We start from the raw sequence: 490,535 nt of genomic DNA, 5'->3' as shown, positions 1-490,535 counted from the left end.
CTAATTTATCAAAGGGCAATTACCAAAACAAAGTTCTAATAACTAACTGCAAGTAACCTCCAAAGAACCAAATATTTACTCGTTCTTGCTTTATATAAATAAAAAATTGCCGAATTCATAACATAATATAATCAAAGTGTACTTTTCTAAAGCTCTGTCTTTTTATATTTGTAGCATAAAATTTATACATTACAAAAACATGCCAATACTGCAGAACTGAAATATTTTGTTTCACGGTTGACATTTGCGGCTATATTCAGCTTGTACTTTCGTTAAAGTTGATCTTTTTTTGCTTCATATGTATCTGATAGTAAAAATCTTTTTATTTTAGGTACAATGAGCTTTATATCAAGGCTTAAATAACTCAGGGTTTTATGGTTATGGGTTGTTTTTGGAAGCATAACTTTCTTATCGCGGGCTACGGATGGAATGCATTGATTGGTGAAATGTATCCCGAAGAGGTATAACAAAAGAAATGCAATGCAACGCAATGGAATTGAATCGAATGAAATCGTGGAATCGAATTGAACCGAATCGAAACGAACGAAATCGAAAGAATTTAATATAACCGAATGGAATCGAACTGAAACGAATTGAATACAAACTGAAACGAATAAAATTGAATCGAATTGAATTAAATCATTAAAATTAAATTAATTTAAATGAAATTAAAAACCAGCGATTCGTGCGTGGACGATAAGAATGCAATGCTTCACCTCGGTTACTCCCGGAGTACCAAATCCTGTTTTTATACAGTATGGATGATTTTGGTAGTACATATATACACAAAACTACTGCAAGAATTATAAAATGCATGAAATAGTAACAAATTTTAAAAATAACTATTTAAAGAGAGTAAGTTCTCTTTAGAGGTGTCAAACAGTGCTGAAACTGGTGCACTAATGAGAACATCTTTTAGTTTTTACAAGGGATTCGTAACGATTCTCGAACATGAAAATTCATCATAAGTGTCAAAAAAAAGTCATAAATGTCATCCCATCAAATTAATAACCATATGAAATCGTCTAATAATGCCTGATATAATTATTTTAAAGTGAACATTAAATTAATTAAAAGTCCACTTTACGTTTAAATTTCAGTTTCATAATACCTACTACTATCGATCTTTTATTTTTCTTAAGGCTTATTATATTTTATCAACAGAGATACTTTTCATTTAATGTCTGTATTTTGATAGTTATTTTTCATCATCATCTTCTTCTTCCTTCTTGTATGTAGGCTTTAAAGCCTGTTTCTTCTTCAATATTAGCCTCCTAAATTGTTTAAATTATTGTACCATCTTGTTGTTCGTCTGCCAATACTTTTTGGTGACTTATGTATTCGTACTATCCTATCCTCTGCCATTCTACTAAGGTGTTCGTTCCACTCGTTTCCGTTTTGTCACCCATTCATTTATGTCTTCTATATTGCATGCTCTTCTTATGTTTTCGCTTCTCTCGCTATTCAACAGACTTTTCGCTGATATTCGTCGGAGTATTTTCATCTCAGTTGTTTCTAGCAGTCGTCTCGTTTTAGATATGTCAGGTCTTGTCTCTGCCTTGTATGTTAATATAGGTCTAATTGCTGCTTTATAGATTCTTGTTATTGTGTCTTGTCTTAGGTGATTGTTCTTCCAGATTGTGTCATTAAGAGATCCCGCCGCCTTGCTTTTAAGCTTTGTTGTCGTACTTCTTCAACATCTCCATAACTAGTTATATCTATTCCCAGATATCTAAACCTTGCTTCCTGCTTTATTATTTTCCCATCAATTTCGATTTTACGTCGTAGTGGGTATTTAGATGTTGTCATACATTTGGTTTGTTCTGCTGATATATTGTATTTCTTGGCTGTGGTATTAAAGATGTGTTAATCTTTGGAGCTCGTCTTTTGTCTCTTCTGATTTCTTTGTTGCCCATTCTGTAACCATGTCCTTTACGTACTGCTTGTATTATTTCATCCAGATTTAGCCATACGGCTTACACTCCCTCTAAGGGGAAAATTCACTCATCCCAGATACCTACGGTATCAAAAGGATTGAGCTCTCTGGTGGGACTCTCCATGTTATCGAGTCCTAGGTGACTTGGTATGTCGGTGTATCTCCCAAAAATTTTCGTACGCATCTGGACGTCGAAAGTAACACAGCTTTCTGCATAATCTTATATAGATGTTCATTTAGACCCAGCTTTTTTATGTTTTCTAGGAGGCTCTTCGGGATGACTCCAGTGGTAGAAAGAATAATAGGTATCGTCTGGGTACTTTCCATTCTCCATTGTCTCCTGATTTGTATTTCTTTATTTCATCCATTATTATATTAAAAAGAAGTGGGCTTAACAAGTCACTCTGTTTAGACTCCGCTTTGTACTGGTATACACTGTGTTAGTTTTCCATTTATCTTTGACTGTATTCGATTATGTAAGTAGATGTTTTCGATGGTTTATATAATATGGTTGGTATGTTTCTTTTATACAGTAGGTGTAAGACCTCTTCGACTTGGATGCGATCGAAAGCCTTTGTCAGGTCTATAAAACATTGTACTCGATGGCCTTTTCTGTGATTTGTCTTGGTACAAATACGGTGTGTACGCAGGTCTTCTTTATCTCCTTTCTGGAACATGGGTATCATTATGCTGTTTCTCCGTGCGTCTGTTATCTTGCAGTGCAAGTTACAAGTACAAGTGCATTAGTTTTTGTTTAAGTTTTGTCATCTCTAGGTCTACTTTCTGCTACGTGTTTTAGAAGCTCGTTGGTTATTCCATCTGGTCCTGGTAACTTTCTATTTTTGAGTGAGTTTATGGCTATCTCTACTTCCTGAAAACTGATTTCTATTTCGTGTCCTAATTCAGGTACGTTATTGTGTTGATTATTATTTTCCTTTCCTTTAAACAATTCCGTCAGGTATCTTTCCCATTCGTTTGCTGGTATGTTATTGTATTCCTTCAATTCTACCATTTCTTTCCGTTGGTTTCTTATGAATCTCCATATTTGTGTTTGTGTAGCGTAGAAGTCACTTTCCATCCTTTTTGTAAACTGTTCCCAGTGTTCATTTTTTGTTCTTCTTACCAACTGCTTTGTTTCATTTCGTATTCTTCTGTAGGTGTCTCGGGATTCTGGAGTATTTGATGTTTTGTACTTCGTGTAGGCCTCTCGTTTTTCTTTACATTTCTCTTTTATTTCTTTTCTGAAGCATGGTGTATTGTTGTTGTTTGTTTTGTTCAGTATGACTTTGCGTTTTCCTAGAGCTTCTGTTGCTGCTCCTTCAATGTTGTTTTTAATTTTCTCCCAGCTCGCGTTTATATCTTCGATGTCGTCTATTTGTTTCATGTAGTTTTTAATTTAAACCTTAGAGTAAATATATGATGACTAGAAACGAATTGATCGAGAGTAGTGAATCGATGTGACGATCGGCTATGACGCTACTCGTGACTACGCCATTTTGTGGCGCTCGTTTCGTGACGCTCGCCTCAGCATTTCACTATAGGAAAACAAGTAAAATACAAAGCGAGTATAGAAGCTTCGCTTCAAAAATATTTTTATAAAAGGAACGAAAAAATAATTACAATAGAATCACAGATTTATTTTACAAACAGTTCCATGTTACATTACAAATAAACAGGCAGTGAAAACTGCAGAAGAATCAGTACATTTGCTAGATAGTTGTAGGAAATGTAAAAGATATGTCCATAAAAATATTGAATAATGTTTAAGCAACAATTAGTTTAGACAAATCAATATATTAAACTAATTGTAGACAAATCTTTTACCGTTCCAAGAATAATCAAAATTAAAAGTGATTGCGTCTGATAATAATAATAAAAGTGCAAAATTTTATGTGCATTGTAATATTTCTAAGCATTAAAATTCAATACTATTTACAATCTTGCCGTGGGAAACTAAAAAATATTTAAAACGATGATTTAAATGGCACTTATATTAAAAAGGAGTATCAACGAAAATTGGCAATTGGTCTATGTAGAATGGTACTTTTATAAATGCTTAAATTAGTTCACGGTGCTTGTTAATATGATCATTAACAGACGCAATCGTAAATGGTATTAAAAAATGTTATTGTATCATAAATTCCCGTTGAATTTTTAATATAACTATTCTATAATGGCACTAAAGATACCCTATGGCTTATTATGAGTTGTTTGCCTACAAAACGTGTTGATTTATTGATTATATAATCACTTTACTTGAAAATCATTACTAAACGTTATAAAGGTTGCTTAAATTTTTGTACTACTTTTAAATTGACCTAAACTTGTACATGTTGAGAATAAGATTACAAATCTATAAAGGTATATTCTTATCTCCCAATTCTCACAACACTCCCATTTTGAACCCATTCATTTTTATCTTTATTGTTCCTATATATTGTTACGAAAGTTCCATAAGATTTATTCCACGTAGAAAAAGTTCCTTGACGAAAAAGAAGAAGTCGTTGTACACTCAAGATGACATCAAAAATTCATGAAATGTCTAGTGATGTTTGGAACGTCAGAAAATATAATATAAACAGATGTTTTTGACAGTTTAGAACAGTAGCATTTGAGTTTTGATGTTTATAGTTGTCATTGAGTTATTGTAAACAAGTATTGGAAAGTGGAAAGAGAACTCTTTGAATTAATTAAAAAACGCAAGATTGGTTACCTTGGGCACATATTGAGAGGAGCAAAATATGAAATACATCCTACAAGGGAAGATCGAAGGTAGGAGAGGAGCCGGCCGCCAACAATTATCCTGGTTAAGGAATATTAAAGAATGGACAGGAATACACAATACAGGCGAGCTGTGTCACGCCGCCAAGAACAGAATTCTAGTAATGAGATAGTCGCCTACGCACTTTGGTGTATGGCATGTTAAGAAGAAGAAGAAACAAGTATTGTAATATTGTTGGGCTTCCGAATAAAGTTATTTTAAAGAGGTGTAACAATATTAGAGTCACCTAGTATCAAAATCACTAAAACACCATTTTTCCAGTTTTGAAATATGTACCTGGATTCGTCTCATTAATACCTATCTACTGGTAGTAATATTCAGTATTAAAACGGCCAAAATTTTGCCTAGAAAACATCACAAAGTTTGCCTTCCGTTTCAAAGTAACCTAGGTATGTTTTGGGAGATTTCCGTACCAAACCACCAATGTTTAAAAGAGCCAATCGGGAAAATTTCTTTCATTCACGTGACCTGAACATCGTAAATAAGAAACGTGGCCGGTTTAATTTAATCGGTGTTTGGTTATTTACAATTTTTTAGCATTTAACAGCACACTATTCTAAATTTAAGAACTTTGAAGTTAACACAAAAAAAAGGATATTTCACCCTTGTCAGTAACACCAACTAAATGCCGAAAAAGAATTAGACAATCTGAAAAATGTAAATGTAATGTTAAGAAACGTTTTGTTTTTGACCCACCAATTTTTCAGGATATCTGAAAACAGGTTTCTTTCTATTTCAGATACATCGGAAAAGTACCAAAACAATCGCAGTGCCAGCACAAATCAACAGCTTTTGAGTGCAAAAAATTGAAACTAAATGAATAAGAAGTCCTTACCAAAAGTGCTAGACCAGCAGGCAGCTTTATTTACACAATCTCACTGTCGTTCAGGGATACCCAAAGGCTTAACTTGCGCCTCAGAATTTATTCAGCTATTGCTGGACCGAGGACCAATACGGGAAATCTTCAAATCATGTAGCCTCTGTAATCTGGCACCGTTTATGCCAAACAGATATGTCAAAGGTAACTACTGTGAGACTTGACATGGTTATGCAAGCGAGCTCCAATGAATATAAAGACAATGGAGCTATTATTCTCTGTTAGAGGGCACTCATTTATCCCTCCCGATAGGATATTTGGGCTGATTGAAAGAGAAATAAAAAAACTTGTAGCAAATCTTGCAGAATATTACAATGAAAGGAAAGATTATACCACAGTTTTGTTAGCTGACCAAGATTTTAACTTTTTAGACTGGAAGACTGAGGCTAATAGCTTCATTAAAGTTACAAGGCAGTGGCATTTTAAACTTACCGAATGTAAACGACTTTATCTAAAGAGATCCATCAAAAAACCTGGAGACATTTTGGTGAAGGGTGATCCAAATTTCAAAGTTTCAACTGGAGTGCTTCGAAGCTTTTAACCAAGATTAAAGAAAGGTTATCTCGTATCAATCCTACCATACTTGAAGCCAACATACAAGAGAAGAAGAAGAGAAGTTAAAAGACGTCAAGAATTTGCTTGAAATTCATTTTGAAGACACAGCTCTAAAATCCAAGGTTGGAATACTAAAAAGCACCTTTACAGAACATGGATCTACCAAGCGTATCTACCTAACCACGAAGACTCATTCTGTGGTCCACAAAGTGAAGAAAATATAGCACTATGTGTGTAATTTCATTAAAATAAAATTAATTTTGACAAGAATGACTTTTGATTTAAATAGACCCATTTCAAATGATTTGAAGACAGAGAAATTTGTATGAAAGTAATCAAGTTACAGTATTAGTATCATAATCGCCAATGTTCAGTTTTCTTTTTGAATTTTCTCAGTAGATACTTAAAAGACTATAAAAATCTGTGTAAAACAAAATCTTCTTCTTCTTCCTATGCCGTCCCCATTAACGGAGGTTGGCGACCACATTTTTAAAAGCTTCTCTGTCTTTTGCAACGTGGAATAATTCGTCTACAGTCATGTTTGATGAAAACAAAATCCTCATTACTAATTTATAACAAATTATAATAATTAGGCAAATCGTAACCGAAATAAAGCTACCACAGAATTTCGCAGTTCCTGTAAAATTGGTCAAGGTGGAGATTGGCGACTCATTTATAATTCTAATTCTGTCTCTGGGAGTTTTAGTTGTAATTTTACAGTGCCTCTGTGATTTTTGAATACTCCTTTTTGTTCTCTTGTACTCTTGTGCCAGATGTTTATTAATATTATAAACATATTTTGTAGGCAAACTTTTAGGAGAATGAGGACCAAAACTATTCATTACCGTCTATGATACAAAAACATATTCGAAAATATTATTCAGTGTGCTCTTGTGTGTACAAGTTTGAAACTGCTACCATTTTAATATTATTTTAAAAAAATCAATATGTTTACAAATAATCACATTTCGTCAAAATGTCACAAAAATGGAAAAAGAATTTTTGTTCTAAAAACTTACAGATACAATTCAAAAAGTAGGTCATGCACGTTGAATATTAAATGAAGCAAGTAAAGAATATTTGAGGTGAAAACTTTTATATGCAGGTTTGAGAAAGGTATACTTATTGATAGGGAAACAACCTCAACTTATGGTCAGCATTAAAAATCGGTAAATAATATAAGTTGCATATATTTGGCCAAATTGTTAAACTGATAAAGGAATTATTTAAAAATAAATTGTTTATTTATTAATCTATTTCATTTTTCATAAATTATTTCAGGACAAAATTCTCTGGATATTTCGATATGGGTACAGTAGTCATTGTTATGGTTTTATTGAGAGAAAAAACCTAGAAATAGTAAATAAGTACGAATACATAATAATAATAGTCCTTTATACCGCTACTGCGGCTTTGGGATTATGAGCCCCTTCCCGTATCTGTTGACCCACCTATGGAATTATCAGTTTAAGTCGATTCCCATAAACAAATTATACTCTGTATGCTTTTATAAGTTCCCATATTAATTAATATGGCATTTTTATTAATATTTATTAAAAACATTACCCCTATGGTTTTTTATTTATTTTCAAAAATAAAAAAATTCACTCAACCCTGGCTATGCATTCACTTATGTCAACATATGTTGATTTTTCATAATTACGTTAATGGGAAGGGGCTCGTAAATAGCTATAGTCTACATTTTAACAACCTAAATAGCCGAAGAAACAACTGGACTTCATAAATTACTTAAGAATGCCGCGAAAGACAATGTTTATGGTCGGAATAAATGAAACAGATCTTTGAGATGGCTATGGTAGGAATAGTATCAGCATAATTTTATTTTATGTCTGATCGGAAGATAATAATGCAAAAAGGCCAGGCAAATATTGACGAGCACAATTTTTAAGCTTAATTTGTCAAAATTCTCCACTTGAAATTTTGTACCGTCATAATTTTTCTATTGTGCTCAATACAAATAAATTTTTTCTTGTAATAGAATTATTTATCAATTTTTGGAAACTTTCGAATCAAAAGCTTCATGTTTTATGACCAATAGAGTTGAATCTGTAAGTTCGCATTTCATTTTGGCACTCTGTATTGAAAAAAATATATATATAATCCATCAAAAAAATGTATAGAACGAAGTTGATTCGACTACAAATATTTAAAGTATGTACGTAACAAAAAGTAATGTTTTATATAATTACATTGCACGCCTAAATTTATATGCGTGAGTGTATACAAATGTAACGATTTAAGCGTAGATACTTCTATCTGAAAGGGACGTTTTTACAAAAATTTTAACAAAACTGCTGTTTTATTTGGTACTGAAAAAATATGTCTTTAAATGTGGTAGAAATTTTGAAGAAAAACCACGCGAAGGGCCTCTACCAAAAACACTATTACACTAACTACTAAAAAATATAAGATTGTAGAAGCCCAGGTATCTCATTAGATTGCATCAGCAATATTTTGCCTAAAGTTTTAGGTTTTAGGGAGCCGTGAACACAGTGGTGCCACATTCATTACTTTCTCAGCAACATTTGGTACATTTTGAAAACGATAAGATGGATTTTCTGTTTAGTTCCATTACTAGTGATAAGGCAGGCCTACCATCATGATTCAACATCAGATCAAGAGGCATCATGATGTAAACTTGCTACTTCTACTTCGAAGTTGGACAGCGTCCAGAAATTGGCCAAATTATATATTTTTTTGGAATATAAAAGAAATTTACTCACGTATTAGCTTATAACTGGTACTCAGACTATTATTATTACTTTTTAGACAACCTGAATTGTCCAGAATGAATTTGGTTCAGAGAAAAAATAATATTTCATCAAGCCAACGCACTCTCTGACACGGCTAAAAAAGCCACTGTGAAAAGCAATAAATTAAAGTACGGATTGCTGCACCATCCAACCAATTCGCCAGATTTAGCTTCCTCTAACTTTTGGGTGTTTTCACGTTTCAAATAATCCACGCATGAGAAATGACATTATTATTATGAAATATAATATACGCCGAAAAGAAATATGTTATTGAAATCGGATATACAGCTCACTCCGTATATTTTATAAACATGATCAAAGGAAATTGTTATCTGATGGCTATCGAAGAACCGTCTATGACCTACATATTTCTTACCAGAGACCGGAAGTACAATAACAACTTTAAAAATAAATTACTTGTTCGTCGTAGATAAAATATAGTATGCAACTCGTTACGGTTTCCACACGTGTGACTGTCTCAAATCGTTAAACATAAAATATGTCTGCCATGCTTGTGTCGTATCCCCAGCGTCGGTGTAGCTTTGTTCTGACATTAGCTACGGCAAAGAAGAAGAATTGACAGTTGACAGACGAAGATGAATTGACTGAGTGACAGTTAACAACTGGTTCCGGTCTTGGCTAAGGTTCATGCTCGGTCGGCAATGCAGATTCAACGCTTATCGACAGTGACGTCATACTGTCTCTCACAAGTGCCGCATACTCTGCGATATGCAATACATAAATAGTAAATATTTAATAAAAATAATAATGCAACATCAGCTGCCTCACCATTTTGTCTTTTATAATGTAATATATGTTCCTATTAATTATGCAACCGATAATACACTGAAATACTATTCACTGCTTTATGTCAACGTTTTTAAAGAATATGATGGGGAATCACTATCAAAAACGAATTAAGTGTAAAAAAATGTAAATTTTTGTAAAAACTCTCTTAGATTTGAAGTACACCTACTCTAATAGCCAAGATTTTATAAAAATATACAATATTGAGCAGTGATTTCCTAAATGCATTCATGAAAATGAAATCGTGATGAGCGATCACAAGAGAACCAGTCGTTTTGACAAAATAAATCCTCTAAACAACGTTTTATTATAATTTACACATCAACTATGTAAAATTATGTTGTATATGTCAATAAATAAAAAATATAATTCTCAAAACAGCTGCCTAAAACAGTTTATTCTGTAAGTCGCCCTTATTATTCCTATAGTTCATCAGAAATATTAATATCTGTAAAAAAACGCAATTCTCTTCGCTGTATATAATAACATTTTTGTATTGTCTTTGTAACAAACTTGGAATGAAAAACAGACGCAGCTGCCATTAAATAAGTACTCTTAACTGCCAAAATAAACAACCTTACACAAAATATCAACGTCTTCCCATATATCTGTACATATAAAAGTAAAACTGACATAATAAAAATATATAGACCAAATATCGGTTGTGAAAATCACAGAAATGTAGCACAAACTGTACTCCATATTTATATAACGTCATGTCGCTATTTTTGAGGTTAGATTAGGTTAAATCGTGAGACTCTAATGCATTAATTTTTATATTCCACAATAGTTCATTTAAAATGAAGTTTACCACGTAAAATACAATGCTTTATTTACTTTTATTTAGAAAATTGTGGTACAAGATTAGTTGAAACTCCCATTTAAGTCCATCACTGATGAGTTTATTAATAAAGAAAAAATCCTTTAACACTATTAATATCAACACCAAATGCACAAGCATTGACAGATTATTGTTACATCTTTAAGATGTCAGTTTTTCTTTAATACAAATGTAAAAAATGTCCAAAACGACTGGCGTATAATAGATTGGTGATATTATTTACAATACACTTTGTCGATCTAAATTTTTGAAAGTCGTAAAAAGAGTAACAATTTTATCTCCTATCGATAAAAATCATATGTACACCGTATAATTAGTTCCTAAAATTTCAGTTAACATTCAAGTCTTGTGGAATTACTAAATAAATATTGAAAATTTGACAATACTTCTAGCAGACTAAAAAATAAAGTATCTCGAACGAAAACTACCGAGATCGTCGTCGTTTATTAAATGCCTACATTTGGTCCAAAAATTACATAATTCGCTAAATCAAACACCGGTTTCGAATCAGCGTTTTCCAAAACATAGATTGCCAAAATTTGCGGGTTTTTGCTTGTTCAGTCTTAGTAAACATTAAAAACTAGAGCAAAAAATATTCGTTAAATTAAGTAGAACACATTAATTAAAAATAAAAAGATAATATCGGCTGTCAAAGAAAATACAATATTTAGCACCACCCAAAAAGACTAAATCAGTATATTAATGCATTTGCCAGTTATTTTTACAAAGAACTTTATATATTCAAGTAGCAAAATGGAGTCTAAAATAACTTAAGAGTTATCTATGAATCATTCATTGAAATCGTCATGCATTGATGCTATTGTAGTGAAGTGTAGACAGAAAGTACTGAATATGTCAATCCTTTATAAGCAGACACGTCTGTGTATATGATAATAGGACAAATGTAGTCTAAACAGCTGAATTTTTAGTTCCAAAATAGATCATGTCTCGGAAGAGTAGTACCTGACTAAAAACAAAAGTATTGTAAATGCCAGTTCTTTGTAGAGAGAAATACTAGTACTGCATCTGTCAGTTCTTTGTATAAAGATAACTGCTAGTAGCAGAAATGCAATCTAAAAAACTGCGTTTTTAGTGCCAAAAGTGAATCGTGCCCCGAGACTGCAGATATGAGATGTTAAAAGTAGTACCAGACTAAAAGTATTGTACCCGTCAGTTTTTTGTAGAGAGAAATAGCAGAGCTTTTAATCCCAAAGTGGATTGTCTCACAGAAATGTCCCTATGGTATCACAAGTACTACATATCAGAACAAATAAGTACTGCATCGGTCAGTTCTTTGTATAAAGAGAACTGTGTGGATGCTAGCAGCACAAATACAGTCTAAATTATCGAGTTTTTAGTTGCAAAATAAATCGTGTCTGGCGACTGCTGATATAAGATGCTACAAGTAGTACTTAACAGAAAAAATTAGTACTATATAATTCAGTTCTTTGTATGGGGGGAAATGTGTAGGTGCTATCAGCACAAATTCAGTCTAAATAGCCGAGTTTTTTATAGTACCGGTAGTAAAAAGTAGTACCTGGTTGTAGAAATAATCGCTATATCTGTTAGTTGTTTATAGGGAGAACTATAAAAATATAAACATCTGTATGGTTCCTTGCTTACATCGATCATATCTCGATTGCTAAAGTAGTACTTGACTACAGGAATCAGTACTATGTCTGTTTATTGTGGAGAGAGCCGTACTGATGCTATAATCACAAATTCAGGTCAAATGACTGTGGTTTCTTCCCTATATGTCTTTGAATTGCTCTATTACATGCTAAAACTAGTACCGAATTGAAAAAATAAGTACCGTAGCTGTTAGTTCTTAGTACAACTATGTAAGTGGTACTAGCATAAATTCATTCTAAATCACCTAGTTTTTTAGTAGTACTGGTAATAAAAAAAGTAGTACCAGATCGTATAAATGATCACTATATCTGTTAGTTCTATATAGAGAGAACTATGAAGATGCTAACAGAATAAATTCAATATAAACAGCTCTATGGTTCCTTTCTTACATTGATCATGTCTCGATTGCTGAAAGTAAGTACTTGATTGAAGAAATAAGTATTGTATCTATCAGTTTATTGTAGAGACAGCTGTACTGATGCTACCATCTGAAATTCTCTGTGATTCCTTCCCTACATATCTTGTTCTGTTAGATGCTAAAACAAGTACTGAACTGAAAAGATAAGTAGCGTATCTGTCAGTTCTTTGAAAGAACTGTGTAGTAAATGTTACCAGCACAAATTCAGTCTAAGTAGCTCTATTGTAGCGTTTCTACAAGGATCATATCTCTTGATTGTTGTATCAGAAGCTGAAAGTAGGACCGGACTGAAGAAATAATTACTGCGTTGGTCAGTTCTCTATAAAGAAAACTGTATAGATGCTTCACAAATTTAGTCTAAATACTTCTGTAGTTCCTTTCCTACAAGGATCACGGATCATACCTCTGGATTGTTGTACTAGATGCTAAAACTAGTACCGGACTAAAGAAATAGGTATTAAGTGTGTCTATATGAGATGCTATAGCTATACCTGACTTTTGATATAAATAATAAATCTCACAGTTTTCTTTGAAAACAACCTGTTTTTAGAGATAATAGTACTACATAGACACTAGTAGTACAAATACAGTCTAAATAGCTTAGTTATTAATTAATTTAATGGATTGTCTTTAGAATACTGATATGAAATAATAGTACTACCCTATTCAAAGTAGAGGGTAACTTGGGACTGTTGATATGAAATTCTAAAAGTCTAACCGACATGAGGATATAAATGCTGTATCCGTCAGTTCTTTAGCTAACAATCAGGTTAAGTATCTTAGTTATTAGACTCCTAAATGGATTGTTTCTGGACTTCTATATAAAATTAGTACTTGATATAAGTAACATATATCAGTTCTTTGAAAAAGAATTAGTATTAGTAAAATGCTAGTAATATAAACGTAGTACAACTAGATTAACAGTTATTTAAATGATTGACATCTCTGCATTAGTGATTTGGGATGATAGCAGTACTACCTTATTGAAAGAATAAGTAGCAGATCGATGAGTTCTTTATACAAAGCACTGCATACAAGCTAGTAACACAAATGTAATCAAATTAACTGAGAGATAAGTTGTAAAAATGATTTATGTCTCTGAATTACTAATATACGACGAAAGAGTACTACATTGTTGAAATACGTATTAGATCTATTAGTTCTTCAAAGAGGAAACTGTACAGAAGCATGCAGCATCAGTGTAGTCTAAATATCTAAGAGGTTAGCTCCCTAATAAAATTGTTCATGTACATGGAGTTTTGGCATGATATTATAAGAGTACTACCTTACTGAGGTATTTAATCTTCACTACTAATGGAGGATTATGAAACTGCAAGTAGCACATATAGACTTACTGTAGCGTGGATTAGTTTCTCAAATATTGCTGTTGAATATAAAAGGTGGAAGACCTAGTTTAATTTCCCAAAAAAAATCCATTCGAAAACGGATTAATAATGGAAAAATAAGCACAAAAACTATATCAATATGACTAAAAAACTGTAACTGGCTAAAACAATAACAAAATAATCTAGTGTATCAAATACGAAATTGAAGAACCCAATGAAAAGGAGGGAAAGCCTAACTAACAAACTCCAATAAAATATTGGAATAGAATATTCAATTTATGCATAAACAATGACTGTAGAGTTTGAAAATAAATGTTTTTGATCAGGAAATTTAACCAAGAACTAATATTCTGAGAGAGTAAAATGAAATAATTGAAAGTACCGATCAAATAGTTAACAAGTATTTAGCCAATGTATAATAACCCTACATAAATATTTCTTTACCGTGTAAAATCTGTATAAAGTTCTGTTTCAAAATTTATTTGATTGTGTAAATATATAAAAATAATTAGAGGAGTATTTGGTCGAATTTACATTGAAATAATTAAGGTTTTGTAAAGATATAAAAACGCTACGATGATATACAACAAAATAAAATCAATTGTAAATATATCTAAAGATGTATAATATAAAAGAGATATAAATAAATAAAACCCCAAGCAAATTTTAGCAATCGCGTTTGTTAAACTTATTCTACTCAACGGTGTTCTCTTTTCACTCATACCTATATACACTAGTACCGCATATTTAAAACCTAAAAAAACTAAATAAGTAGATCACATTGTAAGAAGATACTAAAGATATTGTTTGTCTATACTATTTGTACAAAGTGACATCCATGCATATAAGAATATGTATCCATGTCTATTTAGGTATATACCATCTTCTTTTTAACATAATATAACAGAATGAACGCCATTTAAATAAAGGTAAAATTATTTCAAAAGAAACCAAACCCAACATAAAAAGCATCAGCCGAAGCTCCAGTAATCAGAACACTCGGGAAACTCTACGGTCTACCAGACCATTACAGAATGCGCTCTAGAAATGTAAAATGCTGGTAAAATTGAAAATATATGAAAAATCAATAGGCTTAACACGTAATAAGGAGACTGAAGACATCATTATACAGCTCTGATAGAAAAGTAGAGATATTGTGGAATGAAAGATGAAATAGGCTTCTCCATACAGATTAATCAACAATGAAAATTAAAAAAATGAAAAATCTACCTAATAAGGTATAGCTATCCAGCAAGATCATACTTATCCATATGGATAAATAGGTCACAAATGCTCTTTGAACAACTTTTGAAATTTCTCCAAAAAATGATGACTTCATTAAAATGAAATTCCCATTGTAACATATTGTAGTAAAGGCCCATCGACTAAAGGCAATCGCTAAGTTACATTGTGAAATCGTCACTGGTATGAAACTAGAACCGGTAGGAACGATGCGAAAATAATTGACACATGACATACAGACCTAGACATAACCTAAAAAAAAATTTTAATCAAACCAATGGTAATTTTCATATTTCTATAAGTAGAGATGTCAAAATGTATCAAATCGTATAGACTTACCACGACACGTTTATATATTTTGAACCACAGAATCAGTCTGTCGTTATTTAAAACTACTTTTGATTCGTCTTATATTATAAAACAAAAATAAATACAATTTGTATATAATTAATATACCTTCGATAGGTAACAAAACACTTAGTAAATGCATTACTAATTAATGAAAATTTTTTAAATCAACCAAAAACTTTTTTGAAACTAAAATGTAAACAACAAAATGTTTAGATATCAAATTAATCTCATAAAAATTAAGAATACTATTAAGACTATGCAAACGTTTTGATTCTATCTCAAATAGAATCGACAAAATATTCCTATTTCGTCAAAATCCTACAGACGTGTCGTCGTTTCCAAATTACACAAAAATATCATCAAATTTTCATCTACCGCTTTATTATGACACACGCTTTTACTCTTAATAAATTCCTTATATTATACAAACGACGAGAAACCCGGTAGAGGCGCCCTCGATCTCGCCATGTTGTTCATAATGATTTGCCCCCCGTTGAGACTGACGACGGCACTGCCTTCGGGCTCCGAGTCGGTGTAACTCGAATAGTTCCGAACGGGTTTCTGACGTTTCCACGATTGTCGTAAGGTGTCGTTGACGTTGGCGTAGTGATTGACGAACGAGTGGGGGTCGGATCGAACGCTCTCGTTTTCACTCTCTGAACCCTGCAAAAAATAATCGTTACTATCGATGCTTATGGTAAGCTTAATTCTAAGCAGCAAAACAAACACTGCGAGGCAGGTGGGTAAAAAAAAACATTTAGGATAAAAAACGGAGTGCCCTCCGTTAAGATAGGTAAAGTGCACTAACAACCAAATGCGGGTGGTGGGCACCTTTTGGGTCCATGGGTGCGTTTGGGGACAAAATTGCAGGGCATTGGTCTTCCAATTGAAGTGAGAGATCGACACAGACATTGGACAGTGTTGTTGGGCTGGTAAACTGAGCACACTTGAGTGACTTGAATTAAGCACCCAAATGTATTTAAGCGATGAATCCATACATATCTACAACAATGAATCGACTTTTTATCCAGTGTGGACAAATCTTCATGGCTACTAATTTGAATGAATTATATTTTAAATCAAAATTATCTAATTATCTAATTCAATTGTCTTTCGTTTTGTTTCTTTGGCTCTTAATTGATTCTTCCTATTTATTGAATGTTTATATAGAAAACTTCTTCCAACTCTGCAGGCTGAGTAGCATTGAGCTATACTTTAAGTATTATCTATGCATATGTGTACCATTGAGGACATTTTAAATGGTACTAAAATGAATCCGAAGAATTTAGAAATTCATCCGTCATCCGTTCAACATTTTAGCATTCGTTTACAACTGTTGGTAGCCAGAGGAGAAGTTTTTAAAGGGTAATTTAAAGGATTTATTATCTTTATTGCATTATGACAAATGCGGCACCCGAAATGTCGTTCTTTCATCTCTCGCCGCTTACATCTACCTATTTACTTTTCTTCTCTTTTTGTTTTAAGAAACTACTTTGGTTTCGGAAACTCGCATGTTCAACTCACATATCTTAGCTAACCCTTAAATTAATTTGACATAAATCAACTTCTTAGGAATTTCTCTGGATTATAGCACAGCCTGTAAATATCTTAGTGAGTATAGACAGGGCTGTTCGAGTTTTAAATGAATCAAAATAGTTTCAAGGTTGATTTAGCTTAGTGTTTGACTTGAAACTTCTTCAAGCCCATTCTTTTATCCAAAGTTGTGCTAATTTTAACTATTTTTAAGCTTAAAACTAAAGGTTTTAATATTGACCATTATTTATTACTGTGTAATATGGTTATCTCACCTGCCTCTCGCCGAAATAATTTTTACTAGAAGCAATTAGTGTGCAATTTGAATAACAGCAAAAACTAATGAATTCTGATTAGCTTTTTGAAAATGTATATATACAATATTAACTAACTTTGTAAAGTTAAAATATTTATAAAGTATTATTAAACTAAAACGTTGAGTAAGGAAACTGGATGGTGAGATTTCAGTCATTAAGTTAATTACGTCAAAATAAGTGGAATCAATGGAATAAGTAGAATGGGGGAAACCCGTGTCGTCAAAATAGTAAGAGATGTCACCAATCGGCAGAAGAATAAGCAGAATTGCTTATAAATAGGAAAAAGACAAAGAAAATGTTAAAAACAAGTGAGATAAATTGAAAATGAGTCTTGAATTTAAAGCTAGATCAATGATTGAAGTGTGGGAGTAATTATACATTCAGTGGAACCGTATTTCCATTATATCTTCCATAATATTCATCTAATCTCGATGAAAGTCTCATACTCTATAGAAAATAGCCCAAAAAATTTATTTGTATACAAATACAAATATAACAAAAATAAAAATTTAATACAAAATTTTGAAAAAAAATGGTTTAGGGCATGAATGTAGTTCATTATTTCCCAGGGATTTTTAGGGTTAACTAGAAAATTATTCTTCTTCTGCTAGTGCCTATCCTCTATGGATGTTGGCTACCACAATGGCCCATCGTATTTTATTAGCAGCTGTTCGAAATAGGTCTGTGATGGTCATACCTGTCCACTGTCTCAAATTCTTAAGCCAGGATATTCGGCGGCGTTCTGGTCCTCTATTTCCTTCTATTTTCCCTTCTAATATCAATAGTAGGATTCTGTATTTATTTTCATTTCTCACTATATGTCCGAAGTATGCTAACTTTCTTTCTTTAATGGAATTCAAGACTTCAGGTTCTTTTTGTAAACGTTGCAGTACTGCGTCGTTAGTTATATGATGTACATATGATATTCTGAGCATGCGACGATAGCACCACATCTCGAAAGACTGCAACCGTCTGCAAGACGCATCAGTGAGTGTGCATGCCTCTGCTCTATACATAAGAACAGAAAATTATTGTGTTACAGAAATCGGTTGAAATATTGAGCAAAACCAAGTCAGAAAAAAGAAATCATTGGTTTGATCATGAGTGCGAAATGGTCACAAATAGAAAGAACCTAGCATATCAAAAAACCTTCGACGCAGGTTGTACACGAATAAAAAAAGAAGAGTATAGACATCTTAGAAGAGAGAAAAAAGAGATTATCAATTCCGGGTGATTTGTTTCTCTGCATCTTTAACTTCAAGAATCATTGGTGGTTCCTCTTCCCTCTCGTCTGCTCCCCTTACCTTATCTCTTTTGTCTTTCAGGTTTTCTTCTTCTTCCTACATATTAAGTGCCTGGTTAAAGTATTCCACCCATCTACTCAATACATCTTTCCTTGTTGTTAATAGGTCGCTATTCTGACCTCGGCATTGTCTTGTGGTTGCTTTGAATTCTTTTCTCTTGATGTTAACTTTCTTATAGAATGCTCTGAATTCTTTCTCTCTGTTAAGGTTTTCTATATATTTAAGTTCCGTATTTGGGTGGTTTCGTTTTTTATCTTTTGTGTATTCTCTTTTTTTCTCTCCTCTTTGTCTGGTAATTCTCTACAGTTGTTCTAGTTCGTCGGGTAAGCATTTCTGTAGGCTTCATTTTTTTCCTTTGTTGCATTCTTGCATTCATCGATACAAAATGAAACGAGGAAATACTACAAATTCTTAAATAATCGCAGTCGAGAACTTCAATCACGATTAAAAAGTGTAAAGACACTAACGGTGAAATTCTACATGATAAAAACTCAGTTCTTAACAGATGTGTACAACATTTCAGCGAACATCTAAATATAAATGATATTGAAGGAGGTTATAACATAGACAATCAATAAAATCTACAACGTCAACTACACAGTGAAGACCCAACAAGAGAAGAAGTGTCAAATGTCATCCTAAAGCTCAAAGACAATAAAGCTCCAGGAATCGATGAAATCTGTTCGGAAATGTATAAAAAAGACGGTGATCAACTTACCCTGGTGATCACCACCAGTATATGAAACCTGGTATCGTTGATGTAACCATAAAATACTACAAAGAAATAATTAAAGCCAAAGATATATTCACTGCGGTAAAAATTAGACGCCTACGATGAGTAGGGTATCTATCCAGAGCAAGTTAAACCCACCATGCACGACGTATTATATTGGCGAAACCCCAAAGAACTAGATGAAGACTAGAAAATCAATGTTGCTATCTACCATTAAGCTGCAAGAGGTAGGACCGAATGGAGTAATATGATTACGAATCTATAAGCTCAACTGGGCTGTAGCACCATCCATGATGATAAATCTCTTTTAGGATCTTCAATTAATTAATACATATAATAAACAGAGACGTAGCATCAACGATGATGATAAATAACTTTTAGTATCTGATTTTTGCAGAACAATTTGCCAACATTTGATTTTATTAAGCATACTTCTAGTAAAAACATGTTTCGGTTACTTAATAGCTAACCAGCACAAATAAAGCACGTAATTTTTCCATTTTTGATGAATTATTCTTATAAAAAAACTAAAAACATTCGAAATATTTATTTAATCGAATACTATCAATTGCATGTTTAATATATTTATTTATCTGATCGTTAATTTACCTTTACAGATGCATAACAATATTGAAAAAATAAATCATCAAAAATTCTAGCATTTTAACTTATAAAAACATTATAATTATCGCTGTCATTTATATATCTCAAGTTGAAGATGTGCAATTCCCATGCTCAACAGAATATAATAAGAAAATAATAGTAAATTAAACAATCATGCAATCAAAAAGTCATTAACTGTCTATTTATCGTTTTTTATTTTAAAAGTATCAAGCATATCTACTATTTACTGCGTTGTATTTAAGCCAGTCTTAGGCTGGCGACGTATTTGCGACAAGGTAACGCGGCTAGTTCGCAGCGACATTGCCGCCAAGTTTGTACGACCTATATTGCAGTATGCATCCAGTATTACCACTCGTGTTATGATTATTATTAAACTAAGAATAAAATTGACTATGTTCCATGTTATAATATCATATTATAAGATTTGACACCGGCAGTGATCGTTAATTAATGGAAGCAACCATGAAAATAAACAAAATCAAATTATATACCTATCTAGCAAACGAGAATGTAAGCAGTGAGCATAAGACGAAGTTTGGAGGGTCCATTCGTCAATTATTTGCTTTATTCGCACGCATAAGCAAATACCCGAATAGCAAATTCCTATACAATAGTCTATTCGTCCACTTGTCGGTTTTTTGAAACACTTCAAAAGACACGAATATGCCGAATGCACGTCGAATGTATGTGTCGACTGCCCACACTTCGCTTGCACCGGTAGTTGTCTCACAGTTGATCTTAACTAAACTTTATTGTAATTCTCGTTATTCTTGAATCATCAATTCGACAAATTTGTGTGTTTATCTTATATACTAAAACGCTAAGCTCTTTTCTTGTCCACCACTTTACTTATAAACCATATTAGATAATTAAAATATTTTTACGGAATATTATTAGTATTACGTATGAGATTGTCAAGATATACTTTTGGTACAAAAATTCACTTCCGGTTTTGAGATGACCGGAAGTTAAAATTTACTTTAAGTTTTAGACCTCACAATGTATATATGGATCGAAAGGTCTCGTCGAGACGAATCTAAATATGTACTTCCGGTTGCGATCCGACACCGGAAGTGACCCGAAACGCGCATAAAACGTCAAGATAGAGAAAATCTGACACCGGATTCGTGATCAGCATGCAAAATTAACTGCTAAATGATATCCATGTCGACATTTGATAAACTAAAAATTGCATTCCGGTTTTGAGGTCGACTTCCGGTTTCGTTTTTATTAGTCAAATCAATAGAGAATTCAACGTAGAGTTCAAAAATGTAAGTTCACGAAATTATCATTTATCTTATATACTAAAACGCTAAGCCCTTTTCTTGTCCACCACTTTACTCAAAAACCATATTAGATAATTAAAATATTTTTTCGGAATATTATTAGTATTACGTATGAGATTGTCAAGATATACTTTTGGTACAAAAATTCACTTCCGGTTTTGAGATGACCGGAAGTTAAAATTTACTTTAAGTTTTAAACCCCACAATGTATATATGGATCGAAAGGTCTCGTCGAGACGAATCTAAATATGTACTTCCGGTTGCGATCCGACACCGGAAGTGACCCGAAACGCGCATAAAACGTCAAGATAGAGCAAATCGGACACCGGATTCGTGATCAGCATGCAAAATTAACTGCTAAATGATATCCATGTCGACATTTGATAAACTAAAAATTGCATTCCGGTTTTGAGGTCGACTTCCGGTTTCGTTTTTATTAGTCAAATCAATAGAGAATTCAACGTAGAGTTCAAAAATGTAAGTTCACGAAATTATCATTTATCTTATATACTAAAACGCTAAGCCTTTTTCTTGTCCACCACTTTACTCAAAAACCATATTAGATAATTAAAATATTTTTTCGGAATATTATTAGTATTACGTATGAGATTGTCAAGATATACTTTTGGTACAAAAATTCACTTCCGGTTTTGAGATGACCGGAAGTTAAAATTTACTTTAAGTTTTAGACCCCACAATGTATATATGGATTGAAAGGTCTCGTCGAGACGAATCTAAATATGTATTTCCGGTTGCGATCCGACACCGGAAGTGACCCGAAACGCGTATAAAACGTCAAGATAGAGCAAATCTGACACCGGATTCGTGATCAGCATGCAAATTTAACTGCTAAATGATATCCATGTCGACATTTGAAAAAATTGTATTCCGGTTTTGAGGTCGATTTCCGGTTTCGTTTTTATTAGTCAAATCAATAGAGAATTCAACGTAGAGTTTAAAAATGTAAGTTCACGAAATTATCATTTATAGTTTTTGAGTTATTGATAAAAATATTTTTACTTCCGGTCATTGTATATATTGTATATTTTTCTCGCAAAATAAAAATTTCATTTAACCCTTTCGAGACTCCAGGTACATATGTGTACCACTATGTTTGCATACAAGCCTAAAGTGATATTTTGCCGTTAAATATTATTTAAAAATGTACCAGTCAGTTCTCCATTGCATCGTTTGAGTCACGTTCACGTGTAGCCGCGTAAAATATTTTAGTTAACCTAGAATTTGCGAGTTTTAGATGTGTTGGTTGCTACAGTCAGCATAAATACATTGTTTTTTGATACAAATTATAGTTAAATTGTATTATATCATTTTACAGACTGTTTGTTTTTGTGTCTTTTTATAGTAAGTATATTTAGATTGTTATTTATTTATAGTAAAATAAACATTTGACTGTTTTTAAAATCTATGGTACTAATAAGTACCAATAGTCTTATAGTACGGTATGTAAGTATACCATTAGTCTTATTCATGTCATTTTTAGATATGGATAAGAAAAGGCCACTTACACAGAAAGAACTTCAATATTATGCAGAATTATCATTTTCCGAGTCTGGAAGTAGTGATGACATGTATAAGCCTTCTGATGATGAATCGGAATCAGACGAGGACTGCAAAGATAATTTTCACGAAACTTCTGATGAAGAATCAGAGTTAGAAGTTCGTGATACACAGGAAACTTTACAAGAAACTGCCACACCTAGTAGTTCTTTTGTGTTGTGGTCAACACCAAATGAAGGTTTTGCTCCGAAGAACAAATTTCAAGTCAACGTAGTTGTACATTGGATGCTGGCATACAATCTAACTTGACGCCATACCAATATTTCAAAAAGTTGTTTCCACGTTCTTTGTATATGTATATTGCTCAATGCACTAATGAAAGGATTGAAATATGTAAGCAGTCAAGAAGAAACGCTCGTCTGAAAGAAACTGACTTAGGAGAAATTCAAATAGTTCTTGGTTGTATGCTAGTTATGTGCTACAACCGTGTAGCAGAAATCAGTAATTATTGGTCAACTCATCCTTCACTGGTAAACGTTTCAATTCAAAATGCAATATCCCGTGACAGATTCAAAGTTATATCGTCAAAAATGTATTTTGCATCACCAAAGAAACCAACAGAAGCCTCAAAAACGTATTACATTGATGACGTTGTACAATGCTTGAAAGGTACCTTTCAAAAATATCGACAAGACAGCAGTTTTCAAAGTATCGACGAGTCCATGACGAAATTCAAAGGTCGATCGTCACTCAAACAGTATATGCCGCTAAAACCAGTAAAAAGGGGAATCAAAATGTGGCTTAGGTCAGACTCGTTTACTGGATATACCTACGACTTCAACATCTACACAGGTCGCGAAACTGAATATGTAGAAGGAACTCTTGGGGAACGTGTAGTGAACAAACTTGTTTCCACAGCAAAAGAAAGAGATATAACCTTTTGCTTTGATCGTTTTTTTACTTCGGTTTGTCTGTTGGAAAATATAGAGTACGCAGCAATAGGGACCTGTAACCAAAATAGAAAAAACTTGCCAAAAATAAAAGATAAATTGCAAAGAGGTGAATGCGTATTTCAGTGCAGTGAAAACGGACTAATGTTTGTGAAATGGCAGGACACCAAGGAAGTCTTGATGCTGAGTAATTGCCATAATGACAGTGTTTCATCTATCAATAAAACCATGAGAGATGGTTCGAAAGTAAATGTGTCCTGTCCAGAAATGATAGCGTGCTACAGGAAAATTATGGGTGGGGTTGATCTAGCAGACCAAATGGTAGGATTGTACGATTTAGATCGTAAATCAAACAAATGGTGGAAAAAAGTATTCCATCGCTTACTTATGATGTCAGTTGTAAACTCATGGATTATTTATAATGAAAAAAATAAGAAAAAAATTCCTCTGATTCAATTTTTGGTACCTCTGGCAGAAGAAATGATAGCTGAAGGACAAAAAATAGCTGCTATACGACGTTTATCTAAGAAGGGAAGAATATCTATGAAAAGAAAACGTTTCGAGAGTGTATCATTACATCTTCCAATTGAAGGAAGCACAAGAAGACGATGTAAAATGTGCACTGATAATAAAACTCAAACACGTACAAAAACCCTTTGCGAAGAGTGTGACATTCCTTTATGTAAAAACTGTTTCGCAGTATATCACCGTAAATAATATTTTGTATTTTTGAGTAATTGTTTTGTATTTTTGAGTAATAAAGTAATACAAATATATTATGTGGTATATAATAATATTTTTATGTGGGACTGTTGGTACACATATGTACCAATACACAAGACTAATGGTACATATGTGTACCACTACCCCCACGAACACCCTAACGTTTTCATTAACATTTTTTGTTAAAAAAGGGTATATTTGTGTATATAAAAATAAAAAACCACAAAAATATGTTTTTAAAACTCGTTAAAAAAAAAACCGTCTCGAAAGGGTTAAAAAACTCGATGTCGAGTTGGTCCGCTAGTATACAACTATCGTACCTGGTACGCTTTGATTTATGGTGTACCTACTGCTAAGTATAATCCATTAATAATATACTTATTTTGTCATTTATAAACTAAATATTGAAAACCTACTGTGAAATGGAATTGACAAATGAAAATGGAATGAGAATTCTGGATTTAAGTAAAAATAAGTTGCAGCGACCGACAATACGTCCACGTTCATTTTAGTTCTGCCAAACACACATGACGCAAATATTTGGCATGTTTGGTCCACCGACACAAGTGTGGAGTAGCGTATTTGTTATTCGGTAAAAAATTACAAATATTTGGGTGAATACAACGAAGCCGCATAACAAAGAATGCATAACGAAGTGTGGTACTGCTATTAGAGCTTTCGCATAACAAGTACAAAATAATCGCATGCATGAAGGTAAAACCGCGAATGATCATAAAGATTCTACTGCATTATTACACTGCGATATTATCTAGTGTAGTGTTGTATGACGACCACTACCAACTACAGAAAATAAGAATCAAGGCTTTCTACAGAAAATTTAGCTGTAACAGTACACTTTTGCAAAATAGTAATCTCACTCACGAAGAATGATCTAAATGTTCAACGTTTCTCAGAGCGTGATAAATTGGGCTTCGGAGTTAGGTTCAGGAAGCTGGGAGTTAATATAAGACATGAAAGTGATAGAGGATGAGCTACAACCAGAGGACAAGATCATTTGATTGTTACGTCAGCTACAAGAAATCGTGTATCATTGGCTTCTAAGGCTTCGAGTACATTTTGGCTACGTAAGTTTGTATACCATTCGCAGAAGATTGCACTAAAGTCTTGTAAATGACAAATATTCAGGATTTATATCACAAAATGTGTTTATATTTTCATAAATTCGTTTTCAATTTCTCTACAAGATGTTAATTTTTCAAATTATTAGTTATTCAAATTTTATTATAAGTTATCATTTGGAATTCCATTATTTTTGCAAATCAATGTATTCAGCCATAAATAAAATCGAAATATCGGTCAAAATTGACGCATATAAATAGAACAAACTTAACTTTGTAAGATTCTTTATTAACAATTATTACTAATATTATTATTTTGATATAAAACTAGAAATATCTGTTGCAAAAAGCCATAGTAATTAATCACTGAATATACCGAGCCTATTAAAACCTTTATTACTAATAAATTCTACTCAGCTTGCTTGCTTTTTGTACACCGCAATATTTGGAACCTAAATAACATTCGTAATTGTAAAAATTGATACTGGCATTCTCTTCCAAAATTGTTGGCCACCATGGAGTAGATTATCTAGTAAAATTATTATGGATATTATCGTGTTTTTATTGTAGAGATAAAAACGCGCGTTTTTGTCGCAAATACATCGTCGGCCTCACATTGAAGTTACTGAGAAAAATTAAAAATAAAAATGGTGCAAAAATGATTTTACGTCTTTTAACACTTTTATTTAGGAATTTTGACTAAACTTTTCGATACAAACCACATTCCACTTGAATTTGGGTGCACTGAAAAGGATTGGCGAGTTATAATTTTTTTAGAATATAATAATTTGCAAATCTTCCACCTTTATTTTGTTACAGGTTACATATAATAGTAACTATGCAGCTATGATTGGTAATGAGTTTTTAATTTTGCATAGATATTTTTATTAGATATTTAAGGGTGGTTTGTGATACGTGAGAGAGAAATGTTCTCGATTTTGACGTAAGTCATCCAACCCATAAGATCTGTTAAAATTCAAGCAAAATATCAAATAGTTTGGTTTTAAGAGTCGTCAAAAACAAGCAACTTTTGTGTTGTTTGAAAATTATTGGGTATCTTTGTTTGAAAGGGAAAAGCACAACTGAGTTTGTTTCTGGCTGTAACAGTGTTTCCCTAAATAAATTTATATGAATATAAAGTGTTCTGAGTATTAGGTATATAAGTATCTATTTGTACTTAAGATTAAATAAGTTTAACTTAGGTTAGGTTGGGTTAGATCAGAATAGGTTAAGATCACTATTCAGCTGATAAATTTGTCCACTGGTGGGCGTAAAACTCTCTTCCCAGGGGTCTTGTGCATTTCGAATCCAGTTTATGTATATGCGTCCTGTGTACGCACTTGTACACTTTGTGTATGAGTCCTGAATGTCAAAAGACATCCCGACTCTATAATTCTTTTAGTCCACCGATTATCCTCCATTCTTGTGACATGTGACATCTATTACACTTTAAGCTATTTATTCTTTTCACAGTAACTTGTATTTTGGTTTAATTAAAGTTAGATTGCAATGATTTTAATTGATCCATAAGTTGAGAAAAGTTTAATTGATCATGGGATATTTATATGTGAAGATAAGGGAGATAAACCAGACTATTTAAAGCAAATTGACCGAATGACCATTTTTCACCAATTCACAACATTTTGGCGAGTTATTAGCAAAAAAACTGAAGCAATTGAGCCATAGGTACCCATAGGTTGGGGCATCCAATAAAAAGCTCCTTCAAACAGATGGTTTTTAAAAGTGTAAGTGCAAAATTTCGGGCCAATGCTTTTTAAATGTATTTATTTTTTCGAATCCTAAAGAAACTAATAAATATTTATGAAAAATTTAAACGCAGAATGAAAGATTACATTATTACCGAGGGCTGAAAGTCCCTTAGAATAAACAAAAAGTTTCTTTTGAATGAGATATTTGAAATTAAAAATCACACTTAATTTTCTCTTCTTTCTCACCTCTGTAACTTACTAAACTAAGTATTATAGAATTTTTCAGCGACTTTCGGCCCTCGGTAATAATGTAATCTTTCATTCTGCGTTAAAATTTTTTAAAAATACTTATTAATTTTCTCAGGATTAGAAAAAATGAATGCATTTAAAAAGCAGTGGCCCGAAATTTTGCGCCTACACTCTTAAGAAGAAAACGTAGGGAGAAAACGTCGTCATGCGGAAAATAATAAAGTAGATGTATTATCTATTTATATGTATGATCTTAACCTGTAAATGGCGGTTTATAATTGGCGGCGGATCATACTAATTTGACTCTACCTCGATCTCATGAGCCTTAGCCACGTTTTGAAGTATAATTCATAAAAGCTTTCTCAAAAATAAAAGCACAAACTTTGTAAAGCGGTGTTCTTTCACAAGTGAGGCAGCGCTTGTACCGGGATCATCCCGGTACAACCAAACAGGCCTCCCATACAGCTAAGATCACAATAAATCTCTCAAACTCCCCGAGACGACACGCGGGTCGCTTTCGCCGGTAAAAAAATATAATTCAAACGCAATTTTGGCGTTGGATCTTGGCGGTCTATATAAATAAACATTTAGATTATGCTCATTCTGGTTCAAAATTTTAAAACGCAGTGTTTTAAGTGTTCAATAAATAAAACCTTAAGAAATTTGTATGATACGCAGAGTGGAAAAAAATGCTACAACCCAACTAAAACTGCATAGTTACTACTAAGACATCATAATATACAAAAAATACACAATTACTGTGTTAAAACTTGTAATAATTACCAAAACATATATTTCTAAAAGTGTATCCTGTTTAGTGAAACTGTATATAACAACAATGTCATTTTTTATTAGTTTTTACTTCCTACAGATTGATTATCTTGTTTGCAAACAAGAAATTTTACCAATTTGTCTTCTTCATTACGTCATTTCTTGATGTAATTGTTTTTCTTGATTTTTCATATAATGGAGGAATCATCGTTTAGGACTTTTTGTTGAAAATTTATTGAAATATACACCCAAAGTTTTCAGAAAGACGCGATAAGTGTACAGGTTGATTGGTCTTCATTTGATTCCTACAAAAGAAGTCGAAGAGATGGTATGTCTGTAGCTGCTCCAAAAAACAGGCAAAGAAATAGGCAGTATTAGGAGACATCTTGTTTTATGCAATCCATTCAGATTATGACTATATTTCCAAGATAAAAAATTTTGAAAACCATTACTATTAGAGAAGTCAATAAATTCATATTCTTATGAGATGAAACGTGCCAGCAGAAGAAAATCAAAAGTAATTATAAATCTGATATGAGCGGTTTCAACTGAACACTCCCTGGAAGCCCTCTGGTGTGGCTCTGGTCCTCTCGTATATATCCTAGACTCTTGGCTGTCCTTTTTGATGTAAATATGTATAGAATTTCTTCGCCAATAAAAGAATAATAAACATTCCACGCATATATGGAATCAACGCAGAGAACCCTTCACTAGACGGTTGAAGCCCTCTGCAGAGTGTCCAGGGACAGACAGGATGTCATTGCACTCCAAGACCCTTTTTTTTGTAATGACAGTGATAAGAGCGATTGTTATTGGTCGAACTGAAGACGCAATGACCATCTAGGTAGGAAACAAAGTACCTGGTCGAGCAATATACATGATAGAAGATTATGAAACCTTCTACCTGTTTAAAGCTTTCTTTATATATCTTTATAGCTCTTTCGTTTTCTTAATCTTTTATTCTATTCAAGCACTTATATACAATTTTCTCTGACAAACTTATTAACAAATAATACTCAGTGTAGAATACGTTTTCAATTAAAAACGAAAACCAAAAATAAAGTTTTTAAACAAAATACTTACTTGAGAATCAGAGGAACTCATTTCGGAAGGTTTCTCAGTCACGCTACTATCGTCCGGGTTCTCGTCGTAGCCCTTTAAACTCTCCTCGTCCGAGTTGTAGGGCACAGAGGCCGGAGACGGCCTCGGCGGAGATTTACCTACCACCGGCGGAGGCTGATGGGAAGGGGGCTTCCGAGACAACGTCCCTTTCTTATTGAGATTGGAGAGGCTGTTGGTGCTAGCGTTGCCGTTTCGCGAACGATAGTAGTCCAGCGCGAGATCCTGGTGATCGCCGACCGACATCGCCATGGATTCTTCTAGGGTTTTTTGAGCTTCTTCTACAAATATTGTTCAACGTTAACAAAGTGCTATATAAATTAATATTTTAATAAATTAAAGATAGGTTAATATTAACTAATACATTTAATATTGGATAATTGTTTATTGTTTGTGCATTTCTGATCCACAATGAGCACACTAGTTTCTACGATATGAATAGACCAGTAGCAATATCTTGGGACCTTTAAAAGTCAATCTTCGAATTTACTTCATGTCTTGGACTTTACGATGATTTCCTGTTTATTTTTTTTTGACGTTCTTTGCCTAGATCATAATAAACATTTTCAAGATCACGTTTAAACGCAACCAGCCATCTTTTCAGGGTTACAATTGAAGCTAAAGAGTCGCCACACACATTTAGAAACTGCAAGTAGCTTTCAGTCATTGTTAAAACTATTTTTTAAAAAGAATTTAATCACTGCAAGATACTCGAAACGGCAGCGGAAACGATAGCGGAAACGCTACGAAGAATGAAAAAAGATAAAGAAATACTCAACACTAAAAAGAAAAGCCAAAATGAGCTACTTTGGTCACATACTAAGAAAGTAGAAATACGAATTGTAGCGGCTGGTCATACAAGGGAAGGTGGAAGGCAAAAGAGGACCGGGGAAAAGACGCACGTCCTGGTTGAAGAATCTGAGACAATGGAGTGGGAAAACGTCAATAGAACTTTTCAGAACGGCTGCAGATAGAGTCAAATGAGCCATGATGATCGCCAATGTCCTTAGGGATGGGGCACGTTAAGAAGAAGAAGATACTAGAATTTTTTCATTTTTAACATCACTCGAATCTCAACGGCTCCTAACAACTCCTTATCGTCAACTGCTGTGTGGAATGACTTGCAATCTTACATGGTGTCTACTAACACCTAGTAAGGTAATGACGCTTCGAGTGGAAGATTCGACCGGGAACAAGGAATTTTACATAATTATTTTGTTAAAAATAAATATTTGTCAACCCACTTTCTACAAAACACACAACGTACATCATCAAACCTCAGCAAAACATATATACCAGACCTTGACCCAGAAGAATATATCAATTGAACCTTTGTGTTCGATAGGAACGACTATATTTTTAGATTTGTCGAGTCAGTCAACTGGTCTAACCTAACTCAATAGTTTGTATAGATTAGAATGTAGGTAAGACGAAAATAAAACCGTATTCTTTAAAAATGTGTAGTTTTGTCATCGGAGAAAACTTTCAAACGGTATTTTCACAAGAACTAACGAGACTCCAATAATAATAATACCTAGAGCACAAATTCCAAGGTCCTTCGATCAATAATTAGTATTTCTTGGTACATGTCATAGAATATCTATAAAAGTGGAATCTGAAAAGCTGGACAACAACAATAACTGTATTTACAATTTGGGGACGCTTTAAGTCCCTTATCTTAAAAATTTAATCATACTTACGTTTGTATTTATAACTTTTGCTTTTCACACATAATATAGCTATTATCATGATGATGATGATAATGGACATAGCTGCCAAAGCGACCATGAACCAGGTCTGTCTGTAGAACGGAGTGAGTTGCAGAAGTCCGTATTCCATATAAAGCTTTGAAGGAGTTAGAACCGATTCGTCGGAATACGCGGGGTAGCTTATTCCGAATTTGTTGTAGGGGATTACCCTAAATTTGTACGAAGTCGAAGGTAACAGGCTCTGGTACAGTACGGTGAACTCTTGTAGAGGACCGTTGGTGGTTTTTGCTACTGTTTGCCATCTGATGTCGTCTAAAAAATAAAATAATGTTAAATATTTTCGTATACAGTGTGACCCATTTAGATTGGAAACACCTCCATAAAATTTGAAATTGTTAACCGATTTTAACCAAATTTTTTTTTTAATGTCATATAACAAAAGGTCTATTGCGGGACAAAATATGAAATATTTAGTTAAATTTTCAGGGCAGTCTACGATACTTTTTCTTCGTCGAAAATAGAGAATTTGTATTTGCGATTTTTTTTATTAAAAAAATTTCTATGCCACTGGATTTAGAGTGGCTTTAAATAGCTATGACAAAAATTTCATTAAAATATATTTAATAATAACGAAGTTATGACAACTTAAAATTTTACAACTCACTAAGCTACGAGTCAAAAAAGAACACCCTGTATCAACAGATAACCATAAAACTAATTATTTTTCAAATAATTTTAATAATAAACCACTACTAGACAAAAAAAATGTTTAAAATGGCATAAAAATTTAATGCAAGTAGCGCACTTACATTATTATTGACTTTACATGCTACAACTTAAATCTCAGTTGCCATGACAATGATATTACTGTTTGACATTATTTGTGTCATACAAATTTCAGTGCTAGCATAAATTTATGCATAATATCTGCAATAATATTTATTTAAATTTCTTTTAATAATATTTTGTGTCATGGCTGCAAGATTAAGTTTGAGAGAAAAAATTGAAATTATACATCTTTTGGGAGATAACGATAGAAGTGCCAGGGAAGTTTGTACAATATTTAATGACAGCCATGTGGATCGTCCTAATTAGCTGAGGTACGGTAAACAAAATAAATAGAATATTTAATGAATATGGTGCAGTATCAAAACTAATTTTAAAAAATAACCCGTTACAAAGGAGAAGAGGAAATGATCAAATCATTTTAGATCATTTCAGAAATAATCCTAATGCCAGTTTAAGGAATGCCAGTTTATATTTGAATGTGCCTCGAGAGAGTATTCGGAGATGTCTTAAGGTAAATAATATTAAACCTTTCAAACCAAAATTCTTACACACATTACAAGAAGGCGATGAAGCAAAACGTTTAGAATATTGTTTATGGGCCCAAGGGGAATATTTAAACAATATAAATTTTCTAAAAAACGTGTTGTTTACCGACGAAGCCACTTTCACTACAAATGGAGTAGTATTATCACAGAATTGTCGCTATTGGACAGCAGATAATCCCTATTGGGTAAAAAACTGTAAAAGCCAGTATTCTCAAAAAATTAATGTCTGGTGTGGTATACTGAACGAGCGAGTTATTGGTCCTTTCTTTTTTGAAGAAAACTTGAACTCACAGAACTTTTTAGAATTTTTAAACACCGACTTGTAGGATGCTATTCATGAGCTCCCAATTAATGAACGATTAAATTTGTATATCCAGTTAGATGGGGTTCTGTTCATTACCCCAGAACCGTGAAGCAATGGCCAAATGAAAATTTTCCGAACCGTTGGATAGGCCGGGGTAGTCCGTTGATAGATTGCCCACCCAGATCTCCAGATCTCACAATTTTAGACTTCTTTCTCTGGGTCTTTAGACTATCAAACAAAAAGTTTACCAAACCTGTGCAAGAGACAGGCATGTGCAGAAATTACTCCCCAACAACTAAGAAATGTAATTAGAAATATTCATAAACCCTACGACAAATGTATCCAATTAGATGGTGGATTGGTAGAGGCAACTAGGATTTAAACTAAAATTATGTTTCCATGTTTCTGTTTATACAGAGTGTTTTTTAACGTTAATACAGAGTGTTTTTTTCTTAGTGAGTTTTAAAATTTTAAGTTGTCATAAGTTTGTTATTAATAAATATATCTTAATGAAATTTTTGTTATAGCTATTTGAAGCCACTCTAAATCCAGTGGCGTAGAAATTTTTTTAATAAAAAAATAGCTAATACAAATTCTCCATTTTCGACGAAGAAAAAGTATCGTAAAATGCCCTGAAAATTTAACTAAGTATTTTATATTTTGTACCGCAATAGACCTTTTATTACATGACATTAAAAAAAAATTTGGTTAAAATCGGTTAACAACTTCAAATTTTATAGAGGTGTTTCCAATCTAAATGGGTCACACTGTATATAGTGGTTAACTCAATATACATTATTTTAATGGTATTTAGGGGTAAGGTAAGTAAAATGGTTTTTACATAAGATTTTATAACAAAAATTTCTTAAGAATTTGTCATTTATGTCTATTATCTATCGTAATCATAAGAATCAATTATATCTTTTACATACCTTTTTTCCTGGATTCAATGTAGTATCCCAATATAGGCCCCTTGCCTGTGGCTCCATTGAACCACCTCAACTCGATACTAGTTAAAGTTTTCACCAAGCTAAGTTCCTTCGGTGTACTCGGCGAACCTTCTTGTGGTCCGGTAGTCACGTTACTCGCGATGGGAGGACCGTAATCGATTGTCTGTGCTTTCACTTTAAACGTGTATGTTACTTCTTCCTCCAAGCTAGGAACTTGAAGATAGGTCGTCGTTACTTTTTGCTTCACCTGCTTGCTAAAACCTACAAAGGAAACCCATTCATTTTTAATGAGTAACTAATTAGAAGAGACAAAATGATTTTAGAAAACAGAAACTGAAAGAAACAAGAAGCAAAAGGAAGGGAAATCAAGGGAAAATAAAGGAAGGTAAAAAAGAATGTGGGAATTAAGAATAAGCAAAAAAGCATAAGGAAGCAAGACAACTCAGGAAACTGGTTAAGAAACGTGAAATCAAGAACGTGGTAGGAAGCCACAAGAAGCAAAGAAAAGAAGAAAAAGAAGCATAAGAAGAAAAAATAAAATATGGAGGATAAAAAAGAATTTTGACATCAAGAATATGCAAAAAAACTATAAAAAGGGAAGAGAAATCAGGAGAAGGGCTAGAAAACAAATGACACAAGAAGAAAAAAGGAATGAGGAAAAAATAGGAAGTCAGCAAAGCTCAAGAAGTTTGCTTTGGTGGTATAGTTCTTCTTCTTCTTCTTAGTCGTTAACCTGATGCAGGTATCGTGATATCATGAAGATATTAGTTAAATTTCCCAATGTTCCTCCAAGTTGTTCTATCTTCTGTCATTCTAGCACATTCTGACAATGGAGCGCCAATGGTAGCAACAATATGGTCCGTGTATCGTGTGGGAGATCTACCTCTACTTCTTTTGCCTTCTACTTTTCCCTGGATGGTAAGTTTTTCAAGACCATTTCTTCGAAGGACATGTCCAAAATAGCTTATTATTTGTTCTGATATTTGTGTTCTTAGTCTTTTCTTTATGTTTAGCTGGTCCAGTATGGATTCATTTGTTCTTCGGGCCACCCATGGTATTCTCAGCATTCGTCTCCAGCAGTACATCTCAAATACATCTATGTTCTTTTTGTCTTTCTCAGTAAGGGTCCAGCATTCCGATGCATAAGTAAAAACTGGAAAAACTAGACTTCTTACTAGTCTCATTTTTGTATCGGTAGTTATTACATGGCTTTTCCAAATTTTTGTTAATTTTGCCATAGCGCTTTTTGCGATTGCTGACCGCCGCTTTATTTCTTCAGTACAGCCTCCTTTGTTGGTTATTAATGAGCCCAGGTACACAAATTTATCTACAACAGCGATATTGTTTATCATGACCAGATGATTTTGATTGTTGTTAGCTCTGTCAATTATCATGATTCTCGTTTTATCTCTATTTATTTTAAGGCCCATCGTTAAGCTTACGTCTTCTATCCGTTGTAGCAGGTGAATCAATTCAGCTTCAGAACTAGCGAGGATAGTAGTATCATCTGCATATCTCAAGTTGCAAATCTTTTTCCCGCCAATGGTGATGCCACCGTTCCAGTCCTCAGTAGCTTTCCGCATTATCCATTCACCATAGATGTTAAATAGAATTGGGCTTAGTATGCAGCCTTGTCTCACGCCCTTTGTGACCCTGAAACTATTGGTTAGTTCCCCATTTATTCTAACTCTGGCATTATTGTTATTGTACAGGCTTTTAATTAGCAGTATCAGATGATTGGGGACTCCCATTTCAGACAAAACCTGCCACATTTTACTCCAGTTGACCAAATCGAAAGCTTTACTATAATCTATGAAGCACAAATATGTTGTGATGTTAAATTCTCTGGATTTTTCTACAATCTGCCGTACGTTTAAAATTTGTTCTCTAGTACCACGTCCGGGGACGAAACCTGCTTGTTCCTCCGCAATGTTAGGTAGTAAAAAGGGCTTTATTCTCTCGAGAATTATATGTAAGAGTATCTTACTGCAATGCGCAATTAGAGCAATTGTGCGATAGTTGCTACATAAATCTTTCGCTCCCTTTTTATGTATCGGAATATATAGTGATTGTGTCCAGTCCTCAGGCCATTTACCTGTCTCCCACACTCTTTGACAAATTTGATGTATTATATCCACTCCAACGTCATCTAGGGCCCAAATCATTTCAATAGGTATGTTATCTGGACCGGCAGCTTTCTGACTTTTTTGCCTCATAATTGCTGCTTCAACTTCACTTTTGAGTACGTCAGGTTCCGTCGCCAAACTGGCATCTTCTTGTTGTGATGAGGCGTCTGTGCTTTCCTCCATCATCAGTCGTCCACAGTATTCTTTCCATCTGTGTAAAATATCTTTTTTAGAAGTGAGTAGAGTTCCGTTATCATCTTTGATAGCAAGGTAGTTTGGTGTAAAGGAACGTGTTATCTGCTTTATTTTTTTAAACATGTCTCTGGTTTCAGTTTTGGTTTTATGCCCTTCTATTTCCATGCAGATTTTTGTCCTTTTTGCAGAGTCGTTTTATTTGACCGTTCAGCGCTTTATAGGCCTCTTTGTCACTTTCACTGTTCAGTCCTGTGGCTTTTAAGCACTTCCTCTCCTGTATTTTAGTCCACGTGGAGTCTGTTATCCATTGTTTCCTTCTTTCTTCTCTATCACTCTTAATGTTTTTCGCAGCATTATGCAATATGAATTTTGTTTTTGTCCATATGCTATTTGAGGACTCTTCTGGATTTAATGATTGTTTGAGGTCACATAGCTTTTGCGTTGCGGCTTTTTTGTACGGATCGTTATATCTTAGATGCCATTTAGTTGTTGTATTTCCTGTTTTTGGACTGTCTTAACTTCATGCGGAATTCAGCTGATAAAAATTGATGGTCGCTATTACAATCTTTTCCTGGATAGGTCTTAACATCCTTAACAGCGCTCCTCCAACGGGTTTTTACCAGTATAAAATCTATCTGATTTCTGTATCTATTTCCTGGTGATATCCAAGTGTATAGTCGTCTTGGGTGATGTTGAAAGCCTGTATTAGTAACAAACAGGTTGTTGTCTATACAAAAGTGTAGCAAGCGTTCTCCTCTGTCATTTCTTTGGCCAAGTCCATATAATCCGACGGTCTCTCGCAAGTAATGATCTTCTGTAGTTACACCAATTTTAGCGTTGAAATCGCCTACGACTGCTGTGATTTCTCTATTTGGAAGCTTCCTAAGCGTCTGCTCCAACGTACTATAAAATGTTTCGATCTCTTCATCGTGAGCTTCGCTTGTTGGGGCATATATTTGTACTACATTAAGATTAACTGGACTGGCATTCATTCTGACAACAATTATCCGATCGCTGACGGTTATGTATTCTTTTACGGAGGTTTTAATGGCATTATTTACTATCACTGCTACGCCATTCCGAGATTCTTTATCATTGCCGGAGAAATAAATATCATTGCCATTTTTTGACGTATAATGTCCTTTATCCTTCCAGTGGGTTTCAGATAGACCTTCTTCTTCTTAACATGCCATACACCAAAGTGCGTAGGCGACTATCTCATTACTAGAATTCTGTTCTTGGCGGCGTGACACAGCTCGCCTGTATTGTGTATTCCTGTCCATTCTTTAATATTCCTTAACCAGGATAATTGTTTGCGGCCGGCTCCTCTCCTACCTTCGATCTTCCCTTCGATCTTCCCCCAGATAGACCTACAATGGCATAATTGTGTATCTCGTTTTCCACTACATCCAATTTTCCGGGTTCCAGCAATCCTCGAACATTCCACGTACCAATTTTAAGGGTGCTCCATATTTTTATGTTTATTCCAGACTCAGAGTTTCCATGGCGTGCCTGGTTTCTCACAACATCATGGCCGGTAGCCCATTTCACACCATCAGCCCCGGACGCTGATTGGCGCCAATTGCTAGTTGGATCGCTCGGCATACTGATATGTTTAGAGGTCATCTTTCATGATAGTTCTTGGGGCAAAGTAACGCAGTGGGGCCCCACTTCCTTCTGCGTGGTAGAAAATAGGTGGTATAGTAGTATATGAATATTTCTTAATGTTCGTAAAAATCTTAAAATATAAGCTTAGGAAAATTCTGAGCAGGTTTTTGTACTGGTCGACATAACAATATCATTGATGTGTAACAAACTTACAGAAAAAATACATTTATTAAAATGAAATTAAAGGAAACTTACGTTCATTTTCTTCAGTGGTTTCATACGTAACGATATAACTAACGATATCACCATTTCTCTTCCTAGGTGGATCCCACGACACGGTCAAACTGTTCATCGTAATTTCGGAGAAAGTCAAATTCGTCGGCGCACTGGGCAAATCTTGCAACGTTTTTACTCGAACCGGTTGAGATCTGGGCCCGTCACCGGCTGGATTAAACGCCAATACTTGAATTTTATATTCGGTATATTTGTCGAGGAATACCAAGCTGTGAGTGGTGGTCGATGCTGGTACTACTTCTATTTCTTCTTCCCATTTTTTGCCTTCGTCCAATTTTTGCGGAGAGTTTAGAACCAAATAAAATATCTGTAAAAAAAATTATTTATAAGAGTCAATAAGACAAAATAAAGCTCAGAAAATGGAAACAGAAATATATAAAAAGGAAAAGCACTGGAACTTTCTGATTATCTCAGAGACAAAAGCAGAAACAGAAAAGTTCTATAGAATATTACAAAAATCCATTGATAAAACCAAGAAAACTTGTTGATGACTCCAATGAGGCAGTCAAAAGCTTGGCAGAAGTTAAGTAGCGAAGAGGGTAGGTTTTTACACTTTAGCTTTCTGGACAAAGCTTTTTTTTTGAGAATTTCGATTAGTTTTTTTCACGGGAGTTTAATGGAATAGAAATACGTCATATAAAGTGTTCTACATTTCTGAAAACTTCACTTTTCCATGGTAACTCCCATTTGATATAAATGATCTTCTGTCGACCGAGTCAAATCTAGCAATCTCAGCATCACTCTAAGCCTATGGCACTTAAGTCAAGCCAGAAACATACTTATAAACGTAAAAACAACAGGTTCAGAGAAATGGTACTTTGAGAAAAAGAATTTTCTACGTAAAGCTCAAATCAAATGTATAGCTAAGAAGGGATGGTATTACTACGAAATTACCTTTTCTTCTCATTTAAAAATTTCCTGTTTTGACATAAATTTTCAAATATATCGACCATCTTGATTGTGCTGCCTTAAATGTCATGTCACTTTTCTACCAATGTTGCCATATTTAAAAAAAATATTGTTTTTTGCAAAATTTTGTAAAAATATAAATAAAACAAAATAAAAATTTGTAAAATAAATATTTTGTTTTTATTTTGTCTTTCGTCATGTTTGCCTATTACTTATGTTTATACTAGTTTCGATTAGGTTGAGTTAGTTTTGGTCAGGTTATGTTTTAGTCATTAAGGAATGTTTCTTATTTATTATTTCAAATATAATATGTTTTACACTTAAACTTCGTAAAATAATTATAAATGTGGCAACATTGTAAATGTATATAAAACTCTAATTATTACGCAAATACAAGAAAGTTCTTTTTACAATTTAAATAAATTATGCCATTTTGTAATATTTTTTATTTTTTTTCATGATTTAACAGCATAAATATTGGTATTTATATGTATTTAAATATATTTCATATTATTGTGTAATCAGTTTTATATTTTTGTAATACTTTTTGTTGTAAATTCCGATTTTTTCACGAATTATTCCATTTTTTAAAGGTTTTTTTGTGCTTTTTCTAGGTTCTACACCAGGTATCATATATTAATATAAATAGACAACTTACTTTATATCCTAGAAGTTCTCCATTCTGCATCTGGTGTTGTGGTGGTTTCCACCTAAGTCTAACTTCAGTAGAAGACACCGGTTCTCCTTGAAGACCTCGTGGTTCCCCAGTTGGTACCGCCTCGCCCACATACACAGTCACCGGCGGACTGATAGGACCTTCTCCTTGCGCATTAAATGGAATGACGACGATCTCATAGTTTCTGTCTTGAAGAAGTTCGGTGAGGACCATTTTGTTAGCCTGAAATTGAGATGTTCATAATGTTAATCTACACAATGGAAGAATTTGGTGATTTGAAATATAGATTGTAGGAGCAGCTTCACTATTAACCAGATTTGGCTTCATCAGTCTTTGAATGGTTGTCAAATTTGTGCCTGGAATACATATTGGTATGAATGAAGTGATATTTAACGATAAATTTGCTATTTTGAATATCTTTCAGTGTCAAACTCTGATGACGAAACCAAGTCATTGAATAAACGCTAAATTTTTCTATTCCTACGTTAAGAATTTCTCACTTTGTCCAAGTTTTTTTGTTAGTTACTTGATTTGATGCATTATTTATATACATTTACACTATTTTTACATATTTATACTGACATTATTTCATTACTTACATTGATACCCATAACTTCTTCTTTAGGCGTCGCTTGAAGAGCAGTTGGAAAATCGGAGACAGGTTGAAATACAACTCGGTACCCGCCACTTTTACTATCTCCACACCAGTACTGCTCATCTATGGCTTCCCAGAATACCTCAACGCTAGTGGTAGTGATGGGGATTACCTTTAAACCACTAACTCCTAAAAAACAAAGCAAAACTGTTAATATTTTATCACAGCAGCATGCTTAAACTTCCTTATTAGAGTATTGTTCAATCAAATTTTAAATAATAGACCAAGTAGAAAGACCTCATTTAACTTATTCAGTTACTACTACCACTACAACGAATTTTCTAGATTCTTTCTCTAAACCGTCCTCTACGGCTCTTTCTATGTTGCTAATATAAATCTTGCAGGTTTTTTTTTTCAATTGCAGTGCCCACTTCATGTCTAAACGATCTTCGAACCCTTCCTATCTTTCTGCTTCATATCGGACTATACTAACGAATTGACAGATGACACAGATCACATGACAGATAAAATGACACATGGCAGATTTATAGAGCTTGTATCTACAACCAATAGCACGAGATATAACAGACGACAAATGACACAGAATTCATGGCCAATGATTCAAAACATCAACAATAAGAATTGGCAAATGACACGTGAAAGATTTATAGTGGCGTGAAAGCTGTCACATCAAAAATTCATATGTCCAATCCTTAGATAGAAAGCATCTGAATAAAAACATGTACAAAAACTCTCATAATATATAATTTAAGCAAAATTGAAAGGAAATAGCAGAATAATAGGAATAACGATGTAAATGTGTGAATAACTGTAAAACAAATCAAATTACTAGCAGAGTAGCAAGAGTGTAGTAGCAGAATATCGTATGATAATGAAATATCAACTTACCTTTGCTTGGAGCCGCTGGATAGGTGCGGACTTCTATCGATTCTGGACTGAACTGACTCGGTCCGATATCGTTCGTTGCTCTTATTCGAAACCGATACAATGTAAACGGTTTTAAACCAGAAACTGTATAGGAATTAAGTTGAGGATCAACTCTTTCAGGTAACGATTGCCATGGGCCTAAATTCTCCATTTTCTGGACAGTGTAGTATCTGAGAGGACCAAAACCATCCCGACCTAAAGTTATTAATACGTTAGTGACTATAAAAACAGGAATAAAAAGAATTATAAAATCATTTAAACCTACCTAAATCTTAAAGCCTTTTGAATAGTTTGTTACATACCTGATGTCCAACTGAAAGTGATGTGATGGCTTTGGATCTGGCTCTTACTAATCTGTGGCATAGAAGGCGGTTGTGGTATATCTCGGTTATTTGTCGTATAAACCGAGGCATGCGCCGTCTTTCCCCAGCCGAGTCTAGTTTGAGCTGTCACCGAGAACAAGTAGTATTTCTCCGGTTCTAACTGAGTAAATCTGAAAGTTCTCTCAGAAGGTGGAAACTCCTTTGAGAACTTATTGTTGGTTTTTACGTTGTCCAGATGGTAAGTTACTTTGTAGGCTAAAATTTCGCCGTTCGGTTCTTCAGGAACGTCCCAAATTATACGAGCTGAACTTAACGACACGTCTGGAAATGAAACGTTTGATGGAGCTCCCGGAACTGTAAGGAAACATAATATTCAATATAGATTATCAAAAGAACATTTGGTGTGGTAGTCTCAACTCAACAATTATACATGTACAATAGCTCATATATACGTTTATGATGTCTTTGGCCAAAAAATTGGAACTTTTCGTGAGAGGTAACGTCTAAGCAATTTATTATTGATATTATGGCTTGTAATTGTCAATATATAATAATGTATCACGCGCTTAATTAAAGTACCTTAGTTCAGAAAATAGTTGGAAACAGAACTTACCATCTTCATATGTTCTAACCCGAACAGCAGGTGCACTGGGCTCACCATCTCCCAACCTCGTGTACGCTAGAACTTGAATGTGATATACCACAAATTTCTTCAGTTCGGTAAGTGTGGCAGTGAATGTCGAATTGCTCGCTATTTGTTTGTGATGTACGGGAGCCTTATTTTCAGCAGCATAAAATACTTTGAAGCCTTCTATAAGACCATTTTGGTGTTCCTTCGGGACGTCACCCCATCTTACCACTATGGTTGTCGAAGATGTGGCATTAGCTTCTACGTTCATGGGACCAAAAGAAGGAACTATAAAGAAAAAATAAAGTTAATTACAAAAAGCAAGATTTAAACCACGAACTGCCTACCATCTTCTCTGGTTCTTTCAAGAGCTGTAGGTCCTGATGGTGAACACCCTACGTCATTGCAAGCTTGCATCTTCACTTCATACAAAGCATACTCCTCCAATCCGATAATAATATGTGAATTTGCTGTATGATCTTCGATATTGGAACTGTGAGCAAACCCAGTACGAATTTCTGTATACGTAATATTGTAACCTCTTGGATTTCCAAACCATTCTATTTGCTGTAGAGGCTGTAAATTAAAACAAAGTGTTAACCAAACGACAATAACAGCACAAAAATACTTACGATCCATCTTACTCTCAATTCTGTGGCACTCATAGCTCTAACTGTGACATTTCTCGGAGGAAATGCCGGTGGGGCCTGAATAGTTTGAAATTCCTTAGTAGACTCACTTGGTATGGAAGCTCCGACAACATTATTAGCGATCAGTCTTAATTTATAAACTGTAAAAGGTACAAGACCTGTTACAGCGATGGTAGTCGCATCCGGATCAGAAATTTCATAGACAACAAACCAAGAGGCATTCCTTGACGTTTGGGCTTCTACGGTCCATTTTGTGATCGAAGAATTCCCATCGAAACCTGGAGTAAACTGTAATACTACAGAAAACGCTTCGATGTTGGACAAAGCTAGCTTAGAAGGCGGATGTGGCAGTACAGGCTCCACACCGGACTGTATGATCGCTATCTTAGATGGACCTGGTCCAACGGCCGTCCAAGCTGTTACTTCAAAACGATAATGTGTAGTGGCTTGAAGATCATTAACCTTTATGCTCAAAGTGTCAGCTGTCAAATTTTTGACGCGAAGTGTGCTGGGTTCGTCTTTTATTTGGTATGTTAGCTGGTAACCTTTTAGAATGCCGTTAATCTTTTTAGGGGGTTTCCACAGCACTTTGACCGCTCTGTCGCTGATCTCGTCGAATTGTAAGTTGGAAACTTCATTTGGAACTGAAAAGAAAATATAATAAATAATTTTTACTTATAAGTTAAAAAATTACTATTCTATTGTTTGCAATATCCGTATCAGTTACTATAATTTAGAACTGTTTGCCATTTTAACGCATAAAAAGAATTTATAAATACACATAATTTTTATGTAAGAAAGAAAAGTATATGTTATAGTTTACCGTCTTCTTTGGTTTTTACGTGATGCATCTCGCTCATCTGTCCATCACCAGGATCAGTAAAACAAAGTACGGTGATATTGTAAGCTTTGAACTTTTCGAGGTGAGTCATAACAGCAGTTTGTTCGGCATATGGATCTAAAAGATTTGGATGTACAGTCATCATGTTCGTTTCGATGTTGCCTCTGGTTGGATGCCACTGCCACGATTGGATTTTGTAGCCCTGGTTTATGCCGTTTATCTTTTGCGGATCCGGAGGTGTCCACCATATTTGTATAGACGTCGAATTTAAAGCTTTGACTTTCTTTATTATAGGGGGCGCTTCAGGTACTCCTACAACAAATTAGATTGAAAATGAAATGAATCGATTGTTTTTAAAAGTCATTTTACCTTCTTTGGTTTTGATTTTGGCTCCGTCTGTGAAAACTCCAACACCTTTGTTGTTGTAAGCTGCGATTTGTACTACGTAGTCTTTCCAGGTTATTAAATCAGTGATGAGATAGTTACGCTGGGCCTGCAATAAATAACAAAATATAAGTTAATTGGAAAAAGCAGAAGAATGCAGAAGAAAACAAAGAAAAATAACACAAAAATACGAGCGGCTAAAGAAAAGTGGATCGTCGATATGAGGTTGTGAAACGGAAGAATTATTTAGAAGAAAAATGTCATATTTAATATGCACAAGAAAGTTCGTGTAAAAAATTAATCCAATCTGTGTGCCACACAGTCTTCTCTTCCTCTGGGATACAAACCTGCCATTGAAATGGTCTTCAGTACCGGTAGAGATAGTCTTAGAGAGCTTCTATCAAAGAGCTGTAGTTCCGGACCTTTAATGAGAATATGAGACAGGCTAGTTTCCAGTTAACGTAGCCTTCCAAAAGCTCAATTATGTCACCTACATCGACTAGGATTATTATTAGAAATGTCAAATTAAAAGTAATTTAAACTGAAATTGTGGTTAATCATCCACAAAACGATGACTAATATGTCTGGGCAAAATTGTAACTGCTGCTTTACAGCGCGAGTCAATAGCGTAGTATAAAAGATTTTACTAAGTTTGCGTGTTTTGAAATGTTTAAATTTTCGCATAACCTATTACTCGACTTAATTTTTTAATTTAGAGACAGTTTAAATGTGTTTTCCAACTTTAGAAAATAGGAAACAACCACTTGGAAAATATAGGTTTCTGTTAAACTCCTCCTTGGTTGTTAAACGTCTCCTTGTGACCTTAAATATCTTATAATTTCTATACAAAAATGTGAGAACCTCAGTGCTTGCTTCACCTGCATCTTACAGAAAATCAACTATCTATTTAACATGCACAATTTTTCGAAAATTCCCACTTACCTCGTTTGTAATATTCCTGATAGTCCAAGGACTTTCTTTGTACCCGTACAGCCTGTATCGTATAATGTATCCAAGAATTTGACCGTTTCGGTGTTCTTCTAACGGCGGCTGCCACTGGGTTATTATCTCCGAAGAGCTCCTAGCCGATCCCACGAAGCCAACGGGTGGACCGGAGGGAGCTATAAAATCAGAACTGATTGGTAAAGCAATAAAACTTAATTTTATTAACGAATATAAACGATCGACAATGCACAGTAACAATTACAGATACGAAGCAGAACATAGGTTAGTTAGTTAGAAAGAATAATTTATATGTAATAAGCGAATCAGAGTGCAAATTTAATTTTTGAGTAAAATGACGCGATTGTCGGTACATTTTGGTCCATGTGAATGATTGAGTGCAGTAATGTTTCCATTTATACAGAGATATTTTCAACTGATCAACGAATTTTTCTGTCGTTTCAAAAGCAGAAAAACATTAATTCCAAAATGGGATCTTCATGATGGTTTATTATGTTTATACCATGAATTATTCACATGGACATAAAAAAAATTTTATCATGACAAGTGACACATTTCATTGTCACATGTGACAAGTGAAACTTTGACATTCCACGTGTAATTTTGTCGTGATGTGTGCCATTTAGACACAATGTGCACATTTAATACAAAACTGGACATTTCTATGTATTGCATAATAAGTTGTGGTCTGTCACGATAAAATTTCCCCGATTTTCTAAAAAAAAATATACCGCCTATTGGTTAAAACACCTTTCGGCCTGAAAATGTACAAAATCGTAATCTTAATATTTTCAAAAGATCCATTCACGTAAATTGGTAGTTCTCCTATTGTCATTCTTTCTCGATAATATCTCTTTCTCATTTCAGACAAATTAATCTTGCGTTTAAAATTGACGCTTTATTATCGTATTACAAAGTCTTCGATCATTCGATCAATTTATTCTTTCTTAATTACGTACTGAATAAAAAAACTGGTGATGACTAACCTAACTTCCACTTAATCATTCTTTTAACGAATACAAAAAGAATTAAAAATGGCTTCTCATGCACTGGACATTGTGTACATAGATGCAATACAAATATTATCATTTCATCCTTTTAGTTTAACATTTATAAATTTCTTTAAACGTATTTTTATACATAGCTGTGGAAATGCATTAAAAAAAAAGTCAAATAATATGAACAGGCAGAACTGACAGTAAAAAATGGTTTTATAAACGAGCAAAACGTAAAAATAACTAATGAATCGACGTAAAATAACAAAAATAAAGGGTGTATAAATGAATAAGGAATAGTATCCGATTTTCCAGACTATATTCCGTAAGTAAAAAAAAAGGATTCAGAAACCGAAGATCATGTAGCGAAGCGACCCAACAGTATAAGTAAGTCAACAGCTTAGAAATTATTAGAATACAATTAAAGTTTTATTGACTTAAAAAAGGCCTTCAACAGAGTACGAGTATTACACGCGACATATCTACTGTACAACAGACAAGTAGAGATAGTGCAAACACTCCTGACCACGGCGCAGTAGACGAAATTTCGTTTACAACAGAACCTTTCTGCCTTTACGTGAACTTTGACTCCGCCTTCGCGCAGCTCCATGGTCACGAGTGTTTGCACTATCTCTACCATTGAATATCATAAAACTGATATACAGGGTGAGTTTTTAGTGCGACATCGATCGACGATTCCATTGTGATACAAGATATCAAAAAAACTTTTTAAAAAAATTAAGAAAAAGTGTAGGCAATGATATTCTCCATACTTCGAAAATATGTGGAATTCTACAGGAATGTTTGTTTTACCACGTACTTATTAATCACCCTGTAGAATTCCACATATTTTCCAAGTATGGAGAATATCATTGCCTACATTTTTTCTAAATAAGTTTTTTGGATATCTTGTACCACAATGGAATTATCGACCGATGTAGTACTAAAATCTCACCCTGTATGTAAGAAACACAGAGTGAAGTAACAGAACCACTGAAATTAGAAGGGGAAACCCCTAAGACCACTTATATGGCACGAGCAAAGAAAACAAGAAAATAAAGATAGCTTGCTATGCAGAGAGGCAGTTCTGATAGTCGAGAATGAAGACGATCTATAAAGGATGCTACATTAGCATCCTTTATAGCAAGGTGGAAACTCGAGATTGAAAATCAGATGGTAAACTATTAATTAAATTTAAATATATTCGAATCAGTTTATAAATCGATAACATCGAGGAAAATAAGTGAGAAAAGCAAGAAGAACAGATGGGTGTCCTAAGGACCCTATTATACGAGTGCTAATAACGTGGCGTTAGCAGCGATGCGTTAGCATCGGCCCAACCGGACAATGGCACTACCATGGCGTAAATTATACGAACAGAATGTCGTAGTGCCATTGTCCGGATCAAACGCGATCAAATGAAACACAACCAGCCGTTGATAGTGGTAATTTCAATAATTGCGAGGAGAAATACTTTTATTTAAAAAGTTTTTCATCAATCAACATTAAAACAGAGCTGGATTCAATATTATTGCAACCGGCTCCTTCAGTTTAAATCGTTAAAAACAGCAGAGTTGTAGACTTACAATTCCAACAATGGACGAGCAAAAAGTATCCCCCAACAAAAAAAATTGAATCGATGTAGTAACCGGATAGATATTTCAAGGACTTGGAATGCTTTTTTAATCTCGAATGACATAGAATAAACATATTTAGTGAGCAGGGAGATATATTGAAAAATTGAATGTTTTTTTTTGTCAAAAAAAACTTGGTTAAGCCACGTAGTCATCCAACAATGTCGTAAAACAATTTGATCCTTTTGAAAATTCGCGAAAAAAGAAGTTCACGCTTCGGATACATGTATAAAATATAAAAAGAATAAAAAGAAAGGGAAAAAGATGAAATGAATTCTCAGTTTTTGAGATAATTAATACTACAAAGTGTCCCAAAAGTGAATTTATACAATATTTTTACTCATAGGTGCGTTAGTGTGAAATGGATCATGAATTTTTTTGTTTGATTGAACGATTTTCTACGTGAATTACGAACTACTCAATAATAAAATTAATGTGAGTTGCATCTTTTGTTAAAAAATATAAAGTACTAAAAAATATGGTTTGATTGATAAATAGTGCGAAAATTTTAAGTTTTTACAAAAGTTTCATAGCTACTGATTTGATTGAAGAGGATGAACTTTTGGCAGTAGTCCTTCAAGATTAAACGAGGAAAGGAGATTTAGTAAGTGGAAAATCAGATGACTTGATTAAAAAGGTTAAGGGAAGATGGATGAGGTATTTAAAAGAACGTAAATATTTAAAGTAAAAACCGAGAGACGAGTTCTTAAAAGGTAACGGTAAAGTTATACAAGTTGACGATGGAGGAATTAAAAGGAAATCCACTAAAAAGAGGCAAATAAACATTAGGAAAACACCTACGTTGATGACATTGATATAATAGAGCGTAGCAAACGAGATTAATTCAATAAGACAGATCCTCGAGAAAACATTAGAATTTAACATTGAAACCCATCACCTATTCGTCGACTTCAAGGCCGCATACGACAGTGTTAAAAGAGCAGTACTATACCAATGAATCCGTGAGTTTGGTATACCAGAAAAACTTATCCGATTAACGAGAATGACAATGTCTAACTTAAAAGCCAGCGTTAGGATACAGTATTTTAAGTAGTAATACATAGTTGCATGAATGATTCTTAAGAAGTTTAAAATTCATGCTCCTTAATTTTATTCCAATTCGATATGGTTTTTAAATGCGTTTTAAGCGTCATTTGAAAAATTTCAATTATGAGTTATCCAAGTTGGGATACTTTGTAAATATATTGCTCATAAATAAAAGTAATAGACAAAAATATATAAATATGCATATGCGAGGAAATGCAGTCGTACTACAAACTTTCTTCACAAATACATCTGCAAATGTAGGAGCGTCCTTTATCTAAATTTGACATAAATCATGTTAACGAAAAACGGGAACTATAGTTCTCTCAAAATTGTTTTTTATAATCGATTTAATTTGAAGACTTGTGGCTTCCTTTTAGATTCATTTTAAAATAAATCCTTAGCAAAGCTTTAAACGTTAAGATTTATTGATCGAGCTTCTGGGAGAATAGTGGGGAAAGTGTGAAGGGATAGTTGTTAACAGTGATAAGCTGATAAAGAATTTTGTTAACTAACCGTTAATTATTAACCAAGATTAAAAGTGAAACTGGAACAAACCATGAAGTGGAAATATCCAGGAGTGGCTAGTATACCTGTTGAATACAAAGCTTTTTATACCTTAATACACACGAACACCACGTGCTTTGTATTAACCAAGAGTTTTGTTATGTGCCACGTTTGTCGTTTAAAAGAACATCTTTCATCTTATCCTCGCTCAGTGTACAAGCAAACTGCGGCAACATACAGTATTGTGCGAATTAATGGAATCATTATGACATTTTTCAATATTCACAGTTGCCAACACTGTCCATACATTTACAACTGACCAAGCATTGAAAACATAACCTTACTTTTCTCTGCCTTTTATTTGAGGGTGTTTTAGAACATTTCCCACTAAGTTTGTGTTGTTTTGTACTATTTTGTGTTGTTTTCGGTAATACGTGTGATTGTTTTTCTTTTAATTACATCTAGGATATTACGCTTAGGAAGCGTGAAAAGATTGTTACGTTAAGTGAGTTGGGGGGTAATAAGCAAGATCTTGAAGCGCAAACGAGAAACGGAATCAATGGATGTGAAAAGGTTAGAAAAATGCGGAAGAAAGGGAAAAACAACACCAGCAAATGAAAGATTTACACTTCGAAATAGCAATTTGGACCCAAGAAAAACAAATCCAGAGCCCCAAGTCTTATTTACAGTTGAAATTTACTTTATTAGAGTTCAGGGACAGAAATTCGTCAGGAAGCAGCAGTTATAATGCTGTCTAATTCCACGGTATCGAAGGCTTTGTGAAAGTCTACGAAGATAAGTACCAGTAATCTGTTATATTCTATCGATTTTTCTATTAGGGTTATTATTGTTTGTAGGTGATCGTTTGTTCCGAATTTTGGGCGGAAGCCAGCTTGTTCTCGGGGCTGGTAGAAATCCAACTTTTTTCTAGTCTTGTGGTAATTCTTCGGATAAACATTTTATATATGTGGTTCAATAAGCTGATTGGTCTATAGTTTTCTAGGTGCGCCTTGTCTCCTTTCTTGTGTAGTAAAATTGTTACTGCATTGTTCCATGTTTCCCGTATGCAACAATCTGTTAGACAAAGATTAAAACAAAATTTTTATTTGGTCGAGAAGGGCACGTCCGCTCATCTTTATAGCTTCTATTACGACTCCATCTTCTCCTGGTGCTTTGTTGTTTTATATCTTTTTCATTGCGTCTTGTATTTCGCTTAATGTGATCTCTGGCATAAGCTCTGAACTCTGGTTGATGATTTTGCGTGATGCGGCGGCTTCCAAGTTCGTTTGGTCTTCTCTTTGAGTTGTATATAGTTCTTGATAGAAGTCTTCAACTATGTGTAGTAGTTCTTCTCTATTTTATGGGGACTCCTTCTTTGATCTTTAGTTTGTGTATTTCACATTTTCCATTGTTTAGTTGTCTTCTCAGGACTTTCAGACTTTTATTCTCTTCTCTAGTTCGGTGGACCTTTAATTCTTAAATTTTCTTAATCTTTCCTCATAGCTTTTGATACTTCTTTAATTATTTTTCGTAGTTTTTCTTCGTCGATGCTTTCGTTTCCTTTGATTTCTCTTCTAGTTTACATTAATTGCTTTGTTTTAATGGTTATTTTTTCGTCTTGGCATCTTTTAGGGTAGCATTTTACTTGAGCCCCTCGAATAGCGTTTATGATATTTTCGTTTAGGGTATTTATATTATTTATGCATTCATTTTGTTGTAGGATTTTATTGATATTGTTTTGGTATTCATTTAAATTCGTTGGGTCGTTCCATATCGGGTTGGCTCTCTTCCTAATCATTTTGGATCTTTCTGTTATTAAGTCTAATTTTAGTTTGGCTTTTACCATTCTATGATCGCTGCCTGTGGTAGTCTGTCTCGTTTCTGATCTTGCCATCTGGACTTTTCCACGTCCATCTTCTGTGGTATTTTTTAGAGAAGAAACTATTCATCTGGTATAGATTTTGTTGTAATAGAGATTCTAGTAGTGTTTGACCACACTCGTTTCTGCCTTTAGATCCAAATTTACCTAGTGATGTTTCCTGTTCATCCTGCTTTAGACCGATCTTTGCCTTAAAGTCGCCGCATATAATCGTGTAGTGTGTTGGTGTGTGGTGTGTAAATCGTTACAATATCATAAAATCGGATACATTCCACTTAGCAAACGTTAAATGTTCAAGATATCTAAACTAAACCGAATTAAGGAATATCTTTTAAAAAGATTTTTCCATTAGAATGTCATTCTTGCGTTTTACCTGATACAATGATGTATGTCAAAGTTTTATAAATGTGCTCCGTAAATTGCAATTTTTTGCGAAGAGAGTCTGATGACACACTGTAAAAGTGAAACAAAACAATTTTCATGCAATACATAAATAATATTCAACGGAAAATCCCACCTTTAAACAGAAATGTATATGAGCTGCCTGTACGGTTGAAAAAAACATCAAAACAATTTACTGTTGCACTGAAGCATGATCATGAATAAATGATTTTAACCGAAAATGACAGGTTTTCAAATTTTAGTTTCGATTTTAATCCTTATTATTTCTGTCCAAGAGTTGGCTAACATATACTACGCTTAATTTAAATTCCAGGGTAATTTGATATAAATCTAAGTAAATATGTTTGTTTTTTCTTATTTTAATTTGAATATGGTTTTAATTTCGCTCAATACACTGGTTTTTAACTATTTTATACCATCTTTTAAGATTGTAACATTAGGACAATAACCTCATAGTTTCCATGTCGATTACTAATAACTAATTTAAAAGAGCTGTACTAGTCTAATTTACTCGATTTTACTCTATCTACTCCACTTGTTATTTGCCTTTCGGAGATAACTTCGGAAATCTCTTTTTGATGTCCAGTTAGCAGTGGGAATCGTTAAATAATATCACGTGACACATTTCACGTGTCTGTTTAGGCACTGTATGCCCCTTCTGCGTCATTTCTGTATTTTAAATACCGTTGCACGGATGCTCTCGTACGTCAGCAGAAGACAAGAAGACGACTAAAAAATGACTAACGACAGGCAAGAAAGAAGAAGACAGATGACAGATAAGAAAGAAAAATTGACATGACTATGAAGTGGCAGATGACAGACAAAAAGTAGACGACTAAGAACGCCTTTTTGTCTGTGACAGGTACAGACAAGAAAGAAGACGACGATATGTAAAAATGATTTGACAAATTCAAAATGACAGAAGACATTACAGACGAAAGAAGACGCTATGACTGTCTAAGAAGTGATAGAGGACATACAATAGATAGACGAAAATACAATAATACTAAAATAATAGAATAGAATAATAGTGGAAAGTTGTTTAGATAATGGCTCACAGACGTGGGTGACAAATAAAACAATGGAAAGTAGAATAAATGTAATGAAGATGATGTTTTAGAGAAAAAGCTGCAGATTAACACCAATGAACAAGGTGCAACATGAACGAATTAGAGAACCAATGAATGTGAAGGAGACGAAATAGAATAGAATAGAAAAATGAAAATTACTCTGGCATGGCTATATGCATAGGATGGACCAGACAAGAATAGCGCTGAGAACTTGGAAATAAAAACCAAACAGAAGGAGGAAAATTGTCCTAGATCTCAGTCGGACGGACAAATAAAAACGGCAATGGAAAAAGAGAACTCACTGAAGAAGATATAATATGTGACAAGAAGAAATGGCGATTAGTATGTGGTAAACAGCAAAGAGAATATGCTGTGTAAAGCCACGGAAGAGCATGTGACTTAGTAACTGAATATCAATAAAAATTTTTGTTATGTTGTTAATTACAGTTATTTATTACAGTTTTCGTTATCACTTTCTTCATTTAAGAGATTCTAGTTGAGATTTCTTATCGGTTTTCATCTTCATAACAATCATTTATCAACAGATTTCATCAGAAAATCATTGAAAAATACATTACAATAATCTCACATTATTATTACAACTTTGTAACAACTTGATATGAAAGTAAAAGGTAGCAAACTCTTGGACAAATTTTTTTTAACAAATGTGTTAATTATTTTAGATCATCATTAATAGAACCATAAAACATAATCAACTGTTATGACACTAATATAGTCTAAATGCAAAATAAATGTTATCGTACATCATAATTGCCATGTTGCCATATTTACCTGGGAGTATCAGGTCACACATTATAATTTTGCAATAGTCATGATGTTTTTGTTTCAGTTATCTCTATTAAAAAGTAGTAACTGTCATCTGATATTATTCAAGATATATGGAGTGAATCGTAAAACGGTCCATAGGAAATTCAATGGGAAATTCTAAACTGTTGAATTCCTACTTCCTTAATTACTTAACGTCAAAAGTCATACGTCATTCAAAGTAAGTTGTAAACGAACTACATTAAAGTTTAAAAAACGCAACATTTAAAATTCTGTAAAATTTCAAACATCATATTTCATGTTTTCCTTAATTTTATAATCAACTTTTATATTTATTATATTTCATTTTATAATCAACTTATCGCATACCGAATGAATGAATTTTTCGCATGTCTAAAATTTTGAACACTGTTGTTGCGTTCTTTTACCTATAATGTAGTTCGTCGACAACTCACCAGCACCGCCAATCATCCTTAACAGGGCGAATACGTTTGCCAGAGTATTGTTGTAAAAGATTGAGAACGATTTCCGAAGCGGAAATTGAAAAATCAATAAACGTAATTTAATTTTTAATTGTGGCTTATTCCCATTTAAATAGTAATTACTTTAAAATGCCACAAGAAAATAGCTTCAGAACAATATTGTTGTAAAAGTTAGTCCACACGTAGTACAGAATGTGTATAAGGGGTTGCGTTTGATCACAATGAAATTATATATTGGCAATATTTATATTTGGATTGTCAATATTTTGATTTTATGATTTATTGTTTAAAAAACATTAAAGTTGATAAAATTTACTCAGTTGAGAAGAAAGTAGCATTTATAAAGATGTTTTATTATAGTAAAAGATATTTCAATATTATTGGACCATTTTTCTATGAGGAAAATTTAAATTCAGAAGAGTTTTTGGACTTGCTACAAGAAGAGATGTTACCGAGACTTGTAGAAATAACTCCAGATGAAGAAGAAATTTGGTTTCAAATGGGTGGATAGAGGACAATGAATTTCTTAAAAACAGTTTTAATTATTGTTTGATTTGCCCTAACTGTAACATTAAGTGTCCTCCGAACGATTATTTTATCTGGGGGCATCTAAAATTCAAAATTTGAATTTTAGATGCCCCCATCTGACCAAAAATGTATAGATATTGAAGCATTAAAATTGAGAATTAATTAAGCGTGGGCAGAAATAACGCCAAGAGTTCTGGCTACTGTTAGACGAGAATTTTACAATCGATTTGGATAGTGCTTAGTACAAAATGGCGGATTGTTTGAACTTTTTTTATAGTTTTATACACTCAGATGCAAAAAACGCAACAGAGAAAATTTAATTCAAATTCGAAGTATCAGTTTTTTTATTTTTAGCCCAAGTTTGTTGATTTTTATAGCACACTGTGTAAAAATTTATAAATTTTAATTTAGTATTAGTGAGTTAGTTAATAAAATTTTGTATTTGACCTATTATACGGGGTTAATCGAAAGGTGGTTTTTTATCCTAACTTTGAAACATCCTGTGGAATAATTCCGTAAGCGGGTTTTCGCAAAACCTTGTTTTTCGATTGCAACCATGTCTTCTAAGTATTTTGTTTCATGTAAAAATATGTATTGGGTCATTTTTAGAAGCGAAATGACTTTGTCACCCACAATTTACGACTTTTTCTATTATTACCATAATCTTTTGTATTAAATTGTAATACAACGATGGGGGCTTTGGTGACTGATATAGAAGGAATGTCGTACTCAGACGTACTGTATTTAAATAATGATTAAAATGCAACGTCATGATCTTGGTTTTAATGAACAATGATAACAATAACAAAACATAACAAAACAACTTAAATGTAACTTCACCCAAGTACGCAAATAATAATGAAAAACTACTAAAAAATAACTTAATACTTTGTATTGGCTCCATCGAGTTAGAATCTATGGAGAAGCTATGAGCATATTAACGTATGTACTAAAAACGGCGTAGGTAGGCGTGGCTAACTGTGAAACCAATATGGCGGTGGGATCATGGCCGGACTCAATAATATTAAAACTACTATAAAAATATGACTAGTTATTCAGAAGATTTAATCATAATCTAAAAAAGTGCAATACATTTTTAATAAACTATGATTTATTTATCCCTCGGTAAACACTAAAAACACGATATATTATACATAAAGATAAATTAATACAGTCAAATACTATTAATTTATTCTCTGAAGTACGGGCCATTCCTTTGTTTACATGTTTGTATACTAACCTGTGGAACGATATTCCTGAAGATTTTTTATTAATACCGCTTCTGCTACTGCAACTACGTTGAGAACAAGAAACCATTATTATGCACTATCACAATATACTATTACAGTTTCTATAAAAGTATTATAAAACTAAAAATATTCGAAAAACAACCAACGTAAATAAACATATACGATCTGTCAAAAGTGGCAACACAATATGGCCGAAGTGAGGTCGTTTTTAGTCACGTGATGCCCTCTCTATAGATTCTAACTCGATGATTGGCTCCCCTAGCCTCTATAACTGCCTGTACACGTCGGCTCATGATGTCTATGAGGTTGCGAATATCATCTTGCTGGATGTTTTGCCATTCCTTTTCTAGAGCCAAGCGAAGTGCGTTAATTGAGGCTAGTGCGACTTCGCGATCTCTAATATTTCTACTAAGCAAGTCCCAAACGTGCTCTATTGGGTTCAGATCTGGCGAACACGCTGGCCAGTTCACTTTATTAATATCAACTTCCTCTAAATATTGCGTGATACACATTGCAGAGTGGGGTCCGCGCATTATCTTGCATTAATAGAAAATCATCGCCGATATATTGAGAAAAGGGTACTGCGTGATTCGCTAAAATTTCCTCAATATATCGGTGTGCAGTCAACGAGCCCTCAATAAATACCAATTCAGTGTGCACCTCTCAGGATATTCCTGCCTATACCATACCCTCCATCGCTAACGCGGGGACTGAAATCTCTCTCCAGTTCGACGCCATACTCGTTCTCTCCCATCTGATGAGTGAAGACAGTATCTCGACTCATCCGTAAAAAGAACATTACTTCATTGTCCTAAATTCCAATGTAAATGTTCCCTGGAACATTGTAGTCTAGCCACTCTGTGCCGTGGAAGTAATTTGGAGTTGCTGGTCTGCAACTTTGAAAACCAAATTCATGTAATCTTCGACGAACTGTAAATACATTTACATTATTGTCTCGAACCTCTTGAAGCTGATTTCTTGTTTGAACCGCTAATAAATGGCGATCCCTCAAAGCGTTGCCTCGTATAAAACGATCATCTAAAGCGGTAGTTTCGCGCTTCCTGTCACTTCCCGCTTTACGATTGTTTGTTTCACTACCCTTTGGATGGTAGAGCGATGAGTGTGTAGTACTCTAGCCTCATATTCATAATTTCGCCCATCTTCAACCCGAGTAACGGCTTTCGCACAATCTTCGACACTAAGAAAAATGATCAATCGTAGGTAAACAAAATGTAAGTGTCAATATGACATAATGATAACAATCACCAAAGCCACCTCATCGTATTACAAAACAACTCCAAAATAATCATAATTAAAAAAGTCCTAAAAATGAGTGTCAAATTCATTTGGCTCTAAAAAATGAACCAAGGCATATTTTGACATGAAACAAAAAACACAATCCTTAGGAGACATGGATGCAACCGAAAAATAAGGTTTTACGAAAATATGCAAACGGAATTATTCCACAGGATGTTTCAAAGTTAGGATAATAAAACCACGTTTTAATTAACCTTGTGCAATAAGTTTATTATCACCAAACTGACTATACCAAAGTAAAATTTATAAATTTATACAGTGTGCTAAAAAAATCATCAAAATAGGGCTAAAAATAAAAAATTGAAATACTTTGAATTTGACCAAAATTTTCTGTTGCGTTTTTTTGCATCTGAGTATAGTTTTCGTCTCATATTAAAAAAATATTAGATAAAAAGTGTACCTGATACGTGTTCCGCAAAATATTAAAATTTTTTATCAGTAGCTCTAAACTAACTAAATTTATACGAAACATTTGGCAATTTGTTTTAATGATTTACGTCTGGCTTTATTGGATGTATGACGTTCAACAACGATTATTTGCTACGTATATGTTATGTATATTCATGACAAAAATTTACCTTCTTGCGGCAACATAACCTGGTTGCTGGGGTCCGACGGTGGTCCTTCGCCAACGCTGTTTACAGCGCTGACCCTGAATTGGTACACGGCAGCAGCCTTGAGATTGGTCAACAGCACCCATTTCTGAGCGGCTGAGACGTTACTGAGTTCAGTGACCCAGTTGAGAAGCGGATCTGGAATCGGTCCTGCAATGGGGGGAACTGATTGAACAAATAACTCTGTTTTCGGTATAGGAAGGGCGAAAATGGAAACGAATCGAATATGAGCATGCATACATTTTGCAATAAATCAATAATAAAATGATTTTTTTTTTAAATAATAAATAATTGTTTAGTCCCAAATTATATAAGGCAAAAATTTAAAATAAGGGAATTTGTACAAAATAAATTACCTCGCTACATGCCCATGCAGTTAAACAGTGTTTTTGTGTTATATATGTGTTAGTAGGAGAAGTCTATTCTCTCGTGGGTCAAATGTTAGTATTTGGGAAGGATTTTTTGATAACCTGATATAGTTAATTCAATGTAAAAGTGTTAGTACTATTCGGTCTGATGTCAAATGAGTTTTTTATATGCCGCTATAGGAAAAAGACAAAAAACTGTCCAATGTATCCCTTTGATACGATCCTGATGTTATTGAACTTATCGGTTTTATTAAGACCTCTTTCGGTTAAAAAGCGTTGCGTTAGAGCATCAATTTTCCGCTTTTCCAAGCAAAACGCTTTCGATATGTTTGTTCATATGAGCATTTTAAAATCACTTCGATTTCGGTTTTTGCTGCAAAAGACTTGAAATGAACTCCGTTAAATTACTAGTTATAGCAGTATGTATAGTGGCGAATAAATAGAAATGATTCAAAGAGACAATTATAGTGTAGTTATTAATGACTGACGGCACTATACCCGCATTATATATTAAAAGGGAATTATCTTTTACAGAGTGATCCTCATAATTTCACAATTGATTGTGCCAAATTCTACTGACATACTTATCTGCTTGAGCTAGAGAAATGGTTGACAGTTTAAAAATTGTTTAAAATCTTAGGTACTAAAAGATATTAAAAACCATCAACGCAGATTGTATACGGAGAAAAAAAGAAGAGTATAGACGTCTTAGAGGAGAGGAAAAACGTATCCATAGACGTAACAAGAGGGAATACGAACAGAACACTCTCAATGAGATACAAAGTTTATTCGATAAAAATGAAACGAGGAAATACTACAAATCCTTAAATAATGGCCGTCAAAAATTTAAACCACGATTAAAAATGTGTAAAGACACTAACGGTGAAATTCTACATGATAAAAACTCAGTCCTTAACAGATGGGCACAACATTTCAGCGAACATCTAAATATAAACGATATTAAACGAGGTTACAACATAGAAAATCAACAAAATTTACAACGTCTACACAGTGAAGACCCAACAAGAGAAGAGGTTTCAAATGCCATCCTAAACTACACAGTGAAGACCCAACAAGAGAAGAAGTGTTAAATGCCATCCTAAAACTCAAAGACAATAAAGCCTCAGGAATCGATGAAATCTGTTCGGAAATGTATAAAAAGGGTGGTGATCAACTTTTTGCAGCAATCCATAAACTAATAGTACTTATTTGGCAGAATGAATTGGTACCAGAAAAGTGGCTAAAGGGAATAATATGTCCGTTGCATAAAAAGGGTCGCCGTCGTATCTCGTGGTTGAAAAATCTCCGACAATGGTTTGGGATGACCTCAGCGGAGCTGTTTCGCAGAGCAGTCAACAAAACCATGATAGCCTTGATGATCGCCAACATCCGGTCCGGATAAGGCACTGAAGAAGAAGATAAAAAGGGTGATCAACTGGAGTGTAAGAACTATAGAGGCATTACTTTGTTAGTACTGCGTATAAAATCTTCAGCAATGTACTGTTTGACAGACTTACCACACTTTACAAAGGATATTGATGGTCAATATCAATGCGGATTTACTGCTGGAAAGTCAACTACACATCAATTCAAGCACATAGGCAGATTCTAGAAAAGTCACTAGAATATAACATCTCTTCATCGACTTCAAAGCAGCCTATGATAGTGTGAAAAGAACTGCATTATATAATGCAATGATAGACTTTGAGATCCCACCTAAGGCCACAAGTTAGTTAAGTTGACCCAACTAACAATGCAAAACGTAAACTCATGCGTTAGAACTGAAGAAGAAAACTACATTCTTTGACGTTAATAATTGACAGGGGGACGCGCTGGCGTGTCTCCTCTTTAATATTGTCTTCCAAAAGGCAATCAGACAATTAAATATTAGAATGAATGAAACTATTTTTAAAAGATTGACGCAAATTCTCGCATTCACTGGCGATATAGTTATAGTGGGCAGAAGTATGAGAGACGTGGTGCAGTGTTTTACAAGGCTTGTGAACGCGGCAACCAACTGAATTAGGACTTGTGGTAAACGAGGAAAAATCAAATATATGTTGGTTTCTACAAACCTCCGAAATATACAACAGAGAATTCAAATTAACAACCATACCTTTCAGCTAGTCAAAGAATTCACATATCTTGGATGGCTAGTAAACGCAGCAAACACGACAAGCGACGAAATAAAAAGACGCATAGCAATAGCAAACAGAACTGTTCGCGGTCTCTAGAAACATTTAAAAAATAAAAATATAAAGCGTATAGTAAAGCTCAATATGTACAAGACCTTAATAAGACCGGTTTTGATCCACAACGGATTGTCGAACCACTTATGATGATGACTAAAAGATAACTGTTTTATGTCACCCATTAGATTATTATTACATTTCCGAACTTGGTGTAACAGTTCATAAGGATTTACATTTTTCCGTAAAAATAAAAAAAGTTTCTCCTATTGAACACCCCATCCGTGGACACACTGTATAAATTTTCCTATTTTAGATGGTTAATACAATGGATGGTTGTTATTTTGATTGATCGGCCACCAGTATTAAAAGCAATATGTAATAAATGACAATGAATAGTTGTCTGAATCGGCGAAGAATTAAGAAAATGTGCAGCCAATAATGTGGTAATCCTAGTACTATGATAAATTAATGGTACCAATTACTTAAAGAAGATGTTTGTTAAAAATGATTTATATGTGTTTTATTTAAACCCCAAAAATTAAATGAGCTCTATTAGTAGAGGATCCGATATAACAAAGACTTTCACTGATCTGTTTATTGGAGATAAAAATTATTGATATGTAATTTGGTATGTTAAAAATTATAAAAAAACAAGAGGTGCTCGATATAATTTTGTCCAGACTATAATTATTTAATAAATTAAAAATTACTTTTTTTATAAATTCTTCTAGTGAGTTTAACAAAAAATGTAAAACTCACGGTAAGTTGAAGTCATGAGTACTCAGCTACAGCATGAGGACAAAATATATTCATATTCTTCACGAAGCATGTTTTGAAGTTTTGCACGACTTTCTGGCTGGCCTGGTTGACTTCTAACCCTATGATGAAGTTCATCCCAAATATGTTCAATGATATTCAGATCAGGGCTCCAAAATATCCATATACAGGTGAGCATTCAGGGGACCATTGATGAAAATAAGTCCAAACCATGACACAAACACCACCACCGCCAACCTTTCTTCTCTGAGACACACAAGCTTGGCCATATCTTTCATTTCTCCATAGAAACTTCAAACAGAACCGCAATTCATCAGTAAAGAGAATTCGGCTCCAATCCTGTATATCCCAGTGTTGATGGTGTCGAGCAAATATAATTAATTGACTCCTACAGTGTCTGGGCTGTAATTCGGGAACAATAGCCGGCCTTCTTGTCATTAGTCCTTTTCATTGAGGCGCCTTCTAACCGTTCTGTCACTTACCATTCACATTTCGAACCTCCCACAGACAGTTTATTGCAGCAATGGCAGTGGAATGGCAATTTCTTAAAAGTTTTATCACAATAAAATGATGATCTCTTTGTGAGGTAACTCTTCTACAACCGAAACCAGGCCGACGTGAGTATGTACCAGTCTATATAAAGTGATGGAAAGCTTTCTGTAATGTAGTTCTCGGAATACCTAAAGTTTCAGATACATAAACTTGACTTCTTCCATCTTGTAGCAATGCAATAGTTAGTCCAACATCTATAGATAACATCATATCTTAATTATTCACTTAGTCGAAATCCGCGTTTGAAAAGCTAAATTACTGTTTAATTAAATATTTTCAACTTAGAAGATAAACAGCAACTACAGAAAACAATAACATAAACGTCAAAACTGTCAAAAACAAGCATACATGATCGCAATAAATATTTAAATTGAGGCGCAATATGAAACAGTGCATAAAACTTCCAATGAATTTTCATTTTCGGAAATATTAAGGTGGCCACTTTTTTTGCTGGTCAGTGTAGTATATAATATTCCCCAAATAGAGATAGAAAAACTGAAAGAATATCAAAGGAAAATTATTGATCTTGGTGCCTTATGAGCCCCTGTGAACTAAGAGAGAGGATGTGAAAAGCAAGAGAGTATTTATATAATTATCAGTGTACAAAATCCTCCACTGTATTCAGATTTATGGGCTCCATTTCCTTCTATCATTCCATAGATCTTCAGGTCTCTTTCACATATTCATTTTTTTGATTGCTGTGGCCAGTGTTCCATCCTTAGTAATTTTTATACCTAATATAAAGTAATTGTATGTTTCACATTATTTTGTTTCATTTCCTTGTAGGCTAAATTTCATTGTTATCCACGAATATTTATATATTCAGTTTTCTGCATATTCATTCCCTCCTTTCTTTATATTCTTCTACCAATGTTTGCATCATGTACTTAAAATCTTCATAATCTTGGATGATAATCACCTCATCATACATCAAACACAAAGTAAACAATGTTGTATCATTTAGTAGTATGCCCATATTTTGTCATCTGACATTAAAATAGAAAAAACACAATATAAACACACATACACAATTCAATGTAATAACCAATAATCAAGTCATAATGTTCCAAGAAGTACATAAAATGTTCTCAAGCTTGGTCAGTACTAGATTTATAGAATTAATGTTTACAAAAATGTATCATTTCCATGATTTATAATTCGAATTTTTCCCTGATTATATACTTTTATGAATATGAGCACAGAAAGTTTAGTTCAAAACATGAAATTACCTCATAACACACATCATACATACTAATAAAATTAATAGTATATTTATTATGAAAGATCTAGTGATAGCGTGAGTCTCTGGTAATGATAGATGTTTCTGTTGTTTAGTTCAGTGTTGTTATATAGTTGTCAACTGCAAAAGGGTTTAATTATGTTATTATTTACAATAAGTTATTTCGTAAGCCTTCACCAAATTAATAAGCATTTAGATGTATCGGGTTAGATGCAACAAAGCTTCCTTTGATTTATTATTGTATGGTACATAAAATGTCACTTTCAAAAAATACTAACAAAGTTGTTTGAGACTATAAGATATTTGTAATGGTGTTAGTATATTTTCAAAGTATCATCATTATACACATTAATAAGCATTAGTATTTTATTATTGGCATGAAAATTCCAACACCACCAATCACCATGATCGAAAACGGCTTTCTAATCAAAGGATAGGTATAATTAAGAGCAGTATAACACAAAAACAGTGTTTAAAGCCTCAACATTAAGTAAAGATTCAATACTTACCCAGCTCTGGTATTTCTCTTTTTTGCACAATATACTTCTTTATTGGGCTATTGCCATCAAAACCTGGCGTCCAACTTACGTTTACTGCTCTTTGTGATCCGTTATCAACTCTTTCAGCTTTAACACTCGATGGAGAGAAAGGTAGCTCTATGACTGATAATTTTGCAGACCTCGTTTCATTGCCACCAGGGGAGAGGACAGAACAGGTGTAAAAGCCTACATCAGATGCCCTGACAGCTTCAATTTCTAACGTTCCATCACTGAGAATTCTGATTCTTTGGGATCCACGAGGGCTTATTAATCTAAGAAAACATAGACAATATTTAATAGAGGATCATGAGAATCCAACAGCTGCAACTGATATACACAAAAACCTAGCTTAAAGTTTGTCCAGAAATATCTATAATTCTGGAGAATAAAAATCAACAAAATATGCTTCATCACATTTCAAATATATATCTAAAAAAAATCTCAAAGAAAATTCTACAAGCTATTTAAAACTACAAACAAAAGAATAATACAAATGAAACACCCATTACATAACGAAATTGGCAAAAAATGTACTGCTGAAAATATTATTCTGTGAAATATGTATAAATTTTTTATGGGTATAGAGCAATGTGAATACCCTAGAAAATCTAACATTAACAGTATCTATGAATGGTTTTAAATGCAGCACTGAAGAAAATAAACCTTTATATCATATTCCAAAGCAACCTGTACACACAACTCAGCATAAAAACTGTAAAAATAGGTCTTATACAAAACAATAGAATAGAAAAACAAATAGAAAACATGATATCGGTAAAGAATAAGTTTCATACATTTACTTCAGATTATAATTATTGGATAACAGTCTTGCTTTTCAATAAATAAAAGTTTGAAGCCATTTACTGAATAAACTGTTTTAAGATCTACTTACTGTTTATCGCGAAACCAATCTAACTGATATGGAACTGTCGGATCTGAAGATATTTTGCACTGCAATGTAGCAGTTTGTCCCAAAAGTACTCTAGTATCAACTGGTGGTTGAACGATTTGTGTCCGAACTGGAACATAAAAATTACACATTTTTAATCTTGGAAGTCACTAAATCTAACAAAAAACATAGTTTTAATTGACTGCATCTCATTCAAACATGCAATTTGTGTAAATATTTCTATTCAAGTTCAAATAAAACCATCAAATAACCTGTAAAATAATTATCTTCATGGTAAACGGCGTCTCCATAGCGAAAAACTAATAATAAGTGTAAAACAAGCAACATTTGAATGCATAAAATAAATAGAAAACACAAGCATTACTGTTTTACTGGAAACACAGTTTGTTTACATCAACACCAAACTTTTAAAACTAACTGTTAAGTAACAGAAACAGATGTTTCCAAGGCAACGTGGGAAAATTCGTGTTACCAACTTATAATAATTATCTGTGAAGAATGGGGATTAATGTTTATTACACAGAAAGGAAATATGGACAATTGTTATAATAATCAGGTAAAGTTGACCGTACAGAACGTTTCAAAAGTCGTTAAAATCTAATCATTATACTCTACTAACGGTAATATTCTAATAAAACATATATCTACACCGCCATTGTTTGTCCATTAATATGAAAAAATTTTATTTCCATTTTATTCAACACGAATGAAATATATGGCAATTATAATAAATTTTAAATATATTTTCACATTGAATAAACTTTAAATATTTACATTAAAATATGTATTTGCTAACTTAATGTAGTTTTGTTTCTCTATAATAGATGTCTCTAGGGTCACGCGGTTTCATATTGTTTATGCATGAAATAAAAAATATTCATTTTTTTACGAAGAATTATGTGCGATATTAAAATGTTTTTATTGTTTTAATATTATTTCGAAAGTAAGAAAGTCCATCTGTGAGCCAACAAGATAAATCGTTAGGTATGCAGGACATTTTTGAAAGAAGCGAAACTAATAAACCAAAATATCGCACGAGGACTACAAAAATCAAATGGTGATATTCAGGGGAAATGGACAAAAAAAGGAGCGAGAAAAAAAAAGAGCGAACAAACAATAATAAATGAATACTGAAACATTATATTCCTAAACAAATAATCAAACTTGGAATACAAGAAGTGAAAATAAGTAAGGCAAGCCAATTTTTGCTTTTTTCTCAAGACGCTATTTTCATAAGATCAAGACCAGAACTTACGAAATTTTTTAATAGAAACACGAAGAAAACCACATATTATAGTCTAAATAAAAAAGATACAATAAATGAAACTAATAATGAATTCAATACCGAAGTTAAAGTAGTAAGTATAGAACTTCATCCTAATTAGGTACGACATTACAACCGCTTGTTGTTTAGTTTCGTAATAATATACTTAGTGCTTTTTAATGGCATATTAATTGGTCTATTCAAATCAAGTTGGAAATAGTTTTTCGAGTATCGATCATAAATTGTAGATTAAATTATTTAAAAATGGCATACTTTAAAATTCCTTTTTTACTACAGTCTGACAAAGTATATGCAGGACCGTCTCTACCCATATTGTTATTTTTTTATTTATTTTTTACGGCTTATTAGACCTTGGTATTTTTATCTATAATAGATATCTATTATAGATACTAGCGAGCTATCGAAAAAATCATCGGCAGCAGTGAAATTTAAACTATAGGTAAGGTGAACCCGTCAAAGTGTGAACTAGTTTTCAGTCAGATAATTTTTATGACATATTTGCAAGATTTAGGAGATTTTTTAAGTCATGATATTTTTTTCCTAGAATGCTTACGGACTTTACTACATATACTTAAATTTGGGCACATTCGTAACATCAGATGTGGAAATTATGTTAAATTTTTTTTTAAGTATCCATGGTTCACACTTTCCCGTCAATTTGGGATAAGTGTGACAATGGACTTAAGCTTACAACAGCGTGTTATTTTTGAGGCAAGTGTAAATAATTTAAAAGTGCGAGAAAAAACGAATTTTTTAATGTTTGAAAAATTTTAATTTATTTATTTTTAAGCAAGTTACAAACTTTTTAAGATTTAAAGGTTCAACCCGACAAAACTGGTAAACTGGTAAACTTTTTACGATATCGTCTTCAACTATCATATCCGTGTCTTCTATATCAGGCCAAAAAAGGTGTTACTACTCTTTTTATATCTTAAAAAGCAAATTTTCCATTCATTTTCAATCTCGATATCAATTCTTCCAATAAAATGTTAATATATTTTTTAGATGTTTACTCTACAACAACCCAAATACCCAGCGCGATTTGGGTCTTTCCCAACTCTCGAACTGTTGGCACTTCTTTCTCAATTATTTGCTCGTTTTCTTCAAATATTTCAGTATCTAAATCATCTTCAGAGTCAACATATTCTACCAAATCTTCTTCCGATTCTGAGCTACTAAAAGTTTCTTCTCGTTTCTTAATCCTCTTCGGTTTTTGAATTTTTGCTTCTTTTTTCTTTCTGCGTTCTTCTTGTTTTGTATGTTTTCTATTTCTTTTATGTTCTTCAATCTATTTTCTTCTGTAAGTTTATTCACAACTTCTTCGGAAGTAACGACTTCTGCCCCTGCAGCTACTTTTTTTCTTTTTTGAGCCCGAAGGACTTTGCTTATTTGTCTGTTTAACAATGTTTAATAGCAGCTCCTCAAAACTAATTTTTGAAGAACTAAACTATTGTTTGGTCTTTTAAACTCTTTTGTTCTTTCCATCTTTTTAGACTTTAAGGGTGGTATTTTTCCTCTGGTATGATATGACGGTTAAATGGATATATACCAGCTTTTCTAAACCCGTTTTTGATCATTTCTACGCTTACGTTTTTCCATGTAGTGGATATCGTCAGAGAAAACTTTTTTTTTTATTTTAAAGCCAGTATTATCTCTCTGCCAGGTTACGAGTTGTTGGTCCCAAGCGTCTTTTAGAGACTTAAATACGGCTAAATCCAAAGACTGCAGAAGGTGGCTGGTATGAGGAGGAAGTTTGATTATTGTGATATCATTCTGTCGTGCTAATTCAACTAGTTCAATACTAATATGGGTACTATGACCGACATATATCAACAGTACCGGATGCGGAAATAAACGTTTTTTTAAATAATTAAAAAATACGTCACTCTCCATCCATCCATTGGGACTGGCTGCATAAACAGTTCCCGGAAATGAGTTCTTGTTATCTGGTAGCCAGGAATCCCAAATATGTTTTCCCATGAATACGACTAGTTGCAATGCCTTCGTCCCTGATGCAGACACTGCTGAAAGAACCGTAGTGTTTTCTCTTCCTGGACCGGAAGTAGTTCTGGAACTTGGTTTACCTTTAGGTCCCGCGACTTTGGTTTTTTTGGTGTCGTGAGAAATGGATGTTTCGTCCATATTCCACACGAGTTGCCTTGTCCTCTAATTTTAGCTGAACTAAAGTTTTTTTGAGAATATCAAAATATTGTTGGATGATGAAAGGATATGTCATTTTTTTTCTTGAGTACTCTACAGCTTGGGGTTTTTTTATGCTAAGTTGGTGACGTCTTTTAAAACTCCCGAACCACTCATCCCCAGGAGTGTTATCCTTAAACGGAGTTTTTATGTCATTTTTGGTAACAAATTCGCGAACAATCTCTAGTAGTTCCAATCTGGATATTCCAAATCCCCACTGCTCCATAGTTGTTAGTCCTTGGGCCAATCTAGTCTCATCTTGGAGTGGAATCGCTGGAGCCCTCCCTTGTGATTTGCTTTTAACTCCTCAAGCACCAGTCACATGATAGAATAATTTTGTTTTAGGAATATTATACAATTTATGTGCCCTGTATATCGAACAAACCCCTCTTTTTATCTCTGACACTGAGTAATTAAAATCATCTTGGGTATATTTGGTTGCTCGATCCGACTTCCGTTTATAGTTTCTCACCATGTTCAATCTAGAATTAAAAATTAAAAGATAGTTTTGCAAGTTCACAGTTATCCCGGTACACGTGCTCACATTTACCCCAGTAGGCAATATTAACGAGGTAAGTGTGACCTAAGTCATAATTCAGTTAAAAATTAAAATTGGCAATTTTTTTAACACATACAACGTAATATAGTTGTTAAACAATCCTGCATATACTACCATAAAATATTTACTTACCACCTAATATTTCCTTCTCACAAAATTTGTAAACAAAGTATGCACACTAACATCAACAAGTTAATTCGTACTAACATAAGCCAACGGTCACATATCAAATTACTTGTTTTCTACAAACTGCGTATTTGCATAGATCGCTGTTTCAAGAACTTAAGTTTCTACTCACAAGATGCCGTACAACAATTGCTAAAGAAAAAGCGCCCTAATATCCAGTGAAAAAACTAGTGTCAAGGAAAAACCCTATTGAATCTAAAGTCAAAGGTCGAATTGAAGGCAAATTTCTACTGAGAAATAGGAATCTTAGGGATTAAATCCAATAAATCTATTGAAAAATAGTAAGCAGCAGAATAAAAAATGAATAGAATTACACAATCACAAACAAAAAAAATATACGATACAAGTTTTAATAAACATTGATTCCGCGCGTGTAACTGACATGCAAAATCGACAGTCGCTTCAGGCGTTGTTTCTAAAGGCCCGTTTTCACACTACGTCTTATTGTACGTTTTGTGGCTCATATAAAACGTACGACAAAATGTACGTTTTGTCCAGTGTATACACACTACGTTTTTCCTTCCGTTTTCTACCTCATTTCTAATTCATAGTCTTGAGTTGTGTGAAGTTTGTTTAGTGTTTTTTTTTATTATGGAGGAAACACGGCTGCTTTCTTTTATTTTTTCAACTATAAAGATACTACGACTGAGGAAAAAGGGGATGAAGAGGAAAAAGACAAGACGGTCAACAGAGTGGGGTCACCAGATGACTGGCGCAATTGCTAGAGTTGGTAACACCATACATATTGAAATAAGACATCTCATGAGAAAAGCCATTACACCCCATGAAAGACTCACAGCAACTCTCAGATATCTTACAATAGGACGCAGCGTCAAGGACTTGGGAGTTCACAATCATAATATCCAAACCAGCGTTAAGCCAAATAATTCCTGAAACCTGTAATGCAATCTACTTGGTTTTAAAACATAACTACTTAAACTTTTATAGAATTCAATAAATTCCCCGAGAAAATCGTGGGTGCATTGCCGCAAATCTGACATTATTAGGCTTTTTTTGGAAAAAATGAAACGAACTGCAGTGGAACTAGTCGTCAAATACGTCAAGATCGGACGATTTGTCTGAACATGTATTTTCACGTAACGTTTTATCCTATCAGTTCTCGCAAAACTAAGCTTCTCCCATCATTTCTACGATCTGACCTTGGATTTCATTTCGATTCGACAAGACGTACGTTTTGCTGTTTACATGCCACGTTTTATTGTATAGGATTTGTCCTATCCAACAAAACGTACAATAAGACGTAGCGTGAAAACCGGCCTTAAGAGAACGGTTCAATCTACAAAAAAATACTTATAAATATTTTTGTTTAAAATTATCTCAGCTACATTTTTTGTTTGAAACATTTTTTTCTACAGTGTACAGATTCTTGGTAAATCGATTTTTTTGCGTTTTTACCCCCCTGCGAAGGGCGTTTTAGGGGGAAGCCCGGGGGTAAAAGTGGTAAACTTTTTTGCGTTTTTTTTGGGTTCCAAAATTAATACGCTCAGCAAAATTCAGCTTGTTCGTATGATTTTTAGAGGTTCAGTGGCATTTTCGTTTGACGACTGGAGTAAAAGACTACATTTGTTGACGGGTAGAAACTTTAAACTAGTCTTTGAGATTTAAAGTGAACTAAACTCTCTTTAAGTCACTGCGTTATATTTCCTTTAAGTTAATATAAAATAATCAATAACTAATTAATAAACATCAAAGGAAGGCAGCTGGAACCTAATTTAAACGAATTTATTAAGCTAGTTACTATAAAAATAATACGTAGAATAAATTAGCAAAGACATCACATTATATGAGTTACAAAATACTAAGGAAATATTTACTAGAGCACCATAAAAAGATAAAAAACATTTGTACTCACAAAAACATAAATTAAATTTCTGCAAATATAGAGTAACTAGTAGGCGAGCGGTTTACCCCTCAAAAGACGCTTAGAAACAGAATATACCGACTAAAATTCTTTTTGCATTTCTAATACACCAAACGTTTTTTATTCGATTTTATATATTTTTCCAAGATGAAATGTATATTTTTTAAATTTTGAAAAGTGGACCGGCAATTGTTATTAACAAATAACTAATACAAAAAAGCAATTTCACCGAATTGCTTCGGAATCAATTTTTTTGGGTGTATCTCATCAAAATAAACACTTTTTCTCTCTTGATAATTTTTCGAAAAATGCTTCCTTTTCGAGTTATTTGCATTTTTTTGTTGAAAAAATGCCTTAATTAGTGATTTTTGGGATTTTTTTTTTCTAAAAAACTACTAAATGAATTGCAATTCTACAAACAGCTATATAATCTTTAAACCGCCGAGTACAAGTTAGAATATTTTAACAAGGATAATTTTTTTCTATCTTGCTAAAAACGTGGACCCAAATATTTCGAATATGCCTTTCGAGCAGTCTACCGCTAAGTGTGTACAGCAGTTGCGGAGTTACAGGCGTGCGGCGCGTAGAAATATTTGTTTAAATTTAAAAAATTAATTCAATACAAATATTACGTACAATTTATTAAAAAAAAGATATTTCTAATTATTTTTATATAGACATATTATAATTAAAACAATTAAAATAAATTTTTTACAATGCTATAATAATGTAATTTTTCTTTTAATATACGTGGTGACTATATTATTGAATGTTTTATTACAGTGAAATACATTAAGCAATATATAATTAATTTTCATTGAAAAATATAATAAAATTAAAATATAATATTAATTATACATCGTTTTCATTGTCAATAATTTGAAAATTTTCGTCAACAGCAACAGGATTTCCATCTAATAAGCTGATTTCATTGTCTTCAATAGAGTCGTCTTTAATATTTTTACAATTCTCTGGTGTACATGCACATACTGCGCAGCATTCTAAATTATAGGAAATACAATTACAATTTTTCGTAGAACATTTTCCGGTACATGAGCAGAAATACTTTTGTAACATATCTAAACTAGTTTCACTTTCAAAATAATTAAAATCGAAACAATTATTTTCCATTGTCCAATCATGGGTTAATGGATCAAGAGATGAAATAATATTGTTTTTTGCTTGAATCCATTCATTTATTTGCCACTTTGCTCTTAAGTAATGTTGTAATAATGCTGGTTTCGAAGGTGATAATTTTTCATTAGATGCATTTTTTTTAGCGCCTACAGCACCTCAACCGCTGTACACGCTTAGCGGGATACTCTCGAAAGGCATATTCGAAATATTTGGGTCCACGTTTTTAGCGAGATAGAAACCATTTATCCTTGTCAAAATATTCTTGTACTCGACGGTTTAAAGATTATAAAGCTATTTGTAAAATTGCAATTCATTTAGTAGTTTTTTAGAAAAAAAATCCAAAAAATCACTAATTACGGCATTTTTTCAACAAAAACATGCAAATAACTCGAAAAGGAAGCATTTTTCGAAAAATTATCAAGAGAGAAAACGTAATTATTTTGATGAGATACACCTAAAAAAATTGATTCCAAAACAATTCGGTGAAATTGCTTTTTTGTATAAGTTATTTGTTAATAACAATTGCCGGCCCACTTGTAAAAATTAAAAAAAAATACATTTCATCTTGGAAAAATATATAGAATCGAATAAAAAAGGTTTGGTGCATTAGAAATGCAAAAAGAATTTTAGTCAGTTGATGCTCTGCTTATAGGGGTAAACCGCTCCCCTATAGATATTTTGTTAAATTAACTCAATCAGAAAGACATAACATCGATTTTGTGCGCATTTAAAAAACATACGTTAGTAGAAAACAAAATTCATCAATAAGCACGATCAACAAGAAGTGGCAGATACTAACCCAACACCTGCAGATAGGCAGATCCTCTAACTTCGCCGGCCTCGTTGCTTCTAATACACGTGTACTGACCAGCATCGATCTCCTTGACAGCGGCAATCAGCAGATCTCCCGTGTCTAAGATCTGCACTCTGCTGGACGTAGCCACTTCTTTTTCACCTGAAAACATTAGTAGCAACAAAATGCACAAACACAAGCATGCTATGATTCAGAACATGACAAAAAGCGCTTGGTACAAGAGTTATTTTTGCCAAATAAAGATTGGAAATGTAAGAAGCTAAAGATCAAATTTTTATTTAAAAAACAGGTGATTATTCTATATCTCTAACATTCCGTAATTTTTGTGGATTAATATTATTAGAATTAATTCTTTTTTTAATGAATATACAGTGGGTGATCAAATTATTAGAGCCACCTCATAAAATTTTACTTTTTGCACCTTATAAAGTTTGCAAATATTAAAAAAGAAATGAGTAATTACACGAAAACACTTAAAATCATGCCTTAAACCTAATACTTGGTAGCATCACCCTTTGCAGCAATGACTGCCTAGCACCTTCTTGGCATACTTTCTATACATTTCTGGTAATCTTATTGAATTGTTCCACTCCTGTGCCATACTGCTATTACTCGCTCGATCAATTGACGCTTTGTGGTTATAATTTCATTAGAAATTTCTTTCTTCATTAGCTTCCAAAGATTTTCTATTGGATTCAGATTTGACCAATTCCCAGGCTACGCGAGCATTTTTATCTAGTTGTCAGCATGGCATTTTGTAACATTTTTTGCCTTGTGACAAGCCGCCGAGTCATGCATAAACATGAAACTCTTATCCGGGAACCACTCCCGATTTTTGTTTGCAGTACTCTCAAGTACTGGTCTTGTCGCATTGTTCCTTCGACAATATAGAGTCTACCAAATTCCTTGACTGCTTATGATAGACCACACCATGATGCTCAGGGGGTGATTTACCGTCCTTACAATACAACCCGCTTTGTATTTTTCCCAAGTCTTTTTCTCACAAATTCAGCTCTATTTATGAGGATCTACACGGGAGATTGTAACTTTTTTCGGCCACATTTTTGTTTGCGCCGTGGGGTCTATAAATTTTTTTTCATACGGTTCACATTTGCCCTTGAAACTTTAGAAATTGATCAGTGTTCAATAATAAAGATTTTATTTCCGCTTATTAGATAGATATTAGATATAGCAGACTACCCTGCTATACTCCCAAAGCCGCGAAGCGGTATAAAACGGGAGACTATTATTATATTTCCGCTTATTTTCCTTGGTGAGATATCTTTGGCTTTTCCCATGATGTTGTGGTGCCACTGGTGAAACGAACATGCAATGTTTGCTAAATTCACAAAAAATAGTAGGCGACTGTCAGAATATTACTAGAGAGCAATGGAAACTATTTATTAACTCTAAACACCCAGAATACAAAATAATATGCACACGAGTTGCAAGCTAACCTGGATAGCACTTATTGCCACGCCCGCTGGTTTGCCACGTTTGCCAAACTATTTATTGTACTTTCGTAAAGTGTCACAAGATAATCAAATGAAAACAAACGCATTAATATATTATACAGCTCAATTATATACCATTTTTGTAAAAAAAAATGAATTTTACTAGGTGGCTCTAATAATTTGATCACTCACTGTAAGATTGTGGTGGATTCGACCGTTACTTGATCGAAATTCATTTTATATAACAATAAAACACCGAAAACTTTGTTTTCAAAACTTCCACAAAATTTATTATAATATTTTATCACTACAGCTATTTCAGCAGAGTGCCTTTCTCAAGTGATCTATTTTTGGTATGTGTTTACACTTTATAGTCTTTAACTGAATAAGTTGAGGAGAAGGGAACTGTTTGTCTCAGGTTGGTCATTCAGAATTATGTCTGTACTTTTTAATTTGTTGATTTCCATATACTCTAATAAAGATAGCCGAAGGCCTTTATTTTGGAAGTGAAGAATTTGAAATTCGTCATTAAAAATAATGATTACGATCTAGAAGGTGAAGTGCGTATGTAGAATCTGTTTTCCTAACGTGACGTTCTGGCGGAAGACTATGTTGTTAAATAAAGAGTTGCACCTTTGGATATAAGAACTCTGATATCAGCAGGGAAAGGAAGTGTTCATATATTGGTACTGTGCAAGATCTAAATAAAAACATATATACGATAAAAATAAAAAAGCAGAATATACCAAAAAAATAATGTAAGTAAGTCTTTTCTTTAGGAAGTTTAATAAAAATTTACTTTTCTTTTGCTATACATTTCCATGAAAACATCCTTAATATAAAACCTTACCATTATGCACCCACGTAGTGTTTGGAATAGGTGCCCCAACAGCTCTACATGTCAAAGTAGCGTCTTTTCCGTCAAGCACCGTCATGTTGGTAGGGCCAAACTCCATAATTGGTTGGGATGCTGAAAAGTGAATAAATATTCGATATAACAGCTATATTTCATTTCTTATTAATGATTGAACACAGTAATTTTACGATTATTACTAAAAAAAAGTTGCGAAGTCAAAGTGCAAAAGGTGAAAATAATATGTACAAAGTACTATACTACTAATTTTTTTACTGAAGTGGAGGATTTTTAACAATAGACTTGGAATGTTGGTGGCCGTTTTTTAGAAAAACAGTAAACTTCGTTGACATAATTTAAAAAGTTAGATAACTTTTTGGCTATGGCTATGCTTCACAGCATGACAGACAAGTTATTTTGTACTGTGGTGAATTCCTATAACTCTTAGTGATGCTGAAGTCGTTTTCTTTCATATTAGACATACACATAATATAAAGAACTAGTTTGTACCGAAAAAAAAAGCTGGTATGGGAAGAGAGCATGTTTGACAATTACGTTTAAAATTTCTGCTTTACTGAAAGCTCCTGAATCAAATATAGCAAAATCACATGCCTGTGGATTGAAAGAACTGCACAATTGGCTAATTAAAAACGTTATTATTCGACCACGTTAGTAGTAATATGTGCAAGTTGATAAAAATGGCACGTATGAATCACATCAGATAAAGTGGAAAAAGCAATATCTCAACTAAAGCAAAGCTCTTGGACCTGACAATTATATGTTGAACTCATAAGACTATTTAATACCGAAGGTACTCACCGCCTAACAAAAATATTTAATGACATTATATTTAAGAGGAGTAATACCAAGAACATCGCTGAAGTCGACGTTTATTGCTTTACCAAAGAAAACAAAATCGGTACCCTGCAATGATTTCCATACCCTCAGCTTAATGGGCCATATTGTGAAGTTATTTCGAAAAATCATACATCAAAGGATATATAGACTGTGCGAAAAAAAATCAGTAGTACACAGTTTGGTTTTCGGAATGCAGTGGTTACGAAAGATGCTCTCTTTAGCATAAAAGTGCTATTTCAACGATGTAGAGACGTGAATTACGATATTTATGCATGTATCATTGAGCCATAAAGTATTCAATACAGTACAGTACGACAAGCTGATGGAGATATTAACAAATATTGGAATAAACACTTATGATCTAAGAATTATTAGAAATTTTTACTGGAATTAAACATCGTCTATCTGTACGGAAGCAGGAGAATCCGATGGTATTAAAATCAAACGTGAGGTTCGACAGGGATATATACTATCACCCCTGATATTCAACATACACTCTGAGGAAATCTTTCAAGAAAATTGAGACTTTCGAAATGTGGCCTTATCGTCGAATCCTGAAGATATCTTATACCGACCACGGTACTAATCAACAATAAAAACAGTCAAAATCGAATACCTCGACCACATCATCAGGAACAGCGAAAGATATGGATTGCTACAACTAATTTTTAAAGGATTTCCTGGCTAAAAAATCTACGTACGTTATTCACAACACAACACAACAAACTTTTGGTGCAAAGTACAGATTGCCATAATGGCGGCTAACATCCGAAATGGATAGGCACTACAAAAAGAAGAAGATAAAACGGCCTTCAAATCGAGTAATCAGAAACTTATCGTTGTTACAATTGTTGCCATCAAATCGTACTCGTACTTATAACAAATGTTAATTTTCATTATTCACTGGACGCAATGTTAATCTTTTTTGTGGAAACGGTCTGAGAAATACTGGACTCGATAAACTATATAGCACTATATAAATAGGTGTAAAATTATTATTTTTATCAACAAAAACCTGTAACTAACTACACAAAACACTTGCATGCAAAATCTGTTGATAATGTCAACAATTCAAATAGCAAATGTGCCCAACTACTTACCAAACAGTAGAAACGCTTTTTGATCAAATTGGTTTGATTCAAATAAAAAAGTAGAAATGCGAAGATTTCTATTGACGAAATCAAAATTAAAATGTTTGCTTTAATATGTGTCTTCTATAAATTGCAAGGCAAAACAGACGATGCTAAAGGTGTAAGAGAGATATGGAGAATCTAAAAATTGCATTCTACAACATATCTCCTCATCTAAGCAAAAATCCTTGGCGAATTGGTTTCTAGTACTTATAAAGAGTAAACCGAAATAAAAGAAAGACAGTTAAGATTTGATTTCACGTAGAGTGCCTCTGTATATCCACTTATACGTATTTCATCCTAAAAGGAATCATCAGAGAGACTGATACAGGAGCTCTAAACGTGAAAACAAATATTTTTCGTCAAAAGAAGCAACAATAAAATTGCTTCAATATAGGCGCTATAGCGACATAAAGCTGATAATAAATCAAGAAAGTAGAAATGCGAAGATTTCTATTGTCTTTTTCTCTTTGGTTTGATTCATTTTGTGGTGATCTATTCGATTTAGCGTGTCACCAACTTTTATCCGCAAATTATCAAAAGCGTCAGGCAAATTATCATTTTCTTAATTATCAAAACTAAACGTATTTTTAGACAAAATTCTATAAAAGCATTCCATTAAGAGATATTAGCACCTTATAAGTTATAAGAAAAATTAAAGCAAATAAATTTAAAAATAAAGAGGGCCCTTAAGTAAAGATCTTATTAAAAATATATGTTCCGTCCCTCCATCATCATCATTCAGACTTCTGCGTCCAAAGTTAAACATAGGCCTCCCCTAATTTCTTCCAGTTCTGTCGGTCTTGAGCTTCCTGCAGCCAATTCTCAGCGATTATTTTGACGTCTTCTGTTCATCGTGTAGATGGTCTACCTCTGCTTCTTTTGTCTGTCCGTGATCTCTATACTACAATTATTTGGATCCACTGGTTCATTCTGGTCACATGGCCCGCCCAGTTCCACTTCACCCATGCTATGAGTCAGTCTAAGTAGCGAGCGTCCCATTCTTCTTTGGGTTACTCGGAGTTTGGTTGCTATAGCCTGGGTTAAGGAAAGTGTTAGTCATGACTGGAAGCACACATTGGTCGAACGTCTTTTTTTTAATAATTTGGCATTTTGAAGATGTCTGATAGAGCTTCATATGCGGCCCATGCTAAAGTAATTCTTCTTTGAAGTTCAGCAGTTTGGTTGTCCCTGGAAATTTGGATTTCAGGACCTAAGTATTTATATTTATGAACTAACCCTATTTCGTTGCAGTCGACTTTACAACTGACCATTGTCTCTAACTTTCTTAAACTTTTGCAAAACATTCGATTCGATAGAAATTTACACCGAAATGAGAGCGTTGAAAGAAAGTCCCAAAGATTATCGGTACTACAAACTGATCGCGAGTACATACAATAATGCAACCATAACCGCTAGTGTGTAAACATAAGGTTACACAAAGATATAAACTGAATAAGAGTCAATAGATAAATCAGACAAGGAGACACGCTAACTCTTTACGGCAGCTCTGGAACAGCATCATCATCATCATTCTGGCTTTACAGCCTTGCGTAGTTCCTAGCCTCCTCAAGAATTTCTCTCCATCGTCTTTCTCCGTCAATCACGTATTCCCATATTTCTCATGTCGTCATCGATGTTATCAAGGAACCTTGTTCTGGGTCCTCCTCTTCTTCTCTGACCAATGGGTCTATCAAGGAGCGTTTTTCTAGCTGGGTCATTTTGTTCCATCCGCATTACTTGCCCGATCCACCTCAGATGTCCTATATTAATATGTTTTACGATATCAGGTTCCTGGTATATTCTATAAAGTCGAAGTTGTATCGTCTTCTCCACACTCCAATGTCATTCACTGTTCCATAAATTCGCCTTCTTACTTTCCTTTCGAAACATCCTAATATGTTTTTATTATTTTTTGCTAGAGTCCAGGTCTCTGAACCATATGTTAGGACTGGGCATATTATTGTTTTGTAGAGTTTTATTTTTGTATTCCTCGATATAATTTTGGATTTCAGGAAGAGATTGAGCCCAAAATATATTGCCACAGTATATTGCTATTATTTGTATATATTTTTTATCTGCAACATCTACTATTTAACCAATGCATTATATCCAATTAAATTTAAAAACTAAAGTATTTTTTAGTGTTTTTCCTCTATATAAATGAAGGACTCCACTCTAATTTTCCCACTGAACACAATTAACGTCATAATTACACTTTAATTACACCTTTTTAATAAAAAATCATACTACATATGTGTATATTTGAGATAAATTATTTTTCTCTATTAGTTAGTCAAACACAAATATTACAATTAAATTTTATTTAATAGAAATTTATAAACGCAAACGAGCAACGACAAATTAACTAGCATAATTTCTACTCGACGACACATACACACAAATGTATGTATGAAAAAATTAAAAGCAACTTGTTGGATAAATTAATTTTTTTATCTACAATCAATAACTGTACATTTTACAAGCTATAAAAATAAAAATTATACTACATAAAATAAAATAAAGCAAAATAATATAAAATATATTTATGTAAAATATTTATTCAACAAATAACACTCGGAACTGGCAACGGATGTGTTACATCGACAACCAACCATCTGATGGACTTGCCTTAGACTCTGGCAATTTTTCAAAGTTAACAGTGAAGATGGGACGTGGTCCCCGAAAGTAAAATGTGTTAAAATCAATAGGAAATATTAATTGGGAGCCTCTAATTTTACCCTAAGCCTTCTCCAATTTTGATAACTAATTGAGAAACCCACTCCTAAAAGAAATGTTAATATAATTTACAAAATGATTATGAATAAACTTATCCACAAGAGAAACCTAAAAATTAAGAAGGAAAAAAAGTAAATTGGCCAAAATTAACAATTAACATTAAGCTATAGGCAACTCTCATCCATCCCTGCCGGCATTCCGAAAGGTATTTCTAGTTAACTCTAGGTAGTTCTAAAAAAAGCTCACTACAAGAATTACCTCCAAAGGCGATCGGCGGAGTGGAGATTCTATTTGTAAGCCAGACCAAGTACGTAAGTGTAATATTTGATGAAAATCTTACGTGCAATTCATACATCAAAAATGTTACACAGAAGACTCTTGGCAGATGTAGACGACTGTATGGGAAATAAGTCCAAAACTGGTTATACATAAAGGTTATAGTGGCTTAGAGACATGGTGAGCCAAGACGCAATAGTCCGGGGCGATACGGCTGCTTAGTAACACACAAAAACTTGCTTGTTTGAGTGTCACGGGAGCCATGAGATAGTTGTTAAACGTCCCATCTTTGCACAGATTCAGACAAGGAGAGGACAGGTCAACAGTAAAGGCTAATACAGTGTCAAGCTCCTGTAAGCATGACGCAAGGAGCCAATCAAACAAGATATCAGGAGATAAAGGTTAACCCCGTTCTAGACATGCTTGTAAATTATTAGTGTTTATTTTTTGACAAAAATACCTTTGACTGTTGTTGAAACGGCACAAATTGTTGGCACTTGTGGAAGACGGCTCTTTCTACGGTTCAACGAGTGCTTCAACGCTTTCAGGAGGCAAGTTTGCTAACCAGGCGACCTGGCTCTGGATGAAGAAGAACGACCAAGGCACTAGATGACCGTTTCCTTATGTCTCAGACGTTACGAAACCGGACCTCAACTGCGGTTATGCATCAAAATCGTCTAGAGGAAGTACGAAATCGCAATTTTAGTGTTGCAACAGTCAGAAGAAGACTTCGTTCTTCTTGACTATCTTCTCGGGTAATGGCTAGAGGACCGCCACTTCGCCGGGTGCCTCGAGTTGCACGACTAGCTCGACAATACGCGCATTGGGGAATTAACGATTGTAGCAAAGTGTTATTCTCAGATGAATCCCGTTTCTGCCTAACTGGATCCGATGGACGTGTAAGAGTTTGGAGAAGAACCGGTGAACGATTTTCACAAGCTTGCATTGCTCCAAGAATGCCATTTGGTGGAGGCTCGGTGATGGCTTGGGGAGGTATATCTTCCGACTTCCACACAGAATTACCCTTCATCGAAAATGGGTCCCTAACTGCACGAAGGTACATTACGGAGATTCCGGAAGAACATGTTATGCCCAACATGGCAGGGCTTGGAGAAAACGCCGTTTTTATGCAGGACAACGTGCGACCGCACGTTGCCAGGATCAGTATGTAATACTTGGACGAAGTTGGAATTACGAGGGTACCCTGGCCAGCTAGATCTCCGGACCTGAATCCCATCGAACATCTCTGAGACGATTTGAAAAAACGTATTCAAACCCAGACACCTCCTCCTAACAACGCACAGGAGCTTAAGGATCTGTTAGTGAGAGAGTGGAATATCATACCACAGCATGTAATCCGGAGAAAAATTGAGAGTATTCCCCGTCATCTGCAAGAGGTTATTAGAGCAAGGGGAGGCAATACACGATATTGGTCATTGAAATTTCACTGATTTTTTACCACGTTCTGTATTTTCCATTTTTTTTTTCGTATGTCTGTTTTATCAACAATTTGATTTGTTTTCTGTTTTTTTCAATAAAAACAATAAAAAACCATTTTTTTTCTTTCTAAACAAACATTGATAATAAATAAAAAATACATTAGCCAAAAAAAAGGTTATTACTGCACCAGAGGCAAAAATATTTAAGAAACTTGAAATTTTCAAGATGACCCGGATTGTATGATCGCGAGTGTAGTTATTAATAAACACATTTTCTCATTCAAGTAACTTGAATGGCACAAGTTGTGTGGCACAATAGTGGCACAACTCAAAATAAGGGTAGAATTTAAAAGTCTGTATTAAAATTCATTAAAGGCTACCTAACGCTCTCCCAACTCATAAATAAACCAAAATTTATTTTTTTCAAAAATCCCATCGATGTAGTAAAACAAATAAGACAACATTATTGCCACACAAACTTTAAACTATGTGTTGAAAAATTACCAGTAAGTGTGTTGTGCCACTATTGGATACAGCCGACGATATATATACTACTTGCTTTTCACCAATGTTTACAATGAATATTCTTAGTACTTTAGCATCCCTTTATTAACTGCTGATATGAAAAGTACTAGTTAATATGACGTGCTTATTTATATTACTGGCAATAATATTCCCACAAAACAATTATAATTGTAATTAACTACACGGTATTAAAAGTTGTAGTTAGACGTGGCAAAAAATACTAAATTATATAGTAAAATGCACATTATATTTCATGGTGGTGTTTATCTGTAAAATGCACACAAAAAGAAATTAGAAACTTCACTATTGTTGATTGTTCTGAGTAACGGAAGTTCAGAAGAAAAACAAATGCAAAATGACTATGGCATAGAATGAACTAGTTTCAGTTCTTTATTAAATAGGTAGTAGACACAAAACAACGATTATAGATAAATAGTTCAACCATTCAAGGATGTAGATGTCATTGAATTATTATAAAATTTTCATCACGTGATCAATAACCATTTAATTTAATTTCGGTCGTCACTTTTTATTCATTTATATTTAGGTCTCTTAAAATAAATTGTATATACTGTAACTTAACATACATTGGACAAATGCGTCAGTATTTATATGGACAAATGATTGAACATAAAACAATAAATTAAACATTTATCTAAATATTCTTTGGAAAATAACCGTTGTTTGATTTTAAAAATATACAATTTTAGACACTCAAATTACAATAAAATATGTATCTTAGAGAGGATAACTTAAGTGGAGAATGGCTCAATAGTGGTCTTATCCGACAGTCAAGCATCTCTAAAGGCCCTCAGTTCTATGCAGGGTAATTGGCCCAGGTAAGAAGTTAGAATATAATGGCATTAGCATGGGTTAAAGAGCATAAAGGTTACCGGGGAACGAGAAGGCGGATAAATTGGCCCGAGACGGCGCTTGTATGCCGATAATAGGTCCGGAGCCCTGCTTTGGAGTTGCGAAGACACGCAAAATATCAGCCATTGATAAATAGGAACAAAATAAGCCTTTAGAATGCTGTACAACTGCATTATCACAAAGACAGGCTAAAGGGCCTTTAAGGAACATTCAGACAACTTACTACTGGCATTTGCAGACGATATCGATCTAATAGGAAACACACGATTAAGGATGAAGGAGATTTTTGTGAGGTTCGAGAAGGAAGCAGAGAAGATGGAGCTCCAAATCAACGAAAACAAGACGAAATATATGTATATGAGCCGCAATAATCAAAGCAGAGACAGAATCGGTCAGAACATCACCATCCATGACTTTAACTTTGAGCGCGTTAGAGAATTCAAGTATCTTGGAACAACAATAACTGAAGACAATAACGGATCACAAGAAATAAACAACAGGATCCAGGACGGCAACAGATGTCTTTTTGCCCTCAAAAACCTTATAAAATCGAAACAACTAACAAGACGTACAAAGATACAGGTCTATAAAACAATCATACGACCCGTTGTGATGTATGGAAGCGAAACGTGGACGATAACAAAGGCAAACGAAGAGAGACTATGTGTTTGGGAAAGAAAAATCATAAGGAAGATCTTTGGCCCTGTGCTGGATGAAGCATCAGGACATTATAGGATAAGAACTAACAAAGAGCTCGAAGAACTTTACCCAGTAGACAACATCATAAAAGAAATAAAGTCCAGTAGACTCCAATGGGCAGGACACCTCAGAAGACATTCTGACGAACGAACAGTAAGACTGGTGTGGGAGGAAGTCCCAACTGGAAGGAGACCACGCGAACGCCCTCGTCTCCGGTGGCGAGATAATATAGCAGGAGACCTAAGCACTATGGGTGTGGAGAATTGGATGGAGGTTGCTCAAGACCGAAAACAATGGAGGCATGTTGTCGAGTCGGCTAAAACCCACGAAGGGTTGTAACGCCACGGAGTAAGTAAGTAAGTAAGACAACTTACTAACCCACAATCAAAGGACTTTCAGGGCGATAGTGGGGCGCTGACTTGACACTGTACGCACAATAAGCATTTATTAAGCATTAAGCATTTGAGTCATATGAGCTTGCTGGAAGAGGATACATCTAGATGTCATGGTCTGCGAGAAGAATTGTACATAAATTAGGCTGCTACATCCTAATCATCAGTAAAAATAATAGGTTAGGTTAAATAGACAATTGTCCATTACCAACTGATCGATTTAGAAATATTGCAGATTATTTGGAGAAGATAAGGATTAATTATTTATAACAATTTTTTTCTTACCTATGTTTATACTAGTACTCGAATTAATTAACTTTTCTTATTATAAAACATTCTCGCGTTCCTTTCACTAGGTAGCTATAGCTTCCTCCGTGGATATGTTAGTTGTATTTCTGATCAATTCTTCTAACATTATTGCCCCAAAATGTTCTCATCGTTCCTGTAGTGATCCTTTACTGAATCAATGTACTCCTATTCTAACTTGGCTACATCGTACTGATAATGACCAAATAGTCAGAAATACCTATTTACGGTTGCCTTTCACCATTTTTACTTATTTCCATTTTTATTGTCGTTGCGAGTTTTGCGAATAATTGATCCTTATCTATCTCTCTATCAATCTAAATATTTATTATTAAATAAATATATTTATTAATTAAAGTTGCAAATCGTAGTTCTTATTGTAGTTTGCTGCAAAATCATACTAGTGCCGATAAATATCTTAAATATAGCCAAAAAGGGGCGACATTACATGATGAACCTATTTTCCAGGCATTATTGCATTATATAGAAATAAAAAAATCCACACAAAAAAAACCATTTCATAATACAAAACTAATAAAACCAGTGCATCTAAGTACTTCATAACAAGAAAAAAAAAACGAAATAATAGTCATACTACTGGGTGCAAACAGTGAAAAAAAAACATTCCATTTCTTTTGAAAAACATCGCTTACATGGGGCTATATAACGAAACGACTTTTTGTTATGGCGTTCGCCAGAACTCCTTAACCTCACTATTTTTGCCGCTAAACTTCGTACTTTCCTTAGCTCTGCGTCGTTAAAGAAAGGTAAATCTGTTAAGAATTTCAAATGTTTCGTTAATTAGTAAATCTCCTTTTTCAATTTTATATACCTAAATTATATTAAGTTACTTTTAAAAAAAAACTGTATCTACCTTACACAACAAAAATCAATGTGTTAGTCAATAGAAATATTCATTGATCTATGAAAACTTTAAATCAATTTTTATCAATACCACTATTCTTCCATAAAAAAACCAAAAATTTGTTAAATATTATAACAAAATGTCAGATATTTTATGAAACAATATGTTATGAATTAATATAAAAAAATGCAACATAACTGTAATTAAATTATTTAATTATTTTCTTTGAAACCCTATTTTAACTCCTTGAGATATGCACACGGACGTTTCTTAGATCATTTTATCTCCCCTACTTGACGGCGTTTGTTAGCTCATTCAAATGCAAAATTCTAGACTTTCTAGTTTCCAGTCAGAAAAGTCAGAAACTAACGCTGATCAGGCAGGAATAAACGTTTATTGAAGTGAATCAAATAAATCATCTTATTTTTGTCACTTCAAAAAAAATCGGCGCCCAACATGGGGCCCAAAATTTATTCGTTACTCCGACAAGAGTGAGAAGTCTCACAAACTGCAGGAACTCAGAAAACAAGACACGTGAGCAGGCGAGAAAAGACCTCAAAATGCTGGAAGACAATGTCGTTAAAGAACTACAGACTCCGTACAACGTGAGAAAATTCATCATCACAAGTGGCTCGACAATCCGTTGTGGATATTACCTAATCACAATGAAGTCATCACACCTGTCGATTCCTGGAAACTTCCCTCTATTTTCTGACCCTTAGAATCGGTAGGTCTTCTTTCACATCATCAATCTATCTCCTTCGTGGTCGTCCTCTACTTCTTGTGCCCATCGGTTTTGAAAATGTTAATCTCTTCGTGTATTCGCGATCTGATATCCTAGCAATGTTTCCAGCCCATTTAAGTCTCTGCACTTTAACGAATTTCACAATATTTGGATCGGTGTATAATTGATATAGTTCAAAGTTGTATCTTCGATACAACTGAAAATGGCCATAGCCCATTTTCATTTACGGCCCCAAAAATCTTTCATTGTCTTTGAGTTTTAGAATGGCATTTGACACTAACTTCTTCTCTTGTTGGATCTTCACTGTGCAGTTGACGTTGTCGATTTTGTTGATTGTCTATGTTGTAACCTCCTTTAATATCGTTTATATTTAGATGTTCGATGAAATGATGTGCCCATCTGTTAAAAACTGAGTTTTTATCATGTAGAATTTCACCGTTAGTGTCTTTATAAATTTTTAATCGTGGTTTAAATTTTCGCCTTCTATTATTTAAGGATTTGTAGTTTCTCCTCGTTTCATTTTTATTGAATAAACTTTGTATCTCATTGAGAATGTTCTGTTCGTATTCCCTCTTCTTACGTCGATGGATACGTTTTTTGGTTGTATACGGTTTATATATATGTATATGGTTTGATACGTGGTTGTACACGTACGTGTACAACCTGCGTCGATGGTTTTTTTGATATACTGCATTCTTTCTATTTGTGGCCATTTCGCACTCATGATCAAACCAATCCAATGAGGAAATTATTCGTTCAAAATTAATATTAGGCAGAATCTCAAGAAAGAAGGTTGAAAATAAAAAGTGTTGGTGGTGATGGTCAAACGAAGTTCTAGAAAAAATAAAAAAGGACAAAAGTATATAAAGACTGGCAGGAAAGACCTACTTTATAGAGCTCTTAAAAATTATAAAGTCGCCAAAAAGGGCAAAAGTAGTTATAGTAAAAACCAAAGCCAAAAATGGGACAAAAGGCAAAATATTTTAGGGAAATTAGATGTATCTGAAAAGAAAATATTAAACTAGAAGTCTACGAAAAGAATTTTAAAATTAGAAGGAAAAAACTTTGACAGTTTATTATTTATTTAACGAAGAATTTAACAGAAAACAAATTAAAATCACAGATACAGTAATATGTAAGGTAATCACCAAGATAATTAACCCTTTCGAGTCTGAAGGGACGTATGTATCCCAGTTATGAAATCATCAAGTCTGTTGGACTAAATATAAACCATTTTACATGAATTTTTTTCGTAACCGACTTTTTAGGAACTTAATAACAATTTTAAAAGAATAATTTGTGTAAGAGACAACATTGCGAAAATAGATTCAGGTTCCGAGGGCAATAAAATGGATAAAGTGGATCAGATGATGTGAAGTGACGAAAGTAAAGAAGAAAGCGGTAGTGACGAAAATGATGAAGAAGGCGAAGGTACGAGTAACCAGGTATTTGGTTTCATAATGATGGAACTTTTTTTTACCACGTTTTTCGGTTCCATGGCACCATAGTATGCGGATGGCAAGATATTAAAGACTTGTTAGCAGTAAGCAATTGATTTGTATATAAGCAAGTAGAAGTGAAACGAAAAATGAAGAATGGCTCTAAAATGAATGTGCAATGTCGTGAACTTCTCGACATGTACAATAAGAAAATGGGCGGCGTGGACCTGGATCATATTTTGGGCTTGCATGACTTGTATGATAGAAAGTCTCCCAAGTGGTGGAAAACAACAGTATTTTTTCACTTTCTGACGACGGCTGTTGGAAATTCTTATGTACTACACAATGATTTAAAAAGGAAAGAAAAAAAAACACCATTTTAACCTTTTATAATTAGTGTAGCTGAGGGACTTATTTCATTGGGACGAAGCCATGCTGTTGTTACAAGGAAAGCCTCGACTTCACTTGGACGTCCTCCAGCAAAAAAAATAACAAAAAAAAATGTTCAACGTGGGAGATCATTTACCTATCGAAGGAAAGAACCGTAGAAGATGTCAACGATGTTCTTCTCAGAAGAAAGAAAAACGAACCACCACACTATGTCAGAGCTGCGATGTACCCTTGTGCAAAACATGCTTCACATCTTTTCATTTACATTAAATATTGATCTTGGTTTAAGTCCTTTTGTTTTCAAAATATGAGATTTTATTTGTATTTTCGATTTTTCTGTACTAAAATAAAGTAATAATTTGGTATCTGATGGGTTATTATAGTCCCATATATATGTTCCAAAAAAGTCTGACTGGGACATATATGTCCCGGACAAAATGGTAGATCTCAAGGATAAAATTAATCTCAATCGCTTTTATTTTTGCATAATTATACGTTTTAAACAAAAAAGTTCTAAATTCCATACCGAGCGTGAAAAAAAAATCCGACTCGAAAGGTTTAACGAGAAATTTCTTTCTCTATTTATTGGGACCGTAATTGTTACATGCCATGTTCTAATTGTTTAATTTAAAAATTATTTCCGATATGTAAGCCTTCGTAATAATCACAGGAGATTTTAATGCAAAAATTGGAACAAAAGAAGAGGGCGACACACAATATATCGGTCACTTTGGGCAGGACAACAGGAACGAAAGGGGTGAGATGTTGTACAACTACTTAAACAACGAAAATTTATTTTATCTAAACACTTTCTTTAAAAAATCTAAACAACGCAAATGGACATGGATCAGCCCAGACAAGAAAACTAAGAACGAAATAGACTATATACTCTCCAATAACAAAAACAAATGCACCGACGTGACAGTACAAAACAAATTCTATACCGGAAGTGACCATAGATTGGTTAGAGCAAATATTAAAATACAGACGAGAGTAGAACGAAACAAACTTATTAAACGAGAACGATGCCCAACCACCGATGTCCTATTTCAAAAACAAACGGAATACCAAAAAGAGCTAAGCACAAGACTAAAATCAGTAGAGACACTGAGACAAATGGATATAAACGGACTAGCTAATAAAATAAAAGTAACTGTAACAACATCGGTTAAGAAAATATGCTCAAACACGAAAACAGCCAAAACATCTAAACTTCAACCTAATACAATTAAATTACTAAAAGAAAGACGAAACAGAACAGATCGAACTTCGGACAGCTTCAAAAGTTTAAACAAAAACGTGAAGAAAGAGATTAGGAACTATCATAGAAACTATACTAACAATCTAATAAAAAATATAATATAAGATAACTGCAATATGAAAGTACTCAAAGCAAAAAACTCAAACGGCACAAGAAAAATCATAGAAATAAAAAATGAGAAAAACGTCACCGTCCGAGACAGAACGGCAATTCTACACTAAATTATACTCGGCAAATACACAACCACAACAACGACGTACTGAACGAACAATAATTAACACCGGCTCAGAAGAAATACCGGACATAACCGACTATGAAATAAGAATGGCCCTAAATCAACTAAAAACGAATAAATGTCCGGGAGAGGACAAAATTACAGTCGAAATGTTGAAAATCGGTGGAAGAAAAATAGAACAGGTATTAAATATTTTATTTAATAAAATAATTGATGAACGAAAGATTCCTCAAGAATGGTACAACTCCGAAGTCATTTTACTATTCAAGAAAGGAGACAAAGCAAACATCGAGAATTACCGACCAATATCCTTGCTCTCACATCTGTATAAATTACTAACTAAAATCATAACCAACCGCCTAACACATAAGCTCGATTTCTATCAACCTATCGAGCAGGCTGGATTCAGAAAACATTTTAGTACCATAGACCACTTGCACACCGTAAGAACACTGATAGAAAAATGCACCGAGTATAATGTTCCAATTCATATGGCGTTCGTCGATTTCCATAAAGCATTCGATTCCATCGAATTATGGGCAGTGCTTGAATCTCTAGAAAATGCACATATAGATTCAATATACACTAACATAATTAAAAACATATATGAAAATGCTACCATGCAGATAAAGCTGGACGAAAACACAAAAACTAATCCCATAAGACTACAACGGGGAGTAAGACAAGGAGACACCATCTCTCCCAAACTATTTACCCTTGCTCTAGAAGACATTTTTAAGAAACTAGAATGAAACAATAAGGGTATCAACGTCGACGGATCATACTTAAATCACTTGCGATTCGCAGATGACATAGTTTTAATAGCCGATAATATCCAAGAACTAAATGATATGTTACAACAATTAAATGCAATTTCAGGAGCGGTAGGCTTAAAAATGAACTACAGCAAAACAAAAATACTGAGCCGAAACCAGACAAATATAACAATACAAAATTATACCATAGAAAATGTTGAACATTATGTATATCTAGGTCAGGTTATCAAACTAGGAAAACCAAATCAAGATGCTGAAATTAAAAGAAGAACACAACTGGCATGGGGCGCTTTCGGCAAATTAGCATATATCTTGAAAAACACCTCCATTCCTGTAAACTTAAAGAAAAAGGTGTATAACACATGCATACTACCAGTTTGTACTTTCGGCTTGGAGACAGTAGCCCTTACCAAAAAATCTGCTAAAAAATTAGAAACAACGCAAAGATCAATGGAACGAATCATGCTTGGAATATCACTAAGAGACAAGATTAGAAACACCGAGCTAAGACGTAGAACGAAGATTAGGGATATTGTGGAAGAAATTGCAAAAATGAAATGGCGCTGGGCAGGTCACGTAGCCCGATATAATGACAACAGGTGGACACGGAGAATTCTAGAATGGAGACCAAGGACGACAACAAGAAGCATGGGAAGACCTCAAAAAAGATGGGTAGATGACATAAGAACAGTGGCAGGCAAACAGTGGATTAGATTGGCGCAAGATAGAGAAAGATGGAAGCAATTGGGAGAGACCTGCATTCAGGAGTGGATGGAAAATGGTTGACAAAGAGAAGCCTTTAGGTCAAAGAGACTTTCTATTATAATTACAGTTTACTCTCAATTAGATATTTAATAAAACGATGCTTTTATTAATATTTCACTCAAATTTAAAACCATTACCATAGTACCTAATTTACTGGATGTTTCCCATTTTTCATCGAAACAAAGTAAAAAAGAATAGATAATTTTCAACAAACCGCAAAAATTATTTTTGACTCGTTCATAAAATTTAAATATGCTAGTACATAAAAACATCAAAAACGTTTATAAATTGAAATTGAAATCTGGACAATTTTCACTATATTATTTGTGGGTGCTTTAAATAATTGGAAAACAAAAAAATATTTTACATACTGGTTCAGTAAATCCATCTATAGATATATCATATTTATATGGAAACGATTTTAACAATACGTTAGATTCTTTGTTATGCGGACCGATTTCTAAACGGTCGAATTGTTATGGAATTCACACGGATACACCATTTGATAATTTTATTTTATATCTGCATTGATTTACAATCAAATAACTAACAAGGAAGTTTTTCTGCAATTAAATCGGAGAGTTCAACAACTGTGTAATCCCAAAAAAAGGATGTTTTGAAGGGGGTAACTAAAGTATTTAATATATTATATAATATAAATCCAAAGCCATTAAAAAAATATATTATATAATATGGATTCTTCTTTGTGTGCCTTGTGCTTGGCTGCACGTTGGCAGTTCTGTGTATTCTTCAAATAATTTGTAGAGAGCCTACGTCTCTGATATTACACCAGCCCCTGATGTTTTCCAGCCAAAAATGTTATGTTCTTCCTGGACCTTGGCGCCCCTGTATCTTTCCTTGTAAGATTAATTTGGGCATATAGTATTTGCTTTTCCTAAGGAAATGGCCAAGGCAGGAAATTTTCCTTTCCATAACTATGTTGAGAAGTTCTTGTTTGCAACCTGCTGTTTTTAAAATTGCTTCATTCGTGGCATGTGCGGTTCATGGCACTCGTAAGAGTCTTTGTAAAATCCACATTTCAAACGCTTCAATGCAACTCAGCCACTATTTTACTTCGCTAGCTGCAATTAATACACCATTCTCAAACGGTAAGTGCTTTTTCTTTGTACAGATAACATTAATGAGTTACGACAGATATTTTCGTGATTTTTCAATTAATTGCTAATTTATTTACAATCAAAATATTACATTTTTTTCGTTATTATTCTAATCATTTACCCAGCGACCTCAATAAGTGTTACACAAAACAGTAGCACTTCACAACACGTAGTCTAAGGGCAACTGGGAGACTGCGAACTAGTAGGAAATTTGGTAGTAGGAAAACAAAAAAACAAATTATGACAATTGGAGCCCACTAAACTATTACAAACTTACCCAAAAAATATTAGCACAAAAACTCAACGTGATTTCGGTGGTAAAATAAAATCCTAATTAACATCATGGTATACACAACACACAACACTGACATTTTGTTGGGAGGTATTTGCCTTAAACACAACGCTGGCAAGGCGGGTTGGTGAGTTTTTAATTCAGCCACTCATTGTGGGTACCGGCGCTGTTTGAAGTCGCCCCTCCGTGTCAGACGCTTCTACAGAAAATATTCTTCGACGTCTTGGATGCCGTTCTGGACTTCATTCGTGGCCCTGGATAAGGAACACTTAGCAAGTGCTAGCTTCTCGGGTCAAGAAGCTCCTGGAATCTACAGAGGGCAGGGATTAATTCACTTTTCCTGATAGGACTATCCAATAGAATCCAAGACACTCCAAAGAAGTTCCTATCCCGCTACCACTAGAAGTGGACAGAAGAGGTTGCATGCTGATGATGATATACAACACACATTATTTTAAAATTCTTAAATTAAAACAGTTATTCAAAAGTTTTTCCAGCCCATTCACGAATGTATTTAACCAAGAAACCTGTTTTCTTCCTACACCTATAAAGCTTTTTATTTTGCGTTTAAGGATCAGTTGTGGTATTCTACATCGATTTCTCTTCCCTATATGTCTAATTCCAGTGTTTAAGAGTCTTTAGCAAGTCTCTATCTTCGTTGACCCCCCTTAGTACTTTCTCACTAGTTTTCCTTGCTCACGGGTGTTCAAGGTATCTTGAACACCCATCTATGAATTCAAATTTCCAATGCTTCTCATGCTTGATACTTTTGGTGTCCACACTTCTGCTCCATACAAAAGTACCGACCAAATATAGCACTTAACCATTCGTTGTCTTAGTTCTAAACTGAGATGATTACTGTAAATAAATGTCTTCATTTTCATAAGAGTAAGTTTTAGTCATTGCTACTCTGCGCTTTATTTCTATGTCTAGTTGGTCCATTATGACAGTTTCCAAATATGTAATTTTGTACCTAATGGTTAAAAAGTTTTGTATATACCTAATGCCTATAAAATTTACTGTTTTCAAGATAAAAACTCAGTTCTTAACAGATGGGCACAACATTTCAGCGAACATCTAAATATAAACGATATTGAAGGAGAGTACAATATAGAAAATGAACAAAATATACAACGTCAACTACACAGTGAAGACCCAACAAGAAGAGAAGTGTCAGATGCGATCCTAAAACTGTCCAGCAACTGACAATAAAGCCCCAGGAATCGATCTGTTCGGAAATGTATAGGTGGTGATCAACTTTTTGCAGCAATCCATAAACTAATAGTACTTATATGGCAGAATGAACGGGTACCAGAAGAGTGGCTGAAGGGAATAATATGTCCATTGCATAAAAAGGGGGATCAACTGGAGTGTAAGAACTATAGAGGCATTACTCTGTTAGCATCTGCGTATAAGATCTTCGGCAATGTATTATCTGAAAGACTTAAGCATTTTACAAAGGATATTGTTGGTCAATATCAATGCGGATTTACTGCTGGAAAGTCAACTACACATCAAATTCAAGCACATAGGCAGATTCTAGAAAAGTCACTAGAATATAACATAGAAACACACCATCTCTTCGTTGACTTCAAAGCTGCCTATGACAGTGTGAAAAGAACTGCATTATATAATGCAATGATAGACTTTGGGATCCCACCTAAGTTAGTTAAGTTGACCCACCTAACAATGCAAAACGTAAGCTCATGCGTTAGAATTGAAGGAGAAAACTCTACGTTCTTTGACATTAATAATGGTCTAAGACAGGGGGACGCGTTGGCGTGTCTGCTCTTTAATATTGCCTTGGAAAAGGCAATCAGACAATTAAATATTAGAATGAATGGAACTATTTTTAATAGATCGACGCAAATTCTCGCATTCGCTGACGATATAGTTATAGTGGGCAGAAGTATGAGAGACATGGTGCAGTGTTTTACAAGGCTTGCGGACGCAGCAAGTGAATTAGGACTTGTGGTAAACGAGGAAAAAACCAAATATATGTTGGTTTCTAAAAACCCTCGAAATATCCAAGAAATAATTCAAATTAACAACCATACCTTTGAGCAAGTCAAAGAATTTACATATCTTGGATCGCTAGTAAACGCAACAAACACGACAAGCGACGAAATAAAAAGACGCATAGCAATAGCAAACAGAACTGTTCACGGCCTCCGGAGACATTTAAAAAATAAAAATATAAAACGTGCACTAAAGCTTAATATATACAGGACCTTAATAAGACCAGTTTTGATATATGGGGCTGAAACGTGGATCTTATCTCAAATGATAAAAGACTTCTTGGTATTTTTGAGAGAAAAATTCTTAGAAAGATTTTTGGGGCCGTAAATGAAAATGGGCTATGGCGTCGAAGATACAACTTTGAACTGTATCAGTTATACACCGATCCAGATATTGTGAAATTCGTTAAAGTGCAGAGACTTAGATGGACTGGACACATTGCTAGGATGTCAGATCACGAATACACGAAGAGATTAACATTTTCACAACCAGAGGGCACAAGAAGCAGAGGACGACCACGAATGAGATGGATTGATGATGTGGAAGAAGACCTACAGATTCTAGGGGTTAGAAGATGGAGGGAAGTTGCCAGGAATCGACAGGAGTGGCGACTTCTTTGTGAGCAGGCCAAGATCCACAACGGATTGTCGAGCCACTTATGATGATGAAGATAAACAAAATCTTTGTAAATGTAAATTTCATTTACTGTTTATGTGAGTAATACAATATTTTGCTGTTTTAAATATAAAATCTTCTTCTTAAATTGTTTAATATTGCAACGCCACTGCACAGCTGTTTCTATTATCTAGGCCATCAAATATGCCGTAAAACTGGTCGCCACTTCATTTGAAACAAGCTATACCTTTAGCGCGGAAAACCTAAAAATTCTAAAAGCCCTTTATTATATAAACAGCGAAGTTTTTAATCCTTTTCAAGCTTTGTGGGATGTAAAAATGTACGTCTTAATTATTTTCCTGTTTTATGACGAAAAATCCTGAATCTGTTCGGTTAATTTTTTCTTAAGGAACGTAAGATCAAAGCAAAACTTATCCAAAGAGTAGAGTGATTAATAGCGAATGAGAAGAATGACGAAATAACTATACCAAACTTTTATGACGACCATGAACTTACTTACAATATTAGTCATATTCAAAAGAAAGATTTTATTTTAAAAATAAGTAGAACGGCATTAATTATGGGCGAAATTAATTTTTGATTAAACACTCGCATATGCTCGAGGTTATTTTCCAATATCCCGAACAATAAAATGAAATAATTCTAATTTTGTCCGTATTGACTGTACCCATAGGATTAATACTAAATATTTGTAACAGCCGGAAATTAAAGCCTAAAGGGTTATTACATATTATTTATCGATATACAGACCGTTTGGCTTGCCATCCTTATAAAACTTTATCATCTCGTATATTAGCCCCGGTCATCTAGAAATGTTATATTAACGTATTCGACCACAAAACTCTATATGGTTATCGACATTTAATATCTTTCTATAATATAACTAAAGGGTGTTATCAGCTCTATTATATAAAATATTACTAATATATTAAGGCTCAACCTCAACAATATTATACGTAATACAATGAATTACTACTATACGAATATGCAAATCTGAATATTTGTGGAAAAATTGGAACATTTAAAAAACAAGCATTGGGATAGAACGGTTATGCTTCAAAACACATCAAGCGATCAACGAATCGACAAAGAATCAACCGCAATTTTGATTATAAACAAGAACATTCGGATTCAGATCCGAACAGTCATGTGAACTTCAGGTACTACAGGAACTTTCTGGTTGTAAAGCGTTCGACAGAGTCTGGCCACAGTATATTGCTTAAAAAGAATTCTTTTTCGTCTGGCACCAGTGCCTGCTATATAAAATGGACCAATATGGTTATAGTGAGGCGATGACATGTCTTCTCTCGTCATACCTAGCCGACAGGAGGTTTAGAGTTAGGATAGGACTTACCCTACACGCATTCCCTGTACCTAAATGCATCATTTCGGAGTTACAGGTTTATTTATAAAGAGGATACCCAAAAGAAAAAAACAAAACCACTTAAAAATAAGGAACCTAAATATATAGAAAACCTCAACAGAGAGAAAGAATTCAGAACATTCTATAAGACAGTTAACATTAACAAAAAATAATTCAAGGCAACCACAATGCAGAAGTCAGAATGGAGACATATTAACAACAAGGAAAGATATATTAAATAGATGAGTATACTTTAACCAGGCACTTAATATAGAGGAAGAAGAAGAAAATCTGGAAGACGGAAGAAATGAGGTTCGCACCAACGATTCTTGAAGTTGAAGATGCCGAATCACCCGGAATAGATAATCTCCCAGCTGAACTATATAAAGAATGTGGCCACGATACCATAATGACATTACAGCAGCTTATAAAAGAAATATATATGGACACGGAAATCCCTCCCAAATAGTTGAAATATTGGAATACTTTGCACCATACACAAAAAAGGAGATGCTCTTACCACAGAGGAATTACACTTCTAAATGCAGCGTATAAAATATTTTCCACAGTACTATGTCACCTTATGGCACCATATGCAGAATGGATAGTAGGAAAATACTAGGCTGGTTTCAGAGGTGGTAAATCTACAATTCATCAGATTACAACCCTGAAACAAATTTTAGAAAAAACACTGGAATATGTCATTGATACTCATCACATATTTATAGACTACAAGGCAGCCCACGACTCTGTGAATAGAAGAGAAATATTCAAAGCAATGAAAGAGCTAGGAATACCAAATCACTTGGTAAATTTAACAAAACAAAACTCTTCAAAAAGTTGAACGTAGAGAACGAATTCAGGGGGAACTGTCTGAATCTTTTAAAATAAATAACGGGCTGCTCAACGCAGACCCTCTCTCCTGTATACTGTTCAATCTGGCTCTGAAAAAAGTAATACGTATGTTACAAATCGCAACCATTGGTCCAATACATAATAAATCAGTTCAAATCCTTGCCCGTTACTGATGATATCAATATTGTTGGGAAAACGGAAAACGTTGTACGGGAGGCGAAAGTAGCATTAAAAGAATCAGCTACAAAAATGGGTTTAATAATAACCACCAACAAAATGAAGTATATAAAAATAAGCACGCAACCACAAATCGTACGACCACTTGCTATAGAAATCGATGTCATCGAAGCAGTGAACGAATTTGTATACCTGGGAGCGCTCCATAACACTGAAAATAATATTACCGCAGAGATAAACCACAGAATTTGCTCGGCCAATAAATGCTATTTTGGGCTCAATCTCTTCCTTAAATCCACAATTATATCATGAAATACAAAAATAAAACTCTACAAAACAATAATACGCTCAGTCCTAACCTATGGTTGAAAGACCTGGATTTTAACTAAAAGTAATGAAAACATGTTAGGATGTTTCGAATGAAAAGTACTAAGGCGAATGGAACAGTGAATGACAATGGAGTGTGGAGAAGACGATACAACTTCGAACTTTATAGAATATACCAGTAACATGATATCGTAGAACATATTAAAATAGGACGTCCGAGGTGGATAGGGCATGTAATGCGGATGGAACAAAATGACCCAGCTAGAAAAACGCTCCATGATATGCCCATTGGTCAGAGAAGCTGAAGCCAGAAGCCAGAATAAGGTTCCTTGATAACATCGATGAAGACATAAGAAATATGGGAATACGTGCTTAACGGAGGAAGGCGATGAATAGGGACGACTGGAGAGAAATTCTTGAGGAGGCTCGGACCCACGAAGGGTTGTAAAGCCATAATGATGATACAGGTTTATTTATATTATATCCTGTAACAAATCTATATAGAGCAGGTATTATTTGGAAAACAGGTTCTTTTCAATGTTAAGTAGTTAAAGGAGAATAAAAAACCATGTTTACTCAACGAAGTCTTAGTTTATTCTACTTTGTAAATCGATGTAAGTAAATTATTCAAATCACTCTATGCTCACCCAGTAGAAGCTTGACCTGGATAGCTGTACTACTTTAAATTAAGAAATCAAATAAATCTATAGGTATCTATTTCTGCCGTATAAACAGAAGGTTTACATTTAAGTGATAAACAAATAGGAAACTTCATAAAACATAAAGGAAAGCAGTTATAGCAGATTATCAAAATGTTGTCCGTTTACTTCAATACAACAAGCCATGCGATCTATTAAACTTTGTAATACTTTTTTTTTTCTTATTTAGAAAATGTAGCCGCATCCACCATATTGGTTATTAGAGGTCTGTTGTGTTGCTTTCTCGTTCTCCGCTTGTTACAGATTCGACTCTTCTTTGTACTTTCTCGACAAGCATTTTTCCTGGGTCTGTCACCCTGGTGATACCAGTTTCGTCAGCATTGAAAATGTTGTTTGGAATAAACTTATGCTTTTCCATATAGAAATGGGATATTTCTTCTTTGTTGAAAGCAGAAATTCTATATAAGAATGTCGCTCTAGCTTTGCGTATAAAAACTGAAGAATTGCGTCTCATAAAGGCGTGTACCCAATCCAATCCAGATGTTTTGTTGCTTTAATCAAAATTGTGTTTGATATTGTTGGGCTCGGCATAGGTATTTATATACAAGTTTACGTAAATCTGAGACATTACGTTCATAATATAAAGAACCCAGCAACTTAACTTGTTCAGCAATTTCAGTTTCTTGATGTTGGGTGGAAACAGGCGTGCGACCTAGTCTTGAGTTACTCATGTTTCCTTTTTTAGTCGATCTCTTAATGTGGTAAATGGTACGCTATATTTTTTAGACGCTTTTCTTTTAAACAGATCTCCTTCAATCGAGATTTAGCAAATTAAAGATCTTCTTTGATCTTTGCCGCTTTAGCGGTGGTCCTTTGACGATTTCTGGGCATACCTAGATTCCTGGCACAGAAATGAGCGTTAAAACCCCAAATGGTAGTTTTGTAATTCATTTAAATTTATAAAAAACCATACAAAATCGTTGCAATTTGATTGCATTATCACAAAATAGGATAGTTTTATTGTCAGAAAAGTAAAATTAATATTTAAATAAGTATTAAAGTTTTGGACTTACAGAGAAAAAACACCTAACCAAAAATTAGATCAGTTTGGCCACAAATGAACACATGCACTTCATGGTAGCATAACACGAGCTGACTGTCCGTTTGCATCGCTGTCTACTAGAGGTCCTTCTTCCTCTAGCTTCATGCAACGTGGCGTGTTGCTACGTTATGTTTTAACATAGTTACAAAGGTGAGCGCCATTACCCAGTGAGCGCTTTTACCCCTCCTTACCCTACATATTTCGAATTTTTGTTCTTAATGTATTAACTTTTATAAATATTAAAGCGTAATTAATACATAATCATTAAAGTCAACCTATTTGCAATATATGCTTCATATTAAATGCAATTTACAATAAAAATTATTTGATGAAATAAAGAATTTTTGATTGTCATTGAAAAAGGAGATTTTTAAATGTACTATCCTATAAAATATTAACTATAAAACAACTTACTTTTAACTTTGAGCCAGCTCGACAACGAGCTCTCTCCCGCTTCGTTTCTGGCAAAACATTGGTACATTCCATTGTCGCTGATCAAGAGTTTCTTGATTAATAATGAATTGTCTTCCTGTACTTCATATCTGTAACAAATAAATTAATTTTAAACCAAATAGTTTGTTTATAAAAACAAACCAAATTTTTAAACCAAATAGAGACGTATAATATATTTACAGACAAGAAAAAGTAATTATATGTGAAGAGATTCTGATCAGTCTACCACTCGAGCCCTACCCTTTCTACCATTATTTTAGGATCCTTCGTCCAATGAAAACTGATCAAGCAGTGCTCATATATTGAAAATTGAAATTGAAAATATATGGAAAATGAAATTTGTTAACATTTAAATTGTCAAATCGGACACACATCAGTGTGGTTCCAGTCCAATAAGATATTTAAAACCTAAAATAGACATAAGAAAAATATATTTTTTACACTGTTCTTCGTAGATAACCAAATAATGATTACGGGAGATAAAGAGGATCTTGGCTATATAAGAAACTTAATAGAGAAATATAATATGGTGTGTCTAACAATTAATAATTATAATAATATTTGAATATATAATAGTGAGCAACGAGGAAACATTTGACTTAAACGTAGGAAATAAAAAAAATTAATGAAAAGGTATAAAATATAAAATACACAGATGGAAAGATGCAGTCAAAGAAAATCTTGAGAAAATGGGGGCTAAACAGTGGGAAACAATGGCAGACAGAATCGACAAGACTGGAAGGCAACAATAAACGTGACAAAGACTACAGCGAAGATTGGAAACGCCATTGATGACGATGTTGATATAAAAATATGCAAATATCTAGGTTTAATGTTTAACAGAATGGGCAACAGTGAAAATGAAATCAAGCAAAAGATAAGCACTGCAGACCATTTAATAATAATAATAATAATAATAATAATAATAAAGGTGCTGCGCTGGAACATCAGCCGGCGCTCACTCAAGCGGGACGACCGAGGCAGCGCATGAAATGGACTGTGTCCATAAACGAAAATATTTTGCGCTTTTATTATAAGGTGACAGACCTCGGTCAAGAAACGATCGGCTATCGACAACAACTGTATGCCGAATTTTGCAGGGAATACCCAGAAATTCAAGTATCTGAACAAAGAGTAGCAGACCAATACCGGGTAATTTTAAGAAACAATCTTATCCCAGAGACTAGACGCGACATTATCAGAAGCGAAATTGAACAGGAGATCCATAACCAAGAGCAAGTTGCAGACCAAGTCCCTAATGAAGTCCCCAACGAGCAGATTCCTGAGCTTCTCGTACAAGAAACTCAACCTAATAATACACAGCAGGACAATAACGAGTTGCACGATAGTCTGGTAAACGAGATGGCACGCGCTGTACAAGAGTTTAGTGGAACAAACCCACTTAGCAGACCACCGCTACCAAAAATAAACTCTTCTAAGAAACTAGGAGCGCTGTTACAAATTGTGAATACTGAAGTCCTACCCAATTATATCACAGAAGCCCACACATTAGAATATTTGCATATGCTGATTTACTGTGCAGCAACAGCAATTGCTAATGTTATGGGCATTAAGATCAGAACACGACGGGGTACCAACATCGGAAGGACTGGTAACAGAATAGCACCCTGGAAAAAACGACTGCTGGGGAAGATTGAATTACTGCGTAGGGACATTGGACAAATAACAGAATACATAAGAGGAGTAAGAAGTAGAAAAATCATCAAAAGAGCTGAAGAAATATTGTTTAACACTCTAAGACACTCACGACATGATCCAGAAAACAACACACCTCAACAATGCCTGGACACATTAAAACAAAAACTATCTGTTTACTCAGGCCGCCTGAGGAGGTACAAGGTTAGTAACCACCGGAAATGCGACAACATACTTTTTGAGCAAGCAGAGAAGGCTTTCTATAGGAAACTTAATTCCACTGTAGAAAATGCAAATAATAAATCCTACCCAAGCCAAGAAGAAATTCATGAGTTTTGGGGAAACCAACTTTCGACGCCAGCTACTCATAATAACAATGCTGGATGGATTGAACAAACGACGAACAACTGTCAACACTACAGTAATATTCCTTATGAACCTTTCACTACTGAAGAAGTCTCAAACATTATCAAAGAGCTTCATAACTGGAAATCTCCTGGACCAGACGGAGTTCAAAACTTCTGGCTAAAGAAGTTTTGGAGTGTTCATGAGCTTTTAACAGTATTTATTAATAATATTATTTCTAATTCACAGGAAATACCATCATTTCTTACTCAGGGAACCACTTATCTAATACCGAAGGATCAAAGTAATACCCAAGATCCAGCAAAGTACCGCCCAATTACTTGTCTTCCAACTTTGTACAAATTGGTCACATCCTGTGTGGCCCGGCGTATCTACCAACATTGTGCTCTGAACAATATCATAGAGCCTCAACAGAAAGGATGCGCTAAGGGCTCCATGGGCTGCAAAGAACAACTTATTATCGACTCAGTCATTTCTAACCAGGCATACACCAAAAAAAGAAACCTTTTTACTGCCTTCATTGACTACAAGAAGGCTTTTGATTCAGTGCCGCATGAATGGCTTATAGATATATTGAAAATATATAAAGTCGATGATAATCTCGTGACCTTTTTGAAGAATATAATGGCAGAGTGGAAGACTAAAATTCACCTCCAAATACCGGGTGAAATTAATATCGAAACTGAAAATATCCCTATTAACCGGGGGCTTTTCCAGGGGGACTCGTTGAGTCCACTTTGGTTCTGCCTAGCAATGAACCCACTATCTCAGCTGCTGAACTCTACTGACTCAGGTTTTAGCATCAAAAATAACAACACTGTTGTAGCGAAGCTTAATCATCTGTTGTATATGGATGATTTAAAATTAATGGCTTCCACTCGAAACCACCTAGATGAGATGCTAAAAACTGTAGAAAATTTCTCAAATGATATCAGTATGAATTTTGGACTAGACAAGTGCCGTATACTAAATATAGTCAGAGGAAAGATTCAGCCCGGAGGTTTCGATATGCAAGATGGCCAAAACATCGAGGCAATGGGTGAAAATGATATGTACAAATATCTCGGAGTAAAACAAGCGCGGAAAATTGACCATAAACAAATGAAAACTGAACTAACTTCGGAGTTCGTACGAAGAGTAAGACAACTAAATCGGTCATATCTTAATAGTAAAAATTTGTTTAAGGCATTAAATACGTACGCCTGTTCCGCGCTGAGCTACTCATTTGGTATTATAAAGTGGTCAAAAACAGATATAGAGGGTCTTCAGCGGAAAGTAAGAACACTTCTCACAAAGGCGCAAAAACATCACCCACGCAGTGCAGTAGAAAGAACAACATTACCGCGGTATCAAGGGGGAAGAGGACTTATGAATATAGGTGAGCAATTGGATAAACAAATTGCTAATTTAAGAACTTATTTTCAGGTACAGGCTGAGACATCTACTTTACATCGAGCAATTTGCGCAGTAGATGATACGACGCCGCTTAAACTGAGGGAACAAGAAATGCGCATTAACCACCTGACTAAACAAGACAAAATGCGCACCTGGATGAGTAAACCTCTGCATGGGCGACATCTCAATGAGATCAGCCAAGAATATGTCGACAATACAGCGTCGAACTATTGGTTGACATCAGGAAAGATGTTTCCCGAGACTGAGGGTTTCCTACTTGCCATTCAGGATCAGGTTATTCCAACTAAAAATTACCTGAAATATATTGTTAAAGATCCTCAAGTCCAAAATGACAAATGCCGATATGGATGCCAAGCCCAAGAAACCATCCAACATCTTACCGGTGGCTGCCAGGCATTTGTCGGTACTGATTATAAAGAACGCCATGACTCAGTAGGAAAGATTATCCACCAAGAACTAGCTGACAAACTGGGACTTCTCCAAACCGACCATCTTCCTTATTATCAATACGTCCCTGATAGAATGCTTGAAAATGACAACTACAAGCTATACTGGGACCGCACTGTGCTTACAGACCAACCAGTGGCCCATAATAGACCCGATCTCATACTAGTTAATAAAATTACTAGGCAAACAACACTTATTGATGTGGCGATACCCAACACCAATAATTTACGTGTTAAATACAACGAAAAGATCGCCAAGTACAGAGATCTAGAAATACAAATCAGGAGACAATGGAGAATGGAAAGTACCCAGACGATACCCATTATTCTTTCTACCACTGGAGTCATCCCGAAGAGCCTCCTAGAAAACATAAAAAAGCTGGGTCTAAACGAACATCTATATAAGATTATGCAGAAAGCTGTGTTACTTTCGACGTCCAGATGCGTACGAAAATTTTTGGGAGATACACCGACATACCAAGTCACCTAGGACTCGATAACATGGAAAGAGTCCCACCAGAGCTCAATCCTTTTGATACCGTAGGTATCTGGGATGAGTGAATTTTCCCCTTAGAGGGAGTGTGAGCCGTATGGCTAAATCTGGATAATAATAATAATAATAAAGGTCTTTATTTTTCCTTCAAATTCATACAATACACAAAATATATAATTATATATGCATAAAATACAATAAGAAAGAAAAAATGCCGAAGATCAGTTGGTGCTGATTTCAAGAAATCAGTACCTCTGCTTTTCATCTTAAACAGAGAGAAAAAAAATATAATATATTTTTTTTGCATGTTCTATAACAGTCAATTAAAAACCATAACCAATAGAAACATTTAGCATTTAAATATTGTCCAAAAACTATCACACAGTTTATACATACTTCATAACAGGTCATCAAATAGTTGCACATGCGTTACTCACTTAGCAATTTAGATTTAAGAGATTTCTTAAAAGATATAATCGATTTTAATTTTAATTCTTTAGCTAATCAATTATATACTTTTGATATTTGATATATAAATGAATTTTTGAATTGTTCTGTACGATGTGGCGGAGCTGTAATTGTATTTTTGTATCTTGTATTGACATGATGTATGTCAGTTCTGTATATATATTTTTTAAAAAGATATGCTGGTAGAGAGTATTTAATAATTTTGTGGAAAAGACAAGCAGCAAGTAGAAATCTTCTCTTTTCCATGCTCAACCATTTTACATGTCTTAATTTGTGAGAAATGGGCTGGTGTCTTCTTACACCACAAATCAGACGAAGACACGAATTTTGAACCACCTGAATTCTTCTCCTGTCATCTGAACTAATACAAGGCCCATACACAACATCTCCATAGTTACATTTTGATAATATTTAACTTTCGCACAGTATTCTTTTTAGTTTGTATGACAGACAGTGGCGATTATGATAAATTGTTCTTAGATTGAGAAATGCTTTAATCACAATGTTTTGTAAATTTGAGGTGATTATCTAAAGTTAAACCTAGATTTTTTGCACTAGAAAGAAACAATATACACAAGATCTGAACCAATGGCTGCAAAATATATTTACAAATACTTAAGATACAACATACATGACTAGAGGACACTTCGCTACCAAAAACAAACTGAAAATAACGAACACGTCCTTTAAACATTATATTATTCATCAATGCACATGCTATGTTCAAGAAAGGAGAACGATAATAGATCACTACTATGGAAATTACGTATACACAGAAAAGTTGAAAACGAAAAGGAGAAAAGGAAAAGAGTTGGAACCCTTCTTAAAAAGATGGAGCCGTAAATAAAAAATATATTACAAATACTTATTATTATTATTTAAATACGATAACGAATAGGTACCCTTAATAATAATAATACTAAAACTTATCGCAACTGTTACAGATATTTTTTCGTCATGTCAAGTTAACAGCTATATTGTAACTAGTATTTCTACTAGGTATCAAAAAATACTTGTAATAGGTATAAGTGTTACTGCTAAATACTCGTTTAGCCCACTCTTACACTAAATAAAAAAGAAGACGATATGCACATACGAAGCAAAAGAAAAATGATGTCAACGAAAGATCGAAAGAAATGAACCTATGTATACCAATAAATTTAAAGATATATTTATTATATGTCTATATCTATAGAAGAACGAATATGGGCAAAAAAGAAACTTATAAAATTACTAGACATTATAAAATTACTTATCTCTATTTTTATAAAAAATTGTATTTTTTATTCTACCTTTAAATATATAAATTTCGCAAAGAAACAGGATTGAAAACAAAAGCTAGTTTTATTATACTTTCAAATATTTATCTAATTCGATCTTACTATGAATCAACAGAACTTTTACCTAACATCACTACACCATACACAATTCTCGAAACTCGTTTCCCATTCTGAATAAAATTATTGTGAATTTTAAAATTCTGAATCATCCGTTTCGTGTTTATATTATTATTTGATGACAAACAACAACATAGTAAAATTTAACCGGACAGAGAACAAGTAGCTTTGATGAGCTGAATAAAAAAGGCAACTTTTTTTCAAGAACAAGTTTTAGTACGAACAAGAAATGTTGATTGTCGACTTAATTTTATTGGCATTTCTATACGGGGGAAAAAAGTGTTTTACAAATAATTTAAAATCCTTTACTTTACTTACTTACTTTAAAATTTTCAAATAGGTAACAAATATAAATACAAAGTATTTTGTTAATCTATGCAAACAATTTAAATATGTCTAATTGAAGGAAGGATTGTGAAGAAAATCTTTTTGTGTAAATCTGGATGTTGATCCTTTCTAAAATAGTTTTCTTTTTGATAGGAAAAGTTTGTAGATGTTTCGGCCAACAAATGTATGTTACAAACAAGACTTCCTAAGCAAATAATGAACTGGTAACTGACAGAACGTCACAAAAGCAAGCAAACAACCGAGCCTGGGAGACTTAACTCGTGTATACAGGAATTACTCCATCCCGCTCCAATGCTCCAGACCATCCACTTTCTCCCCGATATCGCTCTGATGCGCTATAGAGGTTCTCTTATCAGCAAAGTGATTGTTATGTGGAAGTCCTGGGTACAAGGCCTCCCACATGAAATTTTACCCCGAACAATGCAGGCCAGCATAACGCGCTCTATACCCGCTATTTCTAGTGACAGATCTAGCTACTTCTAGATCATCGATCTGTATTGGTTGCTCGGGCCTAGAGTTCCCACTCTGGGCTAAGCTCAGTTCGGTGACTCGGCGCTCGAGGATGTGGGCCCCTCTTACCCGCTTTTTGGGTTTTGTTATTTGTTTGTTTGTTTGATAGACCTTATTATATGTTTACTGTTTGGGTTTTCTGTGCTTCCTACTATGGTACACACCATACTTTAATATCCCTTACAGAATCCGGTTTGAGTGGTCTTCAACTCAGCGAATTTTGTTCTGGTTTTTCCTCCATCATATCCTCCATGGAATTAGTTTTAGGTCTTTGAATAGGAACCGTTTAGCGACGTATCTGAGCACATTTGCAGCTTATCTAAGGCAGTTGTCTGTTGCTTGAATCTTCTTTTTGTTGCTGTGGCTTGTGTGCCCCTATGCAAGAGTATGATGCTGTATATCAGTTTTAATTTTGTTGTTATAGCTAATTTGCTTCTTTTTCCTGTCGCGTTAACATTTGGTGCGAATATTAGACCTTCATCCATTGTGAGTCCTAGGTATTTAGCTTCGTTTTGTCACTCAATGGGTCTTGCACTGTTAGCTGTTCTTCTGAGTTATCTCTTCTCTTTTTGAAGATAAATGCTTGGGTATTTTCTGCATTTATTGCTATTTTTCATTGGATACTCCATTCTTCTATCGTATCCAGTGCCGTTTGTAGATTTCTTACAACCATATCCAGGTACCTATGGTTTGCCGCGATTGAGGCTGATTAGTGTTCCAGGTGTTCTTGGCACCTCTGCTACTGCCCTGTACTGCTACTCTGAGACTGCCCCTGCGGTACTTCATCTTCCGGAAATCCGTGTTCAGATAGAACTGGTCCTATCTGGACCCTGAATCTGCGATCGCTTAGGTAAAAAGCGATAATCTCTCATTTTGCATGTCAGTCCTTCATATTACACTCTGTCTAAGGATTTACTTACATCCGGGAAGGCTGCTCCTGTATATTGCTTGTCATTGAATCCAGCGGCTATGTATTCTGTAAGTTTGAGTACTTGTAGTTCACTGGAATGTTAAGCTCTGAATCTGAATTGTGCTTTTGGGACTAACCCTCGCCTATCGGTCTCTAATTGGAGTCTGGTTTGAATGACTCGCTCTGCTATCTTACTGACTGCTGGAAGTAAGTTAATCGGCCTCTAATTTTGTGGAAATCTGTGGTTCTTTCCTGATTTTGGTATCATGATTACTAGTGCTTTCTTCCATTTGTTTGGGAATAGCCTGTATCTGAATATTGCGTTTGTTATGTTTGTCAGACATACAATTGCTTTCGAAGGAAGATACTTTAGGGTTCTGTTAGCGATTTCGTCTAGACCAAGTGCTTTCTTTGGTGAACTTTTTATGATCAGTTCACTTATTTCTCTTGGTAATGTGGGATTTATTATTTCTTCTTGTTCTTCGAGCGTTTCTAGTTCTGTTTCTTCGACTGATATAGTCTGTCTTCGTCTTGTTGATAATTCAGTGTATACTCTCTCTCTCTCTATCTCTCTCTCTCACACACACAAGAGTTTTCTCTGTGAAGTGGAGGAATGGGTTTTCTACAGTTTCTTAAAGTTCTTTGGAGCCTCCATATTTCTTACAAATTTGCCCTTTTCCTTCATTTTTTTACGAAATTGTTCTACTTTTGGCTTCTATGACCTATAAGTGTCTGTTTAACTTACCGATTCAGTCGGTTTTCCCTATTTTTATCTTCCTGATTTCTTGTTCTTCTGGCTTTCTTTTTGGCGCTTTTCCCTTATTATTTCTTTTATTTCCTGATTAATGTCTCCAAATCTTCTCATGTGAATTTCATATTCTTCTTCAGTAGTGCTATTTCTTGGTTCTTCTTTTATGATGTTTTCGAGCTCTAGGACTTTTTCCTCTATTTCTTGTGGATTGTCAATTGTACGAACGTTTCCAATTCCTATGCTCATTAGTCGTGTGAAGTTATATTATACCACTTCACACCACTCAATAGCATACACATTTAGTTTAACTGATGTATGGCTACTTGTAGTCTATCTTCCATTCGTTATACTACTATTCTGGCGTCTACAGATGTATATTTCTTTCATCAGCTTTTGATCACCTATGGTATAATATATGAAGGATGGTTCCCCTCTCTTTCGCTGCAAGTGAATTTTTTGGCGAAAAAAGGTGTCAGTTTTAGGTTATTAATAATATTGTGGATAAAGTTTGTTAAATGCTGGCTCAAAATACAAAGGAGAATTATACGGAAGGGATGTATAGATAATCTTAATTGTATAGTGTCTGTGCTATTTAATTGTAAGAAACTTAAGCGCGAATACATTTATTCGAAACAAATCTCTAATTTATAACAATATCACGACCCACATATTCCCCGCCGATACTAATTTAGATATTATATAGAGAGGCAGGCATATGTCTTCCTGTTTATTCCGGTAGGAAGTGCTATCTACAATTCCATTATTATTACGTGCTAAATTCAAAATTCATGTCATCAAGATACAACTAATCTCACCGAGTACAGTCCCTTACCGAAACCGTGTTCACTCTAGGGCCGACAACGATCTAAGGTTGTTCTCTTCTCTTTGAATTTATTTTCACCAAGTAGTAAAGTTGTCACGCTTTGTTTTACAACTTTCCAATATGCTAGTAGGTAAATTTAATAGCAGTGGCGGCTCTTCATAAGATTTTTTGAACGAATTTTTATATTGTTCGAAAGTGGTTTGGGACTTTAAACCAATAGTATAAAGATCTTCTTCTTTAAACCTATAGTATAAAGGAAAGAGAAGCATAGGGAGGCGTAGAATGTCATGGCTGCGCAACCTGAGAGAGTGGTACGGATGTACATCAAATGAACTTTTCAGAGCAGCCGTCTCAAAAGTCCGAATAGCTATGATGATTGCCGACCTCCGCCGCGGAGATGGCACTTGAAGAAGAGAAGATAAAGATCTTCACTTCTTTTGATACATCGTGTAGATGGTTTTTTAAATCTAGATCTAGGTATCTTGTTTAGAATGTCTCTTTTGGAAAAAAAGTTAATAAGCAAGAAAACTTACCTTTTGTCTTTAAGGTCAAGTTCTTCAGAATTCTTGTACCAAGTGACATTCGGTTTGGGAATGCCCAAAACGTCACAAGGTAAACTGAGTGATGACGAATATTCCCCCAGTGTTTCCGGCTTTGCAACATTCAAAAATCTCGGTTTTTCTAGCACCTGAAAAATAAAAATTAAGTAAAAATACTTTATAAAAAATATCGTAACTTCACAGTAACAATAACCTAATAAAAATTTCATATATCTGCATATTTTTACAACAAAAAAATGTATAATGCCAATATTTTCTGAATGTGTCGACCTTTTCTCGAAACTATTAATTCAAATTCTCCGAGTAATAAAACCTGTTTCTTTAAACTATTTTGGGCGTAACTTGTATTGTTAATAATAGGTTTTATATAAATTATTAAACAATTTATTATTAAACAATATATTTATTAAACAATTGCCAACTCTAATATACAAACCAAATGAAACATACATAAACACTTTTAGTGGGACGGGTTTTTCCGAAATACAAAAGAGGCGGAGTGCCGGCGAAGCTTTTGGGAATAAGTAGCTGTATGAATCTCCGAAATTTGGTGAGAATCTTCAAAAGACCTATGGAAAGGTGTCCCAGGTGTGTTGGATTCGGACGACTACGCCTCACCGTAGCTGACCGCCTACCAACTAAACTCACCCCCTTTTTCTCCAACCTACGGTTCTGGAGGACCGCTCTTAGACAGCATTACCATCTGACCGTCAGGTTTGTTCATTACTACCATCTGTCACTCTCCGTCTGCGCTCCGTGGTTGCCATAGCATCCCAGTCGCGCCACCCCACTCACGTCTGCACCGCACTTGGATTGTAAGGTAACCATACTTGTGCAGAGCGATAGGCAGGAAGTAGCGCCCACGCCGTTATTATCCAAGCTAAGTGCTTGGATTCAGCCATATCTTGAATTAAAGCTGGATAAAGGAAAAGTATTATGCCGACCCTACTCTAAAATTGTAAGCGGGATACCTCAGGAACTCCAGTAATAAATTTTCTTTAATAAATATTTTAATTGCACAAGTTGGCAATAGCGCATCTAAATATGCATTGGAACAAAGCACCTTCACTTGTTTTTAGTTTATACCGAGACTTATTGGTTGTTGGTTGTTTGTTACGACTAAAAAAGTGCGCTGTGGTTTCGCCAGTACCCCACTGTCATCTACGTTTCAAATTTATAATATTTAATTGTTGAGTTTTTTATCCATTTTATGTTAGAAATATGAGCAAGTTTGACAAGAAAAAACCGTTAACGCAAGAGGAGTTAGAAAGCATTATTCAAAATTTGAATGATGAATCAGATGACTGGGAAATAGATTCTGATGAAGTTGCAAAAAACGATTTATAATGAGGATAATATAGACGTGAGTTCAGAAACAGAAGACAATATAGAAATGTGAAGAGGACTCACACTAGAAACCAGGAGTTGAGAATGTGACATAGATGAGGCAGTCTCTAAAATAACCGCAAAATTCGGAATGCCATCGTTTTGTCGTCCCTTCAACAAAAATTTTACTGAAAAACATAGTTAATGTTCGTCCAGGTATGACGCAGTATAGTAGTAGTACCAATAGGTTTATAGAAATATTTACTTTATTTATAACACGAGAAATAAAAGACATAATTTGTTGTTACAAAATAAAGAAGCAGATAGATATTTTGACGACTGGAATAAAAAAAAGCCTACTAATCCAAAGCTTACAAGAGAAGAATTGGACTGTTTTATCGATGTCGTTATCAAAGCAGGTACCCTTAGATGTAAAATAGAATCTACAAGGTAGATGTGGTCTACTAACAAATTTACACGTAAATCATTTTTCCCTGCGGCCATGTCCAGGGACAGATTTGAACAAATTTCAGTATTTTTGAGATTTGATGACAAAAATAAAGAAAAATAAACTTGCTATATACAGAGAAATTTGGAATATGTTTGTCAGCTACTGCCAAAAGGCCTTCGAGCCATACGAATGTATTACAATTGATGAACAATTAATTTCCTTTCGAGGAAAATGTCCTTTTTCACAAGTCATCAAATCGAAACCACGGCGGTATGGCATTAACATTTGTTCAGCTGCTGGATAACAAGACTTGTTATTTATGCAACCTTCAAGTATTCACTGGCAAGAATCCTGAAGATCAACCAGAGAAAAACAAAGGCTATCAAGTAGTAACCGATTTAGCAAAACCCTAATATAACAGCGAGCGAGCTATTACCACTGATAACTTTTTCACTACTGTTCCACTTACCAATTATCTACTGACAACGCGACTAAATTTACTAGGTACCATTCGCAAAAACAAACCAGATACACCATTATTACTAAACATTAAATCTAGACCTCCACAGTCAATTTAAATAGTAATTACTCCACAGTCGTCAATATTTGCATTTACAACGGATCTTTCCAGGGTGTCATATGTTCCAAAGAAAAATAGAATGGTTCACATTTTATCAGCACAATGACGATCGTGTGGAAAAAAATAAAGAAAACAAGCCTCTTACGATATTAGATTATAATATGACCAAAGTTGGGGTCGACAACGCTGACAAACTCATACGAGAATATTAGTGAAGTCGAAAAACTTCTGGAATGGTTTCTAAGCGTGGTTCATTGTTAGTAGAAAAAGTATATGGCGGTTTATTATACAGGGTGAGTCATGAGGAACTTTATATACTTCTACCATATGTAGAGTCCCTCAGGGAGCATATCATGTGGCCACTAAAAAATGTCAACTCCTCTTCTTTATTAATTAACAGGGTGATTTGTGTAATTGACCATTTATTTCATTTTACTGTAGTGTTTATACGGCTCATTTGATTTTTTTAATTTTTGCATGATACAGTACACTACTATCAAGCATTCGACTGGTATTAGCTAAACTAAAAAATTCCAGGACTGGCTCTGGAAAAATTAATTTAGGGATTCGTATTAAATATTACACCCTGTATAAATTTTTTTTAAAATGCAATAAGTGATTTTCAAACTACATAAATAGCCAATGAAAACGACATATGCGACGATGTTGTCGCACTTTTATTAAATTTTTAGTGAACGATCAAATCTTACCAAAAATAGAACAATCATAATGAAGTATCAAATTATAAGGTATTAATTTAAACAAATGTTATAAATTTCAAACATTTTAATTGAAATGATAAACTGAGTCACTGCACAACAAAAAACAGTAACTACTAACAATAACGAAGAACAATTTAAAAAAAAAACTAAAAATATGCACATAGTTATGATAAACCCATAAATTAGAACTGGAAAAGATACAATAATGGTAACAAAATAAAAATAATTCAAAATAGATTTTCGAAATGGAACCCTGCAGCCTGTACACATTTTTGTTGCCGAATTGTTAATTGACGTATTGAATTACGCATACTCTGGGGATCGTTTCTAATAGTATTACAACAATGAATAATTCTATCAATTAATTGTTGTCGGTTATTAATATTCACTGCGTAAACTAGTTGCTTCAATCGTCCCCAAATATGGTAATCAACGGGAATGAAATCAGGGGATCTTGAAGGCCACGAAATAGGACCTGCACGTCCTATCCACCTGTTGCCATAAACATTATTGAGATGTTGTCTCACTGCCAGTAAAAAGTGTGGGGGTGCCCCATCATGCTGAAAATACATCCCTCGGATAGTAACGTTCGCGTTGGCAAGCAAATTCGGCAAAATATTTTGTAGAAAGTTCAAATAGACCTGCCCTGTTAAAGGACCATCAAAAAAGTGAGGACCTACTAATTGGTTATTTATGACACCAATCCACACGTTAACCGAAAACCTTAACTGAGAACGACGTTCTCGAATAGCATGGGGATTTTCTTCTGCCCACACATGTGAATTTCGTGAATTATTTGTCCCGTCTCTGGTAAATTGGGCTTCATCTGTAAATAGTGTCCTGTATAGCGTTGGTCGATTATTGTTAATCCATCTACAAAATTCCAACCTATCGATCTCATCTCCAGCATGTAGTCGCTGAACCATTTGAATGTGATATGGGTATAGATTATTTTTTTGTAAGACTCTACTTACTTTTGATTGAGTAACATTGAGTTCTCGACTTACTTGTCTAGTGCTTATTGTAGGGTTCATAGTAACGGCGTCCATAATGTCATCTTCCTGCGCTTCATCTACATGTCGCTCTGTTGTTCCACTAGGAAAAGTGCCATTTTCTCGCAAATAATTAAAAACTGACCCAAATGTTGGATGACTGGGAGTTCGACGATTAGGAAATCTGCGATATTCTCTACTAGCAGCCCTACCATTCTCATTACAGAATCCATAAACAAATATTATGTCTGCATATTCTGTGGTCGAAAACTGATGTGGCATTTTGAACGAAAGTAACAAAAGCTCTACCAAAACTAACACAATGTACTTAACGTATATATGACAGAAGAAATATGTATTCTTGTACACATAAATAACAATTGATAATGACAATAATGACAATGGGTATAAAATATCAAGAAACGTCAACCGGTCAACGCCAACCTTCATTTTAAACTTTTTTAGATTTATTTTTATTTAGTACAGTTGATGCAATGTATTATTATTTGACATAAAATTTTAATCATTTACAATCAACAAAAACTAACACATACAAGAGGTTTGACTTTTTAATCAATTTAATTTATTATTTATCGAAAATAATGCCCCAATACGATCTATGAGTAAAAATTTAAAATTGAAAAACAATTGATTCTATCATAGAGATAATACAAAGAGACAGTAAAGATGTTAATTTTCTACGTATTAGATTATGTTGTAGGAACTCATTTTAATTAAAATGTTTGAAATTTATAACATTTGTTTAAATTAATACCTTATAATTTGATACTTCATTATGGTTGTTCTATTTTTGGTAAGATTTGATCGTTCACTAAAAATTTAATAAAAGTGCGACAACATTGTCGCATATTTCGTTTTCATTGGTTATTTATGTAGTTTGAAAATCACTTATTGCATTTTAAAAAAAATTTATACAGTGTGTAATATTTAATACGAATCCCTAAATTAATTTTTCCAAAGCCAGTCCTGGAGTTTTGACGTGACAACGTCTTAAATTAGGTTGTGGCTCGGAGTCATTCATGAAAAAGTGTAACGCCCGCTCACGTCTGTTACAGTGAGTCACCGAACGAGAGAGAGGCCCGCCGGACCGGCGAATGCCTTGCGTCTCTCTCCCACTCAAACATGATCGGTCCGCTGCGCGCGCAGCACTAGAGAATTAGGCGCGTTGAATCGGTGCGTGCTTCCGTGCTTGTGTCTCTATCATTCTCGAGCGTTCATGGCGTTCAAGACACATTACAGTAGAAACACTTCCTTTCATTTCATATTTCTCCTGTCATCGTCCTATCCTCAACAAAATCACTCAAATAGAAATTAGTTAAGTTTAAGTTTACATGTACAATGTTTTAGTAAACAAAATATATTTCTATAGTTAAAATTTGTGCAATTCTTATTTTCATTCAATTCCTTGTTCCTATTGTGCAATTTAATAATATTCATATCAATAAATATTCTACCGAGAAAAAGACGTTGTCACGTAAAATCTTCGCCCGTAAAACCGACTTTACAGGCAACCGATTTTTTTTAGTTTAGCTAATACCAGTCGAATGCTTGATAGTAGTGTACTGTATCATGCAAAAATTAAAAAAATCAAATGAGCCGTATAAACACTACAGTAAAATGAAATAAATGGTCAATTACACAAATCACCCTGTTAATTAATAAAGAAGAGGAGTTGACATTTTTTAGTGGCCACATGATATGCTCCCTGAGGGACTCTACATATGGTAGAAGTATGTAAAGTTCCTCATGACTCACCCTGTATAGGTTTTTTTATTGCAAGCGAGTTTTTGATTTTAATTACTTATGGACATACTATATGTTTGGGAAAGTATGTAGTATTTATTTTCATACTTTACATTTTTTTACTTTCTTCTACTGTACTATGATCTAATATGATCTAATTTAATGGTATATTTAAACTACGTATTTGCTTTGAAATTTATTATTTTCTGCTATTCAGTAAAATCTTATTGTTAAACTGGCTTAAACACAATTAGTTTGTTCAAAGAATGTTGGCTTTCTTTTAGGAAATTATGTCACCATTCAAAAGCGCATTACAGTAGCGTTGATTTATGGGATGCACTTGCCCCACGAACCGTTGACCACCTAAGAACGGCCAAAGGGTTCTTTCTGACAATCTCAAGACAACACTTCATCACGAGATAGCGTACTTTAAACATCGAGAACTTAAGTTTCACACAACACACTATATATAAAACTAAAACTGCCTACCTCAATTTGCGCCGACGCAACAGCAGTGGGGAATCCTCCCGACCTAAGGTTAACTTGACACTCGTACTGCCCGGAGTAGGTGGTGTTCACTGAAGTTAGTATCAAAGTTCGATTCCAGATGTCGTTGAAAGAGTGGAGAATGCCGGTACTCTCGATTGGAATGCCGTCTTTCGACCACAACGTTTCCAGTTCGTATAAGGGTCGTGCGTTAGCTATGCAGTCGATGGATGATTGAGGGGTACCTTTGACGATTTTTAAATCCCGAGGGCCTACGATGATCTCGGGAGCAATTTCTTTGGTATCGTGCGTTTCTTCGACGGTCAGTCTTATGTAGGCGCTGTTTTCTTCTTTGCCTTCTTGCGAGTTTATTGCACGCGCCCTGAAAGAAATAAGTTGTTATACAGAAAATCTAATACTATTAGGAATTGAATATTACACACACACATAAAGAGTTATGAAAATAATAATAACAACAATACCATAAATAGGATGCATTAAAGATTATATGGGCTGCAAAAAACAACTTATTATAAATTGACAGTCGTCTAACCAGATAACACGTCATCATCACGGACGTCCAATATTATTAGATTGTGGCAATACCAAGAAGCATTTATAGTGTTCTCAAATCCGGATTTCTGAATTTTGACAGTTGGTAGCGGGCGTATTATTTAAGCTGAATCTGTCAAATTCTTCTTCTTAGGGGGCCTGTCAGTTCAGAACGTTGGCGATCATTCTGGCTATGATAACTTTGTTGGTTGCTATACGGAATAGCTGTGTTGAGGTCTTTCTATACCATGCTCTTAAAGCCAGGATATTCTTATTCGTCCTGGAGCCACTTTTTCTCCAATTTTACCTTGCAAAATGTATTGGAGTAGCTCATATCTGCCTTGATTTCTCATTATGTCCCAAGTACTGCAGCTTACGGCCCTTCACGCTGTTGACCAAATCCGCGGTTGTGTTTATCCTCCGTAGTACTTCTTCATTGGTGACTTTCTCTGCCCATAGTATCTACAGGATTTTTCTGTATAACCATAGCTCAAAAGCCTGAAGTTTTGATAGAGTTTACGTCTTCAATGTCTACGTTTCTACTCTATACAGAAGCACCGAGTACATGTAACATTTAAGGAGCTTTATTTTTATTTCTAAGGTGAGGTCATGGCTCTTGAACACAGAGCTCATAGTCAAGAATGCATTTTTGGCCTTTTCGATGCGACATTTAATCTGTTGGGTATTGTCCCACGACTCGTTTGTTATAGATTCCAAGTAGTTGTACTGTGAGACACATTCAGTTCTCATTTGATTAACATACAGATTTGCTCTAGTTATGTTTGCCTGCTGATAATCATTAGCTTGGTTTTGATTGTGTTTATATCCAGTCCATATGTCTACTTGTTTCCGTTATTTTGTTCAAGTTTTGCAGCCATTCTATGGTATTGGAAAACACTATTATATCATCTGCAAACCGCACGTTATTGAGCTTGACTCCATTTATTGAGATGCCTTCATCAATATCTTTTACAGCCTCTTCAAAAATGTGCTCCGAGTACCAAGTTAATATCAGTGGTAAAATTATGCACCCCTGTCTCACTCCTCTTAAGATTTTGACCTGATCTGTATATTCTCCATCTATTCGGAGCACCGCTGATTGATTCCAATACAGGTTGGCTATTATTTTTAGGTCTCTTCCGTAAATCCCTATCCTCTTCAGCACTTCCATCATTTGTTCAAAGCCTTCTTGTAATCAATCAGGCATGCAAAAACATCACAGCTGACATCTCTACATTTCTGAAACAATCTTCTTCTTCTTCAAGTGCCATCTTCGTTCCGAAGGTTGGCGATCATCAGGGCTATACGTATTTTCGAAACTGCTGACCGAAACAATTCGTTGCTGCTACAGCTATACCATTCCCGTAGATTCTTTAGCCAGGAGTTTCGTCTTCTTCCTATAGACCTTTTTCCTGCTATTTTGCCTTGCATAATTATTCGAAGCAGTTCATATCTTTCGCCTCTTGTAATGTGTCCCAAGTATTGCAGTTTTCGTTTTTTGATCGTAAATATGACTTCCTTTTCTTTATTCATTCTTCTCAAGACCTCGACATTTGTGACTCTCTCGGTCCATGATATTCTCAGGATTCTGCGATACATCCACAGTTCAAATGCCTCTAATTTTTTGGTGTCAATCTTTTTCAACGTCCATGACTCCATTCCGTAGAACAGCACAGAAAGTACGTAACATCTCATCAGGCGAAGTTTCATTTCAAGGCTCAAATCTCTTCCGCAGAACACTCTCTTCATTTTAGTGAATATGGATCTGGCTTTTTCTATTCTTATTTTGATTTCTGCTGAGCTATCGTTGTCTTCATTTATAAAAGTGCTTAAATATTTGTATTTGCTAACTCGATCGATAATTTCATTGTGTAAATATAAATTTTGGGCATTTTGTGTTGATTTCGATATTAACATAAATTTAGTTTTCTTTATGTTCAAAGATAGTTCATATTCTTCGCTGCAGTCTGCTATCTTATTCACCAATGTCTGTAGCTCTTCAAGTGTTTCTGCGATCAGAACGGTGTCGTCGGCAAATCTCAGATTGTTTAATCTAACACCATTTATTTTAATACCTACGGATTGCTCAGAGAGTGTTCTATTCATTACGTCTTCGGAATAGAGATTAAACAGGGTTGGTGACAGTATACACCCTTGTCTCACACCTCGCTTTATTTCAATTTCTTCAGTGGTATTATTCTCTACTCTCACTACTGCTTTCTGATTGTAGTACATATTTGCTATTAGTTGGATGTCTCGTTTATCTAAATTCTTTTCTGTCAGGAGTCTGATTAGGTGATCATGCCGCACTTTATCAAAGGCCTTGTTGTAATCTATGAAACACATGAATACATCTTGATTTATGTCAAGACATCTTTGAGACATAACGTTCAGTGCAAACAACGCCTCTCTTGTTCCAAGTCCATTTCGGAATCCAAACTGGGTATTATTGATGTCCATTTCCAGTTTTCTGTGTACTCTAGAGTGTATAATTTTCAGAAATATTTTCAGTACATGGCTCATCAGACTGATTGTACGGTAATCACTGCATTGTTTGGCATTTATCTTTTTTGGGATAGTAACAAAGGTGGATAAAAGCCATTCTTGTGGTATTTTTCCTGATGTATAAATGCTATTGAAAAGTTTAACTAAAATGTGAATCGAGTCTTTTTCTATTAGTTTAAGGATTTCCGTTGGTATTTCATCTGGACCTGGGGCTTTACCATTTTTCATTCTTTTTAGTGCGTACATTACTTCTTCTTCCGTTATTTCTGGACCTTCGTCTCCTTGTATGTTAGTTAGCTCAGATTGTTGTCTGAAACAATACAGCACGCTAAATAAGGCTTCCCTCGTACAAATGGTGTTCACAAATCCAAACTGATTAGGCGCAGTTTGTTCCTTGCATTTCCGGTAAATTCTTTTGTGGATGACTTTTAAAAACAGCTTCAGCAGATGGCTCATTAGGCATATGGTCTTATAGTCTTCACAAACTGTTGCTCCTGGTTTTTTGGGCAATGGTATGAACTCCGATTCGAGCCACTCTACTGGTATTTTTCCTACCTTGTATATTTCATTAAATATTTTAGTTATTTGGTCTGCATCTAATAGCTTCAGCAGTTCTGCAGAAATTTCATAAAGTGCCGGTGCCTTTCCATCCTTCATTTATCTGACGGCTGCCGTTATTTCTTCTGGTAGAATTTCGGGACCTGAATTTTCTTCAATGGTGGGTACTAATATTGTCCTAAGATCGTGGAACATTTTTTAAAAGTTTTCTTCCCATACTTTCTTTTTATCTTCTTTGGATATAGCAAGATTGCCTTCATCATTTCTTATTTTTCCGCTGTTGCATTTTCGAAACTTTCCAGCTATTTCCTTAACCTTACGATGGACTTTCTCTTATATTCTTGGGGATTTTCTTTGTTTTTTTTTTCTCTGATCCAAAGTTCAAGTATTTCATCGGTCATCCACAATTTCCCTTTCTCTGTATCTTTCTTCAGGTGTTGGTTTATTTCTCTCACTGTTTCTTGTATGATGGTCAGACTTTCCCCTATAGTTACTGCATTTTTACAGTTTAGCACCTTTATATTAAGGTTTTCACTCACCTTCAGTCGAACATCGGGATCTTTTTGTTTTCTAACATCATACTTCTCCATCGACTTACTTGTAACCTTCTTCATTCTGACTTTGAAATTACCTACAACTGGTACATGATCAGAATCTGTCAAATTGGTTGTCGTTTATTCAGCTTGTTTGCGTTTAGTGCAAAAATGCGAACCAACCCTCAGATATCGTAACACTTCCCAGATCGAGCGTTTTTCAAACAATTACAGTTTCTCTTTCTGTTCAATTTTATAAGTCCAGCAACAGCACATTGCAATCCGTTCGATAACAATGCTTCGTAATTGGCCCGGAGTTTCAGATAAATGTTATTTCTGCGTTATCAGCTAGCCTTTTTGTGATTTTATGACGTCAAGTTTTTGACTTAATTTCGTTCGCGTCAGTAGTTGACCTTTAAATTTGTTCCAAATACGTTACTTGAATTTTAAACTTAGTTAATTGCACAATTTTAATGTTTATATAGAACATAGATTTGAATAAGTATTACCGACACAATTCAACGTTCAAATCATTATTTTTATTTTCCCTATATTAGAGCCAATACAATTGCTTTGAAATGTTTATGGTAAATTATGGATTTTTAGGCTAAACAAATTTTAAAAATAATAATTTTTTTTTGACTTATAAGCGTTAGATAAGCATTTTCTTCATTTGTATAGGAAATGCTGTATATGAATTACTAATACAGTCGGAAAAGCGAAAAATCAGAAAAAATTAAAATGGATATAAAATATGCAATGACTAACACAGCAGACTAGCAAGACCAATGACAAATTAAAGAATACAGAAGTTTTACAATATGTATAAAAATATATTGTAAATATCCTATATAAAAATATCAATTAAAAATTGGAAAAAGTTGCAGTAACTCAAGGAATAAGGCAAATACAGATGTCACAAAAGTGGCACACCTACCAACGGACAAAAAGTGAAGATTCGACCCGAAATGTCAACGAAGTGGATATGTTGAGTGAAAATAGTGCACTGCAACTGAAAAAATACTTCATCTTCCTTAAAACTAATGATTTTATACATACCTGTATGCTTTTTGATCTGCGGGCTCTGTCGATAAAATAATCAATTGTTTGTTGATCGTATAAGCATATTTTTGTCCATAAGGAGTAATTCCTTCGTCTGTTTGCCACGTGACTTCCGGCGGAGGTGTCGACTCGATTTCCGGCAAATCCAAAATGGCGGCGTTTCCTTCTTTAACAGTTATCGACCGCTCGCTTTGATCTTCGAAAATGCCCATATCTGAAATGAATAAACAAGCGTTTTTAAAAGTAGCGACGAGTAAATGAAAATTGAAACTGATCAACAGAGTCTTGGTTAGTCGTTTGCAACACTTATGTACTTTGCTGACGATATAATGATACTAGCTTTAATAGAAAATTTCAACAAGCCTCACAAGACCTGCAACACCAATTCGACATACTAAATTATTAGTACACGAGATGTCGAACAAAAGTAAATAAAACGCACTGAACCCAAATATCATTTTCCAACCGCCTCATTGCATGCCCATCTTCAAGAATGGATAATCTTCGAATTTTAACCAATGCCTCACTGGAAAGAAACATATTCAGACCAAAACCTAATTTCCAAAACAAAATGATCCTATACAAAGTCAAACTCATTGGACTATGTAATACACCTATGGGACTGAGTAAAACCCACGCTGCTTAATATAGACTCCAGCAGTGCTAAGATCGATAGTGGATGCACAGTACCATTAGAGGTCGTTTTCCTTTCGAGTTTCCTGATCTTGTTTATTGGCAATTCATCTTAGTCTTTGTGACTTTTTTATTTTTACTGTATTTGGTTGGTTATATAATTCTTCTAATTCTTGGTTAGTCCTCGTCTAACTAGATACTTCACATGACTTTAAGATTTCTTTTATTAGAGGTGAACTCCAATGAGCTACGAAGTTACAAAATGATCGTACCATACACCACAAAAATGAACTCAAAAAATATCACTACAATGATAGTCCAGCCACAAGAAGACTGAATAGAACCTGACTCCAAGACATATAGCCCAGTCTGGTTAAAAAAAAAGGTGGAAAAATGTTTCGCAGATATCTGAAGCTTTTAAGACATAGGTGGGGGATACTAAATGATGAATAGATGAAAAGATAGATTTTACCTTGCGTTTAAGCAATAATTTATGGTCAAAATTTGATTTTTTGTCTATAAATTTTTTCCCTTATATTTTAAATTAACAATATTTATGTCATTTTTTTATGCCAAGAATATCTTTATTTTCCCGTTTTTTTTAATTAAAATTGATAAATAATTTACAGAGATATTTGAAAAAAAGCAGTTTTTTTGCACTAATTTATAAATTTTATTAATTTTTTTATTAACAAAATAAAATGGTATTAATAAATTTAAACATCAAGGAATTACCATCTTTTAGATTTGTGCGAAATTTCCCCCCGATCAGTCAAATATTTTATAAGTTATTTAATTTGTTTATCCCTGAGGTTAATTATTTAAACTATTGAGCTTGCCCTATGCATGATGCTAGGCATATTCAGCAAATTTCATAGGTTTCTTTAAGACTTAGACTATCTCAGAAGTTAAATGCATATTGAGTTTTCATCGAAATTATTTACAAAATAAACGTTTGAAAAAGGGGTATGTTTTTTACTTATAAACAATTGTAATAACTTCTATATTTTTCAAGCTACAGACTAGTACGTACAACCATTGGATAGCTGGTAAAAAAGCTCACATTAAAAAATAAAAAACCTTCTATGACCAATATAAACGAAGTTAGTGACTATTTTAAAAAAAATCATATCTCCATTGTTTATAAACATTAAGAAGTAAAATTTGCACAAATTTTGAATGAAAATCTAAACTTTATATTGAAACTTATGAAAAATACTTTTATTGAAAATTATATAGCTATAAAATTTATCTAATTTTTCGAAACGACGGTACTTTCGAAAGATCGACATAGGAAAGTGGAGAGGATATCTGTTTCAGCTCCGTTTTTTTTTCGGCATCGGAACTTCAGATTGCAACACGTAAGAAAAATTTACATTATCTCGGCTTCCTTTGCAGCTGCAAGCCTCTTTTTTTTTATTCCGGGGTTGCTCGTCGAAATATGAATAACCACATAGTTTTCACTGGCCGGAAAATATGGGAAAACTCGGAAAAATTGAGTCCATTTGAAATTCACCATAAATACTTACTTTTTTAATTTGCTCGAATAGTCTGTCGCAGTATTAATAATGATGACATAATTTTCAACCCCCATAAATCTCGGAAAATCCCGGAAAATCAACATATGTTTTTTCATTTTATATCAATGATGTAATATTACTTATATATTTTATAAATTAAATTTCAGGTAATTTTTTACACATTATATTATTATATTCCTTATATTAATTATAATTGTTTGTATTTTTATAATTAACAATACTGATTTTTATTCTATTTTTCTTACAAATATGATATACAATATTAATCTAATCGCCTTACTGCTTTGATAAAATAAGTCGATTATTTCATCACTTGCCTTATAAATTTAACAATGTTTATTGAACTTTACTTTTTTTATTTTCTTTACATACATTGGTTTAAAAGTTAAAATTTGGTTCATTTATTCGACTTCACTGTCAGGTCTGAACCTTTTTGTTGCAGGTTGTTTGTCTTCACTTATTAAGTCAGTTTTTCCATACATTAACATATTAATGGGCGATCTTAATGCCAAGGTGGGTCAAGGTAAGGTAGGAGAACAAGTAGGAAAATATGGGCTTGGAAACAGAAATGACAGAGAAGATCGATTGATTCAATTTTGCCAAAGTGAAGACTTCGTAATAACAAATACCTTTTTCAAATTACCTCCTCGACGGTTATATACATAAACATCTCCACAACATACCAAAGAAAAAATAGTGAGAAATCAAATAGACTACATTATGATAACAAGGAGGTATCATAATGCTGTTAAATATACTAAGACGTACCCAGGAGCTGATATAGGCTCAGATCATAACCCGGTAGTTACTGTGATCGAGGCGAGACCAAAAAAGATTAGAAGACCACACAGAAAGGCAATAGATTTAAATAAACTTAGAAACAAAAATATACGACAAGAAACAGGAGAAGAAATAAATGAAAACCTTCAGTGCAGCAATAAATTAACGATACAAACAACGTTAACCAAAAATTAAAGTACATAAATACAGCTATACAAACAGGAGGAAAGAAACATCTTACAAAAACAACAACAAAGAATAAGGGGTGGATGACACAAGATATACTAGACTTGATGGAACAAAGAAGAAAGATGAAGAATTACCCAGACAAATACAAAGAAATAAATAAACACATAAAAAAGAGAATAAAAGAAGCCAAAGAGGAGTGGATTAAAGAACAATGTGAAGAAATGGAAACCTATGAGAAAAAGTACGATGCGTTCAATATGCACAAAAAAGTAAAAGAGATAACAGGAAGCATAAATAAATGCCAAATAGGTAAACTTAAAGACAAAGATAGAAATCTTATTGTAGATCTAGAGAATAAAATACAAAGATGGACAGAATACCTGAATGAATTATTTGAAGACGATAGAAACAACTTAACTCAGATAATCAATGCAACTGGGCCAGACATATTGAAAGAAGATGTAGAATACGCAATAAGAAACGCTAAAAATGGAAAAGCAAATGGACCTGATGAAATTTCTACATAACTGTTGAAGCTTTTAAATGATAAATCCCTAACCATAATATTAAATTTTGCAGCGAGGAGCTAAAACAGTTTCCCCTCCACTTTCCTATGTCGATCTTTCGAAAGTAACTTCGTTTCGAAAGGTTTTAAGTTTCGAAAAATTGGATGAATTTTATAGCTATAAAATTCAATATAAAGGTTAGATTTTCATTCAAAATTTTTGCAAATTCTACTTCTTAATGTTTATAAACAATGGAGATATAATTAACAAAAAAATTGTCGCTAACTTCGTTCCTATTGTTCATAGAAGGTTTATTTTTTTGTGAAATGTGAGTTTTTTTACCAGCTATCTAATGGTTGTACGTACAAGTCTGTAGCTTGAAAAATATAGAGGTTATTACAATTGTTTATAAGTAAAAAACATACCCCTTTTTCAAACGTTTATTTTGTAAATAATTTCGATGAAAACTCAATATTCATTTAACTTCTGAGATAGTATAAGTCTTAAAGAATCCTATAAAATTTGTTTAATGTGTCTAGCATCATTCATAGGGCAAGATCAATGGTTTAAATAATTAGTCCCGGGGATAAACAAATTGAATAACTTTTAAACTGTTTGACCGATCAGGGGAAAATTTCGCACAAATTTAAAGGACTGTAATTCCTTAATGTTGAAATATATTAATAAAATTTTATTTTGTTAATAAAAAAATTAATAAAACTTATAAATTAGTGCAAAAAAAAACTGCTTTTTTGCAAATATCTCCGTAAATTATTTATCAATTTTAATTAAAAAAACGGGAAAATAAAGATATTCTTGATATAAAAAAATGGTATAAATATTGTTTATTGAAATTATAAGGGAAAAAACTTATGGATAAAAAATCAAATTCTGACCATAAATTATTGTTTAAAAAAAACGCAAGGTAAAAATAGGAGTACCTTTTCATCTATTCATCATCTAGTAACCCCCACCTATGTCTTAAAAGCTTCAGATATCTGCGAAACATTTTGCCGTGAAATCGATGATTTTTGTATAACCAGACTGGGCTAATACTTTAATACTAAACCAAAGTTAAATAAAGTGAAACATCATTTTAATGTCTTGACTTCACAGCCAAAAACCTGTACTTAATACACCGTAACGATCCAGATTATAAATAAACATAATACTAAAAAAAGCTTAAATTTTTTCCAGAAATTGTGGAAAGAACGAGTAAACTATACCAAATTAAATACCCATTTTTAAAGAAGAGCATCTACTTACACGCTACGATAATTTTGATCTCTTCGCTAAGTATCGAACCGATTTTGTTGGCAGCTATACACCTGTAGCTACCGCCGTCCTCGAGTTTGGCAGAGAAAATCTTGTGGAAAGGATCCGTCGATAGTTCCGTTATGAAAACTCCGTCCTTCATCCATCTGAATTGTGGCGGTGGGTAGCCTGGAAAAAAGAAGGAAAACATTTTACTATTACGGACAAAAGAACGTAGAGACAAAAGACCGTTTATAAAACTGTAAATTATACTGTCGGGAACTATAAGAAAATTTATCTCATTGAATTTATCTTAAAAACAAAACACAGACAACAATTCCTATTTTCTACAAGATTCATTTGCTCATTGCTCATAATAAAATTATAAAACACTACTAAACGTATCAATATGGACTACCGAATAGTCAGCATAAATATTTCAGCCAAAAAGAAAATGAAAACACAAATGGCTTTGTAGATCTCCCACTAGAAGAAGCTTAAATTAAATTAGTCATTGCCAAAAGAAATGGCCAATAAAATTAAGGAAAACATCAATTTTAGGAAAGCTCATAAGATTTATTTTATCAAGGAAAAATACTAAAATAATAAGCAATGCCATACTATAGTAGCAAGTCATAGTAAACTGACATCTATTTGTTAGTTCAGATTAAGGTATACTCGTAAGTTGTGGAAGATAGAGTGATCAGCATCAAGCATAAAAAAATGCCAGCTTTTTGAATATGAAAAATATTTTTTTGAGCAAAAACAAAAAGTTATTTAAATTGTTTATAAGCAAAAAAATTGCAATGGTTTTGCAATTAAGTTTTGCATTTTGCATTCACAAAACTTCACAAAAATTGATAAATAAAGGACTTCAGACTGCAATCTTTTGAAACCTGAAAAAGCTTTTTGGTATATCTTATCACAGCGAAATTAGATCTAGGATAGAGCAGGCTAGAGCGGCTTTTAGAAGGATGTCCAAGGTGTTATGTAACAGAGAACTAAAATTGGCAATTAGGATCCGCCTACTTCGCTGCTACGTGTTCTCGGTCTTACTTCATGGTATCGAGTCCTGGATTGTAAATAAAACCGATCTAAATGTGGTGCTATAGAAGAATTTTAAAAGTTTCCTGGGTGGAGAAGATTCGAAACTCCACAATACTACAACGTCTCAGCAAGACTACTGAGATCATAAAAAGCATCAAGCAGAGAAAGCTGGAGTATTTCGGACATGTAATGAGAGGTCCCAAATATACGTTGCTACAAAATATCATGCAAGGAAAAATAGCAGGCAAACGCAGTCCAGGACGAAGAAGAACCTCATGGTTGAAGAACTTGCGAGATTGGTATGGTGTTGATACAAGCATGCTATTTAGGGTGGCAGTGAATAAAATTAAGATAGCTGTGATGGTAACCAACGTTTTGAACGAACATGGTACATGAAGAAGAAGAAGTACATCTTATAATAGATTACAAAAAAGAATGACACATTCTTGTTATATTTAAAAAAGTGCTCAGAAAATACGAAATGAATCACATATTTTAACTTAAATACATAAAACTGCCACCAAAACCTCACTTATTATTAATTAAAATAAAAGATAATCTGAAATTCAATAATGAAATGTCTAATTATACTTTTAATACTCTTACAAAAAACGTTTCTGTATAAAAATGTCCCTTATTGATCGTAAAAACATAAATAGTCTATTTAAATTAAAATCCGTAAACTAATTTTCGAAACCAAATTCAGAATTTCGCTCTAATCTGTGCCTTCTAAGAATTGCAAGGCAAAACAGACGTTGATAAAGATGTTATGAGAGACATGAGGAATCTAAAAATTGCATTCCACTACATATCTCCTCAACTAAGCAAAATTCTTAGCGAGTTGGTTTCTAGTACTCATCCAGAATATATCGAAATAAAAAGGAAAAGACAGTTAAGATTTGATTTCACGTACAGGGCGCCTGCGCATCCGCTTATACGTATTTCGGCCTAATAGGCCTCATCAGAACGGCTTTCGCAGTCACTCTGAACGTGAAAATAAATCTTTACTGTCTTAGGAAGCAACTCTAACATGGCTTCGTATAGTCGCAAATAGCGACATCTGATAATAAAATCCGTAAACTAATTTTCGAAACCAAATTCAGAATTTCGCTTTAATCTGTGCCTTCTAAGAATTGCAAGGCAAAACAGACATTGATAAAGATGTTATTAGAGACATGGGGAATCTCAAAATTGCATTCCACAACATTATCTCCTCAACTAAGCAAAATTCTTAGCGAATTGGTTTCTAGTACTCGTACAGAGTATATCGAAATAAAAAGGAAAAGACAGTTAAGATTTGATTTCACGTACAGGGCGACTGCACATCCGCTTATACGTATTTCGGCCTAATAGGCCTCATCAGAACGACTTTCGCAGTCGCTCTGAACGTGAAAATAAATCTTTTCTGCCATGTTAATGTTAAAAGCTATGTGAGTGGTTGGGTCTAAATCATTAACAAGGCATTTTTACCTTATTTATCTGTACTATATATCTTATTGCTTCAATAATATCTTTCATTAAAAGAACAAAAACCATTTAACCGTACTAAAAAAAACAAAACTAAAAAAGTTTGTAATTTTTGTAATCTTTGTGCTGTTGGCAAAAAGTATTATAATATAGCTACTAAATTTGAATTACATTCTATTTACTTAAAACTCTCTTTATATTAATCAAAGTCAGTTTCAAACATAATATAAGACACTGAGATGAGATTACAAGTGAACTGCAACTGGTATTGATTTATGAGGGTAAATCAACAAAGGCAATTTTCTACGGACATTATTTTAAAAAAGTTTAATATCAGAATATACTTTTATTGAAAATATTTCCGATGTAACCAAATATATTAGGTCAGGGTCGGTTCAGGAAATTTTCCTATATTTAACTGTCATAGTACCATTCACAATTGTCTGCATCTTCTGCATTAATAAGGATACAAATCAAATTCCAATCGCCATGGTGGTTACCAACCTTCTCAGAGTAGACGGATCGTAAAGAAGAAAAAACATACAACATAAAATCACACAGGTTACTTTTAAAAAACAACAAGTATATAAGGATAATGTATAGAACAAGAAGAGTAGATTTACTTTACTTTTTCGTGTCCAAGCGTAATCATTTCAAGTGTCCGGCCCAGAATATTGGCTTGCCTTGGTGTTGGCCTTCTACAGGTTGTCGTGTGTCCATGGAAACGGGCATTGGTTTTTACGGGCATAGTATATAGTAAGGTAACGAAGTGCTTCCTCGAGCCTGGTTTCAATCCCTTCAAAGGTTCTGTCCTGTACTACCTCCGACAAATAAATGCCAACGGGGCCCAGGTCTACTTGGCCTTTCAGCATACGAGCTTTAGCTAGCCAGTAACCCCTACGAGCCCGACACCATTTGAAGGTGGCGCGTTGCATGGAGAATCGCGGGGCTCCATCCTCCAATACCCTTCCGTTATCCCTCCGTCCGCGGAAAAGTAAACGCAGGTCGAGGCACGTAGACAGGTAGCCGCCGAGGAGCTCTCCTCTGAGGACTCGTCTCAGATACTAGGAGTGTAGACCGGTGACTGTAATCCCGAAGCGCCCTGCGTGAGTTTCTACAAACCCAACACCTCAAACGACGGCTTTCCACCTCTTATTCCTTCCCATTATTCGCCTCTTACGACAGGCATGGATAACTTTCCCCGGCTGTATTCTTATCTCCGCGAGCCGGACGAACTTCAGTAAGGTTCACTCTATAGATACGCGTTTTTAATCTAAATCCTCTCATTTTTCCTCCTAAATTTTCCTCTTTCATCCTGTTTAATTGTTTATAATTAGCTCCTCAATTCTCACGTTTCTACTTTCATAATATCTACGAAAATTTCTCTTTTCTTCTCTTTATTACATTTACTAATACTTCGTATTATAATGCTCTAATATTTCTCAAATATTAATCTAGTAAATGTAACTAAAAAGTCAGAAAAGAAAATTTGACATCAATATTCGAAAATATTGGCCTTCTCGTCAAATACTCTCAAGAATAATATCTCGATTTTTAAAGAGCTGAGAACAATCCTGCGGAAAGTATCTCTTTGTACATTCATTACTGTTACCGGATATTCTTTTGGCGGATGTATTTTCCATTGTTAGAGATAAAAAAACGTATAAAACCGTATCAGTGAATCTGAAAGAACGTCTTTGTTATAAATAAAGTACTGTAATAAAAGGATAAGCGAAAAATTTCGTGATCGTCTTTAATATAGATTGCTCTATTAATTATGCATGATATATATTGCATAAAGTATAAAACTAAAACAAAACAAAGTCCTTTATTACGTATTCATGTACACAATTCCTGATTCATTATGTGTATATATACCGGGTGGTGAATCGACTGTAGTGAGATATTAAGATATTGATATAATTAATTTATATATACAGCTCAACAGACCCTAGAGGCCCATGGCTTGGAATTTTTCCACTGTTCTCCTCCATTTTCTTCTGTCTGTTTGTAAGTCTTCCCTACACGCTTCTAGCCACTTTTTTCCATCTGTTCACCTTCCTTCTGTCATTCTCGCAAGATGGCCTAACCGTCCAAGTCTCTTTGTCCTGACGATCTGGCTGATTTCTGGTTTCCCGTACAGGTCTCCGATCTCTTTATTTCTTTGTCTCCTCCAAATGTCTTCATAGTCTTTTACTCCCCCGTTTTAACACCCTCCGTTTCCAGAACATTTTCTTGATTTTTGTTCATAACCCATGGTTTGCTTCCGTACAGGACCGTGGGTTGGATAACTGTTCGGTATAGTCTCAATTTTGCCTCTCTTGAGATGTTTTTTGCGCTTAGTGGTTTGTGGAGAGCTCCAACCGTCTTTCTATCTCTCGAACTCCGCTTCTTAATGTCTTGGCTTTTTTCCCTTTTTATTTGTTAGTGCTACCCCTAGATATTCAAACTCCTTTTTGAAGCAATACTTTTTACGGTCGTTGTTTGTTGTAGTCTTCACATGTGCGCCTTCATATGTGGTCTACCATGTTTCCATATTGTTTTCTGTTCATTAGTAATCAGTCCATACTATTTAGCCTTCGTTTCAAAATGCTCAGCAGTTCCCCTTTAGTTCTTACCATTAACACCACATCGTTCTGAAAGGTCAGGACCTGGCTTCTGTTGTCATAACATAAATCATTTCGTTTGTATTTTACTCTCTCTCATTATTGCCTCCAGCAAGAAATTGTGGACAACGGATCTCCTTATTTTTAGTTCCCTTCTCACTTCATATTTTCCTGATAGGCTTCCTTTTATCCTTACTCTCTTTTCGGTCTTCATTAAGATCATTTTTACTAGATTATTATCATCTTTTCCGGAATTCCAAGTACTCTTAGAGCATGTTTTGAAATCTATAAAGAGGAGGTTTAGCTTTAACTGTTGCTCGTATGTACCTACTGCTCTGAATCATTTTTCACACGAATATTTGATCTATGGTGGATCCGCCCTGTTTGAATCCTCCCTGGTATCCACCAACCTGCTCGTTTAAGTGATTTTCCAGTCTACTTCTTATAACTTTGGCGAGTACCTTATATGTTACATCCAGAAGAGTTATACCTCTGTAGTTTTCGAACACTGCTTTATCTCCCTTCTTATGAATGGGACATACTATTGTCCCTCTCCATACTTCCGATATTTCCTCTCGCTAACAGATTTTCGTTAGCAGACTACATATCCGCGTTAAAAGAGCTTCTCCTCCATGCTTGATTAGTTCTGCAGGAATACCATTGCTGCCTGCACTTTTATTGTTTTTCATGCTATATATGATTTCTCTTATTTCTTCCACAGTGGGAGTCTCTATTGTTTCCGCCGTGTCGCATATCGTTGACTTCCCCTACCATTTCCACTTGCTCCTCATCATTTCCAACCGGTTCGACATTAAGCAGCTCTCTGAAATACTCTTGCCATCTATCTAGCTTCCCCTGCTTATCTCGTATTAGATGTCCTTCTTTACTCTTGTAATAATTCTGTTTTCTTGTGCCTTGTTCACTGCTCCTTTTCGCCTCCTGATAGAAGATTCTCACAGTTTTATTAATGTAATGTTCTTCAATCTCTTGAAGCTTTTTATCCATATGCTCCCTTTTTTTCCTTCTAATTAATTAATTCATAAAAAAATCCCGAAAGAATACTTATTATAAATTACGCAAATTGTTTACCCACTTATCTACCACTTAATGCTGTTATCCTACGCGAACTAAAATTGCTTGCTTGGGCCCCAAGCCACTGCTCTGGGCTAGGCTAATTTCAGAGATTCGGAGCTTAAGTGTTTGGGCCCTAGGTGCCCGGGTTTTGTGTTAATTTTTTTTTGTTGGCTTGCGTCAGTTCTTGTTTATATTTTTTTGATTTATTTTGACCAAATCCGTGTTTTGTGATTTTTTTTTCGTAGGATGACAGGAATAAAAGTCATATTTATACATAAAAATCGTAATAACTGGGACCTACACAGTGCTGCGCTTGTCCACGTACTAGCCTGAGCAAGCAAGCAAGCAATTTGATTTAACCCAGTCTGTGAGACTTGTTCAACTCTTAAAAAGACGTTTGGGTCTTCGACTCTTTCGGTTGACGTGGTTACTTACATAGTCGATCTTGGCGCGATTCTCGACAAGTCCTTGAAAGTTCTTCTTGTGATTGGTCCTGTACGTGTATAGGTAGGAGGGGTTCTACTTGTCGATCTTGTTGCCTGATTTATGTTTCTTCTGTTTAAATACCGTCTTCCATGTTATTGGAAGTCTTTAAACATCATCTCTTTGGTCTGATTTCACATTTAATTTTTTTTGCTAACATTAAAATTTTCTAGGAAACTATATTTCCCATATCTTATCTACTACCTAATTATTGCGTAAATTCTTTTGTATTCATATTTACATCTTTTTCCGACAATTAGTGCTACATCATTTCTGTATTTTGGATTGTCTCCCTTTGCGTAGTACAGTTAATTTACCAGAGACTGGCCATCTCATTTTACGTATTCCTAGCTCACTTATATCTAGCCGTTTTTTCATTTCGTTATAAGATTTATTTGTGATTCTCAATGACCGAAGGATTCTTGGCACGCTTATCCCATTTAAAGAGTCCCCATTTAAGAAGTTGTAGATTTTTGTCAATTGGAATTCTTTCAGGATCAGTGGTTCATAATGACGATCAGCAGTTTCGTTGCCTTGATTTCTGATATGGAAGAATGGATAGATTAAACCATTGTGAGCCTGGTGTAAATATTTTTATCAAGTTGGCAAAAGATAGAAAGTTAGTGCAGATAGTTGGAGTAAACATTCACGATTATGGTTGCTTGTAACTCCGTCAAATTTCTCGTTTGTTAGTCAGAATTCTACATATCTTTATGGAAAATGAAACAAACGTTTTCTGTTTTTAAAATTATGCGAAAACAAAACTAGAAATACTTAAAGAAAAGTTTGAAGAAATAAAATCAAAGAAGTTTACTTCGGTACAGAAACAACGAAATACATAACACTTGTTCGCGTAAAAGTTAGTACAACAATTTAATTAAGTCCTAATTATTCCCTGTAAGTTTTTTGTTTACCGAACAAAGTAAAATCTAAATTTTATTAGGATATAGTTCAAAGACTAACTTACTAACTACAAACTGAAAATGGATTCCCTTTCCCGAAATCAACTAATAAATAATTTACGAACGATTGATTAAAGTAACACCAGAATTCATGGAAATGCATGTTCTATTCGTTAGTTTTAGTTTAGCCGTGATTTTTATTTCTTTTTCTAAGAGAATGAGCTTTACGTGCCAAGTAGATGCTCGTTCTGTATTGGCATCACTGCCTTTGCAAGATTCCTCGTTAGGGAGACGGAAGAGGGCGTTAACCGAACGTTTATTTAGCGATAAATTTCTATTTTATTGTTTTTACTGCGTTGTAGTGTCTTTACGGGGTTTGCTGATATAAAATGCACTGATAAAAATTAATAATATATTTCAACTCAATTTTTATAGCATGACACAACCTCGCATTACGGAAGGGTATAATTTATTTTTATTATTTTGCTACGAACGCTCTTAGAATGACACTTGATATTTGTAGCATCCAACACTGGGTAAATGGGAATTTAACTGGGTGGCTCTGGCTAACTAATACAAATTTATCCAATTTGCTCCTGCTTTATCTGTAGTACAAAAGAAATGTCTATTTTTTGGAGATCTAATTGGATTTTATTTGTTTGGTACTTGGAGTCGCATACTAAAAAACATAGATCAGATATAAATGACGAATGTAAAACAAATTCTATTCTCAGAAAAAAGGCAAGAAAATATCAACAGACGTTTAAACATTGATAATAATTTACTTATTCTAACAGCAGAAATAAAATGAAAACTGGAAAACCACCTCGTCCTGATAACATTCACAGTGAAATTTTAAAGCTCTTACAAGCTGAAAACTTAGATCTCGCAAAAATTTTGGTGATTTTGAGTCGTATAACTTTATTTCTACATAAACGTATACTGCAGTCATCAACACCTGCTAATAACCTTTCAGTGTTGATAAACTGAAATGGAAGCAATATTTTATTTTTCATTAGAGCGTGATGAACAAAAATGAATTTTTAATGTAACTACTAAAATCAAATAAAAATGATTATTTTTAGCAGAACCACGGTACTGTAATCACTTTCGACGCCGTTGAAACATTTGATGTTCCTCGTTTATTCAATTCAAAGAGTGAAAGATCTACGCCTGTTGAGCTATATGAATAAATAAACGACTTGACGCTGCACTCATAATTCACCCAAATTCCAACATTAAATATTAAACTCAGATCCTAATTTCCCAGTTTATCGTTTATTTGTTTTTTGATAATAGGCACATTAAGTCATAGCTCGTTATTAACTAAAACTTTCAAACTTGGGTCATTTGGTATTATGAAATATTTTAAAGCAGCTATTACTCTCCGGCCGAAGTGTTGAAGGAAAATGACGCAGACCATAAAAAGAGGCCGTTCGTTCGCGCGTGGCGCTGCTCTAAAAACGAATTTCGGCTTCTTGTTGCGTCAAATACCATTAAAAGGACCGGATTTGGACGACGAGCGAAGACTATCTTTTAAAGAACATCTATCATGGACTTATACGTCCATGACATCTATAAATGATCGAAGAACAAATCTATAGATATTATATTACACTCATGGACAAAAATATCGAATATTTTACAATTTTCCATTTTTTTTAGTCACCATTATTTCAAAATAATTTAAGATTAAAAATAAAAAAATCAGTTGCTTGTAAAGTCGGTTTTACGGGCGAAGATTTTACGTGACAACGTCTTTTTCTCGGTAGAATATTTATTGATATGAATATTATTAAATTGCACAATAGGAACAAGGAATTGAATGAAAATAAGAATTGCACAAATTTTAACTATAGAAATATATTTTGTTTACTAAAACATTGTACATGTAAACTTAAACTTAACTAATTTCTATTTGAGTGATTTTGTTGAGGATAGGACGATGATAGGAGAAATATGAAATGAAAGGAAGTGTTTCTGCTGTAATATGTCTTGAACGCCAAGAACGCTCGAGAAAGACAGAGACACAAGCACGGAAGCACGCACCGATTCAACGCGCCTAATTCTCTAGTGCTGCGCGCGCAGCGGACCGATCATGTTTGAGTGGGAGAGAGACGCAAGGCATTCGCCGGTCCGGCGGGCCTCTCTCTCGTTCGGTGACTCACTGTAACAGACGTGAGCGGGCGTTACACTTTTTCATGAATGACTCCGAGCCACAACCTAATTTAAGACGTTGTCACGTCAAAAATTAATGGGAAAATCCCAGTAGTTGGCTGTATACCATCGTTTAAAAACTTATACAGAAGTAAAACACTTCATATTTGTATTTAGGTATAAAAAATATAATTAAAACTTTTAAAAAGTGTCGTCAAAATTTATACAGTTGCATAACGTGACGTTTTCTATCTAGATCAGATCATCTTCAGTGCCTTCTTTTGTAATTAAAGCTAACACTAAAATTGTAGCTGTGACATCAATATATGGTTTTACATTAAATTCTAATGAGACTCTAGGACGATGATATTGGATAAAATTTAATACTTAAACAGCAACATGTTTCTTTGCTCGACTTGAACACGTGGTTCTTGTCAGTTAAAACGACACAGACCAAAGAGTTGGTTTTGTTCTATTTTAGTGCTTTTCAAGATCCAACTCAGTTTTCCAAATCCTGCCCATGCTAACTTTATCGTCTGGTAATTTCAGCAGTTTGATTTTCTTTGTTAACTTTCATTATCGATCCCAGGTAGACGTGTTCGCTTACTGTATCTAAATTTATGTCGTTCAAAGTTATTTCTCTAACGTTCTGTGTATTTATCATTATTTTTGCTTTTTCCAAGTTCATCTTAAGACCTACTTTTTCCGAAGCTTGAAATAGTTCCGTCATCATGGTCTGTAGTTCTTCGAAACTTGTAGCAAATATTACAATGTCATCAGCGTATCTCAAATGACTCAGTTTTCTTCCATTAACATTTATTCCTTTATCTACCCAGTTAATGTCTCTGAACACGTCTTTCAGTCCAAGTGTGAATAGTTTTGGTGAGATAACATCTCCCTGGCGAACTCCTCTGTTGATTGGTATAGCTTTGGTTTTCGCATCTATTTGTATTTTTATTGTAGCTTTCTTGAAAATATTATGTATGAGCATTCTGTATCGGGAGTCTATCCTGCAGTTGTTCATAGCTCTCTCTATTGCCCAAATTTCTATGGAGTCAAATGCCTTTTCATAATTAACGAAGCCAATGTATAAGTTCAAGTGATATTCATTGGCTTTCTCTATTAGCGTTCTGACTGTAAAAAGATGATCCGCTTTACTGTAACCCTTTCGGAATCCTGCCTGCTTTACCGGTTGATAGCTATCGAGTTTCTACGTTAACCTGTTAGTTATTACTCTCATAAACAGTTTGTACATTTAGGACAGCAGGGAGATTGTCCTATAGTTCTTCAGATCTCCTCTGTCTCCTTTTTTGAAGAAAATTATTGTCAAACTTTCATTCCAATCATCTGGGACTTCTACTCTGTGAAGACATTCGTTAAAAAAATTTTTCAATTCTTCGAGAATAATTTCACTCCCCTCTCCAACATTTCTACAAGTATTCCATCTGGGCCCGGAGCCTTATTGTTCTTTAGTTGTGTCATAGCTTGGTTTATTTCGAAGGATTCTATGTTAGGGAGTATATCTGGGTTCGGCTCCATGATGTATGTATTTTCATCCACTTGAGAAAATGAAATAGAACTGAACTTTTATAGTTTTTGCCGACAAGTTTTTGATCTAATGGTCAGTACCCAAATCGACAAAGAGACATGTTTGCTTTGCGTGGACAATGGGGATTAAAACTGATTCGCTTCTCCTAATGACATTATAATGATCTTTATTTCCTAAAGAATGTGTTTACAATGGAAGCTATTGAAAACTGATAAACATAGATAAGCTATCGACAATGAGTTTTTGATATATTTACTTTTTTTATAGTATTTTTCTTCATGTACTGTTGTAACCGTTTCTAAAGATTTAAAAGAAAATCATTATAAATTTCGATTATTTTTTTTTTTTTTAAACTACTAACCCCATCTATCTGTCAAGTACCTACCTGTAGCCGACTCAAGGATTCTTCTGTAATTCCCAAATATATCCGGTAGATGAGCACATTCATCACCTTGTCACTCACCCCCAGAATCAGGCGCCATGATAGCGTCTCGCTCTTTTCTGTTAAGAACGTCCAATCGTTAAGATGTGTTTCCAAAGTGGGTCTCATTTAGAGGTGAGCTAAGAAATCCTTTTCTTGTCCATATTTCAGATAGATATTTATTTTTTTAGACCCTTATTGGAGAGGCTATAATGCTGATATTTTTCTAATACATGTCGCAAGATAGTATTGGTATGGAGTTATTCCAGATCATGGCCCAGTAGCGGTATCTTTTTATGGAATACCTAACCCCTCTTATCTAGGATGGTGGTGGATTGATATCGGATGTAGCCGAATCAATGGTTTATTTGGTGACTGATTAAATAAGAAAAGAAACAGAGCAGATTAAGGTTGTACCAATTTTTATTATACCTACTTTCAAGACAACGGAAATGATTATGAACTCAAAAAAATGAAATTATAGTGAAGTGTTCTAATTTTATTTAAAGGTTTATTTTCTTCATTATTCCTAGTTGATAAATAACTATATTATTTTCAATGTAAACAAATTTCGAAATTTGGAGTTAATATATATATATATATATATATATATATATATATATATATATATATATATATATATATATATATATATATATATATTCATTTTCTTTATAACTAATTCTTAATTTAATACGATACAAAGTTTTTTTGTTCATTACTAAGAAATAATAAAGAATAGTTTTCTTGTAAACCTTCGATAAATCTTATTTTTTTTGCTCGTCCCCTTCGAGGATAAACCAGGGGTGGCGTCCAATAATAAATTATAATTTCATATTATCTAATAGTGCTTGGATTTAAGATACGATGTAGTTTCTATATGTTTAAGAAAACCCCGCCCAATTCTCTTCGACAGTGAGCGATTCTGGCCTTGCATATATCATTGTAGCACGCAGTGTTACACTGTTAAGTTCGACAATGTATATAACTCTCTTATTTGTACATCGATGACTAAATCATGCTTCAGTTGAAACAATAAGGATAGTCTTTTATACAACCGTAGACAATTGTGTGCGTGTATATTCCAGTGCTATGATTCTTAAATCTGGTCTTAATCCGCCGTTCGGGGCAAACCGGCAACGTGATCGGCCGTTCTCTCTCGTAAGAAATAAATTACCTATCTTACCTGCATTGCATTGTAACTGTGGCTTCTACTATAGCAGACTGACACCGGAGCAAAATTACTTTATACTTATAATAGAGGAAGTATACTTTTCTCCTGGACAAAATGAACGAAGTGTATACTTATAAAATCTCAACTTTGTTTATAGCCCCATCTTTTGTAATATTCAATTTGGAATAATGATCTTTTCAACGCTAGCTGAGGACAAATTTAATTAAAATAACGCCTCCAGTGCACATCTCACTGGTTTTTGAAACAAAGTCGAATGAATGGTCTCCTGAAAATTATGATTTTTTGCTCTTTATAATATTAAAAATGAAATGAGTAGAAGTAATTTAGAAAGTCAGTATCGATAGAGAGATGACTGGATTTAACCGATGCGAGGCGTACTATACAGGTGACCATTATTATGTTGCATCACGCCTTGATTTGTCTATTCCAGTTGATAGCGTGTCGGCAAATCTAACAAGCGAAGGCGCCGTGGCTTGCGCTTTTCTTGTCAGTACTTAAATTAGAGCTGTAAAAAAGCAACAAAAACTTGAAAATATTGGAAAGAAATTCTCTCAGATGAAGAATGGGATAAGTTTGGCGACAAGTATCTTTCGGACTAGTACCAACCAACTGATTCTAGTGAGAATGAAAATGAATCGAGTAAAAAACGTGTGGCCGGAAATACCAAACCGTTGGGACAAGATGTATCGGCGTCCACCAGAACAGAAAATTTTAGAAGAACCAACAGTATGCAATGCAATTCATCATCATCATCCAGCCTCAAGAGTCCTCTGCTGAACATAGGCCTCTTCCTCATGTTTCCAACCCCGTCTATCTTGCGCCGCTCTTATCCAGTTTTTATTGAGTGTTCTTAAATCGTCAGTCCATCTTGTAGGTGGTCGACCGACGCTTCTCTTGTCTTCCCTTGGCCTCCATTCCAATAACATCTTTGTCCATCGCCCATCTGTCATTCTGGCTATGTGTCCTGCCCATCTCCATTTTAGTCTGACTATCTTCTCGATGATGTCAGTCACTCCGGTTCTTCTCCTGATGTCTTCGTTGGTTATTCTGTCTCGCAGAGTTATTCCTAACATGGACCGCTCCATTCTTCTCTGCGTGACTCTCAGTTTGGTAGCTGCTGCTTTTGTTAAGGTAAGTGTTTCTGCTCCGTACTGATCAAATACCTTTCTCTTTAGGCATGTGGGCAGCTCACTTTTAAAAGATTCTCTCAGTTTTCCAAATGCTGCCCACCCAAGGCCGATTCTTCTCTTCAGTTCATGAGTCTGGTTATCCCTGCCAATCATAATTTCATGTCCCAGGTATTTATATCTATCTACGAGTTCTATTTCTTTCCCACCAATACTGATGTTCTGGTTGGGTACCAAATTGGTCATGATTTTTGTTTTCGAGATATTTATATTTAAACCTATGCAATGCAATTAATGAAGCTTTTGTCTTGGGACCAGTCAACAGCGAAAATTTACAGAAATTTACATTTGAGGACTATAATTCTCTAAGTTTTCATACACAATCATACATACGAAATCTTCTAAATCGCCCTTTCAATTCTACGAATATTTTATAGACGACGATATTTTATCCATGATGGTAAATATCTAATTTATTTTGTTCAACTGATTTTGTTTTTCTTTTTAATTTTTAGGTCGAAGAAACAAATCGTTATGCCCTGCAGTGCAAAGAAATCAGAAAAAAAAGCGTACGTATTACCGCGTGGCATAACACTGATGAAGCCGAAATAAAACGATTTCTGGGTATGGTTATATGGGATTATGTCATTTTCCATCTTTTCATTCATACTGGTCAAAAAATTATCTTTATGTGAATAATATCAAAAAAGTAATGTCAAGGAATCACTTACAGTTATTGTGGAAAACGCATTTCAACGATAATTCAGTAACAATAGACGACCGATTGCAGAATATCGTTCCCTTGGTTAGCAGACTGAGGGATAAATGCAAGGCTGCCATCGTTCCAAAGGAAAACGCATGTTCCAAAGGAAAATTCAAGCAGTATATTGCCAACAAGAGGGATAAAATTATTTCAAACTTTTGTCTGAAAGGTGGTTATACCTACGATTTTAACGTATATTGTGAGAACATACTGAAGGTGGCACCGTACCAACAAATGTAGTGATGAAACTTATAAATAGACAAAGGACAAACACTTGCTATTGATAACTACTACAGTTCTGTCACACTTGAACATGTAGCTGAACAAAGTAATTCGGGCATCGTTGTTCAGAAGTGGAGGGACAAGGGAGATGTGCTAATGATTAATATCAAATTCGCTGACGAAATGGTTACTATGCAGAATTCACGCGGGATGTTGTAAAGCCAAAGAATGTCATCGAATATAATAAATATAAAAGCTTCACTGATATATCAGATCCAATGAAAAGCTATAATTGCTAATAACAGCGATGTTGATCGTGTAGGCAGAAGACGATGTACAACGTCTTACGCAAAAATGGTAGAAGAGGAAGAAAGGCAAGTAGCATAGAGCAAAGCAACCAACACCTCATTGACATGTGATGGCTGTAAAAAATTCTATTGCCTTGGATGGTTTTTTGTCATACATTCTGTGACAAAACAGGTGATTTTTGAGGTTATCTTGTGAAAAACATTTATTTATTTGTTAAAATGCCCAAACAGCTGAATAGTTGATGCAAAGAACTTGTGGCGTCATTAGTTAACTATTTTGAAGAAGAAAGGAATAATAATGGCCCAGGCACAGGCCAAGTATGCTTTCTAAACCATCTGGCCTGGCTAAAATATCAAATGAGTTCAAGAAGCTGTTGTTAAGCTACACAGCATTTTCTGACGACCTAGCGCGTAAGTGCACGTCGGCATCACGCAGCCCATATATAACTTTTATTTGTGAGTCCGTGTTGGCCTCTCATGGCACTTAACATGTTAAAATAATGCACTAATAAATACTAATAACAACCTCTAAGAAGTACCTAAACTGAAGTCAATGGCAAATGCTCGATATCTCTATTATCTAAAAAGAAAAGTACGTTCAAAGTATAACGTGATTTTATTAAATTGTAATACTAATAACAGTATTTTAACTAAATACATTCTGTTTTTGTCTTAGTCCGGGCCACTAAAATTGCATAAAATAGCGAGTCTAGGTGAGATTAGCTAAAGAGAATCCGGATATTATGCACTAAACTGAATTTTCAATGAAGATGTAGATGGAAATTGACAGCAAGTTAAAAATCGATCACAAGCTGAGAATTAATGTACAAAAAACGGAAACGCTGGTGCTCTAATGACCACGTTTGCAAGATCCAAATTATATAGGGTTTTGTGACAGTTTTGTTTAAGCTGAAAACAATTTTGGGTCTATAAATATTATGTATAAAGTGATTTTAATCATTATTTACGACTAAGAAATTATTATACCACAAAATTTAAAATTACAACGACAAATTTGAATTATACAACGGATTATAATCGCCTAGGGGGGCAATATAGTTAGCAATTGAAACTAGCCAATTAAAAAGGTGTAATAACCTAAAATTAACATTAAAGCTACATGAGGTCGATGTTAAAATATTTCACTTAACGGAGCATACTGAACCCTACTCGAAAAAAGAACTACATCTATGTCCTAGGACATCGGCAGCGGCCCATCATCGACAACGACTGAGCAGCGGTGCCTTCTAGACACAAAGTATATTAGTCTTCTAAGCCTACTTCCTAGTAGTTCGGTTTACTGTGCATGTTACAATTATAATTGTGGTGTTATCTTTATGGATCTATAGTGTGGTAGTCATCACGTGGCTTTTCGCCCCTTTATGTATGTGATTGACTATTTTTAATAGTTCTGCTATCCTCGCCAATCATTTCTTTACTTCACGACAAAAATATACCATTCACTAGCTCCTCCTCTCTTAGTTATTATCCTATTTATATGCTTTGTTTATACAGAGTTGGGCGAATAATTTTTAAAGATTATCACTATCGGTGGAGCTGCTGTCAAGGGCAGTTGGTTTCGTTGTAGTCCGAATTTTTCTTCTAATTCGTAATGTTTTTTCGTTTTTCGTCTTTTGTCATGAGAAAATGTGTAATATAGTAGCAGTGTGAAGTTTTATGTGAAGTTAAAATGAAGTTGGATTTGAATTTTTGACGGGAAACTAGCTCGGCGTGTAATCTTTAGAAAGCCGGCAGATTCTGTTTGTGGAACAAAAGTTTTGTTAAATTATATGTGTTCTATATCCTAAATGGAAAATTTGTAAGGTGTTACAAACGATATAAGGGGTCCACATGTTTTCGAGGAGTATTTGAAAACCCAGGCATTGAAGGTTGCAATTTTTATTAAGCCAAAGCCCGATGATCCAGCCCAACTTCAGCTTCCTTCGTCTATTTGTTTGTCCCTGGTCATTCCAGACCATTTTGCAGCTTGTGAGACGCATTTGTGTTATATTGCAGTGTTTAGAAAACCAGTTCCAGCCCCAAAACTTTTAAAGGAGATATATTCAGTGAAACCAGGTACTTTTTTCGTTAACATTTTTTTAAAGTAAAAATAGACATTTTTCATCAATAATTGCTTTCATGACAAGTTGAAGAATTGTAAAAGTAAAATTATAAAAATTAGGGATTATCTAACTGTCATATTAATTATTCTTATAAAGTTTTAAAATGTAATCTTGATATATAACAGTTAGCATTATTTTCTAACCTAACCATAAATTTTGATTTTATTTTGTTTTGTTTTTAAAAAAGTTAACCTTAATGTAAACTGCATTGAAAGATCTAGATGATTTCAATTTATTGATAATTCAAGTTCTTATAGCGTCCCCAAGGTCTAGAGTTGTAAACCGATAGCAACATTGTAAGTTATTTTTTTTATTTTATTATTATTATTTATATTTGTAACTGTTTATGGTGAGATAAAGATTCTAACCCTTTTGATGTATTTTTTAGGAAATAAAAGCCTATCTTTCCACCCAACAGGAAGATTCTTGTAAGGGCGTCCGATTTAAATAGCTTAGGAACCTTCTTGTGTTGTTTTGTCCAGGAAATCCATGTAAGTACCTTTTTAATTCACTTTTTGGAGTTACCCCATTCTAGTCCACTTTTTTACGACGCAGCTCTCCAAACAAACCAAGAGTAGCCGTTCGCAAACGTTCCGGTTTGTTTTGCTTACCCTATCCCCAGCTCAGCAATTTCTGTCCCCAATTTTCAACCCCCGATAAGTGATCCCAATGTGGTAGGCAATATAACCGCTACACTTTCTTGACGTGGTTTACATAATTATGCCACTGCTCTTTAGATACGCGTTGGTAAGCTTCTTTTATCAACCGTTCTACCATTTTTTCTTTAAAATCGACGTTGTTTGAAGCCACATACCTTTTCACTTTACTCCACACCATCTCAATCGGGTTCAGCTCGCAATGGTAAGACGGCAGTCTCAAAATCTTAACGCCATATTTTTCCGCAATCGTTTCAATTTTGTACTTGTTGTACTCGTCTCTAAAAGCAGCCACAGTATCCAGTAATTCACTCGTTAGGTAATCTTCCTCGAAGAAAATTCCTTGATTTGCCTTTCGTTCCACAATTTTTTCAGAAAATCAAGAACAAACGAGGACCTCTTTGGGTTGGAGCTTTCAGTCCAGGAGAGCGCCCTTTTATGAAGGCATCTCGTAGATTCTTGATCGTTGTGTCTCTCATTCCTTTTTGACTGAAGCACCAATGTTAGTCCAAGACTCATTGGTATAAACAAGGTTTACATTATCCTTCTTTCTCAATGTTTTTATTTGGCTGAGGTACTTGTGTTTCCTTTTCTGTACCGGTTTCAGTTCGCCTTGCTGAGCCTCTTTGCAGATTCATAAATTTTGCGAACACTCACACCGCACATTTTCTAAACTTTTTCCACAGCAATAGTCAAGCTGTCATGACAGATACTGGCAACGGCTCCATGATGTAGGTACTTTCATCCGCTTGCGAAAATGAAATAGAACTGAGCTTTAATAGTTTTTGCCAACAAGTTTTTGGTCTAATGGCCAGTACCCAAATTGACAAAGAGACATGTTTGCTTAGCGTGGACAATGAAGATTAAACTGATTCGTTTGTCCTAATGACTTTATAATGATCTTTATATATAATTGATAAATATAGATAAGCTACCGACAATGAGTTTTTGATATATTTTACTTTTTTATACTATTTTTCTTCATGTTATTGTTTAGTTTGACAATTAAATTCTCTTATTTATACATCGATGATTGAATCATGCTTTAGTTGAAACAATAATAATAGTCTTTTATACAATCGTAGGCAATTGTTGTGTGCACGTATATTCCAGTGCTATGATTCTGTCCTCTCGTGGGAGTCACTATCCGGGTAGCTTTTAGACAGTCAGAGACAGAGTTCAAAATAGAAATGAAACTTTATTGTCTTCCTTAAATTAAATTGACAAAAATCTTATGTACATATTTACAATTTGGTTTAGTCTTCTCAGTACCTGGCCTATTTATTCAAATTAAGTTTGACCTTGTCATATGAAATCAGTCTTATCGGCAAGCGAGTGTGTATTTGAAATTTTACGGGAACGTTGTATCGATCTAATAACAACGGACGATAGGTACAAAGAAAGGAAAGGAACTCAACACGTCCCGTAAGTGATTCGGGTTAATAGGACACTCCTCGACAGTCTCAACACGACTGCTTCAGAGCACGGGTAGTGAAGAGCTCAACACGCTCTTCGGGTAACGGCGGTATGGGACGGAACAACTTGTGAACTCAACACGTCCACAAGCCGGGGTAGGGAAGAAGAGAACCTTCAGTCAACACCTGTCGATTCTCTCTCTATGAGGAAATGTTGTGGTTTATATAGCGGAGCTTGGTAATTAGTTTTGCCCTTTCTACTGTCGATACATTCCTACTTCATGGGTTGGTTCGCGCGCATGCTGGTTTAACGGTGATGGCTTGGACTCATCGTTACAATTCTTAAATCCGGTCCTGATGCGCCGCTCGGGGCAAACCGGCAACGTGGTCAAGCGTTATCCCGTAAGAAATACATTGCATTGAAAATCCATGAATATGAAACAGACATAGGTAGAATAATACAAAATATGAAATATCTCACATGTTTCATATTTTGTATTATTCTATGTCAAATATGTCAAAAATGTATTGCTACATGACACACCTATGTATTGCTGAGAATTTGTATGTTATGATTTTTATTATTCCCGCATACATAAAAATAAAGCGTACATAGTTTTTATTACTAATTTGTATTTAAAATTAATAAAAGATTTAAATACACCTATTATCAGTTTAAAACACTATTCTTTTGATCAAACCAAATATAGGAAATGATTTACGTAAGGCCAGATCATGCAATTTTGACATTATATTTTTATCGTATAATAAATTTATGTCGCTTAAAACAAAATATAATATTTAGGTGGAAAAATGTAGGTCCCGACCAGCTAACACACTTCGGATCATGCAACCTCGATTTAGAACATTTTCTGCTTTTCCACCACATGAATAGGCCTGATACGTAAGTATGTGGTTATAATACTTTTTTAATAAATATCTCAGGAAGTGGGCTGCCCGGAAATGATGTTGATGTGTGTAATGTACTTGTTAAATAAGTTAATAGCAATGGGGCACTCAGGTGAACACGGTTATAAATTAAAAATCAATAACGATTTTTAACTTTTCTTTATTTTATACAGAACATTGAAGTAGAAGAAATATTTCAATGGAAAAATGTTCTTTTATAAAGCTTTAAATCCAGACTAAAAATTTGGAACCCATACACTTATTGTACAAAAACTACTAACTGAAAAACTCACTGCAAATTTATTATAACTAGACTTCGGCAAATATGCATATTGCATATTTTGCATATTGTGCATATTTTATGCAAATATTTCATATTTTGGCATATTTGTATAAAAGTTTGCATAAAGTGCATAAAAGTTCAGATTTTTATACTGTATTTGAAAATTTTTAAACATACCAATTTATTTCAATTCTTGTATAAAATTTTGTAGTCATTTTAATCAAGAAATGATCTAAGTACGTAATCTCTACAGGTACAAAACATTTACAATTTCAAAGAAGATCAATTTAAGTAGCCCTCAACATTCTTAGAAAGTCTCGGTCACTGAGGCATTCAGTTATTGGATAATCGCTAAGGGTTCGCTCATTTGCATTTTATGATCTAATCCCCAAATCTATCTACAATTTATTGTATCTTAACAGCAGGTAAACGGCTAATAGTTTTGTTCCTAATTTAGGGATTTTCCAAAATCTCCCAGTTTATTGAATTAGGTACCTAAACATTTCTAATTTGATGCTCAGATTTGTAAATCATTTTTGTTTTGATATTCAAAGCGTAAACACTCGTTGTGCGTAACAAAAAGGAAGATTGTGATTTTATAATGCCTAAAACAACCAGTGCTTCAACTTGGATTAAACCTTATAAAGAGCTGTCTATGGATATGGGAAAAATCTACTGTTCAGTCTGTGGCAAAATTGTAAGTATCTAATATTTTCTATTAAATATCTAATATTTCATACATACAGGGTGTTTCCAAATGACACTTACAACGTTTGACTGTAGATACTTCTCGAAAAATTGAACAAAACGATATAGTTAATGAGGGGTCAAACTTATTTACTTTTGGAGATACAGGGTGTTAAAATTAAAAAAAATTAAATTCTTTTAGTTAATAACAACAATAACTTTAAAACCAATAAACGTATTTACTTGAAATTTAGTACTCATAGGTTGTTTTTAAATGAAAAATAGTTTCCTTTAGTGAGAAAAAATTGTCCATGGTACAATACAATGGTTGTATTTAGAAAAATTTTTCACCTTTACTTTTTTTTATGAAGTCAGCTATTCTAAAACACAATTATTTTTATTGTAATTGAATTAACAAAAAAAAACTTTTGTTGAATTTTAAAATAAGTTATATGATGTACTAATGGTTAGTAACAAAAACTAATTTGTGGATTATTACTGCATTTAAAACACTTAGCGAGTGTTTTTTTTCCAAGCCAGTTATTTGATTAACCAAAAACACCTTGTATATTTTTATATTTTAAAGGTTGGGTTAAAATAAAGGTTTTTATTTTTATTTATAGATAGCATGTGAGAAGAAATTTCAGATAGACCAACATGTGAGAACTGCTTCACACATTGCAAAAAAAGGAAAAATAGGAGGAAAACATCAAACTTCAATGGCTAAATGTTTCCAATCTACTTCAAAAAAATTAGATGAGCAAGAAACTTTTAATGAAGACTTGTGTCGCGCATTAGTGTCTGCAAACATACCGCTTTCAAAATTAGCAAATGTAAATTTTAGTTCGTTTCTAAAAAAATATTGCAAACTTAATGTTCCAAGTGATCGGTCTCTAAGAAGAAATAATGTGAACGGGCTATACTCGTCGGTGTTAATTAATATTAAGGAAGAAATTGCAGATAATTATTTTTACATATCTGTAGACGAAACCACTGATTCCACAGGAAAGTATATTGCTCATTTATTGATTGGTGTTCTTAAAGAAGATACCTTACCAAAATCTCATCTTATTTCATGCCAGCAACTTGAGAAAACAAATGCTTTAACAATTTCGCGTTTTATACAAGAAACATTAGCAACTTTTTTTCTTCCGACAACTATTCCTTCTAATAAATTACTGCTTATTTTATCGGATGCTGCTCCTTATATGGTGAAAGCAGGACAAAATTTAAAAATATTTTTCCCAGATTTAATACACGTTACTTGTGTAGCGCATGGATTAAACAGAGTTGCAGAGGAAATACGAAAAAAGTTTCCTCTTGTAAATACCATGATATCCAGTGTCAAAAAAGTATTTCTTAAATCTCCTATAAGAATTCAACTTTATAAAAAAATGCTACCTAACATTCCTCTTCCACCACAACCTATTTTAACGCGATGGGGAACATGGTTAGAAGCAGCTAATTTTTATGCAGATCATTTTGTTAAAATAAAGAACATAATTGATACGTTAACAGATGAAAGTTCCCAATCTCTTTTGGATTCTAAACAAACTTTTCAGAGTAACTTGCTTCAACAAGAACTTTCATTTATAAAATCAAATTTTAGTTTTGTTCAAAAAACAATTACTCAGTTAGAATCACCAAAACTGTCATTGTTCGAAAGTACAGCATTAATAAAAGAATTTGCGTCATGTTGTCGGAACGTTAGAGGTAATATTGGAAAAGATATTTTAAAAAAATTTGAAGCTACTATGGAAAAAAATAAAGGTTACCATATTCTTTCTGAAGTAGTCAGTGTTCTAGCTGGAAATATTTCGGAAACAATTAATTTAGAACCAAATGTTTTGGTTAGTTTGAAAAATACTCCCGTTACATCAGTTGATGTTGAACGAAGTTTTTCCATATATAAATATATGTACTCAGACAGAAGCCACAAGTTTTTGTTAGAAAATTTTGAACACCACTTGGTCATTTATTGTTACCATAATTCTGAATAAGTTTATTCATACTTAAAAATGATGTAGTTACTTAAAATAAATGTAAATCTTAATGAATAGTAGGAAATATTTAGTTATGTACACTTTTTTTTTTAAATAAAATTGTTACTATTTTACGATTTTTTTATTTATTTGTATGCATATTTTGTAAAATATTTGCATATTTTCGGGTAAACACGTGCATATGTATGCGCATATTTTCTACATTTTTATTTGCATATTTGCCGAAGTCTAATTAAAACCCATTCAATCAAATTTATTGACTTCAAAAACATGCGGAAGATATTTTTCAAAATTTAAACCTAATGTTACTAAAATTCATCAGTGGGTGGTTGTTTATAATGTAAATTGTAAACGCTGCAATTCAACATATATTGGGCAAACACACCAATATCGACATAGGAGGGTTGTGTACAAACATAGTGTACAAACTAACAAATTAAATACTACACCCTTAGCAAAACATTCTCTATAAAATACCCATTAAAAAAACTACAATAAAAGATGTATACTGGAGATAATTCACATAAAAAAGATCAAAATTGTATCAATAATAAGATGATATAAAAGATATCTCCAATATATATCACAACTTAATAAATAATTGCCCGTAAATGCACCATTGGCAGATATTTTAAATACGATTCTGAACCAGTCAGTATTTTCAAGCCAGTTTAGTTTGAAACAAAATAATGATAGATTGGTATCAAAAGTCAACACAATCTGGAAAATATTTAAACTATTTTTTAAATCATCCTGCTCATCAAAAGTTTAATACAGTAATTGCAATGAAAAATAGGGTTAAGGCTCATTAGTGACGAAAAGTTCACTGCTATTAAACATCTTTAAAAATAATGGATACCCAAAACAAATACTCAAGAAACTGATATTTAACTCGGACATTTTTGATGGTGCTACTGATATCAGAGCAGTACAGCCAATTCAAATAAAAAACTGCCATTAATAAACAATTTAATCCCTTCTGTGACTAAAATATTTAAACAATATAAAAATTGTTAAATATAATGTATTAGAAAACGGACAACTCTTTTCAAAAGTAAAAGATAAGACTCCAACTCTTTATAAAAATAATGTAATCTACAAGTTACCTTGTTCGGATTGTCACAACTGTTATGTCGGTCAAATTTCACAATGACTCAAACAGAGAATAACACAACACAAAAGTAACAATACAAAAAAGAAAAATACGTGTGCGGCAGTTCACCACCATTTAAAAACTGGACTCCATTTTGACTGCCCAAATGTCAGGGTCTTAAGGTAAGAAAATAGTTACAAAAAATTATTGTTTTTGGAAATGTGCCACATCAATAAAGAAAAAGAGTCAATACATCAAAAGGCAGATACGGGACAGTTAAGCAATATTTACTGTAATATTTTAAATAATTTAAATCAATTTTACTGTATAAACAATAAAACATTTTAACCGTCCTGTATGTTTTTAACATGTATAAAACTGATTATTTCATTTGTTTGTTTAATGTGTACAACTGGTTCCTAAAAAACTGATACGACTCTTAGTGAGATTTGATAATTTTGAGCGCTGTATTTGATTGGTTTGACATTATATTATATTTATTATGACAGACAATTTTTATTATTATTAAGGAATAAAACACACAAACAAACGACTTAACAGTATATTAAAGCAAGAATTGTAACCAAATAAAAAGATAACTGGGCACTATCAGAGGCAGCAAACCATTTTACTATAAACAGAACCACAGTTTTTCTATTAATAAAAAATGGAGGGAACAAGAAACTCTCGAAAGTAAGCGAGGGTCTAGAAGACTAAAACTATACTAAATGTAGATATGTAAAATAAAATTAATATTTTGTATTATCTTCATCAGCATTGATAAAAGCTTGTAGTGTTCGATCCATCTGCGCGAAAGGAACTATTAAATTGTCTTCTTCAGGCAGCTCTTCCCAAACCTGTTGTATACCGGCCACAGCTCTTCAGCATTTTGAGGTATACAATTACGCAGATACAACCATTTTATAATAAATCGCTATACATTCTCGATTAGGTTTAAATCTGGACTGTAGCTGGGCCATGGTAAGGTTTCGATGTTGTTATTCTGGAGCCACTGGTTTATTATATTTGCAGTGTGAACAGGACAATTATCTTGTTGGAGGATAAAATTATTTTCTTAATACAACTGTTGTACACTGGGAAACATGATGTTTTCTAGAATATTCAGATAAGTCTGCCCAACAAACCTGCCATCAATACGCCACACCATTCCCATTCCTCTAGATGAAATCCATCCCCATACATCGACGCCAAAATAACCAGCTGCTCTATTAACATACTATTATAGAGGATTAAATCTATTACTATTTGGTTTATACAATCCAATTTTGCCCATTGAAGATTTTTGAAGAATATTGAAAAATTTTCTCATCTGTAAAATATTACCCTGTCCCAAAAATGATTTTGTAGCTGATGGTTTAAAGCAAATATAAGTCTTGATTGAACAGAAGTCAGCTTCTGTTGTGGTGTAAGAGCTTGTTTTTTGCTGCAGTTCGGTACCTAAGACGCTGCGAGAAGTTGTTGTCTTTCTTCCCGGAAACTATGACATAATTCTTGCAGTTTTCGCATCTTCAAAAGGATTATCTTCTAATCTCTCCAAAAGCGTACGATCATCATGAGCGGTAGATATTTTTGATCTTCCAGAACCTTGCTTTCTTTCGAGAGTTTCTTGTTCTCTCTACGGCAGATAGTGACCAACCATCTTCTAATTTCGTTACAATCTTCCTTTTAGTTCCTTGCTAGCATGCGGAGCCATTTTTTGAGGTTGGGCAGAATAAGTTATCTGACAAATTTTAAGATTTGGCAGTGACAGTGACAGTATGTAAATAATAAATATTTATCACTGTGAACTAAATTTGTCATAAATTTGGTCTTACTGATGTTCATTTTTAGACCTATTGTTGAAGATACGTTTTCTAATTCTTGTACCATTTGGTGTCCTTCACTCAGATCTTCGGTAATAAGTACTATGTCGTCGGCAAAACGCAGATGGTTGAGCATTTCTCCATCTATTTTTATTCCTCTATTTTCCCACTTTAGCAGTTTAAAGGCGTATTCGAGGACCGTTATAAATAATTTAGGTGAGAGAGTGTCGCCCTGTCTCACACCTCGCTTGATATGAATTTCTCTGGTGGTATCATATAGTTTTACACGCATTGTGGCGTTTTGGTATAATGTTTGTACTAACTTTGTGAGCCAGTAATCTATTCTACTATTGTTCAGAGCAGTTATAATGCTGTCTAATTCCACAGTGTCAAAGGCTTTGTAAAAGTCTACGAAGATAAGTACCAGTGGTCTGTTATATTCTAGCGACTTTTCTATTAAGATTTTTACTGTTTGTAGGTGATCGTTTGTTCCGAATTTTGAGTGGAAGCCAGCTTGTTCTCGGGGCTGGTAGAAATCTAACTTTTTCTCTAGTCTTGTCGTAATTATTCGGGTAAACATAAGCTTATTGAACCACATCTATAAAATGTTTACCCGAATAATTATAATTATACACCCAAACATAGAAATGTTAAAATAGTCTTAATTCTATAAGCTTAGTAATTTTTTTTTATTATTAACACCTGTGCGGTGTTTGTATACTGCTATCTGGTCACAAATGACCAATTATCAGTTTTTTTTCTGACCTAACATAATAACAACAAATGCTTAATCTAAGGCTTACCCTATGGCTTACTCTTATTTTATCTATTAACTAATGCACTACAACTAACATGCAATAATTTCACAGCACTATACTCTGCTTTTTACAGTAAACTGTTACACATTTACACTAACTCAAATGGTTTTGTCTTTATGAGTCTTCTCTTTAGTTCAGTGTTGTCAAGAAGCTGGATTGCCTCGACATTCACATGACTATGTAGCGTCTGCTCGTGACTTGCTGCTGTTCTCTTGATTATTTCGATCACAGTTTCCATACCCAGGTCCTGGTGGAGGTTGCTGTTACGGATATACCAAGGAGCATCAACAATGTTTCTCAGTACTTTGTTTTGAAATCTCTGGATAATATGTATATTACTAGCTTTGATACAGCCCCAGAGTTGGCACCCATATACCCATACTGGCCTCAGTACTTGCTTGTAGATGGATAATTTATTATGAATTGATAATGTTGAATTTTTTCCAATCAGCCAATACAATTTCTTATATCTAATATCAAGCTCCCCTCTTTTCTTTTTGACATAGTATATAGTAATTTATAACATCATTATTTTTATTAATTTTATTTGAAATTACATCGTAGTTTCTCCTGATGAAACTAAAAATTAGCAAAATATAGAGATGTAAAGCAAAAAAAGAGTTTTATTTACAAATATACAAAATTATATATGTACTTACCCTCATTAAATACCTCTATGTAGATTCCTTTTCTGTACTGAATTTTTCACGTTTGCTATTGAACATTTTCGCTCGCGTTTATATTTTTCGTCGAGTGCTCTATAAACGTATTTCCGACAATAAATATCTGAATCACAATTTCCATTGTAGTATATCGCGGCTGCATTATGCAGTAGAAAATAAGTAAATAGATCAATCATACGAGGATGATAAACATACAAGGGAATACAAACCAGTGATGTATCACGTACACGAATCTGGTGTTTGATTAATATTGTTAAGTAAATAAAATGTAAGTATTTCGGCATAATATTAAATAGTCGATGATATTAACCTGTGCACATATTTACGATTTGAAATGAGTAAATAGCCCAGAGTAGAGTTAATTTATTTCTAACTGATTTCGCCTGTTTCTGATAGTTTTATTATTCACTCGTAAATAATCGAGTAGTTGCCTCACATGTCCCACATGTAAAAGAACAGGAATAGGACGAATTTTGGAATGCCATTGATTGTGAGATGCTCGAGATTCTTGCAGACAAAGAGTGTTTTACCAGAAGTGATTTGAATGGACATATTGGTAGAGAAAGAGTGGGAATAGAAAGAGTTCATTCATGGATGTTGGGGGACGGGAATAAGAAATGATAAAGGGAGTATGTTACTTATAGTAGCTGGGGAAGATGTGTAGAAAAGCCAGCTAAAAGGGGTTACATACTGCAAAGTAATAAAGAGTGAGTGTGTAGGTAGTTCACGTTGACCAGTGATAAAGGTGAGACGAACAGTGTTCTCTCTCTGTCTATCTCTCTGTCTCTCTCTCTCTCTGTATCTCTCTCTCTCTCTTTATCTCTCTGTCTCTCTTTCTCTCTCTCTCTCTCTCTCTCTTTTTCTCTCTATTTCTCTCTCTCTCCCTCTTTTTTTCTCTCTCTCTCTCTTCCTCTCTCTCTCCCTCTCTCTCTCCCTCTCTCTCTCCCTCTCTCTTTCCCTCTCTCTTTCCCTCTCTCTCTAATGACATCGGCCATGAGTTTGCCAATTAGGTTATTGTAGAACTAACTACTATGTGGTCTGGTCTGAAAGTAGTTCACGGTGGACCAAGATACTCACAAAGTCAAGGCTCTATAAAGGGGGCTAATCAAGATGTCCGGGATATGTTGATTACCTAAGTAAACGATAATAATGATACAAAATGGTCCGAAGGATTGAGATTTATACAGTCCAAGAAAAACAGATCTTTTCATAAAGGAATTGGTAGGAGCCCTTATGAGGCCATGTTTGGCAGCAGACAAATAAATGGTTTAGAAGATGCAGACCTTACGAAAGATGTCCTTGATAAACTACAAAATGAAGAAGACTTGGAATAATTAATAAATAACATGGAAAACGAACATGATGATGATTACTTAAAAAATGGAGAAGAAAGCATCAGTGTAGAATTCTGCCAAGAGAATTTTAGAGAATCAAGACAAATATATGAATGAATCTTTATAAATCCTGGAGATAATAGCCTGATTAAAGATAATGAAGATTCACCCAATATACAAGAAGGCAATTTCAATGATAAGTTAACCGAAAGAAGTAAGAGAATATTGAATGAGAGAGAAGAATTGCATAAAAGAGTTTAGGCACCAAAGATGATATGTGAGTCAAATAAATGATTTCCTCCTTTAAAAGAAAGGACTAATGTTTTGATTCGAGTGCCAGATGTTGATAGAGGTCGATTAACTCCAAGAAATGTATTAGCCAATGTTTCTGAAATGAATAATGATGGATTGTACACACTCAGTACTGAGATGGACCACTAGAGTAGATTATTTTTAAGAAATGAACTCCTTCAAACCGATTCGCAATTCATGTTTGAATCAAATGACTGGTAGTAAGAAAATACCCTTGCGAACTACAGCAAATATGTCATCCAAAGGTTCTGGTCAAGCCTTTCTCAGACGCAACTGTAAAAGGTTGTGTGGCGACAATAAATCCTTTGTTCCGTTCCTTTGTTTCTGTAAACAAAGGAACGAAAAATGTAAATCAAAGTGTCATGGATCGCTGAAATGCAAAAATAAATGAAGAAATTTGGATCTAAAAATTTTTGTGTTTAAAATTTATTTTTATCTGCATTTTTTAAACAAAATTAAAAGTTTCGTTATGTAGGTATTTGCATTTACATCATTTAGCATCATTTACATCTTTTATAGCCATCAACGTATTTTTATTAATAGTTTCGCATTGTGGGTCTTCGTATTATATTCACAACACGTTCTGTGCACGTCAAAAATACCCGAAACACGATGTGAAAAATAAACGAAATTCACAACAATTATACTTAAAGGAACAAAACTACATTTTTTGAGGAACGTGAAAAGCGAAGGCTACGTCACTGGAGATGTCTTTACTATTAGATAAGTTCGCAATCGATACATCATTGTATATACCTTCTTTGCCCGAAGAAATACCGTCAAACTAGCAGAAGGATGTTAATAATTTATCGGCAAATTGATTGGCAATCGGTTGACAGCACGATACGTTATTAAACTTTTATTGGCTGTCTTATCTCAAGGAATGCTAAACCAGCGTAAGCGAAATAATTTATTTATTTCTCTTGTTAATGGGGTTGTTACCGCTTATTATTGAGCTGGGACCATTCCATTTTCTACTAGTGACGATCTAATGGTTATTTTTTTTACAGAGACGATCTCATTTCAATTCTGCTAATACTAAGAATTACATCGCAAACAAGCAAACAGTTCACACATACAATATAAATTGTAATAAGTAATGTTTATGTAATTAAAGTGCTTATTGAGAATGGCGACCAAATCCGAAACGTAATAAATATATATATATATATATATATATATATATATATATATATATATATATATATATATATATATATATATATATATACTATAATTTTTCTTATTTTTAATAAAACTAAATATGTTTTCGTCTATATTAACCTACCTAATAAGTTACTATTTGCATCATTACGAGTTTTCCGTCAATAACAACGATTAAAACCCCTCCATTTATGATCGGATTCGTCATAAACCGCTTAGGTTTATATTAGTAACGAATTAGAATAGTTGAAGTGTATTTCAAGCAATAATAACCCTCTGGTATAGTGGGCAAACTAGATAACTAGCAACCCGATCTTAGAATAATACATTCGGTAGTTGAAATTACATGTAAGCCACTCATATCCTCCGAAAGATTAGAGTATGGAGTATATGGCAGTAACTACGTGAATCTTTAGATTAAAGTTACCACGGATATACAGGACGGTGTCAAGAAGGATATACAGGATCAGTAACGGACTAGCATTTCTATTCAACTTACAGCATTAGTGAATGAATCGCCACTAGACTAATAGTATGTGTAGCGAAAACTCTCAATATAAATTTATAAAAAATTAATTAAGCTGAAAATGGCATGGAAATTTCTAGCAAGGGTAGGTGAGTATTACTCAATGTAAAAAGATTTAAACTTAAGAAAGAACGATCAACAACTAACTACCGTCTACTCTCGGGTGTCAATCGTCTCAAGATCTAATCAGTGGCGCATCCAGAATTTGTTTTAGGGGGGGTTTTGAAATTTTTTTATGCTACCTCTATTTTAAGTCCCTAAAATTTGGGTTTTAGTTTAATTTAAAGTACTAAAGATAACGGTGCCAAATATTCAGGTATCTATTATCCTGCCTACCAACTAAAATCACCCTCTCTTACTTGTGCGCAGTTGACTGTCGCACGTACCGTACTCCAAGAGTGGGGTGGCCACTGTACGGCTGACGACATTTTTGGAACACTCCAAACCTCTCGATTTCATCGCTTTTCTAATTCTTTCATTCCATGAGCGTCGAGGTCTACTTCTTTTTCTTCTTTCATGGGGCTTCCATTTGTGAAGTTTTTGGGGCCAACGTTCGTCAGGCATTCTCAATAGATGTCCAAACCATTTTGAACCTCTTCTTTATATTCTGTCAATGACCGTTTCTGTAGCATTCATGTTATTTCTTATAGATTCGTTGGTCTTTCTTTCCTGCCTTGATGTTCCAGCACTTCTTCTCAAATAATCCATTTCAACTGCCAACAATCTTCTCTTCAGGTCTGCATTAATTGTCCATACTTCAGAGCCATAACAAAGAACTGATTTAACCATGATTTGCCCTATGCTTTTTTTGTTTCCTTTGGAAATGTTGCAATCCCACCATAAGGAGTTCAGACATCCTACAAATTTACGTCCCTGATTAATTCGTGTTTAATTTCGGTTTCTTCCAAGCCGTTCTTAGCAATGAGTGGATCTAAATATTTAAAATTTTTCACTTGCTTGATTTCCACGTCCTCGTCGATCAACACTTCAAACCTTGCATCTGAATTGATAACTAAATATTCTGTTTTCTTCATGCTGACTTGTAACCTCCATTTTACATATTCTCTGTATAGATGCTTCATCATAAATTCTAGATCATAAGAATCTTGAGCTAGGACGACTTGGTCATCCGCAAAGTTCAGGAAGAACAGTACGTCATTTTCTATGGGGATTCCCATTCCCTGGCAGGGGTTTTTCCAATTTTGGAAGGCTGCCTCAATATATAAATTAAACAGTAAGGGTGACATACTGCATCCTTGTTTTAGTCCTTTAGTTACTTTTATTGGCTCTGATAGTCTATATCCGATTTTTGGGTAAGTAGTGTTATCCCTGTATACTTCTGTGATTATTCCTAAAAGGTATGGACTAATGTTGAGTTGTTGTTAAGCTTGCCACAATTTAAGTCTTGGAACTGTATCATACGCCTTTTCTAGGTCGATAAAGGCTAGATGTACTTCGGTACCAACCGCTATTCTTTTTTCTATTAATTGTTATATAGTATACACAAGAACAAAATGTCATAAACATATAATTGTACATCACACTACACTACAAAAGGACAAACAAACACTCTATTCTTCAATAATTTTAAAGTGTTTGTTTGTCCTTTTGTAGTGTAGTGTGTTGTACAATTATATGTTTACGACATTTTATTCTTGTCGGATAGGCCGCAATTGACGAAATGCCCCTGAAGATGATCTAGTGATAGAAAGTACTTGGGCAATATTGAATTAAACTGTGCTCGATATATGCCTTTTATTTGATCAAAATTTCAAAATTGTTACTATTATAATATTATTGTATCAATTAATGCGTGGTTGATACGTTAGTGTAAAAAAAAAGAAAAGTTTGTAAACAGACTGTATTTTCTACGTTAAATTTTAAATAGTCATTAATTCCAGGCCATGTAATGAATCTTTGTTTAGTTTTTGTTTCTTTTTTCTATTTACTCTTTTTGGCCGAGATTTATCGCATCCACCACATTCATACGAGAAATAATTTACCGTATTTGTCATTTTAAAAACGTGCTTCCACTATAGGGGATATAGTAACACCACAAATATTCATAAACCCTAATCCGGAGTAATTACGGAGCCTTGATACTATTACTGCTTGCTGAGGAGGAACTTCAGCCATTAATAATGATAACAACAGGTGAGGCTGTAGGTTTAATTCATCAAATTTACATTAATGAACTTTCTTAATGAATTCACTACGTGTCTTGTTATGAATGTGTGTCGAACATAGGGGAAGATATGATTGCTTTGTTTATTTATTACACCAGAAACATAATTAACGTCGGGAGTTTTATATCCAAAGCAACAAAATCTGTTTCTTTGAGCTCTTTTCTGATGTAAAGATTTACAGTTTGTGCAAGAATGTTTAAGCTGTTTGGTCTCTTTTTTTACGACAATTTGACCTTAACCAATTTTCTCTTCTCTTCAAAAAAATGATCGATTTCACGGAAAATTTTATTACAAGTCATAAGGGAGACATAATTAATGAAAATAAGTATCGAGGTACTGTCAAATCAGCCCTATTTGTTTTTATAATCAAAGTTTGTCCAGAAATGTAGTTTTTTACCTGGGGCATTTTTTAATTCTATTAATAATTTTTTTATTGAGAAACTGTTGTGTTATGAAGAGACGGTTCATTTGAATTTTTACAAGTTCAAATCCATCAATAATTATTTGCCTAGATAATTGCAAAAAATCATTTTTTTGCACTATTTAATAAATATTAATTGCTTTTGCAATAATAGCTGTAAGTAAAATATAGATTGGGGAAATAGGATTTCTCTCAGGACTGTGACAAATCCAGGTATCTAATTTATTTTAGTTATTATAAGCATATACAGTGTGGCGCACCGAAAACGAAACAGAGGCATTTACTGGCAGATGATTTTTTTTTGAAAAAACGCTCGGACCCGTCGATTTTGTTTTCGAGGAGGACACAAAATTGGCATAAAATCACTTTAACATTTGCAGCCCCTTAAGCGGGGGTGGCATCATCCCTAAAATCTTAAATGAAAAGGGGGGTCGAATGATCCATTATTTGAAAGGTCTTTCAACTCCCTTTATAATGATGTAAATTTCATGTATTCAATTCAGTAGTTTTGGATATTTATTGATTTAAAGTTTAAAGTAGACTTTAATAGGTACATCAAATTAGTTTGTACTTCTTTCAGAAGAAATTTGAGTAAAAGCAATTTCTTGATAAGTAAATGCTTTTATTTACTACGCCCATGGTTTATTAATAATAAAAATAGCAATTGAAGTGTCCTTTGTGACAAAAAAAGTTGTTTCTTGAAGAAAGATAAGTAGAGAATGCCACGTACTTATTTTAAATAGGAAATAGTACATTAGTTTGCGATTGATTTGACCAATCTTTGTTGTTAAAATATCATTTATTGCTTTATACATAAATTAACCATGGTATATTCCACGGCAGAAAGGGTTGAAATTATTGAAATATTTTTCGGAAATAATCAGTGCGCTAATAGAACAGCACAAATTTTTAATGAGCGACATGAGAACAATAATGTGCACCGAAAATATGTTCTAGAACTTGTAGCTAAATTTCGGGAAACTGGATCAGTCGCCAATAAAAAACGTAATATTGAAAATCCTATAAGGAACGAAGCAACAGAAGTGGGGGTTTTAGGGCAAGTTATTGTAGATCCTACATTAAGTACCCGCAAATTGCAAACTTCGTGTGGTGTTAGTCGACGTACTATCCAACGGATTCTAAAGGCCCATAATTTTCATCCGTATAAAATTCACCTTGTACAAGAACTTAATGAAGACGATTTTGATAAACGATTAGAATTTTGTGAAGTTATGAGTGAACGAATTACAAACGATGAACAATTTTTATTTAACATTTGCTTTTCCGACGAATGTTCCTTTTTTTTAAATGGCGAAGTAAATCGTCATAATTGTCGATATTGGTCGGACTCTAATCCCAGAATTTACCATGAGGTACACACACAGCAGCCACAAAAATTAAATGTTTGAGCTGGCATTTTTGGCGATCATTTGGTTGGTCCTTTTTATTACCTGGAAATTTGACTGGTCAAATGTATTTGGAATTACTGCAAAATGCCATAGATCCTGCGCTAACAGATATAATTGAAAATCAGAATGATGGTCGATACGTTGAGAATATGTTGATGTTCCAACAGGATGGTTGTCCCACCACATTACGCATTAAGAGTTCGGCATTATTTAGATCAGACCTTTCCAGGTCAATGGATTGGTAGAAGAGGTGCCGTTGAATGGTTCCCAAGATCGACAGATTTATCACCTTTGGATTTCTTTTTGTGGGGTTACTTAAAAAGCAAAATCTATGCTACTCAGCCAACATCCTTAGAAGATTTACGACAAAGAATTGTGAATGAGTGCCATCAAATTACTCCTCAAATATTGCAAAATGTCCGGCAACGTTTTCAGCAAAACCTTTATTATTGCATGGAAAGTAATGGTGGTCATTTTCAACATTTACTCGGCTGAAAGGTCAGTTCATTCTTTATTTTTCAACAACTTTGCTGCTATGTATTGATCTCCTCTTACGATGATGTATTTAAACTTTAAATCAATAAATCTCCAAAACTACTGAATTGAAGTACATGAATTTTACATCATTGTAAAGGGAGTTGAAAGACCTTTTAAATGATGGATCATTCGACCCCCCTTTCCATTTAAGATTTTAGGGATGGTGCCACCCCCGCTTAGGGGGCTGCAAATGTTAATGTGATTTTATGCCAATTTTGTTTCCCCCTCAATAACAAAATCGATGGGTCCAAGCGTTTTTTTTAAAAAGGAATCATCTGCCAGTAAATGCATCTGTTTCGTTTTCGGTGCGCCACCCTGTATAAAGAAAACATGTGTTTTCTGTAGAAATTTCGTCTTTTTTAATTATTAACCTTCTTACTGAATTTTTTGCAAAAATACGTATATTGTATACCAAACAGTGCTCTTTCTGTTGTGGCTGGTCTGGTTTATTTGTTGACGACGCGGAAAAGATTATACGTGTAGTTACATCGCATTGAAATCACTTTGTCTGCATTGTCAGCGTTACTTACAACTTGATGCCGCTCTATGTGCAACGCGTGATGGCGTGAACTGAGCGCTACTAACGCGACAGACCGCTCTATCAACACTTGCCTTCGAGATAACGCGGACTGGGCGACGAAAATATTGTTCGTATAATTTACTCCATTGTATAATATAACAATTTACAATTGAAGGTGATTCATTGGCAACATCGCACTTAAGAGCGACCAACCGATATCCCCCTTATCAACTTTGAAGAGGCGTACCAAAAAAATAATTTAATTATTTATCATTTATTTAAACACACAAGTAATTACATAAAAATTAAATTAAAGACCGATATAATTACTAAATTATCATGTGTGTTTTGACAGATATCTTTTAGTTGTCTAACAAAAGAAAGTAAAATTTTGTTTTCATTATAGAGTGGCTAATACAGTACTTAAAAAAATAGAAAACTTTGCAAAATAATTATTATATTCCATTTATATAGAAGAACTACAAAGCAAAGAAATAATTACCCAAGTTATGCTTATGCAGTTTCGTAATCCAGCGACTCGTCCGAAGAGGAATCCCCAGTCACACTTAAGTCTATTATTATTTTTTCGGAAACAGTGTCTACCATCTTGTCCATTCTCCACATTTTCTCTACTTCCTTGAGCACGTGGGCTACGGCATTAGCTCAATTTTCTTTCCATATTTGTGCCATTGTGAGTTTTACCAAACGTTGGACATCAGAAATTTTATGTCACGTTTTTACGAGCTACGTAACCTTTTACTTGAGCCCAGATTAATTCTATCGGGTTTAACTTGCAATAGTAAGAAGGAAGTTTCAAAATGGTGATGCCTTTAGCCCAAGCCATTATATCTACAACATGGTGGCGATATCTGCCACGATGCTGTTTAATGACACTTATAAGCTCAGTCTTAACCATGTCCTCGGAAAATACAATTCTTTTTTGACCTAACCAACTCTGTCTGCTTTTCTGGTGGCCTTAGTTGGCAGATGTTCTACCAATCGGCTGTGATAAGAAGCGTTATCCATCACTATTACCGAATTTGACTCGACTTCGCGAAAGAAGTGATTCAAACCATTTTTTAAAGAGTGTCCATATCTTCGTGATAATCCTCCGTTTTTTTTGGTTAAAAAAATTAGTGCGAAATCGTCTAAAAAGCCACTGTCACTATATGAGCGACAATCAGTTGTTGCCCTTTACCCGTTGGTCCTCGTAACCTAGTTGATAAATCGACCACAAATGATTGACGAAAACTCATTACAGTAGTTCTTGCTAGATCTTCGACAGTGTGTGACCAGCATTCAGCCACGTTTCATCCAGATAATAAATCTTTTTGTGGGCAGAACGAACCTGTCTAATAGAGCGAAGATATCTTCGTTGCCATGAGACTAAATCTTCACTTTACGGGATATCTATATAAATTTTAAATCTTCTTTTATTATCCTTAACTTCTCTTTGCTCATTTTTGGAATACGATCATTCTCGATTACCTTTGTCCTAATGGATTCAAGGGTTGGCCTTTATTCTCAAAAAAGAAAGAATGAATAGTAGTGAGTACAAAATTTTTCTGGTACTCATCAAATTCAATTTATTTTTCTACCACGTCAATGTACTTCTGGAGCTTGCACAATCCCAGTCACCTTTTATTCACGTAGAATGCATTCATTTCTCGACACAGATACTCCCGTTAACTCTCTACAGACAAACTGCTTTTCTTCTACTAACATAAACTTCCACTTTCTTTGTATATTACTTGGACTCGCTACGGCATACATCTTAATGCTATAAAAAGAATAAACAGCAATCATATTATTCTGCTATTTGTCTGTTGTTTACTTAGCTCAAAAATTATTTTAAAGGTAATAAATATAATAAAATATATTTAATAAATATAAAACAAAGTTATATTCACAAGACACACCTATGCAGATATGGACGCTTGATGATAAAGAAACCGAACGAATAAACTATTTCTCCCACTTCCACTCTTTCCAAGAACGTAAATATATAGACCAGCAAAGTGTTGATGGATTTACCGATGTTTCAAAGTGTTCAACGAACTTGTTTAACTATTCGCTCGTGAATCGCACCGGTATGCAGAAGGAATATTGTTACGGGGGCAAATTTTATGGAACCATCTTACTTTTAACTTATCCACATTGGCGAAGCATACATAATAAAAATGACCCCGTTAAGTGCCGGTCAGAATTTACTTCTGACATTTAACATTGTTGCCGTTAGCTCTTAGTTCAATTTGTAGATGAGTCACCTTCAATTGAAAATTGTTATAGTATAGTGCCATTGTCCGGTTTAGCCGACGACGCTAACGCCTTGTACAACAGACTCGAATAACAGGGTCTTCAGTCCTGACCAGGTCCTGGTTTGACATCCATATGTCATAATAGGAAGGATGTATTGGTTGAACACTTTGCTCCTCAAATGTTGAGGTATTTTGCGGTTCTTAAATATCTAACTGACTTTTCCAACTCCTACCCATGCCATACCATCTTACATACCACTATCTAGATGTTGAAAAAATTGGAATACTGAGTCGATGGAAGAAAACTAAGAATTTAATCAATATCGGATCAATAATTATAATGTGCTTGATGGACAAGCAGATCCCAACATAAATTCTTAAAAGTATACGAAATGAAGAAAATAATTAAGTAATTCAATTGACCACTTACTACAAGTTTTTGTATTTTTCAGAATATACCTCATAATCAAAATTCAACAAAAAAAAGTGGTTCTCTTGCAATTGAAATACTAAATTGACCAAAAGCCAAGCAACAAATTTAAATCTGGCCTCCAGACTTAAGCTAATTTTCTACGAGTGTTCATCTCGAATCTCAAACGGTATAAATTATGTCGAGTACGTAAAAACGAGCGGTTTACCACCACAGGATGAGTCGGTTTACTTGCATATTCTCTACACCGTCTCTTGATGTAACTTGCGGTTTTCAAACTCGACCGTCATCATCAAAAAACAACGACAGGCTGTATAATGTGTACGGAAATATCTCATTACCTCAGACAAAGAATATTTTATGACACTTCTAGGGTTTCTCTCACGTTATGGATAACGAGCGACACTGCTAGTCAACTAACAGAGGGACAGTAGAAAGGTTAAACTCCATCATATTAATAATAAGCTTTCGTGATGTTATGTGTTTCATCTCGTAAAACTGCTAGTAAAATTAACTACATTATCGTTACATTCATATTCATTTTGTGCTGGTTTTTATTAATAAGGGTTAACAAGAATTTCAGCTATATTTTATTATCTATTATTTGAAGATAAAACTGTGTATAGTAGTATACACTTCAATGTAATATAAAGTAGTGCAAACTCGCTTCAAACTAATAACAGCAATAAACGAATAATATCATAGGAATGTTAACAAAATAATAAATTATATGAATAAAAAAATATATAATAAAAAACTATGGTTCGTTTTATCGTATTATTATGAGTATTCAAGAACCCGGTCAGCTTAGGAATGCTGTAAACCTCAGGGAAATCAATTAAATTAAACACATTTATAAAAACCCTCTATAATATTGCTCTGATGTCTTTTTATTGTAAAATGACCATAAGGCACAAGGTATAAGGCACAAAAGAAAATTTGTTCAAAAATTTTTAGTTATTTTGTTTATAACTTTTTTTTCAATTTTACGGTAAAAAGTAATAGAACTAAAGTTGCAGAAAATTTATAATAGTAATAGTCTCCCGTTTTATACCGCTTCTCGGCTTTGGGAGTATAGCAGGGTAGTCTGCTATATCTAGGGCCTACAGTATACAAGGAAGGTAACATGGCCAGTGCTACGCTTCAACCGCCTATTATTACCCTGGTTTTACCCAATGTACTTATTTTATTCAGGCTGAGTCGACCTGGGGCCTATAGACATTTTTAAAAATGTCTAGTTGTTCTTGCCGGCGGTAGGATTCGAACTCCGGACCACCGGCATGCGAGGCAAGCATCCTACCGCTTGCGCTACGCAGGCCCTTTCCAGATAGATAGAATAGATTGCAGAAAATTTAATTTGCTTAAATAATGTTCTATAAAATTTTCTGCAGGGTTGCTAATTTACGAGATACAGTGCGAAAACCCTTTGCCCCGGTTTTTTCCAAGATGGTGGCCAGGGGACAAGGATGGGGCACAAACTTGAATTGGAACCTAGTCTGATCACACGCAAACAACAAAAAAATAAAATTGCCTCCTCTCATATCCTCATCCTCAATAATTTCCCCTTCGTAAGGATGTAGTCACAGCCACGTTAAACGAGCAAGTGACTGCAATTAGAGACAAACGATCAAACATATTACAGAAATAGTGCAAAATGTAAAAGATAAACACTTAAAGACAGATAGATTAATGAAGAAAAAAATCATGGATGACAGATGAGATCCTGAAACCAATGGACGAGAGAAGAGAAGCCAACAATGACCCAGACAAATATAAAACCATAAATATATTAATAAGAACGAAAATCAGAGAAGCGAAAGAAAAAGAAGCAAGGGAAAGATGCGAAGAAATTGAGACTCTGCAGTCAAAGTACGATAGTCACAATGTACATAAGAGAGTTAAAGAACTCACAGGGGGCCTAAGACGAAGGCAGAAAGGAAATATAACTGATTCTGACGGAAACATAATCTTGAACAAACATAGTAAAATAAGAACGTGGAAAGAATATCTAGAGAAACTATTTGAAGACCAAAGATAACACCTTTAAGCTAGAAGAAGAGGTAAATGATGGACCAAGAATATTACAGCAGGAAGTTTACTCCGCAATAACACAGTTAAAGGATGGCAAAGCGACACGCCCTGATAATATACAAGCAGAACTGCTCAAACTAATGGACAACGAATCAATAGCAATAATCACAAAGATCTTCAACAACATATACAACTCTGGAGAAATACCAACAGAAGAGCTAAAATCTGACTCTATTGCACTTCCAAAAAAACCAGGAGCCAAAAAATGCGAAGATTACCGTACTATAAGCCTCATGAGTCATCTCCTAAAATTGTTCCTACAGATAATTCATAGGAGAATCTACAAGCTCTGTAAAAGTCAAATTTCCCCCAACCAGTTCGAGTTCACAAATGCTGTTGGTACTAGAGAGGCTTTGTTCTCAGTACAAGTCTTATTCCAGAGATGCAGAGACGTCAACTGCGACGTATACAAAAACTTTATAGTGAGTGGCCTCCCAATGTCCTTGGCCTTCCCAGTGTGTCTCACTGATATAACAATATACCTGCAAAGATTTTTCAGGTTATTTTGTCAGCGTATTTAAACAGTTTAATTGTTCTACCATTTATTCCAGCTGCTTTCTTCTTCTCATTGCGCCGTCTCCTTTCGAAGGTTGGCGATCCAAATGGCAATTATAGTTTTGGAAACTGCTGCGTGAAAGATCTCTGCGGATGAGCGGTCGAACCATCTCCTCAGGTCTTTCAGCCACGAGTTCTGGTGTCTTCCTACTGATCTTTTGCCCTGCACTTTTCCTTCCAGTATAACTTGAAGTAATTCATATCTTTCGACTCTCAGCACATGACCCAAGTATTGCATTTTCCTCTCTTTGATTATTCTTAGTAATTCTTTTTGTTTACACATGCGACGAAGTACCTCAATATTAGTAACTCTTTGTACCCATGGAATCCTCAACATTCGTCTGTATATATACATCTCAAAGGCATCTATTCTTTTTTCTATTTCAGAGTCCATTGTCCAACTTTCACAGCCATACAGTAAGACAGAAAAAACGTAACATCTGATCATTCGGATTCCAAGCTGTAGACTAAGGTCTGATCTTGTAAAAAATGTTTTAATGCTCATGAATGTTTTCCTTGCTTGTTCGATTCTTGATAGGATTTCTTTTTTTGGATTACACTGACTATTGATATTTGTTCCCAAATATTTGATGGAATTTACCTGTTCTATTATTTGACCCTTGGCATACACCTGTACGTTTATTGGTGTCTTTGAAAATACTAAAGTTTTAGTTTTGGAAACGTTTAGATGTAAACCGAACATTTCGCTGTGGTGAACTACCGCATTTATTATATTTTGTAGTTCTTGTGCGTTGCTTGCTATTAAGACGGTATCATCAGCATCTCTGATGTTGTCTATGCTGATTCCGTTAATCTTAATTCCGCCTTGGACCTCGTCTAATGCTTCTCTGAATATAGACTCCGAATACAAATTAAAGAGTAGCGGTGATAAGACGCAACCCTGTCTCACTCCTCATCGGATTTGTATGTCTTCGGATGTTGTGTGCTCTATTTCAATTGTTGCCGTTTGGTGCCAGTATAGCTCTGAGATAATTCGCAAGTCTTGTTCGTCAACTCCAGTTGTTCTCAGAATTTCGATCATCTTTTGATGGTTAACGCAGTCAAATGCTTTTCGATAGTCAATAAAACATGCATATACATCTACATTCATGTCTCTGCATCGTTGCGTTAACACATTTAAAGCAAAAAGAGCCTCTCGTCTTCCCAATCTGTTTCGAAATCCGAATTGAGTGTCACTCATCTGGAACTCGCACTTCTTGTAAATTCGTATATGGATAATTCTGAGAAAAATTTTAAGGACATGAGACATCAAGCTTAATATTAGATAATCATCGCATTGTGAGGAATTCGATTTTTTTGGTAATGCTACGAATGTTGATTTTAGCCAGTCTGTTGGTATTATACCTGTGTCATATATCTTATTGAATAGTGCTGTTATTAAATCTAGGCTTTTACTTTCGTTATCTGCAATTAGTTTAAGTATTTCGACATTGATATTGTCTAGACCGGTGGCTTTTCCATCTTTCTGAGATTTTACTGCATGAATCACTTCTTCTTTGGTTATTTCTGGGCCTTTTTCATTTATTCGATTATCTGTGGATGGTGAAGAACAAGGTCTATCGTCGTCAAAGAGTTTGTATGTATTCTTTCCATCTCTCTAGTTTGTCTTCTGTACCCATAATTATTTCATTATTATCATTTTTTAATATTGTTGCTTGTCTCTTTTTGTGTCTACCTGTCATTAGTTTTACTTTTTTATGAATATTAAAGGTGTCGTATGTTTCCTGAAGTTGTTAGATTTCTAGGCATTTTGTTGACATCCAGTTTTCTTTCGCCTCCCTGCACTTTACCGCATTTCAATTTTGTAATTGTCAATTCTATTTCATCCGGAAGGACTTCTGGTATATCTTCTTGGTTACGGATTGCTTCTTCCAAGTGTTTCAGAGTACAGAGTTATAGAATTCTGGAACGGATATCGTGAATAAAATGGAAGATGTACAATAGGCTACTTGTTTACAGTACAATAGAGGTATAAGCGACGGCTTCTGACAAAAGCCATTCTTAATGAGACACTCTGTATATCATATTTTGCGTAACGGATCAAAATCAATTTAAAAAATCAATCCACATTAATAGGTCTAAATTGCCATTATAAATAAGGCAGATAAAATGCAGTTATGAGAAATATTAGGTTTGTTTCCAACGTCACAAAACAAGGTAGTTTGTTTACTTTTCAAAATTACATTTTGAAACGGCTACCAATCGGGAGAGCGAGACCAAAACGTCAAGCAAACAATTTCTTTACTTCAACTATATAATCAATAAGAAACTAAACTATGATGCTACAAGGAAACGTTTCGCAACAAGCACTAAAAACGGTTTATTAATTTGCAATATTAGCACTTTTAAAAAATGAATGAAATCATTTTTAGATGTATAACACCCTAGTACAATATCCGTTTAACTAACAAAGCAAGAAATAAACAAGGGAAATCATTTAATAGGTTTAATAGGCAATATCGATTAAATAATGAGTCCATTAATTTTCGTACCCTTCGGTCCCATTCAATTTTGACTGTTGGCATCGGGTCCCTGTCGCCTTTGATTCCAAAGGGAAGCGCCCTTTCGACCGTGAAAGTGGATTTAACGCTTAATTTATAAACGTGTTTGTTACTCGTTCTAATGTATTTGAGTTATTTGGACAATAAAAGGAGTTTAAAGAAATAATTTCAAAATTTTACCAATGACTTAAGTTAATACTGTCTGTTTGAGAGGATGAGTAACTTTCCAACTGTTCCTATACACTGCTGAAAACATTGGAAGTAGCTTTAATTTCACATGATTTGTTATAATGTGGAATACAAATTATATATTTTTTATGAAAATAGCTTGTAGAAGAAAATCGTTTCTTGTTTTAGTATAAAATTTTTATAACAATAGTTTTATAACAAGTTTTTACAAGTTTTTATAACAATATCAACGCTTTCTATGCGTACGTACAGTAAGTAAAGCTTGTATATCATCATCATCATGATCAACTTGTATGCGTCCACTGCTGTACATAAATCTCCCTCAGCTCTTCCCATCTGTCTCTGTCTTGTGCCGCTTGCATTCAGGTACTGCTAACACGCTTTACGTCGTTAGTCCATCTGGTTGGTTGGCGTCCTTTGCTTCGTAGTGTTTCTTGTCTTGGTCTCCACTCTACAATACGTTTTGTCAATTCGTTGTATAGTAATCTGGCGACAATTTTGGACATAGGCTTCCTCTTCTTTCTTCCACGTCTCTCTATTGTAGGCAGTTTGTATCCACTTCGGGCCTGCGTGTTTCTTCAAGTCATCTGACCATCTCATTTGTGACCTTCCTCTTTTACGTTTGTAACTATATGGTCTCCAGTGTATAATCATCTTATTCCATCTGTCGTCTTTCTGTCCAGCGTATGGTATGTCCAGCGAACTTCCACTTAAGTTTTGCTATCTGCGTTAATACATCGGTCACTTTTGTTTTGTTGCGGATCCAAGTATTTATTTTCTTGTCTGATAGCCTGATGTTCAGCATTTGCCTTTTTATGGCTCTTTGGGGCTATTTATTCCATGTTTTCCTTTGTAAACGTCCAAGTTTGAGAACCGTAGGTGAGAACAGGAAGTATACATTGGTTGAAGACTATTTTTTAGTATATCGGAAAGTTTTCCGAAGGATACCCAAGCCAACCGTATCCTTCTCTTTATTTCTCCGGTCTGATTTTCTTTATTTAATTTAACTAGTTGTCCCAAATATACATATTCTTTTACTTGTTCTATAGTTGTTTGTGCAATTGTAATTATTAATTCTTCTGGTTGGTTGGTCATAATTTTCGTTTTATTATAATGCATTTGTATTTTTTTTGTTGATCTATTTGTTGACCTATTTTTGTTGATTCGCTATTTAATTCATCCATCATATTTTGTAATTCTTTCCTTTTATCTGTTATTTAATACAATGTCGTCTTCATATTTCAAGTGATTTAAGTATTGGCCATTTATGTTAATACCCCGTTTTTCCCGTTGTAATTTCCTCATTACGTCTTCCAAATCTTAGCAAAGAATAGTTTGGGTGATATAGTGTCACCCTGTCTGACTCCTCGCCGTATCTTAATTGGTTCCGTTTGTTCCACTATTTTGATGGATGTTGCTGCTTGATCAAATTCTGCATTATTATATTCTGCATTATTATATTTAAATAGTTTCATTATATTTAATATTATATAAAATTTATATGAACAAACATTCATGCATATAAGCGTTCCATCCATGTCGAACCAACATCTGTCCATGTGCCCTCTTAACAAAATCAACCAAGCTAGAGGATCGTCTAAGAAGGTGTCACCCTGATAAAGTAAGTGAAGGTTTGTTGTACTTGTAAAATATGGAAAAGCTCATTCATACACTTCCATTGCTACCTTATCCCTAAATATATTAAATTAAAAATTGAAAATTTTTAAACATTTATAACAAGCATTCCTGAGTAGATCGGTTGTCGAAATTGGGACTGAAAAGAAACTGGCGAAATATGTCAACTTTTCCAGACAAATACATTATTATCTGACAATCAACCCTTTGTCAATTACGCCCTTCATACTAACCCTTATGTCATAAATTTCAAATGATAAGATAGTACAGTGACTACATATCTAAAAGATATCAATTATGTACTCCATCGACATTTTTGAGACAAAAAACAATAACCAGTGTTCAAAGAATATTTTTTTTTTTTCATTTTTCAATGCGCTTTTGTTTTATTTTAAGGATGTTTAGAAATAATGTTAACATGTTCACTCTGTAACTGGAATTTTTGATTATTTCACCTCTATATCTCAATTAGTAAGAATGAATCTCAATGTCTTTATGTCGAATCAAAAACTTCAAAAGCTTAAAATGATTTTCGACTCTATAACTTGATATTCGACTTATAAAGATTCTGCTGTATAAAAAAATTAAATTATTGTATTGCCTAAAGTGTGTCCTTCCTTCTTTTTCTTTATAAACCTCTTCGTTTAAATTTTTTTGCAGTTTTCTTTAATTTTCTTTAATCGGAAGACTTTTATTATAATCACAAAGAAATGGTTTGCCATACTTACTAAAACGATGACAGATACTTTTTTTTCGAATTACACTCACCTGAAACAAAAGCAGTAATTACTAAATAGGTTTGCAAAATAAAAAAAAATAAATTAGAACATAATTTGGAAAAATTTCTCAATAAAAATTTTGGTTGAAACATTTTTCCCGTTATAAACGAACCCTATAACAAGATTAAAACAACATAGTAGTACGCTTTTCGTCTTTGTGGAGAACTAATCAAGTAGAATATTATGATTTTATGGGATTCAGCCACAATTGGTTGTAAAGAAAATTACATTTTTAACTAACTAACGTTTGAAGTTTCGATCTCCACTCCGGAAATATTTTTCAAAAAACGATGCAACGATACTGCTCACAGAACGTCTTTAAAAAACTTGACTAAATTCAAAATACATGCTTGAGATTAGTTTTAGGAGCCTCAAGAATCAGTCCAGTAAATAGCTTACAAGTTCTGGCTAATGAACTCCCCTTAAGCCAATGAAGGCAACTCCTGTCACTAAATGAAGTTGCCAAAATTTTAGCAAACAAAAGCAACGTAGCCTATAGCCTACGCAACAATAGTTTCCAGAACAAATGTATCTTCCGAACTTTACAGAAACATTGAAAGAAAAATTTCCCCTTAGCGAATAAAACGTATTGACTCTTAAATTAGAACAGTTGAGTCTTACTATGCAGAAATAGATACTATAAAAGACCTCCCCAAACATTTCCCGCATCCTTTCCTTATCCAGCAAGCTTTTAAAAATTTAATATCCGAATACTCAACAACCCATCAAATCGTCAGTGATTCAGGACATGAAAACATCTGATTTTGTCAATTATAGCAAATTTGTTATTATCACCGATTTAATCAGCGCATCCCTTGAAATAAAAAGACTATGTACAACTCATGCTACACTTTTCAAGATCAAAGAAGAATTATCTACACGCTCAACAAACAGATATTTCCTTTATCTTTACATATGGGAATAAGTAGCAACGAGGAAGTGGACTCCCTGGCAAGCCATGTAATAACCGACTAAAATATTGTAACCATAAATCAAATACCTTGTGGACTCATCACAAAGTAAAAATCTGCAGAGCATGGCAAACTACTTGGGATCACACGGTCAATAAACTCAAAGGATGCCTAGGTCAAGTAGGAACCACACTTACCTTACCAAGTCATCATCAACCGACCTCGAATGTATTTACGCAGAAGCATATCTTCAACGCTTCAGTGTGTACAACATTAGTTACAATTTTTTAAAAAACGTGCTGACTTCAAATTTAACATTTTTATTAAATTATCTCAAAATAACAAAAAGTATTTTAGAAGTACGTACACATTTTTTACACACTTCTAAAATACTTTACTTTTCCATTCTTTCAGTTGCCACAAGTGTGTACAAAAACATTTCTCGCTCAAAAAGTTTGAAAAATTAAAAACTTTGAATTTTCCGGCGTGTTCCGATTTTTAAGGGAAATGAAAATGATCCAGCTGTTAATATTTCGTCGACTAATCTTGTAATCAGATCCCACGTGTGTGAAATTATTAAATAATCTTAAATTCTATACGTTGCCGGTTCACTGATACAAAAAGTAATTCGCTGTGTACGTAAGGTACCAACAAGATTGCTTCAAAAGACCCAAAATCTAGCCCAATAAACATAACTGAGAAAAGTGATTTAACACATTTATTCTACATGAAAACTTGCCTAAAAAAATATATGTATTTACAGATATGTATAAAAAGTATAATAAAAAAAGAAAATACTAATAATAATAAAACTAATGTAACTGCTCGAAAAAACTACGAAATTGTATTTTTAATAATGTTAAACGCATTAAAAAGTCTTGTTTATTCTTTCTTCAGGCCTTTACGGGAAATAATATAATGAGCTTCTAAGACATAAGTATGTTATTTAACAATAAAACATTGAAAACTTTTGTTTATAACACTTTCACAAAATTTATTTTAGATTATTATCACTACAGCTGTTTGGGTTAGACGTTTTGGGTGCCTTTTTCAAGTGATCTATTTTTGGTTAGATAAAATGAATTTCAATCAAGTAACGGTCGAATCAATCAGATATGTTATTGCCTTATCAGCTAGGATTAGGTTATCACTTGCACAGATATACGCCGCAACTTTGCTCGATCTTACAGCTTCTACTAATTGACCACAAGGAACCACTTAAAATACAAACGTATTGGTGTTTCTCTGAACTTTTCTACGTCATTCACGAGATAAGACACCACGAGTATTTGTGTCTTCTTCGATAACCATTTACTGTCTATAGATGTTATGTTTTCAGTGATTTGAGGAAAGAAAAAGGGCTTACTGTCCGAAGGTCACCATTCCTGTCATTTGTAACGATATTTGTCCAAACAAATCATTTATAATAAAAAGGGTCAGTGTACTTCTGTAGCTGGGGGTAACTTAACCATAAAGATAGATATAAGCTTATCAATAGATAAACCTTTTTGTGATAAGTTTCAACACTCCCGTGCAAAAAGATTCTAAGCTGTTTTCCCAAGCTAATACTGTTTAATATCATCAAATAATTTATTGCCTCGCGTGGAAAGCGCTAATTCTTTTAAATATTATTGTTGCATGTGTGGCCTACTTGTTTGTTTGTCACTTGTTAATTTAAACTGCAACAATTATTTGTTTATTATATTGGTAATAAAGCTTGAAGCATGGAGTTTGACCTAGAAATTAATTTATAAAAGGCGCGCAACAAATGAGGGACGTAGCAAGCTACAGGTCCTAACGCTTTAAGTCATTATTTACTGGGTTTGTGTCAATAAAACGGTCAATTGGGTTTGGTGGTTTCACTTTAATCCAGAACTTCATCTATTAACAGAATAACTAATTCGTGCTTAATATAAAAAAATTATACATGGTCCTTCGAGCCGGATTAGGGTCTTAATTACTAGGTCTACGCTTCAAGCTTTATTACCAATACATATTAAACAAATAATTGCTACAGTTTAAATTAACAAGTGGCAAACAAACAAGTAGGCCACACATGCAACAATAATATTTGAGAGAATTGGCGAGTGAAAAAAATTCATTGTTTAATGATATTAAACAAATACTTATAAACAGAAGAGATTTGATTAAAAAACATTAACTTGGCTTCTATTGGTTGTAGAAGGATCTTTTTTTAAATGTGTGTTTTTCAATCAGCTTTTCGGTCGACATAAAATGAACCATAAAAATTTACAAAATTATTCTATTTGTTTATTAGCAATCACTGTTAAATGGCTTATTTAAAGACATTGTTTGCACAAATAATGTATTATTTATCAGCGTTTCTCTAATTTCTACATACCGTCTCGAAATACTATTACTTTTCCTTATGTTTTCTTTAAGATCAAGTTCCTGTTAACAGGATAAACTAGTTGAAAAATAAATAAACAGTTAATCTGACTTCCTAGAATAAAACAACGTATCTAGTTTCCGTGGAATCGCTAGAAAAGCCGGCGAAGATCCGTTGAATAATTACTGAAAATCTAATTTTCTCTCTATTTTCGTTAAACAACACGAAACAATTAACTATGATAATTGCATTAGTGAACGTTATAAGGGTAATTGTGAGTCCTCGCGTCAGTGCTTTGGTGCGGTGTATCGATACTACAGGCAACATTAACTTGTGATAACAGTCATTTTAATAGGAACCGTTTTAGCGTGAGTCGAAAGGTATTATAGGATGTGTGAAGTATTGATCCCATCAGCCTATCTTGATATGTGGTGAAAGAAGGTATCAAGCTGGAACGTGATGAATCGCTGCAAAATAATTAGATCGGCTATTGTTCGATCTAATATTGTTCGAGAATACAAAAGTAGCGTCTGAGGAAATTATTAATATAAATATTAGTTTTTCCAATCACGGTAACATTTAGCAATTAACTGTTCATAATAAAATCCCCAAGGAAACTAAATACCTGTAGTTAACTGTATACTATGTATCACAAAAAATTTTATTGAAAAAATTTCCTTTAAAAAAGGTATAATAATAAAAACCCTATCGGACTACATTACAGAACGTTTTCGGAATAACTATTCGATCATCTACATCATCTACGACATCCACTAAATATATGGGTAAAAACCATTTAAATGTAGTTTGATTAACTTTGAGTTACATCTTTGATACAGTGCAGTACATTGTGCAGGTATTATTTCAGAAATGTAGAAATGTCAGCTGGAATGTTTTTGCATGCCTGATTGACTACAAGAAGGCTTTCGATAGAGTCAGGCATGAACAAATGGTGGAAGTGCTGAAGAGGACAGGGATTGACGGAAGAGACCTAAAAATAATAGCTAACTTGTATTGGAATCAATCAGCGGTGCTCCGAATAGATGGAGAACATACAGATCAGGTCTAAATCTTGAGGGGAGTGAGACAGTGGTGAACAATTTCACCACGGATATTCGATCTATAATCGGAGCACATTTTTGAAGAGGCTCTAAAAGATATTGATGAAGGCATCTCAATAAATGGATCAAGCTCAATAACCTGCGATATGCAGATTATACAATAGTCTTTTCCAATACCATAGAAGAGCTGCAAAACTTAAACAAAATAACGGAAACAAGTGGACATATGGACTGGATATAAACACAATCAAAACCAAGCTAATGATTATCAGCAGGCAAACATAACTGGAGCAAATCTGTATGTCAACCAAAAGAGAATTGAACGTGTCTCACAGCACAACTACTTGGAATATATAACAAACGAGTCGTGGGACAATACCCAACAGATTAAATGTCGCATCGGAAAGACAAAAAATGCATTCTTGACTATGAGCTCTGTGTTCAAGAGCCATGACCTCACCCTAGAAACAAAAATAAAGCTCCTTAAATGTTACATGTACTCAGTGCTTCTGTATAGAGTAGAAACGTGGACATTGAAGACGTAAACTCTATCAAAACTTCAGGCTTTTGAGCTATGGTTATACAGAAGGCTCCTGAAGATACTATGGACAGAGAAAGTCACCAATGAAGAAGTACTACGGCTCCGTATCGTTAAGGGCCGTAAGCTGCAGTACTTGAGACATATAATGAGAAATCAAGGCAGATATGAGCTACTCAAATGCATTTGGCAAGGTAAAATTGAAGGAAAAAGGGCCCCAGAACGAAGAAGAATATGCTGAGAGCACGGTATAGAAAGACGTCAACACAGCTAGTCTGGATAGCAACCAATAACGTTATCATATCCAGAATGATCGCCAACGTTCGGAACGGACAGGCATCCTAAGAAGAAGAGGGAATTGATCAAATGGCAACGTAAGACTCGAGTGGGGATCTAGTCCTTAGACGAGGTGTCTGGGAGGACTTGTTGATAGCAACTGATTAAAATAATATTTAGACAGTTGTTATCAACAGAACCTCACAGACACTTCATCTAAGGACTGTATTTATACTCTTGTAATGATAACAAGAAAAAAGTGGCTGTAACTACATATATGTGGTCACAGATGGATGCGAAACGTGGACTCTCTCAAGCACTGACGAAAATTAACTGAAAATGTTTTGAGTGCAAAACACGAAGAAAGATATTTGGATCCACCCAAAAAACAAGAAAGACATTTGGATCAACCCATTGTACCGATGGTACGTGTAAAATTACAATGAACCACGAGCTCGACAATGAATGCGCAGCAAAAGAAATCTAGGGATTAAAATCTCAACGAAAAAGCACAACAGATAATCCCCGTAAAAGACGGACGCACGATGTAGAGGAGGATTTTAAAACCATAAACACCACGTGAAGGAGCCTAAAAGCTGTTAAGCAGGTCAAAACCCACAAATAGTTAGTTCTCTCCTCTATCCTTTCTCCTTCGTAAGGATTTAGTGGCGTCATGTAATTTGTTTTCTACTATTTCTGTCCAATTATCTCTCTCCTGTGCGTGTTGTTTTGCTTCGGAGAATGAGTAACCAGTTATGTCCCTCATTTGGTCCTACCATCGTATGTCCAAAATATTTCAGTATATTTTGGTTGATAGTCTAGTTGCGAGTCTGGTTTTTATGTTAAGTTCTGCTAGAATTGAGTTATTTATGAGATGGATGGTCCATAGTATGCGCAACATTCTACGGTAGACCCACATTTCAAATGGCATTATACGCTTTGAATCAGCTTTTTTAATTGTGCAAGTTTCTGAAGCATAAGTGGCGATAGGAAATAGCAACGCTTGAACAAGGCGTAATTTTGTGTTTTTTGTGATGTCAGTGTTCTTCCAAATTTTTGTGAGTTTGGCTGTTGCCGATCTGGTGATTGTGATCTCGTCTTTGCATCCTCGATTATTAGTGATAATGGAGCCTAAGTAATTAAATTGCCTAAACACTCCGTAACCTGCCATGTTTCTTAACTCTGCTTGGTTGTTTCTGATTCTATCGATGATCATCACTTTGGTTTTCTGCATATTTATTTTCAAACCATATTCTGTACTCACTCTGCCTAGCCTATTCATAATTTGTTCCAGTTCTTCTGGTGATGCCGCCAATACAACAGTGTCATCAGCATAACGTAGGTTTTTGATTTTTCTTCCTCCTATCGCTGTTTCACCTTGCCATTCCTCAAAAACTTGACGCATAATATGTTCACTATATATATATTGAATAAAATAGGGGATATTATGCATCCCTGTCGAACTCCAGAAGTTTTTCGAAACTACATTATTAACACATAATGACGGTATTAGATTTTTGTTTTGATACAGGGCAGCGACAACCGCTTATACGTATTTCGACCTCTTTAGGTCTCGTCAGAACGGTATAGTCACTGCTCTGAACCAAAACAAAAATCGCTCCCGTCCCGTCATTTTTTAGATGGCGTAGTTACGTCCGTATATAGTTATTTTGATAACTATTGTCTAGGACGGGAGAGATTTTTGTTTTGGTTTAGAGCAGTGACTATACCGTTCTGACGAGACCTAAAGAGGTCGAAATACGTATAAGCGGTTGTGGCTGCCCTGTATCAAAACAAAAATCTAATACCGTCATTATGTTTTATTACTTACTTCGTTTGGAGTACCAGAAACTGAGTTCACTACGAATTTTGACCAGGATGAACGGCATGTGGAATGCAATTTTAGATTCCCTTGCCGAGTAATTTATCCAGCTGTTTGTTTCGCAAGTTTTAGGAAACACAGTGGTAAAAATTTGAATTCGGTTTCGCTAGGTAGAAATCGTTTGATTTCTCTTTTTGTTTCTACATTATTAACTCTGAGATTAGCAGTATTATTTACATATAGTTTTTGTAATAAATAGATTAGATTTTCTGGCGTACCCATTTCTCTAAGTATATGCCACATTTGATCCCATTTTACGGTATTGAAGGCCTTAAAATAGCCAACAAAGCATAAATATGTTTCTATGTTAAACTCTCGAGATTTTTCGATAATTTGACGAATATTAAGAATATGTTCTCTTGTTCCTCTACCTGGGACGAATCCGCATTGTTCTTGGGAAATTTGTGGTAAGAGAATTGATTTTAGTCTTTCATTGATGATAGTTAGAAGTACTTTGCTCGAGTGTGATATCAATGCTACTGTACGGTAATTACTGCAATCTGTCGGTGAACGTTTTTTACACATGGGAATAAACGTGAGTTTACCCCAGTCATTTGCATTACTTCCATTCCTAATTCTCCCATTTCTTTGAGTATTTCAGCAATTATTCCATCTTCTGCTTTTCTGAATTTTAGCTTTTTATTTGCCGTCTCAATTTGTCATTTCAATATTTGAGGTTCTTTTTCATAACTTCTTTTCTCTGTATTATTGTGTGGGTCGTTCTTAGAGAATAGTATTTCGCAATATTGTTTCCACACCTCTGCGATACCGTCTGGGTTTGTTATAGTATTTCCACTATATAAATAGTTAGTTAGAGACGGACAAAAAGAAGATCTTTCAAAGTACGTTACATCACATTATATTAACACATGTGTTCTATAATTAACAAAAAATTAAGGAGAACAGAAAAATTGTTCTAAGATCTAAGAGATACAAATATTAATTGGTCGATAATTAGTTGTAATTTTTTTTAATTTTCTTGAAAGTAGGCGAATCAAATTTAACCCAAAAAAATTTGAACAAAAATTTTTAATGTGTAAAAACTAATAAACGACTACAAAACTTTAACTTACAATTAATATTAGTCATGAGCACGTATAAGTGGTTGTATAGTATCTTCCAGCAATTTCTAGTTGATGTCGAAATTTGAGCAGCATAGCATAAAATGAATTTTTAAATGTACTACTCATTTGGGACTAAATTCAGTGAATAGGATATAAGAAAAATGCATTTTTTTATTTTAGTGCTTAATATACACTTTACCTTGTTGAATAAAATTATGTAAATATTGTAAGTGAACGACCAAGAGGACGATCATAATTGAGCAGTTTTTAACCAACTTCGCAAATTACTATGATACCGACGACTCCCATCCAGCATCATACAGCGCCTCCCGACGAAAACAACGCCATCGTATATACACGTGCATATACTTTGTGAATATTGCTTCATGCAAATGCAATTACCCTGAAAAGCTAAAAGCGTTCAGACGCGCCCCGACCGACGCTTTCCTACGTGTATCTATTTTCTTCCAGAGAATTTTTCCTTGGTGTCCAATAATCTGTTTAGTTAATCCGTACTCGGAAGCAATTACGTTTTTATAGATATGGCTATCGATTACTTTCAGAGCCGAATCTATTGAATTCCGGACGTATTTTTACTTGAAATACTAGGGAAAGTGTAAGGTAATGTGTGTATTAGAACATTTCGTTGTTTCTTAAATATTGTCTAACACAATTAGAATTTTATAAAATAGATATACAAAAACACAAAAAAAGTAACAATTAACAGGTAAATCATTAAAACAACAAATAATATGTACACTATACAGGCCAAAAAAAAGATTTATAAAATTTTTTTTATAAATTTATGTGAATCCTCCTATTTTTTGGCGCTAAAAAAGAATCTGGAATTAGATTTTACGTATCACCCACAGTGATACGTTTCTCACTATATAACACTGGTTTATTCTACCTTATAATAATTTGAAAAAGACAAAATACCAAAATACATTAAAATGATACATTATTAGAATAACACCTTTTATCTAATTCTTATCTGGTAATAGTATAGGACTGTACAATCATTTCAGAAGTCAATGCTTTTGTATTTTCTTTCTCTTTTTTCTGTTAAACTTCTCAAGTAGCTTTTTCTCCATTGCGAGGCACTCTGTTGTTCCCGATGAAGTGACCAACAGTAATCACCCATCATGTTGGTGTTTCAACGTCCCTGGTATCGTTTCTCCATCAGCTTGATATCCTGGTGGAATCTTTCGCCTTTTTCTTCACCGACATCACCCAGATTTTTAGGGAAAAAGTCAAGATGGTTATGCAAAAAGTGGATTTTGAGGCTCATTAGACATCCCAAATCTTTAAACTTATCTAATAAAATCAGCTACTTCAGGCTCATAGTTAGGGTCTTTCACATTACCTATAGTGTATTTTTATGTATGAGAGAGTAATAAAACAATAAATTATGTATGCAAATCCCTAAACTGTTGATACGGGTGACTCAATGAAAAACAGATATTTGTCAACAAGTTTACAGAAGTATATAGGAAAACAATTTTAAATTGAGTATGACCACCAGGTATAAAGGTTGAAGCAGAATAGAATACAATAGTTGTGAGGGTTACTAATCCCTAAATAAGGTTGTCAGTGTCGGAGTGATGGAGGTTAACAGGTACTAATGAATTTGCAAGAAATGTAAGATGTTTATTTTATTGGTTATATATAACCAATAAAAGTTTAATAAGTACCTACCTATTTGCAAAATAAAGTTTAATTCTTTAGATAAAATAAAACGTTTTATTTTATCTATTTGCAAAATAAAGTTTAATTCTTTGCCTATTTGCAAAATAAAGTTTAATTCTTTAGATAAAATAAAACGTTTTATTTTATCTGAAATGAGTGCATTCCACGAAGTAAGGGTTTCAACAATCAAACATTTAATTCTTTAATTCCAGGAATCTACGACAGTAATTGACTAGATAATTACCTTCTAAACTTATTCCACAGAAAATGTGATAGTGGGTTTTTCCATTTTGTATATAGGAAGGTCCAAGTGGCGTATTCAAAATTCTTAACAGTTCACTAAAAGTAGGTACTTCAGTTGCAAGGTGCAGTTTATTGTGTATACTAGTGTTATGGAAAATTTGGAAGTGCCGTGTAAACGCCGAAAAATTGTTCCTCTAACAGTTAATGAAAAAACATTAATATTTAATTGTTTTAAATCATTTACAGACAAACGTTTATGTGAAAGTGTTGATGAGACCGTTGAGTTAGTTAGCAGTACACTTGGTGTTGGGAAATCTACGATTTACAGAGTTATTAAAGAAGAGAAATGTGGTAGTTTTCAAATGCCACGTAATGCTCCAGGGAAACCAAAATTTCAAATAGAATATCATTTTAAAGAAGGACTTCGACGGAAAGTGCATGAATTCTTCTTTAGACAAGAATTTCCAACATTGGATAAAGTTCTTGTCTCAGTTCGAGATGATAAGGATTACCCAGAAATGAGTCGAAGTACGTTATGGAAACTTTTAAAAGAAATAGGCTTCCGCTGGAAAAAGAATCCCAGAAAGTCTATTTTATTAGAAAGAAGCGATATTGTCATATGGAGAAGACATTTTCTAAGAACCATAAAGGAAATGAGAAACCAAAAAAGAAAAATATTTTATCTTGATGAAACATGGATCAACGAGGGTCATACACCAAATAAATTTTGGCAGGATGAAACTGTTACAAGTCAAAGGCACGCTTTTGTAAATAACTTATCTACTGGTTTAAACCCACCATCAGGAAAGGGACGCAGGCTGATAATAGTACACATTGGCAGTTCAGACGGTTTTGTTGAAGGTGGTTTATTACCTTTTGAATCAACTCGTACCGGTGACTACCATGAAGACATGAACGCTGATGTCTTTCAAGAATGGTTCGAACAAATGATAGATCTTCTTCCTAAGAACTGTGTAATAGTAATGGATAATGCAAGTTATCACTCCAGACTTATAGAAGGACTGCCCACAACCAAGTGGTTAAAAAAAGACTTGCAGAATTGGCTGAGTTCAAAAAATATTACGTACCATCCCGGATCTATAAGAAAGGAACTTTATTCGTTGTGTGCCCTTCATAAAGAAAAATTTTAAAAATACGAAATTGATGAAATTGCCAAAAATCGTGGAATGACAGTACTTAGATCCCCACCATATCATTGTGAATTAAACCCGATTGAACTGGTATGGGCACAGATAAAGAGTGAAGTTTCAAGAAAAAATACCACTTTTAAAATTCATGATGTTAAACAGTTGTTTTTGGAGGCCGTAAATAATGTAAAACCTGAAAACTGGGAAAAGGCAGTAAATCACACTATTAAAGAAGAGGAAAAAATGTGGAAGCTGGACAATATTACTGATAAAATGATCGAGCCAGTTATTATAAATCTTGGTTCTGAAAGTTCATCTTCTGAATCTGATTTGGATTTGTAACAAGTAGCTGTAAGTTTTATATTAATATTTTTATTCATCTATTTAACATACCTTAGACGGTTTTAAAAACTCTTTTTCTCTTTTGTAATTTTTAAAGATTAAAAAAAATGTGAATTTTTTAAAACCCTTTTTAATGTAGGCCAGTCAGTTCTAATATAGTGTGTGATAAAAGAGGTCACTTTTGTTTACATACACATAACACTTTATAACACTGAAATAATTCATTTATTTTTTACAATTATTCAAAGTAATTTTTCAATTAATCTTGAGCACGCCCATGGAGTGGTCGGAGCTACCAGTTAAAATTATGCTAATTACTCTCTCGTTCATAAAAATAAACTATAAAAACTTGGTTTCAACTGTTTTGAATGCAATCCAAGCTTCTTTTTCCTTAGTAGTCATCTTGATTACAAAGGTGGAGTCGAACCATTTTACGAATATCTGATCCAACAAAAACACCTTCTTTTAATATAGCTTCTGATAGATGGGGAAACTTTCCACTCGAGTACTTGAAACATTCTCCATCTTTAGGTAGTGCCTTGACAAACTGTTTGATTAAGCCTAACTTGATATGTAGAGGTGAAAGGAGGATCTTTCTTGGATCTACAAAAGTTTTGTACAAAATGTTCTTCTCGCTAGGTGTGTGAAACATTTCTTATGGGCCATTGTTTTGTGGACCAGTGTTTATCTCTTGCTCTGCTGTCCCATTTAAAAATAAAACACGGAAACTTTGTAAATCCCTTTTGTTGACCAAGCAGCCTGCAAACAACTTTTAAATCTCCACAGATCATCCAATTGTGAACTGAATAGCTGATTTTCTGTAGAAATGTGTTAAGATTTTCATATGTCTCTTTCATATGGACTGAATGAGCAATAGGAAGTGAAGCACAAGTGTTCCCATTATATAAGAGTGCAGATTTTAAACTTGTTTTTGAAGAGTCAATAAAAAGCCTACAATCATCCTTATTATACTCAATAACAAACTCATTGATTAGGCCACCAATATCATGACAGCAGACCAAATTCCCTTCTTGCAAAAAAAACTGAGCAAACTATTGATCTCTATACCTGTACTTATAAATAGATGTACCATTCGACAACAAATTCTTTTCTTTTAAATCATGAAGTTTTTCCAATTCATCTCCTAATAAGTGATGTACCAATAAGTGCCCCCTTTTTAATTTAATGTCTGTTTTGTACTCTTCATTGTGTTCTGTTTGTCCCTAAGTGGCTTTGATTGTCCTTAAGTGTTTTAATTTTAGTAATTTTAATATATGACATCACAGTTTTCTGCCACAACAGATACCAAATTCAATTTATCAAAATTTGATAAAGAGCAGTTGCACACCCACAAAATTGTACATCAAACTTCATTCATTATCATATACCTATCCTTTTAATTTAAAAAATCCAAGAAATTAACACACATTTCTAAAATATATCTATGGAATAAATGTAAATAACTTTTAATAATTTAATAATATAAAACATCACTTTCATTTAACAAACAATTACATAATACCTTATTCCTATTTCATTTGTTAATATCTCCCCCCTCAAGAACTTCCCCGCTAATTATCAAACAGTTACAATAAAACAGATGATCACCCATCACCAGCAATCCAGAATAGTTTGAACCATGTGTCACGAATCATTAATTAATAATTCTCGTACCGACATCATTTAATTTACATGGTATGGTACCGTTAGTCCTGAAGATGCTTATCAAAGTGTAGTAAGCGAAACCGGTCGTTTTGGTGGTAAAATTAAATTGATTGTGAGTAAGTCTTATTTTATTTCCTTTTACCTACTCTTTTCTTTTAATCTTGAGCCAAGCAATTCTGATTTTTCCTTTGTTAAACCCAAATCTCTTACTAAGTCATCTAACTGTACTTGTGTAAACAACTGTGGTTGCAAATATTCTGAAGGACACTGTAATTCACCATTACTTGGTGGACCACTTTAGATATAACTATATAATTTAAGCCCTGGTAATGGGTATTTAGAAAAGACATACGTACAAGACTCACTGTTTACAGTAAAAAAAATCGATAGAATTCAACACACCTGCAAATATGTAACTAGTAGTTTTAAACATAGCAATGGATTGTAAATGTACATCAAGAGAAACCGAATAAAGTTTTACTAGTCTTATTTGAATAATTTTATATAGATTGCCGAAAAACGGTTTCCAAACGTCTAAATAAAGTATTTCCAATTTGTAAATTTACCACAATAAAACAGTTTATTATCTTATTTAGATAATACCTTCAATTTACGTCAAAAACTATGTTTTTCCCTAATTCAAAATATCATACTGGAAATGCTAGTGCGACCCTGAAATAACGACTCTCGATCTCGAATACTTTTTTATGCGGCTGATTTCATTTTAGAGTTAGCGTTTCTCTGATTTTAGCCGTAGATTTTATTAGACCAATTAAATCGAATCTAAGCTGGATTGGTTTATTGTTTTCTGTGTTATTAACTTTTTTTCAGTTGTTGGTATAAGTTAATATTGTTTGTACGAGTCGAAGGACAAATTAAATAATAGATTCGATGGAAAGAGCTTGGTAAGTTTGGATTTCTTTGTGAAGTTTTGTTCATATTTTGTATTGTTTACGAAAAATCAAGTTATATCAGGGGTGGAGAACTTTTTTTAACGATTTAGTGCGGTTTTATCTATTAAGTACATTTTAATCGCAAATTAGAAATTTGTGAGACGATTTAAATTAAATACAGCAAAAAAATGGAAAGGTTGACAAAGGCAGCACCGAATAAACTCTCAAATAATATCTATATCCCAGCACTACAACAAACATACTTAGTACTAAAAATGGAACCTGTTGCACGGAAAATGAAGTCAATAAGTTTAACCTGGCCTATCTCAATTTCTGAAATGGCATACAGGACAAAATGGAAGCAAAATATAGCGATTCTGAAAAGAACAGTAGGAAATACGAAAACAATAAGTACCAAAATCGATATGCTCTAAGCCATGGCTCATGACGTGTTCCGAATAGACGTTAAATAATAGGGGAGAGAGTATGCAGCCTTGTCGTACTCCTCTCTTTATCGTAACTTCTTCTGTTAGTTGGTCTTTCACCCGAATGGTTACTGATTGGTTGTAGTATATGTTCTTGATTACTCGAAGGTCTTTGCTATCCAGATTAGTTGCCTTTAGTATATCCATGAGCTTATCGTGCTTGATTCTGTTGAAAGCTTTCTGGTAGTCGATAAAGCATACATAAATATATTAAGAAAGTTAGGCAACTTCTGTACTGTATTCTTAAAATTTGTGTATAATTTAAATTTAATTTTTTATTATAAATGGAATTAAAAGACAACACTTTTTGTACAGTATATTACTTATAAATTTTCTTGAGCATATTTTTTGTTTTAAATATAATTCAATTTTTAATATTTTGATTTTTAATTCTTGTTCCTTAATCTCTTTCAAAATTGACCTTTCTCTCTTCTTTGTCTTCTTATCGATCATTCTCTACATGCAAAACTTCCAATTTTTTTCTTGGTTTCTATACTTATTTGATTTATATTTGGATACTTCCTCAATAAGTAAAAGCTTCCCTTTTTATGAAATTTAAAGAAGTAATTTTCGATACAGACATAACTAATAACAATTAATAATTTTACATACAAGTTAACATACAAAAAAAACTCTGCCTGGGGGTTAAAAAAAAAAAAGCTTTCTCATATCAAAGTTATCTACATAATCAAAATAATAATAAAAGAAGGAAGGAGATATGGAAAACTGTGAATCATCAAACTGGTAAAAATAAAAACAATTTTGAGTGGAGTATTACTGACAATAATAAATTATTGATACATCCAGAACACATAGCAAACAAATTTGGTGAGTATTTTTGTACATCAGTCAAACGCACATTATTAAAACATTTCAATAACTATACCTTTAACGATTTCACAACTATGACAATTAACAACACATTCTTTTTTTCTGAGGTTTCACCATTTGATATTGAAAATGCTATATCTTCCTTAAACTATACCAGCTCAGTAGGTATTGATCAAATCCCCACTAAAATAATTAAATACATTTCTTCATATATAGCTCCTGTTCTGTCTCACATCATCAACCTTTCTGTTAAGTATGGCAAGTTTCCAAGTGACCTTAAAACGGTAGTAGTTAGTCCAATTTTCAAAAAGGGAGATCCATGTTTGGTTGATAATTACAGGCCAATCACCGTAACAAGTGTACTCTCTAAGATTATCGAAAAGTGTATTTACAGTAAAATGTTAAATTTTGTGAATAAATATGATATCTTAAATAAATGCCAGCATGGGTTTCTTCCTAATAAATCTACAGAGAATGCTTCTATTTCATTATTTAATTATATCCACGCTGCTTTGGATCGAAAAAGGTATGTGAGTGCACTCTTTTTTGACTTAACTAAGGCTTTTGACTCTATTGACATTGAAATTATACTGCATAAATTAGAAGCCCTTGGTTTGGCCATTTCTTAAACTGGTTAAGGTCATACTTACAACATCGTAAATTCCTAGTTAAAGTCGATAATAAGAAGTCATCTGTTTTTAATCTTGATTAAGGTGTACCGCAAGGATCCGTATTGGGACCCTTAATATTTCTTTTATGTCAATGATTTGATAAATTTTTTAACTGCAGACCATACAGTTGTAACAACAATTGTAGTTGACGAGTCAACTGAAGTCAAACTCATTTCAAAAATGAACTTAGTAGCACAGGAATTTACAACCTGGTGTAAAAGGAACTCTTTAATGGTAAATGCAAAGTAAACTATTTGTACGAACTAGGTAGCATTCTAGAAAGTAATATGACATGGGATGAAAATGTCACTAAAGTCTGCAAAACAATGAATAAGGGTTACTATGCGATCCTTCAGTTGAAAACTCTATTTAACACCAATCAATTGATAAGTGTGTATTATGTATGCATTGGTTTATTCATATATGGCCTATAATGTTGTCTTGTGGGGAAACTCTAGAAATTCTTCTAGAGTTTTTATAACTCAAAAGAGAATTCTTAGATTGATATTCAATATTGATAATAGACAACCATGTCATAAATATTTTATTGAACACAGACTGTTGACTTTTCATGCTTTATATATTTATAAGTGTGATAAGCGTGTGTAAACACTCCACAACTCTCTTTGAAACTAGCCCTGATTTTGCAGGATCTAAATTTTACAATTGTTTGCCACTTAATATAAGAAATGAAAATAATATTCAAAAATTCAAAAATAAATTAAAAGCATGCTTGATCCAATTATGCGTTTACAACCTAAATAATTATTTTGACTTAATAAAAGACTACAGGGAATGAGGACCGACGGGTTCAGAGACGCTCTATATCGCATATCTTTTTTTATATTAATCTATGTTTTATTGATTTTGTTTTATGTAATTGTCCTATATAACTTGTTGATCATGCTTTATGTACTATATGACTTGTCCTATATCACAATGTGATCTGATGGGATTAATAAAGAATATTCTATTCTATTCTATTCTATGAGCGCGAGGACTGAGTGGATTGAGTAGCTCAGAAGCCGCGTTTATGCCCACAGCCGGTCCCAAGCCCGGGTAAATGAGGAGGATTGATGGGCCAGGTTAGCATCCTACCCATTGTAAAAGAAAACAAGGCTCAAAGAACAGAAATAAAGCCTCGGAACCAGACGGAACCTAAGATGACGAACCACGCAAAAAAAGGAAAACGAGAAGGAAAAATAAGCCCACAATCAGATTAGCAACATGGAACATTGCTTCTTTTAACAACAAAGACCAAGAGATAAAATGTTTAAAGCATTAGTTAGTAAAAAATATAATTCTCATTACAATCAATAATTGTGGTTTAACCCTACATAAGTAAAATAATATGTCTAAATTTGGAATATTTGTCTGGTATCCATGTGGTTTCCTTTTTATACACTATATTATAATATCCGTGAAAATGCCGAGAAAAACTTTCGGATCATAGTTGATGATAGAATTTAATTAATGAAATATTTATGTTAAACTTTTGGTATGCTTTCTGCAAAAACTCTGCTGTAAACTATGTATGTTTACATAACGTAATATAAAATACTTTACTTTGAACGCATTTTTCTTATTAAACTAATGGAAACTAATTAATTAAAGTTGGTGGAAATTAAAAACAGTGTTTGTTCTATATACACATACAGAAATTTATAAATTAATTTTTAATTTTTATGAACTTTTAATTACAATATAAAAAAATGCATTTCTCGTTATTCAACAACAAAATTATTCAACATCTTCCATCTTCTTCGCATACTCATGGTTGAGTTTCGTCAACATAATGGCAAATTTTTCTCTGTCTTGAGTTTGATGAATTTATTGATTATTTTTTCTGTTTTTTTTTTTCGTGGTCTCTTCATCTTTTACCTGCTCATCCTTGTAGCCTACAGGGAACGCAAGCATATTGATGATTATATCAAATATGGGTTTATTTGTATGCGTAAAGATAATGTCGAACATCCTCAGTATGTAATTTGCCATGAAGTATTAAGCAATGATGCAATGAGACCTAATCGTCTTGAAAGACATTTGTCATCCAAACATAACTTTTTTAAGGACAAACCAAAGGAATTTTTTGCTACACAATTTGAAAATTTAAGAGGAATAGTACTGGCTCTACGACTCAGTCATCTGAAAAAGTGCTTGAAGCTTCATATTTATGAGCTATCACTTCTGATTGCAAAAGAAAAAAAGAGCCATATTATTGGAGAGATGATTGTTAAACTGTGTTTGTTAAAGGCAGTTGATATTATTCTTGGAACGCAAAGTAAAAAAAAGTTATCTTAAATACCTCTTTCTGACAATACTGTGAAACGTCCCATTGATGATATGGCCGAAGACATACAAAACCAGGTAGTTGATGCAGTAAAACAATCGCCATTTTTTGCTATTCAGCTAGACAATAATACAGACATAGCACAATGTTCTCAGTTAATTGTTTATGTTCGGTATATTGAAAACGAAAGAATGAAAGAACGAGCTACTCTTTTCTAGAGAACGACAAAAGATATTGATGTTATGAAAGCAGTATCAGATTTTTTGGACAAATATGAACTCTCTTGGCAAACACTGATCGGTGTATGTATGGATGGCGCGCCTTCAATGCTTGGTTCTCGCTCAGGATTTGTACAATTAGTAAGAGAGAAAAATCCTGATGTGATTGGGATACATTGTGTCATACATCGACAAGCCTTGGCAGCAAAAACTCTTTCAAATGAACTGAATGCTGTCTTAGAGTTGTGTATTAAAGTAGTAAATTACATAAAAAACAGTGCGTTGAATGCGCACGACTTTTTAAAACTCTTTGTGAAGATTTAGGTAGTGATTACAAAACACTGCTATTTTATACAGAAGTACGATGGCTCTAAAAAGAAAACATGTTGGCAAGATTATTTGACCTTCGAGATGAAGATGGAAGAAATACTTCCCAAACACTTGTGACGATAGTATTTTCAGAATGTCAATTTACCCATTCCATGTCAACATAGACTCTCTGCCTGAATCACTCCAAGAAGATGCTTTGCAAAGAAAACATGATTCAAAAGGAAAAAAAGGAAAAAGACAGTTAAGATTTGATTTTACGTATAGTGCGTCTGTATATCCGCTTATACGTATTTCACCCTAATAGGGATCATCAGAGACGGATATTCACAGATGCTCTGAACGTGAAAATAAATCTTAACTGTCTTGGGAAGCAACTCTAATATGGCTTCGTATGGACGCAAATAGCGACATCTGATAATAAATCCGTAAACTAATTTTTCGAAACCAAATTCAGATTTCTGCTTTAATCTGTGCATTCTAAGAATTGCAAGGCAAAATAGACGTTGATAAAGATGTAATTAGAGAAATGAGGAATCTAAAATTGCATTCCACAACATATCTCCTTACCTAAGCAAAAATAAAAAATTTGGCTGCCTTCTGGCATTTAAAATTAAATATCGGTCTTTGAGCGACCGTTGTAGAGCGACCACGTCCTGGATGTTGCTCGGCTGGTCTCTAAACCGACGCCACAAACGACTTACGACGCTTTGGGAGACACCCAGCTGGTCAGCAACTTGAGTTTGTCGCATACCAGCTTGAAGGAGGCCCACGGCTCTATTTATCTCGTCCAACGTTAAATGTTGTCGTTGCATGGTAAAAAGACAATATCTTTACCTCACCTATTAAGCAAGAATGGTATAAAGTGACTAAAATTAAAAATAAACAACACATAAAAATGTCAATTTTTTTGTCCCTTATAAAAAACATTCTAAAACACGTATTGCTATCAGTTTTACAATTTTTTTTTTGATAAGAAGTGAGTGTCTTTATCAATAATTATAGTACAAGCAAATTTATATGGTCATGAAATTTCTGTCATTGGTATTGTCAAATTATTAAAATATCTTTAGACTTTTGCGTTGTGCGTATATTTCTTTTATTAATAATTTTTGTATTTTATAAAAACTGAGATTATTGTATATTATGGCAGTGTAAATAAATGTTTTGTTTTCTAATACTTATTCCTTTTATTTTGTTCTTAGGCCCATACACTTTATTGTTAAGGGGTGGGGCGCCCGAGAAACTTTCAGTTCAACAAAAGGGGGCATGGTACAAAAAAGTTTGGGAACCCCTGCTGTAGGGTCTTTTACTCAGCCTTTTTGCTCTAATAATCTGCCTAAATCAGGTTTCTCGTACAGCTCTCTAATTTTTGCGTTTGTTCTTCCCCTTCGAAGGTTTCCTTCGTCTTCCACTTCCCCGAAATTTTTCCTCAAAACACCTCAGATATTCAAAATATTTTACTGGTGTTTGTTCGTGATCCAGGTTTTCTTATTGTAAAGAATCGAGGGTTGGATTAACGTTTGGTATAATCTCAATTTTGCTACTCTGGAGATGTTTTTTGCTTTCAATAATATGTACAGCTCACCAAAGATTATCCTTTCTCTCACTTTTCATTTTCTAGGTATCCTTGTCCTTTGGTTATTATTTTTTGCTCTTTGAAAAGTTCTTAACAACAATTCGATCGGTTTCTCGTTAATAATTGAAATCATAAATACGAGTAATTCAAGTCGGTATTGTCTTTTAAAACCATTTTTGGAAGACATTTTGCTGTAAATAAACGACATATTTCGATCAGGATTAAAAAATACCAACCCACACAAATTTTGTCAACTTCCGAACGGTTTCATTTACTTTTATTTTTATATTTCTTGGAAATTCCGGGGAGTTGCTTTTCTCAGATTTGTCTCAATATCAACAGAGTTCTTTGTATTACTTATTCCCTTTGAATACCAAAACAATCGTTCATACAATCCAATTTCACAGATGCGGTTTGGAGCATTTTTCATCTGATAGCAAAGACTTTTGCTATTGAGATTTTGAAATAGGACTTTTTTAAAACTCAGAAATATGTATAAAAATTGGAAAATTGTACATAGCTTTATGAATAAACAATCTAAAAATTAAAATTCGATTATAATTCTTTGAATTTATTTTACCTGATAAAAAAACTGACGAAAACCGTTAAAATCCATTAAATACACGATAAAAATGGTTGCCATTTTGTAATGCGTTATTTACTTTTAATGTTATGTTTCTCGAGGCTTTTACAATGCCTATAACGCTTTTACAACATTTTAAGGCTTTTAAAAAGGAAATCGCTGAAATCTGTTCGGAAATGTATAAAAAAGGTGGTGATCAATTTTTTGCAGCAATCCATAAACTAATAGTACTTATATGGCAGAATGAATTGGTACCAGAAGAGTGGCTAAAGGGAATAATATGTCCATTGCATAAAAAAGGTGATCAACTGGAGTGTAAGAACTATAGAGGCATTACTGTTAGCATCTGCGTAAAAATCTTCGGCAATGTATTATTTGAAAGACTTATACATTTTACAAAGGATATTGTTGGTCAATATCAATGCGGATTTACTGCTGGAAAGTCAACTACATATCAAATTCAAGCACATAGGCAGATTCTAGAAAAGTTACTAAAATATAATATAGATACACACCATCTCTTCGTCGACTTCAAAGCAGCCTATGACAGTGTAAAAAGAACTGCATTATAAAATGCAATGATAGACTTTGGGATTTTATCTGGGAATATCTTTCTTTTATCTGGAATATAATAACTTTTATCTATATGGGAATCTATTGTAATTTAATTTAATTGTATTTTATTCTATTTTCTTCTGCTTTATTGTACTTTATTCCTTTTTATTTTAATTTATTTTATTTTAATTTAATTTTATTTTACTTAATTTAATTTTAGTTTGTTGTATTTTATTGTATTTTATTTTATTTTAATTATTATATTTTATTCTATTTGATTGTATTTTATATTATTATATTTTAATTTTATTAATTTTATTTAATTTGTTTTATTTTACTCTATTGCAATGTATTTTATTCTATTTTATTTTATTTTATTTTATTTTAATAAACAGGTTCTGACTAATCGCTGAACTTAAAATCTACTTTACAATATACATGTTGTCAAGTCTCCCTTTAAGAAAAGGTAACATTTTAACGTTGTCGTTGGTTTTCTTTTAGCTCTTTGCGTTGCGTTTTCTTTCGTGAAATAAAGTCATTGTCCATTTACCAGGTGAACAGCTAAAGTATGTATGTACAGTGCGATGCCGTTTGTGTATGGAAAATGAAGAGATTCTCCAAACCGCCTCATGGACATATCTTCTTATCTGAAATGTTGAAACTTCGTTATTATTTGGAGCCGCAGTACGAAATACTTACAGCGATGTCTTAAAGCAAAGATTTACTAATTGAGAATAACAATAATACTAAAAACAATATTCATTAAATATAACAAAACATACAACAAACTTGATCAAATATCTATATAAATATAAGTATTGTTAGGCGTGTTTTTTATTTCTACATGTAATTTGAAAGGTTACGTCAAAATGAGGAATCGTTAAATAAAAGTTCTCTGGTCTGTATTTAATGTAAATACAGGCGGCGTTTATTTTATTAAAACACAGTAATAAAGGAGGCCGTACTGCGCATGCGTATATATAAAAATAAAGGTGCTTTTATTAAAGGATAACATAAGATACGTCTTCGATAACTGGCGTCATCTATTAGTTATACTGCGATTTAAAATGACAGAAAACCTGTTTTTAAGGTCTTTCCGTACAGTTTTTTTTTTAAATATTATCTTCTACAGAAATCTTCTTCTGATAATAACAAACCCAACAAAAAAAAAATTATCTAATTTGGTCAGCCGTTCCGAAGTGATGCCGGAACAAACATTTCGTAGATTCATTTTTATTAATATAGATTTTAGTAAATATCGTTGAGACTGACTACTGTAACATACTAATATCGATATTTTATTTATATCTTTCTTGCAGGCCGTTCCTGTGCCTTCCAAATATTTTCAAAGACAAATTGAAAGGAAGGAAAGGTGAAATCAGGCTCCACAGCCTACCATAAGAATTATTAACAAAATCGTATTTATAAGCAAACGAATTGTACGATGAAACGCACAGCAAAGCTTTTATTTTCAGACGATTTATAACGCGTAGGCGTATTTCCTTTCCTTTCTGTGTTCAAAGAGAAAAACAGACGTAGCCGCAATAGGACCAAAAACGTAAACAAAAAGATGTTAAATCTGTGGTTATGTATTCGCATATCAGTTAAGTACTACAGGGGTGCAATAGTCTTGGAGAAGCTACGTAAATCAAAAGATTAAATTAATAAATGGTAATCGTACTTTTTTCAAAACAAAAATACAATGGAAGAACAGTAAAACCAGCGCAACTGATGTAAATCTGATCTGATTTTGAGTTTTGGCAAAGTGGTCTACCATTTATAATTAATTGGAGGATATAGTATTTTTTGTGCCTCAATAAATGTCGTAGCTAAATTATCTGATAATATCAAATAATATGTTTGACTGTTATATTATAAGCACCAGAAGCCTGTTGCTCTTTATGTTTTCTACTATGAGTTAGATGTTAGCAGGAATTGTCAGGTTCCAAAAAAATGTATTTTGAATAGTTTTCGTGTAAGAGTTTCATAATAATTATTAATTAAGTTCTATTGTTGGTGAAGTCCATTTCGTTAACTATAGTCAGAGCCTAGTAAATTCTATTTCTGCCACACAATTTACCACAGACTAAGATGACCAGGACATCCATATAGCCCTGAACATGATGTCTTTCGTAACTGAATCAAGCTGTTAAACAGATTCCACGAGAGAGGTGATAAGACTCTTCCTAGACAGCAACTGGGTAACTGTGCTGATATAGTAACATTGGTTGCATATATCTTCAGCAGCTTCTTTCATCTATTTAATTTTCCACAACATACCTCACATGCACGTATTGCCCCTGATGTATCGGACCTTCCACCAATACACCATTTCTAAAAAGCCTTCTTCTTCTTCTGGTTCCTATCCGTTTCGGATGTTGGAAATCATATTGGCAATCATGACCTTGCTCGCTGCGGCTCGAAACAGCTCCGTTGAGGTTTTCTTAAACCATGTTCTTAAATTCCGCAGCCATGATATTCTCCTTCTACCGGGTCCTCGCTTACCTTTGACTTTACCTTGCAATATAGACTGCAGCAGGGAGTAACGGTGCTGATTTCTCACTAAAAAGCCTATCGAGCAATTTTTTCTTTAGTCTTCAGAACAAATGGCATGAGACTTATCAGTCTCGGTGGCTTAGCTAATTCTTGTCCAGTTTTGCCAATATGATGTGTTATATTAATATTTTTTATTGTATGGAACTGCGAGTAATTGAATTAAGTGTCATCTAGTCTGGCCATTTTCTGCGTTCTTAAGCTCACTATGATAGTAATAAATTTTTGAAGGCTTCTTTCATTTAATATTTTTGCTCTCTAGTCGCAGCAGAAATAGATTCCGGCGATTTGATACCCAACATATCACGACGTGTATTATTGCATGTTAAATACATGTTAAACATATGAGATGAAATAGGAACAGTATTCTTATAGAAAGAGAAGATATTATTTTGTGGTGAGATATTACCTGAAAAATATCCAAAATTATCGTCGTGAAGGACGATATTTTGAAGTTAGAAATCGACGAAACGTCTTTATTGTAGGGTTATCATAAGGTTTGAAAACACCAGCGAACAAAGAACGTTGACTCAGTTTAACACATAGATGCAGTGATTCTGGTTTTTTGGATAACAACTTGTTACTCTTCGAATCCACACCAATGAGTATCATGAAGCAATGGACGATTAAAAATTTGAAGTTTGAAGGTTTTCAGAGATTTTATTAAAGCTTGAACCAAATTTTGCCGTCGCGTCGTTATGGACAATGCAACTTACCATAGTCAACAATTGGAGCCTAGCGGTACTAAAGCCCTGTCTCAACAGTCTGGCGGAAAGCTGACATTATAAACTGGCTCTCTCCAAGAAATATATCATTTGATGACAATATGTTGAAAGTAGAATTATTAATCTTGAGAGGAGACAAATATCTGAATACGAGAAATATGTTGTAAACGAAATAGCTCGTGAAAAGAACATAATTGTTCTGTACTTCCCTCTAAAACATCTCGAACTTATATGGGCTCAAATAAAAAATTAAGTAGCGAGGAATAATTTAACTTTTAAAATGGATAATGTGAAAGGTTTGCTAGTACTGCTGTAAAAATTGCATTAATACTAGAAAAAAAAAAGGCAAAATGTAAGATCTGGACAAGTGGATACTATAATGGATGTTTTCGTTAAACATTTAATAATCAATAATAAACGATGGTTAATGTTTTGACTTTTTGTGGATGTCGAACTACTTATAATTTTATATAGTGATATATCTCTCTTTAACTTTCAGCCTCGATTATTTACTGTTAGGTATACTGTTATGTATATACTGTTATTTACTGTTAATGTTACTGTCGATATTTTTTAGGTAATAAGTGGTACCGTGGTGTCATATACGACACCACAGATTTTTTTTAATTTATACTAAGAAATCAAAAACATACGTATTTTTTAAATTTTTTATTGTGCAAAGTTATAGAAAAGACTCGAAGTAGAAAAGAACATGTTTATAACAAAAAAAAAATCAGATTTCTTGGGTACAAGTTGGACAGATTGGTCTTCTGTGTTCGGCACACAGGCAAGCTTTACAGCGGACGCACAGGTCTCTACCTTTTCTGTTGATAGACCGAGGGCAAACTTGACATCTTTTGTGGATTGGAGGTTGAGTTTTTTGATTTCTGAGTACTGGCTGATCCTCTTGACCAAGAACATCCAAACTCAGGGAGCGCAAAAATCTGGACAAAGTTGGTAGGTATTTCTAATCTCTTTTTTAGTTGCGGAATCACCAACTGTAGTGCTAAATGCCTAAGAAAATCTTTCCTGGGAGTAATTTTTAAATTTGGATCTGATTTGGTTCTATTTCCGCTATAAATAACATAAGCATTAATACCTGCACCATCAAGTATGCCATAAAAAACTCTAAGAGTTTTTCTAGCCACGGTTTTCGTATGACACAACTGCTCATAAGTGTCTACTCCTTCTTTTGTAGAGTTATAAAATAAAACAATCTCGGGCTTGCTAGTGTCTTCATCAATTACACCATAAGTATGAAATGTTGACAGCAACAGAACATTTTTTTTTGGTTTTGGAGAAAATGATACTAACGTCTTATTCTCGTCAAAAGCAAAGTCAAAACTTGTCAGACTTGTTTTTTCTAAAGGTTTCAACCATTGTCAACTTTTTTTGTAAAAGCTATTCTGCAAGATCCGAGGACAAAAACCAATGGTGACATTTCTATTGGTGCCATAGAGATTTTTGCATAGGCGGAGAACATATTGGGTGGGCAAAGTTTCTGATGCATCTCGTCTCTCTTTTCCCACATACGGTATTGCAGAATACATAAAAAAGGCTTAGAGTCGCACAACATAACGATTTTAATTCCATATTTACCTGGTTTATTTGGAATATAAACTTTAAAAGGACATCTGTCTCAAAAACTGAGCAATTGTTCATCAATTGCCACATATGCGCCAGGAGTGTAATTAGCTTCACAATTTTCAATAAATTCATTCCAAAGAAATCTTATAGGTGCAAATTTATCATCAAGTTTCCTTTGCTCTCTAGTTGTTTTGTCATCAAAACGAAGACGGTTTTATAATCAAAAACTGAAAGCGTTTTTGTGACTAGTTTTTGTAGCTAGTTTTTAGAACACCACTCATATATAAAAGAGCGAATAAGGCCAAAATCTCTTCTTTGCTTGTAACAGATGGAGTTTGACTAAATTTAGTAGATTGTTTAGAGATTTCTTGGTTTGTGTATTGAGTAATATAGTTTATCATGGAGTGGTTGAAAAATAGTTTAGAAGCCAGAATCTCTTCTGGTGTATTTGAAGCGTGAGCCTTTAGACCTGGTAGACGAAGCACTATGTTTTTTTGAACTGTGCGAGTGTTCTTTGAGAAAAACGGAGCTTTATACCCCTTAAAACCATTTTTTCCATATACTACTTTCCTTTTTTGATCGCTATCTTTCTGCGAATGTTCACTCTCCTCTTCACTAACCTGGTTCTGCTAAAATGGTATCAGAATGTTCACTTTCACTAAGCTCTTTGTCTTCATCCTCGCTCAAACATTCAGATTCTGTATTATTTAAAGGGACATCTTCATCACTCTCACCAGCTTCATCTTCTTCTTAAAGTGCCTATCCGTTCCGGATGTTGGCGATCATCACGGCTATCTTTACTGTATTTATTGCAGCGCGGAACAGTTCAGTGGTAGTCATGTTATACCACTTTCGTAAATTTTGAAGCCAGGAAATGAGTCTTCTTCCCGGTCCTCTCTTACCATTTACTTTCCCTTGGAGAATCAGCTGGAGAAGGCCGTAACGTTCTTGATTTCTCATTACATGTCCTAGATATTCCAACTTTTTAGTTTTGATGGTCATGAGAATTTCACATTCTTTCCCCATTCTACGCAGGACCTCCACATTAGTAACTCTGTCAACCCAGGATATACGTAAGATGCGCCTATAACACCACATTTCGAAAGCTTCGAGCCGATTCATAGATGCAACAGTCAGTGTCCATGCTTCCATTCCGTAGAGCAGAACTGTGAATATGTAGCAGTTCAATAGACGGCATTTTGTTTTTAATGATATGTCTCGACTGTTGAAAATGGTTCTCATTCTAACGAATGCTGCTTTTGCTTTTATTATTCGCTGTTTAATTTCTGTTGAGTGGTCCCATTGGCTATTTAAATTGGTGCCTAGATATGTATATTGCTCGACTCTTTCGATATTCTGTTGGTTGATTGTAAGTAGAACGTTTAGTATTGGTTTTTTACTAATTGTCATAAATTTGGTTTTATTTATGTTAAGAGCTAGTCCGTATCTGTTGCTGACTTCTGTTATGCGATTTGTTAATATCTGTAAGTCATTCAGATTATCGGCAAAAACTATAGTGTCATCTGCATATCTAATGTTATTCAACCATTCACCGTTTATTAGTATTCCTTTCCATAAAAAGATTAAAGAAGCGGCAGGCTTATATAAACACAAGAACACTGGATTCCTGACAGATAATCAGGGAAACATAGTACTGGAAATAGAGCATAAAAGAGATATTTGGATACGTAGAAAAAACTTTTGAAGATATACGAAGTAACACTGGTATTACAACAAACACCAATTGCGAATCTGGACCACCATTTACAGTCGAAGAAGTAAAATATGCCATCAAAAGCACCAAAGATGGTAAAGCAGTAGGCCCTGATAATTTTCACTCAGCATTCTTAAAACTTATGGACTATGATGGCATAAAATGGTTGACAAATATATTTAACAGTATATATGATACGGGCGTGGTTCCCCAAGAGTGGTTAGTGTCAACTTTTATAAATCTTCCAAAAAAACCCAATGCGAGAAAGTGCGAAGACTATAGAATTATAAGCCTTATGAGCCATTTACTTAAAACATTTCTAAAGGTCATTCGCAAAAGAATATATACAAAATGTGAGGAACAACTAACAAGAACACAATTCGGTTTTCGTGATGCTCAAAATCAAAATAGAAGACCAGTTAACTGATAAAATTGCAATAGAACGTGGAGTACGACAGGGCTGTATTTTGTCTCCATTGTTGTTCAACATTTATTCTGAATGGGTATTTAAGGAAGCTTTAGGCGGTTGTGCGAAAGGAAAGGAATACCAGCCTCATAAGCACGCACAATTTCTTCTAACTCAGCCTGAGTCAACGCTTTGCTTGTTGAAGCCATTTACTTCTATATTCAAAATTATAACGGGAATTATACTGTGGTGTCGTATGTAATACCGATAAATATTTTACAATAGCTATTAGCGCCCAATAAACAACTACGGTTACTTATACCACTCTAGGGTTAATAATAGATACTTTAACAAGTCTCTTATTCTATGACTATTTGACTGTGTGTGAATTATTAATATGGAAGTTGATAAATTATCTATAATCACTACCTGGCAAAAGGGTTGTTGTTAAAACATAATTATCATTTCTCAGAAATTAGTGCCTACAATTTACGTACTCTACTATAAGCTACAACTTTTGAAAGTGTGTGTGTGTGTGTGTGTGTGTGTGTGATTCTTTACTTCAGACCGAATAATCAACCTAAGTACTTTAAAACCTATATATTCTTCTAGAGATCCTAGAAGTTTTTAATGAGATTGTTCCAATTTTTAATAAACATATTGCGAAAAGTTGGTGTGAAAAGAAACGGTTTAAGATTGAATACTTTTGATGTTTCAGTAAACATTTAAACAGTTCTTATGCACCTTCCAAAACGTCAAATAGATTGACGATTTCATATAACCCTTGATTTATATTCAAGAAGGCAAATAGGAGTTTATTTTAGTTTCGGAAAAGAATAAAAACAATGAAGAGGTGAAGAGCAACGCGCGTTTTAACTGAGATAAATGACGTAAAACAAAGTTACCTCTGCTGCTGTTATGTTATCATGAATATTTAAAAAGTCATACTGTATAAACCAAAAAGGCAGACTCACACCATCTATCACTTCAAATCCACATTCATATTGACATATAGTGGTTATTAGTCAATCCCTACGACACATTCGAAACACGTGTGCCCTAACAAAAAATAACGAATAATCCATCTTGTAACGCATGAAGATAAATAAAAAAACGACTATAGTTCCCTGGATGATAATTTGCGGTTTTCTTTTTATTTTCTGGCAATGACACGGAGTATTTATTAGCTTCAAAATAATATATTACTTCTGTTAGCTTTTATACTGTTTATTTATATACGGGAACTTGCTGATAGATGCTAGAGATGCGACGATTTGTTACTGTTCATTAACTGTGTTTTTTATTGCGAATTCTTTATTAATATTGTTTAATTGTTTAACCCTAGTCACCAGTGTCTCGCCACATTACTTGTGCATGAAACTTGCTCTTGCTCCTGAGACCCTTGTACGAACGCTGTTCTTTCATTAAACTCTATTAAAAAGTAGTTTGCTCTAGATAAATACCAGCAATTTGCTTATAATGACTATACAGGGCAGTTTAATGATACACTCAGATTCCCACTTGGTGTCGTAAAGCTAAGTTTTAATTTAGTGAGTTCTTTAGTATTAACAACTTTACTTTAGTTTACTATATATTATATCTATATTATTACTACTATCTATATTATATCTATATATCCTTTGAATTATAAGCACACCCTCGAAAATTTTAAATAACAAAGGGGGTCATGTGGCACCTTGTTAAGGGATTTTAGTCCTCTGTTCGCCAATATAAAGTTTTTTGAGTTTGTGCAATCATAACTGAGAAAATTGATTTTTACAATTAAATTAAATGTTCAGCTTGGCGATTTTGGAATTCTAACACAACATTTTTATGACCTCGGAGGTTATTTTGTTAATTTCTTTCGTTGTCCTAACTTTAAAATCATCAAGATTGCCTGGTCTATTAAAATATACTTTAGAAATAATCAGGTGTTTTCGTATCTGTTCTGCTAAACATTAGGGAAAAAGCTTTGAAGATAATAAAATATTAGTCAAAAAGCCAAATAAACGCCAGTATAATATTTGTGCGCATATTAAATTTAATTATGGCTCATTTGATAAAAAATAGACACTTTAATTATGATTTGGTTGTAGTAATAAAACAAGAATTCAAAAGGAGGTTTGTGAAATGTTTAATAATAAATACCCTGGTCAACAAGTTTCGCAGTAAAGTTAGCAAAATTGAAAAGAAGTTTCCTTATACTGGACATGTAAAAAATATTGAAAAACTAGCTAGAAATGTTAAATTTAGTGATGAAAAAAAGTTAGATGAAGTCAGTGATGTAAGTAAATCATTTCTTTTGAGAGTTTTGCAAAAAGAAAAATACCACCCTTACAAAGTTCAGTTGGTTCCGGAGTTAAATAAAGATGATCCTGACAAAAGGCAAGAATTCTGTGAAATGATGATGGACGGAATGAATCCAGATTTGCAGTTCATAAACAAAATAGTTTTTTCTGATGAAGCGACATTTCGTTTAAACAGAGCGGTTAACAAATAGAACTGTAGATATTGGAGCAGAGAAAATCCCCACTGGGTGTATGAGACTCGCACGCAAAATCCTAAAAAAGTTAACGTTTGGGCTGGTATCATTAACAATAAAAATATTGGTCCTTATTTTTTTGGGGGCACAGTTGATGAGCAGGTTTATCTAGATTTTTTTATTAACTTTTTAGTGCCTACATTACGAAAATTTATTCCTGATGTTATTTATCCAAATGAGATAGATGATCTACCAACAAGAGGGAGCTCCACCGCATTTCGCACGTATAATTAGAATTGGATGACATGGAACGATCGAATTCCCGGCTAGATCCCCTGATTCGACTCCTCTCGATTACTTCTTATGGGGGTTATTTAAAATCTAAAGTATATTTGAATAGAACAAACAGTATTTCTGATTTAAAAGTTAGGATAACGGAAAAATTTACCAAAATAACCCCCGAGGTCATAAAAATATTGTTCGAGAATTCCAAAATCGCCTCTCAATTTTCTCAGTTATGATTGCACCAAACTTAGAAAAACTTTATATTGCTGAACAGAGGACTAAAATCCATTTCAAACAAGGTGCCATACGACCCACTTTGTTATTTAAAATTTTCGAAAGGGGGCTTATATTTCAAAGGGGTGCTGGAGGGGTATAATATTTTCATACTGTAAATTGTCAATTTAACAATAAAAATCAACCTGTTTCAGGTTTTTTTCACATAGTACATAATAACGCTAAAAATGAATTTATTCCATACATATGGACCGCATGGTATATCGTATCTATTATAATTACCTTCTCCACAGTTTTTAAAATAATTAGATAATACTCTTACAAACATTTTTAGTCTGGTCTCTACATTTTGAAAACCTGTAACATATGAATAAAGGAACTTTTTATCGACTTTTTAGCACATGACAATGGCTACCCGTTTAACAATCGATGTTTTGATTTAATTAAACATTTTTGGAGTACACGTGTCAGCAACGACTAATATGATTATAAAATAATCAAAATAGAAATAAAGTAAATAATTCTTTTTTCATATCTAATATTATAAATAATAACCAACCGTAGTTTCTGGAAAATTTTTTTTTTACTCTGCCAAATAAACTTCAGGACAAAAATCACTGTCATACAATTAAGTTTTAGACATTTTCGTATGATTTTTAGGATAATATTATGGATAATTGCGTTATTGATTTACAATTTCAATTTTTTTCATACTCTCTGACATAAAAGTTTTAATGAAAGCAATTAATAAGTTTACAGTATAAAAAGGTGAAGTGATCGAAACAAAGAAAAATTTTTCAATCTGAAGAGATATGCCAAATTTGAAATGTGAGTCAAAAAGAAAACGAGAACATTTTTGCTCCGGAATTACAAACAATTTATGTTGGTAGGATGATATCAATTAGCTTTGAGTAGATTAAGTGCTCTTCCACTTGGCCAACAGCGATTTTCCATCTGCAGTTAGAGACAGTTTTAAAACGAGTGTCGTTGATTCTACATTCATTTGAAAAACAGTAAAAGAATAGATTTCTCAAAACGTAGTAATTATTTTTCTATATAATCTGTAATTTTATTTGTTGATAAATTATTATATTATTAAATGATTGACAAAATCTGACCCTTCAACGACATGATAGATATATTGTAGAGATTATTTAAAAGTACGTCTCATTTTATACACTTTATACACTAGGTTGGAAATCGTCATCGCTATTTTAATTTTATTGGCCGCGCTTCTGAATAATTCTGAGCTGCAACCGAACCACTCTCTCAAATTTCTTATCCATGATATTTTGCGTCCTGGGTTTCTCTTCCCTTGCCTAATTAATCTAAGTAATACGTACCTACTTCTCGCCCCTCATTATATGACCCAGATATTGAATCTTTCCAATTTTAACGGTTTTTATGACTTCACATTTTCTATTATTAACAAAAATTTCTATTATTAACTAATATAATTAAATATTAACTATTCGCATCCAGATGCCAGTAAAGTGAGCGTTTGCAATTAGGGGATTCCCTTATTACACGATGTCCCTATATCATGCCTATTACATCTTGTGAGTTTCGCATTGAAAGGTATAATTTGTTATTGTTTTAAAATAATTTTTCCCTTATCGGTGCTTCGTTTTATAATAAGTTGTTTAAATTTTGCTGATTCCAAGTTGCAGTATAATAAGCAGCACGGTTTTCGATTAAAACGTTTCAAGTGAGTGTCATAAAGTTTTATTTTTTATTAGAAGAAGTTTTTGCCTCTAAATATCGTAATTTTAATTTTTTTTATTTCTTTTTTTAGATTTTATTTGGCCCAATGGAGAAAAAAAACATCAAAGACAATCAATTTCGTTGGAAACGAAAATTGCAATTTTAGATTGCTTTGGAAAAGGAAGAGGATCTACGGCAATATGAAAACATTTTAATTTAGGCGAATCAACTGTAAGAGCAATTAAGAAGAATGAAGTTGCTATAAGAAAATCTATAATTGATGGTTTAAGCGCCAAATTTTCATCTTACTTAGGGGATGTATTATTAGAAAGAACAGAAAGAGCAAAAGAAGAATTCCTATAAGTGGTTAATTAATCCAGGAAAAAGTTAATGAAACAGTCAGAGCAACCAACTTTCACTTTTTCAGCTAGCAAATAATTGCTAATCGGGTTTATAAAAAGAAATGCACTGCATAATATCAAGATTACAGGAAAGAGTATACAGCAGATGAAGCAGCAGCAAAAATATTTCCACAGGAGCTAGCGAAAATTATTGAAGATGGGGACTATTGTGCTGAGCAAGTATTTAACGCTGATGAAACGGGACTGTATTGGAAAGGTCCTCCAATGATCAATAAATTTTCATCTTATGTGGCCAATACAGTCTGGAATGCAGCTAATAAAGTCTGGAATATGGCCAATAAACCGTGAATATGGTTAATTAATTTAGCCAATAAACTAAAATACAAGAAACAGCTTGTATTAGACACACATCATAAAGGGTTTAATTTCCTTGCCATTTTACAAAATTACAATTAAACAAATAGCGGATCGCAAGGATAAAATGAAATATAATTATCATTACTTAGTTAAGTTCTTTGTTAAGACTCCCACTGCACAAGAAAAACGTGGTTTCGAAAGAAGTCAGGTTACGAATGTTGAAAATGCTGTCAGAATTATAGAATAAAGATTACAATGAAAGTACTCACCCCAAGAGAATGTTGCAGACCATAAAATGAAGAAAAATAATCCCACCATTAAAGGTAATTGACAGCAGTAGGAACGGACTACAGGAAGTTAGCACAGATGTCATAGGATGTTCCTATATGATGGAATTAGCTTTTCTGTCAACATAAAACAGAATATTTAGTCTACCGGACAGAGAGAGAGAGAAGGCAAATATTTATTCTACCGGAGAGAAAGAGAAAGAAAAGAAAGACAGAGAGCGCCAACTACTTTTTGAAGAAAAAATAGTAAAAATGAATCTGAAGACAAAGGAATTAATAAATTAACAAAGAAATTAAAATAAAATAATTATTTAAATATAAATTAATAAAGATGTGAAGTTTATAACGTTAAAATGTCTGACAGGACGGCGTTTTCCTTCTATTTTTCCTTCCATTATTAGTTGAAGGAAGTTATATCTCTCGTGTCTAAATATATGTCAAACATCAAATGTTTTCAGTTTTTTTAATGGTTTTATGGTGTCCGTGTCCCTCATCTCCGATCTTTCTTTTTTTATAACTACAGGCAAGTGTGACCAATTTTGCCTTTCAAAAAGGTGGCCCCATTTAGTAACTACTAGCCTCGAGATCGATGCGACAAATCTGTAAAATAAATAGAAAAAAATTGGACGTTTTCCTTTTTTGAGTTTACACTGGGTACTAGTGTACTCTTATATCTGCATTTAACGATTATGCAGTGAACCATATTATGTACTTAGTTTTGGTGGAGTTAATTTATCGCTTTCTTTAGCTGATTTGATTGGTTTTACTGCAGAACGAAATAAATCTCTTCAAGTAGATTTCCCGTCTTATACGTATATTCTATCACGATTAAAAACCACTCGTACATTTTAAAAGACACAATCTGAAATAAGCATCACACGTCGAACAATAGAATTGAAAATCTTTTCTAGTTGAATCAACTCCTGTAAGTTTTCAGTGTAATATATTACGCTCCTTACTTTCGCACCGAACCAGAAAATGATTTCCTTATATATCCGTACGAGAACAGAGTGATGGATTAGATTCTTTCATTTTTAAGTCATTATCTTTTCTGTGTTCAAATTACAGAAGCGCTTTTAAGGGCAGAAACCAACCGTGTTTAAGGATATGGCGTATGAAAGAAACACCGAATAAAAAGAGTAAAGGTTTTTTAAAGATACAGCGAACAGACATTTCCCCTGCAATCGAAAACACAACAGGGTGCAAGAGTTTAATAATAGTAAATATAGATTAAATTTTTCAGGCCAGTATTTAAAAATTTTTATGATTTATTATATCAAAGACGAAACTATTGCATATTTGTTGTTTAGCTTTACTAAAACGACAAACAGAACCGGATACAATTCACTTTTAACTACGTATACTTTTGCCAAAGTTCCTTCTAGATATAATACAACCATTGGCACACAATACAAATACTTATATAAAGAAAATTTTCTGCATAAACTAGAAGAAATATATTACAATCTTATCAACATGCTACTTAACGGGTCCTTCCAAAATTCTCAACGTTTAATTTGTAACCTCCTTTATCCTCAAAAAAGATACAAAATCTGTAGCCATCCCTATATCCCTTATAATGAATGCTTCTTTTATTTAGGGTTCTCTTCCCTTTTCCTAAAAATTGGCTTCGGATAGTACTATATTTAAGAAAGGAAATAAACTTGACTGCAATAATTCCTAGTTCCTATCGTCGACAAGGTCATGGAATCCATTATTTCGGAAGCTATGTCTGAGTTTCTGCTTTAAGAAAATGTCATCCCTCATCAACAGAATGGCTTTATCAAAGGTCGTTCAACGATCACAAACTTAATTCATTGTGTAATCGATTGACCATCATCTTTAAATAATCGACTTAGACTTCTCCAAAGCTTTCGACCGAATTCCCAAACTTCGATTACTAGCTAAATTGGATTACTATGATATACGTAGAAAGTTAAACATTTGGATTCAAAATTTTCTATCTCACAGATACTTTAGGGTTCGTGTTGGGAAAGACTACTCACTAGATAAGCCAGTCAAGAGCAGAGTCATACAAGGATCAGTACTTGGACCGCTACTTTTTTTTATCTACACTAGTGATCTTCCGTTCATTATATCCAGTAAAGTTTGACGCAATAGTCAAATCGTCTTTAGAATGGCTACTTCCGCTTAACATTGAAAAATGCGTTGTTCTACATATCGGCAAAAATAACCCATCACTACCATACTTTATTAATGGACATCCCTTAAACTCGGTAACCTCTCATAACGATCTCGAAGTGATAATTAATAATGACTGATGATCACATGGTGTCGATGTGTAAACGTGAAAACTCGAAACTGTTGTTGATTCACCCGTAACTGTTTTACACGTACACCTCTAACCTCTGTTAGTAAACTTTACTCGATATATGTCTGACCCATTCTTGAGTTTGTCGGGTCACTATGTCCAGATCTCATCATCATCATGGCCTGTTTCAGGATTCTTCTCCATTCTGATCTATTTCGTGCTTTTTTTCTCCAGTTTTTTATTTTTAGGTTGTTATATCATTTTCTATTTGTTCTAAGTATCTGAGCTTCGGTCTTTCTCTTGTTCTTTTTCCTACTGGCATCTGTTTAAATATTTTGTTTGGTATTTCGCCTTCTTCCATTTTTTCTACACTGCCATTCTTTGTACATGTCCAGATCTCAGTCGCGATAAAATCTTACTTGAAAATGTTCAGCATAAAGCCACAAGTCTGGCACTCGGACGTGTAAGCCGACTAATTATGAAGATAGACTCTACATGGCTTATCTTATGACATTCGAACAGCGACGTCTTCATCCTAACCTAACCTAATCTAACCTAACCTAATTATGTCCTTCCGTATTTTAAAATATAATTTTGGGAACCTAAAGACTATATTTACTTTAAATTAAGATGAAAGATTAAGAGGCAATCGTTACAAATTAAAGAGGGAACAGACTATTGCAAAGTCCATGGTAAGAACTCCGTGCCAAACAGAATATTTAATATCTGGAACAATTTGGATTAAAACACCATATCGGCAACTAGTATTAACATGTTTAAAAATAGACTTGATAGTTCTTTATTTCATTTGTAGGACTGTGTTATTTTAGGACCGCATTATTTATTTATTGTTTCACAATTTTGTATGATGTATTGATTTTTCTTCTGCAAGTGCCCTGTCCGTTGCGAACGTTGGCTATCAACATGGCAATTCTGATCTTGTTTACGGCGCTTCTGAATAGTTCGACCGAACCACTTCCGCAGATTTTGGAGCCACGAGTGTATTCTCCTGCCTGGTCCACGCTTACTGTATATTTTCCCATGGACAATCAATTGCAGTAGACGGTACTTATCGTGTCTCAATATGTGGCCTAGATATTCAAGCTTTCTTTATTTGATTGTGCTCACGATTTCTTTCTCCTTTCCGATTCTTTGGAGTACCTCTATGTTGGTGACATGTTCGGTCCAGGATATACGAAGAATGCGTCGGTACACCCACATTTCGAATGCTTCTAGTTTTCTCGTGAGCGTCTCTGTCAGCGTCCAGGCCTCCATACCATGTATCCATGTATTGATTGTAGTTTTATAATATTGTTATTAGTTTTATAATGATATTTTTCTTTGTTTTTGGACATAAAAAAGCATGCTCCTTCGCCCTTATTTGTTTTATAATAATAATAATATTAATTGAGCGTAAAAACAAATAATCTAAAAAACAGAAAACACATCGATCCTTGAACCAGATCGAGTCTGGTTCGTCAAAAACGATGAAAAAGGAAAATTGGTGACATGTTGATGAGTACAGCTACTAAATTCCAACCTCAGGGAAAGAACTGAAGATAAGAGAAACACTTTTACAGTTTTGTTATTAAAATTAGCGCAAATGTACGTATGTTTTTCACTACGAAACTATAAATTTACGTCTGCCGACATTGCGACAGTAAACTATGAAATGAGAGTAAAATCTTGGCGTTTGGGTATTTTATAAGCGATCGCCAGACTAATGGCGTCATATTGACATTTTTAAGGAGTGCTTAAAAACATCAATGGGACTGAGATTATATCACGGATTGATTTCACACACTTTTAACATACTTATCCCCAGACAAAATCAATGGCATGGGAACGGAAATAGTACATTCTCAGACTTCTACGAATCTAAAAACAATCTACGAATAGTTATATGTACAGTGCTCACCAAAATTTTAAATCCAAGAAAAATAAAATGTTTATCTGCTTACTCTAATTGGCTATTTGATAATCTAAGCTATAGCCTACGTGTTCACACACATGTGCCCTATCAGTATCCAGTCCTAACCTATCAGAGATATTAAGTCCTTGGATCGGCTTTTATCCAGCCGAACCAGGTGTGGGATCCTGTTGAGGGAGCTTTCTGCAATGTTAAAGTCTTTTTTGAGCGAGTAGATTCCTAGATTTGGTGCTCTGATGCGCCGGTAACGTGACTATAATAGTATATTAAGGACATTAAAGGATAATACAATGGACTCGCTTTTATTAGTTGGATTATGTATAGTAAAATATTAGTAACGAGCGCTACCCCGTATACCATAACCATTATCATCCGCTTATCACAGATAGAAGTCAATTAATTATTTACAATATTAAGAATCGGCTTGCATATGCCACGAATAAACAAGGTTTTAGGCGTATTTTGATTTTATGGTGGCTTTTTTTTGTAAAATAAATTAATTTGAAAAATTGGTCATATTACAAGAACTAGTTTATGCACAATATGCTGTATTTCTTATATAATAAGCTATTTTATGATATTTTTGCAGTGTTAGGTATACAGTAATTTTTAATGTGTTGAAACACTGCACACTAATATTCTGCAACGAAATTGTTAAATCTGTTTTCCAATTTCACGTTATGTCAAGCTTTGAATACAAATACAAATATATCTTCTGAGTGGCGTCCTGAATAAACCTAATAATAGTAATAGGATAAGCTGAAGACAAGTGGAGGAATTATAATACACCGTTAGCATAGCAGCGGCATTTCTGCCATTAGGTAATTGAGAATTATAGGCGAAGATTCAGATGGAGATGGCCGAGAATTGTAATTTGTCTCTAAACTTGGTACGTATACAATTTGGATTATTTTTAGGTAAAACATTTTGTAAATATTGTTCCTTGATACTGCAATTCCATTTCTATGTAATTTCATAATAGAAGTAGTATATATATATATATATATATATATATATATATATATATATATATATATATATATATATATATATCGAAAAAAGGAGTACGACCGTTAATCCAATACAAATAAGGATCACTCGAAGAGTGGTGGGTCTTTCGGTCAAACGGTGGAGAAAAAAGACAAAGAAGTAGGCTACTTCATCTATTTATTTGAAGACGTTTCATTGAAAAGTCAATATAAATGTGTTATATTAAAAAGACATGTAGCAGTCAATGGCGTAAAATGTAAAGAAGCTTAAGATACTAGACATTAAATACTTAGGTTGTATAAACAATCAATTGAAACTAAATACAATTTACAATTTGATTCAAACATAGCACAGCAAAAGACCATGTGGTTATAGTACATGTAATTTAAAAAAGTATGTAAAAAACTTATGTAAAAAATAAGTATTTGCCAAGAACTAACAAGGTCATAAGATCACACTTCCAACAGTATGATATTAAATTATTTTATTTTGACTTTAGGTAACATCTTAATCTTTTCAATAATGTTAACCTAACCACTCAGTGTGGTTTGACCCTTGAAACCTAAAAGAGCTTAAACCAATATTCAAATGAAGCCATCGGTCAAAATTAAATGGACAATAGTGCTCTTTTACAGTTTTTCTTGTGTTTTTTGGTTCTTTTTTCTCGTTTAGTTAGTAAGTTTTAATGTTAAGTTATCGTAGAGTTTTTATAACATCTAGAAAAAACTTACAAATTGTTTTTTGAACTGATGATGCTTTTAAAAATAAATGCGAAACATATTCAAATAAATCAATGAAGTAGTTGACGACTTTCATTTGCCAATTATTGACCGATCAAACCTCTGCTATTCAACTATTGAATATATTTTAAATTTAATCAACGGTCGTATCTTTTGCAATATATATATATATATATATATATATATATATATATATATATATATATATATATATATATATATATATATATATATACATGGTGTTACATCACCTTATCTTAGTTGCGAACATAAAGTAAAATAGATAAAGTAGTAACCAATTGTAAACCGTCGTGTTTACACCTTTTTTAACGATCCGCCGTATGAACCATCAAAACTAAATTTAGGAAGTTAACGTCGGAAGACAGCATTTTCTTCGGCTTGTACTGGAGTATAAGTGACACAGCTAACAAACAGCTCTAAGACTTTGTACAGAAATTACCGTATAAGATCGAACCGCAACGATTGAAATAGAAGTTTATGGTGTAATGAAAATATTTTAACGGCCGCCAATAAACGCAACAAAGTCAACAAGAAAATAAGTGCGGAATATTTCCAGAGCATCGAATAAAAAAGAGAATTGCAATCGGAAATGTAACACTAAGAAGCATTTTCTGAAATTAAAGCAACAAATGTTAACCTCTGAGCGAAGTTAGTGTATTAAATAATTCTAAATAAAATCAAAGCAGATATATCAAATCTAAGTAACTTCTTCTTCTTCTTCTAATGGCGCTACAACCCTTTGTGAGTCTTGGCCTGCTTAACAATGTTCTTCCATTCTGCCCTGTCGGATACTTTCCTTCGCCACTGCCTGATGTTCATGGTTTTAAGATCCCTCTCTACGTCGTCTATCCATCTTTTACGGGGCCTTCCTCTTGTTCTGTTTCCTTGGGGCTTCCATCTCTGGACTACTTTTACAGCTCGATTATCTGGCATTCTTTCTAGGTGACCAAGCCAGTTTAGTCTTTGTGACTTTAAAAATCTGACAATATCTGCGCTCTGCATTAGTTCATCCAGCTCGTGATTCATTTTAATTCTCCACGAACCATCGCTGTATTGGGCAAAATCTAAGTAACTATTCCAAGCAATTTTAATTTACGTTATCGTCGGGTTGAAATATCTAAAATAGAAATTAATATTTAAATGGGAATAAGCCACAATTAAAGGTTAAAGTTAGTTTATTGATGTTTCAATTTCCACTTCGGAAATCGTTCTCAAAATACAAATATTAAGCTTCAGAACAATCTAACTTGTTTTTTCTTACCGGTACCATTTCAATCTTCAACCTAGCACTGTATGGTAAGATGACATCTGGTCAGAATAGTCTACGCCTTTGCAGAGTTGTAATCAATTATACATTTCGGTTTCACAATATCCTGTTTTTGCCTATTCTGCTTTTCTGTTGGAATCAACTGTTTAGTGTGGGCTGGAACACTTGAAATCATTAACACAGGTCACTTATCCATCCACTTAATAATTCTTAGTCTATCTTTCTTTTTTCCAATGACCTCTTCTTGGACTGGTTAAAAATAGGTGGTAATCATTTTTGTTTCCTCTAAGAGTCCCACAGTACATCATATTTTCTGCTAACAATCTTTTAACGAGAGGTCTTCCTGAATAAAAGTTATCAGCAAATAATGTTTTGCCAGCTTTATCTGTAATACACTGAAGTAATTTTAGAACAACTGCTTCAGAGTGTGCTACATTAACTGGTTGTTGTTCATTTTTTCCTGTGTAAATACTTACATTGAAAGTATAGCCTTCAGGAGAACAGAGTTTGTACAGTTTCACTCCATATTTATGAGTCTTGTTGGGGATGTACTGACGAAAATGGAGTCTCCCTCTGAAAGGCACCATCGATTCACTACAACGAGAATGTTGGCCAGGCTCCATTATTCTTTGAAAAATTTGAATCCATTTCGTAACTAAATTTTCTATTTTGCATAACCTATTAGTGGTATTAGATGTCTCTTTAGTTCCAAAATGAAGAAGTTTCAATACAAGCAAAAAGCGGTCTCGAGTTTAAACTTTTGCGATAAATTTATCATAAAATATATCATCTTTAGATTAATATAAATTTAAATGTGGTACCTGAGTGAGACCCATTGCGATTATTACCCCTAGGAAGGCTCTTATTTTAGTTTTGTTTATGGCTGACTATAAATTTAACTTAGATTTTCTTGAGTGTAGCATACTTAATTGTTGAACAGCACAAATGTTGGTTTCATTAACAATAATGAAATACATCTTCTAAATCACACCATTCATCACAATCATTAGTCTCAGTAGGTACTTTTATCAGTAGATAGGTTTATTATTATCTGATGGAACTTGTTTATATGGTGTAGTAATAATTTCGTCATCACTATCAATAGAAGAATTTAAATCGGAGGATAAAGAAGATTTAGGAAAATAACTTTTATCTAGCAATTAATCGTCACTGTCAAAGGGATCTTCTATACTATCCGCATCAGATGAAGATTGAGTAGCTGTCTGCTAATTCTCCATATCGAGTTCATCAACCTGTTCGTTATCCATTTCGTGTTCTATTACTGTTCGTATAAACTGTTGTTCGTTTTCATTATTAAAATTTCCATGACTTTCAATCAACCCTGTATTATCTATCATGTAATTCATTTAAAATAGTATTTGTTTCAGAACTCTCTCCAAAGTTTCTATGATCACTGATTGTTTGCTCATTTGCAACTTCTATCACATTTTGTTTCACATCATCATCATTTTGGCTTTACAACCATAAGTGGGTCCTAGCTTCACTAAGCATTTTTTCCAGTCGTCTCTCGTCTTCTTTCACCAATAGGTCTATCAAGGAGCGTTGTTTTAGCTGGGTAGGTTTGCTCCATCCGCATTACATGGCCTACCCACCTCAGACGTCCTATCTTAATGTGTTTTACGATATCTGGTTCCTGGTATATTCTATAGAGTTCGAAGTTGTATCGTCTTCGCCAGACACGATTTTCATTTACCGCTCCATAGATTCGCCTTAGTATTTTTCTTTCGAAACATCCTAACATGTTTTCATTGTTTTTTGTTAAAGTCCAGGTTTCTGAACCATATCTTAGGACCGGGCGTATTATTGTTTTGTAGAGTTTTACTTTTGTATTTCTTGATATATGATTCTTTGGTTTCAGATCTTATCAACCATATATCTTGCCCTTTTCGACATTTTAACTGTGTACGGCGAGTACTGTACTGCTGTGTAAGTGTAAGTACTGCTAACACTACAATTAACTAAAATAAACTGAAACATATATACAGCAACAAGCTGACAAGCATCAACAACAAGTTGAAACGAATGATAATGGCATATATTATGCCTCCCGGGGTCTGTGACGCATAGTAACAATAAATTTTTGTTTATGTGCGGCACGTGTCTCTGGAGGCATGTTTCATATTAGCGAGATCAGTAGCGAGAATTAAAAATTTGCTACCGAAGGCTATTTGTTATACTTAAAACGGCGTATAAATACCATTTTTATCGCTACCGCAAGATGCGACGGTTTGACCAATTTTACTACAGCACAGTTGAAAAATTACGCACATGCCCCTGAGGATACAGTGGATAGAGAGTTGACGCAGTCAAGGTGTTAACTACAATTTGTTGCGTAGTATGTTACAACTTCTTATTTAAAGTAACATTTTTTTTAAACGAGAGAGGAAATCGAAAGGTAGAAACAAACGTAAAATGTAATTTTCATTGCCATCAATTGTGGATTAATCCCATATAAATATAATATTAGTACTATATTGTACTTTTGGGAAAAAGATATTGATAATATCAACCTTCAGAAGCACATAATTAAAGAACAGTGGGGAATTTGTCTAGTATTAAAAGATCAAAGAATCAGATCACTAAAAGGTAAATAAAACAAATTCCTCATTATCTTAATCTACTTCATTGAGTTTTTCCAACAAACAAACCACTGAAGGCATAATTAGCGAAAAACCATCCACTGCGCTCAACGTTACGTATCTACTCGGCCGATAAATAAGCCGTAAATAAAAACAGTAAACCACTAAATCAAGTAGCTGTTAGAGGGTGCACTTATTTAACTCGAAAAAAAACCCTATTCAGATTAATTTTAAAACTGGATCGGAAATAAAAGGATTCTATTAGCCTAATGGAAGGTTTGCAATTTAATCTTTTCATATAAATTAAAGTGTATAAGATGGAAAACAACAAACTATATGTGTAGCTATGTTGGAAAACAAACATCTGCATGTTCATATATTTAAATGGCCTTTCGCAGCGATCCAGAACCGTCTTGAAATCTTTCGAATAATATAAAATTTAGAGCCACTAGGGTGATATATTTTTTATTAGATTAAATATACTATTGGTTTGTTAATCTTCGTAAAATTAATTGTATGTTTTTTACAATTGGATCCTGGTCGATCTCATTTATCATCAATTGACTGCTGAAGTGTTTCATCGGTAGATTCTTGGTTTATTCTTCTTAATATTAAAGGCTTCTTCTTCTTCGAAAGGCTTGAGACAAGGATGTTGTCTTTCCCCCACCCTATTCAAAATATATATCCAAGATGCACTGCACCAGTGGAGACAAAAATGTGCGGGAATGGGGTTGAAGCTTAACAACCATTATCTGACAACGCTGTTCTTTGCAGATGATCAAGTACTAATTGCAAGCTGTGAAGAAGATGCAGATTATATGCTTAGAAATCTCAAAGATGAATACGAAAATTTGGAAATTAGACAAATGAAAAGGTGCTACGAATACAAATATTTGGGAAGTATTATTTATCTGCAGTAAAGGAACAACGTAACGAGATATAGACTATAGAGTGCAACAAGGCAGGAAGAGTGTTCAAATTCTGAATTTGATACTTTGGTCCAACAAAGCTACTATGAGAACTAAAATGACTATCTACAAAGTAATTGTAGAGCCCATTCTTACATATGGAGCAGAATGTTGGCAAATGACAGTAAAAGGAGAGAAAAAAGTTGACACGGTTGAAATGGACTACCTGAGAAGAGCTTGCCGTATATCAAGAGTAGAGCGTATACCTAATTCTGAAATTAGAAGAAAAACAGATAGAGTACATACAACTTCTGAAAGAATAGAAACTAGACAGTTAATATGGTATGGACACGTACAGAGGATGGACGACAGAGCTGTCAGCAGATGGCCAAAACGAGCTATGGAATACAATCCAAATAATAGAAGGACACGATGAAGACCAGCCAAGTCCTGGATACAAGGTGTTATAGAAACCAAACTGAAAGACAGAGCCATTGATGAAGACACCTGGAGAGATAGAAAAAGATCGAAATGCGGGAAGCGGCAGAAGCTGTAGGATCCCCGCTTATATATATATATATATATATATATATATATATATATATATATATATATATATATATATATATATATATATATATATATATATATATATATTTAGTGGATTTCTTGATCTTACGTTCATAAAAAAATTTTGATTTGATGCTAAGACATTTTCATATATTTTTTCGACGTTTCGGCAGGAAATCCATGCCTTTTTCAAGAAGTAATATTGACTAAAAAAAAAACATTTTATGACAGACATAATACGGTTTAAAGTTAAACTTTTGACTTACCGAGCATGTAAAAATTTGGTACTAACAAGTAGACGTCACAATTAAAATAATATTAAAAACATAGGAAATACCCACTAGGTCACTACATGTAAAATGTATTTTAAATCTAATGTGTTGTTTATTGATGTTAGTTTATCGTTTAAACAATTAGTTATTTTAACATCATAGGCGTTCTGAGATTGTCTTTTTATGTGTTTTTAAATTAAGTTAAAATATATTTTGTTCAAATTTTTGACATCTTTTTTATCATTTATTGCATTATTATTTTTTTTATTTGTATAGACTCTAGAAGCTCTCTCTTCTTCCTGTTGGGTTCACTTTTTAGGATCTTGGTTTTCTCAAAATCAAATTTATGTTTTTTTTTCGTTTTCATGTTTTGTGAGGGCGGTTGAGTTTTTTTTGTCATATTTGTGGGAACTTATTCTTGAGTTAAGTAGCTGACTGGTTTGTCCAATATAAACTCCATCACAATTCGAGCAGGGAATTTCATATATACCATGCCATCTTTTTAATAAAGGGGTTTTTGTTTTTAATCTTGTAAAATTCTTTTTCAAAAGATTGTGCCCTTTATGAGCAACCGTAATATTATGTTTGGACAGAAGATTTGCAATTTGTTCTGATAATCCTTTTGTATAGGGAAGAGACATATAGTTTTTCTTTACCGTGTTGGTTTCATTGTTATTATTGTTATTGTAAAATTTATGCAGTCGCGATTTGAAAGTGTTGTCGATAAGGTGGTGTGGGTATGAATTAAGTGATAGTGCTGTTTTTGCTTTTTTAATGGCCTGAGGTCTATTGATAGGATCAGATAATTTAATAGCTCTATCGGCGAGTCCGATAACTACTGATTTCTTTTGAGACAGGGGATGATGAGAGTTGAAATTCAGATATCTCGACGACCAGGTTTTTTTGGTGTACCATGAAGTAGTTATAGTGCTGTTTTCTCTTCAAGAACTAAACTCAAACTATATATATATATATATATATATATATATATATATTCTTCTTCTTCCTCTTTATAAGCAATTCTGCTTGTTAATTGGGGGATTATTACCTCTATGAAAGGTTGTCACTCCATCTTTTGCGCGGTTGTCCGATACTTGTGCCTAAATTTTAGAAATGTCCAATAAACGGGTCCAATAATGTAATAATTTAAGTGTGTACATATTTTATTTTACAGTCCATAACCAAATCGTAACAGAATAATTATAACAGTAGGTACGTAACTTTTTCGGAAGGGCATTGTGGGAAGCTGGATAAAGAAACTGTTTCCACTGAGTTACTTAGTGTGCGAAGAGGATCCCTAATTACAGAAGACCTTACAATTTCCAACAGAACACAAGAGATTTTTAATTAGCTCATATTATTGGAATCACGATTTCTAATAAATAAACAAAGAAAAAAGAAATCTGTAATATAATTAAACAATTATATTTTATTTGCTTCATCGACTTGGCAACATCGCTACGTTAATTATTTGGGCGGTACTTATAGTACATACAATTGAACCACCCATTAAGTATGCGTACTAATAACTTAATTAGTATATTTAAAGAAGGTGTGCTTGTTATGACTAACGAAATTTTTGTACTGCCTACATATATTTCGATTCGTCACTAACATCACCAATCACATATCTCATAAATCACCAACCAATTAGTATTGTTGATATGTTACCTGTTTTGGAGCAAAAAATGTTCACTTTAGGTGGACAAGTATGAAATGTTCCGCTAGGAAACTTCGTAAATCATGGGCGGCGCAATAGAAATTAAATAATTTTAAAATTTCCAAGTCTGTGTAAAAATGTAACGAAGAATCTATAATTTTCAAAACTGGTAACTGGTCTTTTATCTATCTTAGAACCTTGTACCGATATTAGATTCAAAACAACTTAATTGACGTAAAAAAAATGTCACAGTAACTGAAACGTACAAATAAACTTATTAATAAGAGAATATATTCTAGAAATGAGAAATAGAAAAGTCAATTTTTTGGGAAATAGAAAAGTCAAGATTTGATCAACATAAACAAAAGGTTTAGAAATTCTATCACCTCGACAAAAACATATCCAGGCGCAGATGTCTTCTCAGATCATAGTCATTAATTAGAAAATGAGATCTAAGATAGATACAAGACTACTAAAAGAAAATGACATCAAAAAAAAGTAAAAACTGAGATTAAAAAGAATTTTGCAAAAATAGTTAAAGACACAACTAGAATCTTAGAAGAACAGTGTAATGAAATGAAGACATATATTACCACAATTTCGCATGAATATCTAAAATCAAACAGAGAAAAGAAGCAAGAATGTTTGACAGATAAAATATCGCAGATGTTGGAAGAGCGAAGAAAATTAAAAAGTAGAAATGACAACGAATATAAAAAGTTGCATAAGACTATACTAAAGGAGATAAAAGGAGCAAAAGAAGCATGGCTGACGGAGAAATGTATGGAAATTGAAACACTATGTACAACGCAAACATGACGATTTCCATATGCACAAAAAATTAAAGAGGTACAGAACACCAGAAAAACAACGCAGCATAGGCATAGTTGTAGACATTGAAGACCAGATTTTGACTACCATTGAAGATAGATTACGAAGATAAAACAAATATATGCAAGAATTATTCGAAGATGCAGCAAGAAGTCCGACTGAAATAAACAATTCCAACGGCCCAGAAATAACAAACGAAGAAGTAACTATGGCAATTAAGCCTATTAAAGATGGGAAATCACCAGGACCTGATGAGGTGCATGGTGAAATTTTAAAGCTATTAGACGTACACCAAATCACAACTCTCACGAAGCTATTCAACAACATCTACGAGACTGGTTACTTAATAAAAACTGGCTGCTATCAATATTCATTCCACTTCCTAAAAAAGCCAACGCTAGAAAATGTCAAGAACATAGATTAACTAGTTTGATGAACCATCTGCTTAAAGTACTAGTTACTATTATTCACTCCCGCATATACACCAAATTAGAAGAACACTTGAGTGAAGTTCAATTTGGATTCAGAGTAGGACTCGGAACGAGGCAAGCACTTTTTAGTTTGCAAGTTCTAATACAGATGCGGATGTCGACTGCGAGGTGTATGCATGTTTCATTGATTTCGAGAAGGCATTTGATAAAGTCCCACATGGGAAACTAATAGATAGTCTAAAAACATCAGGACTCGATGGTAAGGATATAAGACCGATCTCAAAGATATATTTCCAACAAAAAGCAACAGTGCAATTAAAACACGAACTGTCCAAGATCTTCAGAGTCGAAAAAGAAGTTAGACAGACATATATTTCGAGCTGCTGTGAATAGAATAAGATGGGTCAATGTGGTCGCCAACATCTCTAGAAGATAGGCACATTTAGAAGAAGAAAAGTCAAAGAGCTGAAGGAATAATGCTGAGCACTGCGAAAAACACATTATATTCCAGAAAACCACCAAGGCTTTTTTGTATTGACACATACAGTTTAATTTCTTTTTATTCAAAAAGCTGGTATTCTTACCCGAATTTTAAAAAAATTCCCCTACTATTCTTTGAAACGAAGTTGGAAAAAAAATTGGACACAACTTTATTTATAAACATTAAGGACAAACAAAATTGATTGACATATGGTTATTAACAAGTCAAACATACAATATTACAATAATATAACCAGGTTACACAAAGAATATCATAATACTAAAGTCACTGTGGAGGAAAAGAGGTCAATACCTCTAAATTTTTTATAACTGAATCGATTTTGCTAAAAATTTGGAATTAGGCTTATCTTACCTCCCTCTTCAAAAGTTATATATGCGCTAGGTGAGCTTTTTATTTTTAAGGGGTGAAATCACCCCTTATTGAAAATAATGAAAAAAATTTATATTAAAGCATTTTATGGATTTAAATCGTGTTAAATTAGGTAATTGAAATATTGTCAATTATAATAATGGATATTGTGTACATTCTCAACCCTTAAATAATCTTAAAAACCACCCCTTTTAATAAAAATAATTATAAAAAATCGTTTAACAGGTTCAAACGCTTTTGTAGTGCATTTATATCATCTACAATGTAATTCTCTGCTTATATAAAATAATTTTTGTTTTTAAACAACTTCAAAAGTTTTTAATGTACATTTATATTCAAAAATTCCTTTCTTATCAATAAAATATTTTTTGATTGGTTGCTTATTTTCAACCCTAAAAACCACCTATATGCTCACGAAGCAAATTCCCCTTTGGTAAATGTCTAAATAAAAAAATTAAGTATACTCGTCATGTTTTTATTATAAACATATATATATATATATATATATATATATATATATATATATATATATATATATATATATATATATATATATATATATATATATATATATATATATATATATATGTATGTATGTATGTATTATATACATATTTGTGTGAGTGTTAGTGTGTCTGTTTTTCGAATATACTTGAATAAAGCATTTATATATACAGAAAATAAGTTGATGCCCCAAAATTTTTTTAGAATAACTCCGTTAATTTTTAAGCTACAGTGTCCATTAAAAAAATATTTTGAAGGTAATTTCAAAAGCTACAAGACTAAGTAGATTAAAATATGTTTAAATTCTTTCTTTTTAAATATTAAAGGGCCAAAGTGCTGATTACAGGTGTGTCAGCCGCTGTATCCCAAACTTCAATTGGCTATATCTCTATTATTTTTCGAGCTACAACAAAAATAAAAAATCAAAATTTTTGTTAAGAAAAAAACTACATTTTGGTAAAGAACCATTTTTCACGTATCTCTTATAGTTTTAGATTTATTTTGAAAAAATGTAAATTTTTAGATAATTAAAAAAAAAAGATTTTTTAATTTAAACATGATTTTTTCAAAAAATACGCATTTTAAACAGGCTAAACTTTTAAAACTTAAAAATAACACTAAAAAAAATGAATTGTAGAAGATATACGTTTAATTTCAATTCTGGTCGAAATAGTTTTACTTATACTGCTGGTTTTTCTTTTAAACGCTAGAGTAATTCAAATTCTTTCCTTCGTATTTCGCTTTGTTTTAATCGAAATGGCTTTTAGCATAGCTCATTTTAAAGGTTTTTTCTAGCTCTTTAAAAAGTGTTGTATGAGTTTTTATCAAAAAAAATCCATTTTCCGATATTTGATGTTAAATGCATCGAGTATAGTATCCCAAAAATAAAAAGTCATCTTCAAACAATTATAAATCGCTTAGTATTGTACTTATAAAACTTAATAAAAAAACAATCTCTTTGTTTTTTATAAGCTTTATTTTTGTTCATTATAGATTTTTCAATAAAACGCTTTGTTTTTGAGTTATTCGTACAAAATCATTGGAAAACATGTTTTTTTTTTGCGAAAAGTTTACTTTTTCAAGTGCGTATAACTCAAAAAGTATTGATTTAGCGGAAAAACTTTATATGACATTTTTTATTTAAAATTTGATTCTTTATCAATTCCCGGTGTTATTTTGAGTGTAAAAAGTTCAACCCCCTAGATGGGGTGCCAACCACCCCAGGGGTAGAAGCACACATCGGCACCATATAACTTATGTTTTTTGAGTAATTTACTACCCACTGTAAAAATTTCAGATAAATCGGTGCAGTTATAAAAAATTTAAAGGAAAAATGCCACAGTAACTGGACTAAAAGCCACTTAAAATGAATCGATCGATTCTACATTTTATTGTAGATTGTGAATGTATTGTGACTGTATTGAATGTAGATTATTTCATGTTATTTTAATTCTGTTTTGTTGTACTGAGTTGAGGCGTGACCATTTTCAGATAATATGGAAAAAGAAAAAAGCATTTAAAAGTAAGATATACATCTTGTTTCGATTTCAGCGAGAGAAATCCTCAGTTTATTTCCGAGCAAATATGAGATGGCAAGCGAGCTCCCAGAAGAAGAATATCCTGCCTTGCTGACTTGCACAAGTGGCCTGGAACAATATCAAACGAACTATTTCGTAGTATTTACCAATTTCTGGTAGAAATAATACACCCTTAGGTAAATAATTTTAACGATCATTTCTTAATTTTTAATTAATTATCTAAATGAATAAATAATATTTACCTTTACTATCTAAATACGATCCTGCTTGGAAAAAAGAGTCGATTTACGATTGGACACTATAATATTTATGAACAAGGGCTGAGGACTCGACTTCTATATGAATTTAAAATTCAACTACCCAACGAGAATGTAAAAATCTTCGTAATTGCTTTTACAGCCCAACTAACCGGGATTTTGGTCAAAACTTTTCATACGGGCACAACTTTATGATTTCTCGTTTCGGAATTTTGCAGCCGCAGCCGAGACGATTTATGTGAAATATTATATCGGCGCAGTGCCATATTTCCACGCAAAATTATTTTTTTTTGTTTAAATAGCTTATAACAAAATGTTTTAAATTCGTTAGAAATCTTATATATATATATATATATAATGGTTTGGGGAAAATTTTCTGTGTGAAATGTGTATTATATGGAAGGTAACGACAAAATGACCAACATTATATCATTTTTGCCTTTATCATTAGGCGCAGTCGGTTTTTCAGTCTATTTTTCTAGGTTTTATATTAGGTCATACCAAAATCAATCTCCTTCACAGAAATGGCCTGCCTGAGCGTCTTCCACCAAGTCTTCTTTGGTTTTTCTTTCCAGTAACTTGCAGCTCAACAATTCTTCTTCATAGGTGATTAGCGTATTGACGTTGAACATGTTAGCCTAGGCTCTTTGATTTTCGTCTTATGGCTTTTATAGAAGTCTAAAAACTCTTTTTGTGAGTTATATAGACTATTCTTCTTAATTAGTTAAATCTTTCTATTACACAAGTGCCTGAAATATTATCGAACACGGGCGATACGTCTTGAATATTCTAAAAATGTAAAACCAGATTCGGAGTAAAAACATTTTGGAATTTTTTCAGCTATATAAAGATCAATTATTGTTAGGGAGTTTTAGTTTTTCAGCAATAGTTCGTAGAATTTTATAACAATCGTACAGGGTAAATAAACAAATCATTCTGTGGGACAAACATTTCTTAAAAGAAAACAGAAGAAGGATATACCAGACCATTATAAAAAAAAAATGTCACATACGGTTCCGACGTTTAGCCACTAAAAATCAAAACAAAAAAAAACACTTTTAAGCCACGGAAATTTCTGGAGGAGGTCACCTAAGATCACGTCAAGAAAGAGTTACCAATGAGGATATTTGCATAAAAATACAATGATGAAACACATAAAATACAAACAATTGAAGTGGTATTGTCACGTTAAGAGAATGGAAGAAGATCACTCATCAAAGCAGATACTAGACTAGGTACCACACGGAAGACGTAGAAGGGGTAGACCACGAACAAGTTGGAGAAAGGGTATCGACGGTGACATGGAAGAAAGTACATTTGTAAATAAATAAATGGTATAAATAAAAAAGTGTAAACATTAAGAATCGTGAATTTAATTCTCGTTACAATGAATATAATAGGCTTTATTTAAGACATCTTGGAAGAAAAAATTTTGTAAAGTTTCAAAGTTTAGATAAAAGGATAATGGAAGGTAAAAAAATAGCTCTCGAGTTATATTTTGCAGAAATAAACGCAATATAGGAAAACCTATAAAAATTACTAATATTCGAAAGATACATCTGTCATTGCGGATGACTTGACTCTGTTAACTACTGTATTTTCCATATAAATAGTGTATTGTCAGCTAAATCGGTCACTGAAACTCTATGAAAGACACTAATGCATGCGTTGTCTTAGATAATCGTTTGTTATGTTTTGTCTAAAAGGAATAGATGAAACAAGCTGCAAATGGATAAACCGCATGGTGAGGAGTCGTGTGATACACGCAACTTCACTGAGGGATATAGTGTCAGTACAGATAGCATGATGTTGCGTGTAGGAGTCATAATCTCCTCTGTTGAAGAAACTGATCATGGATGAGCTGATAGCTAGACTAGCAACGACAGACATCATTTTTTGTGCTATGCGAGTGACCTGATCATCTTCGCTTAGGGCAAATTTAATTGCACAGTCAGATATAGAATACTACAGGCATTGACGGCATTTACAGAATGCCGCATGGAATCACAGGGGCTCTGACAGGGACACCAACAGCAGTTATGGAGGCCCTACTAGACATCGTTATAAGGGGGAGGCGAGAAGATATAGATAGATATAAAGGGAAGTAGACTTCGAGAAAACCTGAGCAACGCACTAGTTATATAAGGATACAGTAACATTATAAATGAAATCGAGGATACTGAATGGATCATGACTTTTAGATTTATGGCATCCAGATACTGGCCTAAGGCCTAAAGTACCTTTCCAGATATACATATCCACACGAGAGTGATAGGGCACAACTTGTTTTAATATGACATTGAGGTGTATTGTAGAGAGCTAACCTTGTTTTTAGTCTTTATTTAAGAAGGGGGAAGGATTCCATGGGTACAAAGAGTTACTAATGTTGAGGTACTTCGTCGCATGTGTAAACAAAAAGAATTACTAAGAATAATCAAAGAGAGGAAAATGCAATACTTGAGTCATGTGCTGAGAGGCGAAAGATATGAATTACTTCAAGTTATACTGGAAGGAAAAGTACAGGGCAAAAGATCAGTAGGAAGACGCCAGAACTCGTGGCTGAAAAACCTGAGGAGATGGTTCGACCGCTCATCCGCAGAGATCTTTCGCGCAGCAGTTTCCAGAACTACAATTGCCATTTGGATCGCCAACCTTCGAAAGGAGACGGCGCAATGAGAAGAAGAAGAAGAAGGGGGAAGACGGGAGAAACGAGTTCTAACAGTTTTTGCATTATAGATGGCTACAGTTTTGAGTGTGTTATTTATATAGTTTTATTTCTCATTTCTCTGACCTATCAACTGACTTGATAATGGATTGCTATTTCTACTGACCGAAGATTGTACGATCAATGTACTTGTAATTGAAAAAAGTAACTGTACTAATAAAAAGTAATCGTAATTAGATAATCTAAATAATATAATAAAAATTACAATTCCTCTATAGATTAAAAACAAACCTACGAATGAAATAAGGTTGTAGTATGTCTCCAACGCTTCTTAATAAATATATTGACAGCATTATAAGTGAATCTGATAATACAATACGAACAGGTATACAAATCAATCAACATAAACAAATAAAAAGAATACTTTTTGTCGATGATCAGTTGCTAATCCAAAAAAAAAAAAAAAACGAAAGTTATGGCGTTTGAGGGTAAATATCCCAATAAAACGAGACTAGTAATTGACTATCATTCACTACAACAAGTGAGTTATTTCAATTACTTAGTGTGTTTATAGAAATTTTGAGACTTTTATCGCCATAGGTCGTTGGTTCATATCCGGCTCAAAGGACCAATGGACAGTTCGAATATAATTATAATTTGGAATTGTTTCTAATGCCCTGTATCCGATTCTTCTCGATCGACGATGATAAAATAAAATGTTGAAGTCGTGAAGTTAAGTATAGTTTTATTGACAGCTACTCAATAATTAAACTATAGTTGTTGTTGAGGTAAAAATTTATAATAGATTGCGTTCTAAACTAGTCCCAAAGCTACATTTATATTATCACTAAAATGCTACGATACATCAAATAAGTGTATTGCCCACTACATAGAACAAGAACCTTTGACTTTTGAAAGCTGATGTGTGTCTGTGTGTCTATGTCTGAAATGTGAGATTACAAATTAATTGATTAATTTGTGTTTGAACATGGACGGTACAGTAGACTAGAGAAATACAGTAGGCTATGAATAGAATGAACGAAACATGCTTTGGTCGGATTGAATGTGTTGGCCTAGATATACATGGACATGAATCTGGACATGTACTTAATTTTTGTAGACTTTGAAAATGAAATTGATAAGGTTCAACAAAAAAAGCTTGTAGATACTCGTATATTAAAAAGTAAAAATAATGACATGATATGGAAATTATATGTAACCTGTATGAAAACAAACTGCCAAGGTAAGAGTTGACAACCAGAACACCCGAGATATCAAAATACAGAGAGGAGTCCTCCAGGGTTGCCTGTTGCCGCCACTACTCTTGAATGTCTACAGTGAAGCATCCTTCAATAAGAATGGACAAACCAAATGAAACTGTAATGAAGTAGACGAAGAAGAAAAAGAAAAACAGTATATAATAATTAAATTTCGTTCATTTTTTGTTCTAGTTTATTTATAAAATACGGATTAAAAATTCTGTCTTTAATGTGTTTAATAAATTAGTTAATTTAAAAATTGCAATAACTCAGAACTAAAAAATGAGTGGGAATGGCCCATAGAGAACATTAAAGTAACGGACATTGAGTAAATCGGGACTATTAAACGTTTAAACGTCCAGTCACGTAACATTGCTATATCCTGCATGCAATACTGTACACAGAACACAACACTCGATAAATTAGGAGGAATTTAATATTGAGACACGGACAACTTCAACGTCCTATCGCATGCATTTTTCAACATGTTTTTAAAGAGTTATTCCAAGTTTACTCATTCGAATTTATTTGCTTGTGCTATACACATTCGTAAAAATAATGCCAAGCATGTTTATAGCCTTTTAAGTTGGAATGAACTTAGCAAACAACAACAAAAGTGGCGATAACATGGGCGTAACATTTTTACGAGAATTTTTAATCCGTAATAATCTTCCAATACGGAATTCCGAACTTTGACAATTCGTAGCAGCTATATTGATGAAGCTATGACTGCCATTTTTTCAGTATGATTTGCCAAGTCATTATGGACAGATGTGTAAAATAAGACATTCTACTGAGATAATTTATCCTTAAGTATTAACCAAAAATCTTACAATATAATATAATATAAATAATTTATAATAAGGTAAACCCACTAAATCGACAAATCAAACAGACACCAAAGAATATTAATAAATGACAGGTAACCCATTCGCCTCCTACATGAAGAAAACAGAATCGTTAACTTCATAGAAGAAACAGCTGAGGAGATGAGGAGGACTCTCTCTCTCGAGAGGGTGTACACTGAATTATCACCGAGAAGAAAATATAGACTTTATCAAAGAATTCGATGAAACACAACAAGAAATCTCCGAAGATCAAAATAAAATAATTATCCCCACATCCACTAAAGAAATAAGTGTGCTAGTCAGAAAAATCTCACCAAGAAAAGCGCCTTGTCCAAATGAAACAACAAATAGGGCTCTCAAACGAAAGCAACTGTTTCCTTAACAAATATAACAAATGCGATATTAAGATACAGATTCCTCCCAAACCTATGGAAGGAAGCCCACGTAACGACGATATTAAAGCCTGAAAAAAATAACATATTTTTGCAGACTTTTGGTATCATAATTACGCGGGCAAAAAAAGGAGACGCTAAAAAGAGCGAGACAGGAACAGGGAGAATGAGGTAACAAATTATATATAGTGCGGTAATGGGCCCGGCATCCTCATGCACCTTCTCTTTCATTTTAACATCATTCCTTATCAGACCACACACCTGCACTTATATCATCCCATTTATTTTGTCTCTTTACAATACTGTCCCCTTTGATGTTATTTTAAGTGGTTCTTATCACTTTTAGGTAAGAATCTTCTTCCAATTTTTTACTCTACAAACTTTGGATGCTACATCCTAGCGTGTATTCTTCTCCGGATTGATTTTTTTAACAATACTAGGGAGATGTTCCCTAGTCGATTTAAAACCGTTGCACCTCAGTAAAAAGAGGCTTTGATATCATGAGTACAATCAATACACAGGAGCAGTCTTTCTGGATGTATGTAAAGCCTTCCACAGAGTGTGGCATAAGGGACAGAACATTCAAAGTGACAGGATATGGATACAGTCGTGACGAAACTTATCGCCTCGTACGTGGATGATCGGAGGTTCAGGGTGCAGATAGGACAAGTCCTATCTGAACACGGAACCCTGGAAGCTAGAGACCCACAGGTGGCGGTCTTATCCTTTTTATATACCATATATACAGCAGACGTTCCAAGAACACTCGAAACAATACTCAACCTTTACGCAGATGACATTGCAACCGTGGCAAATACAGAAACCTGGATATCTGTAAGAGACCTACAGACGGCACTGAATACAATAGAATAGCCATAAATCTAAAGCAGACACAGGCAGTTATCTTCAAAAAAAGAAAAGGTAGCCCAGAAGAACAGCTCTAACAGCGCAAGATGGACCCATCGAATGGAAAAATGAGGCTAAATACTGAGGAGTCACAATGGACCAACGTTTAATATCACATGTTAATGTGACAGTCCAAAAAACAGACATGGCCAGAGCCGCAATCAGAGAACTCATAGAAAGAAGGAGCAAATTAAGACTCATAAAAAGCATCATAGTACCCATAATAACATATGCAACACAAACAAAAAGAAGCTACAAGCAGCCTTTTTGTTCAGAGATGTGAAGCAAGTAAGAGTATTGGACACGATAGAAGGAAAAAAGCTAACATAATATTCGCTAAGCTAGAACACCATCTAAACCAGATCATGCGAGAGATGTTAGGATCGTGGAATGATGGAACCTTAGATGGAGGCACAGAAGACCTAAACAGCAAATGTTAGCTAACATTTAAAGAAGTCTAGGTATTATTCCAAGAAAAAAAACCACCATATTCCACGGTACATAAACTAATCGATATTTCAGTGCAGATCTCCTCCAAAAAAACATAAAAAAACACAAAAAACGGCCACCAAAAAAATATTAACAAAAGGACAGAAGCCACAAAAAATACTAATAACAAAAACAACCTTAAAAAATGGTAGGGAGGGGCCCACACACTCGGGTGCTGAGTCGCTGAGCTTCACCTAGCCCGAAGCGGACAAGCAATACAGTTCGAGTAAACTAGTGTTTGCACACCAAACACTAGTTTACTTCTATTTTACTCATCTGACACTGATTCTAATTAACGCATCGCCGTATATTTCTTATTGCATCCAACACCGTTATTAGCTACTTATTCTACTTCTTCATCTTCTTTTTATATAGACATGATTCTGTCTGTTTTTCAATGTGCCTCCAGTAAGTTGTCGTTCCATCGTTTTCGTGGACTTCCTACTGATCGTCTTCCTATTGGGGAACCGTCTCTTGCCGTCTTTACTACTCTATTTGTTGTCATTCGGCTTATATGATCGTTCCATTCTACTCTTCTATTTCTTACCCAGTTATTGATGTTCTCCACCTTGCATCTACGTCGTATATCTGTTCTTCTAGCTCTGTCCCATAGTGTCTTACCATTAATTTTCCTAAGTGTTTTCATCTCTGCTGTTTCTAACATCCTTTTTGTCATCTCTGTGTCAGGTCTTGTTTCTGCTGCGTATGTCATTATTGGTCTAATGACTGTTTTGTAAATTCTGCCTTTCGTTTCTTTCCCGATATTTTTATTTCTCCATATTGTTTCATTTAGGCAGCCTGCGGCTCTGTTTGCTCCTTTCACTTGATCTTCCAGTTCGGTTTCGAGCTACTAGCTATTTAAAACTACAATAAATAAATTCATGTTTTGATATTTATACGTATCTGTACTTTTATGTTTATTTTCGTGATATTTTCTTTTTAGTTTTTTTTTGTTTCCGGTTTCGTGTTTATTTTCCTCTCCATATCTCTAATTTATAATAAACTTATGCAACGTGCACAACATTAACCTGAGTCACAGCATATTATATACTAGTGACATTTCGTTAACAAAAACTTCACACACAAACACACATACACACAAGAAAGCCACCTAATGTTCTCGACGTTAATGTATTATGGAGATCAATATCGTGTTAAAATAACTCCCGATCCCGAACAATTTCTGATTATCTGATTTACAATGCAAATGAGCACGTAACGCTTTAATAACGTTACTGCTGGTTGCCTTTTTTTTCTCACGGGAGAATTTCAGTTGATCTCGCTCAACTTTTGCATTGTGGATAATGTTCTACTTATGCTGTTAATATTCTAGATGAATTAATAACTCGATGAATTTCGAGAATTTATATTAAAATCGAACAGCAACTATTACTAAAAAACATAGATATCCAGGAAACAACAGATTAAAAATGGAACGGTAGAGTGTCATTTTCGAGATTGGATATAACAGCATATTTACAGAAAATGCAGTAATAATTATGCATCTTCTTCTTAATCATTAAAATTTTTACATTCTGATACTTATCATCTCATCGATACATATTACGATGTAAAACGAAATTGCGAAATAGACTACAACAGAGGTTATATTAGAACAGAGCAAGCGAAGCATGCAGAATAATAAAATCTTTAAAAACAGATAGAAAGAAAAAAGATAATTTTATTAAAAAATTCGAAAGATTATTATCCGAACTTATTTACCTACGATAGTCCAGAATTTCCTTCCGAAAATAATGACGAGACTTTCAAATCAAAAACAACTTATATAGAAAAAAAAACTCAATTAAGTGAAGGACCCAACGCCAACCAGATACGCTACAACTTCTTGATGTTGATGTTGATTTTAATTGCTTCTTTAGAGTGTAACGATTCAAAACTATTAAATTTTTTTAATTTCATTTGATTTAGAAAGCAGTAACTTTTATGCGACCCTGTATACATTTAATGTTTATTTTATTACGTTTATCGAGGCTTTGGATTAAGATCGGCGTAAAAAGCGCCCTCTAAGTAGAACACTCTTAGCCCATGGGGGAATTTTTGCGACTGAAATTGCGATGATGTGTGAGAAATATTCATTACCGGAAGAGCTTTTAAAAAAGCCGGTAGTCCGGCATAAGTCAAGTATTTACGGCTTTTGTGTCCTACAAAACAATTTCCAGTTTAGTCCATTGAAAGTTAAGTAAAAACTGATGTCTTAGTTCACTCGCCAAAGATGAGAGTGAAAACATAAGTTTTTTTGGATTTTTATTGCTGAGAAACTTACACTCGGATCTAAATTGACGCCAATATATCCGATTTACGAGTTTTTAAATGTGATCAAGGGTAAAAAAAATTTTATGCACATTTGATGAACTGTATACCGGTATATGTAATTCTGTGTGAATATTGTAATACATCATTGGAAAGGTCTTTTAATTTTCTAAACAACCGTGGTAAAAGTTTTTCTTCCCTTAAATTTTTTTTTCCAAAGCCATCGGTTTTCAAATTAGAGATTTTTTACTTTTATTTTATGCACTCTACATCGTACACATACTCTAGGTTATATTGTAATACATAATTGAAAACCTCTTTTAATTGTCTATCCAATCAAAAAAAGCTTAACATAATGTGGCCGTAGCCGTAGCCAATTTTCTTTTATTACTATATTCTATAGACTATAGCACCATATTTCAATTGCGTCTAACCTGTTTTCTTGTGTTATTTGCCATTTTTAAATTCATATATATCTAGAAGAAGTAAGTTGAATAGAAATTAACTTAAATCTGTTAAAATATAATTAGGGGCAATAAAATCGTCACCAAATCATGCAATAGGATTTATTTCGCTACAAGTGTAACGATTATTTTGCCTACCACATTGGGATCATTATAGGGGGTTGAAAATTGGGGACAGAAATCACTGGGGTGGAGATAGGGTAAGCAAAACAAACCGGAATGTTTGCGAACGGCTACTCAGGCTTTTTTGGAGAGCTGAGTCGTAGATAAGTGAATGACAAGGGGACTGGAATGGGGTAACTACAAATCTGTTTTTGACACATTCTAGTCACTTTGAAAAGCAAACGCTCCTTTCAGCGCTTTTATAAATTAGATATTTTAAATTAGATTTTATAGATTTAGACATATCAATAGAAAATAGTTTTAGATAAAAGTAAGTAAAAACTTTCCTAAATATTTGTTTCTAGTCCAAATTCCATCGAGATGAGATTTGAATTGAATGTACCTAATAATTCTCGACATGAACATAACAATATCGTACAACTGAAAGAAGCCTATGATAAGAAGTATATTATTAAGCTTTAATACGTTAACTCCTTTATATTTTATAAAGTTACCGTGCTCAAACAGAAGAAACGGGTCAACCAAAAACGAAACAGCGGTATATGGAAATAACGAGGAATATTTCTTTTCGGGGACCTAAAAAAATACGTGACTAGCCATTTTAAAACTCTAATTTTAATTGGCTTGATTTATTTCATTATTTAATAGTATTTTACATAAGGGTGTTGTAAGCAATTTTGAAAAATAACTTTAATTTATATTTTATTCCGTATTTATATACGGTTTAGATAAAAAAGCAGATATTACGGCCATATATTTGGGAAATATTGTTTGCAGTTAAATGTTTGTTAATTGTTAACGGTTTCCCTTACGAGCTGATAGGGCAATCCTGACAATCGCTCTCCTGATAGGAACAGAAAAATTTAATCAGTTGAGGGGTTTACAGCATGAATGAGGCTAATAGAAGACTGCTGATGTCCAAAGAGTGTGATTAATGTGGACCTGGCATAAAACTAAAGTTTTATCTGTAATTTATCATAATTTGTAAATATTTTCCAATTGGACACAAGAGGCATCAAGGTTTTCGCACTGTAACAGGATACTTTAAATTTTTTTATTTAAAGGTACCGAATATTTCGAATTTTAGCACGCTTTAGTAAATGGGGATTAGCAATCTATTTTGTAAGCTAGCTAATCCAAGCTAAATCTAAGAAACATCTCAAGTGTTTCTGGTATAAATAATCTTAAAATGTATTCCTCCAATGTTTAGAATTGAGCAAAATACATTGAGTGACCACTTGTTGCTTACCCTTGGAATGGAGTCTTCAGTTTTTATCCTGTCTGCAACGTCCCTGCCAAGCCATTTGTGAGGTTATAATATGTAACAACCAAATGCTTATTCACTAGATTTAATATCGAATTTACTCCAGATTACAACAAACTTTAACAACTGAAATACACATCGACAAAGTGATATTTTAGACAGAAAAATAAGGAACCAGAAACACAACTATTTAAATCAAACTACTTCTATCGAACTAATCGGAACAAATGTTAGGAAAGTTCGATAACCCCAAGAAAAAATATAACAGGTTAAGGTTTGGAGAATAAGTAGGCCACTATATGAATTCTCTACGTCCAATGCATCGATTTGGACAATTCGCATTTAAAAAATCTAACTCGTCGATAATAGTGGTCAAGCGCTCCATCTTGTTGAAACTTGAAAAATGTGTAACTGGTCATTCTGTTCAAGTGCAGGAATATTTTAGTTATCTAGTAAATCTAAATACTTGTCGCCAATCACGTTTCACCTTTTTTAATGCTATTCCATTCCGGTTCCGGTTAACTGTTGCATTTAAACAAAAAGTGCCTCATCGAAAAACACTAGGTTAGCTGCAAAATGTTCTTCGTCATTACAAATGTCAATCAGTTGTTCGAAAAACTCTATCCATTGGTCAAAATCATCGTCTGACAATTCTTGAATCAATTGCATCTTAAAGGTTCGATAATTTTCAATTTTTAATACTTTCCTTACAGAAATTCGACTTTTACCATGAGTCTAAGATCTTTTTAGGATATCGTTTATAGGTCATTCGTTTTACGTGTAAATACCAAATCAATTACCAGGATGCTATTCTGTCATATGTGGGATTTTTTATTTTTGGGCGTTCCATAATTTGTTCGTTTCGGATACGGTCCAATTGTTATTTTCCAATATTCTGTGCCATAGGTTGTGATGTCTTTATGTTTTTGGACAATAATAGGGAGTTTAACTGTTGTATGGCTACTCGTCCTTGAATAATTATGTTACTTATATCCAGTCCGCTGCTACCATCTTCGGTTAAATAAGTTCCCACATATTTGTATGCCTTACAACCTTTTATAATCCCATTTTCGAGTGTAATATCTTGTGACTATCTACCAACTACGAGATACTCCGTTTTTTATACGTTTATCTTCAACCCCTATTTGGTGAATTTTTTCTGGTCATCTGCAACCAGTAACAAGTACGGTATACAGTCATTTTTTTTTCGATTTCAATTTCCATTTTTGAATACTTCTTTCTCCATATCTCTAGAGCTCTTTGGGTGTATATATCTGGTTTTGGGTTGCTGGTAAGACAACATTCTGGTTTTAAACCGTTTGATGTTTGAAAGGGTTATGATGAATTGTTTGTTTCCCATTTTGATACTGTTAATTAGTTTGTTATATACCTTTTTCAGGGCTTTTACAAAAAAAAATTATTAAAACCAGAGTTCTGAAGCACCTCAAATAACTTGTCAATTGGCACACTGTCTAAGGTGAGTTTTTAAATTTCTGTCCACTCTTTTTTCTACCAGTTGTTGTACTACGAAATATATTATTTAAATAGGATCTACTAGTGCGAACACCGCTTTTCTTGGATGTTTGGGAAATGTTTTTCACTTTTCTTCATTTCACTTCACTTTCTTTTAAAACTCTTTCAAACAGCCTCCCTATAGAACTGATTACGCTAATACCATTATAATTGCTACAAGTTTTTCTACACCCTTTCTTATTTATTTGTTTTTTCGGTCGCATTCAGGAACTCATCTAAAACTCCAGGGAATCGGTTTCGGGGGCATTCTTCAACAATGTGACGGACAGACTGTCGTTGCACAGACATACTAAGGAGTAAGGGCTTTTCCCCATCTATATAAGCTGTCAGCACATCTACCGCTGCTTGTTCTTATTCTGTTTAGCGTTGTCCATGTAAAGCCTGGCGGTTTCTGATCGATACAGGCCATTTGGTGTGCTTCCTGTGGTGAGTCACTCTCTCATTGTCTTCTCAAAGCGTTGGAAAGGTTGAAATGTTCCTGATGTAAGGACTTGGCTCTTAACAATGTAGGATATCTTGAGCGCAGTCTGTTTATTTCGATATCAAGTTTATCATGGTGGATGGGTAGTTAATGGTTAGCCTCGATTTTTCGATATTGTCTGAGAAGAGAATGACTTCTTCGCAGTTTCGGCTGTGGAATTGGACTCAGATTTGGCAGCCTAATTGTACCTGAGATCATTCGCATTGTCTTGTTTAATTGGGTGTCAATAATCTTCGTGTGTTTGCTTTGCGCCATACCGGGGAAGCATATTCAGCCGAAGAGTATACAAGTCCGAGAGAGGATGATCTAAGTACGGAGGCTGAGGACCCCATATGGTGGTTTTCAGTCTTGCTGCCGTTCTTGGTAGGTGTTCTTTAAAACGTAATGTTCTGTTCAGAGTCACTCCAAGATATTTTGGTGTTGAGTTATGAGTAAGCAGTCTGTTTTCAAAGTAAACGGAGAGTTTATTGTTGGCTTGGGCATTATTCAGATGGAAACAGCACACTTCGGTTTTCGTTGCATTGGGCCGTAGCCACCATTTGCGAAAGTATTCTCCCGTAACGGCAAGGTCATCCGTTAGTATTGTATCTCTAATATCCATGTTATTATATCTCGCTGCATTGGTCCAGTCGTCAGCGTAGCCAAATTTCTGCGAAGTTGTCCCAGGTAGGTCCGCGATGTATAAATTAAACAGTAATGGTGCCAAAATGTGGTAATACATTGCTGAGCTTTATTTTGACACTTTTAAAGTTGCCCATTGTGACTTGAAAAGGTTTGTCGGTAAGCATGCTATCAAGGAGTTTAGTTACCTTTTGACACAGGATGGCACAGATTAGTTTGTAGATTAGTTCTTGTCTCCAGACAGTATCCTTTTTTATACAGTGGACTGAAGAACGTTATCTGCCAATCTTTTTTGATGCTCTCTTCAGTCATAAGTCATTTATTAAAAATATCTGCAATTTTTTTTACTATTTTATTCATTTAGAAAGATCCGTTTTGTTTTGTACCTGTATTAATAAATAAATAATCCCGTAGTATATTATGTACCACTTTAGCAGCTTCCCGCAATTTAATAAATGTCCTAAGAAAACGAATAAAACAAAAAACTTTCCAATTTTCAGATTTTTTATTTATAAAATGAATTTTCACCGAGTATCTGTTGGCTTCATCATCTAATAACTACATCAATCTTCGTTTAGAAAGTCCGATGAAAAGCTCCAAATTATAAACTGGCTGTCACCAGCAATAAATCTAACAGAAAGTTCAGCAAAGTGTGGTATATATAACAACTGCAGAGAATCGGTATCGCTAGTAAATTTTTCTATAAACAGACCTATCCTGACAGCTCTACATGTGTGTTTGTTTAATAATTTAAACTCTCAGGACTCGACTCTTCAACAGAAGCAGACCATAAAAATGTTCTGTGATTTGTTATTGTAGCCCGGTGAATTTTCCGGGAGCCGGACGGCTGGGCGCGTTAATGAAATTGGCTTTTTAGTTATTTTTTTTCTCTTTTATTTCGTCTATTTACATTGTCGTAAACAAATATTGGATTTTGTGAGGTTACCTTTGGAATATTAAAATAATATTTTTATGAGAATGTATTGAAAAAATGATGAGTTATGAGTTATGCTACGCATCGGTTAACTTTTGATAGACGTAATACGTAGAACTGATAAAAAGGTATATTTGTATTATGATTGGAAATGGGCGACAATTGCAAATCTGGAAATTATTAATTGGACGTTTTCGAATTTTCGATTGCAATTTAGAGGAGTTTCTGGCAAAATAAAATTGTTTGAAATTAAAAGAACTATTTTGTTTTTTTTTTTAGTTTAATTCACTATAACAGAGGTACAGAGCGTGATGTACAGGAAAAAATTAGTAAGATTCGTTTATACTATACTATGCTTAATAACAATAACATATGGAAATCCCGGATGTACATCCCGGGACTTTTATCACTTAGTGTACCCAACTAAGACGAAATTAAAAATCTTCAACACAAATATGTAAAAGCTGTATTATTATAAAATATAGCTGTGAAACGTGGAAGGTGACCAGGATACCATAATGGATTTACAGCAGCTTATAAAAGAAATATGGACACAGAAATCCCTCCCCAATTATTGGAATATTGGAATACTTTGCACCATACACAAAAAAGGGATATCTTTAAATGCTTTAACCAATAGGAATTACGCTTCTAAATACAGCGTATAAAATATTTTCCACAGTACTATGTCACCGTATGGCACCATATGCAGAACGGATAGTAGGAAAATACCAGGCTGGTTTCAGAGGTGCTAAAGCGACAATTCATCAGATTGCAACGATGAAACAAATTTTGGAAAAAACATTGGAATATGGCATTGATACTCATCACATATTTATAGACTACAAAGCAGCCTACGACTCTGTGAATAGAAGAGAAATGTTCAAAGGAATGAAGGAGCTAGAAATGCCAAATCAGTTGGTAAATATAACAAAACTAACTCTTGAAAAAGTTGAATGTAGAGTACGAATTCAGGGGGAACTGTCTGAACCTTTTAAAGCAAGCGTCTCCCTGGCTGCGCCATGAAAATTTATGGAACCAAACCAACCAAGAAAATGTCATAAGGCAAATAAGGAGAAGAAAATCGAAATGAGATTGCCCTGGCGGCGCTTAATTGGAATCCTCAAGGCCGACGAAGAGAAGGCAGACTTAAGAAAACTTGGAAAAGAACAATACTGGACGAAGGGAAAGAAATGGAAAAATCCTGGCTTGTAATCAAAGCACTAGCGAGAAAGAGTTCGATGAAGACACTTCGTGGAAGCATTATGTTCCTGTCACGAATCTTCTTCTTCTTCTTTATAAGCAATTTTGCTTGTTCATTGGCGGATTAATACCCTACTCGGTTCTCTCTCTCACCTCTGCCGTTTCCAGTGGTCTTTGTATTATGGCTGTGTCGAGTCTTCTTTCTGAGGCATATGTCATTATTGGTTTTATACTGGCTTTATAAATTCTTGACTTCATCTCAGTATTAATGTGTCTGTTTAGCCATGTAGTGTTATTAAAACATCCTGCCTATATATTTGCTTTTTGCACTTGATCTCCCACTTCTTTGTACAGGTCTAAATAGCTGGGCAGTCAATTCTAAGGTATTTTATTTAAATTACTTGTTCAATACTGATGCCATCAATTTCTATTTTACATCTGATTTGTTTTTTGAGATGAGATTGTCAGATTAAAACCTTACTCTTATGTTAAATCTGTGGATCAATCTTTGCAGACAATCTTCATCTTGGGCTATCAATATTGCGTCGTCTGCGTAACAGAGTACCTCTTCTTTTTTTATCGCTTTTGATGATTTCATCCATGATTAAATTGAAGAGCATAGGGCTCAATGAGTCCCCCTGTCTTATTCTGTGGTCTATTTTCATAGGTTCTTGTCCATTTATTCTGATTTCCATTTTGTTGTTTTGGTAGATGCTTTCAATAGTTTTTATGCTATTTAGGGGAACTTCTCTATTCCCATTACAATAGTAATTACTTTAAGATGCCACAAGAAAATAGCTAAATAGCTTCAGAACAATATTAAGTAAACAGCAGTAATATATCTATCACATCTTTCAAGGAAGATTTTGTTTGTCAGCTGGTAGATTTCTGTGGACAGAGCACCATATAGAGGAAATGCAAAGTTCGACCAGAAGATGTCACATGTTACGCAAAAAATTCAGCAAGTAATGGTAGAAAATTTGCAAATTTTCCCCAAAAACTCCCTTTTCTCGTTTGAGGTGCATTCACTGCAAGAAATTCTATTGCATCAGGTGCTTTTGCGAGGTTCATTCATGTAAGTTATAGACATTTGTACACAAATATTATATTTTTTCATTTATTTCTTAACGAGAAACATGTATTGTTAATTTTAAAAGAATTCACTGACATCTTTAGAGTTTCTAGAATATCTAAAATACTACAAATTGTTTTGTAAATATCGTAATCCAACATTGTACGTGCTGCTATATGGCGTAGAGGGATGGACACTCAAAACGAGGGATATAAACAGATTAGAAGCTTTCGAAATGTGGCTCTATCGTCGTATCCTAAAAATACCAAGGACAGCGAAAATCATAAATATAGATGTCCTTAAAAGAATAAACCAAGAACGCCAACTTTTCGAAACCATCAAGAAAAGGAAAACGGCGTATCTAGGTCACATCATGCGAAATGAAAAATACCAGTTCCTCCAACTTATAATCGAGGGTAAAATTGAAGGCAAGAGAGGAATGGGACGCAAGAAAATGTCCTGGCTCCGAAACATAAGGCAATGGACAGGGATTAACGACATACAATCTCTGATACATATTGCAAGAAATAAAGAATTAATGGAAAATGGGATCGCTAACACCATTAGTGGATTTTCATCTGAAGAAGAAGAAACATTGTACGCGTATTATATTTATAGTAAACTGAAGAAGCTTTTGAAAAATTAAAGAAAGCGAAACGTATTCAATAAACCAATGAAGTAGATAACTTATAAAGTAGCTGACTTCTCTTTTTTTTTTGCTAACGTAAATGACCGAATGAACCTCTGTATTCACTTGCTGACCTTCTTCTTAAGTGTCATCTCCTCAATGGAGGTTAGTTACTACAATTGCAAACTCTTGTCTGCCTTTAGCTGTTCTTGTTAGCTGTTTAAAATCTAACCCTGTCCATTGTCGGATGTTTCTTAGCTATGATAGACTTTCTTCCTAATCCTCTCTTTCCTCGATCTTCCCTTTTACTATTAATTGAGCATATTATACTTATTATTTCTCAGTATGTGGCCTAGGTATGATGTTTTTCAACTTTCACTGGGTTGAAAAGTTCTCGTTTCTTGCTTATTCCTTCCGCAGTACTTCTTCGTTTGAGGTATGCGATGTCCATGAAATCTTGAGGATTCTCTGGTAGATCCACATTTCGAAGGTCTCCAATTTATTTACAGAAATAACACTACTTAAGTTTAAATTTTATTTGCTCTCTTTTCTTTATTAAGAATCTACTACAGAATTATTGTTCAAAAGATATAAGTAAGCATTTAGAACTTAATATAACTAAAAAGGCGATAAAAATCATATTCATTTTTACTCTAAATTAGAAACGGTTACTAATTTGAACAACATAATATAGTATTAACCGGATAAATCCAGAATACAACGAAATATTTATAAATATGTAGCTTTATCCACTCTACTTGATTAATTCTAACTTTATCTGGGTAATTCTAGTATTATTTAATATTCGCGTTTTAAATATTATATACATATATTGCATCCACCGCCTATATTTCAGTTAAACTATCAAAGTCTATCAGTACCTATCTTTTTTAGTCGATATGTCTACTCATGCCAAACATCTATGGTCGTTGAAATACATATCCAAAAATATTTTTTTATAAGGTAAGAGTTCTTTAACGCTTTTCGATTTTTAAGAGCCGTTTCCTTTATAAAACCTTTCGTAACGTCTTTTATATTTCATTGACGAGCAGCAGTTCGTCGTCATAAATCCAAAATATCATAATGTCTGGTGTTTGTTCCTGCTAGGTTTTATTTTGTAGCTTTCGTCGGCATCGGCATCGCGGCGGCGGTGGTGGTATTCAATTCGACGGTGAATTTAAACGTTCGCTTTTATGTAGCACGTGCTCGTAAAGGCCTTAATAAACATGTAAAACTGCTAGTTTACGTTATACTCACGGAAATAGTAAACAAATGGCGGATGGTTGTGGGATAGTAAAAATTCCTTGTTGTTGAATAGGCAGGATAGGACTGTTATATGTACTTTTATATTCAGCCTTAGATAAAAGAGCATATAAAGATACTGCCACAACTCCATGTGCAGTCAATTACCGAAAACCAAAAACTAACCTTTCAGAGAAATGTTATGGTAATCAATGCCATTTTAACAATCACACCAATTGTATAACCTACGTATATCGCTATACTTAATAGACTGTTCAATAAGATTTGCGGTTCGATGAGAAAAATACAATTTTATCGTTTGAAAGACACTTTATTATTCAGTATAGTCTCCCTAAACATCAATCCATAGCAGTTTTGACCTCATAATTTGATGAAAAGCACTTTCAACGCAGAATTTTTTTTTTAGGTATTGAAACATGGAAGTCACTAGGGACCAAATCTGATGAATACGGTGGATGCCAACAATTAGAACTTAGTTCATGTATTTTAGCCATTGTCAAAATGCTTATATGACACGGTGCTTTGACCTATTAAAAAATATATTTTTCTTCTGCAAACTGGGTCTTTTTTTCACGAATTTTTTCCTTAATTTGGTCTACAAGGTTACAATAATATTCAGAATTTATCGTTTTACCAGTTTGCAAGTAATCCACAAACAAAATTCTTTTTGCATCCCATAAATGGAAAACTATTGCTAACACAATCTTTTCGGAGCCGAAGAACCAGGTTCACACCACTTTTTGGCATCTTGTTTTGATTCAGGATAATGGTAATTTCACGATAAGACCCGTCTTATCCATAGTGATGAATCGACGCAAAAAATCTACTTAATCGTTTCAAAAAAAAAAACATTAGTAAGCAGCCATATTTACCAAATGTAAAGAAGAAAAAAGTTAAACATTAAATAAGACCAAATTTACTACCGAATAAATACTTTAGAAGTTAATATATAGGGATGCAATTATTCAATCAAATATTACCAGGCCTTCATCAAGTTGATTCAGGCGAGACAATTTGCTGTGTATGCCCCTTTGTCCAGGTCTTTTTTGGTACGAGTTCTTGTAAATGGCCTTTAAAGATGTCACGAAAAAGCTAACGAAAGTAGATGGTAAAAAGTTCATCGTTCACCAAGACTTTACGAAGACCACGTTTCACAATTCGAGAGCTTCATTCGGGGTGGGTAAGGATACAGATGATAAAGAAACTTTACGACCATTATTGCTGTCAATAAACTTATGACTAAGACAGGTTGCAGTGTTTAAATGCAATACAAATAAAATAAAATTACAAATAAATAAATATTTGACTGCAACCTGAAATCGAATCGAATAAAAAAGATCTTTGTTTCGTTCGTACTAAAATTAAATAATATTAAATATAGAAATATTCATCATTCATTTTATTTATAAGTGAATAAAGATAAAACAAAAATTATACAGTTAATAATGATAATAATGAACATATAGGTATGTAATTATTTTTAAAAAAGTTCCAAACTAAACATAAAAGCCAAAAATGGTCAAATGACTTATAAAAACACATTAAAAATTCATTGTCTCTTAGAATCGCAGATGCTAAAATCAAAGAAATAGATGCATCCTGGTTGGAATTATTTTTCTGGTCAGGCAAAGAAAACCTCAAAATAGATAAGAACGGTATATCGCCCTTGGCAGAAGAGACTGCAAAAAAAAAGGCTGATGGTCCCGTTATCCGCTCCAGAGAAGCATCCTATATGAAGATAAAGAAAACACTTTATATCGAGTTAACAAGTTAGCAATGAATTGACAAATCTTACCACATAAAATGCAGGTTTCAAAAAACTGTAATATTTACGTCACAATGCATTTCGATGGACGACTAAGAACTGCCTCAAATTCGGCTTTACTATTTCTTTTATAATTTTGACCAATACTAATTAATTTTGAGAGGGGTATGTATTTAGGTGGTAAAAAAGGTAGTTCTGTTCGCATGAAAAAACCTGAACACTTACTTAATTATAGCCAAAGCTAAGGAACTCTTAAGTACACATACTTAACGTGAAAGTATAGTTCCGTTAAAGGTTTTAAAATTAAGAAAATTGAAACTTTACAAAGACAAACTTAGCCCAACATATATTTTCTAATTATTTTAAGAGTTAAAGAATTTAAGTACTTTAAAAATAAGAAATAATACGTTTTCTACTAAGTTTTGTATAAATTTCAGATAAAACTGTACACAATAACATCGTAAGACCGTTAGAGTGAATATCTCAGCCGGTGCTGTAAAATTTACATGGTTATGATGCAGTCGTTTTCAAAGGAAGCGAAAAATGAATTTATAGCACCGGATGCTGCACACGCTTACTTTTTATATAAATACACAGTAGTAATACTCTGAATAAATATAAAAGTTAAATACCAGAAAAAATAACATCGTATTGCGGGCTTTGTATTATAGCGGACATAATTATACGGATTTTTCTGGTGGCAGAGCATAATATAATCAATAATGAGTCTAAAGACTATATTAACAAGGAATTAATGACAGACAGAGAAGAACCAGATATCGAATAAAATTTTTGTATATAAAAAAATTCAACAATGAACTAACTACAAACCTTTTTTGATCTTGCTTGAAAAACATTCTTCAATATGTGAACAGAAAAATAAGTCTCCCCATTTTATTGGATATTTGTATCGGGTTTTATTTTATTGTTTAAAATCATTGAATACACCTTAATACAATATAGATACACTGTGAAACGACTCAACATCTTTTTTTATATAAATTACGACTGAACAAAAAATTTACAAACCTAATCTACTCCTCAGTCCACCGACTGGGCTGTGGTAAATTTGTGGTAAACAAATGAGAAAAATTGTGCAAATTACATAGGGTTAGATGAAAATGAACCTTATAACAGGATTAAAAGAACGTGTTTTAAAACTTTCTCATCCAGATTATCTACAGGAAGATCTTCAATTATTAAAAAATATTCTAATTGAAAACTCTTATCCTCCAGATATGCTACATAGGATGCTTTTTTCTAATATTGGTAATATAAATAATTTAACACCATTTTTTGCTCAATCTCAAAACATTGTATTTAACAATCAAAACATCTATTATCATTCACTACCTTTTATACCATCATTAACACCTAAATTAATACAAACACTAAAGGTTATTGACAATATAAAAATAGCAACAAAGAACATCAAAACTATTTCATCTGTATATTCTAAAACTAAATATCCTATAGACAAATTTGAAAAAACGAATTTAGTATACAGCATTAGTTGTACTCAGTGTGAGGCTGAATATGTTGGTGAGACCGGAAGAAATCTTTCAAATCGCATTATTTCTCACAAAAGTGATTGCAGAATTAAAAAACCATCTTGTGCTTTGGCAGAACATGTAATCGATAAAGACCATATTATGGATTTTGATAACATTAAAATTTTATGTAGTGAAAGTAATAAATTTAAAAGGACTTTTTTGGAAATGGTTTGTATTAGCAAAAATGATAATAGTTTAAACAAAAGATCTGAAATTCAAAATTTAAGCAAAATTTATAATTATATTCTTTCTTTATGATTTATATATAAAACTTGTAAAATGTCAATTTAATTCTCCATATATCTGTCACATTCTTTCAGACATCTGTCAACGGTGAATAAATCTTCTTCTTTTTGTTACTAAACAAAAAAGAATGTTTAAACGAAATTTTACTTTTGGCAATATAATTGTCAAAAATAAAAATTTTATGTTGGCATTTATGACATTGAGGCTATTTGTAATTGGTTGCTATTTGAACTTATTTATAAATTCAATTATTTTTATATTAAAAAAATGTTTTCAAAATTAAAAAAATTTTCGGAGAAACATTTATTAGATTAAAACATTTTTTTATTAAATATTTTGAAGATGTAAGCAGTGATTTTTACTTACCAAACTAATTTTTATTTGGTAAGTTAACAAAAATTGTTTTTTCTTTTTAGTTCAACCTTGTAAGTATTTTGTCTTTTTTAGCTCTTGATAATAATTGTAAACACAATTGAAAGCTCGAGAATAAAAAAATAGTTAACCAATAGCCCTATTATTGACTCCAACCCATCCAAAACAGTTATATATATATATATATATATATATATATATATATATATATATATATATATATATATATATATATATATATATATAAAGTATTCAACTAGTGAATTCAGAGGTTTAATCGGTCATTCAGGTTGGCAAATAAAAAAAGAAGTCAACTACTTCATAAGTTTATTGAAGACGTTTCGCTTTATATTTCTAAAGCTTCATCAGTTCTCTAAAATATAACAAATGACATTGAGTTTATAAGAAATACAGATATAGTTCATAACTTACAACTCAATATGTAGTATGTTATCGATGTTATCATATCTACTGTACACTTTACTCCTTATTTAAAACTAACTTAACCAAAAAAGAAAAAACAAAGAACAAAAACAAAAAACACACAAACTTTGCAGAAAATAATGTTCATATCGTAGATATGAATATTTAAAAATTTTAAACGAACATTTGGCTTCATTTAGATGGTTCTCCACTGAAGACCAACAAAGTTCTGATTTATTGCAATCTAAGCAAACGACTTGACGCGATACCGAAAATTTTTTTAAGGGCCTGATAGACAACATTAGTGTGCTCTAACGAGCTTAGTGGAGTTTTAGACTTAGAGAATAACTTTCCAATGGTTTTAGTATTTTTAGGGATATTTTGACGGGTAAGTTTTTGAATAGTTTAGTAAGCTTGTTCGTAATTTGTGGGAAATAGGGAAGAGAAGCATATTTTGTGGCTGGTTTTGGGGTTAACGGGGAAATGTTTGTCTGTATGCTATTGGATATGGAGGCTAGTATTGCACCGTTGGGTGCTTCCGAAATAGAATGACCATAGCTTTTAGAGAAAAGATATCTGTTGATGATGGATATGGGGTAAGAGTTATCAATGAGAATGGATTTGAGTAAATCCAAGGATTCCCTCTTGTACCGCGTATGGGTCAACGTATGTACTCTAAAGCTAAGAGCTTGTACAAGGTTATGTTTGTATCTTATTGGGTGTGTAGAGTGGTAATTTAAGAACCGGTTGCTCGCCATGTCTTTCCTGTACCACGTAGTGGCTACTTAACGTAGTACACGTAGTAGTAGTACATGGCCCTTAAAAAAATTTTCGGTATCGCGTCAAGTCGTTTGCTTAGATTGCAATAAATCAGAACTTTGTTGGTCTTCAGTGGAGAACCATCTAAATGAAGCCAAATGTTCGTTTAAAATTTTTAAATATTCATATCTACGATATGAACATTATTTTCTGCAAAGTTTGTGTGTTTTTTGTTTTTGTTCTTTGTTTTTTCTTTTTTGGTTAAGTTAGTTTTAAATAAGGAGTAAAGTGTACAGTAGATATGATAACATCGATAACATACTACATATTGAGTTGTAAGTTATGAACTATATCTGTATTTCTTATAAACTCAATGTCATTTGTTATATTTTAGAGAACTGATGAAGCTTTAGAAATATAAAGCGAAACGTCTTCAATAAACTTATGAAGTAGTTGACTTCTTTTTTTATTTGCCAACCTGAATGACCGATTAAACCTCTGAATTCACTAGTTGAATACTTTAGAAATATAAATTGACGGTCGTAGTCTTTACAATATATATATATATATATATATATATATATATATATATATATATATATATATATATTAATCTTAGCTCTAGGTTTAATTGTACTAACTGTGGAAATCTTCATTTTGACAATATATTACTTATATCTTCTTCTTCTTCTTCTTCCTCTTTATAGGCAATGTGTTCACTGGCGGATTAATACCTCTGGAAGGTTGTCACTCCATGTTTTGCGCGGTCGTCTGATACTTCTCTTGCCGATTGGTGACTTATCTCTTGCTATTTTGACGACACAAGTCTCTTCCATTCTGCTTATGTGGTTATTCCATTCCTTTTTTCTATTTTGTGTCATTTTCTTCTAATGTCTTCAATTCTCTTTTGATCGCTCAGCGTATCTCCTGTAATTCTTCTCAGTACTCTCATCTCTGACTTTACCAGTAGCCTTTGCGTGTGGCTGTGTTGAGTTTTGTTTCTGAGGCATATGTATTATTGGTCTTACACTGGCTTTATAAATCTTGACATCATCTCACTGTTAATGTGTCTGTTTCGCCATATAGTGTTATTAAGGCATCCTGCCAATCTATTTGCTTTTTGTACTTGATCTCTCACTTCTTTGTCCAAGTCTCCATAGTTGGACAGTGTAATTCCCAGGTATTTTATTTCCATTACTGTTTAATACTGATGCCATCAATTTACTCAATTTCTATTTTACATGTGGTTGGTTCTTTGCTGACTACCATTGTTTTAGTTTTCTGAGATAAGATTGTCATATTAAATTCTTTTGCTCGTATGTTAAATCTGTGGACCAGTCTTTGCAGACTATCTTCATCTTGGGCTATCCATATTAATATTGATATATTGATATGTATATTGATGAGGTAGACGGAAGAAGAGGGCCAGGTCGAAGAAGAACGTCATGGCTTAGAAACCCGAGAGATTGGTTTAACAGATCCTCTGCATCTCTTTTCCGAGCTGCCGTCAACAAAATTACTATAGCCAATTTGATAGCCAACGCTCGATAATCGAGCTCGGCACATGAAGAAGAAGAATATTGATATTACTTATATATGTATTATAAATATTTACTTACCGAATGCTTGACATTGCACAATTTTTGTTGTTCCTAGCCTAATGATGCTGACGCTCAAAGAAGAAGTCGTGAATCTGGGTGCTTGCAGTTGATTTTCTGAAAGAACAGTATAAGTATCAATAAATATTTTAAACAACTTCTTCAAATCAAGTTTTTATATAAAAAAACAATCTAGATGCTTTTACCAGAAGTTTTATAACAATCAAACTAGTAATTTATGCATCAAGTACATAAAATAAAATTATAGAAGTACATAAAGTTGTATATTTTGAAATATACTGTATCTACTTAGGCATTTCTCTAAAAAAATCGTCGGTTAGCGATCTGGAAAATTAGAAATTTGAAAAAAGTTTAAAAGGACAGAAGTGGGTATCTTAAAATTTTCATACATTTCTAAATAGCTTCAGAATAATATAAATTTTTTTGTTTATTTAATTCCACCAGTTAGCAACCACTACTGGAGCAAACATATTTACAAAGCATATTTTCAACTTCAAACCTGACGTAGTGAAATTAGTGCTACCAAGTGGGATTGGACAGAAATCATTAGCAGCGGCACAAAATTACTCATGCCACATTATACAGAAGATTGTCACAAATCACAACCGCTGGTTCAATATATAATAAACCAGTGCAAATCCTGGTATATGCTGATGATATCAATATTGTTGGGAGAACGGAAAGCGCTGAAAGAGAGGGGAATGTAGCATTAAAAGAATCAGCTACAAAAATGGGTTTATTAATAATTTAATAATGGGTTTAATAATAGACACTAACATTGTGTTAATAATAACATAATAACTAATTGTGGCTTATTCCCATTTAAATAGTAATTAATTTAAAATGCCACAAGAAAACACTAACACAACGAACTATAAACACGCAACCACAAATCCTACGATCACTTGTTGTAGAAAACGACGTCATCGAAGCATGGAACGAATTTGTATACCTTAACACTGAAAACAATACTATCGCAGAGATACACCGCAAAATTAGCACGGCCAACAGATTCTATTTTGGGCTCAATCTCCTCCTTAAATCCACAATTATATCGAGAAATACAAAAATAAAACTCTACAAAACAATACTACGCCCAGTCTTAACATATAGTTAAGAGACCTGGACTCTAAAAAAAAGTAATGAAAACATGTTAGGAGGTTTCGAAAGAAAAGTACTATGGCAAATCTATGGAGCAGTGAATGACAATGAAGTGTGGAGAAGACGATACAACTTCGAACTTTATGGAATATACCAGGAACCTGATATCGTAAAACATATTAAGATATGACGTCTAAAGTGGATAGGGCATGTAATGCGGATGGATCAAAATGACCTAGCTAGAAAAACGCTCCTTGGTAGACCCATTGGTCAGAGAAGAAAAGGAAGACCCAGAACAAGGTTCCTTGATAGCATCCTTGATGAAGACATGAGTTCCTTGATGAAGACATGAGAAATATGGGAATACTTGCTTGGCGGAGAAAGGCGATCGATAAGGACGACTGGAGAGAAATTCTTGAGGAGGCTAGAACCCACGAAGGTTTGTAAAGCCAGGATGATGATGATTATATAATGTTTCTTATTTTTTCACCCTAATGGGTGTTTTTTCAAAAAAACGAATATCTCGGGAACTTTTGAATATTTTATTCTAAAAAATTTTTGATCAACATTGTAGAACTTTTACAGAAATCAAAAATAAAAAACGAAAACATCGAAAAAGGCGAAAAAGGTTATGTTAAAAATTTTATATAGGTACCAAAAGTTGTAGATTTTTATCTTATCTACAACTTTATTATCTTAAATTTTTTCACCCCCTTTTAACCCCTTCCAAATTACATCCAGAAGTTTTCAGCTGTTAAATTTATTTTTATTTTGTGTATTATATCCCCACCTACAACTTTCCATTATAAAACTTTAAATAATGTCTTTTTATTTAAAATTGAGCTAATTTGTCGGGTCTAGATTTATAGACCTTTTTTCTATGCACCAACAACATTTTTTCAGTAAAGTTTTTACCTGTTTCTTTTAACGTCATTCTATACACATGGTATACAACTCTTTCGATCAATAATATATAAAATAATAATAAAAAAATGATACTTTATCTACTAATATGGGTTAAAAAAGTTTACTTTTTCTAACGATTGTAAAAAATATACTTATAAAGCTTTTAATCCCAGTTATTTAAACAAGGCATGGAAATTATTCGTACGTATATAGGTATGATTATAAAATGAGTTTCGAAGTAATTTAAAGGATAGTCAGGTATTCTAATATAGCGAATCAATTAAAACTTTAGTGTAAGTATGGCAGTATTCAGTAAGCTGCTACTGTAAAAGATAAAACAGAATATTCAATATCGTTGTAAGAATATTACAAAAAAACCTTTGTAAAGTTTATAGTGAAAATAATTGTACCAGCTGACTTAATTTAATACGAATAGTTCGAGTTAAAAAGATTTCCATATTTTATCTTCATTATTATGTTTGCTTTTACCCATATGCACAACGAAAACTGGTCAATCATGCATATAGCGAACCGAACCCTCGGCAAAGTGAAGACGTGGATGGGAAGCAGGGATCTCATACTGACGGCCGAGAAGACTAAAGCTATGATCCTCAAGGGTTCTAAGACTAGAGACTATATAGTTTTTACACTGGAGGGAGAAAGGATCTGACCTGCCAAAAGAAGTGAAGTACTAGATACGAGACGAACCTTTGATGAGCACGTGAAGTACGTCATTCGCAAGGCAAAGAAGAGAACTTTGGCGCTAACAAGGATTGGGACTGCCAAAAGGAGAATTTTAATGGAAGTGGTCCACTCTACTATACTCTATGCGGCACCAGTATGTCAACAAGTGCTTAATATCAAGAACTATAGGACAATACTAGAAAAACCCCAAGGTAAAGCAATGCTAAGGGTAGCACGTGCATACAGAACAACACATCAACGGTGGCCATACAATTGATCGTAGGGGTGTTACCCATCCACCTGATGGTGAAGGAAAGGGCGAAAACCTACGGGAAGGATGGGCAGCAGAAAATAGTAGCTAGGAATAGCAGCATAACGAACTGGCAGGAAGAATGGACAAACGAGCATAGAGCGGCCTGGAAGAAAGGTATTAATTCCAAATATTGCAGACTGAATGAAATACGACAACAAAGACACTAACTACTTTTTCACCCAGTTCTTAACAGGACACGGCTCTTTCAGGGCCTACCTAGAAAGAATAGGGAAGGTAGCGAATGGAAACCGATGAGAGTGCAGAATTTTCAATGACGACAGAAATGAATTACACAAGACAAGACAATACCGGAGGTAGTAACCCAAATCGTCAGAAACTAGGTAATACTAGAGAAGAATCTACAAAGGTAAGAAAGAGGGAGAGAGAGAAAGAGAGTGAAAGAAAAGACGGGCTATTTATGTGATGCACCGGTCTGGAGAGGACCTACCGCATGAGTAGTCCAGTTGAGGAGGTGGATTTTTGTTGTTAGGCAGGGATATATGGTTGCATTTGTTAGCACGACTTCTCTGGGAGGACTGGTGCGAATAGAGCCTCCCACCCGAATCCGATATACGATAGGGCATCCTAAACGGGACACGGGCTTTCTAAGATTTACCACCTGCTTCCCGTATAAAAAAATATTGCGGGGTCTGCTTCCCTAATTACATTTTACCACAAGATTCTATTCTGGGTCATATCAATATCAATCCCCTTTACCGACATGTCCTACTAAAGCGTCTCACCCTTCGTTTTTCCTTTCCTAATCCTTCCAAGAACTTGCAAATCAGCAATCATCTCTGGACTTCCCCTAATAAACTCATTCTTAATGTTATCCTTTTTTGTCACTTAACTCATCTAAGCATTCTTAGCAGCTTCCCCATATGCAATCATTATTCCTAGTTTTTTTTTTAACTACCCAACATTCAATCCTGTACATCATGGCAGGTGTTATGGTAGTTTTATAGAATTTTCCTTGGAATTTTTCTTGTCTCTCATAATGCTGTCCACACTTCTCTAGAAATATCATCTGATCTAACTACTTTAAATAAGTGATGGATTCGACCGCTACTTGATGGAAGTTCATTTTATCTAAGAATAAAACACTGAAAACTTTTAATTTCTGTTGAAGAGGAGGAGTTAAAAAAGCACTTACACAGTGGTGTATACAAGCCATAATTATTCTTTTAATGGCCAAATTTCAAATTCTCTCTATTCAAAATAAAGGACTTAAGCTGTGTTTATTAGAATCTATGGAAAAAATACAGATGCAATTCTGAATGACTAACTTAAAACAAACAGTTCTCTTCTCCTCAACTTATTGTCTTTCTATCAGCATCATGTCCTGTACGATTTAGCAAGCTTACTACCAATTCAACCAAAGTTTAGTATTACCCCTATGCCGGCATACATTTTTCCGTAAAAGCGAGAACCTACCACTAAGAGGAACGTACTTTACGGGTATGTGAGATACAGAAGAGTCGCATTGTATATATTAGACGTAGATAAATCAACTAAGCTTGAGAAGGTTTTAATGAATAGGTACCTTATATCTAGACTTCGGCAAATATGCATATTGCATATTTTGCATATTGTGCATATTTTATGCAAATATTTCATATTTTGGCATATTTGTATAAAAGTTTGCATAAAGTGCATAAAAGTTCAGATTTTTATACTGCATTTGAAAATTTTTAAACATACCAATTTATTTCAATTCTTGTATAAAATTTTGTAGTCATTTTAATCAAGAAATGATCTAAGTACGTAATCTCTACAGGTACAAAACATTTACAATTTCAAAGAAGATCAATTTAAGTAGCCCTCAACATTCTTAGAAAGTCTCGGTCACTGAGGCATTCAGTTATTGGATAATCGCTAAGGGTTCGCTCATTTGCATTTTATGATCTAATCCCCAAATCTATTTACAATTTATTGTATCTTAACAGCAGGTAAACGGCTAATAGTTTTGTTCCTAATTTAGGGATTTTCCAAAATCTCCCAGTTTATTGAATTAGGTACCTAAACATTTCTAATTTGATGCTCAGATTTGTAAATCATTTTTGTTTTGATATTCAAAGCGTAAACACTCGTTGTGCGTAACAAAAAGGAAGATTATGATTTTATAATGCCTAAAACAACCAGTGCTTCAACTTGGATTAAACCTTATAAAGAGCTGTCTATGGATATGGGAAAAATCTACTGTTCAGTCTGTGGCAAAATTGTAAGTATCTAATATTTTCTATTAAATATCTAATATTTCATACATACAGGGTGTTTCCAAATGACACTTACAACGTTTGACTGTAGATACTTCTCGAAAAATTGAACAAAACGATATAGTTAATGAGGGGTCAAACTTATTTACTTTTCGAGATACAGGGTGTTAAAATTAAAAAAAATTAAATTCTTTTAGTTAATAACAACAATAACTTTAAAACCAATAAACGTATTTACTTGAAATTTAGTACTCGTAGGTTGTTTTTAAATGAAAAATAGCTTCCTTTAGTGAGAAAAAATTGTCCATGGTACAATACAATGGTGTCTATTTAGAAAAATTTTTCACCTTTACTTTTTTTTATGAAGTCAGCTATTCTAAAACACAATTATTTTTATTGTAATTGAATTAACAAAAAAAAAACTTTTGTTGAATTTTAAAATAAGTTATATGATGTACTAATGGTTAGTAACAAAAACTAATTTGTGGATTAATACTGCATTTAAAACACTTAGCGAGTGTTTTTTTTCCAAACCAGTTATTTGATTAACCAAAAACACCTTGTATATTTTTATATTTTAAAGGTTGGGTTAAAATAAAGGTTTTTATTTTTATTTATAGATAGCATGTGAGAAGAAATTTCAGATAGACCAACATGTGAGAACTGCTTCACACATTGCAAAAAAAGGAAAAATAGGAGGAAAACATCAAACTTCAATGGCTAAATGTTTCCAATCTACTTCAAAAAAATTAGATGAGCAAGAAACTTTTAATGAAGACTTGTGTCGCGCATTAGTGTCTGCAAACATACCGCTTTTAAAATTAGCAACTGTAAATTTTAGTTCGTTTCTAAAAAAATATTGCAAACTTAATGTTCCAAGTGATCGGTCTCTAAGAAGAAATAATGTGAACGGGCTATACTCGTCGGTGTTAATTAATATTAAGGAAGAAATTGCAGATAATTATTTTTACATATCTGTAGACGAAACCACTGATTCCTCAGGAAAGTATATTGCTCATTTATTGATTGGTGTTCTTAAAGAAGATACCTTACCAAAATCTCATCTTATTTCATGCCAGCAACTTGAGAAAACAAATGCTTTAACAATTTCGCGTTTTATACAAGAAACATTAGCAACTTTTTTTCTTCCGACAACTATTCCTTCTAATAAATTACTGCTTATTTTATCGGATGCTGCTCCTTATATGGTGAAAGCAGGACAAAATTTAAAAATATTTTTCCCAGATTTAATACATGTTACTTGTGTAGCGCATGGATTAAACAGAGTTGCAGAGGAAATACGAAAAAAGTTTCCTCTTGTAAATACCATGATATCAGTGTCAAAAAAGTATTTCTTAAATCTCCTATAAGAATTCAACTTTATAAAGAAATGCTACCTAACATTCCTCTTCCACCACAACCTATTTTAACGCGATGGGGAACATGGTTAGAAGCAGCTAATTTTTATGCAGATCATTTTGTTAAAATAAAGAACATAATTGATACGTTAACAGATGAAAGTTCCCAATCTCTTTTCAATTCTAAACAAACTTTTCAGAGTAACTTGCTTCAACAAGAACTTTCATTTATTAAATCAAATTTTAGTTTTGTTCAAAAAACAATTACTCAGTTAGAATCACCAAAACTGTCATTGTTCGAAAGTACAGCATTAATAAAAGAATTTGCGTCATGTCGGAACGTTAGAGGTAATATTGGAAAAGATATTTTAAAAAACTTTGAAGCTACTATGGAAAAAAATAAAGGTTACAATATTCTTTCTGAAGTAGTCAGTGTTCTAGCTGGAAATATTTCGGAAACAATTAATTTAGAACCAAATGTTTTGGTTAGTTTGAAAAATGCTCCCGTTACATCAGTTGATGTTGAACGAAGTTTTTCCATATATAAATATATGTACTCAGACAGAAGCCACAAGTTTTTGTTAGAAAATTTTGAACACCACTTGGTCATTTATTGTTACCATAATTCTAAATAAGTTTATTCATACTTAAAAATGATGTAGTTACTTAAAATAAATGTAAATCTTAATGAATAGTAGGAAATATTTAGTTATGTACACTTTTTTTTTAAATAAAATTGTTACTATTTTACGATTTTTTTATTTATTTGTATGCATATTTTGTAAAATATTTGCATATTTTCGGGTAAACACGTGCATATTTATGCGCATATTTTCTACATTTTTATTTGCATATTTGCCGAAGTCTACTTATATCCAATCATAAGAACAAAATAAACCTGTTAGTAATTCCATTAAAGTCAAAAACTTCCAAGATATTTGGCTTTTTTTAAGTTACCATCAGCATATTGATTGTTTGCATACATTTTTAATTTTATACCTCGTATATTTTTGATCGAATCGGAGCAGACTGTTCAGTTGCGTGTTGGTCTGGGCGTTTTCCATCACGTTCTAAAGAGTGACTAAGAAAGAAAACAATTTTCATTTGTAGCCTTCACGCTTAATTAGGTCAGGACATTACACTGGCCAATTGAAAGGTCACATGAAAAATAAATTGAAAAATAAGCAATGGTGTACCTATTTAGGCGGCCAGACTTGTTTTTGTAGATATCTATATCTGACATCGAGATAGGTATATTAATTAGTTCATGATTTTATCAGTGTGTTCTTTTAGTCGAATCGAATAAAGGTATCTGGACTTTATTATTAGTTTATTATAAATGTACACTGAGATATCTATTTAAAAGCCAGTCAAATAAAATTTTAATACACGTTTATATCGGTTTAGTTTTACGGGATCATTATTTAAACATTTATTAAAATATCAAACTTACCAAAAAATGAGCTTTTAGATTCCCAAAAGAGTTTTTACCATTTTTTCTTAAAAGTTTTTAAAAAAGCTTCATATATTAATAATATTTATAATTGACAAAAAACCGTTTAAATTAGAATTGCAATCAAAATAAACAGAAATGGATTCCCTACTGGTGGAACGAGGAAATAGATAATCTGCACAAAATCTGTTATGTCCTACGCAAAAAAGTCACCCGATCGCACAGACATAATAACTTAAAAAGGCAGATATAGAAGGAGCTCAAAAAAGCAAGACGAGTAATAAGAAACCTGATCCGTAAATCAAAAAGCAATAAGTGGAATCAGCTTTATGAAAAAGTAAACCAAGAAGCCAATTGCAATCAAAATAAACAGAAATGGATTCCCTACTGGTGGAACGAGGAAATAGATAATCAGCACAAAATCTGTTATGTCCTACGCAAAAAAGTCACCCGATCGCACAGACATAATAACTTAAAAAGGCAGATATAGAAGGAGCTCAAAAAAGCAAGACGAGTAATAAGAAACCTGATCCGTAAATCAAAAAGCAATAAGTGGAATCAGCTTTATGAAAAAGTAAACCAAGAAGCCAATTGCAATCAAAATAAACAGAAATGGATTCCCTACTGGTGGAACGAGGAAATAGATAATCAGCACAAAATCTGTTATGTCCTACGCAAAAAAGTCACCCGATCGCACAGACATAATAACTTAAAAAGGCAGATATAGAAGGAGCTCAAAAAAGCAAGACGAGTAATAAGAAACCTGATCCGTAAATCAAAAAGCAATAAGTGGAATCAGCTTTATGAAAAAGTAAACCAAGAAGCCAATTGCAATCAAAATAAACAGAAATGGATTCCCTACTGGTGGAACGAGGAAATAGATAATCAGCACAAAATCTGTTATGTCCTACGCAAAAAAGTCACCCGATCGCACAGACATAATAACTTAAAAAGGCAGATATAGCAGGAGCTCAAAAAAGCAAGACGAGTAATAAGAAACCTGATCCGTAAATCAAAAAGCAATAAGTGGAATCAGCTTTATGAGAAAGTAAACCAAGATGTGTGTGGGAAGGGGGAAGGGCGGATACCAGATTGTTGTAAAAAACTACAGTGACCTCCAGCCCTACGACATGCTATGGAAATGCCGATAAAGATAACAGCTGCATTATTTAAAATATAAGTCGGCCAGATCGAAAGGGATCTATACCAGCAGATTCTATCCCCTTCGCACTTAAAGAATTCCAAGACGCCCTCAGAACTAGGAAAGAGAGAAAATCTCCTGAGCTGGGTGAAATTCCAACAAAAAGCTGATAAAAGAGATGGTACAAATGAACTCGGTCTAGGCACTGTGGATAACAAATAGACTGCTTAGAGCACAATCATTCCCAATCATCAATCATAGAAGTTAGCAAAAGTAATCCTGCTGCTAAAAAAAGACAAATACTCCGACCACGTAAAATCATATAGACCAATTGGGCTAATGGATACACTCCGCAAACTACTAAAGTTCCTGGTCAGAGAAGACTAGAAGAAGAACTAGTGGATAAGAAAATTATAAACAATAGGCAGTATGATTTCAGAAAAGGCAATACCAACAAAAGGAGAAAATTATTCAAATCATGAATGTGTTGCTTGTGTGAGTCCATTTCAAAAGGTAAAAAAAATAATAAATTAGACTTAAAATTGTCTCACAACTGTCTCCTTCCAAAACAAAAATAAAATTCTCAATAAATAACACACATTTCATAAATATATCTCCAGAATAAATATAAATAACTTTAAAGAACTTAATGGTATAGAACCTTACTTTCATCAAACAAACAATTACATTTCACATATCTCTACTTCATTGGATAAAATCTGTCTCCTTAAGAACTTCCCCGTTTACTGTTAAACAATTATAATAGTTGATTTGAGTTCTCCAATCAACAATACAAGATAGTTTGAACCATGTTCTTTCAACCACCAATTAATAGAGTACCGGCATGTAAGTAATGTTTTATTTATTTGTTTATTTATTAATTCATTACAGTTTAATAGACTATTTTACCAATTTGTGGGTCTTACCTTGTCTGCTTAAACATTTTATTCATTTTTAAAAACCACAGACATGTAATATTGGCATAATTACTGTAATTTATATAATTTATATCACCTATCTTTGTTTTATCTTTATTAGACAACACCCTAATATGGGTTTACTATGTTCAGCATTTATTTAACTTTGTATCGTGACCTGAAGATGCTTTGCATACTGTAGAAAGCGAAACCGGTCGTCTGATTAGTTAAATTAAATTGATTGTGAGTAAGTCTAATTTATTATTTCTTTCACCTTTTAATAAATTAGACTTACTCACAATCAATTTAATTTAACTATCCAGACGACCGGTTTCGCTTTCTACAATATGCATATAGAAGATGCTTTGCATTAGAAGAAGCATAATAATTTTTAACTTCTTTTATAAATTTCAAAAACAAACAAAAAATTATATTCCCACTAGGTTAGAAAAGTTGATTGACAGAAAGTAGGGAGACTAAAATGAAGTTTGCATGGATGACATAGGACGTATGCCTATGATGGAATTAGCTCTTCTGTCAACATAGAACAGAATACAGTAGAACCTGCTTAATTCGAACTTCGTTAATTCGAAATCTTCTTTAATTCGAATTTTTATTCTGGTCCCTAGCATTTCCTATATAAGTAATGTTAAAAAGTCGTGAATAATTCGAATTATATTTTGGATAATTCGAACTTTTCTACAAGTTAAAAATGCCAATTTCATGCTGGAAATTTCCGCTAAAAGAGGTAGTATTCTTTTCTGTTCTAACGTGCCACTTGTTTTCAAGGCATTCAAGGCCATTGTACATTGTACCCGTACCTGTCACCGAGGTTCTACCCCATCTGGCACGCCCCTTCAGTTGAGATGAGTTGGCGTTGCAATTGCAATCACCGCAAATCACGTCAAGTCACTTCGTATTGAGTAAAGATGTCGTCGCATGGTAATACGAAAACATACAAAACTTTAACGTTATCGGAAAAAATAGCGGCAATTAGAGAAGTAGAAAAGGGGACGAAGAAAAAATCTGAGATTGCCAGGGACTTTGGAATTCCTCCTAACACATTATCCACCTACTTGAAGAATAAAGAAAAAATTCTCAACAGTGAAAGTGAGTGCGGTAAAGATCGAAAAAGATTAAGGGAGCCAGAAAATCCAAATTTAGACAGTTGTGTGTTAAAATGGTTCAAACAAGCTAGGGATAAGAAGATTCCCGTGAGTGGTCCCCTTATAAGAAGCAAAGCTGAACAATTTGCTATTGAAATGGGGAAAAATAATTTTAAGGCGAGTACAGGGTGGCTCGACGGCTTTAAAGAACGCAACAAAATTTCTTTCAAATCCATTTGTGGAGAAAGTGGGACCGTTAATCAGCAAGAAGCCAACCAGTGGAAAAAAAATTTGGAAGAGATGATTCAGGGTATAGATGAAAGAGATATCTTTAATGTTGACGAGACGGGTCTCTTTTTTAAATGCACTCCTGACAAAACGCTAGCATTTAAAAACGAAAAATGTCACGGAGGAAAACTAAGTAAAGAAAGAGTAACTCTCCTAATTGGTGCAAACATGGACGGATCGGAAAGACTGCCTCTACTGATGATTGGCAAGTCGGCTAATCCGCGTTGTTTTAAGAACGTCAAGTCAAAACCAGTGGAATATGTGAGCAGCGCAAGAGCTTGGATGACTAGTGATCTTTTCGAGAACTGGCTGAAAAAATTAGACAAAAAGTTCATAAAAGAAAAAAGAAAAGTTATTTTGTTTATTGACAATTGTACGGCACACACCACTATCTCACTGATGGAAAATGTAAAAGTTATTTTTTTTCCTGCTAACATGACTTCAGTTCTCCAGCCTATGGACCAGGGTGTAATAAAAAATTTTAAACATTTTTACAGACGTTTTTTGGTTGAAAACATATTGATGGAAGATTGCGACACCCTTAAAATAAAGTTAGACATTCTACAAGCATCTCGAATGTGTAAGAAAGCTTGGGACCAAGTAACACCTGAAACGATCAAACACTGTTTCAAAAGAGCTGGTTTTATAAAAAAGGAGGAGAACACAGACGACAATTTAACAGAAGAGCTGCTTTCAGTTGACTGCTGGGGGGACATCATTTCTGATCCTGCCATCTCTTATGAAGATTTTGTCAACGTGGATGAAGATGTTGTAGTATGTGGTGAAATAACCGATACAGAGATCATCGCTGAAGTGCTTAAGGACAATGATGAAAAACAAGAGAGTGATGAAGACGACGCATCATCAGTGGCGGGAGAAATACATGTTCCGAGTGCGGCCGAAGCAACACACCATATTACGCAACTTAAACGGTACTTGGAAAGTAAAAATGATGTAAGTCACTATATTTTTAGTTCATTGAACATCTTAGAATCGTTTGTCATTACCGAGAAGTTAAATTCTAAAAAGCAGCTAAAAATTTCGGATTTCTTTGGAAAAAATTAGTCTATTTTCATTAATTGTAACAAATATGTATTCTTATTTTCAATAAATTTTTTGAGACAAAATGTTTTATTGTTTTACTGATGCGTTCTCACTGGGAATTTTTTATCTGCCGATTGTTTCGGCCAAGATTTGGCCAAAAATACCAATGAGAAAACCTGCAAATGATAAAAATCGACAATAATTGACCATTTGTTATAGCTTGCAAATGCCTTAATTGGTATTCTGGCCGAATTTTGTTGGCCCATTTTTTTCGGTTGACAAAATTCGGGCAAAAATTGTAACGAAAACATCTGCAATCGATAAAAATGGTCAACTATTGTTGATTTTTATCATTTGCAAATGTTTTTGTAGGCATCTTTGTTTTTTGTGGATATATTTTTAATTCGAATTTTTGGATAATTCTGCAAACGATAAAATAATTCGATATTTCTGCAAGCGATAAAAATGGTCAACTATTGTTGATTTTTATCGTTTGCAGATGTTTTTGTAGGCATCTTTGTTTTTTGTGGATATATTTTTAATTCGAATTTTTTGATAATTCGAATTTTTGGATAATTCGAATTTTTGGATAATTCGAATTTTTTTAACGGTCCCTTGAGATTCGAATTATCCAAGTTTCACTGTATTTAGTCTACCGGACAGAAAGAGAGAGGGCGAATATTTATTCTACGGGAGAGAAAGAGAAAGAGTTCGCCAATTACTTTTTGAATAAAAAATAGTAAAAAAAGAAACTGAAGGTAAAGGAATTAATAAATTAATATTATTGTTTAATTAGCATGTAATGAATTTGATTTCTCACAATACGATGTGTTGAATCTCGCAGGTACTTCCACGTTTATAATCTTTGCTTGAATAATTTAAAGAAAATATTCTCTTCTTTCACTTCTAATGTCTAATCCAAATACATTTCTTTCGTCTACTATTTCTACCCCTATTTGGCATTAAAATCTGCTGCAATGACTGTTGCATCGTCTTTTTTTTTTCCGTAGTTGGAGCGTAAATTTGTATAAGATTGATTACATATTATACGAATAAATAAACAACGATGGTGTATATTCGTTAAATACACTTATAATTTGACTGCAGTAACCCTTAAATCAAACGGACATATCAAAAGCTAGTAAATCACGGAAATATTATTGTCGAACAGGTTGTTAATTATAATGTTTGCATGTGTGTGCCATTCTCTATCGTTTATCAGTTATCATTGATCATTGACGAAGCCCGTTCGTCGATAATGACAAGCTGTTTCTATTGTTAGTCAAGCGGCCCATCTGTCTAATTAACAATGCATGCGGTCAAAATTACGAGACTGGTTAGCACATGAATCGGACCAAAGAAATATGCAACACAAGTTTCTGTGTTTGAGCTACTGTCCATTTTAATTGTGCATGAACAAATGAGGTTGTAGCACAATACCAATGAATGTCAATCTAAAACATAAAACAAATAAACATGATCACTTTATCGATATTTTATTTTGCTTGTTGACTTTACGTGCTTTAATCGAAATGCCTAATTGTACGTGACACGTAGGAACTGACACGTGAACATCAAAAATTTTGACAGTTCAGCCTATTTTTCTTATAAACAAGTAGTAAGTAATAAGTCATAATAATACATTGAGAATATATTAAAGAAAATTATAAATGTCAAAATTTTTATGTCTATACTAAAATCACAATCAAGATGCACTAAAAATAAACAAACCAAGACACGTTAATTGTTACAAGGAGCTTCTTCTTCTTCTTCCTATGCCGTCCCCATTAACGGAGGTTGGCGACCACATTTTTAAAAGCTTCTCTGTCTTTTGCAACGTGGAATAATTCGGAATAATCCTTACAAGGAGCACTTTCAAATAATGATTTACGATGTATATACATTGTATAAATCCCAAATCATGATTTACAAAGTTTATACATTCTAAATCATGATTCGGGAGTGTTCCTGGTAACATTCAAGTGTCTTTGTTTGTTTATTTCTAGTGTTAGCCACTAGAACCACAACTACTGGTTCCATGATAATTTCAATGTAGTTATCAAGGTTCAATTATAATATTCATTAAAATAGGAAGGCTGCGTTGGATAGGACATGTAGAAAGAATGAAAGAAGCCGAAAAACCAAACAAAATATTCAAACAGATGCCAGTAGGAAAAAGAACAAGAGGAAGACCGAAGCTGAGATACTTAGAACTAATAGAAAATGATATAACAACCTTAAAAATAAAAAAACTGGAGAAAAAAGCACGAAACAGATCAGAATGGAGAAGTATCCTGGAACAGGCCAAGACCCAAAAAGGGTTGTCGAGTAATGATGATGATGATATTAAGGTTCCACAAATTCTGCTCTTCTTTCACTACATGCTCGATACGTTTTATCCACGACTGTGAGGTCACACTGCTGACGGCACTATTAAGAGCATATTCTTTACATCATTTAACCTTCAGCCGGGCGCGCCACAGTAATTTGCTGCGTAAACTCAATATTTCCAGGTAAAGTGTTAACAAGTGTACGTGATATTTTTAAAATTCCCTTATCGGTTAATCCTTAGTACCCATCATCGTCTTGTGAAATCCAAATCCAATTAGTTAGTTATCGTACTTTATTGTGAATAGTACATCGAGGCAGACAATTGCTGCAAGGCGCCTGGTAATGGCGCCTTACCTAAAAATAATTATTTATAAGAATTAATAATATATTTGAAACATATTAGATTATTGTAGATTTCTATATTATAACATATTTTATAATTTTAGATTACGCCATGTCTCGTAAAAATCCAAAGGAAGTGTTAAAACAAGCACAATTAGAGGAAATTCTAAATAATATGACAGATATTGAAGATGAAACAGATGAAATATTGGAAAGTGATAGTGATTTGGATGAACAACAAATTGAGGAGAACAACGACGATACATGTTCAGAGCAAGATATGTCAGATGAGGAGGAAGTGTTTTACTACGAAAACGTTGAAGATACATTTATTGATAAGGATAAAACAAGTAGGTGGTATAAAACTTCTTTTGCCACATCTAAGACAAAGCAACAAAATATAATGAGAGTACCACCCGGGATTAAAAGGAACTGCACGTCAAATAAAAACAGAAATTGATGCGTTTTTTACTATTATCAATATTGATATAGTTGATGAAATTCTAATTTTTACCAATTTATATATAAATGAACATAGAGATAAAACGCAATATTTGAGAGATAGAGATTGCAGGAATGTGGACAGGAGTGAGTTATTGGCCTTTTTTGGACTCCTCTATTTGATTGGCATAAAGCACGGCAATCACACAAATGTGATGGAACTTTGGGAAAAAGATGGCACAGAGATTGATATTGTTCGAGCAGTAATGAGCTACAAACGTTTCCTATTTATTGCACGTTCATTGAGATTTGATGATAAACATACAAGGAGTGATAGATGTAAAATAGACAAGCTGTCAGCCATTAGACCGTTTTTTGACAGATTTATAAAAAATTGTCAAAACTCATACAATTTGTCAGAGTATACAACAATTGATGAAATGCTCCATCCCTTTAGAGATAGGTGTAGCTGGATACAATATATACCCAACAAACCTGCTAAGGTTTGTTGGGTAAACCTGCTAAGGGATAAAAATGTACGCGTTATGTGATGCTCAAATATTTTATACCGCCAATTTAGAGATATATTGCGGTAAACAGTCAAGTGGCCCATACGACGTATTAAATTCGGCCTTTGACGTTGTAAAACGTCTAATAGAGTCTGTAGAAATGACAGGAAGAAACATAACAACATATAATTTTTATACTAGTATTCCGTTAGCTAGATATTTGCTGCAGAAGAAAGTTACTCTGCTTGGGACGCTGAAGAAAAACAAAAGAGAAATTCCTCAAGAATTTCTTCCGCATAAATCAAGGGCAGTTCAATCTAGCATATTTGGATTTCAAAAAGATTATATGATTACCTCTTACGTGCCGCGTAAAAGTAAGTCAGTCATATTATTATCGTCTATGCACAACGAAAGTACAGTTGACATGGATACTAAGAAACCACAGTTGATTTTAGATTACAATAAAACAAAAGGAGGAGTTGATACTGTAGATAAATTATGTTCATCATACAGTGTTTCACGAATTACTAAAAGATGGCCGTATGTTATATTCTATAATTTAATGAATATTGGAGGCATAAATGCTTTTGTTCTACATTCCGCTGCAAATTCTGGAAAATCACTCAAAAGGAGACATTTTCTCAAAAACCTTGCAATGAACTTGATGAAAGAACACCTTCATACACGATCACAAATTAAAACACTTCCAGATGATATAACCGAGTTCCTGTCCAGGATGTTTCCGAAGCAACCAGTACCCCATCAAGAAGACGAAAATCCTGCTAAACGTGGTAGATGCTGCAATTGTTGCAGTGAAACAGTGAAAAAATCAAGTCGTATACCTCTATGAAATGTACACAATGTAGTGCATTCACTTGTAAAAGACATTCTAAATCTAATATTGTATGTATTAATTGTAATGATCAAATAAATTAAAAGTTTTTTTTCTGTACAATTTATTAAAATTAGTTAAATTAATAAAGCGTTCTTATTTTTTGACAAAATAAATAACGATACAGTTAATCAATAATTAAAAGTGTCGAAAACAATAAGAAACTACATGGCAGCAAATTGCTGCGGCGCGCCTGATGATGTAATTATTTAGGGCGCGCCTGGCCGAAGGTTAATTTGAAAGTAACATTGTTCCTTGCTACTTTATTTTATCGTATTTAATTCACAATGGTATGGCGGCAAGCGAACTACAGCTACGCCTGGCTTTCAAGCCATTTCCTCTACTACATATAATTTAATATATTTATCTTTATGACACCGTGCTAAGTTTAGTAACTCGATCATCAAAACTAGTTCATTGAATTTAATATATTTTTAATAAGCCAATCCGCAATCTCGGCTTTTCTCCATTTAGTGGTTGGTAACTGTTCTACAGTTGGCAGTGATAAGACGTAATACGATGGGCAAGATACGGAACAGAAGGAAGGAGATAGAGAAACCATGTTAACAAAATGCCAGATGATCGGTTAGCCAAAATAGCCAAAGAAACACGCTCAAAAACACCTCGACAGCATGGAACACTGCCTACGAGATGGTACGAAAGTTGGTCTTCGTCGTCTCAACTGATACTGCATTGAGGAAAACACAGGACGTAGTCCTAACATAAGAAGAAGAAGACATCAAAATATACCCAGCTTGTTTACCCTTACTTAAAAGAAGAAAAAAAATTCACTGAAAAAGCATTCTTACCAATATAACCTCAACAAATGTAACAACTTTAATAATGCTATTAATTTAATGTAATAAACTAAAATCCTTGTGTATGTTTTCCATCAATATTCCTGAAAAAAGAAAACGCTTGATTATTATTATACGCATTAAAAATGATAATAGAAAATGCCAATAGATTGTACTGATTTGTATTTATCTACATTAAATTTTTAATAACAATAGGAAAATCACTTATACAAAAATAGTTATAGAAAGTAAATAGTAGAAAATTTGAATAAATTATTAAGTTCGATGTCTCCAGTCACGCAAAGGGTGTATTTCTGACGTTTGCATTGGTACTTTTAAAAATTAAACACGTATTCCAATATTTATGTTGCGTTTTAGGTCAATCCATAAATGCATTTATCCAGAGTCTATCCGTAGGCGAGACAAGAACATCTTATACATACCGATGTGGCATTTGCATGTATTCGCTATTGAATGTTTGACACGTAGTAGTACAAAAAAGGTGGATTTGTACAGAAATTTAAAATAAACGAGTATAATAGTTTGTTAATTGTATTATGATTGTAATTTTGTTGCGGATCTAATTTACTCCAGCCGTCAGAGACGAAAACGTCATATTGAAATACGATTTTGCTGAGAATTTTAATTTTGGGACCCCAAAAAAGATGCAAAAAAGTTTACCACTTTTACCCCTTGTTTCCCCTAAAACCCCCCTAAAAGGGGGGTAAAAACGCAAAAAACTCGAATTACCAAGTGTTTGGGAAAGTATGTGGTATTTATTTTCTTATTTTACATTCAATATTTTTCTTTTCTTGTTTTCTTTTCCGGTTTAAGGGTAAACGGAGAGAAAACCAAATATATGTGCATCAACAAACAAAAGGGACGAGATAGAATAGAGCAAAATGTTACAATAGATCCATATAACTTTGAAAAATTGGAGAGTTTTAAATATCTCGGAGTTAAAATCACTGCAAATAACGATATCGCTGAAGAGGTTAAAGGAAGAATTCAGGCAGCAAACAGATGTATGTGTACAGCCTCCACGGGCATAGGAAATTTCGACACTAAGCAGGTAGCGACTAAAATTTAATGGCAATTTTCGACATCAGCCCCAATTCCCGTTTTTATCTTACAGTTATATTCGACAAAAAATAAATATAGCTGCGACATAAATAAAATAACATAATTAATTAATTTATTTATTTTAATAAAAGTAATGTGCATTTTATTTCTTTATAACTGTAATAATATCTAAATATAATACAACTAGTACCTAATTTTTGTACATTTTACCGTTAATATACTTGTATACAATGATTTATTTGCTATTATAGGAATGATAAGATACAGCTTTTATAAAATCTAACCTACGTATTTGTTGGGATCGTAGTTTATCCATCATTTTCTCCAAAAATGCCAATTTAGCCTTAACAGTAGTATCTTTGATTTTTGCTGGTATATGTAAACTATTTATTTTGACATAAGTGTCTACTTGAAATTCTTTTAACTTTTCAATTAAAATAAAAATAGAAGGATGTGTTGAATAAAAAGAAGAATTAAATCTCGAATGAAAGGATTCACAGGCATTTGTGGTCCTCGCAATAGATGGATTCTGATTAGACCATATGTGTGGTGGAAATAGAGCGCTATCGAAAATGTAATTTTCCAGTAAATAATCTGCATATATACCAAGTGTTGCGTTTATAGGTTTATATGACATTAAATCATAAAGAAAGCATTCTTCAACTTCTGCTGGATTTAAATAAATTAAACCAAACGTATGCCTTAACCATTTTCCAATTTCTGAATTTGTATCCTTATATTCTTGTACCAAACCCAAAGATTGAATTTTTTTAAACCAGTTTTGGTGTAAGTGAAAACGGCATCCACTAATTTTTGCATTGGGCCACATATACAATAAAGCACAGTGAATTGCTTTTTCAAAGTCCACAAATATTTCAGTTGGCTCTAATGATAATTGAAATGTTTCAAAAATCTTAGACCTTAATAAAGAAAATAAATTTTTGTATGTCATTGACAATTTGTCCTTTAACAAACAGTATGCTAAAGGAACATAATGTCCATTTTCCAAGCCATGTATAGTAAATAATTGTAGAAAATATTTGGTACTGTATGAAAATGTACCATCCATATACAAAGTTTTTAATTTACACAACAAACGAATATTTGTCTCGCATGAAAATACAATTACATTTAATTCAGGATGATTTAAAAACAAAAAACTTTCATTGCGACAGATTTTAGGAGAATAATTACTAACTGCGTTATGGACTTCTGATATGCTTCTTGGTAACGGACCTGGTAACAGTTTACGACGACAGTTGTAAATGTTCTTTCTTATGCTAGCTATGTCAGGAACCGTCAGCAAATTGGCATCACACTCAGCAACAGCAGTTCTTGTAATTTTGGCAGGCTTTTCCGATATGTCCTCTTGGGCTTTTCTTTTACATGCATTGGTTACCATCTTTACTTCAAGCTTTTTTGGATCGGCTTCATGATTATGTACCAAATCACTTCTTGTGATGGTGAGGTCCTCACAGCCTATTGTAAACACTTTTGCGGAACACTTAGTGTTTCTTTGGATGCAGCGAAAAATATCTCGCCGCTTTTTAACACTTTCTGTTTCGAGAACGAATGATGCTCCACCACTAATAAATCTCGACCACGGGAACTTTTTATCAAACTCATTTTTTAAATATCCGTATAAGTGCACAAGTCAACGTCAAACAAGAAATAAATTACAACTGAAATAATTTAGTCACAAGTACACAAGTGCCACGCCCCCCGCCGTGACAATAAATATTGGGAAAACCCGCTTGTCCTGCTTGGGTGCAAATGTCCATCGCCGCTAATTACCTACCTACCTGCTTTACGCCGCGGTGTCGAAATTTCCTATAATAAAATTTGACCCTTCGATTACCCCAGGTACAAAGACAATTAGGTGTCGAAAGTTCGCCCGCCGGCCTCCACAATCCTATTAAATCTAAAAGCCTAACACGAACATCAAAGATTAGAATATAGAATACGGTGATTAGACATGTGATCATGTATGGGTTTGAGACGTGGACCCTGACCAAAGAAACTGAAAGAAAACTTTGATGTTTTGAGAGGAAAATCCTCAGAAGAATATTTGGGCTTTATCACGACATTAATAGCAACCAATGCCGATTGAGAGCAAATACTGAAGTCAAGCAAATGTATAGAGCGAGCGATATAGTCCAAGAGATTAAATATTAACGTCTAAGATGGGCTGGCCATGTCCATAGAATGCCTAATAACCGCCTTGCCTAGTTAATATGAGAGGAAGCCCCCACAGGAAGAAGACCCTTAGAACGTCCACGAATGCGATGGAGAGACAATATATGGTCAGATCTAAGAACAATGGGGCTACCCACTGACCCAACTATTATGGACGACCGTTCAAGATGGAAGCAAGTTGTGCAGTCAGCCAAAACCCACCTCGGGATGCAGTGTTACGAGAAGAAGAAGAAGTAATGCCATTATGGTATCGTGGCCACCTTCTTTATATAGTTTAGCTGGGAGATTATTTATTCCGGGTGATTTGTTTCTCTCTAGTTTTTTAACTGCATCTTTAACTTCAAGCATTGTTAGTGGTTCCAACTCTTCCCTCTCGTCTGTTCGCCTTACATCATCTCTCTCGTGTTCCAGGTTTTCTTCTTCTTCTTTTATATTAAGTGCCTGGTTAAAGTATTCCACCCATCAATTCAATACATCTTTCCTTGTTAATAGGTCGCCATTCTGACTTCTGCATTGTCTTTTGGTTGCCTTGAATTCTTTTCTGTTGATGTTAACTTTCTTATAGAATGCTCTGAATTCTTTCTCTCTGTTGAGGTTTTCTATATATTTAAATTCCTTATTTAAGTGGTTTCGTTTGTTTTGTGTATCCTCTTTTCTTCTATTCTCTTTGTCTATTAATTCTCTACAGTTGTTCTAGTTCGTCGGGTAAGCATATTTCTGTAGGCTTCATTTTTTAGCAGTTAAATAGTCGCATTTAATGTGATGGAATAAGCAGCTAAATATAAATCGAAATAAGTGGTTAGAGTTATACCGACTGGTTTCATTTTCAATGGTGGTAAGAGCAGAATTCCTCGTAAGTTTTTAACTTTATTTATAACCTGTCAAAGCAAATTGAAACACAAAGCTGAATATTTTTTGATGGTCAATACAATGTCAAGTTACGTTACAATCCTCTACTTTCTATAAAATGAATAAAACAATTTAATTTTTTTTTATTAGAACCTGAATGATTCTAAAATTGGATTTCAAAAAAAGTTTAGAAACAAGGAAACCTTTTCCTCGTTGTCGTGCTCAGTGCCTTAAGCTCTTTTAAACAGAGTTTTTGTATTATTTGCACACTGTTAGTGTGAACAAATGCCTTGTTAGTATGTAAAGTTAATTTCATTGACTTTATAAAGAGTCGCTTAACATATACGATGTGTCTGCTTGAGAGTGTAGTGACCCAACGTAATTAAAATTTTTTTAATAATAACTAAAACAAAAGACAATTATTTGCGACGCTTTGTATTTTTTGAACATCAACCAAGGCTCTGTAAATAATTGATCCTGGATGCTAAAATGATATCTATCAAATGCATATACGAGTATATTACACTAGCAGACCAACTGGACATTGAGTTTTTTAAATGAAATTTTTATTTTGCGAGAAAAATATACAATATATACAATGACCGGAAGTAAAAATATTTTTACTCAAAAACTATAAATGATAATTTCGTGAACTTACATTTTTGAACTCTACGTTGAATTCTCTATTGATTTGACTAATAAAAACGAAACCGGAAGTCGACCTCAAAACCGGAATGCAATTTTTAGTTCATTAAATGTCGACATGGATATCATCTAGCAGTTAAATTTGCATGCTGATCACGAATCCGGTGTCAGATTTGCTCTATCTTGACGTTTTATGCGCGTTTCGGGTCACTTCCGGTGTCGGATCGCAACCGGAAGTACATATTTAGATTCGTCTCGACGAGACCTTTCGATCCATATTATACATTGTGGGGTCTAAAACTTAAAGTAAATTTTAACTTCCGGTCATCTCAAAACCAGAAGTGAATTTTTGTACCAAAAGTATATCTTGACAATCTCATACGTAATACTAATAATATTCCGAAAAATATTTTAATTATCTAATATGGTTTTTGAGTAAAGTGGTGGACAAGAAAAGGGCTTAGCGTTTTAGTATATAAGATAAAATAATATCGAAGAACATGACAACGATTTTATTTTTAATTGGATTTAATGTTACTTGTCAGTGGACGAATTCGAACGACCTTAACGAGACACTGCAACAATTTGAAACATTAATATTTCCCATTTTGCAAATTTCATAAATGAAATTAACAAAGATTGTTAAAGCCCAACGCACCGAATAATGAAAAAATAAATGGCAGCATCTGCTGTCAAAGCGTTATTTTAAAAAATTACCCACCCTTTTGTCATTAAATACTAATAGCGTGCAGTTTCGTTTAATGGAACGGTAATCCCAGAATCCCTATTCTAATTTTTGTGCATTGATGGCGAACAATGTGGAATAAAATAGACAGGAACAAAAATTACACAAAACAAGAAGTATCCATACAGAATAAACTATTTTTAACATTTTGTTAACAATAACGTGTTTGGTTGAAAATTTATTTGATAGCTTAGGGGGGATATAGTTAATGAAAAATACACATCGAGGTACTGTTAGATTGCTTCATATTTTTTTTTTACATACCACATGCTAATTATTTTTACCTGTAGCATTTTTGAATTATATTAGGAGCATTTTTTGTATTGAGAAACTATTATGTTATGAATTTTGAATTAATTTGAATTTTTGCAAGTTTGTAACTATTCAAAACAACTTATTAAGTTTTAATTCACGTATTTCAAATTTCTTTTTGTATAAAATTTAAATTCACGTTTAAATTCTCTTATTTCGGATTCAGAAAGCAGTAACTTTTATCCAACCCTGTATAACTTCATAACCTGTATAGTTCCTAATAAGTTCTTAGCGTACTGCGTTTTAAAATTTCCAAAGAGAAAAACAAACTTTAAGTGTCTCTTGAAATAGAATGAAAATTTGATGTTTACTAAGGGATTTTAACATATAGGGCCTTACTATTAATATATTATTATGCAACCCCCCACTACTGTATACAACTCCAATTATACCCTTATCTTTTATTAAATTTTTCCAGAATTCGTCTACATTTAAATCATACAATATAACTCATACTCAGGTAATATTATAACATCACAATAACCTTTGATTCAACTTACATATTCATTCATAAATTTACCCCCATTACATTGTATCATCTATTTTGTTCGTTTTCTATATTTATTGAATCCACACATACATCAGTCAACACCTCATTCTTTGATAATAGATAACCAACATTTTACATATATCTGCCATCAAAATTTCAGGTACCAAATGTTGATTTAAAATATATAATTATTATACCATTTTTCAAAGTAAAAACGTTGCACGTCACAATTTATATACGAGGATAGATTGATATTAAACTAGCGTTTGATAGATGGCGCTACTTGATAATGAATTGGTTTCGGTCTTTTCCATTCATGACATGACGTCGGTCAAAAAGCCGGTAAGTCTAATAATTCCACAAAATAATAATTTTAAATAAACAGATTAGACAATTGTACGCAACTGATACGAGAATACTTCAAATTTCAATGACAGTTCAGCGTGTGGCAAAATTGTTTAAAATGTTGTCGCTTTGTTAGAGTAAGAATTTTGTTTATATTTTGATTTCTTACACAATTTGATCATAATATATTCATCATCATCATCAGTGGTGCTACAGCTCTAGTTGAGCCTTGACCTTCCCCAGTCTATTTCGCCAGTCGTTTCTGTTCATCGCCAACCGTTGCCAATTTGCCGCGCCGATTTTCCTTGCGTCCTCGTCCACACCGTTCCTCCATCTCAGTCGTGGTCTGCCTCTACTCCTATTTCCCACTGGGACCGATAATAGAGTTCGTCTGGGTGGGTAATTTTCATTTGCTCTTGACACATGTCCAGCCCATCTAAGCCTACCTATTTTTATGAAGGATATTACATCTCTACCATTTACTATTTTTTTATACTTCTCGTACAATTCGAAATTATATCGCCTTCTCCAAATACCATTCTCACAGAATGCGCCCATTATTCTTCTTAGTATCTTCCTTTCGAAGACGAGCAGAAGATTTGCGTCTGTTTTGGAGATGGTCCATGTTTCTGATCCATATGTCAGCACTGGTAGGATGAGTGTTCTATATATTATTAGTTTGGTTTTCTGGCTTAAATTTCTGTTTTTTAGCTGCTTGCTTAGTCCAAAATAACATTTGTTTGCTAGAAGTACCCTCCGTTTTACTTCTTCAGATGTGTCATTATCGTTTGTTATGAGAGAACCCAAATATGTAAACTTATTTACTACCTCAAAATGATATTGGTCTATACTGAAGTTTTCTTCGGCGGTTATATATACTAATATATAATATATTATATATTAATAAATTGTATTTATAAATACATATTAAATTTAGATTAATAGCTGTAAAAACAAATTATTGTTGTGTATTGTGATTATGCTATGCCAAAACAACTAAATAGTTTGTAGAAAGCTGATAAGCTGATGTTTATTTAAGTTTAAAATGTTTTCTTATGTATTTTAGTGTGTTGCAGTAGTCTTAAAACTAAGTGTATTTACTATTAATATAATAGTTTGACAAATAGTTGACATTGTAAAAATTCCTCACTTACTAACTATTCTGATGTTTTGGCAACGCTGTGGGGTTCTGACAGCGTAAATCTTGAATGACGTGCAATCATTTTTATATGAAAAATTCTCTATTAATTAATTTTTCAGTTTATTAATCAGATGTACGTATTGATGTCGTGTAATATTTATGAGAAATGGGTGTGATAGCTGCAGTATCCTTTTTTTAGACATTAGAAACAAGAAAATACAGACAAATAAAAACAAATTGACATAAAAAAGCCATAAATTGAGTAAAAATAAAAAAATTTAATTTAATTTGAGTAAAAATACTATTATTTCTGTATTTTTAACAGTATGCAAATAACAACAACCCTTTGTGTCCTATTTTAAATTATCAATTCCGCTAAAGAGATGATCTGGTATCGGACCTTAATATATTCATATCACTTCACGTTCCATAAACAAGCTAACAGCAAGATTAAAAAAGTTCCATCATGTGTTTCATTGCCTCCATCTTCATTAAATATTAACTGTTTATTTGCCGTATTTATCGAAAGCTTTTAGAGAACTTAATCAACCTTTAGCAAAGGGTTTGTCACGACTGTTTATTTACGCCATTAGGTTGTTGATAAAGTGGTTTATTTATTAACGTGAATGGTCAAATAATTTCCCAATAACATAATAACAAAACTATTATCAATCAGAACTTTTGATTTTTTTTTGAATAAATGTATATTTTGTAATTAATTATAATAATATTTCATTACTTAATATTTATTTACTACAGTATTTTGATAACATTGAAAAAGTTTACATGTTGTATAACGGCCACTCTTCGTCACATAAATGGACTCTTCCAACTGTTTACTATGACTACTATTTCGTAAAAATCCATATATGAAAGTTCAAGTTAAAATGTTTTATTCGGAAGTACTCGTTCTACTATGAACGCGGTATTTAATGTTGTAGGCGAAGTGACTGAGGGGCTTGAACGCGGCAATTGCATAGCAATTTCTCTTTGCGACTTGTCGAAGGCTTTTGATTGCGTTTCACATGATATTTTGCTCCACAAATTAAATTAATATGGAAACAAAGGTATCCCTCTTAAGCTTATAACTTCTTATCTATGTGGCAGAGACCAGGCGGTAGTGTCTAAAGGTCATCTCTCCGATTTTCTATCCATAAAACATGGAGTTCCACAAGGTTAGGTCTTAGGACCTCTTTTATTTATTATTTATGTCAACGATTTGTCTAAAGTCATATCTCCGGACAAAACCATACAATTCGCATAGAATACGACATACATTATATCAGGAAAAAACAATTATGATTTAAAAATGTCTCACGAGGAAGTTTTTACTAAATCTAACTCACGGTTTGCTGCAAACAAACTAAAACTTAACTCTGATAAAACGCAAAATTTGGTTATATCTGCAAGTAATTTACACAATGATCCAGATACCAAAGCGACTGTTAAACTATTGAAAATAACCATAGATAATTTACTGAACTGGTCGGCTCATATCTCACAACTTAAGAAAAAGCTATGAAGTTCATTATTTGTTATTAGCCAACTAGCAAGGGTTGTCAACTTTGAAACATTAAAAATGGCATATTTTTCTTTATTTCACTCTCACCTAAACTATGGTGTAATCATATGGCGCAATTCAACAAAGCACTTCAAATTTTTAGAATGCAAAGGAAAGCTGTCAGGATTTTAGCAGGGGTTAGTTATCTAGAACACTGCCGACCTTTCTTTATCAAATTTAAAATTATGCCGCTACCTACTCTGTTGATATTTCAAGTTCTAACTGAAATTCACAGAAAACGTGCCCATTTAATAAAGCAGTCTGCTGTCCACGTTCACAATACGCGAAACTGCCACTACCTACGAACAAATCGCTGTAGATTAAGTCTTTCAGAAAAAAAATGCCTTAATTATAACTATTACAATATTTTACCAAAAAGTATTAAACAGCTACGCTGTAATAGTTTCGATAAAGTTATAAAAAAATCTTCTAAAACATTGTTTTTACTGCTCAGAAGAATATATGACGCATTGCAGAACATCCACTGAACTGCTTACCGTAACTTTGCCATAAATCTTTTTCTGCTTAATATGTGTTCTTGTTTGTATTATTGTTGTTTTTTATATACTATGTATTATTTTTTGACTTGTTGCAAACAATATTTGTATTTGTTTTGTAGTTAAGTAAATAAATACTCTACTCTACTAACGCTACATTATTAGCATACGGTAAGCACCAGGAAATGTTACACCGCAGTTTCCCTATTATCTGATCTAACGGTAATGAGAATAAGTAAGAAATAAGACTAAGGAGCAAAATTTCAAACTGACAATGATAACGATCTATTCAGAATCCTAATTGATTTTATCTGAACGGTACCGAATTGTGGTCCAGCCAGTAAATGTATCCATAGCCAGCATAGTGTTTGTAGCATTCTTCTGTGTATCTACATTTCTAGGGCGTCTAGCTGATTTATACTAGCTACATTCTTCTTCTTCTTCACGTGCCATATCAGAATTGTCCGAAGTTGGCGATCATCAGTTTAAAGGCTTCTCTATCTTCTGCTACATGGAATAATTCGTTCAATTCTGTCGTAAACCCTAAAAGCTCGCTCCTTTGTTCCTCGCTCGATTAACTTTATAAATTATTAAACAAAAATAACTAGTATAGTAAGCTGAAGTCAAGACACGAAAAAATCCAAAAAAGGGCCAAAGCCTTAAAGAACAAATATTATCAAAAACAGTTTTGAACTTTTGTCGAACGATTTAAAATTATAACCGAGTATCTTCATCCATAATATATAGCGAAACTTTTCGAAAACTAACTATAAAACTGTCAGTTCTCATATTTCCTTCATAAATATACAGAAACGTTCTTATTTACGTGTTGAAACATTGCGCTTTTGATATACATATTATAATAGAGTATATTTGTTCAATTAAACCGGCATCGTTCGAATAAACGATTCGCTAACATGACATCCGAGTATAAAATTATACTTTATCGAAAAATGTATTAACTACGTCGATTATTTGACCTACACTACAAAAAATTAACCCAATAGTCTTGTTTACTTCACTATTATTGTGAACTAAAAAGTTCAACGATTACACAATGATATACAGTGAAGTAGATGAAAATGAACGATCTTGCACCATCTGACCTGGGATAATACAAACACCAATAAAAAAGGTGAATCATTATTACAGTTTGTTATGAAGCATGCCGTCACACATACCACACGTAGGAAACAATTCAAATTTGACAAATGTGGCGAGGACTCACGTGACTAGAACTGTTAAAAAGATAAGGTGTCTTATTCAATTTTTCTCCCAGCATTCGTTTTTTTTTTAGTTATTGCCCTTCGTACCTCTCTTTGAGCGGTTTGGTATTCGTGTTTATTTTATTCCATTATTCTATTCGATTTCTTCATCTCGCCAATCATCATCATCAGTGGCATTACAGCTCGTTATGAGCCAAAGCCTTATTCAGAACAATCTTCCATTCGTCCCTGTCTCTGGCAACTCTTCTCCATGCTTTAACTCCGATGGATTTTAGATCATCCTCTATGTTATCTTGATACCTAAGTTTTGGTCTTCCTCTGGCTCGTCTTCCCACTGGTCCCCTTCGGTCGAAAATTTTTCTGATCGTTGCATCTTCATCTCGCCTAATTCCATGTCCTATACATCGAAGGCGTACTAATTTAATACATTTTACAACGTCAGGTTCCCCAAAACTTCTATATAACTTAAAGTTGTAGCGCCTACGCCACAAACCCTGTTCTTGGATTCCCCCATATATTTTTCTTAGAATTTTTCCCTCGAAACGTTTAAGCAATTCTTGGTCGTTCTGTGTAAGTGACCACGTTTCAGACCCCTATGTTATCACTGGCCTTATTAGTGTTTTATATATGGTAACTTTAATTTTTCTTGGTAGTTTTGGGACCATCTCGCCAATAGGGCTTTCTTTATGCTGTCTTTTGTTTTTGTTGTTTTTTTGTTTAATACACTTTTTTTATTTTAAATATTATTTCTTTCTAGGTCTCTAGGTATTAACGAATATCAATTAAAGTCATTTTAAACAGTTTTATTTAGCTATACCCCTTAATAAAGAGCATAGGATAAAATAAGAACAATTTATTTAAGTACTGAAAAAAAAACATTTTTATGAAAATTAAAAATATTGTATTATTGTGAAGGTTGGTGCTGCTTTTCGGCTACTAAATTTGTTATATTTGGGTTGATGTTTTTACTTAGTTGTAATCTCAAATCGAATTCCAATTGTAGTTTGTTTCTGTAGCTTGTTTTTGAGATATATAATACAACATAAACCGTCGTTGTATTCGCAACGAACAAATGCAAGCAAATTGGCGTCATTGCTGATATTTGTGCTCTCATCTAATTGCAAAGCATAAAATCTGCTCGCTTTAGCATTAAAAATCAATTGGTCTTTAACATTTCCTGATATATTAACAATTCTATTCTTCACCGTTTTGTTGGATAACAATATAACGTCCAATTCTTTTGAAGCTTTTTCTCCCTACATACCGGAAACCATAATTTAGCGCACGGTAGTATTCATTCTACAGTTATGGCGTGAGGATTACCACTTTTTGTAACCAATAAGAATACTTGGTAAGACACCAATACAGCATTTTCGTTACTGGCCCCAGTAGCAGTCTTAATTATTGTTTTTTTGCTTCGTTATAATTCTAAGACATTGATTTTGAAAAATAATTGAGATTTCTCACGAAGGTCTTGATGTTTTGTTTCTAAATGACGTCGAAGTTTTGACGGTTTCATCGACTCATTCGACAAAACTTCGTAGCATATGACACACTGAGGTCTTTTGTGAAATTATGTTTTTTCCCTTTTTATTCTTGAATTAAATTGAATTCTTGTTAATTTAGATTATGATCTACAGGAAACAATCTCCATGTTCTCTGACTATGTTATGAAGTACTGCTGTTGCTACTATTCCACTCATAGTCACTTTCAAATTTAATCTCATTCGGTTTTTTTTTTAAATTGGAAATCATCGTTTTCATACTTTCCACAACATTTCTAGTTCGTATAGGAGATTCATTGCAAAGATTGTCTGCTTGTGCTCTATAATATAGAGCTCTATAATATCTTATAGCATCTTGTCCGGCCGTGTCATTAAATATGATTTCAAACTGTAATCACTCTCACCAACTATATAAAAAAAATTCAAACCTAACAAAGTCTCTAACTTCGAATATTTGTATGCCACTATTGTTAAATATTTTTTGATCATATACAGAAGCTACTTTATTCCAAAAAATTTGTTAAAATCTTTTATAAAAGGTATATAATTAAAAAACCCAATCGAGCTATGTCATGAAGACAAAACGTTTTCGGAATCCATATTCCATCATCAGTGTCTAGGTGTGCATGTTTTGAGCCACTAAATATCTGGGTAAAAACCCGTTAAAAGTTATAGGTTACAATTTAGTTTACATTATTTAATCTTATATATTAGGATGTTAAAGTTACCAGTGGATTTGATAACATGGCAACGTACGACTCCACATGAAGTTGCTGGTCCTGAGACAAAATGTCTACTAGGACTTGATAATAGCAACTGATTCTAGCAATGATGATAGCAACTGATGATAGCAACAGGAACTTAGTTTCCTTGTGGATTCTACTTTATTCCCTTCATCGTAGATTTTTACAGTTTGTTCTTGCAAATGAAAGATCGTGGCTTTCTCGGTAATTTTCCATTTGATAAATTTCTAATTCTGCCATTCCAAAAGTTTACGACAAAAGGAAAAAAATGTTAAACAGTCAACAACGTAAGAATGACTATGATAGTCGACAACATTCAGAACCTATAAACTAAGAAGATAAATGTAACGATAACGTTGTTACTGTAGTTCACTTAACAATATGTTGATTAATTCCCCTTCTTAACCTCAGAACAATAGTAAGACAATATATCGGTTCCCGGAACTACGTCGGAATTCCTACAATTTAATTATTTTGGTTCAACGAATCAAGATCTAAACCCTTCGCGAACGTTTACACCACAACTATTTGTAAAGCATACCTCCGAAACTAAGTATTTATCAGTGTATATTTATATACCGTAGCTACTCGAACTGATTTATAAATAATTACTGCGATAAATTGCAATACCCGGTTGTATCAACACTGAAAATTTATTGTATTTATTTAAAATCACGATTGCTGGTAATTCTCTGCTGTTTTTTAGTCAAATAATCATTCGCCAATTGTGAGTTATAAAAACAATCGAATGCGAAGGTGAATAGATCTGTTTGTACACAGCTGGAACTAGATAGGCTATTTAAATATAAAATACAAATACATACCGGGATAATTATAGCATAGTTATAAGTAGTTAATATATATTATAAAGTCAGTACTTAGCATTAACCCTTTCAGTCATGCTAGTCATGCTACAAGAAATAATTTAAATAAAAATTTGAAACTTAAAAGCCTTTTCTATAATTTTTTGAAGATTTTTAAAACATAGAATTTGGCTATAGCCCTTTTGGTTTTTGATTGACTATTTGCCGATATTGTTTTCGATCTTGTGCGGCATGTAATAATTCATCTGCTGATAAACGAGTTCATTGACAAAGGTTTCCATACTTTTCTGAGTATTTTCTCTTTTCTCACACATTATTTAGTTTTCGCGGTTATCTTATTATAACCAGCTGCCTTTCCTCTTTTAAACTTGCATATTATTTCTCTTATTTATCTTATTTCATCTGTTACTATTTCTTTTTGACTCTCTTGTGCATTTTTTTTCAAAGTTGCCTAATTCATTATTTGAGTCTTATTGGGTCAAGAGGTTTTCGAAATATTCCATCTGTTCATAATACTTTCGTTATCGCAGAGGTTGTGGCCATCTTTATTTTATTAAAAGGAAAGGTAATAGATTAAATCAGACAATAACGTATTACAAAAAGATTCGATTAATAAATTTGATTTATTTAATCTATTCTATTCGGAAATTTAAAGTAATAAACTATACTAAATTGAGTGCACGATACACGAAGAGACTGAAATATTTAACCAGTATATACATTCTCGGCGATTTGTTGATCGATAGCGAAGTTACTCATAAATATGGACAAATGTATGCCACATACCCATTATGTCGATTTGTAAGTGCTATGTATATCCATATTTTGCGTTTCTAATGTGTTAACTATTCCAAGAACTACTGTTACAATATAGAGCAATAAATTTTGACAGTAAAGGTAATTCACCTCTGACCGAGTATGCTCCACCGTGTATCTGGTCGTAACTGATTGATTTAGGTGATTTGACTGAATGTGCTTAATATCGATTTATGTATGACTTTATGATGAATAATGGCAAAATATTTCATTAAAGAAGCAAAACCGCATAAAATCTTTATTGTGGTACATAGACTAGTTTATAAACTATTGAAATCTTACATAAAATAAAGACAAACGAAAAAAAGAATTCCAAAAAATACAAAAATTGTTAAATGATTAAACTACAAATTAAATAACACGTACTTTACCATATTTAATTTTGCTTTTATCCCAGCGAGACTATCGGCTACTATTATAGTAAGTAATACCTTTTATAAATTACCATATACATCGAAGTCATCAGTAGATAGCAACAAAAGGATAGCAAGAAGTGGCGTAAGTACAATTAAGGATACCCGGGGCGGAAGTAAACAAAGAGGCCCCTCTCCCCAATATAAGGAATAGCCTCTATATAGGAACTGCCTAAATACAACATGTTTGAAATTCCAAAATAAAATATAATAAAACTTATACCTATGCTGTGCTAAAAATTATTTTTAATTGAACGAGACAACTTTGGAAAACATCCACCTGCAGACACTTTTATCTAGTCTATATTACTTTATGGTTTCCACCATAAAGGTGGAAATTAAAGGTTACTGGGTACGTGTACCCAGTAAAATGTCTAATCGTGGTTGTGAGAACTCTGCTGACAGTTTTTGTTATATTTGTGGTGAGTTTGTTACTAAAAAACACCAAAGAAACATTACAGACTTTGTGAGAAAAGTTTATGTCCCATATTTTGGAATTAAACTTAGTGATCAGGATAAATCTTGGGCCCGGCATAAGGTATGTTATGTTTGTGATCTAAGATCTTAGGAAATGGTCAAAAACTGAGAAAATAGCCTTTAAGCTTGCTGTTCCTATGGTATGGAGGGAGACTAGAAAAAACAATGATGATTGCTACTTTTGCAGTATTGATATTATTGGCCATAACTCGAAAAACAAGAAGGTAATAAGCTACCATAACCTAATGTCCGCCATCCGACCAATAGGGCACGATGTACATTTGTCCCTCCCAAAGGATTTGAATTCTGTTTAAACTGAAGTGTTTTCTGATGTACAGTCAGAGATAGATGAGCAAGATGATAAAGAGTCCTAATGTACTACAGAAAATATAAAACCTAAACTGTTTACGCAGATTAAGCTTAACGACTTGGTTAGGGATCATGGGTTAACAAAAGAAAAAACTCAAATGCTTGGTTCTAGAGTAAAAGAAACGAATATGTTGGCAGTTGGAACCTGCATATACGTGTATATGAAGAGAGAGCAGTAGCTTTTAACAAAGAGAGGGAAAATGCTAATCAGCACATATTTTTAGGGGAGAAGCTGTTACACCTGTCCAACAGTTATTTTTATATAGCTGACTATATGGGTATATTATACGTGGAGAGAAATACACCTTGCTCCAACTGATTATGCAGGGAAAGATCCAAGGAAAGAGAAGCATAGGGAGGCGTAGAATGTCATGGCTGCGCAACCTGAGAGAGTGGTACGGATGTACATCAAATGAACTTTTCAGAGCAGCCGTCTCAAAAGTCCGAATAGCTATGATGATTGCCGACCTCCGCCGCGGAGATGGCACTTGAAGAAGAAGATATGGATATATTGAGGACAACAGCTTTAAGAATTGAAAATGTATCAAACCAATGATAAAATGGTCCAAGTTAAAGAAGAGTTTTTTGCCATTCTATGATTTCCATGATGTATAGGTGCTGTGATTTTTACTTTACTACGAAAATTAATTCTTATGGAGGTGCAAATGCAGAAATATATCGTTCAGAAAAAGAATTTTTGCACTAAATGTCCAAACTGATTAGTTTAAAAATTAAAAATATTGTTGCAAAATAGCTGGGTTCTATACATGATCAAACAATATGTAATAATAGTGGCGTACAAAAATTTGAAGCTGAAGACTTCGTTAGGTTTTTACAATTTTTTATAGTTGGTGAGTGTGTTTACAGTTTGAAATCATATTTAATGACACGGCTAGACAAGATGCTAGAACAGAAGCAGAGAATCTTTATAATGAATCTCCCATACGAACTAGGAATGGAAACGAGGATTTCTAATTTTTTAAAATCGAATCAGATTAAATTTGAAAGTTACCATGAATTTAATAGCAGAAACAGCAGTATTTCAAAACATGACGATAGAAAAGGGAGTCTTGTTTCCTATTGATCATAATTCAGATAAAAAAAAGACCATTTAATTAAGGCCACAAAAAGGAAAGACAAGTAGACAATTTCCCTCAATTTCACCTTGAACCAATATCGTGAATTATGTATTTGACAACATTTTGCAGAACTAGATTCACAATTTCTAAAAAAAATATTTTCTATTAAACCAATTGTTTTGTATTGAGGTAATTTACAATGTATAAGTTTTACGCATTGCTCATACAGAAAAGTTAATATCCTGTATAAGAAATCTTTTATAAAAGCTATATTTATTTAAAAAGAACCTGTTCGGGCTAAATCACAGAACGTTTTCCGAATAAATATTTCATAGTTGCTACCCATGATTCTTTTTTATTGATTACCACTCCAGACCAGTAACTCTCGTTGGGTATTTACGTTGCCATGAAGTGAATCTACTTAAAAATTTTAAATGCTATATAATAATCAACAATCATGCAATCTATACCAATTTAATAACATTTAAAGGGATTTTATTCATATATTTAATATCTTTAAACATGTATTCCTATTAGTAGCACTGAAGATGAAATATTTATTCCGAAAACGGTGTGTGATTTGCGCCCAAACGAGTTCTTTTAAATAAATATACCTTTTATAAATAATTTTAGTCTTCTCTTCTACTTTTATTATTTTTTGTTTTGCCGCCACTAAGTCTCGCCCCTGTTTATTCTCAAAGTATTTCAATTTAAATATCTCTAAGTAAGTATTTTTAGTTTTTTATCTATATATACAGTTCGTGTAATGGTGTTTTACATGATTTTGGTAGCTTATTTAGTAAAAATCAACGTTTATTATAACAAAGAAAATTGTGGGATTGAATTCTCAGAGTTGTGCGATATAAAAAAATTTAATACCTTGAGACTTTTTCGGTATCAAAACGTGAAAAAGGTCGGAATTTCTTATATGTGTGCCCTTCCTGCTTGTGCGGCAATTTATTTCTAGTGTACACAAAGAAGTTCCTCGGATTCCTCAAACATTCCGCAAGGAGAGACAAGTTTGGGAGCCACAATTTGAAACTAGCCTATGTCGTCATGATTATATGTTAGCCGTTTAAATATATTTAATGAAATCCTTTAAGATGTACCTCAAATCATTCGGATATACCGTTTAAAGACGCTTTCAGAGTGCACAAAACGGTATGTATAAGAATAAATTTTACACCGATTTTTTTTATTGTTGCCAATTAATTGTTAATTAATTAATTAATTTAGCATGCTTTTGTTAAAGAGATAAGTGTCTAAATTTCTTGAAAATATCACATATTGTTCAGTCTCTATATTAAAAAAAATTCCGAAAAAGTGTTTATAATATTTATAATAAAGATTTCAAACTGCGTCTAAAAATCTTGAAGGGAAACACTTGCGTTGGGAAGAATTGCGTCTTGGAATCTTCGAAGAAAAAAAAACATAAACTAATTGTTTATTTACATTAGCAAATCTCGCTAAGCGAAACCAAATAGCCTACCGGGAAAATTTTACCAGCGCGATCGGGACCTGCTGCGTGTTGTTTTGGAGGAGGTTGAGATCTAAAGACCCGTTTACACGGGTAGAGTAATGATGCAAGTACTTGGTAGAGTAGAGTAACTCTACCCGTAAAAACGCTCAGCGCAGTAGAGTAGCAAGTAGAGTGCATAGTACGTGGTAGAGTAGAGTGACTAACTGACTAGCAACATGTGGCAAAGTAACTCTACTCTACTACCACCACCACCGCCAAAATATCCACTCGCCTGCGCACTCTACCCATGGAACGCGGTCAATTCTGGTAGAGTAGAGTAGGTAGGAGAGTGCATAGGGACGCTGTCATTCCGTCTGGAGTTGTGTTTTGTGTAAATAGTGAAAATGAAGTTCACCGAAGATGAACTTCATTTCACTTTCCCTTTAAAACTTGTAGAGATGTATGGCGAATACCAGTGTTTATGGAATTTAGGTAGTGTACACTACAGAAATAAAAGTATGAGGCAAGCTGCGGAGGATGAAATCGTCGAAAGAATGGCAAAAGGGGGCTTTGGAGTAAACGAGCTCAAGCAAAAAATTAAGAATATAAGGTGCACTTATAATCAAGAGTGTTTAAAAATACAAAAATCAAAAAAATGGGGTTCAGGTTCAGCCGATGTATACGTTCCGAACGTGAAATGGTTCACTCCTATGGAAGCAATCATGAAAGGTGAAAAAAGAAACAAGAAAACTGAAGGCTCACGTGAAAGTTACAGGTTTTTATTACTTGTTAATAAAAAATACATTAAGAAATAAAAAATGTATTCTTATCAAGATAAAAGAGCTGAGGCCCCGTGTGTATTCCTTCTTTTAAGCCACTCTCTCATCAATTCTTTTCTTTATTACAAAGCGACCTCAGTTACAAATGCATTTGCAACAGTAACTAAACAATTTTGAATCAATTTTCTTTTTTTTGAATTCATTTTGTACTAAACAAACACCTACTCCACAGTATACTAGCATAAGTACTATACTTGTAACTCTCCTCGTGTGAACGGTATCAAGCCATTTTTGGTACAGTATCGAGTAGAGTCGACTCTACTCGCTACTCTACTCTCCTCACAACTCTACTCGTGTAAACAAGTCTTTATTCTGGCGGTGAGCCAGTTTATATCTCGGTGGATTTTATTTTTGACGGAGCTATAACGATTTTCTTAATTTCTGCTTTATCTATTGTTATTAAGATGATAAAATATGTACCGTTTTTTGTTTACCAGAGCAAAGCTGAAACAGTGTCACTCAACTCAAGTCCATGGATACCTAATGAAGTCCAGAACCAATCCTGGAAAGCAGTTCATCCAATTATTCGTTATTACAAGAATCTTTATAGACTGCAAATAAAGCGAATAGTGAAAAAATAAGTTGGTTAAAATGAAACATGGTTGAATGCAAACAGTGGTATAATACTTCAGTTTGTATACTTTATCTTCAGTTTTAATCTTTATTTCTAAGTATTTAAATTTCTTCTTTTTCTATAGTATTGGTAGTACCTGGTAGACCCAGGGTGGTCTTAGTGTAGGCAACTAACACCTCAGGTATTGTTGACAGGTTTGAGTGTGAGATCTCGATTACACAGTCTACGGCACAGGTTGGGACACTCAAGCCTGAGAAAATGTTTCGGACCGTGGGAAAAAGCTGCTTTGATGCCAGGTGTGGCAGGTGGGAGGTGTGAGAGGAGAGCGTGGGAATTTTTTTCTCGTCTTTTTTTTTTTCGAGCCGCTGTAAGTCTTCTTTTCATCTGTCATTGCGTCTGTCATTTCAATTCGTCTTCTTTTCGTCTGTCAACTGTCAATTCGTCTTCTCGTCGGGTAGCTATCACGTCTTCTTTTCGACTTTCGACAAAAATACACTATGACGTATCATCTTTCTGTCTATCACTTCTTGTAATATACAGGGTGTAGTCAAAAAGTCAAAACAAAAAATGCTGTATAGAGGATAGTTGCCAGGTGTCGCTAAAAAGGATTTTAGTGAATAGAATGAAACGATATAGAAAAATCAGCGGGCACTACATCATGAAGCAGTAATATTAGGGATGGGATAAGCAACATTATTAGGGATGGAGGATAAGCAACATTATAGATGGTGATCATTAGGGATGGGGTTATCCAACATTCTTAGAGATAGGGATAAGTAGGGATGGGTCATTGCAGTTTAGCAACAAATGGAATTGTTGACTTGTGCCGTTGGCTGCTTTTTATTTTTGGGTAAAAACTACCTCTATTATCTAAAAAAATCGTACAATCGTAAATTAAAGCGGGTAATTGATTCAAATTTTTTGATGAAGTAAGTCTAAAACGTTATATATATTTTATCAACCTTCAATTTCCGAGTTTTTGTCGAAGATTGCTACTGTTCTTTTAGGTGAAAAACATTTTTTGGCTTATTTCAGATGCCCCTGAAGGTGCTTTGAGAGTGAAAGTACTTGGACAAGATTTAATAAACAAAAACCGTGCTCAATATCCGCCTTTTATTTGTAAAGATATCATTTAGTTGTTTATTTTGGGATAGTTGTTGTTCTAGTCATCTGTGCTTTCACCAGGGGAAGCTTCATAACATCATGTGGTTTGGGTGGTTTTCCAGTTCAGTGGATTTTACTAGTGCTTTCTCTTTCTTGGTATCTACTACCCTGTTCTGGCGCATGTCTGAACAGAAAGCATTCAGCAATGTAAGTTGGTACTTTTGCTGCTTCTCTCAGATATCTGTTATGGACTGATTGAATTTTCTTCTGGTTGGTGGTACAAGTGTGTCTGAATGCGAGAGGTACATATGTCAGTATGAGTAGCGTGATGCTGTCTTTAAACAAATTTTTGATTTTTGGAACGTCAGGTCATTATGACTCCTAGGTACTTTGCTTCATCTCTCCACTTAATGAATTTATTTAGCACTTTTAGGTGCATTTATGGCAGTTTGTAGATTTCTCACTGCTTTATTAGGGTCTTTTTGAAATATCTGCTGTGTTTACCAATGTTATATCGTAGAGGTGACAATACTGGTCCCTGCATTACTGCTTTCTCCGGAGTCCCGGATTTGTCCTATCAGAACCCTAATCTTGCTGTCAACCATGTACGAGGAAATCAGTCTCGCCATGGCTTCACTGTATCCATATTCTTTTATCTTGACTAGAGTGTTCTAAATCCAAATTGATCTTCGTGGCTGATTTTAATCCCTCCGCTTCTTCTTCTAATCTTTAGACAGTTATTCTTTTTGTTATCTTGCTCATCGCTGGGAATAAAGCTTATCTGTCTGTAGTTCTGGGAAAATTTGCTGTTTTTCTCTGCTCTGAGTACCATAATTACATTGTCTCCTTTTAATCATTTTGTGCAGGGTATGGCGCTTATTATACTTGTTAAATAAACAGCTGGTTTCATTTGGTGCTCTGTTGCTAATTTCATCTGGTCTTGGTGTTTTTTTTAGATAGCTCTTCCTAATAACTTGTTAACCTCTCTTGGGCGGATGGGAGTTAATATTAGACATTCTTGCTCCTTTGGCATTTCATCGTATAATTCTTCGATGTCTTGGAGAAGTGGTGCTTAATTAAGATTACTCCTATTTGCTCCCCGGGCATTTCTCGGGGAGTTAAGAGTTAAGATTTGTCTTTCTAGTTCCTTTGGCATTTTGTGGTATGATTTTTCGATTTCTTCGATGAAGTCGATGTATTATAGCTGGTAGCTAGTTGTGGGAGTTTAGTCAGTGTATACTATCTTTCGACTGTTTTCATTACTGTATTAACTGCATATTACTGCCTTGTCTTCTATGGTGTAGGCTATACCGGGTCGTGAAAGAATGCGAAGAACCTCCTTGAGAATAACGAACAAGTCTTCGTGAACATCTTTATAAAACTGTACGAAAAATCGATGCCGCTTTCTACCAGTTCTTGAAAAGCAGAGAGGAAGAGAAATGCCATGAAATGAATGTTATAAAGAGTGTTTAGAATTAATTATTACCCTAATAATTATTTTAAAAGTTCCATTGGCATGTGCTTAGGCCCAATATGAAGGATTTTTGTTCAACTATTGATAAAATCCCTACACACTCTATAAAGCCATATCATAATAGTGCCATAGATTTACTCAATTCCAACAAATCGCAGTTTACATAAATACATCGTATATCAATAAAAAAAATCGTTGTTACCACATAAACTGGAATTCGGTCGGATTTAGAGCTTTATCAATCTAGGACTCTATATATTTCCATCGTATATCAGTTCTAGTTTCCTATCAAAACAAAAATAAATATTCCTAGACGAGAATGCCTTAAATCACTTTATAGATAAAAATAACAATAACAGCACACTTCACAATTCACACACAAATATTAAACAGCTGTCGAACTGTCAAACGGTTGTATACGTATATTTTTCATATCAGTCGGTTGTTTGTACTGCGTTGCCAGATCGCATGATTTGATTTATTATGTTTTCCCATTTTCGTACTTTTTCATGGATAGTTAATTCGTCGTGTTTAGAAAAAGAGTAAAAGGTATTTATACTATACAGGGTGTTACTTTTCGATTATATATCTTAAAAATATAAAACAAACTACTACATAACGAATTCACTATCACCCACAGAGATTTTAATCTCTGGATCACCCGGACAGGAAACTGAACAAGTACCAGGAAATAGAAGGAATATTATATATACATATATATATATATATATATATATATATATATATATATATATATATATATATATATATATATATAGATATAGTTTGAGTTTAGTTCTTGAACCTTAATATATATTTTTTTAGTGGATTTTCTTGGGCTTAGGTTCTATATTTTTTCGGCGTTTCTGCAGGAAATCCATGCCTTTTTCAAGAAGTAATATTGACTAAAAAAACATTTTATGAGAGACATAATACGGTTTAAAAGTTAAACTTTTGACTTACCAAGCATGTAAAAATTCGGTACTAACAAGTAGACGTCACAATTAAAATAATAATAAAAACATAGGACATACCCACTAAGTCACTACATGTAAAATGTATTTTAAATCTAATGTGTTGTTTATTGATGTTAGTTTATCGTTTAAACAATCAGTTATTTTAACATCATAGGCGTTCTGAGATTGTCTTTTTATGTGTTTTTAAATTAAGTTAAAATATATTTTGTTCAAATTTTTGACATCTTTTTTATCATTTATTGCATTATTATTTTTTTTATTTGTATAGACTCTAGAAGCTCTCTCTTCTTCCTGTTGGGTTCACTTTTTAGGATCTTGGTTTTCTCAAAATCAAATTTATGTTTTTTTTCGTTTTCATGTTTTGTGAGGGCGGTTGAGTTTTTTTTGTCATATTTGTGGGAACGTATTCTTGAGTTAAGTAGCTAACTGGTTTGTCCAGTCCAGTTTGTATTTGAAAAGAAATTCATCCGTCTATCAGGCGATGCTTCGTCTTCTCTGGCCTTGTTTATGGTGTTGAATCGTGGACCTTGAACGAAGATAGGTGCAGAAAACTAAAAGCATTTAAGATGTGGCTATATCGGAGAATGCTTAAGATCCCGTGGACTGACCGAGTCACAAATGAGGAGGTCCTCAGAAGAATGAATAAGAACCGAGAGGTACTGACCACCATCAAATCTCGAAATTTACAGTTCTTCGGACATATAATGCGAATTGAATCCAGATATGCTCTCCTTCAAGCCATCCTGCAAGGATGGAAAACGAAGTCCAGGAAAAAGAAGAACATTTTGGTTAAAGAACCTCAGAATCTGGTTCAATACAACATCTCTGCTACTTTTTCGCGCTGCTGCAGATAAGATAAAGATTGCCATGATGATCGCCAACACAGGCACATCATTCTTAACGGATAGGCACATCAAGAAGAAGAACTTTCAGGGTAAACTTTAGATGTATTGTCTGAGTAGAAGGTTGTTCCTAACATCGTCGAGTAGCTTCCAGTAAGCTTGGATTTGTAGTTCACCTAATTTTTCATCGAAGAGAAGTCTCCTGACTTCTCGTTCCTTCCTCTTATTTAATTTTTAAATTTGAAAGAAGTTTATTACTGAATACCTATTCCATATTTTCCACACGGCAACACCGCAACTATAAATATAAATAAATATAATCCGGAGCAGCCTGGCACTATACATTTATTGAAAATACTTAAATATTAAAAAACAACCAGCGCAATCTGTCTACTTTTTTGTGTGCATTAGCCGTGAATGTATATTCAATATTACAAACATTTAATATTTGATTGGTCGGTTTTACAAAGCACCGTTAATTCCTCATTTAACTAATGCACCATGAAATATTATACTGTTTTAATATTTTTAATAAATTGGCTTAAATATGAAATAAACGTAATAAATTGTTCAGTTAATCGCCGGAAACATTTTTTTTTTGGTCTAAATATTTATTTTTTTTCCTATCTATGAGCAAGATTGATACCTCTAGGGAAGGTTGTCAGTATATTTTTTTGTGCAATCGTCCCAATATTTCTTCTATCAAGCAATGTATGAGTACAATAAAGTCAGAAAACTGTTAAGCCGGGATCTCATGGATATTGGAGAGACGCTCTTCGCCAGTTACTGTGAAACTAATATATATTTACCTTTTGATAACTACTCCAATGGAGCGTGTTTCCTCGAGGTCAAGGGTTTAGTTTAGTTTTGTCTGTTGTACGCCACCAGTGTTAAAAATTTTATTAGGTTGGGTAATCTATACAATGATAAAAATTCCAACACAATTTCGTTAAGACAGTTTTGGGTTGACTTTACCGAAAGTACAAGCTGATTATAGCCGCAAATGTCAAACATGGAACAAAAAATTTCGGTATAGCAGTGTTGGCAGGTTTTTATAATGTAGATGCTGTATGCTTCAAATATAAAAAGATAAAGCTTTAGAAAAGTACATGTTGTTTATATTATGTTATGAATTCTGCAATTTTTGATTTATATAACACAACAATGAGTAAATATTTGTTTCTTTGTAGATTAATTGCAATTAATTAATAGAAATTTTTTTAGCAATTACCCTTTGATAGATTAGGGGATATATTTGGCAATCGTCAAATCAGCAGTTACCAGATTACAACAGATGTTTACAAATTACTCTCGAAAGAGACAAATATTTACTCGTTATTGCTTCATATAAATTAAAAATTGCAGAATTCATAAAATAGTATAATCAAAATGTACTTTTTAAAAGATTTATCTCTTCATATTTGAAGCATACAACATGCATTATAAAAACATGCCAACACTGCCAAACCGAAATATTTTTGACAGTTGAATTTTATTTCTTGACCTTGATTCATGGTTTTTATTTGCGGCATGTGTAACCGTTTCAAAAGATTTAAAAGAAAATCATTATAAATTTCGATTATATTTTTTTTAAATAAAACTAGTAACCCCATCTATCTGTCAAGTACCTACCTGTAGCCGTGCTACAATGATATATACAAGCCAGAATCGCTCACTGTCGAAGAGAATTGGGCGGGGTTTTCTTAAACATATAGAAACTATATCGTATCTTAAATTCAAGCACAATTAGATAATATGAAATTATAATTTATTATTGGACGCCACCCCTGGTTTATCCTCGAAGGGGAAGAGCAAAAAAAAATTAAGATTTATTGAAAGTTTACAAGAAAACTATTCTTTATTTTTTCTTAGTAATGAACAAAAAGAAAACATTAAAAGATAAACGTCATCCCAAAGGGATTCCAAAATATTATTTTATGTTAACATTATCATAAACAAAAAAATCTTTGTATCGTATTAAATTAAGAATTGGTTATAAAGAAAATGAATGTATATATATATTAACCCCAAATTTCGAAATTTGTTTACATTGAAAATAATATAGTTATTTATCAACTAGGAATAATGAAGAAAATAAACCTTTAAATAAAATAGAACACTTCACTATATTTTCATTTCTTTTTTTTTGAGTTCATAATCATTTCCGTTGTCTTGAAAGTAGGTATAATAAAAATTGGTACAACCTTAATCGGCTCTGTTTCTTTCCTTATTTAATCAGTCACCAAATAAACCATTGATTCGGCTACGTCTTATATCAATCCACCACCATCCTAGATAAGAGGGGTTAGGTATTCCATAAAAAGATACCGCTACTGGGCCATGATCTGGAATAACTCCATACCAATATTATCTTGCGACAATGTATCAGAAAAATATCAGCATTATAGCCTCTCCAATAAGGGTCTAAAAAAATAAATATCTATCTGAAATATCAACAAGAAAAGGATTGCTTAGCTCACCTCTGAAATGAGACCCACTTTGGAAATACGTCCTAACGGTTGGACGTTCTTAACAGAAAAGGGCGAGTCGCTATTCTTGCGCTCTCTGGAAATTGGGCGTGAGTGACAAGTTGAAAAATATGCTCATCTACCGGATATATTTGGGAATTACAGAAGAATCCTTGAGTCGGCTACAGGTAGGTACTTGACAGATAGATGGGGTTACTAGTTTTATTTAAAAAAAATATAATCGAAATTTATAATGATTTTCTTTTAAATCTTTTGAAACGGTTACACAGCCCTCCCCACGATTGCAACTGGGTACCAGCGTGGAATCGGACTAGGCATGGTGGCACACCATACTAACCTTTTCAAAAGTGGAAATAGATATACGGAGAGGTAAGACAAACAGAATGGACAAATGTAGCTACAATCTGGACTCACAGAATCCTTCTTTCACAACTCACGTGGGAACAACTCAAAGATTTCAGAACAAAGCGAAACAGAACGTATAGAAATGACTCAACTATAAAAATGTAAACAAAAAAAAATAATTGCATTCTCACTCTCAAAATACATAGGGTATTTCACTTATAACCAATATCATGAACAAAGCGGAATAAAACAAAACATATCTACAAATCATTATTTGAGACATGTTGAGATACAACATATGCATTATAAAAACATGCCAACACTGCCAAACCGAAATATTTTTGACAGTTGCGGCTATAATCAGCTTGTACTTTCGGTAAACTCAACCCAATTTTGCCATATCCTGTAACCGTTTTAAAAGTTTTAGAAAATTCATTATAATTTCGATTCAATTTTTAAAATAAAATTCCTCCCGCCATCTATCTGCCGAGTACTTTAAATTACCTCAAGGATTCTACAGTAATTCCAAATATATCCGTTAGATGAGAACGTTCATTAACTTGTCACTCGTCTCGATTTTCAACGGAAAAGATATAGCGTCTTTCTTTTATCTCTTAAAACGTCAAACCGTTAAGACGTGATTCTGTTTTTGTGGTCTCTTATAGAGGTAAGCCAAAAAAATCCTTTTTCTTTCTATATTTTCAGATAAATATTTATTTTTAGACCCTTATCGGCGAGGCTAGATATTGTTGAATATGTTTGTTTGACTCGAAGTAATATAAATATGGTATTCTAAACTCAGCCCAGTATTTCTTAATGGTATAAATGGACTCCTACTAAATGGTTTAATCCAATCAAATAGAGGGTAAAAAGAAACAAAGCATATCCTTTTTTTCCTAACCACCAGCAGTTGGATAAATCAGGTTGTATAAAATTTCATATTTCTATTCTCTATTGAGCAAGCGAGGAATATTTATGAACTTAAAAAAATAGTGAAGTGTTTTATTTTTATCTAAAATTATAATAGATATTCTTAGTTAATAAATAACTATATTTGTTTGAATGTGGACGAATTTCGAAATTTGGGATAATACATAAATTCATTTTCTTCTACTAATTCTTAGTTTAACATCATGATATAGAACGTTTGTTTACTTATACGATTTTAAAATTGGTTTTGTATAAACACTTCTCATGGTAACCGAATAATGTAAACATAAGTTGGTATTTTAATATCTTTCTGGAATGACGTAACTTTTAACGTAAGATCCTTTAATAATGTTTTTTGTTCATTACAAAAAAATTAAAGGAATAGTTTTGTTGTAAAACTTTCTCTAAATTCTTATTTTTTTTCTTCTCGTCCCCCTTCGAGAATAACCAGGGGGTGGCGCCCAAAAATAATAATACTAATATATTATCTACTATAATTGTACTTGGATTTAAAAAGTACACAGTTTCTATATGTTTGAAAGAAACACGCCCACCTCTCTTCGACAATAAGCGACCTGGCCTTGAATATAAATTTGTATGCAATCTACGTTACAATCCCAGGAATCGCAAACCACAAATATTGAAGGTAAAAAGGGTATTACACGTTGTGTTGGTTCCCGTTTTTATATTTTGTCTTTTTCTATTACGTATTTTCTATTTCTCTTCGTCGATGAAGAACGCCGCTCCACGTTCTGTCAGATCCCGGCTTTATACTGGCAGATAATATCAAAGATTTGCATATAAAGCTCAATCATTTTCTGAGTAAATACGACAGGCAACCAAAATTAACAGAAAGAATAAAAATTATGTTGATCAGACAGAACATCCAAAATATCGAAGGTTATATAGGAAGAAAAGATCTTGGCTGAGAAACATACAGGAATAGTGCCAAATAACAGAAAACATAAAACAGATAAACATAGGTATCGTATGATGGACGCTAACCTTCAGTAGAAGACTGCACTTAAGGAAGAAGATTATTCCATAATTGTTTTGTTTAGTATCCACTCATTTGTACCCCATACAAAACGTTTTTCCGATGTCTTCACTAATCTTTTGATCTCTCTCGTATCACCTGTAATTCTTCTCATCTACGCCGTTTCTAATATTATGTATTGTGCTGTGTGAGATCTTGTTTCTAATGCATACGTCATTATCCTATCCAACTAGTCCTATCCTACCAGTCTATTTGCTTTTAGTACTTGATTTCTAGAGAACATTTTGATGTGGTCTCAAATCTCCAGTAATGGAGTGCACTAGCAGAGGACTTGCTTTTTCTGAAGTTTCTCAGTTTAGGCCATCGTAAAAATATTAAACTCTTTTGCTTTTGCATTCAATCTGTTAACTAATCTTTGTAGACTTCATGTTGGGTTATTAATATTGCGTTTTCCACGTCACTTCGAATACATTGACTTCTTTGTTTCCTGTTCTTATACAGTCACGATAGCACATCACTGATACTTTCCATATAAAATAAGTTTTTATACGTAAAAATTCATTTAGTTATTGAGAATTGCACTGTTTGGTGAACAAATACCAAGTTCAAACAGATATATAATTTTAATCCAAACGCATAAGATGTGGGTTAGGATCTGAAGAGCCAAATAACACAAATGAACCTACGAGGTGACAAAAAGAAACTGGAGCAGTTTCTGTTCTAGAAGATAAACTAAGGAGTATACGGGTAAAATTAAGATAACTTACCACACAGCACGAGTTTTTTAACTACTACACAACTAAATAAACTATTAAATTGACATCAGCGGCCATAGCGACAGCAAACTACGAAATAAGAATAAAATTTGGGCGTTTGGGTATTTGTACGTTTAGTCAGACTACTTAGAATTTTGACTGGCGATGTATAGACGTCTTTATTAGGTACTTTGGAGAAAGAGGATATAGCTGCATTCGTAGTCCGCAGATATGTTCATGGGAAACTACTAATCTTTTATCTTAATTACACCCAGACAAAATTAAGAGCATGGGAACCTAGGAATAAGACTTAATAACCGCTACAATTTTTACATTTAAAATGTAATTCAAAGGTTTTTAAACCGTTTGAAAGTGGCTCAAGTTTCACTGATAATGGTCTGATAGGATCGAAAACGTTTTGAAAATTGATATCCTTTTGGATACAAACATTAGTGATATGTTCATTAATTTTTTTTTATTTTACAAATATACCATACACTAGATTTTTTTTACTTTATGGCAAGCTTTTAACACTCTCTTTAAAAACAATTGTTAACAATCGCCGTCATGCTACTACTAGTTCCAATAAAGACTCTTTCCCAGGTTTAGATATTGCGATGATCTTACTTTTTTTGAAGGATTTTGGAAACTTCTGCGTAGTCAATATTTGATTGTAAATTTCAAGAAGCGACTTACTGGTATTTGGACCAATGTGTTTTATAAATTCAGGATAAATGCTGTCAACTCCTGCGGCTTTGCGGCATTTAATTAATTTTAGAGCTTCTGCAAGTTCTTCTGGCTCGATAGGCTTCATTATTGGTAGGCTTTGTTGTTGAGCAATTTTGGCTTCTTTCGACTGAAATCTAACTTCTCTTTTATGATTTTTTTCTATTACTGGTTTTGAAAGGTTGGTTATGCGTTTGCCTATGTCTTTCGGTTTTGGGGCTGTAGAGTTTGCTGTAGCGTTGTTTGTGCCAGAGTCTAGTTTCCTTAGAAGGTTCCATGCGGTGCGGCTACTGTGTGTGAAATTGAGATTTTCTAAAGTTTCCCTCCATCTTGTGGTTCTCGCGGAATTTAGGGTTTCTAAGAGTTGTTCTCCAACTTCAGGATCTCCAGATTTCTCATACTGATCAAGTAGTTCTTTACACTCGTCGTTCCAGCATGGGATGTAGGATTTGGTAACTCCACGCGGGATGTGCTTTTTTGCACAGTTAATCATTAGTGATGCAAATCTTTCATAATTTTGGACCACTGGTTTGATATGTCTTATATCACTTTCAAGTTGGAATTTAAACTCTTCCCACCTTGCCTTCCGGAAATTCTATCTTGGCAAAGGGATTAAATTTATAATAGGGATGGTGGTGCCCAATGTTGTAATTATTGGTCTATGTTGGGATCTAGGAAGGTTATCGAGAACTTCCCTTGTGGCGTTCTTAAAGTCGTTTTTTGAACCCCTTTCGCTGGAAGATATAAACGTGTGATCGGGATTGTAGCCCTTTTGTCATCTTGCACAATGGAAGGAGAGTTTCTGTTTTGCATCGTATAAAAGTCTGAGATAGTGAAACTCAGCCCATTCGGCGATTTGTTCTCCCTGTTGGTAACATTGGTTATATCCCCATGTTGTATGGTGGCTGTTAAAATCTCCAGTGTATACTGTCGGGTGAGAAAATGTAGAAAGTACGTTTTGTGGCCATTTAGCATTCGTAAATGGTGCAACCTTAATAGAATACGAGTTGATCATGGAGTTTGTAATTAAAGACTCTAACGAACAAGTATCATAAATTTTGATCCTCCGTATTTCTATCTATTTCTATCTGTAACATCAAATTCATGTATTTTCTTTTTAATAAATTAATTACTTTTTGCAGTCTTAAATGCATTTAAGATTTTGATCGCCGTTGGTCCGGTGATTTATTTGGTGCACCTTCACCATTTATTGTTAAGATGGTATTATGTTATTTCAGTGTATCATTTCAGTAAAAATAAGAGAAATATTTATTGTCAAATGTCCCAAAAGTTACAAATACATAAAACACGTTATCCTAATTTTTTGTCTACTTTGTAACACCCCATAACGGGATAAAAATGTAAATGTAGCCCAATACTTTATTCTGAGATGAAAAAGCCACCTCGTAAAATACAAACGACAAGCTGTAAATTCTCGCATTCCCCTTGTAATTTAGAATTTGCGATCTTCGGCATTGAAAAATTCGAAACGTTTCGAATGAAAAATACTCTCGACGTTGTGTCCTTTATGCATTAATGATAAGAGCTGGCCGTGTTTGAGTTTATATTTGCGTGAAAAAACAAGAGCAGATAGCAACGAGCAGGAAAGGCGACGAAGAAGCTTTAGGTCAACCGGATGCGAAATTCTTTCAGGAAGACTAAGAGTAAATGACCTTAAATATCTTGCGAGATAGATCTTAAATATTTAGAGGGATCCTTTCAGAGGTTTGAGTAGGGAGAGAACGGTGTGTTAGATGGATATTGTCAGATTTTTCTGTCATTTTAGGGTTTAGTGCAAACGAAAAAGCCATTGTTTTTTATGAGGAGATATCAAAGAGCGTTTTGTAGGTAAAGTTGATATTTTCCTTTCCGTAAATTGCAAAAAACAAAACAGATATCAAATTTGCAGATTTTTTAAAATATACATGGGATTCAAACAATATATATTATGCACATGGCACATCTGTTAGATAAGGGACGGATATCTACAAAATCAGAGTCGAATTTTATCTTCGAAAAAACACAGATGTGTGTGGGTGTGGGTGAAAGGTACCTGGGACACTTCGTATCGGCCCTGTGACCGAGAGAGTCGTCAAATGCAGTAAGGTTGCATTATCAATTTTGTGTGGTTTCTGTGCGTCGCTGAAGACGATTTTGCGATAGCGGTGGTGCTATCATTTCATGGGTTGAAGTACACCTTATACTATTTGTTGCCAAAATTACATTGCTGCATATATCAAGTACGTTTACTTGGTACATAGATGTCATATTTGCTTAGAACTTTTTATCAGTTCAGCCGCGATCGCGATTGAACTTTATTGAGAACATTTTATTACCTTTACGTAGATTTGTATATTTTTTATAGTGTAATAATTTCACTATTCTTTTGTTTTGTATGTATATCACAGCGTTTACGTGATGAGTTTATTAATTGCATTAATTTTATTATTAATTTATACCCATATCTAACCATATTTTGATGTTTTTTTTTTGTATAATATTATTTCTCTGTATAACGTGGTATATATACGAAATTATTTGACTGCTTTCGGTCCGTAATATTTTTTAGAATCGACAGTTTGGTTTTGTTTATGGTTATCTTTTTGGTGTCGTTTCATAGTAACTAATATTTAAGTTTGTATAAACTCTTGTTTAGTTAAAATTGTATGTTTGGTTATGTATATTTATGTTTAATTTCACTTCTTTTTTAAAATAGAGTTTTATATAGTCCTTTGGCTTTCATTTTTCTATTAATATATATACCTAACGCGAAAGGGGAAAACCAGCGAGTTCTGGATTGAACAGAATGTCTTCCCTTTCTGATGATCCCAATTGTTAAATTGGGGGCATCGTATGTGCAGAACGCAACAATATATATATATATATATATATATATATATATATATATATATATATATATATATATATATGCACGAAAGATTATCCCGTATTAAAACAAAAACGGCAAACGGCTTGGGAAAGTTTTTTAAACACAGCAGTAAGTTCCTCGGCAAGGCGATTTGGACACAAGGCCAATATAAGAATGCAACCACCTTCAATCAGCCGAAGAAAGTTGTGAGTTGCTAGAGGGTCAAAAAGACTACCATTTGGACGACCACCTAAATATGAACCTTCTAAACAGGTTAAAAAGGCGTCACAATTTCTCATCCAATATCTCAGCAAATCACAAATGCACTAAACATGGCGAAGGACATTGAAGTTCGTATAAATATTACATTTTAAACATTAAATTTTTTTTTATAATTTAATTAAATATATTTCGTTTTATTTCCTATTTCATTGTTTTAGTTTCCTTTATTCATACATTACAAATATTTTGAAATAAGTCTCCTTTTAACTGATTTTAATAAAAAGTCGTCTTTTTTGGTCTACGAATATTTATCATTCCGCATATGAATTTGACACCAAAGCAACATTCCATATACGTTTTTGGCACCTCACCCCCGCCTATTGGTTGAAACATGGCCGCGTGCCGCAAAGGACCAATAGAAAAGTCCTAAGTGCTAAATACATTTACGGAATGTTTAGATACGTTTATATCTATTAAAATTTAATTAAAATTAGATATAAGTATATACCTATTAAAATTTGTTGAATTTATTTGCGTAGAATGTTTCGGAAAAAAGTTAGAGCCCTAAAAATGTGCTCATCAAAAGTCGCTAATTTTGTACAGATTTGTGTATGATTATTTTTTTATATACGAAACATTTCAAGAAGTTTTAAAAAGAACAAACACATTTACTAAATTAAACGCTTTCAAAAAGCATTTTTCGTTTTTTAAAAAATTTAACATTTTACCTTCTTTTAGAATCCTAATTATACCTATACCCATTGTCGGCGAATATAAAATAATCAGAAGTCCATTTCTAATATTAATTATCACCGAAACACAAAGCCATTTCGGGAAAATTCAATATATTTTGACCTAGTTACTTTTCTTGGTCTTAATTAAGAATGAAAGACCACAAAACTACTCCAATCGATATAGTTTCTATTCCACGGAACATTATTTAATGATAAGTACACTAAAAGTGATAATTCCAAATTGATTTTGAAGCAAAAGCAATATTAAAAGGCAGTAATTGGCCTTCTTTGTTAAAAATAATACTCTATTTGTTATTGTTAGTATTCAAGTTCATTAGGGATTGTTTGTCAAATTGTTGTATGGAGTTCGTTTAAAACTAAACCTCTATTTGACTATTTCAGTTAAAAATTTATTTAGCGATTTAATCGTCTATGTTCATGGTTATGTTTAATATTGGCAAATACCCTACGTATACTTGAGAAAATAAGAAGCTAAAACCAAAAAACGCAACCTACTTTTTATTGCGGTTTCGCTACAATTAAAATATTAAGAATCGGAATTATTTCTAATTTGTATCAAGCCACCGCACTTCGTCTAGCGCCTATAGTACAAATTAGACGAGAAGGAAACTTCACAATTTGCTTTAAGAGTCAAGCAACATTGGCGCTATTAGTCGCCCCCACTTAGACTTAAGCGTTGAGAAGATCGAACGCATTCCCGATCCCGAGAATCTACATCTACATCATCTTCGTATCTGCCAGAGGAGACAGTATGTATCGTGCATAGTTTTTTCTCTTTTTTTTTTTCAAAGTTTTTGCAGTGGTTGAAAAAGACAATGATTTAGCAAACATTTCACAAACAACAATGTGGAGAATACTCCATGAAATAAACTTTGTTTTTGCAATAGAGGAGTAAAGTCAACCATGATGGAACGGCCCGATATTCTTTCTAAAATAGAGGCATCAGTATTTGTGAGAGGTAAAAAAAGATCGTTCCCGAGGATATACTGTTTTTTATTTGGATGAAACTTAGGTAAATGTCCTACATAGTGTTTCCAAAGAATGGAAGGACCTCTTAGTCACTTCAGCCAGGGATGCGTTTGGTAAGGGGTTGTCAACAGACCTAAAACAGCTGACAAAACGAGATCCCCGATTTGTTTAAAGTGCATGCGGATAGTGAATTCGGCTTAGTGGAATGTGCTGCTTTTTGGTTTTAAACTAAAAAAAAATTTCATCGGACTATTATGGTGAGAGGAATGGTTCTATATTTGTTAGTGCAGACGTTTGTTATATTCGATCGGTATCTTGCGTCTACAATAGTATGGATATATCATATTTTCTGTAAGTCTGTCTGGTGATTTCCAGGTGTCTTTGTGTATATTTTTTCGAGCGAAGTTAACAATGGTTTAAGTAAAAGCTGCTTCCTAAGATTTCAGCGAAAACTGCTGTGGTGATGGACAACGCCTCAAGTGATTCCGACACAAGCGTTAATAAAGATTAAATTAAGAACTACCTAGTTGTTAGAGAAACATACATTTTTTGAAGAAGATTATGTAAAATCAGAGCTTATGGAAGTCGTTAACACACAGATGTGCAAACAGAAACATGTTGTCATTCTGAGACTACCACCATACCATTGTGAGTTGAATCCAATTGAAAGGGTATGGAGTTACATCAAAAGATATATTGCCTCACACCACAGAGTTTAAGATCGCTGCAATGGAACGAGTAATAAAAAATGCATTTGGTATAGTAACAGTGGAAAACTGGAAAAACTATTGTATTATATTTCATACTGTTTTTTGTTAATTTATGCCAAAAATACAGCATAAGTCCGCTTAATTAAGAACTTGTCTGTAAATTCGTGTCTCGTTTTAAGTAAACACCTCTTGAATTCTTCGAATAAATCAGTACAATTTTCTATGTGTATGATCAAGATCTCTTCTCAAGGTATTTTCTAAATATATTATTTTATCATTTTGTAACCATTTCTCCTTTAATTATTATATTCCGTACTCCACGAAATAATTATAACATGTAATTTCAGGTTTAAGTTATCTTTATTATTATAAAGAGTAGAATCAAAAGCCAGCGTAGACAGGTTGTCTTGCCTCTACAGACTTGCTTTAAGGGAATTAACTATGTCACGGGGTTTATTTCGTTTAAAACGATGCATATTGCAATGCTACTAGAAAGGTATTATGCTCACAAGGGACATATTTACTAATACCTGTCTGGAACGAGGATGGGTGTGAGCGAAAAATCCTTTTAGTATTTCAATCCCGTGGAAAGAACTACTTAGTATGCAAAGTCGTCCTCGTAACTATCCCGACTTTTCAACTTTTTAATTTTCAGCATATTTTTATTCGCTGCTATATCTAGTCCACGTTCTTTTTATTAGTTCTAATTAAAATAACAAACAGAATACCAATGACGTATCGTTAACAACATATGTCTGCAAACTGAAACATATTCCTACATGTTTGCGATGTGACAATTAAATCAAAAATGCAAAGTTAGAAAAATCTATTCAACTTCTAATTAGAATTCTCAAAATTTATGGTTTTAGTATTTAAATATTGAATTATAATTTTCAATATTGAAATTATGTTCCTAAGTCAGATCTAGTTCTAGAAACTGAAAGATTAAGTAGAAGAAGACACAGGTCACACAGTGGTCTATTCTTACCATCGTCTACAACAGAACTGCCCGTTTCTTTTGTTAAATTAATATACTCAAACGGGATTAATAAGGTTACGAATAAATACTCAAACCCATTTTTTCCTACAGCAGGGGTACTCTAGGGAATTGTTGAAATATGCCTAAGCGGCATTGACGGATCAACTGACAACATTAATTAACATGATTAAAAGACACAAAAAAATCCTTAAAGAATGGAGGAAAAGCAAGCCTAATCCTATTAATCAAAAAAGAGACCAGAAAACTAGAGAGGTATTAATTTGCTAAATACTACCTTAAAACTTACAACTAAAATTTTACAAGAATGAATAAGTTAGCTCAATAACTTAGCAGATGAGCAACAAGGTTTCGGTACGGGAAGGTCATCTATACTATAGATACAATATTCGTCATAAAACAGGTTACAAAGAAAGCAATAGAATACAAAAGACCCGCATTTTATGTTTGATTGACTTTAAGAAAGCATGTGACACAGTAAGACAACATACGGAACCAATCGATACAGGCGATGGAATAAGTCAGGGAGATGATTCACCAAGCGCTATGCTATTCAATCTAATCATGGATAAAGTTATAAAGAGCGTCAATAGAGTAAGAGGATACAGAATGGGTAATAGTAAAATTAAAATTCTTTGTTACGTAGACAATGCAATATTGATAAGCCAAAATGAAGATAGCCTTCAAAGACTTATTCATAAATTTAACACATTAGCAAAGAAATTTGACAGGAGGATTTTAACTCAGAAACTTAGAACAATAGTAATCAGTAAAGAACCAACAAATCGTAAGCTGGAAGTCGATAGAGTTAGCATTAATCAAGTACAAAGAGAAAATATATTAGCAGGATGCCTTAATAACATTATACGGCGTAACCGACACATTAAATACTGAGATGAAAGTAAAGAAAGAAAGAATCTATAAGGCCAGTATAAGACAAATAATGACGTACATATCAGAAATAAGACCCGACACAGCCAAAACACAAAGAATGCTGACTATTACATTTACTGCTTACTTTTACCAAACAACACTCCTGTCAAAGAATACTTAATCTTAAAATATAAAGATGTTTTGAAACACTCAAAAATAAAAGAAAACAATCACCCATACGGCGAAAAATCCGGTAACGATCAGTAGACAGCTTGTTGACCAGTCCCCTCTAGCCTCGCCAAAGGCTAGATCCCCACTGATCACTGATCTTAATAAAATTCTAAGCCAGCAAATTTGATTTCCACTTAAAATCGAATACTTTGGCCGAATCGAATACTTTGATATTAGTTTCTGTAAATAAACAATTGGGATGTTTATTTTATTCCAAGCGAACTAAAGTATATTCTCTCGTTTGAAAATTTTAAAACGCAGTACGTTATACAAAATGGAATTCAAAATACGTGAATTAAAACTTTATAAGACTTTTTGATTTGTTACATTATATTAACATATTTGTAGGAATGAAGCAGTGAATCAGTTGTAATTTTAGAAAGATATAAACATATCTTATTGTTGGCGATTATAGTGAACCGATAGAAAGGACTGTGGCTTGATGTTTTGTTGGATCTTTGAATATGTTAACAATACTGGAATATATACGGAATACGGTAAAGTACTCTACTCTACAAGAATAACGAAGTAGCTATCAAAACGGGCAATAGAATATGCAGTCCATTTAAGACGACAAAGGGACTACTACAGGGTTGCTCCACATCCCCCACCCTGTTCAAAATATTCCTGGAAAAAACCCTGAAACCATGGAAAAGAAAGTGCGAAGGAATGGGTATACCAGTAAGGAACGAGTATCTATATACGCTAAGTTTTGCCGACGACCAAATAGTGATCGCACAAGACGAGGATGACCTCAGTTTTATAATGAAAAAACTGGAGCAGGAATATACAAAGAACGGGATGGAAATAAACCTAAAGAAAACTGAATACCTTACAACGGAGAATACAGAAATAAAACAGCTGGAAATAGACGAAGGTAAACAAATCAAAGGAACAGACAAGTATAAGTATTTAGGTTTCATAATATCAAACAAAGGAACAACGGAGGAAGATATAAAAAATAGACTAGGACAAACAAGAGACTGCATACGAAAATTGAACCCGGTACTATGGGATAAGAACATCAGCATGAAAACAAAGAAAAAAATATATAATACCATGACAAGAAGTATCCTCACTTATGGGTGTGAAAATTGGACAATAAATAAGAAAACCAAAAACAAAATAAGAGCAACAGAGATGAAATTCCTAAGGAGAAGCTGCAGAGTAACAAGAAGACATAGAATAAATAACATGGAGATTAAGAGGAGAATGGGAATGAACTCCGACATAATAGACTACATCGAACAGAAGAGGTTAACCTGGTACGGACATGTCAGAAGAGCAGACCAAAATCGGTGGATAAATAGAATAACAGAGTGGAGCCCGATAGGAAGAAGAAAGAGAGGCAGATCCCGAAGATCTTTCAGAGATGAAGTGGACGAAGCAATGAGTAAAAGAAACCTACAGGAAGGGGACTGGCTAAACAGGAAAAATTGGAGAAAACGGTTGAGTGAAGGAATACAGTGAAAACTGTGGAAATCCTTTATATATACTGGAATATGAGACGTGAGATGAGGTGTGCGTAGTATTCATGGTGTTATTTGAAGTCATGATTGATTAATATCGGAGATGCTGCAAGACCGCAGCCCTGTCACCAGTTCCAAACCTGGTGTGGATCATGACCCAAAACTTGTTTTATTTCTATTTTTTTTTTCTTCTTCTTCCTTTTTTTGGATTTTATTCTAATGAATAATCAGTCAGTCAATTTGTTATTCTATTCCTTCGGTATTTCATATTTCAGGTTATTTTATTATTAATACAGATATGATCAGGTGGTTTTTGGTATTCACTTCACGTTTGCTAGGTTGACAGGGTGCTTGCACTATAACTTTTGTTGATCGATTTGATATTTTAGTTACACAGACAACCAATAAACACCTCTTTTCATTTTGACTGTCGAGTGTGAAAGTTCACATACTGCTTAATTTTTAACTAGTTTTGAATATTGAGAAATTTGTTGGAATCTAAAGATCTAAATCTAAATCTTGTAATATCTAAATATATATATTCTGATTTTGACAGTTATTTGACAATTTTTCATTTAGGTTTTTTGTTTCGAATTGTTGAAATATAAACATACTTTGTTGCGAACTTAATTTCCGCTGGTAATTAGTTAAAATTGCACCGACAAAAACGTTCCTCGATCTAACGATATTGACTTGTTTGAAACAAAAAAATGCACAATAAACGCAGTTTTGCTAAAAGCGCATATTATGCGGTCGTTATGTCTAGACGTCGTGATAATTATAATAAAAAGACAGACCCTCTTTGTAAAAAGTTACCTATTAATTAGAGAGAAATATATACTAATAATTCATTTACTCACCGACTGCCGTTCAGAATATACACTAAATCACTATCAAAATTACTTTCTTATGTTTACACATAAAGAAAACACAAAACTCTATTTTCCTGCGTTTAGTAACATAATGTAGTAGCGAATCGCTTGTTTTAATAAGTCAAAATAAAGATTTATTACTGTGCGCTTATTAATTTGGTAGTAGTTTTTCCAATCGAAGAAAAAATATTTCAACCTATCTTAAGTGTGACATTAGAAAAGAGTCCAGTCGTCAGAGAGTTGACCCCTAAACATCATACGAACAAGCTGAATTTTGCAGAGAATATTAATTTTGGGACCCCAAAAAATATGCAAGAAAGTTTACCACTTCTACCCACGGGCTTCCCCCTAAAACCCACGGCAGGGTGGTGAAAAATTCGATTTACCAAGAATCTGTACACCTTAGAAAAAAATGTTTCGAATAAAAAATGTAGCTGAGATAATTTTAAACAAAAATGTTTATAAGCATTATTTTTGTAGAATGAACCGTTCTCTTAGAAACAATGCTTGAAGCAACTGTCGATTTTACATGTCAGTTACGCGCGTGAAATCAATGTTCAATAAAATTTGTATCAGCTGGACGGTAAAAATTCGATATCTTGTGATCCAAATGTCCTATCGACAAAAATCGAGATGCGTTTTAAAGGCAAAGGGTGCTGCTTTCGTATGAAGTTTTTGTATTTTGTTGAAAATAGACTCAGTTTTTATAAAGGTGTTAAATAAATTAACGTGGAGCGATTTTTGCCATTTTTTACGATTCTCGTGAGATCAATAAAATTGATTACTTTCATTGACCAGCTGTAGTAAACTTTTCCAAGTTTTCAATCTCCTTAAATTTGTCTTGTAACCATTGTTTTTTAGCGTCGCGGATTTTTTCTTTTGATCTTTGTGTTAATTTGCTTATACTGTTCTTCATTTTTGCCTTTCGATAGTCTTCGAGAATTCATCAATAACAAAATTTCGTCACTCATCCATTCTTTCTGTTTCTTTGGTTTTTCTCTCTTCAGAATATTTTTAGCGGGCTCCAGCACGTTCTTTTTAATAATGGCCCAGTGTGTATTAATGTCTAGTTCTGGTATCTTCTCTGTCTTTTCAAGTTTTTCAAGATTTGCCTGAATGCTTGTTTCTACATGATGTTTAATTGTTTCATCATTTAAACGATTGATATCTATTACTTGTTTGGGCTTAGGTGTTTGTACTCTTTTAAGCTTTAAGAAGAGATTGGGATAAAAGTTAATGGCCAACCAATTAATAATATTAGATACGCAGATGATACGGTTTTAATGGCGGAGGCAGTAGAAGACCTGCAAGCCATTTTAAACAAGGTAGTCACAGCTAGTGAAGAGAAAGGGTTAACAATGAACGTCCAGAAGACGAAATTCATGATTATTTCAAAAAAACAAAGATTGAATGCAAACCTGTACATTCACAATAACGAAATCGAACGGGTGCACAAATATAAATATTTGGGAACAAGCGTTAATAACAACAATGACATCACAGAAGGAATAAAAACTAGAATTGGAAAGGCTCGAGCTGCTTTTGTTAATATGAAGGACATTCTAGGAAGTCATGACATTAACTTAAACCTGAAAATGAGATTGGTTAGATGCTACATCTTCTCGATACTGCTATACGGAGTAGACTTGGATTTTAAACAAGAGCAATATTGATAAACTAGAGGCCTTTGAAGTGTGGATATACAGAAGAATTTTGAAAATACCTTGGACAGACAAAGTAACAAATAGTGAAGTTCTTCGAAGAATGAACAAAGAACGGGAGCTGTTGATCACCATCAAGAGAAGAAAGTTGGAATATTTTGGTCATGTGATGAGAGGGAAAAAGTTCCAAGGAAAGATTCAGGGCAAACGAAGCGTGGAGATACGACGTATATCTTGGCTGCGCAATTTAAGGGACTGATTCCAGTGCACATCTAACCAATTATTTAGAGCAACAGCTTCAAAGATACGAATAGCAATGATGATTGCCAAACTCCGTAGCGGAGAGGGCACTTGAAGAAGTAAACTTTTTATTATTAGAGATCAATCTTTAAAACTTACGACATAAAATTTCAATTTTGAGTTGTGATAACAAATATGAGCCATTTGGAATATGAATAAAAAACGCAGAATTCAATGTTTTACATTACAAACAATCACACGTCACGGAAAATGCATTTAAGAAGGCTGTTTTGGGTGTAGATTATTGAAGTAGTTTTGTTCTTTTAAAAAACGTACTAGTGTAATTGGAAAAAAATTTTTAAATGTTTTAGATCGTTTTTTGTGTGAAAGTTTAAATCCAACGTTTGTTAAGCATATTTCAAATGCCTCACATTTGTTGATAAAACGCAAAACTGAAATTTCAGGCTATAGCTTTTAAAGATTAGGCTATAGTAATCAAAACTTCATAGTGGCCAGTCAATGAAAGGGATAGATTGTATTGATCTCATGAGAATCATAAAAAAATGGCAAAAATCGCGCCATGTTTATTTATTTAACACCTGTATAAAATCTGAGTTTATTTGCGGCAAAATATAAAAACTGCATACGAAAGTTGAACTCTTTACCTTTAAAACGCATCTTGATTTTTGTCGATAGGTTACTTGAATCAAAAGATATCGAATTTTTACCATCGAGCTGATACAAATTTTATTGAACATTGATTTCGCGCCCGTTACTGACATGCAAAATCGACGGTCGCTTCAAGCGTTGTTTCTAAGAGAACGGTTCAGCTACATTTTTTAATTGAAACATTCGTTTCTACGGTGTACAGATTCTGTGTAAATCGATTTTTTGTGTTTTTACCCCCCTGCGAGGGAATTTTTAGACGGAAGCCCGGGGGTATAAGTGATAAACTTTTTTGCATCTTTTTTGTGGTCCCACAATTAATATTGTCGGCAGAATTCAGCTTTTTCTTATGATTTTTAGAGGTTCAGTAGCATTTTTGTCTCTGACGACTGGAGTAAAAAGGGTAAGCACACAAATGGCATAAGGAATTAATTCCACTTCGAATTAGTCGTCTTTTTTCGGGAGTTATTTTATGCACCTTTTCAGGGGTGTGTCGTTCGCCTAAAGCATTGTCAAATATACAACGGATATTTAATTAACATACCAGTATATTTGAGTTGATTTTATAATATAAATTTTAACAAAAACTGTTGCCAAACGAAACAATGCGTATGAAGATTTTATTAAACAACCGAAAATAGCCTAAATTGTGATGATACTAAAATCAATATCACAAAATTCCATAATAAAACTAACTACAGTAATCCAGCTGACTGAAATACAACACTATCACAAACGCAACTGATTATAAATTTATTATGAGCCACTGCTTAAAATTAAAAGACCACAATTCGATTAAAATATATGCTTTAATTATAATTCGCGGCTCAGTTCTCTCAAAATTATAATTATAACACCAATTCGCTCTGATGGTATTTCATTATGCTAGATGTTCGTTTATTATCGGTTTTAATCAATTTTTTTATCGGTCATCGTAGTTAGCTAAATTTATCTTTTTATAAACATCAATGTCAAAAAAAGTTATATATAACGTGCTAAATAATACAAGCTACATTAATGCAGAATATATACATCGATTCCCTAATTAGCAAACCTCTTAACTCCTATTTTGGTGAAAACCACTTTTTAATACCAAGCTCAAAAGAAATCAATTCTCTCTAGAGACTGACAAATCTCCAGACTCCAGAAATATTATTCTGTGTTATATTACAGAATTAGCGTACCTCTTAACTTCAGTCTGTCGTTTTCATGTTGGCACAACTTCTAACTCCCAGTTTTCATGTTGTTATTCTATGAGAAGCATCTAGGCTGATCGTTCTTTTATTGTTGTTGTATTTTGATGTTATTTAAGTGCTATTTTGAACTTTAAATATTATGGAAAAGTAAGTACAAAACAATTTAATTTTTAAGCCTAACCTGTACCATGCACAAGTAGTGAGTTTATAATAATGATTTAATAAAAGCATGGAGATACAAGATTTGCTAAAATTTTATAGGTTATGTCAGCTCGTTAAGTAATGGGAGTTAAGAGTTTTGCATTAATTTTAGGAAGGCGTACTGCACAAAATTTTGTAAAATAATTTCAATTAAGTGAAATATTGTGGATAAATAAATTTGTACATACGAAGGAGCCTACGTAACGTCATATGTCTACAGTTTATTTCGGAGGACAGTTGAGGTTACCCAAACTCAATGGTACTAAATTTGGTTTGTATTTTTTCAGAACACCGAGAGGTCAAAGGCTGCTAAATATGGCACAACAACAAAGCAGTCCTAAAACTCAGCCAAACAATAATAGAGAACAGCTTACAGAAAAAATGACAGATTGTTAGGATCATGAAAATGTTGATTCTACTTATGTAGAGTGTACTGTTAATACCCCAAAGAGCATAAACATTGGCACAATAGCACCAATATTAATTAATGTACAACCGGAAGAAGAGGAAAGCGAAATTTTTGTTGACCCCAATGATGGTTTTTTATTCACCTTGCCGTCAGACGATATGAGTTTAATGCTAAATCTTGAAAATGTAACAGTTACCGAATCTCTTTAAACAAACAATTTGCCTAATGGGATATAAGCAGCTCATATGCAATGGATAAAACCTTACATAAATTGGAAGACCCAACTCTAAATATTGACAACAAAACAGTTGAACAGTTGAAGAATTACGAATATAATACACCTAATCAAACTAAACCTTGTATTGATATTATTAATAATAATGACATTGTTAATAATATTATTAGCGATGAGCAATCAGATAACAATGAAGAGTATAGGCCCAATGAACGTGAACATAAAATTGACAATGACTTTGATCAGAATTCGAATAAAATATCAAGTAAAACCAAACGCAAGAAAGGACACCAAGTGTATCAGCCAACTTGGAACGTTAGGAAAAATATAACAGCCAGAAAATTAGGAAAGGAATATTGCCAAGGTGCTATATTTTCTCGACTCTGCTTTATGGGATAGAAGCATGGACACTTAACGCGTCGACTGCTAAAAAGTTGGAAGCATTTGAAATGTGGGTGTATAGAAGAATCCTGAAGATATCATGGACCGAGCATGTAACAAACAACGAAGTCATGAGAAGAATCAACAAAAGAATGGAAGTATTGGAAACCATCAAGACACGAAAGCTGTAATACCTGGGGCATGTTATGCGTAATAAGAGATACAACCTACTTCAATTGATTATACAAGGGAAAATCCAGGGCAAGAGAAGTGTAGGAAGAAGAAGAATCTCATGGTTGCGTAACTTGAGGGAATGGTACGGATGCACATCAATTGAACTATTCAGAGCAGCAGCATCTAAAATCAGAATAGCCATGATGATTGCCAACCTCCGTCGCGGAGATGGCACGTGAAGAAGAAGAATATTGCGGTAAAAGAAGTCCAAGTTTCAACTCTATATAGTAACACTGGAAGAATGTACCACCTCACTATCAGCATTTTGGTTCCCAAGCTGAGATCACTGCAGTACAGCAAGGATCTCAACTTGATAAATGTAGACCGTGCCATTTCAATTCTGGATCTAATCTCTTAAGCGTAGTCCCATTGTGAGAGAGGGTAGTTCCGAGGTAAGTGAATCTGTCAACTCTCTGGATATCTTCGCTACCTGCCATTAGTGCCCCGGGATCTACATTTGCATGGCTGACAACCATGAATTTAGTTTTCTTAATATTAATGGTCCGTATGTTACGCTTACAGTTCTCACTCGGTCTATGACTAATTCATGATGATCCGGATGTCCTTCTCATCCAATCCTACTCTTTGTAGGGCGGCGAACATCTTCTGGTGCTGACAACGGTCAAATGCCTTGGCGTAGTCAATAAAACAAATATAGACATCACAACTGACATCGCGGCATATCTGAAGTAGGACTTGTATGGTGAAAAGTGCTTCAAGTGTACCCATGTAATTGCGGAATCCAAATTGTATTTCACCGACATTTTCTTAGCATTTCTTGTAAATTCTGGCATGTATGATTTTAAGAAAAATCTTAAGTGCATGACTCATAAGGCTGATAGTTCGGAAATCTTCGCACGTTTTCGCAGATCGTTTTTTTTGTAGTGTTACAAATGTTGACAACAGCCATTCCTCTGGGATATTACCTGAATCGTATATGGCGTTAAACATTTCAGTTAACTCCTTTGTGCTCACTTTACTCATCACGTTAATAAGTTCAACGGGTATTTCGTCCGGACCTGTGGCCTTACCGTTCTTAGACTGTTTTAAAGCTGCTTTCACATCGCTTTCTAGTATTGACGGCCCTTTCATGCAATATATTTCTGGAAGGTCACCTCAGTAGTCCCAGAAAAGTTCTTCGATGTACATTTTCCAGGTCACCAACTTCTCCTTAACTGTTGTCGCCAGGTTCCCGTCTTTGTTTATGAGGAGGTGTGTGTTTCTCCTCTTGTATTGACCAGTGGCTTCTTGAATCTTTCGGTGGATATTTGTATGATCGTGTTTTACTTGGAGCTCTTCGATTAGTTTACATTTTTCTTGCATCCATATCTCCTTGGCTCTTCGTATTTCTTTTTTAATTGTTTGGTTGATTTCTTGGTATTTCTTCGCATCCCTGTTTTTTATTAATCTTCTTTGGTCAATCATCTGCAGAATGTCATTAGCCATCCATTATTTATTTTTTACTCTTGTTTTCTTTCCCAGATGTTATTTTCCCGCATTTAGCATGACGTCTTTGCTATAACTCCATTTTTGTTCTACACTCTGTTCTTTTAGCTTCTGTTGTTTAGCAGTTTCTAGTTTTTCTTTTATTACCTCTCTTACGTTTGATGAGTTTCTTTAGTTTGAGTTCTATCTGGCCCACTAATGGGTTGTGGTCTGATGAGACGTCTGCTCCTGGGAAGGTCTTCGCCGAAGTCAACCTGTTCTTGAATCTTTTGTTAATGAGAATATAGTCTATCTGGTTACCGATGTATAACCGATGGTTACCGATATTGTTGGCTGCATCTGCAGGTGACTTCCACGTATAAAGTCGTCTCACGGGAAGTCTAAATTGGATAAGTCGGTCTCCCCTTTCGTTTTTCTTGCTTAAGCCGTGTTCTCCGACGATGTCTTCTATTCTGCTTTTGCCAACTTTGGCATTGAAATCACCCATGATGATGGTAAGCTCGTTATTCTTGGTATATGTTAGTGCTTTTTGTACAAGTGCGTAGAACTCCTCGATATCCTCTTCTAAATATTCTGATTATGGAGCGTAAATTTGAATGATGTTCATATTAACAGGTCTGCTTTGCATCTTCATCAGAATGACTCTATCAGAGAGAGGTAACACGCTGATCACAGGCCCAGTTACTTTTTTGCTCAGAATCACGTTTTGCGCATAATATATGCTCATCCACACAGAACTGTCCCGAGCCTGGCCATCTCATCTCGCTGATTCCCATCACGTCGATATTTAGTATTTTCATTTCATAGCTTTCATTTGCTCTGGCTAAATGTCCTATCCACGACGAATTTTTTCTCGAATATTAGTAGCCTATTTTTAGCTGTTTTAGAAATCACCCAAGCCTCTTCTTCTTCACGTGCCATATTAGAATTATTCGACGTTGACGATCACCACTGCGAAGGCTTCTCTATCTTCTGCCACATGGAATAATTGTCCAGCATTTAGCAATTCTCTATCTTTGTTTACCCTCCATAGTACTTTCTCATTAGTTTTTCTTGCTGTCCAAGGTATCTTTAGCATCCGTCTATAAATCCACATTTCCAATGCTTCTATTCTGTTGATACTTGATACTTTTAGTGTCTCACAACCGTATAATAGAAGTGGAGTAATACCGTATATTAGAATTCTCTCGTTTTTTCAAGGATACACCTTCATACGAAGGAAAATCTGGTCTACTGATTGGCCGTGCAGGTCTTCATCCACTGTAATATTCGCAATCAAGAATTTTATCGGACAATATGGACTGAGACGTATGGACATTATATTATAAACTGTGTTCAAAAGTATTATCTAGTGATTTATACATATTTTTTTATAATTATTTGTAAAATAGTGGCATAGAATCGACAAGAGTTGAAGGAAATAGTAAGCGCGTCAAAGACACACGGAGTAACGCCATTGATTATAATGAGCCACCAACCAATGGTTGTTAAAAAGTTTACTTAACCTCAATAAATTGACGTCTCCAAAATATGCCATAATCGTCATGTAAAAAAGATGAATACGGCACTGGCCCTCCTCTCATACCAATGGAAATTTATTCAAGTTCCTTTTTGACGGGCACAAAAGCGATAATATTTCACTTTGTTTGGTGCACGTCATCTGAAACAAGACTTTTCGTGTGTATTGTGTATGTGTACGGAAGGAAAAGAAAAATAACTTAATTTGAGGTTATCTGAATAAACGCGAAGGATTTCAGTGCTATATAACACTTGTTTTCAGTGAGCCCGAGACGTTTTGTTGAAGGCTTTCTAAAAAAAAATGTGTCAGTTTTTTGTAATGTACCACCCTGTTTATGCATGTTAATCATTTTTTATTTCCGACTTGAAGTATTGTATAAAAGCTTCTCCATGTACGAGAATGTAATGTTTAATAATACATATGGAGACGAGTACGAAGCAAATTTAGAAGTATGTTAGTACAAATGCAAAAGCTTTCAAGGAAACATTAACATTCAAAGACTACGAAATAAATATAAATAATATACATGTTACACTGATGCAGCCTCTTTTATGACAAAGATGCCGAAAGCATAACGAACACCAACATTTCAACAACATCCATGGATCGGAAAACGTGTGATTTGGCCAACAATATCGTTTCTTAGATTTTAATGTGTAGTGTAATGTATTCATATCGTGTTGATAAACAGGAAAACAGGTGAACCTGTTTATTTTACTAGTATTGTTGTTGAAAGTAAACTATTTATGAACTTTTTCTGCAGGTGGATACTTTCCAAAATCGTCTCGTTCTAAAACGTGTTTAATATAGCTTAAAGGTCGCGGCATATTATCGTGCATGTATAGTTTCCGGCACGTAGCGTTTCCACTCCAGCAATTGGGCTGCGCGTTTACATTTTCATACATAGAACGTTTCAGTTTGGTTCGGTGAAGATATGATCTCGCTTTTCTCGACAAAAATTATGTGCAATTGCTCTTCTTTTCAACGATGAAGAATGAAAAACTGTGTTAAAAAGAAGGTTTGAAGTACATCCGATGGTAAGAGAAAGGAAGAAGGAATGTGAATACTGGACTTTATACAGAGAATTAATTGATGACGATGAAAAATATTATGGATATTTTAGAATGAATATAGTCAGTTTAGATATGTTTTAAATTTAATTTCATCTTCAGTTAAAAAACAAAATACTACATTTAACGAAGCCATACATATCAAACCAAAAAGTATTTTTAAAAAGAAGAGGTATCACTTCCGTACAAAAGTCCTAATTGTTTATCATTTCCGTGATTAATTGACACAAAGCAATAAAAACACATGCATAAATGATAAAATAGCCTCGAAAATTATTTTTTTTAAGTACTCTGTATCAAAATCAAACAAATACCTAAATAAACAATGGGGGAAAAACGACGGACATCTAATTCACATTATCCTTACCAACCGGTTACGAACGAAAACGTTAAGTGTCTGAAACGCTATGTTCCGGACAGTGTGCGTTGTTCATATTTAAAACCATTTAAATTATATTTTTCGGAAACTAAACGCTATTTGCTGGAAACGCAACGTGCACGATAATATGCCACGACCTTATTCTTCAATACTCTTCCAGTTTAAACCATAATGTTTTTCTAACATCAACTATTTTTTCTTGTTTTACTTGTAAACTATATTTTGGTATTATACCAGGACAAAACTGGTACATATTTCTATTCTTTTATATGACTATTTAAATTTATTCAAATCGTGTCGATAAACAGGAAAACAGTGAACCTGTTTATTTTACTACTATTGTTGTTGAAAGTAAACTCAGTTGTGAGTTCTGTTTTACCATAGCAGTAAGGTTCTATATACTAAAAAAACTTTACAGATACATTTAGAAACTTGTTTTTCACTGTTTTTCTCATATTTATGCGTTGAAAATAGGTAGTAATATATCGCTATTACCGTACTCTTTGCCATGTCCTCACCGAACTATTTTGCTTATCTTGGAGTTATTATAGAAGACAATGGACGCTAGGAATTACTAGAGCTGAAAGCCAGATTGGCGAAGGGAAGTAAAAAAGCTTCAAAGATATCACCCACAGTGACATAGGGTTGTGAAGAATGGACAATGAAAATAAAATATTATATGTGGAGAAGTTGGAAAAGTGGACAAAAAATGCTCAGAGCTATATATGAAGTCAAAAACACGATGAAGATGGAGAATGGATAACGAAATAAGATCCAAAAACGAAGCCCAATCGAGAAAAGAAGGGAGGGATGACAAAGTATAAGATGTCAGAAAAATATGAGTTCATAATTGGAGAGAAAAAACGTAAAACAAAGATGAATGGAGGAGAACACTACGTCAATTTAGCAGACAACGCTCATTCTCAGGCTAGAAGCCACTCGAATGTACAATAATATGTATGTTTTTGAAATGTGTAATGGTTTATTTGTATATCTCTACCCCATCCTTCTCATTGATCCCAATAAATCCACTACAGACCTTCAGTATACAGTAAGGTATTTGATATCACCTTAATACAAGAGCCCTAGGTATACAAGTGCCAATGTATATAAAAAACATACTATGAAGTAAAAACTTCTAAAGTAAAAGGGTATAAAATTTATTAAAAATTTTAAAAATTATCCAAAATGGATTTATAAATTATAAGAACGTTTTCAGTCCTATCGAACCATCATCAGTGAAACACCTAGAAGAACAAATGGGTAAAATTTTGACCGTAAAGTTAAACATGTATACTTACGTCTATATACTAATTGGAACTAGCGACATAACAAGGACACATGACCTTTAAATCAAATAATTAAAGTAATAAACATTGTAATTATTAGAACAGTAGGTCAATGATAAAAGATTACATTTTTTAAGGGAACGTACATATTCCCAGCTTGAACAAGGACTTGATTTAACGAGTGGTAACAACCCACAACAAGGAGTTAGAAATTATGAACAGCATAAAAAGAAGAAAACTAGAGTATTTGGGTCACATAACCAGAGGAGAAAAATATGAGCTGCTGAGAATTATTATGCAAGGAAGGATCCAAGGAAGAAGAAGCATAGGAAGAAGACGCATCTCCTGGCTGAGGAACCTTAGAGAATGGTTTAACAGTAGTTCACTACAACTTTTCAGAGCAGCGGCCAACAAAGTGACCATAGCCGTTATGATATCCAACCTCCGATAGGAGATGGAACTTTAAGAAGAAGAACAACCCACTGATGACAGCAGAAAGTACAAATTACTTACAAGTGACAATACCTTCAAGATAAGTGATAGGTAGTTTTTAATGAATGATCAGATAGTATATGCCTATTCAGGGTATTATTTAGAATTAAATTTATATTAAAATTATATTATTCTTTTAAATGATATTGGATTGTATGTATATTAATGTATATTAAGTTAAATTAAGATTAAGTGTATAATAAAATTCTTTTGTTGAAAAAGAGAATTGTCTTGTAAATAATTTAAAAGTAAGATAAATATTTGTATTCAAGCAATGACGTCAATAAATCAACTGAATTATTGAGTGAAGATTTTAGAATAAATTGCAATAATAATAGTTTGTATTTCGATAAAATACTGTTGATAGTATGAGAGGTGTGTAGAATTGAGCAAAAAAAGGGGATTCTAATAGAATTGAATAGAGTGTTGATGGTTGCCTATGTGCGTGAATTATAAGTATGTAAAGATTAATAAAGTACTAAACTATATCTGTTTAGGTATAAGTTCATATGTATGGACAACCTGTGAATTTTCAAAAAGAGAAGAAGGTGTCTGAATATTGTTAGAAAATATGTTAAAATATTTAAATTGTCGTCATGAAGTGAAATTCAAAGATCAGCTTGTAACGATTTATGAGCGTAGGCGCAAAATTTCGGGCCAATGCTTTTTAAATGCATTCATTTTTTTCGAATCCTGAGAAAACTGATAAATATTTTTGAAAAATTTAAACGCAGAATGAAAGAATACATTATTACTGAGGGTCGAAAGTCCCTGACAACTTCTATAATGGTTATTTTAATAAGTTACAGGAGTGAAAAAAAGAGAAAATTTAGTGTGCTTTGTAATTTCAAATATATCATTCAAAAAAACTTTTTGTTTATTCTAAGGGACTTTCGGCCCTTGGTAATAATATAATCTTTCATTCTGCGTTTAAATTTTTCAAAAATATTTGTTAGTTTTCTCAGGATTCGAAAAAATGAATGCATTTAAAAAGCATTGGCCCGAAACTTTGCGCCTACGCTCTTAATGAGTATGAGAAAAGAAGCGGCAATGAATATTATATATAATGAAGCGGTATAGAATGGTTTAGAATAGGGGTAGAAGTTATTCTGCTCTAATGCAAAAGTGTGAAAGTAATGTGATGTAAATCACATAAGGATGTATTATATGAAAAGGGGAGAAACATATGCAATAATACCTAGAGTGTTGGTTAAATATCATTTTAGGCAATTTAAGATTAAATTCTCTTCAAACTAAATTTCTGTAAATTAGTATAGTTTTCAAAAATAATCTTGTAACTATAAATTAAAATTGTAACATACATTACCTTATAGTTTGGTAAAGTTTGGAAATAAAATCAAAAATGAAGTTGTGACAATTGTAGATCATGTAGGAATAAGATTAAGATTGTAGCAATATCTGTGTGGCATGGATGTAAGAACAAAAATGAAATGTTAGGTTGAAGTGTGTGTCTTGGTCCAATGGATACACTGTGCCTACACACATAATTTTACAAACCAAAATTCAGATTATTGCCTAAATCCAGTCATCTAGTCAAGAGCCTTTGGTGAACTAGTTTCTTATACTCATCATATATGTGTAAATAAATATATAGAAAAGACAGTAAGTACACAAGAGAGATACTTCTAGGAATAATCAAAACAACAAATATCTACCAAAACGACACAATAAAAGTAAAAGTAGAAGAACTAACCGACCCTATTGAAGCTGGCAATGGGATGGCAGAGGAAGATTCCCTGGGTCCTCTATTATTCAACCTGATTATGGATGAAATAATAATAATTAAAGTAAGAACTAAAAAAGAATACCAAATGGGAAAAAAAACAACTTAAAATAATATGCTATGCAGACGACGCAATACTACTCTCTCAAAGCGAAGATGATTTACAACGTATGCTGTACCAATTTAATATAACCGCCAGAAAATGTAATGTAAATTGGAGCAGGAACGTCAGATAATAGAACAAGTGATGCAGTTTAAATATCTAGGCATCATTATCTACCTACGGAAAGCTCGAAACTAAAGTAAAAGATCAAGTGAATAGAGCAAACAGAGCTGCAGGCTGCCTGAATGAAACAATATGGAGAAATAAAAATATCGGGAGAGAAACGAAAGGCAGAATTTACAAAACAGTCATCAGACCAATAATGACATTTGCGGCAGAAACAAGACCTGACACAGAGAGGACAAAAAGAATGTTAGAAACAGCAGAGATGAAAACACTTAGAAAAATTGATGGTAAGACACTATGGGACAGAGCTAGAAGTACAGATATACGAGGTAGATGCAAGATGGAGAACATCAAGAACTGGATAAGAAATAGAAGAGTATATAAGCCGAATGACAACAAATCGAGTAGTAAATACGGCAAGAGACGGTTCCCCAATAGGCAGACGATCAGTCGGAAGACCACGAAACCGATGGAACGATAACTTACTGGAGGCACATTGAAAAACAGACAGAGTCATGTCTATATAAAAAGAAAAAGAAGAAGTATTTCGTATTTCGTCCTAGCAGAATTCAACTTGAAATGAAATCTTGTCCGGCAAAGGAGATAATAATAATAAGTGAATGAATGGTTTATTTTTAGAGTTTATGGATTAGAAGCTACCCCACTATATATCCAATAAAGATGAACAACTGTTGGTTGTTTTATATACAAATTTTTTGGAAGAACCAAAAAATTTGTATAAGATTAACAGATCTGTAGAACAAGCCAGTTGGCTTCAGTACGGCTGGAATAGAATAACCGGTTTCCAGATAAAATAAATTTGCCATCGGGTATACATCGACTCTTATCGTGTCTGGCAGCACAATAACGTCAGTTGTGATATAATTTTCTCCGCAATTATTTAATTTTAAAAATCTTATAACACGCCTCCCACATAAACGTTTTTTAAAGGAACCATTTCTCTTAAACCATCAGGATGACGTGTTCATTCATTTTTCACACCGTTTCTCATTAGGTGTAATGTCAATCTCTACTTCCGCTTAGCTGTTTCTTCAACCACTGTTACGACTTTGATTTAATTTGGATTCCATTCATTTATTGCATGTGCTATTAATCTTTCTTCCAATGTCGACTTTTCCACTTTGTTGTCACACTGGGAGAGTGTGCTTGGAAATTACATTTTGATTGTAATAAATATTTTAATGTATATAAGGATCTAATTCAGATAAAATTATTAAACGCGTGATGGAAATAAAGTAAAGTCTATTCTTTGCTTCTTTCATTTGTAATAATGGGCAAGCTGATGTGTTTTTCTTTTTAAAGATTCGTTTGTGTTTACTTATAATAATTAATACATTCAATTTATTTTATTTTTATAACTGCCTGCAGTTTTTTTTGGGTGGATCGAGTAGCTCGACAGAACTGTTGCCGGTCCAAAGCCCGGATAAAGGAGGAGGGGGTCGACAGCCAGGTTAGCACCCCACTGACAGACTTTAACACCATACAGCTCATAGAAACAGGATTATGCCTCGGAACAGGAGTTATTTCATTACGACGACTAACGCACGAATTTATGGAAAACGAGAAATATACTTCGCATCGGTACTTGAAATGTAAAGTTTCTAAACACAAGAGAGCAGGAAATTACAAAAGAGCTTGTAGAAAAAATATCGACATTATGTTCGCTACAGGAGACGAAGAAAAAAGAAAAAAGTCAAATTATGCTAGATGACTATCTGGTGATTTACAGTGGTGTTGCGAAAGAAACCAGAGCCAAAGAAGGAGTCGCCTTGTTAGTACACAGAAAATTTTCACACCAAGTACAAGAATGTAAATATACCTCTGAATTAATAGTAAGTGTAAAAGTGAGTTTTGGCCACCAAGTATTTTGCCAATGGTTGTGAAGGGCAATTGAATGTACTGATAATGGAATATAGAGGAATATCGGGTTTGTGAATTTTAGGTAGACCATAATTATATTCGATGTGTTCTACAAATCTTTTCACGAGGAATTAAAATACGGTTTTGACATCAACAGGACTAGAAGTTTTATTGAGATGTTATTTGTTGTTTTCTCTAGCTAATTTGTTGGATTATTAGGAATTGGCTTAGAAAAGGAAAGAGAGGGGACGCGTAATCGTATGGAATTGACTGAAGCCTAAACCGGCACCAGAAAGGTTGCCAGGTCATATTTTATTTCTTCAGTAGATGAATAATGGATATATATTAATAAATAGATATTTTTCGAAATTTATAATTGAACACTGACATATTGATCATTTTTTGAACATGATTTTATCATTACATATTTTTTAGTAAATCGATATAGTGTTTCAATAAATCAGTAAATTGAAAAGGAAATCAGTAGATCTAATGAAAAATCAGTAGATCTGGTAACCCTGCGAGAGATAGTAATGAGCAACCTACAGGCACCAAAACATGGCGGTCCCATCAAAACTGGCTTCACTTTGCGAAGGTTTATTAAATGAACGTTACCTGTCCTCTCTCTTTCCTTGTCTAAGGGAATTGGTTTGGAGTCTGGAGAATTAATGACATTTGAGAGTTTATTAATATAAGGGATGACAGATTTGGAAGTAATAAGTTCTTTGGGAGCTTTTCTTTCGGATTGGCTAATGTTTGGAGTAGTAAGAGGTTTTGAGTTTCTAAGACTTCTAGCGATGTCTTATCTAGCTATTTCAGCATCCTCGGCAGGTAAATTGTCTCAATTGGCATGTGACTTATGGGGGAAAATGATTGAAACCTTACATCCTTATCTTGTGTGTCCGTCCTCCTTCTTTATTATTAACACATCTAACAATGGTAGTTGTTCGTATTCTTCCAGTTCCATAGTAAACTGAATTTTTCCATATAGTATATTTGAAGAATAAGCTGGAGTAAATTCTCAGAATACTCATCTTCGAACCTCAAAATACATAGGCGTGCACATCTTCTAACTAAAACGTAATCTTAAAAGAAAAGTTTGCGTTAAATTTATTTGGATATTTAGAACAAAGAAATTAATCCAATCCAATACTGGTTTAAAATAAAAAAAAAAACACATAAAAAGAATAAAAATTCTATTATTTGTGAAACATATAGTTAATATAAAATAATAAAATACAATAAATTATACTGAAACGTAAAATACACAAAAACTAAGTTTTTTTTTTATATTCCTATTAATAAATAATAATATTCTTAGTACTAATAATATTGGAAATAAGAATGAAAATTAAATTAGCAATAAAAAATAAATAAAAAAATCGGTTGCCTGTAAAGTCGGTTTTACGGGCGAAGATTTTACGTGACAACGTCTTTTTCTCGGTAGAATATTTATTGATATGAATATTATTAAATTGCACAATAGGAACAAGGAATTGAATGAAAATAAGAATTGCACAAATTTTAACTATAGAAATATATTTTGTTTACTAAAACATTGTACATGTAAACTTAAACTTAACTAATTTCTATTTGAGTGATTTTGTTGAGGATAGGACGATGATAGGAGAAATATGAAATGAAAGGAAGTGTTTCTGCTGTAATGTGTCTTGAACGCCAAGAACGCTCGAGAAAGACAGAGACACAAGCACGGAAGCACGCACCGATTCAACGCGCCTAATTCTCTAGTGCTGCGCGCGCAGCGGACCGATCATGTTTGAGTGGGAGAGAGACGCAAGGCATTCGCCGGTCCGGCGGGCCTCTCTCTCGTTCGGTGGCTCACTGTAACAGACGTGAGCGGGCGTTACACTTTTTCATGAATGACTCCGAGCCACAACCTAATTTAAGACGTTGTCACGTCAAAAATAAACAATGAAGTTGACGGTAATTAGTTCAAATGTAAAATAAACTTCTGAGCTACATTTTAAAGTTAAGCTTCCTCATATTCTGTTTCAGACGAAGTGTTATCCGATCCGGGATGAATTATTATAGGTCCTATACTGCTATCTATTACATGATCAAGCTCCCACATATTTTTCTAAATATTTATAACGTGATTAATACATTTTTGCCAATGTTCAGTCGTTACTTCGGATATTGATTTATGAAAAAGAATAGTAACATCTGACAATTTAAAAGTTGTATTATTTCGAGCAACATTACCTTTAACTTCGGCCCATACTAATTCAATCGGATTTAGCAATACGGTGGTAAGCGAAGTATTTCAATTCCTCGTTTTTTGGCTATATCCTCAATTTTAGCAATCTCTAATAATTCTGCTTTTGTCATTGTATCGTCAAAGAATAAATTCTTAGTAGTTAACCACATTGCGATTTCATCTTTCCTCCATTGAGTAGTTGGTAAACGTTCAACTAATCTAGAGTGGTAACTTTGTTTTGTGTTTGTAAGCATTGTCCATCACAATAACTGAATTTTTTGGTATGAGTTCAATCATCTGCTCGAAATATTCTTCAAACACGTCTCCGTTCATCTCTTTGTGATTATCATAGGTCTTTTTTGATTCAAACAAAAGTAAACCCTCCTTAAGAAATCCATTCGTACTACCTATATGAGTAACAATTAATCGTCGACCTTTACCTGTTGGTTCCTTGAAACCAGTTGAATATCCTTCCAGAAATGCTTGTCGACATTTTTTTATAGTTTTATCTTTCCAAACTCTCCCTACAAATGCAAAACTTTCCAAAGTTTGTCTCTACTTATTGTGGGTAAATCGGGATCGTCGCTAATGACTTGTAAAACTTTATCTAAAGTTGGTATTTGTTAAAAAAAAATGAGTGGACCATTCTACGAATTGCATTTTTGAAAAATTCATCCACATTCACTTTCGACAATTTTGGTCTTCCAGGTCTCGGTTTGGGTGGCGGTATAAGAGCTGATTTTTCCTTTTTTAAAATGTTATATACAGTTGATTTTGAATTATCCTATTCCTTTAGACGAAATTTCAACTATACTATCAACAGTATTGGAATGATTGTGTTACTTAAAATAATTGTAGACATTAAGGATAACACTCTTTTCGTTAAGTGATAAATAATTCAATTTTTTTTAACTGGTGTATAATCACACGTATATAAACTCAGTATTCACTCTTGCAAAAAACAACTGTGTTAGATCTCTTCACTCGCTTATAATCGACTGAACAAAAATTTTCTGATATTAATGAATGACTATTTAAAGACCATTAACCATTTTATTAATCATTGGTTTTCCAAACAAAATCGAAATTTATACTATTTAAGATAGCGTTCACATTTATCAGAAACCATCTTTCGCTAATCGACTTTTTCTATCTAAACTATCAAAAGACCATTAACTAAATACCTATGTATTTTAAGAGTTTCTTTCTTTTCTTGTTATTTAATGGGTCATTATCATAACGACAAAAATAACCATAAATAACGTTACTAAAATAAACAGATTTATATAAATATAATATACTTTGAAAATGGTTTAAATATCTAACAAACCCAAACGAATAATGTAATAACCTTAAAGTACGTCTATGACCAGCTGAATCATTCCTAGCCTACACAGCTCTAACAATAGCAGGTATTTAAATTTTACGATAGTCCATGTGACATGGAAAAATTTCTATTTAAGTAGTCAAACCCAACGTAAAATAAGCTAAAATATTGACGTTGTACGAAAAGCACACGTACTAAAATATGCTTAACAATTTAGTTTTTTTTTCTGAGAATTTACTCCAGCTTATTCTTCAAATATACTATAGTAAAATATCAAAATAAAATAATTTTTAATTTGTATTTTGAGAACGATTTCCGAAATAAAAATCGAAACCTCTAAATTAACTATTTTAAACTGAAATTGGGGTTAATTCCCTACACAAAAGTAAATTATATTAAGTACTTTCTCGAAATTACTAAGCAAACAATAATTTCCAATTCTCAGTGTATTCTTACAAAAAGATTAAATAAGTATTATGGATACCTTACATTTATCACTTTTTTTTGAAAATAATTCAGTCCCCGCTCTTCAAATACTTTTTTCCGCCAACTTTATTCATTCCGTACTTATTTAACAGATTAAATTACTGTAAATAAAATTTTCTGGTGAGAAGGGCAATAAAGTAACTTTACGACTATAAAACTTTTATTTGCCCTTCGAGTTAAATTAAAACATCCAGCACAAGTATCGAATATCTACGGAACCGTGAAAAAAGTGGAAGTTTATTAAATATGAGTTGATCGTTCGGGGAAATTTGGGAAATATTTTCATTTTATTCTTGGTATTTCGTGGCAATGCCGTCTAAGATTGTCTATTGGCGCTTCGTTTATAAGCTCTATAATAAAATATTTACGTGAATAATTTTTGTCATCATTGTGGTATCATTCAAGCAAGATGTTACAAAATGTTTAGGAAATGCAAAAGTCCCAGAATATGATACGATTGTAGCTAACATGTTTAAGAATTTTAAAATATTAGAACGTCTGATGAGCCTTAAATATTCACTTTTTAAGCAATCATCTTGAACATTTTTGGAAAATTTGAGAGACGTTCGTGAGGAGCATTGGTGAGCGTTTTCATCACAATATTAAATTCATGGAAAACGCTGCCAGGGCCGCTGAAATACAAACATGATGAGGGTTGGTCACTTCACCGAGAAGTTCTACAAGCGATTCATTGCAGAAAAAGCTACATAAGCTTAAAAAAAAGAGAAATGCAGTAAAAACCAAGTCGACCTAACTAGTGAAACCTGCAAACATTACTACACTGTATCTTTTTTGAAGTAACCTACTGTGAATAAAAACCATGATTGTGATTTAACATAGCGTTTCATTAATTTTACCATATACCGTGTATAGGGACTTTAAACTATATAATAAAAAGCAGGTTGCTCAAAAACTATGGGTGATACAAAAAACTAAGACCAGATTTGGTTTCAACACATAAAAATCGGCTATTAAAGTCAAAAAAGTTTTCAACCAAAATGTTTTTGTTGACCTGAGTAATTAACAATATTATAACGATTTAATACTTCCACTGTATAATAACTTTTATTCAGAATCTACATTGAAAAAGCCAAATTATTCAATTTAAACAAAGTAAAGCTCAAACACTATTTTCTTTCTATTGTATTGTCACTTCCAGTCTCAGTACTCGCAATCCGGTGCTATCTCATTTCCAAGATCAAACTCTTCTCTCTAGAGCTCTATAAAAGACTAAATTATAAAGTCTATTTGCACTCTTAGCTTACCTTCTAAATATGCAAAAGAGTCTCTTGGAAACTATTGAAATATCGCTTAGAAGTGTCTCTAGGAACGAAAGAAATCGACAGATATATTTTAAGTTAAAAGATTTAATAGCTTAATTGAATAAACGATTCTTGTGCTTTTCAATTCGAGCACATACTCGTACTTATTTAAATTCAAACGTTCATTCTACGACTTTTATAGGAGTAGAATAAAAGCGTTATTCGTCTTAAGAATGTACCGTACCGGTTGGTAGGTACATTAAATTTTTAAAGACATTACCTTTTGGTGAAATATAGGGGGTCTCAAATTTACGTTTACGTCATTTGTGTACATTATAAAGCTTTTCAAGAATATGCGTGTGCTTATATACTGGAGTAATTTAGTGAATAAACGTTTGGTGATTAAAAATAATTTTAAATTTATTTTTCGCGTTAAATTTGGTGCCAAATTAGAATATTTTATTTAATTATTTATTTCCAAAGTTCTGCTAACTTAATAAGTGAGAATCTAGTGGATGCTGGTATTAAAATCACCATGAAAGTCATAGTAAAGTGATAAAAATTAATACACCGAACAGTGATCAATACAGAACACTAATACTGAGTTTAAATACGGGTAAACTTTCGTATCACATGAAAATAAACAAGGAAGACCGATCAGAGTAATGGTTAAAAAATTACATCATACCTGTCAGCCATAGGATATAGTAAAAGAGCTACGACGAAGATGAAATAAATATATTCAAGCTGATAAAAAATTGAAGTGTAAAACTAAAAACCTCTACATATGTTCATACTGACGTTAAGACAATATGAAGATATTAACAAAATCTTTCAAATAATTGACGTATCAACCATGAGAGTTGAAATCAATAACTAAAGAGTTTAAGGGTGCAAAAGATGCCAGGCCTATGGTCATATCTAGAGATATTGTAATTGAGGAACCAAAATGTGTTAAATTTCACATATGTTCACATTTCACTAAACAATCTTTCATAAAGTTTATACGATACAGTTTACACCACACTATACATCCTGATAATGCAGCAAAAGAAAGCCGGGCAACAATAATAGAAGATTAACATTCAACATTATGCGGAGCTAAAATATGAAAGAGAACCCATACAAGAAACTACAGTATGTGTCAAACTCTTTGCTTTAATGCAAAGCACGCCAAATGGGGATCAATATTGACAACAACTAAAGGAAAAGAGTTACTTACAGTCATTAAAGAACAGAAATGTAAGGCTAACAGATAAAAACAAAATACCGGACTTGATTTCTTCATTATTAAAAATATTTCATCCAATTATATAGATTCAGATCATTCAACCATAATACTTCACTGTGAGTTACATGATTATTAGAAAGGAGTGTAATCGAATACTATCAAATAAACTAAGAGAATAGGAAAGCTTTAAATTGTTTCTTGAAGATAGAATTGAATTAGCGGTACCTTCAAAAAACCTTAAAAACTAGATAAGAAAATAGAGGTTTTTGTTCAAAATATACATAAATCAGCATGGTAAAGCACTCCTACATCATTATCATCATCATTATGGCTTTATAACCCTACGTGGGTTCTAGCCTCCTCAAGAATTTCTCTCCAGTTGTCCCTGTCCATCGCCTTTCTCCGCCAAGCCCGTATTCCCATATTTCTCATATCTACTACTACTACTAAGGATTTCCACAGTTTTCACTGTCTTCCTTCACTCAACCGTTTTCTCCAATTTTCCCTGTCATTCCAGTCTCCATCTCGCAGGGTTCTTTTCTCCATAGCCTCGTATTTGTCATATCTTCATCGATGTTATCTAGGAACCTCTTCTTCTCTGATCAATGGGTCTATCAAGAGCGTTTTTCTAACTGGGTGATTTTGTTCCATTGACATTACATGCCCTATCCACCTCAGACGTCCTATCTTAATATGTTTTACGATATCAGGTTCCTGATATATTCTATAAAGTTCGAAGTTGTATCGTCTTCTCCACACTCCATTATCATTCACTGCTCCATAGATTCGTCTTAAGCTGCGGCCACAACGGCGCACCGCACATCGCATAGTAAAACGCACAGCACCATACCCCGCACCTAGCTTAGCCTTTGCTTTGCACATTAGTGGCCGTATTGACGCACCGTGCACCGCACATTTATTTGGTAATGATAATGAAAATATACAGGTTCCCCCTGGAAGGCTCAATAATGAAGCAAAATGGATACGAGAAAACTTTAACTTATTTCTGTAGTAAATAAAATATAATTTATTATACATTTTTATTGTTTTATTTACCTGTTGTTTCACATTCCTCTGCCACTTATTTTCACAGTTTTGATAAAACCAAACTATTGTGGTGGCTATTGCTTATTTGTTCCAAATTGGTTAACGAATAAGCACACAACTAATAATAAATTTGTCTTTATCCATCCCTAGAATAATCACTGTGCGAAGTGCGAAGATCAGAAAATACTAAGCTCAATTTACGTAGGCGAGGCGTTGGTACACAGCCATGTGCGAAGGAAGGAGCGGTGCGTCGTTGTGGCCACGTACATTTACAGCAATGCTTGTATTTACTTTGCTTCAGCGAGGCTATGGTCAAGGCTAGGTGCGGTGCGATGTGCTGTGCGCCGTTGTGGCCGCCACTTTAGTACTTTTCTTTCGAAACATCCTAACATATTTTCATTATTTTGTGTTAGAGTCCAGGTCTCTGAACCATATGTTAGGACTGGACGTATTATCGTTTTGTAAAGTTTTATTTTTGTATTTCTCGATATAATCGTGGATTTAAGGAGGAGATTGAGCCCAAAATAATTGGCCGTGCAAATTCTGCGGTCTACCTCTGCGGTAGGATACTTTTTTTAAGTGTTAAGAAGCATTCCCAGGTATACAAATTCGTTCACTGTTTCTATGACGTCGTTTTCTATAACAAGTGGTCGTAGGATTTGTGGTTGCGTGCTTATTTTCATATACTTCATTTTGTTGGTGTTTATTATTAAACCCCGTTTTGTAGCTGATTCTTTTAATGCTACATACGCCTCTCGTACAGCGTTTTCTGTTCTCCCAACACTATTGATATCATCAGCAAGGGCCAGGATTTGCACTGATTTATTATATATTGAACCAGTGGTTGTGATACTTTTTCAAGAGTTATTTTTGTGTGGTCATACGTTATGCAGTCCTCAAATAGTTTATTTTATTGCTTTATAATTTGTGAGCAAAACTATCCTTACAGTCGTTCAAGGTCCATTCCATACGAATAAGAGGTAATTAGATCTAAACAAAGAAAGAAGAGTGGGCAAAGAAAGAGAGGTGATGTATACCATTAAAAGGAGAAAGTTGGAATATCTCGGACATATAATGAGAAACAGCACTAAATACAGATTACTGAAGGTAATCCTACAGGGTAAAGTATTCGGAAAGCGAGGAATTGGGAGAAGGAGAATATCATGGTTGAAGAACCTGAGGAAATGGTTCTCCACAACAACAACGAATCTATTTAAAGCATCAGTCAATAAAATAATTATAGCCAGAATGATTGCCAATATTCGGAACGAATAGGCCGGAACGAATAGGCACTGAAAGAAGAAGAAGATCTAAGGTTTTTCCAAGGATTTCAATCGCAATATCAGTTAGTAACCATGCTATTCAACCCGATCTTTTAACCCTTGTAACCCTGGTATATACACAATTCGATCATTCCATTGGCACATAATAGCTTTTTCCTTTTTTAATATTATTTTTTATTACTGTCTGCTAAAATAAATAGATATTCGCAATATCATGCGGAAATAATGCAGTTGATTTGTCGCCTGGATATAAAAAGCGTGTTAGAATAATACCGCTGTATAACAGTTATATCAAAAAATCAACCTGTAGTTTTGTAAAATAAATATGGGTTTCATAATTTATTGTTTAAATCACTACCGGCTAAAAAATTAATAAAATATATGTAAATCAGGTTACGAGGGAAGTAAAAAAGATAAAACGGTTGCAGAACTATAACTTAATGTCGACACCGAAAGACTAATAGAAGATCTGTATTAGAAACGGCGACTTTGAAACGGTGACCTTGACAATACTTTCTGATTTTGTTGAGGGAATCAAACTTAAATTACTCCGCACCAAAGGCAGATATACTCACCTTTGAGCTTTCTAAGCAGCACACAACATAGTATCGAAAAAGAACAAAAATAATCAAACTGTGAAGAAGAATATGATCAAAACTAGTTTTTTTACCGTTTATTTCTAGTAATATAGCCAAGCTACTGTATAATTTTATTAAATTTCAACAGCATGCAGCGATCGTATTCTTTTTTGTGTTTTTTAAGTTTAATACCATGTATTTCACTAACGCAGGTAATACAACAGTTATTACGATCTAATTCAATTTGCTGTATATAACGTAACATTTTCTTCGTAAGCCACCATACAATGAGTGTTATTTCCGCGAACATTTTCTAATTTTAAACGAATTTATAGAACATTTCGTTCGCCCTAATGAGCTTTGGTGAATATATATTTTTGGCGTAATAAAATTACAAAAACAAATTTATGTGGGTTTTAAGTTAACATTACAGTTGCAGATTGGGCAAATACCGACCCAATCTTGACGTATTGCTTCGTGGAAACGTAATTGGTTTTTCGCCATCGTTTTATATACGAGAAGCAGTAAAATGACTCTAGTTTTAGTACAATGTTGCTAATTGATAAGTTTTATGCTCGACGTTTATACTTGAGTAAATATCGGTTTACTTACAAAACATAGAGTTTTAGGTTAACAGCTGTTTTTGTTTGTCTGTAACAATTTCATAGAGGGTGAGCTTATTCCATAATTCTTACAGGAGAAAGATAACAGATTAGATATTAATTAAAGATTATTTGTTACCATAGATTTATCAAGGCTTTTACCATTAGTATTTTTTGAATGATCGTTTTTTTTTTCCTGAATTGGAATTTTTTTCTTGTTTTTCGTTTCCAACTGCAGCAGAAAGTTGGTTCTTCCACACATCTTTTGGTGACATATTGGCTAGGCATCGCGTATTCATTAATTCTCAGAATAAATTGCAAACCTTTATCGCCGTTGCCTTATAGTCCAGTCGTCAGAGAGTTTGACCTCTTAAAATTATAGGAACAAACAGTATTTTGCTGACAATGTCAATTTTGGGACCCCAAAAAATAGGCAAAAAAATTGCCACTCCTGATCACCAGTAATGCATTGATTGGTGATCAGTGTAGTAGTGTCTGGGGCTCGGGCTCGGAAGCCCTGAAGAAGACATCGAAGAGGATGTCGAAAGTTCGGCGCAGTGATAATCGACTCGGTTCAACCCGGATGATTGTTGAGTTTAATTGTATTTTAATTGTATTGTAATTTAAATATCTGGGATATACAGTAAATGATAAGTGGGACCCAGACGTAGAGATTAAGATCCGAATTGAAACAGCAAGATCCAAATTCATCAAAATGAGAAAGCTCTTAAGCAACCGCCACCTAAGCGTTAACCTCCGATGGCGCGCCACGAAATGCTACGTACTCTCTACGCTACTTTACGGAGTTGAAGAGTGGACGTTAACACCAGCAACTATAAAGAAGTTAGCGGCTCTAGAAATGTGGCTGTATCGACGCATACTGAGAATACCTTAGACAGACAGAGTGACCAACACAGAGGTATTAAGACGAATGGGTAAAGAGGTGAAATTGTTAATAACTGTTAAAAGGAGGAAAGCGTCATACCTGGGACATATGTTCCGTAATGATAAGTACAGTCTGCTACAGCTTATCGTGGAAGGTAAGATTGAAGGTAGAAGAAGTTTGGGTAGAAAGAAGAAATCCTGGCTGAGAAACTTGAGAGAATGGTTTCAAATACCAGAAGCTGCGAACATAATACATGCGGCACAAAACAGAGAAACCTATCGTTTGATGGTCGCCAACCTTTGGTAGAAGACGGCACATAAAGAAGAAGAATTGTATTGTAATTGTTTTGCTTTGAGGACGTCCATTAGCTCTTTGTAGCGGACTTTATCGAAAGCCTTGCTGTAATCTATGAAACAGGCGTACATATCTTGGATCACATCCAAGCATCTCTGGATTAGTACGTTGAATGCAAAGTACCTACGCCTCTACGGAATCCAAATTGGGTTTCTTCAATATTCATATCAAATATTTGATAAATGCGTTTATGGATGATCTTTAAAAACATTTTAAGTGTGTGAGACATCAGGCTTATGGTGCGGTAGTCGGTGCATTCTCTAGCATTATATTTTTTTGGGAGACAAAAAAAAAGGTTACACATTGGTATGTCATTGAAAAAAAAAATTAAGATGATAAAAAGGTAGAAATAATGAGCATTGGGTGGGTCAAATAAAATCGTTAAAGGAGAGGACTTTCTCCCATAAATCTTAGAGCTTTTTTTAATTAATGGGCAAGGATGGGATTAGAAAGTTGACATGTATATGAGCTGGTAACTTTCTAAAGAGAAAAGAACAACTTCTGGTCGCGTCGTGTTAGAAACAAGATGTGTTTTCTCTGACGATTTGCGTATAAAAAAAAGATTTGCGCAATATTTGAACGTTTCCTAGACAGTTTAAAAAAGTGAAAACTACGTTTTTAATACTAAAAGTACTTAAATCATCAAGCTTTTTATGTTAAAGGAGTATAAAAATTTTTATAATTTAAAAACACTGGTTTTAAAAATATTTTTAAAAGAAATCATGTATACAGTCTCGAGTAATTCGTTATTTTCGTCGACAAAAGAAAAGTAAATAAAATCCTCCAAGACAAGTTTGTGTATTGTTAAATTTTCTGGGATATCATCGTTTTTATTTCCTTAATTGTTCACTCACTTACTTCCAGCCTACTTCCTGGGTCGAGTAATGCTAAAACCTTGTAGCGTGCAAATTTGTTCCTTACATTGTAGCTGCTACGGATGTACAACATCCTTTTAACAGTCACCTTAATTTAGCTTTAAGTGAAACTCCGAATTATCCAAGTTATGCGAGAGTATATCTTGAAACTACCGACTCCGCGAAAACAATAGAACACAACTATACTTGAAGTTTCTAGTTTTAAACCGAAAATAAGACAACGCTTAGTGGGAGAAACGAGTAATATATAGACAACTTGTAAGGGTTTGTTGTTAGACTGGGTCATGTGTACATAACCCTGCTACAAGTTTATTAAGTATGTCATTTAAGTGACTAAATAAAACATTGTAATTAATCGTACAGTAAAATCATATTGAATTAATAACTAAGGGTTAAAAGGTGTAGATCTTAAAAAGTTATTTACTTTGCGAGTTTCTTTATACACGAACAATTGACCAAGATAATTGCAAGAAAAAGCTTATTTTGGCAGTACAGTAAAACCTCGATATAACGGACCTCTATTTAACGGACTTCGGATATAATGGACAAAAAATCCGGTCGAATGTAAAAAAAAATAAAAACATACTGTTAATATTACACATGCGTCTCATATATGTAATCAATATGGCATAAAAAAAGCAAACTTTCGGACATAAAAAAAAACAAATACAAAATAAATAAATTTGCATTCATGTGTGATGTAGGAGAGCATAGCAATCTTGGAAAACGAATGAAATTGGCTCTTGAAACTTCACTGGAAGAAGCAATCTTAAAATGGTATGGGTAACAACGTTCTATTGGGATCCTGGTCCGAGCAGTCAAATTGAAATTTGCTGCAATTACATTAGCAAATCATATGGACATACCATTCAGAGCAAGTGATGGATGGCTCTGGCGCTTTCGTAAAAGGCATGGAATCATCAATAAAAGAATTTACGGCGAAGCTTCAACTGCACCAAAAGAAGAAACAGAACCTTTTAGGCAAAAATTAGTACCAAATATAGCAAGTAAATAACGAAATGCTATAAGAATCTCAGATTTACAATGTTGACGAAACTGGTTTGTTATGGCGTGCTTTGCCTGAAAGCGCACAAGCATCCAAATATGAAAAATCGGATTCTGGAAGAAAAATCAGCAAGGACAGGATCTTGGCACTGCTTTGTGCTAACGCTGATGGATCGCATAGATTGACACCTGTAGTGGTTGGCAAATCTCGCCAACCTAGAGTTTTAAAAAACATAATGCATCATATGCCCCTTTCATACTATAGCTCTAAGAAGGCATGGTTCACCTCAGATATTTTCAAAAATTGGTTTTTCAAAGAAATTGTACCTTCAGTGAGAAAATTTCAAGAGAAGAAATTGGGAATACCGTCAGAAGAGGTGAAATGTTTATTGCTTTTAGACAACGCTCCTGCTCATCCCTCTGAAAATATTCTACGTTCAGAAGATGGAAACTTCAGGTGTATGTTTTTGCCAAAAAATACAACATCGCTTATTTAACCCATGGATCAGGGAATAATTTTGGCAGCCAAACGAATATATCGCAGAAAGTTTTTAGACGAAGTAATGGTTGTATTGTACGATGGAGAAAATGCAGAAGATACAAGAGCGCAACGTAACTTGCAAAACTTAAGGTCTTACAATTTAAAATCAATAATTTTTAATTATGCTGCAGCATGGGAGGAGGTGAAAGAGCAAACATTAAAAAATGGTTGGAAGAATTTGTTTGATAGCCAAGATGCAGACATAGATTTAGAAGGGTTGAAAGTTACTAATTTCTGTAGGACAATACATAATAATGCCGGAGAACATGTAGCTGAGGAAGATGTTTTACAATCGCTAGAAGTAGATGAAGGTGACCCTGGGTATAACATCATGACTGAAAGTGAAATAGCAGATGAAGTTATGAAGCTTAAAAATGAGGACGGAAGTAAAGATAGCAAACAAGACGACAAAACAAGACTGTTAAAAATTAAGTTATCAGAGGTAAGATCGCACTCGACGATCTACCAACATTTATTGATTATTCATCCAATAGTTAAACTGTTATTAGGGAGCTGATCACAGAAAAACAGCAAACATGGAAAGTGCAAACGAAACTTGTTCAAAACGGGATTACCAACAGCAAACGCGTCGATATCCACAGCAACGTCACTTCACGACGAATGTCCGAAGACAATTACTGAAATAGAATTTTGTTTGTATGTTGTTTTTTTTATATATATATCTAATTACAGTGTACATATATATTTTCAAAAAAAGTATTGTGATTTATTTTAACCATATTTTTATATAACGGACTTTCGGCTTTAACGGACACCCCCTACCCCCAAGTAGTCCGTTATATCGAGGTTTTACTGTAATTTATAATTGGTAGATCGACCGAAGATCTTGTAAGTTATTCAATTTGTTTATCCCGAAGAGCGAATATTTAAACATTTATACTTATCCAGACATTGACTCTAGAGATATTTAGCAGATCGCAATCGATTATTTCAGGCTTCAATTTTAAAATATATTAAAACAATTTCAACATTATATCAAAATTGTTATTAAAAAACCATTTGAAAAGCTTATAACCATTTATGATAACTTTGATATTTTTATCTCACGCGCTTGTAAGTAGGCTCTTTCAAATGATGGTAAAAAACACAATCTTTAAAAAAAATCCTTCTATGACCATTAGGAACCAAGATGGCAATTTTGTTCTTAAAATCGTAGTTCCATTGTTGGCTAATAATCAAGACCTGAAAATTAAACCGATTATAAACGAAGATCTAAAATTTTTTATCAATTTAATCGATGGCATATAACCCGTTAAAGTGATGATACTCGTAAAATTCGCCTGTTCGAGCTCCGTTTTTATTTTGATTAAACTTCAAATTGCAATGACCTGAAAAAATTGGCAATATCTTGGTTTCTTTGGCACGAAGAAGGTTGGTTTTTTTAAATTACGGTAACTCGATCAATTACTAAGAACTCTGTTATTTTCACTTTGCGAAAAAATAAAAAAATCCTAGAAAAATCAGTTAGTTAAATTTATCCATAAAAAAGTTGAATTTAACTAAGTGTTCTGCCATCCACTTTAGTAATTTTTCGTATTCTGTCGTAGGCGTATCACAATTTGTTTGGTAGCAAGTTTTGTCTTGGGAATTCGTCAATAATTTCAAAACTTTTCTGCATTTTTACTGCTTAGGTTTGACAACAGCATATGTTTGACATAATTACCCTAATAACGGTATTGTCTACTCTACTACATTAAATTTTCTGAATAAAAAAAAATAGATTGTGAATACGATAACAAACTTCTTCTACGGCCCTACAGTCCAAATTGAGCCTTGGCCTCCTTTATTTTTTGGCTCCACCCTTACTTGTCTGTGGCTGATCTTCTCCGTACACGGACTCCTAAAATGGCTTGTGCGTCGCTGTTGGCTTTACAACCGGTCTCTTTCCCTGCATTGTAGCATTCAGTGCTCAGTGCTATACAGTTGATAAAGCTCGTTGTTGTATCGGCTTCTGAAGATTCCGTTTTCCCGAACAGGTACTAGTATTCTCCTTAGTACTTTCCTTTCGAATGTGTCGAGTTTGCTTTTGGATGTTTCTTTCAGGACCCATGCTTCACTGCCATAGCATGCTCTTGGTCGAATTAAGGTTTCATATTCCGTATTTCTCCATCTTCTGATCCGTCGGTATATATTTCTACTCCCAGGTATGTAAACTTTCCAACCGTTTCAATGTCATCTTCATGTATAATGTTTTGTGGGACTATAATATCTTCTCGTCTGTATCATTATTTTTGTTTTTTCTGTGTAAATTTCCAGACCTAGCATTTTTGTTTGCGTTACGATAACAAACTAGTATGACGTACAAGCTTGTATGCAGTGTGGGCATTAATAGATATTGTTACGATAAATATTATGACTCATAAAACTGTAAACATATTATTTCTAATTCTATTCTATTCTAGTAAGTTCTCCGCTCAGCTGAAAAAACCTGTTTGCCTTCCATCCTTTTCGAGAGGGTCGCCGTCCGAATTCGAAGGGATTCTCGATTAACGGTATTTTATATTTAAAGAGGGAATTTTGTTGAAAACAGTTAGTTCTAGTTTTGAATATCGAGTTTAAATTGTAAGCCGGAAATAAATATTAATAAATATTGTGAAATAAATTAGTGAATATTGTAATAAAGACTTTAATAAACTTTGTAAGTGTTATAAATGTAGAACCTTTGATAATAAATAAAGACAATAAATTAGATTAATAAAAGTACTACAATATGTTTACCCTCGGGCAACTTAAACACTCGGACCAGAGGCTCTCGTGTTTGTAAGATAGTCGATCTCAGGTATAAACACCTATTTAATGCATTGGGTACATAAATAACTATTAAAACCATCTATTCCGAGAGTGTAAAAACTTCTTAAAAAATAAATCGTTTCATATTTTAATTTAAATAAACAAATTTGGAGGATTAGTTTTTAATTAATATTATATATTTATACAAATAATATACATTAATTATTAAAATTTAAGTATTTCTTACGAAATAATAGAAAAATCAATGTCGTTTTATGGAAAACCTAATCTGGAATATCTTAATTTATTTATTTTTCCGGAGGATGAAAGTAGACAAGTTCTTATTATTTTCTTGAGTTACCCTAGATTAAAAAACAGTAAATGTTCTACGTGCCATAGAAGGTAAGATACTGCAAATTTTTCCAGCGCGCTTCAATTTGAAGTTCCATTCTAAAAAAAACGAATATAGGAAAGTTCTCTCCTCCACTTGAATGTGGCGGTATTTCACCAGTACGATCACTTAACCGGGTTATAATATTTTATACCTTCTCTGTATATGTCATCTACAAAATAGATCAAAAAATTTAGATCTTCGTTTATAATCTGTTTAATTTTCAGCTCTTAATGTTAATAAACAATGGAAATATGATTTAAAGAAAAAAAAATTGCCATTTTGGTTCCTATTGGTCCTACAAAGTTTTTTTTTAATTGTGTTTTTTTACCAGTTTTTCAGTGAGCCTATTTACAAACGTATAAATTATATATTTTTCAAAGTAAAAACCTTGCACGTCACAATTTATATAAAGTGACGTCACGTATATTTAAAATTTCCAGAACGTTAACCTTAAAGTTAAAATTTTCCTAACACAGCTAATAATACGAAAACCATACGGAACTGTTCGATCTTTCATATAGGCGTCAACATGGTAGAATAATCAGAAAAATGTAATCATCATTGTATTTAGAATTTTAGAATTATATTGATTAAATAACCAAAAACATTTGTTATTATTAATAATATAAATTTTATGAAATAACTTTTTAAGTCTAATATTCCACAAAATAATAATTTTAATTAAATAGATTGGACAATTGTACACACCTGATACGGGAATACTTAAAATTTTAATAGCAGTTCAGCGTGTGGCAAAATTGTTTAAAGTGTTGTCGCTTTTAGAGTAAGAATTTTGTTTATGTTTTGATTTCTTCACAATTTGATCATAATATTATATATTAATAAATTGTATTTATAAATACATATTAAATTTAGATTAATAGCTTTAAAAACTAATTATTGTTGTGTATTGTGATTGTGTTATGCCAAAGCAACTAAATAGTCTGTAGAAAACTGATAAGCTTTTATATAAGATAGATTATTTTGAACAAGAAATAATGGCGGGACGTTTTTACTATTAATGCTCTACAAGAGGTAAGTTTAAAAATTTAGAATATATAAGTTTGCATTAAAATGTTTTCTTATGTATGTTAGTGTGTTGCAGTAGTCTTAAAACTAAGTGTATTCACTGTTAATTTAACAGTTTGACAAATAGTTGACATTTTAAAAATTCCTCATTTACTAACTATTCTGATGTTTTGGCAACGCTGTGGGGTTCTGACGTCGTAAATCTTGAATGACGTGCAATCATTTTTATATGAAAAATTCTATATTTAGTTTTTTAGTATATTTAGTTCAGCCCATTTTTATACAGTTTTTTAATAACAATTTTAATACAATGTTGAATTTTTTTTAATAGGTTTATTTTAAAATTGAAGCCTCAAAGAACACACTTTCTCATGCAAAATATGTTTGACAGTTTCGTTTTCAGGTCCATTTGTTCAGCAATAACTCTAATACTTAATCGACGGTCTTTTTGAACCATTTCGGTCACTTTTTGAACGCCCAAGTCAGCTTTTGAAGTCGCAGACCGTCCACGGGGTGCTTGTCATCTTCAACAACATCTCTCTCCTCCTTAAAACGTTTGTACCACTTAAAAAATTTGGAAAGAGATAGGCAATTATCCCTGTTAATCTTTCTCAAAGTGTTATGATTTACGAGACGACCTTTCCTGGTTTTAACAAAACCTTTAGATCCACTCTGCTAAATTTTTTTACCTACACATTTTTTCGGCGCGAGCAATTTTTTACCTTTATTATTTGACAATTACAACGAGACTGTTTGTTGCAGCTGCTTGAAATTTTTGACAGACTTTAAACAATTTGACAGACCTCGTAGTAGAACTTCTAAACTAATTGAAATAAACGTATTTAAATGTATATAAATTAGTGAGGCTAACGATTTATAGGGCTTAGTAAAAACACAAAGAATTTAATGGCTACAATAAAGACTAAGCCTAGAATGAACGAAAATCTACTGTGTAGGATTGTATGTTTATCTGAAATCATTTATTAACTCTTTTTAAGTTTTCAATTTTGTTGCAGTGTATTATAATCTTCGAAAGTACACATATTTTATTATTTTTAGTTGGATGCAAATATAGTCGATATTTCTGACTACCAAATTCCATTTGGCAAATAAAGCCTTGTTTGTTTTACTTACAAACAGTGGATTTCGTATATAACTTAAATAAACTACATGAAATCTTTCTTAGTGTATACATTGTCAAAACCGTATTTGTTCTGCATCTAAAGCCTTTTGTTATCGCGTTGTTTAGCGTTCGCTGTTCTATTTGATGAAAAATTGAGGAGCGGGGATTGCATATATGTACGGAAATCAAGTCCTTGCAATTCCAATGCGGAAAATAAAATAACAGATACACCAAACAAGTTATATTGCTACAAGTTCGAGTTTATCTCGATATTATTGTATGCAATCAAACGGAGTTGTGTATTTGGGAGTGTGACACGTTAATTTAAATTTTAAAACAATGTTTGGGGAGTTTATTTAGACTTCGAATCAGACATTTATATACACCAGATATGTTTATAGAAAATGTGTATACATCTGTCACAAGAATAAAAAAGATATGGACTAAATTTTAACATAAAAAGTTTTAATTTCTGTTTAACATACGATTTTGTTTGGCTGCAAGTATTTTTATCAGACTTCTGCTAAGAACTTAATGTTTCGGATGTTTCTACTGTAACATGATTTTGTAGTACATTGGTGGTTGCGATCCAACAATCAATTTCACTGATTCCTTCGTATTTAAATTAAAAAACCAACGAGCTGAAAGCGATTAAATCAAATACACATTTCGTATAGCTCAGAGGAGAGACAACCATATGATTAAATGATTAAATTGTTTTTGTTCATGACCACCAAAATAGGTGGAATCTCTGTACGCTAACCTCTGCAGTGGTCAAGTTTTAGGAGACATTCGTTGGACGTTCTGAGTTTGAATTTGTATAAGCCAGAGTGTCTGGTGAAGCAGGGATGCTCAAATGTCATCACATTCATACCGATTCGAGCACGAGAATAATTTTTATATATATATATATATATATATATATATATATATATATATATATATATGTTAGTTTTGATATTTCCGCGGGAGCTGTATGTTACATCAATGGTATTCCGGGTTTGACTCCGCGTTAAATGTTGTTGGTTTTGATAAAAACCATTTTGACGACGTTTCGGCAAGATCTCACTTGCCATTTTCAAGTCTCTCTGGATGGTCTGCTTCTTAATAAAGAACATCATTTTCAACTTATTCCACGGGAAAAATCATCGAGATGTCCAAAACTGTACGGTCTACCAAAAGTTCACAAGGATGGATTACCACTACGACCAATAGTGAGCTCCATCGGATCACCGTTACAACCACTGGCAAGGTTCCTGGCTGAAAAGCTACAGCCTTACGCAGAAGAAGCTGATTCCTACGTTAAGAACGCAGGCCACTTCATCGAGCGTATAAAAGATGTTACTCTTGGGCCGGGACACTTGTTAGTAAGTTTCGATGTTGTTTCACTTTTCACCAACGTTCCCATCAATGAATCCTTGGAAATTATAAGCAGAAAATACCCAGTACCGCAAGATACCCTAAATTTGACGAGGCACTGCTTAAACAACACATATTTTATATATGGTGATCAACGGTACAAACAAGTTGAAGGGGCACCGATGGGTTCACCGCTATCTCCCGTGATAGCAAATCTTTTTATGCAAGACATAGAGGAACGGGCAATAAGAACAGCAGAATATAAACCCAAACTATGGCTTAGATATGTGGACGACACTTTCATCATATGGACACATGGAGTAGACAAACTTACTGCATTTCTAGAATACATTAACAGTATCCATCCCAAGATCAAGTTTACGATGGAATTAGAAAGTAATCAACAACTACCTTTCCTAGACGTCTTAATAATAAAGAAAGAAAACGGCAACATTGGATATACAGTGTATCGAAAACCAACTCACACTGACAGATACCTACATGCAGATTCACACCACCATCCTGCACAATTGAATTCAGTCATAAAAACTCTGACTATAAGATCTGAACGACTAACAGACGAAGAACACAAGAAAGAAGAAATGCAGAAAGTTACAAAAGCGTTAAAAAACAACGGCTTTTCCACACACAGAATCGAAAAGGCACGAAGACCACAAAAAACAACAAAAGAAATAAAAGAAGACGAAAAACCGATTGCCAAAACCACTCTACCGTATATTAAAGGCACAACAGAGAAGATAAGCAGGGTCCTGAGAAAACACAAAATAGAGACTGTCTTCAACACCGACAGAAAAATCGCAAATATATTACCATCTGCCAAGACAAAGATTCCCCTAGAAAACCAAGGAGTATACAAAATTCCCTGTGGAGAATGCGATAGAGCCTATATTGGACAGACAAATAGAAGGATCCAAGTAAGACAAGAAGAACATCGCAATGCCATCGAACGAAAAGAAACGACGTCATCCCTAGCCCAGCATTCTTTAGCTACAGGACACAAAATTGACCTCAAACATACGGTAATGTTAGCGAATGTCGAAAACAAGAGAAAACGAATTATCAGAGAAGCAATAGAAATAGAAAAACAAAAAAATAATTTAAATTCTCGAGACGATGCCCAAAGATTGCCGAAAACATGGAAAACAATTATCCCGAAGAATAACGCAAGAACGGAATCGACCAAGACCCCGCCCACTGACCTGCGCACCGGACCAATTACAAGAGCGCGCGCAACACGCAGTAACTACAAAAGCCAGCTGCCTAACACCCGTAGCGTCACTTCCACTCGAACATCGACAAGAAGCAGACCATCCAGAGAGACTTGAAAATGGCAAGTGAGATCTTGCCGAAACGTCGTCAAAATGGTTTTTATCAAAACCAACAACATTTAACGCGGAGTCAAACCCGGAATACCATTGATGTAACATATATATATATATATATATATATATATATATATATATATAACGTATGGTCCTAAAGTTTTGGGAAAAGTTTCACCTGGTCTGATTGAGAAGCAAAATGCATTTAACAAAGAAGGCCATGGAATTGAAATGTCATCAGTTATCTGCAAAATGTCTTATAAAATTGATATTCGTTGAGGTGTTTATAATATGGTTGGGCGAATGTCGAAACGAGATATTGTTAATATTTATCGAGATCAAAACATAAGCAAATCGACAATTTATCGCACAATCAGAGAATGTGAAGAAGGGATACCATGTGTTGACTTGCGTAAAAGTGGCCGACCGCGGATTTTGAACCATATAAGAGAGGCAAGACTGATTGAAGCAGCTAAGAACAAAATTGGGGTCTCACAGCGAAAACTGGCCACAAGATTTCATGTTGGAAAGACTACAGTATACAGGACCCTATCGAGTAACAATATTATCTACCGGAAAAGAAGGAAAGCTCCAAAATACACAGAGGATCAATTAGAGAGAATTCCGAGATGTTGCCGCGCGTTAAGGCGAGTGCATTTCGTCAAGTTACGCGAGGATCACAAGGGACTGGTACGAAACTAACAACATTACCTTTGTACCGAAAGCAGACAATCCCCCCAACCTACCTCAAGCTCATCCAATTGAAGAGTTCTGGGCAATATTAAGTCGGAAAGTCAATAATAACGGATGGGAAGCACAAAATCAGGAACAGTTAAGACGCCGCATATATACAAAAATTAGAGAAATTGACGCCGAGGTCGTCCAAAGGATGATGCAACGTGTCAGGGGAATTATTAGGCAAATCGAAAATAATGGTCCCTTGTCTGTCATTTGAATTTTGATTTATAATAAGGATAGTTAAGTTAAATTGTTGAATAATTTAATAAAAATATAAGATTATTGTGGTCAGAGTTATATGCTTTTGAAATTTTTCCCAAAACTTTAGGACCATACGTTATATATATATATATATATATATATATATATATATATATATATATATATATAATGTTTCCAACGTAACCATATAAAATTTCTTGAATTTAAAAATTGTATTCTTAAAACGGCTTCCAAGATGAAATTCGAAATGTCAAATAATAATGAATTTATTATCCAAAAATATGTAGATGATCTGAGATATCACAAAGAACTAAATTTAAAAAATTAAATATTTTTGCATTATAAAAAATAAAATAATTTCTTTAAAAACGCAACCAAATGATCCAGTTGGTTCGGTAATAAAGTTCAAAGCCCGAACGGCCCATAAAGCCCGTAATGCTCCCGTTGTTTTAATGATCCGTTAATAGCCAATTTCGTCGGAATTCCACAAATCGCAATAATGGTCAGTTGCAATTCCCCATGCTAAACAAAATCATCATATAAAACATACTCAATTGTAAAGCTAGAAAAAATTAAAAACGTAATTATTTGATTTATTGGATACAGCAACCTATCATCAATTATTTAGTATTCGACGTAGATAAATAGAGGTGGAAGAGGTTGTCACTTTCCAGTAACTCATTTCTACGAGAATTTGCAATATAAGGAATCAAGTTTCCAAATTATGACTACAATGAATTTTATAACAAGAGAAAAAAGGGTCCGTCGAAATACTTGTAATTAATAATTTTGGTAAAAGTGTTCTGTAAGTTTTCAAACAATTTGATACACTTTTCGATAGACTCGGGAAAAAAGTTGGCTTGTTTTTAAACGTAAAATCAAATAAACGATTTTTATTGTATTTCCAAGTTATATTCTTTATACGCAATGAAGATGTCAATTATTAAATGTCAAATCGCTAAAACCTAACATAAAAATTATTAATATTTCTCAAACTCTTCTTGACATCGTTCGCAAAAATGTTTATATCATCTAAGTTTATTAGTTTAAGATACCCTTTGGTTAAATACAAGGCATCTAGAAGCCTACAAACACCACATTTGCTTGAAGAGCATGAGCAAAGGTCCATAAAGGCATCCCAAAATTATCCTACATATCAAATTGAATAAAATCCAATTTTTCCGATACTAGTAACAATCCAGTTAGTTGTTATAAAAGAAAGAGTTATGAATGAACAAGAAAAGTTACAAGTTAACCTAATTGGCAAGAGAAAAATGATATGTGCATTTTCCCACCTCTACTTTTACCGAACTCGAACAATTTAAATTTAAACAGTCCATTGGGACTTACTGTCAGATTTAAATTTATATAATTGAGTGTTCAACCAAAAAAATATTTTTATGAAACTAAATTATTCTAAATTTCAACGTCAGTAAACAAAGGAGTGAAAAATTTTGATAGAAATATAAAGATGTTCAGACTGTCAATTTTAAAGTTTGTTTATAAAAGAAAAACGTTCTACTATTGTCGACACAATAATCAAATACCCCCTTAATGTTTAATATGACTTAACTTATCAAAAACACATATCTTGTAAAACTACATAAACGAATTATTTTATACTTACAAAATAACCTAAGACTATTCCAAAGATGATTACTAACCTGGAAAAAAAAGAAAATATTTATTAATAAAAGCTATATAATTTCTAAAATGAAATTTATCAAAATCAAATTTAAAAATGATCTAATTCAAGTAAAAGCAAATTCAGTAAACTTGAAGGTCTAAGGTCTAAGACCTTAGACCTTCAAGTTTACTGAATCAACCTTTCCTGCCATTTGTTTATTATATTTCTTTTTAAAATATTGTTTAACATCAAGGCGGTGACAAGTAGACATTGACAATGAAATTGGTTTCTCAATTGCATGTTTTACAACGTTGTCGGCTCTTTCATTTCTTTTTATTCCACAATGTGAAGGGGTCCAAAAAAACTGAACTTTACTAGCTGAAAATTTTTTACCAGCTTGGGAAGTGGAAGTTGGTGGCTCTGACCGTTTCATTAACTCATAAACTGAAGAGCTTTTGCTGATTTCTAATAATACATCTCTTGAGTAAGATGAAAATTTGGAGCTTAATTGCTTATACAGTTAATTTTAATAAATTAAAATGTTTTTCAATTGCCGTATATCCTTCTCCTTTTCTTAAGCGATCTAAAGTTGCAAATTTGCAGTAACAGTAGGGCATTTATTAGTGAACAGTGTAGTAGTGTCTGGGGACTTGCGAGACTGAAACCTCGGAAGCCCTGAAAAAGACATCAGAGAGGATGTCGAAAGCTCGGCGCAGTGCTAATTGACACGGATCAACCCGGAAGCCTGTTGAGTTTAATCATAATTATATAAACCGATGTCCATTTAGTCATTTAATATTAAATGGTATGTATATGTACCACTAAGCATTAAGTGTTAAAATTCTTTACGTGTACTTGAAAAACGTGAACTTTAAATGTAACCTTAAGAGCGTAGGCGCAAAATTTCGCAAATTTGATGCATTTTCGAAAAAGTATTTTTGAAAAATTTAAACGCAGAATGAGAGATTACATTATTACCGAGGATCGAAAGTCTCTGAAAACTTCTATAATATTTATTTTAGTAGGTTACAGGGGTGAAAAAAAAAGAGAAAATTAAGTGTGATTTTTAATTTCAAATATCTCATTCAAAAGAAACTTTTTGTTTATTCTAAGGGACTTTCGGTCCTCGGAAATAATGTAATCTTTCGTTCTACTTTTAAATTTTTTAAAAATATTTATTAGTTTTCTCAGGATTCAAAAAAAAATTAATGCATTTAAAAAGCATTGGACCCGACATTTTGCGCCTACGCTCTTTGCTTCAAATAATAAAATCTTATTTAATATTGTTGCAATTTTGTGAACATTTTTATTCTTTTCGTAACGAAAATACAAGCTATATATTAAGTACATTCCACAATAATATGGTACATAATTCAGATGCCGAAATTGATACCGATGCAGATGAGAATATTCCACTGGTTCATCTATCAAGCAATAGTGACTCCGATCGATCAGCCTTGGAAAGAGATAAGCCATTGTCACATTTAAAATTTAGGTCTTTATGACCATCATACCTAACTGGTTCCTATTCAGGGCGCTTTAATCCTGGCCTATCAATTTGACGTGGTCGAGGCAAGAAAAGGAATAATCCGACATAATCTAACGCAAAAAGGTTCCACAATGTGAAAAAACATAGACCTATAAAAGGAACCAGGAGAAGATGCTGCGATTGTAGTATTTAACATATTGAAATTAAGTTTCTCAGCTTGATACTCATAAAAACGTGTTCTAAAGATTAATTAGATTTAAAGTCCTTTATTTTAGGGTCGTACCTTTATTTTAGCCACTAAAAGAATGTTTATTTCATATCTAGTATATTCAATGCTTATATTGTATTAAACAATATGTATATAATAATAATAATACACTAATATCTTGAAAATGGTATAAATATGTACCACCAAACTTTTTTCTGGGAATGCTCAGTGGTACATATATGTACCTCCACAAAACTAAAAAACTGCTATCAAAATGATGACGTGATTACTAATTTTTGGTAAATTATATCCTTTAAAACTCAAGTTATTACAAAAAACGCAATATTTGAAAGTTTGTTTTATTTTGCCTGTAAAAGGGTTAATTTGCGCATTTTTGACCCCACTAATACAATTTCTATTCAACTAACAGATGCCCCACGGTTCAATAAATACTAAACAATAGATTTTTCATGGACATAATCTGGTTTTTTTTTTTCTATAAAACGAATTTTTAATAAAAGTTACGTGATTATTATATAAAAAACCATTTTAAACAAAAATTTACACATGACATGCACAACCCTTTGTTTGCCACGCCATAAAATCCGTTCAGAATGTAAATAAAAATCCTTATAAGTGCGCGCAGAGTTCATTACGTTTCGTCCGTTGCGAAAATTTAATTACGAGCAGCAGAAACAACTAGCAACGTTGCAAGAAAAGCACAGTTTCTGGTCTTTCCGTTAATATGCTAGTTATGTTACGAACAAAATTTTAAGATATAAGCAATTTCCAAAGTTATATTGGTTTTCTTTCCACATTTAATCTCTTAGTATCACAGTTTGGAATTTTACTTTACAAAAATTTTATAAGAGCTGAGTTTTCGTCTCGACCTCTTACAAAGACCTGGAAAGTTTCGAGGCATTTTTCTAAGTATCTCCAGTGGAAAATGATATTCGCGGTCTCATCACAAAGATCATATTTGAGTGTTGTTTAATTGCAAATTATACGAACGTAACTTTATCACGGTTTCCGTTTAATCAAATTATAAAATAGAAATGAGATAAAAAATTTAATTCAATATTTTCTCTTTATTTTCCTTTTGATAATGTAACATGTATAGGTATATTCTCAAAAAATATATACAGCAAATTAATATATGACATAAATAAACAAACAGTCAATAAGTTTGATGGTGTATAAATATAAACGTAATACTAATAGAGATAATTATTGTTTAAATAATCATTAATGGTATACCTACGTGTTTACATCTAACGGGTAGTGGAATGAATTTAATAAATCAATACATTTATTATGTAATAATAGATGTATCATCGGCATATATTGTAATATGATAAGTTTGTACAGAGTTTTCCAAGATATTTATGCAAAATAAGAACAAATTTCTACATCATCTTTTCTACATCATCAATCCATCTTATACGCGTTCATCCTCGACTTTTTCTGCCCTCTGGGTTTGAGAATGTCAATATCTTCATGTACTCATTATCTGACATCTTTGCAATATATCCAGCCCATCTTTTCACTTATGTACTTTGTATTGCAAGGATACCAAGTAGTCTTTCGTGGTTTTGGGATAAAATCCATGTTTCGGCCCCATATATCAAAACCGGTTTTGTTGAGCTTTACTGCATGTTTTAGGTTTTTATTTCTCAGATGTTTCTGAAGACCAAGGAGAGTTCCGTTTGTTGCAGTTTCGCAACTGCTCGCATAATAGTTTTAATATTGGAAATATTGAAAATGGGAATTATTTCTAATTCGTACAAAGCCACCCCATATAGCGCCTGCTAGATGCCTGTAATACAAATCAGAAAAGATTGAAACATCACCATTTACTTTAAGAGTCAGGAAACTTTGACGCTAATAGTCGCCCCCACTTAGACTACGGGTTAAGGAGATCGAACGAATCCCCAAGAATCGACATCTATTTCATCTTATTCCTATTATCTGAGATGGGGTTAGAAAGGTTCTCTTCAAACATCAGTGAAATATCTAATCAAATGAGTAATCTTACCAACAAATTATCTAGTAATACCAACTAAAAAAGAAGTATTGAAGAAAAATACATTTTATGCCACCTCAGGCACCCAAACTGTTCCTCAACATTTCGAATCAAGTGCAGAGAAAAAGCCAAAAATTACAGAAGATAAATGCCATTATGTAGTTATTACTAACTTAACCACAATTACTACCCCTTTACAAGTTTACTTTATTAAAGAGAAACTGGATATCAATGAATATATTAGATGTTATGCCCTCCTTCAAGATGCCGACACAGTTGGTTCCTCATTCAAAATAGGCAGAAAATCTAAAACCTCCATTGACTTATTATTTAATAAGGAAATTTGGCCACCTGGTGTAAACATTAAATGGTCTACAGAATCTTCATATTTCGAACCAACGCCTTCATCTGAGTCAAATGTGAGTCCGAAGAACATCAGAAGCCCCGTTAGCTTGGAAAATCCAATTACCATTTTAAGTAACAACAGAAATTAAGTGAAAAACACAAAAATAGTCACAAACAAGCAAACCATCGAAATTTGCAAATCTCAGAATACTTTCCGTTCTCATATTAATTTCATTAAGAAGGATACTTTGGAACCATCGATAAATCTGGATCCTTTGACCCCACCAAGAGTTAGATTAACCAATAACTCGAACAGTCTATATCTTCTAGCAAGATTAAGGGAACCGGATATCTTGAAAGCCATTAAGCTACATCTTGCTTTTCTAAACGACCAACCTGCTTTAGTAGGTTACGAAGGATTCACCAACACAAGCGTTCTTTTTGGCTTCCGAAGGACTTCCCACTAAGATTGAAGATCTACGAAAAATCCTTCTAGAATTTAACGATGCCTATGGAATTGGTCCAACTGAGGTGGAAGTTGATCTTGCTGCTTTTAGGTCCTTTCTCACTTCGGAAAGAATTATTCACCTGCAACAATCAAGGGAAAGTCACCGAAACTACTATTCCGTTGTCTCTTCAAAACGAAATTTTTAGATAATATGACGTGTTCTGTGGGACACAGATATAGATTACCTGATTCTTCCACGGAATTATTTTTTCAAAACCTGCTAAATCTGTTAGACGACCTGCCCAATAAAAGCAGAAAAATTCTATGCGTTGTATTGAATATTAATTGAATCGGTGAGAAGAGAAAGCGGATATGTCCATAAATAGGCATTTTTGACATTTTGATAGAAATCCACTATAAGTATGAAGGCGCGCCGTTTTGTATAGAAACCCGACATATCCTCATACTAATCATGCTTTTATGTGTATTAGAAATTATGGTATTGTGGAAAAACCGGATAAGTCCTGGACATGTCCACTTTTTCTACAAAAGCTACAACGCATGTCTATTCGTCCGATATACATTTGTCATTCGGCACTACGGAAGGTGTACAAGATGATAATCTCGAATTAAAAATTAAAAAACGGCGAAATCCAGAGTTTTGGAAGGCTGTTATCAATAAAAAAAGCAAGACAATCTGGACAACAGTATACTGATTATAAAAGTCGTACTATTCCAAGCAAAACGATTAGAGAGTCATACAGGTATGTTGTCATAACCGCAAATTTTGTTAAATATTTAATTCTTACTAGTTTTATTACATTGTAGATGCAAGATGCTTTCTTGCGATTCCTCGTGAATGTAGAGAAGAGATTTTTACAAAATTTTATAAATTGGAAAACAAAAATGCTCAAGACGCTTATCTTCAGTCCCTTATTCCTAGAGAAAACACTGAAGTCAACAGGAAAAAAACACCTGAACATTCATTTTCGTAGAGTAGGTCGGTTGATAGAGTTTTTAGAAAAAGGACAAGTACCTGTTGATATGAGGGGTAAACAAAAACCAGCTAATGCAAAACCTGAAGAAATAATCAATAGTATAAAAGCACATATTGAGTAATTTTCTGTCAAACTAACACACTACACTGGACGCGAAGTGAAATATTTTAACGAAAAACTTAATACAAAAATAATGCATTCGTTATTGTCGGAAAAATTTCCAGATTTCCAGTTAAATATGGATTTTTTAGAGCTGGCTTCACAGACTTCTATCAGTTACGCTTCGGCAGGCCTGAGATTGACACCTGCAGCAAATGCGAAGAACTAGATTTAAAAATAAAGTCCCAATATTTGAATGATAATGCTAAGAGTGTAGCAATAACTGAAAATATGGTGCATGTACATCGATCAAGAACATTTTGACGTGACAACGTCTTAAATTAGGTTGTGGCTCGGAGTCACTCATGAAAAAGTGTAACGCCCGCTCACGTCTGTTACGATGAGTCACCGAACGAGAGAGAGGCCCGCCGGACCGGCGAATGCCTTGCGTCTCTCTCCCACTCAAACATGATCGGTCCGCTGCGCGCGCAGTACTAGAGAATTAGGCTCGTTGGAGATTAGTTAAGTTTAAGTTTACATGTACAATGTTTTAGTAAACAAAATATATTTCTATAGTTAAAATTTGTGCAATTCTTATTTTCATTCAATTCCTTGTTCCTATTGTGCAATTTAATAATATTCATATCAATAAATATTCTACCGAGAAAAATACGTTGTCACGTAAAATCTTCGCCCGTAAAACCGACTTTACAGGCAACCGATTTTTTAAACATAATTTTTAATAACTTGTTTTAAATTTTATGTATATTCTTATAAATTTAATATTGAATTACAACCTATTTATATTTAATTATAAAAAAAGAATAGATTAAAAATAGGCAATATCAACATTCCATCAAAGCGTCAAACCGACCGACAGTCACACATGTCAAATGTCAAAGTTAATAAACGTCAGAAATTAAATCTGGAAAATCTTAATGAATCTAATTATTTAAAATATTTTTACACCTAACCCTCCGTTTTTTTTGTTTTTTTTTATACTTACTTCTTGAGTTATTTGTGAAAATCAGTCTGAAAACGTGGTTTTTATTTTGAAAAATGAACATTTTCACTCGCAAATAACTCAAAAAGTATTGACTTTGTGAAAAAACTGTATAAAATAAAAGTTACTTGAAATTAGTCAATTTATCCATTACCGGACTTATTTTGAACGTATGTTTTTCATCTCTGAGAGGTGTGGCTTTCACCATCCAAGTAAAAGCAACCCTGAGCACAAGTCCAAAAGTGAAGAAGAGGAACTTAAATTCGACAAGAATTTATTCTACTTTCTATTATTGCGAATATTTTGAAAATAAAGTTTTTAAAAAGAAAATTTTCAAGAAAAAAAACTTAATTGGCGCAGTCAATAGGATTTTTTAAGCTTGCTTGCAGACTCCTAATAACTATATAGGCTGAGGGCACTAATTTTTTTGCTAAAATGAATGAGTTCTCCTAGAGGCTCTTACCAAAGTGGATCCATCGGAGGAATATGCATTGACTATATGCAAAATCTATTTCTACCAGTAACACCTATCCAAGATACATTTTACCTAATTCAACTTACAGTCAGTGTGTTTAATATACACGATCTTAAAACCGGTAAAAGCTACTTCTACGTATATCACGAAGGATTAGGCAAAAAGAGCCCTAACGGGGTGTGTTGCTTCATAATGGATTATATAACATATGTATCTAAGGAAGTGAAACACTTTCACATTTTCTTTGATGGAGCTGGAGGTCAAAAAAAAACCACACAGTTTTATCTTAACATACCCTAATGTAGAACTCATTATAACTGCTAGTAATAAAAGAAGTTTCACTGTCCATCTGATCGAGAATGATAATAGTATTATCAAAGATTATAAGTCCTGGTGGAGTAGATATTACAAAAGAAATGTTTTATCACACGGATCACTAGGTAGACATATTCCCAAAGAATAAAAAGTTTCTTTTTCTATCAGCAAGTTCATGCACTTTTCTTGTAACTCTCAGGCAAAAGGTCAAATTGTTGCTCATGAAATTATTGATGAAATTGTTCACCATACATTTGATGTTTCTACTCGCACCAAAGTGTAGATTCACTACTTGTTAACTTGGCCTATCCTCAAGTCAGAGTTTCGATTAAGAAAAAGAAATTAGAACATCTATTGAAATTTGCACCCTACTTGGATGACAACATTCCTGGATACAAGATACTTTATGATTCCTTATTTACATGGCCAACTGCAGAAGGTGAAGATAAATTTGAAGAACTTTGATTTATTCCTTGTTATCTTGGTATTTTGTATTGTATTGTTTATATCATAATACATAATCCTAACATAATAATGTTGTCTAAAAACCGGATATGTCCAATAAATTAACATTTATTTTGTGTCCTCTGATAGTTGCCTTCATTAAATTTTGTATCAATATTTATCAGTGATGGATTGTTCTATACAGTGGTAATTAAAATTGTGTTAAATACTGGATAGTTTTCAATAGAAGAAGTTTTTTCTTTTTACTGCTAACTTGATTTTTGTAACATGTCAGTTTTCTCTTCCCACTGATCCAATTACGCTATTGCTTGTGCTACCCAATTATCCTTGGTCAATATATTCGAATAGTATGGTTTCACAATGCACGTTAAATCTCCTACAATAATTACTAAAACAACATCTACCTTTATTGATTATATTGTCTCAGATTTCTCACCCCTTGATATACGCTCTACAATTATTAATGCAGGTTAACAATGTAACTTGCAACCAAGTTTAACACACTTAACAAACCATCCTCGAAAATTCAACGTTTAGGTAGGATTTTTTCCACTCAGAACTTTTGTAAATTCCAAAATTTGTGCTTGACTTCTGGATGGCACTTTCCCTCTATGGACTTGGACTATAATTTCAGTGAGTTTTTAGATAGGCTTTTCTGTATCTTCAATAAAGCATTTCCTTTAATTACAATTAAGTCAAAACATCACAAACCCTGGAGAAAAACTTATATCCCTGGACTATAAATTTTTATTGGCTAACCTAGTTGTTTAGGTCCTTAAAACCTTGTACTATACTTTATTACAAATACATTCGTGACAAATGCCTAAATATTTCTACTAGACCTTTTTTGAAAAAAAATTAATTTCAGTTGTAAGTGCATACTTGTTTCCAATTACACCTCGTAAATGTTCGAAAACGACTTCACGTCATGTCGTGCTGGTTACATGTCGATTGTTCTTTAAAAATAAATATGCTACTGAAAGTGTTCGTGTAGACTGTAGATTGTAGTTAATTTGTATAATTTGAATCACTCTGAATGGCGAAAGGGAAAACGGAAAATGATTTTACCGCGTATGCACTTTTTAATTGTCGTGGTTTCTAGGTCCATTACAGTTTATTAGTAAGCTACAGTGAACAGGCAACTATTATTATTTGTGTAACTGATTGTCTTACTGATTAATATATTAAGAATTAAAAGATCTTCATGGAGACACTAAAATTGTCCGTGATCAATATTTATCTTGACTCGTGTGTTTCAAAACTAAAGTTACAACTTTCGTATTTAATCTGAAGACTAAAAATTCAAACGATAGTTGGATAAAATATTTAAGTAAAATACTGTGTCAACACGTGTTACAAAACAAATCGCACAATAACAGAAAATTTTCGACAAGACTTCGCCGCCCAGAGATATAAATCGGTTAAATAAAACAAAGTTTCAACAAAAGGAAGAAAGTTTTTAGCCAAATTGTGTCTACAGGCGCTCTTCGGTAACACAAAAAACGGATTTGACTCCAACATTCGAATGTTAAATATTCAAAATACTTCTGCCAATTTTACGATTTTCTTTCTTGCTAGAGGAGAGAAGTTAAAGTCAAAAATAAAAGATTTTTCCACGGCTTTCTGCACACCACGAGATTTAGTGGCTTAGTTTTTTAAAGCTGAAATGTGTTTTATATAGCCCCAAGTTCAGTGAATTTAAGAAGTGAGAAAAACGCAATAAAGTTGGCATAGTTTCAAAACACAGTGGTCGATATTTAAAACAATATAGAAAGTTATCAGATCCACAATTTACTTAGAAAATCAGAGGTGGAAACGACAAAGTTGCTACACCTTATAATAATTAAACATTAAACTTAAAAAATTAAGTAATTCACCTCTTTGCCCTAAGGGATAGGGGAATAATATTTTTCCTATTGGTCAACTCAAAAAGAGTCATATGATATTCTTTTTCTTGTGGCGTAAGCTTAGTAGCACGTTGGCGGTTGTTTGTACCCTTGAAACCATTTGTAGAGTGCCGTTTTCAGCCGTTTATTTATTCCTAGGTCTTAGCAGCCCTGTCCTTTTTTTGGTAAAATTAGTATAGTAATCTACAGAACAGTTGTTCAAAATTAAATGTCCTATCGAAATGTCACCTTTTGAAGTCATTTTTTTTTGATAAAAATATATTCAAAAAATGAAGCAAAAAAACACGAAAAAAAGTTATTTTTTACGTGATTTGCCTCATAACTTTTTTTCCAGACTATATAGGAATAGGCTATGGAACAAACGATTACCTACTGGTAATAAAAAATCTTATAGAAAAATGCACTGAATATAATAAACCACTAGCTTTAATATTTGTCGACTATGAAAAGGCATTCGACACCGTAAATCAACAAAAAAAGTTGAAAGCCTTGACAGAATGCCGAATTGACTAGCGGTATATAAATATAATTAAACACATATACCAAAACGCAACAGCCAGTGTTAGAGTGGGGACACCGTATCGCCGAAACTGTTCACTGAAGATGATCTAGGGATCGAAAGTACTTGGACAAGATTAAATTAAACTGTGCTCGATATATGCCTTTTATCTGATCAAAATTGTTTAATATGTTTGTAATAAATATACCAAACATTTTATTAACAGCAGTATATAATAACCCCATGAAGTTTAAAGGGAATAGATCCATTAGCAAGTCGACAAGGGCAACATTAAAAATGTAAAATTTCCTCCGTATTTCACTAACAAACTTTTATATTGACTTTGCCGAGTAGTTGGAAACTGTATAAGCGATCTTTTTGTCACCTTTTATATAACCTTAAAAGCGACAAAAGCGTTGCTACTGAATATATACATCATCTTCGGAAGTGGAAAAGTAAAATAATTCACTTGTCAAGTTCTACAAAAGTGATTTCGAAAATGGGATCCCTTTATATCCAGCAGATTACATTTAGCGTGCGAAAAATTGAGATATCCTCTTTTTTCTTGCGCGATGTAAAATCAAGTCGACCTAAAAATAGTATCGGTTCGTTTAACTTTCAACGGTATTCATTTGTTCTGCACACGTTTTAGTTGAGAGGTGCAAGGAATTGGTACTCCAAATAATGATACCTTCCACGTGTACATCAAAGTAAGTAGAATGTGCATATTGAAGCACAACGGCAAAATTTTCAATAAAAGTAAATTTGTGTATCTCACACCGTGTCGTCACCGTGACTGAAAATAGCAATTAATAATAGAAACAAAGAGAGTTATGAAAGTGCTACAAAAAAACATAATTATAAACATAAACAATGAAGAAACAAAACTATAAAAAGATAAATAAACTGGACCGAAATTAACCCATCAAAGCCTGAATTAATTTTTTTGTTAAACTGGTGGTTTTATACCAAGTTTAATGTAGGAAAAATACACTCGCGATCATAAAATCAGGGTCATCTTGAAAATTTCAAGTTTCTTAAATATTTTTGCCTCTGGCGCAGTAATACTTAGTAACCTTTTTTGGCTAATGTATTTTATTGAAAAAAACAGAAAACAAATCAAATTGTTGCTAAAACAGACATACGAAAAAAAAATGGAAAATACAGAACGTGGTAAAAAATCAGTGAAATTTCAATGACTAATATCGTGTATTGCCTCCCCTTGCCCTAATAACCTCTTGCAGACGACGGGGCATACTCTTAATTTTTCTCTGTATTACATGTTGTGGTCTGTTATTCCACTCTCTCACTAACAGATTCTTAAGCTCCTGTGCGTTGTTAGGAGGAGGTGTATGGGTTTGAATACGTTTTTTTCAAATCGTCCCAGAGATGTTCAAAGGGTTTCAGGTCCAGAGACTTAGCTGGCCAGGGTACCCTCGTAATTCCAACCTCGTCCAAGTATTACATACTGATATTGTCGCACGTTGTCCTGCATAAAAACGGCGTTTTATCCAAGCCCTGCCAGGTTGGGCATAACATGTTCTTCCGGAATCTCCGTAATGTACCTTCGTGCAGTTAGGGACCCATTTTCGATGAAGGGTAATTCTGTGTGGAAGTCAGAAGATACACCTCCCCAAGCCATGACCGAGCCTCCACCAAATGGCATTCTTGGAGCAATGCAAGTTTGTGAAAATCGTTCACCGGTTCTCCTCCAAACTCTTACACGTCTATCGGATCCCGTTAGACAGAAACGGGATTCATCTGAGAATAACACTTGCTTCAATCGTTAATTCCCCAATGCGCGTATTGTCGAGCAAAAGCTAATCGGGCAACTCGAGGCACCCGGCGAAGTGGCGGTCCTCTAGCCATTACCCGAGAAGATAGTCAAGAAGAACGAAGTCTTCTTCTGACTATTGCAACACTAAAATTGCGATTTCGTACTTCCTCTAGACGATTTTGATGCATAACAGCAGTTAAGGTCCGGTTTCGTAAAGCTTGAAACACAAGGAAACGGTCATCTAGTGGCGTGGTCGTTCTTCTTCGTCCAGAGCCAGGTCGTCTGGTTAGCCAACTTGCCTACTGAAAGCGTTGAAGCACTCGTCGAACCGTAGAAAGGCTTACGCCAACAGTTCTTGCGACTTACTGTTGAGTGTGACCGTCTTCCACAAGTGCAACAATTTGTGCCGTTTCAACAACAGTCAAAGGCATTTTTGGCAAAAAATAAACACTAATAATGGCACTAATACACACTAATGGTGGCAATAATAAACGTTTGTCCATTGCATTTGAACAGAAAGTCGAAGCACAAATGAGACATTTCAAACAAGCGGCAGTTACAGGTAGCGTTTAATTTGCAAAGTGTGCACTTTACCGCGAAATCGGCACTATTGTAATTCTTTGTTACAAAGGAAACCGCAACAATTATCAGAAACATGCATTAGTTTGTATTTGTGTTATTATTATTTACGATAAAGCTCGTTAAAAATGAAATATCAGTGATTTTCAAGATGACCCGGATTTTATGATCGCGAATGTACAAATAAGCAGAAAAATCACATACATCACATTACAAACTGTAACCATATGGTAACACGAGGTCAAAATACTATAAAAACATTATAAAATTTACTCTTTATGAAATATGGCAAAGCATTTAATGCAGAGTCCAATATCGCATTTTTAACACTACGTGCGTCCTACTGAGCAGCACCCTTCTCCTGTGCACCGCCTTCGTTTTTTGTTACGAACAGGTATAATGAGATGGTTAATACCATCGTACCTAATGTTGTCAGAGATTCTGTTAAAAGATAGACCTACTTGTTGTTGGTCTATCAGGTATAATGGGAAGGTTTCTGAATTTGATAAGGTAAGTAGTCGCGATTTCACGTCGAAAATTCAAATTAGTTGTCGGTCTTCCTGAACACTTATACAGTGCCCACGAATTTTGCACAATTAACTATGTAAGTATGGACCAATACCATTTCTTACTATAAATACTTATACGGTATCTTGTTAAATCCTCATCCATTCTATCAGTGTCTCCCATAAACTTGTTATACATTCCAACAACATGTGGGCGAGGAACTTTTTCTTCAGAATGTGAATAACGTTTTACTACTGTGTAATACGACTACTACTATATTGTGTAATAGGATTCACACCATATGAAGTTGACGCCATTGTTACGATGGTGTTATCCATGCATCTTGTCAATATAATACCATCTTCCTTGTCAATAATTTTTGAAACCAATATTGTGGTATTCTGTTCTCTCTTATTGTTCCTGTGATACCATATCCTTTTTCTTTTAAATACGCCATTAAATTGAATCCAGTAAAAAGGTTATCTACATATATTTGGTAAGGCAGCTTTTGTTGTGGCAATGTGTTTAACATCGATACAAGGGGAGCGGCTGCCTTTCCAAATGCAAGTTGGTAAAATTCGTTCGAATTTGTACTTTTCCCTTGATAGATCTCAAAATTTACAAGGTAACTAGTTTCGGAGTTAGGGCACCATACTTTATAACCCAATCTTATCTTTATCGATATCAACAATGTTTTAATAGATAATATATGGTAGCTAATAATTTATTCTCTTTCAGCCCTGAAGAAGCCAAATTAATTCTCTTTGGCGAAAACGTTCGGCGAAACAATTGATACTCATTACAGTCTTTCTTGCAGATTTCCTCAATATTTAAGAGTTTACTATATATATATATATATATATATATATATATATATATATATATATATATATATTGTTATGATGTGTTTTTTTTTTTTTGAATGATGAGCAATGAGTATTTTTAATAATATATAGGGTTTTTATCGCGGTTCTCAAAGAATTAGCTTGTAAGTACTTTTTTAAATTATCTTTATTATAACTATTATGAAACACACATATATATTTAACCTAGTCAATGTAAATTTAAAATAAACTATCTTTAAACTGATATTCTTATAAAACTAATTAAATTCTATAGACAATCTAAAATTTAAACAAACTATCTTCAAAATTGAAATTGTTATGACACTAACTAAATTATATTAACAAAATTTTGTACCTTTCTTTCACTGAATGCCTAAATGAACTATTTTCCACTAAGTATATAGATTCTAATCACCACTGAATGTCTTCGTACTTCAGTTATCCTTGTTTTTTGTGAAATTACTTTTTTCAATTATCAGCTTCTACCAATTTAAGATATAGTTTTCTTCCCCAGCATCTATACACTACCAGCAAACACCATTTATATTTATTCTTCTTTTCAATATACCAATATCCAATTATTATAAGTTGATTTATACTAATCTCCAACCATAATATAATTTAATTTCTTCCAATATACTTTTATAATCTCCAATAATTATTTGTGTATCATTATAAATGTGCATTAATTATATGCATAATTTTTAATCTTCATTTAACTCACTATATTAAACAATTCGACTATTTGTACCTGATTCACTGACTCCAACTAACTTTCATATTTCTTACTAAACTTTTCTGACTGACTTCTTGAAAATTCTGAACAATTTACTTCAATATTCACTAACTAATTGTATCTTTCTACTAACTTTCATAATAAACTGGCCTGACTTCTGACTAAAAACTTAAAAACTTCTAAAACTGCCATCTTGAATCCAAATCACGGGTATTTATATCTTTTGGACATTCTAGAACCATCTCGTAAGATATCATGTTCTATTCAGTTCTATTTAATACTTGTATGAATTTTCTGGAACAAACCATTTCGCAAACATGGCCATCTCCGGAGATCCAGAGAATTCCATTCTTTTCTATTAATAATTTTGTTGACATTTAGGCTTTTCAGATCAGAATATATAATTAAATTAGTAACTTAACATTCTAATTTAATAAAATACACATTTCAAACAATATATTATTATAACCCACTTATATTCGTAAATATTCTTAAACGTCACTTCAGAGTATAAATATCTGTCAATCTCCGAGAGTATTTTTGGTTGCCTAAGCACATGGCTCACTTATATATATTTACAATATTAAAATACAACTTTTAACAATTATTATATGCTAATTTATTAAAAATGCCCTCACATAAATATATTTTTATTAAATTCTCTAGTATATAACTTATTTAAAACAACCAAATATCTAATATTATGTAGTATATAACTTATAAATTATTTTCTATAAACCCTAATCGTCACAATACCCCAAAAATAATATTTAAAATAAATAATTTACTTATTATTTTTTTAAATATTAATTTTCTCATACCTTATTAAATTTAATAAATTAATAATTCAATTTTTTTTTATTATTTAAAGTGTGTTAAATACATCCCTGTTCGCTGTCTATGTCAAAGCAGAGAACAACGGAGCACAGTTCGGCTATTCTATGGTCAAACTGTCATGTCAAATGGAGAGAATAAAATATAACCTTAATTAAAAATATAATGGATATTGTGTTCTGTTTATTTATAGACAAAATCTAGGAATTATTTCCATTCAAAATAATTTTCATCAATATAAATTGGTAAGTTTTTCCACTTTATTATATTAGAAAGACATTTTTATAGCAATTATAGTATCGAATTTTGTGTCTAACCCCAAATTATGATTTTTAGGGTACAAATTAATTTCCATATATATACAAAATTCAACAAGTACGATGTCAAATTGATTCAAAATAATGAAATCTACCATCTACCATTTAACAAATCAAGTCTATTGAACAAAATGGACACATCAGTAAGTTATTAGTGTTATTATATTTGTGTTAAAGGTATAGAAATCATTATTCAATCTCTTCATGATATTGAAAAATGTCGTTGATATGAAATATGCCTCTTAGTCTGTTCTCTGCATCTATTAACACATAACTATTTAGTCCATTCTGATTTTCAATTGTATATGGACCTTCAAACATTGGTTGTAATTTCTTACAACGGTTTTCTTTAACATTACTTTTTCTAAGTGAACGAATTAACACTAGGTCTCCTTTTTGAAATGTGATTGGTTTTTTTATATTTCGATTTTGTCTTCTGATATATTTTTCAGCTTTCCTCCTAATTCGGTTATTCACTTTCTGCATTACTTGTTCTAACATATCCTGATTATATTCACTAATCCACTTTCTGTTTCCTATATGGCCAAACATTAAATATTCTGGTACTTCCTCTGTATTCAAATTATGTGTATTATTTAAAAAATACTCTACTTGTGGTATATGTTGCTGCCAAGTTTCGTGTTGATTTTGGCACAGTATCCTTAAATATTTTATAACTTCTTTAATATATCTTTCTGCAGGATTTGCCTGAGGATGTCTGATACTTGTAAAATGAATGTTGATTCCCTTTTTCTCACAAAATGTCCGAAATTTTTGGTTGTTAAAATATGTAGCATTATCTATTATGCAATTTCTAAATGGTCCTATTTCTTCGAAAAATTGATTAATATATAATTTTAATGTTTTAACATTTGTTCTGGAGCAGGGATATAGTTTAATAAATTTTGTATATAAATCAACTATCACTAGTATATGCTTTTTTCCTGTTGGACTGAGAACTAAATTTGAAATAAAATCCATGGAAACTGTATTTAGTTTTTCATATACAACATTAGATTTATATGTGTTCTGGTTTTTGAAATTCTTTTCTTTGTTTAGTTGACATATTGGGCATTGGTTAGTAATTTCCTTTGCTATACTTATGTCATTCTTTGCAAAATAATTGTCCCTAAATAGCATCCATAGCTTTCTTGAACCAATATGCATATAATTGTTATGTAAATTTTTCAATATTTTCTTTGCTAAAGTTCTAGTTATTACATATACTTCTATGCCATTTATTATTTTATAATATACTCCATCTTTCCTAAGGACTTTTTGTTTTTCACTCAAATTGATCTGATCTCTTATAATTTCTTCTTTAGAATATAATCCAGTACTTTCTACTAATTGATTTAATCCAATTTTTATTGTTCGCTGCCCTTTTTGTGATGTATTTTCTAACCTTGATAAAGCATCTGCCACTATATTGGATTTTCCAGAAATGTATTTGATTTCAAAGCAGTATTCACTAAGTATTAGACTCCACCGATGTATTCTACTGTTTCCATATTTGTTATTTAATATAGACGTTAAAGCTTGGTGATCTGTTTCTATTGTAAATTCATTACCCAACAAATAAAATCTTAATTTTGTGACACAGTGTATTATACTTGCTAGTTCTAATTCTGAAACTGAGTAACCCTTTTCATGTGGCTTTGTAATTCTTGAAATGAATTGTATTGGGTATTCGACCCCATCATGTATTTGTAATAATACCCCTGATAATCTCTCTATTGATGCATCTGTTCTTAATATGAATGGCTGTGTGTAGTCAGGATAGTATATTTTCAAATTTGACAGAAAAATGTTTTTAATTTCTTGGAATGCTAGTTCTCTTCTCTGATCCCATCTCCATTTTACACCTTTTCTCAGTAGTTCAAGTAATGGAATTTCTTTTATACTTAGATCTGGTATCATCCTTTTATAATAATTAATTATTCCAATAAATCCTCTTAAAGTTCTTAAATTGTGTGGTGTTTTATATTCCTGAATGACTTGTGTCCGTTCTGGATCCATTTCGATTCCCTTAGTGTTAAGTTTATAACCTAGATATATGACTTCTTTTTGAAAAAATGTACATTTTTCTTGATTTATTTTTAGTCCAACTTTGTCTAATCTATTTATTATAGTTTTTAGGTGTTTCTCATGATCTTCAGCCGTTTTAGAAAAAATTAAGATATCATCAATGTAGTGAATTACAAAATGTTCATATTGATCCAAAATATCATGAAGACATCTACATAGAACACTGCAAGATGATTGAAGTCCAAATGGTACTACTTTGAATTGATATACTACTCCATCTATCTGAAATCCTGTATACTGTCTACTTTTTCTTTCTAGAGGTATTAACCAGAAACTATGCTGTAAATCGATTTTAGTGAAAAATGACATTCCTGTAATTCTTCCTAATATTCCATCTATACTCATTGGTGCTTCAAATTGCTTTTCAGTAATCTTGTTAATATTCCTTGCATCCAAACATAACCTGATTTCACCTGATCTTTTTCGTACTACTACTATGGGGTTAATAAAACGTGTGTCTGCCTTCTCAATGATCCCATCTTCTAACATATTATTAATTGTTTTGTTTACTTCTTCTCTGTATTTATATGGTATTGGGTATGATTTTGTTTTAAAATCTTTTTCTTCTTTAACTTTTATACTATGGATATAATTTTGTGCAATTCTATTTTCTTTATTGACAAGTCCCCTGTGTTGCTGCAATATGGAAATGACTATTGATTTATATTCTTCAGGGCAATTTAAAACTTTCATTATATCTTCTTCTTTACAAATAAAATTATTCTTCATTATGTACTCATTATTCCTTGCTTCCAATTTTACGCACTCCGCCTCGTAGGCATCCATCTGCTTAAAATTTCCATTCCTTAAATATTCACTACAATAATTATTCTTTACATTCTTCTGGGACATTTCCCTATCATCAAAATACATTTCTTCTTCATAAACATCATTATTTTCTTTTAATAATATCCTATCAACTCTTATTCCTTCTTCTACCTCATCTTTCTGCATAAATTTAATTATTTGCCCTTCCAAAGTTACCATTTTTTCTTCAAAATCTATCTTTACTTTCTTCTTTTCCAATTCATCATTTCCCATTAATATATCAACACATAAATCCTTGACAATAAATCCTTGCATATTAATTTCTTTATTAAGAATATTAATTTTAAAATTGGCTAGTTTATCAATTTCACCCAACTTCTTATTATTTGCACCAACAATTTTAATTTTTGGAATCTTTATTATATCTGATAATTTTAATGTATTAAAAATAAAATTCTCCGAGACTAAAGTACTTTCTGAACCAGTATCTATCATAATCTTAATCATTTTATTTTTGGCCAAAGCATTTATATAAATTAAATTATTAGATTCAATAATTTTATCTTCATCTAGAGAAATAAATTCAGAAGGTTTTTCATAATAGCAATGGCCTAACTTGTAATTCAGAAAGTTTACTGCACAAAATTTTGATTATTAGAATTGTCAGATTGTATCTGACCACTTGGATCTGATGTCCTATGTCTTTCCCTACTATGACTTCTACTCACATTTTCCTGCCTTGTACTACTTCGTTCCCTGTCTTCGCAGCTTCTATTCCTTCGAACACAATTTACCTGTCTGTTATAGTTAGGTCGCTCTGTATTTCTTCTATTATTAAAATCTTGTCTATTATTATTAGTACTGTTATTAAAATGTTGTCTATTATAATTAGTATTATTATTAAAATTTTGTCTATTATAACTAGTATTATTATTAAAGTTCTGTCTATTTGGATTACTGTTATTATTATTAAAATTTTGTAAACTATTACCATATCTATAATTATTATATGATTGTTGATTATCATTTTTATTATATTGAAAGTTATTATTGTTTTTTCTGTTGTTATTATTACTTGTCATATTGCCTCTTTGTATTCTTTGAATAAAATTAATAAAACTATCTATTGTTTGAATATTTTGTACAGTTACGGTTTGCACAACATCAGCATCAAAATGTCTAGATACATTTAAGACTGTTTCATCCTCTCTAAGTGGTGGTTCTAAATATTTTGCAACTGTTATCAATTTCAATGCATAATCTACCATATTTGATTTTAAATTTTGATTATACTTTCCAAAATATAGAATTTCTCTAAACTTGGCTTGCTCTAATTCACCCCAATAATAATTTAAAAATTTATTTTCAAATGTTTGAAAGTTATCTAAATCATTTTCAATACTAGCAAACCAAGTTGCTGCATTGTCATTTAATGTCACCCTAATATAATCTTTAATATCATTAATATTATTCACAAATCTTAATTTATGTTTTAAACTATTTATGTATACTCTAGGATGCAAATTTTTTATATTACCAGAGAATTTAATCCCAGTCTCATTTGTTAAATTTAAGTAAGGTCTCCCTATGTCTCTCATTTGTGAAATATCATCTATTCTCTGTTCCACATTTCTTATTTGATTACAATTTATTTGGATATTTTGTTGTATATCGTCTAATTTTTCTTCTGTGTTTCTCCTGTCTTCGTTAATTTTTACTTCTAAGTTACATTTCTGTAACTCTATTTTCTGTTCTATATCTATCTTATTATCTTGAATAATCCTCTTTACTTCTGTCCTCTCATTGTCTATCCTTTTCTTGTAGTCATTCCGTATACTTTTTATTTCATTTGCTACTTTTTTCTCTGCAGCTTCAAGTTTTTTATCCATTTGTTTTACAATTTTATTATTATTATCTTCTATTTTCTTTTCTAATTTTCTATAATTCTCTTCCAATTTCTGTTCCATTTTTTTCATGTCTTCTTTGACTTCTTTTGAATTCTCTTCCAATTTTTTCGTATTCTCTTCCATTTTCTGTTCCATTTTTTTCATGTCTTCTTTGATTTCTTTTGAATTCTCTTCCATTGTCTTGTTCATCTGCATCATTAATGACATCAAAGCTGCCATATTGACATTTTCCTCTCTTTCTGGATTCATTTCTGCAGTATCTTGTGGAACTTGAACTAAACTCTCCTCTTGTATAGGTTGTGTTTCTACTTCCACATCTTCTTCATTCTTTTTGCTTTTTGTACCTTTCTTTCCTTGAGACATTTTGAGACTTTACTTGTTCAAATATAATTAAAAATAAAATCTATAATTTTTTCTTTCTACTGATAATTAATTTACTTATATGAGAGCACTTATCTTCCCAAACTAATTCTTTTAAATAGAGAGCCACCGCGTTGGGTGCCAAATTGTTATGATGTGTTTTTTTTTTTTTTGAATGATGAGCAATGAGTATTTTTAATAATATATAGGGTTTTTATCGCGGTTCTCAAAGAATTAGCTTGTAAGTACTTTTTTAAATTATCTTTATTATAACTATTATGAAACACACATATATATCTAACCTAGTCAATGTAAATTTAAAATAAACTATCTTTAAACTGATATTCTTATAAAACTAATTAAATTCTATAGACAATCTAAAATTTAAACAAACTATCTTCAAAATTGAAATTGTTATGACACTAACTAAATTATATTAACAAAATTTTGTACCTTTCTTTCACTGAATGCCTAAATGAACTATTTTCCACTAAGTATATAGATTCTAATCACCACTGAATGTCTTCGTACTTCAGTTATCCTTGTTTTTTGTGAAATTACTTTTTTCAATTATCAGCTTCTACCAATTTAAGATATAGTTTTCTTCCCCAGCATCTATACACTACCAGCAAACACCATTTATATTTATTCTTCTTTTCAATATACCAATATCCAATTATTATAAGTTGATTTATACTAATCTCCAACCATAATATAATTTAATTTCTTCCAATATACTTTTATAATCTCCAATAATTATTTGTGTATCATTATAAATGTGCATTAATTATATGCATAATTTTTAATCTTCATTTAACTCACTATATTAAACAATTCGACTATTTGTACCTGATTCACTGACTCCAACTAACTTTCATATTTCTTACTAAACTTTTCTGACTGACTTCTTGAAAATTCTGAACAATTTACTTCAATATTCACTAACTAATTGTATCTTTCTACTAACTTTCATAATAAACTGGCCTGACTTCTGACTAAAAACTTAAAAACTTCTAAAACTGCCATCTTGAATCCAAATCACGGGTATTTATATCTTTTGGACATTCTAGAACCATCTCGTAAGATATCATGTTCTATTCAGTTCTATTTAATACTTGTATGAATTTTCTGGAACAAACCATTTCGCAAACATGGCCATCTCCGGAGATCCAGAGAATTCCATTCTTTTCTATTAATAATTTTGTTGACATTTAGGCTTTTCAGATCAGAATATATAATTAAATTAGTAACTTAACATTCTAATTTAATAAAATACACATTTCAAACAATATATTATTATAACCCACTTATATTCGTAAATATTCTTAAACGTCACTTCAGAGTATAAATATCTGTCAATCTCCGAGAGTATTTTTGGTTGCCTAAGCACATGGCTCACTTATATATATTTACAATATTAAAATACAACTTTTAACAATTATTATATGCTAATTTATTAAAAATGCCCTCACATAAATATATTTTTATTAAATTCTCTAGTATATAACTTATTTAAAACAACCAAATATCTAATATTATGTAGTATATAACTTATAAATTATTTTCTATAAACCCTAATCGTCACAATATATATATATATATATATATATATATATATATATATATATATATATATATTGTTGTGATCTGCTTTATGATGTCTTATTATTGATTAAGACTAATTTAATTAATCCAATTATTTAATTAATTAGTTCACTAATTTATGCAGAGTCATACAATTCAATTACTATTAAAAATTCTCAGGGTGCCTTTTTAATTTTACTTTAATCAGTTTACTTTATATATCTCTTCTAGTGGGTTCAGTATCTCCTAGTTGCTCAGAATCGGGATAAAACAGGAAACGGAATTAACATTAAAACAACATAAATATGCACACAAATCATTATTTATTTCAATAAGCAATACGATGAATGTTAATAAATAACTTTTTGTGGACAATTATCTTTCCCAACAAACTCCTATACTCTAAATTTAATTTTAATTAACAAACTATCTATTGATCTGCTTTATAATAATATCTACTAAAAAATTTACCATATAAAAAATATAATTTATTCACAAAAAAAATAACTCTTTAAAACTTGGAATCTTAGTTCTTATGCTTATATTTGATTTTATCTTTAGAATGTCTTAAAGTTTTCTTTCATTCAAATTATTTGACTGACCTTTATTTTTTTCTACACCAATGATGTCTCCTCTCGATCAAACCACAGTTCCTTCCTTGATTGATTATGTCCGGCTACCATCAAATCTTTCCCGTTCTCAGCATCGCTCCAAAAACCGCATACCAGCAAACTATTCCTCCGAAAACACAAGCCCAAGCCTCTTTTGACCGGTACTCTTTATTCACAAATTCTCCTTTCTTTCTCAATTAGATCTCGTGGACTATGCAGACTCAAAAGAGGTATTAATCTTCTCGTTTTTGATCTGCTCTCAGCTTCCACCTTTTTCACTAACAAACGAAAAACACTCCTACTCCGATTGACTACACGAAAAAACACGTCTTCTCTTCTGGTCTGCCGGTAACATAATAAATTTTTTCAATCTCCCCAGACAACCTTCTCAAACTCTCTCATCCCCCATCATTCCTTTTTAACCAATCATAAGCATTCATCTTTCCCACTAATTTTCGATTCAGAAAATTTCCAACATAATATTTAAAACAAATAAACTAATTTCACTCAAATTACTTTTCAGAAACCATTAACAATTTTGCCTTTTTCAACCGAAATAAGCTTCCAAATTCTTGTTATCTCATATCTAAATCTAATTCTTATTTACTTTCGAAAAATGTCCACCGCAAAATACAATTACAAAGTTTATTCCTTAAATATATAATTGCACGAATTCCATTGTCCTTTCACTATTCACTTAGTCCTTCAAGGAAAAACTAGTCCGTCACGGAAACAATGTCTTCGCTTATTCTAATGATTACAAATAAGTACAGGGTTGTATTTTAACTTATATGCCCGTGGTATATTAAAATAATAAAAAAACTCTTTATTCTATTTCTGATCGATAAACTGATCCATAACAATATATATATATATATATATATATATATATATATATATATATATATATATATATATATATATATAAACTATATAACTATATATAATAAAGATTGCTGGGAAAACAACTTGGAAAATCCTAGCAAAAATATACACAGACTGCCTAAAATCGAGACATATTCCAAAAAAGTGGAATTCAGCCAACATAATCCTCATTCACAAGAAAGGTAGCAAGGAAGACATTAGAAATTATAGACCGATCAGCTTGCTGCCTGTGATATACAAGGTATTCACCAAAATCATTAACAACAGAATACAGAACACACTTGACGCTGCACAACCTCGAGAGCAAGCAGGCTTTAGAAGTGGCTTCAGCACAATGGATCATATTCAAATGATCTACCACTGGCGCTAGCATTCATAGACTTCGAGAAGGCATTTGACACCGTATACCCAAGAGCAGTCATAGAAGCTCTTGTCGACCAAGGAGTAGATAAACCATATGTCGAAACGCTAGCAAATATATACAAAGAGGCCACAGCTAGAGTAAGCATATATGAAAATACCCCAGAATTTCCCACTCAGAAAGGAGTCCGACAAGGAGACACCATATCCCCTAAGCTCTTCACTGCAACCTTAGAAAATATCTTCCGGAAATTAGACTGGAACAACCAAGGTCTATGTATAGATGGAGAATACCTAAACCATCTTAGATTCGCTGATGACATCATTCTAATTGCTAGAAGTCCTGAAGAATTACAACTACAAATTAATGAACTTAATACAGCCAGCAATGAGGTAGGCCTAAAAATGAACCTAGTGTTGTGAATTTATTAATTGTTATGTCTTTAATTTATAATGTCTTTACTAATTTATTATACTGTTCCTACTTTAATTTATTAAAAGGCACGATGATTTATATAAGTTTATTTATCACTACATATACAATAATTTATTAGTAGGCGAGCGTAACAATAATATCACGAGCGCGAAACTTCTTTATTAACTGTCCCTTCCAAATAAAGTTCCGTTATTATATACCAGTGCCGTTATCTCGAATAGTCTAAAACCTTCGATGGCGAAACGGTAAAAGCAAACTGGATTTCCCTCGCATTGGTTCTGGAAGGTCGCTCAGGTAAATCGAGGCCTCTCGTAAACTCTACAACATATTAGATTAAAAACATGTTTTAAAGGTTAAAACTATGACTCATATTTTTACGTAACATTGCCCCCCTCTCAAAAGATGGTTCCTCCTGGAACCTTGTTGGGACTAGAACTGGAACGGTATGCTGGTATCGGCAACTGGACCCTCTTTTACAACTTCCAGTTGTATAAAAATGACAAGGGACGGTTTTCTCTCCGCACCAGTAACTATGCGGATTGCAACAGACTAACACCTGGACTTCGGTTTCTTTAAAGATCTCCTCCACCATATTTCGGATAACCCTCCAATCTAATTGGCGGCACTCCAACTTTGGCATGGCTAACTTTTGCACGTCGGACTCTAGTACGTGCCCTCTCAATTGAAGTAAGGCTTCCCATACATCTCGGTAGGTAGGTTGGTCACGGGCAGTGTCTTTTGTTACCAGGTAGAAAAGGTAACGTGATGCATCTTGGAGTTTCAAGGTTTTACCGGGAGCTGGCACTTGGCATTGAAGTTCTGCAACTCGACCAAACTTCCTTCGAAAGACGGATGCCAACCCTGGTGCGTCTTTGATACTGGCCGGGATGGTAAGGGCCAGCGAGTAGTCATCGGGGAGCTCGAGTAGATCTTGCTTTTCTTCAGTGGTAACACCATGTCTCGCTTTACCGGTACCTCCATAGGCACCCATGAATTCCTCAAACGTGAGGTCAAACACATCTTGGACTTGGTTTACTTCCACTTCTTCATCTACGTCGTGGTCACCTTCGAAAGATGCCAACCGGTTATGGTGTACTATCATCGGCTTTCCCCTCGGAATCTTGCTTATTCGGTAGATGACATCGTTGATCTTCTCCATGATGAGGTATGGACCTTCCCAAAACTGCTGCAATTTGGGAGAACAACCTTTTCGCTTCTTGGGATTATACAGCCATACTTTGTCGTTCTTCTTAAAGCAACCCTTTTCGGCTTGTGTATCGTACCGTTTCTTCATTCGGTCGCTAGCGATCTGAAGGTGGGAACGGACCAACTCATGTACATCGTCCATTCTTCTTCGTAATTCGATCACATAATCTTCACCTGCTACATCTTCTCCAGGTCGACACCCAAATTCTAGATCACAAGGTAGTCGCATTTCGCGTCCGAATAGGACTCTGGCTGGTGTCTGGCCCGTTGATTCGTTAACAGCAGATCTGTAGGCCATTGTGAAGAACGGAAGGTATTGGTCCCAGTCTCGCTGATGATCGGACACCATCTTTGTCAAATACTTGCCAACTGTCCTATTCATTCGTTCTACCATACCATCCGATTGCGGATGATACACGGTAGTTCTTGTTTTCTTCATGCCTAGTCTATCACATATTCCTTGGAATAGATCACTTTCGAAGTTCCTGCCTTGGTCACTATGGATCTCCAAAGGCACTCCAAATCGGCTGATATATTCTTGGATCAACTTATCTGCAACGGTGGCGGCCTTCTGGTCTGGAAGTGCGTAAATCTCGACCCACTTAGTGAAGTAATCCATTACTACCAACATGTACTTGCCCCCATTTTCACTTTCTGGAAATGGCCCTGCAATGTCCAAAGCTATTCTTTCAAACGGGCTTCCAACATTATATTGTCTCATAGGAGCTCTCCTTTTCCGGTGAGGCCCGTTACTCGTAGCACAAATAGTACATTTCTTACACCAGTCTTTTACGTCGTCGGAACTGTTCATCCAATAAAACCGTTCCCGAATTCGCTGAAGGGTTTTCCTTACACCAAAATGCCCTCCCGATGGACTGTCGTGTAACTGACGAAGTACTTCGGCTATTCTGCTCTTTGGGATCACCAACTGTCTTCTCTTCTCTGAACCGTCATCATTTTCCAGGACTCGTTTAAGCAAGCCATCTTCGATGATAAATGAGTCCCACTGGGCCCAATACGTCTTAACTACTGAGCATAGGTTTGATATTTCCTGCCAAGGTGGTCGACGGTTTTCCTCTTTCCATTTTCGGATTTTCTGTATAACTGGATCTCTCTCCTGTTCTTCCCTTATCTTAGTAGGCGTCCAGTCGTCGTTGACAATCGTCGTTCTTAGCACTGCTGCTTCCTTGGATTCCGTTTTGTTGCAGTGGGGACACTCTGCTGGGCATGGCCGTCTGGAAAGAGAATCAGCGTTTCTGTGGCTAACTCCGGCTCGGTGCTCAATCTTAAAATCGTATTCTTGGAGTCGTTCGATCCACCTGGCTATCTGACCCTCTGGATTCTTAAACTGCATCAACCACTTAAGGGCGGCATGGTCGGTTCGGATTAAAAACTTCCTTCCATAGAGGTATTGATAGAAGTGCTCTACTGATTTCACTACTGCCAGAAGTTCTCTTCTCGTGACGCAATAATTCCGCTCAGGTTTTGAAAGAACTTTACTAAAATATCCGAGGACTCGTTCCTGTCCTCCTTGAATCTGAGACAGCACTCCTCCAATTCCCACATTACTTGCATCTGTATCTAAGATGAACTCTCCTTCTGGCAGTGGATACCCTAAAATTGGTGCTGTTATTAAATGCTTTTTCAAGGTCTCAAAGGCATTTTGGCAGTCTGTATCCCAGCGGTAATCTCTTGCTTCCTCCGTAAGTCGCGTTAATGGCTTAGCGATATCTGCAAACTTCTTAATAAACCTCCGGTAGTAAGTACATAGTCCAAGAAAACTTCTCACTTGATGTTTGTCAGTTGGTTTTGGCCATTCCTTAATGGAATCGATTTTTCCCTTATCCACGGCCACTCCTTCTTTACTGACTATATGACCCAGGTAATTGACTTTACCTTGAAATAGCTGGCACTTCTTGGGGTTTAACATCAATTGGGCAGCTTTAAGTCGATTAAAAACGTTTTCTAAATTCCTCAAATGGTCTTCGAATGTCTCCCCCAAGACGATTATGTCATCTAAATAAACCAGGCATGTTTTCCAAGATAACCCTCTCAACACATTTTCCATAAGCCTCTCAAATGTCGCAGGAGCATTACAAAGTCCAAATGGCATAACGTTGAATTGCCACAATCCAGATCCTGTGGTGAAGGCTGTCTTTTCTTTATCGACTGGGTCCATTTCTACCTGCCAGTATCCAGACTTCAAATCCAAAGTAGAAAACAATTTACTTCCAGCCAATGTGTCCAATGTGTCATCGATCCGAGGCAGAGGATAACTATCTTTCTTGGTAACGTTGTTCAGCAAACGGTAATCCACACAGAACCTCGTCGTTCCGTCTTTCTTCTTAACCAGGACCACCGGAGAGACCCATGGGCTCGTAGAAGGTTCTATCACCCCGTCTTTCTTCATTTCCTGAACAATCGTTTCAGCTTCCTCTCTTTTCGCCTGTGGTAATCGTCGAGCTGTTTGACGAATTGGCTTAGCATTACCAGTATCAATTTTATGCTTAACAACGGTAGTTCTTCCCGTCTTCCCTCCTTTTGGTACGAAAATATCACGATACTGCCGAAGAAATTCCCTTAATTTCCTTTTCTCCATCTGATTTAGAGACTGTCCTGCAACTGCAACCATTTGGTCGAATTTGTCGTTGGAATTATCAGATGTTGTCGCCTGACGGATTATGGATGTCACAGGTACACAAGTTCCTACTTTTGTCTCTTTCTTTATGGTCACTGGGTAGTCGTTGACATTGATAAGTCTCACAGGAATTTCCTTAGCCGAAGTCACCAATTCCTTTCCAATTATGATTCCACGGCCAACCTCATCGTCGTGGTTCCAAGGCTCCATCATAACAGGTCTCCCTTCGTCCACAAATCCCTGTAGCCGCGCTACTATGATCGTTTCGCTTCTCGCAGGCACGACTGTATCTTCTGTAATGGCTGCTTGCACAGTGTTGTCATTATGTGGATGGAGAAATACCTCCTCGTTGCCAACTTTGATTACCTTATTCTTAAAATCCAATTGGAATCCATGCATATTCATTACGTCCATTCCTAATATAACATCCTCTTCGATGTCAGCAACTATAACAGTATGGACGAACTTTTCTGCTCCAATTCCCAATTGTACCTGGATTTCTCCATGAATGTTAGCATTTTCACCTGTAGCGGTCCGAAGTCGCAACCTCGTTGGTAACAGTTTCTTTCGGCTGTTTATAACTGTCGGGCGTATAATGGTTCTGGTCGCTCCGGTATCCACCAACAACGTATGCTTTTTGCCATTTATGTCTCCATCTACATATACACTATCTTCACGACATTTCAAAGAAGCTATTAGTATGAGAGGGTCTTTGGAGAAGTTCTGGGTCGAAGCTGCCCCCCTAAGGCTGACCCGTTCTAGTTTTCCTGATGGTGAATTTCTTGATTTGCGTCGTACCTAGGGTGCTTACAAGAGCTTCGTACGTGTCCTATTTCGCCACAATTCCAGCATCTGATGGTCTTCGTTTTCTTGTATGTCATGCTTTTTATCATATTAACGAGCTGGTCAAGTTTATCTTCATCTTCTTCCTCTTTTACAGTCCTAACTTTACTGTACCCGCCAGAGGCCTGCGTAGCTGACTCGTATTCGAGGGCGGCGGATAGGACATCAACCAGCGTCTTGTGACGAGCTAATCGCAGTGTTCTCTGCATTTCATGATCACGAAGACCATCAATAAATGTTTGCACGGCCAATTTTTCCATCATGTCTTCGGGAGCTGTTGGATAAGCATATCGTACTAATCTGGCAATATCTACCTCATATTCTTGAAGAGCCTCATCTTTCTTCTGTCTACGATTTTTAAGCTGTGACTGATATACATGCTCCAAATGTTCGTGGCCATATCGCATATTTAACCTCTTCTTCAGTTGTTCGAAATCATCGGTCTCCTCTACGGCTATGGTCTGAAGCACATCTAAGGCATCTCCTCGAAGAGCGATAGTCAGGTTTACCGCCTTTTCTTTTTCAGACCATCCATTTGCTCTTGCGGCTGATTCGAACTGTTTCATGTAGTTGTTCCATGATGATTTTCCGTCGAAAGTTGGGACTTTAACATGAATAGAACCTCCACTTCCTTCAAATTTCGGCCGTGTCTCCAACTTACATTTCGTCTCGTCTTCTTTTATCTCCACTGTAATCGGATTGTTACCTCTCTCTGCTGTCCCTGTTTCCTCCATCTTCCTTTCCATCTCTTTCCATATCTTTTCTTCGAAGGCCAACATATCGGCAGCAACTTGGTTTTTTAACGAAGACACTCTATCGTCAAGAGCAGATATCTCTGAAGTGACTTTAGAGATGTTAGCAGAAACTTTGCTTTCCAGAGAAGAAATCTCGTTGGAAACTTTGCTTTCTAAAGAAGCGATGTCGCCGGATACTTTGTTCTCCAATGATGCGATGTCGCCGGAAACTTTGGCTACATCACCAGAAACTTTGGCTACATCAGAAGAAACTTTCGAAATATCGTCAGAAACTTTGTTCTCTAATGATGCGATGTCACCAGAAACTTTCGAAATCGACGAGAGGACAGCATCTTCAAATATATAAGTCTCTGGATCTAGTCCTTCTTCTAGCAAAGCGTTCTTTAGTCGTTGGACTAACTCAGCCTTTTTTCCGGTAGAAGCTAATTCTCTGTCTTCGAGATGTCTTCTTAAATTAGTCACTGTCAGCTCATAAATCGTAGCCATTTTCACAATTTATTTTATATTCACTTGTATTATTATTATAAGTCTAATTTATGTTCGATCTCACTCTGACACCATTTGTTGTGAATTTATTAATTGTTATGTCTTTAATTTATAATGTCTTTACTAATTTATTATACTGTTCCTACTTTAATTTATTAAAAGGCACGATGATTTATATAAGTTTATTTATCACTACATATACAATAATTTATTAGTAGGCGAGCGTAACAATAATATCACGAGCGCGAAACTTCTTTATTAACTGTCCCTTCCAAATAAAGTTCCGTTATTATATACCAGTGCCGTTATCTCGAATAGTCTAAAACCTTCGATGGCGAAACGGTAAAAGCAAACTGGATTTCCCTCGCATTGGTTCTGGAAGGTCGCTCAGGTAAATCGAGGCCTCTCGTAAACTCTACAACATATTAGATTAAAAACATGTTTTAAAGGTTAAAACTATGACTCATATTTTTACGTAACACTAGCAAAGACTAAAATAATGTGCAATGGTCTGATCGCCAACGTGGAAATAAAAATTAATGAAACCTCGCTAGAAGTAGTAGATGAATACATATACCTGGGACAGCTCATACATAAATCGGGATCACTACTTCCAGAAATCAACAGACGAATAAAACAAGCGTGGTCAGCATTCGGACGAAATTCCATAGTCTTCAAGTCCAAAATGCCACTATACCTCAAGAAGAGAGTATTTGATCAATGCATATTACCCGTCTTGACATATGGATGTGAAACTTGGATATTAAAGAGAGAAATAACGTCGAAACTTCAAGTAACTCAAAGAGCAATGGAAAGATGTATGCTAGGGATAACAAAGAGGGATCGTAAAAGAATTGAATGGATACGGAGGCAAACCCAGGTGACTGATGTAATCCAAAGAATAAAATCCCTGAAATGGCAATGGGCAGGACATATGGCAAGAAGAACAGATAACAGATGGACCACTAGAACAACTATGTGGTACCCCAGGAACGCTAAGAGACCAAAGAGGCGCCCGAATCTCAGATGGGATTATGATATAAGAAAATTAACAGGAACAACGTGGTCTCGAATAGCACAAGATAGAAAAATATGGGCGCAAATGAGCGCAAATTATTAGAACAACGAATAACTAAGACATCGTCGAATAATAATAAGAACATAGAATAACATTGAAATAAGGGAGGCTGCACCGTAATTGGAAACGGTTGATAAAGCTGCACGATATATATATATATATATATATATATATATATATATATATATATATATATATATATATATATATATATATATACGGTTAATAGAACACTACTTACATTAAACCATAAGCTGGTATAGATACTAGTAAATTACCACTTTGATTTATTATATCATTTGCACTCTCATCCTAGATATTCTTACCAGTTTGCGGTCTTACACGGAAGTCCACGCTAGTGGGTAATACAGAAATTATTATGTTTCCAGGTAACTATAACATAGTGGGTGGTCGTAAGAATGTGCATTAGAGTGTCCGAGATAAATAAGTCTGAAAATTTTGCAGCTGAGCCTTCACTTCCAACCTATTTTCTCGTTTTAGTTTCGGGTACAGAGTAAATATTCTTAACAATAATTACTTCTCGCCGTACTTACACATTCTGGCTAATAGTGTTGTAAATTTTTCATGAATCTCATGAAGGTGCATTATCTTCATTTCTTACCACGGAAAATGTTTTTAAAATACGAGGATAATCTACACCGGCTAGAGAGCAGCACTATTATTCAAAAGCGGCAGTATGATTATCCTATTTTGTTTAACCGATTTGTCATACTTTTATTAAGCTTCTTGGCAGACAATACCAGATTAGCTATAAAAAATGGAGGTTTTAATTAAAATTATGAAATTTCAAATCAAATTCGGTTTACACAAACGAAAAACAAACATTTGCGAGGGCTGCGAAATCCGCGGCGTAACAGAAAAAGTATTTTTCAACAAACAAGCACTTGATTTTTTTAATGGCTTTCTGCTCCATCAACACACTTACTCCAAAATATTCGTCCCCATAGAAGTTGTTACTTTCTGAATTTAAAAAAAAAGTTTTTTAGACTTTCTAAATAAAATTTATATATAATTTGTTAAAAACAGTTAAATGATAAAACAGTTAAAATAAAAAAACATATTAATTATAAAACATCGCGACGTTGTATTGAAATTTACACTGATTAATTGCAAATCAGGGAACCTCAGTAATTGTATTAAAAATCCTATGTTCCGTTAAAAACTTTCCAAATGGTTATAAGTATTTACGAGGCATTAGATATTTTATATAGAATTAATTTGTTTTTTTTTTGTTTATTCCCTTATTTAACTCAGTTAAATTAATGAGTAAAGATTTTTTAAACGAAGCGCCTGATTTTTCGGTCCTGATTTTTCAGTCTATCGCCAAACTAACACACATCTATGACTATCTATGCCGACATGTGCGGCATCGCTGCTCGCCGTATGACCACCACTGCATTCTAACTGTGGTTCTACTATATAAACAATCATATCTCATTTAATTTTTAGTTTATAGAAATAAAACAATCAAACGTTTCAATAAAAAACGTTGTTTTTTTATTGTAAGAAAAAAATTCAGAGGTTTTCTATTATTTTTACCGTCAGATAGTAGACTAAACATCGAAATTGAAATAAATTTATAAAAGTACATATAATTTGCACAATATAAATTAAAATTAAAAAAGAGCTTTTTAAAAGCTTTAATTTCTATTTTACTTAGAAATTATCCTTTGTTTCTTCCCTCAGTTTCCTCATACTTGAATTTTCCTTATTGTATTTAATTTTCCGTGAAAATGAGTTTTTAAAGGCATTCAAAAACATATTTTTTTCTGTATCACTTCACATACATTTTTTACATAATATCACGCCAGATGGTTGTTCTAGAAACACAGATCCAAAAGGGGTTTTAAGTAAATTGAAACTTAAAAAAAAGTGGTGAGAACATTATTCTGATTAAAAATTAATCAGAACCTTGCTGTTAGAGAACGAATAAAGAGGGTCGTTCATAAAAGCAGATTTACACTTCTTTTTACATACTTATATAAATATTATACAAATAGTACCAATATAATAAATTTATTATTGTTTGTATTTTAAAAACGATTTCCGAAGTGGAAATTGAAACGTTAATAAACTTTTTAAACTTCAAGTTTCCCATTATTTCCCATTAAAATAGTAATTACTTTAAGATGCCACAAGAAAATGGCTTCAGAACAATATTAAGAAACAGTTATTGGTAAAGCATTATTCAAAATTTTCGGAGATTGGAAATTCTCTACAAAAAATTGGTTCACTGTCAAAATTTAATTAAATTTTTACAAAGATAGTACCTTTGTTCTGAATCATTTCAGCGTACACCTGCTTCACTTGATACAAATCAGCTTCTTTGGCTGATACAAATTCAAACTCGGAAAGTCCAACGAATATCTCCTAAAACTTGACCACTGCAGTGGTTAGCGTACAGAGGTGCCACCTGCTTTGGCAGCCATGAGCGAAATCGATTTAATAATATCGTTTTCTGTCCTCTGGGCTATATGAAATGTGTAAAAGATTACATCTTTTAACAAAAGCTGCAGATTTTTGCTAAAAACTAAAAACCCAAATATAAAAAAACAAGTTATTGACATTAAAAAACAGAAATAGGGAATATAAACGACACAAAAATTTACACCAAATAAATTGTTGTAATGAATATTTCTAATAATTATTTGATCATATCTAAAAAACTACTTAATGAACAGTATCATTTCCTATATTTTAAATTATAATTATAATATATATTTTGCAATAAACTATTGGTAATGGCTTCCTTGTTTTTTTTTAATTAAACTTTTACACGGCAAACTGATTTTGTAACCAATACGAAGAATCCAGTAATTTAATAAGAAAAATTTCTTTCAACATAAAAATAAAAACAAACTTTCCGATGAAAACAGTCAATTTCTGATGTTCAATCACAAATTAATCCCTTAATTTGTAATCTCACACTATTCTTAACTTCTTAACCTTTTATAGTTTCACCGTGTATAATTGAAACTTTGTGAAACATATCGTGTAATATTTTAATAATTAGAGTCCATTCACCTGCAAACCTGCAGAATTAATAAATTGCCGAATAATATATTTTCTAATTGAACTTCCTAAGTGTTGCAATAACGGCCTAGATTTAATTGTATTGTAAGCTCATAGTTCAAAGTTTGTCAGTATGATAGAAGCATTAACCTCTGTGCTGAGGTATACATTATTTTTGAAATTATAAATTGTGAATTTGAGCTCATTTGGGCTATAGAAGGTTACCTAACTAACATCTATAGTGTAATTTGTTAGTAGCTGTCAATATAACTATAATTTTTACTTCACGAATTCAACATTTTATTGTATTACCATCGTCAATCGAGAAGAATCGGACAAAGAGGCATTACAAAACAATTCAATCCTGATATTTACATCGAATCTGTCCATTGATCTCTGATAAAAACAATTTTTATTTTAAAATTTGTTCGACATATATCGGACTGCAAACCACAATTCTTTGTCTTTTTCAAACCAAATTTAGGATCATAAAATTCTTGAGCCACGTTGAAAAAAGCACGCAAATAACTTACAGTGTATCTCGAACTCATCTATCTTCAATCTGTCCAGGACTCTCATAGCACAAACACTTCGACTCACACGTTGTCCTTGTAATCAATTAAATGAACAGTCTAGACTTTAGCAATATGGCTTTAATAACTTTCTATATACTGCATTTTTAGTTCATGAGACTAGTGAATACAAATATAATGATAAGTTTTCTGTATGCTGTTTATTTATTTAAAATCTGCTACACTCATTAAATCAGTCAGAGCAACGTAGTCTACATTTTCCAAAATATACTTTGAAATTCCGCGAACAAATTTTGTTTTAACTGAACTCAGTTATTATTCAAATTGTAGTTTCATTTCATCAGATAACTAGCAACAAAATCGAATTTTACGAACTCGAACTTTTTAATTGCATTGAATTTGTAGTTTGTTACAATCTGGAACTTCTATCGCCAGATACAGATAATTATCCGCATCTCGGCAACCGGCTAATTGGGGGTGAGAAATTTACATTCGCCAGTGCATTTTCTATAATTATACTAATGCAGGTTTTTTATTCTGAGCACTAATTATATAAAACTGATGCTACTGTATAAACTAACGTTTCCTAATCCGTGGTCCTCAGACCAAAGTTGATTCATGAGATTCTCGGGGTGGTCCGTGAAAGAGTTTGGTAATATTTTCTTGTGATTAAACCAAAATTATGATTTTCATTGAACAAGATTTGATAAATACATTAGTCCTCGTGAATACAAAATATTTATTAAATTATCTTTAAAATAATAGTTATTAGAATATAAAAAGCAAGATTTTAATAACATTATGGTGACTAACATAACAGGTGAACATTTGGTGGCTCGACCTTTGGCCGTCGCACATACAGTCTGCAATCACACAGCGATGTGATGTCTGACAGCGATATTTGACACAATAGAACTCACAACGCCTATTAATAATTAGTTTCTTAGTTACCCACTGTTCTGTGTTAGTCTCTAGTTACCACTAGTCTTGTAGGACTGTGCGAATCTGTGTCGCAGTTGGTCTGCGTTTAATTTTGTGATAACATTGTTTGTACTTTTTTCATCGAAAATTCCACAAAGTTTGATAGTTGTATAATTTATTCAAATACATATGCAAAGTCATTAATATAATTTCAAAGTTATTAGGATGAGGTTATTATTCTTGGAGGTTTTGATGAAAGTTTATGGTTTCAACAGGATGGTGCACCTCCACATTATGCTGTAGATGTTAGAAGGTACATAGATGAAATTTTTCCGAACAGGTAGATTGGTAGACGTGGACCTATTGAATGGCCAGCGAGGTCAGCCGATTTCAATCCTTTGGATTATTTTATGTGGGGCCATTTGAAAAATGTTGTGTATCAAACGAAACCAGCAAATCATCAAGAATTACAACAGAGAATTTGGACAGCAATAAACAATATTTCTTAAGAGACACAATAAACAAGGTTCAACAAGAATTTGTACAACGTTTGGATTACTGTCAAATACAGCAAGGGCTGCAGTTCGAACATTTATAAAGTCATGTATTTCATCATATTCTGTCCGCTAGATAATACGTATTTTTGATAATATTGTTAATTTAACTAACGCGTTACTTTATGAGCACACACAAAACTATTGTATTTTTAAATAAATATAAGGTTGAATGCTCGAATAAATGAACTTTGATCAGATAAAAGGCATATATCGAGCACAGTTTAATTTAATCTTGCCCAAGTACTTTCGATCCCTAGATCATCTTCAGGGGCATCTGAAATAAGCCAAGAAACGTTTTTTTATAACCAAAGAAATTGATTAACTTCGATAAAAACTCGAAGTTTATGGTTGAAAAAAGGTTTTTATGTGATTAACGTTTATAGACTTACTTCGTCAATTGTGGCCTATCCGGCAAGAACAAGATGTCATAAACATATAAATGTACATTACACTACACTACAAATGGACAAACAAACACTTTAAAATTATTTAAGAAAGGCTACATTACTTGAAGAAGCCGGAGACAGAATGGCTCCTGATCTAACGGGAATGTTGGGGTGACATGTGACAAATGACAACTTGGATGAGCAGTCACAATCATAGATATGTGATCTGCACCTTTTACAATTCTATGAAACTAAGTATTGACCAAAATTCCAACTGACACTACTATAGGAGGTCACTGATGAAATATAAAATTATATAGAATATTTTTTAAGTAGATTGAATAATCCAGATCTCACACTCAAACATGTCTGTAATAATTAAGGTGTTAGTTTGAGAGCAACTGAAATCGACGAAAAGTAAGAATGCAAGAAGCGGACTAAACAATATATTAGACAGTGGGTGGTTGACTACAATAAAATGGTCTACCAAGCACTATCTGTAATGTAGAAAGGAAGAGATCTGACTATGTAATTAAAATACTAATAATTGAAAATCAAAATGGAAAGCAAAGTATATAAATGGGGTGTAATCCAAGTAGTTCAGTTGAACCCACAGTCAATGGTATAACTATAAAATTACTATGGATGTGCTCAGTGCAGGAAGTCTAAACAGTCGAGCTGGGTCCCCTACGAGGTGAAGCTGTAATAAAGTTTTTAAAAATAGGTTTAAATTTAGTACAATTTAAATTAATTTGAGTATTAAGACAGTAAGAGTTTTCATTTGTTTCAAAGGTAATGTTTCATCTCTTGGTACAGAAGTAAACAGATTGGAAACATCAAAAGAAACTAAATAAAAACCCTCTTCTATCCTAATGTTATTTAACCACCGTTCTATTAGATCTAAAGAATTTTTGATGGAGAACTTAGGTTTAAAATTAGTGATAGACTGAATTGTGTTGTAAATAAACTCTGATAAAATAGAAACTGGAGTGTTACAAAAACTTACTACAGGCCTTATGGGACAATTGTGTTTATGGATTTTAGGAAGTCCATATAACCTAGGTGTTATAGGATTACATACAATTAACTTTCTGTTGTTATATTTAGTAATAGTATCATTAAACAATTTGACCATTGCTTTTGTTTTACTAATAAAGGTGTTAAGTGGATTTTTTTCAAAACTACAAAACTGTTATCCGAAAGAAAAGATTCTACTTTCTCTATGTATTGAGTTTGTTCTAAGATTACAACACAATTACCCTTATCAGCCTTGCTGAGTACAAGAGAATCTCTATCAATTTTTTGTTTAATTGATTTTAGCAAATCCTTTTGTTTTTTAAAATTATGGTGATTTCTATGAAAATTGCGTTTGTACTTACATTGTTGTTGTTGAAGTAAGCTAATGCAAGAGTTTCTCAAATATTGTTTAGTATCAGCATTGTTAGTCATACCTTCTATTAGAGTGTCCACCTCTACTGCAAATCCTCCCAGCACTGAGTCACTTAACCTAAAATTCTGACAAGAAAACTTAAGGCCTAATCCTAAAAAATACAGTTCATCCTCTGAAAAGTTAGTGTTACTTAGATTTAAGACTCTAGGATGAAATTGGTGATCTGAAAACTTATGCATAAGTGTTGAGGTGCTTCTCTGTTGTTTTTGCAAAATCAAACGGTTTAATTTGTTGGTAAGATTTCTCTTCTTGGTGGATTGTAAGCGGGAGACCTCATCTTCTATGTTGTTAAAGAAGTCGTTGACTAGAAACCAAGGATGTTGTTGCAAAATTTCTATATGTTTATGACATCTTGTTCTTGCCGGATAGGCCACAATTGACGAAGTAAGTCTATAAACGTTAATCACATAAAAACCTTTTTTCAACCATAAACTTCGAGTTTTTATCGAAGTTAATCAATTTCTTTGGTTATAAAAAAACGTTTCTTGGCTTATTTCAGATGCCCCTGAAGATGATCTAGGGATCGAAAGTACTTGGGCAAGATTAAATTAAACTGTGCTCGATATATGCCTTTTATCTGATCAAAGTTTATTGTATTTTTGTCCACCTTGTACCAATTTGAATCAGCATGTGATACATTTTTGGAATCAGCTCAGCTAGAGTAATCCGAAAATTGCGACAAAATGGGGGTGTTCCATTTAAAAAAATGACGGTGACGTCATTACTCGAAAGTAATTCACCCTGTATATTAGAATATTATTTTAAAATACGGTAAATTAAAATAAAAAATCGACGTGTTTTAGGATTATTTCTTAAAATGCTTTGTTTAGCTAAAAAGAATTTGTTCCATACTTTACGGACACAGTGTATATTAATGAGCTTATGGATTTTGCCACTAGTGATCAATTATTTTTTAAAACCTTTCAAGGAAGATAGCCAACGTAATTATTTTCTTATGCTTATATACCGATGTAGATATGAATGTTGATAAACAGAACTGTAACAACAGTCATCAAAACTACAATCTTCGGGGAGAACTAAATCCGCCGAAATTCTCGTAGTTCCATACCAGATCTCTTTATTGACAAAAACAAGGAACCGAAATTAACATTTCAACTGTACATACATTTTAACTCACGAATGAATGAAATGCAAATATTCTGATAAGTTAACCTACATGCATCACACACGGAGATCCGTATTATATTATATCTTACTGACATAGAGATTGCATCTCTTAAGTAAACATCAAGAAGTATTATATTATATATTAATAGGATTTAAAACGTACACGCTGAAGATTGATTACATGATTTCTATCGGTATAGTAAAAGCATTATTTAATTGGGAATACATATTTTTTTTTCCCGGTTTTTTATAGCGTTTTCCGCCTTCCGGTTCCCAGTTTCCAGCTACGTCGGTCATTCCATTCGCCAGGGTGAAGGTTTCTTTCCGACATTGCCTTCTGAATGCCGCCCAGCCAGGATTGTTTTGGCCTTCCTCTCTTCCTTCTTTCCCTTGGCGTCCATTTTAAAATTTGGTTTGGCAGCCTGTCGTCGTCCATTCTTTTCACATGACCATGCCAGATCAGTTGTCTCCTTTGAATTTCGTCAATGATGGTTAACATGACTCCCATTATATTTCTGATATGGTCATTTTGTATTCTATCAAGCCTTGATTTTCTAGCTGATCTTCTCCAGAAGTCCATTTCCAATGCAAGTAGGCGTCGCTCAAGGGATTTAGTAAGTTGCCATGTTTCGCATCCATAGAGCACTATACTTTTAAAGATGGAGTTAAAGAGGAGATGCTTTCTTTGATTTGATAGTTCTTTTGACCATAGCATCGGGTTTAGGCATCCTATCACCCTTTTTCCTTTCACGATTCTTTGCTCTATCTCTTTTTCGGTGCGCCCACTCTTGTTGATTGTTGTTCCCAAATATATATATATTCCTCACAGTTCTTGATTGTTTCATGTTCGTTGACCATTAGATCTTCTACTTCATTCCCGATGCATAAGTACTGCGTTTTGTTTCTATTTACAGAGAGGCCCCATTCTTCATATGTTTTAAACAGCCGTCTCGTCATGAATTCTAAATCTTCCTTGTCTGCTGCCATTACTACTTGGTCGTCCGCAAAATGTAGAGTGTATAATGTTGTATCATCGTCAAGTTGGATCCCCATTCCTGAACATGATCTTCTCCAGTGTTTTAGTGCTTCATTTAAATAGATCTTAAATAGTATTGGAGAGAGGCAGCATCCTTGTCGTAAGCCTTTTGTTACTGGAAATTCTTCTGATAAGGTGTTGTTTAGTTTGATTTTTGATGATGCTTTATTGTATAATTGTTTGACTGCGGCGATGATCGTGCTATTTAATGAAGATCGTTCAAGAGACTGCCACAGCTTTCTCACAGGAATCGTGTCATATGCTTTTGTGAGATCCACAAATAAAAGATGTATTTACTGGTTTCTTGCAACTTTCTTTTCATTCAGTTGTGTTAGGGTAAATATGTGGTCTACGGAAGATCTTCCAGCTCTAAATCCTGCTTGCTGTTCAATTTCATGAGGTTCGTATTCTGTCTCATGTTTCTGTTCATGTTTTTTAAGATTTTACCAAACAGCCTGCTAAAGGTACTGGTGACAGAGATACATCTGTAATTTCCGCAAATATCTTTTGGACCTTTTTTGTGAATTGGAGTAATCCATGCTTCTTTCCAATTATTCGGGATTTCTTCCCCATTTAAGTATCTTGTGAATAGCACTTTAAGATAGCTTATTAGTTTTGGTGTTCCGTTTTTTAGAAGTTCTGCTGGTATGTTCTCCGGCCCGGATGCTTTGTTATTCTTCATCGATTTAAGCGCTTGTTGTATTTGTTCTTTTTCCATGTTTACATATTCACCTTGTACTCGTATTCGTTGAGGTGAGTCAGTATTATAAATATCTCTGGGAATACATATTTACATTTACAAAAAATTGGTATGTTTTATTTTACCCGTTTTAAATTTACTTGAAACCTTTCAGTACTGTGGGGACATATATGTCCCAGCGGATTTCAAAAAATCTGCTGGCATCTGTTTGTCCCCAAAGCCCATGTTATTTGAATGCATCCGTATTTTTAGACATTCCTTACTCATTACCTAGTAGTATGCAACCTACATATCACGTCTGTAAGCTATAAATTAATGTTAACTAAACACATGCATCAACGACTATAATTAATACAATTTTAGTAAAGAAAAAATGGCTGCTCTGTTTTTTAACCGATTACGTATAATTTAGTTGCTGATAAACACATATATTGTTTATTTTTGATATTGTTTTCATCGATTTTAATATAATTTCTAAACGAAACTCTAGTGTCCCAGTAGTATTTTATGCCGGGTGGTATTTATCCCATTCGTATTGTTTGGTTGCAGACTTACTATGGCACGTAGACGTTTTCTAACAAAAAAAGAGCGGCAAGAAGAAATTAAAAACCTCTCAAATATTTCTGAAAATAAATCCGAGGAAGAACCTTATGCTGCCTCAGAGTCTGATTATGTACCTGGTGACGATTCTGCCTCAGATTCTGATGAAGTATCTGAGAATACTTCTGACTGTGCGGATGTAAACATCACTGCTACCGACGAAAAAAGTTCTGATAACGCCGAAATATCTGAAGATGAGTCTGAAAGGAATGAATTGACTGCACAATGGAATATACAAAACACAAACTTTTGTCCGAAAAAAGAAATTCCTATCCAAAGAAATGGGATAAAAATACTAAATATTGATAAAGGTTCTCGTCCTGTTAAAATTATTTCCGCGTAGTTTATTTATGCATATTGCTTCCTGTACAAAACCAAGGACTAGCAGCACCAAAAAAAAACAACATTAATACAAAATTAAACACGAAAAACACACATATGTACGACATGATGACAGTGATTGGTTGTACTATGGTGCTGTGTTACAATAAAGTACTATCTATCTCACACTATTGGTCACAAAATGAATCACTTTCGAATTCCCTCATAAAGAAAGCTATTTCAAGAGATCAATGTTTATTCCTGCTATCTAAGTCCTACTATAATAATCCTGAAAGAAATGGTAATACAACAGAAACATACTACATCGATGACGTGGTTTCTTGTTTGAAACAAACTTTTGTAAAGACGAGGACTGAGAGTTTCCATCAGTCCATCGACGAATCAATGACTAAGTTCAAAGGAAGATCTGCCCTGAAGCAGTATCTTCCTATGAAGCCAGTAAAAAGGAGTATAGAAATGTGGTAACGAATTGATTTTTTCACAGAATATACATACGATTTTAATATTTGCTCGGGAAAAGAATCCACACCAACTCTAGGAGTTCCAGTAGGAGAAAGGAGTTGTTGAAACACTAGCCAACACCAGATGTGTGTCTATGCTTTGATAGATTTTTCAGTTCGTTCAACCTATTAAACACTCTAAATTTTCCATGTTTAAGAACATGTATGGCCAAACGTAGTCAAATTTGAAAATAACAAAATGTTAAGGGGTGATATGGAGTTTTTAGTTTCATCCGAAAAAATTTTAGCCACTAAATGGAAAGATATGCAAGAACTGATGTTGATGTCCAATTGTCATAGTACAACTGTTAGAATTATCAACAAAAAGCTGAAAACTGAAGAAAAAGCTGAGTTCACTTGTCCAGAAGCAATTATTTTTTACAATAATTTTATGGGAGGAGTAGATCTCGCCGATCAAAACCTTAGCACATATATGATATGGACCGAAAATCTGTGAAATGGAAATATATATATATATATATATATATATATATATATATATATATATATATATATTCGTAGTGTTAGCCAATAATTATTAAGTGTTAAATATTACTGAAGCGTTCTCCAACACAGCCACAGTTAATGGAACGAAAAATTTTCTCAATGGGTTTTTTTTTCTAAAAAAAGGGAAGGAATAAAACTTTTCAAAAGTCGTTTAGAAAATTTATTAAGACCAACAAATACCTTCAGTTTTATATATTAATGCGGCGCCATTCAAAAGTTGTTTCTTTTAAGTTTAAATTTACGGGAAAGTTATCCAAGAATTTTCAAGTTGCTTGGCGAAAAAACTTTTAATTTGTCACATATTCGCTTTAATTTAGTTAGGTTAACGATCCACGGTCTTTAATTAACTTTTTAAAATTAAAAATAACGAAAGACGTAGAAATTGGCAGATTACCCCTTCATTCTATCTTAAGTTTCTTTTCCATTATTGAAAGTTGGTAATATGTGTAATGGGAAACATTAAAAAACTGCCTCCTCGTTCCATGCAAAAGAGATATTAAAAGAACCGATAAGAAAGGGAGACAACTGGATGACCGACGAAATAGTCGGCAGGATGTACCAAAGAAGACAAGCCAAGAACAAAGACAGTCACAATTACAAAATCATTAACAATGAAATCAGAAAAATGATAAGAGAGGCAAAACAAACTTACTATGAGGAAAAATATAAAGAGATACAAGATCTTCAGAACAAATACGACCTATTCAACCTACATAAAGAGGTTAAAGAAATGGCAGAGCTGCACAACAGAAACCACAACACAACCACAACGAAGAGAACTGAAATTAGACCTGAGAGTTAGGCTGGCAAAGTGTTATATTTTTTGACTCTGCTTTGCAGGATAGAAGCATGGACACTTCGCGTCGACTACTAAAAAGTTATAAGCATTTGAACTGTGGGTGTATAGAAGAATCCTGGAGATATCAGGGACCGAGCATGTAACAAACGTAATGTCACGAAGTCATGAGAAGAGTCAACAAAATAATGGGAACATTGGAAACCATCAAGACATGAAAGCTGCAATACCTGGGGCATTTTATGCGTAATGAAAGATACTACATTCTTCAATTAATTATACAAGGGAAAATCCACAGCAAAAGTAGTGTAGGAAGGAGAAGAATCTCATAGTTGCGTAACTTGAGGGAATGGTACGGATGCACATCAATTGAACTATTCAGAGCGGCAGCATCTAAGATCAGAATAGCCATGATGATTGCCAACCTCCGTCGCGAAGATGGCACGTAAAGAAGAATATGTGGAGTCCAGAATAGAGAAAAGCGAAGAGCAATGGAAGAGGCCTATATCGAAAAGATTGAGACTGAAATTCAGTCCGATGAATAAGAAGAAGATAAAATATTTCTCAAATTTTGCATTTACGTTCACGTTGTAATTCATAGTTTAATTAGCCGTGGATGGACTATAACAGATAAGGATATTTTAGTATGAAATGAAAGTTTTGGTGCAGTAAACCTCAAGTCAAATCTAATTCTTCGATTTATACTAAATTCTTAGTCTCCGTTTTGCCGCAAATAACCTTTCAATCGCGCAGAAACGTTAATAACTAACTTATTTTATAATCAACATAATAATTAACGTTTTATATAAATACATAGTTCGGTTCTAAACATTTCATCATAAACTTTGTCGAATATTTGAACTGCGCTATTGTAAATATTAAAAATTTATTCAATGTATAATAATGTTTAGCTCTAATTTTTAGTTTGAAAGGGTAAGTAATAAATATAGCTACGTAATTAAAATTACAAATGAAAATTATAAATTATCCATTTAGAATGAATCCATAAATCAAATTATATTTTGGTTGATTTGTGGATAACGGCAGCAAAATAGAATGAAAATATAATTTGCTTTAATTCAATTATCTTCAAAAATCGAACGAACGCATTACACATACTCGAATACGGAGTGGATGGAAAAAGACAAGGAATTTAGTATCACTCATGCATTAGGAATTATTTAAAATGTATTCGCTACAAGAAGAAAGTGAAGAAACCTTTACGAAAGATGCTTAAATCAATATCTGTGACAACAATGTACAAAACTAGATATAAATGATAAATGAAACAATTTAAGGACATATTACTGGTGCCCGCGAAGAGTAGCGGGCGAAAAGCCGCGTATAATTTTCAACAAATGCGAAAAAAGGCGAAGAAAGTATTCTGTCCGTCTATTAGCGAAAACTGTACATAATTTAAAAAATGGGCCATGAAAAAAATAATTAATGAAGAAAATCGCTTCAAATAATATGAAAATTATCACACCTAAAAGATTTATGGCTCCATGTGGAGTTGTCTGTCTCCCATCAGACGTGTCCCCAGGTGGTGGATAGGGGGAAAGCCCTAACCGGTCCTGGGACCGGTGGGTAACTGGGAAATAAAAATACCAACCACGAACCAAAACAGACTAAGGTATGTCAAGCCTAACAGAAGATTCCTTGACCTTCCAGGTTGGGGGTTGGGCTAGAGGCCAACAACCTCTTCCTGTAAAAAAGCATATGTTATGGAACTACAGGAACTATTGGCTCGAAGGAACTCACGACGACGACTATGCAAACGAAAAATGGAATTGAAATTAGGAACATGAAATACCCGAACCCTATACCGAACTGGAGCACTCACATCTTTACTAGACATAGTGAACACGAACAAAGTAGATGTTTTAGCACTGCCGGAAATGCGGTGGACGGGAACTGGCACTCTTGACAAGAGAAGTCGATCCATATTTTATGGCTGCAATGAAAGCCTACAAATGGATGGGGTGGGATTTATTTTAAGCCAAGGAACAAAAGGCCTTATTATTGACTTTAATTTTTGGGCTACAAATGACCATCTATAAGATAAATATATAAATTATGAAGATATAAACGACCAATATCTCAAAAAGTATTGACTGTACAACAAATGTTTATTTTTGCTTAGACTTGGGCCTTCTATCGAGTGGTAAAGTTATTTTTTATAAGAAAATTTTCAGTTGCTGGAAGGGGTGGCATCCACCTTTAGGGTAAAAGCACACATCGGCACTATATAACTTATGTTAATTGAGCTAATCCGTAGCTACAGTTCCACGTTCATCCGAAATCATCGCATCCGAAAATTCAGTGTAATATAAAAGATTTGTGAGCCAAAATAATCAAGCGCTGGATTGTGGTTATACATCTTTTACTTTATTATCATGTCTCTTCGATGTGTGCCTCATTTTTTAGGGACCTTGGCGCTGTCTATTTTAGTCCGTCTACAGCAGGTCTGAAGAGTTTTATTGTAGTTTCTCCACATCACTGCTTTACATTTTTTAACCTGGATATGCGTCGTCTTAATGGTCCTCTTTTCCTTTCACCTTTCCTAGTATAACGAATCGCATCAACTCATATTTCTAATTTTTTAATATGTGACCAAAGTAGCTCATTTTTCTTTCTTTCATAGTGTTGATTATTTCTTTTTCTTTTTCCTCTTTTTTTAGGTTCTTGTTCTACAGCTATTTTCTTGTGACATTTGACTGCAATGAGGTTTTTTAATTGGGAAATAAACCCCAATTTAAGTTTATTTTTGGCGTTTCAATTTCCACCTCGGGAATAGTTCTCAAGATATAAAACATTATTTTTTTAGGTTTCCAATAGGACAGAGAATTATGTAGCATCTCAATACTTTGGTTCTAATTTCTATTCCCAGCTTTCCATTGCTTAATTCTTTTTTCATTCTGAAAACGCTTCTGGACACTTCAATGCATCGTTTTATTTTAAGAGGCGTTAGGTTTCTTTAAATTTTTTGATTCGATAGTATAACTCTTCAAGAATATCCAGTTAAAATTTCAGTGTAATCGAAGCAAAATTGATGGAGTTATAGGCATTTATGAGTGAGTGAGTTGAGTGACTGAGGTGAGTTAGTGAGTAAGTGAGTGGGGTGAGTGAGTTAGGTTAGTGAATGAGATGACTGAGTGAGATAAGTGAGGTGATTGAGTGGAGTGAGTAATTGAGGTGAGTGAGTGAATGAGGTGAGTGATTGAGGTGACTGATTGAGGTAAGTGAGTAAGGAGTGAGTAGATGAGTGAGTGAGGTGAGTAAGCTTGGTAAGTAAGTGAGGTGAGTGAGCACTCACGTAGAAATTGGAATAAATACAGTATCAAGTTCTCACAATTATGCACTCGCGGCAGATAACAATCGAATTACTAGAGCGGATAAAATGGCTGCAGATGCAACAAACAAAGAGGCTGAGTTCGTCTCAACAGCAAAAAAAGCAGGTACAAAAAGATGCTCTAGATATTTTAGAAGGAAGCACGTCGCTATATGGGCCTGGAATAGACGATACTGTTTGAGTATCAAAAAATTTTTTTTTCAAGTCGGTGTTCAGTGTATCTCAAAAACTACTTCATCGATCCTTCTTAAATTTTGCACACTTCTTTTATACTTATATCAATTACTAGATCGCAACGTCGAGATATTGTCCATTTTGTCAAATTTTAACAAAAAAATTTCAAAAAAATAAACTAACGAAACCTCTTTGGTTTTTTGTTAACAGATGATTTACGTTATAATTTACGATGGACACAGCAAAGTAACCTTTTTTTTTCATCTTGGAAAATTAGCTGTCAGTTTCTTAATTTTTAATATTTTTGTACCAAAATTTCAGATAATACTCTTGAAATATTGTAGTATAATGTACCAATGTTATAAATAAATTTATATTAAACAATTTTCCAAAAAAAAAATCTTAAAAATATGTTTAAAATATTGAAAATAATCCCTACCCCCCTACCTTCAGGCTGTCTCATTGTTCATTTAGGTCACATCTCAAGTAATTGAATCTTGGTACTTTCTCTAAAGCTTTACTCTAAACCTAGATTGTTTCGTCTTCAATTTTGTTCTCGCTGACAATCATGATTTTTGTTTTTTTTTTTGTTCAGAACCCTTCCATAACTCTCATAGTACTGCTTAGTGCAATTAACCAACATCTGCAGCTCTTCTCTGCTGCTCGCAAGGAGTATCGTATCGTCTGCATATCTGAGATTATTCACTAGTTTTCAGTTAATTGATATGTCCTAATTTATGTCTTCTAGTGGTTCTTTAAACATTTCTTCTGAGCACATATTAAAAAGTAAAAGAGAGAGTACTTATAGGTATATATTTAGATTTTTGTTGGTCTTCTTTTATTCTTTTTTAATAAATTGATATCTATTTTACAATTCTGATCATCTATTTCTCTGTTCCATAATATCTTTGTAAGCTTCCTGTGCTGTATTTTGTCAAAGGCTTTCTCAAGGTCAACTGAAATATCTTACTCTGTTCCACGTAGATACATTACATCTATTATCAGAATGAAATCAGGACACGCATGTTATCCGGCTCATCTTGCAAAACTTAAAATTGTAAATTCCAATTTATGCGAAGTTTGTCAAAAAGAAGCAGATTGAAACCACCAATTTTCTTTGAATGTACAAAATGTATACAACAAACTGACGACTTAATAAAAAATTTAATCAAACATAAAATCCTTCCACCCTATAACATTTGTTACCTTTTGTCATTAAATAACAAAAATGTATATAACTACTTAACAGAATTTATTTCGAAAAGTAACCTCAATTTGTAAGTCCAGTCAAAAAATAGTAAACTTTGTTTTATCCCATTTGTTGTAAACCTACTATCCGTGACCCGGTATAGTTTGTGTTTTAATTTAATGTCTTGATGGGTCCCTAGACGAGAAGCGAGTAACCATGTTTGTTCCATGGATAACCAAATAACCAATAATAAATATATTGTGATAATTATTTTCTTTTCTTTCCTTTGGCAACAACTTAAAAAAGTTGTGACTGGCTGAATGGCAAATGCCTATGCAAAAATAAAAAAACTGAAGTGTCAACATATGAATATGTCACAGTTGACACCTCTCGACGCCGTTCTATGAGTGTTTGTACAGTAAACAATACCTGTATTTATAGTGTAACAGTCTTTTCTACGTCATTAATTAGTTTCCTTTTATTCTGTCTAGTTTTTTATATACATTATCATTATCATTAACTACCCTAATGAACACTTTTTAAAATAAATTAAATTTGTACATATCTGTATTTCAATTTGGGGCATGAATTAAAACAAAGTTTAATCAATTGCGATTATTGTTAAAACTGTTTATAATATATAATTTGGGCTAAATGTATGGAAAGCCAATTAATTGTTTTTCCTATTGGACCCCTGTTTAGTCAAATTACAGTAATTGTTTAAAGTTATATAATTTTAATCTGTCATCCAGTTTAAACTAAATATTTTCATAATTATAGCAATGTTTTATTAATTGGCGATAATCAAATAAATTATAATAAATATAAAACTAACTAATCTTAATCTCCTTCATGATTGTATAATCTTCAATTTTCAATTATGCGAGTAATTAGTAAAATAATAATAATGCTTTAATATACTGGTGGTATGTAGAAATGAGTTCCTCTCCCAGCAATGAGGCGTTCTGAGTTTCGCGTTCAGAGTTATGAGTTCTTTGTAGTACTTACGTCCCAATCCGATAACACACACTGCCAGAGCAGTATTGCCAGGTCAAAAAACTAAAAATCACCACATGCATCAAAAGTTGCCAGATTTTGCAAAAAATCACCAGATAATACAACAATTAGAATAAAGCTTAATACATTGTTTTAATTATACAAACTATAAAACAATAGTAACTAACAATAAGTTGTTTACATAAGAAATACTAAGAAGTTCTTGAAACGCAAATATTTATTTATACATATTATTATTACGCTTGTTAATAATATCTGCAGTTATACAAAAATTAAAACGGTTAAACATTATTTAGCAAAATTAGTCTTTTGGCATGTAAAATTCCACTAATTGTCTTCTTCTTAAAGTTCCATCTCCTATCGGAGGTAGGATATCATAACGGCTATGGTCACTTTGTTGGCTGCTGCTCTGAAAAGTTGTAGTAAACTACAGTTAAACCATTCTCTAAGGTTCCTCAGCCAGGAGATGCGTCTTTTTCCTATGCTTCTTCTTCCTTGGATCCTTCCTTGCATAATAATTCTCAGCAGCTCATATTTTTCTCCTCTGGTTATGTGACCTAAATATTCTAGTTTTCTTCTTTTTATGCTGTTCATAACTTCTAACTTCTTATTTAGACGTCGTAGTACCTCAGCATTGGTAATCCTTTGAACCCACTGAATTTTTAATATTCTTCTGTAACACCACATTTCGAACGCTTCTATTTTTCTTATGTGTTGTTTCTTCAATGTCCAAGCTTCCATTCCGTATAGTAAGATAGAAAATATGTAACATCTTAGAGCCCTCAATCTGAGATGCAACTGAAGGTCTCTGTTGGTAAGCATTGTCTTCATTTTCACTAATTGTGGTTTAGCCTAATTTATTTCGCAGTTTTGTTTTGTTCAAGTTAATTGCATAAAATCATCTTTCCACTTGCACTGGTGTGTGGTAATGTAAATAAGATATTTACAAAATTTGTAAGCTCTGGAAAGACAAGACTATTGTCACCTTTTTCGGAGTTACTTTCTTCCAAGGGTCAAACCACATACCTAAAGAGCCAACTAACATCCAAATGAAGCTATCGGTTAAAATAAAAAAATCACCAAAAAATATAATAAATGAACAATAGTGCTCTTATACAGTTTTTCTTGTGTTTTTTGTTTTTTTTTTCTCGTTTAGTTAGTTAAGTTTTAATGTTAAAGTATAAAACTCTAGTTTTTACATCATAAAAAACCTACAAATTGTTGTGTTAAGTAGGAACCCTGTTCCTTTTTTACTTTATATATATATATATATATATATATATATATATATATATATATATATATATATATATATATATATATATAAATACTTATACGTAGGACAGACAAACCGACGAATCCATAACCGTATTTACGAACATTCTCTATCAGTCAAACATTCCGATACTTCAGCCCTAGCCCAACATCATATTCAGACAGACCACAAAATAGATTTCGAAAAAGCAAAAACTATCGCTTTCATCCGCTCCTTAAAATCGAGAATCATTTGTGAAGCCATCGAGATCGAAAAACGGCCTAACAGTTTAAACACGCGCGATGACGCTAAACGACTGCCGGCAACATGGCGACCGTTGTTTCAGCGACCCCCCACCCCAACGGTCTTTCCCGAGAACTCAGTAATTTTGACTTATATATACATATATAAGTATAAGTGAAAATGATTTCACTACATATATATATATATATATATATATATATATATATATATATATATATATATATATATATATATATATATATAATATAATATAAAAATAATCAAAAGCTTAGCTTTTGTATTTTTTTAAAAATAGTTTTTAGTTAAAATTTTTTTAGTTAAAATACGCGAGGGCGTAGTGCATCCAAAATTAGACGTAGTTGAACGAGAGACAGTATTTTAGAAAATACAAGTGGACTCTATGTCCAAAACTGAAGAAAACCAATTAATTTATTAATAACTATCATATAAGTGTTCATCAAAACTGAAAATAATAATTACAAGATATTAGTAAAGTAATTTTTTATTGGGAATTTCGTTAATACAATATTCTTTTTAGAAAAGTCTCCCTATAAATTTGCTAGACACTAAAACTGAACCGAAGCTTTTACTGAACATTTCGTCTTTCTAAAGGACTTATTATTTTTATTTTTATGCGAAGGCCAATTTAGAATACTCCCATAACATATTTGCACAATCGTGAAGTAGAACACGCTATTTTACTCAGAATCCTTTTATCTATATAAAGTGAATCTTTACAAAAGACAGATTTTAAATTTCGTAACGTAGCGTAGGTTGTTGGCGTACGCGTCATTTAAAATCTCTGAGCATGACACCTTAAATATAAAAGTTAGATTAACATAAAAAGCACTGCGGCAAAGAAAAATTGCTCAACAAAAGAGTAACGGCTAGACAAAATATACGGTTATTACGTCGTTAGCGACGAATTAAACCACTAAATGGGCCGTATTTTCAAAGAATATATCCACGTTTTTACATACAAAAAACGATAAGAATATTCTCGTATGACTTCATAAAAGAAAAATCGACAATGGGCGCCATCTACTAAAAATTTTAGTAAAAAGTCATAGCAATACACCTTTTGTTCCTGGATTTTAAACCAGCGCTTGACAACCAGAGACTTTCAGTCAATAAGGCATAATCGATGAGAGAGAACAAAAAAAAACAGCAATACAAGATTAAAATTGTTATCGATGACGTTCTTTATTGTAAAGATACTTCAGAAATCAATAATTTTTTAAACAAGAAAGTTAAGTCGCTCAAATCACTGTAACTTGCAAACCTATGGTCCGATTGAGCTCAATTACGATATGTTATTACTTTCTAATGCCTCCTCTACACGTCGACAGATTCTTCAGCAGACGTAACTTGCGGATGGGCAGCGGACAATTTAGAATAAGGGGTTTTTAAATACCCGATAATATAAAACATTTTCTACCACTTCGGGTTATACTGAAACTTGGCGAAAACTTCCATAGTATAAGTATACCGCCATATATTATATTGCATTTTTCGATGGAACTGCTCTTGAGGATTCTTTTAAAAATAAACAAGCCAAATAATAACAGTGTTTAAAATATATATATATATATATATATATATATATATATATATATATACAAATTCAGGAGCTTAAAGAAAAACATGACCACTTCAACATACATAACATACTTAACACAATAGTAAAGCACAATAATATTATCTGCGATCCCGTCATTGGAAAACGTATACCCAAAAAAAGAATAAACCATCGAAATCTTGCAGACGAATAGAAAGGCAAACCTTCTCCAAGAATACTTAAATCAGAAATCCTAAAGGCAATAAAATAAAGTAAGCAAGGAAAGGCAGCAGTACCAGATAAAAAATATATGGAAGTATTAAAATTGTTAAATGTAGAAATATTCAACAACATCTATGAGAAGGGCACAATACCGTAGGACTGATTCCAATCTACCTTTGTACCTATCCCGATAGACAGGACACACGACGTCTTATCGACAGATTAAATACAGAAGGGAGAACCATTTCGTTTAATGAATAAATTTGATTTAAAATATTATGAAATTATAAAGAGACTAGTAGAAACAGAAATCTTGTTGATTAGCTAGCCTATAGTACCGTCTACTGAACTCTTTTTTATTATATTCGTTTTGCTCAGGTAGAAAAAAAAATAAAATCTTCCTGGAAAAGATCGGACTAATAATTGACCAACTGTAGTAGCTAAAAAACTATTAGAAACGCCCGAAAAACAATGACACAGTACTGTTGGGCTTAGCTAGAATATTATACAATATTTATCGTGATTAGTTTACATCCAGCCTGATTTCCTGTATACTTACGGGAGTGATTCGAGTAAGGAAAATACTAATAGTAAATGCCTTTATTAATCATATAGTAATATTTACATAAATTAATATCTAAAAAGCTCCAGGCGAGTTTCAGTTCAGGAAATGTACAGTGCGTGGCATAATTATGCCCTGTATGTTTAGCTAACCTGGGCAAAACAAATAATAAAGCAATATCTGAAATTAGAACTTAAGTAGTCCGACAGCAGGGTATCTTTCTATATGCATGGAAAGGTGGATAGTTAAAAAACTATTCTATCTTTCTTAACATTTTTCGTTGAATACGAATATGTAGGTCCCCCTTCTCGATTTTTTTTATTTTTTATAGCTGAAAAAAGCTTTTGTTAAGATGTCCTTGACAAATCGAATATTTACTTGTTAAAGTGATTGTATTTTTTGTGTACGTTGGCTGCTTTTTCGAGAAAGAAAAGTGTTCTTAATAACAAAGAGTAATTTGTAATGAAGTCCGATCAAGCAGCGTAATCTGTTGCTCTTCATAATAATGGGCGTTCTATGCGATATATCGAAGATAGGCTTGGCGCTCCGCGGAGTACAATATCCGATGCTTTACAAAGATTTCGAGAGACTGGTTCTTAATCAAGAAGACCTGTACACAGAAGACTAAGGTCAACAAGCGCCGTGGAAAATCGGTTTCGTAAATTTCAAGTGCTTCGATAGCGGACAGTTACCGCTACAGCTTTGACTAATGGACTGGTAGGTTTATTGGACGCAGCTTATCGAAGACAACGCTTGTTATGTTATGTATACAGATGGATTTCACAGTTTTACAAGATATTTACCTAATAATCCCCAAAGTGTGTGGAGAAGGCCTAGAGAATGCTATACCCACTGTTGCTTAACTCGTAGAATACAGATTAGTGGTGAAGTTATAAGAGTATGGAGCGGCATTTCTTTGGAAGCATATAGAAGATCTATGAAGCATATACAGATCTTATTATATTGGCGACAGATGGCCTTAATGCTTATAGGTACATTAAGGAATCTCTGGAAGAACATGTGTAACCTGATATGCATTTTGTAGGTGAAATTTTTTTCCTTATGCAGGATAATGCTCGACTGCTAGAAGTCCTGTCCTCCTAGAAGTCCAGATCTTAATCCGATAGAGCATTTGTGGGATAACTTGGAAAGGGTAGTTAGGCAAAATTAGGGTGAGTTAAAAACTATGGTAGAGTTAGAACAGGTGGTAATAAATACGTGGAGACAAATACCGCAAAACGACATTGCTACTTTAATCTAGTGTATGCAGGAAAGGATAAGAAAGGATTTATATGGTGCATATTTTTCTAAAAGCTGCACATAAATAGAAGGTTTGAACCTACTTTGATAATCTACTATTGAAAAAAAAAAACGAAAGAAACTTCCTTTTTCATTGAGCTACCAAGTAATAAGTAAATAGCTTTTCGTCCTTGCAGAATCAAATGCACATGGCAGGCTAGTACGTTATCGACATTATGTGTGCATCGAGCGGTCATTGAAATGTTAAAATAGCTACTATTTAGCCCGTGCAATGTCAGCCGTGTGCTTGTGATTTTTTAAGAGCGAAAAGCTATATGTTTATTGCTTGTTAACTTAATGAAAAATAATGTTTCTTTCATTGTTTTCAATAGAAAATTGTCAAATTGTTATTTGTTAAAACCAAACTTTTAATTTTGTTTTCAGAAAAATTGATAGCAACACTATTATAATTATTCGTAACATGTGCTATATTATATATGAAGCAAGGGATCGCTTTTGTTGCTGTGTATGGCGATAGGGGATAGAAAAAGGTGTTTTGTGTTTTATGTTAATATTATGTACAGGGTTTCTCATTATATTTAGACCCCCCACTTATGTTCCTTAATTTCGGTAATACAAAAAAAGTTTCAAATAAAAGTTGTATTATTTTATCTGTACCGACCAACAGTGTAGCAAAAGACCAAATTTTGTATACAGGGAGTGCCCAATAAAATGCATCTTCAATATTTCAAATGGGACACCCGGTATTTTTTATAGTTTTGAGTAGCCCTGCATTTTCTGATTACAAATATATAACATGTGTAGCATTAGTTTTGTTCTATATTGGCGTATGGTACTACTACACTATACTAAGATAAGAAAAAAATATATTTAGAATGTCAACAAAATCAATGACTTACAATACTACATTTAAGATACAATACTACATTTGAGATACAATACTACATTTAAGATTACAATAGAAGCTCAAAGTGCTCTCCATTGTTATCAAAGCACAAGTAATATCTTCGTCTCAAATTTTCTAATGCGTCAGATACGGCATTTAATACGGCAAAAATACATTTTTTCTTTTAAAAACCCCCATAAAAAGTTATCACATGGTGTTAAGTTGGGACTATTTGGTGGCCATGTAATGGTTCCCTTATTGCCGATCCACACATTAAATTGATTATTTAAATGTTCTTGAACGGCTAAGACATTATGTGGCGGTGCTCCATCTTGTTGTCATATCATACTATTTAATTGATATTGTGTATAATTTTGACTTAATAACTCATCCACTTCTGTAATGACTGTGTCCAAATATGATTCCCCAGTTAATTTATAATCATAAAACAATGGTCCAACTATTTTGTTTTGAAATATTCCGCACCACACATTTATTGATTTTCTTCCTGACTTTGTATTTGCTTAATTATTTAAGGGTAAAGGTACACGGGAACAAATCCTGAACCTAAGACAGCTCATTGAAAAGTCTAGAGAATTTCAAGTATCTATGATTATATGCTTCGTTGGCTACCAAAAGTCATTTAATTGTGTAAGCTGGATAAATCTGTGGTCCATTTAAATAGAAATGCGTACACCAATGCACCTGGTGACACTTATTAAAAATCTGTACCACCAATATAGCAACAGTACGACTAGATCAAAAGTTCTCAAACCAATTCAAGACTGAGAGAAGTGTTATACAAGGATGCGTGTTGTCACCTGACTTATTCAAAATTTATGGTGAACATGTCATGAGGATAGCTCTAGATGGATGGACCGATGGAGTAACAGTGGCTAGTAGGAAAGTCTCCAAAGATTTGCTGATGATACTACACTTATAGCAGCAAATGAGCAAAAAATACTTAATCTCCTGCGAAGAGTTGAGTACGAAACCAATAAAGTTGATCTAAAAATCAATAAAGCTAAGACAAAAATAATGGTGGTCGACAGATTCCACACTATTCAACTGACTAACATGTTACAGGAATACCAGATAGTGGACAGTTGTCTATATCGGGTCTAGTATAAGTAACGATGGTACCTGTGAAGCAGAAGTTCGGAGACGTATTGGTATGGCAAAAAATGCGATGAGTCGCCTAACTAAAGTTTGGAAAGACAGATCTATCTCTAAAAATATTAAGATGAGACTGGTGAATACCCCTGTATTCTCAATATTTCTATACGGGGCAGTGACTTGGACTCTTCGCAGACGCGAGCACCAAAAAATTGATGCCTTTGAGATGTAGTGCTGGAGAAGAATGCTGCGCATACCTTGGACAGCTCATAGGGCAAACGTTCCATATTTTGTAGAGATTAATTGTTTCTGGAAACGTTCCGGGAAGAAGATCAAGGGGACGATCACCAACTAGATGGTCCGCCCAAATTATGAATTCAGCTGGAAACTCATTCGGCCAAGCTTTCAGAACAGCTAAAAATAGAGACCAAAGGAGAAAAATTGTTAGGAATATTGGAAGAAATCCCGATCCTCAGTAATGTGGAAACGACAAGAAAGAGATCACGTTCTGTGACACATGAAATATTGATAGTTCACTATAATAAGTGTGATGATAACACCAAAGTGTCACAAAACAATTTTTATAACGTGATTGAAATATAAATTTTTCGAAAACGTTTTCGAAAGGATCATTATAATTATAATAGTCGAAAAACCATTTTTTATTTTTATAACTATATATGTCGGACTAAAAACAGAATAAAGATGGAACTACTTAAAATTAAATAAGTTTAAAATCCGTAAAATGCGGTAAGAATGTAATGAATGAATATTAAAAATAATATTTCATATAACATCAAACAAAATAAAAAAACAATATAAACCGAATCATTTCACAAACCGTTTCCAATTTCGTCTTAATCAATTAAAGAATGTAATTTTCATTCAATTCGATTACAGTTAGTGGATTAAAGTGCCGAGTCCGACACTGTTTGCTCGCCCAGAAAAAGAATTATCTACAAAACGAACCCGGTTTAACCTAATTCCTATTGTTGTGGCATAAGTGGCCTTTTAATTGTCTCAACAGATTACAGCAGGAAAAATTAACTGCAGAAAGAACAATGCACTAACACGCACACACAGAAAAAAGTTTAACGGCACTTGGAAATGAAATAAATGGCCATTATCGATGTTAATTACTAGCTTCAGGAGGAACATTATAAATAATAAAGTAGTTTAAGTAATGTATAAAATGTTAATAACAGTCTTTTTATTACTATGATATATGTAGGTTTAGAAATTTCGTGTAAATTAAAAAAGCTTCATAAACAATTTCTTAATTTATTATTAATAAAATTTGACTCTAAACATAAAAAAATTAGTTACGTAACAATATATAGATATTTTTTACAGATCCCTTTTTTTTCAACAGTTTCTTATTTTATCATCTTAACAATCTCTCTTCATTTTTCCAGTCTCAAATTTTTCAATGTCATTCTCTGCCTCCTGTAATGTTTAGGTCTTCTTCAACTTCTTATAGACTACAAGCCCATATTACTAAGGGTTCATTTGACCCAGCATGAATCACATATACATCAACACTACAATATGTAATAACAACTTTAGTAACTATGCCGTCACTTTTCATCGGTACAGGTGACTACACTGGTAAGGTAAACTTACCACTCCAGGGGGCATTTTGGTCAAACATTTCTGTACGGCATTTATAACTTACGTAGGTAATACAAAAATAATGACTTGCCGTACAAAATATTGGTACCAGTAGCAGGGAGAATCTTTGATTTTCGGAAAATTTTGACCTCATTATCTTGAAGAACATATCGATCGGTACAGGGGGTGAGCAATCTAGGGAGCACCCCTCTATTTTTAAGTAGTTCAAATGAGGTCATCATGGTTTCAAATTGAGCCAATATGAAACTCACTGATTTAAATTTAGTTGCACAAAATAACATTTTTGGACATGACGTACATTTTTCACGGTACATGTGCTTCTGAAAGGAAAATTAATTTCCGTCTGATTACGATCAAAAATTTATATACGGCATTGATATATTTTGTTAATATTGACATAAATTATAAACAAAAACAAAATGCCGTGCAAAAAAAATGGTTCTAAATGGCTTTATATTGCAAGTTGTGATGCCGCTCCCGTAGGAAAATTGTTTCTGATTCATTTTCTTTACGGATTACTGCCAAAAATGTCCCCTTTAAACAAATCAGAAGGGCGCCGAGCAAAATTTTTGGGTAGAAACTGTTTAACACATTCACGACTAACCGTCACACATGTGTGACTGTGAAGTTTTCGTAAGAACTGCTGACACACATGTGTGGCACCGAACTTACGTGATGAAATATAAAATAATTTTACCACGGTTTATCACAGTGGGACAAATTTGGCCACAGTGTACCTGGACAATCCTTCTTTCACACGCTATAACTGGGTTGTGATCTCGACGTTTAGAAAAAGAAGAAATAACCTATAAATTTATAGCACATATGCAAACATCAAATAGTGTCGTTATTGTGTATAATTTAGAAGAAGTAAGAAGTTTAGAAGATCGCCACTCCGATGGTCAGACCAAATAAAGTGCGCTCATGTGTTACTCTCTATCTGAGGCAGCACACCGCGCCCAGGAGAGAAAAGAATGGATAGCAACCATTCGTCAAATACCATAACGTCACCACATCCTTACGAAGGATAAAGAGAGGAGGAGGATAACTATGTAACTTATTTATACACTCCTTCTCATTCTGGAAGAGAGACTGAGGATACAAGCAATTATGGGGGTGAGTCGAGTAGTAATGAGGGCGAAGTGAACGATGCAAATGAAAATGTGGTACAAGGAAATGATGAGGCGGACTGGCTTGATGTAGAAGAAGATATTGAGATACATCAGTTTACTGAATAAGAATATTTAAAAGTAGAAATTTCTGTTGACGCAACACCTATACAATATTTTTGATTTCTATTTGATGAAGAGCTTTTGATAAAAACCACAGAGCCGCTTCCCTCCATATGTTTATACCGGAGCACAGATCCATTATATCAGTTTTCAATATTTGGAAAAACTATGCCCAGATCAAAGTTTGAAGCTATTCTTAAAAATATTTGTATTTACAAGCCGGAAGACGTAGAAGTCTTCAAAATATTAGTTTTTAAAATTTTGCTTTTGGCCAGCTTTTTATGTAAACTACAACTCTGTGCGTCGTTGATATAAATTTGATTTAAAATTGATTTTGCGCGCGTTAACTGACATTCAAAATCTCCGGTCACTTCAAGCGCTGTTTCTGAGAGAACGTTTCATTATAAACAAAAAATGCTAATAAATATTTTTGTTGAAAATTCTCTCCTCAACTTTTTTGAGGTCCCAAAATTGACATTCTCAGCAAAATTCAGCTTGTTCGCATGATTTTTAGATGGCATTTTTTAGAGTACTGGAGTATAAAGGATTTATGGTATACAGCCACCTACAGGAATTTTATTTTCCTTATGGAGAAATATTAGGTTAAAGGACATTCAAAAATTCAGACTAAAAATCCAGACATAGAAATAGATGAATGAGGTGTATTCATTATTCCTATGTTCAAAAATTGACTAATGAAAATATTAAATGAAGAAGATTTAAACAATGTTTAAAACGTTTTACAGCAAAATTTTAATATTGTTAAAAAAGGTTTTACAGCAAACATTATACTGTGGAACGGGTACACACATTTGTAAAATCCAAATAAACTTTTGTATTTGTTGTACCGTTCCACAATACAAACATTTTTCGTAGTTGAAAACATTTTGTGAGGTATGTTTTACTTTATAAAAAACTGTTTCGATATGCAGATTCATATTTGCGATTTATAGCACCATATGGTTAAATTAAATGCAATGGCTATAAATATTTACATTTCGATAGGTAACAAGTCATTGTTCTAATACAAGTTTTATGTATAGTTTATTTCACGAAAAATGGTTGAGTTTCACGAAAAACCCGACCGCAAGTATCCCAGCTTAGTCAACATTAGTTGAGCAGGTAAGTATTCAGGTAAAATTGAAGCTACTGTGTAGTGTCGTTATCTTGTTTGTATAATAAATTCCTGGTAATATAAAAACGATTAAAAAATCGTATAAAATTATAAAAACGATTAGAATACATTTTATTTCATAAAGTTGTAAACATTTTAACAGTGAGTTTCACTATCAATGGTTGATCTTTTAATGACCACAATAAATTTGTTGATTGTTAAGTATTTCCTGGAATAATTATACAGGTTCCCTCTATTCTGTATAATTTGTAAAAGTATATAAAACCGATGAGAAATTTTTAAATATACATTTTGTTTCATTTAGTTGAAAGTGTTACAAGTGTTACCAGTGTTATACCTATTTATACCTATAAAACAGCATTATGTGGCGTCCGTGGAAAAACATTGATGGTGCTTCTTCCAGTGTTCCAGCAAAGAAAAAGCATTTATCTGCTGACGCTAGAGAAATCGTAAAAACAATACATAGTTCTTTACTTACAAGAGCACATACTGCTAATACTGCTGCCAGTGAAATATCTGATTTAACGAAAATACCTCTAACCACAGTGAAAAAAATTATATCAAATCCCATTAAGTCAAGAGGGAAGCGTAAGGATGCCGGTTCTACCAAATGTATTGGACGAAAGTGATAAGGACTTAATAAGACGAAAAATTTACACAATGTACGAAGAGCAACGGATACCTACATTAGATGCTTTAAAACAACGGCTTACTAATGATGATACACAAATAAACTGTAGCCGCATTAGTCTTTGGAGGATTTTGTCTAAAATGGGCTTCAGATATCGTACAATTGACAAAAGGAAAGTGCTTATGGACTCCCATCGTTTACAAAAGTGACGTACTGAATATATAACTTCCATAAGAAAGTACCGTACAGAAGATCGGCCAATAATTTATCTGGACGAGACATGGTTTGACACTCATGAAACATCATCCAAAGGATGGTCCGATTCTTCCAACAGGTGTCAAACAAAAGCTCCATCAAACAAAGGGAAAAAATAAGAATTTTACATGCAGCATCAGAAAATGGTTGGGTCCCAAATGCCTCATGGCTTTCTGCAAAGAACATTAAAGACTCCTGCGTGGACTACCATGAGGATACAACGGCAGAGCTTTTTGAGCAATGGTTTAAGAATTGTCTTATACCTAACCTTCCTCAAAATAGTGTGATAGTAATGGACAATGCAAGTTACCACAGTCGTCAATTACATAAGTCTCCAAGTGCAAATAACACGAAAATTGAAATTCAAAACTACCTGTTAGAAAACGATATATATTTTGAAGAAAGTTATTTAAAAAATAAACTGTTAGAAGTGTTAAAATCATTTTCTACTAAAAAAGTATATGTTTGTGACGCATTGGCCGAGGACATGGGACATACAGTGTTACGGCTTCCGCCCTACTATTGTTTATTTAATCCGATAGAGCATATGTGGCACCAACTAAAGTCAAATGTTAGGTCAAAAAATGTTTCTCCGACTTTAAGTGGTAGTGTAGTCGAATTAATAAGGAAATGTGTTGATGATATCTCCCCAGAAAGTTGGAAAAATTCAGTACGCCATGTAATGAACGTAGAAAATTCATATGTTACTTTGAATCACATAATTAAACCAATTGTTATTAATCTTGAAGAAGATAGCGACAGCGAAACAGAATTAGGTATTTAGGAATTCATAAATATATTTTGGTTATTTTGGGTATTTTTTTTGTAAATATTAACCTGTATATATTTTTCTATATATTTTTTTTCAATTCATCTATTTTTTTGTACATTATGTATTCGTTTGTATGTATATACTTAGTATATGTATTTATGTACTTAGGAAAAGCAAAAACTTTTAAACACGCCAGTTTTTTGCTGACAGTCCTAAGCCTGTAAAAAGTGTGAAGGAAAGTACCTTTCTGAATTTAGATGCATGTACTACAATTATTCACGTAGAACAAAAAAACTACTTTCTTCATGTTAAAAATTGTTCAACTATCAAGTATATTCAATTGAACAACCTGAAAATACCAAATGAAATCATTTAATAAATTTTTATAATCGTGTATTACACAGCTACCAATGAAATATATTAAATAACAAACTTTCTGAAGTGCGACCCTGTGTACTTCGGTAGTTTATTGAGAGACTCTTGTATACATAATAGGATCAACTCAGGTAACCATTAAGCACTCAACCATTTTTCGTGAAACAAACTATACTTACATCGTAAAAGTTGCTTAACGCTAAGGTATATTATAAAAATATATGGGTTAATGAAATTGTATGTCTGCTTATTACTGAATTGTTGAATTTTTTTTATAATACTACACATATAAGTTCTTTAAAATTTTAAAAATCTTAATTTTTTCTATAAAAAATTGGTTTAATGATTTTATTAATTTTCCAAATTTGTTAAATTATTGATAGAATTTATTCACAATTTACATTTTCATTATTATTGTATCAAAAATTAAACTAATTTTATTAAGATAAATAAACAGATACACAGGGAAGTATATAATTCAAACTGATTAAATAATTCGAATATCAATACTATCACGTTTCCCAGTAATGTATCTCTGCATATGAAATGCATCTGAATGTAATACTGAATAGAATTCGTACGTTTCCAATTATTAAGTTATCTTACGATTGATCAAAGTATAAACATAAAATATAGAGATAGTATTTTATATTTTCCAAATACACTCCTTTCATACTTTTGTTTTCCAGTAATTTATTGGCTTTTTTTCAATATTATTCCAAATGGAAATACACTCATGCATTTTGCATAAGATTTTATCTTCATCGATACCCGAAGAGACATAAGTTGGAATTTTCAATGTATTCAAATAAAAGGATATGCGATTGCTTTAAAATTCACTAAATTATGGAGACAGGAAAGGTTTTAAAAATGTCATTAAATGCCTTTATAGTATACCTTAGCGTTAAGCCACTTTTACGACGTAACTACATAAAACTTGTATTAGAACAATGACCTGTTACCTATCGAAATGTAAATATTTATAGCCATTGCCTTTAATTTAACGATATGGTGCTATAAACCGCAAATATGAATCTGCATATCGAAACAGTTCTCCAAAAAGTAAAAAAATCTTACAAAATGCTTTCAACTAGAAAAAAATTTTCTATTGTGGAACCGTACAACAAACGCAAGAGTTTATTTGGATTTTACGAATGTGTGTACCGTCCTACAATATCAATGTTTGCTGTAAATCGTAATTAAATTATTTTTTAACATAAAACTTTTTTTCTTCTTCATTGAATATTTTCATTAGTCAATTTTTTAACATAGGAATATTGAATACACATCATTAATCTATTTCTATATGTCTGGATTTTTAGTCTGTATTTTTGAATGTCCCGTAACATAATATTTTTCCATAAGAGAAATAAAATTCCTGTAGGTGGCTGTATACCATAAATCCTTTATACTCCAGTCGTCAGAGACGAAAATCCCACTGAACATCTAAAAATCATACGAAAAAGCTGAATTTTGCTAATTATGTCAATTTTGAGACTTCAAAAAAGACGCAAAAAAGTCTATCACTTTTACTCCCCGACTTTCCTCTAAAACGCCCCCTCGTAAGGGGGAAAACGGAAAAAATCGATTTACCAAAAATCCATACACCGTAGAAAAAATATTTTAAATAAAAAATGTAGCTGAGAGAATTTTGAACAAAAATGTTAATTAGCACTTTTTGTGTATAATGAACCGTTCTCTCAGAAACAACGCTTAAAGCGACCTTGAACGCACCTCGCGCGTTGTCGGGAATTTCAGACATGTGCCACCAACGCGCCTAGTGCGTTTTCGAGGGTCTTACGTTCATTGGTCATAATATTAGCCATCTTCACGACTGCGACGAATTTTATTGTGTCGAATATTTAGTACATGTTAGTGTGTTGACGAGAGAAGGTTGGTTCCGAGTGTGTGTGTGTGCTAACGTAATTCAGGTGACTCGTTTGAAGGAAGGATATTGCAAAATCTATTTGGACTTTAGAAAATATAACTATTATGGTCTTGTTTCATTATTTTCTTATATAGTAGCATTTTTTAACAATATTTTGAGCTAAAATCACATAAAGTAGTAACCTGCATGTAATGTAAACGCGCCAGGTACGTTCATTGGTTCCTGGCGAGGATTTGTTTTAGTATAAAGTAGTTATTTATTTATTTGCAGTTCTCATGAATCAATTACCGGACTGTTTCATTGATGGAGAGCCACAAAAAAAAATTGCAAAGCATGATCAAGCTTGGCACAGAAACCCATTGTCTGATCAAGAACTTCTGCAACTTTTAGAACAGTCTGATGCTGAAGATGAAGAATCTTCAGCATCTTCTCCATCTCCGCCGACAACACCAGTCTTAGAGATCCAAAATTCAACTGAGTGGTCATTCATTGAGCCCCAAAAAATTAGTTTTAATTTCAATAAAATTCCTGGTTTACTTATTAACGTAAATGGAACAGAACCAATCGATTATTTTCACTTGTTAACAACTGATGATTTTTACAATGATCTTTGTACCAAAGCAAATCCACACGCTGTCGAATTATTGTGTCAAAGTTGCGGAATTAAATCAAGAATTGCATCTAGGAAAGATATAACTGTTGACGAATTAAAGAAGTTTTTCAGTTTGCTGTTTCATATGGGAAATGATCCATATGATCATGCGGTCTACATGGATAACTTCTATAATAGCGGTCAATCTCACCGAGACTTTATTGAATAACCAAACATATGCTAGGGGCATACTAAGGGTTAATAGAAAAGGAAATGCGTCTGAAGTTTTAGCAAAAAAATTGAAAAAAAGGCAAGTGGTCAACCAGTATGAATCTCGAGGCATATGTGTCACAAAGTGGAAGGAGCGTAGGAAGATATGAGCCATATCCAGTGAATTTATTGGAGAATTGCAAGAAACTACGAATAAACGAGGTCAGGTGAAGCAGAAACCACAGTTCCGAGCATCAAACTCTTTTTGGTATAAGAAAGTTGCTATTCATATGTAAATGTGTCAAATAAATATGTATCAAATCATGCTCTTAAATTTATGGTTTCTATATAACGGCAATAGTTCTAACAAATTAAATTAGTACGATTTTCGGCTTGGGGTCATTGAAAAATTACTTGTGCCACCACTTGCAGAATCCTTCCCAAGATTTAAAGTATACCATTTGCCAAAATATTGCTCCAAAGGTGAAACTGGAAATGCAAAAAGAAGAAGATGTCAGGTATGTTGGACTAATGGTGAAGTCAGGAAGGATTCCGTTTACTATTGCTCCCAATATCCTGAAGGTCCCGGACTGTCTCTAACTCCATGTTTCCGTATATTTCATGCAAACCTATAGTAATGTATAGAAGGTAGTTTCAATTATTTTTTATTGGAATAATATTTTCGTTAGTATTTTTATTATTATCCTGTTGAGTACTGTGTACTCAACAGGATAACTTTGTATTTTTTAGCAGCTCTTGATAATAATTGTAAACACAATTGAAAGCTCGAGATAAAAAATAGTTAACTAATAGCCCCTTTTACTGACTCCAACCCATCCAAAACATTTATATATATATATATATATATATATATATAGAGAGAGAGAGAGAGAGAGAGAGAGAATGTGTATTTTTAACCGAAAATATTTAAAATTTGGCAACATATCTATTTTGTTCTTGTGACATTTCGTTCTTAACTTAAAAATACTAACTCCACTTGCCAACTACTAGAGATCCGGAAGACTCTTGGAGTCATTATACAGTTAATATATTAATACATCTCAGTCGCTTTCAAGTAGTCCTTATGAAATGGGATTAATATCGTTTATATGAACTAACCAACAATGGTATATAATGCTCGAGTAATTATCCCCAAAGGCCAAGAATTAATTTCAATTATTCAGAACAACGACAATACAATCGCAAAGTGTTCACTATGCATTATAAACTACTCTGTGTTAACCGAGCAGGATTGGCTCTATACATATTGGATACGCAGTGTTGTGTTAATCCATTGCTTATAGCGGAACGTTCCCTCGAACTGTTTGATTAGATTTACTTTTTTCCACTAAATTCGTGACTAATAATATCACTACCACATCAGATGACAACTAACTCAATATTTTCTTGTGGCATGTTTAAATTAAATATTGTATTACATTTTACATTTCTCACGTCACAACAAATGTAAAATCTAAGTGTCTTCTTCTTTTTTTTGTAAACATGACTCTATTGTGATATATAAAATATATATACCCTAGGAATATTGAGATTAATACAACGATTTAAGAATACTTTAATAAACTAAATAGTTGCTTACCAAATTTTATTAGGGCCATTAGAAATATAGGGCATACATTTTATAGCATATATGCATGTCTGTTATAAAAACACATTCCTTGCAACAAAGCGGAACCTGGCAAGCTAAGCATAATAATACCAAAATTCCCCCAGTAATGAGGCGATTCGTCACAGATTGATTTAATTTAAAAGTAGCTAGACCAGGAATCCAGGTCAATAATAATAGATCATTAGTCAATGGTTAATTATAATTAAACAGATGTAATTCTAGTTACTCGTAGTAAATAGTCACATCAGACCATTAGGAGAAGAAAACCCACCGGCAAATAGCTACATGGAAGGTACAGTCTCGAAGCTATTAGACTTTTTAAATAGAGTCAGGCTAGAGAATGTTATCTAGGACTAAAGGACCACAATAGATCTGAAAAGGTCGCTCAATAACCGTGAATTTGTAAATAGTGTAACAAAAAATGTAACAATAAAAGATGTAAGAACAAATTTATACATATCTTTTCGACCCCCCGTACCACGAGGACGAGAACCCCTGTAGATGTCATGACCGGCTTATACGACAATAGTGTATACACTCTTATGGAGTTATACGAACAGTTGTTACTTTATCATATGGCGATCCAAATCACTAACAATCTAAGGAGTCTTCATCCAAGTAAACGTTTTGGCGTAGCATAAGAATGGGAAGAAAATCGTCAAATCGTCAAAGGAGGAGATGCAAAAGAAAACGGGGTGGACAACAGCAACTTTATAATAAAGAGCAGAGAAGTTAAACCACATACAGAAATGAAGGTACTGTTATACGTTATTACCAAAGTCCTAATACTGCGATTATTATCGTCAATGTGGAAGGTGTATAGGAGGAATCTAAAGCGGAGCATACACCGTGGCATGGCGGCCAGATCAGCAACAAACATATACGTTTAAGAGGTGAGTTTGCATATTGTCTATTTTTTGTACAATACTTCCTTATAAACACACATACTTTATTAGTTAACACAAATGACTGCACAAGTTTAATTTCATAATTATTATTAATATTTTTTACTGATTAATTGATGAATATTTTTGATTGTGATTGGATATAATTTTTGGTTAAGTGAATATTTCTCGACTTTTTTTTATTTTTATCATACTACATTAATCTATTGAATTTGGGGTTTTCAGTCCTAAATGCCTAACAGTTAAGACGATTTTTTGGAAAAAATTGGGGGTTTTCAGTCCTAAATGCCTAACACTTTAGACGATTTTCTGGAAAAATTAATACAATTACACTAGATATAACTAGACAAAGTAAAAGGGTGTTAAGAAATGACATAACCAAAAGCAAGGATATAAAGAAAGGGGTAACAGCCCAAATAATTAAAGCATATAATAAGTTTGTCCACATTATAAGTAAAAATTGACATAATTGAAAATAGAAATGACATAACCAAAAGCAAGGATATAAAGAAAGGGGTAACAGCCCAAATAATTAAAGCATATAATAAGTTTGTCCACATTATAAGTAAAAATTTTAACCGATAATCAATAAGATGTCATTCCATCTGACTGTTTTGTAAATTCTTTGTTTGGTCTATTCACTAGATATTCCACTCATGTTCTGTTTCGAGCTATCGGTAGCTAGATAGTGTGATGCCTATATATTTAAATTCCATCACTTGTTCTATTCTATATCCCTCCCTCCCCAATTCATATCTTAAAAGATTTGCTGTTGTTGAAGCATGTTCAAAATATCTCCCAATTATTTCCTCCAACTTTTTTTGCTCCGCCCATGGCTAACAAATCAGAGGGACGTGCATGTGATTCGATTTCTAATTAGCGTCTAATTGTGTTAATAGCATTCTTGCCTTCGCAGAAACGACTTACTTCCTTGTTTGTGTTAGTTACTCGCTAACCCTTAACTTAGAACCAATACAATGAATTCTCTGTTCCTTTTTTAAGTTATTCATATGGCCCACTGTTATGTTTTCTCTAGCAGTAGATCGTTTTAAGAAAAGAAAGTCGATTTTACACGAAACGGTTCTCTGTTCTAATTCATAATTAGGGCTAAACTTGCATGATCATCGAAATTCCCCCTTCTTAGATGAAAATTTAATGAAATATCTCAAATATTAATCCACTTATTTATCAGCGCCCAAATGAGTCAGTTACACTTGACCGGTAAGTTTATTTACTCATATTATCTATCCTGTAACTGACTTGCTAATTTAAATTATCCCTTATTATTGTAGAGTTTGATGCCAATTCTGCCTAGTTGTCTTGCCGTTGTTTCTGGTAGCACAAAGTCCTATCGTTGTGATTTGGGCTACTGTAGTTGTGATTGGAATTACCTGTCGCCCACCGTATTGTATATTTCATTACTGGAATTGGGCAACCATCGAGTTCTGTTTCCTGCTGTTTCCTGACAACTTTATTTATAAGGGTTTTATGCTCAAAACACTACTACTGTTTGTCTGTTTGAAACAATACCGTTCTTAAAAAATTCACTTAGAACGTATTTCCATGTAAATACCTCCAGATACTGTTACTGACACAAATTCAGTGATTTTTATTTTTACGATAGCATATTTCCTGTTTTTTGCCGGATGAACAAATTATAGTATAGGTTTAATAATTATTCATTTGAAGTAAAGTTTAAAAGCATTTTAATTAAAAATTGGCATCAACAATCAACTTTCGAAATATATATTTTTCTTTACTCTCTTGAGAATACTAACTTTACAATTACTGCTGTTCCGAGGAGAGGCTTTCAAGATTCAAAAGATTAAAACTTATGTCATCCCTAATATACCTACACCTTCATGACACTTGACAGTCCTGATGCATCTCATCAGGTACAAGTACGACACAAACAATCAGCTAAAATATCATTGAGCCGTATTTCAAAATCAAGAAACGAGTTATGCAATGATTGAGCATTATATTGAGTGGTCTTTAAATAATTTTTAATTTTAAGAACAATTTTAAAGGAGATCTACTCACATTGGTATCCTCCTCTTCACAAAAAACTGTTGGCGGAGATAAAGAATGTATTTTTTAAGATTTGTTTATTAGCATTAGTTCCAAACTCTAACGAAAGACTACCATGAAGAAACTCCTGATATTTTCAAAAATTATTTTGGTCAAATGATATATTTGGTGCCGATCAATTCTGTCATAGTTATAGAAAATGCCAGTTACTATTCAAGATTATAGAACCATTACCTAATAGTAACAAAAAGTACAAAGAGCTCTTAGATTGTTTGATAAGCAAAGAAATACAGTTAAAGAATGAATAATCAAAATTTTCTTTACAAAATTACATAAAAGAATTATTGACTCAAGGTATTGGAAATGGTAAACTTTTTCAAAAATTCGACTTCTCAATATAATTACGTTGGAACTTTGTTCCAACGTAATTTCATTTGAGAATATTGTAAGTTTTATGTACTTGTTAACCGTCAGCTTTAAAATAACAACATTTCCTATGCTATCAAACTCAAACTTAACTCTATTCGCTACATCAAACGTTGTGTTTATTAACAAAACGAGTATTCAATATTAGCTTTATCCACACCGTACTAACTTTAAGTAAATTTCCGATCATGTGTTCCATGTAATTACATTTCTAATATGCTGTCACTTACCAACACCCCTTTACTTTTAATAGAATGGCTTCTTGATTATTCGAATAATCACTAATTGTCGATCTAATGGGAAATGCAAACAGACCAAACACGGTAATTAATTACATGTTAGCAACAGGCAACTGAAGGGAATCAATATTAATCCCAACGAATATATTATATATATATATATATATATATATATATATATATATATATATATATATATATATATATATATATATATGTTTTATATATTGTTTATTTAATTTCTTGAACCCAAAGTTTATATTTTTTGAAAAAACTTTCTTGGGAATAGGTACATTTAGAATTAGATATTATTAAAAGCTTTTTATTTATTCATGAGTTTCGACGGGTATTCCATGTCTTTATCAAAAGTATATCTAAAATTCATCGATTATTTTTATCATAGTATTTACAAAATAACTAATAAAAACTTACCACAAGACGTAAATTAGTTCAATTGGAGAGAAATTCAACAAACAGTAATTCAGTAACAGTAGTTAATAAACAATATAACATATAAACCTAATTTTTTACAAAAACATTTCAAAATTTTGAAAAATCTTAGCTGTGCTTGTTTCTACTGTCAACGTATCAATAAATTTCTTTATCCATGGTCTACTAGAAGGTAATTTATTTGATTTTTTTTGTGGTATTTAGTAAAAGGGTCGGTTACAAAAGGTTAAAACAAATTGTATTTAATAAATTCACATCATGTTTGTCATTTACAGCGTTGGGACACTGTCTGATGTGTAATAATTCCTATATTTCTATTTTTTTTTGTTTTGTTATACATTTAAAATGTTTGCTCAAAATTGAAAGTGTGATCTTGTTGGTTTTCATGTTTGGTAAGGGCAGTTGTAGTCTTTTTATTATATTTATGTGAATTAATTCTAGAATGTAGGCGCTGACTTGTTTGACCAATATAAACTCCTTTACAGACTTTTCATGGAATTTGATACACTCTTATCACTAACAGATTAAGATACGTAAACTTAAATAGATACTGATCAGTATATTAGAAGAAGGCCTCTGTTGGGGGAGGAAGGTGCTGGATGCCGTAGGTCCAAATTGGTTTTAAAACGGCTTTGTAGACCAGTAGTTTATTACCTAGACACAACTTAAAGTTTCTGCTAATACTCCAGTATAGACGGCTTAGCTTTAATCCTAATTGCTTGCGTTTTGTGAATATATGTTTACGCCATGTTAGTCTCCTGTCCAGGTAGATTCTCAAATATTTTAAAGTCTCTTTAGGGAGTGTAAATGTTACATAAGTTAACTTTAATTCAGTCTCCTTCATGCACCATTTCGACGGTCATATCTGAATCTTGTTAAGACAGGTTTCTAGTTGCCTTAATGTCACTTTTGGGTATTCATGTGATGATAGAATAGCAGTATCGTCTGCAAACATAGCTACTGTAATCTTTGTTGCAGTAGGGAGATCACTGGTATACAGCAGATACAGAAAGGGTCCGAATAGGCTGCTTTATGGTATCATATTCCTGATTCGCTAGAATTTAAGGGAGAATATGAACTATATACGACTGACTATATATGAAACACAGCTCGTGGATAGAACTTACTGCATAACACTTCTGATACGCGCAGAAGTCAGTGTTAAAAATGATCGTCTATTTTTTTAAAAATGTTTTAAGACAACATTTAAACAGATTTAAGACACTCTGTAAACTATCTCATTAATTAACATTCGGCTTCTGATAATTTTTCTTTTAAGATTTATTCTGTGATTTATTCGCCAATTTATTTTTAAAGGTCCTAATGATATCTGTAGTAAATATAAAAACCTTCTCTTATTGAGATGTTTAAAAGAACTAAACAAATATTCAAGCTTTCGCCACATTATTTCCTAATTAATAGGTTTGACCTGATTAAATTTATAGATAAATTCTATTTCAAATAAACCATTTTTAAAGAAAAACAAATATTTAGCTCACTCTAGCCTTCACATATCGGTGTACAGTATATCAGGGAATTGTTTATTGTGTTTAATTTTCAGGTGGTAATCTATAACTTAGCTTTAATAACTATGTAATTAGTTTATTCAGTTGAGGTATTAAGTAACGCAGTTAATGATGATGATGAATAGGCATAGGCAAATATGTAAAAAAAAAAAAAATATGTATACAATATGCATTTCTTTTAGAAAATATGAAATAAATAAGGGTTTTTTTTTAAATATTTATACTGTCAATGGAAACAATTATTTAATAATGGTATATTTATTAATGTTTATTTTAATAATTAGAAAACAATATAAATAATTATTAGTACTAATTAAGAATCCTGAGAATATCATGGACCGAGAGAGTCACAAATGTCGAGGTCTTGAGAAGAATGAATAAAGAAAAGGAAGTCATATTTACAATCAAAAAACGAAAACTGCAATACTTGGGACACATTACAAATGGCGAAAGATATGAACTGCTTCGAATAATTTTGCAAGTGAAAATTGCAGGAAAAAGGTCCATAGGAAGAAGACGAAACTCCTGGCTAAAGAATCTAGGGGAATGGTATAGCTGTAGAAACAACGAATTGTTTCGGTCAGCAGTTTCGAAAATACGTATAGCCCCGATGATCGCCAACCTTCGGAACGAAGATGGCACTTGAAGAAGAAGAAGTACTAATTAATTGTACTAAAAGTAGTAAAAAAGAAAAATACTATTCCTTAGAATTATGAAAACAATAAATGGCCAAACGTTTTTCAAAATTTTCCAATAAAAACTTATGGCTTCTATCTGTGTACGTAGATTTGTAAATTGAGAAACTTCAAAGCATATAATAGGAGCATATTTTAAATTAGCTCTAGAAGAAGGAAAAGTCTGTTTCGCAATTTTCCTCGATGTAGCGTAGACTTTTGACAAAGTCTGGCATGACGGATTATATCATAACATGAGATGCTACTTACCAAAACAATATTCTGAACTACTAGAATCATATATATCTGACAGATATTTTCGAATTAAATACGAGGAAGTATATTCAGAATTAAGAGAAGTTACAGCTGGAGTTCCACAAGGAAGTGTCCTGGGGCCAGTGCTATACCTGCTCTATACCAGCGATATTCCATCATTAGAACCTAACACAATTGCGACATTTGCAGACGACACATACATTTCAGCAGTAGGACAAAACCACGAGGATGCAGCAACCATGCTACAGAATGCTACAGAACTCTGTTGAACAAATTAACATCTGGACCAGGCGATGGCGTATTAAATTGAATAAAACAAAATCTGTTCATGTCAATTTTGTCAAAAAGATCCACTCTGTCTACTTATAACAAATTGTTGTTATATAAGCAAGTCCTTAAACCGATATGGACATATGAGATACAGCTATGGGGCTGTACAAAAGAAAGTAACATTCAAATTATACAACGATATCAGAATAAATTATTAAGGAACATCGTTGACGCTCCATGGTACTTCAGAAACTGTGATCTTCATCGAGACCTCCAGATGGATACGGTTATCCAGACAATAAGTAAGTTTGCCGAGACTCATGAACAAAGGCTCTAAAACCACGTGAATGTCGAGGCAATCAAACTCCTAGACAACGCCAACCAGATAAGAAGACTTAAGAGAACGAAACCGTTTGAGTTAGTGCTTTAAGTGAGTGAAAGTGAAAAAGCAGAGCAAAGTGCGGCTAAAGTGTACACGTTACCTAGTAGTACTAGAATGTATTAGAGCCTAAGGAATATTGCTGAATATAACCTTAGATAAGTTTTTTGTAATATTTGTATATAGAACTAACTTGCTTATTGATCATAGTGAGTGATCAGATAGCAATAATCATAAGATTCCTGTTGGAGTTTTATTAAATAAAAAAAAAAATATTTTAAATTCACCAAAATATTTGGTTTTAAATCTATTTCTTCGCAAAAATTACCAACAACAACGTCAGTTACCTCAGTAAGCTTCTAAAAACCATTGTTTTTTTTTAAATATTGTTTCAAATTTTTGAAAAATATCTTTTCCAGTATTCCTATATTTTGACAAGCTGATCTAATTTCTTTTATCAAGGCTATGTTTTCTACCAAGGACAATTTTGATGATTCTAATTGAGAAATAGTTTTTTGAAGCAAACTAAAATTTGATTTAATGAATGAAAGTTGCTGCTGAAAAACGTTGTTTTTAAAAATTTTTTTAGCATCTAGAGATTGGTAGCATTCGTTAAAGCGTCAATTATATTAATTTTTTCACTACACGATGATGGCATGGCAGTCACTGATGCGTAAGTTTTCACTTTTGAGAACAAAATAATTTGCAAAATGACAATTCTATTCATACCCCACGCACAAGTTCAAATGGTAAAGAATTAAACAAATCAATTAATCCCGACGAAGCTGTTGCTTATGATGCAGCCGTCCAAGCTGCCATCTTGCACGGAGATAGGTCTGAGGAAGTACAAGACTTGGTCTTGCTTGATGTCACTCCCACTCCACTCGCATTGGGTATTGAAACTGCTGGAGGTGTTATGGCTGCCCTCATCAAACGTAACACCAATATTCCCACCAAGCAAACTCTTACGTTCACTACTTACTTTGACAACCAACCCGGAGTACTTATTCAGGTATATGACGGTGAACGTGCCATGACCAAGGACAACAACCTCTTGGGTAAATTTGAACTTATCGGCATTCCTCCTGCACCCGTGGTGTCCCTCAAATCGAAGTAATCTTTGACATTGATGCCAACGGTATCTTAAACGTCAAAGCTATTGCAGAATCCTCCAACAAAGAGAACAAGATGACAAAATCAAGGACAAGGTCAACGAGAGTGTCCGGCAATCAATACAAATGTATGTATTTGTATAATTTACTTGTTGTATAGCGTAATTAAAGTAATCAATCGACCTATGTAAAAATAAATATTTTCTACAGTCCACTAAATAGTTTCTTGCGCATGAAGTCTGGTTTCTATGCCACGTAACTTTTGAAACACCCTTTTATTATGGGATTAGAATCGGTTACCTGTTACAACAATACCAAGAATATTAGGTAGTATCTATAGGTACTATCGGTAATATTGAAGACTGAAATATTGAAATAAAATGAACATTGGAATTTCAAGTTACTTAGGCATACCATTATACAAGGTTAGATAAATGTTATTTAAAATCCGCAATTCGAAATAAATTGACGTTTATGCATTTTGTGCTCTTTTTGTATAAATATGCAAAATCCCCAGATATTTGCATAAAATATGTAATATATGCATTTTGCATACTTGTCTAAGTCTAATGATGTCTGAGAAATAATGAATCTGCATTTACCATAGTGTTGTACACTTTTTACACTCTGGCGACTAACAAAGAATTTTTCTACTTCACTCTATACTTAATTAAAAAAAGCGTTTTTGTCGAAAATTATTTATATTTTCTACAATAGTTTGTTTATTATTCTAATAATTATAATTATTCGCAATAATATACCTTACTAAATTAGAGACTATGCGATCAGCACGACATTCCTTCTTCGTGCTGTTTCGTATCAGCTGCGCCTGTCAGTATTTCAAAATATTTAAACCCAACTACCCTTACTTAACACTACTTCGTTTTTGTCTTCTCAAATAGAAGCACGCAAGTCAGACTTATTTTTTTCAGCTTTTCAAATAGAAGCAAGTTATAGTTCTCACGCTTCTTAAATAGAAGCAATTTTCAAATAACTTATTTTATTAAATAGTTAATTAACTATATTAAATTCAGTGTCTGTGCATCGAATATGTAAGTACATGAAATTATTCTTTTAGGGCCTGCGTAGCGCAAGCGGTAGGATGCTTGCCTCGCATGCCGGTGGTCCGGAGTTCGAATCCTACCGCCGGCAAGAACAACTAGACATTTATAAAAATGTCTATAGGCCCCAGGTCGACTCAGCCTGAATAAAATGAGTACCTTGGGTAAAACCAGGGGTAATAATAGGCGGTTGAAGCGTAGCACTGGCCATGTTACCTTCCTTGTATACCGTAGGCCCTAGATATAGCAGACTACCCTGCTATACTCCCAAAGCCGCGAAGCGGTATAAAACGGGAGACTATTATTATTATACAGAAAGGAATCTACAGTTTTGTGCCATTTCATAAATGCCGGTCTGACAAATTACAGGGTTGCTGGATATACAACAAACAATAAACTTTCTTGTTCTATAAATCGCATATATTTAGCTTTAAGAACAATTAATATAAACAGTTGTGCGTTTTTGCGAACATTTTATATGAACATTTATGTTTTATTATTATAAAGAGGTGATTTGTTGGCGATTCCGCTACTTCTATTTATTTCTGTAAATAATATAATAAACATATTTCTAGCGTAATTCTTATTTTAATTATTCTATTTTTAATTTTACTATTAACGACATTATTACTAATTCGTAATTTTGCGACCTATTGGTCGCTTGTCCTTCAAGGTTTGATTTATTTTTTATCTACCAAATTTTTCCTCATACCTCATCCTTTCCCCTACAGTTTTTTTGTGCTGTATTAAAAATAAAACTACAAGCCAGATATCCTTCTGACCTTTTGCACTCATTAATTATTTGTAATTGCATCAAAATATGTAGGTAATGTAATTCATAACATCAAGCACCCCAAACGTTCCCTTCGTGGTTTAAATCTTTGATTTCAAACATGGACATGGCGTATATTTATTTGTTCTGTATACAAATTTTAACCAACCCTTCACCGAAAAAAGGGTTTTCATTATGTATCCGTAAATGGATATGAGATTAGCTATTGTGTCGTTTTTTATTTACGTTGCTGGATTTATGACATACGTGGGGATTTTGAGATTAACCTTTAACGTGGGTAGGTATGTATATGTTGCTGGATAATAATTGTGCTTTATGTAATTTTAACTAATGAATTTCAAAGATAAATTTGACTTAACAAATACTTTCGTGTACCGTTATCACTTTTATCGAGGTAACTTGTCAAATTTAACCAAAAGAGGGTGGTTTCTGGTTTCCAAACTCTCGTCCAGACAGTCCAAATCTTTCTATGTGCGGGGTTTTACAGCTTATAACCGCATCCCGCATGCATCAATGGAATGAGTAACACTGATCCATCTATTTCCCTTCTTTAGGTAGAACCATGATACTATGCCTAACATATGTCATTTATAGTTCTTTAAAATCGTGTGTAGGTGTCATCTTCGCCCCCAGATTTCGCATTTTATTCTGACTCAGACTCCTCTTCACATTCCTGGATAGCCTCAACTTATTCGATGTCAATGTCGTCTATAAAATTTTTTTAACACTCGAATCAATACTTATAATCATATTTCTAAGTGCTTCGGCATCTTCTGGATTATCGAATGTAAAATAATTTTTTCTGGTATGTCTATTTCCAAAAAAGAACATTTTTGTAATAATTGAATTAAACATGTGAAATAAGTTAACTTTGCAATATACTCGTATATTATAATATTATAAGATATAATATATTATAAGAGTTTGTTGCCTGGCAATCTTGGAGAATTAAATTGTGATAGTTAAATCACGAGACGTCAGTCGAGTGATTTTGTCAAAATTTCATAAGCGAAAATTGCCAAAAGGCAACAAACTTGAATGAAACCAGAAGAAAATTTTGCCGGTAAATAATTTTCTCTCGAATGATATTCATTAACTTGAATGAAACCAAAAGAAAATTTTGCGGCTAAATAATTTTCTCTCGAATGATATTCGACAAGACTATTTCACGAAACAATTAATGCACCATATCAACATAATCTTTATTTATTTATTAACAATATTAAATGTACAATTATTATAAGCTATAGTAGTTTGCCCATTCTTTTCTGCCAAAACATGATTTTGTGTATTATTGACCTGTAGCATTTGGGAACTCGAAGGTTCAGCTTTATTTGTTGTTCTGAGATTTTCGATCAACTTCTGGTGGTGACTGGAATCCAGCTGCAGATATGGTTTATAGAGCTTGCATTTGAGTGACCCGTTAATTTAATTAACTCCTCTTCAGAAACTCCTTGCTTGAACAAGGCTGACACAGCTGAAGATCGATGAGAATTGTTTGCTATTTTATGTTTTTTTGTGTTTATTCCAATTTTTTCAGCTGACATTTTTTTAAACTTTGATACGGTGTTGATTCCAAGTGGACAGTTTTTGAACCAAGATCGATCCTTCCAGTTGGGGTGAACGGTAAGAGTTTGTCTGATAAAATCTTTGGTCCCCTTTTTTCCAGTAATTTCTCCCATAACATCAAATTCCTTTTGAAAAAAGTGAATCTTGCAGTTTACGGCCACATTGCCTCTCCAAGCAAGTTCAAAGGTATGTAATAATTGGGGGGATCCACCGATTATAATATTCGCGGGAACCCTACTGTCACCATTCTAATAAATGCTGCTGTCATCATTGTAAAAGACGCCTGTCTCAAAATCCTTGGATGCGTCTACAATTCTTAGGGGATACTTATCCTTACGAGCGGGGCAAGGCTTACTGGTCCCACTAGTCTGAGCTGACTGGTTTCGCCCTCGCGGCTTACGGAGGGTAGGGAGATTTGGGAAAAAGGGGATTAAGGACTTCAAGGTCTCAGGTCCTGTAAAGAGTTGAGTCTATGGGCTTGCTTTAGAAGCCGGAGAACTGCATAAGCGAAAAATGTGAACTCTTCTAGTCTCTACCCGTAACGGCCGGGAAGAACAATAAAACCCAATTTCGAGTTTACAATGTATTAAATAGACTGTATACTACAACTAAGATAACAAGATATCAGTTATAACCAATAATGATTCGATCAGGCGCGAAGGGAGACGAGAAGAGACAAAAGCAAGAAATTAAAGGGTGGACAATCCGTATTATTATATATTCCTTGGGTTAGTATATAGATCTTAGTTACCTTCGCGTATTTAGGCCCTAGCTAATGAATACGCCTTCAGTCCTACTGGAATTCAGGATCAGTCTGTTGAAGTACCGCGCTATCACGAACTTTCGAAACTCCAGATACCGGCACTTATACGGTACTCTACCCCGTCGAGTTACAATAGCACGCTCACTGGGCTGCGTATGCCTCGATCGCCCATGCTTCTGGCGTGGAGCACTCTCAGGTGCCTCGTTCTTACTGCTCGCCCTTGGCCCGCTTCGTTCGTTTTTTATGAGCCCGTATTCTCAATTTCCGATCGCAGTACCAAGGTCGAGTTTTTTATTTTTTTTTGCTGACTGAGTTTCCGTGATTAAACTGGGTCAGACGGTGGTGTTATTTTTCCAGCGAAGGTCTATGTTTTTAAACGTGATTTTTTTTTAAACAACCGTGGCGACCTGATATTTGAGACTCGTGTAATACACTTAAACTAGGTCGAGTTTTCATTCTTTGTTTAATGTAAAATGTATACATTAACTATGTCGAATTATTTGTCCTTTATTCAATTTGGAATATATAATAATTATTTAAATAATTATTACTCTTTTCTAGGCTAACTACCCTTTATTTTTTTTTCTTCTTTATTTCCTTGCTATGTTTACATTACAGGTAAAAAAATGTTTTGTGCTTCATCGGGGGTTTCATCGTCGTAGCTTTGAATAATTTTTAATAGGTGGATAATGCTTTTGAACTGAGTTTTCTTTTTTTTTTTAACACTTTGAAGATACCTCCGCTTGGTATCTCTGGCCAATCGTGCACATTTGAAAGATATATCTGTGAAAGGGTCGATTTTTATGCCGTACTCCGTAAAATATTTTTCTTGTACCATTTTTGCTGTGGTATTCCACATTAATTTTACAGACGACTCTTTGCCATTGCCTTTTTTCATGTTAGAGGCATAATCCTCAAGAATTTTTGCTAGTTCCGTTATGGTAGTACATCTTTCAAGTGTAAAAGTTCTCACCCGTATGAACTTCGAAAATTGGGTCCAAATAAAGCTTTTGGACCTCTGCGTGTTCAATGGGACATTTTCCGAAACCAATGTTTTTATTTTTTCCCCCGACTGGCATCCAAATCTTGATTTTTCGTCTTTATTTATTATATCTGTCCAAAATTGATTACGCCTTATTGACGTTTGTCAAACTGACAACAATAGAATTACCAGACACCTTCGTGACGGCTCTGTCATAATTTTGTCGCCGAGAAATCACTGGCAGGAAGGAGTTTTGTCAGTAGGAAACGTGGAGTTGCTATGGTGTTTTCTCAGTTAGTCTAGTGAAATCCACAAAAAATCTAAATTCCTCTAGTTTGGCTGTATCCATATATAACAAAAAATTTTATTAAAAATCCTTTATAAAAGGTATATAATTTAAAAGACCCAATCGGGCTATATCACAAAACGTTTTCGGAATCCATGTTCCATCATCAGTGCACTAGGTGGGTATACATGTATTGAGCCACTAAATATGTGGGTAAAAACCCGTTAAAATTTGTTTTTTAAATTTGGTTTACATTATATTGTGATAAATTCTATGATGTTAAAGTTACCAGTGGATTTGGTAACATGGCGACGTATGACTCGACATGAAGTTGCTGGTCCTGAGACGATGTGTCTACGAGGACCTAATGAAAGCAACTCTAGTGAAATAGTCGTAATAATATGGTTTGAAACAATAAAAGTAAAAAGTTATATAAAAGGTTGCGCGTATGTACCACATACGATAGTCTTTATAACTACTTGGATAAACCGACCTCAAGCGACAAAATTTGACAACGAATTAGTATTACTAAAAAAGAAAAATGGATATGAAACACCATCCACCACTCCCTCAAATTTACAAATACAAGGGTGGAACTGTAGATGACCGTATGTACCACGTACGCGCACCTATCGGAAGATTAAGTTATCATCGAGTTGATACAAATTTTATTTAAAAAATTACAGCTACATTTCTTGTATGAAAATTTTTTGGGGGTTTTAGGAGGAAGCCCGGTGGTAGGAGTGGCACTCTTTTTTGCATCTTTTTTGTGGTCCCAAGACTGACATTCTCAGTAAAATTCAGCTTGTTCTTATGATTTTTAAAGGTTCAGTGGTATTTTCGTCTCTCACGACTACAGTAACTTCAGATTTAACTGTAAAATGTTTTATAAAATCCGTGTCAAGATGGTTAAATATTTGAGCAAACTGAGCAAACTGACGTAATGACGTCATAATTACAGTTTGTTCAAATTTTAAAAATCTACCTGTCACACGATTATACACGTTTGATCAAATTGATGTATGTTGATGAAATTAACTGTCTTTTTTGCTTATTTATTAGTTGCTTATGCTTTATTTAAGATTTAAATTTTTCTTATCCACAGTGAAAATAAAAAGGCTGAAGGGATTTCTTATAATAATGTGGATAATTCACATTATATAAACAGTTTCTGGATATAAATCAATTATGTAGAACTTTGTTCCTGGCTCCAAAATATTTTAAACTTTTATTTTTATTTTATAACAAAACATAAAGACAAATAAACCACACACTGTCAACCAAAGAAGAAAAGAAAATGAATTCATCACGTTATGTCTAACAGCTGATTGTCATTTGTCTTTAGATATTTGTCGACCAATCAAAATTAAAGTTTGTTCAAACTGACCTTGAAAAATAGAAGATCCTCTATTTTTAGAGGATTTGATCAAATTTTTGACCGTGCGACACGGACTTAAGAATCAAAATATTCACTATATATGCTTTATTAAAAGCATATAGTGAATATTTGGATTGAAGCAAAATGTTTGAATGTAAATTTACAATAATAATTGTTCTTTAATAGTCTTTAATAAAAAATCCCGAATGACTTGATTTAAAACTGAATGTAATTCCGGATCGCTTATCACACGTTAATGTAAACAGTCGAAACTCCAACTGTTCGACAAGATGACAAGTGTGGCCTGTCGGACATGTTTGCATTAGGGGGCAATCGTCATTCAATTGTTATGCAGCATTTGGCACGCCCTAGGTATAAATAACAGTTGCGGCGTTCACATTATGGTATTAACACTACTGTTCCGATTCCGAAGTATATTTCGGGGAGAGATCATGACCGAATAATGCCCGAATTGAAGTAGATCATCTGACAGGACCAGATTGTAACAAAAGCCGAAGAAGTGTCCCCTATTTCAACTGCATTGTACAGGGTAGAATCGTCGCTGCAATCTGTTCGTGTTTTTCGGACGATATTGTTTAGTTAATTTAGTTTGTTAAATCAAATTTCGGAATTCATAGCGGCAATTACAAAATCTAAAATTTACAGCCAGAAATCTACAGAGGTATAAAGTTGTTAAATACTATGCTAAAAATTGCAACTAAAATTTTATAAGTGCTAATAAATCAGAGGATAAGTTTAGCAGATGAACAACTGGGTTTTCGCAGTGGAAGATGGTGTACAGATGCAATATTCGTTAGAAAGCAAATTACTGAGAAATCATATATATATATATATATATATATATATATATATATATATATATATATATATATATATATATATATATATTAATGTGATATTAAAAGTCAGAGATACGCCAAGCAATTAATTAGCTAATTAATTAATTAATTAAACTTATTTAAATGATGCAATTATGATTTTATCACACTATTTAATTCTCTTATCTCAGGGTTATATTCGTGCTTCAATATCTATACTTTACATATGATAGGTAAGGTCTGAGGAATACCGGAATAACAAACATATATGATACAAAATTATATATTGAAATAAAATTCACACTCAAATATCTTAAACAAAAAATATCTCATACAATGATTATCAAAATTTTGTTCTACGTACGTGAACCTTCAAACATTAATGTTATATACTACATAAATTAAAATCTCAAATCAAAATTGTTGTTCTATATCTCCTGATAAATATTTCTATTCTTTCTGAAGCAATAAGGAAAAAATTGTTGATAAAAAAAATATTGACGAATGGAAAATAATTATCTCTCTGATGATGAGTTGTCCAAATCCTTGTTCCTTGTAGCCTACACTATCGATTCTTAGCAGTTCCCTAGTTAATCAGTAATCTTACAACAAATTATTTCGAGCCTCTCGTCTTCAATGATCTCCTTCAGATGCACGTGTCGTTCAACAGATGCCAGTCTCTTCTCCTCTCGATAAACTGAATCTCTCGTTCCGGCCTGAACAGTGACTCTTGGAATATATAAGTAGAAAAGTATGACTTACAATAGTTTACTGGATCAGCTTCCGTCAGGATACACTTAGTCCACAAAAACTCACAAACATTCACTTCTAATGCTTAATATCACTTGGGAACCGCCAAAGAACAACGACTGTTCGCTTGCACCCTTGGAAAAAAACTGATGATATTGTTTCCCTCTAAAATCTAGCTAAACTCTCATTCCTCCATCTCTCCCACTTTTTTTCACTCTTTGCCAATCAAAGTTCGTCATATTTATCCCCATTTAGATAACAAACAACAATTTTAACTACAATTATAACTTTCCTACAAACTATTAACATGCTAATCGGTTTCTACAAATTCTTAAGAACTAACGGAGAAATATAATTTCTAAATTCTACCCTATTGTTTCTTATTCACTGTATAAGTCCATTTGGAAAACCCGGTCGTATTGTTCAATTCACTACGTTCACTCAAATATATTTTACAAAGAAAATAATTTATGCATATCTTAAATTTTGTTTACTACAGGTAATCCAAAGATAATGGACTTTCTTTTCTTTGAAATATCTTTCATAGTTTATCAGTTGAAATATTTTGAATTATTATATTTTATAATTTGAAATATATTACGAGCAAACCAATATTATTTTTAATTTTTACATAGCATAAAAACTCTCCAGGATATCTTGAAAATTTATTTAGATGGTCTATTTAGTAATTTTAATTTTATCTTTGGCTGATAAAATGAATCATAACAATATATATACAATATATACAATATATACAATAACAATATAACACAAAGAAAAAACTAACAACATATACTGGGAACATTGCAAAGTTTTATGCTTTGCCAAAAATCCACAAACCAACACTATCGGTTCGTCCCATAGTAGCTTCCATTGGAACACCCACTGAAAATATCTCAGCTTTTGTTACAGACATACTTACTAATGCATATAATTATGAAAGTCAATACTACATTAAAGATTCTTTTGAGATGGTAAATAAATATAATGGCTACATACTTCCATCAAATTATGTCCTCGTTAGCCTTGACGTTGTATCCTTATTCAGCAATGTTCATCTAGGAATTTGTTTGACATCAATAGAGATCAACTGGGACCGTATTAGAGGTTGTTGTTCCATGTCTTACGACAGATTCATCAGCATCGTCGAATTTCTCTTTAACAACACTTACTTCTCATTTAATGATAAATTCTATCAACAAACTTTCGGTACCCCTATGGGAGCTAAGATTTCTCCTATCATTGCAACTTACGTTATGGATTATGTATTAGACTCAGTCATTCCTTTACTATCCTTTAATATTCCATTTATTAAAAAATATGTTGATGATATCATTTTGGCTATACCCAATGACAAGGTAGATGAACTATTAGACACTTTTAATGGTTATGACCCCTACATCCAGTTCACTATAGAGAGGGAAGATGGTAATTGGTCCGTCCCCTTTCTCGACATAAGGATGATCAGGGAAACCAACAACATCAAAATAGATTGGTATCAAAAACCGACCCATTCTGGTAGATACCTTAACTACAACTCATACCATAATAATTCTACCAAAGTCAACTTAATCAAACAGATGAAAAATAGAGTAACAAAACTATCAGATCCTTCTTTTCATACAAAAAACCTACAAATCCTACAGAAACTTTTTATTTCAAACGCTTATCCAACACCATTAGTTAATAAGATTTTGTTTAATACTATCCATGACGAAGATATTTCACCTTCCTTCGCGACTAACAATGCTGATCCTGATGTCTTAAGTGGGAACCCAGTCTCGGATACTCCTATAAACAAATATTTTTCATTACCATATTTCAGAGATATCACTCCGGGGTTAACAAGGATTCTGAAAAGTGTTGAAAATAGCTTTGGCAATAATAATAACAACATTAAACTTAATGTGGCTTGTAGATCAGCCCTAACAATTAATAATCTTTATTCTAAGATAAAAGATAAAACTCCCATAGATAGGCTTAGTAATATTGTCTACAACATTCCATGTCTCTCTTGCAACAATTCCTACATCGGTCAAACATCTCAATTATTGAAATCACGTATTCCACTACACAAAAGTGATTCTCGACTTCACCCTGACCGTTGTGCATTAGCCAAACATGTCCATTCCACTGGTCATCTCATGGACTATACTAACACCACAATTCTCCACCGTGAGAACAATAAATCTAAAAGAGAGTTCATTGAAATGTCTTATATTTTCCTTAACGATTTCTCCATTAATGTTAAGAGTGACATCAAGAATCTAAGCGATATATACCACCTGTTACTTAAATCAGATACCAAGAACAATACTATATCACAGATAACTAACTTAACTGATATATCCATTAACAACTAACATACCTTTATAATTAATTTTCATTAACAAAAAATATATAACATTCCCTTGCTTTTCTTAGATACGTCTCAATAAGATTCAATAATACATGAACAATATAATATAATTAAATAAAGAAAATCAAAATAATATTTCCCTTTACTGGGACTTAAATTCATTCGTTTTTTACCAATGAACCTTAACGACATAAAGATTCATACGACCTACTGAAGTTGTCAGCGCTTGCGTTCTGGCTTAAACAGAACCTCACTTTTAAATATCTAAAAAATCAAAAATTTAGTTATTGCCGACAATTCAAAGAATTACCTCCTTTTAAATGTAGTTGCATTGGGTTTTTCGATTAACCTTGGGTAAGCCTTTACGTGTCAAGTTCGAAGCTACCATACATTTCAATCCTTATAAAAAACTTTTTTTGCACATAGTAACAAAAAACACCACTATGTTACTAGCAAAGTTTTTTAATATTCTAACTCTACAATTAGTTACGGTAAGATCAATAATGTTTTAATAGATAATATATGGTAGCTAATTATAATTTATTCTCTTTCAGCCCTGAAGAAGCCAAATTAATTCTCTTTGGCGAAAACGTTCGGCGAAACAATTGATACACATTAGAGTATTTCTTGCAGATTTCCCCAATATTTAAGAGTTTACTATATATATATATATATATATATATATATATATATATATATATACATATATATCCCTATATATATACATATATATATATATATATATATATATATATATATATATATATATATATATATGTATATATATAGGGATTCTGCAGTATTCACTGCCTTCCCTCGCTCAACCGTTTCCATCTCTCTCTGTTGTTCCATCCTCCATCGTTTAGGCCTCTCGTAATCATGGCGTCGTCTACTTCGTTCCTCCAGGATTTTCGGGGTCGTCCTCTTTTCCTCCTTCCTATGGGGCTCCATTCGGTTATTCTCTTTATCCATCTGCTGTCGCTAGCTCTTCTTACATGTCCATACCACTTTAGTCTTTTTTGTTTTATATATGTTAGTATGTCTGTTTCTATTGATGTTCTTTGCTTTATTTCGTCATTACTTCTCCTATCCATTCTTGTTACTCTGCAGCATCTTCGCAGGCATTCCATCTCTGTTGCTATCTTACTGCTGTTTTTCTTGTTTATGATCCAATTTTCAGCCCCATATGTCATAATACTTCGCACTAATGTTTTATAAATCTGTGTTTTTGTCTTCATATTTAGGTGTCTATCCCACCATACTGAGTTAAGTTGTCGGATTGCTGTTCTTGTTTGTCCAAATATTTGTCTAACTTCTTAATCTGTTGTTGCCGTTTTCGTGATTATAAACCCCAAATATTTGAATTTATCCTTTCCTTTGATTGTTACGTTGTCATCAATCTGTAGATGTCTTCTTCACTTGTAGATAGGTACTCTGTTTTCGCGAGGTTAATATCTAGGAGAGCCTTGGTATATTCTTCTTGTAGTTTCTTTATCATGTAGCTGAGGTCGTCTTGGTCTTGTGCAATCACTACTTGATCGTCTGCAAAGCTTAACGTATATAGGTATTTGTTCCGTACCGGTACTCCCATGCCTTCGCATTTTCTTTTCCATGTAGTCAAGGCTTTCTCTAAGTATATTTTGAATAGGGTTGGAGATATGGAACAACCCTGCAGGAGCCCTTTTGTTGTGGTGAAGCCTCCTATGATTCTTGTTCCCATTTTAGTGGACACTCTATTTTCTTTATACAGAGCTTTTGTAGCCTCTATGAATTTCGTCTGTATTTCTAATTTGTACATTGCCTCCCATAGTTCTTACCTTGGTACAGAGTCATACGCCTTTCTCAGGTCCACAAATGCTAAGTGTATATCTCTATTTTTTGCTTTTTTTCTTTTCCAACAGTTGTGCCAGTGTGTATATGGGGTCTACGCATGATCTTCCTGCCGTGAAGCCTGCCTGATCCTCCCCGATTTTGCCTTTTATCGCTTGCTCTATCTTTTCTTGCAGTATCTTCCCATTTAATCTTCCTATTGACGATATCACGCTTATTCCTCTGTAGTTTTCGCATCGTTTTCTATCTCCTTTCTTAAATATAGATGTCATATATGCCTCCGTCCATTCCTTTGGGAGCTGTTCTCCATTTATGGCTTTCTGAAATATCCATTGTATCATCCGGTGTAATTTTTTTGATCCGTATTTTATAAGCTCAGGTGAGATGCCTCCAGGTCCCGGTACTTTCTTATTTTTTATTGCTTTTATGGCCGTTCTCATTTCCCTATCTGTTATTTCTATTTCTTGTTGTACGAATCTGCTTCGTCTTCGCCTGTTTTCTTTTCCAATGAATTGTAGTCTTTGTTCTGTTAATAGTTCCTTGTAATAGTCCTCCATTCTTTGTCCTGTATATTTCCCAATTTAATTTTTTCTTATGCGTTTTGTTTCAATCCTCTCAGTACTTTCCATGACTCCGAAGTTCTTGTACCTCCTATGTATGTTTCAATATTTAAGCAGGTTCTTTCCCATTCTTCATTATTTTGCTGTGTTATTTGTTTTTTCACTTCTCTATCTTTTTCTCTATATTCTTTATAAACTTGTCCGTTGTTTGTAATCAGCCATTTTCTATATAGTTGCTTTTTTTCTTCAATTATTCTTTTTGTTGGTTCATTTATTTCATAATAGTGCTGTTTCATAATGGTCCGTTCCACATTCTGCTCCTCTTCTGACTCGCACACCTTTGATCTTTATTGTGGTATCTTGTTTGATTATTATGTAGTCTATTATCGATTTCAGCTTTCGTGTTTCTTGCGTCCATGTATATTTATGAATATTTTTATGTCTGAAGAATCCGTTGGTGATTTTTAGGTTTTTTAATTCGTATAATTCAATCAGACGTTCCCCGTTATCGTTTTTTTCATTCTCTCCAAATCTACCCACTACTTTATCGTTTTATTTCCTTCCGGTTCTGCCGTTAAGGTCTCCTGTTATAATTATCTCCACCTTCCACTGAGAAACCACTAGAGTATAATAGGCCAGCATTTCTGTGTCTGATTGACCTAAAGAAAGTAGAGAAAAAACTTGACGTGGTAGAGAAAAACTAATAATAAACTAAATAGGTACTTATAAAAAAGTTCAAAAATCAAAGTCAAAAGAATTTTTTTTCAACTTGTTTCCCAGCAATTTTAATTTACGAACTTTCAAGCTTCTGTATTTTTCTGTCCGCCACGCCACGCGCCAGTTAAAGTGACATTTTTTATCCCAAAGTTCATTTTTCTCTTTCTGTATCAATTTTCTATTTTAACGTTTATTTATTTTGTAATGTTGGTGAGTTCATTTGAATTCAGAACATTTTGTTTTGATTTTATGATAATACCATAATACCAAGAACCCAATACGTTCCGCTAAAATTTCCATCAGAATGCATCGAAACACATTTTTTAGATAAAATCTAATTTTGAAGGTAATTCCCTGTACAGCCACTAAAAATTCTCGGTATGTGATAATTGATTTTTGTTTGTGGACCGGCCACCTATGTTATCTACTAAAACAAATGTTGTCAAATATAATTAAGCCCCATAAGCGTCAAAGCTTTATACAGAAGCTAATCCTTCAATAAATATATTCTGGTCGTTTATAAGCTCTATTTACGGAATTCCCGCAGCCATTCAAAGGGCTAATGCAATTAATGTCCTGGACATAGATTCAGTAATCCTTTAACGAACCATTTCGATATCTACAGCTAATTCTGTTATTACGGGAGATACTAACAGGTACGGGACTTAACTTTTTCTTTTGAGATACAAGCCGAACACAATAGTTTATATGGGATTCGGTTTTAAACCATATCGTAACTGTTATAATGAGAGATTCAATCACTACTACACTTTATTTGGTATTGAGGGAGAGTTATAAACAATAATTATGTATGCAAAACGTTTAACAATAGGCATTTTCATTGTAACGTAGATTACGTACAAATTTATATCAAGGCCAAGTTGCTCTTTGTCGAAGAGAGGTGGGCGTGGTTCTTTCAAACATATATAGAAACTGTGTATTATTTTAGAATTTATTACTGCACCCCCTGGTTATTCTCGAAGGGGGATGAGAAGAAAAAAAAATAAGAATTAGAGAAAGTTTTACAACAAAACTATACTTTTATTTCTCTGTAATGAACAAAAAACATTATTGAAAGATCTTACTTTAAGAGTTACGTCATTCCAGAAAGATATTAAAATACCAACTTATGTTTACATTATTCGGTTACCATGAGAAGTGTTTATACAAAACTAATTTTAAAATCGTATAAGTAAACAAACGTTCTATATCATGATGTTAAACTAAGAATTAGTAGAAGAAAATGAATTTATGTATTATCCCAAATTTCGAAATTCGTTCACATTCAAAAAAATATAGTTATTTATTAACTAAGAATATCTATTATAATTTTAGATAAAAATAAAACACTTTACTATTTTTTAAGTTCATAAATATTCCTCGCTTGCTCAATAGAGAATAGAAATATGAAATTTGGTACAACCTGATTTATCCAACTGCTGGTGGTTAAAAAAAAAGGATATGCTTTGTTTCTTTTCACCCTCTAAGTATTTGATTGGATTAAACCATTTAGTAGGAGTCCATTTATACCATTAAGAATTACTGGGCTCAGTTTAAAATATATTACTTCAAGTCTAATAAACATATTCAACATCTCTAGCCTCACGATAAGGGTCTAAAAATAAATATTTATCTGAAAATATAGAAAGGAAAAGGATTTTTTAGGCTTACCTTTATAAGAGACTACAAAAACAGAATCACGTCTTAAAGGTTTGACGTTTTAAGAGATAAAAAAAAGACGCTATATCTTTTCCGTTGAAAATCTAGACGAGTGACAAGTTAATGAACGTTCTCATCTAACGGATATATTTTAAATTATAGTAGAATCCTTGAGGTAATTTAAAGTACTCGACAGATAGATGGCGGGAGGAATTTTATTTAAAAAAAAACTAATCAAAATTATAATGAATTTTCTAAAACTTTTGAAACGGTTACATAATCATGAGACGAGCACAAGCGCAGCCGTCATGTTAAAACAGCATTAATTTAATAGTTTCGTACTGTCTTGATCAACAATGGTTGGACACTCTCAACAATGATCAGACACTATCAACACAGTATTATCTCCACAATTAAATCAATCATTAGAAAAAATTGTTGATGGTGCTTCACTTATTTATAATTCCGTTGAAACCCATAACAGTATGTAATTAAAAAGGAGGCTCAAATATCATTTACATCCACAAAAAGGGAAAATGATAGGATTGAGAGGTTAAGCATCAATGCTGTAGCATTTCTAAATTCTTTGGTATATATTGAAATCCCCTCGTATATGTATTAAAACACCGAAGAAGAATTTCCACGTATTTTTGTTTTCTATCGCATAAGTTAAAGCACCCAAAAAGTAATTTTAATCCTCTTTGCGTCGCCGAGTTGATATAAATCATTTTACAGTTTGTTTATATTTCACAAAACCGGCAAATTTGTCGAAGAAAAAGTGATTATACGAGGCATGTTTTTTAAGTAAGTACCGTTTTGCGATTCCGCCGCCGCAGCGCTACGGTCGGCGTTCCGCGCATGAGCGCTGCTTACCTACATCTCTTGTCTACGCACTGACGCCATTACAGTCTGATTCTTCATTGTATACTTGTTTACTCCAGTGTTTAAGATGCCTCCAACAATCGTGAGTCACGCTGATTGTGAAGTACGGGCTGTTATACGATTTCTTAGTGCTAAAGGCGTAAAACCGATCGATATTCATCGTGAGATCGTTGAAGTTTACGGACAAAACATTATGAGTGATGGAATGGTAAGGAAATGGGTGAGAGCATTTAAAGATGGCCGCACAAATGTACATGATGAAGAACGGCGTGGGCGTCCTTCGGTCGTTAATGAAAATTTGGTGCAGAAAGTGGACGAAAAAGTGAGAGAAAACAGACGCTTTACAATTTCATCATTGTCCGACTGCTTTCCTCAGTATTCTCGTAGTGTTTTGTATCGCATTGTTACCGAGAACTTGAATTACCGGAAATTGTGTTCACGTTGGGTTCCAAAAATGTTGACGGATTTGCACAAAACCCAACGTTTAGGCAGTGCATTGACTTTCCTTGAGCGGTACCACAATGAAGGTGAAGATTTTTTAAACCAAATTGTTACTGGTGACAAAACGTGGGTGGCCTACGTCACACCAGAATCGAAACAACAATCCATGGAATGGCGACATTAATCATCACCCAAAAGAGTGAAGTTTAAGCAAACAATTTCTGCCCGGAAAATTATGTGCACAGTTTTTTGGGACAGAAAAGGAGTATTGCTAGTGGGGTTTCTGCCTCGTAATGAGACAATCAATGCAGCGTCTTATTATGAGACATTGAAAAATCTGCGTCGTGCAATCCAGAACAAAAGACGTGGCAAGTTGAGTAAGGGTATCGTTTTGCTGCATGAGAATGCCCGTCCACATGTGGCTAATCAGACCAAAGATCTCATCAAATCATTTAAATGGGAAACTCTAGATCATCCTCAATACAGCCCTGATCTGGCGCCCAGCGACTACCATTTGTTCCAGCACTTGAAGAAACACCTGGGCGGTCAGTGTCTTCAAGACGATAACGAAATCAAAACATTTGTGATGCAGTGGTGCAGAAGACAGGCGGCAGAATTTTATCAGGAGGATATTCAAAAACTGGTGCCACGTTATGACAAGTGCCTCAATATTCACGGAAATTATGTAGAAAAGTAGATTAAGGTACAGGCTTTCACGTAAAAATAAAATTATTGCCATATCTTTGCACGTCTTTTTTTAATTCCAAAACGGTACTTACTTAAAAAAACACGCCTCGTACTCAAAGTAATGTGTCTCTTAAAGTAATAGCAATCACTGTTTTTTGTGGTATGCCGTATCTGATCTGAGATATTTGTAAAACAACGTGTACAACAAATTTAAAAAGTAACCACGATGGTTCCAGTTTAATTAAGAAGCCGAGTTGAAGTCTGTGTCTAGTGCTGCCAATTTCAACCTCAAATTGTTGTCCTAGTAAGAAGCCGTTTCAAAATACTTTTCACAGTATGGAGATGAATTTGTTCGTGTGGCAGAAAATGTAAGTCTAGTTTCCACCCCAGTAACAATTTATTGTACCGTTCGCGTCATAAAAAACTGGTACAACTCTTATTACCGAAAATCATGTTTTTCAAGTTGTGTAAGTTGATCTTGTCACATGTGTCATTCTAATTTCTAGGGCACTGTTGCCAGTTCAACGAAAATATTATATGAAATCAGCTAAAAGCAGGGCTGTGTGACAGACCGCCAGTTTTGAGTATTCTAAAAACTAAAACATCGAGCATTCTCGATCAGTCAGTCACATTAAATTTGTTTAAACATGCATCCTAAAAAATTTTCATATTAATTTTGTAATTTTTCATTATCTCAATTAAGTACTCATACCTTGATTTGTGTTTTATTATAATTTATGAAAATATTTCAATTCAAATATAGTGATAGATAAAATCAATCTAGACATAACTTTAAATTATTATAATAAAACATTACAGTGAGGTATTGGATTGTAACTGTCACTTTATAATCTACGTAGCATATAGTATAATGTTAGTTTTTGTTAATGTTATCGTTCATATAATAAATAATAAATTAATCTTGCTAGTTGGCTTGTGACTAAACTTATTGATACAAAATACAGTTCGTGTTTGGTAGGTAATTGAAGTAAAAAATTAGGTACAGTAGATGCATTCCAATGTTCCCTGTGCCAATAATCTAGGTTTAAAGATCCTTCAAATATTTTGGATATTATCTGAACCCTATCTCTGGTTATTAAATTTATTAAATACGGTTTTTTGTTGTTAATGATAAAAATAATACCTATCTAATAATAACTTTATTTTTTTTTAATTAGATTTAGTGCAATTCCGTTATCTGTGATGGCAACCGCGAATTAATTCACGAAACACTGTATCCAGTCTGAAGCCAGGTTTACATTGGGAAAAAAAAGTGTACCAGTTTTATATGACGGGAAGTGTACGTTTGAAGTAATTCCCACTTGTAAACGGATGTTGTAAATTGATAGGATATGTAAGTTTTTCTTCTTTGTTATTTTGGTATAAATCTTTGTAACTATTTATATGTTAATTATTTTTGTATTATCTATATTTGTAACTGTTTGTGGTGAGACAACAATAAATGTTTGGTTTATTTCTCTATGTTTCTTTTCTTTTCTTATTTTAAAAAAGGTTCTAACCCTTTTTCTTGTGTTTTTTAGGACGCAAGAACCTTTCTGTCATCCAGCAGGAAGTTTCCTCGAAGCGGCGTCCCATTTTAAAAATCTAGAGGGTCCTTCTTGTTGTTTTGTTGTTCCATTTGTCCAGGAGATGCATGTAAGTACCACTTTGTTTCATTTTTTTGTAGTTGCCCCAATCCAATCCCCTTGCCATTCACTTATCCACGACCCAGCTATTCCAAATAAACCCCGAGAGCCGTTCGCACAAGTTTCGTTTATTTTGCTTGCCTTATCTCTATCCCAATAATTTCTGTCCCCAATTTTCAACTCCCCCATAGTAATACCCTATGTGGTAGGCAAAATAAATCGTTACAATACTTAATTATTACAATAATTAATTAGTCCAATTATGACTGTTTTGACCTCTAAAAATAATACAAACAAGCTGAATTTTCCTAAAAATATAAATTTGGTCAATACAATGCAACTTTGCAATGATACAAATAGTTCGCAGAAATTGTTTAAAACGAGTTCTCATTCAAAGCGTTTACATTTTATTGATTAAATTATTTGTGACTATAGATCTTACGTAGACTATTCCAATTGTGGAATTTTCAATCCAGAATTGCATCCTAGCCCTTTCAGGAAGGTTGACCAATATATCTGACAGAAGGAAAATTGTCACGCCATATATGCCACTATATTTCTATTGTTACAGCCTAATATTTAAAACTTATAACATGAAATGTCGATTTTAAGTTTTGGCAACAAATATGAGGCATTTTAAATCCCCCCTATAAACGCAGAATTTAAACTTTTACATTACAAACGATTGCACGTCACGGGAATTGCCGCCACAAGACGGTATTGAACGGAACTTGTAGCTGAATTAGATGGTTTCGAAAAACGTACTTGTGTAATTGAAAAGAAGCAGTTTTGAACGTTTTAGATCGTTCTCAATGTGAAAGTTTAAATTCAGCGTTTTTACGCATATTTAAACTGTCTCACATTTGTTACCAAAACTCAAAACCACAATTTCATGCTATAGGTCATGAAGATTTGATATTATCGATCTCATAAAAATTCATAAATAATAACAAAAATCCATACCGATATCATAATGATAGAAACTATTTTATTGTGAATAAGCCACAATTGAAGGTTAAAATATTTTTTTTTTTTGACGTTTCAAGTTCCATTTCGAAAATCGTTCTCAAAATACAAAAATTAATAAATTAAACAAATTTTGTTTTTTGTTACTTGGTGAAAAATTCTTCTAATACTTTAATTTTATCTGACTCATTTATATTGACAATTCAGACATATATTATACATTTTAAAGTAGACGACATTAAAATGATATTGCCAATGTTGCTGAGTTGCGTTCCTGGGACGACTTTATTATAATATAGTTTCGTTGTAATATAGTAATATTCGATTACATGAATTCAACTGTAACTTGAGAATATCTATCAGAACAAATTATAGCATGTAATTTGTCCTTAAAAAGACAACCAGATGCCATGATAACAGTAAAATTCTCCTGTAAGTGATTCCATAGTAAATTATGAGGAAAACCTAAAAAAAACCTCATAATACTACCCCGACATGGTAAGTATTTAGTCTTACATTTACTTTACTCTCAATATACACCAAATTCTGATTTTATACGTTTGTTATTTAAAAAACATAAATTGTGAATGCTCGATATGTTACTGACTTGCTAATACATATTTATTGAGGATACATCATTTTGTTTTTTAAATAACAAACAAATAAAATCAGAATTTGATGTTTATTAGGAGTAAACAAAATGTAAAGCAAATACTTACCATGTCGGGAGAGTATTATGAGGTTTTCTACTGGTTTTATCCTCATAATTTACTATGGGATCACTAACAGGAGAATTTTACTGTTATCGTGGAAAATGGTTGTCTTTTTAAGGACGAATTACATGCTATGATTTGTTCTGATAGATATTCTCAAGTTACAGTTGATTTCGAATAAATTATCTTACAATAAAGTCATCCCAGGAACGCAACTCAGCAACATTGGCAATATCATTTTAATGTCGTCTACTTTAAAATGTATAAGGTATGTCTGAATTGTCAATATAGATGAGTCAGATAAAATTAAATTATTAGAAGAATTTTTCACTAAGTAACAAAAAACAAAATTTGTTTAATTTACTAATGTTTGTATTTTGAGAACGATTTCCGAAGTGGAAATTGAAACGTCAATAAATGTATTTTAACCTTTAATTGTGGCTTATTCCCAATAAAATAGTACCGACTTTAAAATGCCACAAGAAAATAGCTTCAGAACAACAATACCATAATGATTTCACGATTAATGTTTGACATTTGAATGATAAGACTTGTATTTTTTCTTGTTACAATTCGCTTCAAACCATTTGCTCTCACTAAACATTAACAACTAAATAAAATGGTTAAAAACGCGGTGTAAGATTACGCCATACTGTATACAATTAAAATCGTGTAGCACATATGCTTCCATCGATAACAAAACGGACGTGCTTTTCAACCAAAACTCAAAAATGAACAGACAATACTTAATTTGAAGTCTATAGACCAGAAACACACACACCCCTAAGTTTTTATTAGTAGTCACCGGGGAAAAGTGTAATTCTATCGCATCCCCTCTTGTTGCCCTTCACTGCCAAAGGTTTAGTGTTCAAAGCCCGCTAAGTGACGCTACTAGGGTGGATTAAGAGGTCTAATCCGGATGTGTGTACTCTGGGTTACAGATACGTCGGTGAACGATAACGGGCGACTCTTGAGGTAGGCCAGAAGAGGAAGAAGTTTTCATGGTATATTATTTGCATCATTAATAAGTCTGTAACTTTTACGTGGCGTCAGAGATTTAGTAGGCGTAGTATATTGTAATTTATAATTGATATATGAAATTGTAGGCAAAAAAATTGTGATTAACTTACAGACCGTTGTGTTCTGCTTAAACGATTGCACTAAACGACTGGCCGATGGAGGTAGTTCTCAGGGATCATCTTGAGGAACTCACAGATCTTTATCAAGACGAAATGGAAATTGAATTTGTTACTCCTAGGAGATAAATGAAAATATTAATTCTAGACAAGCGCCTGGATTCAATCTGGTAACAAGGAGAAATATTAAAACTGCTTTCAAAAATATAGTGAAAATTATTCACTTCAGACTTAAGTACATGCCGATTTACTGGAAAATTGGAGGGGTCATAATGATAGCCAAGCCAGGTAAACCGCAAAATGAAGTTTCCTTATAAAGACCTATATCTTCTTCTTGACTGAACTTGACTATTTCCCATTGTTGTAACCCAATCCTAGAAAAAGCGGTTTCAACATTATCCTTTCATCTTTTTCTGGGACGGCCTACTGATCTCCTACCGTCTGGCCTCTTAAAAAACGTTGCCTTTAGCACTCTGTGTTCGTCTGATTTTACCGCACGACCTACCCATCTTATGCCTGTTAGCTTTAATATATCTCACGATATTTTTAGTGTCATACAGAGTCACCAATTCAGCATTGTGGCGCCTTCCCCACTCTCCTGTCAATTTATCTTTTTGAGGTCAACATATCATTCTGAGAACCTTTCTTTCAGATACTAGCAGATTATTTATTTTCCGCTGATATAGAGTCCATGTTTCACTTCCATATGTAACAACTAGGCGAATAATTGACTGTACACTACTGTACAGTCTTAATTTAGACTTTCTATTTAGCATCTTGTATCTTACGACAGACCTATATCTTTGCTGCGTTTACTAACGGAACTATTTGAAAAACTATTGTGAAAAAGATTAAAACCAATAATAGACGAAAGGAACCTCATACCACATCATCAGTTTGGTTTCAGGAAAAGCCTGCGATAGAGTATGGCATAAGGATCTCCCTAATTCACAAACTAAAATCAGTACTACCAAAACAATACTCTGAATTATTTATAATCTTACATTTTAAAAAGATTCTTCAGGGTCCAACAGGAGGTCACCTATTCTGGGCTGAATTAAATCAAACCGATGGTACCGCAAGGTAGTGTACTGGGACCGATGGTCAATATATTATACATTAATGATATTTCGGACGCTAAAGATATGATAGGCACTTGCGCTGACGACCAAGCTATCCTACCAGTCAGAGAAGATCATAAATAAGCTACAAGAAAACGGCAGATCTCAGTGAATAGTATCAATGATTGAGTAAAAAATGGAAAATTAAAAGTAATTGTACAAAATCAATGTATGAAAATTTCACCTATACAAGAGAGCGATATCAACTTAATAGAATCGATAGCATTCAGGCCCTTATTGCAGATTCTGCATAATACCTGTGGTTACATTTCGATAAGAGATAAAGTTGGAAAGTTTCTTTAAAAAAAAAGAGCAGAACTCCACATAAAATTTAGAAAAATGAACTGGATACTTGGAAGAGATTCTACACAAAAACTGTTCTACAAACAAATACTAAGACCAATATGGACATACGGCACACAGCTCTAGTGATGCGCAAGTTTGCGCAACATTGAAGTCATACAGAGATTTCCGAATAGAGTACTAAGGAGCAGCATTGATGCTCCATGGTACGTAAAAACCAACTGCATCCATTCAGATCTGAAGATTTAGACAGTAAAACAAATAATTGCCAAATGTGCCAACAGACATGAACAACGTCTACTTTAACATGTGAATATTTAAACCATTCAATTCCCCCAAGAGCATTGTGCGAGCTGAATATATCTGTGTAAAGTGTAAAGATTACTGTAACTTAGTGTAAATGTATTAGTATAAAGTTAGTACCCATAGAAACATTACAAAATGAAACTATAGTTCTTAAAATAACAACTGTAACAATAGAACAGAACAGCTCATTGATCTTCCTGATCAGATTGTAGTACAAGCACCCTTAGCTTGTTGTTATAAAATGAAAAAATTACATTATAAGTAATTGTAACTATATCATCATGGTAGTTACTTTAAATTTTTTTAAATATTGTTAATTAACGACCCATCCCTCTCACAAATTTTTCTTGTGCAACTATGTCGTCGTAATTATTAAGCTCCCTATTTTTAGACCCAGAAATAAATTGATGATGCACATGGAACATATTTTGTGCATAATTTACGATTATTTCACATTAAGATTTTTTGCTTAAGAGGGTGTTAAGAGAAGAAGGATAATTTTGGAAACGTTTCAAATAGCGTCGGTGATAAATTGAAGAGGGTGTTAATCCATTCACAGAAAGGGGAATTAGTCTACAGCAATACTTCCGAATTGTTCATTATTTGTATTTGGTAAAATCAAACAAAATAACTTTCTAATTCTCGGAGTATGTAACATATAAATCAATAAGGAAAGTTTAAACAAAAAAAATTAACGTACAACGAAATGTCGGAAAAAAAACTAAAAAAAAAAGAGATATTAATAAAATAAACAAAAAAAACTAAAGATACATTTCAAAAGAAGGCTATAAAGGAAAACTCTTGAGATATTCTGTACAAAAATTTGCCAGCCAACAAACAGTACGTAACTTATAAAATGAATTAAATATAATACATGAATATTTCGGTTTTTTTTTTAAGGTTAAAGTACGTTTATTGACGTTTCAATTTCCACTTCGGAAATCGTTCTCAAAATACAAACATTAGTAAATGAAACATATTTTGTTTTTTTGTTACTTAGTGAAAAATTCTTCTAATAATTTAATTTTATCTGACTCATCTATATTGACAATTCAGACATACCTTATACATTTTAAAGTAGACGACTTTAAAATGATATTGCCAATATTGTTGAGTTGCGTTCCTGGGACGACTTTACTTATACGATAGTTCATTCGATTACATGAAATCAACTTTAACTTGAGAATATCCGTCAGAAAAAATCATAGCATGTAATTCGTAGTAAATTATGAGGGAAAAACCAGGAAAAAAACCTCGTAATTTACTATGGAATCACTAACAGGAGAATTTTACTGTCATCATGGCATGTCTTTGTCCTTTTAAAAATTCTGTTTTAAGGGGTTAATCGGTGTTATTCGACTGTTCTAGTATTATGCCTTTTCGAAAGTTTTAAAAATTGGTATATAGGATCCTGTTGGTGAAAGCAAGAAGCCTATTGAATATGTGGTGAACAAGTCTTCTTGTTCTCCTTTTCATCTTCTTATCCTTTTGGTTTGAACACGTCTTTTTCTTCTTCTTATTTCTCCATCATTAGTTTTTTCTTTATTTTTTTAAATAATAATTATAAATTTTTAAAACTTTGTACACAGTTCTCTTGGTGTAGCAAAGAACATTACTGAATTTGGAGCCGATAGATCTTCTTCTCGCATTCTTTTTCTCGAAGGAAGAGTCTTAGAGTATTGAAACTTCTTATGTATGTTTCTTCTCTTGCAAGAAAGCACGATCTACAAAGTTTTGTTCTAGTAAAACGTAAACAATTTTTTACGTACGTATCAGATGAGTTTTTAACCTATTAAACTTTTGAAAGTATGATTTTATTTGTAACTAAAATTCGTATACAAGGAATATAACTTTATAATTATATATAAATATCTTTAATTCACCAAGAAACTTGTTGATAACTTGAAAGTGTTATTATTCTTTAATAAATGTTTATTTTACTTCTACGGAATAACATTCCCTGTTGCTTAATGTACCTATAATAATGATTTTTCTTCTTGTTCTGCCTTCTGACGAAGGTTGGCGATCGCTTCTTTAAACGCTTCACTATCGTTTTGAAGTATCTGGCCCGCGTAAGATGTTTTTCTTATTTTAATTATGTTCATAAGCTTTCTGTCATGTCCAATTCGTCTTAACCCTTCTTCGTATGAGACTTTTGCAGTCCAAAGAGTTTTAAGAATACGCCTATATAGCCACATTTCGAATGCCTCCATTTTTTTTACGGACTCGGCTTTCAGAGTCCAAGTTTCTACCTCGTATAGCAATTGCGACCATACATAATATTCGATGGACCTCAACCTAATAGCCATACTCAATTTCTTATCTGTAAATGTTGACTTGTATTTTGTAAATCCTTTTCGAGCTATTTCAATTCTTACCTTTATCTCCTTATCTTCATCTAACTGTGAATTTATATATGCTTTGAGGTATTTATACTTGTGGCCCTCTCTTACGGTTTACCCTCCAATGTCAGATGTATGTTGTCAACAGGGAATTTCGAGATCACCATGTATTTCGATTTATTTATATTCATTGTTAGTCCCACTTTTTGCTTTCTCTGTTAATGATTTCTATAATAATTTGTAAATCTTCTATATTTTCTGCCATGATTGTGGTATCGTCTGCAAATCTTATGTTATTAGTGATGCTCCCTCCAATCCTTACACCTTCAGTTCTTTCCCATAGTGCCTCCTGAAATATTAGTTGGGAGTACACAGTAAATAATTGTAGCGACAGCACACATCCCTGTCTAACTACTCTTTGAATTTCTACTTGGTTTGTGTCACTATCTTCCACACGTACGACCGCTGTTTGATTGTAGCATAGATTTTTGATTAAATTAATATCCTTGGGATCTAGGTGTATGTGTTTCAATGCATGTAGAGTTTACCAAGTTGAACTGTGTCAAACGCTTTTTGGAAATCCATATAACATATTAATGCATTTTTATTACCTTCCCTGTATTTTTGTAACAGTACTGAAATTGCGCACAATGCCTCTTTTGTTCCCATTCCATCTCTAAATCTAAACTGTGTGTTGTCTAATTATTGTTCTTGACATTTTTTATATCTTCTTCTTCTTCTTCTTTTGGCATCATAACCCTGGATGGGTCTTTGCCTGTCTGGCTATGTCCTTCCATTCAGATCTCTCTTGTGCCCTTCTTCTCCATTGTCTTATGTTCATTGTTTTCAGGTCGTCTTCCACGTCATCCAACCATCTCGTTCTGGGCCTTCCTTTTTTTCGCCTTCCTATGGGCTTCCATTGTAACATTTTCTTTGTTGTTTTTGCATCGTTTTGTCTCTGCATATGTCCCAGCCATGACAGTCTTTGACTTTTCACAAATCTTACAATGTCATAACCTTCATTTAACTCATTAACCTCGTCGTTTCTCCTGATTCTCCATGTGCCATCTTCCTCTTGTACCGGGCCATATACTTTCCTCAGTATTTTTCTCTCGAATGTCCTGAGTTGGGCTTCATCTTTTTTCGTCATTACCCAAGTTTCACATCCATAGGTTACTACGGGTCTAATCACTGTTCTGTAAATAGTCATTTTGGTTCTTTTGTCTAATAATTTCGATGTCATCAATCTTTTATTAGCATAGTATGTACGATTCCCGCTGGAAATACGTGCATTAATTTCGCTACTTACGGAGTTATTCTGATTGATTTCTGTGCCGAGATATGTAAAGACATCCACTCGTTCGATAGTATAGTTGTCTATTGTGATATTATTTTCATTGTCAGTTATTCTTTTGACTGTCATATACTTCGTTTTTGCTTCGTTTATTTTGAGACCACTTTTTCTTGCTTCAGGATCAATTTGTTTGAACACTTCCATTAGTCGTGGCTTATTCCTACTAATGATGGCTACATCGTCTGCATATGCAGTAATTTGTACTGATTTGGTGTTTATATGGCCGGTTATATTGGTTTTTCTGATGACTGCCTCAAGAAATAGGTTGAATAGCATGGTTGATAGGGCATCTCCCTGTCTTACTCCCATGTTGATGTTAAATAAGGGAGTCAGTTCTCCATCTACTCTGACTGCGGCTTTTGAACCCTGCAATGTCATTTTTATGAGGCTGATGTATTTCTTAGGTATACCTAGATTACAAAGGTCTTCCAGCATTTTGTCTCTTTTCACACTATCAAAAGCTTGTTTAAAGTCTATATACATATTATATAGGTCTATGTCGTATTCATAAGCTTTTTCTTGTATCGTTCTTAGTATGAATATGTTATCTGTAGTGGCTCTATTTGGTCTGAATCCATTTTGATAATCACCAATTATATTTTCGGAGTATTCTAATAATCTATTGTAGATTATACCAGAAAGAATTTTGTATATTACATTTAGCAATGTAATTGGCCTATAATTCTGGCATTCCCTCTTATCTCCTTTTTTATATATTGGCTGTATGAGGCCAACTGTCCATTCCTCTGGCATTTGCTCCTTCGTCCATATTAATGTTATTAGGTAATGGATTCTTTCCCAGAGTTCGGATCCTCCATGCTTTAATAATTCTGCCGAAATTCCGTCCGTTCCTGGTGCTTTATTATTTTTTATATATATATATATGCTGTTAAATAACATTGAGTAGTATTTTTAAAGTGTGGCTCATGAGGCTAATTAATCGGTATAAATCGCAATATTTAAGATTAGTTTTCTTGGGTAAGGGTAAAACTATAGATTCTAACCAATCATCAGGAATTTGACCATCGGTCGTGGTATAATTTATTAAATAATTTAGTTAGATACTCTATATTTTCGTCATTCAGCATTTTTAATATTTCTACTGGAATTTCATCAGGACTTGGAGCTTTACCATTTTTTGAGTTTTTAATTGCCTGTTTCACCTCTGATATTAGAATTTGTATATTTTCGTTAGTTGGTAATGTTTCATTTATTTCTTTCCTATTATCTGTAAATGAGTCCTTGATGCATTTCGTCCAAGTTTGTTGTTTTTCTTCTTCTGATAATTGGAGATCTCCATTGGAGTTTCTTGACTTGTGATATTCTCTTCCGTGTATTACATGTAATTTCTTTCATTTTCTTAAATAGGTTATGTGTGTCGTGATACACATTAAATTCTTTTATTTTTTTTGCAATTTTCTTTCATCCAGCGTTCTCTAGCTTCCTTGATCTGTGTTTCTACTAGTTTCTATGATTAGTTTCTTTGCTCATGATTAGTTAGTAGGAAATGTTGAAAGGGATATAGAACAAAAACTGGAACAGTGAAGACAAGCTCTTGATGACATCTTGATGGTTTAACATAGTAGGACAAAAACACAGTATTTTGAATTTCAGAGTTACTATAAATAAAATGATAATTTGATTGTGAAAAATAATAGTTTTAATACAGGGGTAAAAAATAGGTATTACAGAGTAATGGGGAAGTAGATTAAGATCTACGTCTTTTAGGGAAGGAGATAGGATCTACACCCATCTAGGGGTGCCACTAATTGATGCCAAAATGAGAGAACCTAGGTTAAAATCGTTCGAGTATGTTCAACGTAGAGACATTAAGCCTGTATACGGATAAAGGCCAAGATATTGATGATGATAACGAACAGATTAGAGACAAAGCTGGATTTTTACCAACCTCGGGAACAAGCCGGTTTCCGCCCTAATTACGGCACAAATGATCACCTGCAGTGCCTAAAAACCCTGATAGAAAAAACTAACGAATATAACCGTCCCTTGGCATTGATATTTGTAGACTTTAAAAAGGCGTTTGATACAGTGGAATTACCGTCCATCTTAAGAGCACTACAAGATTGCAGGGTCGACCACAGATATTGTAATATAGTTAAAAATATATATGAAAATGCCACAACAACCATAAGTCTACATTCAGCAACTAATAAGATAAAGATAAAAAGGGGAGTCAGGCAAGGTGATACCATGTCACCAAAGCTGTTCATTACCGTTCTTGAGTATGCATTTAAAAGACTAACATGGCAACAGAAAGGAATATCCATCGATGGAGAAAGATTAAACCATCTACGTTTTGCGGACGATATCGTGCTTCTGTCAGATAATCTGGGAGAGATCAAAGACATGCTCCAAGAACTGAATTACATACTACAAGAAACTGGGCTGGAGATAAATTTCGAGAAAACCAAAATGATGACCAATATGGTTCCCAGCGAAGAGATACAGATCAATAACAACAAGGTAGAATTAATCGATAAATACACATACTTGGGTCATGAAATCAGAATAACCAGAGACAACCAAACCTGCGAGCTAAATAGACGAATCACGTTGGGATGGGCGGCATATGGAAGGATGAGAGACATTTTTAAAACAAATACTCCAATTCACCTGAAAAGGAAGGCATTTAACCAATGCATCCTACCAGTCTTGACCTACGGAGCAGAGACCCTAACTTTAACGAAAGCTACTGCCGAAAAACTGAGGGTAACACAAAGGCGAATGGAGAGATCAATGCTGGGTCTGACCTTGAAAGATCGCGTGAGAAATGAGGAGATACGCCGACGAACTGGCGTTGACGATATTATACTGCGAATCAATAAACAAAAGTGGAGGTGGGCTGGACATGTTGCTAGAATGGAAGACGGAAGATGGACGAAGAGATTATTGGAGTGGAGACCAAGAGCCGACAAGCGAAGTCGAGGCAGACCACCCACCCGATGGACCGACGACCTAAGGAGAATAAAAACAAACTGGATTGCAGCAGCTAGAGATAGAGAGAACTGGAGACGTTTGGAGGAGGCCTATATCCAACAATGGATGTGAAAACGGGGCTGGATGATGATGATGATGATTGATGATGATAATGATGATAACTTTTAACCACAGTGTTAAATTTTTATATTAAACAGTTACTTACGTGTATAAGTGATCAGTTTTGGAAAGTTTCTTGGAACGTACCTAAAAGAAATAAAAAGATTATTTAAAATACTAGTAAAATTTTTATTGAATTTATGTTGTATATACTACTATAGTTATAGTTTAATGTATAGTTTAATTTTTTCCGGATAATGATCTTTTTAAACCCAGTCACAATTAAAAACAACATTTAAAAAAGTAGAAAAGAAGGCAATTTATAAATTTACTCAGTTAAATTCATCAGGTAAACATAAAAACAGAATCGCACTGTCAGCTTTTCGACTGAAAGAGGAAAATTGAAATCAAGTCCCAAAAATATGGATAAGTTACATTAATATAAAAAATTATTTTTGAAATAGGATATATACAACGACCAATATCATGGAAAACTCACTAAAACATATACAACTGATTATAAAAGAGCTCCGAAATTGAAACGACCATTTATTTTAGTAGAAAATATAAAACATAGTCGATAAAACGTAGGCGCAAAATTTCGTGCCAATGCTTTTTAAATGCATTCATTTTTTTTCGAATCCTGAGAAAACTAACAAATATTCAAAAATTTAAACGCAGAATAAAAGATTACATTATTACCGAGGGCCTAAAGTCCCTTACAATAAACAAAAAGTTTTTTTGAATAAGATATTTGAAATTAAAAATCACACTAAATTTTCTCTTCTTTTCCACCCCTGTAACTTACTAAAATAAACATTACAGAAGTTTTTAGGGACTTTCGGCCCTCAGTAATAATATATTATATCATTCTGCGTTTAAATTTTTCAAAAATACTTATTAGTTTACTCAGGATTCGAAAAAAATGAATGCATTTAAAAAGCATTGGCCCGAAATTTGAGTTTTAAAATATATTTGAGTTAGGGTATCCAATAGGTTGTCGATTTCACCCCGTTGCTTCTAGTTCTTTCTGTTTAATAATTCATCTCATTTTATCTAACTTAATGTTAAGACGTTGGAAGATAAGTACTTGAACTTCTGGCTTTTTGACTATTTAGGTATTTAGTCCTGGTGTTTTTCTGTTCACTATTTTCTTGACTCGGAATTTTAGATTTGCAATTATTGGTTAGTGATCTGGGTCAATGTCCATATTAGGTGGGGTCAATTAGGAATGGAAATTCCTGGTAACGTTTTTCGATTAGCACATTATCTGATTTCTTACTACATGGTAACATAAGTTCTGGGTTCCAGGTGTAAAGTTGTGTGGAAGTCAGTTCAAACTATGTATTTTAGATTGTTCATTTTTTCATATTCTTTAGTCCATATTCTCCTACTGTGTCTTTAGATCTTTCTTTGTATATTTTGGCGTTAAAATTACCTGATAATTATGATTACTTCTTACTTTAGAAGACTTTAGTGTTTTCAGGTGTGAATAAAATTCCTCGATTGTCATATTGTCTATATATAAGACTTACTAACAATCAATTTATTCTACCACCAAAGACCAGTTTCAAATACAATAATTTGCTATGCATCTTCGTACTTAAATTCTTTTAATCGGTATAAATCGTAGGCGTGTTAATCCGTCTGTGTATGGTAAATGGGATTCAAAAAGCCACAATTAAAGGTTAAAGTACGTTTATTGACGTTTCAATTTCCGAAGTGAAAATTGAAACGTCAATAAAAGTACTATTTCCGAAGTGAAAATTGAAACGTCAATAAACGTACTTTAACCTTTAATTGTGGCTTATTCCCATTTAAATAGTAATGACTTTAACACGCCACAAGAAAATAGCTTTAGAAAAATATAAAGTCAAACTATTTTGAAGCTACAGTAAGTATACACTATACAGTATGAAAATGCATATAACAGTTTCTTTCATTATTAATACAACGGTATTGTGCATTTTGTGCACACTATATATGTTTTCCCTGTATAGCCTGGAAATTTGCATCTGGACCTAGTGCTCTCATCCCAAGAGGCAAAATGATCAAGCCCATCTTTACGGATGTCTTCTTGGAGTATTGGTCTCTTTTTTCGTTTGTTCCCGTACATCTGTCTACACTCTTCTGTTTAGTTGGTTTTCCGACTTTGCATAGAGCATCGGCTATTGCTACTTTGGTATCCAAAAGGGGTAAATCAAATTTCTTCGCTCTTTTGGCTAATAACCAACAGTTCACGGCTGTCATGTCAATGAAATGAAAAACTATTCGTAAATAATATTTCTTCGAGCTGACATTTATACGATAAAATCCTTACATGGAATCAAGGAGATCTACACCTCCCATGTAGTTGTCGTAGATTAGGACACTGTTAGGACAAGGTATCATTTGATGTGTACGCATATGTTGACATTGTAGTAACGGTTTTATTATCAAACCAGGACACTACACTGACATCCACATTGTCTATATTGGCTATTTTCTGTAGAATATGATCTCTGCCGCGCTTCTTCATTTCTTTCTCAGTTGGCATCACAACTCCAGGAACACGATTAAGTCTTACTATTCCCAAAGGTACAACGCCCTCTTTGGTCAGATATATCATAAGAGGTATGCTGATAAACCAATTGTCAAAAAACAACTTGTAATGTTGATGTTTTGGTATCGAATCTGCTAATTTGACAACCACGTTGCTGCTCATACTAAGATTTGGTGCTCCTAGAGGTACAATATTACTCTGGGAACCAGCAAACAAATTAAAGTCATAGCTGAATCCCGAAATACCACTCAGCACAAAGTTTTTGAAGCCCCACTTATGTGGTTTTTTTGGGTTATACTGCTTTAGCTGGCCTCGCGCTTTTGTTGGTATAATCTGTTCGTCTACAGCTAGAAATTCTTCTTTCGGAACCACGAATAGTCGTTCTTTGATTTGGCCCAGAACAGGTCTAATTTTGAATAATCTGGCATGTCCAGGCTGATCATTTTCAATTATGTCATCATTGTTATTGAAATGCAAGAAACGTTTTATTTCTTTGAATCTGTTACAGCTCATCACATCGCTAACTGTTCAGCAGCCAATAGTGTCTTGTTGATGGAAGTTGAATTATCGACATGTAAACAGTAATTCCTATAAATTGTTCTATTTCATATTTTTTTTAAATTAGCTGGTTTATCTGGACGTTGTTGCTCCGAGTATAAATTTGATTGGTCTGTGATATGCTCCAAAAGACTATCAGGAAAGAGAAACTTAAAAAATTGAACCGGAGTTTCTAATAATTGTAAAATCGAAGAAGGTAAATTTTCAGAACGAGTAAATTTTGTATCATTTTCTGATCTTCTCAGATTTCCTTTCACCCAATTATGAGATTTCTTTCTTTTATATCGTAGTCTTTCAGACAAAGGGGTATCATCTGAGGAATCTAAGGATGTGGCAGAAATGACAGTTTCCTTGACATTGCTTGGTAAATTTTCACGCTCCTCATTGTCACTATCTTAACACAATATCATCTCATTTGTGCCGTCTTCATCGGAGAGATCTGATTCTTCACTATTAGCACTATTTGGAATTCTAACTGCATTCATTGTACCATAGTGCTTGCTTAGTTTATTTTAAACTGCCCCGTTGTATGTGCACATTTTGTCATCGCGTCTTTAAAATTTTAAAAGTATTTGTTCGATATGTCCACGAGTAAGCCTTCGACTTCAAAACGAAAATACGAAGATGATATTGCAATTCGCGATTTTCAACCTGCTTGGGAAGAACAATTTTTATTTACTAATCGTAATACTTCAAAGCCTGTTTGTTTGATATGTGGATTGTCTGTAGCAGTTCCGAAAAAATTTAACCTGGAACGACATTATAAACAACTGCATAAGGACTTCAGCAACAAATATCCTATTGGTTCACATTTGCGAGCCGACTTTATTGAAAAAAAAAAAAGAAAACCCTAGCCAGCCAACAGTCACTGTTTCAGAAGAGAAGTGATGAAATGGAAACTATGGTTAAAACATCATATGAACTTTCTCTGCTGTTAGCCCGGAAGAAAAAAGCCTACTCTAATGGAGAGGAGATAATTAAAAATAGTCTGGCAATATTTGCTAAAAATGTGGGAGATGTAAAGATCAAAAATATGGTCGATAATATTGCATTATCCCGAAATACAGTCATGCGCCGTATAGATGATATGGGTCAGGATGTTGTTTCCTAAATTATAAGTGGATTAAAATCCTGCAAATTCTTTTCTTTAGCGTTGGATGAAAGTTGTGACAACACAGAAAATGCGCGGTTAAGCATTTTTGTCCGTTATACCAATGATAATTTTGAAAATGCCGAAGAGCTTCTGGATTTGCGCCAACTAGTCACAACAACAGGAGAGGACATTTTTCAACAGCTTAAAAACGTAATCGAAGTCAACAAAGTTGAATGGTCAAAATTAGATAGTGTTTGTACAGATGGAGCTCCTTGCATGGTTGGTAGACTAAAGGGGTTTGTTACATTACTGGAAAACTATTTGGGAAGAAAAGTTTTTAAGTACCATTGTATTATTCACCAGGAAGCTCTTTGTGCCAAGGACCTAAACATGTCATCTGTTGTTGACCCTGTAACACGCTGCATTAACAAAATACGAGCTCGGGCATTGAATCGACGACAATTTCGAGAACTGTTCGCGGAAGAAACGGAGCAAGATGGAGAGTTACTTCTCCATTGCAGTGTGCGCTGGCTCTCCAAAGGAAATGCACTCGAAAGGTTTTGGAACTTGAAGGAGTGCGTCTTAAAATATTTGCAAGAAAACAATGAACTACCCAGTGAGTGCTCGTTACTTTGGGATTTAGCTTTTCTCACTGATATTATGAGACATTTAAATTTATTAAATTTAAGATTACAGGGAAAAAAATTGTATTTTTCCTACTCTAGTTGGTCATATATCTTCTTTTGTGAATAAACTTATGCTTTTTTGTAACGATTTTGGAGAACAGAGATTGACACATTTCACATTAATGCAGGAATTAGCCAACAAGGTCAGTAGAACTCCAAATTATGACAAATTTAAAAACCTTATATCTATTTTGCTAGGTTCATTCAATACCCGGTTTGAAGATTTTCAAAAAGACAAAATGAATGTTGACCTTTTCATAAATCCTTTTTCTATTTCTCTGCAAGATATCAATTGTTACTCAGCTGAAATACAGATCGAAATTATTGATTTACAGAACCACACTATACTAAAAACCAAATATAGGGAAATTATTTTAACTGTTACTGATCCCAATTATATTGAATTTTGGAAATTTGTACCAGCAAACAATTTTCCTAATTTACACGAGTTAGCTCTAAGATATTGTTGTAGATTTGGTTCAACGTACGTTTGTGAGCAAATGTTCTCTATTATGAACATAATAAAATCAAAATATCGGTCACGATTAACTGACATGCATTTAAAAAATCTAATTCTGTTGGCTAGTTCCGAAATTAATCCCAATATAGATGAATTAATTAAAAAAATACAAGTTCAAATACCACATTAAATAAGTAACTGTTTAATAATTTGAATTTTAGATAATAAGAAAATATTTAAGTTTTTTTGTTTAACGTTTTTATTTTATTTTTATTAACAATAAAGTAAGTTTGTTGTTATGTTTTACTTATTACTTTATTTTTTAAACCTCCACTATCTTGACTAAACGGAAAAATGTGGAATTTACATAAGAAATACTTATTGTACCGTATATTATTAATGTTAGTATGTCGAAAAATTTTAGTGGCACGCCAAATTTTTTTTGTTCTCATATTGGCACTCGACTTAAAAAGGTTGGCCACCCCTGTGTTAAAGGAACACACTATTTTTCGGGACACCCTGTATATATATATATATATATATATATATATATATATATATATATAAAATTTCAATAATCAGCAGTACGATGATGATTTGATTATTATAACGTGTACGTCCAGGTCATCACTATTTCCTGAAATTTAATGTCTACAATTTCGAAACGATACTATCCTCTTCTTTGTGTGCCGTAACTTTCCAGTAATACTGAGGGTATTTTCTGGTCCCACTTTTGCATTGAAGTCCCCGATGATAAGAGTAAGTTCTTGTTTTTTCGACGTAGCTAAAGCTTCTGATAAAAGTTGGTGAAATGTTTCAATCTTTGTATTTTCTTGACAGTATTTTTCTATAATTGCAGACAAAGTAAATGCCGTGATTGAAACCATATTCTAGTAAGTATTAAATAATTACTAAAATTTATTATTTATTCAAACATATTTGATTGAGTAGATTCTTCAACTAATAATTGTTTAAAAACGTCACTTCTTTCAGAATCATATATCCCGAACGATCATAAAATGGCCGTTTCATGTTTTCTACGCGAGTGGCGTTATCAAAGAAAGTTAACATTACAATCGTTTGAAAACGGCTCACGAATTAATTTGGTAAATATTTCACCCAATCGGGAATTACATTTGCCTGGGTCTCAATGTTGTTTTATTTTCTTGTTTTCTTTGTGAATGCAAATTCAAAGTTGATTCGACCCAATTTTTCTGTTCTAGAACGAAATATATGGCAAAAAACAATGGGATCGAATTCATTTGAATATTGAAAATTGTCCACGGAAAGACACAAAGAGAGAAAGGAGCGGAGTATTAAATTTTATCGTTTTTTTGTTTATAAATCGTTTAATTAAATCGTTTGAGGGAGGAACTGTACACAGCGTCGCCAGGTTTTATTCAATTCTGACGTTTTTCTTATTTATTCTAAATAATTAAACGAATTTATGACGCTTTAAATATTTAATCTCCTAATAATGATAAATAACGTAAATGGTACAAATTCTTCTTTGCCTTATACTACAAATACCTGTGTTTCTCGTTAGATTCAAATCATAATGTAATCCACAAGGAAGAGTTAATTTCCTGTAATCGGCTTTATAACATATATTACAAAAAAAAATAGGAAAAAAAAATCTTTGTCTAAGGTATATTTATTTAAAAAAAAAACTTTCGGATTGTTCCTAATCACTGTTCTGTTCCTAGTTGAGGGTTACCAAGCTATAACGTCATTTTTAAGTTGCTTCAGTGGTGTTTGAGAAGATTAACATTCGTTTTTCCACTTGCATAAAACTCGATTCTTAATAAAAGCTTTTATATCACTCGCGGTATTTCGATACTCAACTTTTTTATATCGGCACATACAGCAATTTCACTCGCGCACTGGTCCACTCATTCGTTGCCTGCAATGCCAATGTGTGATGGTATCCATATAAATCTGCTACTTTTTATAGACTATACTTTTATTGATACTAGAATTTTCTTGAGCCTGCTTGAGTTCCAGTTTATTAGTTGAGTTAAAGGGTTTAAAGGGCGCTTAGTGAGTCTCAAGATAACTAACCTAGAAATATCATCAGAATTTATATGCATGATAGATTTGAGCTTTGCATAGAGCTCAGCGGAGAAAATCGTGAATTAGGTTTAGAGACGACATTGATTTGCATACCTTGTTGTAACAAATGCAGCGCTTACTCCTCTGTTACGTTTGGATGCTTTTCTAAAGATTTTATAACAATTCTCGTAATGCTGACTGAGAATTAAAGCTTTAAATCTAGATTATACTTGATCTCTGCATGACTAATAATATGTTTGTTAAAATGGGTTAGGCCAGTAGCCAGTAGTTAGGCCAGAGTTTTTAATAATGATTGGAACAGTATTTGGGAATTCGATGTCGAGAGATCTCAGGCAACACAGTACTCGCTCATAATAAGGTTTGTGTTTGATACTATTGGTTAAGAAATTTATACACTCAGATGCAAAAAAATTATTACAACAATTACCAGTGAAAACACAGGAGAACGGGAGGTTGAAATACGAATACTGGCGGGGAATAAATCATTCTTTGCCATTCAACATCTAATGAGGTCAAAGCTTCTCTCAAGGCGTGCCAAAATCCAAATGTACAAAACCATAATACGACCAGCAGTGACATATGGAAGTGAAACATGGACATTGAGAAAGAAAGAAATCAATAAGCTATTAGTATGGGAATGCAAAATCCTGCGAATTATATATGGTCCTTGCAGGGACAGCGTGACAAATGAATGGAGGAGCAGATACAACAATGAAATAGAGACTCTCTTCGGGAAAGGAAACATCGTAAGATACATAAAAGCCAATAGATTAAGATGGGCAGGCCACGTGGTACGGAGTGATGACGACAGACTGATTAGCAATGTGTTTTGGGAAAGACCAGATGGTAGAAGATCGACAGGAAGGCCTAGAAAAAGGTGGAAAGACGCAGTCAGGGAAGACCTGGAGAAGATGGAAGTAAGGCCATGGGAAATAATAGCACAGGATCGGAATCAATGGAAGGCAATATTAAACGCGGCAAAAACTCACGAAGAGTTGTAAAAGCCAATGATGATGATGAAGATGCAAAAAAAAACGCAACCGAGAAAATTTTGGTCAAATTCAAAGTATTTCAGTTTTTTTAATTTTTAGGCCTATTTTGATAATTTTTTTAACACACTATGTAAAAATTTATAAATTTTAATTTGATATAGTGAGTTTTTTAATAAAATTTTGTTTATGTCTTATTATACGGGGTTTATCGAAAGGTGGTTTTTTATCCTAATTTTGAAACATCCTGTGGAATAATTCCGTAAGCGGATTTTCGTAAAACCTTGTTTTTCGGTTGCAACCATGTCTTTTAAGTATTATGTTTTTTGTTTTATGTAAACATATGGATTGGTTCATTTTTAGGAGCGAAATCAATTTGCCACTCACACTTTACGACTTTTCCTATTATTACCATTATCTTTTGTATTAATTTGTAATACGACGATGGGGGCTTTGGTGACTGATATCGAAGGAATGTCATATCGACATCCCAGAAGCACTGCATTTAAACAATGATTAAAAGCAACGACATGATCTTGGTTTTAATGAACAATGATAAAAATAACAAAACATAAAAAAATAACTTAAATGTAACTTAACCTAAGTACACAAATAACAAAGAAAAACTACTAAAATATAACTTAATACTTTGTATTGCCTCCCCTAGCCTCTATAACTGCCTGTACACGTCGGCTCATGCTGTCTTTGAGGTTGCGAATATCATCTTGCTGGATATTTTGCCATTCCTCTTCTAGAGCCAAGCGAAGTTCGTTAATTGAGGCTAGTGCGACTTAGCGACCTCTAATATTTCTACCAAGCATGTTAAACGTGCTGTATTTGGTTCAGATCTGGCGAACACGCTGGCCAGTTCATTTTATTAATACCGACTTCCTCTAAATATTGCGTTTCACACATTGCAGAGTGTGATCGCGCATTATCTTGCGTTAATAAAAAATCATCGCCGATATATTGACAAAAAGGTACTACGTGATTCGCTAAAATTTCCTCAATGTGCCGGTGTGCAGTCAACGAACCCTGAATAAATACCAATTCAGTGTGCGCCTGTCGAGATATTCCTGCTCATACCATCACCGAACCTCCTCCATGGCTAACGCGCGGACTGAAAACACACCCCGCAAATCTCTCTCCAGTTCGAAGACATACTCGTCCTCTCACATCTGATGAGTGGACAGTATCTCAACTCATCCGCAAAAAGAACATTACTCCATTGTCCTAAATTCCAATATAAATGTTGGAAAATTGTAGTAGTCACTCTGTGCCGTGGAAGTAATTTGAGCCCAGTTGTTGGTCTGCGACTTTGCAAATCAAATTCATGTAATCTTCGACGAACTGTAAATACACTTACATTATTGCCTCAAACCTCTTGAAGCTGATTTTTTGTTTGCACCGCTGTTAAATGACGATCCCGCAAAACGTTGACTCGTATAAAACGATCATGTAAAGTGGTAGTTTTGCGCTTCCTGTCACTTACCGCTTTACGCTTGTTTGTTCCAGTTCGTATAAAACGCTTCATACCCTTTGGATGGTAGAGCGATGAGTGTGTAGTACTCTAGCCACAAATTCATAATTTCGCCCATCTTCAACCAGAGCAACGGCTTTCGCACAATCTTCGACACTAAGAACCAAGATCAATCATAGGTTAACAAAATGTAAGTGTCAATATGACATAATGATAACACTCACCAAAGCCACCTCGTCGTATTACAAAATAACTCCAAAATAATCATAAATAAAAAAGTCCTAAATTGTGGGTGGCAAATTCATTTGGCTCTAAAAAATAAACCAATGCATATTTTGATACTTGATTTGACGATACTTCCAAACAGGTACGAAAAAGAAAAAGAGCACATCGAGTCAAATCAGTTAATAAAACAAGTACGCTACAACCTAGACAGTTTAAACCATGAGAGTGTAAAGCTACTGTATAAAAAACGATTAGACCAGAAATTAGAAATGGGTAATTTCGAAAATACCGAAGAACACTACGAACACATCAAAAGGGCGATTCATTTAGCAGCAGAAGAAGCACTGGGGAAATGTGACGAAAATCATAAAGGAATAAAACCATACTGGTGGGATGAAGAAATAGAGAAGGAAATTAAAGATAAACGTCGGAAATACCAAACATTCTTAACAACAAAAACAGAAAACGATAAAACAATTTACAAAGAAGCACAAGCCAAAGTAAGAAAAAAGATCACTCAAAAAAAGAACGAATCATGGGAACAGAACTGCCAAAAGATCAATACCTACATAGGAGGTAGAAGAAGCACAGAGAGTTGGAGATTGATTAAAAGTATGAGAAATAATAAGAAAAAAGACGTTATATCACCAATAACAACAGAAAAATGGGAAGAATATTTCAAAAAATTACTAACAGAACAAAGACCAGAATTTGCTAACATGGAAGACAACACGATAGGTATACGTATAAATTCATCACCATTACAAATAAGTAAATCAGAGATGGAAGAAATAACCAAATCCCTTAAAAATGGAAAATCCCCTGGTCCTGGTGACATCCCTGCAGAATTAGTGAAAGCCGGTACAGACAAACTCCAGGAACAGTTAAGAAAACTCTTTCAAGACTGCTTGAATGGAGCCGAATTACCAAAAGAGTGGAAATTATCTATCATGTCAACTATCCACAAAAAGGGCAGCAAGGATCAGTGTGAAAATTACAGAGGAATTGCGGTAAACAGCACAATAAGTAGGATGTATGGGAAACTTATTAAGAACAAAATAGAAAATGACTATAGAGATTACGAAGCAGAGGAACAAGCTGGTTTTAGAGCTGGGCGATCCACAGTAGACCACCTGTACTCTATTACGCAAGTTATTAAAAAAAAAAACAGCCGTCAATAAAGAAGTTCACCTGATGTACGTAGACTTACAAAAAGCATATGACAGTGTACCCCTAAGTAAACTATGGTCAACCCTACAGCAAACCAACATTAAGCATGGTCTTATCAAAGCAGTCCAAAGTCTGTATAATGGAACGACTGCAAAAATTAAAACTGAATCAAGGATATCTGAAGGATTTAAGGTCACGAAAGGACTAAAGCAGGGTTGCTGTATTTCGCCTACCCTTTTCAAAATTTATCTGGAACAAGCACTCAAGCTGTGGAAAAGAAAATGTAATGGCATGGGAATTCCTCTCAATGACGAGACTACACTGTACACCTTATGTTTCGCTGATGACCAAATACTGATTGCTCAGGATCATGACGACTTGAGCTACATGACTCGGAAGCTTATAGAAGAATATAACAAATGGGGTCTCGAAGTCAACATTAAGAAAACTGAAGCCATGTGTATTGGAGGGACAAAACAGTCCATTATATTAGACGATGGGGTAGAAATTAGAAACTGTGATGAATACAAGTACCTGGGTATGAAGATAACTCAAGATGGAACACTCGATGCTGCTATAAAAAAAAGAAACATACAGGGTAGAAAAGCCATATCCATGATGAACGGAATTCTGTGGGACCAAACAATATCTAAAGCGAACAAACAACTCATATACAACACCATACTTAAAAGTGTAATCACATATGGCAGCGAAGTTTGGCAAATGAAACAAAGAACAGAGAAACTGTTACTAGCAACAGAAATGGACTTCTGGAGAAGAGCAGCAGGAAAATCAAGAAGAGATCGGATACCAAATGAGAGAATACGTGAAATTAGAAACTGTGATGAATACAAGTACCTGGGTATGAAGATAACTCAAGATGGAACACTCGATGCTGCTATAAAAGACAGAAACATACAGGGTAGAAAAGCCATATCCATGATGAACGGAATTCTGTGGGAACAAACAATATCTAAAGCGAACAAACAACTCATATACAACACCATACTTAAAAGTGTAATCACATATGGCAGCGAAGTTTGGCAAATGAAACAAAGAACAGAGAAACTGTTACTAGCAACAGAAATGGACTTCTGGAGAAGAGCAGCAGGAAAATCAAGAAGAGATCGGATACCAAATGAGAGAATACGTGAAATGATGGGAGTCAAGCATACAATAGTTGATGACATAAAAACAAAACAGTTAATATGGTACGGCCATGTACAGAGAATGCCAGATGACAGGATTCCAAAACAGATTTTGACGTGGACACCACAAGGGAGAAGGAAAAGAGGAAGGCCGAGAAAAAGCTGGAGAGAGGGAATTGAAAAAGAACTAGAGGAAAGAGAAATCCCTCCAGGCCTATGGCTGAATAGAGAAGAATGGCGGTTAGGAGTCGGAAGGCGTCGGAGAACGCTGTAAACCGATAGTAGTAGTATATTTTGATATGAAACAAAAAACACAATGCTTAGGAGACATGGTTGCAACCGAAAAATAACGGTATTATTCCACAGGTTAGGATAATAAAACCACGATTTAATTAACCCCGTACAATAGGTCAAATATAAAATTTTATCAAAAACCTGACTATACCAAATTAAAATTTATAAATTTATACACAGTGTGCTAAAAAGAAAATCATCAAAATAGGGCTAAAAATAAAAAAATTTAAATACTTTAAATTTGACCAAAATTTTCTCCGTTCCGTTTTTTTTTACATCTGAGTGTATATTTATTAGTGAATGCATTATTAAATAATGGTTTGTTTAAATGAACTGCATGTGATAGTAGGATAATGTACAAAGAATGGGGAGATTATGCTGTATGGGCTGCAATATTAAGGATACCTGGGACCATAGCTACGAAATAATAGAAGTAAAAGTTGACATAAAAATATCCTGGTGTGAATTTTAATAATTTTTGTTTTGGTTAAACAAACTATAATAGTGCTGAATGGCTATCCAAATTAGCACATTTGACTATAAATACTGGAAATGTAACTAAACTGTCATCAATTTTAAATACAAGCCTTCATATTTTGAACATTTCTACACGTACTATAGTCATTCCTTATTAAAGCGTGCCAAAAAACAATAAAATATTAATGTACCCAAATCTAAAAGTAATTTAAAAAATTTCAGCAATCTGCGAATAGAAATGAGTACACAAAACAATAAAAGCAGTCAGTTTAAAGAAAGGCTTCGAGTGAGCAATTAGTCGTTTCTTTCATGCTGCTAATTCTTTCCGAGCTGAAAGGGTTAAATTCACGTAAATAATTATTGGCGACCCAATATGGTGCCTTGAAGTGCTAAAATGCTAATGTACACGCATTCGTCGGTTGGAGGTTGGAAACTTGCGAGTTCGTGTTCCAGATTTACATATCAAAGGAAATCGTTACAGGTTGTGACGGGTAGTCGATGGTCAACGGAAAGAAATATGCTTCCACACTAAGTTTCAGTTGGCTTATGATGAAGTAACCAAGTTAGTATAGATTTGAATACATTTTCGATTAATACAGTATACAAGGAGATGAAGTGTTATTACGGAATCGTAGATATTTAAAGCCGCTAGCAAAACAACGATATTAACCCTGGTAATTTGAACTTTTATAATTAGTCATCACGAAATCATCATCATCCCTCTAAAAAAAGGAAGATTACTTAGGTTTCCTACTGTATGGAATAAGAGGATTAAAAACATTTTAGACAAGGTGCACGAAAAATAAAACAAAAATGTAAATCTTAAAAGCGATAACTCATTAACAAGACAATGCAATTCCCTTACAAGGAAAATGGTGAAACCCCACTACTCTGGGGTATATAATTTAGGAATAAGAATTTACAAGAAGGAGAATTGGGAGTGAAGTTATTGAATGTACTTATAAAGAATAGCTTAGCTCAGAGAAAAAATTTAAAGGGCCAGAGAGACACCAAATCTCAAGGGAGAATTCGGGCTAGCTTTTCTAGCCTTATTTGGATAGATTGGCTTTGGGATAAAACACTAATAGATGGGATAATAATAATATATAAACAAGGGAGAAAATGAGACCTTGTAACACAAACTATGAAACTAAATAGGACAACTTGGAATTTAATCTTGTATTGAAGGCACTATAAGTAAATATACGAAGTTGCCTAAGGTACTGAATTCTTCTTCTTCATGTGCCTTGTCCGTTCCGAACGTTGGCAATCAACATGGGTATTCTGACTTTGTTTACGGCGGATCTGAATAGTTCAGCAAATGACAATCCGAACCATTGCCTCAAGTTTAGGAGCCACGAGTGTCTTCTCCTCCCTGGACCCCTTCTGCTGTATATTTTCCCTTGAACGATCAGCTGTAGTACTCTATATTTATTATGTCTCATAACGTGACCCAAGTATTCCAACTTTCTTTTCTTTATACTTATTCCACCTTTCTCTCTTTACCTATCCGGCGTAGTACCTCTTCGTTGGTCACGTGCTCAGTCCAGGATATACGTAATATACGTCAATAAGCCCACATTTCGAAGGCCTCTACTTTTTTCATCAATGTTGCGGTCATTGTCCACGCCTCCATTCCATATAACAAAACCGGGAATACATAACATTTCAGAAGTCGAATTTTGAGAGGTAGGGTGAGGCTTTTAGAGGTGAAAATTTGCTTCATGCTAGTGAACGATGCTCTTGCCTTTTCTACTCTTATACGTATTTCCTTCGCTTGATCCCAATTTGAGTTAACTGTTGTTTCCAAGTAGATGTACGAATCCACGTGTTCAATTCTTTCATTGTCTAATATCAGTTGCTGTGGTGGTTATTGGGTATTGCTTACTAATATCCATTTGGTTTTTGTGATATTTAGTCTGAGTCCGTATTGTGCACTTGTTTTTTGTATCTTACTCATTAGGCAACTCAGTTCCTCCATGCTACTTGCTAGAATCACAGTGTCATCAGCATACCTTATGTTATTAATTATTTCTCCATTTATCTTTATGCCTTCTGTACTTTCCTCCAGCGCTGTCTTAAATACTTCTTCTGAGTATATATTAAAGAGAATAGGAGACAAGATACAGCCCTGTCGTACCCCTTTCTTGATCTCAATTTTATTGGTCAATGTAGATCCTACTTTCACTTTAGCTGCTTGACCCCAATAGAGACTCGCTATTGTTCGAATGACTCTGTAGTCGACTCCGATCTTATGGAGAACTTCAATTATCTTTTCGTGCTTTTGCGTAGTCTATAAAGCATATGTACACGTCTTTGTTCATATCTCTGCAGCGCTGGATGAGTACCTGTAGACTAAAAAGTGCTTCTCTTGTCCCAAGAGAATTCCGAAACCCAAACTGCGAATCTCCAATGTTATCCTCGCATTTTTTGCTTATTTTGTTGTAAATAACATTGGTGTATGCCTTCGAAATGTGGTTAATTAGACATATCATCCGATGTTGATCACAAGACTTTGCTTTTGGTTTTTTCGGTATGGCAACAAAAGTAGACTCTAGACAGTCTTCAGGAAACTCCCCGCTGTTATAAATATTGTTAAGGTAAGTTAAGTTAAGGTACTGAATGTGGGCGGCAATGGCTTGAGAATTTAGAAATGAGGAAAAAACAAGAAACAGGTATACCTAATACAATAACCTAGAATTACTTTTAAAAAACCACTATTTACCTTGTATTGCTATAATATAGGAACTGAAATAAAAAGCTAACTACTAATGACAGCTATATTTATAGCTGTAGTCAACTGTAGCTTAGCCACAGTTGACACCACAGCGACCTCTTACATTTTAATTTGGGTCATTGGCTTATCTAATGAGATTTTTAAGGGAGCAGCTTACTGTCTTGTGTACCTGCCACATGTCTCAGTTTCTCTTTAACTTCTACGCAAAACATATTATTAAGGAATCTCTGGAGCCACTCAGAGGTTGCCAAAATCAACGAAATTGTGATCAATAAGCTTAGATACGTAGACGAGTCTCCGGTACTCTGGTATCGGAAGAATATCTACAGCTGCTAATGAGTATCCTGTCGGAATCTAGTGCGAGAATGGCACTAGAGATAAACTCCCAAAAGGGAAAACAGCGCAAAAGTACTTATCGACAACACTACGATCCAAAACGTTTACACCTAGGAAGAGAAATTAAAACCAAGCCGGACTACTACAGCTGGTCTTGTAAAAATTAAAACTGCTATGCCACCCGAAGTTAGGCATCCAGGTAAGATTACAATAGGTGCTATAGGTAAAACAAACACTCCTGACCATGTCATGACCATGCGGAGTCAAATTCACGTAAAGGCAGAAAGGTTCTATTGTAAGTGGAATTATACAATGCACATTACAATGCGTTTCGCATGGAAGTGGGGACTAAACCAAATTTCGTCTACTGCGCCGTGGTCAGGAGTGCTTGCACTATCTCTACCAACGACGAGGATAAGTGGTATAAAAAAACATTTTAACAGCTCAGGTAAAATGTGCTAGGACGTCTTGAAAAAGTACCGGCAAAACGTTCTGTAAGAAATTATAGGCCTCTCCATTTAATGTTCTGGGTAATTCATACGGTCCTATCAAACGATTGTTAATTATTCAAGTCCATTTATGTTAAATTTTCGTTGAACATTTGTCCTACGTATTATATAAGTGTTTTCTCACCCCATATGTGGCAATTATGAAAATTATACACACCGTTTCTCGTAAAACATTCTTCATCCGCACATAACACTTTAGATGGATACAAGTTCTCTGACCAGTGTATCTTGAAACCACCTACAAAATGTTCAATTTAGAGGAAGATCACCTTGTTGTAAATCTTGTAATTATCAAAAGTGGTGTGGAAGTTGTGACGGTTATTTTGCCTACCATATAGGATATTACATACTATAGGGGGTTGAAAATTAGGGACAGAAATTGCTGGGCTAGGGATAGGGTAAGCAAAACAAACCGAAATGTTTGCGAACGACTGCTCTTGGTTTGTTTGGAGAGCTGGGTCGTAGATAAGTGAATAATAAGGGGACTGGAATGGGGTAACTACAAAAAGTGAATCAAAAGGTGTACTTACGTGGATCTCCTGGACAAAAAAACACAAGAAGGTTCCTAAGCAATTTAAAATCAACGCCGCTTACAAGAATCTTCCTTTTAAAGGAAATAATACTTTTTTTTTAGGAGAAAAATTACATATTTATTGTTGTCTCACCATAAACAGTTACAAATATAAATAATAATAATAAGGGACAATAATATATATTATATAATCATAACAATATTAAACAACTTACAATGTTACCATCGGTTTACAAATCTAGATGTTGAGGACACTATAAGAAACTTAAATTATGAATGGGCGACATTTTGTAGCCGAAATAAATAATTACAAATGAAAAATATCTTTTTAAATGGAACTGTGCATAGAGGTTACCCTTTTTAAATACAAAAAAACCTAAATTTATGGTTAGGTATATACCAATTGTCAACAAATGCTAACTGTCATTATGCCAAGATTAAATTTTAAAATTTTACACTAATATTTATAATTTTACTTATTACAATTTCTTAACTTGTCCTAATTATTGACGGAAAATATCTATTTTTACTTTAAAAAATTTAACAAAAATCAAGTCCCTGATTTTCACTAAATGTTAGTTTATCTATCTATCTATCTATATAAGGATTTTTACAGCTGTCGCCGCCTTCCTTCTTTCAGCCAACGTCTCCAGTACTTTCTGTTCTGTCGTTCTCCATCTCTAAGGTCCCGTCTTTCCATGGCCTCGTCCACTTCATCCCTGCATGATCTTCGGGGTCTACCTCCTTTTTTTCCTTCCTATTGGATTGCAATCCCAAATCTTTGCTGTCCACCTTGTATGATCTGTTCTTCTCACATGAACTTCTCACTAAATGTTGGTATTTCCTTTAAAAGTTCTGGGGTTGAAAGTGTACTCAAAATTCACTGCAACATAAACAAATGCATCTCGCAAACTGCGAAAATAGTCTGAAATGACCGGGGACATCAAAATGAGAATGGAAGCTGGGCACTGGGAGCAATCTTCAAAACTTGGCTTTTAGAATACTCAAACCTTTGCTTGGAACCATGTGGGTATCTTTTTAGGTTGTTTGAAACGCCGTCTCACAAATCCTTCAGATGAGACACAGCACGGAAACAAAACAGTGATTACTAGTGCCTCTTCAAAATCTCAAACCCAACCTAAAACTTGACCTTGCTTCACGCTCCGTAACGGCTTCCTCTGTTTCCTCTCACCTCTCTACAAGTCAAAGGGACTAGCCAATCGGAATTCTTTTCAAAGACGCGCTCCTCAGGGGAATTCGACCTTGATCATTCATTAGCTTTGAAAATTGCAGAGTGATAATCTTTAAAAATCATTCGCCCAAATCGGTATAAACAAAGCATAAACCGAAATATTTCTGTTTATTTGATGCGCAAAATATCTTAAAGCGGATCTCTTTCTGTTCTATAAAAATACATTATAAACCTCAAATATGTAAAATTAATTTCCTGTATTTAGTTCATAAAATAAACTCAATTTACGATTAGAAAATACATATTTATTTTTTCCGAAAACTTTAGGGACATGCGTTAGATGAACATTGGCTGAATTCTTCTCTCTAAAACTGAACGTTGTCCCTACTTTCTACTAAGCGTGTTAAATCGCTAATATTTACTTTAACCCCAACATTTTATAAGTCACGCTCTATTTGCCCATTTTATCGGTTCTCTAGCTCTCGATGCCCATAAATAACGTGCAAGTTTATTGCTATTAAAAATAACCACATTTCTATGTTTCTCCACACATAATTCGTAATAAGATCGTATTGAACGAAAGTTTAAAGCACCTTTTATAGCTTGCATCGAACACCCCAGACGTATAAGTTATAATAAAGTCAATAAAACCCCGATGTCGATTTATTTTGACAAAACGCATTGTTGTTTACTACTTCTGTTTCGGTCATTTTTCGTTTTTAGGTCTCGCGGGGAATTAGACCTGTATTATGTTCGTACCTTTATGACTGGTGCCAGCTCCTTTATATCAAATTGGGAAAGTCTCTTTATGAAGATATACAGAAAAACTACGCCATTCCAAGTAAAATATATTTTTTTTCTCAAGGAAAATGGTTTAAAGAAGAAATACGAAACGAAATGAATTCTGAGACTATAAAAAGTGTTTATGGCTGCCGTATTCTTTTTAAAAACTCTAAAAAACTTTATAGTATTTTCCATAAACGACCTAAATCACATTCGTTAATTAAAAGTCAAGCATAACTGAAAGGCACACATATACAGGATACTTTAATGTTCCTAATGTGTATGTATATTTTTACATACATTCGAAATACATACGCATATATATATATATATATATATATATATATATATATATATATATATATATATATATATATTACTTATTTAAAAACAACGAAATTTTTGAAAGCTTGATTTATACCCAAAAAATCTTACGAGATTCGTCTTTTCTATGTCGACTTTTCGGACAAGTAGCAATATTAGCCCAGTCTGGTTATGCAAGAATCATCGATTTCACGGCAAAATGTTTCGCAGATATCTGAAGCTTTAAAGACATAGGTGGGGATTACTAGATGACGAATAGATGAAAAGGTACCTACTCGTATTTTTACCTTGCGTTTTTTTAAAACAATAATTTATGTTTTGAGTCGTCATAATTTGAGTCATAATTTGAGTTTTTTCCCTTATATTTTAAATACTTAAATATTTATATCATTTTTTTATATCAAGAATATCTTTATTTTCCCGTTTTTTCAATTAAAATTGATAAATAATTTACGGAGATATTTGCAAAAAAGCAGTTTTTTTGTACTTATTTATAAATTTTATTAATTTTTTTATTAACAAAACAAAACAAAACAAAATAAAACATCGAGGAATTACCGTCTTTTAAATTTGTGCGAAATTTCCCCCGATCGGTCAAATAGTTTAAAAGTTATTTAATTTATTTATCCCTGAGGCTAATTATTTAAACTATTGAACTTGCCCTATGAATGATGCTAGACACATTTAGCAAATTTCATAGGATTCTTTAAGACTTATACTATCTCAGAAGTTAAATGCATATTGCGTTTTCATCGACATTATTTACAAAATGAACGTTTGAAAAAGGGGTATGTTTTTTACTTATAAACAATTGTAATAACTTCTATATTTTTCAAGCTACAGACTTGTACGTACAACCATTGAATAGCTGGTAAAAAAACTCACATTTAAAAAAAACCTATGAACAATAGGAACGAAGTTAGCGACTATTTTTAAAAAAATAATATCTCCATTGTTTATAAACATTAAGAAGTAAAATTTGCACAAATTTTGAATGAAAATCTAAACTTTATATTAAAACTTAGATCTATAAAATTCATCCAATTTTTCGAAACTTACAGCCTTTCGAAACGAAGGTACTTTCGAAAGATCGACATAGGAAAGTGGATGGGAAACTATTTCAGCACCACGCTCCAAAATTTCGTCAGTCTCAGTGTAGTGGCTTTAGAAATCAATACACTTATACTTCTTTGAGTAAAATATTTTGTGTATTTTGAACAAAAAAGTTTTAACTAAACGTATTTAATTACTTTTTGATTGAAAATTGTAAGTAATATTTAAAACTATTGAATGAATAATTAATTATAACAAATAATTATAAAAAAAAACACAACGATATACTTTCTTTAAATGATTTAAGATACTTACAATTCAACAGAAATATCGGTAAATCATCTTTTAAACTAGAAACTCTGCCACCAACTGAAGGTGCAGCCAAACAGCATGTTCTTCGGGTTTACTATCAATTACAAATGTGATTAGGTAATAAGTTAGATGCTTGTGCCTATGGTTGGAGACAAAGTGCCACTGGTTTTGAACCAATTTATACTCTAGATAATTTAATTCCCGAAGAGACATTAAAGCACATTACATGCACTGTAATCCTGTTAAAAAAGAACGACTACTAACAGCTTCAGTTGAAGGTATTTTTTAATATATCATATACTTTCCAGATATTTTTTTTTCTTTTGTGAGATAGGCCTATGCCGTACACTTGTAACATTTGTTTATTAGTCGATACCAAGTTACCAAATTTACTAGTCGATATTATAACAATAGCGGTAAGTTTAACACCGTTTGCACAAACTATTTACATTCATCCCATATTTAATTCGCAATAAATTATTAAATAATACTGGATGATTTAATGTTCAACCACCAAAAAAAATTTAAGATAAAGACAAGTAAGAATTCTATTTTAATATGACTTTCACAGAAGTCACCGTATATTTCCAACAGGTATTTCCTTGTTGATAGTAGAGGTTATCTGGTAGCTATGGGTTATCAGTAGACTTCGGCAAATATGCAAATAAAAATGTAGAAAATATGCGCATAAATATGCACGTGTTTACCCGAAAATATGCAAATATTTTACAAAATATGCATACAAATAAATAAAAAAATCGTAAAATAGTAACAATTTTATTTAAAAAAAAAGTGTACATAACTAAATATTTCCTACTATTCATTAAGATTTACATTTATTTTAAGTAACTACATCATTTTTAAGTATGAATAAACTTATTTAGAATTATGGTAACAATAAATGACCAAGTGGTGTTCAAAATTTTCTAATGTTTCTTGTATAAAACGCGAAATTGTTAAAGCATTTTTCTCAAGTTGCTGGCATGAAATAAGATGAGATTTTGGTAAGGTATCTTCTTTAAGAACACCAATCAATAAATGAGCAATATACTTTCCTGAGGAATCAGTGGTTTCGTCTACAGATATGTAAAAATAATTATCTGCAATTTCTTCCTTAATATTAATTAACACCGACGAGTATAGCCCGTTCACATTATTTTTTCTTAGAGACCGATCACTTGGAACATTAAGTTTGCAATATTTTTTTAGAAACGAACTAAATTTACATTTGCTAATTTTGAAAGCGGTATGTTTGCAGACACTAATGCGCGACACAAGTCTTCATTAAAAGTTTCTTGCTCATCTAATTTTTTTGAAGTAGATTGGAAACATTTAGCCATTGAAGTTTGATGTTTTCCTCCTATTTTTCCTTTTTTTGCAATGTGTGAAGCAGTTCTCACATGTTGGTCTATCTGAAATTTCTTCTCACATGCTATCTATAAATAAAAATAAAAACCTTTATTTTAACCCAACCTTTAAAATATAAAAATATACAAGGTGTTTTTGGTTAATCAAATAACTGGTTTGGAAAAAAAAACACTCGCTAAGTGTTTTAAATGCAGTATTAATCCACAAATTAGTTTTTGTTACTAACCATTAGTACATCATATAACTTATTTTAAAATTCAACAAAAGTTTTTTTTTGTTAATTCAATTACAATAAAAATAATTGTGTTTTAGAATAGCTGACTTCATAAAAAAAAGTAAAGGTGAAAAATTTTTCTAAATACACACCATTGTATTGTACCATGGACAATTTTTTCTCACTAAAGGAAGCTATTTTTCATTTAAAAACAACAGACGAGTACTAAATTTCAAGTAAATACGTTTATTGGTTTTAAAGTTATTGTTGTTATTAACTAAAAGAATTTAATTTTTTTTAATTTTAACACCCTGCATCTCGAAAAGTAAATAAGTTTGACCCCTCATTAACTATGTCGTTTTGTTCAATTTTTCGAGAAGTATCTACAGTCAAACGTTGTAAGTGTCATTTGGAAACACCCTGTATGTATGAAATATTAGATATTTAATAGAAAATATTAGATACTTACAATTTTGCCACAGACTGAACAGTAGATTTTTCCCATATCCATAGACAGCTCTTTATAAGGTTTAATCCAAGTTGAAGCACTGGTTGTTTTAGGCATTATAAAATCACAATCTTCCTTTTTGTTGCGCACAACGAGTGTTTACGCTTTGAATATCAAAACAAAAATGATTTACAAATCTGAGCATCAAATTAGAAATGTTTAGGTACCTAATTCAATAAACTGGAAGATTTTGGAAAATTCCTGAATTAGGAACAAAACTATTAGCCGTTTACCTGCTGTTAAGATACAATAAATTGTAGATAGATTTGGGGATTAGATCATAAAATGCAAATGAGCGAACCCTTAGCGATTATCCAATAACTGAATGCCTCAGTGACCGAGACTTTCTAAGAATGTTGAGGGCTACTTAAATTGATCTTCTTTGAAATTGTAAATGTTTTGTACCTGTAGAGATTACGTACTTAGATCATTTCTTGATTAAAATGACTACAGAATTTTATACAAGAATTGAAATAAATTGGTATGTTTAAAAATTTTCAAATACAGTATAAAAATCTGAACTTTTATGCACTTTATGCAAACTTTTATACAAATATGCCAAAATATGAAATATTTGCATAAAATATGCACAATATGCAAAATATGCAATATGCATATTTGCCGAAGTCTAGTTATCAGGTAGCTGATTATTGTGTCTATGAAATGATAAAGACTTAAAATGACATTGTCGTCTTCGTCACTGCCGTTATTGTTTAAAGTGACTAATGGGCCTAGGTACATACAATTTTTTAACACTTTTGTAGTCTTCTATATTTATATTCGGTAGATTTTCCAATCCTCTTGACTTGTTTAAATTCACGTACTTGTAATATTTCAAGTTTGAAAGTCAATGAGGTTAATACCCTTACAATATATTCTGCAAATTATCTAAATTTAAAAATAAAAAGTAGAGATTACCTACACCGAATAAAATTTTACTTCTTTTCGCCTTATTTTAAACACTCTCTAGAACAGCGGAAAAGTAAAGTAACCATCCATTTTTCTGTAATTTAAAACTAACTACACCTTTTATCTGTTCCGATATATCTTCCTGGTAAATGTTTTTCCGTCTATCTAAATCTTTCAGCGATTTCCACTGCATGTCACACCTTAAAACCTCCCGAAAAGTGTCTACCCTCTTTCCGAAGTCATTCAAAGCGTTTATTGAACGATCATTGAGCGTCCGATACACCCTCATAAATAAATTATATAAGCCGTTTCGAGGTTTTCCGGGCCTGGTCCTTGTTTTTTCTTTTTATCGCTTCATTCACTGATTTTGACAGGATGTATATTACACTAAATCATTTATCCAGATATTGCGGGCGTCGAAAGAGCCAGACCGAGGTACTGGTTTGGTGTTTGTGTATGTTTGTGGAGTGTGTGACCCAAAAGCAGATTTTCGACCTAATGGAATCAACGGATTGTGAAGTTTCCGTTCCTCTCTATGTTTGCGTCTCGTTCGATGAATAGAACTTCCGAAATATGCTGAATGAAAAATGATCAGTTCACAATATAATTATAAATTATATTCCGTTGGACACTGCAAAAAAAAATATTATCGGTTTTTCGCATATCTGTATATTATCTATTTTTTCTTGGTCTTTTATCCTCGTAATATAGTCGGTGATTTTAATGCTAACAATAGCATATGGTCACAATAGTAAGTGACCAAATGCACGTACCGATACCAGAGATTAATTGCTGGAAAAATCGATGTCTGACTTACAACTTAATTTCTCAATGATGGGACTCCCACACGTTTGTAGCCCCCGCTATCACCACAGCTCTCATGAGAAATCCTATCATATACATATATTAGTGACCATCATCCTATTATTATCAGAAATCTTACTAGCAACAATCTTCTTATGTTTTTTTACCCAAATGGAAACCCTAGAGAATTTCAGTAATATACAAATGTGATCGAAGCGCCTCGACTATGACAAATCGACAAAATCCAACGACCAATAGCCTAGAAAAAACGGAAAACGATTATATTCATTATTGATTATTTTTTATTAACCACTGTTAATTTTAATATTAATTTGTAGTTTGTAGTATTTTTGGTAAATCTATATACAATAAATATTTCTATATCATTATCATCATAAGTGGCTCGACAATCCGTTGTGGATCTTGGCCTGCTCACAAAGAAGTCGCCACTCCTGTCGATTCCTGGCAACTTCCCTCCATCTTCTGACCCTTAGAATCTGTAGGTCTTCTTCCACATCATCAATCCATCTCCTTCGTGGTCGTCTTCTACTTCTTGTGCCCTCTGGTTTTGAAAATGTTAATCTCTTCGTGTGTTCGTGATCTGAAGTCCTAACAATGTCTAACCCATCTAAGTCTCTGCACTTTAACGAATTTCACAATATCTGGATCGGTGTATAACAGATACAGTTCACAGTAGTATAGCTCATTTTCAGTTACAGCCCCAAAAATCTTTTTTTTTTTATTTTTCAAAGTATTTTTCAAAAATCTTCCCAAAAATACCAAGAAGTCTTTCATCATTTTGAGATAAGGTCCACGTTTCAGCCCCATATATCAAAACCGGTCTTATTAAGGTATTATATATATTGAGCTTTACTGCATGTTTTATATTTTTTATTTTTTAAATGTCTCTGGAGACCGTGAACAGTTCTGTTTGCTATTGCTATGCGTATTTTTATCGCGATCCAAGATATGTGAATTTTTGACTTAATTTCTTTTTAATTTGAATTCTCTGTTGGATATTGCGGGGATTTTTTAGAAACCAGCATATATTTGGTTTTTTCCTCGTTTACCATACGTCCTATTTCACTTGCCGCGTCCGCAAGACTTGTAAAATACTGTACCATGTCTCTCATACTTCTGCCCACTATAACTATATTGTCAGCGAATGCGAGAATTCGCGTCGATCTATTAAAAACAGTTCCATTCATTCTAGTATTTAATTATCTGATTGTCTTTTCCAAGGCAATTTTAAAGAGGAGACACATTATGAATGTCAAAGAACGTAGAGTTTTCCCCCGTAGAGTTAGTGGGATCCCAAAGTCTATCATTACATTATAATGCAGTTCTTTTCACAATGTCATAGACTGCTTTGAAGTCGACGATGAGATGATATGTATCTATTATATTCTATTGACTTTATATGGTGTTAATATTCTAGTGACTTTTATAGAATTTATATGTGCTTGAATTTGATGTGTAGTTGACTTTCCAGCAGTAAATTCGCATTGATATTGACCAACAATATCCTTTGTAAAATGTTTAAGTCTCAAACAATACACTGCCGAAGATTTTGTACGCAGATGCTAACAGAGTAATGCCTCTATAGTTCTTACATTCCAGTTGATCACCCTTTTTTATGCAACGGACATATTATTCCCTTCAGCCATTCTTCTGGTATTAATATCATTATACAGAGTGTAAAACAATTTATAGGTAAAACAAAACCGCCAAAAAATCACCATTGTAAAAAACTGACTGTACCGAAGCAATAATTAGAACAAGTAAAAGAGCTGTCAATTGTCATGTTGTTCTGTCTCTGATTGGGTTCTATTTTCGGTGAGTTTCTTCTTGTTCTGTTTTAGGTATTCATCACCTCTTCAGGACGTGGTTTGTTTTGTTGGAAGTCCACACTGGGGTCACTGTGTTATGTCTCACTGGTGGTTTGCATCGGTGGATGTTGTTCCTGCGGAGGAGGTAGATGTCCAGGGTGGTCGGAGTTGAAAGGGTTGGAGCTAAAACGGTCGTTTTCAGAAATTATTACTTTATTAAATTATGAATGATATGAATGAAGGCACCTATGGCTGTTACCTCCCTAGAGGCAGGTATAGTTGTGCAATGGGATCGGAAAACCACAGAAAACCGATCCCTCCCTGTCCGTAGCAAATTTCAAAATGAGCAATTTAGTTAATTGTGGTAATACAGTGAAGCTGCCTCCAGGATGTCCATGTATTCATCAGGGAGTTCGTTGCTGGCTAAGGTCAGCAATTTAGTAGGGAAGAAGGGGACTTTTGAGATGTCCGACGAATACATTGCCAAAGGATGAGAAGGTGGTTTTGATTATATTTTGGGCTCTGAAGTTTTGGCCTGTGATATTTTTAATAGTATAACTCCGGCTCAAAGAAGAGAGCCTCTCATTTATGGGCTGGATGTTCGATGGTTGATGCATGATGGACGGGTAGTTTGTCGTTTGTGATTTACTTTATGCAGGATTCTCCTTTCCAATCCTAGCAGTTGTTGTGTAAGGTAGCGATTGAACATGGCAAATATATTAGCTTTATATTTAATCACGAGCCTGATGTATGTTTTGTATGTGCGTATGAGTGTGTGTGAATGTGTCCGTCCAAAAGTATCACATAGAGGGTTACGGGTTACGGCTAGATCAAATCACCAGTGTAGTGTCTCTGAAAACACCACGCTTAGGTACTCGATCCGGTCACGGAGTTGGAGTCGATTCCCCCTCTAGGTACGGGTTTTTTTCCCTACACAGACTGAAACTAGCAGATCTACATAAGATGGATTAGCACCGAAGATGTTATTCTCTCCGTTGCTGCTGTCGAGACGCCGGCCGCCAAACTTAGTTATCTTCTCTACATGTCAATTAACACATTTCAACAAATGGTGAATGCGGTTCTCTTACAAATAGATAACAATTTATGAGTTATGCTATTTGTTTTATTTTTAATGATATATTTTATTTTATTATTTATTGCTTCAATTAATTAACCAACTATTTAACATTTATATAACAACTAGAAAACGAAGTATTTAAAAATTTTGTAAGTTATATATTAATAGTTGCACATCAAAATTTCTAAAATAATTCCTCCGGTTTGTCTAATTCCCATACAAACATACTCACTGGATTTATTTAAAATACATAAAATTGTTATGGATATTCGGTTTTAATGATCCCGCGTTGCCACAACATTTATTTATCTTAGTTTTTCTGTTTGTATTATCGTACAGTTTCTAACATGTGATTTATTTTGAAGTAGTAACCTTAAAATATAGCAATGCTGCTCTAATTGAATTTATTCGTTCGCTGTTTACATATTGTATAGCAAAATTAACCGCAATCGATTCGGCAGACACATGCGTTCAATATGTAGTTAAATATGTGTAATAATAAATTTGGTGAAGCCAACACAAACGCATCGTAGAGATGTTCGACATTTATTAAACTGTAAATCGTCCAAAATTGTCCTGCATCGATTAGTTGTTTGACACTCTATTACAATAGTTACGGTGCCAATATGAACTATAGTTTGTATGTAATTAGAACTGATGAAAAATAAATGGCAAATAATCAAACGGTTTGTGATTCTCAGTCCATAATCTACCATAGTCGTGACAACACATACTAAAACCAACAAACTGAGAGTTCGTGAGTAAAGAAGTTCATAGCTCATTCTCGTGAAAATTTTTTTGTTGAAAATGATTATTATAACTTAATATTTTTAAGCAATTTCAGGGGAATTTAATACATATTAACATTACAAATACGCAACTTCCTTTCTCTTACATAAATATTAGAAGCTGGAACGAAGAATTTAAGAACGGCACTCATTTTTGGCAGCCAAATTGGTCGTGGATAAGGGTTCCAACAATAATTAAAACGGGAATGAAAAATTAATTCAAAAAACAATATTTTTGTTGGACATAAACGTCCAATGGAACGAACATGGTAGCCAACTCCTATTATTTTCCTCATATGAGATTTCCCTCATAGTAAGCACCGCTCTATTCTGATCAAAATCATGATAATCATGATAAATGCTTGCAAAAGCAGCCATTCCTAGAGGGTAGGGTAAAGAGTATATTTGTGAATGGTCTGAGTAGAGCGAATAACTGTTCGAAAAATTCTGTCATGATGCTCTGGAAAGCAGGAAATTACAGACGAATTACTCCACAGCATTAATACCGTTTAATTATCTAGGGCTCTTTTTGTTAATCTTTCGGTCTCCTTTCTCACTACATTATCAGTCCAGCGAATTATTTGAACTTTAACGAACTCTGAATAGTTGGTAGAGTTTATAAACTTTTTGAACAGTTGGTAGAGTTCCAGGCTATATCTGGATCTCCATACTCCGTTTTCGTCAGTAAAATTTAGGGCGCAAGACCAAAAGGAACGTCAGGAAATAGGTGGGAGGCTACAGTGGCAGCGGACGCGAAAAATATTGATACCGTTAGGCGCATAAAATGGCTGAGGCAGTTGAAAATCTAGATTTAAAAAACTCGAGTAAGCAACCCTGGTCTCTGCTGCGAAAAGCAGCTGGCAGTAACCCATCCGACCGCCCTACCAATCTAGTAACACCAAATCGTCGCGTACCACATAATGTCTACCTCAAGAGCATCCCAAAACCTCTGACACACAAACCTCTTACAGTTAATAAAGACACAATACTTTAAAATCCACTTGTCCACTTGAAATAGAGTATTCCAATCCTTTCACCTATAACGAAATCACGGAAGATCTTGATGAAATGAAAACGGTAAAAGCTATTGGCTTTGATGGCATTCATGCTGAGTTTCTGAAGCGCACTGCCACATTTACTAGACAATGGGTAGCAAAGTTCTACTCAGACATTCTTCAGAAGGGAAATGTTTCCCATCAACTAAAAAGAGCAAAGATCGTCGCCATTTTCAAACCAGGGTAAGCTAACGATTTCCAAAAAAATACCGTTTAATTTCACTAATAAGTATGGTCGGAAAACTTTTTGAAAGAATACTATATAATAGAATTGCCAAACAATACTCCACATGCGAGTATGCCCGTGAAACAAGTGGTTTTTCCTGATTTTTCTTTACGATTAACATGAAAAATACTGACAAAACTAACAAAACAAAATAATTTGTCTAATTTTCTTATATTTCCACACAAAATATTTCTCTTATTACCGAGTTCCTTATAATTTTTAAACCGTACGCAACTGCTGGTAATAGGCGACAATTTTTGAATTACAGATCCAAACAGTTTGTGCTCTAATCTGCACGCCACGAAACAGCAATTTTAAATAAAAATAGCCAAATAAGTTGCATTTGATGTCGAATGCCAGTATGGATTTAATTCGAACACGAATTATTCTTCTCGATGAACCGAGAAATTAAAAATGGGCATATTAGGGATTAGTGTCCGATCCGAGCCATCATTTATTAAAGACAAAAACTGGAAACGATACTGAACGTAGTCAATAATGGTTACAAATCAAAATTGAAGGAGGATGGGAGGATGTTCCAGATTAGAAAATAGAATAACGTAACTATTAAAAAATATATAGTACATTTTATTGAATATCACCACTGGATCTGGTGTGATTTTCTATCTTTATTGGGAATGTTTGGAAAAGTATTTAATGCTTATTTTTAACATTTTGTTTTTCTTCTTCTTCTTCCTCTTTATAAGCAATTCTGCTTGTTCATTGGCGGAATAATACCTCTATGGAAGGTTGTCACTCCATCTTTTGCGCGGTCCTCCGATACTTCTTCTGCCGATTGGTGACTGATCTCTTGCTATTTTGACGACACAGGTCTCGTCCATTCTGCTTATGTGGTTATTCCATTCTATTTTGTGTCCATTCATTTATCCACTATACGTTACATTTTCTTCTAATGCCTTCACCTCTCTTTCGATCTCTCAGCGTATTTCCTATAATTCTTCTCAGTACTTTCATCTCTACCGTTTCCAGTAGCCTTTGTGTTGTGGCTGTATCGTGTCTTGTTTCTGAGACATATGTCATTATTGGTCTTACACTGGCTTTATCAATTCTTAACTTCGTCTCAGTGTTATTGTATCTGTTTCGCCAGATAGCGTTATTAAGGCATCCTGCCAGTCTATTTGCTTTTTGTACTTGACTCTTACTTCTTTATCCAGGTCTCCATAGCTGGACAGTGTAATTCCCAGGGATTTTATTTCCATTACTTGTTCAATACTGATGCCATCAATTTCTAATTTACATCTGGCTGGTTCTTTGCTGACTACTATTGTTTTAGTTTTCAGAGATGAGATTATCATATTAAATTCTTTTGCTCTTATGTTAAATCTCTGGACCAGTCTTTGCAGACTATCTTCATCTTGGGCTATCAATATTGCGTCGCCTGCGTAACAGAGTATTTTTATTTCTTTGTTTCCCACTCTTCCTTTGTTAAGACTTTTGATGATTTCATGCATAATTTAAGTAGTAAAGAAGACACATCTCACCCAAGCAGATAGGAAGAGTCTGTTGACGTAAATGTTCTGTGAACAGTTTTCTGCTTCAGTTACAAAATTGAAACCTAGTTATTATTTAAAAAACAATCTTCAATCTTATAAAAAAAACATTTCATTATTTGTATATTTTTAGTTCTACTTTACAACCCTTTTGCCTGATTCTCCTACCCCTGCATGATTTTATTTTCCACATTACAAATTCCCGACGCCGGAAAAAAAAATAAATAACAATTCGAATTATTCTTTCAATTTCTGACAAATTATGATTAATTTTATGAGTCACAACAATACGAGTAGTTTCTATATGCTCTTGACAAAAACACTAAAAATTTATAGGAACGTAGAGGAAACGAAGCAATTTCTCATTCTTTTTTCTCGTTTTCTATTTTCGTTATTTAATTCTGATTGTAAAAGTAGCAATTCCGACGTTGAGCATACACGCAAGCTTTTATGAAAACGCGAAATTCCTCCGGGCGAGCTCGAGAGTTCCGATTTTATCACGGCCTCTACAAAACTGAACTGACCATGCCGAATGAGTGGAATGGAGTAGCGTTCATGTTGTTACTAGAAGGACTTTGCGGTTTTAACCAACTTGTTAGTTTTCATAGGATTATGGTTAAATGACTTTCAATTTTAGGTAATGTTTTAAATTACTCTCGCAGAAATATTCACGAATAACAAGTTTTGAGCTGTTTTAGCAAATAATGCTCTATATATAGCGGACAGTATTGTAATAGATATTATTAAATTTCCGTCAAGTTAATTTTAAAAATTAGCGAGCTTCAAATCTATAGCAGCCTAAAAAACTGAAACAAATAGAAATTAAAAAGTAGTGAAGAGTTCGTCTACTTCTTATAGTGTAATCCAAGGTATTTTCCTTCCATTACCTATTTAATTTTATGAACATCAATTTCTCATTTATTTTTTGGTAGAAAGGGATAAAGGGGTAGAATGCGAAAACATGGAGTTGAATCCAGATTACTCCAATTAGCCTCTTCTACTCAAATCCGACTCTCACCTTCATGCTGTAAACCGAGCAACCCAACTGGAGATCCGGTATCCAACCCGGGTGGAAAGTTGGGTCGGGAACTGACGAGAGCGGGTGAAATGGCCCTCCGAAAAGGGGGTTTGGCGTTGGGTTAACTACCCAACCCTGTAAAAAACCTTTTGTTATGAGAGCTACAAAGAAGGAAACCGGACTGTCTAACCTACGACGAACTCGCAAACGAAATAAGGATAATGATTTAAAGATTTGCACCTGGAACGTAAGAAGCCTTTATCAGCCTGGAGCCACTGCTCTGCTCATACAAGAAATGAATAATGCCAAAGCAGATATCATTGCTTTACAGGAAATGAGGTGGATTAGTTCAGGCATCCTGGAAAAAAATAACTGCAATAATTACTACAGTGGACATCCTACCCGACACGAATTTTGTACCGGATTTATTGTAAGCAGCAAGGTCAAACATAGTGTAATCGATTTCAAAGCTATTGATCATAGGATATGTCGAATAAGACTTAAAGGGAAGTTCGCTAATATTAGCATTATTAGCATCCATGCTCCAATGGAAGAAAAAGAGGATAATGAAAAAGACATGTTCTATGAGGCACTAGACCCAGAGTACGATCAGTGCCCAAAAAATGACATCAAAATAATAGCAGGAGACTTTAATGCCAAAGTCGGAAGAGAGAATATATTTTCGCCCACCATCGGAAAAGAGAGCCTACACGTAGAATCTAATGATAACGGTCTCAGAATCATAAACTTTGCGATGTCTAAGAACATGGTTATAGCTGGGACAAGATTTCCCCATAAAGATATACATAAGGGAACTTGGAAATCTCCTGATAATGAAACGATTAACCAAATAGATCATATAATCATCGATGCAAGACACTGCTCTAACTTATTAGATGTTAGGTCTTTTAGAGGAGCAAATATAGATAGTGATCATTATCTAGTTAAAACACGATTTAAAGAGAGAATATCCAATTTAAAAAAGGAGATGGGAAGAAGGAGAGAAAAAATCAACATTAATAAACTAAAAGATCCCGACATTGCAAATGTATACAGACACCAAATAGAAGACCAAATAAGGACAAAAAACTTAGAAGAAGAAGAAGATATTAACCAACTATGGGCAAATATACGAGATATTGTGTTACAAAAATCCGTTGAAATATTGGGCAAAACCAAGTCAGAAAAAAGAAATCATTGGTTTGATCATGAGTGCGAAATGGCCACAAATAGAAAGAACGCAGCATATCAAAAAACCATTGACGCAGGTTGTACACGGAGAAAAAAAGAAGAGTATAGACGTCTTAGAAGAGAGCAAAAACGTATCCATCGACGTAAGAAGAGGGAATACGAACAGAACACTCTCAGTGAGATACAAAGTTTATTCGATAAAAATGAAACGAGGAAATACTACAAATCCTTAAATATTAGCCGTCGAGAATTTAAACCACGATTAAAAATTTGTAAAGACACTAACGGTGAAATTCTACATGATAAAAACTCAGTTCTTAACAGATGGGCACAACATTTCAGCGAACATCTAAATATAAACGATATTGAAGGAGAGAACAATATAGAAAATGAACAAAATATACAACGTCAACTACACAGTGAAGACCCAACAAGAAGAGAAGTGTCAAATGCGATCCTAAAACTCAAAGACAATAAAGCCCCAGGAATCGATGACATCTGTTCGGAAATGTATAAAAAAGGTGGTGATCAACTTTTTGCAGCAATCCATAAACTAATAGTACTTATATGGCAGAATGAATGGGTACCAGAAGAGTGGCTGAAGGGAATAATATGTCCATTGCATAAAAAGGGGGATCAACTGGAGTGTAAGAACTATAGAGGCATTACTCTGTTAGCATCTGCGTATAAGATCTTCGGCAATGTATTATCTGAAAGACTTAAACATTTTACAAAGGATATTGTTGGTCAATATCAATGCGGATTTACTGCTGGAAAGTCAACTACACATCAAATTCAAGCACATAGGCAGATTCTAGAAAAGTCACTAGAATATAACATAGAAACACACCATCACTTCATTGACTTCAAAGCAGCCTATGACAGTGTGAAAAGAACTGCATTATATAATGCAATGATAGACTTTGGGATCCCAGTCCCACTTATAAGTTAGTTAAGTTGACCCACCTAACAATGCAAAACGTAAGCTCATGCGTTAGAATTGAAGGAGAAAATTCTACGTTCTTTGACATTAATAATGGTCTAAGACAGGGAGACGCGTTGGCGTGTCTGCTTTTTAATATTGCCTTGGAAAAGGCAATCAGACAATTAAATATTAGAATGAATGGAACTATTTTTAATAGATCGACGCAAATTCTCGCATTCGCTGACGATATAGTTATAGTGGGCAGAAGTATGAGAGACATGGTGCAGTGTTTTACAAGGCTTGCGGACGCAGCAAGTGAATTAGGACTTGTGGTAAACGAGGAAAAAACCAAATATATGTTGGTTTCTAAAAACCCTCGAAATATCCAACAAAGGATTCAAATTAACAACCATACCTTTGAGCAAGTCAAAGAATTTACATATCTTGGATCGCTAGTAAACGCAACAAACACGACAAGCGACGAAATAAAAAGACGCATAGCAATAGCAAACAGAACTGTTCACGGCCTCCAGAGACATTTAAAAAATAAAAATATAAAACGTGCACTAAAGCTTAATATATACAGGACCTTAATAAGACCAGTTTTGATATATGGGGCTGAAACGTGGATCTTATCTCAAAATGATAAAAGACTTCTTGGTATTTTTGAGAGAAAAATTCTTAGAAAGATTTTTGGGGCCGTAAATGAAAATGAGCTATGGCGTCGAAGATACAACTTTGAACTGTATCAGTTATACACCGATCCAGATATTGTGAAATTCGTTAAAGTGCAGAGACTTAGATGGGCTGGACACATTGCTCGGATGTCAGATCACGAATACACGAAGAGATTAACATTTTCAAAACCAGAGGGCACAAGAAGCAGAGGACGACCACGAATGAGATGGATTGATGATGTGGAAGAAGACCTACAGATTCTAGGGGTTAGAAGATGGAGGGAAGTTGCCAGGAATCGACAGGAGTGGCGACTTCTTTGTGAGCAGGCCAAGATCCACAACGGATTGTCGAGCCACTTATGATGATGATGATGAACAAGTTTTGAGCTGTTTTAGCAAATAATGCTCTATATATAGCGGACAGTATTGTAATAGACATTATTAAATTTCCGTCAAGTTAATTTTAAAAATTAGCGAGCTTCAAATCTATAGCAGCCTAAAAAACTGAAACAAATAGAAATTAAAAAGTAGTGAAGAGTTCGTCTACTTCTTATAGTGTAATCCAAGGTATTTTCCTTCCATTACCTATTTAATTTTATGAACATCAATTTCTCATTTATTTTTTGGTTTTCTGTATTGTTTTCTTCGTAAGCAATAAAAATCATTTCGAAAAACTTTATTTGATTGTTCTACGGAAATACAGAATACAAATACGGAAAATATTTATACCTGATATTACAAAATTAGCGAGAGATGCTAAAATACATTTTCACATAATAGACAGAGATTAAAATCATATTTCCCTCTAGTTTCCCCTCCACATTCTGCATCAACGCCCACAAACCCAATTTTTTCTGATAGCATTTAACACCGTTTAAAACAGCATCTCTCATTTACTTGAGAAGTGGATACTGTTTACACTAATGCAGAAAGAGTACAAATAATAAAATGGTACTTTGGGGGTCATTCTGTACAAGAAACTATTAATTTATTTATTACAGCATTTCAAAATAGAAAGAATTCTGTGAAATTATGATGGAGAAATCCATTGAAAATAAGAAAGTTTTTAAGAATATTTTATTTACAGACGAGTCTTCACAAGTCACATTAAACATAATCCACCCGTTGTACGTTATTGGTCACAGGCTTAGATCATTTCTCAGGAAAATAAGCATTTAAGTTTGTCTGTGCGTACACAGTATCCAAAAAAGTTGAATGTTTGGATTGGAATTCTAGATCATATTATTGGTCCTATTTTCGTCAAAGAACTCTATATAATGCACAGGCTATCAGCGACTATTTAGATTTAATTTTTAAAAGTTTTATTTAAAAATCCTTTATAAAAGGTATATAATTAAAAGACCCTTTCTAGCTACATCACAGAGCGTTTTCGGACTAAAAAGTACACCATCAGTGTATTTACCAGGTGTACATGACTCAAGCCACTAAATACCTGGGTAAAA

General features: G+C 33.6%; 2 protein-coding genes across 5 annotated transcripts; one reads left to right on the top strand and one right to left on the bottom strand.

Annotated features, from left to right (window-relative positions):
* Nucleotides 1-3,552: 3,552 nt before the first annotated feature.
* sdk (sidekick cell adhesion molecule) lies at nt 3,553-249,547 on the bottom strand. Of its 4 annotated transcripts, none has more exons than XM_072530619.1 (26): nt 249,455-249,547; nt 125,673-125,849; nt 120,755-120,971; nt 115,551-115,929; nt 109,200-109,354; nt 99,044-99,171; nt 74,366-74,485; nt 72,047-72,202; nt 63,982-64,108; nt 63,060-63,361; nt 57,386-57,586; nt 44,893-45,071; nt 43,936-44,059; nt 43,549-43,878; nt 42,708-43,369; nt 42,423-42,651; nt 42,061-42,363; nt 41,427-41,801; nt 41,086-41,319; nt 40,181-40,365; nt 39,564-39,803; nt 37,958-38,303; nt 33,756-34,034; nt 31,177-31,497; nt 29,441-29,757; nt 3,553-16,224 (listed from the first exon to the last, which is right to left on the bottom strand). In XM_072530619.1, exons 2-26 carry the CDS (start codon nt 125,821-125,823, stop codon nt 15,982-15,984), a joined length of 6,303 nt encoding a protein of 2,100 aa, XP_072386720.1. In that variant the 5' UTR covers nt 125,824-125,849; nt 249,455-249,547; the 3' UTR covers nt 3,553-15,981. The 4 variants fall into 4 exon arrangements, with proteins under 4 accessions (XP_072386720.1, XP_072386721.1, XP_072386722.1 ...); XM_072530620.1 differs by having other exon boundaries at nt 57,386-57,571; XM_072530621.1 differs by lacking the exon at nt 72,047-72,202.
* A 164,528-nt stretch (nt 249,548-414,075) lies between these two features.
* Nucleotides 414,076-423,503, top strand: LOC140439012 (heat shock 70 kDa protein-like). The gene is made up of 2 exons (XM_072528644.1): nt 414,076-414,098; nt 423,128-423,503. Exons 1-2 carry the CDS (start codon nt 414,076-414,078, stop codon nt 423,501-423,503), a joined length of 399 nt encoding a protein of 132 aa, XP_072384745.1.
* Nucleotides 423,504-490,535: the final 67,032 nt, after the last annotated feature.

Source organism: Diabrotica undecimpunctata, chromosome 4 (genome assembly GCF_040954645.1).
Source record: "Diabrotica undecimpunctata isolate CICGRU chromosome 4, icDiaUnde3, whole genome shotgun sequence".
Lineage (NCBI taxonomy): Eukaryota > Metazoa > Arthropoda > Insecta > Coleoptera > Chrysomelidae > Diabrotica > Diabrotica undecimpunctata.
The sequence above is the reverse complement of the archived record's forward strand: the minus strand, read 5'-3'. Positions and strand labels throughout refer to the sequence as shown.

Coding starts and splice junctions, on each gene's coding strand:
- sdk (XM_072530619.1), bottom strand. CDS start 125,823: ATGAAGGACGGAGTTTTCATAACGGAACTATCGACGGATCCTTTCCAC. Junction 44,060..44,892: donor TCAGGAATATTACAAACGAG/GTAAGTGGGAAT, acceptor TATTTATTGCAG/GCCCAGCGTAACTATCTCAT. Junction 29,758..31,176: donor CAAAAGTTATAAATACAAAC/GTAAGTATGATT, acceptor CAATATTTGTAG/AAGAAGCTCAAAAAACCCTA.
- LOC140439012 (XM_072528644.1), top strand. CDS start 414,076: ATGCAAAAAGAAGAAGATGTCAG. Junction 414,099..423,127: donor CAAAAAGAAGAAGATGTCAG/GTATGTTGGACT, acceptor CCCACGCACAAG/TTCAAATGGTAAAGAATTAA.